The 530,001-nt window shown below is 34.8% G+C and overlaps 3 protein-coding genes across 18 annotated transcripts; all 3 read left to right on the top strand.

The window, feature by feature from the left end:
* Nucleotides 1-42,687: 42,687 nt before the first annotated feature.
* Nucleotides 42,688-49,597, top strand: LOC128857567 (voltage-dependent calcium channel type A subunit alpha-1-like). Its single transcript, XM_054093319.1, has 3 exons — nt 42,688-44,550; nt 48,819-48,974; nt 49,368-49,597. The coding sequence occupies exons 1-3, from the start codon at nt 44,454-44,456 to the stop codon at nt 49,595-49,597; spliced, it is 483 nt and encodes a 160-aa protein (XP_053949294.1). The 5' UTR covers nt 42,688-44,453.
* A 115,921-nt stretch (nt 49,598-165,518) lies between these two features.
* On the top strand, nt 165,519-439,246 carry LOC128858243 (voltage-dependent calcium channel type A subunit alpha-1). Of its 16 annotated transcripts, none has more exons than XM_054094347.1 (33): nt 165,519-165,554; nt 179,771-181,713; nt 225,840-226,158; nt 226,354-226,493; nt 239,870-239,970; nt 245,316-245,471; nt 245,833-246,053; nt 250,181-250,284; nt 256,173-256,288; nt 256,672-256,731; nt 262,251-262,355; nt 262,996-263,019; nt 279,654-279,851; nt 281,392-281,905; nt 292,259-292,594; nt 295,428-295,991; nt 306,650-306,793; nt 307,034-307,235; nt 313,654-313,818; nt 316,878-316,988; nt 325,840-325,923; nt 350,927-351,109; nt 358,363-358,454; nt 372,532-372,810; nt 375,733-375,935; nt 376,045-376,253; nt 382,083-382,145; nt 404,749-404,873; nt 405,090-405,253; nt 420,782-420,982; nt 427,969-428,120; nt 430,157-430,383; nt 431,597-439,246. In XM_054094347.1, exons 3-33 carry the CDS (start codon nt 225,940-225,942, stop codon nt 431,745-431,747), a joined length of 5,613 nt encoding a protein of 1,870 aa, XP_053950322.1. In that variant the 5' UTR covers nt 165,519-165,554; nt 179,771-181,713; nt 225,840-225,939; the 3' UTR covers nt 431,748-439,246. The 16 variants fall into 16 exon arrangements, with proteins under 16 accessions (XP_053950322.1, XP_053950319.1, XP_053950320.1 ...); XM_054094344.1 differs by having other exon boundaries at nt 165,540-165,618; XM_054094345.1 differs by lacking the exon at nt 165,519-165,554 and adding an exon at nt 165,661-166,372 and having other exon boundaries at nt 179,776-181,713.
* A 51,831-nt stretch (nt 439,247-491,077) lies between these two features.
* On the top strand, nt 491,078-496,351 carry LOC128857566 (uncharacterized). Its single transcript, XM_054093318.1, has 2 exons — nt 491,078-494,803; nt 494,909-496,351. Exons 1-2 carry the CDS (start codon nt 491,078-491,080, stop codon nt 496,349-496,351), a joined length of 5,169 nt encoding a protein of 1,722 aa, XP_053949293.1.
* The last annotated feature ends 33,650 nt before the right edge of the window (nt 496,352-530,001 follow it).

Raw genomic sequence — 530,001 nt, 5'->3', positions numbered from 1 at the left:
ATGCGTGACATTTGTGATCCAATTTCTGGTGCTTCAATCCCTATTTCCGTATGCATACATACATGTATGTATGCATGTTTATATACATACATATATTAGAATACGACATATCTTATAAGGTATGTGGTAAATATTACCATAGATTTTTTCCTTCATATATAATAATAAAGTAATAATAAAAATAATTAAAACAACAAGTATTTTATTAACAACTAGTCGTCACTAATTATAAATTCGGTAAGGATGATGATGAATTGGTTTTATTTTAAATTCTTCAAATAAATCAAATTAATAATCCTCATAGTTCATTACCATGCACACAGGGAGAAGGAATATGCAAATATTTACAAATATGTGAATTGCTATACAAATGCGCATATACATGCATATATATGCTCACTCAAGTAGCACAGAACCAGATGTCGAACGTTGCCGAACGCGGGGGCCGATTGTGCTCTTTGTCGTTCGTTCCCCGCTCTCGCTTGCAGTTCAAGCACATTAGCTTACATTTGCTTGCGTACGGAATAGATTCGTATATTTGATAAGTCCATATGATTTGTATGCATCTTTACATATAGATTTGTTCGTTTTGAAAATTGCGCGAAATTGTATATGTATATGCATGTTTATATACATATATTAGTATACAACATATCTTATAAGGCATATGGTAAATATTACCATACATTATTTCCTTCATATATAATAAAAAAATTAATAATAATAACATTAAAACAACAGGTATTATTAACAAACTTGGTTTTATTTTAAATTCTTCAAGTGAATTAAATTAATATAATAATAATCAATAAGAAGGCATATGCAAATACAAATACGTGAATTTATATATACGCTCACTTAAGTAGGAGAGAGCAAGATGTCGAACGTTGCCGTTCGTTTGCTTTGTTTGCTTTGTCGTTCGTTCCGCGCTTTCGCTTGCAGTTCATTCAATGCAATGAGCAAGGTAACGACAAATGAGCAAGGTAACGGCAATGAGCAAGGTAACGACATATGAGCAAGGTAACACTAATGAGCAAGGTAACGACACATTTTTTCGTGAGTGCAGCCTGTTAAATCGAATTATAAGACGTTATCACTTCAAAAGCAAAAGTGCCTCAACTTAGTCACGTATATTTTACAAACATGTTGGAAAATCTTTTTGAAATCGAGTTATAGCAAATGAAAGATGAGTGAATAAATCGAAACGTCATTTTTCGATAGTTCTATTAGTTTCTGAGAAATCGATTAATGATTTCAGATTAAAATTTTTTTATCAAAAAATTAAAAATATTTAAACTTTTATAGACGGAGAAAAAACAATTTGTGAATAATCGAATGCAAATAACCAAGTCGCGAAATGTCAATATTTACAGTTATATTATACCATATGCAAAATTTTATGGCATCGCTCGCAAACATAATGAATTATTCAACCAATCAGAAGATTTATATTTTTGCAAATGACAATCATATTTGACACTTTTGAATTAGACAGCTGCAGTACACAAACAGACAAGCAATGAAGTGCATAAAAGTCAAAATATAATATAGATTTCTATCACTTAAAATCCTTTGTTTTTATTTAATGTTTTTCAAAACTAAATTGAATGATTAATCTTGCGCATATTTTTTATATGTATAAATATATGTAGCCCCATCAGACGCCTCTCGATTTATTATTAACTTGGTTTTTCGCAAAAAGATCAGGTTTTAGAACAGGGAAAAACTTACAAACAATTCGTCATGCTTTCAAATTTTCTCTATAAAATTGTAAAGTTGAAAATCTGAAATGATAAACCAAATCAAAATCTCAGAAATTATGCATACAAATTGGATAATGGCTTGCGGAAGACAAAAAAAAAATCAAAATTTGTAAACCAGTGTTATTGTTTAATCATATTTAAGTTATGTGCAGGCGTACATTAGCGATATGCCAACATTAAAAATAAACAATTCAAGGCTGTTAAAATACGATTTAGTCTTTATCGAAAATTATAATACTTATAAGTATAATTTTTTGTATGTATGAGTTTGGTCATACCGAGATCTTTTTTGCAATAGAGATCGATGCCGGTAAACTCAAGAGTGAGCACTGAAGATGAAAACAACTAAATAGCACAATAGCGTCTGGCCATAGACTGCCAAACCTTGTGTCTGACTCGAAACAAGCGCTTTGCTATAAAAACGCATTTCCAAAGCAGGCTTTTAAGCCCAGCAATCACCAATATGCAATCATAATTCAACGGCTCGTCTTTCCGTTCTAACCTGACTACTGAAACTTGCAAAAATAGGACACATTTTTATGAAAGAGTGACTTTATTTTTACACTTCTTGGGGAAGTAAAGAATTGAGAGCATAACAATAACCTCTTAACAACTCTCTTTAACCTCTCTGTAACAACAAAAACTACTTAATTGGTGGTTAAGTTTTCCCCAGACTCCCTAATAAAATTCAAACGGTTCTTAGCAGCTGCAAGCTGTTTGTATATACATAGATCCAACCAAGGGTGTGCATTGACGTCAAATGAGTTGAGACATATCATCCTGCTCCAAAAGTAGGCAACATTCTGCCTCAGTGGACCCTTACAGTGAAGGTGCGATCACAATTAATTGTGAATGGTAAGTTAATCTGTGAGCATTCTTAAGGGGGTAGTATGGTTAATTCGGTGTAAAACAAGCATATTTTTCGAAATTTTTTTTGCCGACACAGTTGATTTATTCAAAATTTTAAAATTACTTCATTATAAAGTCATATTTATAGAATATTGTGTGAAATTTTCATTGATTTTTATGAAGAAATGAGTTGGTGGCAGCGAATCTCAGAACTCATTACTGGATCAACTAAAATCAAAAAACCAAATTGATTTCATCAGCTAATAAGGTTTCGCAGGTAACAACGTCGAATTTTTTTTTTTTTTTTTTTTTTTTTTAATTTTTTAAAGCGCTTTGAAGTCAAAACACCGATTTTTCATAAAAAAAACTTGAAAACTTTGTTGTTTTAAAATATGACAAAATTAAAAAAAAAAAAAAACTCGACGTCATTACCTCGTGAATAAAGTAAAGAAACAAAAAAACCAAATTTGAAAAGAATCGGTGCAGTAGATATGAATCTACAGTGGACACCGACCGTAAAAAAGGCAAGTGTGAGAAAAACGCGTTTAAAGGTTTGTGAAGATTGTGAAATCCGGTTGGAGAGGTAGATACTTAATCCTTTGTGTCTTTGTCAATTTTACTCTAATGCACTTCAAACTTTCACACAATAATCTTAAGATGTTATAGAATAATTTAAAAAAAAAAAAAATGAAAAAAAAAAAAAATACCATACTACCCCCTTAAGCCGAGCTTGGAGTTGCTTTCTTAGGAAAGTATGCATAGGTGTTTATTACAAACATATGTATGGTACATATACACCTATGGTCATATTTTGCATCCTACGTTTTTCACGTAAATTTTTTATAAACTACAAGGGGAAGTCCAAAATAAAGAAGACTGGCGTCATAAAAATGTTTTTGATCGCGACAACTTTTTAATGAGTTAATGCATTAGAAGATACATCCCTAGCTGACTTCCAGTGAAAGCTTGGCGACATTCGGTTCAGTGGAAGCGAAGTTATTGCGCCTAAAGTGTCAGTATATTTGTGTCATCGGCACAAAACTGAGTTTCGAACAAAGAACTAATATGCAATTTTGTTTTAAAATCCGCAAAACGTTTACCGAAACATTTGAATTGATGAAAAAAGTGTATGTCTATCTCGTTCCATAGTTCATGACTGGTTTACCCGTATCAGAGATGATTATGAGGACATAAATGACAATGAACATATGTGCCGCCCGAAATTAGTAGTAACCGGAAACTCCATCGAAATTGTTCGTAAGTTTATCAAAAATCAACCGAAATCATGGTTGAAATTCATAGAATCGGAGTTGAATATCTTCAAAACATCGATTTATCGCATTTTAACTGATAATTTGGGCTAATGAAAGGTCTGTGCAAGTTTTATTCCGCACAAGTTAACCCTCTAGTACGCAAGACCGCCTGTAGACGGCCTAGGTTTATTTCACGCTTATTCCCTTTTAAAATACCATTTCGTTACTTTTTAAACTCTTTCTAATTCCGGAAAGTCCCAAAATTATTACTGGTGCAGTTGCAGCAGCGTCTTGTTTTTTAATCAGCCGTCATAGTCATTTGAAGTCGGAAAATAGTGAAAAGCGGCCAAATTAATTATTCTGCAAAAGTGGTGTATTGTAAAAATTAAATAAAAATATTAGAAGTGTATTTAGCTTATAATAAAAATTATCGTAGTGTTGCTGGTTGTGTTCAAAATACGAAAGTTAAAAATAATAACAAAAAAAAAAGTGTTTCCTGTATTTTATAAACCTTTGAAGACAGCCCGTCTAGAGGCGGTCCTGGGATAGCTCGGAATAAATAACATTATGCGGTAAGTTTGAAATTTTGATATTTTTAGAGGGGAGCTAAGCTTAAAGTTTTGGTTTTTTAGAAATGGATCAACGACAAAAGTGTAAATTATCATCCCTCAATGATGAAGATATTGCAACATTTTTGGATTTATTGGAAATCGACGATGATACAGACGTGGAAGAAGATTTGGAAGATCTTTTAGACGAAGATGTGGACGATGCAGAATTACCTATCGACACTGGAATTGACGAGGTGATTAACAGGGCGGTAAATTTGTCAGATTCTATGCTGGAATCAGAAGTGTGTGTCAATTTATGTACATGTTGTCAATTTATGTCTCGTTGATCATTTCAATAACAGGTTTCAGTCCATTCCGATGACTCAACGTTTATGTGACGATGAACAAATGTGCGCACCGAAGATGAGGACTTTCCTTCGACAATATCTGCCAGATAAACCACATAAATGGGGTATAAAACTCTTCGTTTTGTGTGACTCCTTCGGATTTTGTTATAACTTCGAAATATATTGCGGCGCAGGAGACAATGCTGTTCTGAATGATACACCAGATCTTGGGGCATCAGCGAATGTGGTGGTCCGATTGTCCCATAACATTCCAGATTTTAAAAACCACTGCCACTTCTGGTTTATCTAAAATCACGCGGAATACATTCGCAGGGAACTATTCGTTCAAATCGAATTCCGAATTGCAAACTTCCGACAGATCTTGATCTCAGGAAACAACCCCGTTTATATTCAACTGAATTTTGTGGATCTGCTTTAGGAGTTGACATTTCTTTATCAGTTTGGAAGGACAGTAAAATAGTGTGACTCGCATCGAGTTACGCAGGCGAAAAGCCCTTCCAGAATGAAACAAATGTTATAAATAAGGTGTCGCGGTTCGTCCGCTCAGAAAAAAAAATTCTTGATGTCGATTGCCCCAATGCAGTCCGTGACTATAATAGTCATATATGGGGGGCGTCGACCTCATGGATGGACTAATTGGGCGATATAAGATTCCGGTAAAGAGCAATAAGTACACAAACCGACTTTTTAATCACCTGCTTGATATGGCCATGATAAACGCTTATGTTTTGCTCAGAAGAATTAACAAGATTGACACACATGCTAGGCAGTACCAACTGCCGAACTTCCGGGCAGAGATCGCATACGTACTATGCAAACAACAATATTCTTCAATACCAAGAGCTCCAGGTCGTCCTTGACAAATTCCTCAAGCAAAATTTAATGGAAGAAAAGCTTACTTACCTCCTGACGACGTTCGCTACGACGGAGTTGGAGATTTTGCAAAGTTTTTATCACGCACCGGTAAAAATAGGTGCGAATATCCTGGCTGTACCTCCGAAACTCCAATCGTGTGCCGAAAATGGAATCTGAATCTTTGTTTTTTCCAGCAAAAGGACTGCTTTCACAATTTTCACCATAAATAATTTGCACTAACTGCCTATTTATGCCCAAAAGCATGCCTTTCTTTTGTGGACATTTTTCTAAAACTATTTGAAATAAGACTGACTGTTTGTTTTGTATTCATTTCTTTTAAAAACTTTCTGTTTTGTTCAATAAAAGTACGTTCTTTCCCAAAGCCGCCTGCAGGCGGGGTAAGGTTTTATCCCTATATAATCGGATCAAGGAACAAAATTTCACTTTCTTGATAAAGAACCTATATTTTACCATAATCCCCACCCAAAGCAATTTTTTTCATTCAAAAATAAAATTTGGGCACTAGAGGGTTAACTGAGGATCAAAATTGCTCAGAATTCAACATTCGAAAGACCTTATTAAGGCACCTTTCTGGTCAAGAATTACGACAAAATCGATTTTTTTTCATGTTATGATAGTTTATACTTTCAAAAATATACTTACAAATTTTTATATTGAAATCCGTTGTAGTTTAGACGTTACAGTCCTTTAAAACGAGACCGGTTTGAAGTACGACAATCAGGTATAAGCGAGTTAACTATATTATATAGTTGTCGCGTACACCCTTTTTGGGTGTTTGGCCGAGCTCCTCCTCCATTTTATGGTGCGCGTCTTGATGTTGTTCCACAAATAGAGGGATCTACAGTTTTAATCCGACTGCGAACGGCAGATGAGTTTTTATGAGGATATTTTTCATGGCAGAAATCCGCTCGGAGGTTTGCCATTGCCTGCCGAGGGACGACCGCTATTAGAAAAATGTTTTTCTTAATTTTGGTGTTTCACCGAGATTCGAACCAACGTTCTCTCTGTGAATTCCGAATGGTAGTCACGCACCAACCCATTCGGCTATGGCTCTCGCGGGTAGCAGAATTTTAATTTTATAATTATTTTTTCTATTTTTTTTTAAGAGCGAGAAGGTGAAAAAATCTTTTTTTTTTTGGTTTTCCAATAAACAGATAAAATATCTAGAAAACTTGTTTTTTTTTTTGTAAATCAGCTACCCACCATAGCGACATATCACCTGATGAATAATCGACGGATTTTTTTTTTTTCAGACGTACCTCAGCAGCCCAATCAATTACACCAGTGGCATGTGTTATGTCAGGGGAAGCAATTTTTGTTTATTATTCTCATTGAAAACATATTTTTGATTTTCAATTGATATCGGTTGTTATTCTTTAATTTTCAACGCCATCAATTTTCACGTCTCTAGACCAGAAAGATGCCTTAATGAGGCGAGAAATGACGAGAACTTCCTTTACAACATTGTAACCGGTGATGAAAAGTGCTGTTTCCAATATGAACCTGAAAGGAGGCGTCAAACTGTCGAATGGAAGGCCCCAAACGAGCCCCCACCCAAAAAATCGCGTTTGGAGAAGTTAAAAATCAAGTCGATGCTTATTTGTTACGATTCCAAGAGAATTGATCACAATCAGTTCATGCCAATCGGACAAACCGACGACGCAATTTTCTATCTTGGCGTTTTGAAGCGTCTGTTGCATCTCGTTAGTCGGATTCGCCCTGAATACCGCGAAGGAGGAAGCTGGCACTTATTGCATGATGATGCACTATCGCATCGATCCACTCTTGTGACTGAATTTTTAACTAGAAATCGCATTTTAACCTTCAAACCCTCACCGTATTCGCCTGATAGGCTCCCTGTGATTTCTCCCTATTCGGAAAATTGTATTTGGCCATTAAAGAAAAACGTTTTGCTTCCATAGAGTCCATCCAACCGGTTTGTACCGGCGTACTGAAGGACAATCGGGTCAATGACCTGAAACACTCTTTCGAAAAGCTTTTAGATCATGCAAAACAGTGTATCGCGGCCAGAGGGGACTATTTTGAATAAATAAACTCGAAGTTATCAAAACAAAGCTCCTGTCGTTTCTATTTTAGCTCAGTCTTGTTTATTTTGGACTTCATCTTGTATAGTTCATCTAAATTCCAAACTTTGTAAAAAATTCAAAACAGCCCAATAAACATTTTCCACTTCTCAATCAAACTTTTTAGAGGACTTCAACGTATGCAGGTTTATAGCTCATTTTAGTATAATAAAGTGTAAGTTTGAAATCGCTCAAAAATTGCATTGATTTTTCACTTTTTTTTTGCATACGATGTTGAGCATTTTCTTCCATGTAAAATACTTCCGAACATGCACATAAGTTTTCCAATTTTTGTAAAAAAACTTTGCATGAAAAATGTTGCGCATATTGTAAAAAGAGACTGCCATATTTTTGACGTGATAACGTAGCCGGCTGCACGCACCAAAAAATGCGTCGTTATCTTGCTCATTCCGCGTCAAGAAAACATTTCACACTAAATAAATTATTTTCCTGTTTGTTTGTTCCATTCAGTTACAAAGTTTTAACAATGGAAGTCAGCAAAGAGTAAATTCGATATATTTGACAATTTTTTTGTGATAAAGTCGAAAATAGAAGCCAAGCCGCGTGCTTATGGCGCCGATTCTATAACATTTAATTACGTGCAATTTTGGTTTCGACGATTCTGTACAGGCATTTTTGATGTGAGAGGTTAATGTCGCTAGTAGTAGCATCTCCCAGGAGCTATACCTGTAGATCGACCAGAAAACAGTTTAAAGCCATTTGCGCAAAACTTTTACGCAAAATAATCGATTTCTTTTTCCCCAAAAATATATATTTGGATAACTTTTATTGCAGTTCAGTGGATTCACCTGGCTGGTCTAGTGTAGATTACTCTGCTGTTCATCGTCATGCTATGCTATGCATTCTTGCTATGCGTTCGCTCAACATTCTGCCAACACAATCTCTCCACATTTTCCTCTTTTCTCTTATCCATTGGCTTACATCTGTTACATCACAAATCTAATTTCGGCAGTAACTAAAAATTCTGTATTAAAAAATTATATTTGATAAAATAACTCATTGCGAAATACTGAATTTCAAGTTCTGCACTGCCAAGTTCTACGTTACCAATACTCTGAGGACAGTGCGAACAAAGGAATAAATAAACCACCGAAATAATTATGAGTTTTATCAAAAAATTAAAATTTAATCATTATTTGAGGTTTTAAAATTTCCGTTCATGAGTTTTATTAATTTGCTTAGAAAACAGATCATTTTTTCTATCAAAAAGGAAACTCGTTTTTCGAGTGTAATTTTTTCGCTCTAAAATAATAATTAATTTGTGAGTTTTATTTATGATCAAACATAATGAATATTTTAACTCTAAACGCCGCACCTTACTTCACCTTAATTCATGACATGAGCTCAGCGGAGTAAATCCCTTGTAAATTAAATATTTGAATTGGTACACAACCGTGCGCTTCCAACCGGAGCACTGAAAAAAATATTTTCTATGTAATACGTAAACTGATTCGCGTGGTAGCGTATACATAAATACATATTAAGAAACACAACTAAACATTCAACTTCAAGTTCTTAAAATCATACAGGTAATCGAAGTTATTTTCTGTGGTTTATAAACTCACTGGATATTTAATATTACAATTTTCATTTACTATTTATACTTTACTATTTATATTTTATTTCTTCACCGCAAATAATTGAAACATCTTACATTCTGCAGCTGAAGTTTCGGCAGCTTATTGTAAAAAAAAGCTTTCCAAATATGCAAGAATCATGAAAATCGGTTGGCAAACAACAAAGCTGTGAAATCTCCTCGGCAAAATGTCTGCAACTCCCTCAATTTTGCTCTGATTGGCCTGAAACTTTGACACATTACCTTTCAGTAAAAGTGCTCTAACTCGCTCAGCTTTGCTCTGATTGGCGTGAAATTTCGGCACGTAAAGCGTCAGCCTTTCCAAATATGCACGAATCTTGAAAATCGGTTGGCAAACAACGAAACTGTGAAATCTCCACGGAAAAGCTGCTGTTATTCTCTCAATTTTGCTCTGATTGGCCTACACCTTTGACATATTATCTTTCAGTAAAAGAGTTCTCTGACTCGCCCATCTTTGCTTTGATTGGCTTGAAATTTCGGCACGTAGTTGCTGAAGACTCGCCCTTTCCAAATTCTCACAAATCATGGAGATCGGTTGTGAAATAACAAAACTGTGAAATCTCCGCTGAAAAATTGCTGTAACTCCTTCAATTTTGCTCTGGTTGGCCTGAAACTTGCAGGTAAAGTGCTTCAACTCGCTCAGCTGTGCTCTGATTGGCTTGAAATTTCGACACGTAGTTGTGGAAGCGCCAGCCTTTCTAATTATTTAAAAAAACATCAATATTAGTTGTAAACCCACGAAACTGTCACAACTCTTCCTGTAAAATTGCTATAGCTCTCTCTATTTTGCTCTATAGCTCTCTCTATTTTGAGTGGCCTAGCGCATTGACATACCATACATATAAGCTTTTAGTAAAATTCCTATAATTCCTTCATTCTAGCAAAATTGTCAGTCTTTCTAGAAATGCAAGAATCATGAAAATCGGTTGTAAAGCAACACTTCCTTATTCTAAGCTGCCCTGGCTAAATTCTTTCTGTCAAAATCTTATAACTCCTTCAGTTGTCCTCCGATTTGGTTAAAATTTTACACAATATTACAGAAGCGGTAACCTTTTTAAATATGCTCTAGTTACTTTTTAAATGCTTCTTCAGAACGTCAAGGGAATCTGAGAGAAACCGACGGAGATGTAAGACTCTAACCAGCCGGAGATGTAAGACTCCAGCAGCCTAGTTAGGGTAACTTGAATCGAAGGACACTTTAAACGAGCATTGATGGATTTATTTTCAAAACAACAAGTATTGTTTATTTTCAGACCGGCAGAGAAAATGCGAAAACAAAGAGAAAAAAATTACAATAACTAAATCGCCGCTATCGCGAGTGTAAACAAACAATCTCGTGTGGCTGAAGAGCAGCTGTCAGCGTGACTGCATTATCGACTGTATTAAAAAGGTGGTACTATACTGACCAAATCGAACTTAAATTGCTGCGCGTGTGGAGCTTTTGGCGGAGACCCAAACCACATGTAAACAAAACTAAATTGGGTAAATATGAATACTTACCTACAATAACCCCAGAGAACGTGAATTTAACGTTCTCTGATAACACCACCACCGGGTGGTGGAAATGCATAAAAATGAGGAAACTGAAAATTGTAAACAAAGACGTGATAAATAGATACAATCAAAAGTTTAGAAAATATGTATAGGCTACTAGCAAACGGGATAACTGAGCTAAGATCTATGAAATAAAAACAATTCTTAAGATAGAACCAAAAAATTATCTGGTTTAAGTGCGAAAAATGTAAGTCCATTTGTCACATAAAATATGTGAAAAACCGCTACGACGTGCGGCTTATGATTGCCAAAAAGCAGTAGCCGATAAATCAAAATGTTGCAATTGTGGTGAGTCACTCCCAGCTAACTATCACTGTTGCACTATAAACTTTTAAACCGCGTTTGAGCGCCTTGGAGCACAATATGCAGTTTTTATATTAAGATCAAGTGTATTAAAATTAATTAATTTACTGAAAACGGTACATCCAAGCACAAAAATTAGCTAGAAGAAAATATCCACATTGCTCGAATCGCTGTAACTCATTTCACGAAACAACTGACGTTAATTGCTCTTTACAGTCCACCCAGGCACCAGCAGAAATCTGAGAGCTATTTGGCCCGTTTAAATTGTCCGCAGCATTCATAAAAACGTTGGTTTTCATTTTGTTCTAAATCATAATACTTTTTAAATACTTTGTCAAAATTTCATGGAATCGGAGAAAAAGTGCAACCGCCGCATTCGCCGCATACTGAAAAATGATCTCAAAGTCAAGCCTTACAAGATTCAAAAGGCGCATGATCTCACGCCAAAGAATCAACAAGAGAGCGAAGGAGTTGCTTCACTTGACCAAAAACGGTCCATTTCCGAACATTGTGTTGTCTGGCGAGAAAATTTTTCAAATTGAGCAATTCGTAAACTCCCAAAACGATAGGCTTTATTTGACCGACCATTCATACGAGAAGTTGAGTCATCGTGCCACCAGGTGGCCACCCGCCACAGTTAATGGTTTGGGCCGCTGTAACCACATGTGCGCGCTATCGAATCGTTTTCATTGAGCCTGGTAAATGCGTCAAGGTAATTGCGAAATATTATTGGAAAAGTATTCTGGAGGTTGCTTTGAAGACGTGGCCAGACAACCATTTCGGTGGCAGACCATCGACGTTTCAACAGGACTCGGCACCGTCTCACAAAGTTTTAGTGAACCAAGAATGGGAAGTCACAATGGCTCTCAAATTCACCAGACGCGAATCCGATGGCTTATTTCCTTCAGGCCATTTTGGAGAGCAAGTTCCGAACTAAAAGATTCACCAGTCTCGAGGCGCTGAAAACAGTCAGTGCTCGCGAGTGGGCCAAAATACCTGCAAGTCACATTCGGGCAGCTTGCGATTCATTTCTGGACCGTCTCAATGACCGTCTTCTCTCGCGACAAATGCCATTTTGAAGCCTTGCAGGATATTGCAAATTACATATGGACAAGAAAATAGGAATTGGTTAATTATGTTTGTATGCTTTCTATACTGAAAAGCCTACCTTTGTTGATTGTTTCAAGTTATATTTGCTGTGAAGGGTGTGGAACTGTACTTTTCGTTGGAACAACAATACTCTCAGTACCATGTCTAAGTTGTAAGACACATCAGCCAATTGCATTTCGATGGAAGACCATGTGAATGCATTAACTGTATCTTTTTGATAACTACCCTGAGCTGAGTAGAAATTTGAGTACTTTGTAAAGACCACTCGTGATGAAGTGAAATCATAGATAGCGCGTGATTTCTTATAATGGTTGCTCTATTTTATGGTGCGAAAGCAGATCTTTAGAGTCATTGCCGGAAAATCAATTGCAAGAAAATTTGTTCAATTGAAATTTAGATAAACCATTGGATTCTCGAAGTGCGCGGGAAATAGACGCATTATTTGCGATTTTAGTACAGAAATTAGAAGACTTCCTTCCGAAACATTTAAGCTCATCCGCACAAGTAAAGTTATTAATCCTTATACTGTTAATTGCATAGATAATAGAAAGGGGGTTAAGTTTCAAGGGCCGGTGTTGATTTTGAATAAAATACAATTTTTTTAAGAAATCATTGTTATTTTTCTTTATTATGATAATATTGGTATAGTACGGAGTCAAATCACATGATCTTGGCGGCCAATTGACATCGCCGCGACGTGAGATTATTCGGCCATCAAATTTTTCGCACAAAAGAGCCATTGTTTAGTTAGCTGTGTGACAAGTGGCACCGTCTTGTTGAAACCACATATCGTCCACATCCATATCTTCTAATTCGGGCCATAAAAAGTTCGTTATCATCTCACGATAGCAAACACTTTGGAAAAAATAAGGCCCAATGATGCCGCCGGGCGATAAACCGCACCAAACAGTCACTCTTTGTAGGTGTGTTGGTTTTTCGGCAATCACTCTTAGATTGCCATTCGCCTAATTGCGGCAATTCTGCTTATTGACGACTCCACTGAGGTGAAAATGTGCCTCATCATGATATGAAGTCTTCATACTCCTTGACCACCTGTTGATATTTTACCTTTCACGTCACGCTCGTCAGTCGCTCCAGCGAGTTCATTTTTAGCAATCTTGTTTAGAATTAACAGCGCCTTCGTATAGCGAGACTTCATGGGGCACCCTCTGAATTGGGTTTTTTGCGGCCTGACTCTCTCTCTCTGAGTGCCGTCTACCGCCTTTTGCGATGTTGTTGGTAGAATTGTTTGTTGTTGTTGCCTACTTGGTAAGGGAGTACTGTGGCTCGCACTTCCCTTACTCTTTGCTGACTCAGCCGTATCTTGGCTGGAACCTAGCAGTTTATCCTCCTCAGAGGAGGGTATTGTGTCGTAGCGCGGCACAAATTATTTGGTTTTATTTTTTGTAGTAGTTATCATCAGGTTCTTACGGTTGCTTCGCCTGACTGCGTCAGTACGAGTATCAAGGGGAAGTAATGGGGTCCTCCATGGCAGCGCCTCTTACCGTCGTGAGGCCACAGTTACACTCGAAAGCGGCCAGGTATTTGATGCACACCTTGACTTGGAAATGTGTTGGTGCGGTACTCTCCGTATAGATAATTGGACGGCCGCCACTCGCGCCGTTTCGCGAATGGGTGGTCAGCCAATCCCTACACGGAGCTTCCCTCTTAGTTCATAGTGAGTTAAATTCCTAAATAGAATTTAACCTCCATTTAAGCCCCATCCCCGCATTAAGGAGACCAACAATGAAATGGCATAGCCGCAGAAGATCTGAGTCCTTTGGACTACAGTTAGTGGTCAGAATTGGAGAAAATGGTCTGGCGAAGACCACACAGAAATTGGGAGTGTCTCAAACAATCTTTGCTTCGAGCCCCGACGTTAATATCCATGGAAACCGTGTGTTGTAATAGCTAAATGGCTTAATCGTTTGAATACAATTGTGACCATTTCGAATGAAAATTAAAAATTTTGGTTTTTATATTTACATAATTAAATAAAACTAACTCCATTAAAAAAGGTATTATAATTTTATATCTATAACGGATTTAACTTGCAGCAGAACTTATGGCAGGACTAAGTATAGACAAATTGTGGAAAGTTAAAGTTGCCTCCTGTGTATAAACCGAGTTTTATGCAGCAGGAATAATCACTGTGGTAGAAAGGAAAGCAGTACCAAAACCCAATTAAAATGCCCATGTGCAGGCATAGCAGAAGGTCTGTATATAAATATCAATATATGTACATACATATATTAACTATACACATATATTTATATATACATATTCTCATATTGTATCTTGCTCCTTTAGCTAACCAACTGTCATGTGCGTCCAAAATCCTATTAACGTACCAAAAGCAAGAGCGTGCTTTTAGGCACTTTGATTGAATACCATCGGACTGTATCTTCATTATAGCTTTGTGAATATACATACGTGACCATAGCTTTGAGGGTATGATAAGGAATTGTGTTTTTTGTGCCTACTAAAACTCATTTACTTACATACATACGCTAGAGTGCATACAAAAGACAAATGTAAACTTCCAGTTGACTTATTTGCAGGCATAACAATTGATTTTGAGAATTCGACGCACGAATGTGTCGGATGTGAAATTGATGAGAGTGCGTAATTAATTTGTTCATACTATCAGACAAATATAAGAAATATACAGTTATGTATAAATATAAGACAATAGGTATATCCTTACTTACAGCCAACTCTTCTGCACCTAATACTCACCTATAACCAACTTACTTGATAAACAAAGACGCATACTGCCCATTTCATCAACGTCCACTGTTGTTGCTGCGCTCTTTATAGGTTCAGTTTACAAAATAAATTAAAAGCTTATTTAAATTGAAAAGGGCACCAGGCACGCTGACGCTCTAATTACCGTCCATAATTCAATTCCCATCCATATTGAGTGGGTGATATGCATATCAAAGAAGCTACTGCGGTGGAGTTGCATATAAAATAATTACATATCAAATTGTGTCCTGCCACTCTCATGCATGCCTGCGCCTGCTTTGCAACAAGCTGCTGTCATACTCTCACAGGCAGCTGTTATCACCGAAATGTGCGTTATTTCTGCGTTCAATGGCAATGCTAATAAACGAACAGCTACCTAATTTTCTTTCCTAGCTTGGCAGTATGCAGTTTGCTCGCCGCCTGGCTACTGATAAGTTCGCAACACAAACAAGCTCTAGTTGTCCACTAGTAGTGGATGCTTTGGAAATAGCTCGGGGGAAATTTCTTTCCATGGCGGGAGAATTTTCCACAAACAGTTGGCAGCTTTCTCTCTCTCTCTCTCTCTCTCTTTATTATTCTCAAGTTCACCTTCCTCTCCCTTCATCCGATTGGTCCACTTTCTATTGCAAGCAAACGTGAATTTGCTACACAGAGAAAAAATATTTTAATAATATGTAAATAAATTTGCAATCGATTTGAAAATCTAAATTCTTGCAAGTTAGAGATTTCAGGCTTTCAGCTTTTGAATGCGGTGCGATAATGATGCGATACAATAAATAATAATATCGCTAGTTGGCGCGCTGGTCATGAAATTGAAAATACTGTAAAAGTTTGCTCATATTTAGAATAGATATATTTTGATAATTAAAACAACAACAAAATATAACAAAAATTCAAAATTAAAAAAAAACATTTTGAATACGATTGACGTACCAAAAAAATTATTATTTGCAAAAGTTATAAATTTTCCGATAGGGTGACTGATTTTGCGCCTCCTTACATAAAGAGTTTAAATATTTTCTTAAGTCAGTTTTAAAATTATGATGTATCTTCTCATAAACAACCAACAAGCGATTCGGAGGTGCCATAAAACGAATGCGCGACATTTTTTTATGTGGAAAAAAATACGCATCACCATCAACGTTTTAAGCCACTTCAAACTTGCACTTTATTATACCGAATTTTTCTATAAATTCTGATTAAAAAGTTTGAAATTTTTGATGAAATTTGTTGTATTTTTTAAGTTTGAATCTTGTTTTGGCAATGTGATAAAACTTCATACTTTTATTTTATTTTTCAATTATGCTGCTTGAACAGAGAAAAAAAGTATTCTAAGTATTTATTTCGACGGATTGCAAAATGTTCAAAAAAGTTCCAAAAATTTGCATAGTAGGAGAATAGCCTAGGCCTTCAAAGCTGTCTGAAATGAGTCCTTTGTTGTACTACTAGATTTAAAATAGCCACTGCTCTTTGTATTTGTATTATATATTTTTTAGAAGAGCTTAGACTAATTTTATGTTCGCCAGGTCCATCCGCTTGGCGGTCAGAGAAAGTTGTTTTTTTTAGCAAATTAAAAGAATATTAAGTACATCTGAAGTATCTAAATATTTATTTCACTGTATTACCCAGCCATTTGTTGCATCCACATGTAGTTCATAAACTTTCTCTCAACTTTAATATACCTCACATTTCAAACTCTATGGAGGGGAGATTGCTCTTATCAATATGTATTTGTATATGAACTTTTCCACTATTAAAATTACTTCATTGACTCGTACGCCACGAACAGCTGGTCTACCACTGTTATTTGCGCTGTTACTGCTCTGTTACCAACTGCTGTGAATTTGCTTTATTTTGCTACTATTCGCCTTGGAATGTTTTATCAGTTCTCAATGAACGCGGGTTTGAACGCACCGAAAATACGCGTGAAACAGCACTGGCTCCGGCTCTAGCTCCAGCTCCGACTCCGGCTCGTAAGTTGTTCGTTTTCAACGCTATCGCTATCGCCGCCATTGCGTTTACTATCACTTGTGCTAGTGTGCAACGAACAACAGTAGTGTGCGTTTGTGTGCTGCTGTTGGTGTTTAGTGTGCGTGCCGTGCTAGTGCTTGCGTGTAAATTTTGGCCACTCTTGTGGTGTTTTTATTGGTGCTGCTGCAGCTGTGGATGCCTTTGCTCGTTCTGTTCTTTGAATTGCGTGGCGTTTTACTGTTGCTGCTGTTAAGCGCGCACTGTTGCTGTGCTGCTGACGGGTAGCGATGTTGATGGTGGTGGCGTTGAAAGCTGCAGCTGTGTGTGCCGACGGGTTTTTTGTATATCTTTTTATTAGTAAGAAAAAAGTTTCAAAGTGCCAAGCCGTAGTAGAGGTGTAAATGTGCAGATGCGTAAATGCGTAAATTCGTCAAAATCGTCTGGCAAAAAAGTTTCAAATAAAGTGAAGAGGTGTAAAGCAGAACGGTGCCAATTTGGCGCACGTTTCATGAAAGAAAAATTATGAAAAAATGTGTGAAAGGAAGTAAAGTGAAATGAAATAATTTGATAAGTTTGAATATACACAACGGTTTCGTGTTGCCGAAAGTTGCAGTTTCGAAAATTCCAAAAAAGTTGCTACAATTAAAGGTGCTAATGTTTAATTTGTCTAAATTTATCATAAAATGTAGCAAAGTAAAAGTATTGTGTGTGTTCGCATGAGAGCGTTTATTGGTAAATAGTTTGATGCTGTAGTGTTTGAAGCCCAAAATAAAATTTATATAAAAATATAAAATAAGTTACAGACAATACCGAGAATAAATATTAAAATAAAACAACTTCAGTGAAAAATATTCCACATCACTTTAATCGTATTGAAAAAAATATAAAAATGTTTTCAAAAGCTAAAAACGCAAATCAAAAAAATAAATACCAAAAACAGGTGAAAGAGAAGTTAATTTGGAATATGAACATAAATAATTTCTTAACTAAAAAATTTACTCAAATCAAATATTTTACTTAAATAAAATATTTTAGATATTTTATACATCAGCTAAATTATTACAAAAAAATATTTTCAAAATAGAAAAATCGAAAACATGAAAACGTGAAAAACTAAATAGGAAATTAAAGAGAAATTGACAAAGGAAATAATATATTATAAGGAAACAAATATTTTCCTAAAAAAAAGTACATATATATTTATAAAAAGAAAATATTTGCAATCTAGAGAAATCAAATACCCGTTAAAAATAGATAAAAGATGAAAGAGAAATTGATGCGGAAACAATATTCGAAAAAAATAAAACAAAAAATTTCTTTCCTAAAAAAAAGCAAATTAGAAAAATCAGAAACGCATTAAAACTAAATAGGAAAAGAAAGAGAAATTGATGAGGAAAGTAATATAAGAAAAAAAATATTCTTAAAAAAATATTTTCGAACAAGGGAAATCGAAACTGCGTAAAAATGAAATACCATTTTTTATATTAGACAAAAAACCTTTTCTAAAAAATAAACAAATAATTTATTTAAATAATTTAGAAGTTTTAAAAATCTTTATTTTTTTAATTACGCTGCTTACCAAATGACGAGATAAATGTTCAGAAGCGAGAAATGTAAAACACTTCGTTGCTTATTCACTCTTACACGACTAGTGCCAACTAGTTTTTTTAAGAGCAGTTTCTATTTTACACAAACTTTATGTGATCTTCATATCATTACTACTTTTTTTAATGATTCTTAGTGGGTTATGGCATATATGGATATTATATATAGGAATTTTTGTGGCACGTTGATATTTGCACTTTCATCAAATACAAAAAGTTGTGACTTGTGTGTATTTTAAAAAAATCTTTCAGCTGATTTCCAAGTTAGTAAAAAACGATATTTCTTAATTAAAAAGTTATAATTCAAATTTGCCTATACTCCTCTAAATACAGAAAAAATGTGTGTGAATAAGGCACTAAATAAGTGGTTTTCGTTAGAAAAAAAGTCGTTAAATTACAGTTTTATAAATTTCCAAGTAAAAGCTTTTTTATGAAAAAGTTGTCATGAAGTACCAACTGAATCGTAAATCGCTGTTTTCCCTTTAAAGCTAAAATTTAGCATTTGCTTGTTCTGTAAATAAAATTGCACAGTTTTATAATGCTCAAAAAATGTGTCTCTAGTCTGATGTTTCGTAGTGAAATGAAATGCCTGCTTGAATTGTAGTTTTCTCGGAATTTCTTGTATTGTAATTTTAGTTTGTTTTTTGAATTCATATTGGCGGTTAATTATTGCATCAAGAATTATGGGCATTGTGAAGAACTTCGCAAAACTATAATATACATACATATATATATAATTTAGTATTTAAATCCCTTGATCTTTGGTTCACTGTTTGGTTTCCTAACACCAGCTGGCTACACGAGAGCGTTGTTTGCAAATTTTATGTTTTTGGCTTCATATTTTATGACTTTTCCTGTGTTTTATGCTGCGCCCATTACAGAAAATATATATTTATACTAAAGGTAAAGCAAACACTGTTTTCTGTGCTGGAAAGTTCTGCCATAAAACTTAGTTAATAATCCATGTTTTACTAGTATACTCATGGCTACTGCTGCGCCTGAAAGTGCCTTTTAAAAAATATTTGCGTTTGTAATACGGATAAAACTGTTAACGTAACATTTTCTGTTATACCAGCAAAGTTAAGTTGAAACCGTTCTGAAAGTGCAACTACGAGTTTTGATTTAAAAGCAGTTTCTAGGAACATTAGTGACGGTCAGTGCTTTTAAATGAATTGATCTAAGTTAGTAAAACTCAACGTGCTAAAAGCGGAGTCCTAAAAACTGAAAAATAAAAAGCAATTTCATACCTCCCATTAGATGTTAAATGTTTTTGTCAAGTTATATTTATAAGATTATTAGTAAAGAATTCTAATACGTGAAACCAGTATTTGAGTATAATAGGGCTCGGCCAAATACTTGAGCGGCACTGTTATAAGTGTTATATTTTAGGAGAAGTGAAGTTTTACTTTTTATTCATTTACATAGATTTGCTGGTAACATATTTTCAAGCAATTAGCATTCTACTTGTTCCACTTAAATAAGTAATGGAATCTTTAAATATAACAGAGTATTTATCGCGTGACAATAATAGAAAAATAGTCAAAATCAAAGTAAATTAAACAGAAAAAAATTAGATATAAGAAAACAAAAAAAATGTCCATACACATACCACAATCGGGAAGTGTGTGATAGTAACATAGAACTGAATTGAAATAAGCAATGCAAAAGAACCTATTAATACTATCAATGTTACAAGGTACACCATATTGACACTTTGTCTTTAAATGAAAGAAGTACATATATGAAGCAAGGAATATGAAAATACATATTTATGTGGCGGCTGTTGTAGCCAAATGGATTGGTGTGCGATTGCCATTCCGAAGTGCCTACGTTCGAATCGCCGGGCATGAAACACCAAATTGTGGAAACGGCAAATCTCCGAGTGTATGGAGGGACTTACATTTTTATGCTGCATCCTAATGACAGATGTTTTTTTATGAGGAGCTTTTTCCTGGCATGTACTCGTATGTTCGGTGCCTCACCAAAAAAAAAAAGCAGGATGTTTTCTACCGAAATTATACAATCTATTACATTCTATAACTAAAAAATTCCGAAAAAATATCAGGTTACGTGAACTGGAACGATTCTGAAAATTAAGTTATTTTTTGAAAAAAAAAACAATTAGCTTCCTCCAAAATATCTCTTCCTACAATTACCTCGTATGGTTGAAGATTTTAAGCCTTTAAACCTCTTCTTAAAAATATTTTAAATTGACATTATTTGAGCTACATTCAATTCCTATAAATCTGGATATTTTCCCGATATAAAGGGTTTTCCAATAAGAGGCGTTATTCCTGTAAAAGATCAATGGTTTCGTTGCTTATGTGGCACGTAGAACCGTTTTGTTGAAAATAAACGTTGTAAAAAGTCGTTAATCATCTCTCGCATCCATCAGCGCAATCCATTCACCATAACTGTTGCTCCAGCTTCATTTTCGAAAAAGTAAGGTCCAATGACTCCGCTGGACCATAAACCGCACCAAACAGTCACACGTTGAGGATAGGGAGGTTTTCAAACAATAACTTTTGGATTTTCTGAGCCCCAGATCCGACAATTTTGCTTGTTAACGAAGCCATCGAGGTGGATATGGGCCTCATCAGTCAAGATGATTTTTCGATGGAATTCCGGATCATTTGCATGCATTTCGACGACCCAATCAGCAAAGACTCAACGTTGTTGATGATCGGCCGGCTTGAGTTCTTGTGTTAACTGGACTTTATTAGCCTTAAGACCCAAACCTTTATGCAAATTACGGTGTAATGACGTTTGTGGAATCCCTAATTCCAAAGAACGGTCCGAGGAATGGACAAACTTGGGTTTTCTTCAACACTTTCGGTGTTCTTGAGCGACGTGCACGGGTTTTATTCTTCACATCACTAACTTGTCCTAACAGCTCCAATTTGTTCACCAATTTCTATACTGCGGTCCAACAAGGTGCTTCTCGATGACCCAAAAATGTTCGAGCTTTACGAACCATCTCTGCTAAACTTTTACCATTTTTATAGTAAATTTTATTAATTTCAATGTTGTTTAAGCGTGTATCGTTTCATTTTTATTAATTGCGTAGTTTCTACTTGTCAAATATCAAAAAATTACAGCTTCAAAAGTGACATCTACCGAAATAGTGGGCTATTCAAAATAACACCTGTTATTGGGAAACCCTTTACATTGGCGGAAGTCTTAAAATAATGTAATTTTTATAAATCCGATTAAAAAAAGGGCCGAGTTTTTTGTATGTTTTTTTTAAATATATTTTATAAACCTTACTACAGGGTCCGGCATTCGAAGTGTAACCAATTAAAATTTGAGTGGAAATTTTTGATGAAAATTTGAGTTTTAAGAGAAGTCTTCAGACTGTTTTGTGACCTTTATCTAGAGTTTTTTAACTTTACAGGGTTCGGCACTCGAAGTGTAACCAATTAAAAAGGCCATAAATTTAGTTTGAAATATTACTTTTATTCAATTCAAAGTAAGAATTATGTGAAAATAATACAAAATTAAGAATAAATTTGCTTTTGCTCGATATTACCACCTTTTGCATTGACTATGGCCTTCAGACGGTCCAGAAACGAATCACAAGCTGCCCGAGTGTGACTTGCAGGCCCACTCGTTCACAATAGATTATTTCAGCGCCTCGAGACTGGTGAATCTTTTAGTTCGGACCTTGTTCTCCAAAATAGCCCAAAGAGAATAATCGATCGGATTCGCGTCTGATGAGATTGCGAGCCATTTTTTGACGGTATGAAGTCCGTAACGTTGATTTGTAGCTATTCTTGGTTCACTCGAGCCTTGCGACACTGCGCCGAGTCTTGTTGAAATATCCATGGTCTGCCACCGAAATACTCAGAATACTTTCCCGATAACATTTCGCATTTATCTTGCCACCAGGCTCGAAGAAAACGATTGGAGAGCACCCATCTGCGGTTACAGCAGCACAAACCATTATCTGTGTTGGGTGCCGCCTCCTGGTGGCCAATCGATGACTCAAATTCTCGCATGAACGGTCGGTTAAATAATCCCTATCATTTTGCGAGTTTACGAATTGCTCAATTTGAAAAAATGTTCTCGTCAGAATACACAATGGCCGGAAATTTACCGCTTTCGGCCAAGTAAAGCAACTCCTTTGCAATGTTCGTGCCTGACTTGTTGCTGCTTTGGTGTGAGATCATGCGCCTTTTGGATCTTGTAAGGCTTCACTTTGAGATAATTTTCCAGTATGCGGCAAATTCTACGGTTAGATATTTTCAGTTCTTTCGCCATTTGATTGGCACTTCATTAGGGACTTAGCTCAAGTCGCTTCTTCATATTTTGAACCAATTCAGGTGACGTTGTAGTCCTTTGATGACCACCTCCATGCCGATTCGTGATGCTACCAGTATCATTGTAACGAGTAATGGGGAGATAAACAAAAACTTTATTTAATTTAAGGAGCTCCAGTTCACGAACAATCGCTGGTTGTCAGTTTCTAGCCAAATATAATGCTATCATACTATTACGTTTGAAGTCCATTACTGATTTTCTTTTTTCGCGTTCACTCTCGGCAAAATAGTTCCGTCCGCTTGTAAACAATACTCTGGACTGTCATTTAGCCAACTAGCAGACAGCTGATGCCCGTGAATCAGCTGCGCGAGCGGTCTGAAGTTGTTTACACTTCGAGTGCAAAAATTAAATCAGACCATTACGACGACATTTTCAAATAATTTGTTCCCATTGCTACCTATTGGAAATTGAAAAGTAATTTTGACAAAAATATTGATTTCGGCGCCATCTAGGGTGAATAGGAGCATAATTTGTAGGCATATTTCAAGCACAAAAGAATCCTGAATTTTGCTCAAAGAGCCAAATAAAAAATTTTACACAAAAGTATGATACTTACCGATTCGGCTACGGCGGCCGAGTGCTTGAATTTTTTCTTGTAAATTCTAGTAAAAGTACATAATAAATAAACCACTGGGCTTACAGGGTCGGCTTTGGTTTTTATTCATTCCCATTAACAGAAATGCACTATATAAAAGTAAATATGAAGCAAGTAACTCAAAAAATGTAAAAGTACAATATTTTACAATGCGCTAAAACGGAATTCAAAATAATAATAAAAAAAAAAAATGTGTGCGTGCAAATATTTTGTTGAGATTCTTATTAAATATTTGGTCAGAGAAAAACAACAAAACCAGGAAAGCCTTAAAAGTAAATTTACAAATACTAATTTGAGTATTACAGAAGCGAGCAAAAGCAAAAAGAAATAAAAGCCATATAAAATTAAACCCAAATTTTATTTGAAATATCAACAGACGCAATCACACGCGTTATTATTTTCTGCCTCGCCGCAGAATTTTCATTATGAACAGCATAGAAATTTCTATGTTGCGCTAGTGACTATTGAAATTTTGCTCGAAAAATTTGCTTTGCATTTAATATTTTAAATACTCTCAGATATACCTTTTTATACTTATATAATATAAGGGTGGGGAACAGGTAAAATAAACTTCTTAAAAATTTTAGTATGTAATTAAACTTGTAGTAGCTTTCCTGTTTTTATTCCTTCTACAGTTGATGTGGGCAAAATATATTTCATTTTTACAAAGTAATTTGTTTTCACAAGCCACGCAGCTCACAGAGAATTGTGAAGAAGATTATAAGAGAATGTACTTTTTGGTAATCAATTGATTTAAATTTTTCCCTTCTCTTGAAAAATCCGCACACAATTTAGAAGAATTGGATTTATCCCTTACAATATTTTTAACATTTTAGATCGGGCCAGTCGCGAGTCTCCTTAGCTACTTAGCATGATTCAATCATTCCGATTCCATTGCAATTCAGTTTACGTGATCGCGCGTTGTGTTCTCAAGAAATTTCTGAAAGTAGATGCCCATCTTGAAAAAGGTCAAACTCTCAGTGCTAGATTTGCATCGGTAAAGGTTGATTGCTAGACTAGGTGTACGACTTCAGCTATCAAACGTAGTTTTAGTGTATTGGCAGGAGCTTTCCAGGGGCTTATAGACCAAGACATTCAGTGAAAACAGGTAACGATATCGTTTTCAAAAGCAAGGAATGGGTTAAAGTGACAGGTCTGAAATTGTTCCAACCATACTAGTTGGACGGCCGCCGTAGTCAAATGGGTTGATGCGTGACTACCATTCGGAAGTACGTGGGTTCGAATCTTCGTGCATGAAACACTAAAAAAGTTTTTTCTAATAGCTGTCGATCGCCCTCGGCAGGCATTGGAAGACCTCCTAGAGGATTTTTGCCTTGAAAAAGCTCCTCATAAAAATCCATTTGCTGTTCGGAGTCGGCTTAAAGCTGAAGGTCTCTCCATTTGTGGAACAACATCAAGACGCATACGACAAATAGGAAGAGCAGCTCGGTCAAATACCCATTTATATGAATAAATATATATACTAGTTGAGTTAGGTTAGATTAGATGGGCTAATTTTTATCAAGCTTTCATTCGGTAGGCGCTGTGGTAACCAGGATATGATTGCCCCCAAACCTATACCTACCCTCATCCTCTCCTATTCTGTTCCATCAATCCCTGCAAAGAAACTGCGGCCGTACTCCTATAGAGTTTTAAGGGCACTCTTCGAAGTGCTATGCATTCATGAATTTTTTTAACCTATTTCAAATCTCCACGATGTCCATAGAAATCGTTATACGGGGTTCAGTACCTGGTGATCATATGCCAGATAATTATTTGAGAAATATTTTGTCTGTTTTCTTCCCATTTTCATTCAGCCATTGTGTTCTCATTTTCTGTGGCTGCACATAATAAGATCGCCTTCGCTTTGTCAGAATAACACTTGATAGGTTCATCTGGAATTAAAAAAACCGTAGTATTTATGTTGGTAGGTATATGTATGGTACATATATATGTAAATGATGTATATAACTTATGGTCGAATGCAAAATATTAAAATTGGAATTTATACCAAAGTTATATTCAAAAAGTACCATTTTTGCTATTTTTTTATTACTACTGCGCACTGCGACCATAAGAGATCTATTGTGCTAAGTCTGCTGAGGTATCCTATATTTTAAGGCTTTTTAAGAATTCTGGGGTTTATTTTTACACAATTAATATGGATACACGTCAATACCACCAAGCTGGTGTAGCTTTTTTCTGCCTAGTGCAGGACATTCACAAAGAATTTGTTTCGAATATTTAGTGTCCATTTCAAAGAATCAACAAATGATGGTACCAGAGAGACCAATTTTATTTAAGTGATATCTCAGGCTACAGTGGTCTGTAAAGTAACCATTTAATAGTCTTAAGTCTAATCTCCTGAGCGAAAGTAGCTTATCAGAAATTCCTCTGACCGACGTTAAAAATTGTTGCACTTGTCGCTGACTGATAGATATACCGCCAGTGTTTAACGAATTTATTCCCTTTCACCTTCTGAGAAATTCGTTAATGCGGCTTTTAGTAAGTCCGCAGTAGGGTCTCAGCATCACTAAGAATCATGTTTGTCTCGGTTTTCGCTGATTTATCAGCTATTTCATTTTTCTTATATCCCTCATATTCAGGAACCCAACCTCATAATACTGTGGAGCAGTTCGCTAACGTGTTAAGAAGGTTTAGGTAGTCATTTATCATTTTCGAGGCGATTACAGTTGATAAAAGGGGTTTGAAAGCCGCCTGACTATATGAAAATATGTAAATGTGGGTACCTCTCCTTTTCCTATGGAGACATTTTGTCCCACATATCACGATGGAATTAATTTCTGCTTGATTGTTAGGTAAACACCCATTGGATTCAATTTTTTTTTAATTTAGGCCCTTTGGTCCCCGCCCCCAATTTGGACCCAGCAGCCATATCTCGGAGCCAGGCTTGAAGTTGATAGAATTATTGCTCCAGCTCTTACGTTCATTAATAATAACTTGAAAGTTCCAGAAGAAAATGAGTTACATTCTAATTCGTTTATTCTTTTGTAGCGTCATTTAATTTTTTTTTTAGTTACATAGCCTACATTTAATATATGTAACAACAGTAATAAACTTAGTTTTAAATTCTCAAAATAGTTTTTTGTATCTGCTAATGCTGTTGGTGTGATTCGCTTTAGTCTTAATTTCTGTGTCAGCTCCATGTGCGGTATTTTTTGTACCTCTTTTTGTGTGTGTTTCGTGCTGTATTTCTGGATTACGTCTTTTATGGGATCAATTTTTAGGTCGGGGTGTAAGTCGTCATTTGTTATATACCGGGGTGCGTTTACGATTTTTGATTGCAGTCCTTAAGATTTTTGATTGAAGTCGGCATATTTGATTTGCATGCTGTCCCCCATAGTTCTATGCCGTATCTCCAGATGGGTATTATCATGGTCTTATATATTAGTAGTTTGTTGTATACTGAAAATTTTGAGTCCTTGTTGAGTAGGCAATACAGTTGTCTGAATCTGTTTTTCACTTCGTTCCTTTTTTGGATTATATGGTCCTTCCAGGTCAGTTTTGCGTCAAGGTATTTAGCTGTTGCGTTTTGAAGAACGACTGTGATATTAAATTGTTAGCGTACGATGGCCATATTTGCGGTTAGTATATAGTTATTAATTGGACCGTTTTGTCTGCGTCTACTTGGATTCTCCATTTTGCGAACCAAGTCAAAATTGTGTCAATTAGATTTTGTAACTTCGATGAAGCGACATTTATATTCCTATCAGACGTAATTTATACTGTGTCGTCGGCGAAGGTAGCAATCATGCTGTCGTCATTTGGATAGGGAATGTCATATGTGTAAATTATATACAACAGTGGTCCCAATACGCTGCCTTGTGGTACTTCGGCATCCATTTTTAATACTTCCAGCATTCGTCCTGATGTTTAGCAGAGAAATACCGGTCGCTTAGGTAACTTCGCAGTAATAAATAGTAGTCAAGTGGAAATATTTGTTTTAACTTATATAGTAGTCCTGGGTGTTATACGCTGTCAAAAGCCTTCGCTACGTCGAGATAAGTTGCGACACAGTAGTTTTTCTTGTCAATTTCATTTATGATTTTGTTAATTACTCGGTGCACTTGTTGAATGGTCGAATGCTTATGTCGGAATGCAAACTGGTGGGAGGAAATTATGTTCTTCGCTTCTATGATGGGGATCAAGTTTTCAAATAGTTTTGAGAGAATTGGTAGGAGACTTGTAGGTCTATATGATGATGTTTTACTGGCGTCTTTATTTGGTCTCGGCAATGCAATTATTTCTGAAACTTTTCATGGAAGGCGGAAATATTTTAGTCGAATGGATGAGGTAAAGATGTTTCTTAAGTATATTATTCCATTGTCCTGTAGCTCTTTTAATATTTGTCCATTGATTTTGTCATATCCAGAGGAGTTTTTGTTGTTTATGGTCTTGATGTTGCGTAGAAAATCGTCCGGAGTTACTCTCTTGATTGGTTTGTTGGCTTGTTAGCAGGCAGGTTATAATTTTGAGTGTCCTTTTGAGTTGTGAATGTCTTTTTGAAGTGTCTGGTGAGCACACTAGCTTTTAAAACTAGTTGTGATTAAAAATTCTTCGTTTCAACACTCGCCAAACTTATTGGAACTAAAATCACGTCAAATCCAAAAATAGTGCCAAATTTAATTGAAATGTATTAATTTTTGAGCGAATTATCATGCGCACGGATGTATGGATGGACAGATATGGCTAAATCTACAACTCTCATTAATCTGAGCGTTTTGGTATATATACGAGTATATCTGAATCTATCTCGATTTTTTTATACTGTTCAATACAACCGTTATATAAATAAAATTAGAATATCCTTGCGCATAAATGTGCGGGTGTAAAAAGGAATAATGTCGGCATGGAGTTCACAGATTTTCATACAAAATATTAACTCAAAGAAGTATTTTCAATTTGTTTTCTCAGTGCGCTTGGCGCCTATCCGATTTGTGGTCTATAGACAACTGCTTATACTGCCTTATACAGGTACTTATACATATAATCCGTCCCTAGTCAGGAGGGCTTCTCATAAAAACCACCGACTCTGCATCAAGCATACGAATACTGCATCAAGCATAGCACAAAGTCATGAAAAAAATCGAATAACAACAGGTGAAAGGCGTCAGCGGTGGCTTCTTATTTGTTATTATTTTTTTGTTGCAGAGAAAGGCCCACTATGCATGTAAAATATTCCTCAAAACTAACTTATTATTTTTGTTGTAAAACTGGCTTGAATTTTTACTATTTATTTTTTTGCTTTTTACGCTGCGATAGCCCACACTTTTCTGCTTTACTTTTTGATACTTAAATGCAACTATGCCTCTGGATGTTCTGCTGTTCCTCTCATGCCAATGGAGTGTGAGTATTAGTTAGAGTCTTTGCAATGCGTAGAGTGCAAATATATGCAATGCAGCCTGGCACTATAGAGATTTTCTTAGTGTAGAGTTCAATTATTAATTAATTTAAGAGCTGTGACAGACAACATCGTTATTGTCACAAACATTTTTATTTATTTCTTTATTTACTTTAATATATTAAACGAATTAATGTGTGAATCAGATCAATTGTTAACCATAATTTTTTATAAATTAAATAAAGAATTACCTACCTACCTACCTACCTATATGCAATTAAAATAATAATGAAAATAATTAAAATAAAAACAAAAATAACAATGATGGAAACAAAAGTGGAATAAAATGGGTCAGTTTCGGGGATCAAATTTTCGTGAGCTTGGTGGAACAAGTGTGCACGGTAAAAGGAAATGAAAATCTCTTTGCTGCACTGCTTGTGAAATGAAAAATGCTTAACAGTAAACATAATCGTTCACAGTAAAAAACTTTATAAATATTTTAACTGTCGTATTTACACACACATGCATATGTAATTAAAAAACAAAACATTTCATTGCTAATTAAGCGGATTCATTATAGAAAGCGCTGTGAATTTAATAAAAACTACAAACATACACAGCCATATACATATATGATTCAATTATGGCCGATCAGTAAATTTTAAAAATATGACTTCTACCATTTATACAAGGGTTGCCTTTTATATTTTGCGCCCGATAATGAAAACACAGTAAAATAATAATGAACATGGCTTTATTGTTATTCAAAATATTATCCTTGGAAGTCAATACAAGTTTAACCTCGTTTGAATCAATTTTCAAAGCATTAGGTGCCAAATTAGGGCTGTAAGGCCGCTGACCAATTAATTTCATAGTTTTGATGCTTAAAAACTCTCTTGTGTAAGCCCGTACGTGGGAGCTTGCATTGTCTTGGTGAAGGATGATTCGTTTTCCACGGTTCACATTCATTAAATTTTCGAAAACCTTATAAATTAAATTTTAGTGTCTACATCTCAGAATTTACTTTTTTATGTTTCTCTAGTGGTACAGTTCCTCTAGTGGTTGCGACATGACCAGATTTTCCGAAAAAAAGCCGACCATTTGCCTTGAGGTGTTCCTTCCGCGAACAACTTTTGTTATATTAAACTCGTCTTGGAAAACCCATACTGCCGATTGCTGTTCGATTTCTGACATAGGTCCAAGATTCATCAACTATTGTGATACCATAGGTTTCGGATTTGAACCATCGTGGCTGAATTTATTCAACACTTTTTTACATCAATCTACACGAGCCTTTTTTGGGCAATTGTCAAATTATGCGGTATCCAACAAGAATGGTGCATTTAAGCTCTTCATAGATCTCTTTTGATTCTACGGTCGCTTCTCCATCAACTGCAACGCACTTATGCTAGTATTTGGTGCTGCTCACGAAACATTCCTGAAACTATATTTTTGGTATAGCCGTCACAGCTGTCTTAAATTTTTCCATTACTCCCTTTCGGCTGTGAAAGCGAGATGCGTTCCGTGTAGCGGTTTTTTGACTCGATCAAACAGAAAGAAATTGGCAAGGAGCCACGTAAGGTGGATACGATGGCTGTATGACGGTGCGTTATCATGGAACAAAATCCTCGAGTTGTTTACCCACAAATGCTTTCTTTTTTAGCCAATTGCTTCACGTAAACGTCTCATAATGCCCATGAAATACTTGTAGTTCTTATTAATTATCTGACCTTCTGGCGAAAATTCGTAATGTACAATATCGTTAAAATCTATAAAAACCTTGAACATCGCTCTCTTTTTGACTGAAAATGACGTCTTTTTGGTCTTGGATCATTCGGAACCCTCCACTCAATCGCCTGATATCTGGATTGCGTGTCGTACTCATAAACCCACGTCTCTCTTTTTGATATGCAATTCAGGTCCTTTGCGATCAACTTTACAGCAACACAGCGCAAATCGAAATCATTAATTGGAATGTCCTGCACGGATCCGTAACCAATGTTCAAGTCCTTTGTCAGCTCTCTGGGGGTTAATTTTCCGTTATTGATCAACTTTTCTTTCACTTTATTGATGTTTTCATCAGTCTTCGATGTTGATGGCCTGCCACTACGCTCGCCATCTTCGACGGACTCAGGATCTCTTCTGAAGTGTTCATGACACTTGTATAGGCCTATTTTCTTTAGAGTATCATGACCGCACCATTTCAGAGATAGATCTACTCAAAACAGCGTAACTTTTGCAAATGCCACGCCATGGCAATAAAATTTTAATTGATGTGGCAACCTTACAGAGAAAACAAAACAGAAATCAAATCAGTTAACTTAGAGCGTCATCTGGTGGTTTTTCACGGATCTTCTTGAACAAAGTGGTATGAACTTTAGCGCAGGGCAAAGGTCTTAGAATATATTTCGAGCCCCTTTATTTTAAACTTTAGTTGTTAATCCCCAAATATTGGCGCTTAATATGCCCAAAATCTTTTTCATGATTAAGTTGACTCAGGGTGACTATTTTTAAAAGAAATCCATGGAGTTTCCTTACTTTTTAGTAAAAATAATTTAAAAATAATGATAAAAAATATAGTGCTATTACTTTATGCATAGATAAAATACACGTTGTATTGTGGACTAATAGCTAAAATTAAAAATAAAGTACTCGAAATCTATTTTGGAGCTACTTTCATACGAACTTTTTTGTTCAGAATTGCCAGTAGAATACTTCAGTCGCCGTCAACTGTAGATTTTAAGCACAAGTTCGCCCACCCTAATGTACATACATATGTAGACTTGTATATTATCCAAATAGAATCATTCCTAGGAGTATTTACAAAATAAATAAAAAATTAAATTAAATTAATAGGACTATGAATAAGTTCGTGCGGTTTTACAACAGATGGCGTAACTTGATTATTATTCCATCGATCCACATTTCCAAACATTCATTGGAGAGCTACTGTCGTAAGGCACAAACGTCAGTATAAGTTTTTTATTTGAAGCGTAAACAACAATATTTTTACCACACTTGAAAATGTCGAATTTCGTGCCAAATAATGTGTTTTTGCGGGGAATTCTTCTTCATTATTTTAATATGAAGAAAAAAGCAGCCGAAAGTCATCGTATCTTGGTGGAAGTTTATGGTGAGCATGCTCTATCTGAGCGAACGTGCCAGAAGTGGTTTGCACGCTTTAAAAGTGGTGATTTTGGCTTGGAAGACGAAGAACGCGAGGGTGCGCCGCCAAAGTTCATGGATACCGAATTGGAGGAATTGCTCGATCAAGATCCGGCTCAAACGCAAGAAGAGGTTGCAAAAACTTTGGGAGTTGATCAATCAACCATTTCCAAACGTTTAAAAGCCATGGGAATGATCCGAAAGGTAGGCTATTGGGTGCCGTATGAATTGAAGCCAAGAGACGTTGAACGCCGTTTTATGGCATGCGAACAACTGCTTCAACGGCACAAAAGAAAGGGTTTTTTGCATCGAATTGTGACTGGCGATGAAAAGTGGGTCCATTACGACAATCCAAAACGTCGGGCAACGTATGGATACCCTGGCCATGCTTCAACATCGACGTCGGCGCAGAATATTCATGGCCTGAAGGTTATGCTGTGTATCTGGTGGGACCAGCTGGGTGTTGTGTATTATGAGCTACTGAAACCGAATGAAACGATTACGGGGGATGTCTACCGACGACAATTGATGCGTTTGAGCCGAGCACTGCGAGAAAAACGGCCGCAATACGCCGATAGACACGACAAAGTTATTTTGCAACATGACAATGCTCGGCCACATGTTGCACAAGTGGTCAAAACATACTTAGAAACGCTCAAATGGGATGTCCTACCCCACCCGCCGTATAGTCCAGACCTTGCGCCATCCGATTACTATCTCTTCCGATCGATGCAACATGGCCTGGCTGACCAGCACTTCCGTAATTACGATGAAGGTAAAAAAATGGATCGATTCGTGGATTGCGGTAAAACCGACCGAATTTTTCACAAAGGGAATCCGTGAATTGCCAGAAAGATGGGAAAAAGTAGTAGTAAGCGATGGACAATATTTTGAATATTAAATTTGTAACCATTTTACGTCAGTAAAGTTTCAAATTTCGAAAAAAAACCGCACGAACTTATTCATAGTCCTATTATGTAAAATAAAATAGGGGAGTAAAACTTGCCGCAAATGCTCGTTTGTTGACACATAAAAAATTATTTTTGAAAAAGTAAGGAAGGTCCTGAAGGAGTTAATGAAACATAATAGCATCAGTTAGTGGTTAAAAATTATTCGTGCGGACATCTTTCTGCCACATTTAGGCTCAAATCGGGACACATTTAAAAGATGGACTTGAAATATATTTAAAATGACCCATATATCCCAATTTTACTCCAAATGTTATATCCTCCACTCAGACGTATTTCTGTATTATTAAATAAAAGTATGATATTCAAAACCAAAATTAATGTTTGCGTCGGAGTTCGGAGAACTTAGTTGGGAATCTGGGTGAAAGACCAAAATGAAGAAAAATTTTTTTCTAATAGCGGTCGCCACTCGTAAGGCAAATAAATTTATTTTTATTTTTTAAAGCCCATTGTCTAATAAAAACAAAATAAATCCAATCTTCGAATTTTGTACAAAAATTAGGAAAACTCCACATCCCCAATTCCATGGTTTTATTTTGTCCCTGGGAAGATATTAGGTATGAAGTTTAGTTTTTTTAAATCAGTTTTCTCATAATAAAGCACAAGTTTGAATCGTAAAAAAGTTCCCTTTGTTGTTTTAAGTTTTTCTTTATAATTTTCTCAATATATCGAGTGCACATTTTTTTTTTATATAGAGAAAAAATGAAAAACTATGGTGTGATGAAAGTTTTGTAAAACTGTTCTAATTTTTGTATAGAGTTTGAAATATAGATTTATATGGTTATTATTATAAAACCAAATACATAAAAAAGAAATTAGTCAAAACCGGTTAAAATATTGTTATGGTAAAATATTATTCGCCGCGGTTTGTATCTTCTTAGGTCAGATTGTTGAATTTTGCACCACGATAACTCCCCAATAACTGAACAGAAAGTATGAAGTAATTCCTGTGCCCACCTGATAATAATCTCTCTTTTTTTTTCTTTTCAAATCACAAGTGGTCATATGTTAAGGCTCCCATTCTCGCTAGATAGAAGACATCAAAGGGAATACACCTATTATTTCAAAAAGGGGCTGCTTTGAAGGCAATGAAAAATTTGTGTACATAACAAATAATTTATATTTTATTGACAACATCTCTGTAATTTTTTATAGAATGCATGTATTTTACCAGCACTTGTGTGTACCTCTATAACTGTATCTCTATAACTAACATAACTATCATATTTACTCTAAGGCCCACAAGTTTTTCTGCTTAGAGGGATTTATGTAGGTATGAATGTATTGGTATGGGAATACGTTTTCGCCCTCGTCAAATAGGTTTTGCTGCAGATAGGTTTGATGAGGTATATATGAGGTCTCGATAGCAGTAGTTGACATTCGTTTGAAGCGTACAGATCCTTTTTCATCTAACGTCAAAAATGCCTCTGTTCGTTCCAAAAAAACAGCATTTGCGGGAAGTCATGCTTCATTATTACCTTTTAAAAAAAAGTGGAGCTGAAACGTGTCGTATATTGCTCCATCAAACACAACTTATAAAGAGTGCTTTCGCAGTTTCCAAGGTGGCAATGCAAAAAATTTGAAGCTACTCAACCCAGCAAAAAAAAAAAAATGAATGCTTCAAAGGTTAAGTTGTGCATCTGGTGGGATCAGAAGGGTGTCATCTATTATGAACTCCTTAAATCATCTTAAACCATCACTGGCGATCGTTACCGACTGCAGCTAATGCGTTTGAATTGAGCTGTCAACGAAAAGCGGCCGGAACGGGACGGTATACATAACAAACTGATTTTGCTGCATGATAACGTCAGGCCACACGTTACTAAATCAGTCCAGAAATATCATATTTAGAGGGAGTGAATTGGGAAATCTTACCCCACCCGCCGTACTCATCAGACATTAAACCTTCGGATTACCATCTGTTCCGATCTAGTCAGCCCTTATTGAAGAACGGTTTACTTCTTACGAGAGCATTGCAAACATTGACTAAGAAAGGACGGAAACTTATTCCCATACCCAATATTATTAATTCAGTGAAATATGGTATTTGAACAATTGGTATGATTTAATTCCAGGGCATATCAGTAGGTTGTGTAAAGGGCTTTTGGACATGCATACAGGGTGCATACGGTATTTCAGGACATGCATATATGTGGTTATAACTTCCCGAAACCTTTACTTTTAGGTTTGTAGTTATCGTCACTATATGTGCAAATCACATCAATTCAGAATTGTCAAACTTTTTTAAGTGCGCAAGTTATTTTGCCTTGTTCATAAGGTTCGCCGTGCAGAATCTGTTGCAAAACGCCAAAAACACAAAGAACTGTCTGATACTGTCCGACCTGCAGAATCTATTCAACAAGCGCAAGTGATCATTGGCGAGGACCCTTCAAAATCAATGAGAGTCCGTCGAGTTGTCCATGAAGATCTCCGGAGTACACGACAACAGCGAGTTATCTGATCAACATGCCTTTTGAACCAAATTAAACACTCTGAAGGGTCTGAGATTTTATGGTTTTTTTTCTGCGGAAAAAATGATGTTTCGTGTCCAAGCCATTAGGCTACGGCGATTGCGTAAAAATAACTTCTTCCTTTTTAACAAAATGGTACACACAACTTTATAAAATAATCAGGGAGTAGCACTTAAGCAAGAAAACTGTTTTTTATTTATGACACAGAACACCAAAATTTCGATAAATAGTCAATCGTGATAAATAAGCAAAATGTTGAATTTGCCAAATGCACAGAATAAGGTCGTTAATGTCCGTTTACAATACCCATCTAACTAGGGTCACAAGTCAAGTTTTGTTCCTAAATTCCAATTTTCACTCCAGTTATCGAATTCACGAAAGCACGAACGGACAGACAGAAATGGCTAAATCGCCTTTCCATTTCCATTTATGTTATTTGACAAAGCAAGAATGCATCGGTGAGTTAAAGTCTCAATACAGCAAGTAGGCACTATCCTTTAGCACCGGAAAAAATGGTGCAACGAGTTTTCTTGTTATCGCCATTTGCCGAAGAATTTTGTGATGGTCGTATACTACTGTGGGCAAAAAGTAAGGTGAATTTGGTTGTAAAATGAAAAATCTTTATTTATTCTTGTAAATCAATTTCATACCCTTCAAAATAATCCCCTCTCAATGAAATACACTTATGCCAACGACTTTTCCAATCCCCGAAACATGCCAAATAGTCCATTCCCGGTATAGCCATCAGCACCTTCTTCGATTCAGCTTTTATCTCCTCAATCGACTCGAAACGCGTTCCCCGGAGTGGTCTCTTGAGTTTTGGGAATAGCCAGAAGTCACACGGAGCCAAATCAGGCGAATACGGTGGTTGCGGAACGATATGCGTGGAATTTTTGGCGAAATGATCACGAAGAACGAGTGCAGTGTGAGACGGTGCATTATCGTGATGCAAAAACCAAGAGTTGTTGGCCCATAATTCTGGTCTTTTTAGACGAATTGCTTCACGTAAACGAAGCATAACGCTCAAATAATATTCCTTATTAACAGTTTGGCCAGGTGGAAGGAATTCATAGTGCACCACACCACGAAAATCGAAAAAAACTGTCATCAAGACCTTTATTTTTGAACGACTTTGACGTGCTCTTTTCGGTCTGGCCTCGCCTTTAGCACGATATTCGCTTGATTGGTCGGCTGTTTCAGGGTCGTAAGCATAAATCCAAGTCTCATCTCCCGTAATGATGCATTTGAGCTTGTCCTGATAATCTGAAAGCATTGTTTCACACACATCAACGCGGCGAGTTTTTCCAAGAAATTGAGAGTTTTCGGTACCAAACGAGATTTGACTTTTTGTAGGCCCAAATGGTCTTTCAAAATGGTTTTCACAGATCCTTTTGATATTTCGATCATATCAGTAAGGTCTTTAACAGTCAGCCGACGATTTTTGAGCTCTAACTCCTTCACTTAATTGACGTGTTGGTCATCTGTTGATGTCGATGGTCGTCCGGAGCGCTCCAAGTCATCAACACGTTCTCGACCCTCTTTGAAGTCTTTGTACCACTTATCAACATTTTTCTGCGACATGGTCAAATCACCAAATGCCTTCTGCAACATGCTAAACGTTTCCGCAGCCGAAATTTCATTCCGCAAACAAAATTTGATGGCACTTCTCTGCTCAATCAAATCAGACATTGTAAAAATCGAAAAATGCTCTCTATCGCATGAAAGTTGGCCCAGATGCTATTAACAGTGCTGCCAACTCATGAAAAAAATAACTAGAACGAAATTTTAATCCCGCGAAGTTTGACAAATAAATTCGCCTTACTTTTTGCCCATAGTAGTAAAAGCGGTTGTTGTGCCAGAAAATGAAAAGAAATGATTCAGCGAAAACACCAAGTGACACGTTGCGAGATTGCGATATACTTAGCCATTAATATGATGAGTACCAATAAGATTTTGATCAATGATCACCTTGTGGTTCAACGCAAGCTGGATCCCACTCAATTTGAAAAGCGCCCTGGACACGCGACTAGACAAATTGCTGCGAAAATTGGTTTAAGCTAATGGAGAAGTGGCGGCCGCCGTAGCCGAATGGGTTGGTGCGTGATTAGCATTCGGAATTCACAGAGAGAACTTTTTTAAACTTTTTTTTTTGTATTTTGCAGATTGAACACTGTCATTTATCAATGTAATATAATATAATATCGAATGACTGCCACGACTGGCTTTACAGTAGACCATTCCAGCAACCCAATTTTTAAGCACATTTTCAACAGTTTGGGCTCCAATTTCATGAATGGCAACTTCGATTTCGTGTTTTAAGGCATCAATCGTCTTTGGATGGTTCGCATAGCATTTTTCCTTAACGGCTCCCCACAAAAAATAGTCCAACGGGCTTAAATCACAGCTCCGAGGCGGCCAATTGATATCGGAATTTCGGCTGATTATTCGGTTTTCACAAGCGGTAGCCAAAAGTTCGAGTGTAACTTTGGCAGTGTGACAAGTTGCATCGTCTTGTTGAAACCAAATGTCGTCCATGTCATCCTCTTCAATTTTTGCAAACAACTCGTTGAGCATGTCACGGTAACGCTCGCCATTTACTGTAACCGCGGCTCCTCGCTCTTTTTCGAAAAAAAAATGGCCCGATGATGCCGCCAGACCAAAAACCGCACCAAACAGTGACTCGTTGTGGATGCATTTGCTTCTCTACAGTAACGTGTTGATTTTCTGAGCCGCAAATCCGTCAATTTTGCTTATTGACGTAGCCATCGATGTGAAAATCAGAAAAGAAGAAGAAGACTCACCACTTCGGAAATTGGTTTTCAATACTTCCCAATTTCGGTCAAGCGTATAGCGTCCCATTTCGTAAATGGGAAACCTTTAAGTAAATTATGAACACATTTGACATGTCATTTTGTTACCATTCTCAAAAAAAGAGGTGGTTCAAAAAGCAAACGCTATATGGCCCACCCTGTATATATATAATGGAGAAGTGTGTTGAACACAATGAATTTTGTTTTTAATAAGAACCATTTTCAATCACCAATGCTCATTTTTCCATTGTCAAGCCAAAAATTTAATAACAGCCCTCTAGCCTGTGTTTTAGCCTGATCGGGTATAAAAATGTGTGTTAAATCGGCTCCAGTTTATGAAACTTTATATCGACGTGTATCATGATTATATACACATTTATGTAAAACAAACAATTGCTGCTTTTGAAATTGAAGACTAAGCTTCTAACATTATTTTCAACCACAAACAAGCCAAGCAGAAAACTCAAACAACATATGGGAGTATATGAAACATGCGATTACTGTGAATGCGTAAAAACCATTAATTTTTGTTATATACTGGCAACTATGTAGGTAAATTTACGTTAGCTTAACCCTGAATAAGTACTCCGATAATCAGTGAAACTTCTGAAATATCTATAGGCTTGAGGAATGGCACATACAGCATTTTTAAATTTATACTGGTTATATTGACTTGATTCAATAGATTTAATCTATGCATGTAAATAAAGACATTTAATTTCATCTAAGGGATATTGCATTTGTTTTATATTTGCTTATAATTTGTTTATAAAGATATAATGATACATATCTACATATATATATATTCAACAGTTTGCTAAGATTTATGCCTATTCAGGGCTAATTCTTAATCTGCAAAATATATTATTTTGATCTCAATGATACTGAAATTATTCTTTAGAATCAACTACAGTCGTGTGTTGCGAGAATGTATGTAGATGTATGTATATTAGATGTATGTAGATGTATGCATGTGTGAGTATGTATGTATTATAGAAATTAGTAAATAGTTGTTGGTGTAATCATGAGCATTTGAAACGAAAAATTATGAAATAAGAAGTGGTATAAGTATGTGTGTGTGTATTTTAATGGACCGACTATCTATGTATGTGCGATATAGGTATAGATTATATAGAGGTATTTGTGTTTATCTGTGATGCATTTGTGTTTTTCATTTATTGTATTTGTATTTTGCATTTATGTATTGCATGTGCTGTATGTACTGTATGTATGTATGACTGTATGCGTCTAACTGATATATTCGAGGGTATGCGCATGTGTACGTTGAAACTGCTAACATGCCTTGCAAAAATTTACTAAAATTCTGAGAAATCATTTAACAAATCAACAACACTTTCGAAATTTATTGATAAACAAATCGCAAATACAACTGTGAGTAAGTGTGTGTAATAGGTTTAATTGAAGAGCATAAGAGGGTATAGTTTTTAGTACTTATATATTTGTAAAAACTAAATAACAAAGATCGATTCGCTTTAGCAACATTTTTCTTTTTAAGGAATTATTAAACGAATAATTTATTAAATGATAGTAGTTTAGATTATTAGTGGGAGATATTCGGCGTTGATTGATTTCACTGCTATTTTTATAGTTTTAGCGAGGATATATTTGATGTTGGCATACAACATTATACAACTTTTTTCTCTGAACTCTGTCCGACACCAAATCATTTCCAATCTAAATTTCTGAAAGCAAATTGTGCTAGTCGCTCCGTCTACGATAGGTAAAAAAGAATTAGAATATTGGAATAGAATAGAAAAAATCAGCGGTGCTTCCACAGGAAGCTATTGAAAATGAGGCCGGCGGCAAAGTGGCATCTATGTATGTCTGTCGTACGTGTATTTTTGCTGTAGATTTTGCTTTTATTCTTCATAAGTATTGTAATATATTCTGCAAATACTTGTTTCAGCAATTCACAAACACTCGGCATGCGTTGAGCCGCATTAAGACTGAGTGTATGCCAAAAAGCAATGACAAATACGCAGATATAGAAATTAGAGAGCATACATTTTTCACCTCTGCTTTGCTCGCTCATTTTCGCTTTGGCACACAGCAGCATACGCATAACAGCAATTTTGCGAAAACAATTTCCCTTTTTGTTTTCAGAGTTTTAGTAGTAATAGGAAATAAGATATTAATTTGATTAATGCAGAATAATTCCCGACATTAAAGCTTTAAAGAAAAAAACAGTATCCTAAACGATTGCGTCATTTTTGATTTGTTGCAGTTTGAAAATTTATTTTATAAATTTTTAACACATTTTGGCTGAAAGACACACCTGTTTTGTAAGTTAAAGCAATGTATGACAAAGAAAAAAGATCAGCTTTAAAATAAAAAAAAACCTTGTGCAAAGCATTGGAGCATTGCGTGTAAAGCAATTAGCGTACATATGTATGTACTTTTTTTTGGCATATTATTTTATAAGGTTTAGAGATGTAAGAACAAAGACCTGTTCCTGTAAGAACAAAGACGGCGAACTGGTGACTGACGTACAGAACAATCTTAAATTATGGAGGGAACACTTCTCGAACCTGTTAAACAGTGACAGCTGCGCATGTCACAGAGAATCCAATTGGACTTTGTACGGCGTCATACCAAGGTCTTTACGCAAAATTCGTCTCAATGATGTCTCCGAAATATCCAATTGTTGAGAACGACGGTGAACTGATGTTCCTGGTGATTCACGAACACTCTCGGCCACAGCAGCAATATTTTCGGGTGTACGCATGGTTTTTGGTCGGTCACGCGTTGGTTTGTCAATAAGCAACCCAGTTTCTCTTACTTTTTTCCCAAAGAAACGCACATTCGCTTCATTTGGTGCTTTTCTTCTTCCCATTGCCGTACGTAATTTTCGTACACATTCGGCAACATTACCATGATTTTCAAAGTAATGTTGCAACAATTCCCAGCGTTCTTTGAGCGTATACACAACCATTTTCGTTCAGCGGAAGAATAAAACTAATTTTCTGTCAAATCAGATGACAGCTAAGTGTTACCATTCTTCAAATAATACCTAGTTCAAATCCGTAACGATAGATGGCGGGCCCTGTGTAAGAAATACTTAAATTTACGTCCTAAAAATTGTTTGACATATTCTTAAAGGATTATATTGCCATTTTGTAAAAAAAAAAATTTTTTGTTTCAAAATTTTACAGGTATCTGTCCCCTTAATACCAGTCAGAAATTTTCGCTAATTTTTTATGTTGTATGCGCAACTAAGAAAACCTTATTATGGCATCAATACTCCAATTGTCAACTCTGAGAGAACGTAATGATCCCAAAGAAATCGATCTATAGCTTTCAGAATTGGCACTAAGAATTTTGGTCTTAAACAATTTACACCACTAATAGTGTTGAATATAAATTTATAGTACCATAGGTAGGTTGAAGTGGTTGTCGGTCTTTAAACGAATCCCTCAGGCCGTTGGCGATCCATTGTGATACCACAAAAGCAATTTGCCTGCTACTCCTCGTTAAAGCAGTTTGTTTTAAGTACAAAATTGTAATTGCATAGCTTGTAAGAATATTTCTGCAATAACCCAGCCACGGATAGTTAAATAAATAAAAACTAAAAATAAAGAAAAAACAAGTGCAAAGCACCAAAACCAAGTTTCCACGAAGTGAAGTCGTTAAAATTGTTCTTACATTTCCATAAAGATTGGGAACAGCGAGTAACTCAAACATTGAAATCCTGCCAAGATACCAGGCCATGACTTTACGAAGCATTGTTGGTGCTCCTTGGTATATAACTAACTTCGAAAATCACAAAGACTTAAATGTACCTTATGTTAGAAATGAAATCACCAAAGCCTCTCGAAGATACCTAGACAGGCTGTCGTACCATGAAAACTTACTAGCAAGAAATCTTCTACACAATAGCATGGATGTCAAACGCCTTCAAAAAATTCATATTTTAGATCTCCCAAACAGATTTGAGGAAACATAATTGATTTGTAGCGAATACAATTGTTTGACAATATATTGATTGGTCTCAATGGAGCGCAATCAATCCTGTTATAATTCTTATATTTAAAAAATTTGCTGATTGTCAACTGATAGATTGCAAATAAAATTTATTCATAATAAAAAAAAAACAAAAAATTAAAGATTGGGTATATTTTTATTATACTTGAATTTGAGAAACACACTGCTCGGTAAATTTGTGCGATTGGATACTACTTTTTCATAGACCAAAAATATTTTGCCTTAGCTATTTTTTATTCAATACTAAATATTTGTAGACTCTTTCAAAATATATAAAATAGATTCGATTTTATATCCGATGAGGTCGCAGTTATGAAGCAAGCGTATTTATACATACATGAATATATAGAAAGAATGCTAGTTAATAGCGATTTTAGTAGCATACACATTCTAGAAAAAAAAACAGAAAAAAAAACTACTAACACCTACAAAAATAAATGTTGTTTGTCTATCATAAAAAATTATCGCTAACTTCACACACGTGCTCGGCAGTGGGTAAGCAAATACAATTAGATAGTGACACATACTAAGCACATACAAACAAACAACTACATAGATGAATAGCTGTATACGTTTAATATGAAAATCGTTAGCTGTAAAGGCAGTTTTAGGCTGTCCAGTTAGACGGAAATCGCTGCAAATACACACATGCATACATACATACATACATAGTCACACGATGTGTAAGAAAACGCGCGAGCGTAGTTGCAAATATAGTTAAGCACCTATACGTACATGTACTCGTATAAGTGGAGAGTGTGGGTGTGTGTAGTGAATTTATGAACCTAGTGTCCGCGGCATATCAACCCTTTTCCATATAAATATTAGTTTTTTCTCTTATTGAGTTTTGCTTTTATTTTTAACGATAACTGCTGTAATTATCAACACTTATGTAGTCTAACACAACTCGCATGCTCCTATAAATATGTTTGTACACTTTCACACAAAACACTTATACTTGACACTAGTGATTAAAGAAATAATAATTCTTAATATAATATAAAGTCGAGCTTATTCGACAAGCTTAAGCTGCGTGAATAACTGAGCTAGAGAGAGAGAGAAAGAAAAAAATGCCTTTGAAAACTCTCAATTGACTTCTGCTGTGGTCAGCTTACTTCAAAAATTCAAAAGCAAAATTGTTTGATTTCTTAACTCGATATTGGCTCACTACTTTTTCAAGATGAATTTGAACTATTTTGCTTTTGAAATGAAGCAACTTGACTGTAGCCTCACTGCTTTGGTTCCTTTTCGTGTGTGTGGAATACCTACTAATATTTTATACAAAGAAAACAAATGAAAAAAATTAAATTAAAATTATGTTTCTTTATGCAAATACTTGTATAATAATAATTCATGTACACAAAAAAATTTGTATTCGTAGTCCCTGTAATTTTACAGACTAACATACATACATACGTACATATGCATACATACATATTTTGTTGTATAGTAAATATAATAATTTTCATTTGGCAAACAAATTATCTGCTTCTTTCGTTCAGTTATTTGTAATTAAAGCACTCGTGTTAATTTTTCCCCCCGCCCGATTACATTAACTACCTAAATTTATGCGTTGAAAATTTCCAAAATTTTTGTAAATCAGCAAATGCAAATAATTTCGCCGCACAAATCTATGTTTTATGTGTGTAGTCATTTATCGTATATGGATTTTTCCCGCCCACCCACTCCAATGCCTTTGAATAATGTAAAAGCCACGCTATATCACCTTATAATTTTAGCTAAAAACAAAATTCAAAATAAAAACTTTATACAAATTGAATATACTTGTATTCGTATATGCATACATATTTATATTTGCAATATTTATTAATTTATATGATGTTCTTTTATATCCTCCTTTGCCACCACATATATCTAAAATTCATTGCTACTAAACACACGTTAATGCCATGCTATGCCATGCCATGCAATCGGAACACTTTGCCAAATAAAAATTATCATCTCTTTAAAAATAAAAACATTACAATACAAAACAAAACTTATTAACTTCAACTCGAAACAAAAAAAAAACATTTATACGAAAATTTTCAATAAAAAAAAAATTAACAAAAACAAAACACTTGCATATTCGAAACAACATCAGATTTATGGCACTGCTCCCACAAAAATGGATTGAGGTAGATCTAAAAACATTAAGGGCTATACGTGTGCTAAGGCCCTTGAAATTAGTCTCTGGAATTCCTAGTGAGTAGTTTCATTAGTTGTAAGCGCTTATAAAGTTAAACATTTTAAATATGTATCTATGTAGAATAAAAACCTTGTGTATGTATATAAATTAACTGTACTTAATAACATTTTTTTCCAATAATTTTACCACGTTTTTATATAATTTCATAACAATTACCGTAGAATGCTAATACTTTAGTATCTAAAAAATGAGAAGAAAAACTATTATGATGTTTTTAGCTTTAGTTCTACTTTAAATAAATCATTTAATAATGAAATAATGAAATATGTTAGCCTACAAGTCGTCACACAAAACTTGTATAATAAAAATTAAAAAAAAAAAAAAAAAAAAAAAAAAAATCAATTAAAATTAGCTAATATTTTCTCTTTGGTTTTTTGGAGTCACAAAGCTAAAAATATATAGTAACAATAAAGTAAATAATTGGCGCTTCGCCATTTTTGGGTAATTGGGCAAGCTCCTCCTCTTAGTTGTGGCATGAGTCGTGTTGTGGTTCTACAAATGGAGGGACCTACAATTTCAAGCCTACTCCGAACGGCAGATATTTTTATGAGGAGGTTTTCCATGGCAGAAATACACGTAGAGGCTTGTCATTGACTGCTGAGGGGCGGCCGCTATTAGAAAAAATTTTTTCTAACATTTTGCTATTTTATAGACGGAGATTCGAACCTACGTTCTTTCTGAATTTCGATTAGTAGGCGGCTGCCACTAACAATATATACGTAAATATATTTAGAAAAAATACGCCCTCTTCTATTTATGTGCTTACTTTCCGATACTGTAAAAAATGGTTAGCATAACCTTTTAATCAATTTTTAACAATTTTGTATAGCTTGATAGTTGCTAAAGTGAATTACAATTTGAACACTGAAGAATATGAATTCTAAACGATTTCATAATAAATTTGGGAAAACAGGCTTTTTCCCATATACAATGATTCCAATTCTTAATAGTACATACTCAGCGTTCAACTTTAAAACAGTTTTTCAAAACGATAAATTTCCTTTACATGGAACAAATCATGTATTTCATTTATTTATAGCCTACTCAATTCAATCACAATAACAAATTATATTGACATATATGTAACATTTTTGAACTGAGAAATAAAAATAAACAAATTCTGAGAATTCATGTCCTTACGAACAATCGTACACAAATTGGATGCGATAGGATCCACTTTTATTTCAAGCGCGCGGGGAATTCGCGCGTCAAATTTCATAAAAAATGTTACAGTTTTTAGTTTACTACAAGTTTTGGAATGAAAGATAAACTCTTGCACAACGGCTCCATCATGAGCATGAAGGTGGAAAAACTTTTAGTGAAATCGGCTGTTTAATGAACAGAATTCATTTAACAATGCAGTTTACACTTGGAAGATACAAAAGTGACTTTTCGATTGCAAATAAAAGCCGCCTAGCCCAATGGAAGAAACTAAATGAACCCGAAGAACAAATAATTAAAAAAATTCTTTTGTGTCAGCCGTAATGTAAAATGTTTAAGGAAAATACCAATGAAGTATTTTGTGATGAAACAGTTAAAAATGTGTTGAAAAAATATAACTTCGATGGGCGAATTTCGCTAAAGTCTGAAAAACAAGCGCGCCCGTATGAAATTTGCCCTTGAATATGCATATCCTAATTCTTAGACTTCTTGAATATAGTAAAGTAAAGCGTTTTTCAGTACGAGCGCTTCAACTTTTTTTTTGAATAAAACACAAACAGTTTGACTTTTTTAACTAATTTTTTTATTATTATCGAGTTTGAACATATACATTTAAGTATGAAATTCGATTTCTTTTGCATGACCACCGCGTGCACGTTTTACGAAGTCCAATCGTTGAACCCAATTTTCGACCACCCTTTTGCATAAATCGGCCGAAATTCCAGCAATTTCGCGTTCAATATTGGCTCTGAGCTCACAAATCGTCACCGGCTTGTTACTGTAGACCAATGACTTCACATAACCCCAAAGAAAATAGTCTAGAGGCGTCAAATCACACGAGCGCGGCGGCCATTCGACCGGCCCAATTCTAGAAATAATGCGCTCATCGAACTTACTCTTCAACAAATCAATTGTAGCGTGTGGTGGGTGGCTTGTGGCCCCGTCCTGTTGAAACCACATGTCATCTAAGTCCATACCATTCAATTGCGGCCAAAAATAGTCGTTTATCATGTCGCGGTATCGATTTCCATTCACAGTAACGTGGCGATCGTTCTCGTCAACGAAAAAATATGGGCCAATTACGCCGCCGGATGTAAACCGCACCAAACAGTGATTTTTTCGGGATGCAACGGTGCCTCATGAATCACGTGTGGATTGCTTTCTGCCCAGTAACGCATATTTTGCTTGTTGACAAAGCCATTGAGCCAAAAGTGAGCTTCATCACTAAAGATGATTTTTTGGAAAATTTATAAATTTTCATAAAAAATTTGCACGATTATTTTCATAAAAAATTTGCACAATTTGCAATCGTTGCTCAAGTGTGTAGCGCTCCATGATGAAATGTATACTAATGAAGTTTACAAATAACAAGCGAAAAATAAAAAATATTGCGTCGTTCGCCCTCCCTATCGGAAAAAAGTTGAAGCGTACCTATTGAAAAACGCCTTATAACTGGAGCACTACTTTTTGTTCATATTCTACTGTTTTAAGGTACACAGGTGAAAGCAAATATAATTTAAATGGGTCCGATGGAAAGTGTTATATCTGCAGAAAGTCCAATACTGAATTTTTCGTCGAAGAATACAAAGGCTACTGTGAAGCGTGGCAGTGGTTTGGTGATGGTGTGGATATTCATTTTGTAAAAGGCATTATGGGTAAATTTGAATATCTGAACATCCATAAAGCTAAAGTTGGGCAATGTACCGTATGGCACAATTTTGCTTTGTATCAGGACAACGACCCAAAGCTCGCTTTTGTGGTTGCCAAGCTATGGCTCAGCTGCAACTGCCCTAACCAACGCCAAACATGCGCACATTTGTCTAGTCAGGAATTGTCTAGAAAATTAAGAAATACAATTTTGCGGAACAGAAGCCAATGGTACAATATTCCACCAGACCTAATACGAGTATATGTAAAAACTTGGTAAAATCTATGCAAAATCGCACTAAATACTGATGAAGAAGTTTAGTATAATATTTCAAGGACACTCAAGTTTGTGTGATTATCCGTTTGGACATGAATTCTATTTTTATACCATATGGTTGATTTTTTTAATTTCGTTCTATTTTTATATCATAGAATTCATATTGAATATAAATAGAAAATTAAAATAGAGAAATGTTGAATATAAATATAATTTATTTATATGAACAAATAGAATATGCTCTAAATAAATGAAGAATATGGTAATTTTTTAAAATAATTAATGCACAGTTCAGAAATTCTGTTTTATAGTTGAGCAGTGAAAAGCGTTTGAGCCACTGTAGGTAAAATACATAGGCATGAAATGTTCATACGCCTTGCAACAGCATTAAATATCAATTGACTTCTTAATTAAAAAAAAAATCAAGTATGTTTATCAGCATAGAATAGTTCTACGAATTTTTGTGAACTATATTTAAATCTCCGACTTTTGTGGACCATCATAATATATAATATAAGTATATATATGTGAGCAATACCAAGTAAAGTGAACCAAGCCTTTTTTGTGTAGCGTTGAATTTTTTTGAAAATTGGTTTATTTGTAGCCTTTAGTGAAGGTTGAAAATTGTGGTGAAGATTTTTTAAGGTCTATTATCTTGCTTCTTTTTAACATCCTTCAAACTCTTTTTTTTTATTTTTTAGGATAAAAAATAATTTTCCGAAATATTACAGCGGAAGTCTTACATTTGAAAAAAATTGTAGGTCCCCTCTCTTTGTAAGCACTGAGATGCACCCTAACGCGCATATAATTCCATTTCGATTGCCGTTATATCAATTAAAGAATTCAAGAAATTCTGCAAGATTTTAGTTTTAGATTGCAAATTTAAATGAGAATTAATGCATTATTTTTCGATACTATAAACGCAAACATATTTCAATATTTCCATTACTTAGCTAGAGCTCGACAACTATTAGCTGTTTAGTTTTTAGTTGCGCTAGTTTTTTTTTTTTGTTTTTGTTTTGAATTTCTAGTTAGTGTTAAATTTTCAAAAAAAAATATTGCACTTAACCTCTACTAATATACGATTTTTCTTCATCTATGCTAAAACTTCGACAACATTTTATTCGCGCTCCAAACTGCTGTGCTGCTACATCTTGGAATCTTTGCGGCGGAAAATAGGTTTACAAGTAGTTTTAAAATCCATTATCAAGGCAATGGCGCCGTTACTTCAAATCGGACTTTTGGTCTTGTTTGCGATCGTTATATTTGCAATCATCGGACTCGAGTTCTATTCGGGCGCTCTGCATAAGACTTGTTATAGTTTAGAAGATCCAAGTAAGTGAAATTTGCGTAATACCATAATTTCTTCTGTAATTTATGCCGCAGTAAGTTTTCAATGCACGGCCAATTCACGATGCTTACCATTAAAACGCTTACCATTAATATGCTTACCAGTAAAATGTCAAATAAAGTGCGTTTTAAAATAAATACAAATTTTAAAACTTATTACCTAAAAAAATATGTGATATTTCGGAGTATATTTATATGTACTAGCATCGAAACCGGAACCCCCATTGTGAGGACTGGCATTTTGACAATATAGACTTAAAAATCTCAGACCGTTTTGACAGATTTGACGTACAAAAATATTACTGTTAACTAATAACATAACATTTGCTTTTTAAATTCCCCGTCAACAATAAAATTTAAAATACATTTCTTTTTCAGATAAATCTGTTAAGGAAGGTGAATCAGAGACACCATGCAATACGGATAATGTAACGGATAAAGCGACTGGTTCATTTGTATGTAATTATAACACGAGTATGTGTCTGGAAAAATGGGAAGGGCCAAATTGGGGCATAACTAGTTTTGATAATATCGGGTTTGCCATGTTGACTGTGTTCCAATGTATCACCATGGAGGGCTGGACAGCAATACTGTATTGGGTAAATTAAAAGAAAAATCTAAACATTTAACGTACTTTGAAAATCAAGCATTTCAAGTATCGCTAGAAATACCATACAAGTGTACGTACTGCCAATTTGTATGTCTATGGCTATGTTTGTAGTTAATAACTGCTAGCACTTTTGGAAAATAACTTCTGGAAATGTCTCACTGTCTACTCGTCCATTTACATACCTATATTCATAAAGATTGTATTGTACAAAGTAAAATTATTCGAGTGCTTAAGAAGTGCGTGATACCTAAACCTGAATAAGTTTTTTATGAGCGCCGAAAGATATGCTATGTTTGTTCTTCTTTCTAAGTGTGCTATTAAGTTTTATCAAACATCTCTGTCTGTGATATTCTCTAACTATTGTTGTATATTTTAAAAGCATATCTCCAGTTTATATTCACTGTCTCTATATGTATGTATGCGTACGTTTCTCCAATTGAATTCAATATGTGGACTTCACTCGCTTACTCTGATTTTCCGTTTAGCAAAGAAAATAATAGGGGTTATTTAGTGGATCGTGTATTTTGCTAAACAACAAAATACCATATAAGCACTAGACTCTTTGTAATTTAATAGCTCAACTTTTTCTATATAACCTTCTCTCTTCTCTCTGTATGTATAAATGTATGTAAACTAGTGCAACACGAAATTCCACTAAACGGGGTCTATTTACTCTAACAGCTTGTGGGGACCAGGAGTACGGAATGTTTTACAAAGTTTTCTAGGGTTTTCTGTTAAATTTGTCTTAATACAAAATTCAATTCTTTTCTATGAAATTGTCATGAACCTTCTTCTTTAATGAAAACTTAGAAATACTTTTCTGTTTAAATTTAATTAAATGGGTTACACGTTTTATTAAGAATTTAATATGCATAACTCCGGTCCCTTACAACAAGTATTTGATATAAATTTTCCCCATTATGAATTGCGATTACTGATTTACCTAATACAGAATTGCCTATCATTTATGATAGTGAGCTACTGGAGAAGGTGAATATTGTTTTTGTATTTTCATATGACATGCACTTTTATAGATGTATTTTTTCCTCAAGTGTACGCACTATTCTTTATAAAGACTTTCAGTTTGATGCATTCCACAATATAATGCCAATTTTTATTCATGCAATTTCAGTTGACTTATTGTAAGTTTTTGGAAGAACCTATGGGACGACTTAGCTAACAATATTTTTCAAAAACACTTTTCTTCCATTTGTTTCGGTTAAGTGGGTTTTTAATAGGACTATGAATAAGTTCGTGCGGTCTTCATCTTTCTGGCAATTCACGGATTCCCTTTGTGAAAAATTCGGTCGGTTTTACCGCAATCCACGAATCGATCCATTTTTTGACTTCATCGTAATTACGGAAGTGCTGGTCAGCCAGGCCATGTTGCATCGATCGGAAGAGATAGTAATCGGATGGCGCAAGGTCTGGACTATACGGCGGGCGGGGTAGGACATCCCATTTGAGCGTTTCTAAGTATGTTTTGACCACTTGTGCAACATGTGGCCGAGCATTGTCATGTTGCAAAATAACTTTGTCGTGTCTATCGGCGTATTGCGGCCGTTTTTCTCGCAGTGCTCGGCTCAAACGCATCAATTGTCGTCGGTAGACATCCCCCGTAATCGTTTCATTCGGTTTCAGTAGCTCATAATACACAACACCCAGCTGGTCCCACCAGATACACAGCATAACCTTCAGGCCATGAATATTCTGCGCCGACGTCGATGTTGAAGCATGGCCAGGGTATCCATACGTTGCCCGACGTTTTGGATTGTCGTAATGGACCCACTTTTCATCGCCAGTCACAATTCGATGCAAAAAACCCTTTCTTTTGTGCCGTTGAAGCAGTTGTTCGCATGCCATAAAACGGCGTTCAACGTCTCTTGGCTTCAATTCATACGGCACCCAATAGCCTACCTTTCGGATCATTCCCATGGCTTTTAAACGTTTGGAAATGGTTGATTGATCAACTCCCAAAGTTTTTGCAACCTCTTCTTGCGTTTGAGCCGGATCTTGATCGAGCAATTCCTCCAATTCGGTATCCATGAACTTTGGCGGCGCACCCTCGCGTTCTTCGTCTTCCAAGCCAAAATCACCACTTTTAAAGCGTGCAAACCACTTCTGGCACGTTCGCTCAGATAGAGCATGCTCACCATAAACTTCCACCAAGATACGATGACTTTCGGCTGCTTTTTTCTTCATATTAAAATAATGAAGAAGAATTCCCCGCAAAAACACATTATTTGGCACGAAATTCGACATTTTCAAGTGTGGTAAAAATATTGTTGTTTACGCTTCAAATAAAAAACTTATACTGACGTTTGTGCCTTACGACAGTAGCTCTCCAATGAATGTTTGGAAATGTGGATCGATGGAATAATAATCAAGTTACGCCATCTGTTGTAAAACCGCACGAACTTATTCATAGTCCTATTAATTTAAAGCGTATTATTTTATTTGATGAGAATGCTTCGGCGCCAAAGGGTGATGGCGTTTAAAGGGTGATAAGTTATTACACATCTACACAGGTATGCACTTATATGTGTGTATGAAATTAATCGTACTACAATAGCAGGCAAATATGGTATGTAGTTGACCTAACCAGTACTCAGTCGTACCTCTACGATTTCTTCTCAAATACACCCCGGTTATATTCACACACAAATCCACTCTGCCAAGTGATGAACTCTGATGGCCAAAACCAGAATAAAGTTGCAAAATGTCAGTTTAAGCTAAAACAATTTCGTGCTTTCAGTTCACGCATATGAATATTGAGATCACTGTCGCCAACAAAGAACTAATGTGCAGGTTCCTTTCTGCTGGTATACAAACATGTGTACGCAAGTGTGCAATTCGAGCTTTTGCAGCATAGTACCAAATCGAGTAGTAAAACTGCATACATACACAACTGCGCAACCAAAAAAAAATAAAAAATCCAAGCACACGAAATATTCATAAACTGTCAAAATTGTCAATCAGTAGAGATAAGAAAATAAAGAGAAAGTGAAAAAGGTGTGATTATTTTCAGACGTTAACCAGTTCGTCAGCGGAATTGTCATAGTTTATTGAGTGAGTTCATTGTGTTTGTGTTAAGTTTCTAACACTTATATATGTATATGAATGTATGTGTATACATATGTGTGTCCTTTTAAGTTGCATAAGTTACCAAAAATTACTAACGTATTCATATGTGTGAGAAGTTATGATATTTTTTATGAACTCTTATATGTAAACGTAAAGATGTATAATAATAATTTATACCAATTATAAGGTGTCAGCATTTTTGGTAATGCGGACCAATTATTTTACGCCTCAACAAATTTTTGTCTCGCATGCTTATTCGCTTTAATTTTTTATTTTTTTTTAGAAAAAGGAACTTTGAACTTGAGGAACTTAAATTTATTACAAAATTAAGGAGTTTTTAGAATTTGTTTGCCTTTAAACGTTGAATTAAAACGTTTTTTTCTACTATAAAACCTTTTTTCTACTGTAAAGCCTTTTTTTTATATTACTTTAGGATATAGCCAGCTCTTACAAAACGTGCATATTTACTTTTAGTTGGGCAAATATAGTGCAATGATGTCCTTTGAAGAATGCAACCTTAAATGCTGTTTGAATTTTCTTATCTTCTTAATCATCAATCAATGTACCGAATTTTAAATTGAAATAAAACAAGAAAATTCAAATTGATTGGTCAATCTTTATTATTTTTGGGTAGAATCATTCATGACATTTATTTTTTAAAGTAATACCTTCTCAAATTTTGACCGCAACTGCGCCATAATTTGGCCATCTTTACACACCAATTTTGAATTACTTGCCCGAGGACTTCGGTCGGTATTTCGTGCATAAATTTAGTAATGTTGGCTTTCAATGCCTCAATCGAAGCTGGTTTATCCACAAAGTCCAAAGATCTGATATAACTCGACTTTGGTCTACTGGTCCGAGACGAGTAATAAATTGCGCACCGAAACGATGGCGCAGTAAATCCATTGTTTCACGGGCTGTATGGCAAGTAGCGCTGTCTTGTTGGAACCAAATGTTGTGGAGATCACGCGCTTCAATTTCCGGTATCAAAAAGTCGTTTATCCATTTATTATGGCGTGATATCGTTCGCCATTCACTGTTACATTGGCGCCAGCCTCGTCTTTGAAGGAATATGGGTCAATGATTGCTCCAGCCCATAGGGCGCACCAAATGATTGTTTTCAATAGATGTAATGGCTGTTCTTCGGGTTGCTCTTCAGCCCAAATACGAAAATTTTTTTATTGACGCAGCCATTCAGCCAAAAATAGGCCTCATCTATGTACATCATAAGTTGGCCTGAACGTGCAAAATACACTTCTCACAGAGCGTTGATTTTTGTAAAACAATTTTACGATTTGTAAACGTTGTTGAGGCATAAACCTTTCCATAATGAAATGTCAATCTATACTGAAAAAAAGTATGTACATATAATAGTTTGACAGTAGTCACGCATGATCTGTCAAAAAAATCCTATTGGAGAAAGCAACTCCAATCTGTTCACCCTTTCTTTTATAAAAAACTTAAAAAATAGGTGAACTTTCCTGCTATAAACCACGAAGTAAAGTATACGCAACGGGTACCTCTGCTTTCGTTTACTACTTTGAAGTTTTAAAATCCCTTTAAGAAGTGAAATAAATAGATGAGAAAATTAAACCTGAGTATGCAGCAATACTATTCAAAATTTATCGGTTCACTTGCATATACAACTTTTCCAGGATAGCATAAAAAGTAATAAAGAAATAAAAAATAAATCATGTATTTAAAAATGTAATAAAATGTTATAATACTATTTAGAAATTTTATTGGTCAATTTAATATATTATATAGTACTATTGTTAATATCATAGTTCTTTTAAATTTTATTGTCTAAAATGTTAAGAAAAATTTCATACGATTTTCTTTTTCTATAATAATAATATCTCGGTTTTTCATATTACAAAAACTATAACTGATAATTAGCTGCCCCCACATTTCGGTTCTTTTCAAGGCACTTTGCATAGCGTTCATTAGTATTTCTGCCATCAGAATATTGATTTGTTAGCAGCCTTCAGGGCCTACAGCTTGGGCACGTAGGCAAATTCTTTAACAAATCCACAGAAATTAGTTAGGGTCTATCTGAGCGGCTGTCATTTGTGGAACAACATTAAGACGCACGGCCGAAGAGCTAACAGAAGTGAACGCGCCAATTATTTATTTATTCAACTTTTTATCTGAGATGGCTATCGAGCAAATCGGTGTACGAGTAAGAGTTTCTCAAAATCCGCTTTGTTTTGTGCGATACGTGGCACTCTCTTCTCCAACCTAAACTTATCCAGTTTCGATAAAAAGAACTCCTTCTGTTCGATTTCCGCGTTCAAAAGATGGTGTCCTAATCTGGCCTTATGTGGTCACTTTTCTTGTTTTGAGATGATAATTCCTTTGCTTGTGAGATAAGAACTCCTCTCGTCGTTTTACATGAACTTTTCCAAAAAAAAAAAAAAGTTATTCAGCTACAACTTCTTCTGGCATCTTCGCTTATAATGGGAAGCTCGTGCTGCTATTGCAAGAGTTCGTTGAAAAATTACAAGTAGTTTGTGAATTAGTATTTCTTAAGCTCCTTCACAATTGCAAATATTCGTGCTAGCTGAACGAAGTGATACGGAAAAACTGTAATCCACTTAGTATTAGGTTGAGAATGGAAGAGTTCTTAAATAAAGAAAAATGGAAAATTAAAAAAAATTGTTTATGTGCTTGAATGTTTGTGTGCTTAGTAGGCTCCCATTAATATATTCCTTTTTTTCTAAATCTTAATTCTCTGCCCTTCAATGAGATGATCAGTGACTCAGTTCTTTGGGTACTTATAGCCTGAAAATTGTTTAAAATGCTCTGAGAGATTTTAAAATTCTCATGCATTCTTTTTTCTAAATATTTGATTTTCATGACAAATAACTTTTTTTCACTTTCACACGCTAATAAGCCTAACAGAATGAACAATTTCACCCAGCGAAGTCAGCTCTTTCTCAATCAGCACCAGACGTTGACCACAGTCGATCCATGAGTGAATATGTGTAGTGAGGCATGGCATAATTGCAGTAGTAAACTATATGATTTATACTACACAAACTCTTATCCTAATATCTAAATAGTATTTGTCACTTAGGCTGCATATTCTGGCAATTGCCACTGTGCACACAAACCAGCTCAGACTCTTTTCGAGGGTAATATTTGAACACCTAACCGCCTAGGGAAGCGATTGTGCTTGACGTAATAAGGCAAACAGATAAAAACTTTTAGCTGCTTCCAAACTAGGACTATTTGCTTTACTTTTCTATAGCCATGCGGTCACGAAAAGAGGTAACAGTGGCTTCGATACGAAGAAAAACGAAAATTTTCAATTTACTTTTGTAGATGAATAATAATAAGAATTACTATACAAGTTTTTTTTTATAAGAATATATTTAGCTCACTATCTCATACAACCATTTATTTTAAATTTTCTAATTCTCCTGGAAATTTTATCACTTTCGTCACTCAGAAGTTATTATCTTCAAAACGAGCTAACAAATGAGCTGAAAAGTTCCGGGCGTAACACACAGATGGTCTAGTTGTATTCCCTTCACCTTTTTTTCAATTAGTTCTAACTTAAAACAGTTGATTAGTTTGTGAGTTATTGTGCTAAAAGCGACGCTACTTTTGTTACTTTCAAAACAATGGATTAAAAATATATTCGTGTTTTAATTTTGCATTATTTCTTGTTGGGGAAAATTACTGCTCTACCGAAGCAATGGCCTCAAAAGTATTATAGGGTCTATGTTCCATGAAAAACAAAAATAAAAAGATGGTTTTCTGACTTCAAACGTGGTCGTAGAGACACCGATGTTGCACAACACAGGGGACGTTCAAATGAGGCGGTAATACCAGAAAACATCAAAAAAATACACAAAATCGTTTGGATGATGGAATAGTGAAGTTGGGTCAGTTAGCTGACATCATAAAGATATGAAAATAACTTGTTGGCTTTATATTGCATGAGCATTTAACTATGCGAAAGCTCTGTTAAAGTGGGTGCTGTATTTGCTCATTCTTGGCCAAAAACAAGAGTGTGTTAATGATAGCAAAGCTATATGAATTGAGCTTCAAATTGCTATCAATGAAGAGGTTAGCGCTGAAACTGAGGCCGATTTTGAGGCAAAAAATAAAATGTTCCAAAAAAATGGTATTGAAATTTTAGGGCGGCGTTGGAACGATTGCATTGTGCTCGATGGAAATTCTGTTCATGAATAAAGCTAATTTTGAACAAATAAAAAAAAACGTGTCTTCTTCGTTAGACCCGGGACTTTTCAGACCACGTATTGTTTAATGGTATCTGCAACTTCTTAAGGCGTTAAAAAATATTAAAATTTCGCATTTTATTTGTGATTTTCAGGAACCAAAATAAATCTTTAGATGTCAAATTAGGGCTGTAAAGCGGGTGGACCATTAATTCGATCTTTAGAATGTTGAGAGCCGATAAGAGAGAGTCTCTCCGAAAACATCTTTCACACAAATAGTTGTGTATAACTTAGAATAAACTGTATTAAAAATTGCGATATGAACAGATTTCGGTAAAAAACAGATGCTCATTTTCTTAGAGTTGCCTCTTCCGCGAACAACTTTTCTTGGATGAAACTCATCTTGTAACACTCATACTGCCGATTGCTGTTTTGTTTCCGGCCCATATGCATAGATCCAAGATATGTCACCTATTATGATGTCGCGCACGTCTTTTGAAACTCCGCGGTTAAATTTCTGCAATATTTACAGTGGCCGACATATCTATGAATACCCCATGAAGAAATATTTTGTTATGGAAATAAGTCCGTAAGCTGCTCCTCGAATATAAGATTGTACACAATATTTTTCTAAGTGTGAGCTAGAAAACCAGCGTCGGTTAAAATGTGCCGTTATCTTTTCACATGGCAGAACAATTTTCACTAACTGCGACAAAAGTGTGCATACCACTAAAATATCCGCGTGTGTTGTCCTTCGTTTTAAATATTTCCCAAATTCGTAGTGAAAAGGTAATGGAACTAATCTTTTGATGTTTATTTTACCTTGTATTTTACAACAAATATACTTTTAGCATATTGTAATGCTATGTCGAAGGAAATAATCCAGAGAGTTATAAAAAGTTAAAAAAAAATGGCGGCTTTGCGAGCCCTCCAAGAACAGGTCGGCCAAGGGTAATCAAATCTCGCGATGACAAGCAAATAGTAAGGGAAATTAAGAAAGACCCGACAACTTCGGCAAGGTTTATTAAAGAAAGTCTTCAAATTAATGTAAACGAGCGAACAATTCAGCGAAGAATTTGTGAAGAAGGGTTTTCTAGTCATTACAAGATCAGGAAACCTTTCATTAGCAATAAAAACATGAAAGCGCGATTAGCATTTGCCATAAGGACTTCAATATGCCATTGAGTTCCTGGGAGAGGGCTATATGGAGCGATGAGAGTAAGTTTGAGTTTAAAAATACAAAAAGAAGAGAAAAAGTCTGGCGAAAAAGTAATGAGAGGCCCCAATCAAAGTGCGTGCAAAGCGCAATTAAGTTTGACGGGGAAGTGTGCTTATCTGGGGCTGTTTTTCCTATAGCGGTGTATCAGATCTGGTACTTATTGAAGGAAAAATGACTGGGGAGTCCTACGTCAATATGCTAAGCACATTCGTAGAGCCCTCGGCACGAAGAATGGGTCTTGGATACAATTTCATCTATCAACAAGAAAACGACCCCAAACATACCAGTCGCGTAGCAAAGGAATACTTTAGACAAAACTCAATAGAGCTTTTAGAATGGCCCGCTCAAAGCCCCGACTTAAATCCTATCGAGCACTTATGGCAATATTTAGACGAAAAAATCGATCGATCAAGTTGCCGCTCAAAGAAGGCAGAACTTTTTCAGAAACTGCAAGAGACCTGGAATAAAATATCTTCAGGTATTTTCCTTTTGCTTCCTAAGAGATTAGTTCGCAGTATGCTACGCCACCTTTTGGCTGTAATTAACGCAAAAGGCGACAACACTAAGTATTGAGTCATTTGCATAACGTTATCACTTTTACTATTACTAGTGGGGTACAAGGGTACGCAAATTTTGTCTCTACAAGTTTCTGGGCATTTATATTATAAAAAAAAAATATGAAAATAATATTTTGTTTTTGGAATTGAAATATTTTGATTTGTGTTTTTATAATGTTACTATATTAGAAATAAATTAATCGATTAGGTTAATCGAAATTTGAATGATATAATAGAAAAAAAAAAATTTGTGTTTGAATTTTCCCTTAGGTAGGGTATGCATGCTTATGTCGGCCAATGTATTTACACAAATCAACAAGAGTCCTTTTTTAGGCGATTATCAAATTATGCGGTATCGAACGAAAACAAATCTTCTTATGATCAAATGTTTACACAATACCGAATGTATGCTAGTGCAATTAATGTTCAGGGACGTTTCTATCTCGCGATGTGTCATATGACGACCTGGCAAAAAAAACAAACTAGAAGAAACAGCCCTCGTATTGTATTTTAAGCAGTGATGTCAGTTGCGAATTCCAGTGTTCCTAATTTAGTGACTACTTGTGTATGTAAATACTACATCATATTATATACCTGTATATACGAATCATTTTATCAGCTTACCTGCAGCTAGACCAATGTCATCAAACTTTTCGAAGTCTTTCACTGATATTTGCCTGAAAGAAAAAAGTTCTCAACTCCAAACAGGTTTTAGTTGGAGCCAAACGTACTTGGTGCCTTTTCATGCAACAATGTTTTCGTACTTTCATACTCAACATTATTGTTGTAATATATTTGTGTGCGTACGAGAGGTAAGAGCTGGTTTGGCAAAGAAGTTTATTCATTAACAAATATTAGCTTTCGAACTGACAGAAATCTCAAAAAGTCAAAGATTCTAGACAAAATAATAGTTCATATACATGCACGTGTGTGTGTGTGTGTGAGTGCTTATGATTGAGTGTGAAAACTTATTGTGCACGAGAGTAAATACTCCACATAATTCTATAAAGTACCCTGCTGGGAATTATAAAGTCGAGTACCAAAATAGCTAACCTTTGGCTCACTCATTACGCTCAACTTTTAATTAGTTTCAAAAACATGCAAAAGTCATGTAGGGCCAAACCAAATATTATATTTATAATAGAACAAGTACATATACTTTATCAGATAGCGCCGGAAACACTTGTGTATACAGGCAAGTAATGCTACTACTAAAAAAAGCAACAATAAAAAATGTGTTTCCGCTTTCAGTCATTTTGTTTATTTATTTAAAATGAAAACACATGTATGAACTGTTGAAAATATGTATTGCAACGCAGAGTCTGGCTAGAACGTGTTCTCGTTTATTCGAAAGTGAAAAAATTCAATATATATAATATATATAATTGGCGCGTACACCCTTTTTGGGTGATTGACCGAGCTCTTCCTTCTATTTGTGGTGTGCGTCTTGATGTTGTTCCACAAATGGAGGGACCTACAGTTTCTAGCCGGCTCCGAACGGCAGATATTTTTATGAGGAGCTGTTTCATGGCAGAAATACACTCGGAGGTTTGCCATTGCCTGCCGAGGGGCGACCGCTATTAGAAAAAACGTTTTCTTAATTTTGGTGTTTTGCCGATATTCGAACTAACGTTCCCTCTGTGAATTCTGAATGGTAATCACGCACCAACCCATTCGGCTACGGCAGCCAATCCAATTCAATACTTTCCCTCAAATCTGACATCGCTTACAAAATTTATGTTACATTCAAGTAATAATTAAATTCAGTACATATTGTCGAAATATAAAACTTAAATTAGTTTCAATCCGAGATTTTTAACATAGTGAAAGCATCTCTTCAGTGATAATACATTGTATAATAATGTCTTTTCTTTCAACAGCTTCACGGACAAAGTGATGACATAATTCGACGTGTTTGGTGCGATTATGGATACTGGATTCTTGTTAGCTTACCAGCGCCTTGGTTGTCATTGTAGATGATTATCTGTTTTAGTCGATTATTTCTCTGAGTAACCTCTTCAAGTGTATTGCTTCTTTGGTTGAATCAGAAAGCGCCATGTACTCAGCTTCGGTGCTTGACACAACTACTGTACGCTGTTTTTTGGACTCCCAACTTATTGCTCCGTTCGCTAATTTAAATGAAAACCTGGTATATGATCGTCTGTCGTCAGTATTTGACCCCTAATCGGAATCCGCAAACCCTTTCAAGGAGCTGTCTTTGATTCTAGTAAAAGTCATTCGATGGCTGTACCTTTTAAATGGCGCAATACTCACTTTGCTGCCACGTGGTGTGCATATCCGTAGCTGATGTTAAATTGACTCAATACGGTTACTATGTATGCGATGTGAGGCCTTGTTCAAACAGCCAACTAGACTCTGGAATGGCACATTGCCTTACACAACTTTATGCTTGCGTTTGCAGGTGTAGCGACCGGCTTACATTCTTCCATATTAAATCTTTTCAGTAATTGAGTTACATATTTCGATTGACGCATTTCAATTCCGAGGCAAAACTTTATCAGGCCTAGATACTTCATTACGAAAGCAGATGCAAGTTTATTTTTTATTTGTTCTAACTTTTGCTTGCTGTTCGATGCTATGATTATGTCGTCTACATATATGGCAATATACGTGCAATAGTGCCTTTGTTTTTGTACATATATATACACGGTTCACATTTCGATGATGTCATGTTCATATTTCGTAGCTTCTGATCTAGCTTTAGGTATCATAATCGACCCGACTGCTTTAGGCCATAGATTGCTTGTTTTAATAAAAAGGCGTTGCCTTTCGTGTATTGAGATGCTTCAGTATCGCTCAATATCTCATGCAAATCGTTGGGCAAAGTCATACGAGACGAATATTCGTAGTTTAGTGGGCCTAGAGATTTGCGAACTCCTCCATACTGTAGGCTATTTTACAATATTCTTAATTTCCTGGATGGATGTCCGGAGAAGCTTGCGTGATTCGGTAGAAATATTGGCATTGTAAAGCTATTTATTAAACTATTTTGATAGAAGAAAATTTTTTTAATGTTTTGCAAAACGATTGGTTCTTTATTCATCGCAGGAAGGGATCGTTTAACACACAGACTCGTAAAATACATACTTTAAATGCAATCACATTTTTTTTGTTGTTTTTGAATTTTTTCAAATGAACAATTCCTGGTACTTTTCCAACAGAATGTGTTTTGCCGCAACACCAATTTATTTACTAACTTCTAAATGAATTCACATAAAGTTTAAAAATTACATATGAAATATGTATATGGCTGAAAACCCCTAAAAATGTCTACACGTCAAAATGTAGCTCAAAATATATTCGAATGACACTTGAAAGTCATTTTGGGCTATTGCGAAATTTGAATTCATATTTATTTATTTTGTTTTTGTCCAAATTCATACTTTCGTAGACTTTTTTACGAGCATTTTGTGTATTGTGCCACGGAGCAGAACTTTTTGTGCCACACACACACCCAACTACTCAACAAGTGTTTACGAGTGCAGAAAATCCAATCTGTATGAAATTCTCCATAATACCAATAATGATAATTATAGCAACAAAAACAACTCCATTAATATAAAAATATGTGATAAACAATGTACTGACGCACTCGTGAATAAGTGCGTTTGTGTGCAGTAGTAGTGGAAGGGAGAAAAGTGAGAAAAATTTGTCGAATGAAGTCAATTGATTTTATTTGCTTGACTGAAGGCAAAAAACAAACTTTACAAGTATGTATATACCGAAAGCTTATTTACGTACGTGTATATGTGTGTGTTCGTTTGGTAAATAAAAGTACATACACACATAGTATTTATTTGCCTTGAAGGAAAGCCACTAATGTCGAACTGGTTTGCTTCTCGTGCATTTAGAGTCATGACTAGTTCGTGTTCATTCGCTTTTTCATATAATCAAGTGGTGATTTTGGCAGGCAATGCCCTAGGAGTTATGAATTCACCCTCACTTACACTGAAGAGCAAAAGTGGAACAATAAATTAAACAATTCTTTTCGAAGTAGTATATTGTTTTTATTAACTAACTTTTTTCAAATTTAATTTTATATTTCGGTTTTTTAATATATTTCTTGTCGTAAATTCACATAAAAAGAGTAAAGTATACAGATGAGAATAAAAAAATCGCTTGGATATGGAATTAACTGGATTGTTCCAGTTTTGCACTGGATGAAAACTTCTAGATGCTCCACAAGTTTTAGTATTTTGTCCACAACCCTCTCGATTTTTTTAGGTCCTGGAGTTGACGAGGCAGGCTTTCATACAAGTTCTGTATATAAATTATAGAATTATAAGTTTTTTATAATATAAAAATTATTAACTTTATTCAACACAACCTTTACCACCGGAGTCCTCTGCTAAAAGAAAGATCCATTTTCAACAGAACTCCCATTTACAAATTCTAATTGGACAAATAGTGAGTTTCACACTTTATTACTCATCGCTGTTAATTGCTCTGGTCGCTCTCATAACAGTCGCCTCACACTTTCATTGTAACTGCAAGTTGCGTGTGCTGTTCGCTGTTAACTGAACTCGATTTCACAGCAGTCGACTCACACTTGCATTGCAACTGTAGAAGCGCTGTAAAGTCGTATGCTTCGCTGGTAGGAACACATCAGAGAGCATATCCATGTATGAAGGTGGCCAGCAGTTATTTCTGCTTAACTTATAGTTTGGTGGAATCACAAACCACTCCTCCTGCGTAATTTGCCAACTGCCGCTTCAAAAAACTCCACAAGTTTTCAATTGGATTCATATCTGGACTTTGCGGCGGCCACTCCAAGGTCTGAAAAGCTTGGGATCTCAACCAATTTTCCACAACTTTTGACGAATGTTTTGGATCATTGTCCTGTTGAAAAATAACACGCTTGTCTTGCATACGTAACATATCGACACAACCGGCAAATTCGTTTGCAAAATTCTTAAGTTTCATTTTACCGACGATTTTCACAATGGGACCAACTCCAAAGGGAGTATTGCATCCCCAAACCATCAAACAACCACCTCCAAATTCAATCGTTTGATTAACTTGGTGTGCTTGAAGTGGTCCATTGGAATTTGTCCAATACCAGGACCTCCCGTCAAACTGGAAACGGTTAATTTTAGTCTCATCGGACCAAATTACCTTAAAACAAAAGATGAGAAATTAGAAAGCTCCTATAAATTAAAATAATTTGTCCGTACTCTTTTCCAGTCATCAACTGTCCAATGCTCTTGACGTCTTAAAAAGGCTTTTCTAGCAAAAATGTTTTTAGCTGATAAAGCAGGCTTCTTTTGTTTCTCTTTTGCTTTGTATCCTGCTTGCCTTAAGGCCCGTAGTAAAGTCCACACGCTTTCTTTTTGGTGCAAAAGAGATAACCCTTTCTTCGGCGAAGACAATCTGTTTGCATTTAGAAGCATGTCAATATGTCTAGCATCGCGCATGGTAATTTTTTTTGGTCTGCCTCCTTTGCTGACTCCGATCCTTTCGACATTATTTGCTTTTCCAAGCCGTAAAACCGAGGTATGGCTTAGTTGCAGCTTTTTTGCAATATCACGGGCAGACTGGCCGTCACGTAAAAATTCTAGCACTTTTTTTTTTAATTTGCACAAAGAGAAGGCATTTTGGAAAATTAACACGTTTTGCAAAAAAAAAAATCACCGCACATTAAGGAAAATGTCAAATGAGATTAAAAATCCATCCGTTACTATGGTCGAGCAAAACTGGAACAATGCAGTTGTTTTTTTCCAACTGCTTTCGACCGCGCTGCCATGTTAAATTTAACTATTTTTGATGGTCATACGATAACATAAACTAAATAAAGGAGAAATTTTGAAAAAAATTATGCGAAAATTTTCGGATAGAATCAAAACATATCTGTATATCTCAAACTCAATTTTATTGTTCCACTTTTGCTCTTCAGTGTATATTTAAATTTTGCTGCCTTTCTATTTTGCGCCCAATAATGGGTATACTGTGCAATGATAATGAAAGTGGCTTTGTTGGTTTTCAAAATACTAATCTTGGAAGTCAATAGGCTTCTGCATTCACTTGAACCAATCTGCAAAGCACTTTTGCCACTCAGAAGAGCATACCTCCAAAACGATTTGCTTAAATGCTTCAATAGCTTCCTCAGGCATTGAAAAGTTTGTGAGCTCGTATTTTATTTTTGATTGATTCGGAAGCAAAACTAAATCATCAGGTGTCAAATTAAGCTTTTAAGACGGACGACTTATTAATTCGATATTTTTGTTGCTCAAAACCTCTCTTGTGTGAGCCGATACGTAGGAGCTCGTATTGTCTTCGTTAAAGATAATACGTTTTCGGTGGTTGGTTTTCTTTAATTATTCAAGAACTTCTGGGAAACAAATATTTGTGTATCACTCAGAATTGACTGAAATTTATATATTTCAACGACTATTCTCAAAATTTTTGAGCGCGCGGTTAATGCAAAACTGAGTTTTGCTGTTACATTTTTAATTTGCTCAAATCAGTACGGTTAGTTGCCAAAAGATCTACGGTATCTTATTTGGCTGTTTTTAATGATTACTGCATTGATTCTTTGTCGGCTGATTTTCAGCTGCCTTTTCGAAAGTTTTCGATAAAGTCTCTCATAGAGTCTTAATTATCTTGCTTGGGCTTTCATTTTGATTTTCTGCAATAGATAAACTTTTATTTATGGTATAGACGGTTTGTTTTAACAATTTATGGTATTTTATCGACACCCTTTGCTACTACCGCTAGTCTTTCGCAAGAAAGAGTCTTGGCACCGCTCTTATTTTGACTATTTACTAATGATATCAAACGTTTTTTCTCATTTGCTAAATTCTTGCTTTATGCTGATGACCTTAAGATCTTCTCAGTGATTAAGAGGATGTCATAGACTTTTCTTTTGGTGCGAGGAAACACGTCTTTCGCTGAACTTGTCCAAATGATTTCAAATGTCGTACTTGAATTGATCTAACTTACTAAGAACAGCCTATCGACTTGTGTCCTTCACTCTGTTAGACCTTCGCACTGTCTTTGATTACAAATTTCTTTTTAATAACCACATGAATTATAAATCGTTTCAAAAATTGCCAAGAGATTAATAGATATCATTTATGGATTTTTTAACATAAAAAGTTAGAGGGTTCAGGAACTATAAAAAATATAATTTAGGGTAGTATTCAACCATACCTACAACCAACAGTATACGCACGTCCCTAATTTTTCGGTTATGTTTTCAGTATCACACCGCAAAATCCCATACAAAATGCATCTAACAAATGCTCAAATAGCAGCTATGGGAGTAGTAGTAGCACAAAGAAGTGCCAGTAGTAGCAATACCTGAAGCACACATAAATAATTTCGTAAGTAACGCTTCAGCCTATTCCAAGTTCTCTGCTACTATTCCAACTGCGGAGAGGACTGAACAATTTTTTTGACTAGTAGTCTGAGCGACTAGCAGTAACGGAACGTAGCTAAGAGCGGAGTACAACAATTGATTACGCGTTTTGCGCTTCCTGCTCCACTACTCATCTGTTCAAGTTCAGAGTAGTAGCGAGAGCAAAAACTAAAACTAGGAAGTAGCGGAGCAATTTCAGTCCTTGCCTATAAGTTTCAAGATCTAAGAAACTCATAGATCTATACTACGTCTGTGTTCACACGATCTTTGTTATGCAGGGAAGTTTGACGGATATTTTCTTTACCGATGAGTTCAAGAATGAAATAGGGTCTGGAAGCGGATGGTACTTAAACGATAGTAATAAGTATCACTACGTTATGGGGGAAATGGTAACTGTTTTCCAAACAGAAGTTTTTGCCATCCAGAAAGTAGCCAAATGGATAATCGAGAGGAGATGGAGCGGGAAACAGATTGGAGTTTTCAGTGACAGTCAGGCTGCACTGAAGGCCCTGGAGAATGCGAAGCAAACTTCAAAGATTGTTCAAGAATATAAGAAGAAGCTTAATTCTGTCGCAAGACAAAACAGGCTTGTACTTATATGGGTTCCAGGACACACCGGTGTTCAAGAAAACGAAATTGCCGATGAATTGGCCAACCGGGGATCAGCGGTTCCCCCACAAGGGCCAGATCCAATAATCGAAATCAGTACCGCAGGAATCATGAATGGGATCAGCGATTATGTAGGCAATCTACATAAAGAGCGATGGTCCGGTCTAGAGCGCTGCAAAACTGCAAAGTGTTTTGTGACAAGTTCGAACAGAAAACTGTCAAACCTTCCACTAAAACTTCGAAGGAAAGACGTTCGAGTGATGGTCGGTATCATTACAGGACACAATCCATGGGGTCATCATATTACCACCATTGGAATCATTGAGGACCCAATGTGGCTGTCATGCTTGAAGAAGGCGGATAGCACTGAGCACTTTCGCTGTGAGTGTCCTGCCTTTGCTAAAGCACAGCTACGAGTTTTGGGTTCCGATGTCGTGAGAATGAGTAATATTCATTCTCTAAAACTGGAGGATATTTACATATTTGCCACAGAATCTGGAAAATTCTCACAAGACAACCTATCTCTATCTCTATCTTTATTTATATCTCTATTCTTTCCTATCTCTTTCTCTGATACTTTTCTCCTTCCCTCCTTGACTATCTACCACGTTTGAATACAATGGGCTTTTTAGGCTGAGCGTTTCAGGAGCCACCAAATCTCCTGGTGCTCCTTGGCTCGACCTTATTAAATTTCAAGTTTCAAGCTGCTCTTCTAAATTTGAAGATCTCTGATAAGCTTTTGTTATTTTAATAATAACATTCCTCTTTAATTCGATCAAATGCCCTCTTCGGCGAAGTTCGGTCCCAAAAATTTAGTTCCTTTTCAGTCCCAATAAGTGCTGATCACTGCTCCTCAACATTCCTTGTTTAATTTTCATTTAATACAGTTGCACTTTTTTTATTAAAATATGCGTTTGTAGTAAATACTTAATTTGATATTTCAATACCTAAGTAACTAATTTAAATCAATCGATTAACATTCAAACCGCCAATGGCTGCATTTCAGTATGCTACGCTATCAGCTGCCTCTTGTATCAATGAACCTCATTAGTACTCCAACTACTTGAATGCACCCGTTACCCAAGTTACTGATTGCTCTCTCACCAGCTTTTGAAACCATAATTGCAATTCATTGCATTTAGCTGGCTGACTAATTGAATTGTGGCAAAAATCAAGCTTTTTTCTATGGCAATTATAATTGTAATTTTGTTGTAGCTGCTTTTTGTAGTTACGTTTGTATGTATTTCGTTTTGATATTACTGGCAGAATGTCAGGCTCTGTGGCGACAACCAGTACTCTTTGGTGAATAAGTTTGAATCTAGCTTACGAATATACGTACATTCATACATATAAATATGTGTGTCTACAATTTACTTGTGAAGGTACTGACGTATTCAGATGCTTATAAGAATGTATCTATAGTAAGGGCTCAAGTTATTAGAACGGTTATACAATCTTGACATTTCCCGATTTCATTAAAAAAACCCATTTTGAGTTTGGTGCTGAAAGTTTTCGGAAACGGTTTGAATAAGATCTGTGACAGTAAAAATTTTCATGCAAAAATTACGAAAAACTGTAGATTGTATATATGTAATAATGCAGCATAGTCGGTATTTCAGTTTCTCACAAAATTTTATATTAAAGGACTTGAAAATTAAAAATTCAAATTTTAGTATTACATTTTAAAATTTCAAATTTTCAACAAAAAAAAAAACATAGTTAAATACTTATACTCTCTGTATGATATTTCAAATGATATTGAATAAAAGAGCTATTGAAAAACAAAAAATATAAATTTTTTATCGTATCCGTTGCATATGTTTTGTATCGTAGGATGAAAGGCCATTTTTTTTTCTTTTTAAAGAGCCGCCAGGCAAACGAAATTATAAAAAAGCAAAACTGATGACGCAGTTTTAATGTCGCGCAACGAAGACGGCCTCTAGCGGATGAAAACGTAATAGAAATTAAATAAAAAAAAACGTTTTCTATAATTTTGCTGCTTCATGCACGGATATTCGAACCTATGCACTGCCGAATGGTAGTCACACAACAACTCATTTAGCAAAGGCGGCCGCCCAACAATACGTTGGCTTAATCTAGATATAATTATGCGAAACCGTCGACTACAAGGCCACCAGGATATACTCCCAAACGCTGGAATGAATGCTCTATATCCAGCTCTACCGACTACTAAATTTTTTTTACACATAAGGGGTTATATACCTGGTGTTGGCCTAAAAAATCGAAAAATTGTTATGGCATATTCTAAAAGTACATTATCTTAAAAAATCTTAATAAGTATCACTATGCTATGGGGGAAATGGCAACTGTTTTCCAAACGGAAGTTTTTGCCATCCTGAAAGTAGCCGAATGGGTAATCGAGAGGAGATGGAGCGGGAAACAGATTGGAGTTTACAGTGACATTCAGGCTGCACTGACGCAACGCTAAGCAAATCTCAAAGATTGTTAAAGAATGTAAGAAGAAGCTTAATTCTGTCCCAAGACAAAACAGGCTTGTACTTATATCATCTTAAAAAAATATAAATTTAAAAAATCTTAAATATCGGAGCACTAGAGCGATAGTTACAGACCGTGGAAGCGCGCAAATTATCCATAAATGAAGTGCATGAAAAACTTTAGACGCGATTATCTCGAAATTGTTTGAAAATTACCGTCGCGGTGATCATTATTTATCAAAAACTATTTGAGCGATTTGCATAAACTTTTTTTTTAATTATTCGAAGTTACAACTTCGTGAATCTGAACGGTTCACTTTTTATAAATATTTGCATAGTTTGCTGGAACTATTTTTTTTTTTAATTTTTAACCCCTCAAAAATCGTTTTTTTTTGGTGCAAAGCGGTTTTCATATCGAGAAAATTTTTTTTTGGATAAATAAACCGTTCAGATGTACTAAAAACATTTTTCTGCAATAGTCATTTAATTTTTTTGATTTCAGTTGAGCTGCTCATGTGCTACCGTGATCACCGCAAGCCTCATCTAAACAACGGCGTTTTGGGGGAGGGGCGTTGTCAACAATAAATAATAACATTTTTTTAAATAAAAACACCAAAGTGTATTCTTCGAGAGTTACCCTTCATTATGATATATGCCTCATTTGAATAAAAGCTCTAAAACATATTTAAAAAAAATTATGAGAATCGACCATTTTTTCGGGCTCACAAGGTATATAACCCTATAAGTCAAACAAATGGTATATTTTATATCAAAACTATTAAATAACAGGATTTAATCTCGTAATAAAGGAGATGAAAAAGAAGACGAAATAAAGCAGCCAAGAGAACGAAGTGAAAAAAATAAACAAAGCGCTTGTTTCAATAGCTGGATATATTCTTTTTCGATTGATATTCAAAGGAAGTATAGGCATTTACTACATTTTCTTCTTTAATTTAGCGCTCTGTAACTTTAAGTTCCTATACAAAATTCAATGGCTCCGAAAATAAAAATCTGAGTACACGGCATTACTACATAAAATCTATAGTTTTTTTGTTTTTTTTTTTTTTGAAGTGCTATAAATTCTTAAAAACATTTCTTTCAATTACACTGACACATGGGCTGCGTAAAAATAGGCCTCAGATTCATTGACACCCTTTCACTCCTTGTTGGTGGTAAACGTAAATATTTCAATTATAAGTTGAGCGAAAGTATTTAGAATTATAGAAAAACACCACTTAACTAAAATCAAATAAGGTGTACAATTTTACATGCAATCTAAAAGACTCCCTTAAGTAGTCGTAAAGCTTTGAACCATTTAAATTCATCTATGTGGGTATTGCAGGAAATTCAAAACCGTTCTAATGCATTGAACTGCTACTGTAAGTGTATGTATATACCTGGCTGGTTTACCTGTGCATACATACAAGCCATTTTGCTGTTTGTCATAGCATTTCTCACTCACTTGAATTGAATTGCATAGTGGAAGAGTTCAACTATTGCAGATCGAGATGCAGCAGTTGTTGGGCTCTAAAAAGCACAGTAACAAGCAACGGGCAACAGATGCCAAACATTCATACATACAAACGCGTAAAATTAAATGCAAAAAAATATTCATGCAAGTGTGCGAGTGTATCTAAGTTGGGGGGCGCGGAGAGAAATGCATGGTTAAGTGTCGTACATCACCAACCTGTTACTGCTTTATTACACTAACAATTCTGTTACAATTTCTTGTTATTGCTATTTTTGCGTCATTTGCAACAGAATGTATGCATGTGTAAGTTTGCTTTTAAGGCTTTTGATAAGAAAATTAAATGAAGCTCGCTGTTGAGATGTGTTGTTACTTGGTTTTTCTTTCTTTCAATTTTCATATGCATTTCATTCAAACTCCTGAGGAAGTATGTTTAAACGGGTGTTCACCAATATCATGCGCACGTATCTATTTATAGTTGTTGAAAATTGTTTTCTGGCAAATTGTTCCGTGGTAGTAGAGATATACGTACATACATACATAGTTTGTTAGCTCGTAAATCCACAAAATACTCTGTACGAAAACTCGTTCTTTTTTAATCGTACACGTGCTTGAGGCTTACTGCTTCAAAAGGTACATAAATGTATAGAATTGCATTCGCCTGTTGAAATAAGTGCTCAGAGTGCATTAAAAGCTTACAGATTTCAACTAAATTGCAGCAGAAACATAAACAAATTGTCTTTATATTTTCATCATTTTCCGAAAATTCATAAATGCTTACATTTCATTGCACAACTTAATGCATCAACTTACATACTTACGCAAGTTTTGACGAACCGTCTTTTATGCCTTTACAGCGGAAACTTTTCCATGAGCGCAAGAATTTGCAACAAAATTATTAATGAAGAAAGCAAGAAATTTCTCAGCCAGCTGTTGCGCGTGCACACATACAATCACACTTATTTCTATCATTTCCTTTTCACTATCCATTGCTAATTGGTTGCGCACACTACGTCTAATCTACTAATTAAGTTCATACGACAGGGCGTATGCGTAATGCTATTTGATATACGAGTACAGGCCGGTGCAAAGGCAACTATATTTCTAAGAATTAAATAAAGTGGGAAAAACGTAGTTTTTTTTTGGTCAATATCGGACAATATTTTTAGAAGCATGACCTCACTCGTGTTTTTAACCCTCTTAAAGTCTTTGAAAATAGTCACCCTTAACGCTCTTGCATCTGTAACACTGATTTATTATCAAAAAATACTGCCAAAAATCAGCAACTATTTATAATGAACGGAGGTGCTTTCTGAGGCATATTTTTTATTTTTATTATTATTATTTGTTTTTTCTATCAAGCAATTTTAACAAAAATATTCAGAAACTGTTTGGATCCACTCACGATAGATAGTTTCATTTATTTTTCACAAAAAATTTAACAAAATCATGTACAATATTTTTTACTTCATTTAAATGAACATGCGGGAAAATTTGGTAGATATTTGTTTCCCACACTATTCATCTATAATAAATTGTGTGCACTTTAAATCACCCGTAATAAAAGCGATTAATTTGTTCATTAAAAATCATTTACATGTGGTATAGTTTTAATTCTGGGCATTGTTCAAGAAAATGTTGGTTTGTTTTCTTTTAATTTAAGTAACATACAGATCTATTTTCATTTTAAAAGCCATTAATGCCATAATGCATTTACTTCTGGCTCTAAAGCTCATCCTTAAAATAACTTTGATTTACGCTATGGTCCAATGCTTCATAAATTCTGCCCGTACTGTTTAGGACTCAATAGCCAGTTTCTTGCCTGTTGGTATTGTAAATACAATTGCGTCCCGTTTCAAATTGAAAGCCAAGCCTTTTCTATTTAAAACCTTATAGCAGAAAACATTCACAACTCACAAGTATTTCTTGGACATTACAACTAGACGACTTTGGGACATTTACGTCCCACCTACAAAAATAATCATAAATTGATCAAATTGGTGTACTACTTTTACCCCGTTTCATGGAATAATTGTTGAAGGTCTTAGAAACTCGGGAAAATTATATAATTGGAGGTTATTTATTAACTGTAATTATTCAAATAATTGAAAGAAGATTGGAAATGAAAATTACTAAGAAAAATGTCAGCCGGAGCCATATTTGGTGAATGCAGGGGTTGAGATCTATATGATTCGAGCTGATACTGCACGTTTGTGGGGCGAAAATCAAGTGCCTTTATCACAAGTGCAGACTTGTGATGAATTTATCTATTTTTTATTATTTATATAGTATCTTTAAATGTTATCTTCGTACAGACTTTATATTGGACTTCATAATTGCCGTATTCTTTTGTACACGAGTTGCAAAGAACTTTCAAACTCGGTTTAATTTACTATAATAATGCTGTTGTAAACTCTTTTTGATTCACAAAATTAAACAGAGAGAGAGCAAAGCAAAATGACGTTCCAATGAAAATTTCCCTAGTTCTTTCATGACCCATTACAACGGCGCCATAATTGAACTCACTCCGAGTCGCATAACTTTATGCGAGTTGAATTCAATGGCGTTAATATATCCGAGTTACTTTGTCGCTTTGCGTGAAAATCGACATTGATTATGGGTGGTCGTTTGTAATCTATTGTGCGCACTACGGTACTTTTCATATCAAGGATATCACAAATCCTTTATGTGGTAGAGGGTATACGTATAAAGGGTATTTTTTAAGAGCTTGTAAATTTAAATGATAATAAAAAACAGAAATATTGTTAAAATGAATTTTTTTATTATAATCTGGCATTTATGATATTCGGGATATATCCACCGTGGCTACAAGTTACAGGACTCATTCTATTAGTCTAATTATTGACTACTTTTTTCCATAAATCTGAGCAATAAATCTAAATGAGCCCAATCAGCAAAAATGCGACAGTGGGCTGTAGTAAACGAAAATGCTTACGGCAAATTTTCCACGTAGTCGGAGGACAAAGGCTGTCTTCTTCAACACTTTGCCCTTTGAACTTCGCGAACAGAGTTTTTTTTTTCAAATTCAATTTCCAGTTCTTTAATACAGTCATATTTTTCGCTTCATATCTCGCTAATTACCGTATCGACTTTAATGATTGAAGTGTTATTTTGAAGTTCAGCTACAACGCTTAAAGAAATTTTTTTGGAACGCGTTTAGAAAACAATAGGCAAATCATTTAAAAGCATTTTAATTGGGTTTCCACCTACTCAAATATTTAAATAAAACGTAATGTGAGAACATCTTACCATTACAAATATCAAACTATGGGTATTTGTATAAATTTTAGTTCAGTCCAATGTTTGGAGTGGGAATGTAAGTTGCAATACTCATGCAAAATACGTTTCAAAGGGTAAGTTCTGCTATGGTAATCATTTTTTCTATTTTAAATGCACATATGAAGTAGCTTAGCATCGCTAAATAGATGTGTGAGACTATCTTTCGGTGCAGAGGAATGAATTAAGAGGATTGAACTATTTTTCCCATAAAAAAACACTTTGTCAGATTTAACGCAAAAACACATTTTTTTCATGTTTGAAAGTTATTGATTTCTTAAATTTATTTAAAGTTTTTATATAAAATAATTTATTGTAGGGACATACAACTTATTGTTGAGAGCACCATCTATGACAGATATGGATTTCTTAACTTGATTTAAATTTTTTTTTCACCAAAAATAGAAATGGCATGATTCGAACGTCTCATAATTGTTACCTTTTCTTATGGGAAACATTTATATGGGCATAAATGTTTTCAGTTTATTTATTGAAAATTTCATAAATTAGAGTGCAACTCAAATAGATTAACTAAAATAAAGAAATAAGACTAACTTACTAACTACTAAAAACTAAAAAACTAACTACAGTTTAAAAAATGTAATACCATATTTAGACTAAGACTTAAAACTCTCACGCGAATTTGAAAATACATCTAAATTTTTACAAAATTGGTTAATCTGGCTCAGACGACGTGCAAGCGGTTCATTATCATGAAATTTACTAACATCTTATTCCACAATTATCTTAAGATGGCAAGTTTGTCGCGAGAAGTTCTTCGTAGCGTTCTATTAGCTTCGTATTCGAATATTATTCTCACAGAAGGTGGCAATCCATAGCGCTCGCCACAAAGGCGCTTTCTGCAGCATTTTTCAAAAAAAAAAACTATGATAAAATTACCCCAAAATCCGCACTAAATTCTCCGCGTAGGCATTCGGTTAGGTTAGATTAGTCTGGTTGGCATTAATCCACGCATATACCTTTTGGTCCCTAGTGATACTAGATGGAGACTGACCTGTGTGAATACTGAAAGTAGGCATCATGTAGAATATCAAGGCTTTTGGCAGAGCTGGGAGATCCGCTTTTGAGACGTCCTCCAGCCCCTCAAACAGTGGGGCTCCCAGAAATTTTAAATGCGTTTTTAATAATGCCGAAAAAACGCTCAAAAGCTGTTCTAAAGTTTCCTCAACATCCTTTCTGCATTTCCTGCATTTGTCCATGTAAGCAATCCCTATTTTGTGAGCATGTGCGGCCAACATACAATATAATAATCTGTAAGTATACCTATAACTGCTCTGCAGTCGTTTCGTGAGGGCGTAAGAACGAATTGAGTAACTTTTTGAACTTTTTTTCTACACGTTACTTTTGCTGTTTTGCATTTGGTCAGATTAGTCCACCCAGCTTCCACCAGTTTTTCCATGTATTCATCCATTTCATTGTATATTGTGTTTAGCGGCTTTAGTATGTCGTTCGCTTATTCAAATGGTAGTCTAACAGCACTTTGAGCTATCACATCTACTATTTCGTTTCCCATAATGCCTTTGTGACTAGGTACCCAATAAATGTGCATCTTTCAGTTTACGGCTAGCCCCTCTGTGGCCTCCCTGCTCCGTTGAATATTTTTGGACTTATTACAATATGAGCTTATTGCTGCTTGATTGTCCACGTGTATATTAATTATTGAGTTCTTTCTTGCTTTTGTGTAGGCTAGCTCCGTGGCTTTCCGCACAAAATTTCGGCTGGAAAAATATTGCTCTGGTCTGGAAGCTTGATAGGCTGCCTAATCTCTAGTTTTGAGCAGTAAATGCACGCTCCCACTCCGTCTAAAGTTTATGAGCCGGCTGTATAGATGTGAGAAATCCTACTGCCAGGCTTTATGCCTTTGTGCCATCCTTCCTCTTCAACTGTAGTACGAAACCTTCTCTACCAATTAAAATACGGAGTTATGTAGTGTGTGCAGCCAGAACTCCTCTTTCCTAATGAGCGAAGAAGTGTCCGAAGGTTCTATAAGTGAATATTCCAGCAGCCACTAAGCTCCCGCGGATTAGGTATGTCAGTTTCCTTGTCGCAGTCCACCGTACGAAAGCTTCATACAGCAATATCGGTCTAACTACTGCCGTGCATCAGTGAGCGCGATAGACCCCAAGTAACACACAACATTCTATTACATGCGTACAAGGCATTACTGGCCTTTTTCACCTGTTTACCATCCAGTCCTAGCTTCGGCAGGTTCCACGCCGGTACCATATACTTCCTGGTAAAATGTATCATCCCGTTTTTCCGCGATTATCCTAGCCCTGCGTGAGATGTCTATTGATGTCCAGTTTTAAGAGTGTTGTTTATCACATTACTGATGGTGTCCAGGTAACTACTATTGCTATGTTAGGCCACTAGTTTTGGTGCACCTCCTTCAAATTTCTTAAGCAGTTCATTTGCTACAAGTAACCATAATAGCGGCGATAGTACGCCACCTTGCGGAGTGCCTCTGCATGCATATTTGGTAACGCTCGTATCGTTCCACTCCGCTCTTATCTTCTTGCTAGGTGGTAGCTGCCTTATCCATAGATAAACCGCGGGTTGCACATTAACTAACTTTATACTCCTACTATTTAAAATATCATCTTTCGTCACGTTGTTTAAGGCGTAGACATTAGTATCTAAACAATAATTTCGAAACTAGTTCGCAATAATTACCAAAGTTTTTTAAGCATGAAGCGAGTTGACCTACCCTGTAAGTGCTTTTCGTTTTTATGCGTTTTTGCGAAACGATCAATCACAAAACTTAATAAGAAATCTCGCACTTAGGTAAACTTACTTATACATACGTGTGTGGGTGCGTGCTTGTGGTTAACAACTTTATTCAATAAATATTTTACTCTTCCATTCCCATTACTGTTCCATTTCATTCAATATATGTTGGAGTGTTGGTGGTAGTCGCATTTAATTCGTTACTCTTTATATGGGATTTACTACGCCCCTTGTTAAAAAATAGGTTATGCGGAGGATTAAGCAGGGTAGCAATAAAGTTATTTTGTTAAGTGCAGCTCTTATATTAAATCCTTATTTGGCAATTTTCAATATTTTAGCTACCTGAGGAAGTGAGTCGTACAAATGTCTATATGAAGTCATAACCTATTTATGTGAATGATTAATGGCATAAAATAAATATTAATTGATTTCATGAGTGGTATGGTAGAGCAGGCATCTAAATATCAAAGTAAAGTTTATGAAAGTACATATATTATACGATCGCAGACTTAATGCAGAACGCCTGCCCTTAGCACTTATAGCAAAGGCTAAATGTGCCCGGCCATTCACACAACTCTACGAACTATGCGTATCATAGGGAGTGGAAAGGGCCGCTTCTGGTGGAGAATAGAAGTGGAGGCAATATAAAAGCAGTGTATATATACATACATACCTGTAGTGTACTCTTCCTTTTTTGTTATTCTTTCTGGTTGTCGTCTGATTTCGTCGGCAATAAATGGATAATTTCGTTGGCTTTCGCAGTGTCTTATTCACATCATCAACAACAGACAAAAAGAAGAGCGCTTTTTACACATCTCGATATCTTAAGCATATTTTCAGTTACATTTTAATCTTCCTCAGTGTTTTTTCTTATATCAAATATATTTTCAATTAAAGGACCATGAAGAATTAGCGAAATTTAGTTTTCACATTTTCACCAATTTTGCAAGGACTTAACTTTTTCTTCAACCATTCTAAAGATAGATCAACCTTATTTGAGTAGGTTTTAGATTCTTTACTCCAAATGCCATAGATTGGGAAAGTTGTGAAAATAAAGCACTGCTAAAAAAGAAACTCGGAGTTGAAAGACTGCGACTGCTTTTACGTGAACATTCTTCTTCGAGGTAGACTTTTAATATCCCAAATCACCAACGATTTAAATAAAGGAAAGTACAAACTCTTGTAAATGGGTAGCATTTATTTTTAATCCACTAGGTGGCGCTGAGATCAATATATTTCTAGACGCCTTCGATTCGCCACTTCTCTGCGCGTTTGGCGAAAAATTTGCATGTGAAAATAACAGCAAAGTTATCGAGCAAGATTCGCCGCTAGCGAGAATGGTTACACCTCATAAAACTGTGAAATGAAATGCTGCCAAATATCTCATTTCCGATATTAGACAAGTTTCATAAGACCACGTTCTTATAGAGCAAATTTTGTTGCTTCAACTTTGCGAATTCTTTTTTGGTGTTACCTATCCTATTTACACATGGCACTGCTTGTAATTATTTAGTTTTTGATCTACAGACAACAACATTGAGAAGAACGAGACCACAAAGGATGTTGAGTAATGAATATCTTTTATATGATTTCGATTAAAGCAAAAGAAAAATAAAAAACAAAATATATTCAACTTGCAAAACATTGCCATTACTAAAACAATCATCCGCTCACATCCAGATACGCATGTCAGTGTACGTACAAAAAATAGATCCGTCAGGTGGTGCTTGTTCTGGAATCAGATTTTTAGCTCTATTTGATTATTATCCATTGTTTATTTTGGTTATATGTGACAAAATCTTTTTTTATAAAAAATAGATCAGACTTTTCAAATTTGTTGTAAACAAATTTTTTTGGTCAGTGGACTTTCTTATATTTTAGTAATGAAATATTCACTACGTAGTACCACAGAAAGATATAGGCTTTAACCTTGTTTAAGGAAGACATTTTTCGTATTCTACTATACTATACTTCGTTATCAAAAATATTCCTTTTTCACTTATGTTACCCATTTGGTACAATATTTTATAATATCTAACTATTGTGCATGTTGCAGCACGGCTTGTTGCTGTTCCCAGCCGCACTACAAGTATGCGCTACTCTCTGTTAATCCTTGATTTTATTCGGATTATTGGATTTCTCCCGCCGTAGCCGAATGGATTGGTGCGTGACTACCATTCGGAATTCACAAATAGAACGTTGGTTCGAATCTCGGTGAAACCAAAATTAATAAAAAACATTTTTCTAATAGCGGTCGCCTCTCGGCAGGCAATGGCAAACCTCCGAGTGTATTTCTGCCACAAAAAAGCTCCTCATAAAAATATCTACCGTTTGGAGTCGGCTTGAAACTGTAAGTCCCTCCAATTGTGGAACAACAACAAGACGCACACCACAAATAGGAGGAGGAGCTCGGCGAAACACCCAAAAAGAGTGTACGCGCCAATTATATATATATATATATATATATTGGATTTCTTACTGAAGAAAAAACTTTTGGAAATGTGGGTTAATACTTCAATAATGGCTCACGTTGTTCTAAATTCGTGTTGAACCGAATTTTGTACACCCAGAGCATGGTAAGACTATGTTCGCTCTGAAAAAAAAAAATAACTATGGCGTTAGGACTTGTTAACAAGTTTTGACAATTGAATTGTTTTTTGTTCAATTTTAGTAGTGCCTTTTTTAGAAATATAGTTTCTTCTTTATATAAGTCCGGAGTCCAAGCTTCGTGCAGATTTAAAAAAGAATTTAACGAATTTCAACAAAAATCTCAAACTGTTTAATCATAATTTTTAGAAAACTTTTCGGCACACAGTTTTATGGCCCATTGAATTTCATTCCAATAAAACGTAAGTCTCAAGTGGCTCAAAAATCTCGAAACTAGTTTTTCTGAAGATCTTTTGCATTTGCTCCATATATATTAACTATCGACTTTTTTTATGGAAAAAAACATGAGGTTTATGGCAGAAAAAAGCCAACACAATTAGCAAAAAAATTGTGAGAAATCCATTTTTAATGGAATTTTGTTGATTTTTTTTTTGTTTCATTTCTTACTTCAATGAAGTAAGAAGAGATTTATCAAATCAATGTCTATAAATTCATACATACATATAAATTCATTCAATACATACTTATGTAGGTATAAAATCCAGTTTCTGAATATATATTGGATAATTTCTATATATTTTTATTTAACTTTCATACGTTTGCTTTCGTGTATTTGATAAATCTCTAATCATCTTACCCATTTCAGAGAGCAATAAAATAAGCTTTTGAAGGGCATCGCTTTAAAATTTCTCGGCAGTTTTGACAGGTTAGCAGGGTTATCTAATCTAACCTTAAAGTGCATGTAAAACTTATAATTTATAATTTATTTTTATTTTCTTGACAAATCCTATTAAAAGAATTTTAGCGCAAAGAACAAGAATATTATTGGACTTTTATTTCGCTATATACTGTTAATATAGCGAACCAAAGACCACTGCTGCACATTTTCAAATTAGTATAACTGTAGAAGTAAAGTGGCTTTATTAATATAAGATTTTTTGAACTCCTTTTTGTCTATATTTTTATGAATGCTCCAGCCCTGTTCCTATATCACAAAATTCTAAACTTATATTCTACAGTAACATCTGTTCCAATAAATGTGTTGCATGTGGTCAAAAATGTTATAATAGAATATATTTTCTCGAAAAGTGTTTTTGAAAAGCAACAAACTTTAAATGCAACTACAGGAAATGTTTGATTGCATATACGCAGTGTAGGCCGAACCACTAATTGTCGATAAAACTTGAAGTCATACCAGAAGTCAATCAGTCAGAATATTTGACTTATTTAAACTACCTTCTTGGTATTTCAGGTCTCAGTGATTGTAGTATTTCATGGCTCAACTGAAAACAAATTTCAAAAATAGCCAATGAGTGTTGCAACTTACTTCATTTAAATAGAGTGACCTTATCGAAAATTTTTGTGCCGATATTGATATTCACATGCAAAATTTATTGGCAAACTTTAGTTCACATTTTATGCAAACAAGAACTTTTGAAGTTTACCTTCCATTTATTTATTTAACAATTACCTTAACATTAAAATGCCAAACTAATGCAGTTCTCTAGCTTTGTCAGCGCAGGCCTTAAACTTATTGCAACTAGACTTATTAGTTATGTTGAAAATAGTGTTTGTAATAATAGCAATATTTTAAATGTGTTCACATAGATAAGTTGATTTCAGCAATTTTATAATTCTCCATTATTGCTTAGATTGTTGGATGAAGGGTGGTAGGTTACGGGAAGGTTTTGATTTGAAATATCCGCATTGAAATATTCACCAATCCAACTTTGAAACATTCGCGTTCTCGAAGACGAAGATTTTGGTCAAGTGAATTATGCTGATAGGGGTAGGCAAGTTACAAAAGGGACAATTGGGCGATTCGCGACCTTCCATTAAATCTTGTTGTGTGATTTTCGTGTGCCTTAATCTTAAGTGTCCGATATTTACGAAGTCGAGCATAGGTAGATTGCTATTATGGTTACAGTGTATATTATTATTGTTGTTAATTTGCTAATGTGAAGGACCTGACATTATGGTATCTGCAAAACACGATATTTTTTGTGGTGTTGTCTTTGTGTTTTTTTTTCCTTGTTCACTCCTCTCGTGGGCATAGGGCCTCGACAAGACTCTTCCATCGTACACGGTTCTGTGTTGTTGTTTTTTCACCGTCCCATGAGATGTCGGCATCTGCTAGTTCGCGCAGCACCGACCTTTTCCAAGTGTTTTTTGGTCGACCGCGAACTTCTGCTCCCGAGGCAGCAGAAGCTTTCAACGAATTCCATCGGGCATCCGTCAACCAATATCTGCCTTGCGTTAAAGTGGTTAACTCTCATGGCCTTGGTCTTTTCGATGTTTACCTCCAGTCCGACAGTGCGTGCCAGCGCGACTTGTCCGCCCTCGCTTGCCTGTCAGAGAGTTTGTGAGAGAGCAGGCAGATGTCATCGGCGAAGTCCAGGTTCTCCAGATATCTGGTGAAACTCTATACGATGCTTTTTTTGTGCAGGGTCAGTTGGCTCATGACGTCATCAAGGACGATGGCGAAGAAAAGGGGTGACAGGGGACAACGTAGCCTTGTCTTTGTTGTCTTTGTTATTTGCACTTAATTTTGATACATTCTGACAATTTTTGCCTGTCCTTCGTACAATGCTTAACATAAACAATTTTCACAAACAAATTTTTACTTTGAATTTCTAAATAATCGTAGCAATAAAATTTTTTCCAACGAAAAGGTATAGAAATCATTAATATCAAGCACTGAAACTCTCTTGCTTGAGCCGTTATTTTGTCCCACAGTACAAATGTGATTTGTAGCAGTACTAGCAATAGTAATGGTACTTCAAGAATGTGATGACGAATTCAAAAATAAGAATTAAAAATAATTTATATTTTATTTCGATCTTTCTGCATTGAAAATTGAATTTGAATTTCGGCCGTTCTAATTGTAAAAATCAATGTATGATATTCCACAAGTCACTGCTAATGCTTCGAACATAGTTGTGTGTCGGTGTGTACATGTATCCCTACCCCTTCATACTAATTCCAATCATAAAGTCATATTGGGTCATATCCTTCGAGGCAAATATTAGCTCTATTTCATTTATGACCGCGCTAATGCAAAGCGCTTGTTTACCTTTCCCCACGTTGCACAAATAGGACATAGCGAGTATGAATTTCCGCCCACTTTAAATGGCTTTAGGAGTATATTACCACATTTTTTACTGCATTGCAGGAAGTTCTGATTTCCGTTTATAACCAAAGGCCATCAAACGCAGCTTAAGTTGCGGTACTATCCAGCTCACACAAATTCTTTTTAATGTAGCTAAATACAAAATCACACGACCCAGGGTGAGTTATGCAAATATGGTATGTAGGAGTAGGCAGAAGTAAGGGTAGAGGCATAACTGAGCAGCACCGACGATTACAAGATGAGAGGCTAAGTAAGAAGAGTCAAAGCAGCAAATAAAGTGAGGTAAAAAATAAGGTGACGATGAAAATGGCAAGGGCGGTAAATTTGAAAATAACAAGTAACAAGGTAACAAGGGACAAATCGACTGTTGAAGAAGAAAAAGAGGAAGAAGATACTAAGGACCTCGATAAGCAGTCATAAAATAAAATTTTCTTGCTGTGTTTATGAGTTGACCGCGGCGCAACTAAGTCATATATGTAAATGGAAAACTGTAGTAAAGAAAGTAAACGCGAAAAATATTGCTGATAATTGGAATGTTTCTGCGTTTTTATATTCATCCGTATAACACCATTTAACTATGTATATCTATATATGTGCAGGGTGCTCAATTACTGACATAAAAGTCTAAAATTAAAGGCTGCGTGATTTTACAAAATCTACCAAAACAAAAATATCCACTGAGTTTTGAAATGAAGAGCTACGAATGTGTTCAACACTAACAACATAAGCATCAAATCAACAAAAACAGTAGTAAAAAAAAATGCAACAAAATTTCCAACACTATAGAAAAAATAATAATTAAGGTAAAAAGAAAATAAATATATGTGTGTTAATATCTACAAAAAAAATTGTGCAAAAAAGTAGTATAGCATAAAAATTACAGAGTGCAAAAAAGCAGATTTTTTACAAATTCTACAACGTCTATAATGCATCAAATAAATATTTATATTTTCTTACAAAATGATTTACAAGTGGACTAATAATGCAAACATTCAAATTGACAGTTGACAAAAACATATAATCTGGATAATCCTGCAACAATACAAAAGGTGAGTAAGTGAAAAAATACTTAACTACTTATCTTGTGAAAACCTGATTACGAAAATTGGGTTTTACACATTTACACTTTACTATTATTATTCTTACTTAGATATCGTTAATGTTACAAAACAAAAGAAAATTTACAACCTATATTAATAAATATATTGCTGCAGGCTGTACTGATTTTTTGAAATTTTGAAAAAAAAAAAAAAAAAATTAAATGCTTCTTAAAATGTAACTGCAATACTTTGAAAATTCTATAAAAACTAATAAATATGCCCACATAACAGCGCTGCTCCTCAGCAAAACACAATTCAGAGCGCTCTACGTCTGTTAATGCATACGGAATACAGCAAAGAACAAGAGTTGTTAGTATAAGAAAGTGCTAATTTGAAATAGTTGAAAAGTTTTGTTGATTTTGTATAATAACCGTCTCGTCTATGGTGAAAAAAGATGTTAGAGGTCTAGCCAATATCAAACCATTAGCCTGTTCTCAGCGAATTTAACAGGATGAGCTGATGGGCTGGCGTAGCCGTGGTAATGAATCGTTTTTTTACGTGAAAATTAAGATTGTGTTACTGAAACATTGTACTCTCTCTTGACCGGACACTTAAGGGACTGTCAAATTTGTCCGCTTATGGGAAAAATATAAAAAGAGTTCATAAAAATGTGTAATAGATTAATGTTTAAACAATTTTATTTCCAAAACAAGAATATTATTACATACATATATATAAGATAAAGAAAGGATTTTCATCAAAATTTTTTCAAGAATTAAAAAACACAATTTATTAACAAGTTATTCAAATTGATTTAAAAAAAAACAGAAAGTTTAGCTTTGCACGATTTTCCTTTATTTTCAATGTCGTGAAGATACATTTGAAGATCAGTAAGCAGTTCAGCACCCTTGGTTCACAGAAAAACCTTTCACTGCTAGATAAGCGCCTTTATAGGAAGTTAACTTGTCGTCAGTCTCATTTTCTATTTTAACGATTCTTGGGTTACCAGTTTACACTTCAGTACTGCTATTTTCCAAATCTTGAATATCCAAATAATCCAAAAAATGAATATTTCATTATCTAAATTAAGATAGTCTTCCATGTCAACTTGAGTTTCGCCCTGAACTCGATTAATAACGCTGGATTATTGAGCAAGTGCTGATAGCGGAAGCTCATCTTCTGCTGTCCAACCGCTATCATTATTGGGCATATCTGTTTTACCAAACCCAGCTTTAATGAAACAATTATCTATTGCCTGTGGACTCACTTGCTTCGACGCTTTGTGCATGAAATAAACAACATCTAATAAATTGATTGATTTTGACAACTCCATAGCAGAATTTGTCTCTTCCGTCCGAAACAAAATGTGTTTTAAAAATAACGATTTATACATGAACTTAAGCTTTTTCTAACGCCTTGGTCAAGGGGCTAACAAAATGCTGCTGTGTTTGCTGTGAGAAAAATAACTTTAAGATTTTTAAATTTTAGATCGAGAGGATGGGAAGCCGCATTATCTTGAAATAGAACGCCGCTCCGCTCTTGAAGTTACATTTTTCTATTGAACTGCTCGAGAAAATATGTCATCAAATCAGACGTCATTCAACCGTCAACCACGTAACGAGTGAATTGTTCAAATTTATGTTGCGAAATGCTCGGGGTCTTGCAGACTACCCAATACCAAAAAGGCGTTCTCTTCCTCCAGCAATATTGACGCAGTGTAAAATCGTGAGCCTATCCTTAGCCATTTTTCCACCTGTGTATTTCTCACCTTTTAGTGCAAATACAATATTTTATTGGGTAAAGCTCGGAAAAACAAGGCAGTCTCATCTGCATTATAAATGTTTCGCGATTCAAATGCTTTGATCAAATATGGTACCTTTTCGGTAAAACTTTTGACATCATATTGATGGATGATACATTAAAATCGTTGTAATTCAGTCTCTCTGAGATTTCTTTAGCTTTGCTCCTTATAAGTGCGTCTGACAAAGAAATGCCTTTATTTCGTGCCTTCACAAATCATTCGTAGCACAATTTATAAATATTAAGACCTTTGGGTTTTAGCAGACTCATTAAAAACAAGTTCCTCGTATTTACGGGATTCCCCTCTAGGTTTAGAGTGTTATTGAATAAGCAACAGCTGTATGAATATGGTAGATAGTAAACATAAAAACATTGTTATAGGCTGTCCGGTTATGGGGAATTAAAATTACCTTTAGCGTGGTAAACAAGTGTCCGCGTCCTGTTATGAGAGTGTTGTCCGCTCAAGAGGGAAACATTTTCAAAACCTTTAAGAACTTTTTAGTATTGGAAAAAACTGTCCGCTTATGGGAGGTGTCCGCTTAAGAGAGCTGTCCGTTAGGAGAGAGTACACTGTATACGAAAAAATCATTGCCGTCTGATTGGATGAGTGTGTGAGTATGTGTTTGGACAAGTGTGCGAAAATGTGTGAGATTATCATGCAACTTTCAGCGGGAGAACTCCCCCGTTTCACATTTCATCCGAAGCTCCGCTCACAATTTTGGTTTTCACCATAGTTACTGGCCAAACCTGGTAAATCTGTTATCCTTGGGTATCACGCATTTTCTCCATATAAGAATTGCACGACATTTTTTTGGTCGCAACATCTAAAATTTCGCTAATTTTTATTGCAGACTCCATTACAGCAGAGCAAAAAATTAGATTGAAAAAATTTTCTGAAAATTTTTGATTTTCGTTTTCCCAAAATTTGTTTATACAAATATTTTTTAAAGAAGATTTTCCACAACATATCGATCAGATCGCGGTATTTCGAAAAATCGTACTTTTGGGCCATTAAATTTCTAATTGAAAATGTACGAGTATGCCCCCAACACGAAAGGCATATATCACTTAAAATGTACCCGAGATGCTTCGAAAATTGTATTTATAATATGACTCATTTTTGTTCAAACTCATAATGTATCTATGTATATTACTAAGTGACCCTTGATGAAGACAAACTCTTGCGTTGCTATTTCAAATTTCATTACTTCCTTAGGAGGAAGTCCCCACTGCTACTAGTTGCATTAACTGTATAATATATATGTAAAATATAGTAATTTATATTTATATTCCATGTAATTAAATAAATAGGCGGCCGCCGTAGCCGAATGGGTTGGTGCGTGATTACCATTCGGAATTCACAGAAAGGTCGTTGGTTCGAATCTCGGTGAAGGCAAAATTAATAAAAACATTTTTCTAATAGCGGTCGCCCCTCGGCAGGCAATGGCAAACCTCCGAGTGTATTTCTGCCATGAAAAAGCTCCTCATAAAAATATCTGCCGTTCGGAGTCTGCTTGAAACTGTAGGTCCCTCCATTTGTGGAACAACATCAAGACGCACACCACAAATAGAAGGAGGAGCTCGGCCAAACACCTAACAGAAGTGTGCACGCCAATTATTATTATTTTTTTTTTTAATTAAATAAATAACAATATTTATAATACCCTATAGAATTTGGTATCAATTAGCATGCATCAACCCCTGGTAAAAAAATTCTCATAAAAAAAACTCAACCTCCAAAATTCAAATTTCAGCAATAAAAAATAGGAAAGTAAGAAAAGTCTGTACATTTATAAAAAAAAAGTAAACATAAAAATACATCAAAAAGTGAATACAAAGAAAAAAAAGCACAAATCCAGTCAAATTGGAATTTCAGGAATTTTCCCAAAAATATCGGGTTTATTTTCCCATAATCACGAGATTGCATATGCAATGGATATAGCAAATTTCGTTTCTTTGCGTTAAAATAGCATTAAAAAGGACTTTGTGAAACACTTTGGTGTTGAAATCAGCTGGGTTTTTTGTGTTTAATCTTCAAGTGACTAAAATATTTTCAAGTGAGTAGTAATTTTTTGTGGAACAGTGATCCATTTCAGTTATGTATGCATAAAATAAAATTAAGTTCTGAATTTATCATAACACCAGGAAACAAACCAAGTATGCTTTAGTGTCCCTGGTTGTTTGTTTTAACCTATCGGAAGATTTTTAATTTTAGCAAATACCTTTGTACGTCATTATTTCACATATATGAATTATACAGCTGCAGTATACTTGTACAAACAGACAAGCAATAGAGCCCCAAACGGTCAAAATTAAGATTTCCATCACTCAAAATCTTCTGTTTTTATTTATTGTAGTAAAAACGTGACTCAAAAGCAAAATTTTGACGATTAATTTTGTGCCTCCTTGTATTATCCTTTTTAATTAATATTTTCATCATTATACGAATATTTCCCATATTGAATCGATGAGGGCAAACGCAAATACGAGTATTCCCAAACTTTTCATCCAGCTCACTACTTTTGATAAAAGCGCTCTGCTTAATATTTAGTTCATCATGAACTATTAGTTCAGCTGATAGAGAACTCAAAACTCAAAATGTTTTCGCAATCAGCTTGCCTAAACTTATTTATATTTTATGCCAACGGGCTTCAAAGATCACATATTTGTATTTACATAAACAGACATTCAGGTACACAAGCACACCGTCGTACATAAATATATGTATGTATGTCTGTAGCTCAAAAGCCATTTGCTAACAAATTCGCTCATGCGAATGCCTGTCTGTTTAGGAAAAAAAAAAATACTTTCACTCAGTTACTATATGCGAAAGCTAATTTATATATTATATATATTTGGAATTTGTATAGAGTTTGGTTGTCAAAGAGAAATGAACATAAAGGTGTGCATTGTCATGTGTCTATACACATTCTCGCACCTCATTAGGTGTTGTCGAGCTACGCAAACAAAACGACGATGAAACATTTAACTTTTCTTCTTATTGTTATCACAATATCAACCTTCAACTAGAAGAAAGACGTCAAAGTGACAGTACCACTATTTATACATAATCGCTCATACATATATACAGCCCTGCGTATGTACGTCCTTGGCAAAATAGCTCCTATAGGAAAATCCACTTGTATCGAACTTGTGTGCTTCTGCAGAATTTAGAACCATCAGCAGATCGTAGCCATTCCGTTTTGCATATACTGATGAATTTTGCACTGCGTTGCCAAGGATGCTGTTTACGAGTACAAAGCTTAGTGTTGCCTGACGTGTGAGCTGTCTGTATGATGATGTTTGCGTACAACTGATTGAACAATGCATACGGGAGCAAGCCATGAGATAGAAGCTATTAATTTTTGATTTCTATGTGATGTGTGGACATTCACAATCAATGCTTCCACAGACATGTTGCTTTATAACTAATCTTTATGATTCCGATACAAGCTTTCATAATATATTCTACTAACTTAAATTTTAGCTAAATAGAACTAGCAATCATTTAATTAGGATTTATGTTTGCATAGTTAACTTTAAACAAATGTATCTGTTTTCGATAGTGCGGAACTGCAGCAGTCATTCAGGGATCTGAACATTCGCTTACATAAAAATTCTAAACAGTGAATAAAAAAATTCTACAGTGTGTCGATTAGAATGGATTTTTACATGGGCACAAAAAAGGAGTAATGAAACTTTACCCACAGCAAAATAATTATGATTTGATAAAAAGCAATGAATGAAATAATGAAATACGCTTCTTCATTTGCCTGAATTAATCCTCAAAGCACTTTTGCCACTAACAAGTGGATACCTTTACAACGAGTTGTTTAAAGGCTTCAACAGCTTCTCAAGTGTTGAAAAACGATGATTTCGCACTTTATTTTTGATGTTCGGGAACAAAAAGAAATCATTATTTTGGCGGCCGCCGTAGCCGACTGGGTTAGTGCGTAACTACCATTCGGAAGACATAGCTTCGAATCTCCGTGAAATACCAAAATGAAGAAAACATTTCTTCTAATGACAGTCTTCACTCGGCAGGCAATGGCAAACCTCCGAGTGTATTTCTGCCATAAAAAAGCTCCTCGGACAAAAAAAAATTAATATATATATCTGACGTTTGAAGTCGGCTTAAATTGTAGGGCCCTCCACATAATTGAGCGCCTACTGTAGTACAAAACTTTACGTTTCGTATGCTATTCAAATGGTACTCAATTATTTTCTTCCTACAGGGTTTGATTGAAAAGTACTGAGCCTTCCCGCGCAGAGCGTCTGCCAAGCGATCAACCGAATCGGCTGGTGGGGGAAAATGATGGTTGGACCTTCCCCTTCCACTAGAAACCGGTCCCAGTTCGCTGGCAACAACGGTGCAGTCAACATCCGCGCGTGAAAGCTGTTTTAAAAGTGTGTTAGGATTTTGCTGTGGCGAAAATGCAGCGATCGTTGGCGCAACGTTACTCGATCAAATTTTGCGTAAAGCTAAACAAAACGAGTACCGAGGAGGCTTACGGGGACCGATCTCTGTCCAGTGCCCAAGTAAAACGGTGGCACAAGTCGTTTAAGGAAGGCCGGGAGGACGTCGAAGACGAACAGCGATCTGGAGGGCCTTCGACGACGCAAACAGACGAAGATGTGAACCGGATTCGTGAATTTTTGAACATTGACCGTCGTGCTAGTCTACGTCAGATCAGCATTTTACAAAGAAGTACTCCTTCGGCTGAAAAACCGCGTCGCCCGGGTTCGGCCCGACCTCGTCAATAATTGGACCCTTCATCATGACAATGCGCCGGCGCACACCGTCTTCCTCTGGCCCTCTGCATTGGTCAAGATGGGGGTTCTGGTGCTTCCCCACCTTCCCTACAGCCCAGACCTGTCCCCTCCGGACTTCTTCTTGTTCCCGCGCCAGAAAAGAAAGCTGAAGGGGAGGCGTTTCGACTCCATCGAGGCGATCCAAAAAACTGTGACAGCCGAATTGAGCGCGATTCCGGCGGATGAGTTTAAAAAATGTTTCCTGCAGTGGAAGGACCGCTACCAGCGGTGTATTGACGCTCAAGGGTCCTATTTTGAAGAATATTAGTTGTATAAGCCTGGACCGGCTGTAAACGATAGTTTTGCTGAAGACCCGGAAGTATCGACTCGGCGCCGATCTCAACAACTTGGCCTATCTTATGGCACTATTTTGGCAAATTTTATGCAAAAATCTTGATTTGAAAGCACATAAAATATAGCTGGTCCAAAATTTGAAGCCGCCCGATCTTCCAAAGCGCCATAATATCCGCAGTTGGGCTTTTGAAAAACTTGCTCAAAATCCGCATTTTGAGATCGGAATTTTGTTCAGCGATGATGACCATTTTTGGCTTAATAGCTACATCAATAAACAAAATTGACATATGATATTTAGGCTGAAGAGCAACCCGGAAGCATTCAAGAAAAGTCATTATATCCATTGAAAACAATCGTTTAGTGCGGTCTATGGGCCGGAGAAATCATCGCCCCATATTTCTTCAAAGACGAGGCTGAAAAAGTGAATAGCGAACACAATCGCGTCATGACAAACGACTTTTTGATACCGGAAATTGAAGCCTCTGATCTCCACAATATTTGGACGATGCTGTTTGCCATACAGCCTGTGAGGCAAAGGATTTACTACGCCGTCGTTTCAGTGAGCAATTTATCTCTCGTCTCGGACCAGTGGACTGGCCACTAAGATCGAGGACTTTTATTTGTGAAGGCGTGTGAAGTCTAAATTCTTTGTGAATAAACCAACTTCGATGGAGGCTTTGGAGGCGAACATTACTCAAATATTTCACGAGAAATTTTCCAGCGAGTCATTCAAAATTATGTTATGTGGAAGGCCGAATTACGACGCGTTTGCAGCCAACATTTAAAAGGGATTATTTTTAAAAAATAAATGTCATGAATAGTTTTAGAGAAAAAAACTACAGATTGCCCAATCAATTTGAATTAACGGGCCGCCGTAGCCGAATGGGTTTGTGCGTGAGTACCATTCGGAATTCAGAGAATTAAGAAAAGCATTTTTCTAATAGCGGTCGCCCCTCGGCAGGCAATAGCAAACCTCCGAGTGTATTTCTGTCATGAAAAAGCTCCTCATAAAAATATCTGCCGTTCGGAGTCTGCTTGAAACTGTAGGTTCTTCCATCTGTAGAACAACATCAAGACGCACACCACAAATAGGAGGAGGAGCTCGGCCAAACACCCAAAAAGGGTGTACGCGCCAATTATTTATTTATTTTCTTTAAACAAGATTTGAGTTTTCAGAAACTTTATAACTGAATTGTATTCAAATATCTCATAATATTTGAAATTGATAGAATTCGCAATCAGGAGCTTAGTAGATCAGACTCCATAGTCCCATTATTTGCATTTCCTTTTCTGCTTTGACACTATCGCACTCCGGTTAGATGTCGTTACTAATCTTGGCATAGTAGCTATTTGCTTTGTTATGGACCAAATCGCACTAATTTTCAGTCAGAAACTGCTTCAGGTTTTTCCCACAGGGTAGTATTTGGTAGGCACAAATACTTTGAAATGATTGTGAAAGTGTGATGTTGAATTCCAATTTCATTCTACTATAGGCATAGGAGTATACCATATTAATAAAGATCACACGACTACTGTAGCCAGACCATTACTTTACTGAATAAAGCGTCACATAACAATGTGACACAATAGTATTTATTAGTTCACGTCACTCACATCTTCTTACACTTCATTCATTTATTTCACCCGCCTGTTGATTTCCGCCGAAGCCAACTTTTGCCCACTCATTTGTTATTTCCAACGCATTCAAATGTTTAAGTTTCAAGCCATCTGTTTTAGAAACTGTGAACGGTTGGTTGGTTCGCGATTCGTTTCGAAGGAAGATCTCCCGCCTGCGCTACGCATCATTTCACCATTAACTTTCAATTTTACCGCACTGTCCGTCAAATAATTTATGTAAATAAATTGTAAAGTGTACATCTATAGTAAAACAACAAATATGCAAAATAGCAAAGACCCAACAGGCAGCTCAAAAAATTATAGCAAAAAAACCAACAACTCTAGTAAGTATACTTTGTGACCGCGAATTTACTGCTCCTTTAAAAAGGAAATAGCAAAAAATTTCTGTATGTAGTTGAATGTTTTCTAAAAAAAAAACATAAAAATAATTTATGTTTTGAAGTACCTCACGTTTTTTCTCGCTTTTTATGCCGCGTTTGTTTTTGGTTTATCTTTCTTTTTTGATGGGGGACTTCAGCATCTTTGAAATTTCGAAGTAGCATAAACAAATAAATAAATCTTCCTTGCCAGCGGGTAAGAGTATTGTAAGGGTGGTTCTCATACAACCACGATTCGACTTACCCAATTGTGTGAGTGCAAAGAAAAGCACAAATACCCTGCAGTCAATCCTAATAGTCCTGAACTATTTCAAGCACATAGGGTGGGCTTTGAAGCTGAATTGCTTGTATTCTATTAAATGCCAATAACTGATAAGCGATTCCCTCAGATATTTTCATTGTCAGTCTTTGAGTTAGACCAGCTCATGAACCAATACATAACGGAGAGGGAAGAAGTTGATTGAAACCATGAACATTCATATTCATCTAATGCTTATTGGGTGCAACTTTAATATTTGTAGCATTTTATTTATGGTAACTAACCGCCCCACCTGCATACACTGGCAACTGGTATAATACTAGTCTATTTCGAGCTAGTATGACTCCCGTCATCAAATACCATTTCACGGACAAGGGTGTTTGTTGGATAGTTTTGTTTTTGACTCCAGGCTAAATTCTCTTCTTCAGATTCGTTTCTGCGCATTGCGTAAATAACCACAACACTTTTTACATCCATTTTTTACTGAAACTTAAATTCTTTTGTATACCAAAGACGAGTTTTTGAAGTGAAACTCGATGCACGAGTGATAATGGAGAGTAAAATTTCAAGGCCATGCAATGTTTTGGGCATTTTCGTTCCGCGAGAGAGAAAAAAAGATATAACATAGAGACAAGGAGAGAGAGAGCTATACCTTTTATATATCTTAGATACACTCAAGGCTATTTTTCCTAGGTTTTTCCTTGTGGTTGCTAATTTCTACTGAGAAATAATACTGCCTACTTTTTGGCGCCTGTTTGTTGGTGCAAACTTGTAGGAAATATATTTTCGGTGCCTACTTTTTGGCGTTATATTTCCGTAGTGCCTACTGTTTGGGGCGTTTTTTGGTCCCAACTTTTTTGGCGTTTTTTTTGGTGCTTACTTTTTGGCGCTTATTTCCGTTTCCTGGCTACTGCTTGTGCGGACTATAAAGTGCTATCCATTCTCTCTCGTGTTTCTCCCTCTTTCTTTGTCTGCCTTTCACTTCTGTTATGTGTACTACGCTACACGCATTTTTTATATATTTTTATTATTAAAAATTTACTTTTTTTGTTGTACATGGAAAATTTTGTATGGACGAATTTCATGAGAATGTCATTTGATGAATAGTTATAACCAAGAAATGGACTACTCGTTCCCGAAACCCATCTTCAACAACTCTTACAGACTATGCAAACTCGAAGACCATGGAGAAGAGGGGAAATAAATTTCTACACGGATGGGTCCAAGCTAGAAAATAGAGTAGGCTATGGAGCTGTTTTAAAAGAATTAGAATTAGAGTTATCGGTCCGACTTCCGGCTATGGAGTTTTTTTAAAAGAATTAGGATTAGAGTTATCGGTCCGACTTCCGGACTACTGTAGCATATATCAGGTAGAAGCCCTAGCCATAACAAGGACTACGATAAATATCTTCTCAGACAGCCAGGCGGCCATCAAATCAATGGAGGCAGTTATACTAATGTTAAAGCTTGCTCAGGAACACCAGGCAGCTCTGGTGATATTAGCACTGTCTTCAAGGTCAGCCTTATATGGGTTCCGGGACATACGGGTCCGGCACTCGAAATGTAACCAATTAAAAAGGCCATAAATTTAGTTTGAAAAATTACTTTTATTCATTAAGTAAAAAATGTGTGAAAATAATGCAAAATTAAGAATCAATTTACTTTTGCCTTGAGCTGCCCGAATGTGACTTGTAGATATTTTGACCCACTCGCGGACAATGGCTTTTTTCAGCGCCTCAGGACTGGTGAATCTTTTAGTTCGAACCTTGCTCTCCAAAATGGGCCAAAGAGAATAGCGAACCGGATTCGCATCTAGTGAATTTGAGAGACATTGTGTGGACGTTATGAAGTTCGGAACGTGTTTTCTGATCCATTCTTGGTTCACTCAAGCTTTGCGAGACGGTGCCGAGGCTTGCACAAACGTCCCTGGCCTGCCACCGAAATGTTTTTCTGCCCACGGTTTCAAAGCAACCTCCAGAATACCTTCCCCATAATATTTCGCATTTATCTTGACACATTTACCAGGCTCGATGAAAACAATTGGAGAGAGCCCATCTGTAGTTACAGTGGCCCAAACCATTACCAGTGACGGGTGCTGCCTCCAGGTGGCCAATCGATGACTCAAATTCTCGTATGAACAGTCGGTCAAATAAACCGTATCGATTTAGGGAGTTAACGATTTTCTCAATTTGAAAAATTTCTTCGTCAGAAAACACAATGTTTGGAAATTGACCGCTTTCGGCCAAGCGAAACAGCTCCTTCGCTCTCTCAAGCCTGTGGAGATATTGAAGGAAATGAGCTAGCCAGATAGGGTACTAATTTTCCACTTCTTGAAGACAGCGGCAACATTGGAATCCCTATGGCAACTTGCAAATTAAGGGAAAAATATAATATTCTCCAAGAGGCCAATAGGTCATGAAGAGAAGAAAATACGTGTGTTGCAACCAGGCTAATTTGGCCGCAAATAGGTGAAAGAAGATCAGGAGGGTTGCTTGCCCACTCAAGAGAGAACATCTCGAAGGTCGTGGCTTGTGTCACCGGTCATTGAGTTTGGCTACTCTAAGCCGACTGCCACAAAAACAATTTAATTTTGTAAAGAATTTTAAGATTCCACAGGTCCTAATTTTCAATAAATAATTTTAAATACTTATACTCTCTCTATGAGATTAGTATGGACATGGAACGAAAAAGGATATATAGAGCAATGAAAAAAAAATTTTTTTGTGTACTTTTCACCCGGATAAATATAAATTTTGTATAGTATCTATTCTGTATACTTTACTTCATAGGAAGAATGCTCAACTATATTTTTTATATGCTTATAATACGAGCCCAAACCACTATTAATTCGAACAGCATGTTTTTTTTTCAGTGCGCAATGTTTAACACATTATATTATCAATACTACTAAATATAGCGCATACCAATGTATTTTGTCTTAAAGAGAATTTTATTCTCTTAACGATTGAAAAAAGAGATTTGTTCTATATCCAACAACAACAACAATATGAGTAATTTATTCAAACGGTAGTCTTAAGAGATAAGAAAAAAATGACCACTATTAATTCGAACGCTGCGTAAGCCCACCTTTATCTCAAAAGAAGAGCAAAACAAAAGCAACCAATGTAACGGAATCGCTATCTACAGTTATAATCTGCAAATAATATCACAATACAGCATGCAAAAAATTAAAAAATTGCTGCAATTTAGTGCAAGTTTAGCAACGATGGTACGTGGTAAGCCTATTTGCAACGAAATCAGGGTATTGATTAGAGATTATTTTAAATCTGGGAAGACACTTACGGAGATCAGCAAGCAATTAAATTTGTCTAAATCATCTGTGCATGGAGTGATAAAAATTAAAAAAAAAACTGGGAATATTGAAAATAACATTGAAAATAGAGGCCGAACATCAGCAATAACACCCCGCGACCAAAAGACAACTGGCCAAAATTGTTAAGGCTGATCGTCGCCAATCTTTGAGAAATTTGGCTTCTGAGTGGTCGCAGAAAATTGGCAAAACTGTAAAGCGAGAATGGACGCGACTACATTTAAAAAATATTGGATATTGTGTTTTTAAAGTATGTTTTGTTATTAGCTATGTATGCATCGTACTCAATAACTTATCTTACTCATAGGCCAAGGAAAAACCCTTGCTTACGCTTCGTCAAAAAAAGAAACGTTTGCAATGGGCTCGGGAAAGGATGTCTTGGACTCAAAGGCAATGGGATACCATCATATTTAGTGATGAAGCTAAATTTGATGTTTGTGTCGGCGATTCGAGAAAACGCGTTATCCGTAAGAGGGCAGAAACATACCATAAAGACTGCCTTAAAAGAACAGTAAAGTTTCCTGCAAGCACTATGGTATGGGGATGTATGTCTGCCAAAGGATTGGGAAAACTGCATTTCATTGAAGGGACGCTTAATGCTGAAAAATACATGCATATTTTAGAAGATAGTTTGCTGTCATCAATACCAAAACTGGCAGATTGCGGTGAATTCACTTTTCAGCAGGACGGAGCATCATCGCACACAGCCAAACGAACCAAAAATTGGCTGGAATATAATCAAATGGAGGTTTTAGACTGGCCATCAAACAGCGCAGATCTAAGCCCAATCGAAAATATTTGGTGGCTAATGAAGAGCAAGCTTCGAAATGAGCCACAAAGGAATATTTCTGACTTAAAAATGAAGTTGCAGGAGATGTGGGACTCAATTTCTCAAGAACACTGCAAAAATTTGTTAAATTCAATGCCAAAACGGGTTAAATGCGTAATGCAAGCCAAAGGCGACATTACACAATTCTAATGTTAATTAAATTAATGTATTAAGTACGATAAGCAATCATATTACGCAGCGTTCGAATTAATAATGGTAATTTTTTTCTTATCTCTTAAGACTACCGTTTGAATAAATTACTCATATTGTTGTTGTTGTTGGATATAGAACAAATCTCTTTTTTCAATCGTTAAGAGAATAAAATTCTCTTTAAGACAAAATACATTGGTATGCGCTATATTTAGTAGTATTGATAATATAATGTGTTAAACATTGCGCACTGAAAAAAAAACATGCTGTTCGAATTAATAGTGGTTTGGGCTCGTAGAAGAAATAAACTGAGTTATCATAAGTATTTAAAACCACTTATTATAAAATTTAGTCCTCTGAAATCTTAAAGTCCCTTCTAAGTAAGATTGATGAGAAAATGAAAAACTGGCATGCAACTTTGCTATGCAAAATCTGTACTGTACAATAAAGACATCAGTTACAAAATGAACTAGCCGAGAATAGCTGGATCTTGCACCATGACAACGCACCGGCTCATTCCTCTTTAATCGTACACATTTTTTGGTGAAAAAAAAGTTTCAAAGATTTGCTGCATCCAACCTGTAAGGCCACTATTGCCCATTGAAAGTATTTCTTATTGCCCAAGATGAACTCACACCTAAAGGAAACTCTTCAGAGAAGCTGTTATCGCAATGCAAAATGGGTTAACTTCAGAAGATTACCAAAAGGGGCTTTCAATCGTGGGGAATTGTTGCGATAAATTAAAGGGAGGTCCATAATAATTGTAAAATTTTGTTTATGTTTTAATGCCAAAATCCCGGTACTTTACATGCATGAGTCCTTTGCAAAAAATGTCAATTTGACTCAATCGAAAAATTCAAATGTAAGCGATGAAAACGGAAAAATAAGATAAGTCGCATTCATTAAAAGTGGTGACACTAGACCAACAACGAAACAACAATGTTTTGTACATTTGATTGCCAAAGTAGAAAATAAGAAATAAATTTGCCTTCTTTTATTCTGCGCTGACAGTCACATGGACACGCCGAAAGAGAAAAAACAAATCAGCTGATTTACCGACACCACCTTTAATAGATTCGTCTTGGTTAAGTCTATCTATACTATAAAGGTGAATGTCTGTACGTTGTCCGCGCATCACTACGAAACGACAACACCAAATGACGTAAAAATTTGTATACATTCACATTCACCCAATGAAGGTTATAGGCATGTTTTTATGATGGAACACCCTTCCCACAGCCCCCAGGCCGCGCCACCACTCTCATTCGTCACTAATAATCGAATTTTTGCTTAAATTTAATCTAAAAAAATTTAGTTTTTCCTATTTCCCACTATTTAAAGCACACTCTAGACTTCATAATCCGCATAAGCTGTTCAACTATGACCCAAAAGCAAAGTTCAAAAAACGGTTTGAGATAGAAAATTAATACAAATAATTTTGCTTGATATTTTTCTGATTGGTTGTTTTGATTTTATTCAACGAGGCATAGCAACGGATGCCGGGTATTGTAATATTATGGTTATTAATAAAAAAAATATTTTCTATGAAATTATTGTTTGTAATTATTTTATATACGTATCCTAAATCCCTCAAAACTACTCCTACGCGAGCGGGGCCTCGCGTTAAAGCTAGTAAATTTATAAAAAAATATAAATATACTGAAAAGTAAATACAAAATAAAAAAATTATTCATTGTGCTTCAAATTTTTCTTCAAAATGAAGCGAGTAGAGTTCGCCAAGACTAGTTCAGTCCCTATCTTTGCCAGCTCGTGCAGAGCGCAGTATCTGGTAATGCCCCCATTATTAGAGCCCACACATCTACATTTCAGTTAATCGAGCAAACTTTCAAGAAAAAGGTTCCAATAACACCGAGGTTAGTTAAGTTAATTTTGGTAAGAGAAATTTTATTTAATTATATTTTAATTGTATCTAATTATAAGTAGGTACATAGAAAGTGTCCGACTAAAGAATTGTTTTTTGTACGCAAATGTTAAAGAACTTAAATATTTTTTACAGTTATATATAATGAAGCTCTTACAATTCTATCCGGCTCATGAAAAGTAACTTTTTAATAACCACTTTTCTTTCAATTTCTTTCATGGCTTTCATTAAATACCGTACAATGGAAATGAACTCAATTTAAGAATGTAAAAATTGAATGAACTTACCGCAAAGTATAGCTGTAGGGATAAGCTACAAAGCGTAATAATATAAAAAAATAAAGCTTACTGGCGGCTTTTACAATTCACTAGCAAATGGCATAAAGTTACAGAATTAAACTTATCAAGTTCACTGTGGTGTACGGAAGTGATATAAAAAGGAAGTTGACAAAGAAGCAGTACGTCAGCACAAATACAATACGCTGTGACAAAATGACGCATGTTGCATGCAATAAAAAAAAAAAAAAAAAAAAAAAAATACAGAAACACATATTCCTCGATAAAAGTAAATATATAGAAATAAAAACGAAACAGGAAATACCCTTAATGCTGTTGTGGACGTACAGTGAAGTGTACAACAGGAAGAGAGCAGATGCAGCTGGAGTTCAATGCAAATGAATTCTATTTCGAAGCGTTTAATGGACAATTTCCGGTACATTAAATGCGGCAAATACATGGCCGTTCAGTTTGTACTCGCTTATGGTGGCTAAGCTATTGAACTGAAAGCGAAATTCAGCCAACAATTGAGTTGGCTGTGATAAGGCAAAGTAATTGATTATCTACAGCGATGAAAGCAATAATGTTGGTTGGTTGCCTTGCAAAAAGCTGCGAGGGTGTAAATTGCGGCACTGCTGTGTGGAATGTATAAATAGACATGGCTACATTGAAAGCGTAAAGCTATTGATTTATAATCGCGGCGCATTTGATGGCCGCCTACGGTATCTTTGGGCAACCAAACAGACTCAGTAGCGATTATCCGTTTGCACTAAGTATTTTTCCATTGAATTTACTAAGCATGCATGTGTACAAAGCTTTCTCAGGACTATTTCGAGCTTCTTATATTTGATAAAGCGCGTTTGTTGACTCATTAAATTGATAGAGACAAATAAAAACCGTTACTAGAATTTGCCACTTGTAACCAATAAACGAAATAGCGAAAGGCAAATTGTAATTTAATATTGAAGCATTTGCTTTGTTGAAGCTCTGGTGTAAAGAGGAAAACCAAGAAAATTGGTGTTAAAGAAACAAGCAAAAAATTAGGCTGGCTATATCACCTAACGCGAACAAACACTTCACTGCTAAAGGTGTTATCAGACATGCCGAGAAAATGGGCTTTCCATTCATTTAATTCACCGAAATTTTGCTTGCCCGGAAAAAGTTAATTTTACGTTTTCTGTACGCCATTTTCAAAAGAAACTTTCTTAGTCATCTTTCAGTTATCTGGAATCAATTAATTTGGAAAGCTAATACTTTCAGCTTGTTAGAGCCTAGTAGAAAGTAGTTGTAGTGCTCTCTTTTGGCCGTATGGCATTAATGTTGACTATTAAAAAATTTACTCTAAAACGTCAAATAAATAGGATTGTTAGTACTTTTATGCGTATATTTCGTATATTTAAGAACCAGTATTAACACCGGTAACAATGTCCGGCTTGAAATCCAACGTAGAATCTCTCTTGCCAACAAGTGCTACTTTGGACTAAGTAGGCAAATGAGTAGTAAAGTCCTCTCTCGACGAACAAAACTAACACTCTACAAGACTCTCATCATGCCCGTCCTAACGTATGGCGCAGAAGCTTGGACGATGACAATATCCGACGAAGCGACGCTTGGAGTGTTCGAGAGAAAGATTCTGCGTAAGATTTTTGGACCTTTGCACGTTGGCAACGGCGAATATCGCAGACGATGGAACGATGAGCTGTATGAGCTTTACGACGACATATACATAGCGCAGCGAATAAAGATCCAGTGGCTACGTTGGCTGGGTCATGTCGTCCGAATGGATACAAACGCTGCGGCTCTGAATGGATTCGATGCGGTACCAGCTGGTGGTAGCAGAGGTAGGCCTCCTCTGCGTTGGAAAGATCAAGTGGAGAAGGACTTGGCTTATTTGATGTGTCTAACTGGCGACGGTTAGCACGAGAAAGAAACGACTGGCGCGCTTTGTTAAACTTGGCCAAAATCGCGTAAGCGGTTATGGCGCCAATTAATAAGAAGAAGAAGTACTTTTATTCTGTAGTCCTTTATAAGCATCGCTTTGATACTGGTATTGGTATTGGTATCGGTATCGGTATTGGTATTGGTATTGGTATTGGTATGGGTATGGGTGGTGGTATTGGTAGTGGTAGTGGTATTGGTATTGGTGTTGGTATTGGTATTGGTATTGGTATTGGTATTGGTATTGGTATTGGTATTGGTATTGGTATTGGTATTGGAATTATATATAATTACAAAACGATTTAGATTAGAAGTACAGAAGAGGTAAATTTGTCAAGCAGACAGATGTACAATTTTGCACAATATAACAACGCGTTAAAATTATTGAAACTTATTATACAAGTGATCGATCTTTAAGAACAACATATCGCAAGATTCCTGATTTTTTTTGGGTAAATAATCATTCGAATGAGTTGACATTTCAAAGGTAGGTGAACAAATTTTAAGAAACTGCTTCTGCGAGGATAGAAACAAGACTGACAAACCAAAAGTTGGACGTTGTGTAGAGAATATTGCTGCTGTAGCGCAAAGTGTTGCTGAACAACTTGCAACATCGATATCTCGACTTTCATGAATTGACTAAGCGCCGTATTTTGACCAAAAATAGTGAAGCCTAAAAGAATACAAATTTTTGCATTATAAATTAACATTTAACTGCGTCTTTTAAAATACCCTTTACTTAACACACATAGTGTGATTGCACCTGAAATTATATTCTGGAATTCTTCAGTTCAAAGGGCTTATTCAAAGACCAAAATTGACAGTGCCTTAACTTTATGGTTGAGCTAATTCAATGAAAATCAATAAAACAAAATGTAGTGAATTGAGATAATGCGTTCAGAGATAGAGAATACGACTTAAAGAAGAAACCAAATTTTATTGCCAAACATTTGCAATTTATGCTTGCTCGCACAAAACCACAAAACGATGCGCAAATTAGTTCAAGTGGCTGCGAAAATGAAATCAATGATTGAATGCAAAGTGCTGAATAATGAATAATGAAAAGTTTCATGCTGCATTCCAGAAATTCCTGTACACTGCGTAGACCCATTTCTAAAATGTTGATGAACAAATGAAGGTGGCTTCCCAGCAACTTTCCTGTAACTTATTTTACCCTTTGTTTGCAACTTCACGGCTGGCTTGCTAGACAAAAAATCTACATCTAGCAAGAAGAAAAGAAAAAAAAATGCAAAATAATAGAAAAAATCTGACAAAAGTAACTAAGCAAAGTAAAAACTACAATAACAGGCGAAAAAAATAAGTTGAATAACCAAATGCAAAAAGAAAAAAATTCCACATAAAAAGACCAGGAAAATAAATAACCAGCTTATACTAAGTGGACGAAAATCGAAACCTACGAGCCCACTTCACTTCACTGAGTGAATTTCAGCATAGCGACTAACAAAAGAAAATTACAAATATGTGGCGAATAGTGAAGGCATTCACGCATGCACTTACATATAAATGTATCTGGTGTGTGTGTGCATATGAGTGAGGACATACTTATATTGACATGCTGTCCATAAATACCACCGTAGACAATAATTTGTGCAAAAGTTGCTAAAAGGATTTCTTTCACCATAATGCAGACACACGTTTGTGTAATACATATGCATATACACATACATATATACACATATATTGTACATATGTTAGTACATATGAGCATCTTTATACTTTTGTATACTCATATAAGTATTCATATAAGTATAAATAAGAATAGGATTTATATTCCTGTGGAATTACGTATACATACATATGTGTTCACAATTGATTTATTAGGTTTGTGGCCAAACTTCAGTTCTAATTTGTGGCCTTCGAATTCATGTCCTACACATGAAATATTCACCTGCGAACAGCAATTGTTAGGGAATTATAGGCCGTTTTTATGGCTGGCTGTGCAGCGCTCGGTATAAGAAAAACATATTTTCGATCATTTGTTACATCAAATGTCCCCACTTGGTATCGAACTCGAGGCTAACCGAACGTGGATACAAACCCTCTTGGCCTCCATACCATGTTTATACCTGTATGTAAATACGTCGTATTTGCTTTTGATTTTCTAAGCCAGACATAAACGAACGTATAAAAGCGTCACTCAACTCATATCTGCATAGCTCGACATTCGATTAAGCTTGATCGAATGAACATGTATGGGTGTATGTGTGTGTGAGAAAGGCATAAAATCATCTTACATTACTCAAACGTTACCCTGTAGGAAGAAGTATTTGAACCAGACTGGTGAGCTTTGGAGTTAGAATCATATCAGTTGTTTTTCTATTCAACAAACTGATAAATTTTGGTTATGCCTAAGGAGCTTCAATCGCCTCCCTTACATTTATTTTTCCATACTGTGAGCTTGGAAAAGTGCTATTCAAAAAACTCGAATATACCCATACATACTCGTACTATAAATATTTAAATACAAAGGTCGATAACGAAATCAAAAATAGTAGAGAAAAATGGCTTAAAAAATGTCTTAAAAAATTGTAGAAGCCGCTCTTAGAAAGACGTCCCACAGCAGCGCAGGAATGGCCGTAGATTGGAATCTTCAGGGAAGCAGAAGCCGCGGCAGGCCAAAGAACTTCCAGAAAAGATCCATTCTATATGACTAATCCTCCATAAACACAAGTTGGGACAAAACTTAGACGATGCCATCTAAGATGATGTGAGATTATACGCTCCGCATCACTTTTTCGATAGTTTTGAATAAGTTTAGAGTACGAAAAAATATACTATGTATATAACTATTTTAATATAACAACAAACACAATTTTCGCTATTATTATTATTATTTTGAGGGGACTCTGCACCGCGACGTGAAAGAAAAAGGAAAAAACCCAGATCTTTGTCCCGCTTATGAAGTAGAGCTGGCCACGATGCCAGTAAATATTTAGCGATTTCATCTTCCTGCCTATAGAACCTACAAGTTCTATTCGAGTATATTCCCTATTTAGTAAGATGATGAAATTGTAGCCTAACTTGTGCCGTAGATGGTTTACTCGAATGCTAAAGGAACCACTGTATTTCTTTTAATATTCAGTGCAAAAGTAAAAAATAAAATATGATTTCGTCTTACTTGAGAATAAGAAGTATATTACAGGCGAAGGCAAAACACGATTTCACAAATTTACAGAATTTCAGTGATTCGCTTTGAGCATCATTTATTATCATTAAGGAGTTAGAAGGATGGGGAGCAGTTAAAGTTAAAAAATTCAGATCACGTATTCGTGAAGATCGTAGAAATTCTTGATCTTGACCTCTATTTACCTCTTCAAACTTTACTATTGTACATAATTGAAAGTGATTATATTAAGGAGAAGTGTTATGAGCGCACTAACTTTGAGTCCGGATAAATCCCAAAAATTTTTTTAATTTTTCAATTTTTTTTTAAAATTTTATCAGATTGTTCATAATACCAATTTCATTCATAACATTATCGCTTTTAATTTTTGTGCTTGAACAATATTGCGCTCATTCGATTCGCCACTTCTCTGCTCGCTATGTTTGAATTTTGATCGCTTGACAAAGAATTTGCATCTGAAAGTGATAACAAAGATATCAAGCAAGATACGCCACTAGCGAGTATGGTTACACCTGGTATAACTAATTATTTTCAATTCTGCCAAGTCTCTCTTCTGATACTAGTGAAGTTTCCTTAGACCTCGTTTATATAGAGCAAATTTTCCTGCTTCAACTTTGTGAATTCTCTTTTGGGTATTACCCGTCGTGTTCACATACCTTCTAATTGTAAGTTTTTAGCCTATAGTCAAGAACAATGTCGAGCAGAACGAGAACACAATGGGTATTAACAAAGCACGGGCATCACAAGCAACGAGTTGAAGGCACAAATGTTTTCATGTATGAACCTCGTCTTACTAATACTCAGTAAGTGTTTAGAAATGCTTTTCAAATGTATTTTTGGAAGCTCTTTTCCACTGTTACCAATATGTATATTATTTATTTATACCAACAGCTTCGTCTATTCGCCACTCGCAAACAATTTTGCGAAATCAAAAATGCTTCGGTTACGTATTTTTTCCGTCTGTGATGTTTGAAAATAGACTTGCAAATTCGTCTGATTGGATTCGTTAGAAAATGAGCGTCGAAAAGTTACTATAGTGTTTCCTCGCTGTTCATCGCCCAACGTCCCGATTCGTCTCCCAGGTATCCCAAGGGAGCGAAGCTCCTCGTGAGTACACATCTAAACTTTGAAGACTGACGACAGCCCTCCACGCCTTCTTAATTTCGGGCTTATAAATTCATAGCTCTACTTTATACAGTTCCTATCCTGAGGGGGACTTAATTATTTTATCCCTATTAAAAAGGTGTCTGCAAGAAGTTCAGAAAGCTCAGCTATCCACCGAAGCGCCTTTTCCTTCTTAAGGAGAGGGCAAGAGCTTTCGAGGGCCTTATTGCAAGCTGAAGTGAAGATCTCCACCAGATCATCGCTCACTCCCTCCGAGAGACTTAGATTTTCCATGGTGCTTCGGGGAGTAGGTTCAGCAGGTTTCCGCTATTTGTATCCCAGTCTGTTCTCCTCAGATTCCTGTAGAAGGATCTTTTTGGACCGGTTTTAGTGAGAAAGAATTGAATGTACCTGTGGTCCGAAAAGGAGTGTAATAATGAGGAAGAGTGAAATATAGCACCTCTTCCCTGGTTGCAGTAATAAAAGGGTGCTTGCTAGGGCGGGTTGATTTAAAAATCGCTCATTGCTCTGTAAAAATTGTATTCTAGGGATCAAAATAAGAAACTTTGCCGAAGGAACCATACCTCTAAAACGAATTCTGATGTCCCCCAACTTGGGTCGAACGAAAAATTCCACTTTGACCCATTTAGAGTGCTCCAATCTAGTCCAAATGTATGACCGACCCCCACTAACTTTGGACAGCCGATCCACCCATGCCAGTGGCACACCCCCTGGAACTCCCCTGGGGGGTTCCCCATACAATAATTTCAAAATATCACCATTTTTGGCCTTTACATGAGAAAATAAACTAAAAAGTTCGACCCAAATTGGGGGATATCAGAACTCGTTTTAGAGGTATGGTTCCTTCGGCAAAGTTTCTTATTTTGATCCCTAGAATATGATTTTCACAGAGCAATGGGCGATTTTTTTGCCTCCCCACAAAAGACACTAAAAGTTCGACTCAAAATGGGGGACATCAGAATTCGTTTTAGAGGTATGGTTCCTTCGGCAAAGTTTCTTATTTTGATCCCTAGAATATGATTTTCACAGAGCAATGGGCGATTTTTTTGCCTCCCTACAAATCGACCCGGCCTAGTGCTTACTCTTCTTGCAAATAAACAAGTCCTCGTTTAAAATAAATCAAGAAGTGACTCACTCACCTCTCACATTTAAGTTGACACTTCCCCAACAGGTGGTGTGAGAGTGCGACCGTCCCTACAATTACGCTAGTGATCCTCCGCCTTGCATTAGCCAGGGCTTCTCTCAGCATCATCAAAGGTGGCTCCACCTCGTCCTCATGCGCCACATAGGCCAACATCAGCCACAGCTTTCTGGCAGGGCCTTTCAGGCTCACAGTCACATATATACATATCTGCGTAGATTTATGTGTTGAATAGAGTATCATTTCGTTCTTTGGCTTCAATTTAAATTTAATGCATATTTGAAAAGGTTAGACTTTTTATACTTATGTAGTATATTTGCATGAATGCATGCGTATGTAAGTTTTCAGATTTAATAACAATTTGTTTTTTTTTTTAAATAATTGGAGCTTTTAGCTCTTCTTTATTTCACTTAATTTTTCAGACTGATTTGTTATTACAACTTATCTGTCTAATTAAACTTATTAGTAAATATGACAAATGCTATGTTTGCATTCCCATTGGTAATTACATAAATGCTTTGTTTGCATTTCCGGCACGCTTTAATCTTTTATGCTGACCTAATGTCTGCTTACAATTTTGTTAGTATCGAGTTCGCTCGAATTCTATGGGAAAGTAATAAATTAAATTAAAATTTTACTAGTGTTAACTTGTATCATACATACTCACGTACATGTTATTGTAATTATTCTTTTTAACTTAACCTGTAAATTCTCTCTATTTTAGTAAAAGTCTTGAAATTCTTGGTCAAACGAGACATACTATATTTAATGAATACGACATTACATTATACCAAAGTTAAGTTCTCACAGTTATTTGCTTTAACTTCATACATACCCATAGATATTTAAATTGCATGCATATATTCTTATTATAATATTTTCTACAGATGAAACCTTTTCACATTTACCTATGTAGCTGCAACAAAGTTGAAACAAAAATTGTTCAATAAGTATTTTGTGCAGCGAATTACACAAACCTGCGTGCCTTGTAGTTAAATAATTGAATATTCAAGGCTTCTGTAGGTAATATTCGGTCCGCATTTCTAAAACGTTATCCAAAATACAGAGTATCCACATAAGTACACATGGCAAGTCAAACAAAAAATAGAACAAAAAAGAGAATGCAAAGAACATATACATAGTTCGAAAAAATGCATACAAATACGGGCTTCATTTTTTACGTATGTATATTGACTAATGAATATGTGAGTGTATGTATTAACAACAAAGGCATATTTATGAAAGCTTTTTTTTTTTTTTTAGTTCATGCGCAAATATTTGAATACCAATTGTTTTCCGCCTTATGTCAATCAATATTACATACCTATAACTGACTACATATTTGTTTTACATGCTTCGAGTGTGTGCATTACTGTTGTCGCTCGACATGTAGTAAATTTCCATTTTTTTATTCTGTTAACAACACTATGTTAACACACATATTGTCTCCACTAGTAATTTCTATTCTTGTATTCGTCTAAGCAGAGGTATTTATTTACATTTATGTACATGTCAAACGCTCAGTAATGTTAACAAACGTCTCTGTAATGTTAATTGAACTAACAGAAGTTTTTGCAGCAGTGCCAAGGCATTCTTAATTTTTTATTAAATGAAATAATATGCAAATTAAAATGTGGTAACTTGATTTTTAACTCTAATTCTTATTGTCGTGATTTCACAGAATGAACCGGTAATAAAAAAAATATCAGATCAGCCCTTAAGTTCGTGTGTATTTTACCCATAATTTCACTTTTGTACGATTTTTGCATACAAAAAATTATTCGCGGAATATAACGGAACTATTTATATTTTCTTTGATATATTGTGCATTCAACAAGTGATTTTAATCGCGAATAGAAGCACATGTTGTTAAAAAATAAAATGGAATCTTAGAACGCGTATAAGAGGTATATTTTGAATTTTTTGGTAAAAATGCAACAACTGCTGCTGCAAAAAATAAACACTGTTCACGGAGAGGATACCGTGAGTGTAGGACTGCGCAAAAGTGGTTTTCAAAATTCCAAAGTGGTAACTGCGACGTCCTGAAGTCTGTAACTCCGACCCCTTGCTCGAACTCGTGGAAGCTGAGCCAAATTTGACAGTCGATATGATAGCTCAGAAGTTGAATTCATCGTATGGAACAGTTCACATGCACTTGGTTCAATTGGGAAAGGTTCCAAAGCTGGAAAAATGGGTTCCGCATAGACTTTCCGTCGCCAACTTTCAGCAGAGAGTGAATGTGTGTTTTCAGCTGCTGCAACGGCTTGAAAATGGAAGTTTTTGAACCGTATCGTTACTGGTAATTAAAAATGGGTCCTTTACAATAATCCTGTTCGCAAACGCCAATGGTTAGATAAAGATGAAACACTAGAACCGACCCTTAGAGATGACCTTCACCCCAAGAAGATTCTCCAGTCTATTTGGTGTGATATGGCCGGTATTGTTTATTATGAACTCCTAGAACCAAACCAGACGATAACTCCTGATTATTATTCCCATCAGCTATCAAACCTGAATGAGACACTTAAACAAAATCGACCGTCATTAGTGAATAGACGCAAAGTTTTGTTTCACCACGACAACGCAAGTCCTCATATCGCAAGGCAAACATTAGGCAAGCTGAACGAGCTCGGATGGGAAACATGCCACATCCACCATATGAGTAACAAGAACTACTCCTCAAAAGCTATAAGAAGGGATATCGGAGCGTATTATGGCTCTAAGGACAAAAAATTGTTTGAGCAGGGAATTAAAAAATTGCCTAAACGTTGGGAAGACATTGTAAATAATGAAGGAAAATATATTATTGATTAATAAATATTTTAAATATCTTATTTATTAATTTTAAAACCCCCTTTAAAAAACGCACGAACTTGTGGACTATCAGGTCAGTATATATAAACGTTCGAAATTTCAGCCCTTGATGTGGGTCTGCGCATTAACATAAAGAAAATAAAATATATGCACTTTGCAAACAAAAGAAAAGAAAGCAAGAGAAGAGTACATAGAGAGAGTTGTCAAGCTCAAATGCTTAGAGCTATATATTAGCAAGAATGCTAGAAACAAGATTGCGCCCATCAGAGAGTGCGTGACGTGACATTAGCCGAGCTATGAAGTGTTGCCAACCATTTGGTCTACGCAATAAATTTAGTGCTTTTTTATACATCAAAATACCAACATTTTTAAGTTTAAGGTTTTTTATTTATAAGTTAAAAAAAAACTGTATTATTAAACAAAAGAAGGTTTAAAAAGGTCACTTTGAGAAGATTTTAAAGCTAATGAAAATTTGTTGATTCTTATAAAATTTGATATTTTGAAAGTGTAAATTTAATTTTTTGCTCCTTTTAAGGTTATACAAGAAGAACTCTTCTTAACATTGAAAATCTTTTTACACATTTTAAAAAGCGTTTGAATTCACTGAATGCGAATTAAAACCATAGTGGTGTAATCGATTCTTCCGGTCCTCAATCCTTAGTGCGACATAGGGCATCAAGAGGTGTATTCATAGTAAAAATAAGCAACAAAATACTACTGTAGAAACTATATCGGCATTTTTACAAAAAGAGTACCTTATGTTGTTACATAACCTCAAATATAGCAAAAAAGTCGTTCCCTTAACAAAAGATTTCTTTTAACAAAATAACTCTTAAATTAAGTTGTACATATCCCTAACACATTTATTTAAATAAAACGAACATTTGAAGACAATATGTTACGTGTACGCGTTCAATAAAAATTTGGTATTTATTTTCTTTAAATGGGCGTTTTAGTGCGTTTTTATATCCGAAGCTAGGCAACACTGCAGTAGCGAGAGAGAGATTTGACTGCGGAAAGCAGAATACCACCAACAACAACTGCAATCACGGGCAACACCACCAGATGTTAAAAAAAGTAAAACTAAATAAAACTGAGTGAATTATTGAACTAATTTATAAAAAAATATATATTTTACGAAATTATAAACATTACTTTTAATTAGAACAGGCTAGAAAAATGTCATAAAGAAAGATCTAAAACTCCGAGACTACATAACAAAAAATTGCTAAATCAAGTTACGAAAATGCTAATCTGCGCATACTAGTGCTAATACGCCGTAACTCATTGACAAATTCTCCGAGAGTAAAGTAACGGTACCACGATGGGCACCATCTCAATATTTTTTCCTTCAGGTATATTAGTAATAATACCGATATATCTGTAATAAAAAAAAGCGAGTAAACGCGCAAATTAAGCTTTCTTCGCTCACTTAAAGCTATACAAATTTCGGTTACAATGAATAGCTTAAAAGCTGAAAATATATAAAACATAAATCAGCAGACACCACCCAAATATATGGTCCTTTGCCACCGGATGACAGAATATATGGAATCCGATATAATGACGAGCTCGATGAATTGATACCTACATTATAAAAATGCGATACGTTTCATTAAAAGTCATTAAAGGTTAAGGTGTAAGTTACCTACTAAATGCCTAAAATCAGAGCTGCCAGTATAGCATGTCATAGACTACCGATTGGACGCAGAAGACGAGCTGGCTTGATGAGATCACAGATGACCTGTGAAAATTATGAATCACAAACTGGAAAGACGTAGTAGAGGATGGATCGAAGTGGAGGACTGTAGTTGCAGAAGCAATGGCCAGCCCCAAACTGTAATACTATAAATGATGAGAGAAGATGTCTATACATTTTTCTAATGCTTCTAATAAAGCCAACTATCTTTAAGGTCAGCAGAACTTGACCTTATAATCAAAATTTGGGCTTTATTTCCTAAATTCTCGTTGAAATATTTCTATCACATTGTCTAGTTTTGAAGAGTTTTGTAAAGAAATTATGTGTTAAGTTATGGAAAATTTAATGTTAAAAGAGCGCAATTTTTTCACATTTCTGTTGGTTCGTGGTCCTACCTCGCCAAAAACACGAAAAACTTTGACTTACGAATTATCGCTGCTAATTACCAGCACTAGGCCAGAGACTAATGTAAGGATTCATAATTGTGTCTGTAACTTAATTTCCTGCTAATATATTTCTGGAACTTCATTACCAAACCTCGTACATCCAAAAGATTTAGGAAAGTAATAACATTTTTGAAAAAATGATGCATTTTTATTTCTAATCACTGATTAATGTATATATGTAAGTATAGCACACTCGTCGATTGATTACTTTATAGGGGAATATACAAATCATGCGTGGACGATATGTGTTAAACTTCCGGACGTTTCTGCGCACATTTTTGTTTTTTTTTTATTTTCATTGTAATAGCGATATGTACTTAATGTAAGACAGTTTTCCAGAACGATTTTGCATTACTATCAGAACAAGGGAAGTTTATGCGGAATGTTTATATTTGACAAATGCGAATGCATATTTCTCATAATCTAAAATATATCAAATTCGTTGATATCTCAGGCCACAAAATTACTCCTCAAAGTGGGGTTCATAAAGCAAATACTCCCTTTCAAAATGCTGACAGTTTGATATGATTTATTACCAGCGTTCATTGCAAACACATACGCAAATGCTAATAAAAATCTGTACTAAACCTTTACATATGCATTTGTGTACTCTGCGTTTGGAATTTCAATAAACATTTGCTGTGTGTGAGGGAAGTTTTAGCGAAAGCTTTTTAAATCCGTTGCGTGTGGTGATGATAAACTATACCTTTAGCTGTATGAAAAGGAATATGTATCGGGGGCGTATACACACGTATGTATGTATGTATGCACTTGTGGATTGATAGCAAACACGTAAAATGTGATCTCTGACTTTCGATTTGTACACCTACATCGTTATTTGGCAACCTGTGGCTTTTCGTTCCCGTAAATGCATGCAAGAATAGTCAAACATAAATATTATAACATATGTATATTCTTAGGCCATTGCTACGGGGAAAACTTAGCCTTTAGTTTCAAATTCATATACCATACATATTTTACTAATACCTACATATATAAATTTAAGTGCTATATGAATACATTTGCTTCTCATTTTTCATTAACTCGTATCCGAATATTCAGATAAAGGTTGAAGCCATTAGTCATGTACGATGCAATCAAGCAATTGATAAGCCGAACTTTAATTAAGCTGACAGCCGCACAACAAATTGTAGTAGATAAGATAATATGATATTATACTCGCATGTGGCCATTTTCTCTTGTATTCTACTCTTACCAGGAGTTTATATTTCAAATTGGATATATTTAAGATCGTATAAATGAGGAATTTTAGTTTTAATAACCCTTAATACGGTTTGCTTGCTTGCTCAAATGACAGTATATGTGTATGTACGTGTGTAGATAGGGATTTATATATATACTTGTATATATAATTGGCGCGAACACCCTTTTCTGGGTGTTTGACCGAGTTCCTCCTACTCCTCCTCCTATTTGTGGCGTGGGTCTTGAAGTTTTTGCACAAATGAAGGGACCTACAGTTTCAAGTAGACTCCGAACGGCAGATATATTTTTATAAGGAGCTTTTTCATGGCAGAAATACACTCGGATGTTTGTCATTGCCTGTCGAGGAGTGATCGCTATTAGAAAAACTTTTTCATGTCATACAACTCATATAAATTTAAGTAAAGGAACAGACAATACGTATGCTTGATTATAGCATTTGAATCGGAGTGTAAGTGGTGATTTCCATTAGCTGTTGTACTTAAAATGAGCGTTAGTTTAGAACTGGTAAGGGTCTAAATCCTTTAGGAAGGGTTTTAGTGCTCAAGATATAGGTATGCTAGATTTACATGGTATCAATCACTCCATATCTTGTGTGAATGGTTTTATAAAAGAAGTATCAACACCTTACAGAAAGTAATTTCAAGCCGACTCCGAACGGTAAATATTTTTTATGAAGAGCTTTTTTCATGGCAGAAATACACTCGGAGGTTTACCATTGCCTGCCAAGGGGCGACCGCTATTACAAAAAACTTTTTGATCTTTCACCGAGATTTGAACCGACTTCTCTCTCTAAACTCCGAATGGTAGTCACGCACCAACCCATTCGGCTACGGCGGCCGCCTGAATAGATATACAGTCCTGTGCAAAAAAAACCGGACAGTCTGAAAACTCCATTTTTTGAAGTAGTATGGATTTTATTAAATATGTTTGAATGTGGTTATATTCCATTATGTTTTTAATACAAAAGTATGAAATGAAATCAACAAATTTCATACGTGTTTTTAATATTTTCATACTTTATTTGTTTTAGCATAGTAAATAACGAATGCTTTATTATTAGTTTATCCTTATTATATAATCTTACAGCTAATTAATTCTAAACAAAATTAATTATTTCATTATAAATGTTATAATTTGAAGTTTTAATACTTGGTCGCACCGCCTTTCGCCTTAATTACCGCTTTAATACGTCTCGGCATTGATGTAACCAGGGTTTGCAACAATTTCTCCGAAATATCGTTGTGTCAAGTGTCCATTATAATGTTATCCAGGTCAGTTTTGTTTTCGGGCTTTTTTTCAGCTGCCTGCTTCTTTACAATGGCCCAGAGGTTCTCAATTGGGTTTAGGTCGGGACTGTTACCCGGCCATTCCAATTGGACAATTCCGTTTTTTTCCATAAATTCTTTTACCTGCAACAAATAAGGAATAAATCATTGGTTTTTTCATTCGACATTTAAACAAAACACTCGGGAGATTTAACAAAAATCATAACTTACTTTGTGAGATCGGTGGCATGGCGCAGAATCATCCTGAAATATAACGTCCGTTCTTAGAGAATACTGCTCCTCAATGACAGGTATTAAATGCCTATTTAAAATTGAAATGTAAGCATCTCCGTTCACCCGACCATCAATAAGAGTCAGTGCTTTCATTCCGTCATAGCTGAAGCAGCCCCATACCATTCTACCACCTGACTGTCTTACAGTAGGCAGTATGCATCCAGTTTTATATCTGTCGCCAGATCTGCGCCTCACATGTTGGATACCATCCGATCCAAAGAGGTTAAACTTGGATTCATCCGAAAAAATCACATTCTTCCAGTGCTCGACAGTCCAGTTTTCATGAGTTTTGGCCCATCGGTATCGTTTTTTGACGCATTTTTTCGTTCAAAAACGGCTTTTTTGCGGGATGTCTTCCTACAAAACCGGCATTTATCAATCTCCTACGCACAGTAGATGAATCTATTTCGACGCCAGTTGCATCCAAGAACTCCTTCCTGATTTGAAGCGGTGCTGGATACACATCCGCTTAATCATCCGGTCTTCCGCAGGCGACGTATTTTTTCGTCGTCCAGATCCTTTCTTTCGCTCCGTTGAAGCCATTTCTGCAAATTTCTTTAAAAAATCGGCAACAGATGATTTGCTGAAGCCTACTTTAGCAGCAATTTGACGTACGGACAATTTTTGCTGTGATAGTGCAATAATTTGCTCCTTAACGACAGCTCCCATTTGCTTCGATCTTGGCATATTTTTGATATTAACACTTGCCACGTATCAACTATTTCACTTATTGATTAAATTATGATACAAATGAATTCAAAACTGTTCTATTTATACACAAAAAAAGCTACTTACCGCCAAGAAGCTTTATACTCAAGCTATAGAATTTTAAATAGGGTAAATTAGCTGTCCGGTTTTTTTTTGCACAGGACTGTATCTATCAAAAAAGCTGTTATATTTCTACTCCGCATAAATCTTACCCACGAAGAGCGTTTATAAATTTAAGAAATTAATTTAAAAAATTAGTGCTCCATTAAAATATTTCAGAGATTGTGTAGTATAGTTCACAATATTGTCACTTATAGTTCGGCAACTGTGTTGCTATGAGTGGCTAGTTAATATCTACGGCACCCAAGAAAATGCACTGTTAGATATTACTTCGGACTGATTAAATTAGGGTTAGCTTATGGTACGTTGGAACAAGTGTAGCTACCTTGGTTACTCTTCTATTGCAACGACTTTCTGCAGTCGGCCAATCTGTGAAGCTGGCAAATTTTTGAAGTCAACAAAATTTGTATTCTTAAACTATTGCCTACATATCAGGTGATTCGTCCATTGCATGATTGGTTCGGAGGATCTTCAAATTTGAACTCATGAACAACTGCTGCTTTTTGAGAGCGCATAACGTTTCTGGATCCTTTTCGTTTTTGAACCTGACAGTTTTGTGTATTTGCACCATATAAAAAAATTTCAGGGATGGAAAAAATTTAAAAGGAAAGAAAATATAAAAAATCAACGAAATTTTGAAGCAACTTCAAATTCCTATGTTGTTTTACTAAATTTTAATAAGCTGTCAAACTCTATACCCAGTTTTTGCCGAATTATTTTTTAATTTTGAAATTTTGACGAAAACTTTTTCAATTTTTCCAATTTTGAAATTTGGATGTATGTATATGGTTTTTTGATAGACAAAGAGCTACATATACTTTTATAAAGAAAATAATGAACTTTAAAAAGAAGAGGAAAGTGGTCAAAACTGGTCAAAATATTAAGGGCCTAAATTTTTTCGCGGGTTGCATGTGCATACAACTTATATGTACATACGAGTAGTACCTGTCTCACTAGTACCACTCTCACTAGTATCTGTAAGTAGCTGCTATCAGAATTTAAATTAGTGTGAGGAACCCAAAACATACCAGCGATTCCGGTGACTTATGCATTTAAATAAAGGGTTTTTTAATAAGAGGTGTTGTTTTGATATTCAAAGAAAAATGCTACTTATTAATATAAATCATCGGATGTTTATTTCATTATAAAGAGAAAGGTATGCCGTTAATAATGGAAGATAACATCGGGCAAATTACCACCACGACCACGCTTACAGGACAATATCCTTTTCATGAAATTTTCCATAACCGAATTGCAAAGTGGCTGCCCTATGCCCTCGATAGCCTCACGAACTCCATAATTGAGGTCTTGAATCGACTCTGGGCTGTTGGCGTAGACCTCCTCTTTCCCGTGGCGCCAAAGAAAAAAGTCAAAAGTTGTTAAATCACAAGATCTTGGTGGGCAATTCTGATCACCTCTTCGAGAGATAATACGGTCCGGAAACTTTTCCCGTAAAAGGTTAACGGTTTCGTCGCTTGTGTGGCACGTAGCGCAGTCTTGTTAAAAGTAAACATTATCCAGACCAATACCATCCAATTTCGGCCATAAAAAATTGTCAATCATCTCTCGATAGCCCAATCCATTTACTTGTAACACCTGTTATTTGAAAACCCTCTATAAATAGTTAGCGACGCCAGTGGATCGATCTTTTTGCTCAATCCTTGCATTGTTTCGTTATATTTCATTCGTTCGTACATTCGTTAGACAACATTTCTCTTTTGTCTAGCGGAACATGACGGAGCGACATTTGTTGCTTGCGCTAAAGAATAGCTGGAATATTATTAATAAAAACACCAACACCAGCAATAGCCATCAACAAATCTAAATGTATCCACATATACATGCATATGTAGCAAATATAATTATAGTAGAAGCCCGATAAGTACAATTGGAAAATTTCAGCAATGATTGCACTTAGCGAAAAATTGCACTTTTGCGAATTTCTCCTGTGGATCGAGGAATACCTAGGGAAAAATATTATAACTCTATTCAATGCAATTAATGAGCTCTAAAGGTCGATACTCAAGAAAAATGAACACATATTTATTGAAATTAATACAAAGAGATTAATGCGGAAGGACATATGAGTGTGTGCTCCAAAATTCAATTATTTTTTTTGGAAAAACTTTGTTATTTTCGATTGCGTTTTCTCGTAACACTTTTCAAGTGCTTTTGATCGGATATCATGCAAACAAGCGATCTGATTGAATGACAGTACATCGTTCTGTTCACCCCATTTCAAAATTGTATTGACACAGCCAAAAATCGATTCATGCTTGAACCTCATGGTTGTTTCTTCTTGAGTAGTATCTTCGGGTTCATTGGCTTCACTATCACCTTCATCTATTCCTAATTCCAAAACCCAATTGCGGATGTCATCTGTGTCTGCTTCACCCACATAGTTTTCGACCATCTCATTTAACCGTTGTAATCCTCCAACAAGAAGGGGGTCGTCAATTTCGATATCCAATGGCATATCGTCTGGATTAGATTCAATAATCGCGTCAACTATTGGGCTTGTACCCAATATGCTTTTCCAGCATTTAGCGATCGTTTCAGGGAGCAATTTCCCCCATGCTTGGCTCTACATGATCACGGCGGTTTTCAAATCAATTTTCTTCAATAGTTCATGTAATGAAGAATCTTTTTCACTAATTATGGTTTCCATTAGCAATGTTTTGTATTGAATTTTTGTCAAGTTAATAACACCTTGATCCATTGGCTGTAAAATCGCTGTGCAATTGGCCGGAAAATACATCACTTCGATCTCACCACAAAGTAATTCTTCTTCGGGCGAATGAGATGGAGCTTGATCCAGCAAGAGTAATGCTTTGGGTGGACCATCATTTTCTTTGGCGAATTTTTTCACTTCTTCGACAAAATTATCAAAGAACCACTTTTTGAAAATATCCCGCGTCATCCAAGCAGTCTTGTTGCTAGCATAATTTACCGGTAGACGAAAAATTTTAAAACAACGTGGATTCATAGATTTGCCGATCGTTAATGGTTTTATTTTGTGACTGCCATCACCATTTGCACACAAAAGAACACTGATTCGATCTTTTGAAACTTTGTTGCCTGGATCACTCTTTTCATCTTTCGAAACGTAGGTTTTATTTGGCAAAAGTTTCCAAAAGAGCCCCGTTTCATCAGCATTATATATTTGTGATGTTACATATCCTTTTTCAGCGATTTTCGCCGTCAATTTTTCCTTAAATGGCTCAATGGCTTCTGGATCACAAGATAATGATTCACCAGTCACAGTCAAATAGCGAAGTCCGAAGAGTTTCTTGAATCGCGAAAACCATCCATCACTTGCATTGAATTGTTCTCCATCCTTTGCTTTGCTTTTCAATATCAAGCTAGAAACAGGAGCATTTCGTCGCCGCTGATTCATGAAAAACTGGTACAAGCGCTTTTCGAGCTCTGGATGATTACCATACCGCAAAGTTTTCCGTTTATTTCCAAGTAAAAATGAATTGTATGCATTTTCTTTTAATGAACGGGATTGTTTTTTTTATTCGGCAAATCGTTGCGCAATCAACTTTGTATTCGAATGCAAGATCTCGTTGTTTAACGCCTTTTTCACTTTTTTGGAGAATCTCATCTCTTTTTTTCAATGTAAGAAAATGTAGATTCTTTTTCACTTTTCCCATGATTTTATTTGATGAAAGCAAAAACAAAATGATTGAAACTCCGAACGATTGTTTTACTCTCAAGAACCAGCTTGAAACTAACGCGTGTTGAATGTCACAAACGATTCGATGCCATATTTTATGATATCAGCGCTACAATTTTACAGTTATTTGTAAAAATCAAAAATCACAAAGCGTGAGAACAGTGTTTTTGGTCGCAATAATTTCGAGAACCATAACCGTGCATAGCTATAAAGCTGTGTCTTCGCGCGTGATGAACGCAAATACATTGTTGTATTAAGTAAAAAAATTCTTCGAACAAGAATTCTTTTGCTCCGGAAAATTGCAATTTTTTATTGCTCTTTTCGAGTTTTCTATGGACTCAAAATCGAATTGTACTTTCCGCGAAATTGCAGTTATCGGTATTGCACTTATCGGGCTTCTACTGTATTTTAAATATATACTCGCAGTTGAGTGAACGCCGTCAACAAAAACATCGCCACTAATCGTAGTAGTTGCATATGAAAAATGGAAAATTGTCGAGTCTCAATGACGAATGCTCGGTGGATATGTTTGCGTACGTGATTTGCTGCTAATGGATAAAAATGGCAAATAGTTGCGCAATCACGCAATGTATCGTTCATATTTTTAGTTAGATGTGCCGTGGCATATAAATTATTAGATACCTGCAAAAGTTTTAAAGCTCCAGTATCGGCTATTAAAGCCGTCATTTAAGTGGTTCACCATAATTCAATGCCTTAGTTGCAAATGGAAAATTAGTTTGTTTACGACAACTTTGTATTAGTTAGCAATAAAAAACTCATTACTTAACTCTCTAATTCCCTAGCCAAACTGAGACGAACTAAACATTTTTTGTTTGTATACAATACGATTGACTGCTAAAAGTAAACAAATAAGAAATTAAAAATATTAAAGATTTAACTTAATTTTTTTGAGAGTTTTTTGCAAAAAATAGTTTATATTGTGCGAAAAACTCCAGATTTTTTTTGAAATATTAACAAATATTATAAATTTACTACATATTCACCATTTTTGTGTAATAATTACATTGGAAATACTCCCTAAAAAGAATCTAGTCATTATATTTTTTAGTTGAAATTTAACAGATGGGAGCAATGAATATTTTTCGATATAAAAATAGCTGCTAGACAGAGAAGCATAGAAGGCAGAGCCAACTTCTTTGTTACTCTACATTCAGCTGGGATCAAAAAATAGTTTTTGTTTTTTCAAACACTCCTCTGTGGATGACACTGGCCACTGAAGGGTTAAATATGATACTCACTAAACTTTCGTTAGTTCAATCCTTCTATTCTGCTGAAGACAAAAGTGATGTCAGTAGTGAATAATTATTAGATGGTATATTAACTTTTTTATATCATCTTTGACATTTTTCAAGTAGACAGGTGTACGATTTTAATCATGGATTCTTACACGATAGAACAGCGCTTTAAAATCATTGAAACTTATTATAAAAATGATCGATCTTTAAAAACAAAAAAACGCAAAATTTGTATTTCTTTTCTGGAGAAATAATCATTCAAATGAGTCGAAAATTTAAAGGTTGGTGAAAAAATTTCAAGAAATTGGTTCTCAGTGTAAAGTGTTACTGAACAACCTTCACTATAGATATCTCGACGTTCTCAACCGTATTCATGACGGCTTGGCGGATTTTAGAGAACACTCTGTTATCGAAGGTAATGCCCTTCATATGGTTTGACAGGGAGCGGTAAAGATGGTAATCTGTCGGTGTAAGGTCCGGAAAATACGGCGGATGCTAAAGGACCTCCCATTCGAGTTCTTGGAGTGCGGTTTTGACGACTTGTGGAACATGGAGCCTTACATTGTAGTGAATGCGTATAGCTTGACTATGTCGATCAGGATCAGGTCCTTTCAGTCGAATAGCCTCATTCACGCTGGACAATATGAAGCGCCTTGTTGATCGTGGCATTCTTTTCGAGCATTTCTCAGTGTACCATGCCCTCCCAGTCCCACCAAATAAATATTATGATCTTGTTTGGATGAAGATCCGGCTTGGCTCTCGACTTTGGCGTATCTCCTGGAGCCACACATTCCTTACTTTGCTTCATATTGAAGTGTAGACACCATTTCTTATTTCCCGTGACGATTCGGTACAAAAAGTGCTATTTATGACTGCGTGTTGCTCGATGGCGGGCGAGATGATAAGAAGCAATTTGAAGTTTGTGTTTTTTTTTTTTTGTTGAGCTCGTGAGGCTCCCAGGCTCCCGGGCTCCACATTTTTCGCTAAACCACATCGAATTAAGATGATGGAAAATCGTTTTATGATCGCAGTTCATTTTTTTCGCCAATTCATGACTGGTTTGACCTTCAAAAGTGTTTTGAGGCGTTCTTCATCGAATTCAGAAGGCCGCCCGCTGTGGGACATGTCATCGTTGTCAAAGTCTTTAGTTTTGAACTTTGCAAACCGTTTCCGTGCTGTGGACTCCTCTATGACACCTTTGCCATCTTTTTCACCTCGATAAATAGCAAAGAAGAGCAGGTGTCGGACATATTGATTTTTGCTTCAAAACTAATAAAAACTAAATAACTCAAAAATACAATTAGCATAGTTTTGTAGAGCAGAGAGTTCTATCGAATGAATTTCGCTAAACTGCAAATAAATTGATGTAAAGTAAACGAAAATGTAAAACGCTATGATGTTTTTCCCCAACCGAAAAAATTCATAACGTGTTGCCTTCGGTATTATTAGCCATGTCTTTTCTTTTTGTCAATAAAAAACACTTGATTTTTATAACATGAGCGATTCCATGTCAAAGAATCCGGCTTTTGTCTTTTTGGCCATTGTACCCAATTCTTCTAAAAATTACTTTATTTGTAGGCTTTACAATACTGGCAATGGCAAGCCATTGACAAAATTTTGACAAAAATTTAATGTTATGAAAATTTGTATTTTCACATATGATTTTATTTGAGTTTTTTAGAGTAAAATATGCTTCTCAAAAAATTTGGTTTGGTTTCTTTAGAATACAATATGCGTTAAAAAAATTGTTTTCTCCGATAAAAGTTTTTTAGAAAAACCATCTTTTATACTTCTTGTTGATTTTTTCGGTGAAAAAAAATTTCGTTTGCTATTATCGGAGAAAAACCAATTTTGAAAAGCATATTTTATTCTAAAGAACTCAAATAAAAACATATTTGAAAATAAAAAATTGTTCGGAGAAAAATGATTTTTTTTTATTAGAAAAAAAGCACCCTCCTATTCAGATGTTTTATGCACATACAGGTATACATTTTTTTCTTTAGTATACTTCTCCTCTGGCGGCCGCCATAGCCGAATGGATTGGTGCGTGCCAACCATTTGAAATTCACAGAGAGAACGTTGGTTCGAATCTCGGTGAAACACCAAAATGAAGCAACAGTTTTCGCCCCTCGGCAGGCAATGGCAAACCTCCGAGTGTATTTCTGCTACAAAAAAGCTCCTCATAAAAATATCTGCCGTTCGGAGTCGGCTTGAAACTGTACGTCCCTCCATTTGTGGAATAACAACACACCACAAATAGGAGGAGTAGCTCTGCCAGACACCCAAAAAGGCTGTATCAGCCAATTATATATATACTAGCAACCCGCCCAGCTTCGCACGGGTATAAAATATATACCCTATGTCACTCACTGAAAAAATGATTAAAATCGATCCAGTAGTTTTGGCTTATTCATTACTGCCCGTGGCCCGCACGCGTTAAATTTGGAGTAAAACAATTCTCCTTTCTTTATAGCATGAAGATTTCCTGCTATCTTTGGGATATCTAAATTCATACCCTACATTTTTGCATATTAACTTTTTGCATTTTTACATATGTATTTATTTTATTTTTACAACAATTACTATATTACAGAATGTCTTTATATACAACGTTCATAGCCTTCTTGTCATTAGACAATACAAACATGTTTTCTCTAGAGGTTACTCTTGAAAGAGCGACATACAGTTGGCCATGTGAAAAACAGTCAACACTCAAATCTAAGCCTGCAACGTTGAAGGTTTGACCCTGAGATTTATTAATGGTCATTGCAAAAGATGTCTTTACCGGAAATTGTAAGCGTTTAAATTGGAATGGTAGATCCGATGGTATCAGAGGGATTCGGGGAATCAATACATCTTCTCCGGAACCACATCCTGTGCTGTGTATTGTGCACTCTATTATGAAAGTTTTCAGTGATTTTACCAGCAAACGCGTGCCATTGCAAAGTTTAGGTGGACTTAGGTTTCTTAATAAAATAACAGGACAACCTATTTTCAGCTCCATTTTGTGAGGAGGGAGTCCAGACGGTTTCAAAGAATTTAGAAATTTTGTAAGAAATTGAACAGCTTCTTCCAAATCGAGAACAGTATCGACCGAGTAGTATATTTTCGTCGGCGCATCAATCTTTGAAATAATCAAGTTATTTACTTTATCTACTTGTTCGTTAGTTGGTGACAGAATAGCTCTTTCTTTAAACCAAGATATTGTCTTATAACTTATGTTATCAATGTCTGGATAGACATTGCTGACTAACTCTTGGATGTTGTCTATCAAAACACAAAGGTTTTCTAGGTTAATCCTTCCCTCACTTTGTGTTAATTCTCCATTGCCAACTTTTAGCAGCATCTCTGGAAATAGCCTGTTCTCACGTGAAGATGACGAAATCCTCATATTAGTTTTAAGCTCTAATTTATTGACATACGACTAAAAATACTACATTTATTTCGTCAGCACGTGTTCCTCGAGTCACAACTGGTAGGATTTGACGGAAATCTCCTGAGAACAGAATTGTACATCCACCCATAGGTGCATTTTTGTTGCGCAAATCGCGCATTGTGCTATCCAGTGCTTCCACAGACGTCTTGTTTGACATGGTAGCTTCGTCCCAGACTATTAATGAGCAGTCACGCATCAATTTTCCTGTATTGCTCTGTCTAGAAACACTACAGACGCTGTTATCATCATCGGTGGCGATTTTCAGCGGGTGTTTCATTGTAGAGTGTGTGGTTCGGCCTCTTTCCAAAAGAGTAGCGGCAATGCCGGATGACGCAACAGCTAACGCAATTTTTCCGGTAGATCTCAATTACTAATTACTGTTGTAATATCTTGAAAAATATTGTTTTTAATTATATGCTGTAAAGAGCCATATACATAGATCTATATGAAAACAACAATGTATTTAAGGTATTTAATTGGATAAGGATTAATGTTGTACCCATTTGTTGAAATCGCTTCGAAAATAAGCTATTAGTTGTCGTAAAAAGTAAATGACAAAAAATGTTATTTTATGGAATTGATAGCAAACTAAACGCGCTCCGAATCAATAAAAACTATTCAAAAACTGTATTTTAATTATGTGCGATTTACTAATATAGAACCTGAAAATAGCGTTTTATTTCGCTGTAAAATTGTATGTACATACATATAATTACATGGAATTCAGTACATACATAGATACATATGTACATATGTCCGAAATGAAATAATGCGAGCGATTCGTAAATACATACATACATACGTTACCATACGATGTAATTCAACATTAAGGGGGGAAGCTGGTCTAGAGCGCAAAAAATGGGCATATTTTATGAATTTATTTTGACTCAACAAAGGAATCAATCGAAAATCTGTGAAATAGGTTTAATAATATAGCTTTCATGGTACAAATACAAAATTTTTCGTCTGAATTAATTTCAAAATGGCCGCTGTCCAGCAGTTCTCCTAAGGCGCCTTTTTTTCTAGTGGGTCCATTGCCGAAGACGTAAACTCCTTAATTTTTGTCCTGGATCAAAAAATAAAATTTTTTTAGTTTCTATATAACAACAGAAAGAGACGTACGTAGGATTTTTTCGATATTTTGTTTTTTCGCGAAATGGTGCACGTTTGAACAAAAAGTTACAATTTTCACTATAAAGAACGACATAAAATTGTTGATTAAAAAAAAAACTATGTAATATAAATAAAAAATCCTACATACGTCTCCGGAGAAAGGTATTTCGAATGTATTGTCAAAATTTCGTAAGAATCGGTAAAGATTTGTTCGAGTTATGTCTTCGGCCAATTTAAAAAAAGTGATTTCGAGAAAAACGCGTTTAAAGTTGTAAGTAGCGTTCGGGGCATACCTGCGAGGCACTGCCGTCGAATGAAAAATTTGGGCATTTAGACATTTTTGCTGGCATCCCTCATTTGGTATATTATTTCTAAGACCCTAAAGCACCTTTTAAGACAAACAAAAATTTTTCGATTTTTTCAAAATTCTAGACCAGCTTCCCCCCTTAATGAGGTGTGGTGAGATTATCGCTTAACGCCTATTGCTTCATTCGGTTGACAGCGAACACACACACAAACAGCTTTTTTTGGAAAAAGAGCTGCTTTTGTTTAAACAATTTTGGTTAAATAACAAATAAATCAATTATTTTTTTTGATGCAGAACGAAAGTAAATATTTCAAAGTTAAACTTCAAGAAAGTTTCATTTTAATTGGTTGATTCGTTTATGATTTATGGCCGTGAAAACAAAAAAATTATGTTTTTTTGCCACATTTTGACCGATTGCCACGCCCCCTTTATGTATTTCTTCACATTATATAGATATAAACCTTCCTCTTCAATCAATCTATCTTTAAAAAAAAAACGCATCAAAATCCGTTGCGTAGTTTTAAAGATTTAAGCGTATTAGGGGACATAGGGACAGAAAAAGCGACTTTGTTTTATAATATGTAGTGATATATACTTCTCCCCCTTATTATCAAGTATCCCTGTTTAATGGTATCTTTCTTATATACTTCCTGTTGATTTCAAATGAGTTACAAGTTAAACTCGAATTAATAAACGTCGAAAACCTCTAAAAAGTTTTTCTATATTCTTATATGTACGCGTTACGATGTGCTAATTAGTTGTCCACCCCTCGGTATGCGCGCCCAACCTTATCTTCCATATGCCTAGTGCCTAACCACATGTCTCATCGATTAGCATTATCATAACTAATACATTTTTAATATTCACTAACACTTGCGTTCAACAAAAGGAAGACGCTAACAGCGAGCATAAATTTACGACTCACTCACATTATACAAAATCACCCACCATTCTTTGGATACCTACTTGTTGCTTTCCAATACCAACTACACGAATACACGCACATACGCGTATAGAAAAAATACAAACGTATAAACAATACATGCATTCGTTTTTGCCGCGTGGCTGCTTTTAATCTAATGCACCATGAAAGCTCGCCTCGCCGACGCGCCACTGCGTTTCATTTGCGGTTGAGTGTTCTCCCTTAAAGTGACAAGTAATCAGTTGGAAAAATATGCGCATATTTGAAGTTAATAATGAATAGCAAAATATATTTGCTTGTGAGTTTGTCTCTCACTGTAGAATGAGTGAATGTTTAGGTGTGGGTTTGTGTACGTGGAATGAAAGTGGAAGTGGGTAGCAAAACACGAACAGTGTATGGTTCTCAAACGAAAACCAAATAAGTGAGTAAAATATGAAAAACTACATTTACATTTTACATTTACAATTACGGTACTATTTAAATCTTGTCTAGGGGTTGAAAAAAAATAATTTATAATATTTAATAATGTTGCGTGAGTCAATTAGATTGAGTGATTGGATGAGGGTGGAGCGAAGAAAATGTGTTTGATGGATTCGATTAAGTTTCAGGAAGTTATGAAAATTAAAGACAAATGTGACTTATACTCAGGCGGTCGAAAGGTTGAATTTATTTGCATAATTAGCATAACTTAGCTTTTGTGCGCTTAAATTTCACTTATACTCGTACATTCTGTCAAAAAAATATCGGGAATTGTTCATTTAAAAAGCGCGCGGTATACATATGTCTATATGTTTGCTGGAATGATGGTACAACTATCCTCTATAGAGTAGCAGAGGTTGAGCGTGATCTGTCAATTAGCTTGTTTTTGGCATTTAATTACATCAGTCAACCGCAAGAGTGCTCTGCGATTTTCACTATGGATAAAAATATCGAGCAAATAATTTGTCTTAAATTTGGTGTTTTGAACGGGATTTCGTGTGCCGAATTGTTGAAAATATTGCAGAAAGTCTGTGACGAATGTGCTTTTTCAAACACACGGGTCTACGAGTGGTATAAAGCTTTTACAGAGGGCCGAGAAGTCGAGGAAGATTTGCCCCGATCTGGTCGCCCATCAACGTCTTCAACGGATGAAAACGTCGACAAAGTCAAGAAAATGGTGCTGGAAAACCATCATTTACGTTTAAGGGAGGTAGCTCGTAATATAAGTCTGTCTCACGAATCAATTCGCAACATTTTACGAGAGACGCCCATGATTTGGGCATGAGACGCGTGGCTGCTCGACTCGTTCCAAGAGAGTTGAATTTCTTTAAAAAAGTTCATCGGAAGAAGGTGGCTCCATCGCCGTCTCCATGAGCCGAAACCCAAGAAACTAATATACATCAAAGTCAATCAAAAGTGAAAGTAATGCTACTTCTTTTTCTTTGATTATCATGATGTTGTGCAGTCGAAATTCATTCCAAATGGGTCTACGGTAAATAATATTCGGCCCAATTTGTGGAAAAAAAACTCATGGATCTTGCACCATGATAACGCACCGACTCATAAGGATCCTATTGTTAACACTTTTCTGATCAAAAACACATTTTTAGAAAACATTTCGTCTATGGGTGTTCTGGCCCATTAAGTTTTAGTATTGTCGTTTAGTGTTTTCTAGCTGCATGAGAACTATGGTTTCGCAGCTGACATTGACATTTCTGTTTAGTAAGGCTTGGCAAGTCATCATGAATCGTTTAATCCCAGAACACTGGGCACAATTTGTGGAAATTTACTTGGAAAAAAATAAATTTGTTCGCGACGTTCTTAGAGCGAAATATTGAAAAGGATGACGAAGTGGTGGTTCGACGCCGTTCTCAACTTGTTGGCTTTGTCCTGTGGCTACGTTGAAAATGTTATGTAAGGATCTTGGCCTACATGCTTATTCTATACTCTTTGATCAGAAAGTACCGGGAATGTTTAAATAAAACAAAACAGAGTTCAATTTTAGGCAAATTTAGTTTATCTGATTCAAAATATGACCCGTCTGAAGTAACACTCATGTGCCAACGTTTAACCTAGTCCTCCATACACCCCTGGTAGGCCGACGAAGAGATGGCCTCCAGCTCCTCCATTATACTCTCTTTGATCTCCTCTATCGCTGAAATCTCCTTCCGCGAAGCGGTAACTTCAACTTGGAAAACAAAAAGAAGTCGCACGGAGCCATATCAGGTGAATGCGGTGCTTGCACGATTGTATTTACTTGGTGTTTAGTCGAATAATCCAGCACAATTTGAGCTCGGTGCAATGGCGCCCTATCATCATGCAAAATCCAAGAACTGTTTGCCCACATTTCCGGCCGATTGCGACGTACAGCATCTCTCAAACGCTTCCAAACGGATAAATCATATTCTTTATTGACTGTCTGGCTCGATGGAAGGTAGGTACTCATGGTGCACTACGCCTTGGCGATCGAAGAAAACAGTCAGTTAAATATTCCCGGTACTTTTTGATCATAGGGTACGGATAGGGCAAGAATTGAAGCCAAATAAGATTACATTTATTATTCAGAATTGTTGGGAAAAGTAGTCAAAAATTTGGCTGATCGAATGGGTCATGTAACTCGTGGCCCTGGCGTTCATATGCCAGTTATCCATGCAAGTAACAACACTATTTCTATTTCGTATCATCATTTTAAGTCCTCAATATCTTAAACAGCACATCTTTTAACAAAGTAATATACAAGTTTCAACTGGTGAAAAAAATCGCATTGATTTTTGACAATTTTTTTTTAATGCCTATCTTCTGCATTTTCTTCATATACAAACATTTCGAGCATTGGTTTTTCGTTAATGTTTCTTTTTCATATGAGCTTTGAGAACTTTCTGGACAAACAGGATTTTTTTCTGATTAGGATATTAAAAATATGTAACATTTGTTTGTTTTTTGCATTTATAAACCATTTTTAGGACAAAGATATAATTTCAAGTAATAATCCATGTAATTAGTAAAAAGGAATACCTCTTGAACTGGAGTAAAGCAAGCCAATGACTAGATAACTGATGGTAATGGATAATTGTTGCCTACATCGTTCGTTAGATATTTAAGCAAGCTCCTCCTCCAATTTATGGAAATTAGAAGACCAAAAACACAAAGCGATTTGCGAAACATAAAATTAGTTGTTAGTTATTACGAATTTTTCGCGAATGAGATAAGAGAGAGGTTTAAAAGTGGCAAGACAACTTAAATTTATACAACAAGAATACAAAAATCAAAAAATAAAACTACGAAGACTACTACAATTTGGTTGTTTTCACCTTGCCGAAAATTACACGTTTTATGGAGAAGAAAGGCGTGGGTTTTATAAATGAAAAGCAGTGTATTTTAATTACGACCAGTAGTACTTGGAAATACTGGCAAAGCACACAAAAAATGGAAAAACAAAATTTTTAATGTCCACCATTTGAATGGGATACAGAAATACTAATGGACAAAAAATTTGCATTTCCATTTTTTAAAGCGTATCCTTTTAAAGTTACAACTACCAAATCATGGCGCTTAATATAAGTGAATGTTTCATTCATTCAACCCTGAGAGCACCCTATTTCTACTAAGAAGGCAATGTCGGCCGATTGCGTAACTATGCGAACATCTGCGAACTGTGAAGCAGGCTTGGAAGTTTCACATTCAACTACACAACACCCGAGGTAGCAGCCTTGCCACCAAGCATTGGAGTTAAAGGTTGATAGCCTATGCCTGCCGAGAATTTAGAATTGAAATATTGATATTTAACTTTAATAATACGAAGTAAAAAATATTCAATTTTGATAATTATACTATATAAGTATAGAAGTACAAACGTTGAATTTTTTTCTTTGAATAGTTAATGGAGTTATGGTAAGTAGAGAGACTGAACGTTTTGAATCTTTGCAAAGTAAGCAATCATACCATACTTGCTGTTCTTTTAAACATTCACATAACCTTACTTTGTAGGATCATGATAACATTTGGCATCGGCAGCTTTCTACATTTTTACGAGAGAGTCACTTGCAAGTTTCATGTCTGTGGTTTGCTTTTTATGATTTATTATGCAGTATTTGCGTTTATTACAGAATGTATATATTTATGATAAAAATAAAAAAAGTTGCATTTTTGCATCAAAAAATGTCTACCACACTGAACTTTACGAATTAATGCTATTTTACTACCATATTTATTTACGGCTCTGGATGCGCCTGAAATTACCTTTTAAAAAGTGTTTGCATTTGAAATGGGGATATCACTGTTAGCCTAACATATTCTGTTAGAACAGCAATGTTGAGCTAATTTGGTGCTCAAAGTGAGGCTACCCGCTTTAATACAACTACAATTGCATGGGAATTTGGGCACTTAAATGCTCAGATTTGGTAATTCCTAGAACACTTATAGGCACTTAATGCAAATATTTTGTAATTCCTACAACACACTTGCCGGCAGTACCTCGTTAGTTTTCCCTTAAAAAAGGAGAGCGTTGACTGACAGATGTACAAGTACAAATTTTTGGTAGTGAGTATTGAACTTACAGTTTTAAATTATATTACTAAATACAGATACTTGAAACAAAAAAAATTTCATTGATTCTTGCGCCATTTATGACGACTTGCTGTACTGTACCCGCATAACGCATTAGCGTATTAGACATGCAACAGTTCGCTATTTGATTTCGGATCAAAGTTCAGACACATGCAGCACAAGCTTAGAAATAAAACGCTTGTGTGAGTTTTGCGAGTGAAAAGGGGTAGCAGAGCGCTTAAAAGCAAAATACAATATATCTACACATACATGCTACAGTAAATGTGTCTGTGTTTGTGCTTGTATCGGTACGTGAGTACCGCATACGGGCGCACATGTGCCAAAGCACGATAAAGTGAAACTAGATTCCAACACGCGTGCTGATTCAATTTATTAGCGTGTAGAGGAAGACACACAGTGATGTGAGTACTCGTATATGTACATATTTATATTAACTCATACTGGCATATTCTACATACACATATGTATATACATTCATACATGCAAATTCATATCCATAAGTGTGTACGTCGGCGTCACAGTATGCCATATAAAACCAGTTTGGGTAAATTGAATTTGCCTAGTTAGGCGAAAGAAGTTGCCACATAACACCACATGATGGCGCCATGCACACATAGGGCATCCGATGTATACTCAGTGGGTAGTGGCGTCTCCGGTTGGCTGGCTGCATACTGGTGGTCCGAATGATTGGCCATTGTCATAAAGTGTGTTGGTTGCTTGGGTAATACAATTCAAGTCCACAACAATGCATTGTGGAATACTGAAAAAATACACATAAATACTCATTTTAAATGTATGTGAGTACGCTTGGGTGAATATAAGTCAATTTGAATACTTATATGCATATATATGTGTATATATATATACACAAAAATAGCATGCGTATTTAATTAATTGCGTTAATTATCCATTCAATATTATCAACGTCATCAACATGCCCCAGCTCTTGCCGCCAGCAGTCATTGTGTGTGCAAGGCCTTTTACTTGACTCAAGAATTTATGCAGTTGTTGCCATTCTCATCTCGATGATATGGTGGATGGTTTTGTTTTGTTTTTTGCTGTTGTTCTTGTGCGCTTTCTTAAAAGGCGCGAAAATTAAATTACTTTGTGGTATATTTTCTTATCAGATGAATGCAAATGTATATAAATATATATTTACTAAAATTTCCCAGTAGTGAAAAGACAAACTTCTCAGCAAACATTTTACTTCATGAACTGGTATTTGATGGTCACTGGTGGATTGGACCTAGTTGCAAAATGACCAAATGAGGGCTTATATAAAACTAATACGTTGCTATTACTGTAATTGAAAATACTTCAACCGGTAAGAATGCTCGAAGGGAGGATTAGGTGAATGTATTGTAAATATCATACTTATGTAGAGAATCTTATGATTGTTTGTTCATTAATTGGCGTAATGCCGATGCATAAGTTGACGACTGACATTTCGTAGGATATCACCAAGTTAGAAGAATAATGTAGGATTGAAGAACAAAGCATTGTGAATGTCTCGATATATTCTGAGGAACTAGCGGAACAATCTAACAAAGCGCGTGAAGATTAATTAACGGACTATTGAAGAAGACTTTATGTGATAACACTCAAGTTGCCTTAATTTTCCTGAATCCACAAGTCAGAGAACTACATAAATACTCTTACGGAAGAACAGTCTCAGCATTACCTAAAAAAAAATTGTCAAAAATTAATGCCATTTTTGGACGACTTCAAACTTATTCAAAATCGAAAACCTTTTTTTCCTCGTTCATTCCTCCCGGAAGCCTAGGGCCTCGACAAGACTCAGTCCTGCACTGGTATCGTTAATCTGTTTTTGATTTCTGACAGGGTAGGTGATTAGCCTGCCGCTACCAGTCCTAAGTGCTGGGAATGCCCACCTGTCGTTGCTTAGGGTCAACGTCTTCTCACTGCTTGAAGTGCCATCTGTATCTCACATTTTTCTGGCAGAAGGATCACACAGATGGTTGAGGACTTCACTAAACTTCGTGTGTCTGCGCTATTACCGCGGTCGCCCGCTTCCTCTTGCTTGGCTTGTTTTTGCTTGTTTTAGCAGTCACAATGCAAATAAAGCAGACTATTGTGCGGGAGTAAGGATGCAAAGGATACGTTTTTGGGGTTGAGGAATGGAATTGGAGGTTGTTTTGTTTTTTTTTTTAGAGAAAGGGAAAATAGGTACATTTGGAAAAGTGCAAGGACCGTGCTTTACGTGGGATTCGAACCCACAACCTCTGGGATGGCAGACTAGTGCACTTACGCTAGACCACCGAGGCCGCTTTTCAAGATTGAGTACCTATCCTTATCAAAAATCTCTATACCCATATGAGAATCTAACTTCTAACAGCTATTCAGAGATAACATAGTAACAAGAGATCTATGAAGATTCAACTGTTTCCTACGTTTCTGTTTGTTTTTAATCTAAAGCTACCGAAACTATAAGTTCAAAAAAACTGAATTATTAAACAAAACAATGTTAGAAAAAGTCACGCAGAGAAGATTTTAGTGCCAATGCAAATTTGTTGATTCTTATAAAATTTGATATTTTAAAAGTGTAAATTTAATTTTTTCCTCCTTTTAAGGTTATATAAGAATATTAAATGTTTCTCTCTAAACTCTCCTAAACATTGAAACTCTTTTTACACATTCTAAAAGGCGTTTGAATTTACTGAATGCGGAATAAAACCATAGAGGGGTAATCGTTTCGTTCGGTCCTCAATCCTTAGTGGGACATAGGGCATCAAGAGGTGTATTCATAGTAAATATAAGCAACAAAATACCACAGAAGAAACTATAACGGCATGTTTACAAAAAGAGTACCTTATGTTGTTACATAACCTCAAATATAGCAAAAAAGTCGTTCCCTTAACAAAAGAGTTTCTCTTAACAAAAAAACTAATAAATTAATTTGTACATAACCATAATATATTTATTAAAACAAACGCACATTTTAAAGACAATATGTCACGCATACAAAGTTCTTTAAGTAATTCAATAAAAAATTTGGTGCTTTATTTTCTTTAAATGGGCATTTTAGTGCGTTTTTATATCCGAAGCTAGGTAACACTGCAGTAGCGAGGGAGAGATTTGACTGCGGCAAGCAGAAAAACACCAACAACAACTGCAATCGCGAGCAAAGCGGCCACATAAAAAAAGTAAAGCTAAATAAAACTGAGTGAATTATTGAACTAATTTTTAAAAAATGTACTTTTTTTTAAATTAGAACAGGCTAGAAAAATGTCATGAAGAAATATCTAAAACTCAGAGACTAAATAACAAAAACAAAATGCTAAATCAAGTTACGAAAATGGTAATCTGTGCATACTGGTGCTAAACCGACGTAACTCATTGTCGAATTCGCTGAGAGCAAAGTAACGGTACCACGATGGGCGCCATCTCAATATTCTTTCCATCATGGGTTGACAGCACGGTTGGTGCATTGGACACTTCTTGCATTCGGAATATGCGGCTACGAACTTTGTGCGCAACTCTGAGCATGAACGAGGAACTCTAAACCTGTGTTGAACAAGTTGCGGTAAAGAGCATATGTATTTTTACAACTCATGTTGTTGTATCTGAAATGAGAAAAAAAAACATTGGGAAATTGTTCCTTTATTCTCCTCTTTCATACATCTATGCACTACGAGCACAGCTTGTGTTAAGCCGGAATTGAATTACTCAATCTTTGGTAGTGGATGAAATAAATATGTTCAAATAAGTTTACGCAATGCCTCTCATCTGCTGAATAATTTAAAGTGAAATTAATGTTTGCAAACACACAACTCACACAAGTGTTTTTTTGTGCAGAGAAATATTGTGGTTTCGAATTCCTTTGTCAGTTGGTAGATGAAATTAAAATTAAAGCTCTGTCACTAAGAAGTGTTTGCTTACTTGTAGAAAGAGATATATGTATACATACATAGATGTGGGTACATATGTCGATTTAGCAAACTTCATGCAAAGTGTTGAGTTATTTTTTTTTTTTTAGTTTTTGCCTTCTGTTTTTTTGTGATTCTAGAATTAATAACTGACACTTTAGCTGAATAAGGCGAATATTTTGTACTATTGTATTTAGAAGAATAATATTTACTTATTCCTTCCTTACTTTAATCAACATCGAGGAAGAACTACCTTTTATTATAACCAACAAGTTTTTTATAATAGAGCAAAAAAGCTGAAGCATTTGGATTCAACCGGACAATATAACCCACTGAATGCAGAAATATATATTTGCCGGTTGATTTAGAAGTAAAAAAAGCGAAAAAAATAATGTGACTTTAGCAGAAACCTATTGACAAAGTCGACCACAGGTTATAGATTAAATGTTAAGATTTTAAAGTTATACTCAAGAATAATTTCTTTTTGTTGATCATAACTTTGCTTTCGAGTTTCTGATTCTAACCTTCCTGCATAAGAGTTATTCTCAAAAGAAAATTTAATCATTTAAATTTAAAAATCTGTGTTTTGTATATGCCATTTGTATATCTCGCACAAAAATTGAACAATGAATATTGGTAGTTGAAAATGGTTTTCTTTCTTTTTCAAAATATTCTCTTTGATATGTATTTTGACACGACATGGCTTTTGCACTAATGGAAGGCAACTTTCGAACCACTTTTCCCAACACAACCAACATTTTTTATCGAAACATAATAATGCAAAATCTTATTGATGCTCATCATACTAATGCTAAAGGGTGTCTTAATCTCACGCTATGTGATATGACCACCTTGCTGAACCATTTCTGGTATAACAACTAATCTTCCCGGAATTCATGCGTGAGCGAAAAGCGTCTGCAAAAAAATTCATTATATAGGGCAGTTTTTTAAGAGATATAGGCAAGTTTTTGAAAAAAATACACGTAAAATGCATGAAATTTTTATTTAAATCGATAGTACAGTCCATATAATTTAATGTTTGAAGATTATTTCATGCAAATGTTGACGGCGACTGCGCTTCAAATGGCCCATCCGCTTAGTCCAATTTTGGCATACTCTTTCCAATGTTTCGGCCGATATCTCACATATAAATGCTTTAATGTTGTCTTCCAATGCGTTAATTGAAGCAGTCTTGTCTGAATAGACAGGAGCTTTAACATAGCCCTACGAAAAATAATCTGAAGGCGTTATGTCGCACGATCTGGGTGGCCAATTGACAGGTCCCGAACGTGAAATAAAATGTTCACCGAACTCGCCTCTCAACAAGTCCATTGATACACGTGCTGTGTGGCGTGTGGCACCGTCTTGCTGAAACCACATATCATGCAAGTCAAGCTCTTGCATTGTGGGTAAAAAAAAGTTGGATATCATTTCACGGTAGCGCTCACCACTCACAGTTACGTTACGATTCGCAGCATCTTTGAAGAAGTACGGTCCAGTAATACCTCCAGCCCATAAACCGCACCAAACAGTGACCTTTTCAGGATACATTGGTAGCTCTTGCAATTCTTCTGGCTGATCTTCCCTCTAAAATCGACAATTTTGCTTGTTTACGTACAAATTTATCCAAAAATGCGCTTCGTCGCTGAACACAAATTTTCGATAAAAAAGTGAATCTTCGGCCAACTTTCCAGGGGCCCATTCACCAAAAATTCTGCCCTGCGGTAGGTCCTTCGGCTTCAATTCTTGCATCAGCTATATTTTGAAAGGCTTCACACCTAAATCCTTTCGCAAAATTTTCCACGTTGTTGAGTAACAGAGGCCCAATTGCTGCGAACGGCGACGAATCGATAATTGATTGTAATCATTAAAACTGGCCGATGCAGCTGCGATATTTTCTTCAGTTCGCACTCTACGTTGGCGTGTTGGTGGTTTGATGTCTAATAATGTTAATTTGGTTCTAAATTTAGTTACAATAGCTCGAATAGCCGCTTCAGTGGGTCGATTAAACTGACCTTAAAATGGAAGAAGCGCGCGATAAACTTTCTTAACAGAACACACATTTTTATAATAAAATTCAATGATTTGCAAGCGTTGTTCGTTTGTAAGACGATGCATGCTTAAATTACCGACCAAACTGAAGATGTTTGATAGTGAAACAAAACACGAAACGTGCGTCAGCTGTTTAAACCAACTGTTTAAAAAGATAATAGCTAAAAAATCACCAGCAAATAGTGTTATTTAAAGGATCGCGCTTTTTTTCTCTTAATCGCTCTTCACCACTGTCGAATTGAAAACTATAAGTTTTTCTTACTGTTTTCTGCAATTTACGAAGAAAGAGAAACTTTTCTTTGCCATATTGAAAAATATTAATAAAATAATATAAAAACAAATTTAAAAATTAATTAAAAAAAAAAATAATAAAAATAATTAAAAAAATTTTAAATTAATTTTTATTATTTTATTTTTCAAATTTTTCTTTCGGAATAACATCAGGACAAAAGAAAAAACAAATTGTACCCGGCATTAGCATATCTGCCACACGTACCTTCACTGGGTACGCTTTGGGTTGGAATTCAAATGACGAATAAATATTGATTCTTTTTCTGCCGGCTAACAGGTGTCGCTTTCAATATTTTTCAATTAATCTTCAGCATTTTTCCCTTCAAGCTTACGCTGCCTCAAATGTGTAGGAAGACTTAGAGAACGCAGACCCTGCTTGCTTGAAGAGTAATTCACTATTCATTTCAAGCAAAACGGAGTATATTGAGTTCCAGTTGTCTACTTATTTCATAATTTGTTTACTTAGTTATCTACGTTTTCTGCTGAAGTAGCCTCTTATAATACATTGGCTGAATACACATGTACTTATGTATGTATGTATGCATGTATGTGCAAACATGTATATATAAGCTCATATTGCACCTTAAATACAAAAGGGTACCAACTCAAAATGTACTTCTGCTCAAATATGAACGAGACGTTATCAATAAAACGGTCCGCGGATGACATATGGCAAAAATAAATTTTTTGTTGGATGGTAGGACTGTTATAAGCTTACATGGCAAATTTCAGCGCGATATGTCACATAGTTTGTTTTCTGTGCTACTGTAAACAAGTCAAGCTCGAGTGTGGAAAATTTTGAGTTGTGACCCTTTTGTATTTAGGGTGCGATATGCTTATTGGAGAGACTAGGACGTAGATTTGTTTTCGAACAGTACGAATAATTGTGTAATATACTGTTATGAGTGTACTAGCTCGTACTTTATGTAAATACGTTATTAGAGTTGGTATGCCAAAATAGACATACATATGTATTTATCTTAAAAATATTTTATATACCATTTAGGTGTTTTACTCGTACCACATTCCTTGTTGCCTACAGCTGAAGTTACCACAAAATTTGCATGTAAACACTTGAAACGACTGGTAGTGAAACATTTTTAGTTTTAATGGTAGAATTAAATTGTCGTAATTGTTTTGTTATTTAATACACAAGAGACTACGAACGTTCGAGTGGGTGATTGAATGACCCATACGTATTTTTCTTGTTTTTTTACATTTGTAAGCACTATTTTTTATTTTTATGTTTCGAATTTGAGTAACAGCTTTTACTTGACATCTTTTTGAGGTCAAAGTTCTACCGTTTAAAATATTTTAGGAACCTTTAAATAAATATAAAAATAGTAAAATAATATAGTAAAGCAAGCTCACCCGTAGAAGTAACTCATACGCCCTCGCTTCCTAGTTTAGTCACATTTGCGCCGCTGAATTTGAAATTTAATAATAATTAAATAAATAATTAATAATTAAATAACACGAGTACATACACTTCATTATTCTACAATATTCGTAACATTTTTCACGCGGAATTGTTCTTGTTAATTCTTTATAAAACAAAATATTATACGTAAAATTCCCATGCTTTTATAAAGTTCACGAAATTTAATAAATTACAAATTAATAACCCCATGATTTTAAACTTTTCAATCGAAATATGTAGAAAACGTTGGTGAATGCAGTTTAGCTAATTAAATATGTTATAACTTAATTAAGTTTTATAATGTGGAATAAATGAAGTTGGAAGCCACGCAAAAATCGAGTTGATTTTTAACAATTTTTTTTTGCATACCATGTTGAAAACACCGAATCAATCCAACCGCAAACATAAAGTATTGAAAATAACGTTCAGTGCAGGAATAAATTTTGAGCAAAAACATACCAAAGCTTATTTACAAAATTCATTTGGAGAAATATTTAAGAAAAATTTGTTTCCATAAATATCAACTTTATGTATTTATAATATTTAAAAAAATTTGCCTTCCTTCCAAAACCGACTGTACATATGTCGATGGGCATAACAATCACATTACGTTGGCTGCTTGATTAAATTCTGGTATTTCTGGCACTACCGCATAGCCAAGTCATCTGTTGTTGTCAAAAACAGGCGGCTGAGGATAGTGTGGTCTCTGAGGATATGCCACAACCACTTGAAACCCATTTCCTTTTTGCGTTGAGGCAATTTCTGCATGCTGACATACAAAGTGTGCAAGTTGATTGGCATTGGCATGAAATTCTATGTCATAACTGTGTTTAGATGCTGGATCTTGTAAATTCTTCATATGATGTGTATGCAACAGTCGATTTGTACTAACGAGATTTAATCATGCGTTAAAGTGATTTCTGAATGCAGCACAAATACAATGCTTTATTATATTTAAGATTTAGGTGATTGTAGCGAATTCCAAAGCAATATTAAATCGAGAATGAGATACACCTGTCAGCAATACATGCCTGTCATACTTTAGGGTTTTTGTTGCCTTTTCCTTAATACAATTTGCTGTCCTGTAACTCGCACATCTGTTTTGTTTCCAATTATTGAACATTTATTACACTGCTGGGTTTCTGGTAACATAGAGGATTTAAGGCCTTCGACTCATTTGCAATGGTGTTTTCTGGGTGTTCCTTTAAAAGTGTGTAAAACGGAAATAAAACATATTTGCTATTTTTGTTTTAAATATATTATTTTTTAATGTATTGTTAAAAAATAAAAAAAATTGTTTGGCCATACGAATTTTGCTCAAAAAGTACTCAGTCTTTAAAAATGGTCTTCACATGGACAATGGACACAGATATAGCCGGTTCTACCGAACCGATTTTAATGAAATAAAATATAAATGACGTAGAATTGTTGTCGTTATAGTGTGAACTACGATCATTTGGAAAAGAAATGTTTCGATTTTTGTCGGACCTTCAAAGTATAAAACGGGCCAAACGGGGCTTTTCATCTTTCAAGGTCCGCCATTTTGTCAAATTTAATTTTTTTTAAGATCACACGATAACGACATTTATACTGAACAAGATCCTCTTCGTTTTTTGGTTTTAGACACCTGTGAATCCAGGAATCCGATTCGTCAGTGACATACCTCTGTTTGGAAGACCATACTTTGAAGGCTGACAACTCTTTGAACGAACTTCGTGTGACAAAAAAAATTTTTAATTTTTTTTAAATGGATGGGAAATGGGAAATTGTTCAATGAAACGCAAAATAATTGTTAAGTCATTAAAACTTTTTTGTCGCCTTCAAAATAGGCTCAATTCGAAGCAACACACATATGCCAACGATTAGTCCAGTCATCAAAGCACCTCTTAAACGCGTTTGAAGAGATCTTCTTCAGCTCCTTCAGCGAATTCTCCTTAATGGCATCTATCGACTCAAAGCGGCGTCCGCGCAGTGGCAATTTAAGTTTTGGGATAAGGAAAAAGTCACAGAGAGCTAAACCCGGTGAATGCGGTAGTTGTTCGATGATATTTGTAGAGTTTTTGGTAAAAAAAGTGTTCATAATATGAGCCTTGTGAGACTGTGCGTCATCATGGTGCAAGATTCGTGAGTTTCCTTTCCGCAAATTGGGCTGTTTCCTACGCGCATTCTCTCTCAAATGTCACATAACTTCCAAATAATATCCTTTATTTACCGTAGCATCATTTGGAACGAGTTCCAGTTGCACAACACTATAAACTATAAAAAAAAAATTGCAAACGGCAAATGGTACTTGTCATATCTTATTTGCTAAATTATAATTATTAAACTTAGAAATATACTATTGATATTGCCGCTGGTGACTTAAATCTAGAATTGTTTGTTCTTAAAGCGCCGCCGAGGTTTTATTGGAACAAAATGGACACTATTCGAGTGTCTAAGTTTGGTGTGCGTTATTCTGTTTTTCTTTATTCAAAATTAGCTTTATTCATCAGCGTAATTTCCATCAAGGGCTATGTAATTTTGTACAACGATTTATCTTCTGCCTCAAAATAGGCCTCAGTTTCAGCGATAACCTCTTCATTCGAGCGAAATTTCTTACCCACAAGCAAATTTTTTAGGTCTGCAAACAGCTAGTAGTCACTGAGAGCCAAATCGGGTGAACACGGTGGATGTAGGAGCAATTTGAAATTTAGTCAATAGCAATCAAAATTCAATTCATATGCGGACGTTTCTTTGCAATTTCGGCCTTCAAACGCTCCAATAACGCTATATATAGTAATATTCACTGTTGGTGGTATTTCCCTTCTTAAGACAGTCGATGAATCTTCCACCACGTACATCCCAAAATACCGAGGCCATAACTTTTTCAGCCGATTGTTGTGCTTTCGGGCACTTTGGACGAGGTTCACCAGTTGGTGTCCACTCAGACGACGAAAGTTTTGATTCCGGAGTGAAGTGATGGATCCATGTTTCATCCATTGTCACATATCGATACAAGACTTTCGGTTTATTACGTTTAAACACGACCAAACACTGCTCAGAATCATCAACACGCTCTTGTTTTTGGTGAACGCGGCACCCACTTTGAACAGAGCTTCTCATGGCCAAATGCTCATGCAATATAAAACCACTACAGTCTTTTGATATCTCTACGATTTCACTTTTCGGACATTCAAAACGATTTTTCGGGTGTTACCACCTCATTTGGACGTCCACTGCGTTGTATATCACCGGTGTCTTTACGACCACGTTGTTTGTCATGGAGCGGAGTTCCCTGTAAAGGCCATATTTTCCCTGATTTTCATTAAAATTATTTAAAATGAAGAAGACAATATATTTTTTTTAAATTGGCATACAGTTTATTTATACATTAAAATAATATAAAAATTATTTTTTTATTTTAGTCATTTAAAATGGCGGATGTATGGTACACTCAATTCTTCCAGGAAGGTCGCAGCGGGGCTTCTCAATCGGCGGGCATTGTGGCATCGGCGTCAGTGACCTGAACACAAAAAACAAAAACTTTTTTTGCTTATTAATATCATAATTTCTATATGAATTAAACAAAAATGAAAAAAAATTCGCGGAATAAAATGCTTAAAAAAAAATGAATTTTGGGGTGAATTTTCCTACTATTTTTGATTCGAAAAAATTATTTTTCGAACACCCCTTGGGTGTTTGGCCCAGCTCCTCCTTCTGTTTGTGGTGTGCGTCTTGATGTTGCTCCACAAATGGAGTTTCAGTTTCAAGCCGACTCCGGAGATATTTTTATTGGGAGCTTTTTCATAGCAGAAATACACTCGGAGGTTTGCCATTGCCTGCCGAGGGGCGACCGTTAATAAAAGAAAATGTTGCACGCTATTTTTGAGCTACTTGTAATTTACACTTTATTATACCAAAAATCAATAAGATATACACTCTGTCTAATACCAGCTTGATCGGTAAATTTTACACTTAGAATTCCGTAAGATTTAAATGCTGTTAAAAGTACTTACAATTTTCGCAGTGCATTTTGTGCAATTTGTTAGTTTTGCGAAAATTTAGGAAGCCTACGTTGTTTTTACAAAATGAGTTCCGCGTATGAAAAGCGATTTGAAGTAGTGATCCTAAGTACACACCATAATGGTGGAAAAATGTCAAGCGTGTCTGCAGCAAAATATAGGTATATTTGAAGAAGTCAAAGGCGTTCATAAAGAAATGGGTGCAATGGTATACCAAAGTTAATAAAGTTGACGACTTCTCCGAACGAGGCCCAAAAAGTATACCTTTCTAAAGAAAGATCAGAAGATCATTGATTTGTTTGTAACAAAGTCGTACTTAAAGTGGTATTATTGCGTACGGAGTCTTAATTCTAAGGCTTCTACGTGCAGATGACCTCAAATTTCGTAGAACATTAAAAAATCGCTACTCTCATTGAAAAAGAACTTGCATGGGCTAAGAAAAATTCAGAGCAGAATTGAGCAAACGTAATATTCACTGGAGAATCTTTCTTTTGTTCAAGTTCGGTGTTGGTGCTCTGCTGATAATCATCAGCTTCAATGAACTGTTAAGCATCTAATTAAGGTTCATGTTTGGGGCTGCTTCTCCGAGAAAGGACTTGGCTATTTATTTGTGTTGTATACCGCCAATTGGAATGCAGTTTTGATGAATAAAATTGAACTTGCTTGCTGAGAGGAAGATTGATCAAATAATGATTCTGGCAGGACTGACTGGTTACCTCCACATGACACTTGATATTGCAATAAGCAAGCCATTCAAGGATCATATGCGGATGGAAATCAATGAATATATTAGAAATATAATGATGAGAAAACATCGAGGCAATTTTGTCAAACCAGGCTTACAAGAGGTTGTGAATTGGGTAAAAAATTCATGGGACAAAATAAATGACAGGCTACTTAGACAAGAAGTATTCAATTTATTATTATTATTATTATATATAAGAAAAGTAGAGGAGTTCCACTACTTTACATTTAAATGGAACTCTAATGTAAACACCTTCGGCTCGTATTCAATTTAATCCATTGATTCAACAGGAAATGGATTTGGCAGAACTTCAGAATATACTTCTGAATTTTATTTATGACGATGTTCCAGTGAAGATGACATGACTGTAATTGAATAAATTGAAATTTCTGTACTTTGTGTAAAATAAATATTTAATAAAAATATATAAATATACTTTTGTCCTCCTTCGAGAAAAAGCCCTAGCGCCTGGACCAAAAAGGGAAGTAAGACAATGTCTTATTTTCGGAAAAAGACGGTATGTTTTCAAGAAAAGATTATTAGACTTAAATAAACAGTGGACAGCAGTGGACATATACATATACAGGATTTTTTAAGACGAAAAAGTTGCGCCAGGTTTCAGGGTATCAAAAGATCGCGTAACATTACCTATGTGCAGTTATGCTTCAGGCGATCACATGGTAAAACCTATGCTGGTTTGTAAATTTCTCAATCCTCGTGCATTGAAAGACCTAAATAAGAGTAATTTACCGGTATACTGGGTAGCAAATAAAAAAGCTATTGAATTATTTAAGAAATGGTTTTTAAACTGTTTTTTACCAAGTGTGGAAAACTACTTAAAACAGAAAAATTTGGATTTAAAGTTCCACTTATATTGGATAATGTACCCTGCCATCCGCAATATTCAAATAACCCAAATGTCAAAATAATTTTTTTACCAAATACAAATCAAAACCAATTACATAAGGAGATCATTACAATGGATTTTGACCAAAATCGATGATGAATAATATGGAAGTCAAGGAGCCGTGGAAACTATTCACAATTTTGGACTGCATTGATCTAATAAACTCATCTATCAGAGAAATAAAACCGCTACATAAAATGGTTGTTGGAAAAAATATGGCCGGAGTCAATTGAAAGTGAAAATTTGATGAAGGTAGCATAAAACAAAATGAATGCAATCATGGGTGTTGCTGAGTCTTTAGGAGGGGAAGGTTTTGACGATATGACTGAACAAGATATCAAAGAGTTACTGGTGGAAGCAGGTTTGGTAGAAATGACATCACCATGATGAGTCAGAGAATGATAGCATACTACTGTGGGAAAAAAGTTGTAAAATGAAAAATCTTTATTTATTCTTGTAAATCAATTTCATCCCCTTCGATATGAATCTCGATGCAATACACTTATGCCAACGATTTTTCCAAGCCCCGAAACATGCCAAATAGTCCATTTCCGGTATAGCCATCAGCACCTTCTTCGATTCAGCTTTTATCTCCTCAATCGACTCGAAACGCGTTCCCCGGAGTGGTCTCTTGAGTTTTGGGAATAGCCAGAAGTCACACGGAGCCAAATCAGGCGAATACGGTGGTTGCGGAACGATATGCGTGGAATTTTTGGCGAAATGGTCACGAAGAACGAGTGCAGTGAGAGACGGTGCATTATCGAGATGAAAAAACCAAGAGTTGTTGGCACATAATTCTGGTCCTTTTAGACGAATTGCTTCACGTAAACGACGCATAACGCTCAAATAATATTCATTATTAGCAGAAGGAATTCATAGTGCACCACACCCCGAAAATCGAAAAAAACTGTCATCGTGACCTTTATTTTTGAACGACTTTGACGTGCTCTTTTCGGTCTGGCCTCGCCTTTAGCACGATATTCGCTTGATTGGTCGGTTGTTTCAGGGTCGTAAGCATAAATTCAAGTCTCATCTCCCGTAATGATGCATTTGAGCTTGCCCTGATAGTCTGAAAGCATTGTTTCACACACATCAACGCGACGACTTTTTTCCAAGAAATTGAGAGTTTTCGGTACCAAACGAGATTTGACTTTTCGTAGGCCCAAATGGTCTTTCAAAATGGTTTTCACAGATCCTTCTGATATTCCGATCATATCAGTAAGGTTTTGAACAGTCAACTGACGATTTTGTGAGCACTAACTCCTTCACTTTATTGACGTGTTGGTCATCTGTTGACGTCGATGGTCGTTCGGAGCGCTCCAAGTCATCAACACGTTCTCGACCCTCTTTGAAGTCTTTTTACCACTTATAAACATTTTTCTGCGACATGGTCGAATCACCAAATGCCTTCTGCAAGATGCTAAACGTTTCCGCAGCCGAAATTTCATTCCGAAAACAAAATTTGATGGCACTGCTCTGCTCAATCAAATCAGACATTGTAAAAATCGAAAAATGCACTCTTGGTCGTTTGGTAAACACAAGCGTAAATATATTACTGATAATGACATTCACATGAAAGTTGGCCCAGATGTTACTAACAGTGCTGCCAACTCATGAAAATAATAACTAGAGCGAAATTTTAATCCCGCGAAGTTTGACAAATAAAATTACCTTACTCTTTGCCCACAGTAGTAGGTGAAGACGAAGAAGCTAAACAGTTTACTCTAAAAGCATAAAAACAGGCCTAGTTAGACTCATATTTCTTAAGTGAAGATCCTTCAAATGAAAGGAGCACAAAGTTTAAAAGAAAACTTCATAAGTGCTTAGAAATGGTGGAAATATATAAAGATCTTTTAACTAAAAGCAATCAATCTACAATAAAATAACAGATTCTTTGCAAAAGGAAACGCCCGTGTTTAATAGTGCTTAGTGATGACGAAGAACACATTGTTTAATTCATATTAATAGCAATTCAGTAGCAAGGCTATGCATTGCATCTATAAATGTGACGTAACATTTTCAATATAATTAATGTATGAGGCAGTGTAACTTAAGTCCTAGAATCTGTAAACTACCTTGATCAAAACGTTCCATGAACAACCACCAGGGACGCTCTAAGTCAACTGATTTGAGTTCTGTTTTTTGTTGGGTCGCCACATCTGTGATTAACATTCCCACTAAGATTTTATCGGTATTCTTTGATATTTGTAAAGTACCTTCATTGTAAGTTACCCCATCTTAAGTAAATCTATTTCTCTAGTATATATAATATTTTCCATCATTTACAATTTGAGAAATTGACTTGAACTTTTAATAACGAGAATCTACAAAATTTTGCGTTAAAAATGGATTCAATGGTGCGAAAAGCTTAGAAATGCTGGGAAACTGTTTCAGCAATGATACTCTAAAGAAAACTGTGAGTGGCATGAACGCTTCGAAAGAGATTGTGAGATCATCGAGAGTGACGTAGAGAGAACGTAGTGGCAGGCCATCGACATCAAAAACTGATGAAAACATCAATAAAGTAAAAGAAAAGTTGATAAATAACTGGAAATTAACCATTAGAGAGCTGGCAGAAAATTTGGACATTGCATAAAGATCCTTTCAGGAGCTTATAGTTAATAATTTGGGTTTGCACCGTGCTGCTGCAAAGTTGCTCCCAAATACATCATTTCCAAGGGTTTATGAGTACAACAAGCAATACAGACATCCGGCGAGTGAATGGAGAGCTCCGAATTAACCAGGCTAAAAAAGCTACGTCATTTTCAGTGCAAAAAAAAAGCGATGCTTCCTGATGTATTCAGCAACTGATTTGTACACCACGTTTTTCCAGAAGGTCGAATGAAGTGAATACAATTCAAAAAGCATCGAATTTACCTGATATATTGGTAGCTACCTGCGATGTTTAATCGAGTCACAAAACCGCTATGGGGAACGCATTTTAACAACCGAAAGGAAGTAATAAAAAAATTGAGGGCGGCTCTACCATCGATATTAAAGATAGAGTTTGAGACATTTTTCGACAGCTGAATCGAACGCCGACATAAGGGCATCGGAGACGATTATGAGTACTTTGAAGGCGGTAATATTACTTTTGAGGAGTAAACTTGTATGATATTTTGAATTTCCTGAATATATTCTGGAAGTTTTTTGATGAGGTGGTATATAACATTGATTTTTCTTCATATTTCCTTAAGGATGCAATTACTATTTTGAGGTTCCACACAGCCCCATAGTACTCTTTTCTGCTTTTAATTAAAAGTAAGCTTGTGGTGGCCGCCGCAGTACTGTGGGTATACATGTGACTGGTATTTGGGCGGTGGCAGACTCGTTAAATATTTAATAAAAATTAAGATTTTTTCATCATAATAACCTTTGAGAAAATTTTTGTCATCAAAAATTTCTCATAAAATTTGGCTGGCTTCCAGAAGCAGCATAAAACTACAAGGACCTCCATTTGCAGTGAAAAATAAAAGCCGCGGCATGCTTTGATGACAAAGTTTGTGGACCAGCCCAGCCATTTATCAAGCTTGGCCATTTATTAAGCAAAAGATGAACGCGTCAATCAAGTATATATATGCATATTCATATTATATATATGTGTAAGCTGCTTGAAGTTTCTCGGAAGCGTCTGCAACTGGCTATTATTATCAATTAGTATTAAGCCAAACCACTTCTGTTTTTTTTTTGCGGTTAATTGATCAGAATTGTCAACCGTACTATTATTTATATATAAATGCATTTAACATAAATGTTCGTAAGTATGTCTGTGTGTGTTTGCATGTAATTGTGCTCATCAGTCTATAACTCATACATTTTATGATACCAAATTTTCCGTTTACGGTTTCAACTCAAACCGCAAATATCGCAGTGTACATTTGGATAGCTGCAAATATACATACAGGCGTATGCCACTTTGTAAACACCCTTAAAAGCTGACTAAGCCAATTACTTAGTGGTTTTGCCAGGTTTTCAATCATAACCAAATAACCAGCTCGTCAGTTAGCGAACATAAAAAACAATAGTTACTAATCAAATAGTTGCTGATTATTTGGCACGGGCTCAAGTGGGAATATAGAAGTTTTTGCAAAGATAGAGGTTAAAATCCTTCCTTTCCTTTTAGCTTATTGTTATAATTGAGTGTGTACGATAAACATTTTTACTCAATCTATATTTAGTGTTCTTTGACGGCGAGCTCGAGTTCACGAGAATTGAAAAATGTCGAAGGTATCGGTCTTTCGCAATTAAAAGCCTTTTGACGTTTATTGAGCTGTTGCACGGGGATTTCTCTAAACTCAAATTAGATAAGTTCGCTTTCAATAGCTTTTATTATGTACATTTCATATTTTATTAGGGTTTTGCCCAATTCTCGAACCGTGTTAAAATGAATCCGTGCTATAAAAATGCCGTGTTATACCGGGGTTACTTGTATTCCCTCTCGAGTATCACGGTACTTTATGCGTCTTTTTTAAAAGCTCATAACACAAGCTACGAACTATATGATCTATTTCGATGCATGTGCCAAAATTTTAATTTTCAATCCAGCTTTTTTCATATGTATGGGACGTCGAAGAAAACGATAGCTTTTCCCCGCAAGAAACTACTGACTATGGTACATATACCTAAGACTTTTTATTTAACTCATGAATTCTGCTTTCTGTAGCTGAACATTTCTGATCGCAGCTCTTAACAAAGTACTACCTTTCTTGGCCTGGAGTGACGGGTATTAATATATATTATATTATACTAGCAACCCGCCCTGCTTCGCACGGGTATAAAATATATACCCTATGTCACTCACTGAAAAAATGATTAAAATCGATCCAGTAGTTTTGGCTTATTCATTATTGCCCGTGGCCCGCCCGCGTTAAATTTGGAGTAAAACAATCCCCCCTTCTTTATAGATTTCCTGCTATCTTTGGGATATCTAAATTCATACCCTACATTTTCGCATATTAACTTTTTGCATTTTTACATATGTATTTATTTTATTTTTACAACAATTACTATATTACAGAATGTCTTTATATACAACGTTCATAGCCTTCTTGTCATTAGACAATACAAACATGTTTTCTCTAGAGGTTACTCTTGAAAGAGCGACATACAGTTGGCCATGTGAAAAACAGTCAACACTCAAATCTAAGCCTGCAACGTTGAAGGTTTGACCCTGAGATTTATTAATGGTCATTGCAAAAGATGTCTTTACCGGAAATTGTAAGCGTTTAAATTGGAATGGTAGATCCGATGGTATCAGAGGGATTCGGGGAATCAATACATCTTCTCCGGTACCACATCCTGTGAGTATTGTGCACTCTATTATGATAGTTTTCAGTGATTTTACCAGCAAACGCGTGCCATTGCAAAGTTTAGGTGGATTTAGGTTTCTTAATAAAATAACAGGACAACCTATTTTCAGCTCCATTTTGTGAGGAGGGAGTCCAGACGGGTTCAAAGAATTTAGAAATTCTGTAGGAAATTGAACAGCTTCTTCCAAATCGAGAACAGTATCGACCGAGTAGTATATTTTCGTCGGCGCCTCAATCTTTGAAATAATCAAGTTATTTACTTTATCTACTTGTTCGTTAGTTGGTGACAGAATAGCTCTTTCTTTAAACCAAGATATTGTCTTATAACTTATGTTATCAATGTCAGGATAGACATTGTTGACTAACTCTTGGATGTTGTCTATCAAAACACAAAGGTTTTCTAGGTTAATCCTTCCCTCACTTTGTGTTAATTCTCCATTGCCAACTTTTAGCAGGATCTCTGGAAATAGCCTGTTCTCACGTGAAGATGACGAAACCCTCATATTAGTTTTAAGACCTAATTTATTGACATGCGACCAAAGGTGGGATCTTTTTAGCGAAGCATTTATTTCGTCAGCACGTGTTCCTCGAGTCACAACTGGTAGGATTTGACGGAAATCTCCTGAGAACAGAATTGTACATCCACCCATAGGTGAATTTTTGTTGCTCAAATCGGGCATTGTCCTATCCAATGCTTCCACAGACGTCTTGTTTGACATGATAGCTTCGTCCCAGACTATTAATGAGCAGTCACGCATCACTTTTCCTGTATTGCTCTGTCTAGAAACACTACAGACGCTGTTATCATCATCGGTTGCGATTTTCAGCGGGAGCTTGAATGTAGAGTGTGCGGTTCGGCCTCCTTCCAAAGGAGTAGCGGCAATGCCGGATGACGCAACAGCTAACGCAATTTTTCCGGTAGATCTCAATTACTAATTACTGATGAAATATCTTGAAAAATATTGTTTTTAATTATATGCTGTAAAGAGCCATATACATAGATCTATATGAAAACAACAATGTATTTAAGGTATTTAATTGGATAAGGATTAATGTTGTACCCATTCGTTGAAATCGCTTCGAAAATAAGCTATTAGTTGTCGTAAAAAGTAAATGACAAAAAATGTTATTGTATGGAATCGATAGCAAGCTAAACGCGCTCCGAATCAATAAAAACTATTCAAAAACTGTATTTTAATTACAGTATGCAAAATTCGTATTAGTACACCCCCTAATAAATAAAAAAACCACGTATATTTTCAAATTTATTTTAAAACAAATGCTTGAAACCGTTTTATTTTATAGATAATTAACTAAAATAAGGCCAAATAAAAAAACCGCTCACAAAGTGTATTGAAATGCAAAAAAAAAAATAAGAAAGAAAAAAATGAACACTTTTCACAGAAGCAAAATTCGTATTAGTACACATGTATTTTTAATGATTTAAAGAGTAAATAAAAAATAGTTCAGAAAATTAATATTTTGTAGGATACCCTCGTTGCCTTAGAACAGCAGACAATCTCTTCGGCATAGATTCCACCAATTTTTTTGTGAGATTTGGAGAAATCTTCTTCCACTCTGATTTGAGGACTTTTTTTAAATGTTCTCGGTTCCTTATTTGATGATGTTCCAGCTGCTTTTTGAAAATCGACCATACATTTTCTATGGGATTAATATCCGGGCTTTGTGGTGGTGTTTTGAGATAATTTGGACAGTTATAAAGCATCCATAACCTTGTATCCAACGCCGTGTGCTTAGGGTCGTTATCTTGTTGGAATATACATTTTTTTTTGCAACCCAATTTTTTGGCACCTTTGCGTAGATTCTTTTTTAAAATATCAATATATTGCCCCACAGTCATAATTCCATCAATAAAATGCAACTTTCCTACTCCGTTTGCCCCGAAACATCCCCATACCATCAGAGAACCACCACCGTGCTTGAAAGAAGGCTGCAGATTTCGTTTTTGAAGGCCAGTATTACACTCTCTCCAAATTTTTATGCGTCCATCGGACATTTTTATATTAAATTTACACTCGTCTGAAAAAATTACCCTTTTCCAAAACCGCATATTTTTGTTTAAATATTGCCTGGCGAATATAACACGCTTTCTTCTATTGACTGAGCTTACATACGGTTTTCTAACCGCAGTTCTGCTTCTAAATCCCAATTTTTTTACATAATTGCGCACTGTTTGAGGTGTAACTTTGATAGAAAAGTATTTTTCTAGTTCTGCAGCTAGTGAAACTCCACTGACGGTGGGGTCTTTTCTCATAAGGCGTTTCAAATAAGTCTTGTGCCTCTGCCCACGCTTTGCCCTGTTCACATTTCGAAGCTTTTTGTCAATCCTTCCACTGTCTCTAAAAATTTTGACTAAGTTTTGTATTGTAGACACACTTTTCTGCAATGTTCTCGCAATTTCGCGTAAAGACTTTCCGTTTTTGTTCATATTTATTATTAATCTCCTAGTTTCGTTTGACTTTGGCGACATTGCAAGCTAACTCCGCGAACTTGAACAAATGGCTACTAAAACGCAACTGCCCAAGGTTAAACATTGAATCGTTTCGAAAATAAAGGTAAATACCAACAAATTGTTTACAAATTCAACGCATACTAAGTGTACTAATACGAATTTTGCCTGCAGTAGAAATAGCTACACTGCTACTAAAGCTATTTTTTTCAATTCTATGCAAATGTTTCGGAGTTTTTGTTATTATTCTATTTTTTTATGAATTATACAATACCGCACTACGATTGAAATCAATTGCTTTAAAGTAAATTTGAAAATATACGTGGTATTTTTATTTGTAAGAGGGTGTACTAATACGAACTTTGCATACTGTATGTGCGATTTACTAATATAGAACGTGAAAATAGCGTTTTATTTCGCTGTAAAATTGTATGTGCATATAATTACATGGAATTCAGTACATACATAGATACATATGTACATACGTCCGAAATGAAATAATGCGAGCGATTCGTAAATACATACATACATACTTACGTCACCATACGATGTAATTCAGCATTAATGAGGTGTGGTGAGATTATCGCTTAACGCCTGTTGCTTCATTCGGTTGACAGCGAACAAACACACAAACAGCTTTTTTTGGAAAAAGAGCTGCTTTTGTTTAAACAATTTTGGTTAAATAACAAATATATCAATTTTTTTTTTGATGCAGAACGAAAGTAAATATTTCAAAGTTAAACTCTAAGAAAGTTTCATTTTAATTGGTTGATTCGTTTATGATTTATGGCCGTGAAAACAAAAAAAATTATGCTTTTTTGCCACATTTTGACCGATTGCCACGCCCCCTTTATATATTTTTTCACATTATATAGATATAAACCTTCCTCTTCAATCAATCTATCTTAAAAAAAAAACCGCATCAAAATCCGTTGCGTAGTTTTAAAGATTTAAGCGATTACGTGGACATAGGGACAGAAAAAGCGGCTTTGTTTTATAATACAGTGCACTCGCGGTAACTCGAATAGCCGCTAAATCGAACGACGTGCTAACTCGAACACATTTTTTCCCCTATTGACTTCTTTGTAACTCGAACAATAAAAAAGCGCTATAACTCGAACAAAAAAACGAATTTATTTGTACACACATTCTTTTCAAACATGTACATTTTGTACATAGATACATATGTAATAGTATATGTATATAAATTATATGTATACTAGTGTATTGTCCATATGAATATTTCGGCGTTAATATCCCGTTAGTTTTCTGGGAACAACATCTTGCATTGACCAAATTGCTTTAAATTTGTCATTTGTAGTATATCAGTGCACGTGAGTAATGGATCGTAAAAGGTTGAAGTGTTTAGCATTAAAAGAGAGGGCTGAAGTCCTTAACAAAATTAAACGTGGACGTAGTGTTACTTCTCTAGCGAAGGAATATGGGGTAGCCAAGTCCACCATAAGTCTTATAAAAAAGAAAGATAAGGCAATTTATGGCTTGCACTAACGCTACCGGCAACCATAAGCTTAAACTTCTCGTTATTGACAAAGCAAGAAATCCTCGTGTTTTCAAAAATTTTAACTGTCCGGTGGAGTACAAAAATTCCAAATCAGCCTGGATGACTTCGGCGATTTTCAAAGACTGGTTTCATAATTCGTTCGTGCCGCAGGTAAAATGACTTTAATATTTAGGTAAGAAAAAATTTGAAAGATGGGGACTACCTGAGAAGGCTCTTCTTCTAATTGATAATGCCCCATCACATCCCAACGAAATCGAATTAAAGTCCGAGGATGGTTTAATTTTAACTATGTTTATGCCGCCGAATGTGACACCATTGATCCAGCCAATGGACCAAAATGTAATTCGTATAACGAAACTATACTACAGAAATTTTCTACTGGCCTCCATTTTCAACAATCGATCGAAAAATCGATATCGATGACTGTTTTTTTAACATAGCACACTCAATTGATAAGTCGAACAAATTCGATAAATCGAACAGCGCCTGTTTTAATTAGTTCGAGTTATCGCGAGTGCACTGTATGTAGTGATTATACAATAAATAAAAACTTATATTGAATCAGACGGAATTTAATATATCTTATAAGAAGATTAAAATAGATATGAAATATTCTCGTATTTGACAACTTTTTAATTTCAATTTTTGTGCTGTTATATCTTTTCAGAATGTTGGGGGGTGTTGCCGGACGTCACATGTCGAATCGACGACGAGGTTCATCGCCAATGGTGCGTATAAGCGGCGGCATGTTGGCATCAAGCTTAGAGGACAGCGGGGGCGGCGGCCCCGGTAGCATTGGCATGTATAATACGCAATATGTGCCAAAAATACCACCGAGGCGCAGACGTGCCGTTACAACAAGTGACCACAAAAGCTGTGCACTTATACAAACGAGACTGAAATTAGGAGATATAATGTAAGTTTATGCAAGAAAAAAGTTATAATTAATTTAAATCATAGTTAATAGCTTGAATTGATTTGTAAAATTATCATTCCTTCACGAACCTTATAAAAGCTTACAAAAGCGTTGATATAAACCATATTTATTTTATATAAATATAACCCATATTAAATAATACAAAATTAAGAATAAAATTACTTTTGCTCGATATTACCACCTTTTGCCTTGACTATGGCCTTCAGACGATCCAGAAACGAATCCTAAGCTGGCCGAATGTGACTTGCAGGTATTTTGGCCCACTCGGCGACAATGACTTTTTTTAGCGCCTCCAGGCTGGGGAGTCTATTGTTTCGGACCTTGTTCTCTTAAATGGCTCAAAGAGAATAATTTTAGAGTCATTGTGTGCACGTTATGAAGTTCGGAACGTTGTTTTTTAGCCATTACCGAGTCCTGTTGAAACGTTCATGGTATGCCACCGAAATGTTTGTCTGGCCACGGCTTCAAAGCAACCCCCAGAGTACTTTACCGATAATATTTCGCATTTACCTTGACGCAAATACCAGGCTCGATGAAAACGATTGGAGAGCGACCATCTGCGGTTACAGTGGCCCAAACCATTACCTGTGGCAGGTGTTGCCAATCGATAACTCAACTTCTCGTATGAACGGTCGATAAAATAAACCATATCGTTTTGGGAGTTTACGAATTGTTCAATTTGAAAAACTTTCTTGTCAGAACACACAATATTTGGAAATGGACCGCTTTCGGCTAAGCAGATCAACTCCTTCGCTGTCATCGTGTCTGATTTGTTGCTGCTTTGATGTGAGATCATGCGTCTTTTGAATCTTGTAAGGCTTGCCTTTGAGATCATTTTTCAGTATGCAGCGAATGCTCGGTCAGATATTTTAAATTCTTTCACCATTTGATTGGCACTTCGTCGGGGATTTCGCTCAAGTCGCTTCTTCATTTTTTGAACAATTCACGTAACGTTGTAGTCCAGTTGTTCTCGATTTACGTATTAATAAAGCGAAGAGATTTTAGAACTATGATGGGCGTGCTGTCGGGGCATAGCTCAATAGCAGCGTATACATATAAAATATAAGTACGTATCTCGTACAGTGAGGAGCACAGGAAATGTGGGGAACAGGGCTCAAGGGAAGGGAAACTGTAAAGCATCTTCTATGATGTCCTACGTTATTTAAAATACGCTTAAAATATCCTGGGGCTCCACTGTTTGATGGATTGGAAGATATCTCGGCAGTAAGTTCAAAATGCCTCCTTAAATTTGCAATAGAAAGCGTGTGGACTACTTCAAAACACAAAACACGTATCTAATGAACTCCATCTGGTATCCATATGGACCGAACTGGTCTACTTCAAAACACAAAACACATATCTAATGAACTCCATTTGGTATCCATATGGACCGAACTGGTCTATTTGTGACTACAAATCAACCAGTTCAACCTACCCTAGGATATATACATATTGGCATATGCTTGGATAAATACATATGTATGCTAGGGAGGGTCAATTTGTATGGAACACTTTTTTCCCACATTGTTCTTCGCAGTTTTGGATTCTATGTATATAAAATTCTAAAATGCTGCTAGTCAAATGCACGCCTTCCCAATTTTAAAAAAAGGTATGGCAATGAAGGTACAAAATATAAAAAATGCACCTTCTGTTGAGGGTAAAAAAATTAAAATTCAAAAGAAGAAAAGAAATATGAATAATAAAATTTTTTAAAATTGTAAAATGTAATTATTTTTTGGTTTTTGCAAGCTTTAACTTGATTTACATTAAAAAAATTGCATACAATCGCTTTTTTATTTATTGTTATACGCATATATTGGCGCGAACACCGCTGTTATGTATTTAGCTAAGCTCGTTTTACAATTCGTGGAATGCGTCTTAATGTTATTCCGCAAAAGAAAGGACCTACAGATCTTTACTGCCTACGAATGGCAAATATAGTATGTTTTATAAGGAGTTTTTTCTATGCAACTCTATTACAATATTAAAAAATTTCGTATTATTTGCTTTGTAGCGCCACAAGCCAAAAAGAAAAAAACAAAAGCAGAAAAATAGATATGAAAAAAAAATTCTTCGAATCAAAAAATTCATATTATTTTCATAATTCATATATTTTGATATTCATAAAGTTTTGGTCAATACTAAATTCGTGTTAACTTTAAGTTAAAGATAACTTTGTTTTAATATTTTGAGTTCACGAAATGGATATTCGCGCTATATTCCAATGGCTTTTTCTACTCAGAATATTATATAGAGTCCGAATTTGCAAGGAACGATGTCGAAAAACCAATTTACGCACCCTAACGTATACTGGGTTGCCCATATTCGACGGACCCATGTGTTTTTTTTAATCAAAGAAAACACACAATTTTTTTGATGTTGACGATAATAATCATTTTATTTGGTTGATCCTTGAGCCTGTACGGCGTATTGTGCCCGTTTTGCAGCATTTTTCATAGTTTTAGGTAACATTTCGGCTGGAATAGCGGCTATTTCCTCACGGATGTTGTTCTTAAGCTCTTCTATGGTCTTTGGCTTATTAATATAAACCTTTGATTTTAAATATCCCCACAAAAAGAAGTCAGGTGGCGTTAAATCGGGCGAACGCGGTGGCCAGTCAAAATCGCCATTTTTCGACATCAAACGACGAGGAAACATTTTCTTCAAAAAATCGATTGTAGTGCGAGCTGTGTGTAGTGAAGCGCCGTCTTGTTGAAACCAGAACTGCCTCATACGCTTTCGACGCATAATTGGCATCACAAAAGTGGTTATCATATCGCGATAACGCTCCTGATTGACGGTAACAGCTTGACCCTCTTCATTTTCGAAGAAAAACGGCCCAATAATCGTTTCCGCACTAACGCCGCACCAAACAGTGACTTTTTCGTCGTAAAGAGGTACCTTTTGAATTTCGTGAGGATTTTCAATGGCGTAAATACGGCAATTTTGCTTGTTTACCGTCCAATTCAATAAGAAATGAGCCTCATCGGACATGATGACTTTGTTCCAAAATTGCTTGGCATCTTCAGCCATTTCGATGACTCTTTGGGCCCATTCCAATCGACGAGGCTAGTCCGCAGGCAACAATCTTTGCGTCAATCGAACCTTAAATGCAAATCAATGCGGATAATTCTTTGTAAAGTGGTCCGAGCAATGCCCAACTGCTGAGAACGGCGATTTTGGGATGTCCTTGGCGACGTCTCAACACTGGCCCGTACAAGAGCAATATTCTCATCCGATTGCCTTGGTCGGTGTTGATTTTACCTCTTTGGATTAGAAGGAGCATCACCGGTCGAAAACCTTTCGTACAAACGTTTAATGGTGTTCTTAGAAGGCGCACTTTTCACATTATTTAATTTTTTATACGCACGTTGAGTTTTCACAATTGACTTGTTTTGTTGAATGTAAATTTCAACAATTTGGCAGCGCTCGCGTGGCGTATACTGTTCCATGGTAAAAATCTGCTTGGACTGACGCTTCCAACGCGGTATGTCATTAAGCGATTTGACGTCTCTGTCAAAAGATACAGGGTAGCCAGATGGGTCCGTCGAATATGGCCAACCCTGTATATAAGTATGTATATTGCAGTGAGTCTTTCTGAACAGAGCTTCAGATTTCCCGAGGGTTGGAACTTTTCTTGAAGCTTGGTAAAACTAAAGTTACATATTTTTCAAAATAAAATAAAACAAGCAAATGCGTTCAAAAAAAAACATGTTAATGCATGTTAGACATATTGGCCTACTACTACAACCACCTATTCTTTTAGATATTTACCCCTGAGTCAAATTATAAAGTTACCGCACATAGACAAGTCTACACTTTATTTCATTCATTTTTTAATTTAAAATTATTCCTTTTTTTAATGTAGTTCGCTATATAGCAAAAACGCTACTCGATACTCGAATTTATTATACAAGATTTATAAAAATTTTACTTCTATCAAAGTTTCAAACTTTTAATTAGAAAAAATATTATATTTATTTAAATAAAAATTGGTTGTACAGCCTCGTAAATTTTGATAGAGCAAAATCAAATTTCAAATGGCTCAAAATTCTCTTCTATTTTTTTACAGTTTGTTTTTAGATTAACTACCACAACTTTGAACCCCTCTAAACTTGCTAGAAATAAATAGGCTACAAATTTGCTACATGCCCAATCACTTTTTTATATACATTTTTTTTTCGAAACTTCATTTTATCTATATTATTTTACAGGTTCTTTAGGTAGTAAGTTCCGCAAAGGAGATACGTGTTCGAGGCATTGTTTTATATATTTTGGAAAATAAAAGCGACCAAAAATGTTGCAGCTTCGTGATTTTTTGTCTAATGACTTATTTACAAAGGTTTTCAGATAAGCGTTTATTGAAACTTTAAACTTAAAAGTAAAGCTATAAGCCATTCGACCGTCGGCCTAGCCGCATGGTTGGAGTTCAGAGAGAACGTAGGTTCGAATCTCGGTGAAACACCAAAATAAAGAAAAAGACACACGCCACGAGTAGGAGGAGGGGTTCGGCCAAACACTCGAAAAGGGTGTACGAGCCAATTATATATAATATATATTACAATATATAAACCTAAAATATGTATCTGAACAAAAATTTTAATTAGTACTTTAATAAAATTTGTTAATAAATTCCCAAAAACGTAAAAGTTTCAATAGACTTTTAATTTTAAAGATTGTTTCCATCTCTAAATAAATTTTTAGTCATCGTATTTTTCGCCTCATTTTCTGTCACATATATTAATTATTTTTAATTAATTGAGAATTATTACACTGTTCGCCAGTTAGCTGGCGAATTGATGAAGCCAAGTTTTTCGGAAAGTCGGGATTGCATCTACTTAGGCATCTTCTAAGGCATCCTCATTGCTTCGGTCTTAACTTAATTTTCGCAGAAACGGAGAGATGTAACGCCTTTACAAGACATTCCCCACCAAAACAGTCTCCGTAGGCTATATGGAAACCACGCTAAACCTTTAGAACAACTTTTTTGACGTCTTTAACAGGTTTAGCATAGATTTTGTTATCTTGCTTATTAACAACTTCTTCAAAAGTGAAAATTTTCTCATCTGTGAAAATAATATTTTCATGGCCGTTGAACCGCGTGCCACCGAAGATGCTGCTTGCATCTGTCGAGTATAATTTTCTTCAACCGTTTTGTCAAAAAGTGGCCAGTAGAGCGACGGATGGCTTTCATGTGGAGACCATCTCTAATTAGTCTTAACATGGATGAGGTCGATAAATTCATTTCCCTGGACATGATTTTCTGCTTTCTAAGAGAATTCCTGCGAATTCTTTCTCGAACGGCTTTAATGACTGCACTGCTTTGTACTACGCGAGGACGAAAACTTCTTCTTCTGTCTGTCACTTCAGACATTTGGGAAAAACGATTGATCGTGCGGTAAACAAATATTCTCGAAATATTAAGTTTTTTCAGCAATTTATAAATCTCACTTGCACTTTTACTACACTTTTGTAATGCAATCACTGGAAAGCGATTTTCTTCCGCTCCCCACGCCTTTGTTAACAAGCAATATTTGTCACAAAACTGAGTGTATATACAATATGAATGCAAACGAGCAAAAGCAAAATTAATGGAACTTTTTTCTGCGAATTTGTTCTCGCCGTATGCCTTCTAAAATTTGTCACAGAATTTATGGCAACCCTAAGTATATAAAAAGTAGTTTCTCAGAAGCGCATCAGAGTGACAGTTTTTGCTAGAAATTAAATTTCAGACTCAGATTCCTCGTAGGCGAAAATCCCAAGGAGAATCTGTTGACTGGAAAAAATATTTGCATTTGAATTAGTTTTAGGTTTTTAGAAATATTTGTCCCCATAACCAAAAATTTTTAATTGAATAGAAACGACAAAATCGCCAACCAGGGACAACTGAGAAAGAAAACTCAGAAAACTTGGTTTCAAGGATACCTTTTAAACAACTGAAAATGTACATATACATTTTGGCAGGTAGCTTTCATTTTTCTCTAATTTGTATTCGATTTGAATAAAAATATCGTAGTCCTTTAAACCGCATTTCTAACTGCTTATATGCCGTGTGCAAGGCTTCTCATTATGGAAAATATGAGATGATTTGTAAAATTTGCCACAGCTGAGATCCTCCGATCTCAACCATTCGCTTTTTTGTTGCAGACGCAATCGAGATGTGGTGTTTGGGTGGATAGAATACATGTTTCGGAACAGGTAACAATTTTGAAAGTAGTGCCCTTCCATGATAGCATACCTCTCAGTATATGTTTCGAAGTATATCGCTATGGAATGACTAGCGAATCGCTGCTCCAAATGCTAGAACTTAGCGTCAGCACTGAACCCTTTTCAACCGCTTGAGGCTGAACACTAGTTTTGGAAATAAATTTCGCTCATATGTAAACATTCGCTGGGTCTTTGCAGGTTTGCAGGGTAAGGTTAGTTCTGGTTAAGCAGGCCGACTTCTCACATACTAAAAAAATAGTATTAACTGAATTCTTACTACAGTAGGGAGCATTATACGACCACCACGGCTCCGCTGAACAGTGGGTGATTGTGAGCCTTTGAGTAAACCATATTATTTTCTCGGTTCGCAAAGCACAAACAATAAAACATAAGATTGTTTTTATTTCAATTTTGGCTGGTTAACCCAAAATTATATCCGTTTTTATATACCTGCAGCAGTTTTAATGCCACAAACTATGATATTCATATGAAAATTGTTGTTTAATATTGATTTAAAAACATTTCAAACTACATATTTGTAGTTATTATATAAAAAAAAACTACCTTCTTAAATAAGATGTAAGAAAAAAGGGTAATTATAGGTTTCATATTAAATTAATAGGACTATGAATAAGTTCGTGCGGTTTTTTTTCGAAATTTGAAACTTTATTGACGTAAAATGGTTACAAATTTAATATTCAAAATATTGTCCATCGCTTACTACTACTTTTTCCCATCTTTCTGGCAATTCACGGATTCCCTTTGTGAAAAATTCGGTCGGTTTTGCCGCAATCCACGAATCGATCCATTTTTTGACTTCATCGTAATTACGGAAGTGCTGGTCAGCCAGGCCATGTTGCATCGATCGGAAGAGATAGTAATCGGATGGCGCAAGGTCTGGACTATACAGCGGGTGGGGTAGGACATCCCATTTGAGCGTTTCTAAGTATGTTTTGACCACTTGTGCAACATGTGGCCGAGCATTGTCATGTTGCAAAATAACTTTGTCGTGTCTATCGGCGTATTGCGGCCGTTTTTCTCGCAGTGCTCGGCTCAAACGCATCAATTGTCGTCGGTAGACATCCCCCGTAATCGTTTCATTCGGTTTCAGTAGCTCATAATACACAACACCCAGCTGGTCCCACCAGATACACAGCATAACCTTCAGGCCATGAATATTCTGCGCCGACGTCGATGTTGAAGCATGGCCAGGGTATCCATACGTTGCCCGACGTTTTGGATTGTCGTAATGGACCCACTTTTCATCGCCAGTCACAATTCGATGCAAAAAACCCTTTCTTTTGTGCCGTTGAAGCAGTTGTTCGCATGCCATAAAACGGCGTTCAACGTCTCTTGGCTTCAATTCATACGGCACCCAATGGCCTACCTTTCGGATCATTCCCATGGCTTTTAAACGTTTGGAAATGGTTGATTGATCAACTCCCAAAGTTTTTGCAACCTCTTCTTGCGTTTGAGCCGGATCTTGATCGAGCAATTCCTCCAATTCGGTATCCATGAACTTTGGCGGCGCACCCTCGCGTTCTTCGTCTTCCAAGCCAAAATCACCACTTTTAAAGCGTGCAAACCACTTCTGGCACGTTCGCTCAGATAGAGCATGCTCACCATAAACTTCCACCAAGATACGATGACTTTCGGCTGCTTTTTTCTTCATATTAAAATAATGAAGAAGAATTCCCCGCAAAAACACATTATTTGGCACGAAATTCGACATTTTCAAGTGTGGTAAAAATATTGTTGTTTACGCTTCAAATAAAAAACTTATACTGACGTTTGTGCCTTACGACAGTAGCTCTCCAATGAATGTTTGGAAATGTGGATCGATGGAATAATAATCAAGTTACGCCATCTGTTGTAAAACCGCACGAACTTATAAATAGACCTATTATTTGAGAGAAGCTCTATAAATTTTGCTGTAGAAAAATTCGCTTTTTTATTTGGAGCCATCATGAGTTTTTTTTTTTTTAAACCAGATCCGATGAAGTCAGCAGTGCGAGCAAAGCGCTGGTATTTGTTTCGGCATTTAAGATATTTTAGGCCTTTTTCTCGCAAATCCAAACCATATTATTTAATTAGTATCGCTTTGTTTTGGTCGTTTCTCTTGGAGCTGCTCCACAGATATACAAATTATAGCTTGCGTCGTTGCTCAATACGTCATTACCGTATCAACTATTCCTTTCATTAACAAATACTTAGCGCTTATTTGATATTTTCAAGAAAAATTGTGTACTATATTTCGTTTAGTTGTGAGTCTATAGGTTCAAACTTCCCTGTTATTCTAAAGTTTCATTTTCAAAGCCAAAGCTTTTCGGGCGGCAATACCACGCTGGGGAACACTTTTAGTTGTCTATCATCAATATATTTGGAACATTATCGATAATAGGTGATAATAGGTCTTATCATAGCTGTGTAGATCCATAGGACCTTGCTAGGAGAAAGACCCCACGTTTTCCCAAAGACAGCCTTGCACTATCAGAAAGCTCTCAGTGCGTTGGATGTCTTTGTTTCAACGTGTGGTTTCCATAGGAGGAGGTTCTCATGGAGGATTACTCCAATATTTTTAATTTCCTTGGACAGCTCAATTGGTACTCCTTTTAGCTTAGGCACAACGAGTCGATGTATGCGCAATGAAAGAGGTCATGCTGATGGGTCTAAAGCTTTTGAGGTTGTTGTAGTTGTCTCTTCCAACCTTTCGGATAAAGCGACCCTCACCATCCTCCAAGAGCATGGTATGTAGGCCAGTCCCAGGCGTGCCGAGAAGATTTTCTTCAGGGCTGCTGTCACGAACTCTGCGCCTTCCTTCAGCGCACTTGTTATGTGGGGTAATGTGTGCAGCTGGGTAAGCCTCCTACTTAGTAGTGCAGTAACTTCTTTGGAACGCTGCAAATTAATCTGCGTCACCGTCAAGGGTCGCTAGCTACAGGAACCGTCCGAGCCAATTATCCGGGAAAGACGTGAAAACTCCCCGTCCCAAAGAAGAAACTCAGACGGTTCCCGTACCGCCACCCTTATGGTGCCGTCCTTTGTCTCATAGCCCCTCGCGTTGGCTTCAGGACCGGAGGCAATAACCTGACGCATCAGTCGACTTTTTCAGTATTTAATTTCTGCATCCGTCAGCTGATGGTCAGGCCCCAGTTTACCAATCACAGCCACAAGTCGTGGGCCAGCAGCCTTCTCGCTATAGCATGGCTTGGCCGCATCCTTGGATGGCCCACTGATCGCCGATAGGGACGTGGCTCAGCAGAACCTTTTCCCGCCACATTGATAGGCGCCAAGACCGCGCTCGTACCTTGGGGGATCGTGGCTCTGCCATTGGCGGCAGCTACAGGGCAGGGAGGTGTACTGCTTTCAGCCAACGTCCTTCTCCACTTACCTCGAGAGCGAGACAACTTGCGAGCGCCCGTGCCCACCGAGGGTTCGGTAGTTTCTGCTGGCCGAGGTCTTTTGGAAGGCACAGACGCATAAGGGCCGGCAGAGCCACATGAAGATTTCTCTCGCATGAGCCTTGCCCGCCGCTTTCTTCTCTCCCTCCTTGGCACGCTCTTCGATTTCCCGGCTTCTTTGGGAGGTCGTGCAGCCACCGAAGATACCTCACAACTCAGGCCCTCCGAAACAGGAAAACGTTTTTCAGACTCTGAAGGAGAGGCGATTGCGATAGCAACCCCCGTCTCCTTAAGGATGCGCTCTCGCTCGTAGAGCTTAGGCAATGGCTGGGGCCTGAAGAATCCATGCCCTTGCCGCCGAAGCGGGTGGATTGCCACTTGCGTGGATTCCACCTGGAGTAATTGATTCATTGTTGTCCATTACCTTTTCGGTTTTTTGTTCGGGACTCGTCCCTAGCCAGATTGGTTCGCGGATAGCACCCTGATTCTATGCCAACTTTGAGTCATCACACGAGTGTTGAACCCACCCCATCAGGGAAGGCCACTCGTGTGATGTCAGGACTTCCCTATCCACCACTCGGGACGCGCCCGATGGGAGACCAGGCAACTCCACACGGGTTATATCAATGAATACTTCATAAGTTTGATATGGCCGAAGTAGGCTCTGTTAGCGGTCTCAATACGGTCTTGTATAGATAAGGACATATCCTTATTTATGCTGAGTCCTACGCCTAAGTATTTAAACTCTTGCAGAAACTCAAAAACATAACTTCCGATTCTGATGTGACTATCATAAAAGGATCGTGTCATGTACTTCGTCTTTTCTTTATTTATATTGAGGCCCGCTGGTCTTGTAGTTTACACTAAGTGGATGAAAACGTTTTGAAGAGCCTCCCTATTCACCGCAAGGATCACAATGTCGTCAGCGTATGCGTATATTTGTGTCGATTCATAAAATATTGTGTCACCTTGAGCTATTTCATTTATTGCTGAATGCAGTGTTAAATTAAATAAAATCGTTGATAGTGAGTCACCTTGCCTCTCGCCGGATTTAATTTCGAATTCGTTTGATATTTCGCCATTCATTATTATTTTAGCATTTAGGGTGTATACGAGTCATATTGATGAAATTTATGTATTTCTGTGGTATACCCAGTACTTTTAGGTAATGGTCGATATATTTTCCATTGAGTTTATCAAACGGTTGCTTAAAGTCTATGTCGAATATCTGCGACATGATAAAGCATTGATCTGTTGTCGAGCGTCCGTTTCTAAATTTGATTTTAGATAACCTTTTCGGAATTCTTTGGAGAGCAAACAACAAATGCGACTACGAGAAAACTCACTACTAATTTTTTACGGTGCTAAAGCATAGTTCTTGCTTGCCGTATAATGATTTTAGTGACCGATGCTTTTTTGTAGTCGCTTGAAAATGTCCACGGTTTAATTCCATTTTTACCGAGATAAAGTGTTAAAACCACTGCCAACCACATTAATATGGACACTTCAAAATGGTCTAAGTGCGTTTATAGTAAAATATGTTAAACATTCCAATGAAAACATCACATAGCACTGGGCCTGATATATAAATAGCAGCCCTTGCGTTAGAAAAACTTGCGTATTAATTGCTATTTCAATTTCTCCGAGGGTTCATACTTCAGCATTACTGAATGGTATCCACGTACCAACCCATTTAGCTATGACGGCCACCACTATACTCAATTGCACCCTCAAAATCGCTTAAGCGGTTATCACGCCAACCAAAAAGAGGCATTGCCACAGTGGTTGCCATACACAGTTTCTCAAAAACCCCTACACATGTTTCTCATAATTTTTGGAAAATTTCCGTTTCTGAAATATCATCCGTATATCAAAGAAAACAATTATTTTTCTCCTAAAAAATATCGAACAAATTGTTTTGCTGGGTTATGCTTTCAATTGGTGCAGAGCAGCGACATCTAACTTTTTATTGCTAAACTTTATTAATATGAAGAAAAACGGTTAACTAAGACGACCTCTCAGCGACATCTCCAGTATAAAAACATCAGCCGCATGCAGTAATTTACGATGAAAACAACATTTGAATGGAAGCCAACCACATACAACCGCATAAGTATGCATGTATTTTGGAAAATATCTCAGTTTCCAGTGAGGGAGAATGATAAACAGTTATTCGTGAGTTGCAAAGGAGACAAGGTATAACAAGATAACACTAGTTACTATAAAAATGTGAAAAATATATGTCACTGTGGTGTGAAAAGTGCGTTTTTGCAAGAGTGATTACCATCAACGTCTGGACTTTATTAAAATATAGCAAAACTTTGTGCAAGCGACATTATAATCGCCTACATAAGGATAGAAAATCGTTTGTTTAACGCGTCAATTAGCAGCAGTGACGTGAACCTTCCACCCCACCACATACCGTTACACAGTTCATGCGCCATCAGTGTAACGTCATTCACATTCATGCCAACGCACACAACAACATCAACAGGAAATGTCAAAACTGACATTAGCGCCATTTTATGCTGGCAATACCACCAAGAACCCATGCGCATAGAGGATTGGCAAGCATTTCCTTACTATTTGTAACGGTGCAGTAATAAAGGCGACAGGGATGACTCGTTACTAGTGGCGCCAAGCAAAACAGAGACGAACGGTGTGTTACGTTATAGCGGCACGCATACATTGTGTACATTTTGACCAGTTGGCTACCCACTTAACTTCCGCACCGTGTGGCATATATTCGTTTCGTTCTATTTGGGGCCTTCCAGGTCGCTCACGCGCGCACCACACACAAACACGCCAACACACATTGAATGGCCTGGCTGACGCACACATGCATATGACAGTCAAGACACACATACACAGCGACCCATACATGACAAACGGAACAGCAATGTAGCTGCTTGTAATACATTGTGACCAAGTTGAAGTGTAAGGTTCGTTGAATTTTCCCCCGAATGGTTAGACAAAATCGTTGGTAGCTCCAGGAAAATTCTCAAGAAAATTGGGTAAAATTAGAATAAAAGTGAACAATTTATGCAGCTACAATAGGAGAAAGTGCGGCTGCAACATTGTGCAATGAGATCGAATAGTGAAAATTGCATTAAGTGCGAAACAAATTAAAATTATTTGTGTGATTGAGCCAGGCGAAAAAAAATTTCTATGCCATATACGGAAAATTCAATATACACGTAGAGAGTGTCAGTGGGACAACGGGTGGTGGGTGGGTGTTTGGTTGGCTTGCTGGCTGGCTGACTGGCTGGTTGGTTGGCTAGTTTGTTGGCACTGTGTGGCCGGAGTGAAAAGTGGCAGCCACAGCACGAGCAGCAGCAGCAAAAGTAGTAGAAGTAGTAGAGGCAGCAGCCAAGTGTGTGCGCGCAAGAGGGTGTACGAGACGTTAACGACGGCGGAGGAGTATCCTTATACCTACATGAAAAATATTGAAAATGTGGAGCAAGTGTGAAAATTCTAAATCTATTTACGCCTAATGGAAATGTTACACAAAAAAACAATAACAAAATAGTTAATATTGAAAATGTTTATTGAATTTCATTGAATGCGAGACAAATATATTACGAAAAAAATGAATATTAAAAACTCTTGATAAAAGAAGTAACGTATATTGATGGTGTCTAAATTGTGCCAAAGTGTTCGTGTGTGTGCATGTGCGTGAACAGCAAGTTTTGTGGCAGGTGCTGCCGCTGTAAAAACGAAGAACTTATTACAGCGTTAAAAGGACATCAGAATTCCCTAAAATATAAATAAAATGCAAAACAATTGGGGAAAATAAAATGAATGCAGCGAAATATATTGAAAAATTAACCAAAAGGAAGAAGCAGAATATGGCGTAGAAGAAGAAGAAAAACAAATGCAAATCTGCACAATGTAAAATCACTACAAAACGTGATAGCTGTTAAAGCTCCAAAATCAAATTAAATTTAAAAAGTGAAATAGATTTGAAATTAGGGCAACCGAAAAGTGTGGTTAAAAAATAAAGAAATTTTTGTATACGCCAGTTTCACTTGCGCCGCAAATTCTAATACATCGTGACCACTTCCGTTGCTTGCTGCTGCGCGCCGCATCAGACAAAATGTGATAAACAAATATTATTTATTAAAATTATCAACACCAATATGTGTGCATAAAACTATTAATTAGATTACACATAATTTTGAAAGTTTATTTCAAATGAAAAATTAATAAGTTGCAGCTTTGACTTGACAAACTGCAACCCATTCCAAGTGTCACCCTCCGCCTCGTGCCATACAAATGTCCACTCTAATATTCTTCACCGCCACTCTCCCGCTCCAATTGCTTAGTTGTAACTCTTCAAGTAGCTTTGTAACGTAACGAACCAGCAACGACCCAGTCACAACATCGCCGTTATTGTCGTTTTGCCCATTTGTCGCTATCGTCATCGCCGCAGCTGCTGCCACTACCAACACCGCTGCGTTCGTGGCCGCTGCTTTAGCCAGCGCAATCGCGTTATCGTTGGCCATCGTCAGCAGCGAACGGGAATTCGGTCAAATCCCGTCACCGAGACTTCACCAAGTGTTTCTCAATACGCGTTTGTGTGTATGTGCGCGTGTGTGAATGAGAGCTTTAGTAGAGTGCGTGCGCCCTTAAAAGATTTGTGATTTTTTCCTTGCAATATTTAATATTTCTATTGTATTATCTGGCAACATTCCTTTGTTGTTGTCTCATTTCGTCTATTATTGTTACTGTTGCTGTTGCTGTCACGTTGGAGTCATTGGCGACGCCGCCGCCGTTTCTGCCTTTGTTCTATTTGCATTACTATTCCTGTTTGCTCCCTTTTTTTTGTTTTTCTAGCCGCCAGTACTCCTTCCCCTGCCAAGTACTGACGCCACCTCTTTTAACTAATACATGTGAACAGACGTTTGCATTGTGTGCCCACCACGTGGTGAATGTTGCACATTTCTAACATTTTAGCATCGTAAAAATAATAAACATACAAAACAACGGCAATGTCGTTGAAAACCCAGAGACTTTCGTCAAATATTCCAATGTGATTTCTCTCTCCATCTCTCGCTCTTTACTTTTTGCGTGTATTTTGTTTAGTTTAACTGTATGCCATTGTTGTTTTTGTTTTTCTTACCTTGCTATTGCTGTTGGCAGTGGTCATAACTTGACAGGTCGTTGTAACCCCACAGCTGATCTAAATAATTTGTATGCCTTTGCGTATAAACGCACACGCGCACAGTTAAAACCGCACACGCAATAGAGCTGAATTATACATGTATATGTATATGTATGTTTATGTATATGTATATTTAGGGAGTGTTGGAAATGCACATAATATGACGTATGACTATGTTCGGTAAATGTATTGACTTTCAAGTTAAGCCACTAAATCTTGTTGTGTACATAGTCGGCGCGAAGAGTTATATTAGACGTTTGTTGTTGTTGAGTTTTTCCCCACATAAACAGTTACGATTTAAGAAAGAGGAAAAACATATTCAATCAACATATTGTTCAATTGCTTGAGCTGCGGCGAGGAACACACACTTTCTAAAAAAACTTAAAATTTTAACTTCCCTCAATTCATAGTTATTAGAGTTGATTGAATGTAATCTGAATATTTCCTTTTGCAATTACAAGCCCCTTTGACCACTTTTTTAACATCATACGAAACCAATTGCCAATGAAATGAACCATTTTGGCCCCTATGTCAATATTTTAACTCTTATTCCAGCACCTTCAAAATGTTGGATTAACTTTTGCTGTTAAAAAATACGATACTGTTCTGTAACGTACTTTTCTTACTTTTTTGTAGCTGAACGGTTTACACATAACAAACTCTAGCTTTTCATGACCATATTTAAGAAATGATCTATACGACATGCGGCTGCATCTCTCATTTTGATGTAGCGGAATTAGGGCAATAGTTGGACTTCTTGTTGAAAGCAGTTTTTCCAAGAAACCGAATCTTTACACATACATATAATATATCCATATCAGCGAGTGCACTAGGGTGTACTACCGGGTGATTTTTTAGCTATTATCTTTTTAAACAGTTGGCTTAAACAGCTGACGCACGTTTCGTCTTTTGTTTCACTGTCAAACATCTTCAGTTTGGTCTATAATTTAACCATGAATCGTCTTACAAACGAACAACGCTTGCAAATCATTGAATTTTGTTATAAAAATGTATGTTCTGTTAAGAAAGTTTATCGCGCGCTTGTTCCATTTTATGGTCAGTTTAATCGACCCACTGAAGCGGCTATTCGAGCTATTTTGACTAAATTTAGAACCAAATTTACATTATTGGACATCAAACCACCAACACGCTTACGTAGAGTGTGAACTGAAAAAAATATCACAGCTGTATCGGTCAGTGTTAATGATGAGCATCAATTATCGATTCGTCGCCGTTCGCAGCAATTGGGCCTCTGTTACTCAACAACGTGGAAAATTTTGCGAAAGGATTTAGGTGTGAAGCCTTTCAAAATATAGCTGGTGCAAGAATTGAAGCCGAAGGACCTACCGCAGGGCAGAATTTTGGTTGAATGGGCCCCTGGAAAGTTGGCCGAAGATTCACTTTTTTATCGAAAAATTGTGTTCAGCGACGAAGCGCATTTTTGGATAAATTTGTACGTAAACAAGCAAAATTGTCGATTTTAGAGTGAAGATCAGCCAGAAGAATTGCAAGAGCTACCAATGTATCCAGAAAAGGTCACTGTTTGGTGCGGTTTATGGGCTGGAGGTATTACTGGACCGTACTTCTTCAAAGATGCTCCGAATCGTAACGTAACTGTGAGTGGTGAGCGCTACCGTGAAATGATATCCAACTTCTTTTTGCCCAAAATGCAAAAGCTTAACTTGGATGACATGTGGTTTCAGCAAGACGATGCCACATGCCACACAGCACGCGTCACAATGGACTTGTTGAGAAGTGAGTTCGGTGAAGATTTTATTTCACGTTCGGTACCTCTCAATTGGCCACCAAGATCGTGCGATATAACGCCTTTAGATAATTTTTTGTCGGGCTATGTTAAAGCTTATGTCTATTTAGACAAGCCTGCTTCAATTAACGCATTGGAAGACATCATTAAAGCATTTATATGTGAGATATCGGACTAAACATTGGAAAGAGTATGCCAAAATTGGACTAAGTGGATGGACCATTTGAAGAGCAGTCGCGATCAACATTTGCATGAAATAATCTTCAAACATTAAATTATATGGACTGTACTATCGAATAAAAATGTCATGCATTTTTTAGAATTTTACGTGTGCTTTTTTGAAAAACTTTATATAACATATAGCTTCACGACACACGCACTTGTTTTGTCCGGAAGGATGTCTTTAATTCTTTTTAATTGACGCGATAACCGCTTACGAAATTTTGACCGAGTTTAACAAAGCGCACCAGTCGTTTCTTTCTCGTGCTAACCGGCGCCAGTTGGACACACCAAGCGAAGACAAGTCCTTCCCCACTTGATATTTCCAACGCAGAAGGCACCTTCCTCTTCCTCTGCTACAACCAGCTGGTAACGCATCGAATACTTTCAGAGCCGGATCGTTTGTATCCGTTCGGACGACATGACCCAGCCAGCGTAACCACTGGATCTTTATTCGCTGCGCTATGTCTATATCGTCGTAAAGCTCATACAGCTCATCGTCCCATCACCTGCGATATTCGCCGTTGCCTCCCAATTCTGATGGCGCTGCTGGCCGAGATTCTTTAGGGAGACCCAGAAAATTAAAACTGAATGAAAGTGAACCAAATTTAATAATATATTCTACAGATACTTTTATAATATTTTTCTGTCTTACTATTTAAATTAAAAGCAGAAAGCCGCAGTAGACTACACAAATATGGCAGACTGAAAAGATTTAAGTCAATAACCAGCAGGTCTAAAAAGATACGAAAAAAATCATCGAAACTTGAAAAACATTCATGTGTTTTATATTAAAAATATTTCACGGAAATTGGCACACATTTCACTACCACCGGAGCTTACTTTTTTATTTTTCTGGGCACGCTGTTGGTAGTCAATTAGTCCCATGCCGTGATTCAAATTATTCCAGATCACTTAACATTTTTCCGGTTTTGTACTTCTTTGCTTCGTGATATTCACCCACTGAATTTCGTGATCGAATTAATATCTTTATTTTTTTCACTCGCAAAAATTGTCACGAGAGTCAATCGCTTCCAAATATTTAGTTTTCGTATTTTCATTTTGTGAGCTCAAGACCGGCTTAATAATAAAACCACAAATTATTACTACCGCAATTCGAAGCCATCTTCAAGTTGTCTTTGGCAACTATTATGGGAATAGGAAAGAAAAATAAACTTTAGTGGTATTGAAATAATTTGCCTGATCTGCTAGCATCCAAAATAGGTGTATCCCATATCTTTGAAAGAACGACAGGACCAAGAAAAATTCTGAAAATGGCCGAAAAGTTATTTTCTCCTTAGTAGCTATGCGAATTCACATTTTTTTCTGAGACAACCGCTGATTCCTCTTCTTATCTGCGTCATTGCAATGCCTCCAGTATCTTGCGCTTGGGAAAACTTCGAAAAAGTTGACTCCAATAAACTTGCTTTGCAGCCTGTAAAATATATAATATTACATATATTAATATTAGGTTGTTTAATAAGTTTTGCGGTTCAATAAAAAAAACACATTTTTAAGGTTTGAAATACACGCTTATATTCAGTATAGTCTCCCTGAACATCAATACACTTTTTCCAACGAGATTACAATTTATAAATTCCATTCCGGTAGTGAAAATCTGAAGTGGCTATAAAATTCTTTTCCACAACTGTTATGACATCATCATGTGATGAAACACGCCTTCCAAACATGCATTTTTTTTTAGATCTGGAAGCAAATGGAAGTCGCTAGGGACCAAATCAGGTGAATACGAACTTTAATTCATAGATTTGATGAAAAGGAATTTTTTTCTTTTGCAAGCTGGCTTCTTTTCGTTTCAGTTGGTCTAAAAAGTAGCAATAATATTCAAAATTTATTGTTTTACCAATCTGAAAGTAGTCTGCAAAGAAAATTCATTCCGTATCCCAAAAACTGGCTGCACTCAACTTGTTGGCCGATTTTTGAACACGAACTGGTTTCGGAGCGGAAAAACTAGGTTCAGACCACTCCTTACCATTTTGTTTTGATCCACGATCATGGTGATTGACCCAAGTCTCATCCATAATGTCGAATTGATGTTCAAAATCTACTTTATTTTTTCGAAAACGCTCTAAATATTGCCGAGAAAGTCTCACTCGTATGTGTTTTTATTCCATTGGTAGCGAAACCGGCACCCATTGTGCACATAGCTTTCTGAATCTCAAGACTTCAGTCGAAATATTGCTTACAATTAGCAATGAGCTTCTACTAAATCTCCTTCAGTCACTCGATGATTTTCCAATACGATATCCTATATTTTTCTACACCTTCTGGTGTTGTTGCTGTCCTTCCTTATTGGACGTCCTTGACGTGGATCGTCTTCAAGACTAGTACAGCCGCGTTTAAGTTCAGCAACCCATCTTTGTACTGTACTAATTGATGGCGAAAAGTCCATATACACTTTTAACATTCGTTTATAAGTTTCCTTTGCTTTTAAACCTTTCGAAAATAAAGATTCAATCACTGCACGATACCTGATTATTTCCATAGTAGAAAATACTGTGACAAGTCGTTACGAAATGGCTTTTAAATAAAGAATGAATTGATAGATTGAAATAAAACTTCACACACGTTCATATGAAGAGTGTGCCAACACAACAAAAAATTGGACTGGTAGCAACGCCCTCTCTTAGCGAACTGCAAAACTCATCGAACAACCTTGCGAAAGGTTTTTCGAAAACAAAAAATATTATTGCACGGAAAAGAAGTCGCCTCAGTGACAATGACTTTTTAAAAGCTAAATGGAAAAATGCTAATTTTTCTGCACCTCTCTTTGTAAAATTAAAAAAAAACATGAGAAATAAATTTGAGTTCAAAAATAACAATTAAAAAAAAATTGCCTGAACCTTGTAATTTAAATTTTTATTCGTTACTTTAACATACACTCTACTACTGAAAATAATCGATACTTTGCTCCGATACCAGAAACAAATAAAATTATCTTTACCGACGTGGTATCGAAGTAAAGTTTTCGGTATATTTTTCCTCACCGTGCGCTGTTACTATTCATTTTCTTATGCTCGAAGCAAGTATTTTGAAATCTCCAAAGCACTACCATATTCGTATGTACCAACTTCTTCTATTAGTTCCCTTTAATGTTGTCATAACTTTTATAATGGTGCGATAATAGTTTATAGTACTTCCTTCAACCGGTGTTTTTACTTCAAGAGGAAAATGGGAACTTTCCTCTTAGGAGGCACTGCAATTTCATGTTTGTGAAAAATTTGCGACGAAGGATTTTGTAGATTCACGTTTTTTACCTATTCCTAGTAACATAATTTTCTCTTATAATGATGAAATATGAATCAGTAATGATAACAAAGTATCTTTTCTGCTAAATGTTGGAACTGTCGGAGTAGTTAATCTTTAATTGCATGCTTACTGTCTACATTTCAATATTGACAGTTGCATGAATCATAGAATCAGGATTGATATACACGCAAAAAAAAAAATAAATTCAATACTGCTAAATTTACATCTTATCAAATATTTGAGTACTCTGATATAATTAAGTTATTGGGTGCAGAGTTCATTGTACCCAACTAATATCTCTCGTATTAAGGAAACCAAGTTTTTTTCTACTATATCAGTTTTAACGATATCACTAAAGGAGCACTGGACTTCAATTCAATTGTAGTAAATTATGGTGCAGCTTTTACAGCAGGTTGGTATCTTGGGGAGTTTAAAAAATATTCAGTGTGTTTTGTTACCGACTACAGAGGCTTAAAATTTCATTCCAAAAGAAATTTTAAATTAGAGGTCCAACTCGAAAGCCCTTAGGATGTCAGCCATATTCATGTATGTTATTTATTTGACTGAATCTTTTGATGTAGAAGTTTGCTGCATAAAAAAATAAGAATATTTAGGTTCGTAGTCCTTATCAGCGGGGCAATCGGGTTAGCCTTGAAAATAAATTATTTCTTATTCCAAAAGTTTAGAAACAAAGGTTAAGTTGCATTGTGCAATCATTCAGAAATATTAATTCTTTGTAACTTTAGGACTGATTTTGCTATGTGGAAAACTTGTTGATTGAAAATTCGTGCAATACTTATTGCTGGATCAGCATTACTACGATCCAACTTTCTTGTTCTTTCTTGGACGGCACAAAGTGTTAATTTCGGCATTTTTATATTATCTTATTTGTGTTAGTCAGTCACAACTTTGCTCCACCGCCGCATATTTAGCTTTTCAAGGTTAACTTCCAGGTGTTTGAACCCATTCTTGGGCGTCCTCTTCTTAGACCTCCAACAGGGCGGACCTCCGCAATTTTTTTACTTTAATTTCCCATTGTCAGACAAATGGATGTTCATAAAATTTCAGCATAATGTGGAATAGCTCAGTTATGATAATAACTCGGTTTCAATATAACTCGAGTTGTGTTCCTACTCATTCTTCTTCTTCTTCTTCTTAATTGGCGCTATAACCGCTTACGCGATTTTGGCCGAGTTTAACAAAGCGCGCCAGTCGTTTCTTTCTCGTGCTAACCGGCGCCAGTTGGACACACCAAGTGAAGCCAAGTCCTTCTCCACCTGATCTTTCCAACGCAGAGGAGGCCGCCCTCTTCCTCTGCTACCACCAGCTGGTACCGCATCGAATACTTTCAAAGCCGGAGCGTTTGTATCCATTCGGACGACATGACCCAGCCAACGTAGCCGCTGGATCTTTATTCGCTGCGCTATGTCTATGTCGTCGTAAAGCTCATACAGCTCATCGTTCCATCGTCTGCGATATTCGCTGTTGCCAACGTGCAAAGGTCCAAAAATCTTACGCAGAATCTTTCTCTCGAACACTCCAAGCGTCGCTTCATCGGATGTTGTCATCGTCCAAGCTTCTGCGCCATACGTTAGGACGGGCATGATGAGAGTCTTGTAGAGTGTTAGTTTTGTTCGTCGAGAGAGGACTTTACTACTCAATTGCCTACTTAGTCCAAAGTAGCACTTGTTGGCAAGAGAGATTCTACGTTGGATTTCAAGGCTGACATTGTTATCGGTGTTAATGCTGGTTCCTAAATAGACGAAGTCTTTTACAACCTCAAAATTATAACTCATTCTACTCATAAGTATTCCACTGAACCTTTCTTTCGCAGGAAGTATTCTCGTATTCTTGATCCCCCTAATGGTCACAGCCTCTGAATTTTTTATGCTGACCTTTAACCTCAAGTGGCTCCACGCACTTTATATTAACAGCCATTTTTTTAAATCAGTTGCCTTGAAACTTCGTTTATTCACAGTTGTTAATGCAATATTTTTATGAAAGTTTATCAGGGCACATAGTCTACCAGAACATGGTATTCTTTGTAGGGATCAGGTCAGTTAACTAATAATAACCTAAGATTTCTCAAAACGGTTACACTGCCTTTTGATTTGACCTAGAAAAAAGAAGAAAGAAGAAATCCACATTTTTATTTCATATTGCAAACCAGACGAACCCCATGTGGTCAAATGAATTTCATATACTAAACTAGAAACTGGGGTAGAAAACTTTCCATCACGTAATGTTTTTGAAGTAGAAGTGTTTGAAGCTCCATAAATAACGTCTATGGTAATTTTTCGAAAAAATGTGCAGCTGAAAATTTACGATTTTTGTTGCTACTATAGGATAATCTTCTTCTCGCTTTGAAATAAGTGAAAATTATATTAATATATTATCGCACTTATATTTTAATTAAATTAGAGATACATACTTTAAATGCAGCTGCAGCAAAAATTTGGTTGCGCATACGCAGTGTTATGCCGTCCGGAGTTGGTTTAAAACTCTTGGACCCTCCATTTGTGGAACAACATCACGACGTATGCCACAAATAAGAGGAGGGGTTCTGCCAAATACAGCACCAGCTGACGATATAACATTAGTAAAGGCTCTTATATTAAGCATTTATAAGCCGCCTCTAGTTCTAAAAATCAAACTTATAGGATACGGCGTGAGCTCATCATTAAAAGAAATTGATTCTAGCAGCGTCAAATGTGGATAAAGGTCATGTAATAATGTCTTTTGATTACATTCAGCACAAGCTAGCAGCTTCTTCTTATCTACTAATAAGGGCAAGCTGATCTTAGTAGACGAAGGCCAAAAATTTAGGGATCCATATCCATATTTTAGTCCAGTTCTTAAACCAATGCGATCCCTGCCCTACTGCTTTATCAACCAACATGTGAGGGAGTCTGTTCGCCTGTAGACCAAGGCAACGTGCAATAAAAGGCAACGTAGATATAACGGATACAGAGAGTATCCGAAAAATGTGGTAACAATCCTGTTTTAAAGTGAAGCATATAGCTTTCCGTATTCATAGGTAGAAAGATTAACTTTTTTAGAATAAATCGGAAAAGTTTCCCTAGTCCAATCAAATCTGTCAGCATCGCATATCTGAATACCGTAAGCATTATCGCTCTGCATTTCTATCCTCTGGTTGTTCATTTATTTGAGCCATGTGACATTTATTGCAAGTTTTGCCTCAGAAGGCGTTTTATGTGACTAAGTTTGTAGATATTTATATTCATTGACATTTTCAATGGGAACACAGCCAGCAGAAATTCTTATACATCCTCTGAAAACCATGACTTGAGATTTAAACAAGTTTACTTTTAGACTCCACTGCGTACAATAAGTGTAAAGATTGGCAATCATTTTTTCAAGATCTATCACAGATCTACAAGCAAAACAATATCGTCAGCGTGCAGAAGTACCTTGACCGCAGTATCAGCAACTTTAATACCGCATTGTGAACTGCAACTTAGGTCAATAAGGCACAAGGAAAAAAGGGTAGGGCTCAGCAAACAACCTTGCCGTACACTTTAATAAATGTGAAAAGGGTCAGAGAGCGCTCCGTTATAGCGGATCTGATTTCTAGAGTTACAATAAATAAGTCTTATAATCTCAATTAGAAGTACATTATTAAAGTACATGAAAAACTACAAAGAAGGCAAAAGTTTTCTGTTTTGCACAACAATTGGGATATACTATACTTAGTCAAATTGAAAAAATTATCAGGAATAGAGTAATTCTTATGAAAGTCCGCTTTAAATTCAATTAGAACATTACCACGATCTAACCACACACTTATACGGCTTAACAAAATGCATCGAAAAATTTTGCAATTAATATCAATCAATGCAAGTCTGCGTAACAAAAGGCGTTCGGATTTTGTTTTCTAAGAAAAATCACAATAAATGAATTCAGCACCTCAGTTAGGAAATACTTTAGGGCGTACTTGGAGTACTCGTAAGTAATCTGGTGTTTTCTAGGTGATTTTTTGTCTTTGAACCCTTCGAGTACAAGTTGCATTTCAAACGGTGCGTCGAGAAAAGGGTCTAACACCATAGGCCGGATCCAATGTATGCAAGGTCCACTCCCTGTACAATAAAGCAAGGGTTTCAAATGCTCATAAAAGTCAGATATTACAAAGCTACAACTAACCATTGGCGAGCAGTTTTTCAGAGAACTGACTAGCTTCCAAAAATTTATGGAGTTTCTGAATGTGTTTAAAAACTCAGCTTCCTTACAGAAACGATCAATCATATATATAGATATATTATACATAGACTCAGGATGACCAAATTTTGATTTAGTACTTTTACACGATAGGTACCAAATAGTTATTTGTGCAAAAAAAGAGCATTGCTTTAAAAATTGTTTGGGTATTTCCACCTTTAAATGTCATTTCAATCGCGCAAGTAGAGTAGAATTTTATAGGACTGCAGAAAAAATATAAAATATGAAATCAGAAGCCTCTAAGAATGTAGCTGAATATTGCAAAACAGCGGAATCCATACTCACTTATAACGTACTAGTATACCTGTTCATTGGGGAAAGCATCAAGACACCCACCATAAATAGGAGGATGAGCTCGTTCAAACACCCAAACAGGGTGTAAGCGCAAATTATATTATGAATAGATATTATTTCTATGCTTACAATAAAACCGGAACCGTCACATTTTCCTCGAATTTATATTACTTGACCATACTACGTATACATATACACTCTATGCGAACATTTAAATATTTAAAAAATCGTCATGGCTTCATTAGAAACTTCAAGAATCCGTACACCATTTCCCAACGCCACTAATCTGAGACATATTTTTGGCACTACCCATCTAATCGTAAACTAATCGAAGTATCGTCACACTCAATACTTATAATACTTGTATGAGTGACATAGCGTGTGTGAGCAAGTAAATCAATGACGGTCTTGCATAAAATTAAAAATTACGTATACGCAACGTAACACCAACAAGAGTACAATGTTGACCGATGATTTAAGCGATTGTTTTGTTTAAATGTTAAATATTTTTTGCGTGCTTTCTAATTTGATTGGAAGCATAGACTACGTGGATGTTCCTAACTAAATATGTGTGAGTATGTGCGATACATGAATGGGCTTATGCATTTGCATGTGTTAGTATTTATCAACATGGCGTACATGTATAGTTAGATGACACACATACATGCGTAGGTTCATAAAATTTTGTTTGTGTACGTCTAATGAAAAAGTAAAAGCAAGAAATCCGAAGAAATTTAAAATAGAATACATCTGGAAAGCAGAGAAAGCAAATAAAGCATAGCAGATAATGAAATATGGGTGCTGGTAAAGTACACGACTGGAAGTGAGAAAACGAAAAGGAAATAAAACTTAACGAAGGTTTGCGCACGTGCTGGCATAAAAATACAAACTCACAGACACGCACTAACGCAGTCTGAACAAATATGTGAGCTGGTAAAAAATGCATGTATGGGCAAAAGTGGTGAAGGTAGCAAAGGCACCACTATTGGAAATGTGTGGTGAATGCGCGTGAAGGCGCGCACACACATAAAAAGTACCACAAAGGGCAGTAGTGCGTTGTGCTGGTGTTATTTGGTCGTGTCTGTGTGTTTGTGTATGTGAACATTAAATATGAGATATAAATACAAGTGAGTTGTGCGATGACGATGGCAATGCGGCGATGTTAACGTTGTGCGTAGCAGCGAAGCTTACAGGCGACAGTGACAGAGTTTTAGTGACGCTGACGATAACGGCGATGATGAAGCTGGCGGCAACGGCGACAGCGACGCTAACTTTGATTTTTGGCGACAAAAAGGGGGCTGACATTGAATTGTAGCGTTGTCAGTGAATTACTGTAGCTATGAGGAAAAGCGGAAAAATATTTTTCTAGGAAACCTTTTGAAGCCAGTAAACGGATAGCGTGCAAACGCGAATGCGGTCTGTCAGAATTGTTCGTTTAAATAGATTTTCTAAATATTTTGCTAGTAAAGGGAAGGAAATTATTGTGGTACCAGCAGAAGAAAGGCATATAAACATTAAATGTGAGCCAAGAATGAACTGAAAAATACTTATTGCAATTTATTGAAAAAAGAAACTCACATTTTTATACAATGTAAAAAGTGAATAAAAGCGAAATTAGATCTGAAAAGCAAAAAAATATAAATAAGCAAAAAAAAAAAAATTAATCAAATTAAAACAAGGCGTAACACGCACACCACTGCCTCTCCCAACAACAACAAACAACAAGAAAAAACCCAAAAAGAAAAAAAATTAAAAAAAAAATTATCAAAATATATATATATATATATCTAAGTGTACTCCTGTGTACGTGTGTGTGTGCGTGTGTTGTTTGTTTGCCAATCGCCCAAAGCGTCGTAACTCTCATCTGTAAAATATCATCACAAATCATCATATTAATCTCAACCAGCAACACCTGTAAATATTTAACAAAAACAACAACAAAAATCAACAGCAACAACAGTCGAGTTAAAACGCAAATGCTCGTAGAATTAACTAACAAGAAATAATTCAAAAAAAAAGTATCTTACATTTAAAAGTAAAGCAAAAACAAGAATACTGAACGTAAATTCAAAAATCGTAAAATTTAGCATAAAAAATTTACTTAGTACCAAAACAAGTTAAACGCAATTGTAATTAAATAAATTTAAACAAATTTCCAGCGGCAACAAAATATATATAAATATTAAAAAAATAAATCATAATACAAAATTTCTAATTAATCTGTGATTTCTGTGATTTATTATTTTTTTCTCGCATCAAATTTGCAAACAACCAGAAATTTTATAAATTTGCTTACCATACGATTTCGAGAAAGTGCTGATCAGCGCAAAAGAAAAAGCACCAGCAGCAGCGGGGAAGAACAAAAGCGAAAAATCGAAAATTTTAAAAATAGGAAAATCGCAAAAGCGCAAAAGCGCGAGCCAACGCTTGCCACTGTTAGCATTTGTGAGAAGAACTGCGAGTAGTACGCATCGCAAATAGAGAAAATAACCGGAATATTTGAGAAATATAAAATAACAACCACTAAATACAAAATAAAATGAAAATATATTTAGTGAAATAATAATAAATAATTTCAAAAATTAATAAATAAATCAAAAGCAAAAACTTAACCTGAGCAGAATACTGAAAACCCAAATACTAAAATATTAAGCTACTGTATATATAAATAAATTCCTACAATACGCCTGTAAATTCCGTATACTCATCGAACCAAACTACTCATTTTCACAGCAATAACTACTCAGCAATGGCTACAAAAAGCGTAGCAAGTATATAGTTAAATAACAACAACAAGTGCTGCATCACATCAGTAATAAAATCAATCGGATATATTTATTAGCGTTAGCTAGCGTTTAGCGTCCATCGCATAACCTGTGTATACAAATAACGATTGTACACGCCTACCGCCTATTACATACATATATATACATATTTATATATGTATATATATATAATATACGTTCGCGACTACTACGGTTACGACTGCTATAACGACTTGAGCGTGCACGATCACGATCAAGTTCACGACCACGTTCGCGTCGTTGTTTTATTGTTTTAATCATTTTGTATGGCTTAAAATTAACTACATACATACATACAAATAAACTGATCGATTTGTTCGCTTTGCTAAACAAGTAACTGAATAGAATTCTTCTACGCTGTAATCGTCCGCTTCGACTTATCTCCTTAGGCCACTTAGTATTTCTCTATTTATTCCACTTCTTCTTCTTCTTCGATCAACGTGTAAAACTGTTCGTGTCATCATTGTCAAATGTAAAATAGCCGATTGCATGCCACGTGGATGACGTGTCAATCCGGAGAAATGAGCGTAGTCGTGCATCAGGTTTAGCACAACTATGGCCCAGCGGTCGACTAAAAACTATAAGAAATTGGATACATTGACGGTAGGTGCACTCACATGATTATCGTATATACATATATTTCTAGATATTCGTGTATGTACTCATGTATTTGTATGAAAATATATGGAATTAAGAGAAAATGGAGTGTTTTTAAGAAGGAAAAACGCTGATTTCGGTATTCCAAAATTACCGATTTCTCTAGGACAAATTGGTGGTTGAGGGCTCACTTGTAATAAGTGCAGTTTTTTTTCCAAATTACAATAAGTGAATTGTTCGAGTCCTCGAGTCCCCCTATACTATGGGCAAAAAGTAAGGTGAATTTGGTTGTAAAATGAAAAATCTTTATTTATTCTTGTAAATCAATTTCATCCCCTTAAAAATAATTTCCTCTCGATGAAATACACTTATGCAAACGATTTTTCCAATCCCGGTATAGCCATCAGCACCTTCTTCGATTCAGCTTTTATCTCTTCAATCGTCTCGAAACGCGTTCCCCGGAGTGGTCTCTTGAGTTTTGGGAATAGCCAGAAGTCACACGGAGCCAAATCAGGCGAATACGGTGGTTGCGGAACGATATGCGTGGAATTTTTGGCGAAATGGTCACGAAGAACGAGTGCAGTGTGAGACGGTGCATTATCGTGATGCAAAAACCAAGAGTTGTTGGCCCATAATTCTGGTATTTTTAGACGAATTGCTTCACGTAAACGACGCATAACGCTCAAGTAATATTCCTTATTAACAGTTTGGCCAGGTGGAAGGAATTCATAGTGCACCACACCATGAAAATCGAAAAAAACTGTCATCATGACGTTTATTTTTGAACGACTTTGACGTGTTCTTTTCGGTCTGGCCTCGCCTTTAGCACGATAATCGCTTGATTGATCGGTTGTTTCAGGGTCGTAAGCATAAATCCAAGTTTTATCTCCTGTAATGATGCATTTGAGCTTATCCTGATAGTCTGAAAGCATTGTTTCACACACATCAACGCGACGACTTTTTCCAAGAAATTGAGAGTTTTCGGTACCAAACGAGATTTGACTTTTCGATATTCCGATCATATCAGTAAGGTCTTTAGCAGCCAACCGACGATTTTTGATCACTAACTCCTTCACTTTATTGACGTGTTGATCATCTGTTGACGTCGATGGTTGTCCGGAGCGCTCCAAGACATCAACACGTTCTCGACCCTCTTTGAAGTCTTTGTACCACTTATAAACATTTTTCTGCGACATGGTCGAATCACCAAATGCCTTCTGCAACATGCTAAACGTTTCCGTAGCCGAAATTTCATTCCGCAAACAAAATTTGATGGGACTGCTCTGCTCAATCAAATCAGACATTGTAAAAATCGAAAAATGCACTCTTGGCCGTTTGGTAAACACAAGCGTAAATATATTACTGATAATGAAATTCACATGAAAGTTAGCCCAGATGTTATTAACAGTGCTGCCAACTCATGAAAAAAAATAACTAGAGCGAAATTTTAACCCCGTGAAGTTTGGCAAATAAATTCACCTTACTTTTTGCCCACAGCAGTACAAGGTGGCGCAAAATTAATTACCCTGTTTGAAAATTTATAATTTTGGTTGAACTAGGCAGCTGCAGTAAGAAAATAAACAAACAATTGAGCACGTCAAGGGCAAAATAAAGATTTACCTCACTAAAAATCGTTATTTATTGAATATATAATAAAATTCTCGCCACCATTCGAGAGTGAAAACTCCCAAGAAACATTTTCTTTGCACATGAAACTACAGATTCTGCGTTGTTGAGACTACGAAATTTCAAAAGACTAAATGATACTGATACCCACTCTATGGCATTAATACGGATATCAAACTAGAGATGATATATAGGGCCCGCCATCTATCGTTACGGATTTGAACTAGGTATTATTTGAAGAATGGTAACACTTAGCTGTCATCTGATTTGACAGAAAATTAGTTTTATTCTTCCTCTGAATGAAAATAGTTGTGTAAACGCTCAAAGAACGCTGGGAAATATTGCGACATTACTTTGAAAAGATGGCGCTACTTGCCACACAGCGAATGCTACGATCAATCTTTTGCGCACTGTCTTCGAAGATCGCATTATCAGTCGAAATTCTGATATCGTTTGTCCGCCTCGGAGCTGCGATTTGACGCCGTTGACGCAATTGATGCACTGAAGACCAACATACGCGATGTCATAGCTGAAATACAGTCGCATACAATCGAAAATGTGTTGAAAAATTGTATGTATTGTATGTATCTACTAATAAAAATTTGCGTTTACTTTTTGGCAGAACAACTATACAGGGTTCAGCAATCGAAGAAAATTTAGTTTGGAAAATTACTTTTATTCAATTCAAAGTAAAAAATATGTGAAAATAATATAAAATTAAGTATCAACTTTTTTTTGCTCGATATGACCATCTTTTGCCTTGACTAAGGCCTGGAGATGGTCCAGAAACGAATCGCAAGCTGTCTGAATGTGACTTGCAGTTATGTGGCCCACCCGCGCGCAATGGGTTTTTTCAGTGCCTCAAGACTGGTGAATCTATTAGTTCGGATCTTGCTCTCCAAAATGGCCCAAAGAGAATAATCCATCGGATTGCCGTCTGATGAATTTGAGACCCATTTTGTGGACGGTATGAAGTTCGGAAGGTTTGTGTGTGTGTTGAAGCTCACTCGAGCTTTGTGGGAAGGTGCCGAGTCCTGTTGAAACGTTCATGGTCTGCCAGCGAAATTTTTGTCTGCTCACGGCTTCAAATCAACCTCCAGAACTACTTTTCCAATAATATTTGGCATTTACCTTGAGAGCGTCCATCTGCGGTTACAGCAGCCCACCTCATTACCTGTGGTGGGTGCTGCCCCCTTTTTGTCAATCGATTACTCAAATTCTCGTTTGAACGGTTGTTCAAATAAACTCTATCGTTTTGGGAGTTTACGAATTGCTCAATTTAAAAAAATTTTCTCGTCAGAAAGCACAATATTCGGAAATTCACCGCTTTCGGCCAAGCGAAACAGCTCTTTCGCTCTCTTCGCGTCTGACTTGTTGCTGCTTTGGTGTGGGATCATGCGCCTTTTGGATCTTGTAAGGCTTGACTTTGAGATCATTTTTCAGTATGCAGAGAATGCTCGGTCAGATATTTTCAGTTCTTTCACCATTTGATTGGCACTTCGTCGGGATTTCGCTCTGTCGCTTCTTCACTTTTTAAACCATTTCACGTGACGTTGCAGTATTTTGATGACAACATCCAACTATAAACGAATGCTTTATTTACTTTAAGGTACTCGAGCTCACGAACAATCGCTGGTTATGATTTTTCAGTCAAATATAATTCAATCAATTTATTACGTTTGAAAACCATTATTGGTTTCCTTTTTTCGCGTTTTTACTCTCGGCTAAATGCTTCAGCGCGCTGGTAAACAATGTACCACTGTACGACATAAGAACCTCAATTATTTTTCTATGTGTAACCATTTGGTGGCTCTTATGACACGCAGGGTTGGTCCTATCTCCACGCCAGACAGTTCCGCAAGAAAATTGAAAAAATATTTACCTAGAAAACCTGCTCTGATTTAAGCTTAGACTGGATAACTGCAAAGGAAGTGCTGAACTGTTTCTTCCTCATCTCTGCAACTTCTATAATATTCACGGGAGAAAACTCTTACTCTCAAGTAATGCCTGCCAAATAGCCAATGACCGGTTATACAAGCCACGACCTCCGACATATCCGCTCTTGAAAACCTAATCAGCTCTTTTGTCGTTTTCTTATTTATTTGCCCATAGTAACTTAGCTGTTACGCCTGTGTCTTCATCTATGTCTCTTGGATAATGTTATTCTTAATTATTAATTCGCGCGTGCCCATAGGTATCCCAGTGGTATTTCTATCACTGAGCAGTTGAAGAGTAGCACCTTTACCGAATTTAAGATTTTTAAATAATTAATTTAAAAAATATATGTATCGAACATCATGTGGCAACCCTATGCAAAAATATTTGCTGCAATATATTTAATACTCATGAATGGAGACTCAAATAAATCTCAATTTATAAAGTGAAAACCGTATACAAATAGAATCGAGAATTTTAAGTTCTTTGCGGTAGATGCTGCATCTTCAGTAGTCGATTTCCCAATATATATGTATAAGAGCTTGAGAACTTAAAATGATAACACAAAGTAGTAACATTGTTGGAATGAATTTTTGTATCTTAATCTGGTATTTCTTGAAATTTATGTCCTCCGCTGCTACGAGTTACATGGTCCATTCGATCAGTTTAATTTTTGAATACTTTTTCCAATAAATCTTGCGGCATGGCGTCAATGGCGGCTTGAACATTGCAATAAATCGATTGTTAAGCGCGCTGTATGGCAAGTTGCGCAATCTTTATGAAACCAGATGACGTCGAAGTTTAGTTAATTATTTTTTAGAGGCAAACATTCAGGTAGCATAGCCCTTTTGCGTTCGCCATTCACCGTAACGACAGCTCTTTCCACATTTCGAAAGAAATAAAGGCCAATGATGCCGCCAGTGCTTTGAGAACTTCACGAAAAAAATTTAATAAATTTTTAATTTTTTAAAAAATTTAATAAATTTTTTTCTAAGTAAATTTCGACAATTTTGAAGCGTTGTTCTGGCATAAAACGATTCATGGCAACCTGTCAAACCTTACTGAACAGAAATGTAAACACAGTTTGCCATTCTTGGCTGTCAAATCATAATTTGATAGATCTCATGCAGCTAAAAAAGAGCCGACATTTATATGTATATATAATTTTTATATGTAGTAATATATAATTGGCGCTCACATCCTTGTTCGATTTGGCCAAGTTCCTCCTTCAATTTGCGTTATGCGTATCGATCTTGTTCCACAAAGGCAGCATTATTTGGTTATCTATAGTTCTCTTTCTAAGCATTCAAAACAAAAAAAAGTGGAAATCAATCCAGTAGCTTCGAGCTGGAGAATTGAAATCATCAATTATTTGATGTGTCTGACACCTAAGAGGGTTGAAATTTACACTTTCAAATATCAGCACAAAACAATCATGACTTTACTCATCGAACTAGAATGTCCAACAGTATTTTTGGCAAATAATATTGGTCAAATAGATCAACAAAAATGTAAAAAGTATTTTCACTATCTTCTAATGAAATCCTGGTTTCAGGGCAATCGTACATTTTCCGATCTCTATTTGTAAGAATTTTTCTAATCACTGAAATTAAAATGCGCCTATTTAGAAAAATTACTTTTGAGCAAATTCGTTGTTCAACTCGAGCTTTTCTAAAGCATAAACTAAGTGATAACATATCGAATATTTGCTTGCCTTCAATTGGGTAAATGAGTAAATGAGTAAATGAACAATCTGAGAACTTTATGAAATATTGTACATGTTGCGATCAGTAGCCAGTCGCATTTCTTAAAGTGAGTTGTATACGGTCGATGATGGAGGTCGTTTGTTCACTATTTAGCCGGCTTCACGAAATGTTGGCACAAATTCGCTTATGAAATGTGATTCATTCGTTTGGAACTACTTTTCAATAGCCGAATTGTTTGGGTAACCTGACGCGTACATGATAAAGCCTAACATTTAGATACTGACTATCTATAGAGTGATCGAACTTGAATATACTATACGACTAGTATTCTACGTAATAAACACACTCGTCAATAATAAATGCCGTAAATTATGTAGACTTATATAAGTATATATGTATTGTACATGTATGTAAATATGTTTATAATAATCATTAAAGCAAAATTTAAATTCATTACTCAAGAATAATTTTACTGAACATAATCTACTTAATTCAATTCGTCCTACTAACTTACAAAAAAAGGGGGCTTACTTGCATTCATATGCATCACATTTACATGCATACAAGTATACAAGTGTGTAAGTAGCTCACCTGCAGATGTAAACATTCACAAGTAGGTGAACTTCCGTTCCTAAAAGAAATGAGCGAATGAAGCGGCCGAACCAGCGCACGAACGCAGAAGTTAACCCATAAAACTGTTGCCCGTAAAATTAGCTCAAAACGCAGCGTTGTGCTAGTTTGCAATAATAACAAAAACAACATAACAAGAAGACCACAAATATCGGTTGGTCGGTTGTTCGGTTATTCAGTCGGTCGGTCGGTGTGTCGGCCGGTTGGACAGACGGGTGAGTTGAGCGCCAACTGAGTCGTTTCATCGGCGGCCGTTGTGCTATTGTAAGTGACCCCATTTCATATCTGTTTTGGCTTTTAATATTGTTGGCCATTAAGGACAATGCTTCCTGCAATTGCTGCAGCATATACTCGTATAGTAACGAGAAGAGTCGGAGTAGAGAACATGAAGGAATGAAAGCTGAAAATACACAAAACTCAACCACAAAAACAATAACAGCTAACTATGTGTCGCATATTCGTGAACCATGCAACTTTGTTTTCTACGCTTCAACACCGCACAACACATACGCATACACGCACATACATAATTATTTTGTACTTGCATTGTATATATACCATATGTGGGTATAGTATACCCTCGGCAATTGTTGTTTGTGGCTTGTGGAATTTATGCATAAGTTGGTGGGGTACATAGGTACATATGTCAGCACTTGCCCATAGGTAGGAAATGGAGTGCATTCAGCGAGTGTTTACAATAATTATAACCACGCATCTTCTGTTTTTTAAACAATATTTTTATATATTTCTCCTCTACATACTGTATGCTGATAAAAAAAAAAAAAATAGAAAAATGGGGCAAGAAATAAAATAGGCCTGATTTTTGTTCATGCCACTAAATGATGGAAAGAATAAGAACTGTGAACGTTTCAAAAGTTAAAAGTAAAAATATATATATTAAATAATATCTTCAAATAAAAGTATTTAAATGTCAGTAAGATAGAAATCTTTTGTGAGAAGCTTCTTCGTGGTGAAACTGTTTGCGGATGTATGACATTGATTGCCGGGGGGCAACTCCTAATAAGAACATATTTTGTAATATTTTAATGTTTGACGATTATACCTACATAACACAATACTTATACTGTACACATAAGGGATTTCCAATAGATTCCGTCGATTTCGGTGGTGTAAAACGACCATCTTGGAAAGGCTACAGTTGTCTTATTCTACTCTTTATAGATCGGACTTTCAACCATGAAATGCTACAAGATTCAGCAAGATTTATTAAATTTAATTTCAAAGCTAGTGATCTGTTAGCGAACATATATGAAAAAGCATCTTTAGTGATGAGACTCCTTTCTGGTTAAGTCACAAATAATTTTCATTAAACAAATTTATTATTTAAAAGCGAATACATTAGAAATAATTTATTACATAATTTATGTTTTTACTTAATGATTGTCTATGAACGTAGTTGTCATACTAAAATATAAAATATCGCATACAGATAAAAACTTAAAAATTAAATATTTGATAAACAGAATACACAAATAGCCCAATTTCGTATCGCTATTCCGCTCTCTTGGAATTCTACAGAATCGCTGTGCATGTGACGTCTTACTGGTGTAATTGACGATTGTAAATTTAGCAATTTATTCCGTTATTTATGTAATTTATTGTTCTTTTTGAATTCTTGTGAGCGTACAAGATATTATTCAGATGTAGCAACACCCATAGGATGAATTCTTGATGGCCGAGAATTTATTTTGGCCTACCGCATAAAGCAGGTAGTTCGAAAAAGAGAAGCAGCTATTTACATCACTAATGAATAACACGACAAGAAGAGGCCCTCAAGTGCTGCCTTCAAAATTCACCAAAAACGGTTCTGAGCCAACCTCACGAAGAGAAATAACACATGGACAATTTCACATGCAAAATGTAATTCATTGAAGGAAAACAAAATGAAAGCCAAGACAGGCACGTTTTTCAATTAAAATCTGAGAAAAATGAGAAACTCTATCGATGGCTTTGTGAAAATCTTTATAAATGCAATCGAACTGAAGACTGGTCGAGAAAACATTATTTACTCATCGAAAACGGTGAGATTGGTAAAAACAAATCGGCTAGAGACGAGCCCATAAGATGCGCATTTTCCCCACAGATGCATTTCTTGTGTTGCAATTCTGAAACAGCTGACTATTCACATCTTATGCACTTACACCAAGAGAAAAGTTCCAAAATGTTTCATTCACGTTTTACTGGAGCAATATTTTACAATAGCTTTGCATTGGTTCGCTGTACGTACCTGCATATATGTACAAAAGTTTAAGAAATCCGACTATAAAACTTTCAAGGATTTGGGGCTTACTCTATGCTGCTAATAGAAAATATAAGCAAAACATTTGACCGGTGGTGTTTTAAAAAATAAGTATTGGTATTAAGCCTTTTAAAGTGAGATTTCTTCGCCTCTTTTTTTATTGTGTTTTTATGTTTTAAAATGATAATGATATAGGTATACCTACTTTGAAGTTGATTCAAAATTTTTTCTAAAATATTTTCTAAATTTTTTTTTGAAAAGTTATTTAACTAACAAAAAAACTTATATAACAAACAACTAAATTTTTTTCCAAAATAATATTTTATTCCAAAACAATTCTTTCTTTTAGAAAAAATTAAGAAAAAATTAAGAAAAAATTAATTTACAAAAAATAAATTTAGAAAAAAAAAAAAAAAATTTTGAAAAAAAATATTTTGGAAAAAAATATTATTTTGAAAAAAAGTTTAGTTGTTAGTTATATAAGTTTTTTTGTTAGTTAAATAACTTTTCAAAAAAAAATTTAGAAAATATTTTAGAAAAAATTTTGAATCAACTTTAAAGTAGGTATACCTATATCATTATCATTTTAAAACATAAAAACACAATAAAAAAAGAGGCGAAGAAATCTCACTTTAAAAAACTTAATACCAAAATTTTCAACAATAAATAAATCTCAAAATTATTAAATTTTTTTCTACATTTTTTTAGTCTAAGCTAATTTCCAGAAAAACCTAAGTCCATTTCCAAAATACTCAGACCATTTGACATGGCATCACCCTTATGACAAAGTTTTTCCACTGCTCTGAAATGTTGTTAAATCGGATTATTTGTTTGCATATTGAAGCGTTCGGAAGTCACACGGAGGTAGTTCAGATTATATTTACTAATGAAGTTTTTGGTCAAATAAGCAAGAGCATGTAAAACAATCCAACTTCTGAAGCATATCTACTGCTTTAAATAACTTTAACACTTGGACTTTTTGACAAGTTTTGACTTTTGATAGGTTTCTAATGTAATTTTAATATTTTTTTATTCAAGCAAAGTTCATTCCCCTATAAAAACCATGAATATACAATAAATTTTCGTCAAAATTTTAATCTTTTTAATCCAAATAATTTCACAAATGCTGTTTGATAGTCCATTTAATATTAGGATAACAAAGTGCTAGTTTAAGGCGTTTCAAATTTCTGGTTTTAAACATTTTCAGTTTTTTTCCTTGGTGTTAAACATTTTCTCCATATAACGAATAGGCGACATTATTTTGATATGCAAAAAAAAAAAACACAAACTCCACTTGAATATTAAGATGCATTATTTAAATAGTGCTAAAATACTGATTCTTAGTGTAAGCAATGGGTTCTCTAATAATAGGCTCTCTCCATGTCCATGTGCTCAGTAATATGTAAGAATTTCTGGATTCATTGTTGCCATTGTGCCAGCTTTTCAAATTCAAATGAGCTAACAAAATATCATTAATAATATTTTTAGAATATTTGCATATTCACTAGAAACTTCGGGGTAGTTCAGAAAACTTTTTCCTGCCTATTTGAACTTTTAGAATCTGAATTAATATTGGTAATCAAAAGTACAAAAAGTATTTATCAAATCCACCCTGCGGTTACTTATATACAATTCCCGATATCAACTTTTGAAATTAAACTCGATAAATTGCAGAAGAAAACTATTTGCGGGTATTTTGCATTATTTTACATTAACAGGTGTAAAAGCTTGTACTGAGGTCTTAAGTAGATTACTTCTTAATGTTCCAGTCATGAATTTGCGTTATTTCGACATATTTTATGTTTAATCTTAATTAAATTTTTAAGAAATTTTTTTAACTAATTTTTAGTTATTTTAATTAAACAGATTAAATTACACTCATGATGCTGCGGGCAATGCCCAACAAATTATGTAACTTAATGATTTCAAGGATATTTATCCTTCACTTCTGGAGTGGTCTTGCAAAATTCAGTCCTAAGTCATAAGCAAAGTGGTAAACAATAAAAGCATAGCTAATAAGAACTTAAATTGTATTCCGAAACCCTCAAAGTTAACATTTTTAAGCAAAAACAAACGCATTCAAAAAAGAGTTTTTAATTTGATAACGTTGAGTACAAATTTGAAGCGTGTCAGGAATGCTCCTTGGTGGAGAAATGAGTTGAAAGTTCTTCAGAGGAAAGCCCGTCAGCTCTTCAATAGTGCCAAGAAAACCGCAGACTGGAACTCTTATAGAATTGCCTTAACTGCGGACAATAGGGAACTGAGAAAATCAAAGGGGCTGACGTAAGTTTTACGGAGAGTCTGGAAGAAATGGGACAGCTTTGGCTGGACACTCACTTAGCACCGGGTTTGACAAATATTTTCAGGAAAAGCCTGGAATTAGGCAAAGTGCCTAAAAACTGGAGTAAAGCCAGGGTAGCTTTCATTCAGAAAGCAGGCAAAAAGGCGGACCACACGCCAAAACCCTTTCGACTCATAAGCTTAACTTCTTTCCTGCTCAAATTTGACAGTCCAAGACAAGATGAGAAGGTAACTAGAATTCTCCAAGAACTTCAAAGAGGTCATTAGTGACCGCTCAGCGTGGAGAAACAATGAAATATCCTTAAAAAAAATCGCACAGGTGTGGTTTACTGATGGATCTAAAATGGAAGACGGTAGTACTGGGGCTGGAATTCTTGGACCACATTTCCAAAAAGCAATCGCAATAGGAAAAACCTCTTCGATTTTGCAGGCGGAGGTCCATGCCTTAGAGCTTGTGCCAGAGAATGTCTACGGAGAGGCACGCGTGGTGCCAATATTAACATTCTCTCTGACAGTCAAGCAGCTCTAAAATTGCTGGATAGCTTCTCATTCCAATAAAGGTTGCTGTGGGAATATTTTAGAATCATCAACACCCTAGCATCAAGAAACTTTGTTACCTTGATGTGGGTTCCGGGCCATGAGGGGCACGAAGGGACTGAAATTGCGGATACTTTAGCGAAAAAGAGGGCAAACACTCCCTTCATAGGTCCTGAACCTTCCTGCGTGAGCAGGAACAACGAGGCCTAATAGATTACTGGAGAGTCCAATCGGGCATGCGACAATCGAAAAGACTAACAAGTCCAGAACGGATAACGGTAGAACAATCTTTAACCTAAGCAGAAAGGGCATAAAACCTTACACTGAACTACTAACAGGACACTGTAAACTTAATTATCGCATGAAAGAGACAGGATCGATTGCTATAATATAATATATGTAAATTTCAGATCCTTCTTCCGGCATATGAAAATAGGATAAAAACCAAGAGGAGAAAAAATTCAGTTTTGCAAAAAAAAAAAACCGAAAACCGCAATTTAAAAGAATGTTTACAATAGATTTAGTTCTCATATGGAAAAAAAAATTTGTTTTGCATATATAAAAAAGATATCTAACGTGATATATGCAAAATAAGCCACTAAAACGAATGGCGTACACAGCACGAAAGTTACTCTCACAGCCCAAAATGGCTATTTGGTACATTTTTCAGGAACTCATAAATCCATTCGTTAAGATTGTTTATACAGTAGTAATTTTTCTATAATTAAAATACTCAAAATCGTAGGTCTTTTAATATATGTAGTTTTTCGGAATGCCCTTTAACTTTCAAATAGAATTATTTTTGAACTAAGAAATTATATTTAGTCATGTTGAGTACAACACACTTAATATATATACATTTTGAAAGCCGTTGATAGCTGAGAACGCCTATACCGTTTTGGTATTCGTAAATTTTGGTTATAGATTTTGCATGGGCTTCTTATTGCCCCAATGTTGTGTTTGTCAATGCTTAGTAGGCGTGCCACCTTCTATATTAACCTAAGTTTTAATACTAGAATTTTAAAAATTACTCTGGAGGTGTTTGTGGTAGAATCCTGAAATTTGGTGACAGGACATATGTTTGTTATTAATCCTGCACCCATGGATAAAAATAATGGTTATAAGAAAAGGATGTAGGCCAGTTCCCATACAAATTGAAATTTCTATATTATATTGCATATATCTGAGATATACACAGTAGATTCTGTTTTTATGCGGTAGATACGTTCCGCAAGAAGCAGCATAAAAAAAGCTACTAGTTCTATAGTAAAACTATAGATACGTTTCAAAAGTGCTAAGAACCGCATAAATCTGAAATAATGTAATAAAATCGCATAAAAAAAGGGCACTAGTCCCATATTATAACTATAGATACGTTCAAGACCGTTCATAGACCGCATGAATCTGAAATAATTAAATAAAATCGCATAAACTAAATATTGTGTTTTTGAAAATTATATCTTTATTTAAGAAACGTCAGAATCGAAAAATAAATTTACGTCAGAAATAGAATCACATTCGTCACTTGAGGAAATGTACACGTCTGATCTAGATGGTTATGCAGGCGGTTCCATACTTGTAGGGTTAGCATTTCTGATGTAATCTGTGATGAGTTTTTGCTTAGCTGGTTCAGAATCTTGTTTATATGTACAATTCCCGATAGGTCGACATGCATTTTTTAATTTAAAAAAAAACGCATAAAAAAAGCCGCATAAAAACAGAACCTACTGTATAGCGTAATTTATTTTTTTAAAGCTGTATTACTCAATTATAACTGGAAATGCTAAAAAACGAAATGCCATGGAAAGTAATATGTGATGCGTATAAAAAAGTGGGGTAAAACCTGTGGCTATACGGCTACAGAATATATTTTGTAGTTTATTATTATTACTATTATGAGGAGATTTTGCACCCTTCATGAATTCATAGTGTTTTTTTGAGCTCACATTCTTCAATCAGTTTTATTATTTGTCCTATTTTAAATGAGATTTATTTCCTCCTCTGGTAAAATATAGGGTTTTTCAGTAAGAGCGTTTCAACTTTTGAACTTTTTTGAATAAAAAACAAACGGTTTGACTTTTTTAATTAATTTTTTTTTATTATCGAGTTTGAACATATACATTTAAGTATGAAATTCGATTTCTTTTGCATGACCACCGCGTGCACGTTTTACGAAGTCCAATCGTTGAACCCAATTTTCGACCACTCTTTTGCATAAATCGGCCTAAATTCCAGTAATTTCGCGTTCAATATTGGCTCTGAGCTCACAAATCGTCGCCGGCTTATTACTGTAGACCAATGACTTCACATAACCCCAAAACGGGACGGCTTGTTAAATGGGCCGTAAAATGGCCGTAATGCTCTTAAAGTAGCAGCAACAGAACGATTATTTTCATAAAAAATGTGTACGATTTGCAATCGTTGTTCAAGTGTGTAGCGTTCCATGATGAAATATATACTAATGAAGTTTACAAATGACAAGCGAAAAATAATAGATATTGCGTCGTTCGCCCTCCCTATAGGAAACAAGTTGAAGCGCACCTATTGAATAACCCTATATGTTCACACAGTGCTTGGCACGATGCCAGCACATGTTTGGCGGTTTCATCTGCTTCTCTGTAAAACCTGCAAACTTCCCTGGAGTATATTCCAATTTTAGTAAGATAATAATTTATTCTATAAGGCTCTGTTAGAATTTATTATATAATATATACAAGTATACAGTGTACGAACAACTCCCTTGAGCGGGCACTTTTTTCAGTACATACCACAAACTCTCAAGAATTTAAAAAAAAATCATCTTGAGTTCACAATCCCCCCATAACACGTTAACCATCTCATAACATATTATACACTTTTTTTACACTTTTCCCATAAGCGAAGACCTCCCATAAGCGGAAAAATTTTTCAGTCTCTTAGATGCCCGCTTAAGAAAGCGTACACTGTAGTTTAGCCCAGAAAGAAATTATTTTTTTGGTTTTCATTATGCCATTTTCCGGCGAAATAGTTTGACACGAAGTGCCTAAATTGGCAGGTGTTTTTGCTAGAATTAAACCCATTGTCATACCAAATATCACAATGAAAACCAAGCGAATGTTTAAATCGGAATAGGAACTCCCTTTAATTTGATAACAGAGAAAAAAAGTTTCACAAAATCCAGCTCTTTCATGTGCACTTTGGCATGCCGCGAAGCTCAAACATCTACAATTGGAAAGTGTCAATGTTTCTTACTTTGTGGTCGTGTACTGTATACTAGAAACATATGTATGATATGTACTCATGTGTCATGTTTATGCGTATACCCAAAATGGTATGTTAGATACTAAAAACTTATGTACATCAAGCAGTTTGAGTTGAGTTGAGTTGGATGGAAGTACAGCTTTAAAGCTGCAACAAAGTTTATGCGTAGTTAGACCTAAATTCTTTCACTACTTCATGGGTAAATATGTACCTACACATTTTCTTTCATACATAGTAGATATTGTGTTGCATGTGTAGTGTATGCACGCGCAAGGGTACAAAAGTATGTCACGTTTTCACTGCATATACCTGCGCATACTTACACATACATACATGCATAGACACTATATTCTTATAGTACCTTACGAGTGCATACCAAGTATGAATGCAAGTAAATACATTTGCTTCTAAATAAAGCCACTAATTCGTCTTATTCATTAAAAACTTATGAAAAGTTGCAGAAAAGCTTTAGCATAAATTGACGAGCCATTTTTCCTTGGTTGATGTCATTTTAGCATGAATATCGAAGCCAGTAAATGCCTAGTTATTTGCATTTCAAATTGGCAGCGGCTTTTTACAGCAATCGCTTTGAGCGCTTGCATACAAATCAAATGCATGCGATATAAGCGCAAAAGAAGAAATATATGTGGGTATCCTATACATACACATACACACACATCTACACATGTAGGCAAAATTAAAAATTCTTCGTTTTATTACAATATTTCTACGTATTTGCTTGGCTGTAGCTGCAAAAGAGTTTCGTCATGAAGATTTCCTTTTGATTTTTTGTTATTGTTTTCGTTTTCCATAAATACCAAGTGTTAAAATACTGGCGCCACAGCTAAACTATGACAAACGAATAAAAACTTGATACATTCCATGCGTATTGCTGTTATTTGTATTTGTATCTTCGGAATGTGTGACGCACTGCACAGCACTCATATAATTTTTCTACTCATAAATTTTGCATATTATTTTGAACGCGTGCAGTGTACAGAATGAATTATAACATCTCTGCAGTTGTAATTTCTAGCGAATTGTGCATGAGTAATTGCTCAGATAATCAAAAATAAGATGCTGAGATGACAATTTCAACATTTAAGGAGCTAAAAAGGACAATGAAACTACTGAAACTAGCAAAAAATAGGTTGAGAATATCAAACTCGACGAATATGATTTAAGACCAATCGGATATCCCTTGTAACTCTTAAGAAAAATATTAAAAAATAATATTACAAATAAAATTAAAGGCAATTAAAACTAATAGCGATAGTGGTCTGTGCCGAGCTATACACTTTGGCAGCAATGTGCATAAGTGCAGTGAGATTAACGGCAAAGAATGGGCTCTCTCGCTACATCACACTTTTGTTCGCTCTTGTTTGAACAACCTTTTACTTACTCCTATCCATTTCGTATTGCAGAGAGTGCTAAACTACGGTTTACCCAAGGTGATTCTATTCAAGTTGATGCCATTAGAACAGCTGCTTAGTTTTTTTTTGTTTCGTCGTGTAAAATGTAAAATATGGTAGGTCAATTCCAATCGATCTATACTTCTAGCTCCTACTACAAGTCGGCTGTCCAACGCAGTTTGTTCTTTTCTACTAAAGCATCCCACGTTGTTAGTGGTCTAGTCTCATTAGCTCTAATAAATTTGTCTTGGGTTTGACATTCAGTTATATTTTTCTTCTGAAATTAACAAGTATACGAGATTTTGATACATGTCGTAAGACACTGCATGTAAGAATGAGAAGTTTTCTAGTCACATGTAGATTGAAGCCTCTAAGCTAGCAAAGCTAGACAATAGACTTAACATAAATTAAAAGATGAGGCAGATTAATTAAGATAACAACCGCAGACTCTTATTTCTAACTAAATAAGTCTGCATAGATATCGGGTTTGGATATTAGTCACCTCCTGAATTTTATCATCAGCTCACAGCGTTTCTCACATCCGTAATACGGTACCACATAATTCATTTTTGCGTCCGAGTGAGCTCTTCACCTTCGCAATAGAAAACTTCCGAGTGTAATTCTGTCATGCAAGAATCTTGTTTAGATTCTCCATAGTCAAAGGTAAGGAGCTTTTGAAATATCGCATTTGTTGTCCCAACAAAACAGAGCATTCGAGAAGAACTCACAAACTCACAGCGAGCGACAATTCAAAAAATCATAAAGTCTATAGAAAGCACAAATATGTATTAACTCGGGTCTTTTAACTAAGATTGATTTTCAAATTCATGCATTAATTGAAACAACTTTTTTACTAATTTGTTTAATTCGACATTTAAATAATTATCTTTCAAAAAACGCCACTGAAGGCGGATTTAAAGCAGTCGTTTGATACTGAAATTTCGTTTGTTGATTATTCCTTTATATTTAAATGTATTGATAATAGGGATAGTAACTAATTAATATATGTAATATTAAAAGGGCGGCCGCCGTAGCCGAATGGGTTTGGTGCGTGACTACCATTCGGAATTCACAGAGAGAACGTAGGTTCGAATCTCGGTGTAACACCAAAATTAAGAAAAACATTTTTCTAATAGCGGTCGCCCCTCGGCAGGCAATGGCAAACCTCCGAGTGTATTTCTGCCATGAAAAAGCTCCTCATAAAAATATCTGCCGTTTGGAGTCGGCTTGAAAATGTAAGTCCCTCCATTTGTGGAACAACATCAAGACGCACACCACAAATAGGAGGAGGAGCTCGGCCAAACACCCAAAAAGGGTGTAGGCGCCAGTTATATACATACCTACATATATATATTATAATATTAAAAGTATATTTGACTTTCAATTTCCCACCTCCAAGTGGGCTATTCGTGAAAGTAAAACACAAGTTTTCCATACCTAAAGAAGTACTAGCGTATTCTCATTATACCATTACTTCTGCCCTATTCTGTATTATTGTTATGAAGAAATTTAGGAAGCAAGGAGGAAAGTATTTCTCTGAGCTTAGCTTCTTCAATAAATTTTAGTATTTTATATGTATGTGTCCTATTCAGTATGATGAACTGACAATTCTCGAAATATATTAGAATGAAAATAAAAAAGGAAAATATGTTATTTGCAAACTTCTGCGTCCTACAAAGTGCATATTGTTTTCATTAAGTACAAGTACATATATGATTAGTTAGAATACATTTTTTTATAACTGACGTTTCTAGGAGGAAAGCTGCCATTTGCTATTACATATAATACATTTTGGAAAACTTTACTTTATTTCGGAAAACCATCATTACAAAATATATGTGTTTAAAGTAGCGGCCTCTTCATTTTACCCTTTGAAAATGCACGTAAATAAGTCAAGAGTCGCTTGCAACTTCCAACTTTAATTTCATTGCTTGTACATCTAATGAAAGTTAATTGTTTTAAGTACTCACACGGGAATACATTTCAACATAAAAGAACAACTACATATACATATATGTTAATAAAGATATATACATATATACTTGCATACATATTTCATTAAACATGCTTGTAAAGGTTGTAAATAAAACTGTCCGTCTGTACATTAAAAATTATATAAAAAATAGTTATCGTGAATGATGCAGGAAGTATACCAAAATAAACAAAGGCCACTTTGAAATACTTTGTTTGTCCGTTCATCTATTTGAACCAGCTAACCTCCGGAACGTTTACCAGAATTTGACGAGACTTTCTCTAATAAGTAGATATAAAAAATTTCGCGGGTTAATGGCTACTTTTCACTATTAGAAAATATAACTATCCAGTTGGCGCTGGCATCATTTATAATTCGTTTAAACAATGCCCGGAAATATGGTAACCTTATTGCCGTGAGAGAGAGAGAGGCGGCCTGAAATGTCACTTAAGCGCATATTGTCTGGGCCAGTCGTATTTGGAACCTGGTCAACAATGTTTGTGAAATTTCAGTTGATAGGATGCTCTATTGCAAAACCTGTCGAGCCAGCTAAATCAATGAAAATGTGCTGTGTAAATAATGAGGATATTTGGTACATTTAGTAAAACTGAAAAAAGAATTGGTTCGGTTCATCTTAATTCATTTTGAAAATTAAACCGTTCTTTGGACTATAGACCACTTAGATTGCCCGTTTGTATTGGAACAAATTAGTTTCAATATCCCGCAAAGAAATATATATTTCTCATTCCCATTCTATGTGGAACTGGCTATGTAAGACTGATTATACACAAAATTGTCATTGCCTGGAACTTTAAATGAGCTTAATTTAATATCAAATTCTAGCTTGCTTGATTTTTCTTATTCCAAACATGCGTTTAAAAATTTTTGTATGTTTACTTTTGATTGCCTCTCAGATTTACTGCTTTTATACAGTTTACTCATATTAAAATTGTAATTTAAGTTTCTACTTTATAATAGTCTTTAAGGAATTGTTTCATAGACCAAATAAATAAATAAATCTAAAAAATAGTAAACAGCAGCCCAACATTTTCAACTCTTAACTTATATTTAAATCGTATGTTCATGACTTTGAAATGAAAAGGAAATAAAATATAAATTTTGGGAAAGTACAGCCAGTCCAATCTTAAGAAAAGAAGAATTTACTTGGCGGCAAGGACGCAACAGGGAGTAAGTAATTGTGAGCCCGAGAATTACATGAAAACTGTTCCTTTTTATACAAAACCAATTTTCTTGAGATTCCCACTGGTATCCTGAGTATAAAAGAAGAAGACTTTTAGATATATGCTATATAATATATAATATATAAAAGGTACCTTACGTGCGAAAACAAGTTTTCGAGAAAACAGCAGTTAAAGTTTAAATTTCTAAAAACCTTTGTAACTTTTTTAAATATTAATATTTTTCAATCCGGTTTGGCTTATTTTCTTCAGCATAGATCACAGTATCAATAAAATCACAAAAGCAGTGAAAAACATTTTTTTATAATATATATAAATAAATAAGAAAAAGTTAATGCAAATCGCAGAAATCGTTTTAAAAAATAAGTAAGCTTTTGTACCGACAACCATGCCAAAAAAAAAACTTATAAGACCCGGTGACAAAATTTTTTTGAAAACAGACTTCAGTATCGTATTCATTACACCTCAGACTGTCCAGGAATGGTTCAGCTTTTAATTTGCACAAATTATAGTCTTCGTTATTCTAATTTGTATCATGACAAAAAAATCAGTCTTTTTCGTATTTGTACTTTTCTTTTTTTTTACTTTTAACAAACTTTTAAACAAATTATGACTTTCTGGTTTTCCCCATTTTAAAGAGCCTTTCACACACTATTCGAATCAACAAAAAAGTGAAAAATGATTTTTTGACACGTAAGGTACCTTTTCATAGACCAGGTCACATATGCTTTTTATAAAGAATATTATTAATTGATTGATTTATTTATGTATTCAAGAAATGAGATTGTATAAGTAAATCAAGTGGCAGTTGCAAAATTCAAAACAATTATTTTTAATATAATGTAAACTTAAAGGCTAACATTTTTGAAAATAGTAATAAATTATAATAATATAAAAGTGAAGCAGTTTTGATTATCTTCAAAAACAACTAATGTTATATTAAAAACATTTATGTTCAAAATTTTAACAGAATAGCATCAGAACAAAAAGTTAAAATCCAAGAAAATTTTCTAACACAGAATTTATTAATAGAAAAATAAAAACATATATAAAAAATACGAAAGCTAACAAAAAATTAAAAAAACTGGAACAAAAACAAAATTCAAAAAAGTAAAAACTAAAAACAAGAAATAAATGTAAAATAAATCCAAAAAATAAAAAATAAGGAAACTAAATAAATCTTCAAGTTGCTTTTCACATCTATGTTATATTTGCATTAAGATGTAAACGGTTTTCATATCTATGATAAAAAATTTATTTTATGTTAAAAAAAAAGTGTGACTAAATGATCTCTCAGTGGCCTCAAGTAAAGATTTCAAGTGCCAACATTTCGAACATAAATGACAAAAAAAAAAGAAGCGAATTGACAGAGTTTAGTAAGATTACCTATAAAGAGGTGTGTAAAAACCTAAATATAATATTATTAAACAAGGAATGTACTCAATTATCTTTAAGAGAAGTTCTGTCGAATTTTTTTAATACACGGTTTCATACTTGCTTCCATAGGACCCGAAAAAACAAATGCGCTAACCACTTCACACTGCTTGTATCTGTAAAACAGCTCATGACATCAACGTTAAAATTGTTCTAATGACAGTTCAATATATTGTTTATAAGCCATCAAAAGCATTTGCGTCTCAGTTTTGTTGAATTTTTTTTTCTGAGATGGAATTCAGACGTAATAGTGTGATTGCGTTATATTTGGCTGGAAAATCACAACCAGCCATTGTTCATGGTGGACCATATGGTGGTGGACCAAAAAAAAAACCGAACCACGTCAGAAATGGTTCGGAAAGTGAAGGCTCGACTTGAACGAAAATCACGCCGAAGTGAAAGAAAAATGGCCAAAGAACAAAAAAAGACAGCATTCGACGCATATTGAAAATTGAGCTAAAGGTCAAGGCTTATAAGTTCTAAAAAGCATACGTTCTTTCACCCCAGCAAAAAAAAGTTCGGTGCGAAAGAGCAAAGGAGTTGTTGCGCTTGCACGAACGAGGCGAATTTCCTAACATAGTGTTTTCTGATAAAAAATATTTCCCAATTGAGCAGTTCATAAACACTCAAAACGATCGTGTTTACTTGACCGAACGCTCATACGAGAGTTTGAGCCTACGTATGGCCACTCGAAACAATTTCCCATCGCAAGTAATGGTTTGGGCCGCAGTGACCGCTGATGGACGTTCTCCAATCGTTTTTATCGAGCCTGGTGTCAAAGTGAATGCGACTTATTATCAGGAAAATGTTGTAGAAGCTGCTTTAGAGCCGTGGACTCGCAAACATATCGGTTGTAGGCCACGGACTTTCCTACAGGACTCGGCACCGTCTCAGAAAGCTCGTGTGAACTAAGAATGGTTAAAAAATCATGTTCCACACTTCATTTCGCCCACACAATGGCTTTCGAATTCGCCAGACGCAAATCCGATGGACTATTCTATCTGGTCTATTTTGGAGAGCAAGATGAGGACTAAAATATATGCCAGTATGGATGCGCTTAAAAAATCCGATTATACGAGAATGGGCCAAAACACCTCAAGATCACATTCGTGCAGCATGCAACTCATTTTTTGACCATTTGAAGGCTATAGTCAAGGCAAAAGGTGGTCATATCGAGTTAAAGTGAATGTATGTTAAAATTGTAGTAATTTTTCAACAATTTGTCTTTGAAATCAATAACCACTAATTTCACACAAAAAAGTTATCGTGTTTCTCTTCATATCGTTCACCCTGTACATATATGAAGAACACAACAACTTGGGCAATGCAATCAATCATATTTTTAAGCAGACTGCAGAATCTCAAAGCCAGCTTGAGGTCAAAGAGAAGTCTAAAGAAATATTTCTTAACGAACAAAAGCTTAGTTTAAAAAACGTCTCGTTTTTATGTGCGGTCTCTCATCTCCAGAAGGTTCTAAATACTCTCCATTCACAAAGTGGCAATTCGTTTTATTTGGGAAAGTACGTATGAGAGAATTTTGAAATTTGGCTCCAAAAATGGTTATTGTTTTATTGCGCAGGGAAAAGATTGGAAAGGGTGGTTATGCACAGTAATTTTCAAATACTTACGTCACTTAGATGAAAATGTAACTACTATAAGGGTAGGAAGCACAAAATCAAAGCACTGCCAGCTATGCTCACATATTTAACGAAGTTGGCTGGAAGTATTTAGTGAAATTAGTTTCAAAAGTAAAACAATCTACATATATAAAAAATGCATTCATATTCGTAACATAAAAACCGAAATAGTTTAAAAGAAACTTCTCTTGTAAAATTTATTATTTGTCACTTACGTCAATTCTAATCTTCCAGCTCGTCATGTACTATAGGTATGTAATGGCATGGGTTTACATGAGTATGAGTTTCTCAGAATATCCTCAGGAGAATGAGCATTTAACAAATTAAAATAACCATATACGGTAAACATACGTTTGTATATGCATACGGTGGCATGTAATTATTTGGTAGAAATAAATAAATATGTATGGGGTTAAAGGAAAATATATACATACAAAATATATATATACAAACACATACTTATGTCAGACTGGGCCACAGGCTTATGTACACCAGACTAGTACTTATGGACAGAAGAAAGTATTCATTTTACTTTGGCCCCACATTTATGTTCTACACACAAATGCACATTATTAACGTATATATAGATATGTATGTGTGCATAATAATCTGCATAAATAGTGTGTGTCATACAACTCATCTATGACATCAGTGCTTGAGATTACCCCTTTGTGTCTTTCCGTTTAATGCGTCAAAATTTAATGCATTACTGTACTGCAAATATATTTATGCACATTTATATATGCATGAGTATTTATGAAATTGCTACATACATACTCATATGCAAGTAAGTAAGTGCCAACAAAAAAAAAAAACACAAACGCTCCAAGAAGTCAAGAAACGGTTGACCTTTTTTCACTGTGACTTCTTTTTGAAATATGTAAGTCGTTTAGAGAAAGAAATCATCAAGAAGAAAATATAACAATTTAATTATTTTACTCTTAGTTATTCCATTCGGAACCAAAGTTCACTTCAAAATCGATTGCATGAAGTACTAAAAAAATGTTTCACTTATTAACCTTTGAGTCAATACGACATACCCGGGTATGTTTATAGATTTTCACAGGCAAATATAAACTTTCTGAATAAATGTGTTGTAATAATGTTTATAAAAATAAGTAAGAACCAAACAAGAATATTTAAAAAAACCAAACAAAAATTTTTAAATTTTTAAATTTTTGTTTGTACATACCTACGCAGTAGGCCGGGTCGATTTAGGGGAGGAAAAAAAATCGCCCATTGCTCTGTGAAAATCATATTCTAGGGATCAAAATAAGAAACTTTGCCGAAGGAACCATACCTCTAAAACGCATTCTGATGTTCCCCAATTTTTTATTTTTCAATAAAATGAAATTAATTTTGTATTAAGTTTGAATTTCAGACATTTCGAATTTATTGAGCAACCTTTTTTTAAGCTTCTGCAAATTTTTTATGCAGTTTTAAATTAATTTTGATTCGTAGTTTTGGTTTTATGTGGTTTTAGAAAATTGCGGAATGCATCCCTACTTTTTCAAGCCGAAATTCACCGTGATCTCAAAGTTCCCACAATAGCTGAAGAAATCAAAAAGCATGTATCATCATTTAATATAATTTTTCAATCGCACCTAAACCCACTAATTACAGAAATTACCACCAATCCCATTTCTTTTAACAGATTGAAGAGGAAATCAGCAGTAGATGTCAAGTGCTAAAAAGCAAAAATTGGGGAATCTCGTAGAGTATCTTAGTTTTAAGTATAACTATTGTGAAATGTTATTAAACAGATCGCAATAAATAAATGGATAACAAAACAAAAAAAAAGACAAAAACTGGTCAAACTATTATCGTACTACATATAGTCTTTTCGCGAACAGTATTAGCTAGTTTAGTGAAAACATCATATTTCTATTAAGCATAACCTTCTTACTTCTATTCATATATTTGGGTAGTAGTAGTAATTCTTTATTTATTTATAAATATTTCATCTTACATTTCAATAATTTTTACAATAATTCGTTTAAATATATAAATACATAAAGAAAAAAAATAATAAATTTGTGGCAATAACAATGTTGTCTGTCACAACTCAAAAATTAATCAAAAATTAAACCCTGCAATAAGAAAATTTCTATAGCGTAAGGCTGAGTATATAAGGCAAGTTAGTCTTTTCCAATTATGGCCATTAAGTATATCTATTACTTCTGCTTCATTTAGCTCCGCTGCGTTTAGGTATTTTGTTCTGATCTCCTTCAGTACCGGACATCTTCCTAAGAAGTGCTACACATTTTCTTCCTCGTTTAAATTGCAGAAGGTGCATATTTTCTGAGCATTTCCATACGTAGTTGCATTTAGCTTCAGTAAACCACATCTTGCTTTGAAAATTGTCGTAATATCAGCTAGCCGCATACCTCCTTTAATAAATATATGATTCCCCTTTTGAGAAGTCTAAATGTTTATAAATTCGCGTCGCGCTTCACTGTGCTTTTTGCCTTGCCATGTTGATATCTTTAATTTTCATTTCGGTAAGAAGTTGCACACAGCGATCTTGCCAGTCTATAGAGGTGATGTTTTCTTCAAACTTCAGACCGAACTCCATTCCCATGTCGTTCAGATGTTTAAGCCAAAACACATTTTTACTTAAGATGCCTTGTGTTAGTTTGTGTGGGAGTCTGTTGCAATTATATTTATAAATAGTTTTCCAGATATACTTCATGTGTAGTTCTAAAGAATACATGTGGCTATCTTCTATATTAGTTTCTAATGTTATTGCATAATTTGGAGTGAACTCTGGTAGTTTGAGAATATAATTGGGTATTACTTCGCATCACTTTTTCAAAGTTTTATAGCACTCGCACAAGTCTAGTCTCACTTCATACCCGTTAGGGTACAAGTAGCCTCTTCATAGGACATGATCAAAGAAAAGGGAACAGTTCAATCCTTATAAATAGATTTTTTGCAGGGCGTCTGCATTTAATACTTAAATATAGTTAAATTTAAATCCCCTAATTTGCATTTAGTTATTTTTTTATCAAAAGCTTGAAAACGTAATATCAGTAGTGCTGGTCTAACAGAAAGTGTTATGTTAACAGTGAGAGCAGTATTTAATGTAAAAATATCTCACAAGATGCTTTTAGGTGCAGTCAGTGTCGTAACTAGGTTTTAAACCAAAGAGGGATCATTACTTGAGTCTTGTGCAATAGAAATTGAGCACAAAATTATTACATCATCTGTTTTTAACATATATGTATGTATATAAATTTCTCTGCAATAAATGGAATAAATATATCCCTTTTTTTAAACATAACAAAAGCCATAAATCAAACTAAATACAAAAAACTGTCAGATGATTCTCTTTACATAAAAAAGAGATAGCTCTGTAAGTCGCTTCTGGCAGCCAACCATAAATAGAATATATGCAAAAATCAAATAATTTAGTTAACTCCATTTCGCTGGAAACGTAAAGCAACAACTGACCCTTCGCAGAGCTCTAAGCTGAAGTTAAATGATTTGCCATAAGTCTTCTGAACTCGAAATATTTCTATCAGCTATTATTCCTAATGATTGCGTACTGGACAGTGAAACTCATATCATTCATGAACACATTCATACGCACACATACATAGTGTGTAATGCCAATAGCGCCGCTTTGTCGCTCAACTGACTAACCGCTTTGTGAAGTCAGTTGTCGAGAAATAAAAACGTTGCATAAATTTAACTAATATTCGGCACTTTAATCGTTACTTACGCATATGCGTATTTATATACATATACACATATACATAAATTAAAGTAAGTGCACGCACTTACACACTTTCATATGCGTAAATCGGAGTCTGCCAGTCTGTAGCATCACACCATCAATGCGTCTAACAGTCGGCAACAGTAAGCAGCCAAATAAATGCGTAAAGAAGAACAAAAGAGAGCAGGTCAAGTCGAGATAGGCAAGCCTGACAGGCGCTCAAACCCAGTGTGTCAGCGTCAGAAGAGGCCGAAAGGAGATGTATGTATGTATGTATGTACATATGTAGTAGATAAGTGCTTATAGATTTTGTAAATATATGCGTGCGTACATGTACATATTTCTTAGCAGATGAAGCAATCGCTGCGCCAGAAGCTATAAAAGTAAAACGCGCGCCAAGGCAGTGTTGACGACAAGCGCGAAATTATTGGCGCCTTATAACGGTTTTAGTAATTGTTGTAATTTTTGCTATGAGTAAGTAGTAAGTGGGCCTAAGTACAAGCATTTTTTTGTTCAATGTTGAAATTATGCCGTTGAAAAACGGCACCATAAGCTTAGTAATTCACTTCTGCTTTACGTTTGTATGTATGTGAGTATTTTCCGTACGTTTTTGGAGGCCTTTCGAGTTATTGTGCTGATTTTTATTGTTTTGAAAATTTTCGGTTTTACCGAAATTAGCACAACGACGACGACGGAGGGAGCAGCGGCGACAGCAGCATAGCACAAACATAATTTCCCCACTTACACGCCGAATTGCATACATTCAGGCGTTTGCGCATGCATCGCTTTGTGGTAGGCAATGTTTGTCGACTGGCTGATAATTCCATGCGTGCTTATGTGTGTATGTGTGGGTTGGACAATAAAGGCTCACAATCTCGTGTGTAAAATGTCTCATGATTTATTTCCATATGATGTAATGGCACAATGGAATGTTGTCGATGATGCAGAATGAAAGGAACAAAAGGAAAAATGGAGAAGAATATCATTTAGTATTAAAAAATTAAACAAAATTCATGAATGCACATATACATATGTATATGCAGATAAATATGTTAGCACAATAGGTACATTTTCCTTTATAAAGTCAGACTATGTACATACATAAGTATGTATGTATATATAAGTGCATGCAAACAATAAAAACATACCTATGTTCCCAAATTTGTTCATAGATCCGTAGTGTGAAGTATCAGCAAAAGTCAACTTAGAATTGTTTCTGTAAAATGCTTAACTCAGCATTAAACACACACACTTACATACCTACGTGGAATAGTAGATAAATATGAACCCAGGATAAATAAATATGTTATTGAAGAGATCTGTCAAGGAGTACTCACGCTTTTAATGCGCTGGTTTAAGAGTTGCTAATGAGAACGACCCCCTTATTTTGATGCATCACTTAGTATATGAGACACAGTTCATATACTGAATGAGTCCTATCATATCAAGTCTTATTATTTCACTTCTTTAAGACTATATTTAGACCCTTACGTGATTCCTGCGGTGGTCAGTATGGACTGAATTTGGAATCGCCTACGATTCTTCGTTGGCGCTCACAGACTAGTCTCAGATTCGTATCGGCCTTAGGCTTCATTACGACAATTCACCCTAAATTGCTTAAAATCTATTGAAAATTAATTCTGATAATTTATAAATAAGTACTGATAACACAATAAAGACGTGGAGTATGTAAACTAAATTTTGGGTGGTAGATTATGGATTTTTGTTCCGTTTTCTTGTCTCTCAAGCGCTTTATCGATATGTAGTTTCTCTCATAAATCTTTTCATATAAAAACAATTTGTCAATGAAAAATGTTTGAAGTTGATTTCGAAAGTAATGCAAGTAAAGGGTTCTCCAATAGGAGGTACAATTCCCGTAAAAGATCAATGGTTTCGTTGCTTGTGCGGCAGGTAGTGCCGTCTTGTAGAAAATAAACGTTGTGCAGATCAATATCGGCCATAAAAAATCGCTAATCATCTCTCGATAGTGCAATCCATTCACCGTAACTGTTTTTCCTGCTTCATTTTCGAAAAAGTAAGGTCCAATGACTCCGCTGGACCATAAACCGCATCAAACAGTCACACGTTGAGGATAGAGAGGTTTTTCAACAAGTATATTAGTAGTAGTAATTCTTTATTTATTTATAAATATTTCATCTTACATTTCTATAATTTTTACAATAATTCGTTTAAATATATAAATACATAAAGAAAGAAATAATAAATTTGTGGTAATAACAATGTTGTCTGTCACAACTCAAAAATTAATCAAAAATTAAACCCTGCAATAAGAAAATTTCTATAGCGTAAGGCTGAGTATATAAGGCAAGTTAGTCTTTTCCAATTATGGCCATTAAGTATATCTATTACTTCTGCTTCATTTAGCTTCGGTGTGTTTAGGTATTTTATCCTGATCTCCTTCAGTACCGGACATCTTCCTAAGAAGTGCTGCATATTTTCTTCCTCGTTTAAATTGCAGAGGGTGCATATTTTCTGAGCATTTCCATACGTAGTTGCATTTAGCTTCAGTAAACCACATCTTGCTTTGAAAATTGTCGTAATATCAGCTAGCCGCATATCTTCTTTAATATATGATTCCCCTTTTGAGAAGTCTAAATGTTTATAAATTCGCTTCGCGCTTGACTGTGCGTTTTGCCTTGCCATGTTGATATCTTTTATTTTCATTTCGGTAAGAAGTTGCACACAGCGATCTTGCCAGTCTATAGAGGTGATGTTTTCTTCAAACTTCAGACCGAACTCCATTCCCATGTCGTTCAGATGTTTAAGCCAAAACACATTTTTACTTAAGATGCCTTGTGTTAGTTTGTGTGGGAGTCTGTTGGAATTATATTTATAAATAGTTTTCCAGATATACTTCATGTGTAATTCTAAAGAATACATGTGGCTATCTTCTATATTAGTTTCTAATGTTATTGCATAATTTGGAGTGAACTCGGGTAGTTTGAGGATTCTTTTAATAAAGTAACGTTGAAGTTTATTTATCTCATCGAATACGGCATATCCCCAAACTTGCGCTGCGTAGGTTTGGATCGCTCTGCATACCGCTTGGAACAGCTTCCATTTTGATTTTAATGAAATGAATGGCTTCGCTAAAAAATCGTTCCATGTGCAATTAATACTAGCTTTTGCTGAATTATTTCTGGCTTCTAAGTGCTTGCCGAATGCCATTTTGGGTGTGAGAATGACACCAAGATATTTATATTCGGCCACCAATTTAATTTCTTTACCTTGGTACCACCATTTTTCAGCCTGGGAAAGTCGTCCACCTCTTCTAAAGACCATCATCTCCGATTTATTTGGGTTTACTTCCATATTCCATTCAGCGCAGTATTTCTCCAGGTTATTAATCATGGATTGCATGACTTTAGGGTTATCCGCTAGGAGAACAATATCATCGGCATAAAGGAGAATATATGTCTTCTTCATGCCCTCAACCAATAGTCCACCTTCTAAATAGTCGTGCAAATCGTTTAGATATAAAATGAACAATAATGGCGACAACAGACATCCTTGTTTCACACCAGTGCAGGTTTCAAAATAGTCGGATACTTCTTTTCCCGTCCAAACCGCAGATCTAGTATTATCGTAAATATTTTCTATGAGGTTCGTTATTTTGCTAGATATTCCCATCTGTCGAAGTTTATAAATCATCGGTATCCTCGGTACCCTGTCGAACGCCGCTTTGAAATCAACAAAATATGCGTAAACTTTTTGATTTTCATGAAACTGTAGATGTAGAATAGACGCAAGATTATAAATGTTATCTACAGTTGAATAGTTTCTTCTAAAGGCGGCTTGGAATTCTGTGAGCACGTTGTTTTTTTCTACCCAATTTGCAAGTCTTGCGTTTATCAATCCCATTAACACCTTTGCGATAGAATTCATAAACGATATTCCCCGATAGTTACTGGCTGCATTTACATCTCCCTTCTTAAAAATTGGGAAAATTATCGTTTTTTCAAAAGTTTCATCGATTCTTCCGATCTCGAAAATTATGTTGTATACCTTTGTTAACTCCAACTTAAATTCTGGCGAAGCAAACTTTAGCAGCTCATAAGGTATTCTATCTTCTCCTGGCGCTTTATTGATTTTAGCATTTTCAATGGTTTTTTCAACTTCCATAAATGTTATATCTTTATCGAGATATTCATCTTTACATAGCGCAGCTGCGTAATAAATGTCTTTTGTTAATTGCGGTTGGTTTAGTAGGCTTTGAAAATAGTATTTAAAATCGTTCGCAGTGATATTTGTACCAACTTGAAATGACTTTCCTCTTATATCCTTCGCTAAACTGCACCATTCTTTTGCATTTGCAGTTTTGTTGATTCGTTTTTCAATTTTTTCGTAATATTCTTTCTTTGCTTTTTCACATGCGTTTCTATAAAATTGATTTGCTTGTAGATATTTTTGATTATCGCCTTCAATGTTAGACTTTCTAAAGTCATTCAGATATTTGAAGGATAGCTCCCTAGCCTTAAAACATTTGAAATTGAACCATGCATTTTTAAAAGTGATTTTAATATTTCTGGCAGGTGACTGTGGCACTGACATTTTTATAACGTTGGCAAGCTTCTTCAGATCCATTATTTCTCCTCCATTTTTAAACTTATTTAGGTATTGGTTTAGTTTTAATTGATAATTTATCTTATCTTTTCCTTTAAGCACTACTTTCGGCAATAAGTTGATGTTTTCCAGTTCGTTTAGTACCATATTTGTTTTTAATATTAATTTAATTGGCATGTGGTCAGACCATACCTTTGATTCAACTTCGAATCTTTCAATGTATTTCAAACCTTCTTGGGAAACTGCGCATATATCGTTTACGGAATTACCAACTGCACTTATGTAAGTCAAATTACCTTCCTCATCACCAGCTGTTCTGCCATTCAATATAATTAGACCATAGTCTTCACAGAATTCCATAAAATTTTTGCCTCTATTATTTAATACCGCGTCTCTTGAGCTCCTTTTTCCAGTATCTGCTGAGAATGTAGCTGTGTACAAGTCTTCGATATTTTGTTGTATATTTCCAACTCTAACATTTAGATCTCCCATAACGACTGAAATCTTCTCTGTGTTTTCCTTGAAAAATTCCTTAACAACCTCAATTTCTTCGTGCCAAGCTGCTCCTCTTATATAGAGTGGTATAAATGTGATTATGTCATCCTTTACGTGGTTTTTCAACAATAACTCCCCCCCCCCCCAGATTCGACAATTTTGCTTGTTGACGAAATGGGCCTGATCACTCAAGATTATTTTTCGATGGAATTCCGGAACATATTCATGCATTTCAACAACCCAATCAGCAAAGACACGACATTGTTGATGATCGGCCGACTTCAGTTCTTGTGTTAACTGGACTTTATAAGCCTTAAGACCCAAATCCTTACGCAAAATATGGCGCAATGACGTTTGTGGAATACCTAATTTCAAAGAACGACGAGGAATGGACAAACCTGGGTTTTTTCAACACTTTCAACTAGAACAGCAATATTTTTGGCTGTTCTTGAGCGACGTGCACGGGATTTATTCTTCACATCACTAACTTGTCCCAACAGCTCGAATTTTTTTCAATTTCTATATTGCGGTCCGACAAGATGCTTCACGATGATCACAAAATGTTCGAGTTTTACGAACCATCTCTGCCAAATGTTCACCTTTTTATAGTGAATTTTAATAAAAATTTCAATGCGTTGTTCAAGCATGAATCGTTTCATTTTTATTAATGGCGTAGTTTCTACTTGTCAAATATCAAAAAATGTCAGCTTCAGAAGTGACACCTACCAAAATTGCGGGCTATTTAAAATAACACCTGTTATTGGAAAACCCTTTATATCAAAACCGACTTATTTTATTTGCTCGCCATTTATGAAAAAAATTTAATTATTTACTTAAAGTCATTCAGTAAAAAAAAACAATTAAAACAAACGTTGTGTTTGGCACTGTCTCAAAATTCTTTCTATGCGTAACTATTTGTATGTTAATATTTGGTGTGCTCGTCTGAAGCATCTATTACCGAGTTTAACCTTCTAGGCATTGATGAAATGTGTTTTTTGGTCATATTCTTTTGGAGTCTTTTCCCGTTCCTCTTTGATGCCCAAGGTGTCCTACAAACAACACATTTTGGCCACTTGCAAGCATCTAGCGACTTTGAGTAATTATATAGCAACCAAGACCTGCATATTAAAAAATTTGGATCATTAGCTTCGTATAATTTGAGTAACCATTTACTTGGATTTTCTGGATCAGTGAGTTAAAATTTCGATTCAAATTGTTACAAAAAATTGTTATATCGCATTATTTTTGTGCATAAAACAAAAAAAAATCTTGTAAGTTTGAGCAACAATGAAATCGTTTCTGTATCTTAGCATGCAATAGCAATAGCTTTTTCCTTACTCTTGTGGTTGAAAATTTGAGTTTTAAAAGAACTCTTCGGACTGTTTAGTGACCTACTTTCACTCCCTGGCGTTCTTCAAAATCTGTAGCTAACATTCTAAAGCTACGCTGCCGGTTTTCGTCAAATGCTTTCACTACACACTGGCCATTACATCCTTGGTGGAAGCTTTTTTGACCTATCTCTAGAGTTTTTAACTCTCCTGGGTCCGGCACTCGAAGTGTAACCAATTAGAAAGGCCACGAATTTAGCTTGGAAAATTACTGTTATTCAATTCAAAGTAAAAAATGTGTGAAAATAATATAATACAATATTAAGAATAAATTGACTTTTGCTCGATATGACCACCTTTTGCCTTAAATATGGTCTTGAGGGGGTCCAAAAACGATTTGCAAGCTGCCCGAATTTGACTTGCACATATTTTGCTTCACTCGCAGACAATGGCTTTTTTCAGCCCCTCGAGACTGGTGAATCTTTTAGCTCGGACTTTGGCCTCCAAAATGACCCAAAGAGAACAATCCATCGGATTCGCGTCTGGTGAATTTGAGAGCCATTGTGTGCACGTTATGAAGTTCGGAACGTTGTTTTTTGGTCATTCTTGGTTCACTTGAGCTTTGTGAGACGGTGCCGACTCCTGTTGAAACGTCCATGGTCTGCCAACGAAATGTTTGTCTGCCCACGGCTTCGAAGCAACCTTCAGAATACTTTCCCGATAATATTTCGCATTTATCTTGACGCATTTACCAGGCTCGATGAAACGATTGGAGAGCGCCCATCTGCGGTTACAGCGACCCAAACCATTATCTGTGTTGGGTGCTGCCTCCTGGTGGCTAATCGATGACTCAAATTGTCGTATGAACGGTCGATAAAATAAACCGTATCGTTTTGGGAGTTTACGAATTGCTCAATTTGAAAAATTTTCTCGTCAGAAAGCACAATGTTTGGAAATTGACCGCTTTCGGCCAAGTGAAGCAACTGCTTCGCTTTCTTGTTGCTGATCTGTTGTGAGATAATGCGTCTTTTGGATCTTGTAAGGCTTGACTTTGAGATAATTTTTCAGTATGCGGTGTATGTTACGGTCAGATATTTTCAGTTCTTTCGCCATTTGATTGGCACTGCGTCGGGGATTTCGCTCAAGTTGCTTCTTCTCTTTTTGAACAATTTCACGTGACGTTGCAGTCTTTCGATTACCACCTCGATGACGTTTTGAGGTGGTTGAGTTCACAAACAATCGCTGGTTGTGATTTTCCAGCCAAATATAATGCAATCACATTATTTCGTTTGAAATCCATTATTTTGGTTTTCGACGTTTACTCTAGACAAAATGCTTCCGCACGCTTGTAAACAATACTCTGGACGCGCGAGCGGTCTGAAGTTGGTTACACTTCGTGTGTCGGACCCTGTAACCGATTTTGATTTTCTGCTCGATTTATAAAGTTTTACACTTACCTTACATTAATAGAAAAATGTCAGCCAACTGTCTTACTGATATACCTTTATAGTAAATGAATCAACTATGTGTAAATATTCTAGTCCGTTCGAGAAGAAAGTGGGTATGATAAGTTCAATAGCGTTAGAAAAAAATTAATGGAGTACTTTCGTCTCACACTATTTTCGTCTGAAGAAACCACTATTGTGGAACATTTAAGCCCACCATCGACCCCACAACTTAATATTGAAAAAAATATAAGTCAAATTTAAAGTAATAAGTCTAAAAATTTCCTGCAATAGTAAAAGATTTTATTGAATTGTTCCACAAAAATATGCACAATTAAATTATACTATATACGCTTAAAAGCAGTAATAACGGTAAATATGGTTTTGCACGAGGTTTTTCCAAATAATTTAGAATAAGTTGAATGATATTAGAAAAACTTTAATACTCTGTATTGTAAAATAAATTTTATCAGTTAGGGCCAAAATGGCAAACGGTGAAGTATTCTGAAGCTCTTTCTCTTTCATAATTGCTGCACCATATTCTTTCTTCTCTTCCGTCGCATATTACTGGGAGTCAATCTTGCAATAGCAAATTAGTCAAGTTTTTTAGTGAAAATCCTCCCGAAGTCACCTCGAGAAACATTTCTTCAACAAAAACCTTCTATTTTTATGTTTAGATGAATCTGTTGCGAGTTATGCTGAGCAACGCAAAGCAAAATTTCCGTTTATATTGGCATCCCTCTTAAGTAACATGAATTTTGCAAGCTTATAAATATATGCAATATAAATACATTTTCAAACAACTCATTGAATTTCTTCTATAAAACCCTGAGCTTTATCAAATAGTTCGGTGTGCTTTTCACCAATCAAGATGGTTATTAGAAAGATTATATCTAGGTTCTCCATCCTCGGATTGTTAACTGGCATGTGATTATAATTTAAATATGCTATCTTATACTTTTAAGATGTTTTTATTTTAACTGTTTGAAAGTAATGTTTTGCTCGAATAAATATTCAATTACATTGATATGAAGAGGTGGTATGTTCAATTAAACAAAATATCGCCAGTGATATGAATTAATTACTATTATAGCATCCTAAACTAGTATTATTCCCAAAAATGCTATAAAAAATAAAAAAATGCTAGGCAACATAACAGCTTAAAGTGGAATATATCTGTAACAGAATGCTATTTTTCTAACTTGATCGATTGCTATTCAGCCGGTCCATGCACACTCCATACATATGTATTTACGTAGATACCCTTCTGCATGTGCCCATCATCGCTTTGACAGGTAATCTCTTTAAGGTTGTGATGGCCTATTATATTTGCTTCCACTCGAAGTGCTATGAAAAAGTAAAATAAAATACTACAAGAACAAATATAGAAAACAAATATCCAAACGAAAATTGGCAACATAAAACAAAACTACAGACTAAGTGCATTGCACCTTGATTACCCTCTTCTATGCTTTTAGATGAATTACAAGCTGATCCAAAAATAAGCATTTAATAAAAAAATACAAATCTCATATTCTTTTGGAAGGGAAAGGAACATTTCTAATAAATGAAGAAACATTGTAATTATTTATTTAACGAGGATGTGATTCCATGGCAAGTGATCCAAGTATTTTGGACATTGTCGTAAGCATATGTATTATTAAAAATTGATTCATTTCAAGGATGGAGAAAGAAAGCAAATTTTTAGTATTGAGATTTATTCAACGATCATAACAAATAGTCCATTTCCAATATAGCCTTCACCTTCTTCGATTCAGCTTTTATCTCTTCAATCGACTCGAAACGCGTTCCCCGGAGTGGGCTCTTGAGTTTTGGGAATAGCCAGAAGTCACACGGAGCCAAATCAGGCGAATACGGTGGTTGCGGAACGATATGCGTGGAATTTTTGGCGAAATGGTCACGAAGAACGAGTGCAGTGTGAGACGGTGCATTATCGAGATGAAAAAACCAAGAGTTGTTGGCACATAATTCTGGTCCTTTTAGACGAATTGCTTTACGTAAACGACGCATAACGCTCAAATAATATTCCTTATTAACAGTTTGGCCAGGTGGAAGGAATTCATAGTGCACCACACCACGAAAATCGAAAAAAACTGTCATCAAGACCTTTATTTTTGAACGACTTTGACGTGCTCTTTTCGGTCTGGCCTCGCCTTTAGCACGATATTCGCTTGATTGGTCGGCTGTTTTAGGGTCGTAAGCATAAATCCAAGTCTCATCTCCCGTAATGATGCATTTGAGATTGTCCTGATAGTCTGAAAGCATTGTTTCACACACATCAACGCGACAACTTTTTTCCAAGAAATTGAGAGTTTTCGGTACCAAACGAGATTTGACTTTTCGTAGGCCCAAATGGTCTTTCAAAATGGTTTTCACAGATCCTTCTGATATTCCGATCATATCAGTAAGGTCTTTAACAGTCAACTGACGATTTTTGAGCACTAATTCCGTCACTTTATTGACGAGTTGGTCATCTGTTGATGTCGATGGTCGTCCGGAGCGCTCCAAGTCATCAACACGTTCTTTTTCTGCGACATGGTCGAATCACTAAATGCCTTCTGCAACATGCCAAGCATTTCCGCAGCCGAAATTTCATTCCGCAAATAAAATTTGATGGGACTTCTCTGCTCAATCAAATCAGACATTGTAAAAATCGAAAAATGCACTCTTGGTCGTTTGGTAAACACAAGCGTAAATATATTACTGATAATGACATTCACATGAAAGTTGGTCCAGATGTTATTAACAGTGCTGCCAAATCATGAAAAAAATAACTAGAGCGAAATTTTAATCCCGCGAAGTTTGACAAATAAATTCACCTTACTTTTTGCCCACAGTAGTATTTTTGAAAAAAAAAGGTTTTTTGTCAATTTCGAAACATTTTTTGCTTATTTTATTTTATTAGTAGCTTATAATACATTCACATATGCATTAATCACCTATAAATTCACCAAATTAATCTACCCGTTCACATATGGCAGATTACTTGCAAAATTGAGAATCAGCTGTCAATACTGCTTTGAGAGGTTTTTCTTCATAGAAATTATTTTGGTGGAATATTTTGGTGTTTTTCGTTTCTTTAATTATTATTAACGATATGAAGAAAATCCAAGGAGAAGGAATAGCTAATTTAATTGCAAAATTAATTGGCTGCTAATAATAAACAGTTGGAGGAAATTCGTATGCGACGTTTAGTGAGGTTGCAAAAAATTATGGGATATTTTATATTACATTTTATAATAAATAATAAGAGGGCAAAACGTTTATGGACACACGTTTGTTTCTGTAAAATGAAGACATAATTAATAATATTTAAGAAATATTTTATTATAATTATGTTTGCGGACCTTTTTTCGTTGCCGGCATCCATTTCATTTAGTTTTTATTTTCATGTTTATCCTTACATTCGTAATAATAATTTTCGATAACACAGAAAACAAAGGGTTGTATGTCGAAAAGTATCGTTATTATCTAGGATTATTTTATAATCTCAGATTTTGAGAGAGAAATTTTGTATGGGAAATCGCGCTTTTTAATTACGGATTTTGCGTTAAGCGCGAAAAAGTAGATCATCTACTTATATGTGAACGTATTATTATACTATGATTAGTTATCACTGCAAGTTTTATAGGGGATCCCCATCATTTTTCGAGTTATATACAATCCGGACAGCGAACACAGGCTAAAGTCCCTGTAAAATACTACTCTACTGATGCGCTGGCGTACATAGTCGTACATAGTATTACATCTGTTTGCAAATCGGTCAAAGCAATACATGAGGAAACAAATATGCGGTACGTATTTAAAAATACTGGAAAACTTATAGGAATCCCACCATAAAACTTTCAGAAATTATCGCTATCTAGAAACAACTAAACAAATTTTTGAGGGGGTGTTTTTTCCAAAAGTGACAAAAAAAAACAATTTTCCACAAAAATTTTAAACAAAAAAATATAGGTTTTTTAAAAAACAATTTTTGTAAAAATTATTTATCCAAACCAATTTTTGTTTGTTTTGATTTTAATGTTAATGAAATCCCCCTAAGAAGCTTTCAAAGATTATTTATTTAGTATATTTAGTCTCAGCTATTAATGTTAAAGAAGAAAATCTGGGTGACTGAGTTTCAGAAATGACAAAAAAAACTTTTTTTTTTAATTTTTAACAAATAAATTAATCTTCCGAAACAAAATTTTTTTAAATATAAAATGTGACCGTATAAAAACAAAAATATTTCACATTAAAAAACTGTACACTAAAATTTTCAACATTAAATATATTTATTATACATTTTTTCCAAACTTTTCTCAGTGTCTTGTTATCTTTTCTCACTTATAGGCCAATTTTCAGAAATATGTTCGACGGTGTCAAACAAACTGGACTTGACGTGGAATAGCTGCGGAATGTGTTCAGTTAACTGCCTCGACTGGATTCGCAGTAGCGCATATTATTGACCCAATTTTTTAGTATATTTTTTATGATTTCTGGATGCGCATAGTGCATTTTTAGAATAATGCATGCAAGTCCAAAAAGGTCCGATTACGAATCCCTTACATTCATTGGTATTGCGAAGACCGACAGCACAATTGTCTAAACTAGTAAGCAAAAAATTGATTGTTTGTGATCTGGTGTTCCATACTCCTAACGGCCCAAGCTCATATGTAAATATATATATTCGGTCCACAAAAACTCAATAGTCACGCCTCTATAGCTCTCCAACTATTGATCGAGTTGGCGTCCGCAACAACACCTGCGATATGAGATGTTCTAATTATGCCACCATTCCAAATTAAACACAAAAATTTGACTTTCTGTGGACCGGCTTTTTCAAGACTACTTATAGGCTTACCGATCCCCAAAAATGGCTCGTTTGTTCTTCAACATAGCTTCCAAGATGTAAAGGTGTATCATTCAAAACTTCTTCATTCACTTTGGTCATACACACGTTTATATATATTGGGAATACTTCACTCAAACATATGTACACCGGCATATTTCATTCCACGGAGTTATATTATTGATTGGCGTCAAATCTGTCAATGATTCAAAAGGATGCTTGTATTTGAACCATCCTGTACTTGTTTAACTGGCCCACCGCATTGATATGTATGCACGTATGTGTATATAGTTGAATGGTTTTATGTACCTATATATGCGACAACTTCAAGCACTGGGGCAGACATCTAAGTACTTTCGAGCCTTTTCACTCGACACCGGATATGTTGCTTGTGTATAGACAGACTTATACATACATAGGCAAACACAAGTTTGAATGTATGGTGTATAAAGCTGGTGCCAAGTGCATATAGAGGAAATTGTGAGGATGGCTTAAATAAATAGAGAATAAAATGTATATTAAAGTGATTAAAAATAGAGCTTTTTACATAAAGCCAAGTAATGCCTAATGAATTGGAAATATGTACACTACAAAGAGAATGTCATACCAAAGGTATCAGAAAGCGGCAAGTCGAAAGCATAAGAGCATAAAAATTGGAACACAAAGTGTTTGAAAAGTATAAAAAAATGTGTCACATGAAATGAAGGGTTCTAAGAAAGAAAGACTTTCAAGAGAAAGTCAAATATACAAAGACCCTAAGCGAAACTCGCATAGTTAAAAAATATTACTTATATTTATAAACCATACAAACGATTCAAAAAAGCTATTGCATATTTTATTACTACAGTGGAATCAATCAAGAACAAAATAATTCAACTCAAATTTTTAATTCAATTACATTTTAACTGAGGTGAAAAATAAAATTCTGTAATTCAATGCCAAAGTGAAACTCGTACATTATATAAAAGTAATTTTAATGTAAATATTAATATTTCGAATGCGTTCCTTGGTTTCTGATAACCACTTGTAATCTTTTCGGCACACTTTTAACAAGTTTTTCACAAAAGCTGGGCTCAATTCATGCCATCCTTAGAACTTCTGCTTTGCTGGCGATCTTCCCATCAAGATAGCTCCAGAAGTTCTCAATGGGGCTTAAAACTGGACTCTAGGCTGGTGTATCTATGACATGCGCACGATTATATAGCAACTACGACGACACATTATATGCTTTATGCTTCGGCTATTGTCCTGATAAAAATGCAAATCTTCGTCTAGACTAAACTTTTCTCTACAAAGTGGCAATTTTTTTTTTTAAAATGTTAAAATACATACCCTCATTTATAATAGCCGCAATAAAATGCAATTCCCAGGGCCAAGATGCAGAAAATGACGGCTCACCATTACTGACCCACCACCGTGCTTTACTGTAGGCTTCATATTTTTGGGAAGTAACGCTTCATTTGATCTTCCCCATTCATAGGGTCTGTCATCTGAACCAAAAATGTTAGACTTGTTTTTAACAATGAATAGCACGTTCCGCCAAAATGAGAAATCTATTGATTGATGTTTCTTGGCAAATCGCAGCCTTGCTTTACGATTACATTCGTTGATATGGGGCTTATGCCTTGCTCTTCTGCCATTGATATCAGCCTTATTGAGCATATTTCTAATTGTCTGTGGGCAACATTTTTCCCCAAATCATTTTCGGCGATTGTTGCGACATCGGTGCACTTAAAAATGAATAATTTTTGACTTGCCGAAGAATATATTGTTCATTACTCGGAGAGAAAATTTTGTTATTTGCAACTTTTAATTTATTTTTAACCCTTCTATCCTCTTTGTACCATTTTATGACGTACTGTACGGTCGATCGCCTTCGATTTACAATTTCAGATATTTCGCGAAGCAATTTTTGGTTTTCGTAATGATGAATTACTAATTTTCGCACTTCAACACTGGCTTATCCTCTTTGACCGCCCATTTCACTTTTTTCTTATCCTTTATGGCTCAATGCCAAATGTTGAATGGCAAAGAAATTTAATGTTTGGGTCTTTCCCGAACTCCACTTGTGATTGCAACCACTGTTGCCTGATAACTTAACACTGTACGAGTTTGGCTTTTGCGTTGAAAATTGCCACTTGTTAAATAATTTGTTTTTATTTTAATAAATAAGGGAGAATTTCCAATTTTGTTTTTGTCGTTTAATTCACTACCCAGTATACTAATTAAATAAAACCAATAAGTTTTTATTGCAATAATAGTCCCACCTATTTAATATAAAACAAAATTTCTAGGACGATGTACGAGTTTCGCTTGGAACTACTGTATTTTTCACAATAAAAGGATTGAAACTAAAGCAACTGATCTCTAGTTGACCCACAAAATTTATAAGCCCAAATATTTGCCAGAATAAATTTGTATCTCAAGGAAGTAATATTAAATAACAGTGTTTTCTAGAGATGATCGAACTTTGAAAAAAATAGGAAAAAATAATATAATTTCCTGACAATGACATCTTTAAGAGTCGAGATACAAAGTAATGATATCGTACCTCTTAGATAAACTTACATAATTATTTTTTAGATATATTTAAATACAAACAAAGAGTACTGCTTGTGCTTACAGCTCTCTAGCAAAAAATATCGCTCAAGAAAGTTTCTAGACTTATTGGCTCTCTTCAGTTGTTCATGAATAGTTTGAAAGTGGAGAGTAAGTGAGTGCATTTATTCAGGAAAACTAGAATTGAAAGCTGGTGTCACCTGCCAGTTCATGTAGTGAATTTCAAGAAGACTAAGACATATTATATATCTACGATAAAAAAAAAAAACATATATATATATATATAATTGGCGCGTACACCGTTTTTGGGTGTTTGACCGAGCTCCTCCTCCTATTTGTGGTGTGCGTCTTGATGTTGTTCCACAAATGGAGGGACCTACAGTTTCAAGCCGACTCCGAACGGCAGATATTTTTATGAGGAGCTTTTTCATGGCAGAAATAAACTCAGAGGCTTGCCATTGTCTCCCGAGGCTATTAGAAACAACTGTTTCTTCATTTTAGTGTTTCACAGAGATTCGAACCTACGTTCTCTGTGAATTCCGAACCACCAACCCATTCGGCTACGGCGGCCGCCAAAGTATACGCATAGTTAAAATCAGAGTCAAAATAGCAAATGAAAGCTAACATAGCATAGGATTTGGCAATGCCACAATTAATGTAGGTAGGTAGATAGGTTAGATGGCAAGAGTACAGCAGGTGTACTACAAATGGCACTAGAGTGCCGTTTTGATACTATAATGTTAAAGGAAGAAAAACTCTCTACACCATCCAAAGCTATTGATGTAGTGGAGGAGAGAAAAGGGATCTAGGCTGAAGAACTGCCTCAGGCTATCCCCAAAAAGCACACTAAGGAACCTCAAGGGCCTAGTCGCCAGACCCGGACGTTTGCAAAGAAAGTCTTCAACAGCCTCTTTCTCTGCAGGACCACCACAGCATCTGCAGAATGAGTTGTTCGGGAGTTCAAGCTTCTCCGCATGAAACACTTTAAATATTCTGCTTCTGTCGTACTGAATTCAAACCGATTTTGAGATATCACACGATAGGAATAGAACTACATCTGTCTTACACTTTTTTATATAGTAGGGGAAAGGGATACTAAATTTTTATAAAGAAACATGGAAACATTAACTTATATTATGTACATTCTGTCAAAAAAATATTGGGAATTGTTCATTTAAAAAGCGCGCGTTACAAATATGTATGACTTAAGTTTTTTTTATGGAATGTTGGTACAACTGCCCTCTATAGTGTCGCAAAGTTCGAGCGTGACTTGACAATTAGCTTGTTTTTGGCATTTAATTACTGTAATTACAGTACTCTGCGATTTTCACTATGGATAAAAATATTGAACAAAGAATTTGTCTTAATCTTTGTGTTTTGAACGGGATTTCTTGTACCGAATCGTTGAAAATGTTGCAAAAAGCCTATGGCGAGTGTGCTTTATCAAAAAACACGGGTCTACGAGCGGTATAAGACTTTTGCAGTGGGCCGAGAAGTAGTGGAAGAATTGCCCCGATCTGGTCGCCCATCAACATCTTCAACGGATGAAAACGTCGAAAAAGTCAAGAAAATGATGCTGGAAAACCAACATTTAAGTTCGAAAGAGGTAGCTCGAGACATTAGCGGGTCTCACGAATCAGTTTGCAACATGTAGCACCATCAATTGTGCATGAGACGCGTGGCTGCTCGACTCGTCCCAAGAGAGTTGAATTTCTTTCAAAAAACTCGTCGGAAGAAGGTAGCAGAAGAAATGTTTGAGCAAGTGAACTCGGACCCAACGTTTATCCAGCGCATCATAACAGAGGGCGAGACGTGGGTATATGAGTTTGACATGCAAACCAGTCAATATGCGGCTGAATGGTGCTATCCACATGAGCTGAAATCCAAAAAAAACACGTCAAAGGCGGTCAAAAATGAAAGTCATGCGACTCGGTTTCTTTGATTAAAATGGTGTTGTGCACTCGGAATTCGTTGATTCGTTCTAAATGGTTCTATGGTAAATAAAGAATATTATTTGGAAGTTACGCGACGTTTGAGACAAAATGTGCGTAGAAAATGGAACAATTTGTCGAAAAAAACTCAAGGACAGCGCACTGTCTCACAAGGCTCACATTGTGAACACTTCTTTTACCAAAAATAAGACAAATATCATCGAAAAGTTACCGCATTCATCGGATTCAGGCCCGTGTGACTTTTTCCTTTTCCAAAAACTTAAATTGCCACTCCGTGGACGCCGTTTTGAGTCGATAGAGGTCATTAAGGAGAATTCGCTGAATGAGCTGAAGAAGATCTCTTCAAACGCGTTTAAGAGGTGCTTTGATGACTGGAATATTCGTTGGGTTATGTGTTACTTTTCCCCATAGTGGTTTCTTATTTACCTTTTAACTTAATTGAAATAAGTGGCATCCTTATTGGTTTAATCAGGGCGATAGCATCTATATTATTTAGATAAATTTGCAAAGTAAAACTGTATGCCATTATCATCCAAATTATTTGAGATAAATGGTTCCCACGGGAACACACCAGAGAAGGCGATTCCGAAAATCCGGAGGGAAACTTGTTCACCGGCATCCCCAAAAAATTTAAATAGGAACCGGAGTTGATTCCAAGAAAAATCATACTGAATCGTTTGGTTTTTTAAATACAATTTAAAAAAATTATATAAGATTTGTCTGTGTTAATAAATATTGAATTTTTGAAGTTAGTTTATTTTCAGTTTTAAATGGTATATTTAAAAGCGTTCACCTATTGAAATTTTACCTACATTAAATAAGTTGTGCTCAAAGATGAATCCCGATGTAAGTGCTGGGATCCCGGGATAACTTTAAAAATATCCCGAAATCTTACGAACAAAATTTTCCGCAACCCCAGGGCACACATACCTATGTAATATAGTATAAGTATGAAAATTAATAAATACATAAATATACGAAGTGGCGCAAAATTAATCACCCTATCGAAAAATTTATAATTTTTGCAAATGGCGTCCTACGCCAATCGTATTTGACACTTGACATCTGTGAACTAGACAGCTGCAGTATAAAAATAACCAATCCAAGTGCAAAAAAGTCAAAATAAAGATTTCCATCACTCAAAATAATTTTTTTTTTATTTAGTATGAAATGTTATTCCAAAACCAAACTTTTTAGATTAATTTTGCGTCATCTTATATAGCAAAATAAATATTTGATTATTAATATGAGAGATGCCACACATCAGACTTTAAATTTTGATATTTGTGATTTTTTGAAATTTTCAGGTTGGCAGCGGCTCAGGAAGCGGCGCTAGCAGGGCATCAACAGGGCTCCACAAGCGGGGGGCACTCGGGTCGAAGGGGAGCCCATCGCTTAGCTGATAGAATGGGTGGCCCAAAGAAAGACGATACACCACCCGGTGGTGGTCCAACATCATTATTTATCCTCACCGAGGATAATCCAATTAGAAAATACACACGCTTCATCATAGAATGGCCGCCCTTCGAGTACGCTGTGTTATTGACAATCATTGCCAACTGTGTTGTGTTGGCTTTAGAAGAACATTTGCCTGGGGGTGATAAAACAGTATTGGCTCTGAAACTGGTAAGTGCAAAAAGAGCGCAAGAGCGCCCTAATGTTGAAGTGAGCGGTAGTGACACCCATAGGTATGATTATATTTATAAGAAATATGGAAATACTCACTCAATAGTATGTGCATATATGCCGCATGTACATACATATACATAAATCTAACGTGAATTTTTTTCTCTTTAATTACTTAAATTTTTTTTAATTTAGGAAAAAACGGAGACCTATTTTTTATGCATTTTCTGTGTAGAAGCATCGCTCAAGATCCTTGCCTTAGGGCTTGTTCTGCATAAACACTCCTACCTCAGGAATATTTGGAACATCATGGATTTTATCGTCGTAGTTACGGGGTAAATATTTTGTTTTATTTTTCTAAATCATTCACATACAGTTTTTTATTGTTGTTATTTCAACAAATGTGTGAATTCGTTGGCGGTGGGTTTTCCAAATGGATCTTCAATGATCTAAAATTATTTCATAAAGCAAAACATCTGTACATAAATACATGCATATCTAAATATTATATAAAATAGCTTGGGAAAATATTTCTATTACTGTTTCTCAATTCACTGCAATAAACATATTTTTATTGTTTTTGCTTTTAATTTTTCTCTTATTCATATTGATTTTACTTTGACGTTCACTTATAAGTTATTTCCATATACTTTCAGTTATAGTACTTATTTTTCTATGTTATGCTTTATAAAGATATGTTTTTGTAAAAATAATAAAAGGATCAATACACTTACATAAACCCGATGTACAAGATTTTTTTCCAATCAAATAAGATAAAAATAATCTCCATCAAATGTTGCCCTCTATAGCCTGTTGGACGTTATCCGCGGCTGCGCCCCTGAAATGCTACTCCGCTTAGAAAACAGAATGAGCACAAAATTTGTTTGTTATTAAGTGAGGACTTTCCCTTAGCTAGTAGAACAATTCTTATTTCCTTCAGTCACGCTTCAGAGTAAGTTCAACACAAAATAAACTACAAATCGTCACTCAAAATTTATTTATTTTTCTAGATGATGATTAGCTCTGAACACTTGTTCAAAGACTCAAATTCGATGATTGCTAGTTATACTCTGGTTAAGTTAAATTAAATTTGACGATCGCTAGTTAAACTCTGATTAATTTTTTTTGTTCATGAAAAATAGAGAGGTGATTGGAAATAGGGTAAAAGAATAACTTGTCGTATATTGAGAACCGTTATTTGCTATATCACATTTTTGTTTCCTTTTTTGGTCCACACTATTACCGCCTAAATAGATTACTTTTTTTCTTAACATCCTGTATATCTATAAGGAACTTACGACAGTAAATAGTGACTGAAGCATTTCAAAACGAGTTCACAATTAAAATGTGTCTAAAGTATATTTTAGCATATTTCAAAGGAACTAACTTCGTTAGTGTATATTGAAAAAAAAAAAAAAAATGGTTTTGGTAAAATTTTAATATACCATATGATATTTTAATAGAAATTTGAGTTTGATGTATAGGGTGGGCCATGTAAAATTTGCTTTTTGAATCGGCTATAAAAAAAAATAATCAATATTTTTTCAAACTTTTTTTTATTTTGAAGATTGAACATTGTCATTTATGAATGAAAAATAATATCGTTCAAATGACTGCCACGACTGGCTTTACAGTAGGCCATTCGATCAATCCAATTTTTAAGCACATTTTCGATGGTTTGGGCTCCAATTTCATGAATGGCAACTTCGATTTCGTGTTTTAAAGCATCTATCGTCTCTGGATGGTTCGCATAGCATTTGTCCTTAACGGCTCCCCACTAAAAATAGTCCAACTGGCTTAAATCACAGCTCTGAGGCGGCCAATTGATATCGGAATTTTGGCTGATTATTCGGTTTTCAAAAACGGTAGCCAAAAGTTCGAGCGTAATTTTGGCAGTGTGACAAGCACCGTCCTGTTGAAACCAAATGTCGTCCATGTCATCCTCTTCAATTTTTGGAAACAACTCGTTGACCATGTCACGGTAACGCTCGCCATTTACTGTAACCGCGACTCCTCGCTCATTTTCGAAAAAAAATGGCCCGATGATACCGCCAGACCAAAAACCGCACCAAACAGTGACTCGTTGTGGATGCATTTGCTTCTCTACAGTAACGTGTGGATTTTCTGAGCCACAAGTCCGACAACTTTGCTTATTGACGTAGCCACCGATGTGAAAATCAGAAAAGAAGAAGAAGACTCACCACTTTGGAAATAGGTTTTCAATATTTCCCAATTTTATTCAAGCGTATAGCGTCCCATTTCGTAAATGGGAAACCTTTAAGGAAATTATGAACACATTTGACATGTCATTTGTGTTACCATTCTCAAAAAAATAGGTGGTTCAAAAAGCAAACGCTATACGGCCCACCCTGTATTTTAATAGAAATTTGAGTTTGATGTGTTAAGAGCTTAATAGCACAATTTAAATCTGCTGCGCACATCATGTATCTAAAATGTAAAAATCACAGAGTTTCCTAAGTCGATTTACCACAGATCTATGTGGAAGGGTTAAAACTTTATTTCGTCTATTTTTTTTCCTCCCCTCTACTAAAATCTGCAGTCCAATGACATACTTTTCTATGCCAATGTTCCAAATAATTGAGCATTCACTACCCCTAACAAAATTCAAGCGTAAACTTTCAAATCGCGGATGGACCTATATTTTTTGTGTACCCCCTACAAGAATCTATTTCCGGAGCCTAATTATTTTGGAAAAAGTTTGATTTTGTTGTACAGTGTTATTACATGCCATTTTTGAATGGTAACCCTTTGTATGCAGATGGCTACATAAATTTCTAGAACTTTGAGGCCGCAAATTGTCCAACTGGCAATGCTGTAAAGGAAAAAACCATCGCTGTCTTGTGCACACTAATCTATCAGTTATCGACTTTCGGTAAAGTAAAGAGACTTGTAGTGCAATTCACTAACTTAAAACGATTCGAAAATTCTTACTTTCGTTTAAAATAAATTATAAAACGTTTGCACTAACGATTGTGATATTTGCAAACTTATTTTAACTAACATTAAACAGCTGTCTTCTCTAATTATTCAAACTAAATCAGAGAGGCGTCTCTGTCAAATTAAATATGAAAATGAGAGAATAACGCAAAGGCAAATAGCTAAATCAACTGCTTCTGAAAGAAGCCGCGCCAAAGCCAAACAACTCAATCCAAAATTTCTTTTCCAGTTTGCCGCTTCACTTGGGTCATAGGAAACCTCACCTTTTCGCAAAATATGACACGGTTAATTAAAATAAATAAATAAATAATTGACGCGTACACTTCTGTTAGGAGTTTGGCCGAGCTCCTCCTCCTATTTGTGGTGTGCGTCTTGATGTTGTTCCACAAATGGAGGGACCTACAGTTTCAAGCCGACTCCGAACGGCAGATATTTTTATGAGGAGCTTTTTCATGGCAGAAATACACTCGGAGGTTTGCCATTGCCTGCCGAGGGGCGACCGCTATTAGAAAATGTTTTTATTAATTTTGCTTTCACCGAGATTCGAACCAACGATCTCTCAGTGAGTTCCGAATGGTAATCACGCACCAGCCCATTCGGCTACGGCGGCCGTAGGTACAAATTGTTGGTACAAAAGAAGTTTCATCGAAAAACTCTAAGTTTAAGAATTAACTTATTAAATTAAATGACTAATTTAAATAATTTGAAAATAATAACAAAAATTCTCAAATTTTTCTGAGCGATTTTACGTCAAGTAATTCAAGAATATTGGACATTGTTGCCGATTCTTCTAAAAATGTGTATATTTGTAGGCCTGAGTGTAATAAAAAGTTAACTAAAATAATTGTGTAAACAAGTGTATTGAATCTTCTCTTCAACCCCCTTAAAATTTTTTATTTTCGTTAATTTTCTCAAGTTGATTTCCCAATACATAAAAATATTCAAAATATCCAAACTCTTTACGCAAAACCATTATCTTTAATATTATACACTATGCATCTCTCTTCCGCTTTTATTTAAAATTTATATAATATTTATATTCTGCTTGTACGTGTCTTTGATTGTGTTCTGCAAAATTAACATTCGGTTTATGTTTCGAATATTATTTTTTTCCTTGTAATTTATTTGTTAATTATATTTTTATAACTGCAAAAAAAAACATACCTGCTGTTGTGAATGCCACAAAAATCAAATGAAATGTCGTTGAAAAATCTAACCAAATGCACACACATGCGCTGATCGATGCAAACTTCCGTACTACACAACAATTCTTGCACGCTATATAAAAACAAAATTTATATTTAAAAAAAATCCAACTCATGCATGACCACCTGCGTATGGGGTTGAATGCGTGCCTGCATGCGTGCGTGCGTGCGTGTGCCTGTCCCTTGGGCGGCTGGTGGGCATTTAGCGCTATGACGATCTTCGCCGAGGCCAATATAGATGTCGATCTGCGTATGTTGCGGTCGTTTCGTGTACTCCGGCCACTCAAACTCGTTTCAAGAATTCCAAGTAAGCTTTCCAGCGTACGTGTACATATAGTAATTCAAGGAAAAGAAATATTTTTAGGCCAGTCATAGAAGAATTTACTAATTAGATTACTTGTATTTAGAAAAATACCTACTAAATATATTTTGAAATGGAAAATATTTCAAATAGTGAAATTTTAGCAATGAATATAGAATACTATTTACATATATCGTTTAATTGGCTAAAAAAATTTCAAGTAAGATTTAAAAAAAATTTGTCATTTAGTTGATTCACTCAGCACGTACGAGCAGTGTGTTCAAAAAAGGTAACAAAAGGTTCTTTTTATATCTAGACGAAGAACTCAAATTAAACGAAATTTTAATGTTAAGTATTTTTTTTCGATATTTTCTTAGTCTTACTAGCTTGTAATTTGTGTATAAATAGAATTAATTTGCGAATGAGATGTATCTACTACAAATACATACTTATAGTACTTTCAAAGTATACTATGAAAAACTGCTCGTGATGGTTGTAGGTTTAAAAATTGTAAGAAGTGCCGGTCCGACGAAAAATACTATGAAAAAGTAAGCCACCGCATTATTCATTTATTCATTTGGTAAATCTAGAAATACAAGAAAATTACATATCTAAAGTGGTACAAAAATGTAGGATTGGCCTCTACATCCTTTGTTGGATGTTTGGCCGAGTGATGAGAACCTTGATGTTTTCGACAAATGGAGGGACTTACAGTTTTAGCTTTTTCATGGCAGAAATACACTTAGAGCTTTGCCGTTGCGCGACCCACTGGGCTGCGACGACCGCTCAATCAACACTAGAATACGCTATAATTAAGATAGAAATATCTCTATGATCCGTACGGCATTAGCTAAGTACTAAGTACGAAAACTTACGATTTTGTCAAAGATGCTTGATTGAGGGACGATTGAGCTGCGAGTTTTAAATAATTCATTAAGACTGCAGTTTTTTCAATGTGGTTTGAAAAAGGCTAGTTCTAGTGCTTTGAGAGTGCTTAGGGTAATTGCAGCCAGAAGAGGTGGACTAGAAATCGAACCGACGTGCAGTTTGAAAATAATTATTATTCATGCAGCTCTCTGGAACTGACAATCATAAGAGGCTTGATGAGTTTTAAATTACTATTGCAAAGTAGAGATTACACTAGTTTGTAATGGTTTTGAGCTGTTGACTGATCTGAGAATATCAGTCATCTCATATAAATTTTCCACAAAATCCGATAATGATGTGTTCAAAAAGTGCAATAGTTTTCGAGTTATAACTAAGCATAAATTTTGTGAGTTTTGAAGCAATAGCATTTAAATAGCGTATCAACACTCTTTACTGATAGTTTTTAGCGTGTAAATCTGTTTTGCGAAGGCTTCTGTCAGTCGTAGCCTTCATATTAGAACTTGTTTTTGCATTTGGGCTAGCTATCATGTAGATACATTTATACCGATTTTGCGAAAGCTGTCAGTCTTCTCTTGTAAAATTCTTAAAAAAATAAAAATGAAATAAAGTAAAAATCTTATAAAATTTTACTTTATAAATTAGCTTGGTTAGTACTGGACTCCACCTTCCTAAAAGAGATAGAGTCGGATTTCACGGGAAACAATTATACAGTCGTACTCGAGATATGCCACTTGAAATACTCTTCCTGCTGCATTAGAAGGTTTTCAAGTTTCCTCCTGGGCTACTTCTATTCATCATATTTTTTAATGATATACTTATGAAAGTTTGCTTTTTATTTTCGAAACTTCTCCTCCATGCCGCTGATGAGGAATTAGTTTTAAACCGACCAACACAATTCTGCGAAAATTTTTCGTTTTGTGTAGGGTTAAATATTAGGAGTTACAAATTATGGTTAAATATTCGTTTTCGGTAGGGTTAAATATTACCAACTAAATTAAATGTGTGTACTCATACTATCCATAGCAGTTAAGGCTTGGCTGATTAGTCTCAAAGAAATTTTTGTGTAAACAAAATCGAACTTTGAAAGGTATAGCCTTTGGTTTCATAACACTGTGCGACAATTTTGGGGTCATCAAAATCAAACCACACCAGACCTTTTTTTTCTGAAAATATACCTATTCAATAGCAAAACCCTCGCTGGGTTTTTAAAAGTTAGCTCGATTTTTTTTTTTATAGCGTTTTGAAGTTTTCTATTTTCATGAGATTTTGGAGTTTTACCTGTACGCTAAATTTGACTTATAAATCGACCTTTGTTTGATTTAATCGATTTATTTTGTCATAGCTTGATGCAGAAATTTCGTACATGTGCAAATAAACTTATTTTGAGAAGAACCTATATCTCAATACGCAATTTTGAATACCAAAATTTCGAAAAATTGTATGTTTTTACCATTTTTTACTGTAATTATGAAAATAATTAAAATTTCTCACTATTTCTTCTAGCAAAAATGTTGCAAAATGTACTAAAAAAGTCATTTATAAGATAAAAACATGAAACTGAACTTTAAGTTTGTTATTTTCTAAAAAAATAAATTTTTAATATAACAAGATTTTTCTTCATAAAAGTAATTTTTTTATACTCTGATTTAAATTTTTTTTTTAATATCTAAAAACTCTGTAGGTAAAAATATTAAATAGATTAAGTAAGAATAATATAGACTTGAATTCTTATAATTTTTTTTATTTTTTTATTAAAATAAAGAATTTTTACGTACGAAAACCTTAGAGACGAACTCTTTTCGACAATGATTGAATTTCAACATCATCATTATCAGAGTAATCAGATTCATCAGTAAAGAATTCCATGCCTGTCTCTTCTTCTTCTACCTCATATTCTTTTTCCTCCTGGTTACTCCATTTTCCTTAATTTTTTTTTTTTTGAGTTGGTTTTGTCAAGTAAAACAGCTTTTAAACTAAATTTCGAACTGTCAATAAATAGCCTCCAGTCGTCTGGACTGTATTTAATTCCCATTTCACTCATCAACTTTACAATATTGTGGCAATGAGCAAACATCTTTTCCTCATTAACCGTAAAACAGTGATTGAATTGTTCTTTCCTATTTCGATACGCCGTAACTTTCGTACCTCTTTCTAACAAGTTATTTGATTTTAACATTGATGCTAATATTTCTGATTTCCGCTGTGTTAGTTCCAATTTAGCAACAATTTCATCTAATATACTTTGCGTTATTAGAATCGGCTGGTCTGACATTGATGGTTCGGGAACATACTCGGAATGTATATCAAATAATGATGGCTGTGTCATAACAGAAAAAGATTCACTTAAAGCATCAAAATTGGGACATTTTAGCACTGGAATATTTTCATTATGATCAAGCGGTAATTGTACACACCGGACTGAAACGTATTTTTTGTTTTTCGCTTTCTTTTTGTTCAATCCGATCACAGTATTTGCACAACTATAACAATTTTTTGGATCATGTTCTTCTGGATTGTGCCATAGCATTGGCATTTCAAAAGGCATTCTGCTTTGTTTGTTGTGCAACCAATTAACTAAACCAACATAACAAGCTCTACACACTATGTTTGGCGCCCAAGGTACATTCAAAATAACTTCACGATCAAAATAATGTCTGTATGCCACAGTAAAATCATTACTGATTGATCCATGCTTTTCACTCGCTGGTGTGAAACGTCCACAACAATAGCAGAAAACGTTAATATTTGCAGGACAATTGTACATTTTTTATTTTCTTAATTCATAAAAAAATCACGTAAATGAAATTAATAAATTCAAATATGTTAACAAAAACCGTATTGTTCACAAAATATTTAGCGCGTCAAATGTGTTTTAGGAGTTGTTATGCACGAACCTGATCTCGCAAGACTGCTGCGATCTTAGAACAGGTAAAATCGTTGGGAACAAATTTTGGAATTTCTAAAACAAACATTTCCTGATAAGACAGACTACAACCTTCTTTATACTTTTTATTTTGGAATGTGTGCTAGCCACTTTTCTATGTACTTAACAGGCTAAAAGTCTTGTGAGACCAATCTTGCTTTTCACTACTCACGATCACATTTTGTTACATCCAATATTCATTGGAAAACCGTATCTGGAAAAAATACTAGCAAAAATAGAAAAATCTGAAAACGTGTATAACGGGTGGTTACGTATAAAATTATTTTCATAATTACAGTAAAAAATGGTAAAAACATACAATTTTTCGAAATTTTGGTATTCAAAATTGCGTATTGAGATATAGGTTCTTCTCAAAATAAGTTTATTTGCACATGTACGAAATTTCTGCATCAAGCTATGACAAAATAAATCGATTAAATCAAACAAAGGTCGATTTATAAGTCAAATTTAGCGTACAGGTAAAACTCCAAAATCTCATGAAAATAGAAAACTTCAAAACGCTATAAAAAAAAAATCGAGCTAACTTTTAAAAACCCAGCGAGGGTTTTGCTATTGAATAGGTATATTTTCAGAAAAAAAAGGTCCGGTGCGGTTTGATTTTTGATGTCGCACTGTGTAATTTGTAAAAATGTATTTGTTCACTTTGTTTGTAGTTTACTTTCCTACAAAAATCATGTGAATGCAAGGTTGAAACTTTGTGCAAATATTTTAAGCATCCTTTCAATTCCCATCAAAATTTGAAACTTTATATTCAGAGTTTCTAGAAAATTTTTGCATATGCTGTTTTATAGCTCATTTAATTCTAGCATACTAATGCGCAAGTTTAAAGTGGTTCAACGTTTTCATTGATTTTGAGTAACTTTTTTCCTTGACGATGTTACGTAAATACTTCATATAACGAATGCTCCTTTTTTTTATATTGAAGTAGGCACCCAACATCGTCGGCAAAAAAAAATCTCAAAAATCAACGCGATTTTTCAACAACTTCAAACTCGCAAAATAAAGTGGACTACAAAACTGCATATTAATTTTTTTTTTTTAAATTGTGATTAAAATATTTGAAATTGTTTAAATTTGTTTGTTAATTTGCTTGAAACTTGAATTTATACGGTTTTTGTTGGAGAGTATACTATATATTAAGTATATTTTGATAAGTACATTATTGAAATTAAATAAGAAGCAAATGAGTAGACAAAATTTGTCAATAAGTCACTGTACTTCAGTTATCTAACTGAATCGTGCACTAAGTCAAACCACACGCTGCTCTCCTGATGTGCGAAAAATCTATTTTTTTTGGATAATGTTTTCAAATTGTTTTTCGAAAAGATTTAACCGTAAAATTTTAGGTCATTAAATTTCTGGGTCTAAACTAAAGTTCATAATTTAAGTCGACGCCAAGTAGTAGTATTTTTCAATTCAAAAGTCATATGCATAAGCGATATAAATTATACACTAGGCTAAGTTAGCTCTTTTCCGTCAGAAAAGAGTAAATTACTCAGATCACTACACTCTACTAAAGTAGCATATAGCCTAAAAAATAGTAGATATATGCCTTTTTATCTGCAGCCCGCCTGCATACCAGTAAATAGGATTACGCCCATACAAAAGGTTTTATTAAATTCGTGTTGCCGTCGCTAAATTTTGCAAAGCCTTTACTTTTAAGGGGTCAGATACCTGTAAACGGCCATATTCTCCCTGATTTTCATTAAAATTATTTAAAATCAAGAAGTCAATATATATTTTTCAAAATTGCCATACAGTTTTTATAAACATTAATATAATATATTGTACAATTTTTTTTTATTTTAATCATTTGAAATGGCGGATGTACCCTCAATTCTTCCAGGAAGGTCGCAGCGTCAGTGACCTGAATACAAAAAACTAAAAATTTGTTTGTTTATTAATGCCATAATTTCCATATGAATTAAACAAAAATTGAAAAAAACAAAAATTCGCGCAATAAAATGCTTAAAAAAAAATAAAAATATTGGGGCGAATTTTCCTACTATTTTTGCTTCGAAGGAATTATTTTTTCGAAAAACTTTCGAAAACTTGCATTCACATAGAAAGTAATATCATAAGAAAGATGTGTGCAAAATTTCAGAGACATCGGTCAATAACTTTTCGACTTATCGTGTACGCCGATTCGATAAATATAGTTTTGAGAAAAACGCGTGTAAAGTTTGAATACAACGTAACTTTGCCTCTCCCAGCGCTCGAACGCAAAGAATAGAGTCGTCACGGTTGACGATCTATAGAGTCCGCCATATAAATTTATGGAATTAAAATGCTATAAAAAAGAAACTACTCAATATTTTCCAAACTGTTTTTTTTTTATTTTGAAGTACAATCCTTCCGGTTAATGATGGGTGGTCGGTTTGCTTCAGCTGCCGAACCAATTGGACTTTGTACGGCGTCATACCAAGGTCTTTACGCAAAATTCGTCTCAATGATGAAAGGTCCAATTGCTGAGAACGACGGTGAACTGACGTTCCTGGTGATTCACGAACACTCTCGGCCACAGCAGCAATATTTTTGCGTGTACGCACGGTTTTTGGTCGGTCACGCGTTGGTTTGTCAATAAGCAACCCAGTTTCTCTTACTTTTTTCGCAGAGTAACGCACATACGCTTCATTCGGTGCTTTTCTTCTTCCCATTGCTGTACGTAATTTTCGTACACATTCTGCAAGATTACCATGATTTTCAAAGTAATGTCGCAATAATTCCCCGCGTTCTTTGAGCGTATACACAACCATTTTCGTTCAGCGGAAGAATAAAACAAATTTTCTGTCAAATCAGATGACAGCTAAGATAGATAGATGGCGGGCCCTGTATAAGAAATACATAAATTCAGGTTCTAAAAATTGTTTGACATATTCTTAAAGGATTATATTGCCATTTTATAAAAAAAAAATTTGTTTCTTTCAAAATTTTACAGGTATCTGTCCCTATAATACCAGTCGGAAATTTTCGTTAATTTTTTATGTTGTATGCGCAACTAAGAAAGCCTTATTATGGCATCAATACTCCAATTGTCAACTCTGAGAGAATGCAATGATCCCAAAGAAATCGATCTATAGCTTTCAGAATTGGCACTAAGAATTTTGGTCTTAAACAATTTAAACCACTAATAGTGTTGAATATAACTATGTAGGTTGAAGTGGTATTAGGTCTTTAAACGAATCACCCAGGCCGTTGGCGATCCATTGTGATACCGCAGAAGCAGTTTGCCTGCTACTCCTCGTTAAAGCATTTTCTTTTAAGTGCAAAATTATAATTGTATAACTTGTAAGAATATTTATGCGATAACTAAGCCACGGATAGTTAAATAAATAAAAACTAAAAATAAAAAAAAAACAAGTGCAAAGCACCAAAACCAAGTTTCCACGAAGTGAAGTCGTTAAAATTGTTCTTACATTTCCAAAAAGACTGGGGATATTTTTGTTATACTTGAATTTGAGAAACACACTGCTCGGTAAATTTGTGCGATTGGATACTACTTTTTCATAGACCAAAAATATTTTGCCTTAGCTATTTTTTATTCAATACTAAATATTTGTAGACTCTTTCAAAATATATAAAATAGATTCGATTTTATATACGATGAGGTCGCAGTTATGAAGCAAGCGTATTTATACATACATGAATATATAGAAAGAATGCTAGTTAATAGCGATTTTAGTATATTAGCATACACATTCTAGAAAAAAAAACAGAAAAAAAACTACTAACACCTACAAAAATAAATGTTGTTTGTCTATCATAAAAAATTATCGCTAACTTCACACACGTGCTCGGCAGTGGGTAAGCAAATACAATTAGATAGTGACACATACTAAGTACATACAAACAAACAACTACATAGAGGAATAGCTGTATACATTTAATATGAAAATCGTTAGCTGTAAAGGCAGTTTTAGGCTGTCCAGTTAGACGGAAATCGCTGCAAATACACACATGCATACATACATACATACATAGTCACACGATGTGTAAGAAAACGCGCGAGCGTAGTTGCAAATATAGTTAAGCACCTATACGTACATGTACTCGTATAAGTGGTGAGTGTGGGTGTGTGTAGCGAATTTATGAACCTAGTGTCCGCGGCATATCAACCCTTTTCCATATAAATATTAGTTTTTTCTCTTATTGAGTTTTTGCTTTTATTTTTAACGATAACTGCTGTAATTATCAACACTTATGTAGCCTAACACAACTCGCATGCTCCTATAAATATGTTTGTACACTTTCACACAAAACACTTATACTTGACACTAGTGATTAAAGAAATAATAATTCTTAATATAATATAAAGTCGAGCTTATTCGACAAGCTTAAGCTGCGTGAATAACTGAGCTAGAGAGAGAGAGAAAGAAAAAAATGCCTTTGAAAACTCTCAATTGACTTCTGCTGTGGTCAGCTTACTTCAAAAATTCAAAAGCAAAATTGTTTGATTTCTTAACTCGATATTGGCTCACTACTTTTTCAAGATGAATTTGAACTATTTTGCTTTTGAAATGAAGCAACTTGACTGTAGCCTCACTGCTTTGGTTCCTTTTCGTGTGTGTGGAATACCTACTAATATTTTATACAAAGAAAACAAATGAAAAAAATTAAATTAAAATTATGTTTCTTTATGCAAATACTTGTATAATAATAATTCATGTACACAAAAAAATTTGTATTCGTAGTCCCTGTAATTTTACAGACTAACATACATACATACGTACATATGCATACATACATATCTTGTTGTATAGTAAATATAATAATTTTCATTTGGCAAACAAATTATCTGCTTCTTTCGTTCAGTTATTTGTAATTAAAGCACTCGTGTTAATTTTTCCCCCGCTCCCATTACATTAACTACCTAAATTTATGCGTTGAAAATTTCCAAAACTTTTGTAAATCAGCAAATGCAAATAATTTCGCCGCACAAATCTATGTTTTATGTGTGTAGTCATTTATCGTATATGAATTTTTCCCGCCCACCCACTCCAATGCCTTTGAATAATGTAAAAGCCACGCTATATCACCTTATAATTTTAGCTAAAAACAAAATTCAAAATAAAAACTTTATACAAATTGAATATACTCGTATTCGTATATGCATACATATTTATATTTGCAATATTTATTAATTTATATGATGTTCTTTTATATCCTCCTTTGCCACCACATATATCTAAAATTCATTGCTACTAAACACACGTTAATGCCATGCTATGCCATGCCATGCAATCGGAACACTTTGCCAAATAAAAATTATCATCTCTTTAAAAATAAAAACATTACAATACAAAACAAAACTTATTAACTTCAACTCGAAACAAAAAAAAAACACATTTATACGAAAATTTTCAATAAAAAAAAATTAACAAAAACAAAACACTTGCATATTCGAAACAACATCAGATTTATGGCACTGCTCCCACAAAAATGGATTGAGGTAGATCTAAAAACATTAAGGGCTATACGTGTGCTAAGGCCCTTGAAATTAGTCTCTGGAATTCCTAGTGAGTAGTTTCATTAGTTGTAAGCGCTTATAAAGTTAAACATTTTAAATATGTATCTATGTAGAATAAAAACCTTGTGTATGTATATAAATTAACTGTACTTAGTAACATTTTTTTCCAATAATTTTACCACGTTTTTATATAATTTCATAACAATTACCGTAGAATGCAAATACTTTAGTATCTAAAAAATGAGAAGAAAAACTATTATGATGTTTTTAGCTTTAGTTTTACTTACTTAAATAAATAATTTAATAGTAGCGTGAAATAATGAAATATGTTAGCGTACAAGTCGACACACAAAACTTGTATAATAAAAATTAAAAAAAAGAAAAGAGAGCTACTGTCGTAAGGCACAAACGTCAGTATAAGTTTTTTATTTGAAGCGTAAACAACAATATTTTTACCACACTTGAAAATGTCGAATTTCGTGCCAAATAATGTGTTTTTGCGGGGAATTCTTCTTCATTATTTTAATATGAAGAAAAAAGCAGCCGAAAGTCATCGTATCTTGGTGGAAGTTTATGGTGAGCATGCTCTATCTGAGCGAACGTGCCAGAAGTGGTTTGCACGCTTTAAAAGTGGTGATTTTGGCTTGGAAGACGAAGAACGCGAGGGTGCGCCGCCAAAGTTCATGGATACCGAATTGGAGGAACTGCTCTATCAAGATCCGGCTCAAACGCAAGAAGAGGTTGCAAAAACTTTGGGAGTTGATCAATCAACCATTTCCAAACGTTTAAAAGCCATGGGAATGATCCGAAAGGTAGGCCATTGGGTGCCGTATGAATTGAAGCCAAGAGACGTTGAACGCCGTTTTATGGCATGCGAACAACTGCTTCAACGGCACAAAAGAAAGGGTTTTTTGCATCGAATTGTGACTGGCGATGAAAAGTGGGTCCATTACGACAATCCAAAACGTCGGGCAACGTATGGATACCCTGGCCATGCTTCAACATCGACGTCGGCGCAGAATATTCATGGCCTGAAGGTTATGCTGTGTATCTGGTGGGACCAGCTGGGTGTTGTGTATTATGAGCTACTGAAACCGAATGAAACGATTACGGGGGATGTCTACCGACGACAATTGATGCGTTTGAGCCGAGCACTGCGAGAAAAACGGCCGCAATACGCCGATAGACACGACAAAGTTATTTTGCAACATGACAATGCTCGGCCACATGTTGCACAAGTGGTCAAAACATACTTAGAAACGCTCAAATGGGATGTCCTACCCCACCCGCCGTATAGTCCAGACCTTGCGCCATCCGATTACTATCTCTTCCGATCGATGCAACATGGCCTGGCTGACCAGCACTTCCGTAATTACGATGAAGTCAAAAAATGGATCGATTCGTGGATTGCGGCAAAACCGACCGAATTTTTCACAAAGGGAATCCGTGAATTGCCAGAAAGATGGGAAAAAGTAGTAGTAAGCGATGGACAATATTTTGAATATTAAATTTGTAACCATTTTACGTCAATAAAGTTTCAAATTTCGACCGCACGAACTTATTCATAGTCCATTAACAATTTTGTATAGCTTGATAGTTGCTGAAGAGAATTGTTATTTGAACACTGAAGAATATGAATTTTAAGAGATTTCATAATAAATTTGGGAAAACGGGCTTTTTTCCATATACAATGGTTCAAATTCTTAGTAGTACATACTCAGCGTTCAACTTTAAAAAAGTTTTTCAAAACGATAAATTTCCTTTATATGGAACAAATCATGTAATTCATTTATTTATAGCCTACTCAATTCAATCACAATGAAAAATTATATTTACATACATATATGCAACGTTTTTGAACTGAGAAATAAAAATAAACAAATTCTGAGAATATAGGTATGTCCATACGAACAATCGTACACAGATTGGATGCGACAGGATCCCCTTTTATTTCAAGCGCGCGGGGAATTTGCGCATCAAATTTCATAAGAAATGCTACAGTTTTTAGTTTACTACAAGTTTTGAAATGAAAGATATACCTCTTGCACAACGGCTTCATCAGGAAAACAAACCACTATGGAGGCACGCCGGCACGAAGATGGAAAAACTTTTAGAGAAATCGGCTATTTAATGAACAGAATTCATGTAACAACGCCTAGGCCAATGGAAGAAACTAAATAAACCCGAAGAACAAATAATTAAAAAAATTCTTTTGTGTCTGCCGTAATGTAAAATGTTTAAGGAAAATACCAATGAAGTAATTTGTGATGAAACAGTTCGAAATGTGTTGAAAAAATATAACTTCGATGGGCGAATTTCGCTAAAGTCTGAAAAACAAGCGCGCCCGTATGAAACTTGCCGTTGAATATATAACTAACGATATAAACTTCTTGAATATGGTAAAATATAGCTGGAGCACTACTTTTTGTTCATATTCTACTGTTTTAAGGTACACAGGTGGAAGCAAATATAATTTAAATGCGTCCGATGGGAATTGTTATATCTGCAGAAAGTTCAATACAGAATTTTTCGTCGAAGAATACAAAGGCTACTGTGAAGCGTGGCAGTGGTTTGATGATGGTGTGGATATTCATTTTGAAAAAGGCATTATGGGTAAATTTAAATATCTGAACATCCATAAAGCTAAAGTTGTGCAATGTACCGTATGGCACAATTTTGCTTTGTATCAGGACAACGACCCGAAGGTCGCTTTTGTGGTTGCCAAGCTATGGCTCAGCTGCAACTGCCCTAACCAACGCCAAACATGCGCACATTTGTCTAGTCAGGAATTGTCTAGAAAACTAAGAAATACAATTTTGCGGAACAGAACCCAATGGCACAATATTCCACCAGACCTAATACGAGTATATGTAAAAACTTGGTAAAATCTATGCAAAATCGCACTAAATACTGATGAAGAAGTTTAGTATAATATTTCAAGGACACTCAAGTTTGTGTAATTATCCGTTTGGACATGAATTCTATTTTGATACCATATGGTGGATTTTTTTTTTATTTCGTTCTAATTTTATATCATAGAATTCATATTGAATATAAATAGAAAATTAAAATAGAGAAATGCTGAATATAAATATAATTTATTTATATGAACAAATAGAATAGGCTCTAAATAAATGAAGAATATGGTAATTTTTGAAAATAATTAATTTACAGTTCAGAAATTCTGTTTTATAGTTGAGCAGTGAGAAGCGTTTGAGCCACTGTAGGTAAAATACATAGGCATGAAATGTTCATACGCCTTGCAACAGCATTAAATATCAATTGACTTCTTAATTAAAAAAAAAATCAAGTATGTTTATCAACATAGAATAGTTCTGCGAATTTTTGTGAACTATATTTAAATCTCTGACTTTTGTGGACCATCATAATATATTATATAATATACCTGTGGGTAAAGTAAGGTGAGTTTGGTTGTAAAATGAAAAATCTTTATTTATTCTTGTAAATCAATTTCATCCCCTTCAAACTAATCCTCTCTCAATGAAATACCCTTATGCCAACGATTTTTCCAATCCCCGAAACATGCCAAATAGTCCATTTCCGGTATAGCCATCAGCACCTTCTTCGATTCAGCTTTTATCTCCTCAATCGACTCGAAACGCGTTCCCCGGAGTGGTCTCTTGAGTTTTGGGAATAGCCAGAAGTCACACGGAGCCAAATCAGGCGAATACGGTGGTTGCGGAACGATATGCGTGTAATTTTTGGCGAAATGGTCACGAAGAACGAGTGTAGTGTGAGACGGTGCATTATCGAGATGAAAAAACCAAGAGTTGTTGGCCCATAATTCTGGTCTTTTTAGACGAATTGCTTCACGTAAACGACGCATAACGCTCAAATAATATTCCTTATTAACAGTTTGGCCAGGTGGAAGGAATTCATAGTGCACCCCACCACGAAAATCGAAAAAAACTATCATCATGACCTTTATTTTTTTAAACGACTTTGACATGCTCTTTTCGGTCTGGCCGCGCCTTTAGCACGATATTCGTATTCGCTTGATTGGTAGGTTGTTTCAGGTCGTAAGCATAAATCCAAGTCTCATCTCCCGTAATGATGCATTTGAGCTGGTCCTGATAGTCTGAAAGCATTGTTTCACACACATCAACGCGACGACTTTTTTCCAAGAAATTCAGAGTTTTCGGTACCAAACGAGATTTGACTTTTCGTAGGCCCAAATGGTCTTTCAAAATAGTTTTCACAGATCCTTCTGATATTCCGATCATATCAGTAAGGTCTTTAACAGTCAACCGACGATTTTTGAGTACTAACTCCTTCACTTTATTGACGTGTTGGTCATCTGTTGACGTCGATGGTCGTCCGGAGCGCTCCAAGTCATCAATACGTTCTCGACCCTGTTTGAAGTCTTTGTACCACTTATCAACATTTTTCTGCGACATGGTCGAATCACCAAATACCTTCTGCAACATGCTAAACGTTTCCGCAGCCGAAATTTCATTCTGCAAACAAAATTTGATGGCACTTCTCTCTTCAATCAAATCAGACATTGTAAAAATCGAAAAATGCACTCTTGGTCGTTTGGTAAACACAAGCGTAAATGATAATGACATTCACATGCAAGTTGGTCCAGATGTTATTAACAGTGCTGATAACTCATGAAAAAAATAACTAGAGCGAAATTTTAATCCCGCGAAGTTTGACAAATTATTTCACCTTACTTTTTGCCCACAGGTAAAGTAAAGTGAACCAAGTCTTTTTTGCGTAGGCTTGAATTTTTTTGAAAATTGGTTTATTTGTAGCCTTGATAAGGGGTAAATGAAAAAATTTAATAATTTTGAGGTTTAGTGAAGGTTGAAAATTGTGGTGAAGATTTTTTAAGGTCTATTACCATGCTTCTTTTTAACATCCTTCAAACTCTTTTTTTTTTATTTTTTTAGGATAAAAAATAATTTTCCGAAATATTACAGCGGAAGTCTCACATTTGAAAAAAATTGTAGGTCCCCTCTCTTTGTAAGCACTGAGATGCATCCTAACGCGCATATAATTCCATTTCGATTGCCGTTATATCAATTAAAGAATTCAAGAAATTCTGCAAGATTTTAGTTTTAGATTACAAATTTAAATGAGAATTAATTCATTATTTTTCGATACTATAAACGCAAACATATTTCAATATTTCCATTACTTAGCTAGAGCTCGACAACTATTAGCTGTTTAGTTTTTAGTTGCGCTAGTTTTTTTTTTTTGTTTTTGTTTTGAATTTGTAGTTAGTGTTAAATTTTCAAAAAAAAATATTGCACTTAACCTCTACTAATATACAATTTTTCTTCATCTATGCTAAAACTTCGACAACATTTTATTCGCGCTCCAAACTGCTGTGCTGCTACATCTTGGAATCTTTGCTGCGGAAAATAGGTTTACAAGTAGTTTTAAAATCCATTATCAAGGCAATGGCGCCGTTACTTCAAATCGGACTTTTGGTCTTGTTTGCGATCGTTATATTTGCAATCATCGGACTCGAGTTCTATTCGGGCGCTCTGCATAAGACTTGTTATAGTTTAGAAGATCCAAGTAAGTGAAATTTACGTAATACCATAATTTCTTCTGTAATTTATGCCGCAGTAAGTTTTCAATGCACGGCCAATTCACGATGCTTACCATTGCGGGTAAATGCGTTTCAAAATAAATACATTTTTTTAAAACTTATTACCTAAAAAAATATGTGATATTTCGGTGTATATTTATATGTACTAGCATCGAAACCGGAACCCCCATTGTGAGGACTGGCATTTTGACAATATTGACTTAAAAGTCTCAGACCGTTTTAACAGATTTGACGTACAAAAATATTACTGTTAACTACATAATAACATAACATTTACTTTTGAAATTCACTGTCAACAATAAAATTTAAAATGCATTTCTTTTTCAGATAAATCTGTTAAGGAAGGTGAATCAGAGACACCATGCAATACGGATAATGTAACGGATAAAGCGACTGGTTCATTTGTATGTAATTATAACACGAGTATGTGTCTGGAAAAATGGGAAGGGCCAAATTGGGGCATAACTAGTTTTGATAATATCGGGTTTGCCATGTTGACTGTGTTCCAATGTATCACCATGGAGGGCTGGACAGCAATACTGTATTGGGTAAATTAAAAGAAAAATCTAAACATTTAAAGTACTTTGAAAATCAAGCATTTCAAGTATCGCTAGAAATACCATACAAGTGTACGTACTGCCAATTTGTATGTCTATGGCTATGTTTGTAGTTAATAACTGCTAGCACTTTTGGAAAATAACTTCTGGAAATGTCTCACTGTCTACTCGTCCATTTACATACCTATATTCAAAAAGATTGTATTGTACAAAGTAAAATTATTCGAGTGCTTAAGAAGTGCGTGATACCTAAACCTGAATAAGTTTTTTATGAGCGCCGAAAGATATGCTATGTTTTTTCTTCTTTCTAAATGTGCTATTAAGTTTTATCAAACATCTCTGTCTGTGATATTCTCTAACTATTGTTGTATATTTTAAAAGCATATCTCCAGTTTATATTCACTGTCTCTATATGTATGTATGCGTACGTTTCTCCAATTGAATTTAATATGTGGACTTCACTCGCTTACTCTGATTTTCCGTTTAGCAAAGAAAATAATAGGGGTTATTTAGTGTATCGTGTATTTTGTTAAACAACAAAATACCATCTAAGCACTAGACTCTTTGTAATTTAATAACCCAACTTTTTCTATATAACCTTCTCTCTTCTCTCTGTATGTATAAATGTATGTAAACTAACTGCAACACGAAATTCCACTAAACGGGGTCTATTTACTCTAACAGCTTGTGGGGACCAGAAGTACGGAATGTTTTACAAAGTTTTCTAGGGGTTTCTGTTAAATTTGTTTTAATACAATTCAATTCTTTTCTATGAAATTGTCATGAACCTTCTTCTTTAATGAAAACTTAGAAATACTTTTCTGTTTAAATTTAATTAAATGGGTTACACGTTTTATTAAGAATTTAATATGCATAACTTCGGTCCCTTACAACAAGTATTTGATATAAATTTTCCCCATTATGAATTGCGATTACTGATTTACCTAATACAGAATTGCCTATCATTTATGATAGTGAGCTACTGGAGAAGGTGAATATTGTTTTTGTATTTTCATATGACATGCACTTTTATAGATGTATTTTTTCCTCAAGTGTACGCACTATTCTTTATAAAGACTTTCAGTTTGATGCATTCCACAATATAATGCCAATTTTTATTCATGCAATTTCAGTTGACTTATTGTAAGTTTTTGGAAGAACCTATGGGACGACTTAGCTAACAATATTTTTCAAAAACACTTTCCTTCCATTTGTTTAGGTTAAGTGGGTTTTTACATTTTGAATCTCGCGTTTTATCCCTAATACACCGACAGAGTTTTGTTTGTGTAAATAAAAAAAAATTAAGTAAAATTTTTTTTTCTTTGGCGCCGCAAAGTTTAATTAGTTGAAAGGGACTGAAAAGCGTGTAATGATACCTTTAAAAAATACGAAAACGGAGAATTCGACTAATTTCTAATTAACAAATATTCTCTGGGTAGTTTGTACTGTCCGAACAAATGCATTTAAAATAAGATTTTCGAACAATTTCACCGCACCGTTCTCTAGTGTCGCTTCTACACATCAATTCTCTTGAACGGTATCCTATTATAAACATCTCAACACCATCTTTTCTTGTGCCGAATATTCCTTTTCAAAAGCTAGTTCAGAAAACAGCTCTGAGACTTCACATCGCCTCTTGTGAAACTTTCTTGTGCCCTTTTTATCTTAGTATTTAAAATTTACCCAAATTAAGTATTTAGGCAGAGTTGATTGTTGGGTATCAGATTTCCTTCTGTCAACATGCCTTTCCAATAGCTTTATGTCCATACTTGCTAAAGGTAGAATAGTGCACATAAAGTGTACCGCCATCGCATCGCCGTCAAGGCAAGCAGACCAGACGGGTTTCCACTGTATGCCCATCACATTCAACCCTTTGAACCTTGAAAAAAAGGTCAGATAACGATTTCACAAGTTGCCAAAAGTAAGTTTCTTTCAGTAGATACCTATGTAAGCTCTCTGAACTTTGTTCAATTTCTTCCTAAGTTATCTTATTTTTCTTTTGTTGGTACAAACTAACAAATACAGCACTCAGACAAAATCAAGCCCATTGTACTGCTCTCAGGGAAGCCGAGTTTCTTTAAATCTACCCTACCTCACAAGAAATCTGAGTAGATCTTGTGGTGCCAAGAAACCAAGGTGGTCACTTCTGAACACATCAGTGCCAAAGACCTCAAGCCAGATACACAGAAAGTGGTCCTCCGTCTCATCATCCTCTCCACATGCTGGACAGAGTGCACTGTCTGAGATGCCTACCTCTTCCATGTGCTTCGCCCATAGAAAATAGCCCGTTATCAGTCCAACCAGCTGCCTACAGTGATTTCTGCTTAATAACTAATGAGTTAGCTTTTTTGTAGGCTTGAGCTATAAGAGGAAGTAAATTGCAAATTTGTTTAAAATTACTGAGTTTTTTGAGTTGAAATTTTAAACAAATATCTTTTTTTAAGTAAAATATCTTCGAATCTTTTTCACTTTTTTTCATTATTTATGACATATTACATATTTAAAAAAAAAAACACATATTTTGATTCAACATTTTTTTAAAAAAGTTAAAACTGTTTTGGTTTAACATTTTTAGGTAAAAACTACATTTTTTTCGGTTCACTTTTTTTGAAAATTTTTAGTTTAATTTTTGGGAGACATTTGTTTTGTAATTTTTGAAAAACACAATTTTTTAGCGGAAAATGCGTATTTAAAAAATATTTTTTGCTGTTATATTTTTGGGAAAAAACAAATTTTTTTTGTTTTTGAAAATTTTTAATGAAAAGTAAACTTTTTTGTTTGCTCAAAATTTTTGGAAAACATTTTTTATGTAATTTGTGAAAAGCAAAATTATTTAGGATAAAATACATAAATGAAAAAAAAATTCCCCATTGCATTTTTGTTTAACATTTACAAAATTTTTTTTTTTTAATTTTCTAGGTTACATTATTTTTTTGTAATTTTTGAAAAACACAATTTTTTAGCGGAAAATGCGTATTTAAAAAATTTTTTTTGCTGTAATATTTTTGGGAAGAAACAACATTTTTTTGTTGTTGAAAATTTTTAATAAAAAGTAGATTTTTTTGTTTGCTCAAAATTTTTGTAAAACATTTTTATGTAATTTGTGAAAGGCAAAATTATTTAGGATAAATTACATAAATGAAAAAAAAATTCTCTATTGCATTTTTGTTTAACATTTAAAAAAATTTTTTTTTTAATTTTCTAGGTTACATTATTTTTTTGTAATTTTTGAAAAACACCGTCCATCTGATTTTTTTTCCTAGTTCTTTTTAATAGCTGAGAATAAAGCAGTTTTTAGAAAATTTGTCGGTAATGCCTAAGATACCTGGCTCGCTTGACATGAAATCTATGCTCCTGTAATTTCCGTTAGATTTAGATTAGTGGGAGGTTGGACAAGTCGAAGCACTCAGTCAGTAGACCATTGTACTACACTTGCAAATACTTATGTTACTACGTAAGTCATGTTTTAGGATGCAGTGCACTCTCGCCCAATGAAAGTAATAATTGTTAGTACCTAAATTTTTTCAGTTATTATTTTTGGTAAGTGGAATGCATCAAAGCTGAATTCTTCTTGGTGTGTCATTTTGCATTCTTTCAATTTTCAGTTTACATAAATTCACATCTCCATTAAAATCTGATACACTCACACTGCTATAATAAAATCATACTCAATGTGACATTGGAATATTTTTTATGCATTTTATCTACCTTTATGTTTGTACTTTACACAAATCATACAAATTTAATTGGAGAATTTGAAAATTTGCTTATTAGAAACATTCAAAATTTCATTAAAAATTTCCAAACGCTCATCATTATCGTGCATTATACAATTTTCAGCAATATTTGCTATTTATTATGTGTCAAAATAGATTTACAATAATTGTGAATTAAATATTTGTTGCATTTTTGTAATGGTAAGCTCTTTAACTTAAACTTCTTTCTCTTCATAGCATATGAATATAAGTACTATTTTGTGTATGCACATACATACGCATGTATGACATAAAACCTGAAAGGCTGTAACTGTATTGACGTATTTTTTTACAATTATTTTTCAATACAGCGCACTTTTGATTAATCCGTCTCTCTATACCTTCAAAATGATATTTTTGCAGACCAACGACGCTCTAGGTTCATCATTTAATTGGATATATTTCGTGCCTCTAATAGTTATAGGCTCATTTTTTATGCTCAACTTAGTTCTCGGTGTCCTTAGCGGGTAAGTTAGTTTTTAAAAATAATTATTCATATAGAAATATTTGTATCAGTATATGTTTATAATTTATTATTCTATTAGTTTTTATAATTACGTTTATATTTATGTTGTTGTTGTTGTATATATAGTTTGAAATATTTTCCTTTCATTTAACAATCTACTCTGATTTATTTGTTCTTTTCCCGAAAATTGAATGAAATTGAAACCAAATCAAACCAAATAAAAAAAAACATTAAATGAATATGAAACAAAAAATCCCTAATTTGTTTTGTGCAGTGAATTTTCGAATGAACGTAATCGTGTCGAACGTCGCATGGAGTTTCAAAAATGCCGTTTTCGCACCATGTTTCAAACTGCCATGGTTTCATATCTCGATTGGATAACACAAGCAGGTTTTTGAAATACCATTTTTGTACAAAAAAAAAAAAAAAAAAAAAAACCGTTATGACTGAAAGAGTTTTAAGCCTAGTACCACCTCAACCACCACCACCGCTACCAAATAGTACCTCAACATAGAATCAAGCAACAAAAAAGAAAACAAAAACGTTAATAAAAAAGTACTAGAAAATATTTTCAGCAGCGCTAATATGAAAATAAGCCTCTTCCCACCACAAACTTTTTGTACCACCAGTACATTACATGCATCCAAACATAACTAATATACCTTTACCACAAATATATATATATATATAAACGTATATAGTATAGCATAACCCTGATAAACTAACATGAATTTACAAATATTCATGACAGTTGCCTTATTGTGTATGCTAAATATACGCCTAAATACATACTACATATATATGTAATTAATACCCGAATATTCCAAAAAGTTTTTTATTCACAAAAAAAAAAACGAAAAAAGTACTTAAATTAACCATCACATAAAACGCTACGTGTTTGTATGTACTATATAGTATATGAATTCTCCTTTATGAAAGTCTAACTAATTTAGAATATAGTCGCTCCCGGCAATGTTAACTGTTTTTAGAAAAACCAGTTTAGATTTAATCAACTGAAAATATGTTTGAGATGCGGGTTACTGAAAATGTTTGCAAAGGTTGGTTTTTGTTTGTTTGTGATGCGATGTGAATGTGTTATGCATTTTCTGTATGAAAATAAAAAAAAAACCGAGTTTCAAAAGGTAACAACAAAAATATTACATACACTTAACAACACACAAATCAAATAAATTTTGAAAACTTTCAGAATATTTATTTATTGCATATGTATAACACTAATAGGTACATATATGCACATACATACATGCATATACATACATACATGAGTATGTTTAATTCGCGATATTTCTCATAAGCACACTTTGGCATCAAGCATTACAAAAACACGTTTCCCACACCGCAACTTACCTGTGTATATACCTACAAACATCCATAAATGCATACATACATAGTTGCATACATACATACATAGTTGCATACATACATACATAGCTACATACACATACTACATCATAATGAAACAAATAAATTGAAACATGCTCACGAATCATGTGCAATAGCGACAAGACAATTTGAAAGATGCACTTCATTGGTACTTTTCCTCAAATTTGCTTACCTGGTGAATATACAAGTATAGAAATTCGGAATTCTCAGTGCCCGTGCGCATGTAAGGAGAAGGACCGCGTCTACATAAACTTTAAAAATATTTGTTGTTTAGCTACAGTCTTATATTAAAAAATACGCTTTCGTCATGCAAATATCGTAAAAATATTTTACTCAAAACCAACAAAAATTTGTTATGCCACTAAAGTATCACAGCGCTAGCTTCGCGTGAAAAATCGCCAGCTTCAGCTACTCAAATTTTACAGTAAAGAATAAAATCTTTTTAAAGTAATTTTCTTCAGGCACTTATTATTTCGCAACATCCCTTACACGAAATTTCCCGTATTCCTAGTTAATACGACACCAAACGAATCAATTTGATAAGTTGTTGTATTATTGGCTTATTCCATTTTGTGTGAGTATTTTGGACTTAGCAAAGTTGCTTATCCCTTAATAGAAACTATTAGTAATAAAGCTTCTTGCATTTAAATAGATGTTGTTTGAAAGAATGGGAAACTTTATGTGAAAACTTCAAGAATAGTTGTGATTTTTATAAATATCTTGACTGCCGCGGCACACAACAGATTTAAATTTTACTGCATTACTTACATTCATACATATAAATTCTGTCAGAAAAATATCGGGAATTGTTCATTTAAGAGCGCGCGTTGCACATATGTCTAATTTTTTTTTGCTGGAATGTTGGTAAAATGTCCCCTATAGTGTCGCAGAGGTTGAGAGTGATCTGTCAATTAGCTTGTTTTTGGCATTTAATTATATCAAACCATGGTGCTGGAAGACCATAATTTAAGTTTGAAGGAGGTTACTCGTGAACTTAGCGTGTCTCACGAATCAATTGGCAATATTTTACACCATCAATTGGGCATGAGACGCGTGGCTACTCGACTCATTTCAAGAGAGATGAATTTCTTTCAAAAAATCCATCGGAAGCAGGTGGCTGAAGACATGCTTGCGCAAGTGAATTCGGTCCCAAAGTTTATCCAGCGTATCATAATAGGTGAGGAGAAGTAGGTATATGACTTTGGCATGCAAACCAGTTAACAGGCGGCTGAATGGCGCAATCCACTTGAACCGAAACCTAAAAAAACACGTCAAAGTCGGTCAAAAGTATAAGTCATGCTACTCGTTTTCTTTGATTATCATGGTGTTGTGCAACTGGAATTCGTTCCAAATGATGCTACGGTAAATAAGCGATATTATTTGGAAGTTATGTGACATTTGAGAGAGAATGCGCTTAGGAAACGGGCCAATTTGTGGAAAGAAAACTCACGAATCTTGCACCATGATAACGCAGCGTCCCACAAAGCTCATATTGTGAACACTTTTTTGACCAAAAACTCGACAAATATCATCGAACAACCACCGCATTCACCAGACTTAGCCCCCTGTGATTTTTTTCCTTTTCACAAAACTAAAATTGCTACTCCGCAAACATCGCTTTGAGTCTCTGAAGGAGCTATAGGAGATCTCTTCGAACGCGTTTAAAAAGTGCTTTGATGACTGGACTAATCGTTGGCATATGTGTATTGCTTCGAATGGATTCTATTTTGAAGGCGACGAAATAAATTTTGATGATTAAACAACTATTTTGCGTATTATTCAACAATTCCCCGGCACTTTTTTGACAGAATGTATCTTTATACATTTGATAATGGCCATTGCTACATACATATATGTATATACATTTTTTCCGTCTCTCAGGTAAATTTGTGAATGCCGCAGCAAAAAGAAGGTTTATCTTTTGAGGTAAACTATTCCTCGCACCTCTTTTGCATATCTTCGTAAACAGTGAAATATTATCTGCATTTGCATTAAACAGATTCCAATGTGATTCAAAAAGTTAATGGAATCCCAAACTTTCACGGATTACTGAGCATAGTGAGCATAATCTGAGCGGCTGACTTCTGACTTTCAGAAATGACAAAACTATTTTTTCGATACAAAATTTTCTGAAAGCATATTTTATCATAAAAAAGTAGTAAAATGAAATAAAGAATCGAAGACATTTTACTTTAAAAAAATATATACATACTAAAATTTTCATTTTCAATTTGCTTTTCAAATTTGCTTCTATTCTTGGACCTCACTAAATGGATCTGACTTGGAAACAAAAAAACAAAAAAAAAAAAAAAAAAAACGTAAAAAGTATTAAAACGGTGCTGGTCACTAATTAGGAGCATTTCAGCTAAGAAATGTTCAACCACCTCAACAATAACAACAACAAAATTTTCAAAATCGTATAAATCTCAAAATTATATATTTTTTCAAATTTCTTTTATATTCAAGTCTACAAATAAACCAATTTTCAGATTATATGATAATATCCACAATACTTGGATCATTTGACATGGAATTGGGTCCAATTTTTTTTGGCTATATGCGTATAATAAATTTAGGAGTTAGCATAAAGAAAATACCATTTTTTCTTTGTGCCATCCTAGTGTACATATGTACCGTGAGCGTCGAAAGAAAGTGTACACCAATTATTTATTTTTTAATTTCAATAATTTTTTGTTATAAAAATATAGTGCATACAAAAACTATATAACCATATTCAAACTTTGTATAAAATTGAAAAAATTCGACAAATCTTCATCAAAATGTCACACTTTTTACTCAAAATTTTTTGAAGAATTTCAGATAATTAAATTTGGTATAAATAAAGTGGCAGTAATATAAAAAAAAACCCTGTTGACGTAAGTGCAGTAATACAGGATTGAAAAATTGGAAAGATTTAGACTACGCGTGGGGTTCCACATCACATTTCTCAGTCGTCATCAGGGTTTTAACTACTTGACCTGCTGAAAGTAATTTGGTTTAGCTTCTTCTGAGCATTTTTCAACCTGTTTTTCCATAATTCTCCCTATAGTTGTGATCGGAATGGGACTCCTGTGACTATTTAGCTTTTTCGCTATAGCTCATAAGAAACTATGTGGAGCTGGAAGCAGCCTGTTGAGCTCGTCTAATGGATATGTCCTTCTTATTGCCTCTTCTAAGAAAATTGATCTAGTTGATGAAAGCCAAACGTCAAAAGTTTCTACACTTTTTTTGTCTTTTCACAGATTTTCCAAAGTATCAAAAATTTATATCTTCAAAAAATGATTGATTGTATTGTTTGCAATGAATATTTTTAAAAACGATTCAGCCGATTGTGAAACAATTAAAGTGCGTTTTCTTAACAAATTCATTCATTCTTAACAATTTTTTCTGCTGACCATATAACAAAAATGTGGAGTAGACGTTAATTAAATTTTTCTAAAAACTCTGAAGAACATTTGAAATTTTAAAAATTTTATACGAAGTTCGAAACTTGGCTTTATATGGATTTTTGTGGTATGAACTATAATTGAATTGATCTAATCATTGAAATTACAAAATGAATAAATAAATTGTCAAAGCTTATCAATATTTGGTGCACACTTTCTTTTGATGTTGACTCGATATTAACAAGCCAAATGAAAATTTTAGAGCGTTTCAAATAATGTGAAGATTTTTGCGGCACCTTGAATTATGCAAGTTGTAGGGTTGTATTTCAGATTGATTGCATCTCTTCCTCAGTTATTCGCAAAAAACTTGGAAGTTAATGCGAGCGAAAAATAACTAAGTCAACTGTCATTAAGCGCAACTGCCAGTGGCTGCAAAGTCATCGCTGTTTAAAGTCCTCGCTGATTACAATTTACATAGATCACCCAGTATATCTGAGCATAAATTCAATCATCAATCATACACTTGATCACATTGACAAGTTCACTCATCCTGTAAAATGATTCATAAAAACTTCTATCTTGAAAGGAATGATCTGCATATAAATATTTTCTTGAGAATCCTCCACTAGTTAATACGCCTTAGCGATACTGTATCAGTATTTCAGCACAACACACACTAGCATACGCCTATTATGTATATGTGAACGAGAACGCCTACACGTACATACTAAAATACAAGTAAATGCAAAACAAAATGCCCGACGATATTGAACGTTCCGTTATGTATTTATTATGAAATTTTGATTGAAAAGCATTAACTATTATTGCTATAATATTTATATTATATTTTATGTCTGTTGTGTCCACTGAGTTCCCTTCAACTTTTCGTTTATCATTTTTTCTTTTCATTTAGTTTAGTTAAAATTTACGTACACGATCAATTTGAACGATTCGTACTTACTTATAAATTTATTCAAAATTTTAAATTATCACAATTTGAAAAAATTCGCAAAAAAAAAAAACCAAATCAAACAGAACACTTGCAATTATAACTGCTATTCCTGTATGTATATTGTTTTTGTGTAATTATTTTTTGTAGTGAATTCGCAAAAGAACGTGAAAAAGTAGAAAATAGACAAGAGTTTCTTAAACTTAGAAGACAACATCAGCTAGAAAGAGAATTGAACGGCTATGTTGAATGGATTTGTAAAGCTGGTATAGTATTGCGTTACACCTACATACATTCGTATTTAAATAATAATAACTAAGTTGATTTGAGATTTCGAATATACCTACGTATTTTAATAAGTAAATTAATTGAATCCTACAGTACACAAAACTTATAAATACATATTACTGTACTGTATATAAATCCTCTAACAGCATACAAGTAATATATATATATATGTCTACACATATTTAGATTGATACACACAAATAATCTACACATTACTGCCAATCACTAAGTACTTCCTACTATATATCTATAAGTATGTATGTATATTCCAATTGTAGCGTAAAATATTTTTTAGCTTTTGATTAAACCACTTTGAGTTTTCGGTTTTTGTGTTCGTTCTGACTTTTTCTTGTACTTGCAGAGGAAGTCATTTTAGCCGAAGAGCGTACAACTGAGGCCGAAAAGATGCACATAATGGAGGGTGAGTCGCTTATAGCATGCAATAATATCGTACGTACGAGGGTTCCTATTTAAGTTTTGAGATATACAACTTAACCCTTCTGTGACATTCTACTTCACAACCCTTTCACTAACATTTTTGGTACAGCTGTACCTTTATGTATTTTATACTGAAAGTCTATTACATTAAAAACATAAGAGATGTTAAGTTTTTATATGTTTTGCGTCAAAATCTTTTATTATTATTATTTTTTGCCATTATAAAAGTGAAAAATTAATAGTGAAAGTTCAAAGAGCACCAAACGTAAGGGGAAAAAAACCACAATATCCGTCTGTTTAGCGAAAAGTGAGAGCCCAGAAGTTTAAACCCTAGCTCGACAAGAGCAGGGCTGCTGAGATGAAGGTGCTGAGATGATTCCACCTCGTCCACCAGACAGCTTCTGCAGAAAGGGGTTTTAACCAATGCCAAGCATCACCGCATGGACACCTGACGGACATTGTCTGGTGAAGATACCTACCAAATTCGATAGCTGTAGCTTTGTTAGCCTTAGAAGTTCTCTCGAGCGCCTCCGATCTACCCGCGTCCAGAAGGATCTAGCGACTTTGCACGTTTGTGCACTAGCCCAGCGCTTGTTGAGTTGACACGATGCCCATATTTCTAGTAGCAGGCCACAGGTTCTTAAGGGAACTACTATTCTCCCATATTGCGATGAAGTCATCTCAAGGGTCCCGTGTCTGGCCAACTCATGGGCCCAGCAGTTTCCCTCTATGCCGCTGTGACCGGGAACCCAAATGAGCCTAATATCGAAGTACTCCGATGCATCCGAGAGGGAAGTTGTCAAGCATTCCCCGAATAATCTCGAACGCACACATAGCGAGCCCAAGGCTCTAATTGCCACTTGCCTGTCGGAGTTTACAGAAGCGAGCAGCAAATCCACAGCTTCCTTAATTGCGGCTGCTTCGACTTGGAAAACACTACAGTGGTCCGGAAGCCTAAATTTGAGCTTGATAGGGAGCTCCTCCCCTGATGATTGTCTCCGGGAAGGCATTGTTAAAAGCCCCCTCAATGTCAAGGAAGGCAGCCACCGTGCACTCTTTCCGACAGAGGGACACCTCAATATCTTTAGCAATAATATGCAAGGTGGACTCTACCGATTTGCCGTTACAATAAGCATGTTGAGCGTGCCATAAATGCTCCCGAGGAATTACACACCTTAGATGCAGACTAAACAGTCTCTCAAAGGCTTTTAGCAAGAACGATGAGAGGCTTTAAAAGTCTTTAAGAGCAAGCACGAAGAGAGGCCTGAAATCCTTAGGGGATACATGTGAGATTTTTCCTGTAATTCTCACAGCCCTCCAAGATCTGAGTATGTAACTCTTATCTAGGCAGCTCGCGTAGAAAGCTCTCCCACGACAAGATGCTTATGTATGGATACAATTGTTCTTCTACAGTTACAGCATCGTTGGCTTTATGGAGTGATTAAAATTAAAATTCAGCATATTGAACATATTACTTATTACACCTGTGTGTATAAAACGATTTATATAATGAAATCTTTGACTTTCATGGTACCTCAAAGTATGTGTAACCAATCTGTGTGTTGATAAATTGATGTATTTTGTGACACCTGCGGCGATCAGAAGTCCAAAGAAATCATATATTTTATTGACTGTAACAATTGTCCACTTCCGCTGCTGCGCGAGAAGTTTCGTTTTATTCATGTTTCCGACAACGTCTTCAGCTCTTCTATTTATCTCTTTGACAATGATTTGCCATTTCTTCAGTAATTATCTGTTTCAAGATTTCTATGCAAGAAGCGTATTGTAGATGTTTCGATGGGCCTCCTTGCTGACGAACGACGTTAGGTGCCCGTATATTGGTTGATGCTTAAAATCACATGGCTTTCTCTTCATCATATTCCACGCCTGCGTCTGCGTCAGACTCAATACGAGTTTCTGCCTGTGCATCTGAAGCTTTTTCCTCATTTGGGACCTAATCAGGACCTTCATCTGGATCTGCCTGAAGTGGTTTCACGAAATCAATTGACTCGATTTTTTCACCATCGTCATGCGCCATATTAAGGTTATCTTATCCAAACATTTTTACAGTTCTCGCTCACTCATTCTGCTGGTAATTCATTTTTTGTGAGTGAAATACACAAAACTTCAATAAAATACAAAACAAAGGAAGAAGGATGATGCAAAGCAACTATTCATACATTTTACGTACAAATATGATTGGGGTGCAATTGTACCAAAGATGACAAGGAAAGCATAGATGTACGAGTACGTTTTCCACTCTCACCGATCTAAGACATATGGCACACAATACATAAACAATCTCAAAAAATCGTTTTCGAAATCCGGATTGATACAGCTGTACCAAGAATGTCACAAAAGGGTTAAATTAAATACTTATGTGGGAGTGACGAACAATCTTATGAACAAACGGACTGAAATGCCACTAAGCAACGTGGCAAATTATTTGTAGACGCAACACTGCATAACGAAGGAAAGGATTAGTATTGACCGAACAATTCGACAATTTTCTTTGAAAAACGGAAAAAACGAGCAGCTTTTAGCTTGCAGACAGTCGCTGGAACGAACAGATCACCATAGCTAACAAAAATTTAACTTAATGAAAAATAAAGTGTGTGAATAAAATTTAGAAGATATGAGTTGCTTAATTAGACTACGGCATCCCACATAAATAATCGAAAATGGCTCTATTGCTCTTAAAAATGTCAACCGGGAAGGCCGATACACTTTTGTATGCGTTTGAATCAATTTTCAAACATTTTCCCAATACGGATCAATCAATGATCAAAACTCCAAAACATTGAACGTATAAATTTCCGTATTCTCAGGTGTTTAAATACGTTGGCCACGCATTTCATTCTTAAACTGTGGAAAAAAAATTATTAGATATCAAATCAGTATTATTTGAATGCTTAAAAACTCATTTGTTTCCGACGTTGCGTGATAGCTAGTATAGCTGTAAATATATATACAAATATACAGTCTGTATCAGAAAAACCTGTTTACATAAAAGTATGTACAAAACTACGAGTCGCAGTTACTCAATATGCTGTGTAGTCTCCATCGTTGATGAGTATAGCCTGACATCTTCTCGGCATGCTTTGAAGCTTTTGTGCTTAGTTCGTCGACAAAGAGGGCCAGATTTTGCGAACTTGACGCATGAGTTTCTTTAAATCGTGGACTATCTTTTCGAGAAGATGGGTTTTCATAATTCCCAACACATTTTCAATGGGGTTTGCGTGTGGGGACTGGGAAGGTCAGTTCATTACTATGACGCCATTTTCTTGTTTTGTTCTTTCTTAATGCGTTTTTCTGAGAGTAGTGGTTTTGATGTGGGACGGTAGGATGTATTCGCTTCCTTCAGTCGTCGTTCGAGGGTATTGATACTCATATCTATTCCCTTTTGAGCAAGAATTGTGCGAGCTTGGCGTAGTCGGAATGAAGGGTTCCGCTGAAAAAGTTGGACGATCACTTTATCCTGCTTTTTTGTCGTTACTCGCTTCAAGCCGCTGATTCCACATCACAACAAACTTTTTTGATTTTTTAATCACTTTTGCAGCGTAAGATTATTTCGGCTCCTTTCGAATGCGTGTATAAAAATACCGCCTCGTGACGCTTCGCATACTTCTCACTCATTTTTGTTTGGTTGCGTTTACGAAGAAGATTCTAACGACACTAACCTGAGTTAACACTGTAGTCGTAGCCCTTGAGTGGGACTATTATGCAGCAAAAAGCAGAACGAAATATATCTTGAAGTTACAAGAAAAAAACCTGTTCTTTCTTCCGACACAGACTGTATATTTATACAATATATACAAAAAATATTGCAGCAACAATCAAAAATTACCAAAAATCGACGGTATTTTATAGTAACTTGAAATTTATACTTTGTTGTACTAATATTTAATGGGCTATAAGCCTACACGCTCAGAAATCTAAAAATTCTGGTCAATAGTGATTAAGGCAAGTATAATTAATCGGTCCACGGTGCTCTAATGACATAAGGGCGATATGTCCAATTATTTTGAACTAAAACCATTTGCTGCGAAAGGCATCTTCGCGTTTATAGGCATACATTAACGATCGTCAGATGTATTTTGACTTTTGTAAAAAATATTTTTCTTGTTTTCCCTTTCGACACGAGTCTTATATGTCGAACAAACATTTTCTTGACCAAATATTCATTCAATATTGGGTACATGCAAATACAACTAATGCCCAAACCAGATTTAATTTCGCAGCACATGACAAGAGGGTCTTGTAATTTCCGTTCACACACAACAACCGATATTTAACGACTTTCTAGAAAATAAAATTGAATTTGGAGAATCAGCGAAACTGGAGTGGATCTTTATCACTGAAGGGCGACGCGTGTTAATGAGTGCACCATTGTTGGTTTAATTCACTTCTAATATCAAAGAAAATGATCGCAAAAAAATGTTCATGATTTAGCGGAATTTTTTTAATGCTTGAAGTAAATGTAAACAAAACAAATAGCGTTCGTAAGCATTCGTAAACTTTAAGACGACAATATCAAATTTGACATATTCGCATTGGTGTTGCCATATCTCAAAACTAAAATAGCAACCCTCGTACAGTGCATATAAAATTATTTAGCCACTTAACGTTGAAGTATTCCAGTATTCGACTTTTTCTGTTTTTTTGGGATTTATGGGTCAGACTGTGCTGGAGGTTATTTTAAATGCCAGTACTGAATGTACCACAGCCCATAATTCACCCGCCGCGGAACATATTATTTTCCCTTCTCTCCTCAAATCACAAGCCCTCTCCAATTGAGGCCGAAATAGGCTAAGTACGTATTATACATTTTTTGAAGACATAATGCAACATCAAATGTTTGTAAGATTTCTGTAAATTTTTCCAGAGCTAGTTAGCTGTTCCTTTTCAAGAAAAATATTGCATCATAATTAATATCCGTTTTCTCCGAATTTAGCCACATAAGACAAAAACTATTATTTTTCTGAATACTTTGACCCGATAAAAGAAATGTACTCTGTTTTCAACTATTTATGTCTGGCGATAAATATGACTCCTATAAATATTTGAACCCTAGTGCCCACTCGCGAGGCCAAACATACTCGAAAACCTTCCCAGAAATTTTAACAAAAACTCCATGACCTGCCTATGCCATTTACATTCATTTATATACGATTTCAAATTTCGGTAAACAACTGAACTATTTTTCGACCAATTTCTGCGTATGTGATTTCTAAAACATCTATTGGCTCATGAATCTATTGATCCATGAACCGCACGACCTATAAATCTAAGAAAATCGTATTAGAGAAAGGACAAACGACTAAAATATTTTACGGAGATTTATTATTCATGTTAGAAAAAGTTAACATCTGCACACAAATTAGCAGATAAAGTTAGAAAAAATTTTGCACAGTACTGCATATAGCTAAAATTAACTGACAAGTGTTGAGCCATTTTTATATTGCATCCGACATTTTTACATTCATTGCACTCTCTTTACAGCACGAAGAAGAAATGCGGCGAAGCGCAAAAAACTGAAAAGTTTAGGCAAATCGAAGTCGACAGACACGGAGGAGGAAGAAGGCGAAGAAGATTACGGAGACGACGGTATGTATCGTCTGAAATTTGGCATGCAATTTAGCAAATATTATCGTCTTAGCGCAAGCGCATATTAAATCGCACAATACTGTAAAAATTAAAGAAGTCAAATTGGGTATAATTATGCAAAAATGTTTACCAAATACACTGGAGAATATGTTAACAACGCATTGTTTGGTAATCTTGAAATACTTAGCATGTTACACAAAACTAGTGTCAGTTTGACAAACAAATCAAACACCCATTCACACACGAAATTTCGTTGTTGTAAATTGTAAACTCAAGTGCGCATGAGCAGCCAATTGAGAAGGCGACTCATGTTGCCACCAATACTCGAACATAAGCACACAACAAAAAAAATTACCGATTCTTACACAAAGCGCATTCGATTCATTTGGTTGTATGAAAAACAAAAAGTATTAATTGATTTGTAATTTTGTTGTTGTTGTTCAATTTTATATTACGAATATCTTTCTTTTGTTTATCTGTATATTTTTTATCTTTCTCCTCTTGTGTTGTTTTGTTGCTTGAAACACCGCCTAAATGCTCGTACATGCGTGTGTCGGTGTGTGCGTGTTAAACGGCACATGTCGTATATATAAATGTATACACAAATATATTTGTTCCACCACAAACAAAATGTCAACAGAGGGTGGTGAAAAAGGCGACGAAGGTAAATCTATTGTTTAGTTTTGTCCATTCATTTAGTTTCAAGTCAATATAAATGTTTCTATTTGTAAAATATTTATTATGCAAAATTTCAAATACTTTTCGATTCACTTAAAAATGTGTTATGTTTTAAACTCATAGCGTTCTTCTATTTGTAAAATAAATTGCTTTTTTTCGAAGACGCATTAAATGCTACAATATTTTAAAGTTAGCTAAAGTTCCTTCTAAAGCTTAGAAAAAACTCCATTTTAAATTCCAAGATACAGAAATAGATGTAGATATTATTTCATCAGTTCCTAATAAGCAGCCTCTTAGATTTATTTAATTTTATTTTAATTCTAAACAGCGTACGTTCATTCTTTTTCACTTTATCGCGTACTACCTGAGAAGATGCCCAATAGAATATTCCATGCTTTTGCCTTAGACTGATAGTGGACGCTCCATCAAAATCACATCCTTTCATATCGATTAAAAGTAAACATGTCTCACCATTTCTGCATCATGAAATCCATTAGAATAAATAAATTTTGTTGCAATGGCATAGTCGTGGAAAACTTAATTACAATTAAGTAAAATAAAAATAGTTTAATAAAATTAAATGGAATAAAACATAGTAAATATAAATTAAAATGAATAATACATAAAATAAAACAGAATAAAAAAAGAAACCTAAATTAAATTAAACTAAAATAAAACCAAAAAAAAATTGAATATTGTAGAATAAAGCAAATAAATTTAATAAAATATAATACAAGAATAATAAAAATACAATTAAATTAAATGAGATAAAACTGAAATAAAAATAAAAACCAGAATAAAGTAAAAAATTAAGTCAGACTAAATTATAGTAAAATCAAATAAAATTAAAATTAAAAAATTTATCAAATAAAATAAAATAAAGTAAAATTACAGAATTAAATTAAACAGAATTAGAATTAAAAAATAAAATAAAATGCAACAAAATAAAGTAAAAATACAAAATAGAATGAAGTAAGAAACGAATCAAAACTAAAAAAAAACAATGTTTTAAAAATAATATTATATTATATATTGTTTTATTTCATTTAGTTTTACTTGGATTGCACATGCGTCGAAATTTTGACGTTACTCGACGTTATATAAATACGGAGAGCAAAATTGAGTCATACCTTTTTTTAGTATTTATAGTCATAGAAAAAAGTTGAAACATATATTAATATATTATAAAAATAAAATCAAAATGAAAATAAAGGATAGAACAAAATGAAAAAAATTAATAAGATAAAATTAAGCAAAAATAAAAAATTTGAAATAAAATAAAATAAACTGAATTTAATTAAGCAAAATAAAAAAAACTCTAAATAAAAAATGTAGTAAAATAAAATACTAAATTTAAAAAATATATTATGTAAAATTAAATTTTTTTTAGATTCAAAAAATTACAAGAAACAAAATTAAGGAAAACATATTTAATATAATGAAATAAAAAGCAATATATATATATATTAACTATAATACTATATAACGGTTTTTCGAATAGCAGGTGTTATCTAACGCTTTCGAGAAATGATTAACGATTTTTTATGGCCGGAATTGAATAGTATTGATGTGGACAATATTTATTTTCAACTAGACGGCGCTACGTGCCACACAAGCAACGAAACCACTGATCTTTTACGGGAAAAGTTTACGGACCGTATTATCTCTCGAAGAGGTGATCACAATTGGCCACCGAGATCTTGTATTTTAACAACTTGTGACTTTTTTCTTTGGCGCCACGGGAAAGAGAAGGTCTACGCCAACAGCCCATGGTCGACCCAAGATGTCAAAGATGGAATTCGTGAGGCTATTGAGAACATAGGGCAACCACTTTGCAATTCGGCTATGGAAAATTTAATGAAAAGTATATTGTCCTGTAAGCGTGGTCGTGGTGGTCATTTGATTTATTTTCCACTATTAACGGTATACCTTCCTCTTGAAATAAACATCCGGCCATTTATATTAAAAAAAGGCATTTTTCTTTGACTATCAAAATAACATAATAATGTATATTAAATAAAACTTATTTAAAAAAATAAAATAAAATGGAAATGAAAAAATAGATAAAACTAAAATATGAAATTGAATATATAATATATAAAAATATTTAAATTAAATACAATAACCCAAAATAGCATAACGTAAATAAAACTTATTTAAAAAGAAGAAAAAGTAAAAATACAAATAAAACAATTGAATAAAATATACATAAAACAGATAAAAATAAAATAAACTCTGGAACCATAGGAAATAATAATAATAAAGAAAAATAAAATAAAATTATAATAAACGAAGTAAATGAAGTAAAATGAAATTAAGATAAAAAAATATTTTAAATAAAATAAAATGAAATTAAATAAATAATATAAATACAAATTACTTAGAAGAATGTTTACTTCTAAATTAAAGAAATTACATACAATAAAATAAATAATATAAAATAAGTAAAACCAAAAGGAAATAAAATAAAATGAATAAAATTTATTCAAATTGAAAAAAATAAAAACTACAAAAAATTGAAAGATCAATGTTGATACATCAAACACAATTAAATAAAATGAAAAACTAAGATAAAATATAAAAAAATAATTAAAAAAGTGAGATAAAATCAAATGAAGTGGAAAATGAAAATAATAAACAAAATTAGATTAAATAAAATGAGAAAATATATGAAAATATAAAGAAGTTGAAGTATAAATAAAAAAAATTAATTAAACAAAACGAGATAAAGTAAAATAATATAGAAAATTCGAATAAAATGAATACATTAAGCAAAAGTAAATTAAATTAAATTCAACGAAGTAAAATTCAACTAAAACAAGTAAATACATAAAATAAAATGAAATAAATGAAACCAAAATAACATAAAACAGATATAAATAATTTAATAAATAAGAACATCCACATGGTCGTGAGGTCCATTTGGCTTACCTGGGTATGAGAGGCTCACGAAACAGCTTCCAAAGCTAACAAGCTGCAACTCTCGATAGTAACGGCTCCGATAGTCCGTATACCATAAGTGGGAATCTTTTTGCCACTGCGAATCTTTTTCGTGCCAACTATTGTATTTTTTATGATGATGTACAATCAGTACCTATTGCTCAGCTGCGAGTTAATCTTCCTTCGGGGCAACAATCTAACTTCCCCTAATTTAACTTCAAGTACAATATATATCCTCAAAACTTTTGATGAGTCATGCCCTGTATTTTTTAAATATTCTTTACCTTTTAATACTGAAAAAAACAGAGTCTTTGCAAATGATCTAATTCCCTTGCCAGTTTTTTATTAAGTAATCCATGAATCGATTTTTCAAAACTCACAAACTCTGCCCCTCATCGCCTCAACTCCAGTAATAATTACCTCGCACATACCAGAAACAATGCTAATATTTCCGTCTGTGGATTTTAAAACAAACTCATGATCATTAGTTTGTTTTAACTTTATAAATAGTTTTGAAAACAACAACATTTCAATAGTGATCATATTCTAAAAAAAGTGTGCATTAGTTTTATAAAAGCTGATTATTTAGTTTGCTTTCATTACCATTCAATACAAATACTTGATTAAGTCATCACCCTATTTTAAATTTATGGTTAGCGATTTTTGTCGATTAATGGGTCTCATCATATCACTTCCGTTTAATTTAATTCAAGGTACTGTAAGTTAAAATAATATTTGCAGCATTTTTGATTCAAAAGTTTAACGATGGCTCCGATTTTCAATGACTGGTGCACAATACCAACTTCTGGAACATTAAAAAATATTACCAGAGTCTACTCCAGAGAGTAATGTTTATCTAAAGCTAATAATAGTTTCGAAACCACTAGTAAGGCAGATACTCGTGTAATGAATGAATCCAGTTCCGATATTGAAGCCTTTAAGTTAAGTCAATGGCAAACTAGTGAACTCGTATTTATTATAGGTCAACAAATTTTGACTACTAAAGAGCACTCTTCAATGTTCATATATTGTATTTAGTAAACTTTGAAATAAGGGTCTGTAAAAAGTTCCAGACATATGAGAGTTGTTGAATAATCACCGGCCAAAGGATTCCGCAACTGATATTTCTATTTAATTCTCATGCATTCATAATTTTGCTTATTTGCCCTAGTGAAATCGGTAGTAAGGCAGATACTCGTGTAATGTATGAATCCAGTTCCGATATTGAAGCCTTTAAGTTAAGTCAATGGCAAACTAGTGAACTCGTATTTATTATAGGTCAACAAATTTTGACTACTAAAGAGCACTCTTCAATGCTCATATATTGTATTTAGTAAACTTTGAAATAAGGGTCTGTAAAAAGTTCCAGACATATGAGAGTTGTTGAATAATCACCGGCCAAAGGATTCCGCAACTGATATTTCTATTTAATTCTCATGCATTCATAATTTTGCTTATTTGCCCTAGTGAAATCGCCGTATGAACTTTCAATTTCAACCAAAATCTACTGTATGCCTTTTTCTATACAAGTCCTACTTTATCGATTTTAGTCTGGCCTTTAAGTACTGTAGTAAGTACATTAATATGAAAAATTGTCGATGCGACAAACATAATACTTGGCAATAAGTTTGTGTGCCATAGTTATTCAACGCAGTGTATTCTTATTACTCATAATAGCCTTCAATATAGGTAATAAGGAATTAAACAGATATGTATATAGCTAAAAAATACCTTAATTAATGAATTAAAAAAGTTAGAAGTATTTTTCTGTCAGTTTCAATGGGACGCGTTCCGTTTTCTTAAGGGCTGGTTTAAGGCTGCATTTGGCTAAGCCGTAGTCTAGAAACATGATGAGTGACGTAAGCGGTATTTTATATATATTTGATTTATTCTGGATGATAATAGCACCATAAAGACTACAGATCTGTCATCCTGACATCCTTAGTAAAACCATTAAACAGTTAATATTGATGTATGATATAAGTGGGCGAAAAATTGTAAAGAACTCACGTCTTATGGGTTCAATTCCGAGTTTATCAATTAAAAAAATGTTAAAGATTTTAGTTGCTGAGGTACGGCTTAGTAGAGGGGATACCGGTGAACGCTGCTAAGGCATTTATAAGGAGGATGACCCTGTAGCAAAAGCAGACTACGAAGTACTTTCACATTTTACTGGTCAGCAAATTTTATTGAAAACTTGACATGGAAGAACGGACGAAAAAATCTTCGGCGGCACTTTGACTTGACAATATGAAATCAATAACTTGCGCTCTTGCAATGAAATTTCACAGAAATTTTCAGACTAACACTGTATTGATTTGGTAGGCAGCCACAACGACAACTTGAGCTAAGGATATATATATAATGTATATATATATATATACGCGCTTACACCTTTTTTGGGTGTATGACCGAGCTTTTCCTCCTATATGTGCAGTGTGTCTTGATGTTGCTCCACACACTCGGAGGTTTGCCATTGCCTGCCGAGGTTTGGTTTTTCATGCACGGAGATTCGAGCCTGCGCACTTCCGAATGGTAGTCACTCACGAACCCATTCGACTAAGGTGGTCTCAACATATACTGTCGCAATATACGAGCATTGTGTAGCATCGAATCTAAGATGGCTAACGTCGTATACGTGACCTGACCCCAGGTATGAGCTTCGAAGAATTTTTTTAGTCAAAACGGAATTCGTTGGTTGGCGTTCGACAGAAGCTGGCATGACATACTTTACACGGATAGTTAAAAAATAGAAACAGGGGAAATACTAAGCTCTAAAATAGATATATGGTATGGTAGGTATAGGGTATTATTTTCGCTCCAGAACTAGGTTCGGAAACGAATCTTGTTTTATTGTGGATTATAGCGCAGGACTATCAAGTAGCAGTTAGAAGGTAGGATGCGGTCACTTTTTCCCGCATTGAAGTCCCGTGACAAAGAGTTTTAAAAGGTAATAAGCATTCAAGTAAATTGGCTAAGAAACCATGTTTTTGTAGGAGGTGTTTACCGAGGCGTCTCTACCTGATAGTAGGCATATTCAGGCACTTTTAAACCAGTTACTTGGTGGTATTTTCAGTACTTTTTGTAAGTTTATTTTCATATTTTGTCATTTTAGTCATTTGCTAATAAATAGTAGGTTCCATATTTTGAAATCAACCTCTATAGCTTTAGGGTCTCTATTTAGCATACTAGCTTAGTACGACATATGCATTAGTTATTATATACTCATACAGACAAATGTCCTAGTTAAAGGACGTGTACTCATTTCACATGTGTAGTTACACAAATACAAAAGTAGTTCATTCTGTTGTATATAAAACAAATATATGGTGTGCCTCACATAGCAACTGATTATATTAGTTTACAAGTATAACCTATAAAGTATTTACACACCTCAAACATCAAATTGCAGAAATAGGGTTTATGTCCAAGCAAAATACCTACTACATATTTTGAACCTCTCTTAGCACTTTTAAATGCTCTTCTCTTTGTTGTTTATGTCACATTTGCTCGTTACATACATATATCTGTACATATGTATAGGAAATGTGCGACTTCATCCAATACTTGTTCCTTTTTCATGTCTATAAGTGTTTTCACTATTAGATTTCTATAATTTTAGAAAGTTAAGATCCTGTTATAAAATATGTATATAATATGTACATGCATTGTTCTCGCCCGTAATGCAATAGAAAGCGTGTTTACTCGTGTTTGTTAGCGGTTAACGAAAGTTACTATCTTCGCTTTCTTCTTTATGTTACTTATGTATTTCGGTTTACTTTCACTTAATTCTTAATTCGATATAAAAAATTATTTGACATATGATTAATGCTGAAAATATATATTTTTTAATTTCATTATTTTTCTCAACAAAACAAAAAATATAAACAAAAATTCATAATATTATTATGACAAAACGATGTGTAAGTAAAATGAATATGGAATTTATTTTCTTCACATGATTCAATACTAAAACTCATCAGTTCTTTTATAACTCACCTCTCACTTAAACGATAAACAAATATTTAAACACCCAATACCATATAGTGCAAATTTATTTACCAGCAAGAATGTAATGTTTTTAAAGTCATACCCTCAGCCAAACAACCATTTCACTGTTAGTCATGAATTTATTCACCCTCCAACCGTCATACTCGTACAATATAAATAATATGAAAAAAAGCGAATCGTAAACACAATTATACGATATCAAAATATTCGAGACAGTTTGTTATTAAAGATTAAAAAGTTGGTAGTAAATTTCCCAGAGTGATTAATTTCCATATTCTAATAGCATATTTCCACCAAGAATGTAACTGCCGTTATGAGCTCAGGAATATTAAGCGCAATAGAGTTAGCACAGACTTGATATAGTCATGCTTTAAATAACCGTTAAACAAGGTGATAACGAGGATGTGGCAACAAAATGGGGCGGAAGCGCTAGTTGAATTCTGGACGAATCAGCACTTAAGCCAACCAAACAACCAGGGTTAGCTCAAAAAAAAAAAACAGTTCGATTTTTACTTACAATTCAGGTTATAGGCATGTCTACTAGAATTGTTTGAATTTTTATGATGATCAGCAAATTTGATGTTTGTGATTTGCTTTTTTAGCATTTGCTACTTCCAAAGAAGGGCAGAAAATAACTCCGCAACTTTTCGTCCGTCTTCTTTGGAAACGAAACTATAATCTAATGCTAAAAGTGTTTGGCATTTTAAGAGCTCTAAAATAAAAAGATTTGCTTTTCCAACCAGCTTGGAGTATGATAGCATTATTTTCAACGATACCTACGACTATTGTGATTTATTTGCAAAGTGTATGAAAAATGTGACTCTACGTCAGTTTTAGCCTCAGCCTCTTTATCATGTCAAGTTTTAAAATTTGGGAGGATGACGTGCAGCTTGCAACTATGAAGCTTAAACCTAGCATTAAAACCGACAATGGGCACTTTTCTCCACAATTATTCAAAACTTTCTGTGACAATGGTATTTTCATGGATTCGTGGAAAGTCTGCTCGATTGAGCCTACCTACAAATCTGTGTGTCTGCAAGTACAGATCTGTTGTTTAGCAATGTACTTTAGCTAAAATATTCGAATCCATTATTTAATCACGTAAATAAGTTTATTTGTAACTGCCAATATGGTTTCATACTCGAGCAGATCAGCTTGTTCTAATCTAATTCTAGCCTATGATAAAATTCTATAATAAGTGTATTTCAGCCCAGCTTTATATAATACACACTAGGATATATATGTATATATATATATATAGAAGTAAATATATATATAATATTTACTTCTCAAAGGCATTTGCCAAGTATTTTCTTCAAGTTCAAATATTATGGCATCAGGGGAAAACTCTTGGAATTCTTGACAAGCTTTCTAAGTAACAGGAAATTATTTGTAAAAAGCGGTTTCATTGTCTCTAAATCTTTAGGACAGGCTTCTTCGGGTATTCTGCAAGGCCAATTGTTGTTCATTATTTTTGTAAATGCCTTACGAATCATTTTAAGTTTGCCAACTGCTTAAAAGTTTGCAGATGATGTAAAACTTCTACTCGTGATACGCAAACCATATGACAGCAATAATTCTAATGGACTAGCCAAAATAAGTTAACTCCGTTCAGGAGTAACTGCGCTTTATACAAGAACAATTTCAAAAAAATTTGTTCACTTGAGTAATTCGATGTTCAACTGTATTTAAGAGTAAACTGCAGGTATACCTGGGTGGAAATAGGCTACATTTTAGAGTAATTGCTTTAAAAAATAGTAACTAAAAAGTATGTTATTTAGTAGGTGTACAAATAGAAAATCGCCTTTTATGGACAAATGCTCATAAAGTATCTTTCTAAGATCATAACATTTTTTTAATATAAATTAATATTAAGTCTATCGAACGATTTCTCGTGATTGCACTATTGTCGAACTTCCCCTTCAACTATAGTACTAGTTTGTGAAATGAATGAAAAGTTCAACCAATTATATACTGGTAATTTTCTTCCACAAAAAATGCATTCCAATTACACCTTTCGGGATGAGACTTACTATACACATTCACTTTTTGTTAATGCCTTGGGACTTCTTGAATTATGCGTGTAATAATAGGTTATAAACCGATTCCTTTGTATGTCCAATCATATGCGGCAAAATTATGAAGTCTGATGCTGCAATACAGGCGGAATTTTCAGCATTTAATACGAAGGTCGAAAAAGCGCATGCTAGCATTATGTTAAATAGGAAAGCATGACAGTTGAATCACGTTAAGCATTGCACAACTTCGTTGAGGGTTTGGAATAAGCTAAAAGAAGTTTATCAACCTTCGAAGTATTATGCTCTTTAAGAAATTTCTTTGTTTTCGTCAGTAGGAAGGCGGGAATGTAAAAGAGCACATCAACGAGTTTTATGCAGTATGGGAGCAACTAACTGAAATCCTTACAATCATTCTACTTTCAAGTTTTCCAAAGTCGTTTGATAATTTTGTTGCGGCGATAGAACAGTGTGAGACATTGCCTTCTCTAAACGTCCGGAAAGTCACGTTGTTAGAAGAGGGTGAGAGAAAGTTGAATTTGAAGAATGAATTTGAAGAAGTCGAGCCAAGGAGCACCAGGAGATTTGGTGGCTCCTAAAACACTCAGGCTAAAAAGCCCATTGTATTTAAAGCTCTGGAAAGGGGGTAGATAGTCAAGGAGGGAGGGAGAAAAGTATCAGAGAAAGAGATAGGAAAGAATAGAGACAGAGATAGAGATAGTTAGTCCTGTGAGAATTTTCCAGATTCTTTGGCGAATCTGTAAATATCCTCCAGTTTTAGAGAACGAATATTACTCATTCCCATGACATCGGAACCCAATACCCGTAGTCGCGCTCTAGCAAAGGCAGGACACTCACAGAGAAAGGGCTCAGTGCTATCCGCCTCCTCCAAGCAGGACAGGCATACCGGGTCCTCGATGATTCCAATGGTGGTCATATGCTGACCCCATGGGTTGTGTCCTGTAATGATGCCGGACATCAACCGAACCAACCACGGTTGGCCAATTCGTCGGCAATTTCGTTTCCTTGAACACCGGAGTGTCCCGGAACCCATATAAGTACAAGCCTGTTTTGTCTTGCGACAGAATTAAGCTTCTTCTTACATTCTTGAACAATCTTCGAGGTTTGCTTCGCGTTCTCCAGGGCCTTCAATGCAGCCTGACTGTCACTGAAGACTCCAATCTGTTTCCCGCTCCATCTCTTCTCGATTATCCATTCGGCTACTTTTAGGATGGCAAAAACTTCTGTTTGGAAAACAGTTGCCATTCCCCCATAGCATAGTGATACTTATTACTGTCGTTTAAGTACCATCCGGCTCCAGACCTTATTTCAGTCTTGGACCCATCGGTAAAGAAGATATCCGTCAAACCTCCCTGCATGCATTCTGGATTGCTCCATTGCTCACGCAATGGAAATCTGACATCAAATTTCCTTCCAAATGAAACTGTGGGTATCAGGTCATCTTTAGGTGCCAAAAACAGTGGATACTGCTCCGACAGCAACTTAAAGATTTCCCTGTGTCCCGAAGTTCCATCTTCGTGCCAGAACTCATATTTATGGAGTCTACACATTGCTTTTATTGCTTCCTGTTGTATCTTAAGATCCAGGGGGAGCAAATCAAGCATAGCATTTAGGGCATCACCAGAGGTTGTACTCATGGCACCCGTGATGCATAAACATACACTTCTTTGCAGCCTGTATAGTTCCCGGATTGTGGACTTAACCATGCTCCGTCGCCACCAGACCACAGAAGCGTAAGTGATGATTGATTGTCTCCTCCTTTTTTAAGCATTACTGGATATATTCCGTCAGGTCCAGGGGACTTAAAGTTCTCAAAGGAAGATAAGGAAAACCTTATCGATTCCCTTGTCACTATCCGACTAGCAATATACCAGCTGTACCTAGAGGTTCCACCGTTGCCACCGTCATTGTTCATGCCACTCTCAGCTTCAGAGAGAGTTCTACTACCCGGAAAATGGGTTTCGAGTAGAGCATTAAACGTTTCCGATTTGGAAATGGTGTATGAACCATCAGGTTTTCGAATGGAATCCAGCCTTACTGAGCGGTCTAAATGAAGGACCTTACAAAGTCTCGCTGTTTCCCTCATTTCTTCGACGTTACTGCAGAAATTTCTATAGGATTCAAGTTTGGCTTGCCGTACTTTTTTCTTATATTCTCTCTGTGTAAGTCGATGATTGGCCCAGTCCTCTTCTGTTTTGGTCTTCAAGGCCTTATTAAGAAGTTTCCTGGACCGTGCACGAAGCTTCGACAGTTCAGGGTTCCACCAAGGAACCGCTTTCCCCTGTCTGCTTTGCCTGAGTGGACACAGTTCCTCAAAGCAATTGATTAAAGTACCTTCTAATTTCTTAGTAGCATCTTCAATCATTCCTGCTGATTTGAGTTTTTTCAGGTTTGGTAATCGCTCTGTTACAAGCTCACCATACCTGTCCCAGTCCACATTTCGAGGATTCCTACCGGAAGGTATTGATATTGTGTCAATTCCCAGTCGGAATTCGATAAGACGATGATCAGAAAGAGAGTCCTCTTCCAAAACACGCCATCGGTTGATTTGATTTCCAACTGACCTATTGGTAAGTGTTAAATCAATCACCTCTTGTCTCCTTCTGGTCACAAAAGTTGGTTTGTTACCAGTGTTTTGGATGACCAAATCGGATGACAGGATAAAATCCAGTAACTTGAGACCTCTGGGGTTGCATTTGCTGCTTCCCCACACAATGTTCTGTGAATTTGCGTCACAGCCCACTATTAGCCCCAGATTATTGGATTCTGCGTACTTGACCACTTCTCTTAGCTCCCTCGAAGGAGGTGGCTGTAAAGAGTCGTAGGGTAGGTAGGCCGAAACTATGATAGCTTCGACACTGTTCCCACTTTTCAAGTACTTTATTTTTGCAGCACCGATATCTCCGGAGCATAGCTCTTTTAACATCGTGTGTTCGATCAACCTCGGCATGATAATACATGCTCGCGGTCTCACATTCCCTTCACAATGAAGTATTTGTCCCCACGACATAGCACTTAGACCACAGATACGCTTGTGACATACCCATGGTTCTTGTATAAGTATTATGTGTGGGTTTGTTTGCAGTTTTGCATGCCTACGGCACAAGAGAGCCGTAGACGCTTTGCTATGCTGCAGATTAATCTGTGTAAATATTACTTCAGTCATGAGACTGAGTATATTTACGCTTTGTCCTCCACCTTATCCTGGACGCGGAACTGGATCCGCCCCAGATGTAGGTGAGGACGGCACCCGTACTTCGACTTAAGCACCTTGAGGGACCCAAGATCGATACCCAGTACCAGGTGGGAACCCGCCTCCGAAGTGGTAGCGGATTTCTGCCTGGTGCACGAGTATACTCTCCAGAGAGTCGTGTCAAGATCCTTATTCTGAACACGGATGCGTTTGAGGAGTTCTGCTGAATTACAGGAAGGACCCGGAATCCAGACACTCGCTCGTACCAGCCTTTCTTTGCTACTCTCAACAAGAATAAACTTGCTGTTTTCGCAGGCTGGAATCTTTGCTATAGCTTTTTCTAGCCATTCTCGGGAAAAAGCATTGGAACAGTGCACCTTTACGATGCCGTCCACCACGCTTTTCCCCTCGAACGTCGGCGCGTCTCTTGACTCACCGATAGCTTTCCAAAGATAGCTGTCAAGATAGTCTTGCTGCCCTTTGGACAGTAGACCATCTTGTTTGTCGGTATGTATCTCCACCGTCATTGCCTTTGCTGCCATTCTCACGAATGATTCGCCAGACGTTGACGGAAGAGTGTCATTCGACATTTGAGGTCCCTTAGCCTCTGCCTTGTCAGGCAAAGGTTTGTCTGCCTTGCATTGGTTCGAGGATGCAGGCATTTCCGAATTCCGTCTCTCGACTTTCCTCTTCTTTGCCTTTCTCCTCTTCCCGGTCGTTGGCACAGACCCCGTTTCGCTCATAGCCATGACAGTGAAAAGTAAAATTTGAAAATTAAGGGCTATAATTGCGGTTTGTGCCGACATATTACCAAAAAGTGGGCAGTCAAAACATCAACAAGTGTAATTTTCTATTCTTGCGTCTATTGCATCGGTGTGTTAGAGATTTATTTTCTAATTTTAAAAACAGAAAAGATAAAAAGGGCTCTTGTGGGTGATTGAGCAGAATTGCGTAGTCGAGCATACTATGGCAACCAAAACATATTTAAGAAATAGAGTGGTTTCAAAGGCATCCGCCAATACAACACCGTTTGAAATGTTGATGAATAGAGGAAGCCAAGTGTATTACATTTAAAGGTGTTTAGTAGTTCAATAACAATTGCATTCGATAAAATCGGCAAGATAGAGTTTCAAGCAGAGGAAGCCGAAAAGGTTGTCGTTAGTCGACGTGTCGTATTCGATGAAGGCACATATCCATATAAATTTTACCAATATCAACTTTGTTTTTAAACATATAGAAGTTAGAGAGCAGTTGCTATTATTATCTGTCTGATCCTTTTTGCATGAGGTGATCATTTTTTTTGTACCTTTCCTTGTTTTTTTGGTAGATGAGATTTATATGGAGGAAGTGGATAACAATATAGCGAATATTTGTAAGCAAAAATTTTAAGTTAGGTTAGATTAATGTAAACAGTAAAGGTAACAGAAAAGGAAATGATATGAAAAATGCTGGCGCAAAATTAATTATCCTACCGAAAGATTTATAATTTTTGCCAATGACGTTGTACGTCAATCATATTTGACACCTGTGAACTAGGCAGGGGCAGCATACAAGTAATGGAGTGAGTAAAGGTGAAACTAAAGATTTGCATCCCTGAAAATAATTTTCATAAAAAAAAATTGCATGATTAATTTTAGGTCAAAATAAAGATTTCCATCAGGCAAAATATTTTTTTTTAACCAAAATGTTAGTCCTAACAAAATTGGATGATTAATTTTGTGCCATCCTCTATTTGTACAATTATGATAACATATCAGCTGTTTCTGTAAAAATTCACAATTGCGTATTATGGCCAATTTTTTGGCCCGAGTGTGTATGAAGCGGAGGAAAATTCAGAAGTGTAAAATGGCGAATTATTTACAGATGCCTAAGCTTGCCATATGATGTTTTCCATCTGATATTCTTGACAAGAATTTATCACAGGCGCCATCTATTGCGATACAACGATTTCTATTTGTACACCGATAACTATTACGGAAATACTTTTAAACTGCGAGTGAAAAATTAGGCTTCATAAAAAATACTTAAAATTTGATTTCTGTTTTCTTCTAAGTGTCGATCTACTATTTATTTGCGTAATCCTAACCTAAAATCAATATTTAATTAGTGATAAATTTAACTTTCAACTAAGTTCTCGCTGTTTTTTGTTTTTTTTTATGAAAACACAACTTTATTCTAAAAAAATGGTTACAAGAGAATCGTTGAAAGTATTGCCCATCGACGGCTACTACTTTTTTTCATCTTTCTGGTAGATTTCGTATACCGTCGTGGTAAAACTGTTCATTTTTTGAGGATCAAGCCATTTTTTGATGTCTTCATATGAATGGAACTGCTGGCCAGCTAGACCATGTACCATCGATCGTAACAGGTGATAATCGGACGGCGCAATATCTGGAGAATATGGCGGCTGGGGTAGGATTTCCCATTTCAGTGTTTCCAGGTAGGCTTTAACGGGTTTGGCAACGTGAGGCCGAGCGTTGTCATGCTATAGAAACAGTTTTTCATGCCTCTCCGCGTATTGCGGCCGTTTCTCGCGCAGTGCTCGGCTCAATCGCATCAATTGAAGTCGATACCGATCCACAGTGATGATTTCGCTTGGTTTTAACTGTTCATAATAAATAACACCAACTCGGTCGCACCAAATACATAGCATAACCTTCATAGTGTGAATATTCTTCCGAAGCGACGACGTAGATGCTTGACCAGGCTGTTCCCATGACTTTCTTTTCTTTGGATTGCTGTAATGAATCCATTTTGCATCACCTGTCACGATGCGATGAAGAAACCCTATCCTCTTTTGGCGCTGAAGCAGTTGTTCACAGGCGAAAAAACGACGTTCGACATCCCTTGATTTTAACTCATAAGGAAACCAAGTCCCCTGTTTCTGAATCATTCCCAACGCATGCGATCACTTGGAAATGGTTTGGCGGGCAACTCCTAATACTGAAGCAAGCTCTTCTTGCGTTAGACTCGGGTCCTTTTTGAGCAATACCTCCAATTCAGCGTCTTCGAAGGTTTTTGGCCTTCTTTCACGCGGACGGTTATCAGCATGAAATTCACCGTCTTTGAAGCAACGGAACCAAACCCGGCCCATTTTTTCACTTAAAGCAGCATCTCCATAAACCTTTTGTAGCTCTCGATGCGCTTCAGTCGCCCTTTTTTCGAATGAAAGAGGGAAATGAACACTTCCCGCAAATGACGATTACTCGGCACAAAATCAGACATTGTCACAAAACCAAAAGTATATGGCACCAAAACAAAATCACTAATGTGTCGAAGCAGTTTGTTTACTATATATCTGACCTTGGTTTGTGACGTTTGGTTAATGCTAAATTCGACTAGCACTCACTGCTGGCGGCATCTACTGACAAACAGCGAGAACTTATATTAGTTGCGCACCTAATATATTTGGGGAAAAATTTATATATATTTTTGAAAAACTGGCAAATTACCTTAGCTATAAAATTGCAGAAATCTTTCCAATGTATAAATCAATTTGTTTTAAATAAGTTCACATACTTTATTACACTATTTCTCTTCAACTGAGGCCATGTAAATGCTTTAAGATAAAAGTTTTAAGAATTTACTCACATATATATATTCACACAAGCACAAATACAATTTTTATTTCAGTTCTAATTTAATTTAACTTTAATCCGCTCATTTTTTTTTAATTGTGCCCTTTTTCGCTAAAAAAAACACTATCATTTTAAATAAAAGTGAAGAATAGCATACAAATATTTAGAAGCTTTTATTGTGCGCTCTATGCTGCTTAATAACTTAGCTTGCCAACGCTATATACTATATACTATGTATTTATACACGCACACATGAATAATTTAACAGCATCCAACAGTCTTGAAATTTATCCAAAAAAAATATATTAGTAAAATTTTTCATTTAATAAAAAATAGAAAATAAAAAACCATAGTTAAAATTTTTCAAGAGCTTATAATTATTTGAGAAAAAATTAATGCATAAGGCCCTCTTAAATGTGCTTAAAAAATGTTTGCTCAAATTGTTTCAAATAGAGTTTTTAGCATTATATAAAAATGAAGTGAAGAAATAAGAAAAAATTCTCTAGGCTCTTTCGTAATTCGACAACGATAGGCAGCGCAAGAAATTTTTAAGGCAGTAGCTCATTATTCCATATTCTATGTGCATTTCTGTTTACATATATACATAAATACACGCAATATACTCGTACATATGCATATGTATGTGTTTAACATTTTCTTAATGTATTTACATATATATATATACTCCTTCCTAATGCGGTATTAAAACATGCTCGTACATTATTTACCTACATACATAATTACTATATATATTCATTACAAGTTGATTCCCTTTATGTATGTATAATATTGATATCTTCAAAACTTTACTAACTCAAGTGTTTTTTTCCATTATATTGTCCCATTGCGATTCTAATAACAGGATATCTTAAATCACGCCCGAAACCTCAAGGCAGCTGTACGGGCTTTTGGCGTGCCGAGAAACGCTTCCGGTTCTGGATACGGCACACGGTGAAAACGCAATGGTTCTATTGGTTCGTCATCGTACTCGTATTCCTGAACACTATGTGCGTCGCCGTAGAGCACTATGGTCAACCAAAATTTTTAACGCAATTTTTATGTGAGTATACAAATGTATTTCTATGTCTTTATAAGTACATAAAAGCGAAATTATTACAAGTATAAATATTATATATAATATCGGCCTTGGAGACGAATTGGGTGCGCAGACTGAATGATGATCTAGATATAGTAGAATAACAGCCTGTGCCAAAACGAATGGTCTCAACTTAAACGCAAACTAAACTAAGCTTCTGCCAATACTCGTAGATTATAACGGATATTCCTAAGCTTGGCTTCAAAATGAACTTTCGCCTAACTTGCTCCCATCACCATACCTACAGCCTCTCTAAAATATATTGTACACTAAGAAATTTGTGTCATATCTGTTACTGCCTACCACTCAATACAAAGCTTAGTTGTAATTATTTCATTAAATACAGGGCGTCCAGTGGCTGTATTAGGATTTAAATTCAAAGTTTCTCCCTTACCGCTGAGACATCGAAAGCAAATGAAAATATCAAAATCATCCCTACAGGCTTACGAGATAAACCGCGCGCAAAAGAGCGGTTGCCCTGGGACTTCCAAAAACTCTATTAGTCATTAATGATGAAAGGCATATATGTATGTATATGAAAACAATTGCACGACATTTTGTTTTATAAGAAGAAAATGGGCAACACCGTCAAGAAGAATAGTTGTAAGAAGTCAACAGTTTTTTTTTGCAATTTCAAATTGACACTTTATTTAAATATAAAATTGCTTATCAAAATTATTCGAAATATTCTAATTAAAAACCATGGAATTAGATGAAAAGTTTGTGCAGCCTTTCTAATTTTTTTAGAATTTTAAAATTCGACTTTTATGGTTTTGTTAGACAATGAGCTATAATTTTATGTAAACAGTTATTAAAAAATCTTAAAATCAAGAAAGGTAATATAGTTAAAACTGGTCAAAAAGCTGAGGTGATATAGTTTTGTTGCGGAGTGTCTATATTATTCAGAATCTATACAATATGCTTTATCATAATTTGGGGGCATTTTTTGCGCCCCCAAGAAACCATTTGTGCTCCCGCTTATGATACGTCGCTATTCGCTTCTTATTGCCTTAAAGTATTAAATAATCAGATTTTAAAAAATCCCTATTCCCAACTTCCCTTTCCAAACACCAAATCTCAACTTTCCTACAACTGAGGTTCGGCCATAGTTAATTAACACACGAACATCTTCTCCTCGGCTCCCCTCCCCCCACTTGTCAGTTTTGTGAATGGCACCTCTCAATCCAACACATCCTAGACCTTTGTTCAACTCTAACCACCTAACAGACTACGGTACAATATAACTACGGTACAATTGACAATGTGGTTAAGGTATACATAAACTTATATATAAAATGTGTAAAAATATGAGACCATATTTCAAATGTACAGCTAGAAATAAGTCATTTTCTAATCAAGTCAATAAACACCGAAGGCCCTAGTAGCCAATGTGTTAATTAAGTTAATGTTATATTGTATATATCCCTTACCAATAATAGTAATAAAATAAAATGTCTATGTATATATTGAATTCATTATTTTCTTCTTATTTCTTTCGTTATAGACATTGCTGAGTTTTCGTTTTTGGGTCTATTCATGTCGGAGATGTTCATCAAAATGTATGCACTCGGACCGCGTACCTACTTCGAGTCGTCGTTTAATCGTTTCGATTGTGTCGTCATTAGTGGTTCGATATTCGAAGTGATATGGTCTGAGGTCAAGGGAGGCTCATTCGGTCTATCCGTATTGCGAGCTCTACGTTTACTCCGTATATTCAAAGTGACCAAATATTGGTCATCTTTGCGAAATCTTGTGATTTCGTTGTTGAACTCGATGAGATCCATTATTTCACTATTGTTCCTGCTCTTCTTGTTCATTCTAATATTTGCACTACTCGGCATGCAATTGTTTGGCGGGCAATTTAGTTTTAAAAGCGGTACCCCCGAAACAAATTTCAACACATTCCCCATAGCCTTACTTACAGTATTTCAAATTCTAACCGGTGAAGATTGGAATGAAGTCATGTATCAGGGTATTAAATCGCAAGGTGGCGCTAAGAAAGGAATGATTTATTCTGTGTAAGTTGATCAAACAGAGTACTCCTAAGTACTCCACTACTCGTACATATTCAGCTATTGTAATTTTTTTACTGTCTCAAATTTAACTTACACCGTGAACTGCATTGTTAGCTTATCCAAAAATAAAAAATAAAAATATAAAAGAGCAGACGAAAGATTAAACTAAAACAAAATATTTAAAATCACCTACTGCAAACATTTGTTTTTATATGTATATGTATTAATATTTATTTGCATTTTTACTTAGCTCGTCTCTAACCGACTTTTAGCTATTCAATTAACTTCTAACTAATCAATTTCCACAGCAAAAAAAAATTCTAACTAACTCTTTTCAAAACTAATCTAAATGTCACATTTGTAACGTGTTTCTTACTTTTACAAAAAAATTTATTTCTTCAAAACTAAGTCAACTCTTACCCAGATCATTTTTATAGAAATGTACAATAGCTCCACTCAGCATTGAGTTGGTAATGGAATAATAAGCTTTTTCCAACTTTTCTGCTTCCCAGCCACCACCGCACACATATTTTCGATTCATTTATCCATTACACCAGCGCGTATAGGTTCCACATTTTCTTTAGCTTAGGTGTTAGGTCACACATAGCCAAATACAGACACATAAATGTATTCACTAATACTTCATTGCATATCTACTTGTAAATAGAAGATTGTAAGGAAGTGTTAGTCAATGCGTAATGAAATAATATTTATCAATACGGTGGGATATCGAGCTTTCAAAATTATTATTGCTTCGCAAAACTAAAATTGAATTACATTGAATATTCAATAATGATAATATAACAATAATAATATCCGAAACAAGCTCAGGTAAAAGCGTTACTATATTAATAGATAGCAATAATTTTGCCAGCAAATCTATATATGTATACCTATATACTCTTACTCGAGTAGTACTAAGTACCTACATGTATATGATTTCGTACATGCATCTGTGTTGTAAGCACCTGTTGTAAGTGCCCGTTGTTGAACGTCGAACCATTAATGTGTGCAATCACTACAAGCTAATGAAAGCTTTTATGAGATATGTAATATTTACATATAGCGCTGAATTTTCGAAAGTTTGTGCAGCATTGCAAATCATTCAATGCCGCAATGTATGTAGGAGCTTTCAGAAATTCACTTCTCAAAGGAATAAGTACATATTTACTGTATTGTGGATTTTTAGTAATTGTAGCTTTTAGTACTCATTTCAATATTCTTTCACATAATTCAAGCTTAAACAATGTAAAATTGGCTTTTGAAATTGTTGACACATTTTTTTTATTTATCTAATATATATAATTGATAAACATAGTTTTGGTGTTGGTGATCGTATTTGCGTGCCCATATAAAGCGCATATCAAACTATTTGGCGCGTGGCACGATATTGATTAAAGGTTTTTACAGATTATGTGCCATTTTTCATTTATCATATGGCATGGTAATAGTGATAGGTCAAATGGATTATATTGCGAGTCATGTGATAGATTGCATCCACATGTCACATACTATACGGCAAGGATCTCATATGTTAACATACATATATTACATTTGTCATTTGTCATTTGTCACTTGTCACTTTTTACCTTTTATTTGTCATGTGTAATTTTTCACTTTTAATATATCACTTTTTTCAATGTAATTTGTTATTTTTCATATGTCATTTGTCATTTGCCACTTTTTACATTTTATTTGTAGTGTGTCATTTGTCATATTTAATATATCCTTGTATCTTTTTCGAATATATATTTTGTTTGTTCCATTTGTCATCTATCTATCTTTGTCAAATGTCTATACTATGTTATTAATAAAGTTTCATTTTAGACGATGACATAGGGACATCCTTACAAACCTGCAAGCGACTCATCCATCAAGAAATTTTAAGAAAAGCAAACGAAAGATGGCGTAATGAAGCCACCTGCAAAATAGCCCGTCAATTGTGGCCGACTCTAAATGCTAAACGCACAGAATCTCTGCTAAGCCAAAATAAACACAGTCTTAGCACACTGATCTCAGTCATAACGGGGCACTGCCAAATAGGTAGACACACCCAAAGGATGGATAACACATTACTTCTGTAGAAGTTGTCCAGATGAGAGCGAGGAAGAGACAGTCTCACACCTACTGTGCCACTGTCCTGCCCTATCTAGACGCAGGTTTACTATTCTGGGTAAACAATTTTTTATGAGTTGGAAGATCTCAGTTCTGCAGAAATCAGAGATATTCTAAAATTTTTGAAAAGCACACACTGGTTTTAGGAGAGATAGAGACAAGCTCCCCACGCGGCATCACAATGGGCTATGAGCCTGAGTGTGTCCCATATGACAACAGCTCCACCTAACCTAACCTAAGTTTCATTTATAATTGTGACGTTTTATATGACAAGAATCTCTCGTCATCCGTCATTTTTCGTTTGTTGTTCTTTATTTCTCATTTGTCAGTAACATTTGGAGATTATAATTTGAAATTATTATTATTTTTTTATTATCTCATGATTTCGTTATATTCAATGATCTAAGGTTGCACTACTAGATTAATAAAACATTTTAAATAATTCGATAGTTCATGTAATAATAATACTGATAGCTTTGCTGTAATAAAGCCTCTTAGATGTAATAAAGCCGATTAGATGTCAGTAGTGAATAATTCCATTGCGGAACCTGTTTGTATGTCATCTTTCATATTTCTCAAGTATACCGATGTACAATTTTATACGACAGAACAACGGGAGAAAATGATTGATACTTATTAAGAAAATTGTCAATCTTAAAAAATCAGTCGATATTTCAAAATACTTGATTTTGTTTTGTGGAAATAATCGTCTCAATGAGTCGACAATTTGAAGGTTGGTGAAACAATTTCAAGAAATTGGTTCTGTCGAGGCTAGAAAAAGAACTGAGGAGTCACAAACTAGAAATTCCGTTGAGAAATAAGCTGCCAAATGTGCAAAGTGTTACTGTGTTACTGTGCTACTGAACAGCCTTCAACATCGATATCTCGACGTTCTCAACAATTAGGTTTCATGAATTAACTTTTTGGTGGGTTTTATCTGAACACGGGCCCATAGTGGATATTTAAATGATGCCATCTTTCACATAGAGAAAGGGTCTGAAAGGATATGAATGTTTACATTTTTGTTATAAAACACCATCTATTGTATATATATGCCAAGAACCTTACTAAAGGAGCAAAAAAATGTATTGTAAAACACGAATATTACAATACATTTTTTTTAGTTTAATGAAGATTGTTAAAATTTTTCAGTAGTTCGTTCATAAGTATCGGTAATAGAACAGATAATGTACCTTTTGAATAATCATTAATAAATTTCAGTATTCTCGATCCTTTTCCATATTTTTAGGGTTAGTCCATTGTATTCTATATATATCATATGTCGATAGTCATTAGTTACTAGTAGTTAGTCACTAGTCATCAAACAGTCGTCAGTAGTCCGTAGCGATTAGTATTTTTTGAATTGTCATCTGTCATTTGTCATCTGTCGTTTTTCATACGTAATTTGTCATAGATCTCTTGTCGTTTTTCTTAGTTATTTATTTCGTGTCACCGCGCATAAATTATTAATCAAATATCACTTTCCATTTGTCAGTCGTCTTGCGTCATAGGTCATAAATAATTTTTGTTATAGTTTATTACATTCCTCTTACCACAGAATACATTCTTCAATTATGATTTGCCAAATCCCATTTGTCATTTAGCAGATATGCCATTGGTCTTCTCTCATATGCTTTGTCATATGTCGAATATTACTCAGGAAATAAATTTTCTTATAACCCTGCGTACATATGTATATAGCCGCGCAAATACGAACCATATAAATGATACTTTTAAATGCATGTGAAAATCAACACTTATTTGTTAATTAAAATTAAAAACAAAAAATTTCACACATTTTGTAAAAAATATGTTATGTTCTCAGAAAAAAAAATTCGCTTTTCTGCACATTAGCTTTAAGCTTTTGCAATTGCTTACCAATTCGCTTTTATATTTTCATTTGGTATTATTAATGCACTATATTTTTTTAAATTATACTAAAAATTTAAACAAAAATTTTGTGGAAAAATCAATTATTAATCAACTAAGAAGCAGTTAAAATAAAATGTAGTGTGCTAGAAAAGTCAGCTTTCAAATATTCGTTTTGCTAGTGAATAAGAATTATGTATTTAACTAAGCAAAATCTATATAGTAACTGCTGTACATAAAATCAGACAAGTCTTAGAATGACGTCACGCAAACACTTCTGGAAAAACTGCGATACTCAATATCATGGAAAAGGTATTATGTAAAAATAAATTATTTGCTTATCTTTACACTTTCAAATAAAAATAGTTAAGGTTGTGCTAAATAGGTTATTTTTCAATAATAAATTTCAAATGTATGTACCTATATTTTAAGCTAAAAGTAGCAATTAAAAATAGCGAACGGACGGACACAGAGATATTCATTCAACTTGGCATTGGAATTTTTGGAATATTGCCTAGGAATTATGTTGAGAGGTATGGAATACTCGTACAATTGTAATATCTAATTATCTAAACTTCTAATTTGTTTTATTTTTCAGATACGCAACTGTCTAATAAAAACTAAGCAATAATTTCAAAACAAATTCTAGGAACCATTATTAAGAGCAATAACAATTAATGCAATAAAAATTGAGACCAGTTTAAGTAATCAAAACACTATTTCTTAAGATCTTCTGCGAAAATATGATTTAAATTTAAAACGTGCCTATAGGAATTTAACGAGGGTATTCCATTTTAATCCATAGTGAGCAATATTGTTCATTATTTTAAATAAAATCAAAATGCAAGCGGAAAATTAAAACAAAATACTACCTTCAAAGTGGCTCCTTTCTTCGGCAACCTTCACACGAATTGCCTGCATATGTAGATATTTCATGACTGCTACTTCTTTGGCTCCGACATTACATGCAAACACTCAGCTTACTTAGTTGTAATTCCTACTCTTTTAACGGAATATTAGAAGTGGTAAAACGTAACCGGTAGGTTAGGTACGATTAAGGGGGTTGTGGCTCCACACTTAGTCGGGTTGGTTGGTTATGATATCCCCTTGGTCAGAGCTCTAAACCTAAATGTTTCCAATAACTTTAGAACAAGTCCACATTCCCCATATAGAAAATTTTCTAAAATTAACATACTATAGATAATCAGTGCCTGAACGATTGTTGATGAATTACGTGAATTGTAGTTGGAAATTTCTTTGTCATCCTCTATACTTATTAGACCCAGCCGCCACTCAATACCATTTCTTTCGCAATTTAAGCAAATTTTTAGAAAATATTGTAGAATAGAAAACACTTTAATTCAATTCAAATTGATTCAGTGTTCATATGTCATAGTTTCCAAAAGACGAATCATAATTAAACTCAGACAAATAATAGAGATAAAGTTATATATAAAAATTTATAAGCTTTGTCAACGAGAAATCAATATTTAAACAGTTCAGGAACTTCTTAAATTCAGTAAAAGTTCGAAAATCGGGTTGAAATAGAAAAGTTAGATTAAGAGCTACTCAAACAGCAAAGATGAACGTAGATACCAGTGAGGCAGAGTATATAGTCTCAAGAAGTTCTGAATAAACCAAAAAGCCAACTACGAGATCAAAGACAAACGAAAACAACTGAACAGCACGAAACACAACGAAAACAATGCACTTGGCTACTCTGCACGAGTTCAACTCGGACCAACGACCTCTGTGGGTAGACCTCATAAAGTCGTCAATACATAGTTCAATCGATGCGGAATTGACACCTAGAAAGGGTTCAGGGCCTAGTTCAGGTTACGTTAGAATCGACTAGCACACACTGCTGGCGGCATCTATTGCTCTATTGGGAACTTAGTTGCGCACCTAATAAAGGGGTTTTCAATAAGGGCGGGTAGATGTTGAAATGGAATAAAACAAGCTGTGTGTGAGTTATTGACAAAATTATTTTTTTATTTGAAAGCCGCATATATGCCATTAAGTGTGGAATATGACATCATTCAAATGCCCGCCTCGGCTTCTTACGGTGGAACGGATCCGAGAGGTCTAATTTTCAATGACTCTTCCGCATAGATCCGCTGAATTTGAGCGATGGCCTGTGTTATGTTCACCTTTAGAGCATCGGTCGATTGTGTGGATTAGTGTCGTCCCATATACGGCAATTTTGTTTGTTAACACAGCCATTCATCCAAAAATGCGCCTCGTCACTAAAGATGATTTTTCGCCCAAAACTGGGGTTCTTTTCCAAACGATTCGAAGCCCAGTCGGCGAACAAACGGCGTTGTCAACGGTCATCAACTTTGAGCTCCTGGGTCAGTTGGATCTTGTACGGGGTTGGGCCCAAGTTCCGACGCAAAATTCGCCAAGTTGAAGTCTGCGAAAGGCCAAGTTCTTGTGCATGGCGAGGAATAGACTGCCTCGGGTTCTGCTGTACACTTTCATGGACCGCGGCAATGTTCTCGACTGATCTTGCGTTCCTTGAACGTACGGGTGCTGGCTGATTGTTTACTGACACGGTCGTCTCAAATTTGGCCACCAAACGTTGAAGAGTCGACTTTGAAGGGCCACCACGTCTACCGAAAAATGGGCGCAATGCGCGCAACGTTTGTGTTAATGAACACTCATTTTGATAATAAAGTTTTATCATTTGTACGTGCTGTTCAATCGTGTAACTTGCCATGATGATTTGGCATAAACAACTGAATAATAAACAAAAGATTTGACAGATGTCACCAAAACAAAATGGCTGCCCCAAGGCGCCAAAATCGACCCGCACCAATTGAAAACCCCATTTATATTTCTAATCACCGAAAAGTGTATTTTCAGTGAATTTATATTATATTTTTTATGTTTTTAAATCCCAATCTATAGTTATTCTCATTTTTGTTGTCTATAAGAAACTGGTGCTCATGGACCAAATAATTAATATACATAAATATTATATAAATAAAAATAAAAGCAAAATATAATAAATACAGGTAAGAGCTTAGAGCAGGCAGTCAGCTTACCAATCGACCAAATAATAATAAAATAAATAAGACCTTAAATCAGGATGTCTGCTTAGCGATGGGTCTATAATTGCCGACATCTTTTCTATTGCCAGATTTCAAATCAGATAAATTAAAAAATTATATTGTGTCATTTAGAATTTAAATTTTTCATTGCAGCACACACGCGTTGCTATATGAAATGAGCCAAGTTTGAAGCGCATAAAATTCCAAAAACCTTTGGATTTTTTTAAATAAACTACCAGTCTTCTAAATATAAAGACAAACTTACCCAGCACATTTAATCGTTTCAAGTAATTTGCGTATTGTTCTTTAAGGCCAACATTCGAAAATCGCCGCTTGAGTTTATACGTTTTTTTTCAATTATCTCTATAAACCTTTCCCTTGTTGGAGAGGCATATGCTCGACGGATTTTTAATTTTACATAACTTATTATAAGAAGGTGTGTGTTGTTACAAATTACATCTAATGTAAGTAAATACTTCACTTTAAATATGATAGTTACAGGTTAGAACGTACACACGTATTAAAACATTCGTTTGAACGCTGACTTATTTTAGCCACACAAATTACATAAAATGGTAATGGTTACATTTACACATTACTAAATAACAAAGTTTGGAAAAATTACAAACCATAAAAAATGTAAAAGGAAATTGTTTTATTTAAATTTATATGAAACTAAAAATGTTTTTTTGTCACAGATGACTAAAAATTTCAATACTTTTTTAATAATCACATCTTAATAATTCATAATACTAGTAATTTCAAGTACTTCCGAAACCAAGAAAATTTGTGAACAAGCTCTAATTTCATTTGGGAGCAATTTATGACTTAAAACAACTTAACAGTTTGCCATCCGTATGAAATTAGATAAAGGATTTTAATCGAGTTCCTGCGAAAACTCAATCTAAGCTCTGCACAAGTATATGAATAATTATATTTTTTAATTTTTTATTTTTTTGTGTTGCCTAACGCGCGCTAACGGTTAAAGAATGCCAAGCTAAGCACGCTTAGTTGTGCCAGAAAATATTTATATTTATTTTGCTTGCTACTGCCTTACTCGGCAACAACTTTTGACCTATATATTTTATATACATATGTACATACATTGTAATTCTGTAAACTTATTGTTAAAATAATTTAAGCAACTGCAAATGTAAGAATAATTATTTGAATAAGATCTACGAAAAATAATATTGAACAGGAGTTTTTGGCGCGTTTAACGCTAACGAACAAAGGAGAGTGTATTCAAATTTCATACATGTAAATGTGACTCGTCCGTATGTATTGGCACAGCAGCGAAACTGACATGGAGTAGCTTGATAAAGGGCATTTTCTAAAGTTCATACTATAAAGGTTTAGACATATTTAGAATGAATATCAAGGAGATTATAAAATTATGAAATAAATTTTCAGGCAATTTGGATTAGGCTGATGAACAGCGGTTGTGTTGCGTGACACTTTACTTGTATATTTATGTCGCAGTAATTTTAGATTTGAAGCGCTGTTTTTCCATAACAGCTCTAGAGACTTTCTTGCCACAACAATGTGGCATGTGACAATTAAAGTAGCATATTCCAAAACAATGTCATGCTACAAAAAAGTGTTATGTAATGATTATTACTACCTTTTTACTAGTTTCATGTTGCTAATAAGTAAGAAATGATTGAAAAGTATATGTAATGAGAAAATGTTCACCTCTTTCCTACTAGTTTTATGGTGATAATGTTGACAGCTGTCTTGCTATTATGCAATTTGAAATCCCGTTTTTCTATAATAGCTCTTCTCATGGAAAACATTCCATGCTACAAAAAATGTTATGTGATGGTTTTTACTACTTTCTCACAATTTGAGCAAGAAATTGTCATATGACGAAAATAGTGGCATGTTGCCAAACAAGTGTAATGTCAGGATTTTTATAGCTTTCTAACTAAGCTGATTATAAGTAATGAATTATTGTAGATTATCATGCCAGAAAATAAGTCTCATGTTACAAAAACAGGGGTTTAATTTCACTTCTTTCTCACAAATTTGATGTTGATAATGTTGAAAACGGACGCCGTAGCCGAATGGGTTGGTGAGTGACTACCATTCGGAGTTCAGAGAGAACGTAGCTTCGAATCTCTGTGAAGCACCAAAATAAAGAAAAAGCTTTTTTCTAATAGCGGTCGCCCCTCGGCAGGCAATGGCAAACCTCCGAATGTATTTCTGCCATGAAAAAGCTCCTCAAAAAAAATATCTGCCGTTCGAAGTCGTGGAACAACATTGAGACGCACGCCACAAATAAGAAGAGAAGCTCGGCCAAACACCCAAAAAAGGGATTACGCGCCAATTATATATATATATATATATATACACATATGTATCATGTTGAAAACGTTCTCATAGAATTTCGAAATCCCGTGTTTCCTCTACATTTCTTGCTGAAAGAAAATGTTATGCTACAGAAAAGTTTTCTCTCAGGGTTTTTACTTACACCTGGACAGTTGGTAAGAAATTGTTAAAAATGGTTATGTTACAAAAAAGTGTCATGTTACAAAAAGCCGTCGTGTTATAAAACATGTCATATTACAAAAAAAAAAAAATTTGGTTGTTTCTCATTACCTTCTGGAAGTTTAACTTGCTTGAGTTCAAAAAAATCTTTTAGTATGAAAAAGACAAACCCAGATGGCTTTTCAGCTTTCAAGAATCTCAGTTCAACTTCTGTGCCAATAAAATATAACCCTTTTCCCGTCAACTGTTTTCGATTTCTATCATAAACTTATCACGTATTGTTCAATATAAGTTTAATCTAATCATTCGTTCATCAATTTATTTAGTTTGAATCACAATCTTAAAACTGTCAAAACTATAATACATAAATAACTTCTCAAGCACTTTTATTCAAGAAATTTTATTTCCTAAGTTTTAAGAAATATCTATACACTATAAATTTATTATTTTGTAAATATAAATATTCTGTAATTAACTTATGTAGTTGTAAACGGTACATTTTTATATAATATAGTTAATATTTCTTTTATTCTATGTTAGATAATTTCCGTCCGCTTTTCTATATCCTATATATTCGTACAAATGCAAATATTTATTTAATACTTTCTCAGCTGACTTCCTATAAAAGCCAAAGCAATTTACATACCTAAAATGTAAATGTGTTCTATTAACACAGTTACCGTTATATCCGCATACATCATGTATGTACATGTACTTGTACTTGTACATTACTGCACTCCACGTTTGCTGAATATTTGTACAAATTTATGGAATTTGTTTAAATCACTTAACATTTTCTATGTTATATATTCTTTCTGAATCGCTGCAGATACTTTATCGTTTTGGTACTCTTCGGTAATTACACACTGTTAAACGTATTCTTGGCTATCGCTGTCGATAATTTAGCGAATGCCCAAGAATTGACAGCTGCCGAAGAGGAGCAAGTCGAGGAAGATAAGGAGAAGCAGTTGCAGGAGCTTGAAAAGGAAATGGAAGCACTTCAAGCTGATGGTGTTCACGTGGAGAATGGTGATGGTGTATCGGTGCCGAATAAGGCGAAAAGTAAAAAGAAAGAAGAGGAAAAGAAGGAAGAGGAAGAAGTGACGGAGGGTCCAAAACCAATGTTACCATACTCATCCATGTTTATACTATCACCGACGAACCCGTAAATACAAGTTTATGTTAAATGTTTGTGTGTGTGTGTGTGTAATTGAATGTAAGTGGGTGTATGTGTATGTGTTTATATGTGAAAGGAACTTTGGATGGGTCTATATATTTATACGTAAAAAATATTTAATATGAACGCGGAGGTATGATTTATACATAGGTGTGAAAAGTAGTTTTTCTGAAACCAAGATTTACATTTAGCAACTTTATATATTTATAAATTTAATACTATATATTACACTTATATTTTATATTTAGGCAAGCCCTATTAAGTTTTATTAAGTATTTTTTCTATTTATTGTTTAACTTCCGAATAATTTTGTATAAGCGAATAAGTATCAATAATCTATGGGTTTTTAATGAATATTATATTTTAATGACTGCTAGATATATAGAAATATGTTCATGTATAGCATTTGGACAAAACGGATTTGCTGTTGCTAACACTGACCCTCAAAATTAATGTTCGAGATCTAACAGCACTCGACCTGAGTTATATGTAAAATGGCCTCAATAGGCCATATGATTCCTCTTGCTCCAAAGGCCTTTCAAGGCCTTTCGTTGTTCTTATTAATATTTTTTTATTATTATTGGTATAACCACAATATTCACATGCACCAATGCTCTTCACATTTTGTGAGGGGAAACAAATGTTGCAGGAGTGCAAGTAAATTGAAATAAATTCTTTAGATTCTAAATCAAAGAAATGGCAAAGAAACAAATTGAAGAAAATCAATATAAACTCAGCTGTACACTTTACCTCACCCCAAAAAGTTGAGAAAAAATAATAATGTGAACATAAAAAGGCATTATAAAATGTACCTTTTCCTAAGAAGTCCCTATCAAATGTCCCTTTCCAAGTGACATCGGAATTAGTCAAATAGCAGGAAAGTTTCGCCGCGAGATCACTAATTTTGGCAAGAAAATTAAAAAAATGTTCTTCCTGAATAAAATAATTTTCATATACTAAAGTGAGAATATATGAGTTTGTCCACTGCTATATGATATTCATATTTGCTTTTATAAATACTACATTAAATAGCCATAGCACAGGGATTTATAGCCAAGTTTTAGCAGTTTATTGGTTTCGTATTGAAATTTAAAAATTTTTTTATGCAAATCTAGTTGATTCTCTTACAAAAATCATATAAAAAATTCAGTTTAAAATCTTAGGCAGATTAAAAAGAGAAACTAAACAAGTGTTCATCTCAATTTCACACTTTTTAATCGGAGCCCTTAGAAAAATTTAAGGCATACAAACTGCCTGCAAAATGCAAACCCATTAAATTTCATGGCACAAATCCCGTTGGTTTTTGACAATTTTTCCACTGACGATATTGGGTGTTTTTCCATGCATGTAAAAAAATGTCGTTATATGGAGAAAATGGAAAAGACCACCTGCAAAAAATAAACCAAAAATCAAAGCGATTTTTGAGCGAAATTTGCACTTAAAATTTGCACTTCATCATTTCAAAACTCAATGGGCTAATATATAAAATTGCATACTCGAAATTAATTTACAATTCTGATTAAAAAGTGTGAAATTTTGTTAAGAACTTTTTTTTTTCATTTTCACAATGTTTAAAACTTTGTTTTATATGGTTTTTGTAGAAGAATAAATTATATTTTGATCAAATATCCTATACTTAAATAAGAAGAAAAAATTGTAGAAAACTGTCAGTAAGTTTTTGTGCTATAGTTATTTAATGCAGTGTATTATATATTACCAAATATTAATTGTTTTAATTGCAAATTCTATTTCGTCAATTTAATTCAGTTAACATATTATATTTCATAAATAAATGTGGTCACAAGCAATTATCGGCTTACTCGAAAAACATGGTTTTTGAAAAAAGCACTTAAAATACATGGCTGTATACTAAAGGCGAGTCAAAATCTTCATATATTTCTACTATTATTAAATAAAAGCTTAAATCTTAAATTAATATAAAAAATGTTGGTAAGGTGGTAGAGTTTTCACCTAAATATAAAAATGAATTAATTGCTCCAATTGATCCACGTGGTTATTGCTTGTGACTGCAGTTACATATATACAAGTATGTATCGATAAGTTAAGCACTTATGTTTAGAATATTTAAAGCTACTAGGCATTTAATTCTCTCGTCTATTTCCATGTATATATTCTCAATTTATCCTTTCACCACAATAATTGTCAAACAAATATTGATTCATAAATTTTTTCTCTTATATTTTTCCTTTTATCATTTCGTTGAATTATGCGATGTTTTTTGAATTTTTTTTTTTACATTTTTTCGACATTATCGAACGCATCCGCTTACATCACATCAACCACCAACTAATCATCCATATGTACATCAAACAACCTCAACCTCAACAACAATACATCTCCAACAAATCGCTAAATTAATCCCACCAACCAAAACAACAATAAACCTCACTGCACTGCGCTAACGCAACGCACCGCAAATAAAATTGAAATAAAAAAAATCTCAAAAAACAAAAAAAATTGTAACTACCAATTTGGAAAACTGCACAAAATTCTCAACTAAATCTTGAAAATATGGATTCAACAAAATTATGCAAAACAAAACTATTAAATTGAACAACTGACCAAAACGAATGAACAACAAATGTACCGTTGCCCAACAAATAAACAAATACATCACAAAAAAATCGCAAAAATCGCAAAAATTCCAAATTCAACCCACAACCAAATTGCAAAAAAAAAAAAAACCAAAAACAAAATTGATTGAAAAACCTAAAACGAAATTGCGCAACTGGAAAATGGCATGAAAATATATATATATGATTGTATGCATATCGTTTCCTTTGGAAATTACGCCAATCAGTATACGCCGTGGCGCTCATTGGGTTGTTAATTTGCGATATTTTGATTTTTTCATAATGATCGTCATCTCATTGTCATCGATAGCGTTAGCAGCCGAAGATCCTGTTCGTGAGCATTCGCCACGAAATAAAATCTTAAATTATTTCGATTATGCATTTACCGGCGTATTCACAATAGAAATGTTACTAAAAATTGTAGATTTAGGCGTAATATTACATCCAGGCAGCTATTTAAGAGAATTCTGGAATATTATGGATGCTGTGGTCGTTGTGTGCGCTGCTGTTAGTTTCGGTTTCGATATGAGCGGTAGCAGCGCTGGACAAAATTTATCAACTATCAAATCGTTGCGCGTCCTACGCGTCCTGCGACCATTGAAAACCATCAAACGTGTACCAAAATTGAAAGCCGTCTTCGATTGCGTAGTGAATTCATTGAAAAATGTTGTTAACATTCTAATCGTGTACATATTATTTCAATTTATATTTTCCGTAATTGGTGTACAATTGTTCAATGGGAAATTTTTTCATTGTACGGACGAAAGTAAACATACTTCCGAAGAGTGCCAGTAAGTAAAACAAACTGAAAATTATATTTTAAATTTGTTTTTCTTTATTTTTATAGTATTTTTTTATTTGTTTGGTTGTTGTTGAATTGCAAAAAACAAAAAAAAAATTAAATGTACAAATCTTTTTTTTTTTTATTTATAAAAATATTTTAATTTGTCTTTATTTACACACATGCTTCATTTATGTATGTGTGTGTGTGACTATTAGTAAATTAATTTTTTCTATAAATATTTTATTTATAAGTTTATAACTTTGTCCCCCTTTGTATTTGTTGTTACACTCTCGTAGATTCAGTTTGTGATGTGCGTAAAAATGTTCTTAATGTTTCCGCATATCTAAACCAAAATCAGACAAAACCAAAAAAAAAAAACCAAATAAGAAAACCCATTTTTAGAAGAATTGTATGTTTTGTAGTAAGTAAACAATCACCCATACACCTACATGAATAAATACAAAAATATCTAACCACACAAATATACTCGTACAAATGTTCAATATGCCCCTTTTAATGATATATTCTTCCGTACATGTATACTTTCATAGATATATATGTATATACGTACCTACAATAGAAATATATATTTAGTTTCAAGCTTTTTCTATTCATCCTCTCTTTTTCTCTCTACGAATCGAATTTGTAGTTTTCACTTTTTTTCATTTTCATAACTACAAGCTAAACGTATCTAGTCCGTTGAAATGTTGTCAAATATTGTCAATAGTTGTGTTTTTGGAAACGAACAGTTCATAATATGTACTAAATATATCTATACTCGTATAATATATAGCTCTAAGATGTTACGTGTTACCCATCGACTTATTGAATTTAGTTTTCAAAAACTGCATTCCACTTTTACTAAGTTGCTAATACCTTTACCGAATTTATGTATTCAATATTGTTCCTATTCATTGAAATTTATTTAGTGAGTTTCAATAGTTTTCAAAAGTTCTTTAACGTTGTAATTGCAAAGCATTTAGTTTATTTTAAATATCTAGTACTCACCAACGAATGATTCAATCTTCATACCCCAATTTGAAAATGATTATAAATGAATTTTTGAATACCTAATATTGCATTGATTCAATTCTAATAATAATTGTGGACCAAACCAATAAATCTAGTACAATTCTGGAACCGGTTACCGTGAGCGAAATAACCCCTTTGTAAGAACATTTTGATAGATCAATTCACAATGTTTAGGTACTGCTCGCTTGACGAAAAATTTGCATGTAAAGGCAACAATAAAGTTATCGAGTAAGATTTGCCTCTAGCGAGTATGTTTGGACCTCATAAAACGGGAATAACTAACTAATTTGTGTATTCACACATCTTTTAATTGTTAGGTTTTAGTCAACGGTCAACAACAACATTGAAAAGAACGGGAGCACAAATGGTGCTGACAGAGTACGAGCGTCATAAGTGACGAGTCGAAGCAGCAAAATTTGCCCTGACATTTTCCCTTAAGAAACAGTGAAATCAAAGCGTGTATAAGCGCAACAAAGTCAAATTTAATTCACGGAAATAAGTTACCTGCGGGAAGGAATTGCACACGACTGTATTCGTATATGAAACCTTTCGAGCTGCCGCAATTTTTTAAGCACATATTTTCGTTGATCCATTCAATCATAAACATTTGTCACAAATTGCTTAATTTGAGCAAACACCAGCGCCCTGGTTATTTAAATAAACATAATTTTCTACTAATGGATCAAATCTACTTCTGCGTTTCCCCGAAACCGACCAACTTTTTACTTAAAATGGAATAGAATAATTGGAGGTATGCACTTCGACCTTAAGGTCTTTTGTGCCTTCTACTCATCACAATAACTCATCCAAACCAAGTTCCTTAAGCAATCCTAAGACGCAGCTGAATTGGACTGAATGTATGTATCTTTCCTCTAAACGTACCAGGCCGAGATGCCTATTCCTTCTTCTCGCTATCGCATCGCGTTCGAGAAGGAAGGTGAGAACGCGAGTGAGCCTTCTTAGTTTTACTTACTTAAGCTCAATTACATGGTCTTTTAAATGTTTTTCGTAGTTTTTGTACTATAAAATCGCATATAAATGTTTTTGTTTACTGAATGTTCGTTTTAAAACCAAATTGTTTACATTTTTACACCAACTCCCTGGGTTTCTACAAACCCGGAATGTATCGCCCTTCGAAACGATTTTCTTTGAGCGGTAATTTATCTAAAACTGATTATTAAGAAATAATTAAAGCGTAAAGGGAAAAACTAAGACTAATCGTGGTGGATAAAGCTATGAATCGGTGGTGCCAGTATTAAAAGTTTGGTCTCATACATTGGACTGAATAATGAAAATGCCTTCGTTATTTTTCAAAATACTCTTCAATACTTTTGTATTCACTTGAACCAATTTTCAAACCACTAAGAAGGGAACACCTCCAAAGCGAGCTGTTTAAAGCTTTAAGCAGTTTCTTCAGGTGTTGAAAAATGTTGAACTCTCATTTTATTTTTGATATTGGGAAACAAACAGAAATGACTAGGTGCTAAATCATTGCTGTAAGGTGGACGACCTATTAATTCGATCTTTTAACTGCTGAAAATCTCGCTTGTGTGAGGCGATACATGATAGCTTACATTGTCTTGGTGCGGTCTGATTGGTCTTCGGCGGCTGGTTTTCCTTAATTCTCGGAACTTTTCTCAAAAAATGGATGTGTATCACTCAGAATTGTTTTAAGTTTCTCTAACAGCACAGTTTCTCAGGACTATTTTAAGTTTCTCTAACAGCACAAGTGAGACATGACTAGGTTTTCCGAAAAAAACATGCCATCTCTTTGCGGTTTGTTTCCTTTTCACACGTTTGTCCTTTGGACAATTATCAAATTATGTATTATCCAACGAGAATAAATCTTCTGGATTGAATGTACTAGGCCTAACTAATACCCAAGGATGCCTGTTGGGCTTTCTCACGATATGTTACATGATGATCTTATGCTATCAATTGACGCACAGCATCAATTATTACTGGCACAGCAACCGTTTTTGGATGGCCTTTACGAAATTCATCCTGCAAGGATCAACAGCTAAGTTGGAACTCGTTGTACCCGTAGCTATGTAGGTCTACTACTTCAAACGCTATTTGATATCTGATACCACCAAAATATTCCAACATTAGAAAACTGTTGTCCTTGAAGCTCGGTTTTTGGAAGTAAAAAGTAATATGTCTGGTCTAAATATGGGTTATAAGAAGAATGGTTAAACGTTTCGATTCCACATTTATGCAGAGCAGCCATCGTATCATCGCTTTTGCAAATGGGACCACTGTCGGCTCAGGTGCACGATGGATGTCTAATTGCTGAGAACGTCGAAATATCGATGTTATAAGAAGAATGCAACACTTTGCACTACAGGAGCAACATTTTCAACAGAAAGTCCATGTTTTTATCTCCCAGTCCGTTTTCTATCCTCGACTGAGCCAGTTTCTCGAAATTTTTTCATCAACCTTTGAATTGTCGATTCATCCGGACGGTTATTTTTCCAGCAAAAAAATTAAGAAGTTGCGATGGGTTATTCTTAAAGGTCGACGATTTTCGTAATATGCTTCAATAATTTTAACGCGTGATTTCTTACATCTTGCTTTACTTGACAAATATCAACAATGGATAAAAATTAAGGATAAAAGAGGTACGATCTAGGAATTACTCACTACTGATACCTAGGCGTCACTTTCGAAAGACCCTTTACAAAAGTAGATGACGTTTCTACCATAATAATCGTTTGTTTCCTTGCATATGGAGTAGCTTTCTCACAGCACAAAACTAAATTTTCTCCAGTTGATGTTTTCTTCTAGGTCGAAAACTTAAATAGTGATGAATCCATTTGACTTAACAAGTAATATAAAATAAAAATAAACCGAGTGGTGCTTATTAAAAATATAATCATCTTTTCCTCTGCAACGATTCTCTTTTAGCGTACTTTTCAAGCTCCTCTAAATGTGGCCAAACCTTAGACAATTGTTAAAATGTGCAAAATTTGTATAAAAGTGGACTTTTAGCACAAAATAAATCGGTAATTCAGTTAAAAAATAAAATAAATAATTGACGCGCACCCTTATGTTAGGTGTTTGGCCGATTTGTAATGCGGGTCTTGATGTTGTTACTCAAATAGAGGGGCCTACAGTTTCAATAAGTGGAACTTAATTTAATGGATCCAACTTCTTTAAAAAGGTGGTGTAAATCTGCAAGGTCCTCCAGTTTCATGATATTAGCTATTTGGAGAAGAAGTACATCATATATTTCACAGCTTGAATAAACTATCGGTAATCATTTTATAACTAATATAATTAATGAGACTACCTAGCATATCGATTGGGTGAACCGCAAGAATTCCACTGTTTGGTGACAGTCAAATGAGGGTTACATTTGGATTGAATCAATGCAATATTTCTTGTAAGTTCCATAACACTTTCCCCTGTTAAAAGCTTTCTGGACCCTCTTGACAAGATTTCAACATTTTTCCTTACTATCCATATCTACTAGTACATGCATATATTCCAAACCAAAAAGCGAAGTACGTAATTATCAACACTTTATTACAAGAAAAAAGAGGCCGTTTATAAACCTTCCGACAAAAACACTTACTCAGTTAAGTAGGCGTATATGAGGGCCCCAAAATAAATTATACACATATATATGAAATATATATACGAATATCTTTAGGAACCGAATACACTTCGGAATTATTAATAGCAGCAAAGCGAAAGTTCAATAAGAATAGGTAAGAGGATGTATTTTCATTCAAGCTATTAAGCATTCCGAAATCAAATAATCACTAACAAGGCACATACGTATTAGCCAGGCAACACTGTACAAAGGATACGCAAATTTTGTTGCAAACGCAAAAAACGTGCAATTTTAATGAAAATTTCCCAAAAATTATGTGGAACAAGAAATGAGAACATGAAAGACACAGAAAAAGAGCGAATCCAACGGAATTTTACATTTGCAAAAGGAAATTGTATTTGACTCTTTTTTAGGTTTTTCCTGGATACTATTTAAACCACACTATTAGTACTTTTATGACAACTTTTAATACATTTTTTATATATATCTTTTTTTTTCGAATAAAAGCGTGCACAGATTAAACAGAATGTAAGAGTAGCATTTTAAAGTTTCCCGCCTTGTTTTCTTTTTTGATTCTACGCCTGCAAAGTGTTCGTAGCAAATCATAGAAGCAAACAAGTGCTTACAAAATCAAGAAAATAAAAAAAAAAATATAAAAGAAATATAAATCCAGAAATAAGAAACACCACAAACTAAATGCGAAAGGAGTTTGTTGAAAAAAAGAACACAAGTAAGTCGCCCCAAAAACGAGGATTTTCAATAAAGAATTATCTACTCGTATATTCGTATACTGTACCACCACCATACAGGCTATCGATAGTCAACCCGTTATTCAAATCAAGCAAAATTTAAACCAAAAGCGAAGATTGCGTCATACATAAATATTTACTACATACTAATTGCATACATTTTTACTTATATACGAACGTGTAACTTACAGTACTCGTATTTTTTACATTTTGTTATGAAATTACAAAAACAAAAACAAAAAACGTTTACAAATCGCAGTACAAGCAGAAGAAGAAGCAGAGAAAAGTGTGAAGATCATATTAAAACAAAAAAAAAAAAAAAACTAAAACAAAAAAAATTGCTTATTGAATTGGGTAACTCAACTTTTAACCAAAGAGTCCATATTACTGCCAGAAGATTTCTTAATAAGCTTTAATATTGTTATTTTTGTAGCACGCGCTTAACAAAAACAAAAAAGCCCACAGCCACATAAAATACGAACATACGCACGAACACGCATACATTTACAACAAAACTTAACACATATTTGCAAAGTGAATAAAATCAGCGCGTTTTACACTGAACTTTTTCAATTAAATTCTATAGGCAATTTTTTGGTTGGAGAGCTTAGTTGAAAGCCATGCAAATAAATTAATATATAAATAAAATGAGATAAAGTCTTGATAAACGTACAACTTGAAGTTGAAAAAGAAAATGAGACACGCCTACCTAAAAGCTTCTTAGTTATTGTAGACCCGCGCAGTAGCCAGTTCAGTTCAGTTCAGTTCAAATTCAATACAATTTCAAAGTTGAAATATGAAGTTCAAAGTTTAGAATACAGCCGATCCTAGCACATCTAAAATTTACTCGTTTACTCTTACATATGTACTTATATGTATATACATAGATATACGTATGCATTTTTAATTGGCATAAATATTTTTATCTACCTCAAATTAGATTTCTTTGAGACTTCAAGATTTGTGTGTACCTCGAAATGTACCCACGCATACACATATTCTTCTTCTCAATTTTATCCTTTCTTTTGTGTTATTGTTGTTGTTGTTAATCTTACACACACTCACTCAAATGTAAAACACAAAGGATTTTCGTATCTTGCTGTTTTAACTGTTTGCCTTCGTGTGCAATGAACTGGCAGGAGAAAAGTATATTTTTGTGTTTGTGTGCGTATGTGTGACATACATTTAGCAGCTCCTCCACAACAGTATAAAAAGCTTGATGAGCGTGATGATCAAACGCTTTGAAGTATTGAAGCTTTTTATAAAAAAATATACTTTTCTCACTAACTTTCAAAAAAAAGAAGCTCTACACATGCCAAAAAAAAGCAGTTTATGTAAAAAAGGAAAATTGCATTAACAAGTCTAAATTGTAAATAATTTCCAAGTATTTGTAAAAATTAATAGCTTTTTATTGATATTATTTTTTATAACTTGTTTGTACTTAGATAGATAGGTAGGTAGATAGAGAGACAGAAAGCGCTGTTGTGTGAAATTTTGTAAATACTCACTCACCTTTATTTTTGATTGTTAGAAATGCAGAGTCCTCTCACGATTGTTTATGAATAACAAGTAAATAAGAGTGTGCACCGAAATTAGTTTATTTGACAAAGAATTCTACATACCACTTTTTGATATTAGACTCCAATAAGTTTCTTTAGTCCAAAACTTTCTTTCCAAATCCGATACTTAAAATATTTCTCACTTTTGAAGACTTTTCAATGAGTTAGGGCTTCTAGGGGAAAGTTTTCAATACACAGTTGTCGGGAAAATCGTCCAAGATACTTAAGGGTATTATTATTTAGGTATTTCTAAGATTAGAGTAATTGAATAGACCCAGCAGGTAGTTCACCATAACAAAACATCGATTCCAAATACTACCTATTTATTACCTAGCAGAGCGCCAGATACCCCAATATCGAGCAATGCAAGTGGATCGATACTCGCTCAATGCTCAAATGTTTGTTCAAAATTTTCGAGCTAAACAAAATTCCAAATTTCTTTAATTTGTCCAACAACGTTAGCATTGTGCAAAAATAATTTGTAAAACTTAAAAAAGTGCTGACTAAGAAGACAAAATAATCAAAAGGATTTGCTCGAATTACTGGAAAAAGCTTGTCAAATTCGAACTCATGTGTGCACGTATTCGTTGCTCATTCACTTGGGCTGTTCGAAAATGTGCCAACAAAGTCGAGAGCTCTAATACCTAGCATAATTCAAACAATCGAAAAAAGACATGAAGAAGATTATTTTAAAAAATACAAGGAAAAAATGAAAGTTTGTACTGGGAATACGGGCTCATGTTGGGTACGAATTAGAATAAATATAAAGGTTTAAATTGTTAAGTAGTCTGTTTCAGTCCTGTATTTTTTAAATTTTTTTCTCTTACGAAATTTTACTCTTCATTCCGCTATTCGACTTCGGGTTACTTCTTTAATTTAGGTATTATATTGTACTTTTTTGGATAGCTCAAAAGTCGAAATCTCGAAAAATAATTTCTATGAAAATTATTTTTTAATGATATGAAGTAGAAAAAAACTAGTGAAAAATCGTAAATTCAAAAATTATGGTTGAAATATTATTAATGATTTCAAAAAAAACCGAAAACAATCGGACTTTTGACCTAACATTTATAAAAGTGAGCGTACATATGAAAAAAAAAAAAATTTCTTTTTAATATTAATATATATTATAATTTTTAAAATCGAATATCTCGAAAACGGTTAACGGTTTTAGACATCATGTAAATTGGATATAATTTAATCAGAAATTGTTGTTATTTAGATCTTTAAATATGATAATATTTATGTCCTTAAATATCTGAGATGGCATTCCCGGTTACCCTGTGTATTTAAACTTTTTCTTAACTAGAGCGCTCCAATAGATAGCTTAGTCAAGTGGCAATAGGGAATTTTATCTTGAACTAAAACTTGAAGTTGCTTTCTCCAAAATTTATAGCGGTCGAGCCAAATTTTTTTAAGTAGGCCGAGGGAAAGCTCAAATATTTGCCTTCGACTTTCGCAAAACGTTATGCGCAGAAGCTCCTTGCAATAATTAGGCAACACAAAAGCTTAAACTTTTTAAGTAGCTACAGACTTTCAAATCCTCTAGCTGTTTAGCTGAAATCTGAAATGAGCTTTCAGACTTTTAATTATAACATAAAGCTTTTGATTATAATATACAGATTCTGAGCGGAATTCTTAATGTTGAGCTTTCACATTTCGTCATTAAACCTATATCAGTTTCCCTGCCAAGAACACTTTTGCAAACTATTTACTTCTATAACAATTTATTGTAAGAGATAAAAAGCATCTTTATGTACATCTTGAAAAAGATAGAAAAATACTGTAGAGTTTTAAAGCAGAGGTCTTGTAAAGATTCCAATAACTTTTACAAAGTTTTTAATTTAAGGGGTTCCGGTGGTCTAGTGCTCGAAAATTATATTTATTTTATATTATATTATTATTATTTATTACTAAATTCTTTTGAAAAAAAAAAAATGAAAACGATATTTAAGTTTTTTAGGCTTTTTATTTAACTTCTTTTACACAGAAAAATGAAAAAAAAGCTTTTCTTAAATTTAATAATTTTAAAAATGGTGCTGAAGTTGATCCCCCCGAAAAATTGGACCAGGACGGTGTTGTCCACTTTGGCTGTTCTATTTGTCTGAAACACAAAAACCAAAAAAATATTAATCAGTATGACTGTAGCTATGCGCCGCTACTAGAATAAAAAAACAACAAAATTTACCAAATGGCGTGGTTTTGAATTTGACACTCTTAAAATCGGATTTTTAGTATTTTAATAAAAAAATACGGAATAATTGGAATAATAATATAATTATAGTACGGGCGGTAGCCATTGCTGCTGTGAACAACATATTAAAATTTCAGGCGATTCGGTTGAATAGTTTTCTTTTTTTTTTGACAACACGAGGCCGAAAAAAGTAGTTTTGAGATAATTGAGAGCGGATATTTTCAGTTGACGCGGCCGCGTGACGAATCTGACTCTACCTGCTAAAACGACTGTAGAATCGAAATATACTGGGAATATCCTTCCAAAAATTTTACAGTATATTCTTAAAATCAAATACTTTCGAAATATAAAAAAAAATCAATTTCTGAGAAATCTAGATCACCGGGAGCGTGAGTGAAAATAAAAAGCTTATATGAGCTTTTATAAATCCCTAGCATATCGAGTTGCTTTTATTTCGCATAGCGAGTTTTTATAAACACTTTCATTAAGTGAAAGAAAAAATATTTCAGTTCACTACTTTTAGTAATACCTCTGTAGTCTGCCTCTTTCTTTAACAAGCTGTTTCATTCAGATAGCTTGCAAAGCTCTTTAAAAGATAAGAATAATTTTGGCTTTCATAGCAGAAGGCTTCCTAATGGCTCACATAATTTCCATATAATCATGATTTGAAGGAGTAATTTTAAAATATTTTTTTAATATGTCCGCTCTATTCATAACTAGGCATAGGTCGCTGATGAGTTGAGCTTCCATAGTGAGCTTTCTTAGGAGTTTTCGTTAAGGGAAAGTGAAAATATTTCAGGTCATTAGTTTCAGTAATATTTCCTCGTAGTCTCTCTCTTTTTCATTTATTTAGGTAGTTTTGATTCCGGTAGCTTTTGATATCTACATTCTAAGTATTTTCTACTTTTCCTATGTTGCTAGTATCAATTTTGTAACATTTACTATTTTTTTACGCCTAAATGAATTTAATATTTTTTTTTATCAACGGTATGATCGTAACGAGTCGATCAGACATCTTGCATATTAGTAATGCAAAGAATGATATGTAAAGGAAAAATCTCACTTACACATACACATACATACCGTGCAATAACTGTTTTACAGAGTACTTAATCCTATTAGAGAACATTTCCACTTTCCACGAATCACCTTCCACTCGATCACTTGCTATAACTGTGCTATCCGCTACTACGCTATTGCTTATCGGTGTGAAAAATGAGCTTTCACCAAGCAGCACAGCTTTGTACCAACGTCCATACAAACAAATACATACATACATGACTTCACTTCCTCACTTCCACCACTATCAATTTCGTTCTCACTCTCACTCTCACTATCGCTCTCACTACCGCTATCACTATCGCTATCAGTATTATCTTTATTGTATTTCTCAATTTTTTATTGTAATATGAATTGTTTGTAGAATTTTGTGTTATCTTTCTTTGAATCTTTATTTGTTTGTTAGTTTTCCTACTTGTGTTTGTTTCATTGAAGAAAAATTTTAGAATACGCAAAACAAAATACAAATTTTTTCACCCAATCACCAATTCCAATAAATAAAAATCAATCAAGGGGCTCATATTTTAAATATGAGGAGGATGAATTACTTCCAAAGCAGGAGGCGCGCATCTGGCGGCCGCGTAGTTTCCACTACGACAACGTAGCGGCGGCAATGCTGACGCTTTTCGCGGTGCAAACAGGCGAAGGATGGCCACTGTAAGCAAATATGTATATCAAAGTATCATTATAGAAATTTATTTATATACAAACATATACACATTTAACTAATATATCATACAAATATACATACATAGTTGCTATCTCATAGTATATAAGACATTTCAGTTGAATTCGTTTTCAATTACTATTACATGCACATATACATATATTTACATAACTACTTTGTAAAAAATTGTAATAAATTGATTGACATATTGAATATTCAAAATTTGATAGAGTTCTACAACACTCCATGGCTGCCACGTATGAAGATAGGGGTCCTATACAAAATTTCCGGATCGAAATGTCCATATTTTATATTGTGTATTTCATTGTATTTCCATTCTTCTTCGTGAATATATTCGTGGCCTTGATTATCATAACATTTCAAGAGCAAGGCGAGGCTGAATTGCAAGATGGTGAAATTGATAAGAACCAGGTGAGCCATACAAATATTTTTATAGCCAAATAAATTGCATATGTGTGTGTGTAAAGCAGTATGCCTACAAATGCTAAACTCTTCCTAGAAAGTAGTGTCAATGTTGTTGTGAATAAACCATTAATTTTTTTTCTTGTATGTAATGTATACACAGAAAACCGACTGAAAAAAAGAGCAAATCAAATACCGCTTTCTACAAATTTTCACAAAGTTCCAATTACGTTTTGCATACCTGACTGCTTAATGTCTTTATGAACTATTAACAGTCCATGTTTGTTTAATGTTAAAGTTTCATTTTATTTCCCAATGCTTTTAAGCTAAAGATTACATACCAAATTATTAGTATAGACTACAAGAATAGCATAGCCGAATAACACTGTACACAATGCCAACCCAATTAAGCGCTAGTACACATGCATATACTCGTACATTTACACACCTAAGCTATAACTCTTACACCACGCGTGCTACGCCTTTTGGCTTGCAACGCTTCCTGCACCTAACAAATCTGGCAGCTGAATGAAGCGTTGGCAGCCATAGCGTTGCATGTGTTTGGTGCAGAGTTCTGGCTTTATAGACTAACCAAATCAACACAAAAGCTTAATTACATACATACATCTATGTTACTAGTCCAGATGTTTTCAGTTCCTCCGAATTGTCCAGCCTAAGTCACTAATTTAGAAAATATTTATATTTAGGAATATAAGAAACTCGACAAGTTCACCCTAAAAGTAGCTTAGCTTAAGCAGTTTTTCAACTTAGCATAACAGAAGAGTTCGCTCGAGTTCAAGCATGTTTTTTATTTGAAGCTACTTTTAGGCGTTTTCATAAATGTTTTCGGTTCAAAGACATTTACTTATAGTACATACATATGCACATAACTGCGCAATAGTTTCTCTAGTTACCAAAGTGCGCCTTAAAACACTATATACTCGTATGTATAGTACTCAGTCAACAGCTTTCGATATTTTATGCTGTAGTTTATAATCCTTCAACGAGTTTTCCTAATGAAAATATATAAATGTTGTACATTTACCGGAAATTAACGATTTCAATGCGAGTACTGCTACGCTTTTAAAACAATTCGATTTAAAAGCTTCTGCAAGCACTCTTATATGGTTTGTATACATACATACACACATAATTTGTATATAGTGAAACATAATGAGCACACATATTAATTTACAAACATATCGCCCATTTAATGCAAGAGTGTCATAATCCAAAACAAAAAAAAAAAAAAAAAATTTTGACAAAAAAAGTTTCAAAATTATAAATTTGCTATACCTCCCTACTTATTTAATATACTTCGACCTACCTTCACCTCCCCAAGAAAAAGTAAAGACATATCTTCATATATGTCGTGGGATATGTTTATAGATATCGCGATGAATTTTATTACACAGCATAAAATAAAAGCTTGCAATAATTTCTGTATACTTACTGTCAGTGTCTAGAGATTGTGAGCACCACATTTTGATAAGTTTCGACTATTTATTAATTTTTTTTTCATAATACAACAAGAACCATATAAAACAAAGCTTCGAACTTAGTATAAAATTTGCAAAAATTCAGCAAATTGTTCACACAATTCTTAACTATTGGGTATGAGAATAAGTTTCCGCCCTCGTAAAAGAGGTGTCACTGCTGATGCTATTTTTGTGTTCGCTCTAGTAATATACTGGTGATTTGAAGGTGTATATGTGAGGTCTCGATCGCAGTAGTTGAGATTCGTTTGAAGCTTAAAGCTCCTTTTTGAGCGGGCGTCAAAAATGTCGACGTTCGTCCCGAAAAAACAGCATTTGCGGGAAGTCATGCTTCTTGAACGGCACAAAAGAAAAGACTTGCTGCATCGCATCATCACTGGCGATGAAAAATTTATGTATTATGATAAACCTAAGCGTCGAAAGAGTTGGAGCGTGCCAGGTGAACCAGGTCCATCGACAGCGAAAAAGATGTTCATGCTTCAAAAATTATGCTGTGCATCTAGTGGGAACAGAAGATCGCCATCACTGGCGATCCTTACCAACTGCAGCTAATGTGATTGAATCGAGCTTTCAAAGAAAAACGGCCGGAATGGGACGGTAGACATGACAAATCAGTCAATCAATCAATCAATGCAGTCAGCCCTTATTGAAGAGCGGTTCACTTCTTACGAGAGCATCACAAACTGGCTCAATGAATGATTCAAGTCTCGAATTTTTCGTCAGAGGAACCGTATGCTGCCTGAAAGTTGGAGTAAAGTTGTAGCTTCCAATGGCACATACTTCACATAATATCATATATTATTTAATTGTTTAAATAATTCGTAACTTTGGCGAAGAAATGACGGAAACTTATTCCCATACGCATACTTACTCAGAATTTTTAGAAAAATGTCAGGTATGCAGTTTTATAGATCGACATACATAGATATAGCACAGCGAATAAAGATCCGGCGGCTTCGTTGGCTGGGCCATGCCATCCGAATGGATACAATCGCTCCGGCCTTGAAAGCATTCGATTCGGTTAGCATCCAGCTGGTGGTAGCAAAGGAAGAGGAAGGCCTCCTGTGCGTTGGAAAAATTAGGTGCAGAAGCACTTGGCTTCACTTGATGGGCTCGGTTAGCAAGAGAAAGAAACGACTGGCGCACTTTATTAAATTCGGCCAAAATCGCGTAAGCAGTTATCGCTCTAATTAAGAAAAAGAAGTTTTATGGATCATTGAATTTGGTGAATTTGAAAGTGCAAGTTTTAAATTGAGTTGATTTTTAAATCGAGTTGATTTTTGACAATTTTTTCCGCTGTTGGTGTTGGCTGTTTTCTTCCATATAAAAAAATTTTTAGTAAGCGTTTAATGAAGAAAATGCATAAGACCGGGACCGAAAAAAATTTTCAAAAATTAATGTGATTTTTTAATTTTTTGAAACTCGCATTTTACTACACCAGAATTTAATGAGCTATAAAATGGGATGTTTTAAACTTTTTCCCGAAATTCTGAGTAAAAAGTTTGAAATTTCGATGGAAATTGGCCGACTTCTTACAAATTTTGCATGCAGTTTCAAACTTTGCTTTATGTGGTTTTTAGTAGTGTGAACTATTTATATTTTTATACAAAAATAATTGGAATTACAAAATAAGTATTATTTTAATAAGTAGTAAGTACAATAAATAAATAATCAAAACTTATCAACATGTGGTGTACACTTTCTCTTCCTGTTGACTGTACTTGCATATAGAAAATTCTCTGATATTTTGTATTATGACACTATTGAAGTTGAAACACAATTAATATTTTTTATTTCTTAAGCTGTTTTGTATACGCTCAGTTGACCAGAATAGAATTTGTATATGACAATTTGTAATATGGCCTTGAAATTTTGTACAAAACTTTTTGAGGGTTCTGGCGAAAATAAGCAACAATTTTTTTTTTAAGCTGGATATATCCTCTTTCGTTTGATATCCGTATTAATATAACAGAGGAAGTATGAGTGCTCAAAACAATTCTTTTAAACATTTAGTACTTTGAAATTTTCAAATCCTTTAAAAAATGAAATTGCTCAGAAAGTTAAAAATTTAGTATAAAAATATTTGCATAGCTTTTCGTGTAAATGAAAACTTTTACTGTCACTCAGTACTCGCTCCCCGAGAGTCGTTATTTGAGTCCAACTGCCCCTACGCGCAAGCGACTTTAATACGTTTTTTTTTGGAATGATTACCATACAGGTTTTTCTTCAATTTAAACGTATTTGAACGTTTTGATAGAAGTATTTGCAGGCTTAAACTAAATGGACGTTAAGGGGATATATACCTGTAAACGGCCATACCTTCTGCTCAAATATGAACGAGACTTTATCAATATAACGGTCCGCGGATGACATATGGCAAACATACATTTTTTGGTTTTTGGTAGGACTGTTATAAGCTTACATGGCAAATTTCAGCATGATATGTCACATAGTTTGTTTTCTGTGCTACTGTAAACAAGTCAAGCTCGAGTGTGTTTTTCGAATTTAACGATGGAAATTCAAGTTGAACAAAGAATTTGTTTGAAATTTTGTTATTCCAACAAAATTTCGGCTTCAGACGCCTTAAAAATGTTGCAGACAACCTATGGGGACTCTGCTCTATCGCGTGCACGTGTTTTCCAGTGGTACAAATCGTTCAAAGAGGGCCGTACATCGGTCGCCCTCGATCGGCCAAAGTCGCTCAAAAATTAAGGTCATGCTGACTGTTCTTTTCGATTACGAAGGTGTGGTGCACTCGGAGTTCCTTCCGCAAGGCCGATCGGTTAACTCTGAATATTATTTAGACGTTTTAAAGCGTTTGCGCGAGAACATTCGTCTTAAAAGGAAGGAATTGTGGGACAACAAGTCATGGTTCTTGCATCACGATAATGCACCAGCTCACACATCACGTCTTGTTCGCGATTATTTGAACAAAAATAATGTTAATATCGTTCCGCAAGCACCGTATTCGCCTGATATGGCTCCATGTGACTTTTTCCTGTTTCCCAAGCTCAAGTTGCCGCTCCGTGGAAAACATTTTGAGACAATTGAAGTCATAAAAGAGAATTCGAAGAAGGAAGTGAAATCCATACCGAAATCGGCCTTCCAGAAATGCTATGATGATTGGAAAAAACGTTGGCATATGTGTATTGCCTCCAATGGTGATTACTTTGAAGGAGATAAAATAAAAATTGAACAATAATTAACCGTTTGTGTTTTATTAAATCAGTCTCGTTCATATTTGAGCAGAAGTATTTTTCCAGATTTTGATTAAAACTATTTAAAACGAAGAAGAAAAAATATTTTTCCAAAATTGGCATACACTTTATTTCTGCATTAGAATAATATAAATATTTTTTTTTTATTTTATTCATTTTAAATGGCTGATATACACTCAATTCTTCCAGGAAGATCGCACGGGGCTTTTCAGTCGGCGGGCATTGTAGCATCGGCATCATTGACCTGAATACAAAATAGGTTTTTTGTTTTTTTTTGTTTATTAATGTCATGATTTCTATATGAATTAAAAAAATAAAAATAAAAAAAAATTCGCGGAATAAAATGCTTAAAAAAAGTGAATTTTCGGGCGAATTTTCCTATTATTTTAGCGTCGAAAAAATTATTTTTCTAAAACTTGTAAATTCACATAGAAAGTAATATCATAGAAAAGATGTGTGCAAAATTTCAGGGAGATCAGTCAATAACTATTAGGTTTATCACGTACGCCAATTCGAAAAATATATAGTTTTGAGAAAAGCGCGTCTAAAGTTTGAATACAACGTAACTTTACCTCTCCCAGCGCTCGAATGAAAGAAATAGAGTCGTCACGGTTGACGATCTATAATATAAGAAATACTTAAACTTATGTTCTAAAATTTTTTTAACATATTCTTAAAAGATTATATTAACATTTTATGAAAAAAAAAAATTTTTTTTCTCGAAATTTTAAAGTAGCCTTAAGTAGGCTAAGTTGCATTCGTTTTTCAAAGCCACAAAAGTGCTGCCTTTTCGGACGCTATAACTCGCTTTGAGTTTACTCTTACGAGTTTGTTCAACTGTAATTTTATTCTGGTCAATCCAGTGCTTAGACATTTGTATTTCTATTTTGTTTTACTTTATTTTGTACCAATTTTAAGAAATATATAGTATTACTTTCAAGAAAATTTATATTATTGTATTAAAAAATAGATTTGAGTATCACACGTATGTACAAACAACATAGGGGAACATTATATCTGCAGCAAGAAATTTTTTTTTGGATTCATTATTATTTACATACAAAGCTTTTCAATACAATAACAACAGCGACAATAACGGCATTTAAACACTATTTAACGAACTTATAAGCAGAGTAATCAAAAACATTTCCAATTACTAGAATTAATATTAAAAAATATATATAATTTTTGAAAGAAATTCAGTTTAAAATGTAAAAATAGGGTAGTCCCTTTACAATTTTCCATTAGTGGAATCTTATTAGTATGAAAAAAAAAAATTTATTGTGCCGCATAAATAAACAAAATTTACTCCATTAACGATGCCTGCAGATATTTTTAGTTCCCCCCCCCTGTCAACTAAATGCCAGTGCGTATAAAATATTGCATTATTTAAGAAAAAATAGTATTCCTACTAACATATACAAGTACATATAAATATGTAAATATCCTTCACGCATAAATTTAAATGACTCAATTCTATATGTATACACATCCCCATTTAAATATAAGTGCCTAGTAAACATAAAAATCATATTGTTGTTATCTGTTCTGTTTGATTTGTAACAAAAGTTTAAAAGCAAAACCAAAAACATATATATATATACCATATATATCAACGCATGATAAAAAATTCCTATGTGCTTTCCATCCTTGCCGCCAACTATCGATACATTATATATTTTTTGCTAATTGCAATTGTTTACGTACTTACAGAAATCCTGCATAGATTTCACGATAGGAGCGCGTCCGCTCGAACGGTACATGCCCAAAAATCGCAACACATTCAAGTACAAAGTGTGGCGCATTGTAGTTTCGACGCCATTCGAATATTTTATAATGATGCTAATTGTGTTCAATACATTACTGCTTATGATGAAGGTAAGTGCGTGAATATATGATCGACAACATACACGCATACATGCATTCAGATGTACATACATATACGAACCAATACTAAATATATTTTATTTATTTAGTTTGTTTGAATTAATTTGTTTTCGTTAAATTTTTGACTATGGGTAGCATTAAAACAGATTGTTAGTTCAAATTCATGATCTCACTCACCTGACACTCATTTACAATACATACATATACACAAACGAACTAGTTATTGTAGGTTAAAATGCAAAGTATTCGATAAAATAAAAAACAACATTTATAGAAAAAAAAATAAACAGCAATTTTCCAAATTTTAGTTTACATGAAGAAAACGAAGTGAACACTAAGTGTTACTCTGTGTCGATGTGGACGAATGGCGCGGAAAATTGAATTGTGTAAAAAATTGCATGTAAAAATAAAAGTGGTTTCTAAATGAATATTTTTTCATAATCGAATTTTACCGCTTTTTTTTTTTTATTCTATCATCACTGCACCGACATGTTTCAATTCGCTAAACTAATTGAGATGAACCCCTTTTTGTAATTTTTACTGCCGACTACTCTATGGCATTGATGTATTTTTATGATCTATGGAAACCTTCATTTTGGTAAAAGCAATAAATTTTATACTAATCAATCATCTCTAAATCTATGTTCATCTAACAACTTCGGAAACGACTATTCGGCTTCATGTGTTCAAACGATTTCTGTGCATCATATTTTTTGTTAAGCTCAAAGTCTGTTCACAATAAAATTCCAGTTGACTGGAGTCAGTGCGATAGCAATGGTCAGGTTTCTTTTGGTGGTAGCATCATGCAGACCTTAAGGGGGAGCCTGGTTTATAAGGTCAAAAAAATCAATTTTTTTTTTCGTTTCAAGCGATTCCTAATATATTTCAGAATATTCACACAAAGTTACAGAGCCTAATTCTCAATGTTTCCGTAGATACAAATCCAAAGGTAGGCGAGCGTTAGGTAGTTACGCTGTGACCGGACAGCTATAGTACAAACTTTATCTTCTTTTCTCGACTTTTCAGTTTTATGATTTCTTTGAATTGGCGTACATGAATGAAAAAAAACTAATGAACCTTTTGAAATATATCATAGCTTGTTCCCTTCAGTATTAAATTCTCTTCTATTTGAACTAACAAAATAGATAAAAAAAAAATTTCAAGATTTTTATACCAAGTTGAAGTGAATTTTTTTTTTTTACAGAAAGGCATTTTTTTCTTTAAAACCTCCAAAAAGTTGAAATTTTGGAATTTCTCTCAGTTTTCTTAGTTCATCCAGAATAAAAAATCATGATAATTAGAAATCCATTTGAATTTTTTGCTTTAGATAATAATTACGAGCTGTATCTTGTACGCCAGTTGGAAACTCCAGCGTTGCAGTGCTCTAATAATTTCTATGTAAAACATTTTTTTCAACTTATTTTAACCAGTACAAAAATTGTTTATACTTTTTAAATGTTCATTGAAAGATAGAAAAAACTTTGCAGTACTAAATTAATTTTTTCCTTAAAAAAAATCGCCAAGAGATGCAATTTTTAGACCTCATAAACCAGGCTCCCCCCTTAAAGATCAGGCTTTGCGGGTTTTACAGTTGCGTGAGCATTCGCATTAGGAGAAAAACTCTGTTTCCCCTTTCAAAAAATCTATTTTATCCTATGTTCATTTTCATTTAAAAATAAATGAAAAAATTTCCGTTAAAACCCCTTTAGATTATCCATTCATTTGAGGGGAAGAAATAAAAAAGGGAACATTTTTAAGTTGAGACCTAAATAATTTATACTAACCTTTTGCAATTCCTCCTAATTATGTAATTATCAAATAATGAAGGCTTCAAAGCCAACCCAACATAACCGCGCACATTTAAGTTAAATTTAATATGGGCTCACTGTTAATTTTTTAATCAAGTAATCTCATATAAAATGAGAGTTATAGTTTGTTACATCCATACTACCTTGGATAAAGACTAATATTCGCATCTGTATCAACTTTCTTTGAAATATAAAAGTGTTTGCTAAAGCTATCATTCGCACGGTCCGATGGGCATCGACTTCCCTCCTCACTCTGAGCATCTCGATATATAAATGACTATACCTGCCTCCATGTTCGGTCACAGAAATTCAGTTCGGCGTAGAAAAGCAGAACATTTTTTAATTTTTATTTCTTTAAAAAAATTCAAAAGATCCTTTGAGTTTTGCGTGATGTCGTTATGATTTGCATTAATAATACTGAAAAAAAAAAAAAAAAATTGTTTCATTAAATAACGAATTCCACTCATCTTAATTAATATCAGCACCCAGGAAGTTTTAGGATTATTGATTACTGTTATCAAAACCCAAATTTTCTGTTGAAAAAAAAGCTTGAACATCTGTTTCTTCATCGAGTATGTTGAGTGCGAAATGATTCAGTGCTGGTTCATTGGCGTATCGTTTTTGCATTGCAATATAAAATTATTAAACTATGAGTATTAAATAATCACTACATGTCCACAGGTAAAACTAGTTATATGTTACGAGCTGAAATTAATGTGATTATCTACCTTATTTTCCTTTTTTACTAATAAAAATACAGGATTTTAAAAAAGCCAGCGCTTATTTATTGTTTGGGCTCTTGAAAATGTTTGGTTCATTTCACTTCAGTTTAGCCGTAAAAGAAGATGTTCGGTCATTATCCAGTTAATAATTTACATTGGCTTGCGATTTTTAATAACTCAAGATAAAAAAAATTATAGTTGCTTTGTTGTAAATTAACCAATTTTAATAAATAATTAAAATATTGTAAGTGCTGCTACCTACATAATTAAAAAGCTACGTATTCATGTGTCAATATCCACTAACCGTCTAAATATTTATTTAATTTTCATTCTGGCCTATGTAATTACTTTACGTTTTGCTATACTCTAACACAAATACATTCGAATACATACATACATGTGCATATATTTATATGGAAGTTGTGATTTATTTGAATTTATTGCTAAACAAATTTATACACATACATACTCATATATTGCTTCTGTTAAACAATAAATAAACTAATAAAAAATTTTACAGTACCATAACCAAGGTGAAATGTATGATAAATCACTAAAATATATCAACATGGGATTCACAGGGATGTTCAGCGTTGAGACAGTACTGAAAATTATTGGATTTGGTGTAAAGGTAAGTGGAAGTCCTTACGTAAATACGTGCATAATGGTTGATATATTTGTGTGTGTGATGCAAAAGCAAAAAAATATTTATATAATATTTGATATAATGCAATGTTGTGCATTTAGTTTTACGTCATCTTTGCGTTTGCTATACCATTAAGTTCAGCTGAAATTTACAATGCATTATTTTTGCGAAAATTTACGCTTGTAATGAAAATCGCGTTATTGTAAGGCCTGTGCTACGATAGTTTTAAGTTTAGGTGCGCAGTGCGTATACGTTACATGTACGGAAACAATTCGGCAGTAGAACAGGTAAGTTTTGCTTAACATTTTGGAATGCTCTACAATTTCCAACAATGCCACCTATGTTCCTTCTGCTTATAATCTAAAAAAATCTAACGAAGTGCATGTGAATACAGAAAGCTTTGAATTTTTTAACGCACGCCTTTACGAACATTTTTTATGGTCCAACAATTTACTCACTCTAAAGGATACTGTACTAATACTTATGGATTTTCGCATTTTATTTAATTTTTTCCTTAAATTCACACTTTAATATTTATCAGCAAATACTGTATGACAAACCAGTATAGTAAGTATAGTATACCAGCTCAACACTACTCTAAAAAAGTAGTAACCAGGTGTAGTTTTTAGAGAAATAGAGCAAGAAAGAGTACACTATTTGATATTATATTTAAGATTCGCATTACCTATGGCAAAAACTCGAAGAAGTAACCAAAAATGTTACGAAGGTACTTTTCCCATTCATTTTGTATACCATTTTGTATAGCAATTGCAGGCATAAACGAGTTTTCCACTTGCCTCATATAATGTTCAGCATGGATGTACAGACTCTGAGGGGATCCCTATGTTAAATTTGTAGCGATCTTTAAAATAACATTTTCTTCTGACTTTTTGAAAAGGGGCTAAAATGATCCTTTCATGAGAGAGCTTTTGGGTTAAAATGTTCTACAAAAGTATTCCTTGTAAAATTTGTATGTACCAAATGCACTATAACAGAGAAGAGGGAGAAATATTCTCCAGAGTTTGTAACTCTGCCTACCGTAGATTATGTTGCATTGCTGGAAATGCGAATCTTCGAATGATTTATTGATGTATACGTATTTTGTTAAATCCTTTAACCTAGTTTAAGATACACACAGCAAATACACAAACTCACAGTTTTATGCCGCCTACAAATAGTGGATGGCTTTTATGATTTCTACCTTGAAAAATCCCTTCTTATCATTTGATATTTCATATCCACAGTGGAGATCGAAATTCGAGCGTACGCGCCACTAACAACGATTTATGGTTGAACGCTTCAAACACGTTTAAATAGATGAAACCTGCGTAATTATTATAAGTAGAACCAACTTTGAAATAGGTTTAGGTTTGTTCCAAGTTAAACTTCAATTTTTTTGGGATAGACTTCGCCAAATCTAGTATAGTTTTGTGGTAGCCACTTCTTCATCTGCCCACTTAAACCCACTCATCAGACAGCCACTTACCTTCAGTTAAAACAGCCTTCCCAATAGTCGTTGAAGGAGCACATTTCTTGAATCTACCCTTCGCTGACAACTGTTAGTGGGACGTCTATATACTTAGAGGCTGTAACATGATAAATTGATTAGCTTGTTTAATAACACCCACATTAGCAGGAGTTGGAGAAAATTGTTCAATTGCAATACACAATGGAACGTTGCTAGAAACCTACACTGTGCCTACCTACAAGTCGGCAAAGTGTGAGCTAAATTGTCAAGCGCGTCAATCAGTGGAACAGCTGAGTCAACTAATAGGGGCCAATAAGTATAGAAATTTTGCTGAACACTTTGGGCTTACTTCGGCTCCGCAAAAATATTGCCATGCCAAAGAAGAAAGGAGATATTGCGATATAGCTACACATAAGTAGCCAATAGAACAAAAATCTAGCCAAACATCTAATTACTTTTTTTTATAGGACAAAGATAAAAAAATTTGTTTTGTTTGAAACAAAAACATCAAATGAATTTTTTGTTTTATATAAATATAAAAACAACGCAATTATCAGATTGAGAATACCAATTATTGGCTTTGATAGTTTCTGGCGATCTTCACATAGCTGTCAAATCAGACTATTTTTGTTAGATGTCATTAAATAATGGCGTTGTGTCAACAATGTGGAAACAATTCCATTAATTTAATGTGAAAAAAGTTTAGTTCGTATAGTAAAAGAAAATGCATTGAAAAATGTTAACGCATTTTTTTTAAAAGAATTTTTAGAAAAAAACCAGCTTCATCATTTTTCTTTAAACCTACTTCAACTTGACTGAAGTGGAAAGTCTCAAATGCTTTAAGCCAGATGTCTTTAGTGAGCTTTATCTTATGATGCACATGTCGGGCCTCTCTTCAAGAAAAGTTCGTTCACAACGCATTCGATGAACCTAGTTTTCGATCAATTCTTTCTTATAATAACAGTAATAATATTCAATAAGTGCTACAATTTTGAATGGTTTGTGGACCTAGACTAATGACTTGACAGCTTCGAAAATCGTAATACTATAACGGCATCACAACATCATCAAAATTTACAAAGCGGTTTATGAATTTGAGGAATCAATCGCAAACTTACGTAATAAATTTGAATGAATTGTAAATGTTGTTGACCTGTGTAAGGATATTTAATTAATTTTATATATAAGTTAATTTTACTACCTTTTCTGTAAAAAATATCTAAAAACCAAATTAAAAAGCACCATTATTGAAAAACTTGTTGAACGCATCTTATTATAAGGAAAAACACCAAAATATCGATAAATAAAGCGTTTTTCAGTAAGAGCGTTTCAACTTTTTTTTTTTAATAAAACACGAACGGTTTGACTTTTTTAACTAATTTTTTTTTTATTATCGAGTTTGAACATACACATTTAAGTATGAAATTCGATTTCTTTTGCATGACCACCGCGTGCACGTTTTACGAAGTCCAATCGTTGAACCAAATTTTCGACACTCTTTTGCATAAATCGGTCGAAATTCCAGCAATTTCGCGTTCAATATTGGCTCTGAGCTCACGAATCGTCGCCGGCTTGTTACTGTAGACCAATGACTTCACATGACCCCAAAGCAAATAGTCAAGAGGCGTCAAATCACACGAGCGCAGCCGCCATTCGACCGGTCCATTTCTGGAAATAATGCGCTCATCGAACTTACTCTTCAACAAATCAATTGTAGCGTGTGCTGTGTGGCTTGTGGCCCCGTCCTGTTGAAACCACATGTCGTCTAAGTCCATACCATTCAATTGCGGCCAAAAATAATCGTTTATCATGTCGCGGTATCAATTTCCATTCACAGTAACGTGGCGATCGTTCTCGTCAACGAAAAAATATGGGCCAATTACGCCGCCGGCATGTAAACCGCACCGAACAGTGATTTTGTCGGGATGCAACGGTGCCTCATGAATCACGTGTGGATTGCTTTCTGCCCAGTAACGCATATTTTGCTTGTTGACAAAGCCATTGAGCCACAAGTGAAGATGATTTTTTGGCCGTAATGCTCTTAAAGTAGCAGCAACAGAACGATTGTTTTCATAAAAAGTTTGCACGATTTGCAATCGTTGCTCAAGTGTGTAGCGTTCCATGATGAAATGTATACTAATGAAGTTTACAAATGACAAGCGAAAAATAAAAAATATTGCGTCGTTCGCCCTCCCTATCGGAAAAAAGTTGAAGCGCACCTATTGAAAAACGCCTTACAAACTTGCTTACAACTTCTTTCATTCAAATATTTGAAGAATACAATAACAATAGTTTATATTTTTATTTACTATCACAAGCCAGCAAAATATAATTTTACTCACAATTCCAACCACTTAAATAAATTTTGAAATACAGCCAGTAAAAAATTTGCATTAATTCTTTAAATTTTCAAACTAAAGTTTTATAATAACTCCACAGAAAAGTTTAAATTGAATAGTAATCATTAATAAAATAATTAGTGAATTCCTTTTATAGATGAAAAACATATGCGATGCCTGCGTCTCATAGTTATAAATGTTTTCAGTTACCAAATTTTTAAATTAGAGTTAAAATTTCAAACGCATTTTTCACCAACACACCTTTGTTCTTGTACATGAATCGTTCATGATACTTTCCAATGAGTAAAATATAAAAAGAAACAGTTAAAAAAATTATAAAATTAAATATTAAAAAATAATAAAATTAAACATTTTTAGACTTCCGGTTTTTTTATTTATTATAGATTTATATTGGAAACTATCTGAATGAACTATAGACGTGTCTGGATATAGTGAACACATCAGTAAACACTGCAATTTTTACATGGAATATTCTAAAAATTGAATAATCTAAACTTGTAAATTGTGAACAAAATTTTAAAATCAAAAAACACAAAATAATCAGAAATAAAAGCGAGTATTTCTGTAAGTTGAACTCTCGCTGTTGATTCTTAGAAAAGCTTTTGTTATTTGACTTTTGAGTCATGAGGCCTTCAAGGCTAAAACTGTGCTGTTTTACGTGTGTGAGAGGTAATTTTTAACGTTAAAGATAAAACTTAAAATTATTGAAGAAATCGGAAAGGTGCCAGTGTTTCATCTTTCGAAAAAATATATGGAGTAGCTAAATTAAAAATTTTACAAAAAACAAAAAGAGACGATTTTACTATCTAAGGCGTGTGTTTGGTTTTAATGGTATTTTGATTTAAATACACACATGTGCATTTCGGCAAATAGAAGAAGGTTTTGAGCAAAACATGTTACCCGTGATAAAGTGAAAAACCTGGATACTGTGAATAGGCTTTGTGATAATGAGTTCGCTTTATCTAGACACGTCCTTATATACACAAGCAATTGGAAAATGGATATTTATTTTTGTTTACCTATTTATACCCGTTACCATACAGTGATTCACTTATATGCACATACAAATTTTTCTTTTCCCTCTCCTCGTCCAAACACGAAAAAAATTACACTAATTTTTTCTGTAGTTTTATAAAGCACCGGAAATTTATACTGCCACATTGAAAAACATGAATCTGGTATTCATCTCATTCTTCTCTTTGGAAACAATATTAAAAGTAATCGCCTTTGGATGTACGGTAGGTACTAAATGAGTGAGAGAAATGTGATTCCTGAATAAGAAACGATTGTGGAAAGAGAAAAACTAATAAGGAAAACAGAATAAAAAACAAATTTAAATAAAGTAAAACTAATTTAAATAAATTAAAATACCTGTAAAATTAAATAAATTAAATTAGAATGAAACAAAAAGCAATAAAATTAAATTGAATTCAGTAATTGGATAAAATAATTTAATAAAATGAAAACAAAATTAAAATAAACAGAAAATTAATCAAAATAAAATAAAAATGTGAAACAAAAAAGAAAATACTATGCAAAAAATTTAATTGAAATTATAATTAAAAAAACGGAAAATAATACAAACTAAAAGATATTAATATAACATTAAAATTAAATTTAGTAGTTGAATAGTATAATTTAATATAATCTAACTTAACAAAATTAAAACAAAATTTAATTAAAATTAAAATTGAAATTTATTTATTTAGAATAAAATAAAGTATAGTGAAATAAAATAAAAGATATTAAAAAGTTTAAATAAAGCTGAAATAAAAAAATAAACAGTAAATAACAAAAGTAAAGAAAATAAACAGTAAAATAAAATTGAATTGAAAATTTGCATGAAACGAAAAGACATAAAATAAAATGAAAAAACAAATTACAAAACACGAAATCACATGAAATAATCCAACAAAAAATTTATTCAAATAAAAACCAATTTAAAATAAATTCAGTTTAGTAATTTACTGAAATATATACATATACATATATATTGATAAAGTTAATACCTAAGTTAAAATATAAATTTATTTAAAATATAAATTTATTTATATTTTAGCTTAAGTTTATATTGAAATGGAAGTTAAACAAATAAAACTAAAAATACGTTGGCAAAAATAATTTAATAAAAATTTAAATTGTGATTTATGAGAATAATTCAGATTATATATTATTAAAAAGTTAAGCTCTAAATTAAGTTTAACATAAAATTCAAATTAAAATTTAAATTCAAATTATAATAAATTAATAATTTAAAATAAGATTAAGAAAAAAGTTTAAATTTAAATAAAATATATTAATATAAAGCAAAGTAAATAAATAAAAAACGAAATAATAAGGGAAATAAAATAAACAAATTAATGATAAAATAAAACAAAATTAGATAGTGATTGTAAAATTGTATTAAAATTTAAATGAAATAAAATAAATTTAAATGAAATAAAATAAATTTAAATGAAATGAAACTTAACAAAGTGAAATAAAAAAAATATGAAAAATAATTGAGTATTAAAATATACTAAAATATTGAGGACAGTTTAAATAAAAATATAAAAAGAAATAAATTTTATTAAAATCTAATTCATACCTAAATTTGCAATAGCAATTTTTTTTATGCAATATGTATATGCAAAACCATTTTAAAACTAAAAGTTAAGTCAAATTTTAAGTAAAAGTAAAACTAAATTCTTAGATCATACATTAGCCTAAGATACAACTGAATAAAATAAAATAAACTAATACAAAAAATTAAACAAAAATAATTATATAAAAATAAAATAAAATATAAAAGAATTTAATTTAAAATATAAAATAATTTAATTAAATAATTAATTAAAATGAAAAGAAAAAAGATATTTTTAAAACTAAAATTAAATTAAAATAAAAAAATGGAGGAAATTAAATACAATGAAATAAGGTAAAGTAGAATTTAATTAAATAAAAGCATTTAATTAAAATAGGGCAAAATTAAACAAAATGACATAAAGAAAAAATGCATTAAAACTAAAATAAAATGAGCTAACATAAAACTAAAATAACTTAAAAATAAAATTTCATAAAATTAAAAAACTTGTATTAAAATTGAAATTTATAATTAAATGGGCAATAAAAATTATGTTAAAGTAAAATGTATATGCAAATCAAATTAAAACTGAAAGTAAACTTAAATTGAAAATAAAATTAAATTTTACCACAAATATTAAAATTAAATCCAAAAACAAATTTAAACAAAATAAGGTAAAATAAAATTAAAAAAATAAAACAAAATGAATAAAAAAATAAATAATTAAATAAACACAAAATAAAATAAAAGTTTTGTTAAAATTAAATAAAATCAAAAAACTGATGCAAAATTAAATGCATTGAAATAGGATAAAGTGGGATTGAATTAAATAAAAGCATTTATATAAAATAGGGCAAAAATTGAACAAAATTATTAAAAAATTTATATATTAAAATTAAAATAAAATTGGATAATTTACACCAAAATAAATTAAATATAAATAAACTAATAAATAAAATAAATAAATATGAAAATTAAATTCAAAACAAAATTTAAATAAAATAAATAAAAATAAAAATTTAAAAATAAAATAAAATGAGTAAAGAAAAATAAAAAATTAAATTAAACACAAAATTATTAAAAAAAAAAGTTTTGTTAAAATTAAAATAAAATAAAATAAAATAAAATAAAATAAAATAAAAAAACTGAGGTAAAGTTATATGCATTGAAATAAGATAAAGTGGAATTGAATTAAATAAAAGCGTTAAATTAAATTAGGGCAAAATTAAACAAAATGAAATAGTGAGCAAATACATTAAAATTAAAATAAAATACGGTGGAAAAAAGAAAAAAAAATCAAAAATAAAATATATAAATGATAAAAACTTTTATTAAAATGAAAATCAAATTAAACAAAATTGAAATCAAATTAAAATAAATTGATTAAAATAAATATAAAAAGTACCACAAATTAAAATAAACCAAAATTAAATAAATGTAAATAAAATTAATTAAAATGAAATAAAGTAATAATAAATGAAGTAAAAAAAAATAGTTTGTATAAATAAAATTTAAATTAATATTTAGGTTTATATTTACAGAGCCCGCCATCTATCATTACGGATTTGAACTAGGTATTATTTGAAGAATGGTAACACTTAGCTGTCATCTGATTTGACAGAAAATTAGTTTTATTCTTCTGCTGAACGAAAATGGTTGTGTATACGCTCAAAGAACGCTGGGAAGTACTGCGACATTACTTTGAAAATCATGGTAATGTTGCAGAATGTGTACGAAAATTACGTACGGCAATGGGAAGAAGAAAAGCACCGAATGAAGCGTATGTGCGTTACTTTGCGAAAAAAGTAAGAGAAACGGGGTTGCTTATTGACAAACCAACGTTGGATTATTATCTTTGGGGTGCCGTCAAAGACCAGTGTTATGCCAACAAACCAGCAACAATTGATGAACTGAAGACCAACATACGCGATGTCATAGCTGAAATACAGCCGCATACAATCGAAAATGTGTTGAAAAATTGGACTGATCGTATGGGATGGTGCATGGCTAGCCGAGGGATTGTACTTCAAAATAAAAAAAACAGTTTGAAAGAATATAGAGTAGTTTCTTTTTTATAGCACTTTTTAATACCGTAAAGTTATATGGCGGACCCTTTAAATAACCTAAAATATAAATTTAAAATAAAACTCAAATTAAAAGTAAAACTTAAATTAAATCAAACAACATTAAAAAAAAAAAATAGTCTAATTAATTTTTTTTTATTAAATAAACAATCAATTTTAATGAATTGTAGCGAAGCAGCGACTCTTGCGACATGCATTGTAAATTTCAGACACACAGGATTGTCGTGCGGTTACGTGTATATTAAGCATATATGTACACACATACCATACATATATGTACATGTGTATATGATTGGACTTCTGTTATTTAGCTTAAAAATTAATCTCATTCTTCAAATTATTTCCTCCTCACTTTTCCCAGAATTTCTTCAAGGATCCATGGAACATTTTTGATCTGATTACTGTTGTGGGCAGTATCGTAGATGCGCTATGGATGGAATTCGGGGTAATTATTGCACATATACAATGATATATAATGTATACATATATATACGCTTAGCACCGTTTGTTCTTTTAAGTTGGTTTATTTAAAGCTGTTGCTCAACCAAAAACAGAAAAACAAAAAAAAAATAAAAAAATGAGTTACTCTTTCCGAAAAGGCTGCCATGTTAGCTTTGAATATTGTCTTAAAGCAAGTTATGCGTATTGATGAAAGAAAATAGATTAACGTACATATATTGCATAATTATTTATTTAAATATATATATATAAATATATATATGTATGTGAAAGATATTTAAATAAGTGTAACAAGGGAATGATTGCGTTTTGTTGTTAGGGTGTATTCATTGTGTTTGACTTTAAAAGCCAGCTAAATAATATAATTTATACAATTATTTTCACGCATATATATTTACAATAATTACCAATTATTTACTTACTTTTCATTGTAACACACATATCCGTAAATTCTATTATAATTAATACTTAAATGAATACTTAACTGATATATCTCGGCCAATAAACATACGTACTTCGAATTGAATTAGATAATATTTAAGTTCAAAGTTTTAATGGAGTTCTGATTTTTGTATTCTGTGCTGCTTGTTAAGTTTTTGAAAATAGTCAAATATAATCATTTATACGAAAATTTGCTTGTTGATTTATAGTATTTAAGTTCAATTCCAGTTTCGTCTTCAAATTATGCGCCTAAGCAGAACGCAGCACGCAGGCGGTAGAGTTTTTAATGTGATACCTGTAAAACAGGCAAAAAAGAAAGAAAAAAAAAACAACAAACGCAGAAAAGAAAATATTTTTAGCACAAAGTTAAATATTTCCTTTAGTACTTAAGTGAAAGTACTTTAAATGGCAAAGAAATACGTATATGTATGGAATATCACAGATCTCAATCAAGGGCTACGTGTATATACTTTGCCCCACGTGCATTCATACAAACATATTTCATATTAAATACCCATCAACAACATATTTATCTAAGCCATATGCCATAGTATAATTAAATAAGTATTTGAGTGAATTATTATAAATATGCCTATATCTATATATATATTTATATACATATACTACAATGAATCATCGCGAAAAAAATAATAATCATATATCTTTTAATTTTCCTTTTTTTCATATTTTATTTGTGTACCAACATACAAAACTAAAACCAAATACGAAATGGGGTCTCATGAACAAACAAAAAAAACAAATAAAAAATATGCAAAAACAAAACAATTGTGATTCCCAAAAAATATCACATGAAAATACTCCCCACATAAAAAATAACATTCAAAAACCCACTCCAACAAAACGAAAAACCAAAAACAAACAATATACAATTACTTCTATACTCCCACGAATATGCAACAACAATTTTGCACATACATGCGCAACATTTCAATACAATTTCTCCACAAACATTTCGCAAAAAATCTTAAATAAATAATTTTTCTAACTATAAATACCACTTTTTTAATTGTTTTGCTGCGAAAATTGTCCTTTTCTCTGTGTAAACAAATATGTATTATTCCATATGAACGAAAAAAATATTCATCACTAAAAAAAATGTATCTATTTTTAAAACTTCCTGTATTGTCAAATCTAAATTTTCTTGCTGTCGTTTCAAAAATCTCTATCATCAACCGAAACATAAAAATCAAACAAACTACTTATTCGTTGAAAATTACCAACATTCGCAATCACAACAACATTTAAAAATCAATTGCAAAAATGTAAACAAAAAAAAAAAAAAAACAATCTGAACAATTCTCCTCTACAAATACTCATCTACTACAACTACAACTACTACAATTACAACACCAGCACGATGTAAGTACAAAACACTTCTTACACCAATACAATAATCATAAAGTCGTTTTTTTGTATTGTAAAATTTTATGTGTGTTTTTGTTGTTTGACATTTATTGGAAAGCGTTTATTTTTCAAATACTTTATTGTGTTTAAACATCTGATTGTTTCGTTTGTGCCCTTAACCAACGCTAATTGTATTGGTTGGCATTTTTCAAAATATGTGTGCTTGTGTATCTTTAGTTTAGAAATAATGCGCTTCAGTGGTGCAGTTAGTCAGGCTTAGTAGCTAACCTGAAGTGCTGTTGTTGATAGAAATAAACCCACAGCTTGAACTAATATGATATTTGCTGCATTTAGAAAGTAGTTGATAATAAGTATTAGTAGGTATATAGTTGGAAATTTTACGCTTTGTCCACTTTAGGCGAACTCTACTCGTGCTTTTCTCAAATGCTGAAATAATTCTACCTGCGGAAATCATAAACTGACATTTTTCGAAATACCCAAATTTATAAATATCGCTAAGTATCTTCAATAACTGCTTTTACATGCGTATGTAAGTCTCCAAAGCGTCATTCACATTCACTCAAGTTAAAACCTCCATTGAAAGTTAAAAATAAAAAAAAAATAATCACAACTTCTTTTAATAGTCTGTTAATACAGATTTTTGACAAAAAATATGAAATTCCTCTTCATCAAGTGTGAATATGAAGCCGAATAAAAGGCAGTTTCATGGCAGACTCTTTTTATATACACTGCGTTTAATAACTATAGCGCTAAGACTTACCGACAATTTATTTGTTTCTCATTTAGCTTTTTTACTTTTACATAAGTATAAGTCATTCTTCTACAAAAATCATGCAAATCGAAGTTTAAGACTTCACAAAAATTACAATAAAAACAATCTTTATCAAAATTTTACACTTTTTAAGCAGAATTTTAAGAAAATTTTTGGGAATTCCGTATAAAGAAGTGCAAGTTTCAAGTAGCTCAAAAATCGCTCTCATTTTTAACAATTTTTTTGCTGATGGCCTTGGCTATTTTCCTCTATATAAAAAAATTTGAGTATTCACTATTTGGAGAAAATTTGTTACATGAGAAAAAAATTGCATTATACGATGATTCAATGAGCTATGAACGCATATTTCCAATTTGTCTACAAATACTACTCTCAATTTGATGGCTTATGAAAGTGTGCAATTCTGACGAACTTAAAGAATTTTTTTTTTTTAATTTGCATAAAACTTTAAACGTGAATTTATGCGTTTTTGTAGAAAAATAATATACTTTAATAAAAATTATAAAATTCTAATATATCGCAAATTATTAAATTTAAATAAATTAGAATATATAAATAAGAAAAAAATAAATTATTATATCAAAAATTGCCAATAAGTATAAGTGCTATTGTAAGTAAATGCAGTTTTTATCCTTTACATCGCGACTACAAAGGCAACTACTTTTTTTCAGGCTGAATCGCCATTTTGTTTAGGACAAAATATTATTAAAACAGTGTATTTCAAGCATAATTTTCTTTTCTAATTCAAACTAAACGCATATCTTGAATATGAATTCATTATGCTTTCACTGCCATGCACCTGCAGTAGAGGTCCATCATTTTTAAATGCTAAATGATATTCTCCAAATGTTCTCCGAATGCAGTCTCACAGATAGGGTTTCTTGAAGAGCCTGATGACATACAGGCGCATTTGCCCTATTTTGCACCAAATCTTCAGTTTTCTCTCGTTTGTTCACCTAAAGTATATTTTTATGATGTGTCTACCAAAAATAGTCGAAAAGCGTTATATCGGCTAATTCTGGTAAAATTGCTGCACCATATCGAGAAATTTTTATTCTTAGTCTTTTCGGGAATTTCGTTTCCTAGTAAATGCTATATCACTATTTTAAGGCCAGTTGGAACGAATTGAATGAATAATTGAAATATAGCGGCAATTTCCCAAATTGGGATGTAGTATTTCCTCGGCTATATATTACAAAATCTATTGTATTATCACCAATAGATAAAGACGATTTTATAATTTTTTATTCCACAACATATGGAGGCAACTACAACTACATCAAAAGCTTTACAGATCATCTAAGGGCCTAAATCTGAACTGTCTAACGCAGTTATAATGCAGTAAGCTATTGAATGCCCATCGCTATGTCTTTATGATGTAAGGTTATACTCTCCTCTATCTTTCTATCCATTATTTGCCAACCCTATCGTTAGGTTCGGTAGTCGTACATGCTCTAACGGCTCAAATACTACAGTATCTGTCCAACAAACTACGAACGATAAGAAAATAGTCAAAGTTCAACTTTGTCCAGCAATGAAAAAGATGTTATTGGGTAGGTGTCCAACAAAAAGTACTACAGTACTAAGTATTGTCTATCTCATTGCAATACATTTTTTGTATTTGTGCCTTTTCTTTTTCTGTTTATTTTTTCGCTTCATTTATTTTTTTTTTTTTATACTTAGCCATTCTGGCTACTACTATTGTTTTTCTTTTTAAATTTACCACAATCTGACTTTTAAGGTAGGCCAACAATTTTCTACCCCCTTTTACTCTGACCAGTGCCACAACCAGTACAACAACAAATGTAGCTCATTGAAGCGATCAATCCCTATTCTGGCTGAGCTAATCTTATAACAACTCTAGCATATTATACACACAGTATTAGACCCAGAATGAATAACACTTCACAAATTATCGCTTTCTCTTTGAAGTGCTCGAAGATATAAGGCTGGTAGAGTACGCATTACCTCGCCTGTAATTCTTTTCTCACCTCGCGCTGCTTTTAGCGCTTATTTAGTTTTCATTCCTAACTGCAACTATTTTTGTCTGAAGTATGTAATGACTTTACGTTCATGCCTTAAAGACATTTTTCTCATACCAGTAGTTTCATTCATACCAATAGTTCCAGTGAAATAGGCAAAAGTTCGGCAAATGCTTCATTTTGTTCTAAAAAAATTAAAAATCTTTGTTCCAAAAAAGCAAAAAATCGAAGACGGATGGAAATTCACATTTTTTTCTTTTCTTCGTATAGAATAAATATTTAAGTATATTTTGAGGTCTACTCCATGAAAAAGTAGGCGCAACAAATTTTATAAGCCCTTTAGTAATTTTACCCAAATTGGTAACGAAATTGTTACTTCCATTCAAAAGAAATGGCCCGATGATGCCGCCAGACCAAAAACCGTACCTAACAGGGACTCGTTGTGGATGCGTTTGTTTCTCTACAGTAACGTGTGGATTTTTGAGCCCCAAATCCGACAATTTTGCTTATTGACGTAGCCACCGATGTGAAAATCAGAAAAGAAGAAGAAGACGCACCACTTTGGAAATAGGTTTTCAATATTTCCGAATTTTGTTCAAGCGTATAGCGGCCCATTTCGTAAATGTCAAACCTTTAAGTAAATTATGAACACATTTGACATGCCATTTGTGTTAGAATTCTCAAAAAAATAGGTGGTTCAAAAAGCAAACGCTATATGGCCCACCTTGTACTTTTGGTACAAGTTTCCGAAATCGGATATTAACCACGTCGGTAATTTTGCAAAAGTGCAAAAAGTACGAAACTAACTAAGGCTAAGTATAATGCAAAGCAAGACATCAAAGAAACAAAAATGGAGAAGGTGCCAACTTTTATTTAATGCATACCGATGTAGTTGCCTAGCCTACTGGTTCTGAGCCACCGTAATAGTAATTTTATTGGCAGCTGAAGTGCATAGTTCATATTCTGTATTCTTCCAATATTGGCAACTGGTATCTTTGTCATGCTGATTTCTTAAGAAATATCAATCCTAAATCCCTTGATGAGTCTTAAACCAGTTAATGAACTATTATAAAATGGACAAACAAGCAGTCGCATGACTTCATCAACATTTAAATTCGACCCATCCTGCAGGCGAGCATCTTTAATGTTTGAAACATTCATATTTAATAGGAAAATATCTTATTTGCATACACCTCTAATTAGTAATTTAGAAACTGGTTCGATTCTAGACCTTCTGGAACTAGTATTACTTCTTTTCATCAGTTCATGACCAGACTGCAAAACACAGCAAAATAGTCTCTATTAAAAAACTCCGCACTTACTGTACAGAAGAGTCTCTTTTCGGACTCTATTGAGTGCTAATACATCTTCTGCGAGATAATTGCCTAAATCTTGTGCTATTTTTCTACTTATACATTCTATATAAAGTATATAAGCAGCTAGCTAGTGTAGATGCTTTGACTATGTCGTTCGAATAGCTCGAAGAAAAGCTGACACATTTTCCTAAAGCTATGATTCTTAATCACCTATTTTTTTATGACCATAATTCTTAGGAAGCATCTGTAAGCCTAAAAATGGGATGGTATAAGCAAATGTCTGTGTATTGGCTTTGTTAATAACTAATTTCACTAATCAGCAGTTTATTGCTATTGATTGTAGAGAGTTTGAAGCCGGGCTAGCTTTATACATACACTATTAAAATAAAATTTAGAGCACTCAAGGCCTAGGTAATATGACAATCGATTAGAATTTAATATTTATGGCGGTTTTTCCTTTTACTACTTGTATAAATATTCGCTTTAAACAAAGAATGTAAGCTAAACTCTACAATTTCGTCTGAGTCTGGCAAACTTAATGAGAACCAAGTAGCGGTACCGTCATATGCGCAACCTTTTGTACTCTCTCGACCGTCCTATGTTATGCTTTAGGCAGTAATTGATTTATCTGAGTTTCAGCTACTTATTTGGCGCTTATTAACGAGGTTTAATAAAGCGATTATTTAAACTTCACTTGTGGAATTTATTTTTATTAATTTTAATTTTGCTGAATTTTTTGTGCGCAATATTAGTTTTGCTTTTTTAAATTCTTATTTGGTTAGTTTTTATTTTAACAGTTACATTAAGTTACATTTCATAACAGAGTATGAAAATCATATCATAAACATTTTCAGTACATTCATGTAAACAATAAATAATATACTCACCTAATCTATATTAGAATGTTTAAGTGTTAATTTTAATTTGTTTCACATAATTTACGGAATGCTCTTATAAGTAACTATTAAGATTTTCAAACTTACTTACATACTTACTTAATAACTTACTTACTCTACTTACTAACTTAACTACTTACTTACCTACAACTTATGCTATATTTGCGTTTGTGTACAACAAGTTGTAAGTCTAAACTTTTTCTGTAAGTAGTCACAAAAACAATAACAACAACTACAAAAAACGATACATTTCCTCAATACTGAAAGTTTACATATGATTACTTATTTTTGCCGTTTCAAGTTATTGCGTGATTTAATTGTACAAAAAAAAAATTCATTGAAAAAGACGGAGGTAGTCGGCAAATATTTTAAGCTTGAAAATTATATTATAAAATGAATTGGAAAAAACGAATATTAAAAAGAGCTTAAAATTTTATATTTTTTATTTAGTTTAAGATAGTAAGTTTATTTTTATGCTTTGGAGAAATGATAATTTGAATTATTGTATATTCATTTAAAAGCCTTTTTGTCAATTTTTTATTGATTCCGTAAAATACGCATTTCCACCACCACTACCACCACCATCACCACGCCAACGTCACTAAAACCAAACAAAAAAATGCAAATCAACAATACATTATCACTATGCAATAATAAAAACAAATATTCCACACAATGTCTACAAAAACGCAAACGAAATTTGAAATATGCAAATTTGCAAAAAAACATTGGTTACAATATCGTTTTTGAATTTAATGGGCAAATATTTGAAACAACACGTCAACACACCAACATTCCCTGGATACTAACACTACTGCACTGTACAACATGTCCAAATCCAAATACAAACAAACATCAACAAAAACATATGAAAATTGCTGTGGAACTGAATTGCCTTGCTCTGAATATGCAACTTGGCATTTGCACACATACAAAAACAACAAATACATACCGCGCAAAACATATGACATCGCGCACACTGACATGCGAATGGAATTTGAAACGCTTTAAATTTGCTAAACGAATGCCCCTATTTTGCCACAAATGAAAAATTTAAAACTATAAAAAAATTACCACACAACAACACCTAAATGTCGTCGTAACAACCATCACATCCACCGACAATGCAACAATCATATATTGTAAATCACTCCTCTGCCACAACCACAACCACAACCACGACCACAACCACAACCACCACCACCACTGTCACCACATTTGCCACCATTTTCACCACGACCACCATATCCAATGCCACTGCCACTATCACCACCGCAACAACGCATTTGATTATCAAATATCACAGGCAACTGACGCAACTGTAAGTAGTCGGCAAAAATTTTGTCTTAAGATCAATTTTTCAATTATTCAGCCTTTAAATTGAAATAAAATTAACAAAAAAAATTGTCTTGCAAACAAATATCAATTGAAAGTTTTCGTTCCCTATTTTTATACTCAATTTCAAAGAAGGCGATATCAAATTGCCGTTAGTTTTTGTAATTATTCCTTAATCTGTCACTCTCTATCTCATTCTAATTTTCTTTAACTCGATCAATTTATTAAATTTGTCTGTAAAATTTTGCTAATTAGTTGCTTTAGTATGATTTTTCATATAAAATAACGCAGAAAAATTACAAAACGGAAAATAAAAAAAATATAAAAATAAAATGTTGCTATTAAAAAATGTTAAGAAAAGCTATAACAATTTTCATTTAATTTGGCCGCTTAGCATTTTCCCTTATTAGCTTTATGGATTTTTTGCTTGAAGATCAGCTAGATAACAAAAAAAATTTAAAAAAATAAATACTGAACACAACTGTCTTACTTACAAGCAATTTGCTGCTTTGAACGCCGTCTCGTTTTTCGCTCGCTCACGTGTATATTTGTTTTTTTTTTTTAATTTGCATTATTCTTTTGCTCTGCGTACACACTTTTATATGTTTGCGCATTATATATGTATTCTTCTTCTTAGTTCGAAGCAAATTTTTGTAATTAGTTGCTCCTGTATTACGCTCACTTAAACATTCACTTGCGTGCTCACCAATAGCACAAATTTCGTTCTCGCCTGAAATGCTCATACCAATAAGCAAATTTGTAATTTAAAAAGTAATTAGGAAATGCCGAAAAAACCTCGCCAAACTATCAAAACCCCACACTTCACCAAACTGTTGTTTTGAAAAGCCGAACATGAACTATCCCTAACTCATCTACTAACTTCTTACTAGGGCAGTCTAAAAAGTTCGGGAACAAATTTGAGTAAAATTATTTTAGTTATTTATTTATATATATTTTTTATTTTTATTCATATACCATAAGTGAGGCTCTTCTGCCCGGTTTAATCCACCGATAATGGAATATGCTCCATTAGACTGTAACCCGCATTACCGCGTCTGAATAGACAGGCTAGGCTCGTATCTATTCAAAGACAATTTTTCAATTTTTGCTTTAAAAGACTCCATAAATTTCATTATACGATCTTCCATATTACAGTGATTCGTCGTCCAAGGCTCAACAATCCTACCAGTTCTACTAATCGTAAAAAATGCTAGGGATCAGATATTTATAGTCAAACAGCCTATTTCTTCTAACAGAGGCTAATCTTAATGATCCTTCTTGAGTATCAAATCACTTAAGGCTCTTTTTTACAAAATTAAAAAAAAATATTAATTCGATCTTAATGCCAAGATTTTAACTTTTATTCCAGCAACTGTAATATATCGGACTTAATTTTCGCTGTTAATAAAACGATACGCACTCTAAAACGATGAAACTCTTCTATCTAACAATACTGCTTGCCTCAAAATTTGTATTCAGTTGCTGAGTTTTTTCTATAGCTGAATATATTTAAATGTAGATGTTTTTTAAACTCTTAAGATATACAGGTCCAGCGGCAATACAAAAATGCTTCTTACACCAAACTGCGTTTCCCATGTCATGTAATATATTTATTTATATGTACAGTAATTCATTTACCAGCATATTGCGGAGGCTGCAATTAAAATTATGTTCTACATAGAATTGTAAAATTATAGTTTAAAAGCGTAACTACTGCGGCCGTGCGATCGTAGATGTACATATGTAATCCCAAAGTACAGTGCTCATCTCAATTGAATTGCTTGCTTCAATGTCACGAGTATTTGGCCAATAAAAATATGAACCACTACTTTTTCTACGCGTAGCAGTTCAAAAGTTTTTTTTTTAAGTCAATGGACTATTGCATTTGCTTGAACCATTTTTGAAAGCACTTTTGCCTTTCCGAAGTGGATACCTTCAAAACGATCAGTTTACACGCTTCAACAGCTTTTTCAAGCTTTGAAAAACGTTATCCTCGCATTTTATTATTGAAGTTGGGTAACAAAAAGATATCATTAGATGCCAAATCAGGTCTTTCTTCTAGGGCTATTCCGTTTCCGGTGGTTGAGTTTCCTTAATTCTACGAAAACTTCTGGCAATCAAATGGAACTAACTATTTTAAGTCACTCTAATGAGACATATGCGACATGACTATATATCAGATTTTCCGAAAAAACAGGCGCCCATTTGGTTTGAGGTGCTTCTTCGGTGAAAAAGTCTTTTTTTCATTAAGCTCATCTTGGAACATCTATACTGCCAATTGCTACTTTGTTTCCGGCTCGTATGCATATATCCCAAATTTGTCACCTGTTACGATGTAATGGAAGTGCTATGAACCAGCACGGCTGAATTTCTTCAACAGTTCTTTACAGCTCTCGACAATCCTTTGTGGGCAATTGTCAAATTATGCTGTATCCAACGAGAACAAATCTTGGTTACGACCAAATGTTCATGCAATATTGAATAAATGCTGTTACCACTAATACCTAAGCATACCTCTATCTCGTGATATGTGTCATGACGGTCTTGCGTTATCAATAAACGCGCAGCACCGATTGTTTCTGGCTCAACCACCGTTTTAGGATGGCCTCCCTTAATAGTGGCTAAGTGTGTTGCTTTAACGTCAAAAGTCAGTGCAAATCGATCAACGCACTTCTAAAATCATAATAAATCATCGCTCGAAAATGTTCACGAGTTAATTCCATCTCGAGATGAAAAACGAGCAAATAAATATCGTAAGTGAAAACGTTATACATATGTAAGTGTATGCTAAAAAATACAAAAAAAAATATCGAATTACAGCTCATCACACGTAGTGTTGTAAATCCGACCCTTGCATTACGACGCTTCAGCGTTTTGAATGAGTATGAGGCTTAACTTCTGTTGTCAAATTCAATCTCGTACGGATGAGTAGACCAAGGTTTTAAGGCAAAATTTACCACAATGTGCACATAGAGACTCGAAATTTCTGTAAATGATCTGTGGATGGAATAAGCGATATCAAAGCTACAACTTCCGCGTAATAATTTCGCTTATAATTTTAAGTAATTCCTAAGAGCTAGTTAGCTGTGAGGCTCACTATGATAAAAATGTGAAATGGCGTTTTGGCATTGCCCGAGCTTGAAATATAAAATTAGCTTGCCTCTATTTCAAAACTTTATGCCTCAACCTTCTATTCTCACTAAGCACTAAGTACATATATTAGTATTACCTTTTCGGGCATTAATTCTTTCCCTTTGGGCGATTCCTTTGCTACTGTTTCAGTAGCTTTAACTCACTTTGTCTAAGCTTTTCATAAATTATTTATAATTTTAAAATAGGGTCTAATAAGAATTTGAATTCGCTCCATTTCGGAAGCATGCAGAAGGAAATTCGTTGAATTAGCTCCATCGAAAATCTTGGGAAACCAATGGGAAATAACTTATCATTCATCAATATGATGGTATATTTTTTATTTTTTTATTTTTATTAATTTCCTATCCACAAACACGTTTTAGTTGACCGCATTTTATAACAAAAATAATATTTGACTCTTTTAATCGTATACCGCAAATTTACCGAACTTTTTAGGCTACCCCTTATTTTGCTCTTCAATAAGTTATAATTTCTTAACAGCGCTACACATTTTATTTTCAATTTCGGTTTATTTTTCTGTGAAACTTAAGATTATTCTTTCTGTTAACGTATTTGCTTTTTTCTAAATATGATTGTTTGTCATTCACTATTTTTTACCACTATCAAGCACTATACATATATTTTAAAAAGTAGTTCATAGTAAAATTAGCATGAGTTACATAATACAATAGCAATTAGGTGTATTTACAATAAACTACCGTTAAATTACTTTTAGTCCTACTACTTCACTCATACCCTACACCCAGTCAAAAACTAAATAGGAGGAGTAAATAGTTACATAATGAAAAAAAAGATGGGCACTTCATTTGACGTAAAAACATACGAAATTTTAATAATATTGACAAAACCTATGGCACTTATTTGCATTTAATTTAATTAAATTCATAAAAATAAAATTTGAAATCAATTAACAAAAATCTCACCTAACTAAGTAAAGGGTTCGCCTTTCAATTTCAAATAAATAACATTCGTGTCATAGCAAACGTATGTAAATATTTAAAAAAGATTTCCACCTTTGAAGAAAATTATCGTTTGATCTGATCACATATTTCACATTTATCGACATTTGGGTCACAAAGCTACCAAAAATATAAAAGTTATGCTGAATATTGATGATATTCATTTTGAATATTTCAGCCCTTGAAGTTGGCTTGAAATGAATGTTAGATCACGTCATATGTTCTCGTCATGTGATATCATCATACGATATAATCATATGATCTTATTCTGTATTAAAGATCAAAACTGAAGGACATTCTGAATTATCATTCCCGTGGAAACAGATCAATGCACTCTACGGTGGATCCAAACGGACTACTTTCCATCCATATATCCGTAAGATTTGGGCACCCGATAATTCTCGGAACTCTTCCAGAAATGCATGAAGAGATAGATTGGACTGAACCATAAATCTGAATTGAAGGTAATTTTTTCACACACATCCCAAAAAGATGTCAATGGGATAATGTTAAGCACCTTATTCCAAGATCAATGGATATCGTCACTGACGGCTCAAGACTAAATAATAGAGTCGGGAGTGGCATCCACTCAGAAGTGCTGCAGCGGCACTTAAGCCTGCGTCTACCTGACGTCTACGGTCTTTAAAGTTGAAGTTATAGCTATAAAGAAAGCAGCTTTGTTGATCATGAACTCGTCCGGTGCAGTACAACCGATCACCCTCTACTCTGTCATTAAAGCTACCATAAATTTCTGCTGTGCCTAGATACTTCAACCAAAGCGGAATTCGAATGTAGAGCTATTCCAAAGAAGCTGGTTAAGCGATGCACCACGAACATTATCCGGGCTACTGGATAACGAGAAATTCCTGGAAATTGCATCACGGTTGAGCTGACTCGGACGGAAATTGATCGTAAAACAGTCTATTCTGACTAGTTTGCGGTTATCTTAGACAAGTTTGGCTCAGAACGAATGAACCCAAAACTAAATCTCATTATCAATCCAAAACCGACACTCTATTAGTACGGTGATTGATATAAACCGAGCCCTGCGCAAAGGAAACACATCGAAGGCATATGGGCTTTTCCCTCTTATGACTTCTGTTGCAGCTATAGGAACGAGAACAACGTAGATATCTATGAAGCCTTCCTCCAACACTGTCCCACTCCAGCGAGAACGCAATATCGTAGTCATAACTTTTACACTCTACACAGTATTTTATCATTTATCCGAGAGACGAATTGGTTTCACTATATTGGGAATTAGACGGGGAACTTGAATCCGAACCAATAGTAACACAATGGGTATCCAGGTCGAAGAGATTGACATCCTTATGGAAAGTGGCAACTACTACAACCTAACCGTAAGGTAGAAATGACCAATTGCCTTTGGAGAAGAGCTCTGTGAATTGCAATTTGCCTCAGTTTTTTGACTCAGTTTTAAAAATCAAATGGGTGTAGGGTAAATTAATAGCACAGGCGCATACAAATTTTGAGCCAAGAACCAGGTTAGACTTATCCGAAAGTTTTTGGCGTACTGAATCCAAATCTGAACTCACGATGGTACATAACTTCAAATATAAGTATAGCCAAAAACTTTCAAAAAATTGTCTAGTTTCTGGTTCTGAAAGGCAAACAAATATTGTCGGCCTGTGTAATTCAAGAAGAAATAAAAGGCTTAAGTTCAAAAATTCATAAAGCATTGCGCATAATTGTTTGGATTGCAGCTTTTTAGAAAAGCTTTTTCATAAAGAAAACGAAGCCTCTCAAGTTATTAAAAAATTCAACTTTGGTAAGTACATTGCGGAGGATAAAAATGAAAAATTCTTTCAGAGAAGTTACAAACAAAAACTTTGTAGAAATTTTTTGAACATAAAAATCAAGCTGAACATTCCCATGAATTCAGAAATGATACCAAATCCAGTTTAGTACGCCGAAAAATGCTTAAAATCAATAAAAAAAAGAACTACAAAAAACGCCTTTAGGTTTGATGCAGAAACACTACAGTGGGGTATTAATCGGTTCGGTGTGATTGAAAAAAAAATTTAAATATTCATATACTCCGTATATTTATTGGTTTGATCCGAAAACCGTTCGTATTTGGTGCAGCTGTTGCAACAACCTCGCTGCCGCCTATTGTTTTGCATTTACTTGCTTGCTGCTAATTTTCCGATTTTCTCGCAGTTATGCAAATCAATTCTGATCATTTTCAAACATAATTATATTCAAATACTAATTGGTTCTTGAATAAATTGCAGATAATAAGGGAGTTTATACAAAAGTTTCTGGTAAGTGAAGACAAAAGGAAAGAAAGCGAAAGGATTCAATGTTCCTTAACAATTTTATCAAATCCAGAGATGATTAGCGAGCAATTGGTGAGATAGAAAATGGTGTCACGACTATGTAAATTGCATTTCAGAAAGCATATAACCCATAAGTCCTATACTTCGAAAGCTTTAGCATTCTAAAAAATTTCACCATGAAATGGAATAAATATTAAATTATTAATTATTTAAAAAAAAAAACATGATGTAAGGTATACTAAAGCGAATTATTGTGAATTGACTGTACTAATACAAGTTGTATAGAAGGCTTTATTAGTATAATAAATATTTATAATACATTAGGGTGAAGTGAAAAATTGTCTTTGTCAAAGGCTTTGGAAAATATTTTTGATTTCGATTTTTGCAGTCTTGAACAGTTTTAGTCCAATAATTTATTGAGAACACGTCTGAATATTTTTTGTGTAAAAAAAGAAAATATATTAAATGACCATTAAAGTAATATGAAAATCAACCATGCAAGGGAAGTGTGTGCAACTTGGCTTCCGCCGCTATGTTTGAAGGGCCGTGGACAAAACGAATTTTATTAATTTGACCACCGAATTAATTTTTCTTGGATACTCAATAAAAGGTTGCCGACAAACTTGTCGTATTCTAAGAATAATGTAAAAATAGTGGAACTAAATAGACTCAAGAGGTAGTCCAACATAATAAAATATTGATCCCAAATCCATTTGTTAAGTACCTGACACAATTCCAGCAATCGAAAAACGAAATAAAAAAAAAATTAAGGAGAGCTCTCATTGCTTTTTGTATTAGGACGAAATATACTCAATAAAAGTTTGCACTAGTGGAGCTTGCAATGCTTCTTTGTAAAGCTAAAAATACCTACTAGTTTTCAAAATAAGTTTCCATCCAAAAGAATTTCTTTTTAGTAGGAAAAAAATCGTAAATTCAAAATTTATCCAAACTGCCATTGCTTGGTTCGCATCTTCGAAAAGACTTTTATTAACTTACTAACTAAAAACATAAAAATTGTGAAACTCTTGAACCAACATTAAAAATAGGGGGAGTATAAGCCAAAAAATAAAATATTTTCTACATATTCCTTAAAACTGGATATCTCGGAAATGGTTAGCAGTCATGCTCATCATGTCTTTTGACCAACTTAATTGCAAATTTCTTAAACAATGATGTCTTAAAGTATGTAGGATGACTTACCCGGTAATCGATTTATCTTAACCGCATAAAACCCATAAACAAATTCGGCCCTCAACTTATCATTCAGTTCTATGATAGACATAACAAGCTTTCCTAATATGCGGCGTTCTTTTCAACATTGTAAGTCTTATTTGAAAAAGAAGTTTTTAAATACACATTTGCGCTCCGTCTTTGTCACTATTTGTCCTCTATCTTTCGCATACTGCACGAATTCAGCAATAGAAAACCTTTCCGTCTTTTTAGGCGCTGCATAAATCGATACATTTTTAACTTCTTCAAAGTAGTGAAAATACTCGTAATGCAGATCATTTGTCGTCTAAGGTAACCAATAATGGGCGAAATGAGTAACTTCTGGAGAGTGTGTATGGTGGGTCTGGTAGAACCTCCCATATCAGGGTTTCTAAGTATGTCTTCACCACTTTTGCCACATGAGACTGTGACCTTGCTGGAGGATAATTTTTTCTCTCAATGCTCAGTTGCATTAATTGTGTTCGATATTGGTCCCCTTTGATATGTTTACATAACATCCAGCTTAAATCTATCAAATATTCTATTTTCCATAGCATTTCCGGTCTTCGACTTCAAAATTTCACGTATTACAGTCCATAGTAAGCATTTACGAGCATTTGATGAGTCTTAGATACAGCATTCTTCGAATGGAGGTAGAAAATCGAAATTTTTCATAAAATACGAGAATTCGCCGCACAATACGATATATTTGAAGTTTGTGGTTTTGTTCACAGATGGCCAACCTTATTGTATGTAGTAATATTTTACTTATTTCTTATTCTACTTATTTTGGCTGTCGCTTACCGCTGCAGCCACCTATTGAAAAACGAAGCAAAATTTTACTCCTTGTAAAGTAAAGTCTCAACTAGGCCGGCAAATGAAAGTCTGTACTGATTTTCAATAGCGATTTCACTTTTACGCCTTCAATTGACATGTGAAGCACTTGAACAAAAAAAAAATTACAAATATTTTGAACTTTACGCATATCAGTGAACAGTACTTACCGCTATTTGGTGATCGAAAGAAAAATTCCACACATTTTCACTTCACCCTAATGTACAAATATTCACACAAATACGTATCAGGCATTTATTGAAACTATTTTAGGAACGTACACTATTTGCTAAAAGACCTTTTTCAGTTATATTTAATTATTCACTTATATACATAGTTTAATACACATAAATACATACTTATTTAAATAACAATACATGAAGATATTATAAATTTGGTAGTTATTTCGTTAGGTTGTTAAGTTATAAACACAAGCTGCAGAAAACAACACAAAATTTGTGTTCGTCCAAAAATATATAATTTAATTACTAGCACACAGACAGCTTTTCAAATAACTCCGTATGATTTATATTACCAAGAACATGGCTTTAGTCCATGATATTTAACACTTTGACTGGCATGTCGGAGCTTTTGGTAATTCGCCATTTTTTTAGACAACCAATACTACTGCTCAGGGTACATCAAATTTTTTTACCACCCTAAATTACATATATGGGATTTTATATGGATTTCAGATTGTCGAAGAAGTTAGACATTCTCTATTAAACGTCGCATAATTTCAAAATAATATTATTTATTTACCGTAGAACCATTTGGAATTCCGCACCAACCATGCACAATCCCACGATAATATAAGAAAACTAGTCGCGTGACTTTCACTTTTGACCGCTTTTGACGTAATTTCTTGGGTTTCGGCTCATGTGGATAGCACCATTCATTCTTTGTTCGTTATTTTTATCCATAGTGAGAATTGCAGAGCATTCCTGCAGTTGACTGATATAATAAAACGCTAAAAACAAGCTAATTGACAGATCACGCTCAAACTCTACGACACTATAGAGGACAATTGTAGCAACATGCCAGCAAAAAAAAAATGTGCGCTTTCAAAATGAACAGTTTCCGAGATTTATTTGTTCTCAGATTGTATATGGGGGGTTTTTTAAAAGCTTGGAAACTTAGAATGAATCAGTGTTTTAATGATTTTTTCTTTATTGTATTATTAGATAATTTCATGGAATTAATTTTTTTAATAGGATATGTCCGCCGCGTCTGCAATCTACATGGTCCATTCGATGAGTCCAATTTTGGACTGCTTTTCCAATAAATCGGAATAATAAATCTAAATGAGACCAATCAGCAAAATTACGACGCAAACGAAGGTCATTTGGCTACAATTCTTCTACGAGCTGTAATTCATAGGCACGTAAAATATTCCACGTAGTCGAATTACAAAGGACAACAATATCGACGGATTGACATTTCTTCAACACTTCGCTCTATGAGCTTCGCGAACAGATTTTTTTTCAAAGTAAATTTTCCCAATTTGGAAGCGTTGTTCTGACATTAAATGATTCATGATGACTTGCCTAACCTAACTGAACATAAATGTCAATACAGATTGCCATTTGCAGCTATCAAACCATAGTTATCGATGTCGATAATTTTTATGCAGCTAGAAAAAACCCTATAACTATATTACATATGTATATTAATATACTATATATGTATGTAATTGGCGCGTACATCCTTTGTTGGTTGTTTGGCCGAGCTCCTGCTCCAATTTCTGGTATGCGTTTATATTGTTCCACAAAATATCGCTGTACTTAAAATATATTAAATAACTGCATATATACAAGCATATACATGCATACATACTTGTATATGAGAATATAAAATATAAAATATAGAATAAAAAATACTTTTCCAGTTAAAGAGTTGTTGTTTGATTAGTTTGAAAAGTTCAATTGTTCTGAAAATATTAGAGCTAAAAATTATTTAGCTTAAAGTAGCTTAACAGTTTGTTAAATATGTACTATGTAGCTAGTGAATACCTATATTCAATATGATTATATAACCGCATTCTATACAAAGTACTTTATATATGTACATATATATTTACTTACATACATGCATACATACACTTGTGCGTTGATGCGTTTGGAGACACATTTATCGCATCGTGCCCTGCAATAACCCCCCTTACCAGTCCACCAATGTGTCCCAGCATCGTCCATACATTTAACCAACCGCCCGGCCGTTCGCTAGTTCATATCTACTTGTATGTTCACCCGCTTAGTTGCTACATTAAAATTATCTACTACATACTCGTACATAACAAAATATTGCTTTTCCTGTCCAAAAACAGCGTTCGAGTACGTGTACCTGTGTTCGCGTTACACGTACAACATTTGTTTGTTATACAAAAGCAAAAAATTTAATTAAATTACAAAAAAAAAAAACTTTCAATTTCGCTAAAATTCGTATAATATTAATCAAAAACTTTTCTATTTATTTCTTCTTTTTTGCAACAACAACCAAACTGTCTGAATCTGTCACAATCTGAAAATTAAACCAAACAAATTTCGTAATCTTTAAACAAAAAATAATGAAAAAAATAAAAAAATTTCTAATTGCATAATAACTACTCACATGCACGATATTTTTGGAACGAAATGATACCCACCATATACTGCATATAAAATAAAAAATCTTTGAATCAAACGATCAACCTATCAAACAATCAAAACTCATTACTAATCGCTGTAATGCTGCATCCTATCTACTGCAACTGCAACTGTAACCGTTGTAAACGTTAAATGTATGATGTTTTGTGGCAACTTGAAATTAATTAACCATAAACAAAAACAACAACAAAAAACTGCATATTTCACTGATTGCAAAACGTACGAAAACTATGTATGCCGTAAATTTTACCACATATTCTTACTAATACATACATACATATATACAATGTATATGTAATCATATATGTGAATGTGTTTGGAATGCTGTCTTCTAACATTCATTGCTCAATAAACTTGCAAAAAACACAAAAATGCGAAATTTACAAATGAAAAAAATACAACAACACATACATTTGTAAAAAAAAAAAATTATTTGTAACCCACATCAATACACACTGCATCGCATTTCCAAAAATGAATATTGGAAACAAAAAATTTATATGCAATTCTCTACTACAACAACAACTATGCACAACGACATGCGAAACTGGTATATATCCATGCAATCAAAAAATTTTTATCGGAATATAAATACTAATTAATTGACAAACACAATGCCAAATCAATGATAATACAAATTTGTTTCAATACATACTCTACAGGATGTAAGTAAAAACAAAAAGAAATAATCCAAAATAGTTGAAATCGTTTATTTCAAATATTTACACGTTTTTTGATAATTGCCAAAGTAAGACTCCCATCCAAGTGCCATGTTTAACCACTGTAAAATAGTATATTTTTCTATGATGAATATTATTTTGTTGTAAATAATTTTAGACTTTGCTCAATTGCCCACATGTCAATAGATTTTCTTAAAAATAGTTTAAAATACTTTGAAGCTTTAATAGCCCACTTTTGCTACATAAAACTCCGTCATGCTATTATAATCAATTTAGCTTTTAGTTAAAATTTTTAGAAGAACGTGAACCTGTTTTCAACTTTTATGATTGCGTTATGATCGAGGTTATTAGCTTACCTGAATCAAATACTATACATTTACGCATACAAATAGTTGCATTAGCTAGGTTTATATAAACAAATAAGACCATACAAAACATATCGCTGCCGAGCCACACAAAAAACAAATCAACCAAACTGTTTGATGTTTTATAGCGGAAGCGAATAACAAGTCTTATAAAATGTTAACTTTATAAAAAACATGTTTTTTCTTTTGCATTTTTTATGATATAATCCCATTGAAATAACAGTTCTACAGTTAGTGCACGGCTCGCGGTGCAACACTGACGAAGACAAAAACTAACAACGCGTTTCTCTCGGAATTGTATTTTGGCAGTTATTGGCCATTCTAACTCAAGAACCACGGCTCCACAGCTCATTAAAAAACACAAAAAATCTATACTCCCATTTATGTTTTTTTTTTTCTGGCTAATTCGTGTATAAATATCCATTTAGTTGGTTTTCGAAAACAAAAACTGAGTTTGGCGCCTAAGGCAAGAATTTTCATTGCTTAATTGATTTTACATGAAACAGTACAGAGCTTTAATAGTCACCTTAGATCACTCACTACTTATGAAGGGTTGTTCTACCAGGATAGCTATAACTTGGTTCAAAATTATTATTATTATTATAATAATTTTTTTGTTTTTCGAAAATTTGGTGAAGTTAAATCAAAGTATCGTATCATAGCTTCTGCTTTATTAGCTTTACAAAAAAACTTCATTACTGACGAAACTTTTCTATCAGAGTTGTTAATTTTTTCATGCCTCTGGCAACATTCTAACCGCTTAATGGCCTTCTTTTGCTACCAAACGTTGCCACACAATTTTCTAATAACAAAATTTAATTCTAAAAATTAGTACCACTTCTTGTAACCGTAACTCCAGCGCTCTGGTGCACTAAAGTACACTATGGGATGTGGTGAGCATGTTTCAGCATGTAATAGATTTCCAGGCGTCGCCTTCCGCTATGATGAAAAACAAAATTGTGAGAGTAACTTCGGCTACCACGTCACTTAGGACTGTATCAGAATTGTGCCCGCTTCTTTCGCACGTATTCGCACACTCATCCAATCAGCTGTTGTTCATACGGCAACGAAGTAATATAGTGTATTGGTTTTTTTCGTGTATCATCAAAATAATCTCAGTTCTTTCGTAAACTAACCGCCATCATGGCCCACGTGACATCAGCCAATCAGCCGATTTATCTTCAAAACCGCTGAGAGCCGGTTAACAGTCTTATTTTGGTCACATTTCTATAACTTTTTCGCCATACGAATAGCAGGAAAGTCCTACTAAAATGCTGATCTTGCATATCTAATGGCGCAATAAACACGTTGTAAAAAGTTCTTGGACGCGAATTTGAAAGTAAGGTTTTATATTTTTGAAAACTTGTATGGAAATTTTAGAGCTGTGCAAATTTTCTCATAGTTATATAAGTAAACGCAGATTCGATATGCTTAAAAACACTTTTCAGTTTTTTAAATATTAAAAGTGAACTTCCATGCATTCGGTAGCTTATTGTCTACGGTTTCCTAGATCAGGACAGTTAACTTTAAATTACAATTTATTATTGTAATCTGATAATTGATTCCGAAGATATATATTATGCAAAAAAATGGGCTTAATATCTCAGAAAGCTCTGTGATCATAAAACAAAATACTTAGAGAACTGTTAATAAATGCTTTTCCATGTGTATAAGATTCTGATTTAGGTGTGCGAAAAATATTTTTTTTTATTTCTTATGAGCCTTCATTCATTTGAGGGCTTCTTCTGAAATTTTTCCATATAAGGACAGTTTATGTTGAGGTACTTTGCATTATTGTATTAAATAATTATTTAGTACAATCAAAAATTAAAAATATGCGCCAAAAACTTTTCTTAGTTATTTCAAAATGCTTTCATAGAAGCTTTACGGAAAAAAAATTTACTTAGAGCAATAAAAACAAATGCATTTAAACCAAAGCACTTGCGCACATGCACAATGATAATATTTAATTTAGGATTGTGATTTATATTTTTTACGAGCTTTCGTGGATACTAAAGCATTTATTTTCGCCTTCTTAAGATCAAGGCACGCCATTTTAATTAAATTTTCATAATAAATAAACAAAGGAACATATTTGGTGATTTTAAAGGCCTTTTATTTGTTTGAAAAGTTATATAAAAACTTTATTGACCAAGTGGATTCTGTAAAGTGATGCAAATAAATACATTTACTTATGTATGAGAATCCATGCGCTCCAAAGCACATTCGTACAGATGCGAAATTATTTGAGTTCCGTGGAAAAATAATTCTCTTATGAGCTTTCATGCGTGCTTTCATGCAACGCCCCTCCGCCCACTTTTTCCTAAATTAAGGCACTTCATTTTAAGCTTTATTATAACTGTGAAATATACTTCCATAATTTTTTAAATGTATGGTCTTATAAAACGTACACTTTCATATAGATTTTTGCGACTTTAGCATTTCATACAAAATGGCAGCTTAATTTTTCTAATATTTAAGTGTATTTGTTCATATTTTATAAGAAATCTAAATACTTTTTTGCGTTCTAACTACTTTTGGCCTCACTTCGCTTTAAATGTACATTGCGTATTTCCTGCCAGTTGACTGCATATCTCACAATAGTTTACATACATAAATCTTTATTACTGTGACGCATATTTTACATTGAAAATTCAGTCTTAAGCCTAGTCATTTCTTATCAAAATTCGTTGCATACCTTTAGGGTCTTAGATTACGTACAAAGTGGCGCAAAATCAATCATACAATTTGGTTTTTAAATAACTTAAAAAAAAAGTTATTTTGAGTGATGAAAATCCTTGTTTTGAACTTTATGCGATCCATTGCTTGTATGTTTGTATACTGCAGTTGTCTATTTCACAAATGTCAAATGTGATTGACGTACAACGCCATTTGCAAAAATTATAAAACTTCTGTTAGGGTGATTCATTTTTCGCCACCTTGTGCAATATTTAGCATTCAAAATCTATCTTTGATACGCAAAATTAAAATATTTTGCCTTTTCTATCAGAACGCCAGCTATCCCTCCTAAGCATACGTTAACTACTTATGATCTCCTCTGTACTTACTTATGTACATATTCATACATGTAATTTCATAAATTTGTAAGTGCCTACGTATCCAATACATAAATATATAAAAGCATTTCCCTTTATTTTATCTAGTCTATTTATATATCGATAACTTTAGTTAAAATACTAGTAGCGCTATTTTATACTCGTATCATAATTATTTGAGCTAAGTCTATCTTCCCTAAATGTTTGTATATTTTAATACTACAACTACTACTGCAACTACTACTACTACCACTCCTTTATATTACTATGCAAATACATTTGTTTAAACATATATTTAAGCTGTTAATATGTCGTCGACGATATTTAGTACAACCGCCAGGAAAGCAGCTCCGCATCATCGCCACACTGCGCATCATGCAATCGTATGTAATTTTACGAGCCAACAAATTTGGCAAGTTTGCATGCGCGCAGTAGTGACGCTAACGAAGCCACTGCGAGGCGGTACACGTCGTGTCACGGACACAATTACGCGCCACTGCGCATGCGCAACTGCTTGTGCGCAGAAAGAGCGCACGAAGATCAGGTCTATGCCGCATGCGTGGTGTGCACGTAAAGTCTGTGCGTAAAATATTTTGGTCAAAAACGCAATGTCTATCACGGCTACGGCACACACATACTTACGTGCATAGTAGATGTACATGTGATGGCATTCGCGGGCGTAAATTTTTTAACAGAACTTTATGAGACAAACCGGACTTGCTAATTGGTATGCTCATATACACGTACAAGAACATGCAAACAATAATTGAATTGAAGAAACAAAATGAGAAAAATATAATTAGTTAGGTATTTTGATAGACGACTTCTTCACATATGTATACCCACACGTATGTATTGGGTTATAACACCTTTGAAGCTTTTTTTTAATATTTTTTACTATTTTCTAACACCCTCACTGTATTGGCTTCTTATTTTTTCAAGTTTTTTTATTATATATTGTAGCATTTTGAATATCAATCAATTATCTAACAAAAATTAAAGAAAAAGCAGAAAATCGGCGTATGAAATTTTCAAAATAAATATTATTTTTCCAACTATTTTTCTGTATAGCAGAGCGAATTCGGCATTTGTAAAAAACTAAAAATTTGATATTATACATATATTTTTGAGAATGTCTACTAACATACCTATATTCACCACTCACTTTATTGTATTATTACGATTTACATAGTATAACGTGTGTAATTGGTGTGTAATTTTGTAAATTTATAATGCAAAATTTTCTTAATTATACTTCTCTTAGTTTTAAGTTCATTCAAAATTTGAAATTTTTTACTCGTAATGACTTTGTCTTTATTTTAACTTACAAATTTCTAAAAGTTCAAAAAATTAATAATTTCTGTACAGAAAAAACAAAATTAACCCATTTACATAAAAACCGTATAATTAAAAATTTAACAAAATTGTGTACTTACGTACTTACCTTACTTTACTAAACTATTTAAAATTAATTACTCAACTAACCCCTCAACTACCAAATAACAAAATAGTTTCCTAACAGTACGAAACAAGGAAATGACCAACAACAACAACTACACTGCCTGACAAATGAAAACCCTAACACACTCGTACACGAAAAAATGCCCGCTAATTGTGTTCTGTTTATTTCTTTCATTTCTTGACCAAAAATATTTTACAGTCGAACTCAATCAACGTTGGCTTCCTGCGTTTATTTCGTGCGGCGCGTCTCATAAAATTGCTACGTCAAGGATATACGATACGAATTCTATTGTGGACATTTGTACAATCGTTCAAAGCACTTCCATATGTCTGTTTGTTAATAGCCATGCTCTTTTTTATTTATGCTATTATTGGCATGCAGGTAAGTGTCAAATGAAAAACACCACTTACATAAATATTTTATATAATAATTTACAAGAAATGAAAAAATTAAAAAAAAACTGATTGCTATAAAATGTTATAAAATTTTCCTCATTTTCCATTGTTATTTACTGTTTTATGTTTGTGAGTCAATTCATCATTCTAATCATCGACATTCATTTACTTTTCTTATTATATTTGCGTCTATTCAAATGGTTTTTAAATCAAATATTTATTTGTGCATTTCTTTACTACAAAATATTTAGTATGTGGGTGGTTAGAGAAATTTATTTATTTCATTCTTTCGAGAGTGGTGGGGTAGTTAATATTTCATATTGTGTTTTTTTTTTTTGTTTTAAATCAGTGGGGTAACATCCCTTAGGGAATTGAATTTAGCACAAGTTCATAAATAAAGGCTTTGTTAAGGGAAAGTTTGTAACTTATTTGGACACAAAAATAATAACATCTATTTGCCAAAACTGCTCCAGTTTTCGCAAACGAAATTTTTAACACAAACGACTAGTACAAAAATGAGAGCCACATCGGTAGAAGGTCAGCTCAAAGAGGTAGTATCAGTATACTGCCTTAAATAGATTTAGTTTCTCATGGTTATAATATAATGTTCATCAATCTCGGTCTCATTAGCATATTCGTAATATAATAGAGAAAAACAGAGTTTTACATTTATTTATTGCCAATATTTGAATGCCTTCTCCTTATTTCTTTGCTCCAACTGACGTCAATTACAGTAGAAGCCCGATAAGTGCAATACCGATAACTGCAATTTCGCGGAAAGTACAATTCGATTTTGAGTCCATAGAAAACTCGAAAAGAGCAATAAAAAATTGCAATTTTCCGGAGCAAAAGAATTCTTGTTCGAAGAAATTTTTTACTTAATACGACAATGTATTTGCGTTCATCACGCGCGAAGACACAGCTTTATAGCTATGCACAGTTATGGTTCTCGAAATTATTGCGACCAAAAACACTGTTCTCACGCTTTGTGATTTTTGATTTTTACAAATAACTGTAAAATTGTAGCGCTGATATCATAAAATATGACATCGAATCGTTTGTGACATTCAACACGCGTTAGTTTCAAGCTGGTTCTTGAGAGTAAAACAATCGTTCGATTCTCCAAATGCTTGAAAAAGGCGTTAAAAGTTGATTGCGCAACGATTTGCCAAATAAAAAAACAATCCCTTTCATTAAAAGAAAATGCATACAATTCATTTTCACTTGGAAATAAACGGAAAACTTTGCGGTTTGGCAATCATCCAGAGCTCGAGAAGCGTTTGTACCAGTTTTTCATGAATCAGCGGCGACGAAATGCTCCTGTTTCTAGCTTGATATTGAAAAGCAAAGCATTAAAAATATTTGATGAAATAAAAAAGGATGGAGAACAATTCAATGCAAGTGATGGATGGTTTTCGCGATTCAAGAAACGCTTCGGACTTCGCTATTTGACTGTGACTGGTGAATCATTATCTTGTGATCCAGAAGCCATTGAGCCATTTAAGGAAAAATTGACGGCGAAAATCGCTGAAAAAGGCTATGTAACATCACAAATATATAATGCTGATGAAACGGGGCTCTTTTGGAAACTTTTGCCAAATAAAACCTACGTTTCGAAAGATGAAAAGAGTGCTCCAGGCAACAAAGTTTGAAAAGATGGAATCAGTGTTCTTTTGTGTGCAAATGGTGATGGCAGCCACAAAATAAAACCATTAACGATCGGCAAATCTATGAATCCGCGTTGTTTTAAAAATTTTCATCTACCGGTGAATTATGCTAGCAACAAGACTGCTTGGATGACGCGGGATATTTTCAAAAAGTGGTTCTTTGATAATTTTGTCGAAGAAGTGAAAAAATTCGCCAAAGAAAATGATGTTCCACCCAAAGCATTACTCTTGCTGGATCGAGCCCCATCTCATTCGCCCGAAGAAGAATTACTTTGTGGTGAGATCGAAGTGATGTATTTTCCGGCCAATTGCACAGCGATTTTACAGCCAATGGATCAAGGTGTTATTAACTTGACAAAAATTCAATACAAAACATTGCTAATGGAAACCATAATTAGTGAAAAAGATTCTTCATTACATGAACTATTGAAGAAAATTTATTTGAAAACCGCCGTGATCATGTAGAGCCAAGCATGGGGGAAATTGCTCCCTGAAACGATCGCTAAATGCTGGAAAAGCGTATTGGGTACAAGCCCAACAGTTGATGCGATTATTGAATCTAATCCAGACGATATGCCATTGGATATCGAAATTGTTGGAGGATTACAACGGTTAAATGAGATGGTCGAAAACTATGTGGGTGAAGCAGACACAGATGAAATCCGCAATTGGGTTTTGGAATTAGGAATAGATGAAGGTGATAGTGAAGCCAATGAACCCGAAGATACTACTCAAGAAGAAACAACCGAAAAAGTCCACCATGAATCGATTTTTGGCTGTGTCTATACAATTTTGAAATGGGGTGAACAGAACGATGTACTGTCATTCAATCAGATCGCTTGTTTGCATGATATCCGATCAAAAGCACTTGAAAAGTGTTACGAGAAAACGCAATCGAAAATAACAAAGTTTTTCCAAAAAAAAATAATTGAATTTTGGAGCACACACTCATATGTCCTTCCGCGTTGATCTCTTTGTATTAATTTCAATAAATATGTGTTCATTTTTCTTGAATATCGACCTTTAGAGCTCATTAATTGCATTGAATAGAGTTAAAATATTTTTCCGTAGGTATTCCTCGATCCACCGGAGAAATTCGCAAAAGTGCAATTCTTCGCTAAGTGCAATCATTGCTGAAATTTTCCAATTGTACTTATCGGGCTTCTACTGTATATAAAAAAAAAAACGTCACTTTTCATGCGCTTTCGCTTACGTTTAACTTTTTATTCAGCTGATACGTTCTCTCTGGAGCTGAACATATTCAGATATTTAACAAACTATTTTCTTTTGTCACATGGTGCTGAAATAAAAAAAAAAACAAAATTTCTTTCATTTTGCGATTCAATTACATATTGTATAATTCTGAGGTATACAAAATTAACGAACCATTTTGCTGGTGAAAAGAACAAAATTAATAAAATGGATTTGAGGTTTGCACTTTGAAGTCATGTTCTTTTGTGTGCTATAAAAAGTCACTTCTACAAATGTCGAAACATTTATGCCCCCTGAATCTATGCCTTAATATCCGTTTCGATTTAGATTAGGATAAAAGAGAAAGTAAAGGTGGATACAGAGAACGTAAATGTATAGAGAAATCTCACGGGCTCCGAATAGTGTGAATTGTCAAAAATGAAGTGAAATTGCGAAGATTTTTTCACCTCACCCAACTCGACAGCGGGGAAATTCTTAACAGAGCTGATTACAGTGAATTCTGTATAAGTAGAGTAGAATGGGGTAAGATAGGTATGGGGGCACAATAGGTAGGTGGGGTTTTCGTCGCACTGTTTTTGCAGAGGTCACTCGTCTTATGTGAATTGAATACGTGGTGGGGAACAACGTTCGCGACTGTCATTTCGGCCGTCACCATTGATTAGTTATCCTAGTTCTGGCGTCGTTTAGTTTTTTGTGAGCTTTTCTCCGACATAGCATTTTTTTTATTCTACGGTGCAGTGCATTTAATGTATGTAAATATTTGTCAGGTGAGTTTTATTTTACGTAGAAAATAATGCTGAACACGAATAATGTGTTAGTTTTTTGATATTTTTGTTTTTAAAAAAAATATCGACACTAACATAAAACATGTGCTTGGGGGCACTATAGGTCAGCCGTCTGGGGGCATTATAGGTCACTACTTTTAATTGAATAAAATAAATTTTAATTTTTTTTTATGTGCGAAAAACGCCGAAACGAAGTGAAGAGGACGTAAAAAACGCAATCGCGGCAGTCCGAGATCGCGCTAGTGTTCGATCAGCCTCTAAACAATTTAAAATTCCGTTCGAAACATTACGTGCTCGCGTGATGAATTAAAGAAAAAATCCTAACTTTTATAACATATGCAGTGCTCATACTCTATAAATAAAAGTTAAAACGTTAATTTCCAAGCCATGTACATTGTTCTTTTCCCCTCACATATAGTGACCTATCGTGCCCCCCGATTTTGAAAATATCGATAAAAGTACCTTTGTCTTATTGAATGCAGCTTCCAAAATATTTAGCCAAACATAAGTCAGTATAACCAAAATGTTAGCAGATAAATAACCTTTCAAAATCTTGTTTATTTTTCAAAATCAATGCAAAAACACCGTAGCAAGAGCTCTCCAAAGAAAAATGACCTATCTTACCCCATTCTACTCTACCTACATTAGCTCTGCACAGCTTTTGGCTTCTGTATGAAATCAAATCGCCGGCGGCATTTGTATATGCATTTATTTCTTCCTTTGGCAAACGATTTTTGTACAATTTACGTTTTACATATAAAATATGTGTATATAATTGGGCGCGTACAGCCTTTTTTTGGGCGTTTGGCCGAGCTCCTCCTGACATTTGTGGCGTGCGTCTTGATGTAGTTCCACAAATGGAGGGACCTACAGTTTCAAGCCTACTCCGAACGGCAGAGATTTTTTATGAGGAGCTTTTTCATGGCAGAAATACACTCAGAGGTTTGCCATTGACTGCCGAGAGGCGACCGCTATTAGAAAAATGTTTTTCTTCAGTTTGGTGTTTCGCGGAGATTAGAACCTTCCTTCTCTCTGAATTCCGAACGGTAGTCATGCAACAACCCATTCGGCTACGGCGAAATAATATATATATATACAGAAAATAATATATCTATGCATTTTCTAGATAGTATAAATCTTTGAAATTTAAAATATTATAAATAAAAGAAAACTTCAAAGAAACGTACTTGCATTATGGGACAACTAAGTTCAATTGCATCTTTAATAAATATAGTGTTGCACGCATATGTATGCACTGAAGCAACCATGACCCACCTCACGAGCATCGCCTTGTCACATTTCATGCAGGAATTAGGGAGTAAATACCCGAATGACCGAATCCTGCCTAACAAATGCTAAAACAATTCTCTTTTGCATATGCATGTACATACATGTTTGTATGTGCGTATGCACACTTGATGCCCTAGCCAATGTACCTATATAGTTGTATTCTCAACTTTCACACAGGGCACTCATTTTATTCCTCTAAATGCGTATGTCGTCCAAAGCTTAAATTCTATGCCTGACAAGAGCAAAATGCATTCATAGGCGCAGCCGTAGCGCTCATGATTCTAGTTGCCATGGTACTGAACAGTTTCAAATATTGTACAGCACAACACAAACCAATTCATTGATAAATTCGAGCTCATATTTCTATTAGCAAAGTACTTTCATTCATAAAACTAGCCGCCCATATGCCAATTTTTCTCAACGATGACAAAAATTTACTTCTAAGATTGAAGAAATAAAATCAAAATAGTCAATACTGGAATATTTATTACAGTAATATTTGCCAATTTTTGTTGAATCGTGAATTTTTGGCGTGTCGAATGGTCGCGGCTCCGTATATATGATATATTTGCATCCATACATATATGTATAATATGTAAATAGTTATGTATTCTAAATGCTCGACGACCGCAGCTGTTCGTCTAGTGCGCGCAGGAGCGTAAAGTAAGATGAAGAAGACAGCAACAAGTAGCTTATAAAATAGACTAATACTAAGAGACTACTACGATATTAAGAGAAAATTTCGAAACAATTACTTTATGTTCTCTGATAATAGGAAATAATTAATTAGTATGTTATTTTACGCATGTAGTTCTCCAATTGATAAAAAGTGCACAAAAACATTTGCATATATCTGCAAAGTTACAAACTTACTCTGAAATCAAAATGCGGCTTATCTGGAGGTTACCGTACATATATTCAGCCTTCGGATGAAGCCCAAAGTGCCAAATATAATGAATATTGAAGCTACTGTGAGCTGTACAGCGCTTATGAATGTGCGCTGGATTTCTTGGCAAGTTTTATCGTAACATTTTTTGTTGTGGCAAGTTCACTTACATGCACGCAGTATATATAGATGTGTGATGAGGAAGCATTTTCTATAAAGGATTTTGATTTGGTTGAAGATTCAACCATATATGTATATATACATATATTAATTTTGGATAATTTCCAAAAAACTCAGCCTACAACGTCAACATTCTTTGTTTCTAATCACCAACAAATTCTAATCGACTGCTGCTACATTTACCTAATTCAGTCTATTGCTGCTAACTTTTGGTGAAAAATGTGTCTGTGGTGTTTAGTCTTCGTGGGACGAGTAGCCCTCAAAATTCCATAAGTTCCCGTCAGTGAACTTCTCTATACATTAACGTTCTCTAGTGGCTATGTAGGCGAGGAAAAGGATAAATGTTAAAAATTAAAACAAAGTAATGTAAAGACAGAGGTAAATTTGGAACCAAATTTAAGTATTTTATATAGGTAAGACATGTAGATGGACGCAAACGGAGATAGAAAGGTGGGGTGGAGGTAAGGAAGCAAAGATAGCTCTTGAAAGAGGTATAGAAATAAGCAGCTAAATACATATAAAACTGAAATAGAATGAAAAGTACTAATTGTAATGGGAATTGTTTAATGGACAAATTATCGATCGCTGGTTATACTACTTATTACTAATTCGAATAAATTTTGTGCCAAAACTATAACACAGCCTTTATTTTACTCGTTTCAAATCATTTTTAGTCTTTTTCCATCCCATAGGGAATTATACGCGTAGTTTAGCGATATGACCACTTAAAATTTTATCATTCATATCAAACGCTACTCGAAAATTTCATCAACTTAACTGTAAGTTTACAATGCTTACACCACTCCCCCCGAAATTGGCTTTAATCAGCTCTGTGGCGTTTTTCTGCGTATCTGTATCTTCCGACTCAAAATTTCAATCCTCCAATTCATTCTTGTAATGTTGATGAAAAGTCGAGCGCGTTCATGTTTAGTAGAGCAAGTAGTTAGCGATAACTTTAGTGAATAGGATTTCATTTCAATATTGATAACATGATTAATAATCTTTTGATATATTTACATTTATATATTGTACAAATACTAAATAACGATTACGAAACCGAAAACGATATATCAACGACCAAATTAATTACAATTATTGAAAATGCATTGAATGCCAAAAAAACAAACAAAACAAATAAAAAAAAAAATATCGAAATAAATAATGAAATGCCAAAAACGTTAAATGAAAAACAAAATCGCTAAATGTGCGTAATTGAAAGGTTTTTGGGAATATAAAATATGATCCGGATACACAACTCAACCGTCACAATAATTTTCAATCATTCTCCGGTGGAATCATGCTGCTCTTTCGGTAAACAAAAACAATGTTGACTTAAAACAAGTATTGCCAAACAAAGTAATTATTTATTACAAGTAATATTTTTCTTAACAAGTAAAATTTACTTACAAATTCGTACATAACATATACTCGTATAATTAATAATATACATTATACTATATTTGCATATAAGTACATATGATATTCGTATATTTGTTGGCGTTGCTCTTTTGAATAGTGTTGGCGTTGTTTTTGAACGAAATAAGAAAAACAAAAACCTAAACAGTATTATGTATTGCATATGTACCTAACAAACCTATCCAACGAATTTGAAGAATTCTCACCTACATACATGCATACAAATAATTTTTTGTAAAAATCAATTTTCTTTGGGGGTTAGCTTGAAATTTACAGTAGTTAGTACACAAATACAAATATATATACATATATTATAAATATATAAATATATTTCTAATGAATAGAGTTCATTTTTCGTTGCTAATTATCGAGTTGTGTTTGAGGAATGTAATTAAATTAAACTTTTGTATATCATTTTGAATTTATTCAAAGAGTTTTTTTGAAACAGTTCTGCTTATACCTTATGTACATACATATATGATATAGATTTGGAAGACTTACCACCACTACCACCACCATGTAAGGTATAATACTTATGTATGTAAATGATTTCTCAATTCAATAAACACACACAAGAAAATTTCAATTTCAAATCTACTCGTCTACACCGAAACAAATACTATGTACTTAAATGTGTTGGAAGTATTTATAATTACATATAGTATTTCCAGAACAAAACCAAAGCGATACAACCATTTCTAACACTTAATGCTAAAACATAAATAAATGAAAGTAAATTAATATAGAAAAATAAATATAAAAACAATTATCACCAGTTCTTGAGGCATTCAATGAAGGTATTTCACTACTTGAAGTTATCTCTCTCTCTCTCACACACATACACACAACCCCCATTCCAAATGTTACCCCTTAAATTGTTTGTAAAAGTTTAAATTACTTTCAAACTTACACAAATGCTAAAATCACAATGAATATTTGTAGTAGGTGTTGAAATTAAATGCTGTTTGACTTTTTCTCACAGGGGCTGTGTCACGAACGTAAACACACTTTGTGCTTACTGTACTCACATCCTCCACTTTTCACCCGATTTTCAGTTGATATAATTCCACCCCCACCAAAAAAAAAATAAAAAATAAGTACTAATTGTGAGCAGTTTTGTAGTTTGATTCAGTAGAAGGCTTTGAATATTTTCTTAATTCTTTTGTTACTCGTACAAAGTATCGACCGACATACAAAAACACGTACATTTAAAACAATTTCCATAACAAACCAATTGTATTTGTTCTAGAATTTATTTGTTTAAGAAAAAAGTTAAAAAAGTATACTTCAAATTAGAGATGATTCGAATATTTGTGTGTTTTTTCTTTATTTCCATTGTTTATTACGTAATTCTTGTTTTTTCTTAGTTTTATCATAATTTTCCAGCATTCGTTCGTACCACCACCAAGTATTCTTTTCTTTTTTCTACAAAAAAACAAAAAAAAAAAAAATGATAAAAATTAAAAACAAAATCAATAGTAGAACAAAAACTGATTTTTAATTAAAACTAAATCACATTCGCTACATGCATAGGTGTTTGGGAATATCAAACTAGATACAATGGAAAATACCATTACTAGGCACAACAACTTCCAATCATTTATACAAGGCGTCATGTTGCTATTCAGGTATGTAAATCTAGTTTCACTGGACTCTTTCTTTTCTAAACGTTTTACCGATAAAAAATTATAATGAACAATATAAACAAAACAAAATTTTAATAATCTTATGCGATTCTTAGCGCCTCTAGAAAATTTCTAGCAACACTATATACTTTCAGATATATATGAAATTTAGCGTGAAATTATAAAAAGTGAACGTTTCCTAATTAAAAAAATATAAAAAACAGTTAGCTATAGATAGGAGAATACTACATAATCTCACAGGATTAATCCAAATATATTTTACCCACATATCATATACTCGTATGTATGTTCCTACATCTAAGGCATTTAGTGAGCGGACAAAATCCCAAAGTATTTATAAAAGTGAAGTATAAGTACGGCTGACGATTTTAAAATAAATAATGCAAACAAAAATTAAAATCATAAAATTAAGGAAGTAAAATAATTGGAAAACATAAAACCTAACTAGATACATTTTTTTTAACGAGAAGCCTAATGTAAGGCAAAGAAAAAACAAGGCCATAGAATATTAATTAAATTAATGTTATATAACACAGCGCAACTAAATGAAAAAAAAGAAACAATAACTGTCGTCTGGTAGTAAACTTGGCACGTATTTTAATAAATATTTGTAGCAGTAGTTTTTTTCATTTTATGGCACCTCAAAATTTTAAGTACTTATTTTATTTGAAATTCTGAAGTATTGTGGCAAAAAACAAATCAAATCATGCAAAACTAATTTAAATATAAAAAAAGTTTAATAAAAACAAAACCCATATTTTCAATGTAATTTTTTATTATTTCATAAAATAAATATAGTATTTATTTTGCAATATGCTTTTAAAATTACTGATTACGAAGAAGAAAAAATATTATATACAGTAGATTATGTTTTTATGCGGTATATCGTATACGTTCCGCAAGAAACAGCATAAAAAAGCTACCAGTTCTATAGTAAAACTATAGATACGTTTCAAAAGTGCTAAGAACCGCATAAATCTGAAATAATGTAATAAAATCGCATAAAAAGGGTACTATTCCCATAATTATAACTATAGGTACGTTCCATAGACCGCATGAATCTGAAATAATTAAATAAAATCGCATACACAAAAAATTGTATTTTTGAAAATTATAATATATCTTTATTTAAGAAACGTCAGAAACGAAAAATAAATTTACATCGTCAGAAGTAGAATCAGACAATACCCGCATGTTGCGCCTTCGTTTAGGATTTGACGCAAAATCACTTTCGTCACTTGAGGAAATGTACACGTCTGATCTAGATGGTGATGCAGGCAGTTCCATACTTGTAGGGTTAGCATTTCTGATGTAATCTGTGATGAGTTTTTGCTTAGCTGGTTTAGAATCTTGTTTATACAATTCCCGATAATGCATTTTTTAATTTTATTAAAAACCGCACTATTTCAAAACCGCATAAAAACAGAATCTACTGTATATGAATTAAAATACGTAATAGTATTTGGTGAATCGTGAAGCTTTTTTCACGATTTTAAAATATTTAAACACCCGCTTGTAAATTTACGATGTCCTTTATTTGACAGCTGTCAATGAAATAATCTTATTGCTGAAAAGAAAAATATGCATAAGCTTAGCCACTTATGATTTACTTTAAATGTCCTGCTATTTCACCCTTTACAATTTTAAGGTCACCTATCGTGTGATTTTCTGAAATAGCAGGTAACAATGCAATGAGTGAAAAGAGTACAAAAAAATAGTACTTAGTTATTAGGCAGCAGCTATGCATAAAGGAAAGTGCGAATATAGTAGGACTAAGTAAACGAGAGCTCCAACGACGGCAATAGTGATGTTAGCGACGAAAACAACAACTGCAGTGATGAGAGAGCGTGAATGCAAATTCGCCAATTGCGACGTCAAATTGAAAGTACAGGAGCGGCAAGAAAGATTTAATGAGTACTAATTTATCCTTTGACAAAGCGAAATCGTTATATGTATGTATATATGTATAAAGGGTGGTTAAGTTTCAAGGGCTGATGTTGATTTTAAATAAAATACAATTTTTTCAAGAAATTATTGTCATATCTCTTCATTAGGATAATATTGGTATGGCTCTATTACGTGTGGAACAAAATATCGGCCAAATGGTCTCGGCGGCACACCTCCATCCGACGGTCCAAATTTTCGATGACGCTGAGGCATAATTGAGGTTCTATGCCGTTAATGTGCCGAATTATCTCATCCCTGAGCTCTTGAATAGCCAATAGCCAATAACCCCAAAGAAAGAAGTCCAACGGTGTCAAATCACATGATCTTGGCGGCCAATTGACATCGCCGCCACGTGAGATTATTCGGCCATCAAATTTTTCGCGCAAAAGAGCTATTGTTTCGTTAGCTGTGTGACAAGGGGCACCGTCTTGTTGAAACCACATATCGTCCACATCCAAATCTTCCAATTCGGGCCATAAAAAGTTCGTTATCATCTCACGATAGCGAACACTATTTATTTTGGATAAAATAAGGCCCAATGATGCCGCCGGACGATAAACCGCGCCAAACACCCACTCTTTGTGGATGCATTGGTTTTTCGGCAATCACTCTTGGATTATCATTCGCCCAATTGCGGCAACTCTGCTTATTGACGAATCTACTGAGGTGAAAAAAGTGCGCGATATGCATTTTGATTTGAACGCCCGTTTTCATAATAAGCCTGAATAACTTTAACGTGTTGCTCGATTGTGTGTATTTCTATGGTTCAAATTGAGTTAGTCTGAAATTGAAAAATGTTAAATGAAGTGCAGAAAAAAACTTGACGCTAAGGTGTGGTTCATATTAAACATCGGCCTTTAAAATTTAATCTCCCTTTATAACTGGGTGTTTGACCGAGCTCCTCCTACTCCTCCTCCTATTTGTGGCATGCGTCTTGATGTTTTCCCATAAATGGAGGGGCCTACAGTTTCGGCAGATATTTTTATGAGGAGCTTTTTCATGGCAGAAATACACTCGGAGGTTAGCCATTCCCTGCCGAGGGGCGACCGCTATTAGAAAAATCTTTTTCTTCATTTTGGTGTTTCACCGAGATTCGAACCTACGTTCTCTCTGTGAAAAAATCCTTACTTATTAGAAATATAAGCAACATTTCAAAGTAATATTTTTAAATATAGGTATATTTGAAATAGTTTTGGATGATTTCAGACATGGGTTTTGCCATCATATTTTAGAATTTTTTATAAAATACCAACTGTAAATTTTGAGGTATCACAAAATAAAAAAAATCATAATACAAATATGTATTTGTGAATAACGTCTCTTTTTATTTTCGTTAATATATCAGAAAATTAATATGAGACGCGAGGGCTTAAATTTTTGAAGTGAAACTTCTTTAGGCGCGTCGGGGGCCCCAAGGCAGATTGAAAATAGGCGAGTGAAACGGTAAGTTCGGAGCGTTACCGAAATCCGTCAAATGGGCGGGGCCAAGGAGCAGCAGCTCCTTCCCACTCTCGCCTATTCGCTCTCTCTCATTAATTTGTATATGCATGTTATGTTCCGCAATTATCTCTTTTATATACAAGTAAATAGCGTGTGGAGACTATAATAGAGGATTTTCGCTTTAAAAATTAGTTTGATACTGGTATTTGAACAAATTTCTATTGAAGAATACTTAGTTACACAACGAAATACTTCGTCTGGCCTTCTTCTTCTAGAAGATAAACCAGTGCAAAAATTCAAACGTCTCTAGCACACCCTGTAGCGAATAATTTCGAAATAATATGAACTGAAATGTATATAGCACACAAGTAAGCATTGAAGTAGACTGACGACATGCAGGCAACCGACAATCGACAACCGACAACGGGTATAAAGCGCCGATTGAATGTGTGTAAGCGGGAAAGCAATAAGAAACTGCTGTGAAGTAAATAGATGGTAGGTATGGAGGAGACGAAGCGATACAATGAGTGCGTTTGCCAAACGAGTGACGATAGTTGAAGTAGAAGGTTGTAAAATGACATTTCAACCGTTTCGGTGATCAAAGCAAATTGATTAACGCGCCAAAAGTAGGCAAAAAATACCATTGGAAGTGGAAAGAAATGTAAGCGTCAAGTGCAACACTGCACCCAAGTGTCAAATTTGAAGCTAATAAGGACAAAAAAAATAAATAGTACAAATTTATGTGGAGTGATATAGAAAAAAAAAATGAAAACCTGAATTTAACACTAGAGAGGGGGGAGAGATCTAAACCGGGGCTCCCATGCATGGAACAACCAACTTAGAAGTTTCACTTCTACCGTGCGTGAGTCTGACAGACCCTAGTTTTTTTTTATTCTGTTGTACTGTGTAATTGCAGAAAATTAGGTGTTGTATGCATGTGCTATCACACCTATTGTATATAAAGTAGGCATACCGTAAGTATAGTTTTCCGAAGATTCATAAGTCTTGTCATTCGAGAAGGCAATGCAAATAATTGAGAGATATCAAGCCAACTATGAACTAAATAGACCTACTACAAAGTCAAGTACAATGCATGTGATGATGAAAAATAGATGTTTTCGGGAATCCTAAACAAACAAACTCTAAAAATTTTTCACATCGATAGTACATCAGAATTGGTGATCAGTGCGTTGATATCTGCTTCAAAACCCAGCTGAAAAATCAGAAGAGGCCACGCTTCTTGGTGACTATATGTTATGTGCATCATCACAGATAGCAAATAGTGACAAGGTACCATAGTGATAAAGGCACTTATCTGAGAAGCACGTTCGACGAACATAGCGAAGTTAGGAAAAATTGTTTGAAAATAAATATTTTTTTTATCAATTCATTCAAATATTTCCTGAGAAAAATATATAACCCGCAATGACTATTACTTTGAATGAAACACTAATTTTTTCTACAGTTTGCACTGTCCGGTCCTTGGAGGCACTCGTCAGGCAATATACATATGTATGCATTAATATCAGTTAGTCGGCCTAAAAGTAGTTTAACGACAAGCAATCATATCATGTTAAGAAAAAGAGGTGTCTCAGTCGCTTAGCAGATTCCCTGATTTCCAGTGTTAAAATCGCCAGATTGGCGGCGCTTACAAAAAAACGAAAACAAAATAATGGTTAGACCCTATGTACTTATTCTCTGCTTACCAAATATGATGTTTAATATTATAAGATTTATACAATGAAAAAGAAAGTAAATTCAGGAAATGATAGTGATTCTTGAATAAAGAAAAAAATTAAATCATTATTATTTTTGAGGTGAAACAAAAATTATGAGTTCATAGGAAAAATACAATTATACATTTCTTCATTATTTCTGAGTGAAAAAAATTAAGAAAATGCATCATTATTCTTGGATACAAAAAGAAAACATTATTCTTGAACGAGTAATCGAATCATGAGCGGAAATAAAAACAGAAAAATAGTAAGACTGATCGATAAGAATTTAATTTTTTGTTTGCTGTCACCCACAGATTTTTTGTTACAGCTATATATATATATAATATATAATTGGCACGTACACCCTTTTCGGGTGTTTGGCCGAGCTCCTCTTCCTATTTGTGGTGTGCGTCTTGATGTTGTTCCACAAATAGAGGACCTACAGTTTCAAGCCGACTCCGAACGGCAGATATTTTTGAAATACACTCGGAGGTTTGCCATTGCCTGCCGAGGGGCGACCGCTATTAGAAAAATGTTTTTGTTCATTTTGGTTTCACCGAGATTCGAACCAACGTTCTCTCTGTGAATTCCGAGTGGTAATCACGCACCAACCCATTCGGCTACGGCGGCCGCTACTGTAATTTTCACTAATATTACTCTACGTAGCCGTTGTGAGTTCATACGCTAATCGCTTTCAGTTTCTCGAAATGCAAGTGAGTATCAGTTATATGAACTGACTTTCAAAAGTCCGCACAGAAATTTCATTGAACTGGTGAAAAGGCGTCATCTTGATTATTTTGGTTTCCCTGTAGCAGGATAAAGATTGGGAACACCAGTTGGACAAAAGGAATGCGACATATGGCTTTTAGGAAACAAATGACTTGGGCAGAGCTTGTAGACCACGTATCTGATTGCTATTTTTGCTTGACTTATATAGATAGAATGAATATGGCGTCAAAACGCGAAATATGCAAATGGATATTCTGCAACACGACCCTCCTCACAGTGCTGATTTACTTATATCTGGACTTCCAAATAAGACAAATGTCGCAGCAAATTAAGTTATCGATCTACCTTCAAGTGGTGAAATTCAAGATGAAACTCGAGATCAAGATTGAGAGATATTTTACGGGCGTTTGTTAGGACTATTATAATTATTATTTCCAGGGAATTTTACATTGCAACCTGAAAGATCTATTGCGTCCCCTTCATGGATTTAGAGTATTTCTCTTAGTCCAACTTCTTCAATAAATTCTAGTATTTCTTCTATTTTATTGAGTTTGGTTACCTGTTTACCCAGGTGTTTGCGCCGCTTATGCATCAGCACCAGGTAAGGTTCGTTCTAGCAGAACCTGCATGTTTTATTGAAGTATATTACCTGGCTATTAAGATTAAATTTATAATACGCTGTTAGAATTTCTGTGATAATTCTAAAATTATTTCTATTGATTCTGATCACAAAACCGAGTTAGGCTAAAGCTGCTATCTTTGATTTTAATAGCGATAAACGAGGTAGATTTTCAGAGTGTGATCTTCTTTGTCTTTCCTCTATTTCTTGAATAAGAGTACAGAAGTTACACCTTTCAGGGCCACAAAATGGGTCTGAGCCTTTAAATGGGAGGCTAATTTATTTCCGATTTCATTCCCAGTATTCCTAAGTATCCTGGAATCCATAGATCAGGTACCCGGTTGTTCTGGCCTGAGATAGTCAGCTTATCAATACATTCTAGCCCCATTTTTGATGTAACCTGGAAAGAGTTAAGTGCTTGGATTGCTGCCTGGCTATCAGTGAGGATAGCTAGGTTTCCGCTGTTATAATTGCGTTCAAGGTTAAAATGAGCGCATCTTTCTATTGTGTAGACTTCCGCTCGAGATATACTTGTATTCTTGCCTACCACTTTCGAGTATATTTTCCCAGGTTCGTGGACATTTGTCCCTCATTGAGGGATCCGTGCGTGTACCATGTTATAATACTCTAGTTTATCTTGTTGGTTTTAGGTAACCCTTCGAAGTCATTTTATTGTTCAGCTCAGTCTTGACGCGTTTGACAAAAGTGAACATCGGCGGCATCATGTTGCATGGCATAGAGATCTCGGGGGCTAATTCGGCAAGAATATTTAAATTCCAGCGATTTTGATAAACGCCTGAGCCAGTGATAGTGTTGATTGTTCATGGATAGCTCTTCTCGCTTGGGATTGGATATGAATGTAAAGAGGTGTGAGTCCTGGAAGAACATTCAATTGATGTCGTGGGTCATGTAGGCATAGCTACTGTTATGCGAACACACGCAAGTCTTTATAACCTGGTTAATGTATTTATTGCCAATTGCTTCGTCGTGCGATTCTGTCTCATTGGAAACAATGGGTTTGACTATAGCCACGGCGATCTATCACAGTATTTTTAGTTTGTTTTTGCAATCGATTTACACGTTATGAATACTCTAATAGCCTCTCTCGCCATCTCTTCTCTATATGCCTCTCACAGTAATTTTTAGTCAAATGTTAGACCCCTAGAATTTTACTTTCCTTTGCATTTTCAACTCAGTTCCATGTAAACGAATTGGTTAAAGATGTTTGTGTTTGTATTACTTTGCGAATGCTACGATGGTTGTCTTTAATACTTTAATACCCTATCTTCTAGTTAGTTTTAATCCTAATTGAATTCTGTTACTTAGGGTCTCATCGAATTTCCTTCTATATCTTATAACTATGTCGTCAGCATAACCTTGAAATGGTAAGCAGTTGCTATGTAATTCGATCAAGAGTTAGTCTACTACTAAGCTCCAAAATAGTGGTCATAGTACACCGCTTTGCGAGCACCATCTGGATCTCTACCTTGTCCAATCCCAGACCAACATCAAGACAAGAACTCCAGAAAATTATGATGTTTAATTTTAAAAAATATTAATATTTGCAAGTTATAATTAAAATAAAGTCTTAGGTTTCTTTATAAAATATAAAGTTCCTGTCACAAAAAAATATGTGTTCCAAGTTTCTCACTTTGCTGATTTCCCTAAATATGTTAAGATAGAGATGTTTTAATAGTAACCAACCCAGATTTATATAAAACGGATCTGTAATCTGACGAAAGTAATAGGTCTTTAAATAACGTATTTGTTGGCAAAGGAAATATATATATATACGAGTCAAATATTAACAAAGCTATTTTGCATTACTTTGGGATTTTGTCCAACAATTTTTATTATAATTCAAATTTGTGCTCTTCATCTTTTTTCTTTATGTCCATATAAAATAGTTTATAATGTATGAATTTTTCTTTTTGAAAAAAAAAACACACACACTTATTTCACATTCTATATATCTCTACACGTGCTCATTTAGAAATGTTATTATTTTAAAAAGTTTTCTTGTGCTTGCAATTTTTCAAGAATTTAATCCTACAGTTCCCAGTTAATAGTTTTTAGTGCACTAGTGTTTGTTAAATATACTCAATAAATATCAAATATGCCTAAAGTAATATCACACGGTATACACAGCTACGAAAAGTTAAACAAATAGTAATTCAAATATGAGAAATTGTTTTTTTTTTTCGAAAACAAACAGAACAAATTTGTATGCATACATTATACTGGTGTACATATGTATTTGTATGAATGATATTGAAACAGTTGTTTTATGACGATAAGTAAGTCAAAGAATATTTAGGGCTTTTAGTTTAGTTAAAAAATGTAGCAGGAAGTGAAAAAATTGTAGGCTTCATAAAATCAGGTATTTATTTAGATGTTTTGAAAGAATTATTTTTTTTCAAACACCTTAGTTTTACTCAAACGCACCGAAAGAGGGAAGACATGATTATAAGAGGTATTTCTAGGCTAACTTCCCCAACAGTTGGTGTTGTAGCTCTTCGTATTGCCCTCAAAATTGAGCCCAAGAAGAATGTGCATTGCATATATATTAGACATTTTAGAAGTGTCAACGACTACTTTTTATTAAATTAACTCGCATTTTATTATTCCAAAATCCAATGGGATATGGAAATATATACTCGACTTTTTTGAAATATTCTAAGTTCGAAAATTTGAGAAAAACTTCTTCAATTTTTTTAAATTTGCGATAAGTTTGAACATTAGATTTATATGATTTTTGTAGGAAAATGAACTATATTTTCATAATTCAAATAGTCAAAATTTCTCAATAAGACGCGCAGTTATTGAACATACTGTATTTGACATCAACTTTTTTGCAATATTATAGTCAAACTTATTTATAATTTAGGTTAGATTTCAGAGCCTACAGCTCTTCACGAGGTGTAGGAAGACACACTTAAGCCAAACGCCCAATTATAATGCAACGTGAGAGCCCAGCGTCCCTTAACTTTTTTGATATGAAACGCTGGCAATACCAATACTTGATTAGATCAAGATGCCGCGTTTTTACCTCCGTGGGATAGCGGCAGAGATAATGTTCAACATTTTTTTATCTCGCACTCTTTTCTACGTGGAAATCCATTACTCTTCCGTGTGTTCCCATGATTCAGTGATAGCACTCATCACTGCAAGTAAAGGACAACGAGATTAGTGCTTTAGATCTTATTTCTCCGCACCTAGGCTTGATATGTCTAATCACCCGACACGTGAATTCCCAGAAATACATATCTGCTTTTTGTCTGTTCAATAACTGCCGATGTATGCCGGAGTTTAAAGAAAAACAGAAAAACATCCACGTTATAAGCAGACTTTATTGATACAACTTGGCGGAGTTCCTTGTGAGTTTATCTATGGCGCGTCTCCAAAGAATGCCCTTGCACTTTCAAAGGGCTTCTAAATAAATTCAACAACCACCCGTGAGGCTCTGCTATTGCATTGCAAAGTTTTAGTTCAAATCTGACTGTCAGATTATTTTCTGAAACTCTACGTTGAGAAAATAGCACCACGAAGTGAAAAAAACGCCTCAATCATTGCTGTTAACTTTAGCTAATGGGTGCTACAAAGAGCCGTAGATTAAGTTTCAGTGAGAGCTCGTTTGAATAAGTACCTCTGCCAACTTATAGTCTACTCATAGAATCATCGTTGAAGATGGTCGTAAGCAATGGCCGCGTGACAAAGTACATACTTAATTATTTCAACATAAATATGTCAGTGCTGGACTAGGTTAGGTTAGGTTAGGTTTGGCAGCCGCATCGCACATAGAGACGACGATGCCACTTAGACCACGAAATGGGTCCGTTGTGAACCGCGGGGGCTGAACTACATTTCCCTCTCCATATTAAACCATCCTGAGCTTTTGACAAAGCGTAAAAGGTTGTTGATTCCTAAAATGTATAGATTATCTATATTCGTTAAGAAGTAGGATTTTAAAAACCGGTTCCTGCTTCTGGCTAGAACTGGGCATGTGCAAAAAAGGTATTGAATTGTTTCCAACTCCTCCTCATTTCTGCAGCTAGGACAGAAATCATGCGTGTAATCGCCTAATCTCTTTGCATGATTTCCTATGAGACAATGTCCTGTGAGGGCCCCTACTAAGGTCCTGATTTGAAGTCTATTCAGTTTTATAATTCTCTTGGACAGATGTAAATTTAGCCTTGGCCATGTTTGCCTAGCAATTTCACAGGTGTTAACGCTAATCCATCTCTGATTTGTGGACCTGATTAATGCGTCCTTAATGAGAAGCTTACAAGTTGCGAGAGGTATCTCCATAAAATTACTTATGTCTGGCAAACAGGTACCTTCTCTTGCAAGTTGGTCTGCCCTACAGTTCCCTGGTATATCTCTGTGGCCTGGAACCCAGCACCAGATTATACGATATTGTTTGGCCATCTCATTTAGAGATAGAATGCAGATATCCGTTGATGATATTATATTCTGTTTATCTTTAGCCATTTTAAGGCTTCATGAATAGCGTTTATTTCCGCTTGAAAAACACTACAGTGATTCGGTAGTTTAAAGGATTCAGTGCTGGACTAAGCAGAAGTAGAATATCTTATTCAAAAATGTTCTCAAAAATGATGCATAAAGTTCTGATTATAAAAAGTTCGATAGGTTATTTTTTTTGGTTTTTTACTTGCGCTAACAATACGACCTTACCCACTTAACACGTGACCTCATGATTTCCTCTTATATGCTATAAACCCCTCTATTTTTTTTATAAAAATATAGTTCGTAGTGCAACAAAAACCATATAACGCAAAGTTTCGGTTTATTAAATGTAATATTTCTTTAAAAAAATATAAACTAACAGACAAAAATTGTTATAAAACAACAAATGCAGGTAGAGGAAAAAAACTTGATTTGAAGAGCTACAAAATTAGTGTAACAAGTTTACAAACTACTACAAATAAAGGGTTTTCTAATAAGGACGGTTTCATATTGGTGTGAAAATAAAACAGTGTGCGTGAGGTACAAGGTGGCGCAAGATTCATAATTTTTCAAATGATGTCGTACGCCAATCATATGATATTTAACGCTCGTGAACTAGACAGCAGCAGTATACAAACAGAAAAGCGATGAAGCGCGTAAAGATCAAAATAAATATTTCCATTGCTTAAAATAATATATTTTTATTTACTGAAAAAGTTATTCAAAAACAAAATTGGATGATTAATTTTGAGCCAGTTTATATTAAATATTGTTTTTCTTCGGCAATTATTTTAAAGGCCCATGTGTACCATTAGGTATGGAATACGATAGTGTTAAAATGACCGCCGTAACTTCATATGGTGCCACAGCCCATTAACGTTGGGCCGTTGCTAATGGAATTCCCTTTATAAAATTCATAATTAGAAAAACAAAAAATATTTACCTGATTTTATATGGCACTTTGACAGCTAGTTCTCATGATCTCATGCTATATTTAATATTTGTACTTTTGCAGTAGTTTAAACGGTACAACAAATTTATTAGCTCAATCCCCTATCCCAGCTGTGTATTTTCCTACACCAGTTGCAACTATAGATTTGTAATTATTATAATTAGCAACGTTGTTTTAAAACATTATTAAATAAGTAGATACACACAAACACATATTCTTATATCCAACGAGTAAACTGTATTAACTAGAAGCAAAAACAAAAAAAAAAAAACAACAAAAAGAGTGCCTTCTACTCGTATACATAGTTCATGTATTATTAGCAAAATAAAATTAAATAGATTATATACATACATACTCGTACATATTTACATAGTATACCATATACATACATACATATGTAGTATAAAATTCGATACCATGTAGGATACTAACATTTTGCGAAAAATCTTTATAGATGTGCAACTGGCGAGGCGTGGCCGAACATTATGCTGGCGTGCCTTAAGGGGAGGCCATGCGATGAAGAAGCCGACAAGGGCAACGAAACATGCGGTTCTACACTGGCATATGCATATTTTGTATCGTTTATATTCTTTTGCTCATTTCTCATGTTGAATTTATTCGTTGCCGTTATTATGGATAATTTCGATTATCTGACAAGAGACTCCAGTATATTGGGTGCCCATCATTTGGACGAGTTTGTTCGGATATGGGCCGAATATGATCCAAATGCGACGTAATTATCAATTTAATATATATTAAAAATAATTTTTATTACATTTTTCTGTACAGTTCACGATTCAACTTCACAAAAAAAAAACAAAAAAAATTTAAGCAAAATCACACTTGTTCGTTTGTGCATCTACATGTTTAGTCATTTTTTATGTCTGTGTGTTTCTTAATGTTGGAATCAATTAATCACTTTATTTGTGTTTTGTAAGTAAATTATTTTTATTGATCTGGTAACAACACTTGGTTTTCATTTCTTCAATTTTAAAGTGTTGGCATTACTGTAGGTTTTTATGTTATAAAAGTTGTATATTTAATTCATTTTCAATAATTTAGTCTTATATCCAACACGTTAAAGTTAGCCTATGTACCTATATACATATGTATGTGTAGTAACATAATGCAAGCTTACTAAAATACCTGGGGAGTCTAAAGAAACTCAAACTCTTGATTAACAATATTTCTTATTACTACAGGACGACTGAATATAATTTTTAGAGGCAGAAGCCATACCGAACCGAGTTCTGGCCAATTTTATCGAATTTCTGCCAGAGAGTACCAAATTTAGATAAATAATATTTTGTTTGCCTGTTAGGTACTATCCATTATTAATATAACTGGCCCATAATGCACTGCGTCCTTAAATTTGGTCTACTGTGCAGGACGAAAAGCCCATAATTAGATGCTTTTGATGAATTTGATTACTTTCACCGGCTTTTTGTTTCATATCAATAATGGATTTTGAGCAGCACCACCTGGATGAGAGAGCGCTGTACATTTGCAGAAAATATGTCCTGGCCTTTCATTATTCAGTTCACAAAAACAGCAGACGCTTGTTTAATTCTTCTTCTTCTTCTTGATTGGCGCGAAAACCGCTTACGCGATTTTGGCCGAGTTTAACAAAGCGCGGCAATCGTTTCTTTCTCATGCTAACCAGCGCCAGTTGGATACTCCAAGTGACGCCAAGTCTTTCTCCAACTGATCTTTCCAATGCAGAGGAGGCCGTTCTCTTCCTCTGCTACCACTAACTTATACCTCATCGAATTCTTTCAGGGCCGGAGCGTTTGCATCCATTTGAGGAACAGGACCTAACGAATTGTAATTTTCTAAAATAAAATCGAATACTACAATGTCCCGTATAAAAACCAGTGAGTTTTCACCCGCCCAATCTATCCACGTTTAGAAGCCTATTTGATGCTCTTCCGGAGGAAAGCACAAACTGTTTAGCCTACCCTGCCCTGGACTTTCCATCAGGTGTCGTGGAAATTTACTATCTTCTCATTCTTTGATAAATTAATCTGTGTGGACATTGGTGAGCGCCCAAAAAGTTCTGGTCCATCGAATATTAAAGTAGTGCTTAATTTCACTAGGCAGTCCACCTATTCATTACCATTACAATTTCGTAGCTTTGTACCCAGCCCAGGGTTGTTTACTGACACATTATTGAGGAGAGTTAAGTATTCTGCACCGGGTTTGGCAATTATTGTGCGAGAATGCAATATACATATAGCTGCCTTCGAAGTTGCGTCCCTTCGAAAGCATTCCCTACCATAGATTCCCGCTTGAAATATTGGGGATATCGATCTCACAAAGGCACCATCCTACCATTCGCGCGCTCTGACCCATCTGTATACCAAATTTACGAGACAGGAGAAGACACGAGAAGAGAGTTTTTTTCAAAGTTTTATAGAAATGTGTTGGATATTACAATGGACATGATCACTTGGGCGTACATACATCTACATACATTATGAGATTTCTACTTATATTCATAATTATATGTTACACAAGATCACTATTTAATTTATTTCTCTTATTTGTAAATAATTCAGAGCTTTTGTGAAAGCTCTATTCTATATTAAATGATTATTATTTGTTCGTATTTGTTTCATATTGGATGAAAGTAAAACAAAACATGAAAACAATATCAATGAGATACTTCGAGGTATAGGAAGAATTAAAAAAAATCATTTCATGCAACAAATTTTATGCGCAATTTTTATGTGTAATTTTTATTTTTATTGTATTTAAATGCAATTATAAAACTATGCTTTGAATTATGTTGGCCAATAACAATAACAAATATTACAAATTATTTTCCGTGTATAACAAGTATATTGCTAAATCTTCTCAACCTATATGCAATATGTAGACTCAATGAAAGCTTGAAAGCCGCATTTGCCTTAAAAGCTTAAATTTCAAACCGTGAAAGTTGCTATCGCGCACTACTGCTTAGCACACTAGTTTCTAAATTCAGAAATTTTGAACTTTTCGCTGTTATTGCTCAAAAAGCTCAAAGCAGAAGCTGGCTATTTTTACACTTCAGAAAGCTTTAGATATCTGTTAATTATTACAATGGTTAGCAAAGGTTGCTTATCAATATAAATAACCATCCAGCGATTGGAAATTAAAAAAGGGCTATTTTCGATTTGAATATGTATACATATGCATATTGTGCATTATCGAAAGTATTGCTAAAGCTTCTTGTTTACAACTTTCCAGCTTTTTTCAGCTCGACAAAGCAATAAAAAAATTAAAAAAAAAAAATATTCAGCGCCAAATCGTATCTTATTATGCTTTATTAATTTTTATGTATGTAAATAAAATTTTGTCCATTGCTTTGTACTTATTTAGTAAATTTGTTTAATTTTCAGTAAATTTCTATATTCTATATTCTGCTCAGTAATCGTAAAGAAGTTATTGCTTTTTTGTAAATCTGTCGTACTCGTATTCTTTGTGTCGTTGTGTGCACCACAACTTAATTGAAGATTTCCACGAAATTAATAAATTCTCTTACTTATTTACATACATGCTTTTTACAAAAAAACCAACAAAAAATCGAAACAAAAACAAACTTAATTGAAATTTAAAAAAAATAATCGCACAAAAATCCGAATCGAAAAAAAAATTTACGAAACCAAAATCTTAGTGGTAGAATACATTATACGGAAATGTATGATATGTTGAAAAATATGGATCCTCCGTTGGGGTTCGGTAACAAATGTCCCAATCGCCTCGCCTACAAGAAGCTAATACGTATGAATATGCCTTTGGATGACGAAATGAGAGTACAATTCACAACGACGCTTTTTGCGTTGATACGCGAAAATCTGAGTATAAAAATGAGATCTGGTGAGTTTTCGATAAAACTGCAAGATTTGTAATAGAAACTATTCAATTGCCAACTACCATAATAGAATTCTCATATCACACGTTGTTGTTGCTGTTTTTTTTGTTACAGCGGAGGAAATGGATCAAGCGGATATGGAACTTAGGGAAACCATAACGAATATATGGCCTTTGCAAGCGAAGAAAATGTTGGATTTGCTTGTACCACCCATAGACCAACTGAATAAGGGGAAATTGTCAGTTGGTAAAGTGTACGCCGGTCTTTTGATATTGGAGTCGTGGCGTACGACGCGGTTTGGACAAATCGATTCTGGCATGCCGGTAAGTTTTTGCAATTTCAATTATATACACACACAGATATATACCTACATATAAGAAAGAAATTGGCGTATTTACTTATAAGTATGGGAATCCATACACATACATATGTATATTTCGAAAGGAAAAACCAACACATCCACCTACATATTGTACGTGTATACATACATACATTGTACTCGTATGAGTTGGGAATTTTAGGAATTTTTTAGCTATAAGTTGTAAATAAGAAACCATAGCGAAGAAAACTGTAAAATATTAGCACCAAGAAAATGGAATAACGAGTCGAAAGTCAATCGTAAGAAATATTATTTTTAAATAATTTTAATTTCTCGATTTTTTTTTTGTAAAATTAATGGTGTAGAAAATATTTTAAAGGTTAGTTGTTACAGGTAACTAAAATAAGTATTTATATCACTTGAGCTGAAAGTGTGTGCTTTTTGAATTTCAATATTTCATTAATTATATAGATACACTATATAGGAAAAAACCTAACACGGCCTAAAAACCATATTATTTACTAATAAGCTCGCAAAACCACTAAGATCTATAAATCAATTCTGGTTTGCAGATAAGCCTTGAACTCTCATCCCACCTGCCTTTCTTTAACCTTGAAATCCCATCTCTTTCCCTTAAGTAAAAATTTTGGCTGTCCACAATTCAAAGGTATCACAATTTTGTTTGAGCCAAAGGCCATGGTAGCCAGTGCTCCTTTTTACGTGTAAAAATAATTGCCTAATTTTTCCTTGTTTCATAGAGAAGGTTAGGTTAGGTTAGGTTGAAGCTGTTGTCATGTGGGACACACTCAGGCTCATAGCCCATTGTGATGCCGCGTGGGGAGCTTGTCCCTATCTCTCCTAAAACCAGTGCGTGTTTTTCAAAAATTTTAAAATATCTCTGATTTCTATAGAACTGAGGTCTTCTAACTCATTAAAAAATTGTCTACCCAGAATAGTAAACCTGCCTCTGGATAGAGCAGGGCAGTGGCACAGTAGGTGCGAGATTGTATCTTCCTCGTTCTCATATAGACAACTTCTACAGAAGTCATGTGTTTGCACATCCATCTTTTGGGCGTGTCTACTTATTAGGCAGTGCCCCGTTATGACTGAGATCAATGTGCTAAGACTGAAGACATAGAGAAACAAATAACTAAAATACACAAGTTTTTCCAAAAATATTTTATACCTTATTATTGTAAAATATTTTAAATAGCAGCATCTTAAAAATACTGTAATTTTTAACTGACCGTAAAAACCGTTTTTTTTTAATAGTTTTTTGTAAGATCGCCTTTTGTTAGCACTAGTTATGCTGTCTTCCAGTTTGAAAAACATAGCTTCGAGAAAAACGCTTTTAAAATTTCAAAATCGTGTTTACTTTATATAAATAGTTTTTTTACAAATTAAGTAAAAATTAATAGTTTAATATTTTTATCATCAATAATTCCCCGTGGATATTATTCTTGTGATATTTTTTACAACATTTAAGCAACACCCCTGGTTTCTCCAGATTTAATCGACAGACTTTTAGTAATTGACCTTAAGCCGAAGGCAGAGCCAGCCTTTCTCCATGCTTCCTTATTAAGCAGAGCCCAGTGAGCACTTACAGGCAAGACTGCTTTGTTACTAAGCTAAAAATAGCAATGAAATGTGAGATGTACCACCATCTCGAAGTCTTCCAAAAGAATGGCTCTATCTCATGAATGACTTCCTCGATATATATCCTAATGACTTAAATTACTCGTATTATAGGTTTATTTGCTTATCATAACTACTTCACCGCACTCCACAAAAAAAGTATAATATAAGGGCGTCAAAGCGTAGCTCTGGGGTAGCCAATTGATATCGCCGAGTCGGTTGATAATATAAAAATATCAATAGTGGCATGGGGTAGATGGTATGGGGTAGACGGCATGGTGCGCTATCCTGCTTAAACAAATTAACATCAAGGTCCTTCTCTTTAATCTCCGGTCGCGGAAAATGGTTTATCATGGCTCTGTAGCTCTTTTTTAAGCAAATAGGATAATAATGTTAACGCTCTAAAACCCACTATAAACTGTCACTCTCTGAGAAAGGATTGGCTTCGCAACGATAATGTCAGAGTTGTCCTATCCACGGGTATGCCAGTATTGTTTGTTACACAAGCCGCCGAAATGAAAATGCGCTTCTTCAAAAAAGATGATTTTGACTTATGAGTTTCCCAGTTATGACCCAATGATCTTGCATTTTGAACGTTGTTCACGCGTAAAGCGATTCGTTTCGTTGCGCGGAGATATGATATCGACTTTCTGTTAAAATTTCCAGGAGGAAAGGCCGATCACTGTCAGGAAAATTTATGAAAAAAATATACTAATATACATGGACACCCAGTATTAATTGAACTATTTAAAGGACTTTGACTCGCACCTACGGCGTGATCGAGTGGAAACCGGTGAAAAGTCAAACATACATAGCTAATAAGAATGGTATTACTAAGGGTATCTCTGAGTCTAGTATCAGCCATTGTGCACTATTTAGCAGATCGCATTACAGCTATTTTGTTCCAGTGTTCTTTCTCTTCATTTCGAAGCAAAGGATCAGGATTTTATGAGTATCTGTCTATATGTTCTGGTCCAATTGAAAACAGTGTTGTTAAGCCAAATTAATCTAACCTAACCTCTGAAAAAAGAAAAAAATACCATTCCAATTGCAGCCCCTCTCGAACTAGTATGAATAGTTCGGTTTTTCGGTTTACAGGCAATAATTTGTAAATATAGTGCAAAGGTGGGGTATCACCTAGGTCCTAGGACTTCCGAGTATACAAATTTAGTTTAAGCGCGTATCGAGAAATTCTATATGATTCTGTTTCTTTGACTACAGTTTTGCTACATATTGCTTTTGTACGGCCCGCTTCTATTGTCAATTAAATCGATTATACTAAGCTAGCCTGTTTTGGGCCATTTGCTAATCTGAAATATATATAAAATTTTCATAAAAAATGTTATAAATGATAATTTTAGTATTGCGATTGTATAGATTTTTTTTTTGGTTAGAAAAATCAAGGTCAGCATATTTTACAACAACATTTATGCTTAAATCTAAAAAAGCGTATACGACCACGACTTTGGCCTCGAAATGCGATTATAAGACTCTCCAAACTTTTAATCTGAACTTAACTTTACGAGCTCGATTTGGCTAAACGGGTAGAATCGAAATAAAATTTGTTTAAACTATTCTTGATTACACTTAATAGCTGAGTAAAACTAATTCGTTTTTCTGATTTTTTATTAAATTAAACAAAGATTTGAGTGAAATTGAAATTCGAAAAGCACCACTTCAGCAAAATCTATACACAACACTTAGTTTTCTTTTTCTTAAGTCACCAGTTGACGTTTGCCAATCACTGTAGGTACTCTATCCCTGGGTAGTGATTATATATTAAATTAAAAACCAATATGCTCATGCACAAATTTAAATTTAGAACGTTTATTATAAACTAAACTAAAATTAAAAAAAAGTTAACTAAATTCAGCAAAACTCTTTCCGATAAGTTTATAATGCAAATCATTTCTTCTCACTTGTTTGTATGTAAAATGTGTAAAAACGTTTTAAAAAATGCAGAATTGGAAGGAGGTATATACATACATATACAACAACAAATATGCATCTTTTAGTTAAGAGTTTATAATTCCAACTCCGTATGAAGTTCGATTTTTAAAGTTGAAAAAAAAAAAAATGTTAATAATTTAATTGAAAAAAAAAGAAATTTGTTTACTTTATAAAAGAGTTGTAAATTTGTCCTGTAACTGTAGGGATTGATGTTTTTCTTGTACAATGTTGCAGATAATCCAATTATGTAGGTTATTGTTTAAAATTATACGTATTTTTAATATTTAATGACCATAGCAAAGTATTTTGAAAAATATTCTTTGGAATGCACAGAGTTTAAATCGAAGTAAAAACTGTGATTTGAAAATAAAAAACTGTTTTGAACGTTACTAATACAATTTTTTAGCTTAATTGTCCTTCAAAGTCTTTTTGGAGTTTTACGCTCAATATAGAGGGTTGGCCATTTAAAGAAAAAGTATCATATTTACTTCTGAAAATGAAAAGACCTTTATGGCACTCACTTAGTATAGTTAAAGAAGATTTCTTCTAACTAAATACTTTTTGAAGATGATATCACGCAAATTACCACTTTTGCTCTTTTCGGCGTTTTCCAACACGTTGGTGAATAAACATCGCCGAAATGGCACCAATTTCCCGACGTATGTTGATATTTAATTGAGATAGATAAATCACTTTGCTGCTTGGCGTATACCTTGAACTTCAAATACCTTGGCGTATACCTTCCAACTTCAGAGTCCTGTAATATAAAATCGGATGATTTGGATGGTAAGTCAAAATCGTCGTTTTGCAATATTAGTGGTCATGTAAATAATAGTCGATTGTTCGTTAAGCGTATGGCTCGCGTCCTCGATTTTTTGAAACCGAATGACTGCCGTGTGTTATTCTCACAAGAGATGATCAGCCCAAAATCCATTATCATGGCATGAGTTAACGCCAAATTGCGAGCTTACTGTACGCTTACGGTAACTACATCACCGTTTTGAAAAACCAGACGAAACCTGCACTAAATTTATCTTTGTTCATACAGAGGCTGCTCTTCAATTATTTGAGAGATTTTCGGGACATAAAATCGAAAAATTTGCTTATTTACATCTTCATCTCCATTCAATTGGGAAGTGTAACTCCACAGACATGATAATTTGAATAATTGAGAAGTTATTTTGTTTGTATAAAAATTGTATACCACCTTGATGAAAAAGTTCCTCAGATAATATTATCGCATTCAGAGTTGTCCCCATCAACTGCAACGCACTTATGCCAGCGTTTGATGCAGCTCTCATGGCTATTTCCAGTGTAGCCATTTGAGCTGTTTTCGATTTTACTATTACTTATTTTCGGCTGTTAAGCCGCTATGTCGTTCCCGTAGTGGTTTTTTTGACTCGATCAAACCGAAAAAAAATCCGAGGGAGCCATATCACATGAATTCGATCAATGTTGGAGGGTATTCGTTTCGTTCTTGGTAAAAAATTCATAGATAATGATGGCACTGCGCAATGGTGCGCTATCAGGGTTCCAAATACACGAGTTTTTTTCCTACAAACCCTCTCTTTTTTTCGAATTCCTTGACGTAAATGTCTCATAACGCCCAAATAATCCTTATTAACTGACTGATCTTCAGGCATCAAATTCGTGGTTTAACATACAATACGTTGAAGTCCAAGGCCGTTGCCTGTCGTGCTTAATTCAATCGGATAATTTCAGCACATTCCTTCGGAGCACACTGTTCCATGGTATGTAACTCATGTCGATCTGAAAGACCTATCCAAAGTTCTAAGGCTTCTGGATTCTCTAAATGGCCAACACTGTAATTGGATAAAAAGTTAAGTGCTAAGATTGGCAGGCGTCGTTCAAACCACTTATTACTACGCTTTGAGTAGTGGTTCTCAGCATTTTTTCTTTTGAAAAATTATATCTCAAAATTAAGAGTTTTTCCTTTTCAAATTTCACATTTTTACTATCGAAATGTAGGAATTTTTAATGTTATTATTTTGGTTAATTACACAGTAAAAGTTGAGCGTTGAATTAATTGCAAACTGTTTTGTGTATTCTTTTATCACAAAAAAATTTCAAATCTTCAAACAAATGAAACAAAAACGAATCACGAATCACAAATCGATAATCGTAAACAATATCGCGCAAAATTTCAAAAATTCTCGCCTGCACACAAAATTCATCGATATCCATGTGAACGTAAATCGTTCGGGCAAAAATGCTTAAATGGTCTCAGCGGAAAAAGCGCCACACAGAAGACGAAGAACGCATTCCTAGTCCGACAGCCGACGATCAGCCGGTATATCATTGTCCAATGGTCTTTTCTAGTACCATTTCTTTTCACACAAAAATAAATTAAAAAAACACCAAAAAAATTTCCTTAGAGCTATGCATTTTGCTAGACTAACATGTATATATGTATTGCTATTATGACTTACTCCCACTTAACTACATAATAAATAATCTTTTTTGAGAACATACTTTTTTCTAAATACCTATTTTGAAATATTGCCTACATGCATACGTACATACATATGTATACCGTTTAGCATAAACTTACCCGTGTTTTGCTGATACTTCATATATATAAGATTACTTACATACATACTCGTATACATATTTGCCAGTAACCAAAACTCAATTGATGTCTTATGAATCAAATAATAATTCCTCCCTTTTTCCACTTTAATCACTAATGTGTACACATTTAATAAAACATAAGTACCTGTATGCATAGACTCTGCTCTGCTTCTTACTTTAAAATGCTTCTTAAAGAATATCATTTGTTGTTTTGTTTTTCCTAATTACGAATGCTAACAACAACACATTGAAGCGTGACCTATTTTCCAAAAATAAAAATAAGAACAACTCCTACCTACACATTGATTGTATGATGAGTGTGGTGATTGTGCTCGGGCCTCCATATAAATATACAAACATTACAAAAAATTAATATGTTTCGATAAATCTTGTACATAACTTTCTTCCCATTTTGTTACTTAAGCAAATAACTTCCAAATAATAGAGTCTGTTATATAATTTCAACGCAAAATGTTCAAAATTTTTGATAAATCTATTGGATTTTGGTTTTTGAATTGGATATCCTTTTTAGCACAATACAAATTGTGCCATAAAATGAAACAAAACAAAACAAATTTTTTTTTGAGATTGGCAAATGCGCTAAACTTTTGCGGTTGGAATATAATCTAACACAGCACTTGTAAATGCACATTTTTTAGCAACTACTAAATATTTGTAAAAAAATTATTTTCAAGGTGCATATTTTATACACCTTACTTTTATATTAATTTTTATTGAACTACCACAAATACACTTATTGTACATATTTTTATAAATTATAAGGATTTTTTTATATTTATTAATATTTTTTTGTTTTGTAATAAATAGAAGAAATTTTACAATATCAACATATAGCGTCCGCTACAAACGATAACATATCAATATTTTGAGCCAGCTTCAAATATTTTACTGTTTTTATAAATATATAGCATACAACCCGTATAAAACCAATTCTCGAAATTCATTAAATTTGTCATCCCAATTCCATCTCTAGAATTTCCAATAATTAGAATCTCTAGAAAAATGCACGACATTTTTTTAATAAGGAGAAAATTAGGAATGCTGTTAAGGTAAATAATTAATTAAAAAAATTAACATAATTTTTAACAACTTCAAGCTTTCACTAAAGTTATTAAGTAAGCAGTGAAACTTAAAATATTTTTATAAATTCTACATAAAACCATGGGATTGGGATGAAAAGTTTATGAAATTTTTTTAATTGTTTCATAAAGTTTTCAAACTGAATTTATATGGCTTTTGGTAAGAAATATCCACGGTTTTTTGTAAGAAAACATGAAATTGAGTATTTAAACAAAGAAAAATAATCAAAATTGGCCAAAATGTTAATGGCTATCATTTTGTTGCGCGGTGCATACACTTGCCAGAAGATGAAGCATTATGAGGTTCCTTCCATAAAAACTATAATTATTAAACTTCGCAATATTGTGGAAATATAAAATTAACATCACAACCTTAGACACGAAGCATCAAAATTACATATGATATATGAAAAAGAAAAATATAGTTTCCTATACGTTGGACAAACGGCGTTAACGGCATTTAAGGCACTTTGTATTGCAACTGAATTTATCAATTTCTATTTAGAATATTTTTATTCCAAATCTTTTTTTTAATTTTGCGTCTAACTATATCCAATGGTTAAAGTCCAAAGAAGGAAGTAAAAGTAGTACAGGCGTGGAGTCACATATCGTCCCCTTAGTATAACAATAGCCTATGTGCTCATAGGCTATTATTTTTTTATTGAATTTTTGGATTCTCCATCGTCGATTTTATATGTGGTCAAAATTTTGTCAAATTCTAGTTCCACAAAGTGGGTCAAAACGTCAGTCAAAAAATAATAAATATTCACAGACATAACGAGATTTGAGTGAGAGCTACTTTCGGCAAAAAGTTTGAAATTCATTTTCTCAAAACATCAAAAAATTTATAGGCTATTTTAATACTAAGGGGACGATATGTCATTTCGGTTCTAAAACGAAATTCGACATTAAAACAAATCAGCTTTTTACGAGTATTGAATGCACAAAACGGGTCAGGTAAAAATTTCAGTGCTCTTTAGAGCGTTCATAAACGCGCATCAACTCTGCTATTTGTCTACCTTACCCCATATCCATTTGCGAAGAACTATCGCATACAAAGTCTGAATTTTATAGCAGATATATTATCGCAGATACATTTTTTACGTGGCCAAAGTCTCAATTTTATAGCAGATATATTATCACAGATATATTTTTTACGTGGCCATTTCATTGCATAATTTTTGCGGGCAAAGCACTCCTTACTTTTTCGAGCAAAAGAAAAAAGAGTCAGACTGTTTTTTAAATTTTTCTTTTGATTTTATAATATCTATAATATCGCTACTATGAATGTTTTGTATATATGAAAATATTGCTATTAAAACAACATTGGATGTAAAAAGCTGCGCAATTTATTACATAACATCTACGATGAGTAGTCTCCATTTGCATTATATCCTACTAGGTAATGTATATGCTATCAACGTCCGCATGTCGAGACAAGGAGTTAGAATGTTCACAAACCCGCATAAATGCCGCTATACCTGTATGTTTGTCTAATCTTTAACAGTAGCATACTCACCTGAAAAAAGCAATACTTAAAGACTATTTAACAGCAAATAAGTTATTTCTGAAGCTGTCAGGATTACATGTACCCTGCTAGTATAGGGTTTCCTGATAGAAATAGGCGTTAATGTTGACACAAGAATGATAGAATACAGATTGTGCAGATTGAAATAGAAAAATGAGTGTAACTTCGCCGTGACGTAAACGTAGATAAGGTTTGTGACAGAACTTAGAAGAGAGTTTCAAAGTAGTCAGCTTTTATAAACAAAACTAAAAAAAAAAATTTCGTTTATATGTGCAATGAATATAATAGAATAGAAAATGGAAAAATAGAAGTTGTAATAGTTAAGTAAAAGCTCAAAGAGCTCATCAGATCAACAACTGATTCAGTCAAATACTAAAATATTTTGCACTGAAGTTAAATCCTCACCACAAGTAACACAATTGGCAGAACGTGCATATAGAAAAATTTATTTTATTAATGTTTTGAGAGTACCTTTGGTCTTAAATCTCTCGCATCTAACGTAAATTGGCCACCAAAATCATGCGATTTGCCCAGCTAGAATTTTTCGTGTGAAGTTTTCTGAAATTTCATGTTTATGGCAATCAGCCGCCATTGATGATAAATTCCACATTACATATTAAATTATAGAGTGTAAATTACAACTCTCAAAGCCGTCCAACTGAGCATACTTAATTGCAATTACGGGCCTCTTAAATTGAAAATGAATTAGTGCCTCACACATAGCTTTTCTCATTGCATTTTGTGCCATCTTTAAAAAAAAAACCATATTACTAGAACTATGCCTTTATCGCTCCGGAACATTCCAAACACTGCCTTTATGCCTGTTTTTATCGTCCATGTTTCTACGCGTGATTTGAGAATTACAAAGTTTGAACTTTGCTGCTTAATTATTGGCAGTAGAAATTCCACGTTAATGGTTTTTCTGGAGATACATTCGTCCACCTCTGGACCCAATCGATTCACTTCTCTCTTTGGTTTAGAGAAGAGGAAGAATTTCGCAATAGAATCATTGTTCCGAAAGTCTTCAGCCTGTCTGAAATCGCTTTTCTTAGCACGTCTAATGGCATTTTAATATTTAGTATGAGTTCATATTCAAATGACTTCTTAGTACAAGGGCTTGCAAGTTCTAGTTTATTTTTCCAACAATGTTTTATTTTGACTGATGTCACAGTTCGCAGTACGTTGAACTGAAAATGTGGCTACTTTATGGAAAAGGTTTGAAATATATTGCTGATATGTGATTCCAACAAGATGGTGAACCATGCACATCCAAGAAAACAATTTGTTATAAGCTAAGTTCTGGAAACTTAATAATTCCACAATATTTTGCAGCAATTCGGCCACGAACATCACATAATTTAATGTTAGTATATTATTTTCTGTGAGATCTGCTTAAAGTTAGAGCTCATATCAGTAAACTAGAAAAAATTTAAGCTTTGGAAAATATGTTATGATAATATCCGGTTTAATTGAAAACTTCAATAGGATCCCAATTATGCATAAATGACAACAAAACTCTTAGGAAAAAAATCTATATACATACTCGTATGTAAGCACACATGCGGAGAACATTTGGAAACTATCATTTATCATTTCTGAACTGTATATCCCCTATTCTATGCCAATAAAAAAGGAATGAGTTTCCGCTCAAAATATATGAGAAATTTAGATTAAACAAAGAAACTCAAACTTGAACGACATTTTGTATATAAAAATAATAAAATGTGTTAGTATCTGAGTGTTATGAAATTAATTTAGAATCCTAATGCACACAATAGACGCCGCATAAAAATCCATATTGCTTCATCTTTGAGACGTTAATACAGAACTACAGTGAAATAAAAAAAAATTAAGCGCTAATAAAATATTGCATTTAAGTTCCTTTAAGTTTGAAACATACTAATGTAAAACAATAATAACAACTCTTACACTCGTTCATGTTTATTTAATTTAAACGCACCATAGTGGCACAAATATGTGGTATGACATCGTGCGACAGCCATTTTTACTCACAAAAAATCAATTTACTCGCAAACTGTCTAATGCCCTCGCATACAGGGATAAATACATGCTTAGTTCCAAGAAGTTTAAACGCTGAAGTAAGGCTCTCCTGCGAAACTATATTCGTAAATTTCAGGTTAATATTAAGACTAAGCCAAAGTTCTGCTCCACTCTTCCCTTTAGTGTTAATTGTAGGAAAGCTAATTTTACTATTAAATTTGGAACTCCTTAGCTCCCTATTGTTGATGTTTGGGATGGAATTTAGAATTAAAAGCTCTTCCTTTGCGTATAATGATGGTTTCTAATCTTATTCCTTCAAAAAAAAAATGCGCTATCCTAAATTATGATGTTCAACAAGTTTTCCAATTCGATAAGAACAACACAATTTTTTAGTTTGAAATACACTTTAACACTCAGGATAATCTCCCTGAATATTATTTCATTTGATCAAAGGAGATTCCAATTTATGAATTCCGTCCCTGAAATGAAAGCTGGAAGGGCTACAAAATACGATTCCACAGCTATTATGACCTCATCATTTGATGAAAAACGCTTCCCACGCATGAATTTTTTGAGGTCTGGAAAGAAATAGAAGTCACTAAGGGCCAAATCTGATGCATGCGATGGATGCTCCAACGATTCGAGCTTTAATTCACGGATTTTAGCCATTGTCGTGATGGAAAAGAACTTTTTCTATTGCAAACTGGGTATTTTATCACGAATTTCTTCCTACAGTTAAAAAGTTAAAGAGAGTCGGTACGGCCTTGGCCATCGTTAAAGGGAAACTACACAATTGCTTTCTAAAAAAAGCGCAAGACAGATTGAGGTCTGTCTCATCGTGTGCTATTTCAAAAACACTATGGCTTTAATATGATAGAAACAGAACGTTTAAGGTGATGGGAATCCCCCGCCATTCAATCTCCAAATTCATTGCGGTGTTCACTGGTCACTGGGTGTTCGGTACTCATGCGGAGAAACTTGGAATTCCGTACAACCCCTATTGCAGGAGCTGTGGGGGTCCTGCAGAAAAAGAGACTGCTGAGCACTTTCTCTGCAAATGTCCGGCTTTGGCGGCTAGGCGCTTGAGATTCCTTAGCGTGCCCTTTGGGAATGACTTGAATAAATTCTCCAGCCTAGATCCCTTTTCTCTCCTCCGCTACATTTTTTTTCTCTTCCCTAAATCCTTTCACAGGTAGTGGTCCACATTATGGTATCAAAACGGCACGTAAGTGCTACTTGTAGTGTACCTGGGGTGCTCTTGCCATCTTACCTACCTACCTACCTAAAAAGTTAACAATAATATTTAGAATTTATTGTTTTATTACTTTGCAAGTAATCCACAAACAAAATACCTTTCGTATCCCAACAAACCGATGCTCACACCATCATGGCCTATTTCTCGATACAAACTCGTTTCGGAACCGAAAAGGCAGGTTCACACTACTCTTTAGAATGTTGTTTTGATTTAGAATCATGGTGGTAGACCCAATTGTCATCCATAGTGATGAATCGATGCACAAAATTCACTTTAGCCTTTCGAAAACGCTCTAAATATTGCTGAGAAAGTTTCACCCGTATGTGTTTTTATTCCATTGGTAGCGAATGAGGCACCCATTGTGCACATAGCTTTCTAAAACCCAATACTTCAGTCAAAATAGTGCTTACACTGTCCAATGAGATGTTTAGAGATTCTACTAAATCTCTTTCAGTCACTTCATGATTTTCCAATACGATATTTTTCTACAATTTCTGGTGTTGTTGTTGTTTTTGACGTCCTTCACATGGATCACCTTCAAGGTTTAGATGACCATTAAGTTCAGCAACTCATCTTTCTACTGTACAATTGATGGCGAATAGTCCTTATGCACTCTCAACATTCGTTTACAAATTTCTTCTACTTTTAAATCTTTCAAAAACGATCAATCACTGCACGATACTTGATTTTTTCCATTGTAGAAAATACTGTGACACGTCGATACTAAATGGCTTGTAAACACAGAATGAAATGACAGATTGAAATGAAACTTCACTTACGTTCATATGAAAAGTGTAACAAAATAACAAAAAAGGGCTAGTAGCAAGGCCCTACCTTATTGAATAACCTAGTAATTGGCGCTTATACCCTGGGTGGTGGCTTATACCCGAATTGTGGTATACGCCTTGATGTTTTTCCACAAATGGAGGAGCCTACAGTTCTATGCCGCCTCCATATGGCAGATGGGTTCTTATGAGGAGCTTTTTCATGGCAGAACCACCCTCGAAGGAATAGCATTGCTGCTAACTTTTTCTATCATTTATTGTTTCATGCCCGCAATTTCGAATCCGTGTAGTACCGAATGGTAGCCGAACACCAACCAATTCGGCCGAATAAAAACTAAGGATCAAGTACAGTAAAATTGTGTTTTTAAATGGACGGTATCTCTCATGTCCGAATTTTTTCACCCGAAGTTCCGAACTCGTGCAGTACCGAATGGTAGTCGAACACCAACCAATTCGGCCGAATAAAAACTAAGGATCAAGTACAGTAAAATTGTGTTTTTAAATGGTCGGCCCCTCTGACATCCGAATTTTTTAAGAAAAATTTATTAAAAAAAGGAGTGCAATGTAGAATAATAATATGGATATCAAATAAAAGAGAAAATTCTGTGAAGTTAAAAAAAAATAATAATTTTTTGGCGCATAATGAAGAAGAGTTATTGAAAATGTCCTTGATCTTCAAACTTTATTAATTTTGGCTAAACAAAATTTAATACTTTCTACTAGTTTTGCGAGTATATTGATTCTTTCGTTAAAATAGTTTTTTTTTTTTGGTTTTTGTCGCACAGTGTAATAAAATTGATAATAATACTACATATTGCTATATTTTACACACACTTTTTTCTTATGAAAATTAATACTAAGTTTGTTGTATCAATAAATTCGTACTCCCTGTAGTATGCTATGGTCTATTTTTCGAATTCTTCATAGTGTTTGGAAGTTTATTATCCTAATATTAAACGTATATCTTTTTATTCTATATGCTATATACATATATGTATATATACTTTATAAACAATAATCGACGCAGTAATTATGAAACCATTAACTCGGCTAATTAGTTAAATAAATTGTATGCATAGTTAGGCGCCTAAAATAAAATCAAAACAAATAAAATAAAATGTTTATTAAAGCATACTCACATACGTATAGATGTGTATGCGAGAAGTGAAAAAGATTGACAAACAATTGGGACTCTCAGTGTGTAGCATTGCAAGGAACTGAACAAACATGTCCTATATTTAAAATTAGATTTAGTTCTTAAATATTTTATTTGTTATTTATATTTTCCAAATAGTTTACATGTTCATTTAATTATGGTAGCATGTACAAATTTAATTTTTTATTTAAATAATTTTTTCTATATAATTTTTAGTTAAAGCATGCACTTATTTGAAGGTATTTTAAATTTTTCTACTTTTTTATTAAAAACTCACTTTGTTTGTCTGAAGAACACTTGAAAATAGTTCAGTAAAATTTTTAAATCGTTCTCTAGTGCTCTCAGCATGTTTTTTTCGACTCTTAAATTTAGTGATAAATACGAAACGATAAAAGAAAACCTATGTAATTAGTGCATATAAATAAAAAATACATATACTACATATAAACTAAATATTTAGTTCATTTAAAATAAAAGCTAGTAAAATAAATGCTTGTCGAAATTTAAAAAAACAAAAACAAAAAAAAAAAAAATTATTAGCTCGATCGGTAATGCGTAGCGCTTGAAACGCATTAAATTAGAATCTTTTTGTTTTATTTCATTGTAAAATAAAAACACTTGAATTGAAGTTTTTATTACTTTTTATGAATACAAATCTTTAATAATGCTCCAAAAACTAATATGAATACAACTTTCATTATCAATATTCACATTTACTTTATAAAATTATACATACGCATACATACTTGCCATACATTTAAGCTAATTACTGAAACCTAATTTCTTGAATGCAACTTAACAATTTTTCGTCTTATTTACTTTTTTTGATACCTCTGTCATCATGTAAACCGAATAATAAAAAAAACAAATACTTTTCTTATTGCTACTTCACCAAATTTTACGATTATTCACCCACACACGTCACAACGCAAAACTCTCTATCTCTCAATGTATCATTACGCATCACAAAAAATCAAAATGGTAAAATATGTACAAAAATGTGAAAATACTTGTAAATCAAACAATCAACAAACCAAACAACAACAAATGAACCTGCAATGCTGTCCAAAACGCATGGAATGCAATACCGGAAATGCACTATACAAAAATTACAAAAACCAATATGAAACATCCATCACTTTTCCTGATCTCACTCACTGGAATCGAAACATAAACAAAATTTTACATATAATCCTTGTTATTGGTAACACATACGAAATTCGCAACACAATCTGCACAAAATCAAAACAATAACTCCTCTTTAAATATAAAAAATGAAACATATCGAAATCGTTTTGCACATTTTTGTATCGATTCATCAAAAACAAAACAAAATCAAACCAAACAAACAAACAAACAAAAAAAAAACAGAAACAATCATTCTTCAATTGCCTGCTCGATATGGCGGCGCTCGACAAAGGCGGATCTCGGCAGGGTTCAATTAGCTATGAAGCCAATGGCGATGGTGGCGCCAACTCACAAACGCATTTATTAGCTAACACAAATCATCATCACCTGAACGGTGATGCCGAACACAATAGTTTGGCATCATTGGCACGCCGGACTACGATCAAAAAACGTTCAGTTAGGTAAATTAATCTCTATCCAATGCATATGTGTTTGAATTAAGTGTGCGCTTTTCACTTGAATATACAATTTTGCATATTTATATTCACACATATACAAGTACATACCTACATATATTAGCATTTATTCATTCATTTACATATACAGCCACTGCACCATTGAATTACGCATACTCGCACAAAACATTTGATCAATATTTCATACATGCAGCCAAGACGCATATGCATACATATATGGTAAACAGTTCGCCATGCGATTATCACAGATTTCACAGTCTTATATTGAGTACCCATATCATATTTTATGTGGATTCAGGTTTAATAGGTTAATAGCCACAAAAGCATATGGACACCACGTTTTGGGTGTACATAGAAATATTTACGTATGCAACAGATAGGGCCACGGACTAAATGAAAGCTAAACTCGATTTTTACATGAGGTTTCCGGTACTCTTCCATCTAACGATTACGAAGTTAGTGTTGTTTGAATTCAATGAAAGGTAGCAATATATTCTGGCAGCTACACAATACTAGCCTTATTATTTCTTGTAATCAAATCCAAACTATTTATGAGGAAATACAAAATAGAATTACACTCAGTGTCTCAGTTGATAAAAATGAAACACGAGGAATTAAGGCAGTAGTCTGCTTTACAGGCTTCAAAAAATCGATTTTTTTGTTTTGTTTTAAATCTCTTCCAAAACTATCCAAGAATATGTCTTTAAAATTCCAGAGGCCAATTCGACATATTTTCGAAGCTAGAGCAGTTTTGGTGGCCGAGCGTCGAGCAGGTGCGAATGCTCAGGCCGACTTTAAAGCGCGTTTTCTCGAGTTTTCATTTTCACAAGTGTTAGAAAACGGTGCCGGCGATAGCAAAAAGAATATATGTCCGATCGAAAAAAACCAAAGTGATCTAGCTTCAGTATTAAATTATCTTCTATTTGAACTAAAAAAATTGGACAAAAGTATTATTTAAACTACTTGTTTTGCAACTTAAAGTCAATTTTTTTTCTTAAAAAAGTGAATTTTTTTTTTCAAATTTCGAAAAAATTTGGAATTTTATAAATTCTTCGGTATTTTTTTAGTTCATAAAGAAAAGAAACTTATAAAAATTAAAAAAAAATTTGGTTCGACTGTTTCAGATGCATCGCACGACCTCCATCACCGGCACCGATTTACAAGTGCAGACTCCAGGCGCTCCAGAAAAATACTTACAACTTTAAAACATTTCAATATTTTTTAAAAATAAATATTGTTTTTTAAACCTTAGTACACTATCGTCTTAAAATTCCGTTTACCGCAATCATTTCCTTCCCATTCAAAAAAAATTGCTAAAAAAACGCTTTTTTTCGGCTTCTAAAGCAGATTACTGCCTTAAACCTCAAAACGCAAAAATTAAACCGGCTTACTGGAAGAAATTCCTCTCTTTCAATACAAAAAAAATGTATTAATTTATAACCAAGCGTTTAAGCCCGAGAGGACTTATGGCATACAGCTGTGGGGCTGTGTCAAACAAACTCAACTTTAAAGCATCGTGACTTCAAAATGTCATCAGTATAAGAAGTGGTCAAATATTTCGAAGAAGGTCATGCCGAAAGGCTCGAAAAACATGCCAACCCGGAAGCTCGGCAACTTGCCAACTCAGATAAGCAATGCCGGAGACATAAACGAAAAAAACCAAATGATCTTGTTCCCGAAATACTAACGGCTGGCAAACAGATGCCAATTCTGTCAGCTGTCTTCCAGTTATATATGTATTTCATGCAAATGCTATCCCAATTAATAGAAAAATATTAATTAATTACGTACTTATAACATTTCAACAAAAAAACAGTCGATGATCACATCACTTTTTACAATTTAATTGTAGTTCCATAGACTAGAGAGAAGAAGGTTATTAAATCTGAATGTGTAACAAAGCAAACCAGGCATCCCAACTAATTGCTGCTGAACAAAGGTAACAGATTTGCTAAACAGAGTCACACAGTGTCACAGCACTTTTGGGAAGCGGAATGATTATAACTCAGGGTGAAGGACCTGATCCAAAACACAATGCAAAAAATCCTGTGTTAACGTGACTCTAAGCTGAAAACCAATTGTTGCTGTGGAAGAAGGCATATGCCATATATTTATTGTGTTCTTGTATATTTACGGCCACACTTCTCGAACTGAATGTCAATGGTTTTAATTTTTTTCAAAATTATTGAGCAGAACATTCAGAAAGGTCGCTTCGAAAAGTTTCATTCATATTTTAAACACCGAATTTTTCGCAATTTTTCTGAAAAAAGAGAAGTAAACAAAAAAAAATTAAATTAAAAATAGTATAATTTTGAGATTTGTTTCAATGTTGGAAATTTGTTTATATCAGATGTCTTTCTCATTTTTTCCTTAAAAGATGAGCTTCTGCTCAGTAATCACTGAAAATTTCATAGTGGAACTCGAATAATTTTTCAAGCTGTATTCAAATTTGTACATCGAACCAGTGAAAAATCAATACAAAATACTGCAGAAGCGAAGCGCTATCAGGCGTGAATCAAACTGACGTTCGCACTTTGTCCTCAAGGTCTTTTGTGCCCTCTACTCCTCACACTACCTACCTCTTCCAAGCCCAGTCCCCTTAATAAACCTACCTCTTGCAAGCCCAGCTACTTTAATAAACCTAAAATAGAGCGTCGCTGTGCACATTTTTTTCACAAACAATTTTTTAAAAATTGTTATGAAAGAACCGAAGATATTTTAATTTATATATATCTATACCATACTTGGTGCGTGACTTCCATTCGGAATTCACAGAGAGAACGTTGGTTCGAATCTCGATGAAAACACCAAAATTAAGAAAACATTAATAGCGGTCGCCCCTCGGCAGGCAATGGCAAACCTCCGATTGTATTTTCTGCCATGAAAAAGCTCCTCATAAAAATATCTGCCGTTCGGAGGTCCCTCCATTTGTGGAACAACATCAAGACGCATACCACAAATACGAGGAGGAGCTCGGTCAAACACCAAACGGGTGTAAGCGCCTATTATATATATATATTGTATATATATATATTATATATATACCAAAAATGTGTATCTATACCAAAAATTTAAAAGCTGAATAAAAATGAAGCCAAAAAATCAAAAAATTTTTTTCAAATTTTTTTAAATTTACTTCTCGATATAGTCAAGCGTAGAAATAAACCAATTTTCAGAAAAAATTTACGACAATATTCAAATTACTTCTATCACTTGACATAGAATCGCTCTTGGTTATAATGAATAAAATGCCTTTCGATAGATATCTACTCTTAACATAGCTCGCTTTAGCTGGGTGTTACTCGTAGAAACACTGGCTAATTAATTAGATTTTGTGTTAACCCAATTACACTAGATTTATTTACCGTTTTCTGCTTATCCAAAATAAATATCTCAAGATGCTAGAGACACTTTCCAGAACTCAAATGTGCTTGGTCTATTTTGTTATTTGGCTTTGACTTCTTATGGCAAAGGTCGGGTATGCAAATAAAAATATTTACATAGAACCAAAAAAGTCACTTCAACTTCTGGAGTTATCGCCGAAGTGAAAGTCCATACATGTACTGAAAACCTCGACAAACTTTTTTTAAAGGTAAGGCAATGTTGGAAGACCATTGCGTTTGCGGACTTAATGGACTATTTGCAGAAGAATAAAATTAGTTTTACATAATTACATAATTTTACCGTAATTACATAATTTTCTGATTCTAACCTCTGCAAATGGCACCAACCTCTCAACATTTGACATTTGTGGGATCTCCTAAAACTAGGATAACTGTTGCAGATAATTCCTGCCAATGGTAATTAATCGAATTAAAACCAGAGTTGATTTAAAAATATGCTGGATTTACAATGATTACAAATTTATTCTTCAAAATAATAGTCATCGCTAGCGACACATTTTTCCCATCTCTCAGGCAATTTGTGGATGCCGTGCCAAAAAAATTGGCCGTCTTTGGCCGCAAACCAATCATCGAGTCATTTTTTGTGCGGAAAGTGCGCGGCCCATCGATGCAAACAAATGATAATCGGAAGGCGCCAAGTCTGGTGAGTAGGCCGCATGCACCAGCGGTTCCCAATCGTACACCCATTTTTCATCATCCGTAACGATTCGATGCAAAAAAAACTTCCTTTTGAACCGGGAGAGCAGCATTTCACAAGTGGTTTTTCGGTTCTCTTGCTGCCTTTCTGTCAGTTCATGCGGCACCCATCTTCCGACCTTTAAAAGCATGCCCATGTCTTTCAAACGTTTAGAAATGGTTTTTTCGGCCACTCCCAACTGCTCTGCCATCATTTCTTGCGTTTGACCATCATCTTCATTCAACAATGCTTGCAATTCGGCGTTCTCAAACTTTTGCGGCGGCCGGCCACGGTCCTCGTTCTCCACGCTAAAATCACCACTTCGGAATTTTTCAAACCACCTGAAGCACTGTGCTCTACTTAGAGCATGCCCAACATAAGCATTTGATAAGCTTGAGAAGCGTTTTTCTTCAATTCATAACAAGTAGTCAACGATGTCCGCAAAACGTAGTTTGAAGGCACGAAATTTGACATTTTTAAGAGCGACAAAAATGCACTGTTGTATGAAACGTAACTAACAATGAACTGAATAATGTTAACATATGATAGACGAAAAAAACAAGATATTTGGGTAGGTTTAAAAATGCTCTTCGCGACATCTATGGACTAATAGCTGCAAGTTTCATTTCATAGGTATATATCTGATATATCATAACAATGCATTATCACACCGAGCCCACAGCTTAGATGTAGAGCAATGTTCCAGACTTATCCTCAACTGATTACCAATTGTTTTAATCGATGGGATCAGCAATTCCTGAGAGAATAAGTTGATAATAAATATTTTACTATTTGATTTATTGTATTTTGCAGATCGGTTCTACATTCAAGTGATAACGAAATCGGAAAATCTTCCGCTAATTTTCTTACAAAAAAATACTTAAATACATCATTAACTGGTTATGTTTGAACCCAATATTCCTAATTGAGAACGGCACTTCTTCCCAGAAAAATAAAGCTACTTTCTAGTGCTTTTCCATTAATCAAATTAATTTAAAGCAAGAAATAAGGAAATGTTAATGTATACCTCAAATAGATTAATATGCAAACAGGTATTTTTTATATAAAAAAACCCCTGCCCCTTAGGTGTTGCTGAGTGCAACAAAAACTAGCCATTATGAAACAAATCGAAGAGACTGACCCAACTTTCTTTGAACACAAGCGATAACATCATAAGTTCCACCAGATTTTCGATAATAAACTTGAAAGATTCTTTAATGAGTCATTCGCCTTCACATCGACAAATAAACACACTGCGTTTAATAATTGTTGCATATCACTTATCAATAATTTTTGACAATTTATTTGTTTCCTATTTAATTTTACTCATTTTTTAAGCAAATATTCATTCTTTCACAAAACCATCTAAATGCAGGTTTCATCAAAATTTCGCACTTTTAACTAGAAAATTTAGAAAAATTTGGATAAATAGTTTTACAATCCATTGAATTTTAATATAAGATAGAGTAGGTTTCGAGTAGCTCACACCATTTTTTTGGCGGTCTTATGGATTTTCTCTACATAATGGATGTCAGACATTTTGTTATATAGAAGAAAACATCAAAAACATTCAGCAAACAAAATTTCAAAAATCAATGCGATATTTGAGCGCAATCAAACTTGCATTTTGTTATATCAATATTCAATGAACTATAAAACTGCATACCACAATTTTTTCTAAAATTCTGATAAAAAGTTAGGACGTTTTTCAACTTTTTGCTTAAACTTGCAACTAGTATTTGAAACTTAGACTTATATAGTTTTTATAAAGCAATTAATTATATTCTCATACAAAAAATTATTAAAATTAAATAAGAATCAAATAAATAAGTCTTTAAGTGCCTGTGCTATAGTTATTTAATGCAGTGCAGCTTACATTGGCGCAAGCCAACAAGTTGCAACATGAAACGCATTTCGAAATTTGTAAAAATGGTTAATGAAGAATTTTCGCATGTGGCTTATAACAATAAACAGAAGACGTCGGTATATGGCGGCAAACTACCAGACCTGTTATTTTAATAAATATTAAATATACACTCTGAATTAATACCCCCCAAATATCACACGTGGCCTTATGTAAATGTCCGCGAGTGGGTTAATACATTAATTTAATAGGTTAAACGTAATAATTTTCACTTTTTAACAGCTGCATCTGCTTCCCGCATTCCGCCATATATCAAACTACACTTCACTTCACTTCACTTCACTTCACTTCACTTCACTTTACTTCACTTCACCTCACTCCATTTCACTTCATCAATTCCGTCAACTATTTTAAACTTAACTGTATATTATTGTAATTATTATTCAATTCGCTTTTAATTTATTTATTGTACATTCTAACATCTCTTATAACATCGCTTTAAATACTTAAGTACATTCTAACAAAGAAATACTAAACATGCTCTGTGTCAATATACTTTGTATATGCTCAAATACATACTCTTGTTTCTCTCGATTTTAAATAATTTCAGAAACAAAAAGGTGAATAAGTTTGACACACTTCCAGTGGTAAAAGAAATTCCAATTTTAACTAAACTATACTCGTACTGTGTATTTGTATGTATGTTATGGATAAGTGTGCAATCTCTCTCTTTCTCTATATATATAAATGCATATATGTATATGTTATTGTACATATGTATATGTACGTGTCAGTAAAATATTTTGTTTTATCAATTATTCGTATTAATTTACGAGTTAACTAACGCCTAGTGTACAGTTGTTGTCATAAATATGTATAACTAATTAATTAATTTTTTTTTTTGTCGTAACCGATGCCATTGTACAAATCTATTTATCATAAGGTATAATTGCAACTATTGTATATATGAATGTATATGAGATTTTAGAGATCAATGTTGTTTTATGTAAGCAAAATAATTGCATTTATTAGGATTACAAAAAAAAATTGTACATAAATGTTTAGCGGAAGTTAGTGATGTAGGCTCTTTTTTGTAGGTTGAATTAGGTTAAGAAATATTTTATTTATTTTAAAATTAATGTAAGTGTTTAGACCCTTTCGCAGTGATTTCTGGTCAATAGGATTAGGAAAGCTACATAAGACAGCCAATAGGTACAACGGCACTTTATATGTAAGCGATGTTTTCCCTACCTCTATTCGTGCTAATTTTGCATAATTAGCGCCAGATACATCAGTGAGAAAGCAAGAAGTTGGATGTAACTACACATTCTACATACTGTATAAAAAATAAAAAAGAATATTACCTTACTTCATCTTCAAGTAGATGTTGACAAGTTATAGCAATGCTCTGAGATATAAAATGGGCTGTTTCTTGAGGCACCGTCCTTTCGTAATATTACATAAGACACTCAGTTGATTGCTCAAATTGTAAATAAATGTTTAAGTCATGAAATATACTTCGATGTATGGAGCGTGCTTAGAGCTATTAGAGTATGACAAGGGTTGATAAGTAAGTTTTGAGATGGTTTTATTAGAACATAGGGCGCTGCAAACTCTAATGCGGTCTTTTGTACTTCTCCGCGTGGTTTGTATTGAAACCCTCTAATGAATTTGAGCTATATTAACAATGAATTAAAGTCACACCACCTAGGTGAGTGAGCCTTCATCTTGCGAAAGCTGCGTATTCATAGAGGAAGTACTCTGAAGATTCAATATCCAGCTCGCCCTAGTAATTCTAGTGGCTCTACAAATCCTAGTTTTCTGCTATGATAATGAAGACTAGAATGTCCAGTACCGTATCCAGTAAAGGTTCGTAAACCCTCTCTATCTAGAGTTAAAAGGCTATGTGAGATATTTCTAAACTGCTTTGCCTGCCTCTGTCCTAGATTTTTCATTCAGTACCATATGAATTTGATGTTCTACTAGTCGTTGAAAATTAGCTTTATATGGATTTTGCAACGCGATTTTTCTTGTTACCAGGTTACACTTGTTCTTTATTTGCGAATCCTGAATACAGAATGTAAGCGATCACAGTAATAAATTGTTCATTAATTTTAATACAAATGTGATAAATAATTCTTTCCTCTTTTTACATTTAACAGAACCATAAAATATTAGATATAATATTATGGTAATGGTCTCTGCTTCGGGCTGCTTCAACCAACTGTTCAATAGTCCTTAATCCTGTCCACTCGCTTATGTTACGTAGCCAAGACATTTGCTTCGCTCGAATTCCTCGTTTGCCTTCGATTATCGAACCTTGCACAATCAGTTGCAACAACTCATATTTAGGGCCACGGATAATATGACCAAAATAATAATAATAATAATTCTAATAATAACAGCTCTCTATTCTTTCTTAGTTTCGTTATGACTTTTTTGTTACTCGATATTTTTTGTCTGTCTACGATATTTTCATCACCCGTCGATAGCACCACATCTCAAACGCCTCTAATTTCTTCATACTCATAACCTTTAGTGTCCATGCCTAACATTTAAGGTACCGAAGATGTTAAATCATGTTCAAGCTTTCATTGGAAAGAACTTTCCTGTAATTGAAGAAAGCGTCCCTCGCTGCTTCAATCCGAGGCAAATTTCTCTATCATTTACCCATGTTTCGCTAAGCTAAAATCGGGATACTATTTGCAAATGATGAGTAATGCAACTTTTCCTACCTTATTCCTAACTTATTTTCGAAATAATCGATTCAGAAACTAACAGTATGCGAATCTTTTTGATAGCCAAAAGTTCATACAATATTAAATATAGTCATGCTCAAGAGTGCGCTCAGTACTCTAATCTACGACCATTCCTTTGAGTTATGAATGCCAATAAATAAGAAAGTAAAATCGAGCTTTTTATAAAGCGTTCTCTTTCGTACAACGTTATGGGACTTTGAAGCATCTACTTTAGTAGCCATAAAGTCCATTCCTCTTTAGAGTAATTTTCTGAAATTGTAGGTATTGTGCTTGGTTTTAAAAATAGTATGCGTTTTAATTAAAACAAAATGAGAACTTAAAATTTATAATTGACTCGTTATATGATCTATTCTGACATTTCAAAATCTTCTCCCTGGATTATATACAAAATTATGTTATAAGACTTCATACGTGAATGAGACTAGTACCATAAATACTTGAGCTTCCCTTGAGCTCTCCCACTGATCGACTGACCACTTATCGGAAAGCTTCCATTATCTTGAAGTGCTGTTATACAAGGTTACCGGGAAAGATACCCTCCGCTTGTGAAGGCCAAAATCTATCTATGGGTTATATCTTTACTTTTCGGATAATTAAAAAAACACACTAGTTTTTAAAATAATTTGCATCATAATTTCCATCAAACAAAGCAATTTTTTAATAATGCGAAGTGGGAAAGTCTAGGTAATAAATCGTAAATTCAAGACTTCATCAAATTTTCTTGATTATTTTTATTAACTATTAGATAAAGAGAAACAATTTAATAGCCTAAAAGGAGAAAAAATCGGACACTTAAAGAAACGTTAAAAAAGTGGAGGCACAAATACAAAAAAAACTATTTTTTTAAGTTAACTTTAAAATCGAATTTCTTGAAAAATGTTAAGCTTTAGAGATCATGCCTCATAACGAAATCAATAAACTTGCCTATGCTTAAATATTTAGGACGACTTTGTCGGTAACCTTATATATGAGTACATTCAGTATGCTCTACATTATCACAAATCCTCATTGCAATACAAACACCTCTTTTTCCAAAGTAATCTGCCATTCCTTTACCTGAAACCCAACAACTAATTGTTTTTCCTTTTTTGAGAGTTTTGTACGAAAACTGTCTTTAGGTGGTCACTACTTCCCTTTTCCTTGCGCTGTAAACACGTTTCGTCGTTGTAGAGGCAGTAAAGCAGTAACATCCATTGCAACGTACACTCGACGGCATCACAAGTGTCGCGCCACCAATATATTTTTTTTTAGAGTTTTTTTCGAGGGTTAGGACGCCACTTGTTATCATACTTAGCACGACAAAAAAAAAATGTTAATATACAATCATTGGTAAAAAATGTTATACGCCAAAAACTTTACGTAAAATAGTGCTGCCAAAATACTTTGTATGAAAGTCAATTAAACTATTCGTAAGCAAGATGTATTGTTTTCGCTAAGAAATAATACCAAAGTTGGATTTTAAAATTGCTTCAATAATGCTGCGAAGCAAGCTGAAATTAATGAATTTATTCTAAAAACTCTGGCGTAAGATTTCTGAAACACTAAGCGTGGAAGCTGGTTTATTCGCAATCTAAAATATCGATTTTTAGAACATAAAAGTGTGCTCTTTGACTTTCAAACAATTTTTCCTGATAATACATCGAGTCTTGGCGATAATGCTGTACTAAATTTTAAAAATTTTCATATTATTACTTAGAAGGATATTTTGATTGCTGCATCGCTTGCATTCTCTTCTTAGTCGTCTTAATATTTGGCATTGGATTGAACTCAGCACTGTTTCCTGCTCAGCCTAGAGGTTTCCTTTCTAACTCTGTATCAGCTTTGAGCTCTTCTTTCATTTCAGAAACCGACTTAAATTTTCGCAATAGAAGTAATCGCTTCAGCTAAACTTTAACTCTCCATTTCAATAAGTGTGATCTTAGCAATAAGTGGTAAACAATTTACCACTGGAATCACTCACATTTCATTAGAAACCTCTTCACAGGCAATGTAGAATAAACCACTAAATTTTCGTGGCGGTCAAGCTATTATGACTTGCCTATCACAATTCGACTTGTTCACCTCCTCATTTTTTCTTGTCATTCAGCAAGAACGCAAAGGTAATCTCCTTGGCCAGTTTCTTAATTGCAATTTATTAAAAGTTTTATGTGAAAATTATTGCTCTATTTCCACACTTAATAAGTTTCCCGTGAAAAGATCGACTGCGAATGAAGGCTACAGCTGAATACGAATTACTTTACATTAGCGGAATGCCGTGCATTAAAATGTGAAGACTTCACTTTGAACAACTGGCGCAAGCAAACAATTCAAGCTAAACGTGTGGGACAGGCACTATTTTTTCCGTAATAGTGCCAGCCTGGTTATTCAAAAATCACACCCCGTATTTAGCAATTTTCAGCAATACTTGATGCTTGCAATTTCACAGTAGAAATATACAAAAACAACTTGTATCAGTTATTATATGCCTAAGCAACGTCGCGACACTTGCGATACCGTCGAGCGTTGTTACACTTGACATGGGCAGGTAGAGAAGTTATAAATTATGACGGCAAAAGATTTTCGTGCCTACCAAAACTCAATTTCGTACTTTTTAAATTAAGCAGATAATTTTAAATTTTAAAGTAAAATTTTAGCGATTCGTTTAAAGTTTGTTGTAGAGCAAATTTGAGTATTTTTTTACAATTTTCAGCTAGAAGTTAAATTCAACTTAGTTGAATAATTTTAAGAGTAAATTAAATTAAATTAATAAAAAAATAATAATATAAAAATTGTAAATTTAGTAACCACTGCACACATGTAATTTTCAAAATTTGAAAGATTAAATATTTAAGCACAAAATTCACAAAATAAAAAACAGCACAAACACAAACACACACACACAAGAAAGCATTCGAAAATACACGCGAATGTACGAATTCGAAAGGCACTGAATGAATGTTATTGTTGTATAAGAGATTTAAAAACACAAATAGTTTATTGTTAGCTCACACTTTCACACATTTACATACAGACGTACAAAAGCGTTTGTGTATGATGCAGCGGCACTACCTACACATGTACGTATATGTTTTCGCTAAAAAAAATTAAAACTTTTTGGTAAGTAAGCCACACTCACACACATACACTCAAGCCAAAAAACATGCAACATGCAACATGCAACATGCCACATGCCACATGCCACATGCAACATGCAAGATGCCACATGCCACATGCAACATGCAACATGCCACATACCACACGCAGCATACAACACGCAGCATGCAACATGCAACGCGTGTCACCACAAATTCAGTCAAATTAAAATCAGCAGCGAAAATGCATTATTTTTATGACCTGCAAATGCTTGCGCATCCAAAGTAAAGAAATTAGTCTCTTATTTTACTAGTTGCATGCACTTTTTCTCAGGCCTTTAGCCACCACTCTAATCTTATATTGCTACCACTACTAACACTATATTTGTATGAGTACTTGCATTTCTCTGTATTAGTGTGTTTTTATCCTCGTCGAGCTGCATTAAAAATCTATGATTTCTTTATGTTTTCATTTGGCGTGTTCCTTTATAAATGATTTTAGATGATCAATATTTGTTTTTTTTTCTTAAATATATAAATATAGGACAGAGCGTTAGATGAGCAAGCCGTGAATAGTGTCACAAACCAAATTATGTAGACAAAATTTAGTGCAAAAAAAAAAAAATATAAGGCAAAAATTTCTCAGTAGAAACCAAAAAAAAGAAATACCTAAATTACAAAAATTCCATCAGTACATTAGCACATACATACCTAGTATCAAAAAAGCGTAATGAGTATAATTGCCTTGAGTGGCAAACTAGTATTACTTAATAAATATATGTATGTAAGTGTTACATATATTATTACACATAGCTGTATTAACAAAAATATTTACCCTGCATTTAACTTTTTGTATCCATTTTTAAAAATGTATGTACGTTAACGTTTGTCGAAAGTTACATACAAAATATTATACAATACATAAATATATATAACTACATACATATAATTTCTTACTTACTTAATTACCTAATTAATTAAATTGTGTACAATATTTGTAAATCCTTCCTGCCAAAAGTACTTACTGTATCGGCTGTTGTACTTAGTAGAAAATATTTTTTGTTTTTGTTATTGCATTATTACATTACTAACACTTGCGCACTTAATGCTTTCCGTTAGATGCTGGAACTGCAGGATGCGTCGAGACATCCTTCTCAGGAATCGTTAACCGGTGCCGATGCTGGTCATTTACATCCTGGTCACGCCTATCACAATGGTCATCATCGCCGTTCGCCGAGTTTAAGGTGCGTACAGTCTATACAATCTACTTATAATCAATAAATGTTTGAAGGAAATTCACTCAAATATATGTACTTACATACAAATATGCGCAAAATTTAAGGAAAATATCATATAATCCTTATGTGTATTTGTGTCTGTGCAATGAGTTAATTGAACTACATATACATATATATATATATTAATGAATATTCACAATTGCAATAATCATACTAAATCAGACATAACGGATCTCCATTGGCCAGATCTCCAAGTCCTAGACGGCGAGACCATCAATACATACATCATGATATTGGGTTCTCCGATACCGTATCTAATGTTGTAGAGATGGTCAAGGAGACCCGTCATCCTAGGCACGGATATGGGCTTCCGCGTTATCCAAGAGGTATACAAATAAAATACATATTATATTAAATTGTTTATGTGTTTGAACACGTAGTTATTTACACTTTGAATTACACTTAAAAAAAAACTATTTACCCAATTTTCTTTCGCAATTTTATAATATACGTACATATTTATATAAGTGTACACTCTTTACATGAGCGCAACAAAGATCCATTTTATAGTTTTTATAACTAAATTTTATTAGTGTTTTATGATGTGAAAGTTTTTCATATTTGCTCACCAGAAATTTAATTCGAAGGGAGATATTCGTATGTTATTGCAACATATTAATTTCCATGCCACAGAATAGAATAGGTACTTTAATGGCTTCGAAAGATGTGTTCGGCAACATTTTTCTGCAATGAAGCTAAAGAATAAACTGTGATGATGACACTGCAAGGTTGCCAAACCATAAATTAATACAAATACTTTCTCCGAGGTGAACGGTTACTGAGCTCACTCGCCTCTTCATTACTAGGTCGCCTATGCTGGGAACCACACTAAGTCCACGGCCGGCTTGCTTGCAAAGGAGGTTAAGTCGAGGCCAGACATACGCCAATATACATTAGCGATGGTAGTCCCGAAATCTTGGGATTCCGTTATTTCAGTCTTCTTAAGCCACAAAAATTCCAGGATTATTTGTCTACACTCTCTGAATTTCAGAATTTCCTGCGAATCATATGAAATATAGGCAGAAATATACCTGTTTTTATCAAGAAAAGCACCATTGACTTACATTTTATTGCAAATATAAAAATGTTTGAACGTTTTTATTTTCCTTTTAATATAAAAAGCCATAGATGCGTTGCTTTGAATTAATATGCCTGATTTTTTATTTCAGCATAAATGAATATTTATTAAAGCCCGCTTATCAAAATTATAAATTAATCTAATATAAAAGCTGTAGCTACCTGGGCTATTGGTTTTACTTTCCATTTATTCTACTTAAATTGTTCGAGATTAAAAAACATATGAACTTCTTTCAACCACAAAATACAATTGTTTACTTTTTCATTTTTTTCCATGGAGTTTTTTACAAACTTAAAATTGCTCTTTCAGATATTTACCCGCCATAATATAATATTATTCAATGCGTAGAAATTTAACTATTGTTACTAATGAAATAATTTTCACTTTAAGTAAAAAAGTGTAGCTGTATTTATTAATTATTAAATGGTAGGATGTTACCCAAATAATATTGATGCAACTTATTGAATAATTTCGGAATTCTGGGATTGTAATAACGAAATCCCGAAAATCCCTGCATTGTAAAAATCGTAAAAATATGCATCCTATTATATAATATAGTATATAATATTGTATATGTATATTGGCATGTACATCCTCTATTAAATATCTGGCCGTGCTTCTTTCCCAATTTGAAATTTGCGTCTTGGTCTTGCTGCACAAATAGATAAATATACTGTTTTATGCCACTTCTTCTGAAGTGCAAATAATTTCTTGAAAAACCCCTTCAATGCAGATATACCACCGAAGGTTTGATATTACCTGCTGAGAGGCAACCCGCATTAAAACAAAACTTTTACTATAATTTTAAGTTTCATGTGCACAATCCACTTTGAATGAATAGGAACTACAAACAAACTGGATCGGCCACCACGGCAGTTATATGACTGTTTATATAAGTAAAAAGCCCGAAAATGTCAAACCGTACATTCAGAGCTTACTTTCCTACTCACAATAAAGTTCTCAAATCTATAGTCGGCAGTATTTGGGGCAAAGATATGGAAACGTAGGAAAATTAGTCAAGTGATGCTAAAGTACAGCACTGGTGGATGAAGCTACAGATTTTTAAGAATACCGCAGTAAAGGCAACATATTTTATAAATTTATCGCCCGAGCAACCAAAGCCGAGGCCTTTATGCTCTAGCAAAGAAGCAATACCTAATATTCCACAAGCGGCTTATACTATCGCAGGGATAACCCGCGCAGACACCTGCTGAAATTCGAGCTGCCTCGAAATTGGCATACCAACACCAAAATTTGTGTGGTTTCAATGCTCCTTCTCAACACAATATGGGGATTTTTTACTGTATAAATTTTCAACAATCTTGGTTATATCAAATTCCTCAAATTTTTGGCCGAATAGAAATAACGAAAAAACACGCTAATAAATAGTTCTCGATTATATATCCACCAACTTTTGAATTTTCAATATTTAAGAAGTTCGTGCTCATGTTAGCGAGCATAAACAAAGGTATTTGTCCTGAAGACTACTATGATTTTTAAAGAAAATAAGTAAATCGAGTGTGATCGGAAATAGTTTTTATTTTGAAATTTTTTGAATATAATTTAGTTCTACTATGTATTTAAAAAATATTCGAAAACCTTAGCATGCTTATTAATAATTCGCATATTCAGTCAAACCTTGCTCTACTTCTCTACGTAAGTGATCATATGGTGTATATTTCGTAAGCTGTTCACATATCTTCTTCTTCTTAATTGGCGCGACAAGCGCTTACGCGATTTTGGCCGAGTTTAACAAAGCGCGCCAGTCGTTTCTTTCTCGTGCTAACCGGCGCCAATTGGACACACCAAGTGAAGCCAAGTCCTTCTCCACTTGATCTTTCCAACGCAGAGGAGGCCGCCCTCTTCCTCTGCTACCACCAGCTGGTACCGCATCGAATACTTTCAAAGCCGGAGCGTTTGTATCCATTCGGACGACATGACCCAGCCAACGTAGCCGCTGGATCTTTATTCGCTGCGCTATGCCTATATCGTCGTAAAGCTCATACAGCTCATTTTTCCATCGTCTGCGATATTCGCCGTTGCCAACGTGCAAAGGTCCAAAAATCTTACGCAGAATCTTTCTCTCGAACACTCCAAGCGTCGCTTCGTCGGATATTGTCATCGTCCAAGCTTCTGCGCCATACGTTAGGACGGGCATGATGAGAGTCTTGTAGAGTGTTAGTTTTGTTCGTCGAGAGAGGACTTTACTACTCAGTTGCCTACTTAGTCCAAAGTAGCACTTGTTGGCAAGAGAGATTCTACGTTGGATTTCAAGGCTGGCATTGTTATCGATGTTAATGCTGATTCCTAAATAAACGAAGTCTTTTACAACCTCGAAATTATAACTGTCTACAATGACGTGGATGCCGATACGCGAGTGCGTCGACAAAACTTCGTTTTGTCCTCGTTCACCACCAAACCCATTCGCTTTGCCTCTTTATCCAGTTTGGAGAAGGCAGAACTAACAGCGCGGCATACGCCAACAATTGTACGCTCTTATAAAATATTGTGCCTGAGCAATTAAGTTCTGCGGCTCGTACGATGCTCTCCAACATCAGGTTAAAGAAGTCACACGACAGGGAGTCACCCTGTCTGAAACCTCGTTTGGTATCAAACGGCTCGGAGAGGTAGTTTTGTGGGGATACCAAATTCAGACATCGCGGCATACAAGTAACTCCTTTCCGTACTGTCGAATGCAGGTCTGAAATCGACGAAAAGATGGTGTGTGTCGATTTTCCTTTCATGGGTCTTTTCCAAGATTTGGCGCATTGTAAATATTTGGTCGATGGTAGACTTTCCAGGTCTAAAGCCACACTGATAAGGTCCAATCAGTTGGTTGACGGTGGGCTTCAGCCTTTCACACAATACGCTCGCTATAACCTTATAGGCGATATTTAGAAGACTAATCCCGCGGTAATTGGCACAGATTGCAGGATCACCCTTCTTATGGGTTGGGCAGAGCACACTTAAATTCCAATCGGCAGTCATACTTTCATCCGACCATATTTTGCATAGAAGCTGATGCATGCACCTTACCAGCTCCTCGCCGCCATGTTTGAATAGCTCAGCCGGCAGCCCGTCGGCGCCTGCGGCTTTGTTGTTCTTTAGCCGTGATATTGCTATTCTCACCTTGTCATGGTCGGGTAGCGGAACGACAATTCCGTCGTTAACGATTGGGGTATCGGGATCTTCAGATTCTCTGTGGCATGCGCAGCTGTCACTGTTTAACAGGTTCGAGAAGTGTTCCCTCCATAATTTAAGATTGTTCTGTACGTCATTCACCAGTTCGCCGTCTTTGTTCTTACAGGAACAGGTTTTTGTTCTCACATCTCTGCACCTTATAAAATGAAATGCCAAAAAAAAGTACATACATATGTACGCTAATTGCTTTACACGCAATGCTCCAATGCTTTGCACAAGGTTTTTTTTATTTTAAAGCTGATCTTTTTTCTTTGTCATAAATTGCTTTAACTTACAAAACAGGTGTGTCTTTCAGCCAAAATGTGTTAAAAATTTATAAAATAAATTTTCAAACTGCAACAAATCAAAAATGACGCAATCGTTTAGGGTACTGTTTTTTTTCTTTAAAGCTTGGTAATGTCGGGAATTATTCTGCATTAATCAAATTAATATCTTATTTCCTATTACTACTAAAACTCTGAAAACAAAAAGGGAAATTGTTTTCGCAAAATTGCTGTTATGCGTATGCTGCTGTGTGCCAAAGCGAAAATGAGCGAGCAAAGCAGAGGTGAAAAATGTATGCTCTCTAATTTCTATATCTGCGTATTTGTCATTGCTTTTTGGCATACACTCAGTCTTAATGCGGCTCAACGCATGCCGAGAGTTTGTGAATTGCTGAAACAAGTATTTGCAGAATATATTACTTATGAAGAATAAAAGCAAAATCTACAGCAAAAATACACGTACGACAGCCATACATAGATGCCACTTTGCCGCCGGCCTCATTTTCAATAGCTTCCTGTGGAAGCACCGCTGATTTTTTCTATTCTATTCCAATATTCTAATTCTTTTTTACCTATCGTAGACGGAGCGACTAGCACAATTTGCTTTCAGAAATTTAGATTGGAAATGATTTGGTGTCGGACAGAGTTCAGAGAAAAAAGTTGTATAATGTTGTATGCCAACATCAAATATATCCTCGCTAAAACTATAAAAATAGCAGTGAAATCAATCAACGCCGAATATCTCCCACTAATAATCTAAACTACTATCATTTAATAAATTATTCGTTTAATAATTCCTTAAAAAGAAAAATGTTGCTAAAGCGAATCGATCTTTGTTATTTAGTTTTTACAAATATATAAGTACTAAAAACTATACCCTCTTATGCTCTTCAATTAAACCTATTACACACACTTACTCACAGTTGTATTTGCGATTTGTTTATCAATAAATTTCGCAAGTGTTGTTGATTTGTTAAATGATTTCTCAGAATTTTAGTAAATTTTTGCAAGGCATGTTAGCAGTTTCAACGTACACATGCGCATACCCTCGAATATATCAGTTAGACGCATACAGTCATACATACATACAGTACATACAGCACATGCAATACATAAATGCAAAATACAAATACAATAAATGAAAAACACAAATGCATCACAGATAAACACAAATACCTCTATATAATCTGTACCTATATCGCACATACATAGATAGGCGGTGAATTAAAATACACACACACATACTTATACCACTTCTTATTTCATAATTTTTCGTTTCAAATGCTCATGATTACACCAACAACTATTTACTAATTTCTATAATACATACATACTCACACATGCATACATCTACATACATTATCGCAACACACGACTGTAGTTGATTCTAAAGAATAATTTTAGTATCATTGAGATCAAAATAATATATTTTGCAGATTAAGAATTAGCCCTGAATAGGCATAAATCTTAGCAAACTGTTGAATATATATATATGTAGATATGTATCATTATATCTTTATAAACAAATTATAAGCAAATATAAAACAAATACAATATCCCTTAGATGAAATTAAATGTCTTTATTTACATGCATAGATTAAATCTATTGAATCAAGTCAATATAACCAGTATAAATTTAAAAATGCTGTATGTGCCATTCCTCAAGCCTATAGATATTTCAGAAGTTTCACTGATTATCGGAGTACTTATTCAGGGTTAAGCTAACGTAAATTTACCTACATAGTTGCCAGTATATAACAAAAATTAATGGTTTTTACGCATTCACAGTAATCGCATGTTTCATATACTCCCATATGTTGTTTGAGTTTTCTGCTTGGCTTGTTTGTGGTTGAAAATAATGTTAGAAGCTTAGTCTTCAATTTCAAAAGCAGCAATTGTTTGTTTTACATAAATGTGTATATAATCATGATACACGTCGATATAAAGTTTCATAAACTGGAGCCGATTTAACACACATTTTTATACCCGATCAGGCTAAAACACAGGCCAGAGGGCTGTTATTAAATTTTTGGCTTGACAATGGAAAAATGAGCATTGGTGATTGAAAATGGTTCTTATTAAAAACAAAATTCATTGTGTTCAACACACTTCTCCATTATATATATACAGGGTGGGCCATATAGCGTTTGCTTTTTGAACCACCTCTTTTTTTGAGAATGGTAACACAAATGACATGTCAAATGTGTTCATAATTTACTTAAAGGTTTCCCATTTACGAAATGGGACGCTATACGCTTGAACAAAATTGGGAAATATTGAAAACCAATTTCCGAAGTGGTGAGTCTTCTTCTTCTTTTCTGATTTTCACATCGGTGGCTACGTCAATAAGCAAAATTGACGGATTTGCGGCTCAGAAAATCAACACGTTACTGTAGAGAAGCAAATGCATCCACAACGAGTCACTGTTTGGTGCGGTTTTTGGTCTGGCGGCATCATCGGGCCATTTTTTTTCGAAAAAGAGCGAGGAGCCGCGGTTACAGTAAATGGCGAGCGTTACCGTGACATGCTCAACGAGTTGTTTGCAAAAATTGAAGAGGATGACATGGACGACATTTGGTTTCAACAAGACGATGCAACTTGTCACACTGCCAAAGCTACACTCGAACTTTTGGCTACCGCTTGTGAAAACCGAATAATCAGCCGAAATTCCGATATCAATTGGCCGCCTCGGAGCTGTGATTTAAGCCCGTTGGACTATTTTTTGTGGGGAGCCGTTAAGGAAAAATACTATACGAACCATCCAGAGACGATTGGTGCTTTAAAACACGAAATCGAAGTTGCCATTCATGAAATTGGAGCCCAAACAGTCGAAAATGTGCTTAAAAATTGGGTTGATGGAATGGTCTACTGTAAAGCCAGTCGTGGCAGTCATTCGATATTATATTATATTACATTGATAAATGACAGTGTTCAATCTGCAAAATACAAAAAAAAACGTTTAAAAAAGTTCCCTCTGTGAATTCCGAATGCTAATCACGCACCAACCCATTCGGCTACGGCGGCCGCCACTTCTCCATTAGCTTAAACCAATTTTCGCAGCAATTTGTCTAGTCGCGTGTCCAGGGCGCTTTTCAAATTGAGTGGGATCCAGCTTGCGTTGAACCACAAGGTGATCATTGATCAAAATCTTATTGGTACTCATCATATTAATGGCTAAGTATATCGCAATCTCGCAACGTGTCACTTGGTGTTTTCGCTGAATCATTTCTTTTCATTTTCTGGCACAACAACCGCTTTTACTACTGTGGGCAAAAAGTAAGGGGAATTTATTTGTCAAACTTCGCGGGATTAAAATTACGCTCTAGTTATTTTTTTCATGAGTTGGCAGCACTGTTAATAGCATCTGGGCCAACTTTCATGCGATAGAGAGCATTTTTCGATTTTTACAATGTCTGATTTGATTGAGCAGAGAAGTGCCATCAAATTTTGTTTGCGGAATGAAATTTCGGCTGCGGAAACGTTTAGCATGTTGCAGAAGGCATTTGGTGATTCGACCATGTCGCAGAAAAATGTTGAGAAGTGGTACAAAGACTTCAAAGAGGGTCGAGAACGTGTTGATGACTTGGAGCGCTCCGGACGACCATCGACGTCAACAGATGACCAACACGTCAATTAAGTGAAGGAGTTAGAGCTCAAAAATCGTCGGCTGACTGTTAAAGACCTTACTGATATGATCGAAATATCAGAAGGATCTGTGAAAACCATTTTGAAAGACCATTTGGGCCTACAAAAAGCCAAATCTCGTTTGGTACCGAAAACTCTCAATTTCTTGGAAAAACTCGTCGCGTTGATGTGTGTGAAACAATGCTTTCAGATTATCAGGACAAGCTCAAATGCATCATTACGGGAGATGAGACTTGGATTTATGCTTACGACCCTGAAACAGCCGACCAATCAAGCGAATATCGTGCTAAAGGCGAGGCCAGACCGAAAAGAGCACGTCAAAGTCGTTCAAAAATAAAGGTCTTGATGACAGTTTTTTTCGATTTTCGTGGTGTGATGCACTATGAATTCCTTCCACCTGGCCAAACTGTTAATAAGGAATATTATTTGAGCGTTATGCGTCGTTTACGTAAAGGAATTCGTCTAAAAGGACCAGAATTATGGGCCAACAACTCTTGGTTTTTGCATCACGATAATGCACCGTCTCACACTGCACTCGTTCTTCGTGATCATTTCGCCAAAAATTCCACGCTTATCGTTCCGCAACCACCGTATTCGCCTGATTTGGCTCCGTGTGACTTCTGGCTATTCCCAAAACTCAAGAGACCACTCCGGGGAACACGTTTCGAGTCGATTGAGGAGATAAAAGCTGAATCGAAGAAGGTGGTGATGGCTATACCGGGAATGGACTATTTGGCATGTTTCGGGGATTGGAAAAGTCGTTGGCATAAGTGTATTTCATTGAGAGGGGATTATTTTGAAGGGTATGAAATTGATTTACAAGAATAAATAAAGATTTTTCATTTTACAACCAAATTCACCTTACTTTTTGCCTACAGTAGTATACGACCATCACAAAATTCGTCGGCAAATAGCGATAACAAGAAAACTCGTTGCACCATTTTTTCCGGTGCTAAAGGATAGTGCCTACTTGCTGTATCGAGACTTTAACTACCCGGTGCATTCTTGCTTCGTCAAATAACATAAATGGAAATGGAAAGGCGATTTAGCCATTTCTGTCTGTCCGTTCGTGCTTTCGTGAATTCGATAACTGGAGTGAAAATTGGAATTTAGGAACGAAACTTGGCTTGTGACCCTAGTTAGATGGGTATTGTAAACGGACATTAACGACCTTATTCTGTGCATTTGGCAAATTCAACATTTTGCTTATTTATCACGATTGACTATTTATCGAAATTTTGGTGTTCTGTGTCATAAATAAAAAACAGTTTTCTTGCTTAAGTGCTACTCCCTGATTATTTTATAAAGTTGTGTGTACCATTTTGTTAAAAAGGAAGAAGTTATTTTTACGCAATCGCCGTAGCCTAATGGCTTGGACACGAAACATCATTTTTTCGGCAGAAAAAAAACCATAAAATCTCAGACCCTTCAGAGTGTTTAATTTGGTTCAAAAGGCATGTTGATCAGATAACTCGCTGTTGTCGTGTACTCCGGAGATCTTCATGTGCAACTTGATGGCTCTCATTGATTTTAAAGGGTCCTTGCCAATGATCACTTGCGCTTGTTGAATAGATTCTGCAAGTCGGACAGTATCAGCCAGTTCGTTGTGTTTTTGGCGTTTTGCAACAGATTCTGCACGGCGAACCAAGGCAAAATAACTTGCGCACTTAAAAAAATTTGACAATTCTGAATTGATGTGATTTGCACATATAGTGAGGATAACTGCAAACCTAAAAGTAAAGGTTTCGGGAAGTTATAACCGCATATATGCATGTCCTCAAATATCGTATGCACCCTGTACGCATGTCCAAAAGCCCTTTACACAACCTACTGATATGACCTGGAATTAAATCATACCAATTGTTCAAATACCATTTTTCACTGAATTAATAATATTGGGTATGGGAATAAGTTTCCGTTCTTTCTTAGCCAATGTTTGCAATGCTCTCGTAAGAAGTAAACCGTTCTTCAATAAGGGCTGACTAGATCGGAACAGATGGTAATCCGAAAGCGCAATGTCTGACGAGTACGGTGGGTGGTGTAAGATTTCCCAATTCACCCCCTCTAAATATGATATTTCTGGACTGATTAAGTAACGTGTGGCCTGGCGTTATCATGCAGCAAAATCAGTTTGTTATATCTACAGTCCCATTCCGGCCGCTTTTCGTTGACAGCTCAATTCAAACGCATTAGCTGCAGTCGGTAACGATCGCCAGTGATGGTTTAAGATGATTTAAGGAGTTTATAATAGATGACACCCTTCTGATCCCACCAGATGCACAACTTAACCTTTGAAGCATGCATTTTTTTTTTGCTGGGTTGAGTAGCTTCAAATTTTTTGCATTGCCACCTTGGAAACTGCGAAACCACTCTTTATAAGTTGTGTTTGATGGAGAGCGATTACCGTAAATATTTATCAATAGACGACACGTTTCAGCTCCACTTTTCTTTAAAAGGTAATAATGAAGCATGACTTCCCGCAAATGCTGTTTTTTTGGAACGAACAGAGGCATTTTTGACGTTAGATGAAAAAGGATCTGTACGCTTCAAACGAATGTCAACTACTGCGATCGAGACCTCATATATACCTCATCAAACCTATCTGCAGCAAAACCTATTTGACGAGGGCGAAATCGTATTCCCATACCAATACATTCATACCTACATAAATCCCTCTAAGCAGAACAACTTGTGGGCCTTAGAGTAAATATGATAGTTATGTTAGTTATAGAGATACAGTTATAGAGGTACACACAAGTGCTGGTAAAATACATGCATTCTATAAAAAATTACAGAGATGTTGTCAATAAAATATAAATTATTTGTTATGTACACAAATTTTTCATTGCCTTCAAAGCAGCTCCTTTTTGAAATAATAGGTGTATTCCCTTTGATGTCTTCTATCTAGCGAGAATGGGAGCCTTAACATATGACCACTTGTGATTTGAAAAGAAAAAAAAAGAGAGATTATTATCAGGTGGGCACAGGAATTATTTCATACTTTCTGTTCAGTTATTGGGGAGTTATCGTGGTGCAAAATTCAACAATCTGACCTAAGAAGGTACAAACCGCGGCGAATAATATTTTACCATAACAATATTTTAACCGGTTTTGACTAATTTCCTTTTTATGTATTTATTTTTATAACAATAACCATATAAATCTATATTTTAAACTCTATACAAAAATTAGAACAATTTTACAAAACTTTCATCACACCATAGTTTTTCATTTTTTCTCTATATAAAAAAAAAAATGTCGTGCACTCGATATATTGAGAAAATTATAAAGAAAAACTTAAAACAACAAAGGGAACTTTTTTACGATTCAAACTTGTGCTTTATTATGAGAAAACTGATTTAAAAAAACTAAACTTCATACCTAATATCTTCCCAGGGACAAAATAAAACCATGGAATTGGGGATGTGGAGTTTTCCTAATTTTTGTACAAAATTCGAAGATTGGATTTATTTTGTTTTTATTAGACAATGGGCTTTAAAAAATAAAAATAAATTTATTTGCCTTACGAGTGGCGACCGCTATTAGAAAAAAATGTTTCTTCATTTTGGTCTTTCACCCAGATTCCCAACTAAGTTCTCCGAATTCCGACGCAAACATTAATTTTGGTTTTGAATATCATACTTTTATTTAATAAGACAGAAATACGTCTGAGTGGAGGATATAACATTTGGAGTAAAATTGGGATATATGGGTCATTTTATATTTCAAGTCCATCTTTTAAATGTGTCCCGATTTGAGCCTAAATGTGGCAGAAAGATGTCCGCACGAATAATTTTTAACCACTAACTGATGCTATTATGTTTCATTAACTCCTTCAGGACCTTCCTTACTTTTTCAAAAATAATTTTTTATGTGTCAACAAACGAGCATTTGCGGCAAGTTTTACTCCCCTATTTTATTTTACATAGTTTGAGCTGTGATTTGGGGATGAAAGACAAAGAATATTTTGGTTGAAAGAAACGCTTACTTGACCATCAAGCAATTGACTTAAGCAATTGTAGGCCAAATAGGGCTTGAAGATTGATAGACAATATCATAAAAAACCCACAAAATGGCGACTGAAAAGTTGCTCTTCGACGAAGGTTTCCTTTTTGATGTGAAGCCGGGCCAAAATATAAAAATTGTCCTTTACTTTTTGGCATAGTTTGGGTATACAGTTGTTTTCGAGGATGCCTTAAATGGGATATGGAAGCTATGGGGGAACTGAAGATAGGGGGAGTGTTACTTGAGCTTTTGCGGCTCCATTTATTTTAGCTCTATAGCTCGTGAAATTTGTTGACGTACAACAATGACTTTCAACTAGCCAACTTATGATAATTTATTCAGTCTTGTGGCACTGGCGATTCTAGGAAAGAAACAGTCTTATTGGGAAATGTTGATGCGATGCATGACTGTAGGATGAAAGTAACGTATGCTCTCAATCTACCACTTCATAAGCCCTTTAAGAGATACAGCGATCTGCTTGGCGAGTGAAATGATAAACAAAAAAACAAATTTGTTGTCCAGCTGAGAAGAAAACTCATCGCAACTCGCTTATATTATCATATTTTTAAAACAAAGATTTCAAAATTTGCAACCAAATTCAACTTAGTCGGTCAGGAGTTATGAATCAGACTTGAAAAGTATAGCTTCGAGAAAAACGATTCAAAAGTTTTCAGACGGCACACATTGGGCTGAGAGGAGTTACCTCCAAATTCAAAATAGAGATGTTTAGAAATTGTTCCCGCCATAATCCTTCGAGTACGTATATATGTCAGATTTATGGATTGGAGCCGTACAAAATGTCATTAATTTAATACCCACAACTCTTGAAGTTTTACAAAAATTCTAATTGAAAAGTCAAAATTTTGATGACAACTCGTTTTAAATTTTTATGAATTTTGTACAAAGAGCTTTGAGTTAGTTTTGAATTGGATTTGACTTGGTTTTTGTTATAAAATGCTCCACATACATACATATGTGTATATATAATTAACGCTTACGCTCATTTCGGGTGTTTGGCCGAGCTCCACCTCCTATTTGTGTCGACTTATTCATGTTGTTCTACAAATGGAGGGACCTACAGTTTCAACACAACTCCGAACGGCAGATATTTTTTATGAGGAGTTTTTTCACGGCAGAAATACCCTCGGAGGTTTGCCATTTCCTGCCGAGAGACGACCGCTATTACAAAAAACTGTTTCTATTATTTTATGTTCATGCAAGGAGAGTCGAACCAACGCACTTCGGAATGGTAGTCACGTACAAATCAATTGGGTTAGTTTTTTAAAAGAAATATGAGAAAAAGTTGTATACCAAAAATAAAGTTAAAACTGATAATTCGTAGCGCTCTTATTATTTTGAGCGACTACTCCAATCGCTCCCGCATATAAAACATGCCTATGGCTATTTGGCATAGCTCAGGCGGTATATCCTTTGCAATGCGTATAACTCCCTTCTTCAGGTCTGGAATGGTCGCGAGCTAAAGGTCATGGATCATACTTTTCACGTAGTCTCAAACAAGCCTCAAAAGACAAATGATGTCAAATCGTAACATCTCGGCGCTCATTTGACGTCGTGGTTCCCAATAGGCCCATTGTTTCTTGCGCCGTATAGCATGTAGTGCCCTCCAGTGGAAACCACATATTTAAGTCCAAGTCTATGTCATCTAATTCAGGTAATAAAAACTGACGATAATGATCACCTTTCACCGTAATAGCATTACCGGCATCATGCAAACAATGACTCGTTATAGGTGTTTAGTTTTTTAATGATATGTGGATTTTCAGTACCCCACACACAGAAGGTTTTGTTGCTATCGTATCTGTTTAAGTGAAAATATGTCTGATCTTGTTGACCGAAAAAATAATGTAATCATGGGCCCTGTCTAATGGAGGCGCATGTGAAGTGTATGGGATTTCCTCCTTACTACTTCTGTTGCAGCAGCAGGAACGCAGGGAACGTGGAGAGCGTGGAACACTGCATTTGCCATTGTCTCACTTGTGCTAGAACGCGGCATCGCTGTCTAAAATTTTACTTCTTTGTATGTCTGTCAGACTTACCTGCATTTTGGTGACAACCACACCGCATCGGGAATTAGAATAGGAATTTGAGCCCAAAGTAGCAAATCTATGATCAAAAAGTACCGGGAATGTATAATTTAAACGAACCGCACATGTGGGAACCATATTTTCTTCTTACGTTGGTAGGCCTGTAAGACATACATCTGTCATTTTTTAGCGACATCGGATCATTAGTGTCTGCCTGGCCGGCCGGAAATGTGGGCAAACATTTCTTGGATTTTGCATGATGATAACGCGCCATTGCACTTAACCCAAATTGTGTTTTATTATTTGACCAAACACTTAGTAAATACCAACGTGCAAGCATCGTATTCACCTGATGTGACCCAGTGCGACTTCTTTATGTTTCCTAAGTTGAAGTTACCACCTCGTGGAAGGAGATTTCAGTCGATAGAGGAGATCAAAGAGAATGCGGCGAAGGAGCTGAAGGACATCCCTTCGTCGGCCTAGCGGAGGCTACCTGGGCTAAACGTTGGCACATGTGTGGTGCTTCAGACGGGTCATATTTTGAAGGAGATAAAATAAATTTGCCTAAAATTTAACTCTGTTTTGCTTTATTTAAACATTCCCGGTACTTTCTGTCCATAGGGTATATCCCAATGGACCACCAGACCTAAGTAGACCCCTCTACAGCATCTTGAAGAGTCTCAACCACCATAAGCTAATCTAACCTACGTTGTTCAACTGGTTATCGCTCCATCGCTAAGTTTGTCAAGCTTGCAGTACTAATTGTCTGAAAAAAAGTTAAAGAAAAAAAATTAAAATATCACAAATAATTGCTGCATAGATGCCTTTTACACTTTAGTCACCCTATACTAGTGTATGTATTTTTGCTCGTAGCCAGAAAGTGTTGAAGTTAGCTCCTGTGTTATTCCGCTGCATCTCCGAGGGCACATAAACCGCTCCATCATAATAATCCAAGCATGTGCCATTGAATACCACTATTATAGTTATTGTTGAGGCAGAAGAGATCAGAGAACAATCTAAGATGACTCGATGTATTATATTTGATAAAAAATTAACGATTTTTAAATCCACACATCATTTTCCAATACCACTATCTACTGTACATACATACCACCGACACACAAACACAGCTGCTCTTTGAAAATATTTGTATGTAGCGTTTCTTACAAAAACAATATTATTCTCTCTGCAACCTAGACTATTCATTTTAGTCAACTCTAAGCCTAAACATTTTGTAATCTTCTTCAACCTTCCACCTTTCAGCATTTCACATTTTTCCCAGCTAAAACGATTGGCATAGATAAACTAGAAACATACATACCTACATATATATTACAAATTATCACATTACTCGTACTATACTTATTGATAGTTTAAATCGATTTTTGTTTATAAATATCAGTATTAAATGTGTTTGTAAAAAGATATTAATTTTACCTCAATAATGAAAAAAAAAAACCAAAAAATAAATAAAACAATTTGTATCTGTATACATACATACATATCTACTATTTACATACTATCTTTATATATACATACCTATATTTTTATTTTGATGTTAACTATATGAAATGAGATTTGATACTACCAAAACCCCTGTGTATTGTTGTTGTATAGGTTCATGGTCAGCATCGACAAGTCCGGCCCGTTCGCCTTCGCCTTCTCGTTATGGTGGCCATTATTCGCGCAGTAGGCGTACAGAACTGCCTTTTCCCACATATGGGACAACAAGTCTATGTCAAAGATCACGTTCGCCGAGTCCCGCTCGACTTCAGGAGATGCGTGAACGAGATAGACTTGGTTATGGGATTGATATGGGTACAAAAACAAAACAAAAAAAAAATTAAAATGTGTTTTATTCTAAAAAATTTTCAAAATCTTTGCTAAACTATTATATTAAAAAAAAAAAGAAATATAATAATAATAAAAATAGTAATTGAAATTGATAATTAAATAACTCAAAAATAACACAAATTAACATAATTTAACAACCGTTCTCTCATTCATCGCATCTTCTCATCTGTTGCGTTTGTCTACAGTCTCTCATGTTTTTTAATCGTAAATCAAACTAAAACTGCATACATACATACCTACATACATTATCGTTTGTCATATGCGTGCATACAAATCTGCATACTAACAGCTAGCACTTACACAAATATACCTACATACATACATGTATGTACAAAATACTCATACAGATGCTACAGTTTTTTCTAAAACTAATACTCTTTAATACCTGTGAATCTACATTTGTACATACTAATACATGGATGTCGGCTCACTTGTACAGTGCTTACTCGTATGTGCCTCAATACATTATACGTATACATGAACTTTTACACACAAACAGATATATAAACATATGTACTTATATGTATTTAGGAATGATTGAATGAATGGTGTCCTCAGTGTGATAACACTTCCATGTTGTCTAGGTTATATTATATTTAATATTTGTATTTAAGGAAAATTATACACCGAGTATATACATATGTATTTGTTATGGATGTAGTAATTTGTGTTAAGAGAATAATTTTTCTTTCGTCTCTCCACACTTCGAATTCACTACAGCGAAATATTATAATACGAATAATTTTTCTTTCGTCTCTCCACCACTTCGAATTCACTACAGCGAAATAATACGAATAACGACTCCTTAGTTCCTCAAATTGTCATAATGCAAATAACCATAGTAAAATTTCTCTATAGCGCATAGCTGTTTTATGAATTTCTCTTCATTATGTAAAAAAGGGTTGTGACTCAAAGAATTTTATTTACTTTTTATATGAGAGATTAACAGGCCCATGGTGAAAAGATATTTAGAGGTGTACTACCTAGCAGGCCGGTATTCGGCTCTGAGCGAATTTGGCAGATATGCCGACGTCATTCGTTTTGTGTTTCGCTAAGCTAAACCTAAATTTTGTAAAACACAAAACGATTCACGTAGAATCCATACGCCATACCTAACGAGCAAACCTGGTATCTTTCATCCTTGTAACAGGCCAATATTGGCGAGGCCACAAAACTCATACGGGTGCATTGAGATTTTGATCTTAACTGGAATATCTCGCAAAGCTTAAAATCTCTTTTCAGCTCAAATGAGGTAAAAACTCTGAGCACCATAGAGACAGATCACCAGGAAAAGTAGGTGTTCAAAACAAAGCAAAAAGAAGAGTAAAAGTGAACCCCGCCTTTGGAATTCTTAAATTAAGGAATTCCTGAATTAAATAGACATGAACGCTGTGCGTCTTGATGTTGTTCCACAAATGGAGGGGCCTTCAAATTCAAGCCGACTCCGAACGGCAGATATTTTTATGAGGAGTTTTTTCATGGCAGAAATACACTCGGAGGTTTGCCATTGCCTGCCAAGGGGCGACCGCTATTAGAATAATGTTTTTCTTAATTTTGGTGTTTCACCGAGATTCGAGCCTACGTTCTCTCTGTGAATTCCGAATGGTAGTCACGCACCAACCCATTCGGCTACGACGGCCTCTTACAAATGCTTAGCCAGGCACAAATACACCAAAATTCTCCAATTTCACTATTCCGATTTCTTTATATTTCTTTTCTGTTAAAAGAAGAAGAAGCATGAATGGCTATTTTACAACAGACAACTTTTCACCTCGCTGTGGCGAAATATCAAAGGCTCGTTTTTGCGAAAATTCATCAACAAATATATCTTAAAAATATATAACACGAAAATCTTGTTAAAAAGTTATTGTGAAAAGAAATCAGCAACAAAAGCCATTTTCAAGCCGCCTTTCGCACCTCACTACACCTGGAATAGTACATAAAATAGCAAAAGTAGAAGTTCTTGAGTGAATTCTTAAGTTTATTTCAACAATGAAATTAGCATATGTATGTATGTAGTTAGGATTATACGATTTAAATAAAAAATGCGCCGTTTTTGTCGATAGTTTTTGCCCATTTCGTAGGCACTTTTCTAATGTCCTGCAGTTACATATGAAGGCCTTCGCATAGTTAAGGATTTGTGTGCGAAGCTTCTTTTATGGCAGAAATTCATTAGGAGGTTTGTTATTATCCGCATCTTCTTTGTAACTCAGTTTTTTTATGATCTGATGTGTCATGCCCATTGTGAACGATTCTAAATCAAGCGCTCCAAGTATTTCGGACACTGTAGTAAATTTTTTCGGATAATTCATTTATTTTTGGCTTGAGTATAATAAAAAGTGAACTTAAAAATTTAGATGATCAAATGAATAATGTTAAGAATTATTTACTGTGGAAAATTTTGGTACAGCACTTTTGAAATATCTTTGGTTCCTTTTAATATATAACTCTTTTTTTTAGCTTTTTGGCATAAAACATACTTTTTAAAAAAGCTTTTCCGGAAAAAAATTATTTTTGTTCAAAATCTAATTTAAAATTTTTACAATGTTTGTAAATATACTTCGTCCTAAAAAACTAGAAAAAAACGAAAAACCTAATTAATATTTTTAATTTATTTAATAAAAACATGTATACTTTTAATATTAAAAAAAAAAATTTATTTATTATTTAATACAAAAATTAACATTTTTAATATAATATTTTGAATGTATTTAATTTTTATTTTTATTTATATTTTTAGTGTTAAAAAGAGCCTAAGACATTTCACTTTGAAAAACTCCATAAACAAATTTCCCAGATTGAATAAATGTCTAAGTTAAAAAAAAAAAATTATGAATTATTTTGAGTTGACTTCCCATTTTACTCAAGCCTACAAATAAATTACTTTTCAAAAAAATGTTCGACAATGTCCAAATTACTTGGAGGACCAAACATAGAATAACTCATCGGTAATGAGATTCTAATCTGAAAAATAAGTTCAGTTGCTAACTAATGAGTTAGAAAAATAATTTCGTTTTATATTTGATTAAACTTCCTTGGCATATCGACTTATAAAAAAAATTATAATAGCAATAGATTAGTGTTGCAAAATTATTATTATTTTTTTTTTTTTTTGTTAGATATGCACCCCGAGTTTGACCTCTGTCTGTTGTTAGCCTATGACCACATCAAATAATAACTGAAGTACAGGTTGCTTTGGATGTTCATATATTTATATTTCATTGATGGATTATATGGTCACCATCATAGCAATGATGAGCTTTTTATGTATTTTTTTCAAATTCCGCTCTCCGGTATGGAAGCGATGGGTGATAAGCAAATATTCTGCAACATTGCCTCACTGCTTCAATCTCTGAATTTTCATTATTATCCATTACACCAAAAAATGGTGCATTTGACCGGCACATGACATACACCAAGAAAAAGTAACGTAATTTTATTCACCTCAGGGGCTAAGACAACAGTTCAATCGGACTTATTTTGGTATTGCTATCAATTATTCTTCTCAGTCTTAATATTCTAAGCTCCGAACAATAGGTTTTGAGCAGTGGTACACATTCGATTTGGAATATTTTTAGTATTTTTGTGTAAAGCATCGTCTACTAGATTCTTTGGAATTCTGAGTCAGCTTTTAAGAATTTATAATAGCGGCATATAAGTGTGTCTAGTGCGAAGTGCTCTCAAAAATAGGCGACTTTTTATTTTTCTGCAAACAATTTTTATTAAGTCTACATTATCTACTTTGTCCTCTGCAGGGTAATCCTCCACCCTGTTTTAATATAGTTGTACTAGCACTTTTTCTAGATCTCGAAACACTTGTAACATGCGTTTTTTGGTATGACCAGTGATGGCATTTCCAGTGATGTGGTCTTTATCTCCCCAGTTGTGGCAAATCCCCATCCTTTCGTTGGTGAGATGTGGTTAATGGAGTTGTTTTCTGGGTATGTGAGTTGGCGCATTATAATGTTAAAGTATTGGCCGTGCGACCTTTCAGTAGGAACTCAGGATACACCACGCCTTAGTAATCGAAAATAACCTTCACAATTACTGAAATTTAGTGAGGTTTTTCCGAATTGACTCTTTAGAACAGTATTATTGAGATGATTTGGATTTTAGCTTTGAAGTCATAACCATATATCCGCGCTTCGTCACCCGTTACGACTCTTTCAAGCAATTCTGTATTGTAAAACATGTCTAACCCTTGTACGAGTATCTGTAAAAAAAAACTAAAAATACGAAATGGCATCTTACAATAAGTTAAGAACATTTGTACCAACTTAAAAAACCAACCGAAAATAGATATACGAAGCCTTCAAAATTTGGAAAGCCACATTTTTCAGAAAACTGCTTAGACATGTGAGTATGTAACCCGATATCACTGATGTGACTAACTTAAGCATATTCATTATCGATTCTTTGAAGCCGATTCTCTCTTACTTTTTTACAAATATCGACCGGAATGTTAATGGTTATCGCTTTTGGTATTTTACTGAACTCCTATAACTAAATTGCGGTGCTTCAATTTATCTGAAGACTCCACTTCTTGAGTTACTTTTGTATAATAAGTATATGTGACAAGTTAGTTACACAAAATTCGCCAGAATGACGACTGAGTGCTTTCTAACTATTGAGAGCAGCGTAGATATTTTTGACACTTCGACCGCCAGTGACTCAGAGACGTATTGAATAGTAAATATGTTAACTCAAATTTATTCGGTCTAGTGCGCACAGCCTCTCGACTCTCGATACTCGTATATTTACACATATTCCTCAAGGCAATTCAGTATCAGTTTCAGTGAAAAACCTCGTTAGTATTGGATACTTACTTTATAGACATAGCAGCGGCGTTCTTTGTTTTTGTTTTTTGCTTGATGAACCGTGATGACGGTTGCCATTTGTTTTTGCGCAAAGTGTAATAAAATAATGACTAGTTTTTGAAACATTGGAGAACGATGAGAGGAGTCGGTTTAGTCATGTCTGTCTGTCCGTCCGTGCGCATAATAACTCTAACCAAAATGTATATATTTCAATGAAACTTGGTACACATATTACACTTCATCCGAGATAGCTTGGTATTTAAAATGGCCGGAATCGGTCAATAACCAAGACCACCTGTCATATACGCTAATCTTCAAAAAGAAAAAAAACTTGTTATCTGGTATAAACAATGGAAAATTATTAAAATAATGAGTTAACTTTAGTAAAAAAAAATAATAAATTTTTGAAAAATTTGTATATGTGCCATTCCTACTTTTGACTAAATGTGAGTATCCCAATAATGACTTAATAAAACTCGCCAAAATTTCGATACGACATGAATATTATTCATATCATAAAAAAGACCACACCCACTGTTTTATGTTATGACCAAAGTTCCGTTCTTCTCCCTGATGTAGCAAACAATAGCTCTCGTTGTCTATGAATTTGTTTAATTCCAAAAATTAATACCCATCCCAAATTAAATTTTGCTTAAATGTGCGCGGGTATATAAAATTCTGACCGGTTTAAATTCATTAAAGCAAAAGTGATAAATAATATATATAAATGTAAATGTAATTGTTTTCAGCAAACATTGAATTAAATATTCAAGTAAAGAAATACTGTTTCAAGCAAATTGTATACTACCATTGCCCAAATTCCGCCCTATGCTCCAATAGGAGTTAAAGGAAAAAGTAAATAAATTGCCCAAAATTTGCTGAGAAGTAACTTTCTAATGCGCTTACTTGAAATTGTGGTGACTTGAAATTTGTTGTAAATAGTTCTAGAATAAATTTAATATCAGTACAAGTGAAAAAATAAATTTATATCAAAGCAAAAGAAAAATTGGTGTTGAAAGTGTTAAAAAACTATGCTTAAAAATATATGGCCTTCCTTGTGCCACATATTACAAATTTCGTAATAGTTTTGTTATAACTCTAGAGAGGATGTCTTCAAGTGAGTTGTTCGCCCCATTGGGAAAACAGAAGTTGTAGACCATTTTTTATTTCCTTCCTGCTGCATGACAATAATATCCTTTTAATAACAGATACTTCTCATTCCCAAAATGGAGTTTCAAAGATTTTACCAAACATTGAAATCGCGCAGTGCTAAATATTTCTTCATATTTTGCATTCAATACCCAATTATTATAGATTTTTTTTCACAGCAACAGCGCAAAGAGTCGCTGTTAGAATTTCGACTTAAGGAGACGCTTTCGTTACCACCCACCATTCCTTGTACATCTGCTTGTAAGGCCATAATATAGCTTTCACCAAATATTGCGCTTTCATATAATGTTTTCTTTATAAAATATCAAACTCCATAGTTACTTATATTATATATATGTATATATTTTGACCCTGTTTCTTGAATAGCATTACACCCATGTCTGATCTGTTCGAGAATTTTTCTCTCAAATTCTAATTTACCCACAACTGCTGTAGTGGACCTTTATTATCTACTATGCTATATGTATGTAACTAACCACTGGAATAACTTATTAAAATGCAATCACAGCAATATACATTTATTACACGCTGACAGGCATACACACATACACATATACATATATTGCATACTTACATACATATTATGCATGTATCCATTTTATACCCAGATTAATATACACATTTTTGCACATTGCATTCATTTCATTTAAAATTTTTGCAAATTGTCCCAATTATCAAATATCAAATAATAATAATGAATAATTAATTTATCATAACATTCTCTAAATGTTTCACTTTAATGTAACTAATTGTCATAACTGGTATTCGGTTTATATTCACACAACATTACTACTTACATGCATTACATTACATAATCTAAGCAATAAATAATAATAACGAACCTTTATTAATAAATTACGCCTAAAAAATGCATTGAAAATATAAAATGTTCCTACTAATACTCTTCTTTATTTGTATTTGTGTGTGTTTGTGCGTGTGCCCTCCTCTGATTGCCGCAACTAGGTGGTACTCATGTACAGTACAGTTACCCAACGCTGGCATCGCGACGTGCTGGCATGGGTCGACGTCTACCACCGACACCAAGTAAACCATCAACACTGCAGCTGAAGCCAACAAATATTAATTTTCCAAAACTTAACGCAAGTCCAACACATGTAAGTAAATTGATTTAAGCCTTTAAAAAGAAAACAGTGAATTTGAGTTGGGTTCGAGCGGAAGAGTGCGGAAGAATGGCATATAAACAGACGAGGACGCATGAATGTTAGCGCGATCTCCTTCTCCGCCAGCCTTACTTTATGTGCGAATTCTTCAAACTGATGCTAGCAAACCGTAAAAAACCAAAATCTAAATCTTAGCGAAAAAAGAAGATGCTCCTGGCGCAAATAGTATGATATTAACATACACAGCGTTAAATAACTATAGCAGCAATATGGACTTGATAATTTTTGGCAATTTATCTGATTCTTAATAAACTTTAATAATTCTTGAATGCAAAGATAAATCTTTCTCCTACAATACAAATCTTTCTCTCTGCCTTCTGTAAATTAAAAAAAAGTTCAATAAATGAACATAATGTGAGTATTTTTTAAACAAAATTTGTAGAAAAATTCCGCGTACACAGGATTATAGCTCATTGAATTCTGGCATAATAATGTGCAAGTTTCAAGTAGCTCAAAAATCGTATTGATTTTAGGCTATTTTTTCTTGCCAACAGACTTTTGCATTTTGCCCATGTAACGAATGCAAACTTTTTTATTTTTTCTTTATACGGACACCCAAGAACATCAATAAAAAAAATTCTAAAAATTCTGGTTGAAAAGTTTGAAACTTCCAAAAAAAAATTCATTTTTTGTTTTATTTTAATTTACACCAAGTCTGAAGCTTGTATGGGATTTGTAGGACAAAGAAATTTTATTAATATACATAAATATATTTTCAATAAATTAAATAAGGCACAGAATTATCAGGAGTTATAAATAAGTCCCTACACTATAGATATTTAACGCAGTGTATGTTTGCCTCCCAAGCAGAATAATCAATATGGCGTTCTTTAGCTTAGTTGAAGAGGCCAAAATGGTTGGTCTAACTACAATTGAGAAAAAAACACTGTATCTCCTATCAAACACCAAGAGATATGGCTTATTGGAAATTAAGCTACTGTTGGCTTCAAGGTTATTAAGGACTTGCTTAGAAAGCAACATAAATATCATCACCTCCTTGGTATTGTCGTGCATGCATGTAAATTATGGAACAATAAAGCCCAGAATGTGCTAATTTTTTTAAAACGCCACAGTAGGTTGTACACAATAGATCTCTTTTGCTCGCAGTTCGCAGTAAATTTCTGATCCTATCAGCCCTGTTATACGACACTTAGGCGATAACAACATCCGATGAGGCGGGCCTTGCTGTATTCCAAAGATAGATTTTATAAACGACTTTTAGACATTTGCACATTTTCAATAGGGAGTATGGAACAAGGACGATTGAGCAATGAGCTGTATGAGATTTACAGCGACATAGACATAGTGCAGTGAATAAAGAATCAGTGACTCCGCTGACTAGGTCATGTCGTCCGAATGAGAACAAACGCTCCAGCTATAAAAATATTCAATGCGGTACCTGCTGGGAGGGGAGAGAGAGCGAGGGAAAGTGCTTCTTTGCATTCGAAAGACTTGGTCGAAAAGAGCATAACTGAATTTGGTGTATCCAACTAGCACCGTTAGCACGCAAGAACGAAACGACAGACGCGCTGGGACAAAATCGGTTTAGAAAATATGGCGATAATCAAGAGGAAGTAAAAGAAGTGATGTTATGAACTTAGTATGCAACTGAAAAACTGAAGTAGAAACCACACTCCAGTATCTCAGCATGCTCCTTCTTTTATTTGGAGCTGACAGATGGACAATGTCGAACAAAGACTAGAAACATTCGCGAGATCAGAATAAGTTCCAGGTGGTGTAGAGGTAGCGGAGCAGAATAAACTTTGAAGCATGTAGGGATTTATAATGACAGGATCACTCTATAACCTAAAGTGACTAAAGAAAAAATAATACTATGTTAACAATTTTAACCAATCCCCACTCTTCCGCTAATAGCACAAACAATATTTTGCTATTTTCCTTTGTATATTAACCTTCATTTGCGTATAATAATTGTTTGTTTATTTATTTTTGCTTGTGTTACCTTCTAGACACATCACTCGACACCTCATAGTGTTCATTCCTTGCCACACCACCGTGATCTGCTGCGGGATCGTGCCATGTACCGCGATCTGTATAGCAGTAGGGAACGCGATCGCGATCGAGAGCGATATAGAGATCACCTACGCGACTATGATATGCGATATGAATATCGGGATCATGAGCGTGAACTCTATGAGAGAGAGCGTGATCGACTAAGGGATTTCGAAAGAGAAAGGTAAGTAATTTTAATGAGCAATTGTCTAGTATTAAAAGCAAAGTGCTAAGATACTGAAAGAGCAAATATTATTTGCCAATTAATTACTAAATATGCGGTATCCGTTCTAAGATCAGTTATTTATTGAAAAGAGTAATAATTATAAATAATTATTCCACTTAAAAGTTAAGAAAAAAAGGAACAAGCACTGGCTGCTCAGGCCTTCGGCTATTGATTTAAAGATACAAATTGATTTAATAATTGATACTAATAATAGTCCGTTGTCTGCTTCAGAAGTTCAGGTGGTTTGATATTTTTAAACACCGATGATCTAATATCATATTTTGGAGTCCTGAACATATATTCATAAAGTGAGATACGGTGAACTCGCCGAATCCACCAAACGGGCACGGAGGTTTCGGCAAACCATTTAGCAAATACGAGTGGGTTGAAATCGTATGGCCAATTCTCCAAAGAACAACGGTCTTAATATTCCGGCATTATGAATTTGACGGATATTGGTTTTTGAACCTCGAGACAAGGATTTGTAGTGATGTTCATATTGGTACATTTGTTCAGGCAACTTTCATAATTGGTACGCCTTACCAGATTTTTTATATCTTCTAGAAGAGTGCATTCGAACATGTATAATGGCTTTTTGGTTGCCTTCTTAGCTCTACTATCGCCCTGTTCGCTACCTTTGATGCCACTGTGACACGGAACCCTCATAAGTTTGATTGAACTTTTTTATTGTGTGAGCATGTTGCGAATTTTTGTGATTACTGGGGAGTTATTGGCTGGGTTCAGATTAGCCGAAAATTAAGATATCAAGAAACTTTGCACCCAACTCAATTCGAAGTTTTGGTATCAATGGGAATTATTTCAAAGTTTCATGCTATAAAAATATAGGGTTCGTACTTTCACGTAGAGGCACGAAAATTGGTGGCAATAGTTTTCGTCGGTTTTCCGACTAAATTGCAGTGTCGGGGCATAGGAAAAAATGCAATGAATTTCCTTATTTTATAGAAGAGATTTTTCCCCCAGTGTGCCTCCCAAAGCGCATACCATCTTCGGTATTCATATAACCAGAGCGGAATAGTTAGAATCACCCTTTTGTCATTACTTTGTTTACTATATTTATTTATTTTTTTAACTCAACTTTGCACATTGGTCATAAAGGAACTAGAAAAATTTGTCGAATTTTTTTAATTATTTTATATTCTCTTATTTCCAGACTGGAATACATAGCGCCGCTATCGTTTGAACAAGCGCTCGCTATGGGCAGAACGGGGCGTGTCCTGCCATCACCCGTTCTAAATGGCTATAAGCCAAAAGGTGGCTTTCACCCAAGACACTCCGATTCGGATGAGGAGGACTGGTGCTAGCAAAGGCTTTGATTGCGATTGCGTAATCGAAGGGAACAGATCTGGGTATAGCATCAAGCCATATTTCCATCACTCTCTGCACCGGACTTAGACCATAATTTTGATACAATACCGTTGCAACATTTCACTGCTGCATCCGATACCGATTTAATAGAAACCACATTCATCGATACTGATTTAAGCAAAAATGCTGCTGTAGCTGCCGCAGCCACAGCAGTAGACGACGATGTTGATACCAACGCTACAGCCTATTGGCGTATGGGCCCACGGGCGGCGACACAACCCACAATTTGTGAAACAGATTTAGGTCTAGGAGGCGACCGAAGGGAAGTAATAGCCGCAATCAGACCATTGTCACTAGATATGACAGACCGAAGAGCGGAGTGTGCTATAGCGACAACAAGAATTTATTCCGATCATGAGCTTTACCAACGGTATCAACAGCATGCTAATTATGCTGCCAGTGAACCGCAGACACCGTTGAACATTGAATTGCAGCAACAGTATGCAACAGCAGCCGCAGCAGCAGCAAAAACACAGCCTGAACAGCATTTGTATCATACGCTGTAAAAGCAAACAACTTGAAAAATAAAAATAAAATGTTCAGCTAGAGTTTTCGAAATGAAATGGAAATATTGAACATGAAAGAAATAATGCATACACATACATACACACATACATACATATATGTACATAAATGTATATGTACGCTACATGTGACATACATACATATATACATAGTTCATACATACATACAAATGTAACTCCGAAAAGCTAATCTTCTCAATACAATTACTAGAAATTGAGAAACACTTACATATTTATACGATACCATAGCCAAAATATTTCTACAAATATTATATATATACATACATATATATATATATATATATATGAAGACATAGATACTGCCTTGTTTCTGTTAAAGTTTGGTCCAAAACGTTATTGTAATTACAACAAACAAACATGCATGCATACATACATATACTAGGAAATTATTAACTGCATATTTGTTTTGAGAATTTGTTAAGAGAGTTTTAACTGTGCATTGAAATTTGTTAGGGGCTTTTAGGCATACTACATAAACATACGTGCAGACATACATGCACATACACATAGCAGCATTCACATATACATACATAGGCATGAATTTAATAACCACACACAAGCACATACAAACACACTCAAATCCATACATTAAATTGAGGCAAAGCAAAGAAAGTTAAAGTTATCTTTGGCGTTCATACATATTGTACGTATATTGTACTGTCACTTATGAAATGAATTAGCTTTTAATTAGTGCTTAAAGCGAAATGATTTTATTCAATAAAATTAGCGTTAATAGTAAAATATATAGGTACAATAAACACTTGCATACACACATACATATACATATATATGAAAATCTAAGGCTTGAACACTAAATCAGACACACACACATTAAATGAATATACACCGCCATGGGGAGTAGGGGCCAAATAAAAAATTAAATAAAAAACAGCAAAATTTGCTGAATTTCCTAGAGGATGTGAATAGCAAATGGAGGTATAGCTGTAACATAGTAAATATTTAGAATAACGGAATACGATTATTTAAATTTTCAAAGCTACTACTACTACACCCATACAAACATAAATACATACACCGTAGCTAGCCAAAATCACCATACGACCATAAATAGAATCGATAGTAATGCGATACATAGTGTTTCAACATATTCGTTGGCAAGTAAACGCATACATACACGCATATATGTACAAATACCTACCAACATTTACACTTACACATATACATACATATGTACATATGTATTTAACTGTGAACGAAGCAAACGAAAAAATATGCAAGCAAAAATTAATACAATTTTACATTGAAGCCAAGCAAAGTTAAAAAACAAAGTTTTAAAGGAGCATTTCAAGAAATGTAAAAGTTGAAGTCTGAATATAGAAAAGCTGGCATAAGTACACACATATACACATACATACACACACAACTGCAGGAATCCATCGTAGTTACAAAATAGTAGGTAAACGCAATGCTTGAACACACATACATGCGCACACATATACACATACATACAAGCATGTGGCTATGTAGAGAATTTTCTTGAATGGCACATTTTTTCACTAAAAAACGAATTCACTTCCATACTTGCGCACATCCATACACATACATATACATATACCTGCACACATGCATCCCGATTTACTACATAAAAGCATTTCGCCTCATAGCATATCGAGCTTGCACGCATTGGCAAACAACTCACACATACTCAAACGTACATACACATACACATATGGTAAGCATCGAATCATTTACAGATATACCTATTAACTTGAAGGGCTACACAAACGCATTACAAGACACAGTACCGAAGTAAAAAAAGAAAACTTAGAAAATAAAGAAAATTTAAAAAATTAAAAAAAATTCTCGAAAGTAGTTAGTGTGGAAATAACTGATTCATAATAACTTGTAAATATTGAAAAGTGTAAAAAATTTACGTAAGAAATAGGAATATGTTTATGATACCAAAAAGTGTAAGCATACATATAAAAGAAGAAAAACAAACCAAATATGGTGGAAGAAACAGCGCACAAATAAATTATGAATTCCCCAAAATGTAGAAGAGATTAAAAAAAATTCAAAAAGTTAAAATGAAAACCGTTAAAAATTAAAACAACAAAAACTAAAGACAAGCACTCACAATAAACGGCAACATCTACATTTCCTAACACAGCAATTTAAAACTATTGTCACTTAAATTTTAATTTAAGAAAATTTTAATGCATTCGATTTTTTAATTCATTCACTTTTTTTCTGTTAACTTTATGTTTTGCAAAGTAGGCCAGTATGTGAAAATTGTTTAAGGTTGTGTAGCTAATTATTTGTTACTTTGAAACTTGTTATGTTTAGTAAAGTAAATTCTTACAGCAACAATTCGATAAAATATGCCAACTGGTTCCCATATAATCGGGTATACATTATAGGGCCACCACACACCCATGTTACGTGCGAGCAGGTACTGTCACTTCAGCAATATTTTTCAAAAATTCGTATACAGTGCTTATACTATTACAACTACAACAACATATGTATATAGTAAACGCCTTCCAAAAAGAAAACACGAGCGCACGCTGTCTGTACTCAGAAAAATTAATTAACAAAATTACTAAGAAGTTATGAGCTACCCTGCTGAAAATGATTCGTATTGAATTAGTTCTCGCTAATTGTAAAAATCTTTGAATAAGATATCAGTATCTTTACCTAGAGTACTTCCCAAAATGATCACTACTGAAGTCACCTGATTCCAAAAAGAAAATTTATTCAAAAGGGAAATTTTGGTGCAGAACTCGTTTGAAAAATGTTAAAAAGGCTACAGATGTTAGATATAATACCTGGGACTTGTAAATGAAGTATTTTGAAATCCAAATACAAATTATTATTGTTAAGCCAATTATTATAGTTCATTTTACATTATCGGTTAATCGATAATTTTAAATTTCAGTCATTCTCAAGTCATCTTACATCCATTGGCCCTGCCAAAAATTTATATACCAAAACTTTTTAGGATACTTCATATTAATGATGGCTAGTTTTCAATCTCAAACCACCTCAGTAGACATTCATCATTACAACGTTACTGCTTTGGAGCCTGTAAAATTTTTGGAATTATTTCATATAGGTGAAAAATAGTCCACAGTGCTACCGCGCGACTGTATGCAGGCGTAAGTTTTAGATCCTACTTGAGATGGTTTGCTTCTCAAACTTTTGTATATTTTTGTTTCTCTGTTTAGTAATGTCCCTGAGAATTGCGGAAGAATAGCTTATTCGCGATATATAAAATACTGAACTGTGGCATAGAAGTCGCTCTCAGTTGCCTTTAGCATATCGTTACAAGCTAGGCATGTTTCACAAGTCGTAGTTTTATCCCAGCAGATCGTGCAGGGCATTGTGCCATTAGTACACCAACCATTACCCTACACTCGTTCTTTTGGAATGCCAACAGGTACCTTGTAATTTTTTAGATGTATGAAAGCTCCTCATAAAAACCATATGCCGTTCGTAGGCAGCACACAACTGTGGGTCCCTCCATTTGTGGAAAAACGTCAAGACACTAACGCTAAATTGAAGGAGAAGGAGCAGCTCTGCCATTTGACAGTCTTGCCAACATTGTTATTTCTAGATCTGGTTTAAGATAACAAACTGTTTCTGTTGTTGTAACAGCACAAAACAACCCCTTTTAGAGAAATCTGGTAAAATGACAGTTCTTTGCCGAATATATTAGTAGAAGAACCCGCTGGGAGGCACTGATACACTTAAAACTTTTGCGTTTGTAATCTTCTGTGTGAATAATACTTTTAATGAGAAATTGTTCAACATTTCATGAACTATTAATTCTAGTTAAATTTCATTGTCTAAGCAAACTAGTACTTGAATACCTTTAATTGTAACTGAATTAGGACAAAACGCTTCCCTATCAAAAACTCATAATTTTTCTTTTCTACCAGGTCTGTTTACATCTAAAGAAAACAAACAAAGATAAAATGGCCCTGTTGTTTTATAGGTTAATTTAAGTAATACGTCGTTAGTACGCACTGGTTTCACGTCCACTGTGGAAATTAAACTTCGCCAAGTTGTTTCTAATAGTGGCCTATCATGTACCTAATGACTGACGGCCGTGTGTATTTCAGCCAAGAGAAATCTTCTCATAAAAAAACAAATACCGTTCGGTGGTATGATAGCTAAAAATTTAGGAACGCCCGTATTTATGGAACGCCCATCACATATTAAAGAAAACGCTTTACTTAAATACCTTTCAATAAGTATGTGCCTGCATATCACCCTAGTTTACAACGATTCTCACCTATGGCATTTGATTCACATTTCTACGTAAAATTTGCCGCTGTATCCAAACATGAAATCAGATGGATATTAAGAAAGTGAGACAATTTTTGATATATAGGTAAACTTAAATTTGTTGAATGCCGAAAAAAGAAAATTCAATAAATTTTCCTTATTAATGGCAAATATCTTACGAGTTATTTGTGAATTTTAAGGTAATTTATCAAGGCTTTTAAGTCCATGCCAATGTTGAGTGAGTTTTGTTAGTTTATTATCCAGATAATATCCATAAAAGACAGAGCAAGTCAAACAAACGCCACTTTCAATGTAAAAAATTTAACAAGACCGTAAACTGTATAAAATATCGTTAATTTATATCAGTATTTATATACATATTTGAAAGCCGAATCTTGTCTTATCAAAGCTAGAGAATATGGATTCTGGATGCGATTTTTTATTATCTTAGACAAAAAATTAATTATGTTTCGTAAAAATGGAACTGCAGTACTTTTAAAATTCTATAGAATCTAATATACAAACCCACATAACAGCGCTGCTCACCTGCAAATCACAAATGAGAGCGCTCTACTGCGGTTAATGCATGAGGAATACAGCACAAGGCAAGAGTTGTGTATGGGAGGTTAATGTTAGTGTTGTTTATTATGCTAAATAACTAATATACACAGCACAAGGCAAGAGTTGTGTATGGGAGATTAAAGTTAGTGTTGATCTAATCTAATATGCACGCCCACACAACAGCGCTGCTCACCTGCAAATCTCAAATGAGAGCGCTCTACTGCGGTTAATGCATGAGGAATACAGCACAAGGCAAGAGTTGTGTATGGGAGGTTAATGTTAGTGTTGTTTATTATGCTAAATAACTAATATGTACCGAAAGTATACCATAGGTCACAGGCAGAAGAAGGTAGAGAATTATGTTGAGTTATTTATGTTACCGCAAGTGAACATTTATGGACATAAAACCACTATCTTTGCGGTTAGCCCTCACATTTGTGTATACATACATACATTTACGCATAAAAACTGTCTTCATTTTTTTTAATAATAATGCTCATGAATTAAGTACTAGGATGTGGGTATCACACAACTAGCGCTAAAATTGAGAAAAACTAAACGAAGATAAAGTGGTGTACACTTCAATAGATAAATAAACAATTTATGCAGTCCAATTTTTAAATATCCTGAAAAAAAAAAACTAAAAAAAGAAATTGTTCGTATTTCGGATTCCAAGAAAGGGCAGCCCTGCTGACTTCACCGGTATCTTTGTGCGGTGTTTGGCCTAACCAACCAAACCGTCTGCGTTTGATGGTTAGCTGGATGAGGAATTCATTGGGCGATTCCAATAGGTATTAGAAATGATATGCGACCACCAAATCTTTAAGGTTTTGCGCAGGCAGAAGGTGAATGAGCAAAGATGTTAGCGCCCAGGATTCATTTATACGAAATGAAGATCCGCAGCTTAGTCTTGACTGAAACAAATTTTGAAAGCCGAATGTTGTTTAATTACGGAAAAGCACCGCAGGCGTTCGATTTGCAGCGGCTTCGGACGTTGGTGTTATTTTGCTCCCGAGTCGTTGATTTCCCTCCTATGTAGGGTGAAGTGTGGAACACCTTTAGTATGTTGGAGATGAATTCGAAAATTCGATGAATCCATCCATCGATTCTATTGTTGTTTGTTCTCCGTTCTAATTTCTCAATACATATCTTACTTCATATTTGGGTGAATAGGTCATAGAGTGGCAAATTTTACGTAAGAAGTGGCAGTCAAATGTTGCAGCTCAGTATTTTTTTTGTTTGAAAATTTATATTATTACAATATAATTATTATTATCATTGTAGTTTAGTATTGTTTTATTTTCAAATGGAAGTTGTTTCAAATGCAAGAAATTTTTTTATAAAATTGCTTATACTTTTATTTATTCACACACACATTACATACATACACACATGCCTACGGTAAAATAGTTAAGACCAATTTTTTTGTTGTTTTCATCTGTGTTTTTTTTCTTTGTCTAAAAAGGCGAACTTCAAACTAAACGAAACCAATAAAAACATAACGACTTGCAGCAGTATCTCATACCCATACCACGACACTCCTTGCAAACACACATACACACTCACATGCGTACCCATATACATTTATACAAGCATACAATCATTCTTTACGTACATTTGTACATTATACAAAAGGAGAAAACAAAAAATATTCAAATATGAAACCAAATCGAAATATCTTGATCTGTTCCTTAGGTTATACGCGAACGATAGGTAAATATGCAATACTGAAAATAATAGGTACATAAGTACAAGCATGTAAGGAGTAAAAAATAATTCACTAGTATGTATGTATAATGAAAAACAAAAATTGAGAAAATAATATAAAGTAAAATATTGATAAAAAAAAAAATATTTCGTAAATAACGTTAGATATTGTACTTAAAATAATGGAAATAAATAAATAAAACTTATGTAAATTTTTGAATTAATACTTTATTCCTTGAGAATAAATTGCCTGCGTGTGAAATTTAAACATGAACGTGAAATACTGAGCTAGCCGTATAAAATATTTTATATGAAAACCAAAAACTGAAACAAAAACCAAATAAAAAAACCAAAAAAAAATTAAAAAAGAACTACTAAAAATAAAAACTTACCCTTACTTGTATTATTTCATAACAATAAAACAAAAAGCATAGTGTTTAGAGCAGAATACATAAAATAGTGTTTAATATTGAGCAAAATGAAAACCAAAAAATAAATGAAGAAGAAATTAGCGCAACTAAGACAAAAAATTGAATTTAACTACATAAGAAAAATAAAATTTAATGCAACAAATTCAAATGGTAAATATTTAATGATTAATACTGTAATGTATTTATGGATATAATAACAATATAACACCTGCCTTCAATAAATTTTATTATACTTTATTAAAAAACAAAACAAAAAAAAAAAAACCAGGAAAGAAAAACAATGATGTGGAGTAAAGTGAAAGTAATCATTACTTTTTATTATTAGGAATTCAAGAAATATAAATGAAAAACCAAAAAAAAAAACAAAAAAAAAAATAAGAAACACAAAATAATTATAAATTTACGTAAAACCAAGCCAACTTTTACAATTGTAAATTAAAATAACTGAAAACTTATATTTTATTTTTAGATATTAAAATTATGATGTTGAAATGAAACAAGAAAAGGAAAACCAAAAACACTGCACTCATTTCATATTGAAAAAGTAAAATCAAATGACATAAAATAAAGCAAACCAAAAGCAAAATGAAACCGAAATCGAAAAACTGTACAACTACAAATGAAACAACTGCAAAATACGATACATTAGAAAAAAACCCAAAAAACAAATCATAGCAAATTCAACGCATTTTACGCAACCAAGTAAATTTATTGAAATATTTCATAATATTCGCTAGTAACACAATTATTTTGCTTTTTTCCCATTATCATTTCCAATTTGAAAATATCTCTAAATCATCAGGACGGTTCACAAATAAGGGTAAATGGTCTTGTAAATTGAGATGGCAAATTATACCTTTTTCCAACTATGTTGATGCCAAGTTATTCGTATTCAATTGTGAACCACCCTAATATTTAACTTACACATTAGGGAATGCTTTTAAGTGCTAACTTAGCAAATTAGAACGGACATTTCTTTATGAAAATGTTTTCTGAATTTGTATTGTTGCCAGAAATGGAAACAGAGTCAAGTATTTAGCTTAGCACCAAAAAGAAATTTCCCGAACTGCTGCAAGTTGGGAAAACAGCTGATGAAATTAGGCAACTTCATTTCTGACGCGCCCTGAATGCTGCCTTTTAACCATTTAATGTGAGATTTAACCCTTTAACGGCTGCTTAACCAAATTCAAATTGGTTACTTCTTGTCAAAAATGTACATTTTGGGCCTTTTGCAGCTACTGTTTGCGTATATGAATTCAGATTTGAAATATTGAAAACTGCTAGAAAAATTTTCATAATTAATCGAACTTACAGTAAATTCGTTCCACAGGAGTTTTGGCGTCGCTTTTGCACATATATACATCTGTGTTTACGATAATAGCAGCGCGTCATAATATAAAACTTTGAATATTTATTTTTTTTATTTTTTATTAAATGCTTTTCGTCATATTTTTTTTTTTTATTTATATTACAACAGAAACTATAAAACTTAGGTACCAAACTTTGTATAAAATTTAAAAAAATGTGAGAAAAATGTCACGTTTTCAGACTTTTTAGAAAAATTCTACATTCTAATAATTGGGAATGCAGTTTTGTAGGCAAATCAATTTTGGTATAATATTATGCCCGAATTTGGTATAATAATATGCTCGATTTTCTTATATCGGTGAGTTCATACAGCTCAACGTTCCATCGCCTGCGATAATTGCCGTCGCCAACGTGCAAAGGCCCGAAAATCTGCGCAGAATCATTCTCTCAAACACTCCAAGCGTCGCTTCAACGGATGTTGTCATCGTCCACGCTTCTCCACCTTACGTTAGGACGGGCATGATGAGAGCCTTGTAGAGTGTTAGTTTTGTTCGTCGAGAGAGGACTTTACTACTCATTTGCCTACTTAGTCCAAAGTAGCACTTGTTGGCAAGAGAGATTCTACGTTGGATTTCAAGGCTGACATTGTTATCGGTGTTAATGCTGGTTATATAGAGTTGCATCACTTGTCCAAAATTTCTTTCGTAATAGAATGAGTTGAAGAATGTAAGTCTTTAAAGTCTCTGAGTTTATAAGTAAACACCTTGTATAGATATCACATACATGGCTCACAATAAATAGATACTTACCAAAAGTCGATATCAGCAGAAAAATCAAAGTTTTACACCTTATTTTCGCCAATCGGAATATTATACTACTCCGAAATGTACTGACCCAGGTCTTTCACTGAAAATGCAGCTCCAAATCATCATTGAAAGTAGATACGTTTGTCTCGAAGGAACCGTTCCACGTCTTTCCTCCGTATCCAATTTTGCGATCTCCTCTCTGCACATTTTAATGCTAAAGAAGACCTTTAAGAAATTAAAGTGCGGAGGACTTCACTGTTTTCCATACAAGGTCCCTTCAAATGTTTTTCAAAAGTCTTCGCTTGCTACAGCAGGTTGATTCATAGTATTTATACAGTTGAGCTCACACGGTTTCATCAGGCCAGTTAGGGTGAGCTGACTATCAAAAGCCCTCTCTAATGATTGATTTTAAAAGAGCAACAAGTTCATATTCTTTTAAATGAACTACTTAAATATATATTTGTATATCATACAACAATACCACAGAAAATGGCCCAACAGTGCGGGTCAAGTTAAGATTGAGAAACATTGCTTGTAAATTTGACTCAATGGATGGTTCGATTATTTAGTATATTTACCAGTGAATCGAAATGGGTGGGAATTATTGGAAGATAAGGATTTCGCATTTTCCAAAATATTTACGACGTTTACCTGCTACGGTAAAGTATTTCCTAATAGGATACCTTAAATCGTAAGTAGGTTGGAACTGTAGACAAGCAAATGTTCGCTCTTGGTTCAGATGTCTTAAACTCACCTCAGACTAAAAAAAAATCACTTGGGGCAATGCGAGAGCAGTGATACCTGCACAAACAGCTACGACGGCATTAAGCTGAGCTTAGGGTCTAAGTATGCCCCTTTTAGGATCAGTTATTTTAACCTAGATTGGTGTTGCCAGTTTGTCTTGTTGCAGATATGAAAAAATTACCAATTTCTCTCATTTTCTCTTTTTCTCTCGATAAAGAAAGATCTTTCAGTATTATCAAATAAATTTCGAGCATCTTAAAAGCACGTCCTTATAGAAGTTTTCATATAGGTATTTCAAAAAAATTTTACTTGCATTTGCGTTCAATTAAAATTTATAATTTTATATAAAAATATCATTTATATGTGATATGCCATTAATGCCATAATAACAATTAGCCTTTTCCTTGAAAAGTCCGTATTAGTCTGTTTTAGTATAGGTTACGATTGAACTCATCGCCTTTTAGACATTTTAAAGCATAAACCCATTATATTTTTTTATTTAAATAATATTAATTAATAATATGCATAGCATTTAATTCTAATTAAATTCCAAAAACAAAAACAAAAAGAATTGCGTTCTTATTTTTCTGTTGTTGAACAGTTTTTTTTATGAATAGTTACTTTGTTTTTTTATATATTCAGCTTGAAATTCCCAAAATCATTCGTGGCTTTGAGTTTTTGCTGTTGAAATTTTTTTAATAAATATTTGTTAATTCACATTTTGGTTTTGAAATTCAAAAAAATTCTTGTATCTTTAAGTGCAGGAAATTGCTTTAAATTTATTACTAATTTAAAATTTCTTTTTGTATTTCATATAATTAGAATTAAAATTTGCGATCTTTAATCATTGATCTTGAACATTTTTTAATAAATACAATAGTTTTTAATAATTTTTTTTTTCGTTTTTCTTATAATGTGAATTAAATTTCAACATAAATTGCTATTCTAAATTTTCATTGTTTAATACTTTTTAATTTGTATTTATTGTTAACTTTAATCATTTATTTCATTTTGAAAATAAAAAATTGTGAACTTCCATTTTTGTCGTTGGGATTTTTTTTAAATAATTTATTTTTAATTTAAATTTTTTTAATTTTGGAATTCCAACAAAATTTTGTGATTTTTAATTGTTGCACCTGTAAGTTTCATTTTTTTTTTATTTTTCATTAAATTAAAAACAAAATTCATCTGCAATTTTTATTATTAGACATTTTTTGAATCAATATTTATTGTTTCCTTAATTATTTATGCTTCATATAATGAGAAAAATATTAACTTTAATAAATTAATAATAAATATAATTATTATTATTATTAGCAAATATAACATTTACTGCTGATTTAATTTTTTTGAAATTCTAAAAATGGCGACCTTTAGTTTTTTTTTTTAATTTTCTTTAGTAAATATTTATTGCTAATATAATTATTTTTACTATTTTACTAGTACTAAATAAAAGAAAAATAGTGATCTTCAATTTTTACTGTTGAAATTTTTTTAATAAACATTTATTTTTAATTAATGTTTTTTTTTACTTTTCATTTAATAAGAATTAAATTCCAAAATTTTCAAATAATAAAAATTTAATTACAAACCTCTTTGTCATACTTAATTTTTTGTTGAACTTTGTTTTAATATTTATTATTAATTGTTATTTTTTGTTTTTTTTTTAAATCTGCTATAAAGTTGTAAGTTTTGCTCAATTTTTGAACCTTCAACAAATAACATTTAATGATTAATGTCGTAAGTGCTTTATAACAACATTCTAAAAGCATGGAGTTGGAAATTTGTTTAAGTAATCAAAATTAAATTCCAAATTAAAATTTTTTTCTCACTATTTGGTAGAAGCAGTCAGTCACGATTATAAGGCCTGTGATGGCCTTATAGACCCTATACGCATTCCAAAAATTATACTGCTTCTAAATTTAGAATTTATCAGGTACTGTATTTCTTTCTGTATAATAAAACGAAATGGAACTTGTGGTAATCTAAAGAAATTCAGCGTTCTCACTTCTCTCTTCATTGATTTTAAAATATCTTTTCCCTCACAGTGAAATGGCCTGTTGTTACTTACGACTTTTGTTTGCCCAGTAAAGCAACACACAAACTTTCCGATCTGCTGTATAATTTGATTAGATTGCACAAAGAGTCGCAACGGCTGAGATCAGTTGTGCAATATCAAAAAATGTGTGTGCGGATATTAAAACAAAATGAACCAAATCAAAAGTCTGGGGCAATTATGTCGCCAGCCTCGCGTACTTTGATTCATTTGACTTTCTAAAGCGCTTTTGGCTGTTCGGATTCGCATGTGTTTGGATGAGGAGAGCGACTTTAAAATGAGAAGCTCCAGCGTGAACTACAACTTTTTGAATCGAGCGAATCGCTTTCGCAACGCGTAATGCGATTTCGTTGTAAGTATTCAAGTTGCAGTATGAGTCCATTTTATCATTTTAAGTTGTTTTTATTTATTATTTTCGCAAGCGCAAATCGAAAATTACTTCAACATTTTTTTTACTATCCCTTATTGATTCTATCTAAGCCATGCGTTCAAATTTAAAAAAAATGTTTTTTTTAGCTCATTTTGTCATTTAGTTTAAGTTACTTTTATAAAAGTGAAAATTAATTTACTATTTGTTCAAGCATCCATCGAAAACTATTTTAGCATTGTTTTTCCTATCCCTTATTGATTCTATCTAAGCCATGCGTTCAAATTGACAAAAATGCTGTTTTTTTTTTTTCTTTTCAAAATGACAAAGTTGTGCGGAAAGGGTTAAGAAAAAGCCTATTGGATAGTTAAAGGAAGGAAAAAGACAAAAATGTTTCGATTTTTTTTTCCAAATCCTAGATAGGTAGCGGCTTTTATCTATTGGTTTACAAAATATAAAGAACGAAGCTGCATACTGACATATCAGACCTGAAAAAATATATTCTTGATTGTAATTTATTGATGTTTACAATTATTGTAATTATAAAAACATATATACATGTAAATTATGTATTGATTTTTATTTTATTTTATTTTTATTGATTTTTTTTTTTATGGAAGTGCCAACACACACATATAATATATTTATTAAGGTTATTGATTTTGAACTCCGTTTTTTGTATTAATTGCTAAATTTTTAATAGAAATTTGTCAAGACGTAGCAATTAATATAAACGCATACATACATACATGCTATTATAATATTTTTTGAGGTTATTGACATTTTGTTTATTGATTTTTTTTGTACTTGAAATATTTTCTGGTTTTTTACTACAAATTTTCCATAGAAAGATTCATAAATTTACAAATATACGTGGTATATATTTTTAGAATTTCTATTTTAATTTTGCGGTATATTATAACATATAAATAAAGTTTTACGAACTTTAAACTGAATATTTATGATAGCATTAAGAGCGCGTTTCGAAAGCATTAAATGTAAATAGTAAGTCTAATTATTTCATAGAAAAAGTTGTATCGAAAATGATCTCAAAGTAAAGTATTTGAAAATTCATTGCAACCATTTAATTGTTTTCAACATTTTTCTTGTCAACATATTGAGTAAAAAGAGCTTTTATTTAAATTAACACTTTTAATTTTTAGTCTAATACAAAAATTGTCTGATATGTCAAAACTTAAATGAATATGAGGCTTGAAAATTCCAGTTTATTCAGCATAAATTATGTGCTACTTCTTCGGTAAACACACATACATACGCATAAGCATGCATACATAGCTGAATAAGTCTAGCAATTTTTTTAACGCGATTTTACACAATTAATAATTATTGACACATAATAATATTGAATACTTATTTTATACAACTAAATCCATCATTTTCTACACTTGCGCGGTAATGAATGATTTTTTTATTTATTAAAAAAATATATCTGCTATTGAAGCTATTAGTAACTACTTAGAGCCTTAACTTCGTTAATTTAGTTGAGTTTTTTTTTGCTATAGAAAATTTGTATGTAGTTCAAATTTAATAAGGAATGAAATGTTATCTATTTGTCCTTTGAATTCCATAAACTCTTCAAATCTAATACATACATACAAACCGGCTTTATTGAATCGACGCTTTTATACGCCACTCACTTTAAACATAAAATATAAAAAACAAAACATTACCTAAAATAATAAAAAAGATGCATGCCTATATACATATACATACATACATACATAAATAAAAAATAAATAAAAACTAGTTGAGAATGCGCCAGCTAAGTGAAGCGTCTAGTCGCATTGTTAAAAAAACGAAGAGTGAGCCAAGCATAAATTATTCAGAGAGAGAGAGAGCAGTTTAAAAAAATGAAAAGTTTTCTTCCCTTTTTCCTTGCAATCGCAGCGATTCTTTGTAAAGTATAATGCATTTTATGCATATTTCGAAAGCAAGCAACGTACTTTTTTTTTTTTTTTTTGAACTTGACAAAAATGTATAGTATCAACAACTTTTAATGAAAACATAAAACATATAGATAACTTCTTGAAAAAGATCGCTACTTTACATTCAGAAATACATAAGTACATCTATCTACAACAATAAGCTTGACAAATACGCGAGGAGAAAGTATATGGAAGTGCTGTTGTATGTGATGTAATGAAGGAGGTGCAGTTTAACCAAATTTATTGAGCATTCTTTCAAATTGAAGCGTAAAAGAATAACTATCCACAAGCGGAAATAAATTTGTCCACAATAACTACATACTACGATGATCATTATAAAAAGAATAATACTAAAAAACCAAAGAAAAAAACAAGAACAAAAAACCAAGAAAGCATTGCAAAATAAAAGCAACAAAATAAAATAAGAGAATGACTTGAAGAGAAATAAAAATTTAGTTAATGTTGTTATAAACAATTATATTCTAATTATTAACAAAAAATAGAAAAATCCAACCAATTAAAATGAGAAAATATTTTTTTTTTTTTCAAATAAATGATGAACTAAAGAAATATTTAGTGTTTTTCTTGTTTGGTATTGAAACAAAAATAAAGAAAGGTAACTATGCAAAAACTCTAGATAAAGGCCTTTTTCAAGAAAAAAACACAAACCTTGCCAGTACATTTTTTTTGTGTGAACATGTATTTCAACTATAGTCATAACGGTTTCAGTTTAAATGATTTAAATTTGAATTTTGATCAGCGCAAGTGCAAATATTGAAGTGCAAAACATTGGCAAATATATTTTAGGGGCTTGTTAGAAATCGTGCATTAAATATAAAAACCTAAAAAAATGTGCGCCAAAATAAACAATTAACTCGTGATCAAAAATTGATAATCTCTGCTTTAGAAAAAGAACGAATAACTATGCGCGAAATAGTGAGAAAAGTTGGCTGCAGAGCTAAGGGTTAATCGTAAGATTCGTTTAAAGAATCGCTTTAAAAACTCCACAAAAATTAGAAAGGACTTGGAGGAATAACATAATGAGTTCAAGAAAAAGTTTAAGACCTGGATGCAGGAGACTGCAGGTGTCTGACTTGAATACAAGGAAACTCGCGCAAAAACTACTTTTGTCTAAATCAAAAATGAGACTTGCTCGATGGGAATGGGTAAAAACGCATCATAACTGGCCCTTGGTCGGATAAAAGCAGACTTATTTTGCACTGCAACGACCATTTTCCGAATGACCGTCGATTTACAGAGGCACGCTTTAAAGAAAATTGTGGGACGAGAACGGTTAAGCATCCTGAAAATCAAATAGTCTGGGCATGCTTCCTTTTCTATATATGGGATCCTTTACTCTTTATTGATGGCATAACGAACGCCCAAAAGCATGAAGAAGTTATAACCAATTGCATCGTTCCCGTCGTAGATGAACAATGTGGCCTTTACTTCTGCGTCCAACTTTCGGGACGATTCCGCACCAAGCCATAGGCCTAAATCGGTAAGTTTTTATACGGTATTTCATCAACGATATAGTGCCATGTTTATGGTTAAGGAAAGTGTCATCTGTCAACATTTTGTTTGTTAAAGGCGCAAAAAATGTGTACAGATGTCAGAAAATTATCCCAACTTGAACCCGATTGAGCATCTATGGCAAACGATGCAAAATAAAGTGGCTCATCACAGACCAAACTCGAAGACACATCTGGTATGGGAGCAAGAGATTTCAAAAAAATCTATGCAAAACCTCATTGCTTCAATGTTTGTTCGGATCCAAGCTGCTATTCCCGCCAAGGACAAATAAACGCAAAAGTTACTCAAACCTTCGCATGTGCATATAACAGAAAACTTATATTCAAATTTAAAAATTAATACAATTTTTCTCAAAAAATGTTCATTTGTGAAGCACTAATTTCTATTTTGTAGATGCATTGATTATCAGAAAGATTTGGTAAGTTAACCCGCAGTAATTGGGGAAATAGTGCAAAAAGTGAGGTGGTAAGGTTTGCTTGGGCACGAATTTATATATGTTTATATATGTGTATAGCTAAACCTAAGATAAAATATTATACAACTTGTCATCTCACCCCAATCGCTATATTAAATCGAAAAAAAGATTCGTTTTGGCTATGTTTGTATAATTGGTAAATATCCACATTTTAACTGCCATTGAACCTAATAACTATGCGACATAAAATTTTTGTTCTTTGCTTTGTTCTTTACGGCGTAAGATAATATTTATTTAATGATTAAATAAATAAATTCTCAGGTGTGTTTATCTCAAAATATCATTATATTTAACAATACCTACCATTTTGATTGAAATTTACAACTTTAGTCGTTTGCTGCAAAAAATTCAGCTGCGGTGGTTCAAAGCACGTCTTCAATATGGTAACAAGTGACGAATCTTGGATCTATGCACATTAGCTGGAAACAAAACAGCAATCGACAGTATGGGTGTTTTATGAAGAGCTAAATCCAATAAAAGTTGCTCACAGAAGAAGCACCTCAAAGCAAATGGTGGACTGTTTTCTGGAAAATCTAGTTACTAAATGAATTTAAAACAGTCATTTCGGAGTGGTACACAACCATTTGTTGGCCAGAAGTTTTCGGAGAATTAAGGAAAACCAACCGCCGAAGACGAATCATCGTTCACCAAGACAATGCGAGCTCTTACATATCGGCTCACACAAGAGAGTTTTTCAGCAACCCAAGTATCAAGTCGTCCGCCTTAGAGGCCTGATGATTTCTCTTTGTTCCCGAACTTCAAAAGTAAAATGCGAGGTCAAGGTTTTCCAACGCCTCAAGAAGCTGCTTAAAAGCTTCAGAACTTGGAGGTACCCCTTTTGAGTGGCAAAAGAGCTTTGAAAATTTATTCAAGCAAGTGCGGAATTATATTCACTTCCGCGGCGAATTTTTTGAAAAAACAAACAACGATTTACTTTTACCGTGTTTTAATCGTTAGGCGCAAAATATAAAGGCAATCCTTCTAGATATATTTTTAGATATATTTTGAAGTTTGTCAGGGAAGTGTTTTGACATCTACTAATCCAGCAACATTTGGTTTTTCTTCGAATTATGGGTTTCTTTCAATTTTCGGATTTATTTGTCTAATATAAATAATTCATAAGCCTATTGCAAAAATACAGTTATTACGTTTAAAGATAACACAAAAATAAAAAGCAAAAACAAAGCTGTCAAGAAAGTCTTTTAATATTTATAGTTTATAGCTCTAAGTTTCACGTTTTAAAAAATGAAATTTGAATCAATATTTTCTATGACTAAACCGACCAATTAAGTATTTTTCGCAACTTTTTTATTTAAATATGCCCACAAATTTTTCATTAGATTAATACCAGGGACTTGGTCTGATGTATCCCTAACCCTACTGCAATTAAAAAGAAGTCACACTCTGACAATATAACTCATTTTGTCGGGACAGACTAGCAAGTACAATACTTAGACAACATCAAGTCCATTTTACTGCACTCGGGTTCCCCTTTTAATTTTTTTTAAATCTACTCGATCTCTGAAGAAATCTGAGTAGATCTTGTCGTTCCAATGAGCCAAGTTGGTCGCTTCTCAACACATCATTGCCAAAGACCTCAAGCCTGATTCGAGCGAAGGCCTTTTCCATGTGTTTTGCCCATAGAAAGCGGGCTACATCCACTACAGAATGATTTTGGTCTCATCGCAGAATATCACATCATCCCAGTAGCTATTTGGTTGAAATAGGTACGTTCTGGAGAAAGATAACCGCTTTTCAATTTGCTATGCAAAGAGCGAAAACTTCTTTCGAGCAAATCGCGAAGTATAATCGTACTTTTGCGAAACATGACGGACCTTTTCATGAGAAACTTCAACTCCACACTTATGTCTAAGCTCAATAGCAAGATTTTTTGCCGAAATCTGCGGGTTTGATTCTGATTTTTGCCAACAGAATACAATCGGCACCCGTGGTATTCCACTTGTAGATTTTTTCTCCAGCCTATTTGAATTTTTTGTACGATTTATTATGTTATATAAATTGTTTGTCGGGTTAAATAAACCATTTCTGATAACTCTAGCATAGCTTTCGTTTTGAGTTATAGAAATAATTTTGGAAGTCTCTCCAAATTTAATAAGATGCCTTGGTTTTAGTTAAAGAAATGCAAATAACTTGATTATTTTATGTAGTATCTCGAAAAATATCTTTGACAAACTACATATACACAATTGCCATGGCACCCTTTTTGGATATTTGGCCGAGCTTATCCTTGATAAATAGCGGCACCAATTTCGGTCTTAAAAAGTAACCCGCCGGAGGAATAGCAAATTTTCAATCCTTTCAAAGAAATGTCAATTCTCCTTATCTAAGGAGACAATTCACAAAATGGCGGCGCGAGATAACGACATTTTCTAACCATTTTCGTAAAACTCTAGTTAGTGGATTTTCACAATTTCTATGCGTTGAGAACCCGTGTATTATAATTCTTAAGACTAAGCCTCAATGGCCAAAAACATAACAGTTGTGGGACTACGCGGGATAATGCTAAATTTAAAAAAGGCAAATTTACCATGAGATGGCAAGAGATTTAAAATTTTGTTTGAGACCCCCTTGCAGAAGCTGTGGGGACCTTTCAAAGAAGGAGACTGTTGAGCACTTTCTCTGTGAATGTCCGGTCTTGGCAGCTAGATGATTAAGGACAGTGGGTGCTCCTTTCTTCGACAGCCTGGGGCAGTGTTCCAACCAAAGTCCATAAACCTCCTCCACTACATCAACACCTCTGGCTGGCTGTAGATATTGCCTGTTGGAGGTCTCATAATGGTATCAAAACAGCACTTTAGTTATATTTAGGAAGGGCCAGAGTGGAGTAACTATTTCAGCTACCTATGTCTTATCACTGACATGTGATTTCCGTTTTCCTATTTAAAACATACTTACTGAGTTTTTACCACTTTAACTACTTAGTTCTTTGTTCAATCTGAATGCAAACATTTACATTATTTTTTAATAACAAGCAGAGTAAATACACAGAAATCTGTAAATACATGTTAATACATGTTGTGGCGAAGGTCAAATCAGCCTATGCTTCTATATATAAATAGCACTCGAAGTATTAGATACATTAAACATATCAGTTGTTCTCGGAAGTAAAAACGATAGACGAGCAATGGCGAAACATCTATTTATATTGGGTTTACTTTTGGCCGTTCTGGTGGTGATGGTAAACGCCCAGACTACAGCAACTGGATCAGTCACTACACCAACGACCACTTCTCCAACATCCACTAGTTCTACGTCTACATCTACAACTGCTTCTGCTACGACGAGGCGTATTATTATTCGCAGAAGACGAAGAAGTTCTCGACCAGGAGCAAAATCGGGCACAGGCAAACGACGAAAAATACGCATTATTAAAAAAAAATCGCAACGCAGACGACAGGGAAGCACTAGTCAAAGAATTACTAATAGAAGAAGCAATAATAGAAGAAATCGCCGTGGTTAAAACTTGACAGATTATGTTAATAAAATTATTAATGCTGACAGATTAATAAAAAAGTGATTAATATGTAATTTTAGGTATTGAATTATACAGGTTTATAAACACCCGGCCGCCGTAACCGAATGGTTTGGTGCGTGACTACCATTCGGAGTTCAGAGAGAACGTAGCTTCGAATCATGGTGAATACCAATGAAGAAAAAGTTTTTTCTAATAGTGGCCTTCCCTCGGCAGGCAATGGCAAACCTCCGAGTGTACTTCTGCCATGAAAAAAGCTCCTCACAAAAAATATCTGCCGTTTAGAGTCGGCTTGAAAATGTTGGTTCCTCCATTTGTGGAACATCATCAAGACGCACACCACAAATAGGAGGAGCTCGCCCAAACACCCAGAAAGGGACACCCCCTAATTAGTGATGTCGTTCATTTCAGTTCTAAAAAGTGCAACATTGATTATCTGAAACAGTTGCTCCTTGAGCTCGATTAGGTATGTTTGTTGGATAGCTTAGATGTTTTTTGCAGTTTTCAATTATTTAAATTTTAAGAAATTGGTCGGTGTTAGAATTGTATAGGTTTTAAATTTAAAGTTTCTCCCTAATTTTTGAGCGCAAGAGCGGGGGGTCGTTATTCATGGGGGTTATTTAGTCACGATGTTCCAGTGTACGCAGGAGTCGGATGGACCACCTGATTTTATTAACGCGTTTCACACGTTTACGTGATGGGGTGCAAAGGTTGCGGGCAACAAATTCGGTGGCAAACAGCCCGCCACCGGGGCCCAGCCAAACATCGAAAAATAGTAACGAAGAATCTTGGAATTCACCCTCTCAAAATTCAAATCGTACACTCGTAAATCAAATCGTAAACTCTATCTTTTGGACTAATGAAGTCTTTTTTCATTTAAAACTCATTCACAATGCCAAAGTGACGGTTTGGTGTGCATAGTCAATCAGCGGAATAATTTGACCATATTTTTTAAAATGATCGAAGCCAAACATTTTCTATAGACGATGTCTCTTATCCTTCCTTCAGTGCACACTTAAGGCTTCAGCAAGATGGCGCCACGCCGCACACGGCCAGAGAGACCATGGCGATATTGCGTAATTTCTTGACTAATCGGATTTTGGAACTTAATAAAAATTGGAAATTTCGAACTCGAATATATCATCCTCAATTACAAGGTTTTTACACAAGCCTTCAAACGATTAGGCCATTCAGCTATTGCAACACGCCCGGTTTCCATGGATATTGACGTCGCTGGTCGAACTAAAGATTGTTTGAAACTCTTCAAATTTCTGTGAGGCTTTTGACAGGCCATGTTTTCCAATTCTGATCAGAAACTGTAGTCCAATGGATTCAGATCTAGATTTCCAGACAGAAAATCTTCTGCGGCTATGAACCTAGGAATTTTGTATGTAGCCACTGGTCGTTGGTGTTTGCCTCTTGCTGGAAGATCCAACGCTCTCCATTGAATAGAGTGCTGCTCAACTGCTCCACCACGCCTTCTAAGGCACCGTCGTAATACACTTTTGTCCCTGTTTCAACCTCTTTTTTCTTAACCCCAGAAGTGAAGAGATGTAACTCCTTTACAAGACACTCCTCACCAAACCATTATGGATGCTGTATGGTAGCCACGCTAAACCCTTAGAACAACATTTTGTGAGTCTTTAGAAGTTTTAGCATAAATTTTGTCTTTTGTTTATTAAAAACTTCTTCAGTAGATAGTAAACATTTTCTCATCTTTGAAAATAATACTTTCATTACCGTTAACCGCATGCCATCGAAGAAGCTGCTTGCGTCTGTCGCGTCTAATTTTCTTCAAGCGCGTTATCAAAAGATGACCAGTTGAACGACGGAAAGCTTCCATGTCGGGATCATCTATATTTAGTCCAAACATCTGATTGATACCCTGGACATGATTTTCTGCTTTCTAAAGGAATATCTACGAAATCTTTCTCGACCAGCTTTTATGGTTGCACTGGTTCGAACCACTCGATTTCTGCTCTATGCAGATGATTTCGAAGCCTACTCTACTATTTCTAAAAATAACGACTAAAATTTCCAGTGCAAACTTTTTGTCTGAATTCGGCAGTGGCTCAAATAATGGCTGCTACCGGGATTTTCTTTTATGTTTTAGGAATTTATGTGTGGCTGAGTGTGATGTTCAAAAAACAATCTCAGCTCTCAACACTCCCAAACAAACTGATGTTTATGGTCTGTTATATTCCTTGTTAAAATACTGTTTTGCTCTTATTAAAGGAGTTATTTTTAACAAATCACTTTCCACCGCGGTATATTTCCTGGTTTGCAGAACATATTACACCAATCCTTACAAGTAGAAATAAGAACAACGTTTTAAATTAAACGCAAATAACGAAGCTGAATACTATTGCTAAGCCATTTGAGTGTGCTGTTAAAGTTAAGCTAAAATGTTATTTTCAACTACTCAGCATGGTTTTTTTAAAGAAAGATCTACTGTAACCTTGCCATCTTTACTGAGGATTTTTCGCAAATGTTGAGGCCAAATTTCAAGTTAGACAACCGCCGAGCCGAATGGATTGGTGTATGATTTCCATTCGAATTTCCGTGCATGAAATACCAAAATAAAGAAAAGTTCACAGTATTTTTGCATAAAACTCGTTTCCACGAGGGCGACCTTCAGACGCGCTTCAAAAAAATAACCCTCGTCAGTCCAACTCCGGCTCCGGCCGTTGAACCCAAAATTAAAACGTCATATGCGTGCGTGTAGTAAGGAGGCACAATAACCCCCATCTCTATCATCAACACTGAACTGAAATACTTAATTTTTGGTCATATTTTTATTTTCATTTGCAGGCATCCGGCAACACTATACTGTTGTCAATTCCAATGAATTGTTATTCGCGCTTAAAATTGGAAAGTGATGATATCGGTAAATGCATTTGAATTTAGTTCTCATTTACATATTTCAAATACAAGTATAAAAATAAGTAAAAACACGCGCGTGAATGTATATTTTGTGACTTTCAGTGAAGTTTAAATATACAGGGTAGGCCATATAGAGTTTGCTTTTTGAACCACCTCTTTTTTTGAGAATGGTAACACAAATGACATGTCAAATGTGTTCATAATTTACTTAAAGGTTTGACATTTACGAAATGGGACGCTAGACGCTTGAACAAATTTTGGAAATATTGAAAACCTATTTCCAAAGTGGTGAGACTTCTTCTTCTTTTCTGATTTTCACATCGGTGGCTACGTCAATAAGCAAAATTGACGGATTTGGGGTTCAGAAAATCCACACGTTACTGTAGAGAAGCAAACGCATCCACAAGGAGTCACTTTTTGGTGCGGTTTTTGGTCTGGCGGCATCATCGGGCCATTTTTTTCGAAAAAGAGCGAGGAGTCGCGGTTACAGTAAATGACGAGCCTTACCGTGACATGCTGAACGAGTTGCTTCCAAAAATTGAAGAGGATGACATGGACGACATTTGGTTTCAACAAGACGGTGCAACTTGTCACACTGCCAAAGTTACACTCGAACTTTTGGCTACCGTTTTTGAAAACCGAATAATCAGCCGCCTCGGAGCTGTGATTTAAGCCCGTTGGATTCTTTTTTTTTGGGGAGCCGTTAAGGACAAATGCTATGCGAACCATCTAGAGACAATTGTTGTTTCAAAACACGAAATCGAAGTTGCCATTCATGAAATTGGAGCCCAAACAACCGAAAATGTGTTTAAAAATTGGGTTGATCGAATGGCCTACTGTAAAACCAGTCGTGGCAGTTATTTGAAGGATATTATTTTTCACTCATAAATGACAATGTTCAATCTTCAAAATAAAAAAGAAAGTTTGAAAAAATATTGATTAGTTTTTTTTTATAGCCGATTCAAAAAGCAAATTTTACATGGCCCACCCAATATATTTTAATGTGGCAAACTGTAGTGAAATTGTTGAGGACAGTTTGATGGCATGTAATTGCAAAACTATTATTTCTGGAATAATTGGGAGTCATGAGTTATACAGGTTGTTCTTGAATCACTCCCTAACATCTCCACCAAGTTTCATTAAATAAGTCATTATACTTTGCCTAAAATTGTCCGTGTTATATTACACCAAATCTGACCCACTTGCGCAGTTGGAACCTAAAAAGTTAAAAACAATGTTTAGTTTCAAATATAAACAAACCTCAAAATCTTCGTGCTTACGCAGCAAGTCAATAATGAAGCAGCACCTTACGCTCCCTCCACTTGTTGTTTGATTGCAGCCTTCTCTCTTTAGTTAGTGACTCAACTTCTTCATTCATTCTGAAAATTTTATAAAACGTTTTAAACTTACCTTTCGCAACTCTGTCAAATTCCAATGAAATAATAACAACAGCTGACACTTGGTTGTATTTAGCTTCCACTTTTCCATCCAAAAAAATAAGCATGGGGCTAGACTGACATTGAAAATAATTGAAGCAATTATTAATAAAATTAAATACAACGGTTCAATATTGGTATAATAGATTAGGTATAATTGACTATCATCAATATATAAAGGCGAGCTCGTGCGGATATAACTAGTCAATACGTAATAATAACATTAATTTTTTATTTATTCAAAAAACAAAAGAAATTTCTTGCTGTGTGTTACATTTTATGTAATGCGTGGTACCACGACTCCTAAATAAGGATGTTTATATTTGATCACTTACACATTAACAAGTGTAATAAAGAATATATGTTTCGGTAGGTAGGTAGGTTGGGTGGTGGTCGTAAAGACACACTTAGACCTTTCGCAGGTTCAATGTGATACCACTGGAGCTTATCCTTACCCTAAGTGTTCCTTTTCAAACCATAAAAGGTGTCTGACTGTTTCCTCTTCTTCTGTATTAAGACAGCTTCTACAGAAATCGAAGTACGGGAGTCCTAACCTTCTAGCGTGGCTGCCTATTAAGAGGGTATTCTAGTCTAGAGGCCCGAATTTCGTGCATTTTTTGACGATGAATAAAAAAAAAGCTATTGATATTTTTACTATACATTTTTTCATTATTTATTTATTCATATATTAGGAGCACACAAAATAAATTTGAAAAAAAAAAAAAATGAATTTTCATGGAGTTATGCGTCCTTGAAGTGGAAGGGGGGGAAAAAAGGCAGTGCCCCCGTCGTCACGATTTCTACCCTTGTGGTCATCTGAAAAAAAAAAAAATACAAATTCTTAATTAATATGAATGTCATTATCGTATGGACCAGAAAAAACGAAAAAAAATTTTTTTTCCATAAAATGGCGGCTACTCAAAAAATTGAGGTCGATTTTTCTCTTATTTTTAAGCTTTCTCGAATTGTTTACACATATTAAAAAATTGAAATTTCCAGTTTTTCGAGCTTTATACGATAGGGATATATTTAAGGAATATTCGTGACAAATTTCAAGCAAATCGGTTGATTAGAACTTGAGATATCGTGCCGACCGTATCGAACGAAGTTGTTTCGAGAAACACGCGTTTGAATTTCGCCGTCCGCTCAAACCAGTCTAACTGTCGCGTCATTAAAATAGTTGTAATTTCGAAAATAATTCGAATTTTGCAAAGACCTTTTAGGGAGATATTTTTGAATACCTAAACTATCGAATTTTGAAAAAAAAAAATTTTCGATTTTTTCAAATTTCTAGACTAGAATACCCCCTTAAACAATGACCAATTAATACCCCTATCATTTTTTTATAGCTTCTCTGTTAAATGTATGTTTCGGTAATTTCAAAGTTAAGTTACTCTTATAATATAAAGTTAATTATCATATTTAGTATAAAAATTAATATATAATTTGTCAAATTTCTTAAAAACATAATTTTTCTTTTGAAATGGGGAAATGCAGCATACATATTTTTTACAGATACTACAAATTGTGGTAGTCTCATTATTATTGCAGTAGCCTACTCGACACCATTTGCGTGAGGTCTTTGAAGTTGAAGGTACATTAGCTTCTCGTGGCTTACAATTTTCATCGAAATATTTAATAGCAAGTTCATTCGCTAATTGAAAAATCAAACTTTTCGCACATTGTTTCTATATACATATAATCCAGGCATTTATGCCTGCTAAATCTACAATGTCAAAAAAGACGTAAAGCGCTGATTTTACGCTATATTTCTTTGCCATTTGTTCTGCAATGCCTGCGCCTAATTTAGTTTTATTGTAAAATTCAACAGTTTCAAATAAGTGCTTATTACTTTTATGAACTCTGACGGATTTATGTTTCGAACTCAATAAAAAAACTCTTTTCTTCGGCTTAATTTTGTAAATTGTAAGAACACACCCACTTGATCTATAGAGTAATGATGAAAATCGACCCATGGTATCCTTTTTTTGTTAGGGATTGTAACCACTTTTGATTGTGATTTCAACGGACAAAGACCAAAATGGGCAGTGGTGCTGAAATTTCCCTAGAACTACGTCAATTAATGATAAAACAGTATTTAGAAAAAAAAAATCTATCGCGAAATTGGCAAACTTGTCGATAAATCATGGTCCAGTGTTCGAAACATCGTTATGCATTATTTTAATACTGGCAAAGTAGCTCCGGAGAGCAGATCTGGCCGCCCAAAAAAGTTAACCGAACGACTGGTGCGAATTGTGGTGTCCACGGTGGCATAAAATCCAAAAACTTCGACTGTCAAATTGTGCAAGACTCTGCAAAGTTCATTTGAAATCAATTTCAACCGCCAAACTGCTCGGAATACCCTATATAAGGCTGGGTATCATGGCCGCGTTTCTCGACGCAAACCCTTCGTCCACGGTGGCACAAAATCCAAAAACTCCGACTGTCAAATTATGCAAGACTCTGCAAAGTTCATTTGAAATAAATTTCAACCGCCAAACTGCTCGGAATACCCTATATAAGGCTGGGTATCATGGCCGCGTTTCTCGACGCAAACCCTTCATTTCGAAGGTAAATAGGAAAAAGAGGCTAGAATTTGCATTAAATAAGCCCGACGCTTTTTGGAACACCACCATATTTAGTAATGAATCAAAATTCAATTTATTTGGGTCAGATAGAGCGCAATAAATTTGGCGAAAGCCAAATAAAGAGCTTCAAGAGAAGAACCTGCTCAAAACAGTTAAACACGGTGGAGGAAATGTGATGGTTTGAGGGTGTTTCGCGGCATCTGGTGTCGAAGATCTCTACTAACAAACTAATACTAATACGAAATAACAATTCTAAGAAGCTATAGAAATTTCAAGAAAGATTTTACAGTTATATAAAACGAGTAAATTTTTGATTATTAAGTAAATTGCAGTATGCTTTTACACTTTAACTGGTAGCAGTCATTTTGACTTTTGCTGGTATAAGTAAATAGTTAATATAAAATTATTTTATATTCGTTGAATAAAAACAAAAAAAACCATTCGTTATACTATTTCTTAAGTTATCACTGCAAAAGTCATGACGTCGTTGGCAGAAAAAAATTAACATGAAGTAGGAATTTTAAAATAAAATTGCTAAACCAGTCATTTTGACTGGTGTGGTAGTTCTAGTGTTAATTAGACAATGATTTCCGGGTGTTGTATCCAATGCGTGACCGTTCAAAACAATTTTAGCCCATGCATGTAATCAAGAAACCAAACTTTAATTTAAAACCAAATTTAACAATTTTTGTACATTAATTTTGTAGGTTTTGGAGAGAAGCATACAATAATTACTCTTATTCTGCCTTAAAGCAGCCAGGTGATCAAATATGCTCGCATCGGCTATTATTTTTTCATTGTTTTAGCTTAAATTAATTATTCGTTTAGTTTAAATTAATTATTTATTATTTAAAAAATAATCACTTTTGGGTGTTTGATTGCATTTGCAAATAAAAGTCGCCAAACTCTGGACTATCCGCGAAGAATAAGAAACAAAACATAATAAGGGGTGGTTAAGTTTCAAGAGCCGTTGTTGATTTTGAATAAAATACAATTTTTTTAGGAAATTATTGTCATTTCTTTTTATTATGATAATACTGGTACAGCTCAATTACGCATAGTACTAAATATCGTCCAAATGGCCGCCACGGCCTCGGCGGCACACTTCCATCCGATGGTCCAAATTTTCGATGACGCTGAGGCATAATTGAGGTTCTATGCCATTAAAGTGCCGAATTATCTCATCTTTTAGCTCTGAAATTGTTGCTGGCTTATCGACGCATTTCTTTTCTTTCAAATAACCCCAAAGAAAGAATTCCAGTGGTGTCAAATCACATGATCTTGGCGGCCAATTGACCTCGCCGCGATGTGAGATTATTCGGCCATCCAATTTTTTGCGCAAAAGAGCCATTGTTTAGTTAGCTGTGTGACAAGTAGCACCGTCCTGTTGAAACCACATATCGTCCACATCCATATCTTCCAATTCGGGTTATAAAAAGTTCGTTATCATCTCACGATAGCGAGCACTATTCACAGTAACTGCCTGACCGACCTCATTTTGGAAAAAAATACGGCCCAATGATGCCGCCGGCTCATAAACAGCATCAAACAGTCACTATTTGTGGGTGCATTGTTTTTCGGCAATCACTCTTGGATTATCATTCTTCAAATGCAGCAATTCTGCTTATTGGCGAATCCACTGAGGTGAAAATGTGCCTCATCACTGAAGATGATTTTCTTCACGAAGTGTGCGATATGCATATTGATTTGAACGCCCGTTTTCATAATAAGCCTGAATAACTTTAACGCGTTGCTCGATTGTGTATGTTTCCAGGGTTCAAATTGAGTTAGTCTCAAATTGAAAAATGTCAAATGAAATGCAGAAAAAAACTTGACGTTTAGGTGTGGTTTTCATTCAACATCGGCCCTTGAAATTTAACTGCCCTTTATAACAAGAAAATACACAGTAAGCGTTGTTGATATTAAGCTGCTGTACTATTCGTTCTTTCAAAGGTTGTGAAATATAATTTCATAATTTAATTTATTAAGATAGTAGGTCACTCCATTTGTGGAACAACATCAAGACGCACGCCACCCTTTCTGCGTGTAGGCACCAATTATTTATAATATATATTTATAACGTCTTCCCCGACAAATACTTTTATGCTGTGGTCCCACGGCACGTAACTCGCTCTCTAAGTAATTCGCTAATTACCCTGTTTCCACGGCGCATTCGTTATTCACTAATTCTTCTTTTTTTACTATTACTATTTGCTGTCAATTTTGGAGAAAAAAAGATCTTACCTTATTTTATATTAAAGATTTGTGTTAGTTCATTATTTCCATTTTCCAGTAATAAGAAAAAGTGCCAGATACCGGCAACAGACCTGTGAAAAGGTCTTAATAGAAAAATGAAAGAAATGTTGGAAAACGCGCATAATACTTTTAAAAAGTGTGTACTAATTGCAAAGGATTTGTGTATTCAATGTTGGAAGTGGATACGAAAATGCGCGAATTGAGGCATCCGTTGTATTTTTGTTTCTGCTTCTATTATTTAAATTAAACGTTTTCTGGTTATTATTTAACGTTTTAACTTTTCGTTTTGGTATGACAATAAATTTCGATAACTTTCCGATAAAAATTAGAGAGACAACGATTTGTTCGTAAATTCGCAAGATAATTAATAATGAATTACTCCTAAATAAGGTCATTTTGAATTACTTATTATTCGCTCTCAACATTTTGTGTAACGAAGTTTGAAATTCGAAGGTTAATTGAGAAGTGAATTACGAATGAAAGAGCAATTTAGGAATAACAGAGCGAATTGCGTGCCGTGGGAACATAGCTTTAAAAAGATAATTTAAAAACACCTACAATTTGGTTCCTAGCCTTTAGGACATCAAGAAGGGAATGCATTTTTAAATGTAATGAATTCCCTAATCGGCATAGAATTTTATGGTTGGATAACTTTGAGAGCCATATTCAAAATATTTGACTAACAGAGTATGGAGACAAAACACAAAGCTGTTCCATATTACATGCAAAACTTTCTGGATAGAGCATCACTTAAAATAAAAAATTCCGAAAAATTAAATATCAGCAAATAAATTAGGAAGACTGTTTGTTATGTAAATTTGTTTATTTCGTTTATTCAATCAAAATTACTAAATATAACAAAATATTATATATTAATATCTAAAGGTTCTCAATAAATAAAAGTATCAAACCAGGACTTTTTTCTCATCTCTGTTTTATGGCGTTCTTCAAAAGATCTTCTAAGTGCTTGAAAAAACTGTAAAACTTCTTTATTGATCATATAAAATTGATATTTTTGCCAAGCTAATTTTATTCCAGTAGCAAATCCCGAATATGTATTTAATAAAAATTTTTTAACTCGAAAAATATCAACTTCGCAGAGCTCCGGCTAATACTTACATCTGGGGAAATTTAAAAAAAAGAGGTTGTCTGTAAAGTCGGTTTACTGACGATAGTTTAACGTGATAACGTCATAAGAAAATACTGATTGAATGGTTGCATTTTCAAAAGAAAATTTTAATTTTACTTGTTTGATAGATATTTTGTATGGATATAGAGAATGAGTTAACATTCACATAACATAATATACTTTAACATAACATAACATATCATAACATAACATAACATAACATAACATAACATAACATAACATAACATAACATAACATAACATAACATAACATAACATAACATAACATAACATAACATAACATAACATAACATAACATAACATAACATAACATAACATAACATAACATAACATAACATAACATAACATAACATAACATAACATAACATAACATAACATAACATAACATAACATAACATAACATAACATAACATAACATAACATAACATAACATAACATAACATAACATAACATAACATAACATAACATAACATAACATAACATAACATAACATAACATAACATAACATAACATAACATAACATAACATAACATAACATAACATAACATAACATTACATTACATAACATAACATAACATAACATAACAAATTACCCCGTATTAAAGCACTTATCAACAGCTTTCATTTGATACCCATATTGTACATACACAACCAAAGGTTACCCGGGTCCACGTTTTGACCTATATCTCGAGACCCCAGTCACGGAGCGGCATGAAAAATACTCTGTACTAAAGCATTCACCAACAGCTTTCATTTGATACCCATATTGTACATACACGTCCGAAGGTTACCCGGGTCCACGTTTTGACCTATATCTTGAGACCCTATCTACCAATAGGTATTCAAACTATACGGAAATCATCTTCAATACCTACTTAACAATGTGTGTAAGTTTGGTTTAATTCGGTTCAAAGACACGGCGGGTCCACGTTTTGGCATATATTTCGAGACCCTAGTCATCAATAGGTATGAAAACTACCCCGTATTAAAGCACTTATCAACAGCTTTCATTTGATACCCATATTGTACATACACAACCAAAGGTTACCCGGGTCCACGTTTTGACCTATATCTCGAGACCCCAGTCACGGAGCGGCATGAAAAATACTCTGTACTAAAGCATTCACCAACAGCTTCAATTTGATATCCATATTGTACAAACACATTCTAGGGTCCACGTTTTGGTCTCTATCTCGAGACCCTAGTCACGGAGCAGCATGAAAAATACTCTAGACTAAAGCATTCACCAACAGCTTCCATTTGATACCCATATTGTACATACACATCCGAAGGTTACACGGGTCCACGTTTTGACCTATATCTCGAGCCCTATTTCCAAAATAAAATATAATCCATGTTACTCGTGGATGATGTAGCTTTCGAATGGTGAAAGAATTTTTAAAATCGGTCCAGTAGTTTTGAGCCTATTCATTACAAACAAACAAAGTTTTCCTCTTTATAATATTAGTATAGACAACATATCTTATAAGGTATATGGTAAATATTACCATACATTTTTTCCTTCATATATAATAAAAAAATTAATAATTATAACATTAAAACAACAGGTATTATTAACAAACTTGGTTTTATTTTAAATTCTTCAAGTGAATCAAATTAATAATAATCAATAAGAAGGCATATGCAAATACAAATACGTGAATTTATATATGTACATATGCGCATATACATACATATATACGCTCACTTAAGTAGGAGAGAGCAAGATGTCGAACGTTGCCGTTCGTTTGCTTTGTTTGCTTTGTCGTTCGTTCCGCCCTTTCGCTTGCAGTTCATTCAATGCAATGAGCAAGGTAACACTAAAGAGCAAGGTAACACTAATGAGCAAGGTAACACTAAAGAGCAAGGTAACACTAAAGAGCAAGGTAACACTAATGAGCAAGGTAACTACATATGAGCAAGGTAACACTAATGAGCAAGGTAACTACATATGAGCAAGGTAACACTAATGAGCAAGGTAACTACATATGAGCAAGGTAACGACACATTTTTTCGTGCGTGCAGCCTGTTAAATCGAATTATAAGACGTTATCACGTCAAAACCTGCTTTATATTGAACATGGGAATAAGTTTCCGTCCTTTTTTAGGAAAAGTTACGAATTATTTAAACAATTATTGTATATAATATATTACATAATATTATCTGAAGTATGTGCCATTGGAGGCTACAACTTTACGCAATCTTTCAGGCAGCATACGGACTCCCCTGACGAAAAAGTGGAGTTATTTTGACTTGATCCATTTATTGAGCCAATTTGCGATGCTCACGTAATAAGGGCTGACTGCATTGACTGGAACAGATGGTAATCTGAAGGTGCAGTGCCTGGGGAATACGGCGGATTGGACAAAATTTCCCAATTCAGTACCTCTAAATATTTCTGGACCGATTTAGCAACGTGTAGCCTGGCGTTGGCATATAGTAAATTCAGTTTGTCATGTCTACCGGCCCATTCGAACGCGTTTCAAACACATTAGCTGCCAGTGATGGTTCATACTAGGTTGCACCCTTCTGATCTCACCAGTTGCACAACATAACTTTTGAAGCCTGGCAGACTCCAACGTTTTCGACGCTTAGGGTTATCATAATAGATTAATTTGTCATCGCCAGTGACGATGCGATGCAGAAAACCTTCTTTCATGCCGTTCGAGACGCATCTCACACGTCACCAAATGTCTCTCTATATCCCTCTCCTTAAATTGATGTGGCACCCAGTTACCTGCTTTCTGGATATATTTGACGTTAGATAAAGAAGGATCTCTGTGCTTTAACCCTAGAAGGGTACTGTGAGTAAAATTTACTCACATAAGGAATAGATTTGTTCGTAAATCTGCAGGTTGGCCACACTGAAAGTCAAGCCACTAGCAGTGCTTGGCCCACTCTGTCATTAGTCGGCTGCCGCAAGCATTGAATGGTGTTGTTTGATTTATGGCGCTTGTGGACAATTTAAAAAAAGTTAGTGAGTAAAATTTACTCATCGGTACCCTTTACGTACTAAATTGTGTGAGTCAAATTTATTTATCAGTAACTTACTACGTGTCTAAAAAATATATTTTGTGCTGAATTATGACAATTATGTTTATGTTTTGTATTATGTTACCGTAAAGAAAACTACATAGCATACAAATGGCAGGTCGCGGGCTATCAGAACAAAATATTTTGGATGCAATACTTGAACTAGAATCTGAAGAAGAAGACAATTTGGAGTTGGAGCTTTGTAACTTTGATGCGGATTCTTGGGACAGTGTTGCAGATCCGGAATATCAACCAGAACCGGAAGAACTAAATGATGTCGAAGAAAATTTGATACACGGAATCATAAATGTAGAAGAAGCTGAAAAGGAAGAAAGGGAGGAAACACCTGGAAGCAGCAAACGTAAAAAACAGAAACTTATTGAGGGGAGAAGAAATGAAAGATCAGCTACCCAAGAAATTCGTGAAACAGAAGATGTAATTACAATTATTACACCTAGTACCAACAATCTGATCGGAAAAGATGGAAATTTTATTTGGAGTGAGGAACATGTTGCGGCGCTAGGTCAAAAAACTCCCTCAAAAAATATTGTTCACATTCGCCCTGGCCCAACAGCAAATGTAAAAAATTCGTTGTGTCCTGCCAGCTGCTTCAAACTGTTTTTTACCGCAGACATATTGGAAGAGATTTTGGTTTATACAAATAAAGAAATAAACATTCAAAGGGAGAACTATAACGATAAATCTCACGCGGTTTTGTCAAATTTGGAAATGGACGAACTTGAAGCATTTCTTGGTTTTTTAGTCTTGTCCGCTGCTCTCAAAGATAATCACTTGGCAACACATATGATCTTTGACACTACCTACTGTGGGGAAAGGTACAAGGCAACCATGCCTAAGAGAAGGTTCAAATTTATCCTAAATTGTCTAAGGTTCGATGACAAAGAAACAAGAACTGCTAGAAGAGAAATGACCAAACTAGCTCCAGTTTCTTCTATCTGGGACTAACTTCTAAACAATTGTAGAGTGAACTATAAGGCTGGAAACTATATAACCATTGATGAGCAACTAGTTGGATTTAGAGGTAAATGTCCATTTAGGATGTATATTCCCTCTAAACCCAACAAGTATGGCATCAAAATTGTCATGTCTTGTGATAGCGGAACAAAGTATATGTTGGATGCCATTGTTCACCTTGGAAAAGGTAGTGCAATGGCTATTATGTTCTTGAACTGCTGAAAAATGTAAAGGGCACCAATCGAAATGTCACGATAGACAATTGGTTTACGAGCGTACCACTCATTCAACGTCTACGTCATGAATACAAAATATCAACTGTTGGCACAATAAAAAAAATAAACCACAATTGCCTATTGAAGCTACAGATATAAAGTCTCTAAAACGAGCCGCATCCACTTCATTGTTTATATTTCATGAGGATTTGACAGTTGTATCATACTAGCCCAATAATAATAAAAGAGCCCTGAATGTCCTTGAAAAACAATTTTATGTATTCATAATCGTCAAAAATCGATAATAAAGTATTATTTTTGCTTATTTTACATATCATAATAAAAAATTACACTTATACATATTATATGCTGGCTTTAAATTTTTTTCATTTAAAACTACTATTTTACAAAATAAATCAGATAATAACGTAAAAATTCTGAAGTGAGTAAAATTTACTCATCGGTACCTATAAGCGCCTACAATTTAACCGTACCCTTCTAGGGTTAAACGAATGTCAACTACTACAATCGAAAACTCACATATACAAGGTGAAGTCCAAAATAAACAAGACTATCGTCATAAAAATGTTATGTCCCAAGCTGGCTTCCAGTGAAAGCTTGGTGACATTCGGTTCAGTAGAAGCGAAGTTATTGCATCTAAAGTGTCACTGTGTTTGTGTCATCGGTACAAAAATGAGTTTCGAACTCATATCTCAAGTAATACCACATTTTGTTTTAAAATCGGTAAAAAGTTTACCGAAACATTTGAATTGATGAAAACAGTTTATGACGATGATTGTATACCTCGTGCCAGAGTTCGTGAGTGGTTTACAGGTTTCACAGATGGTTGTGAGGACATAAAAGACAATGAAGATACGGGCCGTCTAAAATCAGTAATCACCAAAAACTCCATCGAAATTGTTCGTAAAATAAAAAATGAACCGAAATCATTGTTGAAATTCATGAACCGGAGTTGAATATCTCCAAGACATCGACTTATCGCAGTTTAACTGATCATTTGATCGTCGTTTTATTCCCACAAGTTAACTGAGGACCAAAACTTGTTTAGAATTGAATATTCGAAAGACCTCGTTAAAGAGGACAGAAAAGACGAAACTTCCTTTACAACTTTGTAACTAGTAATGAGTCGTGGTTTTTTTTAACATGAACTAAGCGTCAAAGTGCCGAATGGAAGGCCCCAGACGAACCATCACCCAAAAAATCGCGTTTGGAAAAGTCAAAAATTAAGTCGATGCTCATTTGTTTTTACAAATCCAAGGGAATTGTCCACCAGGAGTTCCACGGGCTAAACCGTCAATGCAATTTTCCATCTTGGCGTCTTGAAGCGTTTGTTGCATCGCATTCGGCGAATTCACCTTGAATACCGCGAAGAAGGAATCTGGCGCTTATTGCATGATAATTCACCATCTCATCGATCCATTCTTGTAACAGATTTTTTGACTAGAAATTGCATTTTAACCATGAATCCCTCACCGTATTCGCCTGGCGTCTAGGTAAATGCAAAATATTATCGGGAAAGCATTCTGAAGGTTGCTTTGAAGCCGTGGACAGACAAACATTTCGGTGGCAGACCATGGACGGGACCACCTGGACCCATTTGTTGATATTTTTTTTCAAATCTACCATATGCATGTACATACATTTTAAATCCTTCGCTCTAAAATAATCTGTACCACACTAAAAGCGTAAAATTTTCATATCATGGTAATATCACAGGCAGTTTCTGAACCGCTACTAGCACGACCAGCACGCCAGGGTTTGATGATTTTTTTTTTCGTCTGAAAGGTGCGCGGGACTTACGTATCCTTAAGGATCTTATTATAAAAAAAATAATAATTTATTATTTTTTTGGAGCTTAAGCTCTTTATTCTTTCAAGTTCTAATTCTAACTGAATGCAATTCTTTTTAAAATGCAATTTATATTTGTTGACAATTAAAAGTGCTTATTCTACTTTACATATTATTGGTTTCTAAAAATGCTTATTGCTTACTTAAAGTGTGCAGTTTGTCGTTGGCAAATGGTTCATTGGCTTTATTGTTTACTTTAGGTCTCTAGTTACAATTTGTCAACGACAAATAGTTCATTGGCTTTTGTTAGTTTTAAGAATGTGTCGATTGCACAATTTTAGTTGGGTAATCGACCTTTTATTATTTTTGCCAATTAATATTTATTTTTGGTGAAGTCGGAGCTGCCTCTGACGTAACTCGGGCGTAGCGAGTAAGAAGAGCTGTTTGAATTCGTTCCCCAGACAGTCGGTTCTACGTTACCGGAAAGACCCGGATTTACTATATATCCGGCAAAGGACTGTCAGCCCGTCCGGCAAAGCACTCCGCGTACATGTATGAGAAATGTTTCTGCTGCTAGAACAACAACAAAACTAAATCCGAAGAAAACCTTGACAGGGAAGCAAGCTTCGAAAAATTCTTCCTAAAGTAGAGAAGTTGTCTCTAAGAGGCGAATAAACTTAAGATACTCAAACAGTTTTGGACTAGCGAGTTCAGATTATTCCAATAAATAACAGGGTATACAAAAATCTTATTTCGGACGACTGGAGCTTTATCTTCGTTGCACTAATTATTGTAATGAAAAGAAAGCTGTATTCAACTACTTTTACTAAATTTCAGTTATCTTTTTATACTAAAAATTTGTTTCGTTATATTTCTACCAAAAATATGCAACTATTCCTAAACTGTAAACGCCTTTGAATTGACCGCAGTGTGCTTTTAAAGTCCAGTTGCTTACGGGAATTAAGACACGTACGAGGCACGAAAATACATAAAATTTCTCACATTTAACGTACCTTAACTTCTTAAAATTTCAATTTATACAAGTTGAAATATACCTATTATATTAATTTCATTTTTGCGACAAGAAATAAATATCAGTAAACTCGCTTAATCCTTAACTGGTATCGTAAATTTGACTAACGAAACTAGTATCGTGGGAGCCGCGCGGCCCCCTATTAAAATTAGATTCTAGGATACAAATGTCTACAATTTTTTTCAAGAATTATTTTGATAGGACAAATAACAAGCTTGTTTTATGAAATTAATAAGTTTTTATTCATATACTTCTTTTAACTTGTTTACTACAAGAGATCACAAAATTTGGACAATTTTTTGGAATTTTTTTCTTACCACTATATAAATAAAAAAAAACTATTATTTCGAAAGTCTTTAGCTAACATATGTATGTTTTCTTATTTCTTATAAAATCAACTTTGAAAAAATAAACTAAAACATAAGTATTTCAACGTATTACAAAAAAATCAACACAAAATTATAAACCGAAGTGTTTAGGTACATTATAAGTGGACTAATTTCAGTCTTGACAACTATCACACAGTACTTTTGTGCTACTGTGCAATTTGCAAATGAAATGCTGGCAATTATTGCATTTTATAACAAATTTCTCGTCTTTTTTTCTATCACATAAGTAACAGCGCCCTCTTTTTAGATCATTTCGGCTCGAGGTGGCAAGTTCAGGCGTGGAATTAGTCACAGATGTTGCAGTTATATTATAAGATGCTACTAAACGATCAATCTTTTCTCGCAGTTCTCGTGGGTACATTGAATACTCTGCTTTCCGATTTATGACATGTTCTTTTATTAATTCCATCCCAGCTGATTTTATGTAGTTCTTCCTTTTAATTTTTTTTCAGTATTTGAACTTTTCCATAACACATAGCCGTTCGCACAAGCAATATTTAGCATTCCAGCAAACACTACACTTGGCCAAAGTCGTGTTCTGCGAGCTACAGAGTAATTAGCGCACTTTTGGTCTAACGCATCAACTCCACCTTTTGTGGAATTGTAAAGCTCTATTATTTCAGGTTTCCCAGATCTTTCATTGACAGTTTGGTCTTGGTGCATTGAAGAAATCATTATTACACTCTGATTCTTTTTCGGTACAAAAAAAGCTAGTGTTTTGCTCGCCGTAAATCCAAAGATAGTTGTTCCAGGTTGACGTTGTTTATTTGGTTGAAATTGGGAGGGGATTTCACGTTTATTTTTTCTCAATGTCCCAACATAAGTCAAATTCTTTTTCAGCAATGTATCTACCAGCTCCACTGAAGAAAACCAATTATCTGCTGTTATATTTCTGTTTGATCCAAAAATTGGAGTAGCTAACTGTAGTACGGATTGTGTAGGTATGGATTGTTGACACCTGGTACGATCATGCTGTTTCCCAGTATATATGAAAGCATTTTATAAATAGTGAGTCTTAGCATCACATAGGCATAATAGTTTGATGCCATATTTAGCTGGCTTTGATTTCATGTAAACCCGGAACAAACATCGGCCTCGAAATGGACATAACATTTCGTCAATGATTATATATTCCGAACAACTGTAATTCTTCTGACAATTTTCTATAAATCTGTCAAACACTTCAGAAATCAATGCCGCCCGATTTACAGTCTTTCGTTCCTCCCTTGATGCAATATCATCAAACCGTAGATTTGCCAAAATGAACAAAAATCTTTTCAATGCCATGGTTGTTCTAAAAATTTCGCGACCAGTTCCGTCTGTGGCCCACAAAGATTCTACATCTTCATGTCCAGATTTGAATACTCCGGTCAGTAACATAAGACCTATAAAAGCTTTCATCTCCGTTTCAGAAACATGATTTGTCCAAAACGCCACTGTGGAATACTTTTCTGAACTCTCTGTAATCTTTTCGTTTGTATAGTTAGTTATAATTTGTATAATATTACCATCTATAAGTATATTAGTTCAAATGATTCTTGGGTAGTCATCTCATTTTTTGACGCTGCTGGACCAATCAATCCAGGTCTTTGTCTAACGATGTTATGTTGACGAGTTCGTGAAGCTGCTGGTGGATTTTTAGACCATTTGTATTTACTTTTTCCATAGTAACTGCTCTGACTCGGTCCTGCAACAGGTTCATCTTCACTCTTTGAAGAACATGCTTCAATTTCTGGACCCAGATCCTGACTGCTATCTGAGTCTTGTGTTGGCGGCTCCTCACAATCGCTAATTCCATCATTGTCACTGATTTGTTCTTCTAGATGGCCACCGAGTACTGATTCGGAGTCAGAATCCTCGTTCAGTATTTCTTCTGTAGTCCTATTACTCAAAGGTCTCGCCATCTTAGCAAAATAACTGTAAAACAAACAAATAAGTTAAATAAAATATTTACTAAAAACTTACGGAACTGGTATAGTGGGGTCCGCACGGCCCCCGCAACGTACGTAGCTCCGCTCTGGTAAAAGCTTCAGCGCCGAACGTCCGACACCCGCCGCGTGTCGCGACGTAATGAGATTACTCAAAATGGCAGCCGCGTACTATGCGTAGTTTTTAAGAAATTCAAAAATATAAAACGCGTGGGGTCTGCGCGGCCCCCACGATACCAGTTAAGGGTTAAAGCGTTGGTTATTATATTTCCGGAAGCCTCGTACTTTGAGCCTTTGTTGCTTTCGCTTGCAACAGTGGGCGTTTAGCTCGAGCGTGGATCTGAAATAATATTAGATGATACTTCTCTGCCTAGCAAGTATGATAATATTTTATCTTCGTTGCTGGCTAATCCATAGTAGTAGAACTTGTTGCAATTTAACTAATATTAGAAACAATTTTAGATTATGGTGAACAATGTCTTCTTTTATCTACATATATACCGAAAAGAGAAAGGCACCCCCATGTGCAACAATTGACTTTCGACTTTACCAAAATTTTAGAAATCAAATAGTTTTGACAAAAGATAAAAGTTATTTAGTAACAAGATGGGAAAACTCCTACTGAAGAGCCGTCGTAGTTTCTGGCGGAAAGTAATACGTTCGAAGATGAAGGTAACGCCGTAGAGTTCGTTGTCCACTCTGTAGCACGCAACTCCGCACTATTTCTGCGGTTTTGGTATAGTAAAGATCGTCAGTTTATCGGTTATGGTGATGACCAGGACAGACATTTTTAGGGCTTGGTCGAATTACTACAGAACGCCATAGATATTGTGTTGTAGGTATTGTCAAATGAAATGTGGTTTGGATTTCAATCCTGCAAATAACTTAATGCTTAAACGGCATAACACTGGTAATCTCATACAAGGGTAAGTACTTGGGCGTTATATTGCATGGAAAACTTTTCTGCAATGCAACGCCGTGTTGCGAACCAGACGAAGTGTTTTCTCGGTTTTGTATCATAAGTGGTCCATAAGATTCTTGAGTACATCTATATATGCTACTTTAAAAAATATTTCTAAATATTGTACAAATATTTTCGCAATTTGTACTTTGAATGATAGTTTGCCTTTCATTAACTGGTTGTAGTGTATTCAATTTCCTTCCAAGCTCCCAAACAAAACCCTATCTGCACCTGCGAAATTTTCGAATAGTAGATATTTTCCATACCACACATACAATGGCAAACTTTTGTATTTATATGCTCGTATATTCTTCCTAAAGTTTTTCTAAAAATGAAACACTTGATTTAGTTTTGTATATTCGTATATTATTATAGTTTTAGAAATAAATTATAATTTTATTTGCTGGAATGGTCTGCTTAAGTGATTCGTCGTCTTCTGATTCTCGATTATGAACAAGCCTTGTAAATATTTTTAGTTCGTACAATCTTCTTTACTGGACAGTTCGATGGACACTTGCATTTGGAAACAAAAAATCCATTGGTTTGCATGACTACAGCCGCCAAAATAGCGAACAAAAATAGTTTTACTGCGAGCATAGCTTTATTGTTAGAAGGCTAGAAGTTTAAAGATTGTTAATTGGTGAATTGCAACTGGTGCCTTTTCAAATTTTGCGAACCGTATTTATAGGAACATATTCAAAATATTATATAATTAAAACAGATTCTGTTGGGCAAATTGTAGGTGCTTTGTCAACTAAGTTTTGTTTACACAAACGAAATCAACAAAAATTTCACAAAATGCACCAATGAAAAAGTAGGGCAAACTAGTCAAATAGAATGTCATGAAAAAATTTAGTTTTTGTTTACCAGTTGAGGCATGAGTTTTAAATGTTTTGGTTGCCACTTCTAGCAATGTCAGCTTAGTAAATTAGATTAACTTCCGTACAGACATAAGACCTACAATTTTGAGAATAGTTGAGAGTTCGATGGCCATGTCATACAAGGTTGAAATGAATATGGGATGCCAGATGACGCAGAGATCGCGAGCTTTAAGGATTATTCGATTTATGATCTGAAATACATATGCAGCTCCACATATGTGTGTCCAGGAGTACCCGGGAAAATGCCCGGAAGGACAGAAAAAGAAGGTTTTTCTAAAAGCGGTCACATCTCCGTAGATAATAGCAAACCTACGAGTGTACATATTTGTGCATTGAATACCTCCTCATAAAAAACCATTCGAAGTTCGGGGGCGGTATGAAAAACATCCAGACGTATACCAAAAATAAGAGAAGCAGCGCGGCCAAATAACCAACAAATTATGTGCATCAAGCACAAATATAAAGAAATAAGTAACCTGTTGGGAGAATTTGGTGTCAAGAAATGTGTGATTTCTCCAATATCAAATGCTGAATACCTATATATCAGAGTTGTACTCAAAACGGCGTATTATTAAACATTTATTACGGCACCAAGGACGTTACTAAAAGGTATTAAAAAAAAAAAAAAATACATTTCGCAATGTACTAAGACCTCGTGAAAATAAATATTAACTTGAGTTTTGAGGGATAATGTCATAACAAAATGCAACCTATTATTTACTGGCATCTAGTAAAGGGACACTCACGCCATCAAAATGAAGCCTAGATAAACTGGATGCTTTGATTCCCAAGCAAATTAGTAAAATGTTCTCTCTTATCTCTAAATTATGTCATTATGCCTTACCTCAGTAATATGGAATGCCAATGGACTTAGTAGTCACAAATTCGAAGTTGAATTATTCAGGCATACTACGGATCTCAGAAACCCACTTGAAAAATAAAACATTTTTTTTAATAAGAGAATATGACTTTGTCATCTCAAATCATCCTGATGGTAAAGCTCACAGTGACTGTGCTATTCTTATTAAATAAAATTAAAACACGCTATACTAGAACCTACTGCTACCCCTACGATAAAAGCTTATTCAGTTAAAACCCCAACCCCACCTACTGGCCCACTTATTCGCTGGATTTGGCTCAAATCGTCTTCAAATATATTATAGCTATGCTCTAAGTTCAAATCAATCTGCACGTTTCATTCATTTTAATACACCGGCTTTTCTCTTTGTTTTAGAAAGTCGCCCATCTCTTCAATGCATTTACTTCTAATAAATCCATGAGGATTTTGTGATGGATCATTAGGCTTTCATTGCCGAAGTCTTTGTATGTGTTTTTTATAGAGCCGCCATAGCCGCAATCTCTCACAGCGAATATTAACTAAAAAACTTACGTAGTTGACTTTAAAGCGAAGCTATTCCATGTCAAGTGATCCACGTATTTTGGTCATGGTCTGCGATTTTCTGCAAATTGTTCTATTTGGGGATTTGATTAAACTGCAAAAATGTGGAACAATTTAAAAACTTCATGGCTGTGGGATAACAATTTCTCGAAGAAGTTGAAAGTGCCAAAAATTAATTAGCCATTAAGCACTTGAAATACCCATGTTTAATTCTGTGTATAGCCTCCCCAATATATATGTGAATGCCTCCAAGGAAGCCTCACATGAAACACCCAACGTATAAAGACAACATTAGAAAATATAAGACAGTCGAATGTAACAAAATGAACAACGAGTGTGCAAATCAAATGGCGAAAGAACTGACCGTAGCATCCACCGCATACTAAAAAATGATCTCAAAGTCAAACCTTACAAGATCCAAAAAGCGCACGATCTCACGCTAAAGCAGCAAAAAATCAGACTTGAGAGAGCGAAAAAGTTGCTTCGTTTGGCCGAAAGCGGCCAATTTCCGAACATTCTGTTCTCTGACGAGAAAATTTTTAAAATTGAGCAGTTCGAAAACTCCCAAAACGATAGGGTGTATTTGACCGCTGTTACCGCAGATGGGCGCTCTCCAATCGTTTTCATCGAGCCTGCCGTCGAGGTAAATGTGAAGTGTTATCGGGAAAGTATTCTCGAGATTGACTTGAAGCCGTGGAGTGAGAAACATTTCGGTGTCAGACCATGGACGTTTCAAGAGGACTCTACACCGTTTCATAAAGCTAGATTGAACTAAGAATGGCTAAAAAGCAAAGTTCCGAACTTCGTAGCGTCCACACAATGGCTCCCAATTTCACCAGACGCGAGTCCGATGGATTATTCTCTTTGAGCCATTTTGGAGAGCAAGGTCCGAACGAAACGATTCACGCTGGAAAGCGCCCATTGTCCGCGAGTAGGCCAAAATACCTGCAAGTCACATTCGGGCAGCTTGCGATTCGTTTCTGGACCGTCTCAAGGCCATAGTGAAGGCAAAAGGTGGTCATATCGAGAAAAAAGTAAATTGATTTTTAATTTTGTATTATTTTCACACATTTCTTACTTTGTATTGAATAAAAATATGTAATTTTCCAAACCAAATGTATGGCCTTTTTAATTGGTTATCCTTCGAGTGCCGTGCTGTACTATTAATATTTTGCCCACGGGCCTTTAGCCTTAATAATGCTATTTATACATCTTGGCATGCTCTCGACCACTTTTTCAATAGTTGAGTGTGGAAGATCACGCCATTCCTTTTGAACTCTTGACCATAGTTCGACGATGTTATTTGGGGTAATTTCGCAAAATCCTAGCCCTTTCTTTAGAATAGATCTAACGGTATAGTCACTGATAACCATCATTTCGCTCATCTAACAGTAGGCGGAGAAAACATGCTGTTTTGACGTGTTGGGGTCAGAGGGAGAGATGTTAGGTGAGTAGGTTTAAGAGGGAATGTGAATAGGTTAGTAACCTAAGGGGTACCTTCATATGCCAGGCATATATTGAGTATGTTGGAATCGATGCTGGATGAGTAGAACACAATACATACAATATACAGAACGTAATGGAGCCAAAGTTACGATGAGCCTTTGTCTTTTGCGCCACATCTTATATATAAAAATAAATGGTTGTCCGTATGTCAGCGATGAACTCAAAAACTACTGGAACGATTATTATAAAAATTGGTATATATAAAGGTTTGCAGAATATGCTCGTTGCTAAAATTTTTAATGTCACAATGTTTTCGAAATAAACAAAATCAATAAAATCGTTTAGAATGACTTGAAAATTTGTGTACTGATTTTTCTTTAAGGTTATTTTTATTAATTTTTTTTATTTTAGTTGTTGGCGTAGCAACGCGAGCCGGGTACAACTAGTGCAAATATAAATAAAAAATTATAAAAATCAAATCATGTGGCATTTTCCTGGAAATTCAAAGGGCTTAATTTTGTTTTTCACCTCATAAATTTTCTTTTGCTCGATACTCATTTAGGAGTCGTTTTCCCTGCTTTATGACTTTAAGATAAATAGACTTGGCACCCTTCATTTTGCAATTACGCCATATATCTTTCGTATGGGATTTTTGACTAACTTGAATAGAAATTACGATACTAAGAATGCGGTGCAGAGATAAACTTGACAAATCAAGGCGAATTCATTACAGTTGGTGGCACTAGACAAACATCTATGTTTGGCACATTAGAATTCACAGCAAAAGGAAGTAGAAAAGAAAATGGCGAACTACGTTGAGCAGTCGTCATGCATTCGATGATGGTGCGAATCAAACAGTTTTCCTTCATTTAATATTTTGTTGATACAGTAAAAGAGCAAATCAGCTGGTCTACTGATATCACCTGTAATAGATTCGCCATGTAAGAAATGAAGTTAAGTCATAAAGTAATCGACAGAAAAATCGTTAGTAATCGTATAATACAAGGTGGCGCAAAATTAATCACCCTATCGGAAATTTTCTAATTTTTGCAATTGGCGTCGTACGTCCATCGTCTTTGACACTAGTGAACAATACAGCTGAACTAGACAGCTTTTTGTATAATAAATATATACCTAAATAAAGTTTCCGTCACTTAAAATATTTTTTTTTTATTTAGTAAAAAGCTATCCAAAAACAATGGGATGATTAATTTTGTATTTGTCTTCATAATTTGCAAATGGCATGATGCCAAGCCATTTTCCTTTGATCGTGAATTGCGCTATTATATTTAAGAGGAAAGAAACTTTATAAAAGCGAAGTTATTTTGCTATGAAAACGTGTATTTGGATAACAACAGGAAGAAAGTATTGCTTTTCACTTAGACAATGTTTGTTAAGAAAACAAGACGCATTAGTACTCATAGCACCCGAGTCGCCTTCACAATGGCGCAGTAAGCGCCAACAATTTTCGCATTGCTTGCTCTTATGCGAAGAACACTTACTATTCAAATATGAACTAAATAATACAATTAATTTTGCAAATACGAATTTATGAAATAGAGGCCAAATTGAGGTTTGCTCTGAATGGAAGAGAATGGGTTCATTGCCAAATAATCCCCTTTCGTGTACAACAGTAAAGTCAGGATTTAAAAAACCTCTTTTCAGTAGATTCTGACAGATTAAGAGACAAAGATTAACCCCTAGAACTTTGACTATAACTCAGCGCCTATAATGAGTTTAAGGGAATTTGAGTGTATGGATAAGCATAGTAGTCCATATATGTACATTAGACCCTTTTCAAATCTCATTAAATCCCGAAAAAGTTGTTGTTTAGCGCAGCTCTCAGATCGGAGACGTTATCGCCCCCATAATTCATGGTGCAATCGGCAATAATGTTTCTATGGTTTCCTCTCGGAATTTTGTGGGTGAGTATTTAGCCGCACAGCAAACGTTTTTAATAAAATCAAAATGTTATTTGTTGCCAAATTTTAAGAACCTCCTTTACCAAAAATAAATTACATCAACTAAACGGATTTTTCACTAAAATCCCTATCATCTAAATAAGTGAGAGTGAATATCATCAATTGAAAACCACAAATTTTTTATAGAAAATTTTGGCACTTAAAAGTTTAGGGAACCGCTAGTGAACCTTTCCGGCACTCGAAGTGTAACCAATTAAAAAGGTCATAAATTTAGTTTGGAAAATTACTTCTTTTCAATTCAAAGTAAAAAATGTGGCAAAATAATACACAATTAAGATAAACTTAGTTTTGCTCGATATGACCACCTTTTGCCTTCACTATGGCCTTGAGGCGGTCCAGAAACGAATCGTAAGCTGCCCGAATGTGACTTGCAGGCATTTTGGCCCACTTGCGGTGCAGACCTTGCTCTCCAAAATGGCCCAATGAGAACAATGCATCGGATTCGAGTCTGATGAACTTTAGAGCCATTATATGGACGTTATGAAGTTCAGAACGATGTTTTTTAGCTATGCTTGGCCTGTTGAAACGTCCATGGTCTGCCACAAAAATGTTCCTCAGTCCACGGCTTCAAAGCAACCTCCACAATACTTTCCCGATAATATTTCGTATTTACCTTGATGCATTTACCAGGCTCGATGAAAACGATTGGAAATCACCCCTCTGCGGTTCCAGCGGCCCAAACCATTACCCGTGGCTCCTGGTGTCCAGTCGATGACTCAAATTCTCGTATGAACGGTTGGTTGGGAGTTTACGAATTGCTCAATTTGAAAAATTTTCTCGTCACAAAACACAATGTTCGGAAATTGACCAATTGGCCAAGCGAAACAACTCCTTCACTCTCTCAAGTCTGACTTATGGCTGCTTTGGTGTGACATCATGCGCCTTTTGAATCTCATAAGGCTTGACCCTGAGATCATTTTTCAGTATGCGGCGGATGCTGCGGACAGATAGTTTTAGGTCTTTCGCCATTTGATTGGCACTTCGTCGGTGGAAATATATATTCACCCAAAGAAACTATTTGAAAGATACGAGTATTACACGAGAATTTGAAAATGATAAAGGTTTGCACAAAGGGGATATCACACCTATTCAATCAATGATGATAGATCGGAAGGTGTCATTATGCGAAGCAAAATTGTGAGAGTGAATTCGGCTGCCACGTCATTGGGGATTAGGCAGCAGAATTCTGTTCGCTCATTTCCCACGTATTCTCACGCCCGCCCACTCAGTTGTTGTTCTGGCGGGAAAAAAGTAATATGAGAGGAGCCTGCGCTGAGTTTTTTGAATGTCATCAACACAATATCAGATTTTGCCGACCTTTGTCGTAAACAAACCGCTGTCACATCAAATCAGCTGATATTTTACATCTTAATGGTTACATCTTCTGAATTGTTTTCACAATGGCCACAATGATTCATAGAGCTCCGACTTGACGACTTTTTTTAATACTCAAAACTCACATGCACCCCTGGGAGGGGAATAAAATATTATTTGTAACTTAATTTGTTCATGTTTTATTGACAAATTTACAAAATTTTAGCATTATTGGCATATTTTACTCGACGATACTTTGAGTAAAGCCAACCGATTCATTATAATTGAGTCGTTTAATACCGAAGGAAATAAAAAACGTGGTGACTCTCTTACATGCGATTTTCTTACTCTGATATTAGTGGGTTATATTTCGATCCTCAGAAATTCCCGTAGAAACTTCGTAGAGCAAAATATTTGCTTTACTTGAGAATCAGATTTTCTTTCAAACTTGCCAACAAGTGCTGTTTTTTGATTAAGTAGGTAAAGGAGAAGTTATGTGTTGAGAAACCTATTTTTTAAGTAGGTCTTATTCTAGTATCATACATATACATTTATAACGCGCAAGCATGAACGATGACACCATCCAATGACTGGCTCTTGGAGCATTTGATAGACAATTTCTACGGTAGAGTCATAAATTGTATGAGCATTACAACGGCACAGACATAGTAAATCGAATAAAAATCCAGTTGTGAAAGTACTTGAAAAAGATGTAGAAAAATTAATCACCCTGTTGGGAGATTTACAATTTTTGCAAATGGCATCGTATTCCAACCAGATTTATCATTTCCATCGCTCAAAATCATTCCTTTTTATTTAGTAAAAAAGCTATTCAAAAAACAAAATTGAATGATGATTAATTTTATGCCACCAAACCAAAATCATCGTGCAGGACAACTGAAGTTTTAACCGAAAAAGCATACTTTCTAGTCAGCTACCAAAAATCGGAGACTGGAAACTCGTCCTTTTCGGTTCACTCCATCCACATCTATCACATCCGAAAACATCTTGCACAATCGGGATGAGGGACAACGCAAACTTTACGGAAGTCTAGAAAGTACGCCTTTTTAGCTCTCAGCTACGAGGAATCGGAGACTGGGAACCCTAGCTCCCTCCATTCATTCACTTCCAGCCCATTCCTTTCCGATTTAATCATATATGTACATATACATATCTTTCATTTGAGTAAATAATTGTTTTCTTAGCACTAGTAAGGAAACACTTTCTTTTTTGATTGGGACAGACTAGCCAGTACAGCACTCAGACATATAAAGCCCATTGTAATGCGCTCGGATTCCCGTTTTAATTATCGTTAAATCTACCCTACCTCCGAAAAAATCTGAAGAGATCTTGTGGTGCCAAGGAGCCAAGATGGTCGTTTCTTAACATATCAGTGCCAAATATTTCAAGCCTGATTCGACCGAAGACCGGGCAGACGCACAGAAAGTGGTCTGCCGTCTCATCCTCGTCTCCACATGCTGGGCAGAGTACATTGTCTGAGGTGCTTCGCCCATAGAAAGTGGCCCGTCATTGCAATGTCGGTCGGACATAACAGGTAACATCATTTTATCCCGAAACACATCTCTCTGGTACATAAAATTTGTAAACTTATTGTTATTTCCTTATACAAGAAAGATTCACTAAATAAAATCTAGGCTAAGAGGCCATTTAGAAGAAGAACCAAATAGGTACATATTCGTACATATAATATCCATCTTTTATATTTATTTCCTTATAACATATGTATGTATATTCATAAGCATATATATTTCAAATAAATATGCGATAAACCACAAATATCATGATCCCTACGCCATCTGAGGAATTCATTCCTATCTTGTTTTGTTGCCATCCAATTCCGAGCTATCTACAAAATTGTATATCATAAGCTATAGGCGAAATTAATTAAAAAAAAACTATAGCGAAATATCTACCGAGCAGGCGAAACTGAAGGTAACAACAAAAACATTTAAAACTCATGCCTCAACTGGTAAACAAAAACTAAATGTTTTCATGACATTCTATTTGACTAGTTTGCCCTACTTTTCCATTGGTGAATTTTGTGAAATTTTTGTTGATTTCGTTTGTGTAAGCAAAACTCAGTTGACAAAGCACCTACAATTTACCCAACAGAATCTGTTTTAATTATATAATATTTTGAATATGTTCCTATAAATACGGTTCGCAAAATTTGAAAAGGCATCAGTTGCACTTCACCAATTAACAATCTTTAAACTTCTAGCCTTCTAGCAATAAAACTATGCTCGCAATTAAACTATTTTGGTTTGCCGTTTTGGCGGCTGTAATCTTCCAAGCCAATGGATTTTTTATTTTCGAGAAATGTTCGTGTAAGCGTGCCGAATGCACACCAAAGAAAATTGTAAATCGTAAAGTAATGCATCCTTGTGCTACTACCCCAACGACATCTACAACATCTACTACATCGAGTACATCGAGTACATCGAGTACATCGAGTACATCGACTACATCCACAACTTCCACAACTTCCACAACTTCCACAACTTCCACAACTTCCACAACTTCCACAACCTCAACCTCAACCACAACTACAACCACAACCACACCAGCGCCACCTGCCGGTCGCAAATAGACGGTCTTTTCGGTAGTCCATTCAACCAGGTCCAATGAGAATTCTATATATACATATAATAAGACGATAATTCACCTTTATATAATATTAATATTAATATATCAAATAAAATAAAATAAAGTGTTTTAATTTTGAAAATTTTAGGAAGAATTATCACATATGTATGTAGATGCATATCAATTTGAGTGCGGATTGTGTGTGATATAGAGGATAGTATTCGAAAGCAACTTTTCGCCAAAAACCTCTACATCAATAAAGATTAACAGGAGATATGTAACTGTACCTAAAATGTCCAAAAGCCGCTAAGTCTACTTGAAGCAACATTTGAAATATGCTTTAAAAGAGGTTTATAAACAAACAGTGTTAGGTCTCGATGATATGCTATGCGCCAACACATAAAGGGATTACTATTATTACTATTTAAACTTACAATAGACTGAAAACTTAATAATATCTACAGCAATATCGCTTCAAGGCCATGGGATCATTATAACGTACAATATACGTATACCATATAGCAAACATTTCATATGTAGGTCGGTAGGTTCGATGGCAAGAGTACCCCAGGTACACTACAAATAGCACTTACGTGCCGTTTTGATACCATAATGGTGACTACTACCTGCGAAAAATTTAGGGAAGAGAAACCATCTACAGCCATCCAGTGCTGTTGATGTAGTGGAGGAGATAAAAGGAATCTTGGCTGAAGAATTTCCTCAGGCCATCCCCAAAGGGTACGCTAAGGAATCTCAAGCGCCTAGCCGCCAGAGTCGAACATTTGCAAAGAAAGTGTTCAACAGTCTCTTTCTCTGCAAAATTCCCACAGCATCTGCAATAGGGGCTGTATGAAATAAACTTCTCCGCATGAGTACCGATCACCCAGTGACCAGTGAACACCGCTATGAATTTGGAGATTGAATTGCAGGCGGTGTCCATCACCTTAAGCGTTCTGTTTCTGTCATATGAAGGCCATAGAGCTTTTGAGATAGCAGACGACGAGACAGACCTCCATCTGTCTTGCGTTTTTTTGAGAGAGAAATTTCATATGTACTTCAAAGATTTTGTGTAGAACTCTTAATGCTGCATACGGGAGTTTTAATTTTTTCTATGGAAAGCAAATGAAAGAGGTGACCTATTAAAAAAAATATATTTACTTATCAACAGGACAAATTTCACTTCAAAAATGTATCCCTAAATATATGCATATATGCATATGTGCTTACATATGTAAATACAGTCTGTCTAATAGAAGCGACCGCCGTAGCTGATTTCGGAATTTAGAGAGAATACAGGTTGAAACCTCGGTGAAAAACCAAAATTAATTAATTTTAGCTTTGGTATACCGGTTCACCCAACTTCTTCAACTTTCTTAATTATTTTGATGCAGATGCACGAAACATTTTTGGAACATTGCCTCAAACTGTTTTTGATACGCCGCGACTTGTCGTCAATTTAGTCGAGCAGAGAAGTGGCGAATAGAAAAGGTCTGTTGTTGTGGCTTTCACGTGCAAATTTTTCATCAATTTAGCCGAGCCGAGAGACAGCGAGCATATAGGCGAGCGGGACAGGCGCAAAGAAGCATAAACTGAATATTTGAAAAGAAGACACTTCCTATTTTTTATTTGGTTTTATTCCAACTTATGACGTAATCCAGTTGAAAAACTGGCGAAAATAAATTAATGGTTTTCGGAGGGCGCCACCTTTTGTTTTTGTTCAATTACCGCAATTTCCTTTGTTTTTTGCCTCGATTTTTTCGTAAGCTTATCCCTTCAGAAACAAAATTTGTATGAAAACTTCCTCACGCAGTCAGCGTAAGTTTAGGCGTTGCTTATTCTATACTTCAAATGGAAGCCTAAATTATCTTTATCTTATTTCTTTTCTCGTGGTCATGGAATGGAATCATAAATTATCTTTATCTTATTTCTTTTCTCGTCTATAAGGTCATTGTAAATAAAAAAATGATTTGAGTGAAACCTTTCCTAGTGTAAATTGTTATTGTCAAACAGCTGATAAACAAATTTTACACAAATATTCCGCATGTATACACGCGATCTGTAAACTGAAACTGAAATTGCTCAATTAAAGTCGAGTCCGACCGCTACGTCATGTCGTGTCGTGCAGGCTACGTGATAGGCTGGTCCATATGACATGTGCTGGATTAACAGGTGGAGTGTTCGACGTGATTAATGAAGATAGGGGTCTATGTCTTATAGTTAAACCCCTTAATACATATATAATTTTATTTTTATTCATTTCTGCCATCTGCCGTCTGAATTAAGTGCAATAAAGCAACTTATATTTCATATATTCACCTATTTGCCGAATTTGCATTTCCCGCACTTGCCAAATAAACGGTAAACAATTCCAAAGAATTATTCACCGTGCTAATATGCAACATAGACAAAATTTAAACAATAAATAATAATGTAACTTTAAGTCTTGGTTCAGTCTTTTGTCAGTCTTTTCACAGCCTTCTTGTAACGTAATACTGAATAATTAGTTGTTAAGTTGTTTTAAATAAATATTTTTTTTTTATTGTATAAACTAAAGTAAATAGACTTTAATTTCTATGCTGGCATTATAGAGAGAGTAGGTCGACTGAAGCTCATCCATTTAGACTATTCAGACAAATAGTTTCCCTGAAACCTTCGACGGAGGTCTTTCAGCACTTAACGAAAAATTTTAGCTTAAATAATAAATTGTCGGCTTCTGAAAACGGTCGCGATAATAAGTGCAAAAAATTTAAGAGTCCATCCGATGATGTTATTATGGTTCGAATCCAAAGCATACTCGTATTAATTAGTTTTTTTCCCCACTTGTTTCCAAGTAAGTGAAAGAGCCATCGAAACCTCCTTCAACCACTTTTTCATAGTTCTTGACCACCTTCGAAATCTTCAAAAGGCAGCTAAAAACATTGCCAAGAACCCGGTTATAGTTCCTCTAAGAAAATAAATTTGTGTCGAGCCAGAAAACTGAATGCAAAATATTATTCAAGAATACTCGTATGTATATTTTATTAAAATGTTAGAGGTGTGAATAATACATTTATTGATTTATATTTAAAAAACATACGTTGCCATTTTAGTACACTTTCCTTTCCATGTGAACTATCGATATAGATAACTATGGTTTGACAGCTGAGAATGGCAAACTGTGTCGACATTTCTATACAGTAAGGTTCGGCGGCCGCCGTAGCCGAATGAGTTGGTGCGTGACTACCATTCGGAATTCAGAGAGAACGTAGGTTCGAATCTCGGTGAAAGACCAAAATTAAGAAAAAGTTTTTTCTAACTGCTTTCACCCCTCGGCAGGCAATGGCAAACCTCCGAATGTATTTCTGCCATGAAAAAGCTCCTTATAAAAAATATCTGCTGTTCGGATTGAAACTGTAAGTCCCTCCATTTGTGGAACAATATCAAGACGCATGCCACAAATAGGAGGAGGACCTCCACCAAACACCCAGAAAGATGCACACGCACACTACATATATACATATGTAACGGGTGATTTTGTAGCTATTATCTTTTTAAGCAGTTGGTTTAAACAGCTGACGCACGTTTCGTGTTTTGTTTCAATGTCAAACATCTTCAGTTTGGTCTATAATTTAACCACGAATCGTCTTACAAACGAACAACGCTTGCAAATCATTGAATTTTATTATAAAAATGCGTGTTCTATTAAGAAAGTTTATCGCGCGCTTCTTTCATTTTATGGTCAGTTTAATCGACCCACTGAATCGGCTATTCGAGCTATTGTGACTAAATTTAGAACCAAATTTACATTACTGGACATCAAACCACCAACACGCTGACGTAGAGTGCGAACTGAAGAAAATATCGCAGCTGTATCGGCCAGTGTTCATGATGACCATCAATTACACAGTCCTGCGAGGGTGAGTTTCTAGAATGGCTGTACTTGTTTCTTGTAGTTTTTTATGCGCTGAAAACGAATCTGACCTTCAAAATGCTCCATCACGTCAGGATTTTTGGTAAATGAAGCCTGAAAGGTCAAAAAATGGCCATTTTAGCCATTTTTGATAATTTTTTTTGGGATAGAAATTTTTTTTTTTTTCAATTTTCAACGAAAAGTTTGCATAGTACAACTCTTTAGCTTTAAAACCCATTTTTTAAAATTATTGTACGATTTTTTAAAAAAAAGTTATGACATTTTGAAATTAACAGTTTCAGTTACGTATACGTTGGGTATAACGTCTATTGGCGTAACTGAAACTGTTAATTTCAAAATGTCATAACTTTTTTTTTTAAAAATCGTACAATAATTTAAAAAAATGGGTTTTAAAGCTAAAGAGTTGTACTATGCGACCTTTTCGTCGAAAATTGAAAAAAAAATTTTCTATCCCAAAAAAAATTATCAAAAATGGCTAAAATGGCCATTTTTTGACCTTTTAGGCTTCATTTACCAAAAATCCTGACGTGATGGAGCATTTTGAAGGTCAGACTCGTTTTCAGCACATAAAAAACTACAAGAAACAAGTACAGCCATTCTAGAAACTGAAAAAAGTTAAATTTCGCAGGCCTGTGTTATCGATTCGTCGCCGTTCGCAGCAATTGGGCCTCTGTTACTCAACATCGTGGAAAATTTTGCGAAAGGGTTTAGGTGTGAAGCCTTTCAAAATACAGCTGGTGCAAGAATTGAAGCCGAACGACCTACCGCAACGCAGAATTTTTGGGGAAAGGGCTCCCGGAAAGTTGGCCGAGGATCCACTTTTTTATCGAAAAATTGTGTTCAGCGACGGAGCTCATTTTTGGATCAATGGGAACGTAAATAAGCAGAATTGTCGATTTAGGAGTGAAGATCAGCCAGAAGAATTGCAAGAGCTACTAATTTATCCAGAAAAGGTCACAGTTTGGTGCGGCTTATGGGCTGGAGGTATCATTGGCCCGTACTTCTTCAAAGATGCTGCGAATCGTAACGTAACTGTGAATGGTGAGTGGTACCGTGAAATGATATCCAACTTTTTTTTTGCCCAAAATGCAAGAGCTTGACTTGCATGACATGTTGGTTCAGCAAGACGATGCCACATGCCACACAGCACGCGTAACAATGGACTTGTTGTGAGCCGAGTTCGATGAACATTTCATTTCACGTTCGGGACCTGTCAATTGGCCACCCAGATCATGCGATATAACGCCTTTAGATTATTTTTTGTGGGGCTATGTTAAAGCTCATGTCTATTCAGACAAGCCGGCTTCAATTAACGCATTGGAAGACAACATTAAAGCATTTATATGTGAGATACCGGCCGAAACATTGGAAAGAGTATACCAAAATTGGACTAAGCGGATGGACCATTTGAAGCGCAGTCGCGGTCAACATTTGGATGAAATAATCTTCAAACATTAAATTATATGGACTGTACTATCGATTTAAATAAAAATTTCATACATTTTTCGGAATTATACGTGTGTTTTCTTCAAAAACTTTCCTATAGCTCTTGGAAAATCACCCTTTATGTATAAGATTTGACTAGTCATCATAAATCGTTTAACGCCAGAACAACTTTTCCAAATTGTGAAAATTTACTTTGAAAAAAAAAAAAAAAAATCTATTTGCGAAGTTCATAGAGCACTCGCGGCATATGGAAGAAAGAACTTCCGGCGAGCGCTATCGTGGCATGGTGACTGAGGTTTTGTTTCCAAAAATGAAACAGCTTCGGCGGCATTTGATTCCAACAAGGCGGCGCAACTTGTCATACAGCGTGCTTAGCAATCGATTTACTGAACTGGCCAGATGGACTATATAACTGGTAGCCGCGGCAGGCATACGCTGGATATCATATTCAAAAACTAAATACCATGAAATTATCTGAAATTTTATTACAATAAAAAAATTTTTTTAGCTACATAATGTTTTATCATTTCAATTACTCAAGCTCTTAAAAAACACCCCATACATGGGAATAATTGTTTGTACAAAATCGTTGGTGGTGTTAGGGTTAGCGTTTCTTTTATAGAATTAAGAGCTTCTCTTAATATTTGTGGTTTGTGTCTTGATTTTTTTCGCACAAATGAAGAGATCTACTGTTTTATGCCGCCTCTGATTGAGAGATGGGCTTTTATGAGGAGCTTTTCATGGAAGAAATACACTCAAAAATTTTTCATTGCCTGACGAGAAGCGACCTCTATCCGAAAAAACTTGTTCTATAATTTGGTGTCTCATGCCCGAAATTTCGGCCTCGGATCCTGCAGAATGGTAGCCATGCACCAACCCATTTTGCCACATCGAACGCTGCAGCATATGTCCTTATTAAAAACTGTTAGTATGACTCTTCAAACTTTTCTCTGTGGTGGCTTCACTTCAAAAAAATATCGTGGCATATTCTTGACAGAGACTGTCTATATGTCAGTTCCTCTCCGATTGTGTTACAATGAGCTTTTAAACGCAATGCCTGAACTGTGACTTAACCAAACTCCTACGATGGTTGCCTTTTATATATTTTTTTGTGCATTCGCAAAACTACGTGTGATGAACTGTGATTCGATATTTTTATCAAAAAATTTGGTACCTTTAGCATAAGCTTAAATATAATTGTTTGGTTATGCAGAAAGCAGCGCAGTCAGCGCAACCAACATAAACGATGCACTTGCCCTCTCTCATGCACTCTAACACCTGTATGTACATATATAATAGGACTATGAATAAGTTCGTGCGGTTTTTTTTCGAAATTTGAAACTTTATTGACGTAAAATGGTTACAAATTTAATATTCAAAATATTGTCCATCGCTTACTACTACTTTTTCCCATCTTTCTGGCAATTCACGGATTCCCTTTGTGAAAAATTCGGTCGGTTTTGCCGCAATCCACGAATCGATCCATTTTTTGACTTCATCGTAATTACGGAAGTGCTGGTCAGCCAGGCCATGTTGCATCGATCGGAAGAGATAGTAATCGGATGGCGCAAGGTCTGGACTATACGGCGGGTGGGGTAGGACATCCCATTTGAGCGTTTCTAAGTATGTTTTGACCACTTGTGCAACATGTGGCCGAGCATTGTCATGTTGCAAAATAACTTTGTCGTGTCTATCGGCGTATTGCGGCCGTTTTTCTCGCAGTGCTCGGCTCAAGCGCATCAATTGTCGTCGGTAGACATCCCCCGTAATCGTTTCATTCGGTTTCAGTAGCTCATAATACACAACACCCAGCTGGTCCCACCAGATACACAGCATAACCTTCAGGCCATGAATATTCTGCGCCGACGTCGATGTTGAAGCATGGCCAGGGTATCCATACGTTGCCCGACGTTTTGGATTGTCGTAATGGACCCACTTTTCATCGCCAGTCACAATTCGATGCAAAAAACCCTTTCTTTTGTGCCGTTGAAGCAGTTGTTCGCATGCCATAAAACGGCGTTCAACGTCTCTTGGCTTCAATTCATACGGCACCCAATGGCCTACCTTTCGGATCATTCCCATGGCTTTTAAACGTTTGGAAATGGTTGATTGATCAACTCCCAAAGTTTTTGCAACCTCTTCTTGCGTTTGAGCCGGATCTTGATCGAGCAATTCCTCCAATTCGGTATCCATGAACTTTGGCGGCGCACCCTCGCGTTCTTCGTCTTCCAAGCCAAAATCACCACTTTTAAAGCGTGCAAACCACTTCTGGCACGTTCGCTCAGATAGAGCATGCTCACCATAAACTTCCACCAAGATACGATGACTTTCGGCTGCTTTTTTCTTCATATTAAAATAATGAAGAAGAATTCCCCGCAAAAACACATTATTTGGCACGAAATTCGACATTTTCAAGTGTGGTAAAAATATTGTTGTTTACGCTTCAAATAAAAAACTTATACTGACGTTTGTGCCTTACGACAGTAGCTCTCCAATGAATGTTTGGAAATGTGGATCGATGGAATAATAATCAAGTTACGCCATCTGTTGTAAAACCGCACGAACTTATTCATAGTCCTATTACAAACTTTTGTAAATTGCTCTGCGCAGCAATCAAAGCAAGTATATATCTACGCCCAACTGCAGGGCAAAGTCAGTCGCAATTGGATCGTATACCACGTCGCGCAGATTAATTCGAGGCGCCGTGCCGTAATTTTCTATTTACCTTAACTTCGAATATATGTATGTACATGTGTATATAAAATAAATTGTATTTTTTCGGAATAGCGTGTTTTTCTTTTCGTTGAAAGAACAGTTAACGAAAATGCTCGTTGACTACACATTTTGGTGACCCCGACGTGATCGCGATTAATATAATCCTATTTAAATTCTCGTGGAATATATCTATTGAAATAAATAAAACAAAAAATAGTTGAAATAAATAAAATAAAAAATTGTTGAAATAAATAAAATAAAAAATAGTCGAAATAAATAAAATAAAAAATTGTTGAAATAAATAAAATAAAAAATAGTTGAAATAAATAAAACAAAATACAGTTGAAACAAATAAAACAAAAGGCAGTTGAAATAAATAAGACAAAATACAGTTGAAGTGAAGTACAGAAGCACACGTACATAACTAAAGTAGCATATGTACGAACTTAAAAAAAACAATAAAAACACTAACTTCATACGGTATTCCGGTAGTTTTATCTTCCAACCGTATATCCCGCTAACTTCAACCTGCTCATACCGCTAACTTCAAACGGTATATCCCGCTAACTTCAACCTGCTCATACCGCTAACTTCAAACGGTATAAACTGCTAACTTCAACCCGTGCATACAATTTTAATATATATATATATATTATTGTTCGTTAATACATTTTTAATATTTGTATGATGGCAACAAACGAAGCTTCTCGGTTGTCACCTGAGGATATGGTGATTTTTTACAAACGTAAGGCGCAATCAATTTATGCACAAGCGCAATCGATTGAACGGGCAATCGAAGGCGAAAAAATTAATCCATTCACCGAAGTAGATTTAAAGGTACGGTTGGAGTGCCTCGAACATATTTCCAGCACGTTTAACTTGGCTCATGACAGCTTAGAGGAGCTAAATTTTGACGAAATCGGCGGAGCACTGCGTTCAAATTTTGAAGAGCTACTCCTTTTACTTCGGTGTCGTATACGGCGTGAGATTCATAAACGTCAATCTCAAATGCCATCCTGCTCAACCATGCGGCACGATCCGGTTTTGGAAGGGCAAACAGTTGTTTTGCAAAGTCGACCACGTTTGCCTGAGCTCAGACTGCCTACATTCAGTGGAGGATATACGGAATACACAGATTTCTTTTCCTTGTTTTCAACCGTTATAGACAAGGATCCGGACCTCACGGATGTCGAAAAGTTGCAGCACCTACGTTCATATCTGAAGGGTCCAGCTCTGGATGCAATTCGTTCGTTGGAGATGAGTGGCAACAACTACTCTGTGGCTCTAGATTTGCTTAACAAAAGATTTAACAATAAGCGTCTTATTTTTCAGGCACACATCACTGAGATTATGGGCATCAAAAAGGTGGACACTTCTTCAGCGGTGAAGCTTCGTGAATTATCCGACAAGGTAAATGCAAACCAGCGCGCTCTACGCACCATGGGGAATTCGGAGCAAATAGCGGGGTGTATAATCGTACACACTCTTCTGCAAAAAGTCGACAGTATCACGCAGGCAAATTGGGAGGAAGCTGCGCCGTTAGATCTCATACCCTCATGGGAGCAGTTTACAAATTTCCTGGAGAAGCGTTGTCAAAGGCTGGAGAATGTAGAACATTCCATGGCAGCGTATACTCGTGGCTCACAGGTGGGAAAAAATAGTAGAACTATTAACCATGGTAGAAAATCATTTATTGCTACTAACAATACAAACAATTCAACCAATGGCTGTGTTTTTTGCGACAACACATACCATGCTGTATATTCATGCACCCGTTTTTTAAATTTATCTCCACAACTCCGTCTCAAGGAGGTCAAAAGGCTTGCTTTGTGTTTAAACTGCCTCAGAAAAGGCCATCAGCTTCGAACGTGCAATGCTGGTCTATGTCGTACGTGTGGATCCAAGCACCACAGTCTGCTACATATCGACTCCTCTTCTTCACCAATGTCGTCACAAGGTCCTGCATCTTCAGTGCAAGCATCCTCCCAATTAGCACCTCCAAACACCTCTAAGCTTGTTTCAACTTCAGTCGCACACCACACCTTGGCTGCAATCTCACAAACAACGTCAATTGTCACATCTGCTCAGAATCTCAGTCCTGATGTTGTGCTTCTAGCCACTGCTGTCATCAATGTTAAGAACAGCGCAGGTACATGGGTGCCATGTCGTGCACTGCTCGACTCAGGGTCGCAGTTGCATATTATAACGTCTCGTCTTGCTCATCAACTGCAGTTGCGAAAAACCAAGTCATCCACCTACGTATCGGGTCTTGGTAATGCAAACTTCGCCTCTGATGGTTTGACTGTCAATATTACTATTCAGTCTCAAAACTCGGAGTACTCTACCTGCATTACAGCGTTGGTTGCTCCTAACATAACGGACAATCAACCCTCTTTTACTTTGGATATTTCTCATTGGAAAATACCGTCGAACATTTGTTTAGCAGATCGAGGATTTTTCAAGTCGCAACGAATAGACATGCTTATTGGAGCCAGCCTCTTCTATGATCTCTTATGCATTGGACAAATAAAGTTAGCTCACGGTCTACCGTGCCTACAGAAAACTAGGTTAGGATGGGTTGTAACAGGTGGTGAATCGCAGCGGCAAAGGGGAGCGATATTGGCCGCACAGTCATCACTTGACATAGGTTACGAATCCAATGTTCAAATTGATCAACTAGTACGTAGATTTTGGGAGGTTGAAAGTTGCTGTGAATCTGTCGCCACATACTCCAAGGAAGAGCTTGACTGCGAGGCGCATTTTAAGGCCAATTATTTGCGTTTGTCTACAGGGAACTATTCGGTCCGGCTACCAGCAAAAGTGAATACTGATCTCTTGGGCGACTCTTATGAACAAGCGTTTCGTCGTTTTCTTAATCTAGAGCGAAAATTGGACCGCCACCCACAGCGGAAGGCCCAATATGCAGCATTCATACGGGAGTATTTGAATCTAGGACATATGTCACTGGTTACTAAGAACAATCTGCGGTATTGCAAATACTTTCTGCCGCATCACTGTATTTTGAAGGAAGAGAGCACAACTACAAAACTCCGCGTTGTATTCGATGGCTCTGCGGTTTCATCTTCTGGATACTCGTTGAACGACTTGCTTATGAGAGGACCCACCATACAACCTAAGCTGTTCAACACATTGCTTCGGTTTAGAACCTTTCCAATCGCTTTGACGGGTGACATATGTAAGATGTATCGTTGTGTACGAGTCTCAGAGCCCGATAGTTATCTGCAGTGCATCTTGTGGCGTGACTCCCCACAGCAGCCGGTCAACGTCTTTAAACTTGACACAGTCACTTATGGTACAAGACCAGCTTCATTCCTCTCAATTCGTTCGATGCACCAGTTAGCCATTGATGAACAAACTGTCTACCCCATAGGCTCAAAAATATTAAAGCGCGATTTTTATGTCGATGATCTTATTACAGGCGGTGAGTCCATTCAAGAAGTCAAGGAAATTATGAGTCAAACTACAAAGCTGCTGGAAAAAGGAGGATTCAAGTTGAGAAAGTGGTGCTCCAGTAATCCTGAATTGTTGCAGACGATACCACCTGATGATCGAGAAACACTACTTAAGTTCGACGATGGAAGCGATATAACTAAAACACTCGGTTTAACTTGGGATCCTGCATCAGATTGCCTATTGTTCGCGTTCTCACCAATGCAGCCTTCATCAAAACATTGCAAGCGGTCCATTTTGTCAACTATTGCTCGTTTTTATGACCCACTCGGTCTCATCGGCCCTATTATTTCGAAGGCTAAAATCTTTCTTCAACAAATCTGGAAAGAAAGGCTTGACTGGGATGAAAGTTTGCCTTCATCACTACATTCATCGTGGCTTAGTTTGTGTGCAGATTTTGGCCGCATACCGCAAATAAAGTTTCCCCGTTTGTCAATCCAGCAGAATGGCGCCTATGAAATTCATGGTTTTAGTGACGCCAGCATCGAAGCATACGGAGCTTGTCTTTACGTCGTGTCAGTCAGTCAAGGAAGAAACCAGGCGCAACTGCTATGTTCAAAATCTCGTGTAGCGCCCTTAAAAACTCTTACGGTTCCAAGGCTGGAGTTGTGCGGTGCCTCCCTGTTGGCGCAACTCATGCATGAAATAGCTCAAATGAAACTTTTCTCGTGTCGATATTATTGTTGGTCTGATTCGACGGTGGTGTTATCCTGGATCCGCGACGAACCTTCAAGATTTCAAATCTTTACAGCTAATCGCATAGCCACTATACAGGAGTTGACTGCGGGTATGGAATGGCGCTACGTGCCTACGAAGTTTAACCCAGCTGATATTTTATCCAGAGGTGCAACCTCTAACGACCTCATTAACTCATCTCTATGGCTGCATGGACCGGATTTTTTAGCTCAAGATAAAAACAATTGGCCAAACCCTTGCAGTCAAGTCAGTCAACTCCCAGAAATACGCAAAAGGGTGTTATTTGCGACATCTGAGTACGTTGACATAACACTCAGGTGTAAATTCATAAATTCATTTGAAAAATTACAGCATGTTTTTGGTTACATTTATAAGTTCCAAAATCGCTTGCGGCTTTCTGGACTGACTGTTGATTGCATACGCCGTGGCACAAAACTACTCCTGCGCACCATCCAAAGGCTTCACTTCAAAGAGGATCTCAAATGCCTTCGAGCCGGTCAAGATGTGAAGGCATCTAGTTGCATTGCGTCGCTCTCACCATTCATCGATAGTTGTGGATTGCTTCGTGTGGGTGGACGACTGAAAAATTCAGCGCTCGACTTCGAGGCGCAGCATCCAGTCATACTGCCGAGGCGTCATCCTGTCACTCAGGCAATCATTATGCATTTTCATAGGCGCAATTTGCACGCGGGTCCTCGTTCCCTACTAGCATACATTCGGCTGCAGTATTGGCCTATTGGCGGACGAAAAACTGTTTCGAACGTTGTAAGCAAATGCACTCTATGCTTCCGAGCTAAACCGCACTTAGCGGAACATATTATGGCTGATCTTCCGGAAGATAGGGTAAACTCATCTTATGCATTTATGGTCACAGGCGTCGATTATTGTGGACCATTCCATTATAAAAACGAAATACGCAACAAGCAACCCATAAAATGTTACATTTGCATATTCATATGCTTTGCCACGAAAGCTGTGCACCTGGAGCTCGTAGCAGACTTATCAACGAAGGCATTCTTAAATGCACTAAAGCGGTTCATCCTAACGCGTTGTCGCCCCACTCGTATATGGTCGGACAACGCAACCAACTTTGTCGGCGCTAAGAATGAGATGGCAGAATTAAAACGTTTATTCCTGAGCGATAATCATGTGCAAGCAGACTTTGGTGGGCTTTGGGAAGCGGCCGTTAAAACTGCGAAATATCATTTTCATCGCTCGGTGGGCTCGTCATTATTAAACTTCGATGAACTGCGCACACTTATTTGCCACATAGCGGCAATTATTAACTCAAGACCTTTGTTTCCACTTTCAGAGAATCCGGCTGATTTAGACGTTCTAACTCCAGCTCACTTCATTGGCACTGCTCCTATCTCTACTTATGTTGAACCAGATGTCACGAAGATTAACTTTAATCGTTTGGATCAATGGCAGCGCGTATCATACTACCAGCAGATATTTTGGGCACGTTGGCGTGAGGAGTACTTAACTACCTTGCAGCAGCGCTCAAAGTGGCGCACACAGAATTTCGAACTCTGCGTCAACGACATAGTTTTAGTAAAGGACGAAAATCTGCCTCCTCTCAAGTGGCCCCTAGCAAGAGTCACCGAACTAATATATGGATCAGATCGTGTGGCACGTGTCGCTGTACTAAAAACTGCAAATGGAGTCATCCGAAGAGCCATCCGAAAGCTATGCCCATTGCCAAGACAGGATGAGGTTGAAAGCCCGAGTCTTCCAACGGGGGGAGGATGTTTGGTTATGCAGAAAGCAGCGCAGTCAGCGCAACCAACATAAACGATGCACTTGCCCTCTCTCATGCACTCTAACACCTGTATGTACATATATACAAACTTTTGTAAATTGCTCTGCGCAGCAATCAAAGCAAGTATATATCTACGCCCAACTGCAGGGCAAAGTCAGTCGCAATTGGATCGTATACCACGTCGCGCAGATTAATTCGAGGCGCCGTGCCGTAATTTTCTATTTACCTTAACTTCGAATATATGTATGTACATGTGTATATAAAATAAATTGTATTTTTTCGGAATAGCGTGTTTTTCTTTTCGTTGAAAGAACAGTTAACGAAAATGCTCGTTGACTACACAATAATTAAGTCTTCACTAACGAGCTTTATTTGCTTTAAGGAATTCCAACCGCCGAAGATGAAACATCCAATACGAGCCCTCACGTATTGGTTCACGCAAGAGTTTTATGAACACTCAAAAGATCGAATTAATGGGTCATCCGCCTTACAGTCCTCAGTTAGCACTTTTATTCCAATTTTCCGAAACATCAAAAATATAATGCTAGGTCAACGTTTTTCAATGCGTAACGAAGCTGTTGAAGCCTTTAAACAACTTGTCTTGGAGGTATTAACTTCTGAGTGCCATAAGTGCTTCCAAATTGGTTAAAGCGAATGCAAAAGTGTTTTGTCTTCCCAGGAGAATATTTTGAAAAAAAAAACTTTGAATTCCAAATTTCAAATTTAATGTCAATATCATAAACAAATTTAAAAACTTCTCATGTCTATTCAGAGAAAATGTGTTTAGACGTAACTCGTCTCGAACGTTCAATTGCTCGCTATCTATACCCTTATGGCTGGCAAGTAAGTAACTAAGTATTTTGTATAGTATTTTTTAGTGCCGAACTAACTGTTCCGATTACTAGTTAAGTCTATTTAACCCTGTGCCCAAATTTTATTTTTGAATGAAAAAAATTGCTTTGGGTGGGGATTATGTAAAATTATAGGTTCTTTATCAAGAAAGTGAAATTTTGTTCCTTGATCCGATTATATAGGGATAAAACCTTACCCCGCCTGCAGGCGGCTTTGGGAAAGAACGCCAAAAAAAATCTAAATGAAAAACTTGCAAATTCAGTGTATTACGTACTTTTATTGAACAAAACAGAAAGTTTTTAACAGAAATCAATACAAAACAAACAGTCAGTCTTATTTCAAATAGTTTTATATTAGAAAAATGTCTACAAAAGAAAGGCATGCTTTTGAGCATAAATAGGCAGTTGGTGCAAATTATTTATGGTGAAAATTGTGAAAGCAGTCCTTTTGCTGGGAAAAACAAAGATTCAGATTCCATTTTCGGCACACGATTTGAGTTTCGGAGGTGCTGCCAGGATATTTGCACCTTTTTTTACCGGTGCGTGATAAAAACTTTGCAAAATGTCCAACTCCGTCGTAGCGAACGTCGTCAGGAGGTACGTAAGCTTTTCTTCCAGTAAATTTTACTTGAGGAGTTTGTCATGGACGACCTGGAGCTCTTGGTATTGAAGAGTATTGTTGTTTGCATAGTACGTATGCGATCTCTGCCCGGAAGTTCGGCAGTTGGTACTGCCTAGCATGCGTGTCAATCTTGTTAATTCTTCTGAACAAAACATAAGCGTTTACCATGGCCATATCAAGCAGGTGATTAAAAAGTCGGTTTGTGTACTTATTGCTCTTTACCGGAATCTTATATCGCCCAATTAGTCCATCCATGAGGTCGACGCCCCCCATATATGACTATTATATTCACGGACTACATTGGGGCAATCGACATCAACAAATTTTTTTTCTGAGCGGACGAACCGCGACACCTTATTTATAACATTTGTTTCATTCTGGAAGGGCTTTTCGCCTGCGTAACTCGATGCGAGTCACACTATTTTATTGTCCTTCCAAACTGATAAAGAAATGTCAACTCCTAAAGCAGATCCACAAAATTCAGTTGAATATCCACGGGGTTGTTTCCTGAGATCAAGATCTGTCGGAAGTTTGCAATTCGGAATTCGATTTGAACGAATAGTTTCCAGCGCAAGTGTGATTTTAGATAAACCAGAAGTGGCAGTGACGTGTAGTAGTTGTCGAAATATGTTATATGGTTTTTAAAATCTGGAATATTACGGGAAAATTGGACCACCACATTCGCTGATGCCCCAAGATCTGGTGTATCAGTCAGAACAGCATTGTCTCCTGCGCCGCAATATATTTCGAAGTTATAACAAAATCCGAAGGAGTCACACAAAACGAAGAGTTTTATACCCCATTTATGTGGTTTATCTGGCAGATATTGTCGAAGGAAAGTCCTCATCTTCGGTGCGCACATTTGTTCATCGTCACATAAACGTTGAGCCATCGGAATGGACAGAAACCTGTTATTGAAATGATCAACGAGACATAAATTGACAACATGTACATAAATTGACACACACTTCTGATTCCAGCATAGAATCTGACAAATTTACCGCCCTGTTAATCACCTCGTCAATTCCAGTGTCTATAGGTAATTCTGCATCGTCCACATTTTCGTCTAAAAGATCTTCGAAATCTTCTTCCACATCTGTATCATCGTCGATTTCTAGTAAATCCAAAAATGTTGCAATATCTTCATCATTGAGGGATGATAATTTAAACTTTTGTCGTTGATCCATTTCTAAAAAACCAAAACTTTAAGCTTAGCCCCGCTCTAAAAATATCAAAATTTCAAACTTACCGTATAGTGTTATTTATTCCGAGTTATCCCAGGACCGCCTCTAGACGGCCTGTCTTCAAAGGCTTATAAAATACAGGAAACACTTTTTTTTTGTTATTATTTTTAACTTTCGTATTTTGAACACAACCAGCAACACTATGATAATTTTTATTATACGCTAAATACACTTCTAATATTTTTATTTAATTTTTAAAATACACCACTTTTGCAGAATAATTAATTTGACCGCTTTTCACTATTTTCCGACTTCAAATGACTATGACGGCTGATTAAAAAACAAGACGCTGCTGCAAATGCACCAGCAATAATTTTGGGACTTTCCGGAATTAGAAAGAGTTTAAAAAGTAACGAAATGGGATTTTAAGAGGGAATAAGCGTGAAATAAACTTAGGCCGTCTACAGGCGGTCTTGGGTACTAGAGGGTTAAGCGAGTTCTACTTAATTTTGTTTTCGCCTATAAGTATGCAGCAAGTTGCGCTTCTAAGCAAATGAATAGTGAGCATGTGTTAGTTAAATGAATAGTGAGCATGCGTTAGCATTACTTAAGGGGGAAGTCTACTGTGACAAGGGAAAAAACAGGCTTATTTTCCGGATTTTATTTCTAACAAAATATTGCTCGTACATAAAATCTATTTAAACTCTTATCTTTATTATATATTTAAGTTTTTGAAAAAAAAATTTTAAGTCAAAATATTCAAAATGGCCGCTGTGGCACTTCTGCAAGCGCAGGTCCGCTTTTCTTAGGTGCCTAAACGGTGTACATGAAATCTTACGTTTCGGTGATCTAAAACAAAAAAACAAAATATTGTTATCATATACATAGTATTGACTCTCGTCTGACGTAGGATTATGTCGATAAAAAATTTTGGCGTTGAAAAAAAAATTCTTGAAATTTTTTTCTTTTTTTTTGCCTAAAATTGATGTTACTATTGTTTATAACAATTTAACAAATAACGATATCAAAAAAATCCTATGTCAGACGAGAGACACTATTACAGAGAATATATAATTAAATTTCTAAGCTGATTCATTTATCAGAACTCGAGATATCGTGTACACCGTATACAAAAACTTAGTTTCGAGAAAAATGCGTTTAAAGTTTCAGTATAGCAGGTACGCGCTTTGGAGCGCTTCGGGAAAAGGTCGAAATTTCAACGAAGAAAAATTTAGCCAGCTGTAACACATATTGTACCTTATTTAAGAGGGTTCAAAATATTTTTTAAGCTAATAAAAAAAAAATCGATTTTTTGAAAAATTCACAGTAGACTTCCCCCTTAAATCACTTTTGGCTTCAGAAAAGTGTAGTGCAGTAAAAATAAAAAATTATGAGGGGCTTTTGGTTTTCTATTTTATTTTCCTTCATGTAATTCCTCCAGAGCTGTTTTTTCATATAGCGTTAGAAGTAGTCAATTTCTTCTCAATTAGCTGACTAAGTTTTGTGAAGTTTTGCACAAAAATTATGGCGAAAAATACGAAAGGGTGCTCGTCGAATCGAACTAAATTACCATCAGTGTTATTTTTTTCCTGTGAACTGCTTATATGAGTTCCTAAATTATTATTAAATATTTCGATTACTTTTATTTGCTAATTCTATCACTTACGATTTGCAATATTGCGATTCGCCTGAACAAGCCGGTTTTGCTTTTGATGAAGCTGAAATGGAGGTTATGAGCAGTGGACGGGAAAATTTCGAAGGAGAAAAAGGTGAAGGGGAAAGGAAAAACAAATTTTTTAGGTCCGATGAGCTTTCCGGAGTTGAAGAAAATAACGCACCGTTCAATATATACATAGCATACATACTCAGAGAGTCTTTGTAGAAGTCAACTATTTTACAGTTTTCTAAATCTATATTTTTGGGAGAAAACAGACACAAATGAGTAAGTCAGAAACTAAAAAGCCCCCATTATGGCCGTAAAATTATACAAGTACGGAGTACAACCAGAAACTGTAAAAATTGTGTCGAACCTTTAGATTGCTTTGAAGTTTTCATAATTCATAAATACATTTTATGAAAAAAACTAAGCAATGATCTGACTAAATCTGTTCTGACAGAAAGGTTGACCACTTCAAACCTCTTAACTTCAATCAGGCTGAACATCTTGAACCTGCGAACGAAAGAGAACGATCAAAAGCCAATTTTAACAACTCATTCAATAATTGCTGAGAATTTGCTATTTGTTAAAGTTTTCAATATTTATTCTTAACCTTTTTTTTATTTTTTTTAATACTAAGAACGCAAGTTTACAGACAACTTACCTTTTTTCAAATATTTTATGTTCAAGCCACCAAAAGCTATGGTTTATTATTTTATGAGAAGAAAGCAACTTAAAACTACAAACAATTTTCTAGTACTTAAGCGCGCAGTAAATAACTAAACGTGACGGGTTTGTGATATTAAACCCGATACGACGAGCAATAACTTTAACAAGTAAAGGGTGATTTTTAAGCTATTATCTTTTTAAACAGTTGGTTTAAACAGCTGACGCACGTTTCGTGTTTTGTTTCACTGTCAAACATCTTCAGTTTGGTCTATAATTTAACCATGAATCGTCTTACAAACGAACAACGCTTGCAAATCATTGAATTTTATTATAAAAATGCGTGTTCTGTTAAGAAAGTTTAAGATCCACTTTTTTATCGAAAAATTGTGTTCAGCGACGAAGCTCATTTTTGGATCAATGGGTACGTAAATAAGCAGAATTGTCGATTTTGGAGTGAAGATCAGCCAGAAGAATTGCAAGAGCTACTAATGTATCCAGAAAAGGTCACAGTTGGAGGTATCATTGGTCCGTACTTTTTCAAAGATGCTGCGAGTCGTAACGTAACTGTGAATGGTGAGCGCTACCGTGAAATGATATCCAACTTTTTTTTGCCCAAAATGCAAGAGCTTGACTTGCATGACATGTGGTTTCAGCAACATGATGCCACATGGTGCCACAATGGACTTGTTGAGAGCCGAGTTCGATGAACATTTTATTTCACGTTCGGGACCTTTCAATTGGCCACCCAGATCGTGCGATATAACGCCTTTAGATAATTTTTTGTGGGGCTATGTTAAAGCTCATGTCTATTCAGACAAGCCTGCTTCAATTAACGCATTGGAATTGAATTAACATTAAAGCATTTATATGTGAGATACCAGCCGAAACATTGGAAAGCGTATGCCAAAATTGGACTAAGCGGATGGACCATTTGATGCGTAGTCGCGGTCAACATTTGAACATTGAAATAATCTTCAAACATTAAATTATATGGACTGTACTATCGATTTAAATACAAATTTCATGCATTTAGCGTGTGTTTTCTTCAAAAACTTTCCTATAGCTCGTAAAAAATCACCCTTTATTACCCAATTAAAATTTAAGGAAAAGAAAAAAACAATAGCCTTTTTCGGTCGATTTTGCTTGCGCTTTTGACACAGTTCCTAACATAGCATATTGCAAACTTGCGTTGTCCGGCATGTCAACACATATGATCGAGATTATACGCCTTAAAATACGTAACACGAACCGTGTTTGGTTTAATGCCGAAATTTCAGATCCTTTCGTTGTAAATCAGGGCAACCTTGCCGCGTTTTAAGTCCTGTACTCTACTCACTATACCTAAACAATCTCAATGAATACCTAAAAGGAGGCATAAAAATTGGAAGCACTAGTGCAAAACTTCTAATATATGCTGATGATTTGGTCGTATTAGCGGAGATACTCTTTGACCTCTGCACAGTTATTGCTCGCAATGGGCATTAAAAGTTAATCTTGCCAGGTCAAAAGTGATCGTTTTCAGAACAGGTGGTAGAGTCTCTAACAACTGTCCCAATAGCAATAGTTAATGAATACAACTACTTAGGAATTACACTTAAATATAATCTCACGTTTTCGAAACATTTAGATAAGAAACTAACAGATAAAAAAACAGTCATAAACGTCACATGGCTAAAATATATTAATAATCTAAGCATAAATAACTCACAGAAACTGAAAATCTTTGAGGTAGTTTGGGGGGTTTAAAGGTTTGAGGAAGTTAAGAAGTTTTTACGTATTTTTATTAAGAAAGTAATCTGTTTGCCGTCAAACACCCCAAATTACATTATACATCTGGAAACTTGATTATTACAGCAATTTTTATACACCCTCCACCAACACATGTCTTATATGGTGTGGTGCTTAACCCTACCAACACCAAAGCTTCCTTGTATCCATGCTGAAGAAACGATCAAATTAGGTATCTACTGGGTAAAACAATGGAAGGAGTTAGCATGTAGTACCTCCATCATCAGTATTTTCTACGGCTCATATAATGGAGTTCATGCTTACACTACTAAGTAAACTGATTGAAAAAGAATTTATTCTGTTCAACCAAAAAGCTTCTGTTACAAACTCACTCGAACTTTATCCCCGATAATAAAATGTGCCTTATTTTAATGAGGATTTCTCTGCTTATGCCATAAGTCTAATTTTTGGAGCAAGAGGCGGCCTCCTCAACCCTAACGCAAGATCTATTTTCCTATATTTCCTCCGTGACCTGCCCAGTTTGCAACCTGGTGAGGACGAAAGCATACATACAGTGGCTCAATAAAGAACTCGAACACCCAAGTGATGTGGTTTTAAAACTAAAAATATATACTTAAATGCAAATCTAATGCGTTTATGTTTCACATTTATTTCCGTTCTTCAAGCGTACTTTTGGAAACTCCAAACATAAACAAAATTCAACTCATTCGTACATAGAAAATACAAACATAAAAATTGGCAAAATGCATGTCAAAAAAGAACTCGATCATTTATATAAAGTAGAGTTAGGCAAATAATATTTAAGAAAAAAACAATATAATTAATATTTAGTCGGCAAGCCTTTATTTTTTCTCACAGCATTCAGGATTCTTGGCATATATTCCACCAGCTTCTTAAAGTTAAAGGAACTATACAAGCTGCAAAGAAGTGTATGTTTTGCATCACGGGTGCCATGACTACAACCTCTGTTGATACCCTAAATGCTATGCTTAATTTGCTCCCCCTGGATCTTAAGATACAACAGGAAGCAATAAAAGCAACGTGGAGACTCCATAAATATGGTTTATGGTACAAAGACGGAACTTCGGGACACAGATAAATCTTTAAGTTGCTATCTGACCTTTATCCACAGTTTTTCGCACCTAAAGTCGACATGATGCCCACAGTTTCATTTGGAAGGAAATTGGATGTCAGATTTCCATTGCATGAGCAATGGAGCAATCCAGAATGCATTCAGGGACGTTTGACGGCTATTTTCTTTACCGATGGGTCCAAGAATGAAATAGGGTCTGGAGCCGGATGCTACTTAATCGATAGTAATAAGTATCATTACGCTATGGGGGAAATGGCAACTGTTTTCCGAACGGAAATTTTTGCCATCCAGAAAGTAGCCGAATGGATAATCGAGATGAGATAGAGCGTGAAACAGATTAGAGCTTTCAGTGACAGTCAGGTTGCACTGAAGGCCCTGGAGAACGCGAAGCAAACTAAAAGATTGTTCAAGAATGTAAGAAGAAGCTTAATTCTGTCGCAAGACAAAACAGGCTTGTACTTATATGGGTTCCAGGACACTCCGGTGTTCAAGGAAACGAAATTGCCGATGAATTGGCCAACCGTGGATCAGCGGTTCCCCCACAAGGGCCAGATCTAATAATCGGAATCAGTTCCACAGGAATTATGAATTGGATCAGTGATTATGTAGGCAATCTACAATAAGAGCGATGGTCTAATAACATGCTTTTTCAGTTTGTTTGTGGAGGAGTTTCAAGTATCTTAGGGTAGTTGTACCTAAGCCATAGACGGACATCAAGTGCCTTATGCTTGACATTGTTGTCTTGATAGTAATCGAAATTGTCCATAATTCTCATCTTTTCAGCACTTTGGACCAAATTTTCTTTTATAATTGTTAGGTATTGTTTGTGGTCCATATTGCGGTTAATGAAGCACAAATTTTCAGTACCAGCAGCGGATATACAACCTCATACCATTATGGACCTACCCCATATTTAACTGTCGAACGTAAGGTTTTCTCCAGCAACTCTTCATTAGATCATCTCCACACATATGATTGTCAATCTGACCTAGATATGTTCAACTTGCTTTCATTCGCAAGTAAAACGTGCTTCCAAAACTCGAACAGCTTGCGAATTTTATTCCCTTGTGTCGGTTAATCTGAATCTATAATTACTCTTTCGCAACACTATATATTACGTATACTTTTCGGCCGACTTATAGCCGACTTCTGTTGCGAGCTTGGCAGCGCTTAAGTTTGGATTTTTATTAATTTGTTGCACTATCCACCGTTCATCTGCATCCGAAAAAAGTTCTTATTTTCCTCGGATTTTGTTTCTTTGAACTGATTTATCATATCGTATACAGTCGAACAAAATCTTTCTGCTATTTCTGCGATTTTCCGAACGGTTTTACCATTTTAATGATGACTAATAATTAAATTTCTGACTTCAATTGAGTTTAATTAATTGTGGGATTCCTCGTTTTAAAGTGCCAACTAATCGCAATAATGCCAGATGTCCGACTCCTTTTTTCACATTAATTTTGAGAGTGCTGCATGATAAATTTTTTATATCAAGGAGGTAATGAATTTGTAAATATTATTACTAGTTTTAGAATCCTATTTGAATACCCAATAGAAAAAATAAAAATAAAAATATTATTATTATTATTATTTATTTATTAAATTGTAATTAAAATTATAAAGTAATATATTCACGGCACTAGCCCTGGTAGGGCTATTGGCTAAAAAATATTTAACTTGCATCTCCTACAAAAATTATGAATTTGAAGCTGCATTTTATGTATGTCCGCGTTCCTTATTGAGCCACTTTATGTCATTTTATTGGCGCTTGCCCGATTTAAAAATATCCGTACACTTTATTTTGGTGAACTATTATGCGTTGTTCAAATATATATCTGATAATGTTACATACAGGGACTTTGTTTTAAATGAATTTTCTTAAATTGGCTACCACATTTTAACTAGTTGTATGGCACACAATTTTATAAATTATTACCATAATTGTTTTTACCTCTTTTTGTTCTACCTATTTTTAAAATTATATCATATCCACTGTATCATAACTATTATAAAATAAATAAAATACTTCTAAAATTTAACTTTAAAAAATAACAGTGAAAAAATACTTTCTAATAATTCGAGAAAAAATTCATTGAAAACATATTCTTTAATCCTTTAAAAGAGATGCCGTCATCCATTTTGAGCTTTAATTTATATACTATATATAAGTATAAACATACCTGTATTGTAAATACTATCAATTTGGCCTAACTGTCCATTTCGGTGACGTTTTTTTCTAATTTGCGAAACACCGAAGTCAGAGCGACTAATTTCTACGAAATGACAGACGGAAACGGAGGTTGCTTAAAAATCAATTGACTATAACTGCCTGGATATCTAGGCACGCAAACAATTATTCTCCTTTTTGACAGCTGATATTTCAATTGTTTCCAGAGCATTGTCTTGTGTAAATCAGATGATTTTGTGTATACAGATGATTTTAAAATTGATGGTGACTTTTCTCTTAGCTGATATTTTTTCTTGGTACAATGTAGTACCCAGGATGACGAAAGCTGCTTTGGCTATCAAAAATCTCGAATACTACCCCCATATCCTAGGAATGACTTAGGTATATTCTTCCCAAAGTTTCCAAAGTAAAAACTCTTAATTGTATTTCATTTGATATATTTATTAATCGTATACACATTTTCATCTTATTATTGAATTCGCCTTAGGTCTGGTTGAATGGACTACCGAAAAGATGCAGCGACTTTTAGCGACGGCCCGGTGCCACTGTGGTTGTGGTTGTGGTGGTGGAAGTTGTGGAAGTTGTTGAAGTTGTTGAAGTTGTGGATGTGCTAGTCGATGTAGTAGTAGCACAGGGATGTATTACTTTACGGTTTATAATTTTCGTTGACGTGCATGCGGTATTCGAACACGCACACTTCTTGTAAATAAAAATTCCATTGGCTTGCATGACTACAGCCGCCAAAATGGTGAACAAAAATATTTTAAGCACAAGCATATCGCGAAAGGTTGAAGATTGTTAATTTGTGAGGAGCAACTGATGATTTTGAAATTTTGCAGCCGTATTTATAGAGACACAGTCAGATTCTTATGTTATATTGTATAATTATAACATATTCTGTCGGGTAAATTTTAGGAATTGTACCAACTAAGTTTTGTTTACACAAATGAAATCAGTATAGTTTTCATACACTTGCGACTAAAGCGAAAAAAGAAAATGCCTAGTAGACAAATAAAAACAGACAAATCAAATAGGATGACAAAACAAATAAGACTAAGGAACATGCGTTTAATTTTTGTTTACTTCCGCAAAGAAATTTTGCATACTTACTGTTTGTTCTTTTAATAATTTCCTCATGAGCTGTGGACTTTAAATTTTGAGGATAGCTTGGAGATCGAAGCCAAAACAGTGCAAGATATGAATGAATCCCTTTGGCGGCACTGGGATCGTGATATAAATACAGTATATGTATGTAGTAGGAACTGTGTCCACTCAGGCAAAGCAGACAGGGGAAAGCGGTTCCTTGGTGGAACCCTGAACTGTCGAAGCTTCGTGTACGGTCCAGGAAACTTCTTAATAAGGCCTTGAAGACCAAAACAGAAGAGGACTGGGCCAATCATCGACTTACACAGAGAGAATATAAGAAAAAAGTACGGCAAGCCAAACTTGAATCCTATAGAAATTTCTGCAGTAACGTCGAAGAAATGAGGGAAACAGCGAGACTTTGTAAGGTCCTTCATTTAGACCGCTCAGTAAGGCTGGATTCCATTCGAAAATCTGATGGTTCATACACCATTTCCAAATCGGAAACGTTTAATGCTCTACTCGAAACCCATTTTCCGGGTAGTAGAACTCTCTCTGAAGCTGAGAGTGGCATGAACAATGACGGTGGCAACGGTGGAACCTCTAGGTACAGCTGGTATATTGCTAGTCGGATAGTGACAAGGGAATCGATAAGGTTTTCCTTATCTTCCTTTGACAACTTTAAGTCCCCTGGACCTGACGGAATATATCCAGTAATGCTTAAAAAAGGAGGAGACAGGCTGATTGAGGCCCTGAAAAGGATCTTCACAGCCTGTCTTGCATTTGGTTATATACCATCCCAATGGCGACGCGTAAGAGTAGTATTTATTCCAAAACCAGGAAAAGATGACTATTCCCTAGCAAAAAGTTTCAGACCAATCAGTTTGACATCGTTCATGTTGAAAAGTCTGGAACGAGTGGTGGAGAAACATATTCGAGTGGGGGTATTGCCGAGAAGTCCACTTAGTAGAAATCAACACGCTTACCAGAGTGGAAAATCATGTGAATCAGCCTTACACGATCTTGTTAGCAAGATTGAAGCTGGGCTGGAAGCTGACGAATACGCAATGGGCGTGTTCGTGGACATTGAGGGGGCTTTTGATAATGCCACTTTCGGCTCGATATGTTCTTCTGCCGAACGACACGGAGTTAATCAAGCCATTATAAAATGGATATACTCCATGCTCTCTGAGAGGCTGTTAACCGCTGGTGGGAGCGACGACGAGCAAATCACAGTCAGGGCCAAGCAAGGATGTCCCCAAGGGGGTGTTCTTTCTCCGCTGCTGTGGTGCTTCGTCGTAGACTCCCTATTAGCGGAGATGCAGGAACTCGGCTTTCACGTCCAAGCATATGCGGACGACGTCTGTGCGCTAACATCGGATAAATCCTTAAGGAGGCTTTGCACGAAAGTGCAGAGTATCCTTGACAAAATCGATGATTGGTGCATGAGACAAGGTCTTTCCGTTAATCCGAACAAAACAACCATAGTCTTGTTTACGAAAAAACGGAAATTGGATGGACTCAGTCTTCCAACACTGAAAGGTGTGACACTTGGTCTTTCCAACGAAGTTAAATATCTAGGAGTAATCTTGGATAAGAAGCTGACCTGGGAGACACACGTTTCACTGAAGGTGAATCGTGCATTGAAGATTTTTCAGCAATGCCGTAGAGCCTTTGGCAAAACTTGGGGTCTGAAACCTGCTGTGGTCCTATGGATATACACGGCACTTATCAGACCAATCATCACTTACGCTTCTGTGGTCTGGTGGCGACGGAGCATGGTTAAGTCCACAATCCGGGAACTATACAGGCTGCAAAGAAGTGTATGTTTATGCATCACGGGTGCCATGAGTACAACCTCTGGTGATGCCCTAAATGCTATGCTTAATTTGCTCCCCCTGGATCTTAAGATACAACAGGAAGCAATAAAAGCAATGTGTAGACTCCATAAATATGGTTTCTGGCACGAAGATGGAACTTCGGGACACAGAGAAATCTTTAAGTTGCTGTCGGAGCAGTATCCACTGTTTTTGGCACCTAAAGATGACCTGATACCCACAGTTTCGTTCGGAAGGAAATTTGATGTCACGCAATGGAGCAATCCAGAATGCATGCAGGGAGGTTTGACGGATATTTTCTTTACCGATGGGTCCAAGACTGAAATAGGGTCTGGAGCCGGATGGTACTTAAACGATAGTAATAAGTATCACTATGCTATGGGGGGAATGGCAACTGTTTTTCAAACAGAAGTTTTTGCCATCCTAAAAGTAGCCGAATGGATAATCGAGAGGAGATGGAGCGGGAAACAGATTGGAGTCTTCAGTGACAGTCAGGCTGCATTGAAGGCCCTGGAGAACCCGAAGCAAACCTCGAAGATTGTTCAAGAATGTAAGAAGAAGCTTAATTCTGTCGCAAGACAAAACAGGCTTGTACTTATATGGGTTCCAGGACACTCCGGTGTTCAAGGAAACGAAATTGCCGACGAATTGGCCAACCGTGGATCAGCGGTGCCCGCACAGGGGCCAGAGCCAATAATCGGAATCAGTCCCGCAGGAATCAAGAATTGGATCAACGATTATGTAGGCAATCTACATAAAGAGCGATGGTCCGGTCTAGAACGCTGCAGAACTGCAAAGTGTTTTGTGACAAGTCCGAACAGAAAACTGTCAAACTTTCTACTAAAACTTAGAAGGAAAGACATTCGGTTGATGGTCGGCATCATTACAGGACACAACCCATGGGGTCAGCATATGACCACCATTGGAATCATCGAGGACCCGGTATGCCTGTCCTGCTTGGAGCAGGCGGATAGCACTGAGCACTTTCTCTGTGAGTGTCCTGCCTTTGCTAGAGCGCGACTACGGGTATTGGGTTCCGATGTCATGGGAATGAGTAATATTCGTTCTCTAAAACTGGAGGATATTTACAGATTCGCCAAAGAATCTGGAAAATTCTCACAGGACTAACTATCTCTATCTCTGTCTCTATTCTTTCCTATCTCTTTCTCTGATACTTTTCTCCCTCCCTCCTTAACTATCTACCCCCTTTCCAGAGCTTTAAATACAATGGGCTTTTTAGCCTGAGTGTTTTAGGAGCCACCAAATCTCATGGTGCTCCTTGGCTCGATCTCTTCAAATTCAAATTCATATGTATGTAGTAAAATAAAGGATCACTGTGCCGTTATCTAAAATAAATAAAAATAGTAATTGCGGATGCTTTAGGGAGTATAGCAGAGCATATCTGACATATTAAGTGGAGCACAGGCTCTAACCATTTTATATTAGGCCTGTTCTTTTCGGCAAGCTTTAGTATGAGACGAATAGATGAAGCAAGTGGTATAGAGCTGCCTTAAATTACATGTGTTTGCACGAAAGGGAGTTATACCAGTCTAATGAGCTATAGCCACACTCGCTTGCGGGAAAGGGAGTTATACCAGTCTAATGAGCTATAGCCACACTCGCTTGCGGCGAATCTTACTCCATAATTTTGTTGTTGGTTTCACATGCAAATTTTTGGTCAATTCAATCGGGCATTGAGATAGCGAACGGGTAAGTCGCGAATTAAAGAGGCATATTGTAAATAATAGAATAATTATTCCTACTGTAACGAAATATTTTTAATGAACGAACGTGCTTCTTAGCGCGACTTTTGTTTTATAAATATAAATATAACTAAAAAAGTGAAAAATTTGAACGAGTAAAATACCTGTGCACCAAAAACCTCACCCTATCTTTTTGCAGAATGTTGAATACATTAAATTTTTAACTATTGCGCTAAACAAACTTCCGCAATGCGTTTTTGAAGGGTCCTGCAAAGAAATTAAGTAAAAATTCAATCCAAAAAGGCGTACCGCTTTATAAAATCTCTAAACCATTAAATGCTCAATATCATACATACATATAAGCACAAGGAATGCCGAAAACGCACACTGTGTCAATGCACAAACTGCCAAAAACACGGACTACTATCAGATGATGAAAAGCTATTTAAAAAACAGATATTTTTATGTAAAACATGAATACATATACTTTAAAATTCAACTCATGGACTACCTCAAGGCAGTGTACTAAACGGGTGTATACAGATACTATCCCCTTGCCTGCACGTTTCAACATGATAGCAACTTTCGCAGATGATACCGTTCTACTGGAAACTCAAAAAACCTTGTAATCTGTAACAAACAAGCTACAGTCGATTTTGGAAAAAACATAAAATAGTTTAATGTTTGGGATATGCAAATCAATTCATGTGGTTTACTTTAATAAGAATGCTGAACATAAGAATCTGACAATAAACAGTTAAAAAATCTTCTGAAAGCTCTTTCATAGTTAATTTGTGGTTATTACAGAATTTTTATTTCTTTTCATTGGTGTTTTCATCCATTTTCGATGTCGACGGGGTGCTACTACATTCATCATTCTGGATCTCTTTTGGTGCGTCCATTTCACTCGTAAACGACTGTTTTTAGAGAATCACTACCGAAACTGTTTCCCAACATTTCGCAATATTGAGCCCTTTGAGTCCTTTTTAACGCAAAATTTAATTTAACGTAACTCGATGTTACAAATTCGAATCCATTTTTAAAATTGTAAAAAATCGAAAACATGAGTTAGGTTTACTCAAGACGGCGTAACTTTTACAAGTGGCAAGCATTGGCGATCAGCTTCTGGTGGGAATGTTAATCACAGACGTGAAAACCTAACAAAAAAAAAATCAATTGACTTAGAGCGTTCCCTGCACTGAATTAACAACGAAGCCTAAATTTTTGATCTTGTTATTAAACATCAGGGCACTAAATCATTTTGGAATACTTCCACATGTACTAAAACCTAGTACATGTGACTTAGTTGCATTTACGCTACGAAAAATATCGTGGGCCCATTGTGAATTGCAAATTGCAGGCACAATTCCTCAACTATGCCAATTCTATTAGACAAATATTGGGTTATTGGGTAAGTAATTTCGGATTTTTTTAGAAAATCAAACACAATTTTTTCAGGGAACTAAATAGCTTTATAGTGTTGGCGTATGCCGATGATATTGATATCATCGGCCTTAACAACCGCGCTGTTAGTTCTGCCTTCTCCAAACTGGATAAAGAGGCAAAGCGAATGGGTTTGGTGGTGAACGAGGACAAAACGAAGTACCTCCTGTCTTCAAACAAACAGTCGGCGCACTCGCGTATCGGCACTCACGTCACTGTAGACAGTTATAATTTCGAGGTTGTAAAAGACTTCGTTTATTTAGGAACCAGCATTAACACCGATAACAATGTCAGCCTTGAAATCCAACGTAGAATCTCTCTTGCCAACAAGTGCTACTTTGGACTAAGTAGGCAATTGAGCAGTAAATTCCTCTCTCGACGAACAAAACTAACACTCTACAAGACTCTCATCATACCCGTCCTAACGTATGGCGCAGAAGCTTGGACGATGACAACATCCGATGAAGCGACGCTTGGAGTGTTCGAGAGAAAGATTCTGCGTAAGATTTTTAGACCTTTGCACGTTGGCAACGGCGAATATCGCAAGCGATGGAACGATGAGCTGTATGAGCTTTACGGCGACATAGACATAGCGCAGCGAATAAAGATCCAGCGGCTTCGTTGGCTGGGTCATGTCGTCCGAATGGATACAAACGCTCCGGCTTTGAAAGTATTCGATGCGGTACCAGCTGGTGGTAGCAGAGGAAGTGGAAGGCCTCCTCTGCGTTGGAAAGATCAGGTGGAGAAGGACTAGGCTTCACTTGGTGTGTCCAATTGGCGCCGGTTAGCACGAGAAAGAAACGACTGGCGCGCTTTGTTAAGCTCGGCCAAAATCGCGTAAGCGGTTATCGCGCCAATTAAGAAGAAGAAGAAATAGCTTTATTTTGTAATGTATTGCCCATTTTCATCAATGACCTTTTGCCATCTTTCAGCCAGCATCACAATCCCACGTTCATAATACTTTTGGTTTTTATTAGCAAAAAAACTGAATCAGGTACGACTTGACATCATCATCATCATTGAAATTTTTACCATTCAAGGAGTTTTATAAAGATCGAAATAAAAAGTAAGCAGATGGTGCTCTATAATTTTTGCCGAGTGGCCAAAGATGTGAGTGGTCTTTCATTGCCACGATGGAATAGAATACTTTTTCGATTTGTCAATTCGGGCCACTTTTCTTCAACTGCATTGTTTAATTTCGTTAGTTGTTCAATGTAGTCATCAGACTTGATCGTTCAGTTGGGTGGTACGAGTTCAATGTGGACAATTCCTTTGTAATCGCACCAAACTGATAAAAAAAAACTTCTTTCGATGAATGTCAGCTTTTTATGTTGCTTGAGTTGGTTCACTTGGCCTGCTCCACGACCATAGCCAAGTTGTTTTAAGTATTTTTCAATGCTTGTATGTGATACATGAAGCTTCTCTACAATCTCACATGTTGAACTGAGACGATCCGAATCGATTATTGCTTTGATTTGAGCGTCGTCAACTTCGACTGGACGACCAGAGCGTTTTTCATTTTAGAGTGAAAAATCACCAGAACGAAATTTGGCAAACCAATTTTGACACTGAGGTTCTTTCAAGGCTTCATCATCATAAACAGCACATAACTTTTCATGAGATTGCGATGCGGTTTTTCCTTTGCGGAAATAAAAAAAAGCAAAATATGACGAAAATGTTCCTTTTGATTTTCCAATTTTCAACGAACGGCAAACGACAACTCGCAACAGATCAAAACACTTTTCACTGATTGACAGCTGAATTGCTAACGCCTGCTGAATTGCAAACGCCTGCTTCCACTGAAGCCTTCTTTGAGTTAAATCCGCAATTACTTAGTTGCCAATTTAAAATTGAATATCCTCAGATTAAGCAAGGATACTGGCACATTGACACACAGAGAATAAATGGTATTATCCACAAAAGACATAACGGAGCCAACAACAACCAGACATAGAGAAGCCATTATCTTTTGAGTTCTTCCTGAAAGGATTTTAAAAAGATTGCGAAATATCTACCAAGCAGACAAAATTGATAAACTGCCTTTAACAGGTAAACATATGTTCCGCGGTACTATTTGTTTTGCCAATATATTTGACTTGTCTGTTTTAATTTGTCTACTATGAATTTTTTTATTTAATTGGAAATGTATAAAGGTCTTATTGATCTTGTATAAACAAAACTTAGCTGACACAGCTACTAAAAAATATCCAAGTGATTCTTATATAGTTACATAACATTTTGGATATGTGCCTATAAATACGGTTCGCGAAGTTTGAAAATCATCAGTTGCCACTCATCACTTAACAATCTTTCAACTTTTGCGATATGCTCGTACTAAGATTTTTCTTATTTGCCATTTTGGCGGCGGCTGCGGTCATGCAAGCTGAGGGTTTCATTTTTAAATGTACATGTCCCTCGGACTGCCCGACAAAGAAGATTGTAAGAACTCAAAATGTTTACAAGGCTTGTACATAATCTCGTTGACGTTGGTAAGCCCATGGCCGCATTTTGGAGATCGACGACTAGTTCAATCAAATACAAGGATAATGGAATAATAAAACTATAATATATGAATAAATAAAATCAAATCAATTGTTTTACTCTTTAAAAGCTTTTGGAAGCATATCATTCATACCAATTCTAAAAGCTTGGTAACTGCGAAAGTCAATTTCTGAGTTCAGACAGGTCCACAAAATTGTGTTTGATTAAGTGTTGTATTATGTGAAGATTATATCAATCTAAATCATATTTTTTGTTGATAAGAAAAGAATACGAAAAACCATTTCCAAAATCTTCTTTCTTTCTTTAATTTGAGACGCAAAAATGGCAATATTTTTTCTGATCTACTGAGCTTGGATTATTGGAGGGTTCGAACACTGAAACATACTAGATTGTTCAAGAAGTTTTCCGGCTCGATAAGAAAAACGATTTTATTTTTGGAATACACTTTTTATTCAGTATAGTCTCCCTGAACATCAATTCCAACGAGATTCCAATTTATGAAAACCCTTCCTGAAGTGAGAATGTGGAAGGGCTGCAAAATATGCTTTCAAGGCTATTATGACCTCGTCTCGTCATTTGATTAAAAACGCTTTCTGCGGCTAACATTTTTTTAGGTCAGGAAACAGATAGAAGTCGCTACAGGCCAAATTTGTATTAGTTCATTTATTTGGTTATTATTATTATTCATAATAATTTATGAACTTTAGCTATTGTCAAAGTGCTCTTGTGACACGGCGCATTATTGTCCTGATGAGAAAGAGTTTTTTTCTTTTGCACACTTTTTTGTTTCAAGAATTTCTTTAGCTGGTCTAAAAGGTTACAATAATATTCACAATGTATTGGTTTACAAGTTTGCAAGTAATCCACAAACGAAATTCCCTTCCTATCCTCCGCCTTCTTGGCCAGATTCTGGACACGAAGGCTCGTTTCGGAGCCGAAGAGCTCGGTTCATACCACTCTTTAGCCTCTTGTTTTAATTTAAGACCGTGGCGGTAAACCCAAGACACATCTATACTGATAAATTGACACAAAAAATCCAGTTTATCTTTTCGAAAACGCTCGAAATGTTGCTGAGAACGTCGCATTTGAATGTACTTTTGTTCCATTGTTAGCGAATGTGGCACCCAATACTTCAGTCAAAATATTACTTACCCTGCTTCTACTAAATCTCCTTTAGTCATTCGACGATTTTGCAACACGATATCCTTTATTTTTTATATGATTTCTGGTGTTGTTGCTATCCTTCCTTCTTGGACGTCCATGACGTCGATCGTCTTCAAGGCTTGTACGACCATGTTTAAATTCAGCAACTCATCTTTCTACTGTACTATTGATGACGAAAAGTCCTTATACACTTTCAACATTCATTTATAAATTTGTTTTCCTTTTATACTTTCCAAAAATAAAAATTCAATCACCACTAGCATTCAAATGCTAGACTACAAGGCTGCGTCCATCAGAAAAGTGTGGCATCACACTTGCGCAGTTGCATGAGAGAAGAAAGAGGAAGAAGAACTTACACAAGCAAGCCTTAGCGAAGCAAGCAAGTGATAGCGAAAGGACGACGGGGTTTCTCTTCGATTTTACTCTACACAGCGAATAACAATAAACAGTGCGATATCACACCTCTAAACGTATCATCTACCGATCACAGAAACAAATCTTGCGTTTTCGATACTCGTGAGTGTGAAATTTTCTTGCTTTTTTCTTGGGCAATTTAGAGCGCTCCAGTGAGCTACTTGGCAAAAAGCAATAATTTTAAACGAACAGTAAAATTTAGCACACAATGTGAAAAAGTGTGAGATAAGTGGAATAACAGCAAGTTGACAATCCAGCTTAGCTGGTCGCGTTAGTGAGAAACAGAGTTGAGTGCAGACAACAACAATAGTGCCAGTTTTCTTCTTTTTAGTCTTACATTTAGTTAGATTACGAACCTCCCACTCGATGTAGTGAATTTTTATGAGATCCGCCCCATTACCTATAAGATAATAGGCTTACGGTCTGTCATTCATAGACATGAACGACGCCATTTGTCCTCATTACCATTGGCTCCCGCGTGCCCTCACCCCACGATTCCCGGTGCGTGATCAATAAAATTCTAGCAATAGTCAACCGGCTGCTGTCAATGAGATCTACACCAATGATGAAGTTACGTGCCATAGCGAGGAGGAAGCTGTGAATTCACCAGTATCATGTAAAGAAGTCTTAAGCCCAATACCCACTCATACTAGCCAATCGTTAGAGAAGCACTCCGGCTACAATGAAGCACTCCAAGCCGTGTGTAAAAACTCGGAGAGCTAAAAAAGATTATGGACGGGCAACGGCATATCAATCAACAAATGAAGAGCATGCTCTCAGACATATGTAAGCTCTTCAAGACAGTTGAGAACAAAGAAGCAACGGTAAATGACACCAAAACAAGAAGGACCAAAACCACACAAACAACAGCACCGACCGTTGCGAATGATAAGGCGAATAGAGCTAACCTATAGGAGAACCACCCGAACTTTTCCCCCACCCACCAAATCAATTGTGAAATATAACTTGCTATTGCCTGCAGAGAACAAGAAAAACACTGTCTTTAAAAAACGTAGCAATGCTGAGCCAGCATAAATATGTTAAAGGCCATGCGACCAATCAGGCAGGAGAATGGGCAAAAGTCGTAAAGCAGAAACTTGCGACAAGCAAGCCTACGCCATATCTGTTGAGAAATCAGGGGTCTCTCTATACTGATATTCTAAAAATTGTAAAAATGAAAACACTCTAAAAAATCAAGAGTGTAGTGGTTCGAAAAATCTAAAAACGTCTCAGGGATATTTGAAACTTTAACTTAGCGAGTCTTCTGAGGAAAATATCTCTAAACTTCCATCTGCAGTGGGGCAAGTACTAAGTAGAAAAGCAGAGGTGAAAAAAACTCACAGATATCATACAGTTGGAAATCTGCGACATTGATGAGATTACAATTCATGACGAAATTTGTCTGGCCGTTAATGACCGCCTCGCTAATGTTATCCTAGAGCCATCTAATATTCGATCATTGCGTTGACAGAGCTTCTGTGACACTACCTGCGGACTGTGCGATGAAACTCATTATCATCAGGAAAATACGTATAGTTTGGGTTGTTTGTCGCATCTGTGAAAAAATTTAAAGACGCTTGTTTTAAGAATGGTAACTTTCAAAGCAGCAAGAAAAGCTTTTGAAAACGCCATAAGAGTGAGAAAGCGAAACAGCTTTTTGGAAGTTTGCGATGCGCTGGGGTTCCGCATACAGGATAGTAACCAAAAAACTTAAGAGCAGCAAAACCGTAGCCTCTATATGCTCGTCTTTCGTGCCTAAAATCGTGAAAATGCTATTTCCAAACATACACGTTTGGTGTCCCTAACCAACCACACCAAGTTAACCGAATTCGATTTCATTATAGAAGATGAAATACTAAAGGCTGCAAGCAGTTAAGCAAACTCAAAAGTCGCTGGACCAGACGAAGTACCAAATAAAGGCTTGGAGCTAGCGAGCAAGTAACAAACCAAAGCGTTTAGCCACTTATTTAATAGCTGCCTTTGAAATGCGAAAATTTAATTTGCTTCCAAAACCAGGTAAATTAGCCGAGGAGCCAATATGTCTAACCATCTCTGCGGGTAAGGAGCTCGAACGAATTTTATCCGATCGACTAGACGCGGAAGTCAGATTAAAGGGATGCTTTTCCGAAAATAAATTTGGGTTTATAACGAGGTCAACGCTAGATGCCGTATCTTCAGCAATACATCTTGCAGCGAGTGCAAGCGAGACCCGCTGGCTAAATGGCACCAAAGAGTACTGCCTGATTATCACACTAGACGTTACAAATGCATTTAACTCTGCAAACTGGGCGAAAATCGTAGACGCCCTGGAGCGAATTGGGGTCTCCATGTACCTGAGGAGAATACTGTGCAGTTACTTCGATGGCTGAATTGTATGGTACAGTACATCAAAAGGATGAAAACAAGTTAAAATACAAGTAGCGTAGGCAGGGCTCGGTTCTCGGGTCATTGTTGCGGAGTATAATGTACGACGGTGTTCTCCGTGTTAGGACTTCAGATGGAAATAAGGTAATTGGCTTTGCCTACGGCATTGCCGTTGTGGAAATGGCTAAAAATCAAGACGATATCCACAACAACGCGATCCATGCGGTCCTCAATGTGCAATATTCGCTTGAGCAAAATAATCTAGAATTAGCGCAACAAAAGACCAAGGCAGTCCTTATGTCCAGTCGAAAAAAGCCAGAAGGTTCAAATGTTAAACGTACGAGGACCAAAAAAATCGCCGTCAGCATCTGGGTAATGTCGTGAAAAGCCCAGTTTCGTATGGTGCACCATTTTGGGCGAATAAAACAATACCTACCGGATGTGCGCACTATGCGTATGTAGCGCATTTAAAACGGTGTCTGACTATGCAGCCATAGTAATATCTGATATGTACCCGCTAGGCATATTAGCAATAGAAGCTGCCCAAACAGCGAGATCACAAAGGCCTATAAGCTCGTTTACTCGTGCCGCGTTACGAGAGAATTGCTTCGAAGAGTGGGAAACAACGTGGGATAACTCTACAAACGGGCGTTGGATGCATAGATGTATTACCAACCTAATGCCTTGTTTAGCAAGGACACTTGTAGAAGTGGATTTTACCTGACCCAGTTTTTGAGTGGACATGGATTCTTCAAAACATATTTATCCAGGTCTAACCACGAGGACAATCCTTATTGCGAATACTGCAATGGAAACGTTTTGGAGGACTTTCACCACATACTCTTCACATGCTCCCGGTTCCGTTCTGCAAAATAAGAATTTTATAGAACCTTTGGAGAACCTTCTTCGACTGAAACATTCGTACATCATATATTCGTACATATGCTGCGCTCGAAGAAAAAGTGGATTGCGGCATGCGACTTCGTGGCCGAGATTATGGAAGAGATAAGGCGTCTGGAAAGACTTCGACACAGCAACGACGGCTAATCACATTCCCTCTCCGCAAAGTAATACTAAATAATAAATAAACAGGCTCAGCCTGGTTTCAGAAGGCCACTTGACCACTACCACAACGCCTATGATGCTTCACGTCCTCAATCTACGAGCCAGACTCATTACAAAAGTCCCCCGAGCCTAAAGGCTAAATAAATTTATCAAAAGATGTTTAGATTCACCACATTGGTGTGCTGAATGTCGTAAAGAAACCAGCAGTAGGCAAACTTTATACTATGCCAATCATTGGTGCAAATGAAATTACAATTTCATTCTTTAATGAAAAAATATTTTTTATTCTTCATAAATGTGATTAAAAGTATCAAGTAACGGAAGCCTGAAGTTTTCACATCTACAAACCCATTTTATTAAAATGTTTTTAATCTGGTAGGGGAGAAATCATCAGTGAAAAGTACTCCCAATAAAGAGTCCAAGAGCTTTCCTACTCACCAGTGAACACGGCCTCAATTTTAAGGCTAAGTGAAGCTTAATTGTAGCAGAAAGCAGAAAAAAGTCTGTGTACACAAAATAGGGTAGAGTTTGCAAAATAGGTAGAGCACACACCTTCCTTATCCACTCACCTTAGCCACTTTTTGGGGCTTTTTCATTCCGTCATTATACTTCTTTTAAATCATATTTCAAGTAACTCTTTGAGAAAACTAACTTGGCTTTTACACAGGACACTTTTGCAAAGACAATAGCAATACATTCACAATTTTTTATTAATTCATAATTTTCTCATTGACTATGATTTTTCGAAGACAGTCAATTTAGCTTAACTGTCCAATTCGGGATGAGGTTTCGTTGTAATTTGCGAAACATCGAAGTCAGAGCGACTAATTTGTACGAAATGACAGACGGAAACGGAGGTTGCTTAAAAATCAATTGAATTTATAACTGCCTGGATATCTAGGCACGCAAACAATTATTCTCCTTTTTGACAGCTGATATTTCAATTGTTTCCAGAGCATTGTCTTGTGTAAATCAGATGATTTTGTGTATACAGATGATTTTAAAATTGATGGTGACTTTTCTCTTAGCTGATATTTTTTCTTGGTGCAATTTAATGCCCAGGATGTCGGAAAGCTGCTTTGGATATCAAAAATCTCGAAACTACTCCCATATCCTAGGAATGACTTCGGTATATTCTTCCCAAAGTTTTCAAAATAAAAAATATTAGTTTTATTTCATTTGATATATTTATTAATCGTTTACACAGGTGAATTATCGTCTTATTATTAACTTCTCATTGGATCTCGTTGAATGGACTACCGAAAAGATGCAGCGTCTTTTAGCGAGCGGCCGGTGCCGCTGTTGTGGTTGTAGTTGTGGAAGTTGTGGATGTGCTAGTCGATGTAGTAGTAGCACAGGGATGTATTACTTTACGGTTTATAATTTTCGTTGACGTGCATGCGGTATGCGAACACGCACACTTCTTGTAAATAAAAATTCCATTGGCTTGCATGACTACAGCCGCCAAAATGGTGAACAAAAATAATTTAAGCACGAGCATATTGCAAAAGTTGGAAGATTGTTAATTGGTGAGGAGCAACTGATGATTTTGAAATTTTGCAGCGGTATTTATAGAGACACAATCAGATTGTTATGTAATATAATTATAACATATTCTGTCGGGTAAATTTTAGTAGCTGTACCAACAAAGTTTTGTTTACACAAATGAAATCAGTATAGTTGTCATACATTTGCGACTAAAGTAATACAAGAAAAGTGCATAGTAGGCAAATAAAAACAGACAAATCAAATAGAATGACAAAACAAATAAGACTAAGGAACATGCGTTTAATTTTTGTTTACCTCTGCAAAGAAATTTTGTATACTTAATGTTTGTTCTTTTAATAATTTCCTCATAAGCTATGGACTTAAAATTTTGAGGATAGTCTGGAGATCGAAGCCAAAACAGGGCAAGGTATGAATGAATCCGATTGGCGGCACTGGAATCGTGATATAAATAAATGTATACAGTAAAATAAAGGATCACTGTGCCGTTACCTAAAATAAATAAAATTAGTAATTGCGGATGCTTTAGGGAGTATATCAGACATACTAGGTGGAGCAAAGTCTCTAACCATTTTATATTAGGCCTCTCCTTTTCGGCAAGCGTTAGCAAGTGACGAATAGACGAAGCAACTGGTATTAATGAAAATACTACATATGTATGTATATTGGCAACGCGGGAATAGAGCTGCCTTAAATTACATGTGTTTGCGTTTTTGAAGAGTCCTGCAAAAAAATGAAGTAAAAATTCAATCCAAAAAGGCGCACCGCTATACATAAATATCTAAACCATTAAATGCTCAATATCATACATATAAGCACAAAGAATGCCGAAAACGCACACTGTGTCAATGCACAAACTTCCAAAAATACGGTCACATAAAGAACTTTTTTTTAAATGGCAATTTTTTAGGCTTAAGCAACATATTTTACTGGACTACTATCAGATGATGAAAAGCTATTTAAAAAACAGAAATTTTTATGTAAAAGATGAAGACATATACTTTAAAATTCAACTCATGGACTACCTCAAGGCAGTGTACTAAACGGGTGTATACAGATACTATCCCCTTGCCTGCACGTTTCAACATGATAGCAACTTTCGCAGATGATACCGTTCTACTGGAAACTCAAAAAACCTTGTAATCTGTAACAAACAAGCTACAGTAGATTTTGGAAAAAAACATAAAATAGTTTAATGTTTGGGATATGCAAATCAATTCATGTGGTTTACTTTAATAAGAATGCTGAACATAAGAATCTGACAATAACAGTTAAAAATCTTCTGAAAGCTCTCTCATAGTTAATTTGTGGTTATTACAGAATTTTTATTTCTTTTCATTGGTGTTTTCATCCATTTTCGATGTCGACGGGGTGCTACTACATTCATCATTCTGGATCTCTTTTGGTGCGTCCATTTCACTCGTAAACGACTGTTTTTAGAGAATCACTACCGAAACTGTTTCCCAACATTTCGCAATATTGAGCCCTTTGAGTCCTTTTTAACGCAAAATTTAATTTAACGTAACTCGATGTTACAAATTCAAATCCATTTTTAAAATTGTAAAAAATCGAAAACATGTGCAGAGTTAGGTTTACTCAAGACGGCGTAACTTTTACAAATGGCAAGCATTGACGATCAGCTTCTGGTGGGAATGTTAATCACAGACGTGAAAACCTAACAAAAAAAAAATCAATTGACTTAGAGCGTTCCCTGCACTGAATTAACAACGAAGCCTAAATTTTTGATCTTGTTATTAAACATCAGGGCACTAAATCATTTTGGAATACTTCCACATGTACTAAAACCTAGTACATGTGACTTAGTTGCATTTACGCTACGAAAAATATCGTGGGCCCATTGTGAATTGCAAATTGCAGGCACAATTCCTCAACTATGCCAATTCTATTAGACAAATATTGGGTTATTGGGTAAGTAATTTCGGATTTTTTTAGAAAATCAAACACAATTTTTTCAGGGAACTAAATAGCTTTATAGTGTTGGCGTATGCCGATGATATTGATATCATCGGCCTTAACAACCGCGCTGTTAGTTCTGCCTTCTCCAAACTGGATAAAGAGGCAAAGCGAATGGGTTTGGTGGTGAACGAGGACAAAACGAAGTACCTCCTGTCTTCAAACAAACAGTCGGCGCACTCGCGTATCGGCACTCACGTCACTGTAGACAGTTATAATTTCGAGGTTGTAAAAGACTTCGTTTATTTAGGAACCAGCATTAACACCGATAACAATGTCAGCCTTGAAATCCAACGTAGAATCTCTCTTGCCAACAAGTGCTACTTTGGACTAAGTAGGCAATTGAGCAGTAAATTCCTCTCTCGACGAACAAAACTAACACTCTACAAGACTCTCATCATGCCCGTCCTAACGTATGGCGCAGAAGCTTGGACGATGACAACATCCGATGAAGCGACGCTTGGAGTGTTCGAGAGAAAGATTCTGCGTAAGATTTTTAGACCTTTGCACGTTGGCAACGGCGAATATCGCAAGCGATGGAAAGATGAGCTGTATGAGCTTTACGGCGACATAGACATAGCGCAGCGAATAAAGATCCAGCGGCTTCGTTGGCTGGGTCATGTCGTCCGAATGGATACAAACGCTCCGGCTTTGAAAGTATTCGACGCGGTACCAGCTGGTGGTAGCAGAGGAAGTGGAAGGCCTCCTCTGCGTTGGAAAGATCAGGTGGAGAAGGACTAGGCTTCACTTGGTGTGTCCAATTGGCGCCGGTTAGCACGAGAAAGAAACGACTGGCGCGCTTTGTTAAGCTCGGCCAAAATCGCGTAAGCGGTTATCGCGCCAATTAAGAAGAAGAAGAAATAGCTTTATTTTGTAATGTATTGCCCATTTTCATCAATGACCTTTTGCCATCTTTCAGCCAGCATCATAATCCCACGTTCATAATACTTTTGGTTTTTATTAGCAAAAAAACTGAATCAGGTACGACTTGACATCATCATCATCATTGAAATTTTTACCATTCAAGGAGTTTTATAAAGATCGAAATAAAAAGTAAGCAGATGGTGCTCTATAATTTTTGCCGAGTGGCCAAAGATGTGAGTGGTCTTTCATTGCCACGATGGAATAGAATACTTTTTCGATTTGTCAATTCGGGCCACTTTTCTTCAACTGCATTGTTTAATTTCGTTAGTTGTTCAATGTAGTCATCAGACTTGATCGTTCAGTTGGGTGGTACGAGTTCAATGTGGACAATTCCTTTGTAATCGCACCAAACTGATAAAAAAAAACTTCTTTCGATGAATGTCAGCTTTTTATGTTGCTTGAGTTGGTTCACTTGGCCTGCTCCACGACCATAGCCAAGTTGTTTTAAGTATTTTTCAATGCTTGTATGTGATACATGAAGCTTCTCTACAATCTCACATGTTGAACTGAGACGATCCGAATCGATTATTGCTTTGATTTGAGTGTCGTCAACTTCGACTGGACGACCAGAGCGTTTTTCATTTTAGAGTGAAAAATCACCAGAACGAAATTTGGCAAAGCAATTTTGACACTGCCGTTCTTTCAAGGCTTCATCATCATAAACAGCACATAACTTTTCATGAGCTTGCGATGCGGTTTTCCCTTTGCGGATATAAAATAGCAAAATATGACTAAAGTGTTCCTTTTGATTTTCCAATTTTCAACGAACGGCAAACGAAAACTCGCAACTGATCAAGACACTTTTTTCACTGATTGACAGCTGAATTGCTAACGTCTGCAAACCTAAAAATTCAACTGAAGCCATCTATGAGTTGAATCCGCAGTTACTTAGTTGCCAACTTAAAATTGAATATCCTCAGATTAAGCAAGGATACTGGCACATTGACACAAAGAGAATATATGGTATCATCAACAAAAGACATAACGGAGCCAACAACAACCAGACATAGAGAAGCCAGCCTTGCACATTATCTTTTGAGTTCTTCCTGAAAGGATTTTAAAAAGATTGCGAAATTTCTACCAAGCAGACAAAATTGATAAACTGCCTTTAACTGGTAAACATATGTTCCGCGGTACTATTTGTTTTGCCAATATATTTGACTTGTCTGTTTTAATTTGTCTACTATGAATTTTTTTATTTAATTGGAAATGTATAAAGGTCTTATTGATCTTGTATAAACAAAACTTAGCTGACACAGCTACTAAAAAATATCCAAGTGATTCTTATATAGTTACATAACATTTTGGATGTGCGCCTATAAATACGGTTCGCGAAATTTCAAAATCATCAGTTGCCACTCATCACTTAACAATCTTTCAACTTTTGCGATATGCTCGTACTAAGATTTTTCTTATTTGCCATTTTGGCGGCGGCTGCGGTCATGCAAGCTGAGGGTTTCATTTTTAAATGTACATGTCCCTCGGACTGCCCGACAAAGAAGATTGTAAGAACTCAAAATGTTTACAAGGCTTGTACATAATCTCGTTGACGTTGGTAAGCCCATGGCCGCATTTTGGAGATCGACGACTAGTTCAAGCAAATACAAGGATAATGGAATAATAAAACTATAATATATGTATGAATAAATAAAATCAAATCAATTGTTTTACTCTTTAAAAACTTTTGGAAGCATATCATTCATACCAATTCTAAAAGCTTGGTAACTGCGAAAGTCAATTTCTGAGTTCAGACAGGTCCATAAAATTGTGTTTGATTAAGTGTTGTATTATGTGAAGATTATATCAATCTAAATCATATTTTTTGTTGATAAGAAAAGAATACGAAAAACTCTTTCCAAAACCTACTTTCCGTGTTTATTTTGAGATGCAAAAATTGCAATATTTTTTCAGATCTACTGAGCTTGGAAGGTGCGAACATTAAAACATACTGGATTGTTCAAGAAGTTTTCCGGCTCGATAAGAAAAACGATTTTACTTTTGGAATACACTTTTTTATTCAGTATAGTCTCTCTGAACATCAATTCCAACGAGATTCCAATTTATGAAAACCCTTCCTGAAGTGAGAATGTGGAAGGGCTGCAAAATATGCTTTCAAGGCTTTTATGACCTCGTCTCGTCATTTGATTAAAAACGCTTTCTGCGTCTAACTGTTTTTAGGTCAGGAAACAGATAGAAGTCGCTACAGGCCAAATCTGTATTAGTTCATTTATTTGATTATTATTATTATTTATAATAATTTATGAACTTTAGCGATTGCAAAAGTGCTCTTGTGACACGGCGCATTATTGTCCTGATGAGAAAGATTTTTTTTCTTTTGCACACTTTTTTGCTTCAAGAATTTCCTCAGCTGGTCTAAAAGGTTACAATAATATTCAGAATGTATTGGTTTACAAGTTTGCAAGTAATCCACAAATGAAATTCCCTTCCTATCCTCCGCCTTCTTGGCCAGATTCTGGACACGAAGGCTCGTTTCGGAGCCGAAGAGCTCGGTTCATTCCACTCTTTAGCCTCTTGTTTTGATTTAGGACCGTGGTGGTTAACCCAAGACACATCTATACTGATGAATTTACACAAAAAATCTAGTTTATCTTTTCGAAAACGCTCGAAATGTTGCTGAGAACGTCGCATTTGAATGTACTTTTGTTCCATTGTTAGCGAATGTGGCACCCAATACTTCAGTCAAAATATTACTTACCCTGCTTCTACTAAATCTCCTTTAGTCATTCGACGATTTTGCAACACGATATCCTGTATTTTTTATATGATTTCTGGTGTTGTTGCTATCCTTCCTTCTTGGACGTCCATGACGTTGATCGTCTTCAAGGCTTGTACGACCATGTTTAAATTCAGCAACTCATCTTTCTACTGTACTATTGATGACGAAAAGTCCTTATACACTTTCAACATTCGTTTATAAATTTGTTTTGCTTTTATACTTTCCAAAAAATAAAAATTCAATCACCACTAGCATTCAAATGCTAGACTACAAGGCTGCGTCCATCAGAAAAGTGTGGCGTCACAATTGCGCAGTTGCATGAGAGAAGAAAGAGGAAGAAGAACTTACACAAGCAAGTCTTAGCGAAGCAAGTAAGTGATAGCGAAAGGACGACGGGGTTTCTCTTCGATTTTACTCTACACAGCGAATAACAATAAACAGTGCGATATCACACCTCTAAACGTATCATCTACCGATCACAGAAACAAATCTTGCGTTTTCGATACTCGTGAGTGTGAAATTTTCTTGCTTTTTTCTTGGGCAATTTAGAGCGCTCCAGTGAGCTACTTGGCAAAAAGCAATAATTTTAAACGAACAGTAAAATTTAGCACACAATGTGAAAAAGTGTGAGATAAGTGGAATAACAGCAAGTTGACAATCCAGCTTAGCTGGTCGCGTTAGTGAGAAACAGAGTTGAGTGCAGACAACAACAATAGTGCCAGTTTTCTTCTTTTTAGTCTTACATTTAGTTAGATTACGAACCTCCCACTCGATGTAGTGAATTTTTATGAGATCCGCCCCATTACCTATAAGATAATAGGCTTACGGTCTGTCATTCATAGACATGAACGACGCCATTTGTCCTCATTACCATTGGCTCCCGCGTGCCCTCACCCCACGATTCCCGGTGCGTGATCAATAAAATTCTAGCAATAGTCAACCGGCTGCTGTCAATGAGATCTACACCAATGATGAAGTTACGTGCCATAGCGAGGAGGAAGCTGTGAATTCACCAGTATCATGTAAAGAAGTCTTAAGCCCAATACCCACTCATACTAGCCAATCGTTAGAGAAGCACTCCGGCTACAATGAAGCACTCCAAGCCGTGTGTAAAAACTCGGAGAGCTAAAAAAGATTATGGACGGGCAACGGCATATCAATCAACAAATGAAGAGCATGCTCTCAGACATATGTAAGCTCTTCAAGACAGTTGAGAACAAAGAAGCAACGGTAAATGACACCAAAACAAGAAGGACCAAAACCACACAAACAACAGCACCGACCGTTGCGAATGATAAGGCGAATAGAGCTAACCTATAGGAGAACCACCCGAACTTTTCCCCCACCCACCAAATCAATTGTGAAATATAACTTGCTATTGCCTGCAGAGAACAAGAAAAACACTGTCTTTAAAAAACGTAGCAATGCTGAGCCAGCATAAATATGTTAAAGGCCATGCGACCAATCAGGCAGGAGAATGGGCAAAAGTCGTAAAGCAGAAACTTGCGACAAGCAAGCCTACGCCATATCTGTTGAGAAATCAGGGGTCTCTCTATACTGATATTCTAAAAATTGTAAAAATGAAAACACTCTAAAAAATCAAGAGTGTAGTGGTTCGAAAAATCTAAAAACGTCTCAGGGAGATTTGAAACTTTAACTTAGCGAGTCTTCTGAGGAAAATATCTCTAAACTTCCATCTGCAGTGGGGCAAGTACTAAGTAGAAAAGCAGAGGTGAAAAAAACTCACAGATATCATACAGTTGGAAATCTGCGACATTGATGAGATTACAATTCATGACGAAATTTGTCTGGCCGTTAATGACCGCCTCGCTAATGTTATCCTAGAGCCATCTAATATTCGATCATTGCGTTGACAGAGCTTCTGTGACACTACCTGCGGACTGTGCGATGAAACTCATTATCATCAGGAAAATACGTATAGTTTGGGTTGTTTGTCGCATGTGTGAAAAAATTTAAAGACGCTTGTTTTAAGAATGGTAAATTTGGAAGCAGCAAGAAACGCCATAAAAGAGAGTAAGCGAAACAGCTTTTTGGAAGTTTGCGATGCGCTGGGGTTCCGCATACAGGATAGTAACCAAAAAATGTAAGAGCAGCAAAACCGCAGCGTATCATATGTGATCGGCTGCAGGAGAGCTTAGAAAGCCCCAGCGGACTCTCTGATAAACAGTTTGGCTTCCGACGAGCAAGGTCAACCGTGGATGCTATCTGAATAGTTGGGGAGGCTATCAGCGGGGGAAGCTCCTCCTTGAAATATTACGCAGTCATCACATTTGGATGTAAAGAATGCTTTCAATTCGGCAAAATGGTCTGACATACAGCTAGCCCTAAAACTTTTGAAAGTGCCATGTTATCTCTTGCGCATCATCAGAAGTTATTTCAGCAACCGTATTCTACAGTACGATACTGATAATGGGCCAAAAAAGTACGAAATTACTGGTGGGGTCCCTCAGGGATCGGTCATGGGGCCAACACTCTGGAACGTTATGTACGACGGGGTCTTAAAACTGAAACTTCCCGATAAGGTGGAGATCGTAGGATATGCTGATGATATTGCGCTGGTAGCAGTAGACAAGCGGTTAGATCAGCTGGAAGCAAAATGTAACGATGCAGCAGCGAGAGTACAGCGATGGCTCGGTAATGCGGGATTGGAGCTGGCAGCCCAGAAAACAGAGGCCGTGCTTATAAGCGCGCGGAAGCAAAAAAGGATTATGAGAATCACGGTTGGCGGACACAAAATATTCCCACAGGAGGCGATTAAGTACCTCGGAGTCATGCTCGACACGAGGCTAAGCTTCAAGCATCATCTGGCAGCAGTTAATTGTAAAGCCGCGGCTATCAATGGCGCACTAGCGAGAATTCTGCCTAACATAGGTGCCCCGCAAGGAGAGAGGAGACGACTCATATCGACTGTGATGGACTCTATCGTAT

This window comes from Anastrepha ludens, chromosome 3 (genome assembly GCF_028408465.1).
Source record: "Anastrepha ludens isolate Willacy chromosome 3, idAnaLude1.1, whole genome shotgun sequence".
Taxonomy (NCBI): Eukaryota; Metazoa; Arthropoda; class Insecta; order Diptera; family Tephritidae; genus Anastrepha; species Anastrepha ludens.
The sequence above is the reverse complement of the archived record's forward strand: the minus strand, read 5'-3'. Positions and strand labels throughout refer to the sequence as shown.

What these genes read in the sequence shown, in the direction of transcription:
- LOC128857567 (XM_054093319.1), top strand. Translation starts at nt 44,454, where the DNA reads ATGGCACTGCTCCCACAAAAATGGATTGAGGTAGATCTAAAAACATTA. An exon ending in ATTAGTCTCTGGAATTCCTA is followed by an intron (nt 44,551 to 48,818) that starts GTGAGTAGTTTC and finishes GGCGGAAAATAG; the next exon opens with GTTTACAAGTAGTTTTAAAA. An exon ending in TTATAGTTTAGAAGATCCAA is followed by an intron (nt 48,975 to 49,367) that starts GTAAGTGAAATT and finishes TTTCTTTTTCAG; the next exon opens with ATAAATCTGTTAAGGAAGGT.
- LOC128857566 (XM_054093318.1), top strand. Translation starts at nt 491,078, where the DNA reads ATGGCAACAAACGAAGCTTCTCGGTTGTCACCTGAGGATATGGTGATT. An exon ending in GGCCAAACCCTTGCAGTCAA is followed by an intron (nt 494,804 to 494,908) that starts GTCAGTCAACTC and finishes GAAAAATTACAG; the next exon opens with CATGTTTTTGGTTACATTTA.
- LOC128858243 (XM_054094356.1), top strand. Translation starts at nt 225,940, where the DNA reads ATGGGTGGCCCAAAGAAAGACGATACACCACCCGGTGGTGGTCCAACA. An exon ending in AAAGGAATGATTTATTCTGT is followed by an intron (nt 281,906 to 292,258) that starts GTAAGTTGATCA and finishes GAATCGCTGCAG; the next exon opens with ATACTTTATCGTTTTGGTAC. An exon ending in CATTACTGCTTATGATGAAG is followed by an intron (nt 313,819 to 316,877) that starts GTAAGTGCGTGA and finishes AAAATTTTACAG; the next exon opens with TACCATAACCAAGGTGAAAT.